Below are 576716 nucleotides of genomic sequence, written 5' to 3'. Positions count from 1 at the left end.
GGGTGCCGTCCCGGAAGACTTCCCAGAAACACCATTACCGGTAAGTGTAACTGGTAATTTTCTCCAGAGATAAAACTATAATTCTACCACTTTATAAAACTCTGGTCAGGCCACATCTGGAGTATTCCGTCCAGTTTTGGTCACCAGTCCTCAGAAGGAATGTGCTGGAGAGAGTCCAAAGAAGGGCAACTAAATTAATTGGGGGGCTGGAGGACCTCAAATTCGATGAGCGACTACAAGTGCAAAATGTATTCTCTCTGGAGAAAAGACACTTGAGAGGAGATATGATAGCTATTTACAAATATCTTAGTGGAGATCCCAGCATAGGAAAAAAGCTATTCAATCTCAGGTGGTGTGAGAGGACACGGGGACACACAATGAGACTGGAGGAGAATTGGCTTAACCTTAAGCTGCGTAGGGTTTTTTTTTTTCACTGTCAGGGCGGTAAGAATGCAGAACTCTCTTCCACAAGTGGTGGTGTCTGCGGGGAGTATGGATATTTTTAAGACTCTTCGATGTGCATCTTAAAGAACACAGCATACAGGTATATGGGAAATGATTATTGACACTGAGACACGTGCACCTACACAGGTCGGACTGGATGGACTATTGCCTTTATTCAACCTTACCTACTATGTAACTATGTCCTGCATTCTGCACACTGTACCCTTCTGCATCTCCTGTCCTGTGGTGACCCACACCCTTCTCTGGTACTCGGCACCACATGTCCTGCGTTCTGCACTCTACACCACATGTCCTGCATTCTGCACACAGCACAACATATCCTGCATTCTGCACCTTGCACCCCAAGTCCTGTGTTCTGCACCTCACAAATTACTTGCCCTTCTCCAGGCACCGATAACCCACACTTCCCTTAAACTCTCCTACCTTTTTACAAAATTACTCGCTAATTACTTGCCCTGCCCCGGGCACTGATAACCCAAACTTCCCTTAAGAAAACTGTCTTTGTCCTTTTTTAGCTGGCTCCTAGATTCATAGCAAAATTGTTAAGCCCCACCTTAAGTGACTTCCTCCCCTCCCCCTCATCTCCTTCATTATGTAAGTCATACTGAGATCATCTCCCATTGGCTGAGCAATATTCTCATTGGTCTCTGAGCTCCTTCTTGCTATTCCTCGTCCTGCCTGTTGTTTCCTTGGATTGATTTTCTGTGTAGTGACCCCGGCTTCATCTCTTGGATGCGCTCGTCTGTTGCTTGTCCTGACCTTTATCCTGATTCCTGGATCTCCTCCTCATCTCTCCTCCATATCCTCTTACACAGCTTTTCTCCACACCTGCAGTGATCCTGGGGGGTGGAAACTTGGCACCAGCACTCAGCAAAATCCATCCTCACCATTAGGAGCTCTGGAGAAAATTGTCTGCTATTTACACTCCGTTCCTCCACACACTGACCTCACAGCTGCTCCTCCTAATGTGCATCTATCTGGCTTTTTTTCTGATGCTCTTAGGATGTGGGGGACCCTTGGTATCCTCACTAGCAAAGTGGGACTGTTGGTCCTGCGTTGTATGTAATGACATTAGAATGCCTGCAACAAGCTTTTAACCTATGCAGTGTTGGTGTCCTTTGAGGGTAAATTATACCTCAGTCTGAAGTGTGGCTTTAATAAATGGAAACCTGAATGGTGAGGTGAGGAGGATTCTGGGAATATTGATTGATTTTGCTATTTGTGTTCAGATCTAGAGTTTTCCTCCTGTGAAGTCTGGAGATCATATGACCATCACATTGCCTCCACCTCCCTCCCTGATAGAATAGAGAAAAAAAAGTAGATTCTAGAAGTCACCAGAGAGATGATGGAGGAGAGGTGAGGAGGATTCTGGGAATTCTGGGACATTATCCAGTAACAGACAAGGGATGTGTCTGGATGGTGACTCTATCATTGTGTGTGTCAGGTTCCTATAAGGTGTCAGGATGTCGCTGTCTATTTTTTTATAGAGGAGTGGAGAAGGACACAAGATCTCAACAAGGACCTCATGATGGACAATCAGCCGCCCCTCACATCACCGGGTAAGAGGAGACTTTATTGTAAAGGAGAGAGCAGTACGGAGGCTCCACCTAGATCCCCCATCATCTGATAAACACATAGAAACAATGTATTCAGTCAGTGTGTGTGTTTCCTACAGATGGATCCAGTAATGGGAACCCACCAGAGAGATGTCCCCATCCTCTGTATTCCCGGGATTCCACACAGGAAGGTCACACCATCCCCCACCATCATAAGGTAGATGATTGGCAATTATTGGTAGCTATGATTTATTCACAGCATGTGTATACAAAACATTACAATGAATGTTTTATATCTTTCAGAGTGGAAATCTCTGGGATTATAATATTGTTGTTAAAGAAGAGTATATAGAGGAGGATGAAGTGATGGAGGAGTTTTCAGAAGGACACAAGGATAAGATTGAGCTACCAAATACCAGGAACCCACCAGAGAGATGTCCCCGTCCTCTGTATTCCCGGGATTCCACACGGGAAGATCACACCATCCCTCACTATTGCAAGGTTGGTGGGATGGAGCATCTAGAACATGGACTCCTAGAGATGTGTGGATTTTTTATGTGATGTCACGATAATAAATCCTATGTTTACAGATGATATTCACTTTCATTTTCTTGAATTAGAGTGGAGATCCAATCGATATAAGATTTGAGGTTAAAACAGAAGAAGAGGAGACGTATGTGAGGGAGGATGGAATAACGGTAACATTTATAAAGGAGGACACGCCTACAGAGATCAGCACAGGTGGGTCATTAACACTAAATACATTCCTCCACCCATACTGCTCACTGATCAGAGTAGGGCAAGGACTGGGTGATAATCTTCATACTCTGTGCTGCAGAAACAATTTCTGTATCTAGACTGCATTTATGGAAATTCTGGGGTTCAGCTGGCAGCAAAAGGTTGATTTTCACCATAGATGTTGCTCTACCTAGGCACTTTGGGTATGTGCTTTGGGTCTTCTGCCCCATGCCCAGATCTAGCATGATCTCTGGCAGAACAATTCTCCCAGGATTACTTGTTTTATTGTTTGATGTTTGTGCCAAGTGGAGGGATATGTCTGTATGCACTCAGTGACTTGGGTCTGAGACTAATCTAAGTAGATGGGAGATGGTCGTGTGGGACCTCTTCAACCTGTCTCATGTAAACATTTAAGCTTCCACTGATTGCCAATATTATGAGTCCTGACCCTTACAATGTATACTTTATATTGTACATTACATACTCCTAATCCCTGCACTATATACTCTGTGGTGTACATTACATACCCCTGACCCCTGCACTATATACTCTATGGTGTATATTATATACTCCTGATCCCTGCACTTTATACTCTATGGTGTACATTACATCATTCTGATACTATATAGTCCTATCTGTTGTATCTTATAAAATATGATGTACATTACATAGTCCTGACTTCTGCACTGACCCCTCTCCCCACTGCTATAGATACATAATATGTATTCTTTTTTGTTACAACCATTTCCTTCCAGCTGGACATTTAATATCTGATGATTTGATTGGAGCACAGACTTTTACATGGTGATAATAATGTGATAACATCCTCCAACTTTGGAACCTTAAACAGAAAGTGATAATGAGGGAGGAGTCAATATCCCAATGATGGGGGTCTTCAGGATCAGTTCAGTCTTCATCTTGGTTGTTCCCCCCCCCCCATCCTCACTCTCTGACCTCTGGTGGGGCTCAGCCCCGCTGTTATTCATGACTAAATCATGGACTAAATAAGGAAGTGCAGGACTTCTTGTGTTGGGAAGATGGCAATGAGTGATAGAGGGGGAGGGGACACTCGTCCTATAATCCCCTCATCACTGTCACTCCTATAAAAGACAGTTCTCGTTGTTTCCTCACTCTCTGACTAAGGTCCATGAATAAAGAAATGATCTGGTAGGAGATCAGAGGACCCATTTACTAGTTACCTTGAGGGGGGAATTGTAAGATCCTCAGAGACAAAGCTGCCTGATGTGGGTGGAGTCCTGGTTTAGGGGAACCAATCAGCTCATGTCTAGTAATAATCTTTGTATTTCTATTTTAGTAGATGGACGGGAGATGAGGAAAACCTCAGAGGATTGTCTCACTTTGTCTCCAGACTGTAAAGTAGAAGATGAGGACATCACACAGTATAGTCCAGGAGAAAACCCGACTACCTCAAATGTCCATCCGGCACCACACAGTGTAGATGGACCATCGTATTCCTCTTATCCTGAGGAACCTCAGACTGTGAGGGACGGGGCCGTCCTTCCAACAGAGAACAGGTTTTCCTGTACTGAGTGCGGGAAGGGTTTCCAATTTAAATCCCATCTTAATGTGCATATAAGATCTCATACAGGAGAGAAGCCGTATTCCTGTCCTGAGTGCGGGAAATGTTTTTTAGTAAAGTCCAGCCTGTACAAACATCAGAGATCTCACAGGGGGGAGAAGCCGTATTCCTGTCATGAGTGTGGAAAATGTTTTTTAGTGAAGTCCAGTCTTTACAAACATCAGAGATCTCACAGTGGGGAGAAGCCGTTTTCCTGCCCTGACTGTGGGAAATGTTTTTCAGATAAGTCCTATGTTTACACACATCAGAGATCTCACACAGGGGAAAAGCCGCATTCCTGCCCTGATTGTGGGAAATGTTTTTCACACAAGTCCAATCTTTACACACATCAGAGAACTCACACAGGTGAGAAGCCATTTTCCTGTCCTGAGTGCGGGAAATGTTTTTTAATGAAGTCTAGTCTTTACAAACATCAGAGATCTCACACAGGGGAGAAGCCATTTTCCTGCCCTGAGTGTGGGAAATGTTTTTCAGATAAGTCTCATCTTTACAGACATCAAAGATCTCACACAGGGGAGAAGCCGCATTCCTGTCCTGAGTGCGGCAAAGGTTTTTCAGACAAGTCCAATCTTTACACACATCAGAGATTTCACACAGGGGAGAAGCCATATTTCTGTCCTGAGTGTGGTAAATGTTTTTCAGACAAGTCCAGTCTTTACAAACATCAGAGATCTCACACGGGGGAGAAGCCATATTCCTGTTCTGAGTGCGGTAAATCTTTTTCACAGAAGTCCCATCTATACACACATCAGAGATCTCACACAAAGGAGAAGCCTTATACCTGTCCTGAGTGAGGGAATTGTTCCTCACTGAAGTCCTGTCTTCCTGTACATCAGGGACCCCACACAACCCTCGAGGTATATTAGTGCCTTGAGTGTGGGAAATGTCTTCTATATGAATGTTGCTGGACATCACAGCTCTCATGTGGGGAAGAAGCACACCCTGATATACACCTCAGATATACTGCATGGCTGATCTTCATCATGTAAGAAACAGTTCATAAGGAGATAACCAAAGACATGGATGAAGTGTTGTGAAAAATACAATGGATGGGCGGCTCATACAGGTCTGGTAACATATTTTTATGTCATGGCTTTCTTCCAGGTCCGCACGCTGTCATTGACTGTCGGATAAGTTTGTCAGCAGGTCCCAGCCAATGATTTTGCTCCGTACCCAGCTGATCACCTGCAGCCAATGACAAATCACTCCTGTGTTTTATTTTATAAACACGGGGAGCTATCTTGCAATTTCTTCTCTTCCCGAGTCCTTTTCGGTTAAGAAAGAGAAAAGAACACTATACTGTGAGTATAATCACCACACTTTACACCCACACACCTTAGCTTGGCACATTTAAACCCATTGATTGACCTCATTTACCCTTTGATCACCTTTGTCACTCAACCAGTGCTATTAGTACATTGTCAGTGTACAGTATTTTTCACCAATCGCTGTATTAGTTTCACTTGTTACATCAGATAGTGCCAGGGTCAGCTAGCATTAGATTGTCCGCACACTATCGCACTCAAGCTATAGGATTCTGATCAACACCATTGCTAGTATAGTGTATGTATGGATCAATATCCTGATCGCCGCCATTGCTAGTATAGTATCTGTATGGCTCAATATCCTTATGAACAGAACTATATTAGTGTCCCCCCTTAGTATAGTATCTGTATGGTTCAATATCCTGATCATGAACAGAACTATATTAGTGTCCCACCCTTACTATAGTGTCTGTATGGATCAATATCCTGATCATGAACCGAACAGTCTTTGTCCCTTCTGGGCTAATTGTACGCTACAGGTGTACTAAGTTCCCCGCAGGGATATCAACCCAATATAAGATCAACCTTAGCTTTAATGATAAAGAGGGGGGAAAGAGGCACAGCTGAATGCCATAGTTGCATAGGGCTAGCACTTTGATGTCTGTTTGCTGCTGTTGCTCTGAGTGCAAAATTAACCAAATGACCCAAACATAAATCAGCTACTACGTCAGGAATTTGACAAACTAGAATTCCAATAAGGCCTGACAAACTTTCCCTGAGTGTTTGGGACCTAATCAGTGTGGGTCATTGGAAAACCATATTCTCCATTCATCATTGTTTGGCTACTTGAGGTACATCTAAGGAAGACATCACCTTCTCCCGTGTTTGTTACATTGTGATATTCCACTGGAATAATCTACATGGTAATATCCATTCAGTATCATACACATGCAGGGCTATATGAAACATGCCTTATAGACTGTATCCAGTTGTTATTTATCTGATTGAGTCTGTTGTATTTGATTAGCCCTATGCAACTGTGGCATTCAGCGGTGCCTCTTTTCCCCTCTTTATCATTAAAGTTCAGGTTGATTGGTCTATTGTTGGGTTGATATCTCCGCGGGGAACTTAGTACACATGAAGAGTACAATTAGCCCAGAAGGGACAAAGACTGTTCTGAGCTCTAAGATAATTCACCCATAAGACCACCCTGACTTAGATAAATGGGACTTTCTGTGCCATCTTTAAATGCGGCTATCCTAGATTTTAAGCAGCTAGCTCTTGTGTGTCAGTTATTTTAAGGTGACAACGTTGTTTCTTTGATATATATTTTTATGGTGCTTAGAGGGTGGATTTTCACTATTTACTTATTTGTTCACAATTAAAGAATTTTTGGCATATGAATACCATGGTTGGTCGTCCTTTCAACTACTTTCCTATCAATCGTCTGGTGTCCTATATTCGTGTCCCCCCTTAGTATATTGTCTGTATGGATCAATATCCTGATCGTGAACAGAACTATATTTGCTTCAACCCTTCTTCCCCCCCCCCCCCCCCCCACAAGTACAATGTCAGCAGATCACCGGCACCTCTGATACTTTGCACACATAACTGCAGTGTTGGCAGAATCAGGCATGTTCTCTTCTAGCAATAGCAGGTAAGATTTATTTGTGTAGCACCCTGGAGTTTAGTCAGGGAGCTCCTCACAAATTTACTTGCTAGGAGTAGTTATCCTGGTTGATGGAGATCTATTGATTTCTCCCTAATGCCACGTACACACAACCAGTCTTTTTGACCGAACTGGTCCGACGGAATGATTCCACCGGACAATTCGACCATGTGTGGGTTTTATCGGACCTTTTCTGTCGAAAATCAGATGGACTTTAGATTTAGAATGTTTTAAATCTTTTCGATGGACTCGAGTCCAGTCAAAAAATCAGTTTGTCTGTATGCTAGTCCGGCAGACAAAAACTGTCGCAAGGGCAGCTATTGGCTACTTGCTATGAAATTCCTTATTCTAGTCCGAGCGTACGTCATCATGGTCAAATCCGTCGGACTTTGGTGTGATTGTGTTTAGACAAGTCCAAATCGACAGAAGTCCGTCAAAGTCAGACAGAATTCAGTCCATCAAAGTCCAGTCATGTGTACACGGCATTAGTTTGACCTTTGTTGCACTTTTCACTTCTACCACTAGGTGGCCAGGCACTTGGTGGTACTAGATATGAGAAGGACAATGCAAGGTCAGGTTATGGGTATATGGGGTATCTCAGCTAATGGGCAGGGGTTTTCTTGAATCCCTTGGCCTGCTGGGAGAGCCTATATATTCAGGTGAAGTCAGGTGATCAGGGTTCTTTGCCATCTGGATGGCTAGCCCAGGGGGGAGGCGGATGCTAGGCTGTCTGAGGGCCTATCCAGAAGTAAGAGGGCATCACAAGGTTGGAAATGCAGCTTGCAGTCCAACCAGAAGTGACTGTTCTGCTGGCTGGAGAACCTGTCGTGGTCGGAGTTAGAGGGGAAGCTGTTGCCACTAAGGTACCAACCACCTTATTACCAGGGACCACAGTGAGTAACTGAAGCAAGTACCGGATCAAGTGGAGTATTGTCACAACTCATCATAACTCCTTTTGTTGGTGTAATTTTAGCTCACAGGCCATGTACATTCTATGCTAATGCTTTTATTCATGTCTATTTAATAAAAATATATATTGTTTTTCTACTTTAAATGTTACACATTTAGTGCCTTTAAAGACCAAACCCTAGGAGGATTTACAAAGGTCTGCATTTAAGGATGTGCAAAATAGGGAGGTAATCACTAATATATATCTTTTGAATTGGACAGATATACATCCACCACAATGGTGAATTGCAACAGAACCCCTGGTTGAGAAACACTGTTCTAAACAATAATCACATCTGCCCTGACTACTTGAAAGGGCCCCACCCAAAAGAATATCAAAATTGGCTAAGTTGCTTTAAGGACCAGAATGTGGTATTTAAAAAAAAAAAAAAAATTCATAGCCCATTATTTTCAAAGTGGGAACACGTAAATTTCAACGTCGGAACACATTATTTTTAAAACTGCATTGGACCTAACTACATAATACTTTGGCAACTGCACATCTGCAGAGGGCAGTACGTTTTCTTGCGGTACAGGAAAATGGCCATTCTTGCATGCATTCCTGCACCACAAGTGGTGTGAACAAGCCCTAAAGACTTTTAGGTAGGGGAAGGAGACAGACCTGGACTTGTGAATGCAATTGGACTAGCAGTGACTAGGGATGAGCTGAACACCCCCCCGGTTCGGTTCGCGGCAGAACATGCAAACCCCTTTAAAGTCTATCAGACTTGAATGTGAAGAATTAAAAGTGTGAATTTTAAAGGCTAATATGCAAGTTATTGTTCTAAAAAGTGTTTGGGGACCCATGGTCTGCCCCAGGGGACATGTATCGATGCAAAAAAGTTTTTTAAAACAGATGGTTTTTCGGGAGCAGTGATTTTAATAATGCTTAAAGTGGAAAAATAAAAGTGAAATATTCCTTTAAATATCGTACCTGGGGGTGTCTATAGTATGCCTGTAAAGTGGCATGTGTTTCCTGTGTTTAGAACAGTCCGTGCACAAAATGACACGTCTAAAGGAAAAAAGTAATTTAAAAATGCGGCTGTAATGTAATGTTGCCCCCCCCCCCCCCACCAGCCCATTAATGGGCCCTTTGGGTCTGGTATGGATATTAAGGTGAACCCCACACCCAAATAAAAAAAAAGGCGTGGGGCCCCCAGACCCTATATAATCTGAACAGCAGTATACAACCGGTCCCCGGGTTACAAACAAGACAGGGACTGTAGGTTTGTTAAGTCGAATCTGTTTGTAATTTGGAACAGGTAAATTTTCTAAGTGTAGCTCCAGCCAAAAAATCTATTTAAAAGCTTTTTGGATAACATAGGGAAGGGTTATCACCACTGTAACATTTGTTTTGCTGTCTGTGCCCCTGTTCAGAAGATTTGATCTCACTTTCTGTCCCAATGAGAATTGGATTTTGAAAATGTTGGGTTGTTGTAGAAACAAGGATTGGTGATAAAGCATCAGTGTCGACACATCACAACACTGTAACCCCTCACAGATTCTGTTGAGCGCAGAAATTAGCCCTGCTGTGAAATATTAGAGCAAATATTGTAACTACATGCCCCTGTTAAACGGGCAGAAACATTGGGCGTTAGGCAGTGGTGGCACAACACTGTAAAGCCTCACAGATACTCTTGTTGAGCGCAGGAACGGGCCCTGTTGCAAAATATTACAGCAAAAATTATAATTACACGCCCCTGTTAAACGGGAGCAGAAAAATTGTTCCTTCAGCACTGGTGGTGGTGCCACAACACTGCAACCCCTCACAGATACTCTAGTTAAGCACAAGAATTAGCCCTGCTGTGAAATATTAAAGAAAAAATTATAATTATATGCCCCTGTTAAACAGGGGCAGAAAAAAATCAGGCCTTAGGCACTGGTGTCAGTGCCCTGAAACAAAAATGTTATTATAAGCTATCAACATGAACATTGAGGAGTAATAGGATAGTCACTCAGCATAGGCAGTCTTCAAGGAATCTCACATTCATAGAAAAATTAATCGGTTACATCAGCATCAGGTGCTTGGTAGCTGGTGATCCAATACTGATTCATTTTTATGAAGGTGAGCCGATCAACTGAGTCTGTGGACATGCACACTTTGTGATCGGTTACAAAGCCTCCAGCAGCACTGAATGCATTCAGAGAGAACACTGGATGCAGGACAGGCCAGTAGCTCAATTTCATATTGTGCAAGCTCTGGCCAGTGATCCATCCTCAAGACCCAGTGATCCAGTGGATTTTCCGTTGGAAAGGTCTCCAAGTCTGATCTTGCCTCTAGGTATTCCTGCACCATGTAAATCAGACGCTGGCGATGGTTGCTGGAACCAATCAGACCTTGGGGCTGCGGACTAAATTGTCTGAACACATCGGTCAGATGGCAACCTTCTCCACTGCTCCTTCTGTGACTGACCGAAGCCTCAGCAACACATTGTCCAGGAGGACCAGGAAATTGTAACCTCCCAGGATCTGGAAACGCATTGCATAAACCTTTCTGCAAGGCCTCCCAAAGATGTTTCATCCTCTGCGAAGGCTGGACCTTACCCTTGTAACGTGGACCAAGAAGGGTTGCCAGCCAGTAATGATCCCTCTCCTTGATACCACAAATCCAAGGGTCCTTTTGCAGGATCAGGGAGGCCATGCAGCAAAGGTTTTCTGAGGCATTCGATCTGGAGTCCTCTCGGCCACTAAGGATGACATGATCCACAGCCACCTCCTCCCAGCCATGTACAAGTCCATGGGTTTCTGGGGACTGAAAACGATCTTTTGAAGACTGATGCTGAGTTCTAGGCTCCACCTCCACGCTGACACAACCCTCATCCTCCTCCTCTTCCTGTGTGATTGGCAAGTCCGCAGGAATACTGTCAGGATAAAGGGGGGCCTTCAGAGGTAAGGAAAACCCTCTTCCTCCCACTGTTCTGCCTCAAATGCCCTGTCCATTATTCCACGAAGCATGTGGAAGACAAGAGGGACAGTACAGTGGTGTAGTGGTTAGCACTCTCACCTAGCAGTACGAAGGGTCACTGGTTCAAATCCCAACCATGACACTACCTGCCTGGAGTTTGCATGTTCTCCCTGTGCCTGCGTGGGTTTCCTCCGGGTACTCCGGTTTCCTCCCACACTCCAAAGACATGCAGGCAGGTTAATTGGCTTCTGTCCAAAATTGGCCCTAGTATGTGAATGGGGACCTTGGATTGTGGGCTCCTTGAGGGTAGGGACCAATGTGAGTGTGCAGGGATAGGGATAATTGTAGACACTCACCAAGGTTGAACTGGATGGACTGGTGTCTTTATTCAACCTTCCTAACTATGAAATGTACTATGAAATGACAGTATCACTGATGCATGCACGGTCATTGCTCACCATCTACGTGGCCTCCTTAAATGGTAACAGGACAGTGCATGCATCCTTGATCAGTAGCCACTGGCGTGGCAAAAAAAAAGCCATGCTCCCCTTACCCTCTCCTGGTGCCATACTCGCAAAGGTATTCATTGATGGCCCTCTGCTGTGTGTGCAGCCACTGCAGCATTGCCAACGTTGAGTTCCACCTGGTGGGCATGTCACAAATAAGGCGTTTCTTGGGCAGGTTGCATTCCTTTTTGAAGGTCAGCCAGCAGAGAACTGGCATTATATGACTGGCAGAAATGCCCACCGACTTTTCTGGCCTGCCTCAGGAGATCCTGCAAGTCCAGATACCTGCACAAGAACTGCTGCACCACCAAACTAAGGACGTGAGCCAAACAGGGAACATGGGTGGAGTGTCCCTGTCGGAGGATAGAGAGGAGGTTGGTGCCATTGTCGCAAACTACCATTCCTGCCTGAATCTGGCATGGAGTCAACCACCGCTGAGTCTGCCCCTGCAGAGCTGACAGAATCTCTGCCCCAGTAGGAATTTTTTCCCCTAAGCAGACTAACTCAAGCACTGCATGGCATCTTTTTGCCTGAGTGCTTTCGTAGCCCCTTGAACGCCCACGGAGCACCGCTGGTTCAGAGGAGAAATCTGCAGAGGAAGAAGAAGAGAAGGGGGTGGAGGAGAGAGGTGTGGCAGAATCACCACTACTAGCATTTTGGAGGCGTGGTGGTGGAACAAGTTCCAACAATACTGCACCCTGTCCTGCATCCTTCCCAGCTGCCAGCAGACTTACCCCGTGGAAAGAAAGATAACGTACATGCCTGCTGGACCATTAGTCAGCGGTAATATGTACCACTGACCACCCTGTTCAACGAGGCCAAGATATTGCCTTCCAAGAGAGCTGGAATGGCCTTCCATGAAAAGAAATGGCATTTGGGAACCTGCCACTGAGGTACTGCACATTCCACAAATTCACGAAAGGGGGCAGAGTCTACCAGCTGAAAAGGCAGCAGTTGGAGTGCTGGCAATTTAGCCAAGCTAGCATTCAGCCACTAGTGATGGCCGAACGGTTCGCCCGGCGGTCGTTTCGCGGCGAATTTCGGTCGTTCGCGGTCCGCACGTTCGCTCACCTTTTCCCGTCGTTCGCCCCGGCGGACTTACGTGTTTAATGTGTAAAAGAACTTTGACCTATGATGACACGTCTGTCATGGGGTACAGGCCAGCCAATTGAGACATGACAGCACATGGACACTTGGACATTCTCCCTAACCTATAAATACACCCGATCCGGTGGCCATTTTACATTCTTTCTTCTGTCATTATAGGGAAAGGTTCCTGTGTGGAGTAGGGAGAGATAAAACGCTAGCTATTTGGTACACAAAAGTTCTTTTCAGGACTGGTATAGGTGTTAGGTGTATATAGGTTTGCTGTGCTACTGATTGTTGCAGCAGCCTGAGTGTCTTTTGTCAGTTTACAGAAAGGGAAAGGACGGTGTGTCTGCTGCTATTTTAGGGACAGCCAGATTAGTCTTTCATCATCATCATCATCATCATCATCATCATCATCATTAGCTGTTACTATCAGGTCCACAAAAGAGCTGTTCCAGTAACCACTAATCGTTCCATTATACTCTTTTGCCACTTTGTATAGGGACAGAAAGGAAGCAGTGTTGTCAGGCAGTGAGGGTCAGATTAAAGACTTGCTGCTACTATTAGTTCCACAAAGGTTCTTTTCAGGACTGGTATCAGTGGTACGGTAATAGGCTTGTACACATATAACATTCTTTCTTCCAAATATAGAAAGGATATTATACTTGACTGCTGCCCTTCTGCTGCAGTCTGCTAAACATTCACAACTCACTTGTTCCACAAAAGTTCTTATAAGGACTGGTAACTTGGTCTAGGGTGCTACAGTACATAGAGTTCAGTGCGCCAGTGCGGTACAGTCTGCTGTTCTGTAAGGACCGCTATCGGTCCACAATACATAGGTTTGAGGTGCACCACTGCTGACTGCTGCCCTATACTGCAGCAGTCCTTCATTGGTATAGGGACTGACGTACAGTCTGCTAAACACTAACACACAACCTGCTTGGTCCACAAAAGTTCTTATAAGGACTGGTAACTTGGTCTAGGGTGCTACAGTACATAGAGTTCAGTGCGCCAGTGCGGTACAGTCTGCTGTTCTGTAAGGACCGCTATCGGTCCACAATACATAGGTTTGAGGTGCACCACTGCTGACTGCTGCCCTATACTGCAGCAGTCCTTCATTGGTATAGGGACTGACGTACAGTCTGCTAATCACTAACACACAACCTGCTTGGTCCACAAAAGTTCTTATAAGGACTGGTAACTTGGTCTAGGGTGCTACAGTACATAGAGTTCAGTGCGCCAGTGCGGTACAGTCTGCTGTTCTGTAAGGACCGCTATCGGTCCACAATACATAGGTTTGAGGTGCACCACTGCTGACTGCTGCCCTATACTGCAGCAGTCCTTCATTGGTATAGGGACTGACGTACAGTCTGCTAATCACTAACACACAACCTGCTTGGTCCACAAAAGTTCTTATAAGGACTGGTAACTTGGTCTAGGGTGCTACAGTACATAGGGTTCAGTGCGCCAGTGTGGTACAGTCTGCTGTTCTGTAAGGACCGCTATCGGTCCACAATACATAGGTTTGAGGTGCACCACTGCTGACTGCTGCCCTATACTGCAGCAGTCCTTCATTGGTATAGGGACTGACGTACAGTCTGCTAATCACTAACACACAACCTGCTTGGTCCACAAAAGTTCTTATAAGGACTGGTAACTTGGTCTAGGGTGCTACAGTACATAGAGTTCAGTGCGCCAGTGCGGTACAGTCTGCTGTTCTGTAAGGACCGCTATCAGTCCACAATACATAGGTTTGAGGTGCACCACTGCTGACTGCTGCCCTATACTGCAGCAGTCCTTCATTGGTATAGGGACTGACGTACAGTCTGCTAATCACTAACACACAACCTGCTTGGTCCACAAAAGTTCTTATAAGGACTGGTAACTTGGTCTAGGGTGCTACAGTACATAGGGTTCAGTGCGCCAGTGTGGTACAGTCTGCTGTTCTGTAAGGACCGCTATCGGTCCACAATACATAGGTTTGAGGTGCACCACTGCTGACTGCTGCCCTATACAGCAGCAGTCCTTCATTGGTATAGGGACTGACGTACAGTCTGCTAATCACTAACACACAACCTGCTTGGTCCACAAAAGTTCTTATAAGGACTGGTAACTTGGTCTAGGGTGCTACAGTACATAGGGTTCAGTGCGCCAGTGCGGTACAGTCTGCTATTCTATAAGGACTGTTATCGGTCCACAATACATAGGGTTGAGGTGCACCACTGCTGACCGCTGCCCTATACTGCAGCAGTCCTTCAGCGGTATAGGGACTGACGTACAGTCTGCTAATCAGTCACACACAACCTACTTGGTCCACAAAGGTCCTTATAAGGACTGGTAACTTGGTGAAGGGTGCTACAGTACATAGGGTTGAGTGAGGCACAGTCTGCTGTTCTGTAAGGACTGGTATCGGTCCACAATAGATAGGGTTGAGGTGCATCACTGCTGACCGCTGCCCTATACTGCAGCAGTCCTTCATTGGAATAGGGACTAAGAGTTTTGTTACAGGGTCATTTAAAAAATGACAGGCAGAGGAAGAGGCAGGCCCTTCCGCAGGGGTGGTAGGGGTAGGGCAGGAGCAACAGGCTTGAGCCAAAGTGGGAAGTTGCAGAAGGTGCGTTCAATTACTTTAAAGGATGCACCAGACTTGGTTGAGTGGCTTGCTCAGCCTTACTCTTCTGCACCCTCCTCATCCTCTCGATCTGCACCCTCTTCTTCACTCTCTGCTATGTGCACCCCCAAAGACACTACCACCAACAACACCACCACCACCACATACCTTCCGCTTGAGTCACTGGAATTATTTTCCGATCCATATCAAGAGGACATTTCTGATGCGCAGCCACTCTTGGTATTGGATCAGGAAGAGGAGGCAGCAACAACCGCTACTCAGCAGTCTGACGACAGTACCCAGATCAGCCCAAGGAGGAGTTTGGTCCCCGGTGTTGCTGCCTACTCCGAGATCTCTACTTATAGCGGTGGGGAAGGTGACGTTGATGATGACGTGTCTAGTGATGTCACGTGGGTGCCCACAAGAGAGGAAGAGGAGGGGAGTTCAGAGGGAGATATGGACCAGCAGATAGGGAGGAGAAGCAGGAATAACTTACATTGCACAGGAGGGGCAAAGCAGACTGCAAATGTATCAGGAGCGAGTCATCGACCATGTACAGTCACATCTGGTGCTCCCAGGACACCGGCACATGGCTCCGCAGTGTGGGCTTTTTTTAACGTGTCCGCTGCTGACAATAGCGTTGCCATCTGCAATCTTTGCAGTCAACGCATTATTCGCGGTAAGCCCAACACTCACCTAGGGACGACCGCCTTAAGAAGGCACATGAGCAGCCATCACCGAGCCCAGTGGGAGCAACGGAACACTCAAAGCCACACTGCAGGCTCTCACCGTCCAGCCTCGTCTTCTCCTTCTCCTCTCTCCTCACAATTGTCCTCCACTCCACCTTCCATCACGCCAAGCTCACGTTTTTCTGCAAAAAGGCAGGCTTCCGTGGGCCTAATGTTTGAGCGTAAAAGAATGATGACGCCGGATAACCCTCTTGCCCAACGGTTGACGGCTGGCTTGTCAGAACTGATAGCCCGCCAACTACTGCCATATAAACTGGTGGACTCGGAGGCCTTTCGCAAATTTGTGGCCATTGGAACACCACAATGGAAGGTCCCAGGAAGGAAGTATTTCTCGGAGAAGGGCATCCCAGAGCTATATGGCCATGTTCAGCGGCAAGTGAATGTATCTCTGGCACACAGTGTCGGTGCCAAGATACATCTGACCACAGACACGTGGTCTAGCAAACACGGGCAGGGAAGGTATATCAGTTTTACTGCCCACTGGGTGAACCTTCTGACGGCCGTCAAGCATGTAACCCGTGGCACCCGTGTAGATTTGGTTTTACCGCCACGGATTGCATGCAGGCCTGACTCTTCTTCTCCTCCTCCTCCTACTCCATCCTCCTCCCTCTCCTCCTCAGCTGGCTCCTCCTTTTCCGCTGCTAGCGTCTCTTCCGCTGCACCGCCCAAGCTCCCCAGAACCTATTCCACATGCCAGGTGAGACGTTGCCATGCCGTGCTGCGTCTGTTGTGCCTGGAAGCCAAGAGCCACACTGGCCCGGCACTCCTTTCAGCTTTGCGTTCACAGGCAGATCAGTGGCTAACACCGCTCAATTTGACAGTTGGTAAAGTGGTGTGTGACAACGGTGCCAATCTGCTTAGCGCATTGAAACAGGGCAAAATCACGCACGTGCCATGCATGGCACACGTCTTAAACTTGGTCGTGCAGCGATTCCTTGTCAAATACCCTGGGGTCCAGGACATCTTGCGGCAGGCAAGGAAAATCTCGGCCCATTTCAGAAGATCTTACACGGCCATGGCTCGCCTTGCTGACATTCAGCGGCGACACCATCTGCCGGTCAGACGTCTTATTTGCGATTGCCCGACGCGATGGAACTCAACCTTCTATATGCTTGATAGGCTGCTCCAGCAGAAACGTGCAGTTAACGTCTACCTGTATGAACTCTGCGAAAGAAACGGTTCTGGGGAGCTGGGGTTTTTTTCACCGCGCCAGTGGCTGCTCATGCGCGACGCATGCAGACTTCTGCGGCCATTTGAGGAGATCACCAAACTGGTCAGTCGCAGCCATGGCGCCATCAGTGACATGGTACCTTATGCCTTCTTTCTGGAGCGTGCATTGTGCCGTGTCATTGATCAGGCTGTGGAGGAGCAGGAGCGGGAAGATGAGGAAGTGGCAATGCTGGATGAATTCCCAGGGGGGGCTACTCTATCTGAGACAAGTCAACAACAGGAGTCTGAAGAGGAGTCAGAGGAGGATGGTGCCTGGGCGGATGAGGAGGAGCAAGAAGAGCGTGCTTTAAACCTTTCTGGGATCCCTGTTGTGCGTGGATGGGGAGAGGAGAATGAAGAGGACGAAATTATCCTGGATGATGAGCAGGAGCCAGGCCACCACACCGCTTCCACTTTAGTGCAAATGGGGGCCTTCATGCTCCAGTGTTTTAATAGGGACCCCCGTATAAAAAGCATAAGGGTCAAGGACCAGTACTGGGTGGCAACGTACTTAGACCCCCGGTACAAACACAAAATGGCGGAAATGTTACCGCCGTCGCAGAGGGCTGTCAGAATGCAGCACTTCCAGGCCTTGCTTCGAGAAATGCTGCATTCTGCTTTTGCGTGCGCTGGCAGAGGAGCAATTCCCACTCCCAGAGAAGGAGTTGCGGGTACCAATCCAACAGCGCCTGCAAGAAGAGGCCGGTTTGAAGATGTGTTGGTGACTTCGGATATGAGGTCATTCTTTCAGCTGACCCATCGTCAGGTGTCATCCGGATCCAGCATCAGGGAACGCCTAGACCGTCAGGTGTCCGACTACATCGGGTTAACGGCTGATGTGGACGCTCTGAGGAGTGATGAACCCCTGGACTACTGGGTGGGCAGGCTTGACCTCTGGCCAGAGCTTGCCCAATTTGCAATCGAACTGTTGGCGTGCCCCTCATCCAGTGTCCTGTCCGAAAGGACGTTCAGCGCAGCAGGGGGGATCGTGACCGATAAGCGTACTCGCCTAGCTCACCACAGTGTTAACTACCTCACATTTCTAAAAATGAATGAGGCATGGATCTCGGAGGAATTCAAAACATGTGACCAGTAGACCATGTAAATGTCTATGAACTATTTTTTTTAATCAAGCACAGAGACCTTCTTTCTTCTTCATTTGGCTCACTTCCTTGTCCCAAAAAAGCACACCGTACTATATGCCCCTACCCTCCTCTTTGAAGAGGTTGAGCGGTGTCATATTTCTACTGGGGCTGCTTATGAGGGGATCACACCATCCCTGTGCTGTGCTGACTTCCTCCTGGGGGTTATTATTATGAGGGGCTCCCACCATCCCTGTGCTGTGCTGACTTCCTCCTGGGGGTTCTTATTATGAGGGGCTCCCACCATCCCTGTGCTGTGCTGACTTCCTCCTGGGGCTGCTTACGGTGCTGCTGTCAGTGCTGCATATCACGGTGCTGGTGTGAGTGCTTAATGTCACGCTTCTGATGTCAGTGCTGTATGTCACGGTGCTGCTGTCAGTGATGTATATCACGGTGCTGATGTCAGTGCTGTATGTCACGGTGCTGCTGTCAGTGCTCTCTATCACGGTGTTGCTGTCCATGCTGTATGTCACGGTACTGGTGTCAATGCTTTATGTCACGCTGCTGATGTCAGTGCCCTCTATCACAGTGCTGTTGTCAGATGCCTCTATCACGGTGCATGTGTCATTGCTGTATGTGACGCTGCTGGTGATCATCTCCTGCACCCTCTTCTCTGCCTACCCTGGTCCCTGACCTTCCCTCTCCTCCATTACCTTCATGCGTGCCACAGTCCTGAATTGTCAGAACAATTTCCCATATAAAAAAAGAATGCTTGTAGTTATCGATCCCAAATTCACCTCATACATGTATTATGACATTGGCCATGTGGTGAGACTATGATTGCCCTGCTAATAATTACCTAGTGGCCGCAAATTCGCCCTAAAGGTTTGAAACGTTCGCCTCCCATTGAAGTCAATGGAGCCCGCGGCGAACGTTCGGTTTCGCGAACGTTCAGCCCCGTTCGCGGTAAGCGTTCGCGAAACGTCCCGTCGGAAGTTCGTCCATCACTATCAGCCACTGAGCATGTGGATGACTGGGACCAAATTTCTTTCAACAGTTTAGCAACTAGGGTAGGGAAATTTGCCTGCTACAATCGGATGTTGGTGTAGTGATAGCAGATTGCCCACAAGTACTTGGGACACCTAATTTTACACCTTCATTCCTCTCAGTGCAGGTTTCAGAGAGGACTGAAGGTATAGTGGGGTTGGAGATCCCAGCTGGTGAGAAGCAAGCAGAGGTCCGCCTTGTTCTTTGGTGTGGATCTTTTAACTACTGTTGCCAAAGGACAGCATGGGAGGTCGTCATATGTCTGGTCAAGCATGTGGTGCCCAAGTGGCTGCTGTTTTGGCAACGCTTGATAAGTTTCAGAGATATGTTGCAAACAGCAACAGTGCGATCTGCTGCACACGTATTAAAAAAGGCCCACACCAATGAATTTTTCAAAATACGTGGGGAGTCGCCTGCATATGCCGAAAAAAGGACAAGCGTGCCCCACTGCCACGTGCTATGGATGCACTGTGTCCACAACCTGCAGTGTTGGCTGTAGACACAGAGTTTGCTTGCCCTCTTTTAGTGGACTGTGAGCATCTGCCTCTCCTTGTTGACCTTCCAGACATGCTGTAAAATTTTATTAGCAAAACACCACCTGAAGTTTACTGAAGTATACCAGATATAGGCTTGGCTAGACTAGAATGCAGTGTATATATATATATATAAACGTAGGAGACTGTGTATGTATATATATATATATATATATATATATATATATATATATATATAAATAAAATATGAAATACACTGCAGCTAACGGAATCTCCTGCCTGCCAGAGGTATAGTAGAAACAGTGATTACACCAGGAATGGAATGCAGTGAGATCTAGCTAAACTGTATGCAGTGGATACTGTGTGTTTGTGTGTGTATATATTTATATATGTATATATATATGTATTGTTAGGTGTGACTACTGCAAGTCACCTATTCATAAGTTATGTTACCGTTTCCCAATTATTATTAGAGTCTTATCTAAGCAAGGAGACACGGAAAGAGTTCTCAGTATGTCTGCTCAGACGGTCGCACTCACTCACTCTGAGTCTCTTTATTATCACACAGCTCTTATATACACAAAAGACAGACAGGCGTTAAAAATGTTGAAACAAAACAACTTATATAAAAGGCAATTTCTAAGTGTCTTCTGCTTTTAGAGCTGATGCAGCAGTTGACCCTTATGACATGGCTTCCTCTTTGTGTGTACGTGACTGCACCCATCCGGCCTTTAAGAATGATGTCTTTAAAACAACTGAAAACAGACGAGATAAGCATTTAAAGAAACATACTGTCAACCATTTTTATTCTTATACCTTGATCCTCACAACTTCCCCCTTTGACATCACCCTTCCCTCTTACCCTGGGTCCACCTGAACAAGTTCTAGTCGGCCTATGTCCAAAGTACTTTCCCTGACCGCGAGTTGTCAGAGGGGTATACACCCATCCCCCTGGATAGTACCAACATCTAAAATTCAGGAAGAGTGGCTTTTCTGACAGATGGGTGATGTCAAGGAACCAAATCCACCTATCTTATCCAACTTATCAACTTACAAAAGTTCCATCTTTTCTACAGCATTTACCTTGGCTTTCTTGCAAAAGCACATGAGCAGTTTAAAGCACGCATAAAGAAGAAATACAAATAAAAGCACCACTATAATTGTCATCGCTGCCTTCTTAAGCTCAGAGAATAACCCTGAGAAGCTAAAAGTTCCACCAAACGGATCCCAGTCACGGCCAATATTACGGGCCTTCTCCTGTAGATCCTTTACTTCCGTGCGGTGTCGTGCAATGATGTCATAATAGTCGGGTATCTCGATGCTGGTGTTATGTATCCAAGTACAACATTCATAGTCTTCTGTAGCCTCACAGAGTCCTGTTAATGCTGCACTCATACTTTCAATCGCTAACTCATGTAATTCTATTTGTTTTGTGATGGCTCTGGTCTCTAGATTTAACTTAGTAATGTCATCAGAGTTTTTCTCCAAAATATCATTAATTATTCCAGTATAGTTATTTAGTCGCTTCATTAAGTCTATACCCCATCCTGTCCAGGACGGGAACCAAGCCCATGCCATGTCCTGCTCTAAGAATATTTCTCTCTTGCTACGATATCTGAGGGGATATCTGGGGTGCATACTAGCTTCTAGTAGGTGATCACCTCGTTCATCACCCACTACTCCCATTACTGGTACCAAACTTGCGAGGTAGCACCATCCCTGAGCCCTTCTAGGTATCCAGGTATAACACTTATCCCCACAACAGATGTATATATTGTTTCCTAGAGCTACTGATCTTGAACTGATATCATTTCTATAACGAGAGGTGTATCCATAGAGGGATAAGTTGGATACTAACCACCTAACATTATTATCCACAATGTTAGTGAGGAAGTCAGATAATGTCTGGTGTGTGCTGGAATTACTGGGGTAGAAGCTTCCATTTAATACGACAATGGACAAATTAAACTTGCTGTCTTGGCATTCTCTATTTCCTCCCGTTGAGTTCCCTAAGTTGAAACACCAGGCAGGGGGAAAGGCGAGACCATTTGATTTAAACATTACTGTCTTGCTGGTATTTGTTCCAGTTATGTTAATGCTACTGTTAGCAAGGTCAGTATAATTTATAGGAACTGCCATCAGTGGTATGTTTGCTGTACTGGGGTGTAATTTACTGCAAATCCAACATTTCTCATATCCTGACTTCCGAGCATAAGCATATTTAAACTTCAGTAATAACATTTTTTTAGAAAATCCTTCATCCTTGTGAATTTCATTCTGTGAGGTAACCAAACTATTGGTCAGGATTACTGAAACAAAAAATAAAATAAAAAGATACATGTTGTCATTTGCCAACTGGCTCCTTTTTACAGGGTGAAGCGTGGATCCAGGCTGCTTTACCCTCCAACTTGACCGATGTGGGAGTGGTCAGCAGTACTTGATATGGTCCTTCAAACCGTGGCTCTAAAGCTTTTCTGGTATGTTTCTTTACATAGACCCAATCTCCGGGGCTCAGCGAATGAGTACCTGCTATTGAGTTAGGGTCTGGAAGAGAAGAATACACACTTTTGTGGATCTTAGTTAGATGCTGTTGTAATTGTATCACATATGCAGTCAAACTATCACATTGCAATTGCATACTCTGTGGAAAGTATAAACCTAGTCTGGGTGCATTCCCAAAAAGTATTTCATATGGGGATAACCCTGTTTTTCCCGTTGGAGTATACCTTATGGAGAACAAAGCTAAAGGCAGACATTCTGGCCAAGGTTTATTTAACTCTTGCATAGCTTTTTGTATTTTTAACTTTATTGTCCCATTTACTCTTTCTACTGATCCTGAACTCTGTGGGTGGTAAGGGGTGTGGAAACTTTGTTGAACCCCTAACATAGCCATTACATTCTGCATGATTTCTCCTGTAAAGTGTGTTCCCCTATCTGATTCTATGGTTTCAGGAAGACCAAACCTAGGTATTAACTCTGTGATCAGTTTCTTCGCTGTGGCTTTCGCTGTAGCTGATTTCACTGGATAACTTTCTGACCAGCCTGAAAATAAGCAGATGCACACGAGACAAAATTCAAATGGGCCGCTCTTAGGCATTTGGATATAGTCAATTTGCAGTCTCTGAAAGGGATACTGGGCCCGAACCTGATGTTTACGTGGGGTTTTCACTCTCTGTCCTGGGTTATTTAACAGACAGATTTGGCATGCAGCACAGTAGTTCCTTGCAGTACTACTGAATCCAGGGGCTAGCCATCCTTGGCTTACAATCCTATACATAGAATTGGAGCTGACATGAGTGGGCAAGTGGACAGCCGCTGCCATTGCTGGGTATAGAGAGGCAGGTAGGCATATTCTGCCTCCTTCCCTCCATATATTGTCAAGGCCTGGTGCTGCTCCCATTTTTACCCATCTATCTTTCTCGCTCTCTCCTGCTTGCTCCTGTAGTTTACTCATCTGCTGCCATGTCGGTTCTGGGATGCTCACCTTTACCGTAGCTAAGGTCTCAGGGCTTACTTCCCCTAGAGCTGCTTGTTTTGCAGTTAAATCTGCAAATGCATTTCCTTTTGCCTCAATTGTTTTTGCGCTCGTGTGTGCCGCTATCTTCATAATGGCTACTCTTCTAACTTTTTGAAGATTGTTCAGGACTCTTTTGATTCCTTCACCATGTTTAACAGGTGTGCCTGCTGCTGTAAGGTAACCTCTAGCTTTCCATATGTGGCCATAATCATGTGCAACACCATAAGCATAGGCAGAGTCAGTGTAAATGTTCCCTTCTTGTCCCTCTAAGTGTTCTAAGGCTTTTTCTAAGGCCGTTAGTTCCGCTTCTTGTGCCGACATGTGTGCTGGTAATGACTTTGCCTCAATTACCTGTGTGTCCGTTACCACAGCATAACCTGTGTGATATTTACCTTTGTCATCGGCAAATCTACTACCATCTATGTACAGTGTGTGTTCTGCATTTGCAATGGGTGTGTCTGTGACATGTGGGAACCCCGTGATCTCTTGTTCCATAAGTTGAAAACAATCGTGTTCATCAGATGTTATGTCATGAAATGAAAGTGTGTCAGAATCCTGAGTTTCTTGTGCTGTGCCTTCACCATTACTCCCCCCTGTCAAATCTGTCTGTAAGGGTAGAAGTTGTGCTAAGTTAAAGGAAGTGCATCGCTGGAAGGTAACATTGGGAGGTAGGAGCAAGGTGCATTGCAGACGCAGCTGCCTCGCCATTGATATGTGCTTTGGCTGAACTTGTGACAAGATGGCGTGTATGTCATGTGTGGTATGTACCACTACAGGATTGTCTAAGACAATTTCTGAGGATTTGTCAATGATAATTGACACTGCTGCGACTGCTCGTACACAGGACGGTGATCCTCTAGAGACAGGATCGAGAGCCGCTGAGAAATATGCTACCGGCCTTTGTTGGATGTGTTGTTGTGTCAACACCCCTGTTGCGTGTCCCGTGATTTCAGCAATGTACAAATGAAATGTTTTGGTATAGTCAGGGATCCCGATCGCAGGTGCCAAAATTAGTAACTTTCTTAAGGTGCTAAAAGACTTATGACCTGCTTCTGTGAGTACATAGGGTACTATTTTCAAGCAATCATATAATGGCTGCATCAGAGAACTGGCATGTGGTATCCATTGTCTACAATATGACACTATTCCCAGAAACATACGAAGTTGCTTAAAGTTGCGTGGGACATTCATTTGTCTTATGGCCTGGACTCGTTCTTCAGTGAGGTGTCGAGTACCCTGGGATATACAGTGGCCCAAAAAGACAACCTTTTTCTGGCATACCTGTAACTTAGTTCTATTCACTTTGCACCCTTTTTCAGCCAGGAATTGTAACAATGATAGAGTGGCTTTTAAACAAGTATCGTTATCCGGACAACATAACAATAGGTCATCTACATATTGCAACAATACACAAGTGTCAGGTGGTTGCCATTCCCTATTTTTACTTTTAAAGGTTTAGTCAGTGGGGCATCGGACAAAAGACCGTCATAACCACTTATGGGTATGGTGTCACGGGATGTCATGTGTGGAGGGACTACTGAATCAGATAATAAGCTGCGTGATGCTCCTGTGTCAACTAAACAAGGAATATGTTTACCTTCCACCTTCATCAACATGTGGAGCATTTTATTCTCTGATTCAGCTAGGACTGGGGCAAGTCATGTGGTCGGATTGTCCCTATCGTTGGTACGCCTCTGTCTGTAGTCCCTCGTGTCTCTGTCCGTGTTTCCTTCCTGTTCGTCTTTTATTCTTTTCCTACAGTCTCTTTTTATATGTCCCACCTTGTTGCAGTAATAACAGGTAAGAGGTTTACGGGAGGAATTCCCTCCTTCATTGACCCGGGCAACAGTGTTAACTCCCGGTGTCCTTCTGGGTTTAGCTTCTGCTAAATCAGCCTCTATGCCTTGTGCTTTCTGCAACAATGTTCCTCTGTCCCGTATGGCTCTCCATTCGGGAGTACATGCCTTCAGTTTGTCACCTATTTGGGGTACTAGTCCTTCCATAAACTGTCGATTGAAAGCCCTAATGGTGACGGGTAAGGCTAAATCTAGACCTTCGTCAGCCATCATGCTTTCCATGTTGAGGTAAAATTCTGTAACAGTCTGACCTGGGGCCTGTTTTATGGGCGCTGTCGAACCCCTTTCCTGCTGTTTCCTTTGGCAAAATTCTCGTAACTGATTAATAAACAGGAGTCTAGAGTCTATATGACGGGGGTGTACTCCTGGTGGATTTGTCGCTGGATCCCCTTGTGGTCTATGTGGAGCAATTTCATTCATAAATTGATTAAACATTGTTAATGTCATTTTATGTCTACACAAATCTTCCCCATCTTGCCAAGTTGCTTCATGTGTGTCTAGTAATTGTGTCACGAATCTACAGAATGCGGCAGGTTTTGCTACGGGATCAGGAGCATTCTGTATTAATGCCATAAGAGTGTCAGCCGACCAAGGTGCCCATGTCCTCAGAACGACTTGTTGAGTCACTGTAGGTGGCTGTCCTGCTTGACCCGCATTTGGATTATTTACTTGTATTACCCTAGTCCGACTGTGGACTGGAGCTACGGACTCTGGTCTTTGAGCTCCGCAATGTACACATTCCTGTGCCCAGTCTGTATTCTGGGTACCGCATACTCGGCATACCCATCCTCTTAAGGAAGGATAAAGTTTTGGTCTTTCGCTACCCGGTGTGGTAGTGGTATAAGGAGGTGGAGTACCTTCCGTTTTTACTCCATCCTCGGGAGCAGAAGGGAGACTCTTGCGTCGGACCTTCATGTCCCATCCACCCTGTTCATGACAATACTTCCATCCCTCCTCTTTAGCCCTGTTGGAAACCTTAATTAAACATTGTATTTGTGATACCCATCTGTTCTGCAGGACCTCCCCCTGTCTGTCTCTCTTTATATTCTCCCAACCTTCTACACTTAGCCCATTTTCTCCATCCATTCCAAATTTCTTGAGAACCCTATTCGTGCCCTGTGCCTTGTCCTTCCCATACAACATTGTAATTATGTCTTTAACAGCATAACATTTCTGAGATTCCTCCTGGGGTTTACCATGTGTCTGGCCCATTTTGACAGTCCTGCCTAGGTGGCGTTTGGATCACTTACTAAGTGTCTCGTTGCCTTCTCCTCCTAGGGTGCCAAAATACTAAAAACCTCTCCTGGATGAGATTTCTGAAATCGAATTACTTTATATGCTAGCCAACTGACAAATATTATGACCAGACTGACGGCTACAACATATACAAGCATTCCTTTTGGTGGCCAAACACATATAACTAGATCTCCGGACTTTGTGGAGACCTTATTCCCTTCCCATTACCATGGAATCTCTCAGCAATCGTTTCTTATTCCTGCTTTATTGAGGCAGTCAGGACTTATACTTTCAACCTGTTTTTAGGCTCATGAATCAAAAAGCGTATATATCAAACTTAAGTGTCGGACCCCCAAGTACTCTTACGAGTTAAGGGCGCATTCCGTTACCCATTGGGATGATATATGTTTCAATTCACACCATACAAACAGGGCTTATCTCAGTCACAACAGACAGATGACAAGGAGACAGACAAGAAACAACGGTAACATAAGTCAAATATTAAATTCAAGACTCGCTTACTACAGAGGTTGGTTTTACCTGAAGAACAATACAGACAGATCGGGTGGGCACAAATCTAAGAAGCACAGAGTTTATAAGAAAATAAAGCTTTTCTTACCTGCGCAGGTTTTGTCTGTGGTTCCTAATGTGCCCGACCTCTTCGTTCCGTCCTTATGTTCGTTCGCCTCTTGTAGTTTCTTTAGCGAAGTCCCTTGTTCGTGCGCCAAAAATGTTAGGTGTGACTACTGCAAGTCACCTATTCATAAGTTATGTTACCGTTTCCCAATTATTATTAGAGTCTTATCTAAGCAAGGAGACACGGAAAGAGTTCTCAGTATGTCTGCTCAGACGGTCGCACTCACTCACTCTGAGTCTCTTTATTATCACACAGCTCTTATATACACAAAAGACAGACAGGCGTTAAAAATGTTGAAACAAAACAACTTCTATAAAAGGCAATTTCTAAGTGTCTTCTGCTTTTAGAGCTGATGCAGCAGTTGACCCTTATGACATGGCTTCCTCTTTGTGTGTACGTGACTGCACCCATCCGGCCTTTAAGAATGATGTCTTTAAAACAACTGAAAACAGACGAGATAAGCATTTAAAGAAACATACTGTCAACCATTTTTATTCTTATACCTTGATCCTCACAGTATGTATGTGTATGTATGAAGTACACTGCAGCTAACTGAATAATCTGCCTGCCTGCTCAATCTAAATGACACTCTCTCTCCATGCCCCTGAGCCATGATTGGTGAAAGGCACCCTGCCTTTGGCCAACTATGTCTCTCTTAGCTGAGTGCGTTGTGATTGGCCAAAGCATGCAGGTCATGCTGCATGCTCTGGCCAATCATACAGCGATGTACTGTGCTCCCGCAGTGCATAATGGGCCGTTGAGTCCTCTCGAATTTGGCCCTAATGTCCCATAATGTTTGGTTTACAACGAATGGGTGAACAGCCAATGTTCAGGATGAACTCATGTTTGACCCGAACAGAAAGCTCATCCCTAGCAGTGACATTCAATTAGTAATCTGTAGAAAAAAAACTATTACAATTCAGCAGCAACATATCCTGTAGCTGTTGACTTTTGATAAAAGGAAACTTACCTGTCCAGGGATCCAGCACTGTCCTCACCAGGGATAGTTCTTCTCTAGTCTAAAGGCCCATACACATGATTGGACTTTCCGACGTTAAATGTTTGATGACAGGCTGTTGGTGGTAAATCCAACCGTGGGTATGCTCCATTGGACAATTTTCTGGGAGCTGCCAATGCATTACAACCGCGAGTAAGTTTAAATGACATTTTTTCCTTTAGAACTCTCGTTATTGTTGAAGCATGTTCTAGACATCACACAGATGCGCCATTTTACAAGCAGACTAAGGGGATCCCCAAGCACAATATTTAAAGGAATATTTAATTTTTATGGTTTTACTTTAAGCATCATTAAAGCGGACCTCCACCCTAAAGTGGAAGGTCCGCTCATCGGAACCCACCCCCTCCGGTGACACAATTGGCACCTTTCAGGGGGCAGGGGGGTGCAGATACCGGTATAATCCAGGTATCTGCACCCACTTCCGGGACAAGCTAGCCCCCCATTGTTTTCTGGGAAACACACAGTTCCAGGAAACAGCGGGGACCAATGGAGACACGCAGCGCGACTCACGCATGCGCAGCAGGGAACCGGGCATTGGAGCCGCAACGCTTCACTTCCCAATTCCCTGACAGAGGATGGCGGCGGGGGCAGCTGAGAGATGAGCGATTGCTCATCATCTTCTGCCGACATCGCTGGACCCTGGAACAGGTAAGTGTTCACTTATTAAAAGTCAGCAGCTACAGTATTTGTAGCTGCTGACTTTTAATTTTTTTTGAAAGGTGCAACTCCTCTTTAACCACTTCAATACTGTGCACTTCCCCCCCTTCCTGCCCAAGCCAATTTTCAGCTTTCAGCGCTTTCACTTTTTAAATGACAATTGTGCGGTCATGCTACACTGTACCCAAACAAAATTTGTTCCCACAAATAGAGGTTTCTTTTGGTGGTATTTGATCACCTCTGTGGTTTTTATTTTTGCTAAACGAATAAAAAAAAAACGAAAAGTTTTGCAAAAAACTTTTTTCTTTGTTTCTGTTATAAAATTGTGGAAATACGTAAGTTTTCTCCTTGACTGATGGGGCTGCACTGATGGGCACTGATGAGGTGACACTGATAGGCATTGTTGATGGGCACTGATTGGCATCTGCCTGGGCACTGATTGGCATACCCCTGGTGGTCAAGGGTGGCATGCCTGGTGGGCATCCCTGGTGGCCCTGGCAGCATCCCTGGTGGTTCTGGGCGGCCATCCACTGGGGGTTGCGCTGACAAACAATCAGCACAGACCCCCCCAACAGGAGTGCCGCCAATTGGCTCTCCTCTACGCATGTCTGTCAGATGTGAGTGAGGAAAAGCCGATAAAATTCTCTTCCTGTTTACACTGTGATCAGCTGTGATTGGACATGGCTCATCACGTAGTAAAGAGCCTCCATCAGAGGCTCTTTACCGAGATTGGTGTTGTGGTGTGTCAGACTGACACACCACACCACCGATCACCACGCTGCATGCCCTCTAGGGCTTATACTGCTGGATGTCATATGACGCCCAGTCAGGATAACTGAACTACCGCCTGGCCATTTTGTTTGCTATAGGCCGGGCGGGAAGTGGTTAAAATTACTGCTCCTTTAAAAATGATTGTTTTAAAACCTTTTGTTTGCATTGATACATGTCCCCAGGGCAGTATCCAGGTCCCCATACACTTTTTATGAAAAATAACTTGCATATAAGCCTTTAAAATGAGGACTTTTGATTTTTCATGTTCGTTTCCCATAGACTTTAATTGAGTTTGCATGTTCGCTAGAACTTTTTGCCTGTTTGAGATGTTCTGGTGCGAACCAAACCGGGGGGTGTTCGGGCCATCCCTTCAGCTGGCTCTGCTGCTTTCTGCTTCACAGCCACTTGCACACTGTGCATGTGCAAGCTGACTTAAAGCAGAACTTCCAGTTTTTTTTAGGTGAAGTTGAAATAGATCAGGCAGTAAACTGTTAAATAGAAAGAGTTGTTCAGTGATATATAGATTTGGTGATGACAGTGTAGGAAGGGGAGAGAAGAGTTGTATAGAATATAGGAAGGGAACCAGACTGGGGGAGAGGAGTGGGAAACCCAGCTACATATAGTGGCAGAGGAGTGGGAAGCCCAGCTACATATAGTGGCAGAGGAGTGGGAAGCCCAGCTACATATAGTGGGAGAGGAGTGGGAAGCCCAGCTACATATAGTGGGAGAGGAGTGGGAAGCCCAGCTACATATAGTGGGAGAGGATTGGGAAGCCCAGCTACATTTAGTACACTAAGCTGTGCTGGGAGAAGATAAAGGCAGAACAGAATACAGTTGGCCGGGAGAGCAACAAGGAGACAACAGGGAAGATATATAGGCTGGGTAGGCAAGTGACAGGATAGACGGGACAGAACGGGGAGTACATGAGTGAAGAGGGAGATTGATTGTAGCAAAAGCTTGCCGCTCGTCTGTGTTCCTGTTTATTTTATTGTTTTTTAAATGTGAGCACCCTGTCATTTTACTTTAATAAAAAGTTTTAAAAACGATATTACACGATCAAGCATCCCTCTTGCCCTGTTTATGAGGTCCATCCATTATATTGATGAGAAAGGATAGGTTGCATTTTCATCCCAAGTGTACCCAGAGATGACCAGTTAACAGTAAAATCTCCCTGGGGACACCCCGTTTGGGGAGGTACGAGAGCTCCACATCTACTTTTATGCTGTAACCTTACAGCAGTAAGGTAAGGGGACACCCATTCATTTAAACGAACGGAAAAGGAAAGGAACATCACCCCCCCCCCCCCCCCTCTCTACCATGGTATCACTTGGGAGCACCAGCACTTTATTCAAAACACCTCAAGTTATTGAAAGACTGTATGCTGTTTGCATGGACACTTATAGCATTGCATTGCGGAGTTTGCACATTGTTTGCAGTGTTTGCACGTATATTATTGGCACTTGCACTTTATATATATGTATATTTTTCTCGATTACCACAATGCTGCACTTTATATGGCATTAGCCTATATGGACATTTTTTGAGCTTTATATTAAATTGTTTTTGGTTTGTAATTTATTTTGACCACAGAGGTCTTTATTTTATTATTTATTGATTGTGCACTCAAATTTTTTGCACTTTTGCACCAGAATTAGTCTATTTATATAGATAGGTAGTGATTGGTATCTTTACATCAAATTTATAAGTTTTTTACACCTGTGTGTTTATCTGATTTGAATGAGCCTCAGTTCTGACACATTAATCCCTGCACTCCTTTATTCCTTTCTTCCTTCCCTTCAGCCTCTCTCCCCCCCACCCCTTTCTGCCCTTCCTTTTTGCGCAGCACTATTTCATTTAATAGTTCAATTTTTTGGGTTTGAATAACTCTTTCCAGTGCATGCAGCAATCCCCTCCCTTAACCATTTAACTAGCTGTCGCAGAGATACCTCTATTTGATTTTTCCTGACATACCTCCATTAGTGAAAATAGCACAATACTGCATTATGACCACTAGATGGCCACTAGATGGAGCCAGTGTATGAAATAAAATACATTGAATATTCATAACAGCTGGGTGAATGCTGGTCACATTCATTTAACTATTTTTTTTTTTAATAGACCTCTAAGTGTTTGTAGCTGTACCACAAAATATACTCAACCAATGAAAGGTAAGCCCAACACGGTACAACACTTCATCCATGTCTTTGGTGATCTCTGATCTCCTTATGAACTCAGGGATGAACAATTCCTATTGCCTGACACCCAGGACATGCAGTTCTGAGGGTTGGATGGGTCTTTCTTTAACATTTAGCCCTGCTGTGGGCAAACAAGGAGCAGGTTTACTTGTCAGATGGAAGCATTCGGGTGGCTGAGCGAATGTTTCCACACACCCCTGTTAAAGTGCCCCCCTTATACACACCCGCTATGTATCCCAGGATCCTCTTGCCCATCTGGGACCCGGGACCAGCATAGCGGGTGATGATGCGTAGAGGTGAGGGAGGAGAGAGCACACACATCCGCTCTCCTCCCCTTCTTGTTCCTGATCCAGAAGTGACATGTATGACATCACTTCCGGGTCACTGGTGACAGTTTCCCCGCCATCAAGGTCAGGAAAGAATATAATGCAGTGTGATCTGCATTACATTACATTCAGTGGAGCACATGAGAAACATTGGGGGTCTTTTAGACCCTTTTTGTCCTCTATGTCAGTGTTTCTCAACCTTTTATCAGTCAAGGTGCCCTCCAAAATAATGGACAGGCTTGAGGCGTCCCAGTCTAAAATTGTTTTATATAATGCAACAACATCCACACACGTTGGACACCCAACGTTATAAGTGATTTATTCTTCCAAAGCAAATACACTTTCCCAAACTGGTACTGACTAGTATTCCAATGTTTCTCTTCTCCCTCAGTGTTTCCCCATCACTCAGCTAATGAAACCCCAAAGCTGATGGAGAGAGGCGGGGGAGGGTCACACAAGGATGATATTCAGGCAACTGACATCTTCCTTATCAGCTCATGATGTCATTAGTCATTATTAGGAGGTCGGGAGCTAGAAGGTTGTAATGGTGTACCATGAAAACCTGAGGCTTTGTGTAACTAAAAGTCTTCATTCACCCTCCGTCTTCTATACAATTTTTCGGCAATTATTCAGAAATTTGCCAAGGAGCCCCTGAAGAAACGTCAAGGCACCCTAGTTCAAAAAGGCTGCTCTGTGATAAAAAAAATTTTTTAATTGTACTAAATTAACTACTTAAGGACCGAGCCTCTTTATGAGATCTGTTGTTTACAAGTTGAATTTTTTTTTGTTAGAAAATTACTTAGAACTCTCAAACATTTTATATATATATATATATATATATATATATATATATATATATATATATATATATATATATATTTTTTTTTCAGACATCCTAGGGAATACAATGGCGGTCATTGCAATACTTTGTCATACCGTATTTGCGCAGTGGTATTACAAACGCAATTTTTTGGGAAAAAGATACACTTTTTTAAATTACGCAGAGTAAATTGATACCCAACATGTCACGCTTCAAAATTGCACCCGCTCGTGGAATGGCGACAAACCTTGACCCTTAAAAATCTCCATAAGCAACATTAAAAAAATTCTACAGGTTACATGTTTAGAGTTACAGAGGATGTCTGGGGCTAGAATTATTGGTCTCACTCCAACGATCATGGTGATACCTCAAGTGTGGTTTAAACAATGTTTTCTTATGCTGGCGCGACTTACTATGCGTTCGCTTCTGCGGGCGAGCTTGGCAGGGATGCTGTGCTTCAAATTTTGTTCTTTTTTTCTTATTTATTTTTTAGTTATTTTTTTATTCTGTCCCTTTAAAAAAGTTTCGGTCACTTTTATTCCTATTACAAGGAATGTAAACATCCCTTGTAATAGAAAAAAAATAGCACAACAGTACCTCTTAAATATGAGATCTGGGATCAAAAAGAAAATTCAATAAAAAAAGTCCGCTTCAAGACCATTGGGCAGAAGTGACGTTTGACATCGCTTCCATCATCCAATGGTATAGAGCCAAGTGGGGACAATCTTTCCCTCACTCGGCATCCAGTCTCAGAGGGGAAAGGACCCAATTGTCTCTGCCGCTACTGATGGCTCTGGTAAGCGTCAGAGACTACCGGGGAGCGATGGGAGGGCCTCTTCCACCGCCGATAAAAGTGATCTCACAGTGAAGCCACCGCAGAGACCACTTTTATCTGAAAGCAGACCGCCCACTGTTTAAAACTTTAAGTACTGGGCTATGGCAGTTATCTGCTGCCATAAAAACAGTATTCTACATTAAACAGCCGCTGTATAATGACGGAGGGAGGTCTGCAAGTAGTTAAATCAAAATCCAGGCACATAACCCCCCCAAAAAATATGAGTCCCCACCCCCACATATAAACATGTACAAACATAAAATCACACGTCATATGTTACATAACACCGTACACACTGGAATGAGAACAATAATTTTTTTTTTTAAAGAACAATTCAGAGTACAGTTATACTACGTACATCAAGATCGGAACATATTACGGTACAGTACACATTTACAGATATTGAACACGTTTGGGTGTACGGGTCGCGACGACCCGGCTAATTAGACGTCCACGGGAGCCAAACCTTATCAAATTTCCATGGACAACCTCGATTGAGATATGTTAGCTTATATAGCGGCAGAACATTATTCACACTTTTTTCCCAAGAGGCAACACTAGGCGGAGTAGAGGAGATCCATTTACACAAGATCTCTTTTTTAGCATAAAAAAGGAGATATGAGACTAGCAACCTAGTGTGATGTGGCCTTTGTTCATCCTCATGAATTCCCAACAATGCTAATGCAGGGGTCCTGGGGACATCCAGGTTAAGCCGGATAGTTAAGTGATCAAAGACCCCTGACCAAAATCTATCTAGCTTACGGCAGTCCCAGAACATATGAAGGTATGTCCCTAATTCTGACCTACAACGGGGGCAATGTGGATCCCTAGCAGAGAAGATCCTGGCCAAGCGCACGGGGGTATGATACACTCTGTGAAGAAATTTCGTTTGAATGAGTTTATCCCCCGCCGAGACAACCAAATTGGGACCCTGCTCCAAACAATCCTCCCAATCTTCCCTCCCCAGAGTGGGAATATCAGCCTTCCACCTTTCCCATAGCAAATTCAACTTAGAAGAATCAATTGGGAGAACGGTGTGATACAACTCGGACAACGGTTTACGTGGGCCATCCCCTGCAAACAGCTCTTCCAACGGACTACATTTCACAACCGGGGGCTCAGAAAATTGAGCCCTGGCTGCATGACGTAATTGGGCATACCTAAAATACATCCAACCAGGAAGCGCATGTGAGAGGGTCAGTTGTTAGAACGATACCACTTCACCCAAGGGCATAACATCCCCCAGAGTCTTAATACCGAAGCGAGCCCATACCTGTGGGTCCGGAATCGTTCTGAAGTGTGGCAGACTAGGGTTACCCCATAGGGGCTGGGCCGGAGACCAGCACCCCAACCTCCTAAACCGCCGCTCGGCCACATTCCAGATTTTAATTGTCGCCCTCGTTGGCCCAGGGACGGTATCATACGCCTTCACCCCCCTGTAGACCAAATTTCGCAGATCCTGCATGGAGCCCAGAAGGGCAGCCTCCAGGCACACCGCTGCATTAGACCTCCGCGCCGCAAACCACCAGGAAACGGTGACCAACATTGCCGCCCAGTAATAAATTCGCAGATTGGGGAGAGCAAGACCTCCCAAACTCACTGGTGCCTGCAGCGCGGATTTGGCCAGCCGGGGGGCGGAGCCGTTCCATATAAAGGAGCCAATACACTTGTCTGCCTCTTGAAAAAACGAAACCGGTATATAGACCGGGCAATTCCGGAAAATATAATTGAATTTGGGTAGGATGATCATTTTAAGTATATTTATGCGTCCCACCAAATTTAACGGGAGCCCCGACCACGACCGACATTTTTCTTTCAGTAGGCGGAGCAGGGGAAGCACATTTAGGGCATAGTATTTCGCAGAGTCTCGATTCACCGTCACCCCTAGATACCTAAATTCAGTAGCCCATTGTAGTAGTGAAGCACCAGATGACGGGGGAACTCGAGCATCCAGGGGGAAGAGGATCGATTTGGACCAATTTATGCGGATGCCCGAAAAGGAACCAAATTGATTAAAAAGCGTAAGCGCGGCTGATAGGGAAGGGCCTGTATCATTCAGATACAGCAAAGCGTCGTCGGCGTAGAGGGATATTTTTTCTTCCAGGGCACCCTTTCGTAGACCCCTTATTTCAGGCGATTCCCGGATCAAAATGGCCAAGGGCTCTAGGGCCAAAGCAAACAAGCTGGGCGAGAGGGGACATCCCTGCCGGGTGCCCATCTGCAGAGAGAAAGGCTCCGAGACCCAGCCGTTAGTACGCACTCTGGCCCTCGGGGCTCTGTAAAGTAGTCTCACCCACCTCACAAACCTAGGGACAAACCTAAAACTTTGGAGCACCTCCCAAAGGTAATCCCACTCCACCGAGTCAAAAGCCTTCTCGGCATCGAGAGAGGCAATCGCACGGGATCCGAGAGCAATCATTTTATTACCAGACCTCCTCCGTAACACTAAACTGATGACCTATAGGGGGAATTTAAAGCATCACCTATAGAAAATATAGGGTACTGAAGTCTGTCACCATTTCACAGGTGCACACATATATAAGGTTTGATATAGATGTATTTACTTGGTGCAACCTCATCTTTTATATTTTACTAAAAAATTGGCAAATTTATTGTGGTTTTGTGCCCAATGAAATTTTGCGTTATTCCTATACTTTCGTGGTAATATTGTGTGACAAAAAAAAAAATTGGAACTACCACTATTGTATTCTCATGGGTGTCTGCTTTCCAAAAATATATACTGTTTTGGGGGTTTTATATAATCTTCAGGAACTAAAATGATTTAACTTCTTCCCGCCTGGCCTATAGTAGAATGACGGCCAGGTGGGGGTTCCATTATGCTGACTGGATGTCCAGACAAATAAGCCTCTTGGGCACGTGGCGATCAGTGGTGCAGTGTGTTGCTCTGACACACCACATTCATTCATTCTCCATTCTCAGTAAAGAGCCTATGATGTAGACTCTTTACTATGTGATCAGCTGTGTCTAATCAAAGCTAAATCACATGATAACCAGGAAGTTCCGGTTATCGGCTTTCCTTTATTCATGCTGACAAGGCACGAGTAGAGGAGAGCCAATCAGCAGATCTTCTGACAGGAGGGATCTGCACTGATATTCAGCATTGATTATCAGTACAGGCCAATCAGTGATAGTCACCAGTGATGACCACCAGGGATGCTAATCAGTGCCCATCAAGGATGCTTGTCAATACCTCCTCATCAGTGCCACCTATCAGTGCCCAACAATGAAGGAGAAAACATACTTCTTTACAAAATTTAAAAAAAACAAAGAGACTTTATTTTAATTTTCAGGGTTTTTTTTTTGTAGCACATAAAATAAAAATCCCAGTGGTGATCAAATACCAAAAAAGAAAGCTTTATTTGTGGGAAAAATATATAAAAATGTAACTTGGTCCAATGTTATATGACCGTGCAATTGTCAAAGTGCGAGAGCACTGAAAGATGAAAAATTTCCTGGGCAGGAAGGGGGTGAAAGTGTCCGGTATTGAAGGGGTTAAACATGTGGGCAAAAAAAATTGTCAAAACCAGGTTAAAAGAAAGGTTCACCTTCGGTAACATGACATGTTCCTGCAGCGGCTCAGCGATCCGAGCCCTCTGTGTGACAGCAGTGCAGGGAGAAGTTCCCCGTATCGGCCGTCACTTTATGAAAAGAGCGCGGCCGTGCCATTCATTCACAGAGTTCTGTCCTTTGCCGATGTCGGCTTGTAGTTTTCAATGGACTCCCACACCGCTGCTGAGCTCTCTGGTAGATGAGGAACAAGGAGATTGGGACCCCGATTTAGTCCCTTGGACAAGTCGAATTTTCAAAAAATGTCCACACCCCTGGAACTGTTTCTTACATGATGAAGATCAGCCATGGAGTATATCTGAGGTGTATATCAGGGTGTGCTTCTTCCCCACATGAGAGCTGTGATGTCCAGCAACATTCATATAGAAGACATTTCCTGCACTCAAGGCACTAATACACCTCAAGGGTTGTGTGGGATCCCTGATGTACAGGAAGACAGGACTTCAGTGAGGAACAATTCCCTCACTCAGGATAGGAATACAACTTCTCCCTCGTGTGAGATCTCTGATGTATGTAAAGACTGGATTTCCGTGAAAAACATTTCCCACACTCGGGACAGAAATATGGCTTCTCCCCTGTGTGCAATCTCTGATGTGTGGAAAGACTGGGCTTCCGTGAAAAACATTTCCCGCACTCAGGACAGGAATACGGCTTCTCCCCTGTGTGAGATCTCTGATGTGTGGAAAGATCGTTCTTCACCGAAAAACATTTCCCGCACTCATGACAGGAATATGGCTTCTCCCCCGTGTGAGATCTCTGATGTGTGAAAACATGGGACTTCACTGAAAAACATTTACCGCACTCAGGACAGGAATATGGCTTCTCCCCTGTGTGGGATCTCTGATGTGTGTAAAGATGGGACTTGTCTGAAAAACATTTCCCACACTTAGGACAAGAATACGGCTTCTGCCCCGTATGAGATCTCTGATGTGTGTTAAGATGGGACTTGTCTGAAAAACATTTCCCACACTCAGGACAGGAATATGGCTTCTGCCCCGTGTGAGATCTCTGATGTGTGTAAAGATTGGGCCTCTGTGAAAAACATTTCCCACACTCAGGACAGGAATACGGCTTTTCCCCCGTGTGAGATCTCTGATGTTTAACAAGGTCTGAATTTTGTATAAAACATTTCCCGCACTCAGGACAGGAATACGGCTTCTCCCCCGTGTGAGTTCTCTGATGTCTGTAAAGTTGGAACTTCCTTAAAAAACATTTCCCACACTCAGGACAGGAATATGGCTTCTCTCCTGTGTGAGAACTTTCATGTACATTAAGATTATATTTAGAATGGAAACACTTCCCACACTCAGTACAGGAAAATGTTCTATCTGTTGGAAGGATGGCACCATACCTCACAGTCTGAGGTTCCTCAGGATAAGAGGAATATGATGGTCCATCTACACTGTGTGGTGCCGGATGGACATTTGAGGTAGTCGGGTTTTCTCCTGGACTATACTGTGTGATGTCCTCATCTTCTACTTTACAGTCTGGAGACAAAGTGAGACAATCCTCTGAGGTTTTCCTCATCTCCCGTCCATCTACTAAAATAGAAATACAAAGATTATTACTAGACATGAGCTGATTGGTTCCCCTAAACCAGGACTCCGCCCACATCAGGCAGCTTTGTCTCTGAGGATCTTACAATTCCACCCTCAAGGTATCTATTGGATAAAAACCTCAAAAAAGGTTGTTGTATAATTTAGTTAATATTCTTGAATATCTATATACAGCGATAAATATCCAGATATATAGTTGGATATTTAATCCACTCTGAGAATAACAGACAAATAGATGTATTATTAGAGGGAGAATCTGCTACATATCAGAATCAGAGATCAACATTATTAAATATATAATATAAAAAAGACGTAAAACACAGTTTTGCAGATGATCAGACAGGACTGTAATATAATATGATGGATGACAGACTCTCTTGTCATAGACAGGTAGGTGGGTACAAGGTCCCTGCATGTAATGTCACTTATTCGGGCCATACACAAACAAATTTTTCTTTCAAAAAAACATTTAATTTTTTAACCATTAGTGGGTCAAATCGGTGTTCATTTTCCACCACAAAGACGGGAAAATTCGAAGGAGCACAGAAAACTTTTCTCCATCCAACAAATTTTCACATCATGTATGTGGTTTTATGCTCAGAAGTTAGATTGATTTTAAAATTGAATGTTAAAAGCAAGTGGAACTTTCAAACTACACTCATCCATTCATTGAATGTACAAATAATTTTCGTATAAATATTTGTGCTTATATTCTCATTCTAAAAATAGATCTGTGTATGGCCAGCATAATACATTTAGTAGCAGCAACATGATTTTTTTTAATCATCTATTATGATGGTGTTAAAAATATAGTCCTTTATAGTACAAAAACAGCAGATAATTACTACTATAAGGGATTCATTTATACTGTGAAATAGTGAAAGTAATATATCTTATATCATATATATAATAATAAATATACCCAGAAGTAGGATATATGGGGATTTTACCTGGGAGTCACACATGAAGCTATATGGAGGTTAGAGGGAAAAAAAGTTTATATTAAAGCAGTATCGAAAGCTGAGAGTTTTCATGGATATAATAATTTTAAATATAATGCACAATACTGGTAAACTTTTACTTTATGCAATATTAATGCCTTCTATTACCTCCAGTCTATCAGCCTCCACCTTCTCTGGGGTCAGATGCTGATCTTCCCTGCAGAGAGCCCTTAAAGTCATTGTAAATGTTGAATTTTTTTTTTTAAATGTGTAAAATTTACCTGCTCTGTGTAATAGTTTCACACAGATCAGCCCTGATTATCTTCTTCTGGACCTCTCCCCTCCACCAGCACTTCTGACTCCTCCTGCCTTCAGAGTGCCCCTAAAAGAAGCCGCAAAGTATAGTATAGCATTCCCCTATAGGAAGCCACAATGTATATTATAGAGTTCCCCTGTAGGAAGCTGCAAGGTATAGTATAGCGTTCCCCTATAGCAGGATAAAAAAACTTCTGTCTTTAGAATCACTTGCTTCCTTCTCTTGCCCAGGACTACATGTCCCATGAGGCATTGCTCCTCACGCATTCAAGTTCTCAGGCATTTACTGACATGTATGGATGGTGTACCGAGCTTTATTTTCTGATATGTAAAGAAATAATGCATTCTGTATGCAGGCCAATTAATCGACTTACCAACGAATCGATTATGAAAATATTTGACAACTATTTTCATAATCGTTTATAATGATTAGTTGTTTCAGCCCTACATTCTTGAATCTCCTACCAGTTCATTTCTTTATTCATGGACCTTAGTCAGAGAGTGAGGAAACAACAAGAACTGTTTTTTATAGGAGTAACAGTGATGAGGGGATTATAGGACGAGTGTCCCCACTCCCTCTATCACTCATTGCCATCTTCCCAACACAAGAAGTACTGCGCTTCCTTATTTAGTCCATGATTTAGTAATGAACAACGGCGGGGCTGAGTCCCACCAGAGGTCAGAGAGTGAGGATGGGGGGAGAACAACCAAGATGAAGGCTGGAATGATCCTGAAGACCACCTTCATTGGGTTATTGACTCCTCCCTCATTACCACTTTCTGTTTAAGGGTCCAAAGTTTGAGGAGGTTATCCCATTATTATGAACGTGTAAAAGTCTGTGCTCCAATCAAATCATCCGATATTAAATGTCCAGCTGGTAGGAAATGGGTTTAACACACAATACATATTATATGTATATATAGCAGTGGGTAGAGGGGAGAGAGCAGAAGTCAGGACTATGTAATGTTCAACATATTGTACAAGATACAACAGATAGGATTTTATAGTATCAGAATGATGTAATGTACAACATAGCGTATATAGTTTAAGAGTCACGACTCATAATATTGGTATTCAGTGGTACTTTAACATTTACAAGAGACAAGTTGCAGAGGTCCCACACCGCTTCCTCCCATCTCCTGAGACTGCATAGACATATACCTCCACCCGGCACAGCCAGCAGACAACAGAACAGGTAACCCTGGGAGAATTGTTCTATCAGAGATCTTGCCATACTCGGTATGGGGCAGAAGACCCAAATCACATACCTCAGGTGCCTAGGTCTAGTAATGCCTATGGTGAAAATGAATATTTTCCTGCTAGTTGAACCCCAGAATCTCCATAAATCCAATCTAGATACATAAATTGTGTCTAGAGCACAGAGAAAGAAGATTATTCGAGAGAAATCCAGGAATACAGGATGGGGAACACAGCTCAGGAAAGTGACCAGGGAATTATAGGAAGATATCACCCAGTCTCCACCCTACTCTGGACCAATCAGTGAGCAGTATGGGTGGAGGAATGTATTTAGTGTTAATGACCCACCTGTGCTGATCTCTGTAGGAGTGTCCTCCTCTATAAATGTCCCTATTTTTCCATCCTCCACTATAGACTGCTGATCATCCCTCACATACCTCTCTTCTTCTTCTTCTTCTTTAACCTCAAATTCTATATCAATTGGATCTCCACTCTAAATCGATGAAATGATAGAGAATATCATCTGTAAGATATAAGCTTTACTATTGTGACATTACATAAAAAATCCACACATTGTCTCTATAAGTGTGTTTTATAACCTCCGACCTTGTAACAGTGAGGGATGGTGTGATCTTTCTGTGTGGAATCCCAGGAATACAGATGACGGGGACATTTCTCTAATGGGTTCCTGGTATTAGGTGGTTCCATCATATTCTTGTGTCCTTCTGATAACTCCTCCATCACTCCATACTCCTCATCCTCCTCTTTATACTCTTCTTTAACAACAATATTATCACCCCCGAGGTTTCCACTCTGAATGTATAATAAAACATTAATTGTAACAAACATGCTGTGTATAAATAATATCTACCAATAATTGTCAATCATCTACTTGGTGATGGTGAGGGATGGTGTGACCTTCCTTTATGGAATCCCAGGAATACAGAGGACAGGGACATCTCTCTGGTGGGTTCCTATAGCTGGATGACTCCACCATGGTGTCCTGGTACAGATCTTTGTGCACTTTTACAAACTCTGACCCCTCCATCACTCCATCCTCCTCTTTTACCTCTTCTTTAACTTCAACTTTAGAATCTCTCAGGTTTCCTCCCTGAATATAGATTAAAAATGACATCAGTTGTAACAATGCAGATAATGTACAGATCCTAATGATACTATCAGTGATTGTTTCTCATCTACCTGATGATGGTGATGGATAGTGTGACCTTCCTGTGTGGAATCCCGGGAATACAGAGGACGGGGACATCTCTCTGGCGGGTTCCCATTACTGGATCCATCTGTAGGAAACACACACAGTGACTGAATACATTGTTTCTATGTGTTTATCAGATGATAGGCGATCGAGGTGGAGCCTCCGTACTGCTCTCTCCTTTACAATAAAGTCTCCTCTTACCCCGTGATGTGAGGGGCAGCTGATGGTCCATCATGATGTTCTACCCAGCACTGCTCACGTCTCCTGTCAGCAGCTTGCTGATCTCTCTGGTGACTTCTAGAATCTTCTTATTTCTTTATTCTATCAGAAAGGGAGCGAGGTGGAGGCAATGTGATTATCATAGGCTCTCCAGACTTCACAGAGGAAAACTCTAGATTTGAACACATATAGTAAAATCAAATGACATTCCCAGAATCCTCCTCACCTCACCAATCAGGTCTCCATTTTTATCAAAACCCCACTGGGATAAAATTTACCCAGACAGGGCCCCCCACTCTGTAGGTTTAAAGTTGATTGCAAGGAATTCTGGGACCAACAATCTTGCGTTGCTTGTGAGAGGGACATTGGGAGGAGGAGCTGTGAGGTCAGTGTGATTTCATAGGATTCTCTGATTCTGGATGGAGGAACATTGGGAGGATGGGCTGTGAGGTCAGTGGGATGTCATAGGATTCTCTGACTCTGGCTGGAGGGACATTGGGGGAGGAGCTTAGAGGTCAGTATGATGTCACAGGATTCTCTGACTTTACCCAGACAGGGCCCCCCACTCTGTAGGTTTAAAGTTGATAGCAAGGAATTCTGGGACCAACAATCTTGCGTTGCTTGTGAGAGGAACATTGCGAGGAGGAGCTGTGAGGTCAGTGTGATGTCATAGGGTTTGATGACTCTGGTTGGAGGGACATTGAGAGGAGGAGCTATGAAGTCATTATGATGTCATAGGATTCTCTGACTATGGATGGAGGGACATTGAGAGGAGGAGCTGTAAGGCCAGTGTGATGTCATAGGATTCTCTAACTTGGATTGAAGGAACATAGGTAGAAGGAGCTGTGAGGGGCGCTCTGGGAGGTATCTGTATACACAGAGTAATTTTTCCTGGTTGTGTCACACACCTCCTAAATAAAAGATCACCTTTGTCTTTGGGCTTTTCCAGGACACATCATATTCCTGTGATCACCGTGTACTCCGGAGACTTTACTGATCACATTTTAGGATGAATATCTGAGACTGGGATCATTATGGAGACATTTGTTTTTAGAGCATTTACTACAAATACAATTCCTATTTGAATCTTGTAAAATAAATGCATACATATTCCAATCCTTCCTAAATAACCCCCATCCACCACTATTAATAAAAGTCATATAACCCATTAGTATATGTAGCACTGACCCCCTTTCCAGGGAATACGGGAAAAAGTAAAAACTCTTTTAAGTCCAGGAAAAAACACAGTTCCTGTAGCATCTCTTCTACCAATAAACGCGTGGGTCTGGTAGAGTTAAGTCTTTCCCCTATGCATAAACAGTAGTAATGAAGTAGATGGCACTGTCTTTGTCCGGTCGGCAAATAACAAATTTGTCCCCATAAATGTGCTGACCGCAACTCCAATACTGCAGACATCCGACAAAATGTTCATACAGCTCCGGTGAAAAGGCCTTCTTGCGAAGCGGCTTTGGTACTTTTAAATAGTTCCAAACATCGTCCTCGTACTATGCCTCACGGTTCTCAATTACATCCATAATTTCCCTCGGGACATATGGGAATTCCAGCCCATACTCAGTGGCCACTCTTTTGTTTAAGAGCCGCTGAGACCTAGCAAGCCTTGGTAGAGCATGGGCGCTTCCCTCCCCGGGAAGTATGCAGGAGTTTGGGCACCTTTGCACTAACGCGTCAGAGTCCTTCTGAAGTGTGGGCAAATTCACGAGTTTGGGCAAAGTCACATTTACCGTGATGGGGTTTTCCGCACTCAGCGTTCCACCCCCTGAAGTAAGGGATAACCAGCCCGAAATATCTGTACAAGTGGCGGCTACATTATCCCCTCCAGCCTACAACAACTCCTGGGACAGTGTCTCAAAAAGGTCATCATCTCCTCCATCTGACATGGACTCTAACTCCAAGTCCCGGTACTCCTCTGCCGGCAAATAGTTCACCACAGTTTTACTCACAGTTTGCAGAGTTTTTTCCGAAGCAACTTTTTTCCACCGATTGGGTCCAGCCGGACTTGGTAGTGGTCTTCCGTTGCGATTCTGGGAAGATTTCTTACACACCACTTTCTCCAAAGCAGGCATGGTGGCTTCAGTAATGGTAGTAGAAGTAGTGTCCATCTGCTCCAGAGTGGTCTCTCCGGCAGTTACAGTAGTGGAAGTGGCAACATCTCTCTTAGGGATGCTAGCAGCAACAGGTATCACCGCTGTGGAAGGCCTCACTGAAGGAGCAAAGATGGCCGACTCCTTGGTTGTCACGCCCATGGCCCAGTCCATGCGGTAGGCCCTCGGTAGCGTGATTGACTGTTCCACTTTAAAGAAGTATTCCCCACAGGCAGGACAGTGGACAAATTGCAGAGGGTTCATAAACAATCCTTCACACCTTCCACATAGCATCCCCAGTGCCTCAACATCTCCCGATGTGTACAGGATGAACCGCCCCTTGAGGGGCCAGGCGAATCCCTGTATCGGTCAAAGTAACTCCAGGAAGTCTCACACCCATAGGACCTTCTCCTGATAGCATGCAGGGTCCCATGCTGGGTGTCATTCCCGGAGCTCAGAACATTTTTGTGTAAAAAGTCTGTTTTTTCCACGTACAGACAAAACAACCTGCTTCTTCCTCTCCCACGACACTCTCACGTGGTGCCTCGTGCAAGGAAACTAAACAGGCTAGACTCCTCCCACTGGTTCCTTCGGCTGCGCAACTCACAGGCTTTTTCCAGGCTCCTCCCACGCTTATGCACCAACAGTGGATTTCCATCATTTCACAAAATGGCGTAGTAAAAAAAAAAACACAACCCTCTGTCCTGTATTCACCACGTGCACAGTTCTTTCTTTCGAGAGGTAATGGTAAATCCTGGACAAGAAGCCCCCACATGTAGCACTGACCCCCGAAGGAGCTGCTGGTTTGAATGGGCTTACCATTACCTTCTTTTGATCGCTCCTCGTGTCTAGGGGTTTCCCGTGGTAGATGGCCCAGAAACTTTAGAGACGGATGACAGGGATTTTTATTTGCTAAAATTTAGTTAACAACAGTCTCTCAGTATAGGATCAGAAGGTTAGGTGAAAAGTCCAGGTACTCTTAGTGTCAAAGTCAGTAATAAAGATCTTTCTTACTTTGACTAAATCCAGAGAATAGCCATTCACAGCTGGATGTTCACTTTAGTTGGATAGTCCCCCTCCTAGCAGCCAACAGACCAAGAACAAGTCTCTGCCACAGACTTTGTTGTAGAACACGTAGGAATAGGTCTCTGCCACAGACTCTATTGTAGAACATGAACAAAGAAACTAGAAACTTGTAGAACACTCGCATGGTACCAGTATCTTGCAGTTGGTCCGGCGATACCGTGCGAGATTGGATTCACTTAGGTCCTTCAGCTTTCCCAGGCTCTTGCAAAGAAGCCAACCCTTGCGTGGGCTTCTTCCAAAGAGTCCTCCCCTGGATAACTATGAAGTTGCTGGGCCTTTTCACAACTTGAGATGGCACTGGACCACTTCCGAATCCCTTCCTTAGTTTCCCAGCCTCAGCCTAGCCAGCCCCGAGAAGTAAAGTCGGGTGGATCCGCACCCCAGGCCATAGGCCTCCTGGGGGCTGGTCAGGAGGACCAGGGCCACGGAGTCAGAACATACTTTTGGACCAGAATCCTGAACCACGTGATATCCAAATCTTAAGTACCCTCTCCCAGAAAGCACAGCAAGAGTGACACTCCTACTGGGCTGGCTCCGAGAGAAAGTAACCTTAAAGCACCCAACCAGACTGTGTTTCCATGCCTGACAGAAGAGACCGCACCCCCTATGGCCAGGCCTAACACCCTATAGTCCAGTCAGACTGATGCTGAGGTCAGAATTTAGAATAATTATACCCAAACCAAACTGCAGTTCAGGTGTAACGTTAAATTTCAAAAACATAGCACGTGCGCTTCACGAGCTGGCGCTACACATAGAATGATGAGGTGAGAAGGTGATTGGTGGGAAAGGTGACATCTCCAAAATGAGGAGAATGTTCCAGCCCCATAAGTAGGGAAATGTTCTGACCCAGAGGGGGTTAATCTAGGTTTCCACACTATATATGTGTATATCATCATCTGCTGGAGATAAAAGACATCACAGTGACTATGGAGGAAGAGGACGGACATGACGGGGGGTTACTGGGTGTAAATAAAACATAATATCTTATTACCTTCTCTGGTGCCACTTCCAGCAATGTCTCCTCTCTACTTCCTCCTGACTGACCCTTCACCTGGAACTTCCTGTCCGTACCTGACATCACTTGCTGCCTGTTCCTGATCTCACTTCCCATCTTCCATAGAGACTTCCCATGTAAAAGTGAGATCTCCATCTTGTGGAACTCAGAGGAACTGCAGCTCTGAGAAACATTTCGTAGTGTAAACAGGGCCTTGTGCTGTGTGTGTATGTACCAGGGGTGCAACGGATCACCACCGATCAGTGATCCGAACGGGTCACCCTGTTTGGATTGGCACACGCCGCTCTCCGCAGCCTTAGGAAGGGCTGCGGCTTCGGCCAAGCTCCGGAGCGGCAGTCATCTTTGTACACCCGGCTGTTTACAATGTGATTGCTCCGTCACTTGTAAACAAACCCGTGTCATGTCATGACGCCGGTTCCTCTCTCCCCTCTGCGTACTGATGTGTACAGTGGAGAGGAGAGACCGGATGGCAGCAGTGCTGTGGGCTGGATCTGTACTGCCCACAGCACTGCTCTGTGACAATTGCAGTCACAGCCATCCCTCCATACTCTGCAATACCCTGCCAATACTCTGCCATTCCCTGCCAATACTCTGACATACCCTGCCAATACTCTGCCACACCCTGCCAATACTCTGCCATACCATGCCAATACTCTGCAATACCCAGCCAATACTCTGCAATACTCTGCCAATACTCTGTCATACTCGGTGATACCCAGCCATACTCGGCGATACCCGGCCGTACCCAGCCATGCTCGCTCAGCCGTACCCAAACAATATTACAGTGGGGGAGATGTCTATTACAGTGGGGGAGATTGTGGATATTACAGTGGTGAGATTGTGGATATTACAGTGGGGACTATATGGTGGTGGAATTTTCACAGATTTTTGTACATTCAATTATTATTTGCTGATCTGAAAAATGATCCGATCCGTGACTCTGATCCGAGTAACGATCTGATACGTGAGTTTTTTGATCCGTTGCACCCCTAGTATGTACTGTATATCCTTATAGATGGGTCATATACAATGTATACTAGCCCATTATGCTTTTAATTTGCAGACATTGCAGAGAGCAAAACAGGAAGTAAAACCCATCAGGGTTTACTTCCTCTTTAATCTTTATTGTAAGTCATAAAAGGTATGTAAATGACCATAGCAGGTCTACCTATAGGATGAGGTCAATGCCATTATATATGAATCAAAGTTTTTTATCTATATGTGGTAAAATTAACATCTACCAAGTTCAAATAGTGAAACTTCTCTTGATATATACATATAGACAATGTGAGGGTTATAATTTCCTCCTACATTCAATATAAGGCTCCAGGCAGTATAGAGGATATGTAAACGTAAGGTCTACTCACCAACTGGTATCAAGAGATGGGTGTATATCGGTATCTCCTCCCATCTATTGGCCACATATAAAAATGAGATGAACAGAAAAAAAGAGACAGTATGCCAGTAAATAATGTCTTACTGAAGATATGGACGATCTGTCCTCTGCCCTATGAAATTATCTCTCAGATATGTAATACGGGTACAACTCATCCATGTGGACACAAATAACCACAGATGGACGAGCCCCATATATCACCATATCCACAAAAATACTTCTCTCTTAATCAAGACTGCATTGACACAAGGCATGGGGTGAGATATGTATTGTATATAAACCTCTGGGGGTCTGTGTGATGTTTTGGCAATTTTAAGTGTATGAGTATGACTTCAGGTATTAGTATGAAGACATGTCTGATGAAGGAAACTAAGGGGTCTATTTATGTAAAATTCATGGGATGAATGTGACAAACATTCATCCAGGCACTAAAAATTCTAGCCATAATGTAGCAAAGTGATTTCCAGTTATGGTCAGCTCCATCTAGTGACCATAATGGGGTATTTTCCTGACATACCTCCATTAGTAAACATATCACAATACTGCATTATGACCACTAGATGGAGCCAAAAAAAATCAATGTATGAAATAAAATACATCCAATATTCATCATAGGTGGGTGAATGCCAGTCACATTCGTTCAACAATTTTTTTTTAATAGACCTCTAAGTGTTTGTGAAAGGTTACACCACAAAATGCATACCTCCAAACTGTCCCTGATTTGGAGTTATGTCCCTCTTTCCTCCGTCCTAATGTGTCCCTCTTTTTGGTCTAATCTATATAGTTGTATATAAAATGCACTTTTTATTTTTCAAAAAGTGTTTCCCAGTGCTAAACCTTTCATCTAAATTATAAATTGCTGCATTTGTACATTTTAAAAGCCAATATAAAGAAATAGTAGTGGTAAAAAAAAAGCCCTTGTGGATTTAAAGCGGAGGTCCACCCTAAAGTGGACCTTCCGCTCATTGGAATCCTCCCCTCCTTCCGGCGCCACAATTGGCACCTTTCAGGGGGGAGGGGGGTGCAGGTACCTGTACAGTACAGGTATCTGCACCCACTTCCGGCGTAGATTCTGCAGAAGGTACGCCTCTTTCCGCAGAATCTACGCCCCTTTCCGAAAGTCCCTCACTGCCTGCTGGGTAACACACGGATCCCAGAGACAGCGGGGACCATCCTTATTGCGCAGCGCGACTCGCGCATGCGCAGTAGGGAACCGGGAAATGAAGCCGAAAGGCTCCACTTCCTGATTCCCATACCCAAGATGGCAGCGGCAGCACCCGAGAGACGATCGAGAGATCGGCTTCGGGTGCCGACATCGCGGGGGCGCTGGGCGGGTAAGTGTCACTATTTTAAAAGTCAGCAGCTGCAGTATTTGTAGCTGCTGGCTTTTAAAAAAAAAAAATGGTGGACTCCCACTTTAATTAGAAAAAGATATCACCAGCCACAGAACCAGGTGTTTTGTCACCACATCCCAAGTACAAAAATAGAAGAACCCCCAATAAGGGACGGGACTTAATAGTTCAATTTTTCTCAATTTTTTTCCCTCCTATTTTTTGTGGATTTACAGTAATTACATTTTTTGGGGGTTAATTCTCCTATGCCAACATACGTTTGTTAATAAGTGTCCCTCGTTCCCATCTCAAAATGTTGGGAGGTGTGCAAAATGTACTCGGCCAATGAAAGGTAATGACTCAAATTTTATTTTTCTACTGCTATCAATGGCCAACACGGTACAACACTTCATCCATGTCTTTGGTGATCTCTGATCTCCTTATGAACTCAGGGATGAACAATTCCTATTGCCTGACACCCTGGACATGCAGTTCTGAGGGCCGGACAGGTAGGTGTTTTTTTTTTTAGCAATTAGCCCTGCTGTGGGCAAGCAAGAAGCAGGTTTACATGTTGGATGGAAGCATTCAGGTGGCTGAGCGAATGTTTCCACACCCCCGGTAAAGTGCCCCCACCCCAACACACACCCGATATGTATCCCGGGCTCCTCTTGTCCATCTGTGGACCCGGGACCAGCATAGAGGGTGATGATGGGTAGAGGGGAGGGAGGAGAGAGGACACACATCCGCTCTCCTCCCCTTCTTGTTCCTGACCCGGAAGTGACATGTATGACATCACTTCCGGGTCACTGGTGACAGTTTACCCAGCAATCAAGCACAGGAAAGAATATAAAGCAGTGTGATCTGTATAACATTACATTCAGTTGAGCACAGGGGAGACATTGGGGGTCTTTTAGACCCTGGATGTCTCAATAAAGAGAACCTGTCACCAAAAAAATCATCACATAGGGGACTTTTTGTCATTGTTTCTCAAACTTTTTTTAGTCAAGGAGCCCTCCAAAATTATGGAATGTCTCGAGGTGTCCTCCAAAATTATGGAATGTGTCGAAGTGTCCTCCAAAATTATGGACAATCTTGAGGCACCCCAATCTAAAATGTAAAAACTATTTTAATTGTTTTATATGTAGCGCCCACCACCTTTAGGTGGGTGCAAATTAGGTTTATTCAGGTAAGTGTTAGGTTAATTTGCCAGGGCCTTACATTTCTTTAGGCCTGGTTGTTTGGTTTGGACGGGAGGAGTGACAAAGTAGAGAGGGGAGGGTGTGGCCACTTGCATTCTGCCCTGAAAGACCTCCCTTACCTTCCATTGAAATGTTCTGGAAGGAAGGGGGGCTGGGGTGCATGCAGTTTGTATAGAGAGCCCTGGACCAATCATTAAATTGTATTGGCAGGGGCAGGCCTCGCATATAAACTGGGGGTCACATGCTTCTGTGAGGAGATGGGAGAAGTTGGATCCAGAGAAGCAGCAGAAATGAAACCCACAATGAGCAGGCTTGAAGGCCTGGGGGTTTAGAGACCCCAGCACTGGATAGCAGGAACAGGACTGGAAGGCCTGAAGGTTCAGAGACCTCAGTGCTGGATAGTTCAACAGAAATTAAGCCACCATGTAACTCCGGGAGAAGTGGACCGGGCATCTCAAGCTGGGATGTTTCCGACTATGTGGAGCGGGAAGTAGCTGCAAAAAGGAAGCAGTGGACTGAGATCGTCTTTTTGTGGCAATCAAGGACTGTCGGTGGGTGAGTGCAATGGGAGTGCAACTTGTTCGTCCAGGACTTTCCTGAACTGATGTGGGAGGATCGCAGGAGTCAAGATAGGCAGGTGAGGCCTGGGGCTTCCAGCATCCACATACCACAATGCTTTTCAGAGGGGTATCGGTCAGTTCACTATAGGAAAGGACTTTAACTACACTTGGGAACCAGAAAGAGAGAGGCAGCTCATATTTCCCTAAGCAATCTTGTAACATACTGCAACTAAGAAAATAAAGTTCTTTTAAGAGTTCATGTATTGTCTGCTGTGTTGTGAAATTTGTGGAGGGGTGGAAGAACGGATGCAGTTAACAGAAAGGTATGAACACACCCAGCAGCTCCCAAGGGAGTAGTGCGCTACATATATAATGCAACAACATCCACACACGTAGGACACCCAAAATTAGAAGTGATTTATTCTTCCAAAGCAAATACACTTTTGCAAACTGGTACTGACTGGTCTCTTTTCCCTCAGAGTTTCTCCATCACTCAGCTAATGAGACCCCAAAGCTGATGGAGCGAGGCGGGGGAGGGTCACATAAGGATGATATTCAGGCAACAGAGATCCTCCTTATCAGCTCATAATGTCATTGGTCGTTAGGCGGTCAGCAGCTAGAAGGTTATACCTTTGCACCTGTATTAAGTAAAACGTTTGGAACCTTGTTCTTGCCTGGTTAGAAGTTACTAAAGAGGTGTATGGTAAATAACCGGCACATATACACATGTGTAGCACTAACCCCTGAAGGAGCTGCTGGTTTAATTGGACTTACCGTTACCTTCTTCTCCTTGATTTATGTCTAGGGGTTTCTCGTGGCAGATGGCCCAGTAAATTCAGAGACTGACGACAGATCCGCATAAAGGGATTTTTATATGCAAAAATGTAGTTAACAAACAGTCTCTTAAAATAGGATCAGAGGGTTAGGAGCAAAGTTCAGGAATACTCTTAGCCCCTGTACACACGGTCGTAACATTCTGCCAACCAAATCCGTCGGATTTTGTCCGACGGATTGTGTCCGAAACTGTTGCATACACACGGTCGGACCCAGTTGTCGGATTTTGCGGTTGCCAAGAACGCGCTGACGTAAGCCGTGTACGGCGGGACTAGAAAAGGGAAGTTCAGTACCACGTCCGGCACCCTTTTGGCTCCTTCTGCTGATCTCGTGTTAGTAGAAGTTTGGGGAGAGACGATTCGCGCTTTTCACATTAGTGATTCAGATCGCTACTGCTCTTCAGTTTGTGCTTGTCTTTGCGTATCTGATAACCAGTGGGTGCAGTCATTAAGTATTTGTTTCTCATTGTGGACTATATCTTGGTATAGTACGCTTTGAAATGCATTTTTTATTGTCTGCTTGCTTCTGCTATTCAGGTTGTTCTTTCAGGCCTTGCTGTTTATCGGTGCTTTCTGGTGTCCGTTCTGACCAGCCGACCGTTTTCAAACCATGTTTCCTCTACGTACTCGTCGTACAGTTTGTGCTGTGCAGGGGCTTCTTGTTGGGGTTCTTACTTTGACGTGGACCAAGAATTGGTTGCGCCAGCGTCACCAGTTCTCGCACATGCCTTTGCTCCGTGAGACCTGGGAGAATAATCCTGATCATTTCAGGAATTTTCTCCGGGTGACGGACCCCGTTTTTCATCGTCTGCTGGCTTTGCTGACCCCTTATATCACCAGGCAGGATACCTGCATGTGGCAAGCCATCACTCCGGAGCAGAGGCTCATCGCCACGTTGCGCTTCTTGGCGACAGGGAGAAGTCTTCAGGACCTCAAGTTCTCTACAGGCATCTCTCCCAAGGCTCTGGGGATCATTATCCCAGAGACCTGTTCTGCCATCATTCAGGTCCTGCAGAAGGACTATATGAAGCTAAGTTTTATCCTTAGACATCACATTCTATGTATTTCATGATTGCTAATGTCTTGCATTTCTTTCCTCATTCCCTAATTACCATCATTGCAATATGCTCTAATTCATATGGTCTGCCCCTTTGTCCTCATGCAGATTTGCCTCACTAACTTCCCCACCATGCTCTTCTTGGCCCATAAAACTATAGTCTAGTCACTTACCAATGTCTTTTGGCAGCTCCATAGTATTGCTTTCCCCTGAACACCCCCTAAAATGTCAACAAATGTGATGTGTGTGTGCTTCAATTCATGCAAAGTGACCTTTTTTTTTTAGTTTTGGAGTTGTGCCAAACTCATTAGTAACCCCCCTCCCCCCAACTGCTACCTCAGCTGATAGCAATTTTCTATCTGATGACTTGACCAAACCCAATACACACTCTACCTACCTTTTTCATGATCACATTTATGGACGAATTCACCAAAGCATGTAGTGTAAGGGCCTGCCTCAATACTTTCAAATGCTATTTTTATTTTTTTAACACATTCATTTTCTTGCTATGTAATAGCAGAATGTCAAAATGTGCTTCCATTTTCTTATTATGACACTTCTTTACCTGTCCGGTGGGCTGCCAATAGTGTAACTAAGGAGGGGCTTCCCAAAGTATCACACATTATTTAGGCATTCAGCTCTCAATCAAGTGGAGAGGGTTACCTCTCCTAAACATCCCCCCTCATTTTTTAGCAAGGGCCCATAAGATGGGGGGGGGGGAAGGGGGGGGGGGTTATACTTTAGGCTTTAAATACTCAGTTTTCAAAATGTTCTAAGAATTTTGACCAAAAATGTGGGTGTCTAATCTGCTTGCAATGTTGATTTGTCAAATTACTAATTTTTGTTCTTGTTTCACTACACAGTGTCCTTCAACGCCACAGGAATGGCAGACTGTGGCCTCCCACTTTGCCATTTTTTTTAAGTTGTGCCTTTTTCACCAACAGTGCAAACCCAAGTTCAGAGCGAGATGAGGGGACAGTCTCTTCTTCAGATAATCTTATTATGTTGTGGGTCTGCTACACACACACCTTCTTTTTGTTAACTAATGTATGTAGTGAATTACTGACCAAAATCGTGCTCATTTTCAGCACCATGGCAGGAAAATGGCATGATTGTCCAAATTTAGACCTCACTGTGGGTGTTTTTTACTAAAGGCACATCCACTATGCACTACAATTGCACTGCAAAAGTACACCTGAAACTGCACTTGGAGTGCAAAGTGGAGTTGCCTTTAGTAAATCGCACTCCTTCTCAGCACAAACTCAAATTTGACTACAAATACATTTTATGCGCAATGAAAAAGGAAGCCACACATTGTTGAGAATTCAACTTTTTAATACAAGCACATTCACATGTGCGTTTCGAAAAGGTTTTTACAACAAACCAAGAGATTTTGTGTATCCAAAACAGTTTAATCAGAATTTTGTTTCCTTGTTGTTTTTGTGTAAACAGGCATGTATCAAACCGTAAAATACTGAACACAGGAACTTACAAAGTTCAACTTTGAAAAGTGAAGACAATATCAGACATGAGTATGTACAAACTGGGCTGATATTGCCTTCATCACATGGGGTCTCACCCCTGAAAAAAACAAATTTGGAAGATGCACACAGTGTGTCTTCATGTGCTATCTCCCATCATGGGGGATCAATGTACATGCTTTGGGGCTGCAACCCCTTCCTCTCAGACACTTTCCACAAAACATGTACATTGATCCCTCATGATGGGAGATAGCGCATGTTTACACACTCTGTGCATCTTCCAAATTTGGAATTTCGATAAATACAACATTTTTTATTTAAAATAGCAAAAATAAAACACTATCTAGTTTTTGTTGTTTCACACTCTCCCCAAAACATCAATGATGTTCTTCATTTTATTTTTAACATCATTGATGTTTTGTTGGATAATTTCCAAATCCCGATTGCACCCCATTATCTCCCCAATCAGGATCTGGGCACTTTCACTGGTAAAACGGGAATCTTCTTCCACATCACCTACAAAACAAAGCAAACAAACACACCATGTAATCCAAATATGGTGATATACATTGCTGAGCTTACCGGAAGCTGTGTTCTCCGACACTCACCTGTTGTGGTGACAATTTGTCCAACCTCCACGATCTCTCCTTCCTCCTCCTCCTGCTCCTCTGTTTCTGCTTTTGGAAGTTGGCCTTCTTTGGGAGGGGTGTGGTCCCTGGTGTCCTCATACTTGCCGAGTCTTCTCTCCCCTATGAGAATGTAAACAAAGAATAATTAGCACACAGAGGGCAGAAATAGGAATCTGAAACATTGCTTGGAAGTGTTGTACAATTGTGTTTTTGGGCCGAGTTACAAGGTGAGAACATTATTGGGGACACTTTGTTAAGCTGGAATACTTCCCTGCAGAACGATGTTTCATATGAACGAACGAAACCATGAACTTGAAAGTGGCCATTTTAAAATGCACAACATGAAATCATAGCACATGGAGCAGTATGCAAGCAAGAATAATCATATGAACACACGACAACTACTTACTTTTTTTAAGAACACACTTGATCCTTATGTACTGCATGTGCTCCCTCAGTTTTCGGTCTGACCAGCGTTTTCTCAGTTGATCTTTGGATCGGTGTACCCTAAAATTCTTCAGAAGACTCTTCACAACTTTATTCATGATCTTGGCCTTTCTGATATTTGGGTTTGGGTAAGGTCCATACTTCCCATCATAGTCGGCCCTGTTCAATACATCGACCATTTCCAACATCTCTCCAAAAGACATATTTGAGGCCTTAAATCTTGTCTTCCTGGATTGGGACGTTTCAGGCTCCGGAAATATTATTAGTGCGCACCTGTGTTCTCTCCGCCATGTGCTCTCCCCACTGCGCCAGAAGCGAAGGGGCGGGGAATAGTCTGGAAAGAACGTCAGGGGCGGGCTGAGTTTCACGCATACGCACTGTATATAAAACGCAACACGCGTGTATCGTCCTTACGATCTGGGAAGAAAGTGAGGCGCGGACGTGACGAACGTGGAAACGAAGGTAACATTTTTAACTTGGTGCTTCACTAGACTAGACTGCTTCTATCTAGGCCGATGTTGGGACAAGATTAGGAGGGTTTTTAATCGCATTATTAGTATTTGAGGGTTTGTCTTGTGTTGTGTCTTGCAGACAATATGGATCCTTTCACAAATGCAAACTTTATGGGGCTATTCATAGAACTGTACATGGAGATGCCCTGCAGTGGCAGTTCCATAACAAGTTTTATGCTGACAGAACAAAGAGGAACGCAGCACTGGAGAAACTGCTTTCTTTGGTGCGGATCATGGTCCCCACAGCAGACATGGACTATCTGAATCTGAAAATTGTGGCCATGAAGCTTACATATTTCAGGGAGAGAAAGAAGCACCTGGAGTCCTTGAGAGCAGGAGATCCAGATGCCGTTTATTACCCCAGGATGGTTTACTTTGACAGGCTGCATTTTCTGGTAGACCAAGGGGTACCCAGGCCACCACTCAGGCCACCACTCTCCAGTCTTCCTTCAAGGCATCCTTCACCCCCAGCTGAGGCTTCTGATGTCCAACCTAAGCCTACCAGGCAGCAACATGTGGTGGGGCCCAGCTTGAGACAGGTATTGCATTGTTGAACATATTTCTTGTGTTACATTAAATTATGTTAACTAGATGTTCTTATTGATCAGTAAGTTGTGATTTCTCAAAGTGGTTTACATCTCAATAGACAGTAGTGACCAAAAATGATTGGGACGGGAAAGAAAAATGCTGGTCTCAGAATGATAGTCTGTTCTATTTGGTAACATTCAATTATCAAAAGCCAGGAGCCCAAAATGGTGTGATTGATGATCAAAAAACTAAAACTATGTCCCCTTTTCATACACAGGAAGACCTCAGTCGGGGGGAGGCTGTGGAAAGTGGCAGCCAGGAGGTCGAACAACGCCCTCCTTCTCCTCCTGCCCCAACTACAGGAGCCGAGCCACAGCCTGGAAGGATGCCTGGTGGGAAGTGCCCAAGGAAGACGAGTGAGTGATGGCCTGGGTTTAGTCTGGTCTGCCAGAAGATGCAGTCTCTTGAAGATCCACATCCTGGGGACAGAAATGGCATCTGAATTTCCTGTTCTCTAGGACTTTGGGACCAGACTTCTCTCCCTGAGATATCTACTCCTCAGACCACCAATTTTTTCAAGTAGAAATTTGTTCATGTCTGCCCTGGGGGCCAAAGGCTGCACCAAAGTTAAGAAGTTTCTCCAGTGCTGCGTTCCTATTTTTAGTTTATAGCGACCAAAATAAAGGTTTTTTTTGTTTGATGAAATTCTTGTGTAATGTGTTTTCCTTCCAAAAGGCCAGTTTATTTGTGAGCAGGCAGGTACATTTCAAAAATACAAAGTGAAATGAATAACAAGGGGTACCAACACTAAACAACCTCCTGTAGATTAAAAAAGAAAAACCAAAGATAAAAAATAAAATAATGTTGTTGTGGTAAGTTTACACACAAAAAACACCCCAAAAAAAGGAGAAATTAGCAAACTGTCTTTAAAGGAGATTTTTAGGAATTAAAAATAAAAAAGCATCCAAAAAAGAATAAACCAAATCTAAAATTGTGTAGATGTGACGCAAACTAAAATTGTATTGCTGAAATGGTTAAAAAAGAGTAATGAAATCCGTTCGGGAGAAGTGTGTGTGACTATGAGCATCAAACGAAGTTCGTTCTTGCAGCATTGTAAAGAACAAGAGAATGCGTTTGATGAAAGAATTTTTAACATTGCAGCGTGACGAATGTGCTATATCGCTTACGAGCAGTAGTTTTATCTGAACGAGCACTTCCGTGTCGGAATTTGAATGTGAGCATGCGTGGCACCTTATCCGTCGGAGTAGGCTACACATGATGGGAGTATGTCCGATCGGCCCAGTTGGTCGGGAAATATTTCCAACAAGTTGGAAAATTGGGTCCGACAGATATTCAGACGGAATCAGTCCGATGCATACCACACACAGTCGGATTATCCGACAACACGGTCCGATAGGACACATTCCGACAGATTCTCCGACCGTGTGTACAAGTGCTTAGTGTCAAAGTCAATAACGAAGGACTTGCTTACTTTGACTAAATCCAGAGAATAGCCATTCACAACTGGATGTTCACTCAAGTTGGATAGTCCCTCTCTCACAAGGCCTAACAGCCAACAAGGTGCTTAACTCAGGAACAAGTCTCTGCCACAGACGTTGTAGAACATGTAGGAAACTAGAATTTGTAGAACATTCGTGTGGTACCATTATCTTTCAGCTGGTTTGGCGATACCCATGAGATTGGATTCACTTAGGTCCCTCAGCCTCACCAGGCTCTTGCTAAGAAGCCAACCCATACGTGGCCTTCTTCTGAAGAGTCCTCCCCTGGATAGCTACGAAGTTGCTGGGCCTCTCCATGAGCGGAGACGGCACCGGACCACCTCGGAATCCTTTCTTTCGTTTCCTTGCCTCGGGCTAGCCAGCCCCGAGACATAAAGTCGGGTGGATCTGCACCCCAGGCCATAGCCTTCCTGGGGGCTGGTCAGGAGGACCAGGACCATGGAGTCAGAACATACTTCTGGACTACAACCCTGAACCAAGTGACATCCGCTTCTTAAGTACCCTCTCCCAGAAAACACAGCAAGAGTGACACTCCCACTGGACGGGCTCCGAGAGAAAGTAACCTTAAAGCACCCAACCAGACTGTAGTTCCATGCCTGCCAGAAGAGACAGTGCCCCCTATGGCCAGGCGAACACCCTATAGTCCAGTCAGACTGTTGCTGAGGTCCAAATTTGGAACAATTATACCCAAACTGCAGTTCAGGTGTAACATTAACTTTCAAAACATATAGCGCATGCTCTTCAGGAGCCGGCGCTACACAGGTAACATGTGGGTCTTTAACAGATCGGGGTATGAAGACATTGGTGTAGAGTGGAGTACTGTGAAGACATAAGTGGTTGCCTCGAGTAACAGAAGTGTAACAAACATACCTATTATAGGTGGAATGGCCTCTTGCAGAGAGGCAGATTGCACCGCAGAGGTTCCCATCATTTAGAGAGCCTGCATAGCAAGGCTTTATCCCGAGGAAGAACCACTCTCACCTAAGCAGTCTTTAAGGACAGGCCCTGGTATTCCAACCAGGAGTATACTGGAAATGGAGAACCCAACCAAACATCTGCTTCTGTTCCTTCCTCTCCCTCCTTTCATATTAAGGAGGGGGTGGAGAAGGGAAAGGTCTACATTTGCTACGTAAATGGTCCAACCGCACAATCCCAGAATCTATGCTGTCCTCCAACCAAGCAAATGCAGATTCCTCCATAACCACACAGAAATTGAAGGAAAAGGTGCCCCAGAGGTATCAGAAATACACTATAGGTGAGCAGAGCCAGAGCCCTAATAGGAGATAATGATATCACCTCTCTGCCATCTTGTCGACATAAGGCCTGCCTAACCATATAGTGGGACTGATGCCGATACAGTGATCCTGGTCAGCTGAGAGAGCACTGTGCACTGGTACCCCAAGTGATCACCCACCCAGTCTGTTAGTGCCAACTGCTGCCCCCATCAGGAAGGAGTATGCATGTGTTACCACCAGTTATGTGACCAGTCATTGTGTCTACCAGTGGATATCATCCAGGTTGCAACCATGCATATCTGTTGTGTGAGTCTGTGGGGAAGAAAAGCTGCTTAAAGCATTTAGAGATTCTCCACGAATACTCGGATACATGGCTGTGCCACCTGACATAGACACAGGCGCAGGCACCACCTCACTCCTGATGTCCCCCGCCATTCTGCACATGAACGCACACAGCCCAGAGTTTAGAGGTGGGGGGTGGAGAAAGAATCCTGACACTTCCCAGTTGATGCAAAAAGTCTCCTAGACCTCACTGAGAACAACTTTCACTATGTAGTGCTCCAGAGGTGCAGAGTATAACTCCATCTAGTGTACATAATGTGGAATTACTACAGCAGTGCCACACCATTGCCACTAGATGACCATAAGAATTCACTACATGAAGCAGAATACAGGCAATATTGGTCATAGATTGGGAAATGTGCATCATATGTATTCAACTCATTTTTTTTAAACAGACCTCTAAGTTCTTGTGAAAGCTTTTTTTCTTTTATTTTTTATTTTTTTAAGATATTTTTATTAAATTTTATAAACCAGCATACAAAAGAAAAAAAACGTTGTTTATTCACAGTAGAGTATCTGCAGTAATACGCTTAAACATTCAATAAACATATTTCAATTCACATGTCTCTTGTGATTGTTAACAGCAAGGTTATGGGAAATGACCAGCATGCAATTCTCCATTCATGGGGCAGCCAGGGGGTTAACATGGTGAGGTGCACTGCACGATCAGGAACAGTATATCTATCCTGGAGTAAGGGTTAGAGGGCTAGCCAGCCATCTGCCCCATATTTTGTGAATGGTTTTGGTTCTTTTCCGAACCTCAAATGTGAGTTTGTATAGAGGTAAAGAGTCATGAATCAATTTTAACCAGAGGGATTTTAGAGGTATCTGTGATCCTTTCCAGGACAATAAAATGGCTAGAAGTGTAGGATGCTAAGAAGTCTCTTAGCATGGCATGAAATGTGAAATGTGGAGGCAGTTTTTGGGGTGGAGAATGTTTGAAAGACCTATTGCCAATGATATGAAAGACCCTATCTCCACCCATAAGTCCTGGACTACTGGACAGTGTAAAAAGTCTGCCACTTGACCACATCCTCGTCTGCTGTGGTAGTCAATCCCATTTTGTGTAACCCAGCAGGAGTAAGGTGGGATAGGTGAAAGATTTTTAGGTTTATAATACGATCCCTGAAAGATATTACAGAGGTTTTGTATGCGTCACTGAATTCTGACCAGTCATCATCTGAAAATGTAATGTCCATAGAGTCCCATTTCGTCTGGGCCACTCGGAATCTAGGGTTAGAGTCACTCATAAGGGCAGCATAGTATGTGGAGATAAGTTTAGTAGGGTTAGGGTGTCTTAGTATTTTCTCTAATGCTGCATACACAAGATGGAAATGTTTGCCTGCAAAAGACCGATGAGAGTTTTTCGTTGGGAAATGCGAGCGTGTGTATGCTCCATCTGACTTTTTGCTGGCCGAATTCCAGCCAGCAAAAGATTGAGAGCATGCTCTAATTTTTTCGGTCGGGAAAAGTTCCCTATCCAAAAATGCGATCATCTGTGGCAATTCCGACGTGCAAAAAAACCTACGCATGCTCAGAATCAAGTACGAGACGGAGGCTATTGAACTTCCTTTTTCTAGTCCTGTCGTACGTTTTTTACATCACCGTATTCTAAATGGTCAGCGTAACTCTGTCGGAAAAAACCTTCTGCGTTTATTCTGATGGGAAAACCGATCATGTGTAGACGGCATAACTGAGGTATGTGGACAAGATTTTCTGAAGAGCCAAACGGAGTGTGAATAGCACGAGGGAGCTGGTAATAAAAGAACATATGAGCGTAGTAGGTCAAAATCAATGCACATCTGTTGAAAGGATTTAAATCCCTGTGTGTCATAAAGATGACAAGTATTTAACTCTCTTAGAGTACCAACGCTGTGGGTCAGGTATAAAGCACAGTTCTTTCAAGTTTGAATTGAGCCATAGAGGGTTTTTTGAGGAGGCCAAACAAGACTCTGTAGAAATTTGAGACAATTATTTTAAACAAGGAGAGCGAGGTATTTAGCATAGATGTGCCTGGGCAGGCTGGAACTCGCCCTCTGTATATAATGTTTTGGAGGGTCTCTAGAGAGGAGGTGATAGCTCCTTCATTGGATGTACAGGCATTCACCCCAACTGGGTGCAGCCAGTCATGAATGTGGACCAATTGGGAGGCCAAATATTACAAATAGAAGTTAGGGAATGCCAAGCCTGCCAGATGCATCTGCAACCTCAATGACTGTTTTTAAAAATATCTGTATACGGGAGACGGTCAGAGACTGGGGACGTGGTACAGGAGATGGTCAGAGACTGGGGACATGGTACACTTGAATGCAACTTCACCAGTGCCTGTTAAATGCAGCCTATCAGTCAGTTGTAGCAGCCTGTCTGTGCCTGTCATGCAACCTCACCAGTGCTTGTGTCCATATGTAGCAGCCCGCCAGTGCCCGTGCCCATCAGATGTAGCAGCCCGCCAGATCCAGCTCTGACACACAGAGGGACATGCATTACCAGGTACTGGGGAGGCTGTGTAAGACAGGAGTGACAAGAGGAGGAGGAGGGAGAGGAGACACTGAGGGGTGTGCAAGGATGAAACTGGCTGCACGGAAATTCAGATCCAGCTCCGACACACAGTGGGACATGCATTACCAGGCAATAGGGAAGCTGTGTATGACAGGAGTGACAAGAGGAGGAGGGAGGGGAGACTCTGAGGGGTGCATCGGGATGAAACACGTGCAGCACCCGGCGGGTTGGCTCCGTTGCTTTTTTCGGCACTATTATCGTCAACATTTCTCTTTCAGCATATTGCTGAAAATTACGATTTTGGCTGATATGTTTCGGCAGCCGAAATTTCGGAGTATCCCTAATGCAAACCTGTCACCTGTCTATAGAGGCAAAATGTAATGGAGTTCTAATTAGGGAGCATAAGGGGTGCTTGTAGGGATCACTGGCCAACTTCAATCAGTCAACCCTGCACCTCGTTAAAACTCCATCACAATCGTTTAACCATGCCATGACTTCTTTATGGTTGGTGTAGAAGTAAGCTTTGCCATCATGGATAACACGCAGTTTAGCAGGAAAAAAACAGGATTTTTATAACAGCTTACCTGTAAAATCCCTTTCTTTTGAGGTACATCATGGGACACAGAGTCTCGGTAATTACCGATGGGTTATATAGGGTATCACTAGGTGATTGGACACTGGCACACCGTAGACAGGAAGTTCAACCCCCTATATAACCCCTCCCCTTACTGGGAGTACCTCAGTTTTGTAGCAAAGTAATATACAGTAAGTGTATTAGAAGAGTGGAGGGACCACTGTGTCCTGTGATGTACCTAAACAAAAAAGGATTTTACAGGTAAGCTGTTATAAAAATCCTATTTTCTTTCTCGTATATCACGGGACACAGAGTCTCAGTAATGACTGATGGGATGTCCCAGAGCAATGCTATCTGAGGGGAGGGGAACCACACAAAGTAGGGTGTAATCAGACCTGAGGACCTTGTACCGCCGCCTGCAGCACACTACGCCCAAAGGCGATATCCTCATGCTTTCTTACATCCACCTGATAAAATTTGGTGAATGTATGGACTGGCGACCAGGTTGCAGCCCTGCAGATTTGAGCCATGGAGGCCTGGTGATGCACTGCCCAGGAAGCACTAACAGCCCTAGTGGAGTGCGCCTTGATCTGAAAAGGCGGAACTTTCTGCTTCAAACCATAAGCTTGAACAATTACTTGTCGAATCCATTTAGCAATGGTAGATTTCGACGCTGCCTGTCCTCTATTAGGACCTTCTGCTAATACAAACAAAACATCCATTTTGGGAACCTGAGCAGTCGCTTCCAGATAGGCTTCGACTGCTCTCACTACATCCAAAGAACTGGGATCTGGAAAAAAGGAAAGCAGAACAATATATTGGTTTAGATGAAAACTTAAAACTAGTGATGGACGAACTTCCGACGGGACTTTTTTCGCAAACGCGGACCGCGAACGCGGCCGATAGTTCGCGAACCGTAACGTTCGCGGCGGGCCCCATTGACTTCAATGGGAGGCGAACGTCGCAAACCTACAGGTCAAATTTGCAGCCACAAAATAATTAATAGCTGTGCAAACATAGTACCACCACATGGCCAATGACATAACACATGTATGAGGTGAATCTGGGATCGACAACTACAAGCATTCTTTTTTTATATGGGAAATTGTTGTGACAATTCAGGACTATGGAGCGCATGAAGGCAATGGAGGAGAGGGAAGGTCAGGGACCAGGGTAGGCAAAGAAGAGGGTGCAGGAGATGATCACCAGCAGCGTGACATACAACAATGACACCTGCACCGTGATAGAGTCATCTGACAGCAGCACCGTGATAGAGAGCACTGACATACAGCAATGACACCTGCACCGTGATAGAGTCATCTGAAAACAGCACCGTGATAGAGAGCACTGACATCAGCAGCGTGACATAAAGCACTCACACCAGCACCGTGATATACAGCACTGACAGCAGCACCGTGATAGAGCACTGACATCAGCAGCGTGACATAAAGCACTCACACCAGCACCGTAATATACAGCACTGACAGCAGCACCGTGACAGAGAGCACTGACATCAGCACCGTGATATACAGCACTGACACCTGCACCGTAAGCAGCCCCAGGAGGAAGTCAGCATAGCACAGGGATGGTGGGAGCCCCTCATAATGAGCATAGCACTGGGATGGTGGGAGCCCCTCATAATAAGCAGCCCCAGGAGGATGTCAGCATAGCACAGGGATGGTGGGAGCCCCTCATAATAAGCAGCCCCAGGAGGATGTCAGCATAGCACAGGGATGGTGCGAGCCCCTCATAATAAGCAGCCCCAGGAGTAAGTCAGCACAGCACAGGGATGGTGGGAGCCCCTCATAATGAGCATAGCACAGGGATGTTGGGAGCACCTCAAAATATGCACAGCAGAGGTACAGCCCCAGGAGGAAGTCAGCACAGCACAGGGATGGTGGGAGCCCCTCATAATATGCACAGCAGAGGTACAGCCCCAGGAGGATGTCAGCACAGCACAGGGATGGTGGGAGCCCCTCATAATAAGCAGCCCCAGTAGAAATATGACACCGCTCAACCTCTTCAAAGAGGAGGGTACGGGCATATAGTACGGTGTGCTTTTTTTGGACAAGGAAGTGAGCCAAATGAAGAAAGAAGGTCTCTGTGCTCGATAAAAAAAATTGTTTATAGACATATACATGGTCTACTGGTCACATGTGTTGAATTCCTCCGAGATCCATGCCTCATTCATTTTTAGAAATGTGAGGTAGTTAACACTGTCGTGAGCTAGGCGAATACGCTTATCGGTCACGATCCCCCCTGCTGTGCTGAACGTCCTTTCGGACAGGACACTGGATGAGGGGCAAGCCAACAGTTCGATTGCAAATTGGGCAAGCTCCGGCCAGAGGTCAAGCCTGCCCACCCAGTAGTCCAGGGGTTCATCACTCCTCAGAGCGTCCACATCGGCCGTTAACCCGATGTAGTCAGACACCTGAAGGTCTAGGCGTTCCCTGATGCTGGATCCGGATGACACCTGTCGATGGGTCGGCTGAAAGAATGACCTCATATCCGAAGTCACCAACACATCTTCAAACCGCCCTCTTCTTGCAGGTGCTGTTGGATTGGTACCCGCAACTCCTTCTCTGGGAGTGGGAATTGCTCCTCTGCCAGCGCACGCAAAAGCAGAATGCAGCATTTCTCGAAGCAAGGCCTGGAAGTGCTCCATTCTGACAGCCCTCTGTGACGGCGGTAACATTTCCGCCATTTTGTGTTTGTACCGGGGGTCTAAGTACGTTGCCACCCAGTACTGGTCCTTGACCCTTATGCTTTTCATACGGGGGTCCCTATTAAAACACTGGAGCATGAAGGCCCCCATTTGCACTAAACTGGAAGCGGTGTGGTGGCCTGGCTCCTGCTCATCATCCAGGATAATGTCGTCCTCTTCATTCTCCTCTCCCCATCCACGCACAACAGGGATCCCAGAAAGGTTTAAAGAATGCTCTTCTTGCTCCTCCTCATCCACCCTGGCACCATCCTCCTCTGACTCCTCTTCAGACTCCTGTTGTTCATCCAGCATTGCGACTTCCTCATCTTCCCGCTCCTGCTCCTCCACAGCTTGATCAATGATACGACGCAATGCACGCTCCATAAAGAAGGCATAAGGTACCATGTCACTGATGGCGCCATGGCTGCGACTGACCAGTTTGGTGATCTCCTCAAATGCGTGCAGAAGTCTGCGTGCGTCGCGCATGAGCAGCCACTGGCACGGTGAAAAAAAAAAACAGCTCCCCAGAACCTGTTCTGCCGTAGAGTTCATACAGGTAGACGTTAACTGCACGTTTCTGCTGGAGCAGCCTATCAAGCATATAGAAGGTTGAGTTCCATCGCGTCAGGCAATCGCAAATAAGACGTCTGACCGGCAGATTGTGTCGCCGCTGAATGTCAGCAAGGCGAGCCATGGCCGTGTAAGATCTTATGAAATGGGCCGAGATTTTCCTTGCCTGCCGCAAGATGTCCTGGACCCCAGGGTATTTGAAAATGAATCGCTGCACGACCAAGTTTAAGACGTGTGCCATGCATGGCACGTGCGTGATTTTGCCCTGTTTCAATGCGCTAAGCAGATTGGCACCGTTGTCCCACACCACTTTACCAACTGTCAAATTGAGCGGTGTTAGCCATTGATCTGCCTGTGAACGCAAAGCTGAAAGGAGTGCCGGGCCAGTGTGGCTCTTGGCTTCCAGGCACAACAGACGCAGCACGGCATGGCAACGTCTCACCTGGCATGTCGAATAGGTTCTGGGGAGCTTGGGCGGCACAGCAGAAGAGACGCTAGCAGCGGAAAAGGAGGAGTCAGCTGAGGAGGAGAGGGAGGAGGATGGAGTAGGAGGAGGAGGAGAAGAAGAGTCGGCCTGCATGCAATCCGTGGCGGTAAAACCAAATCTACACGGGTGCCACGGGTTACATGCTTGACGGCCGTCAGAAGGTTCACCCAGTGGGCAGTAAAAGTGATATACCTTCCCTGCCCCTGTTTGCTAGACCACGTGTCTGTGGTCAGATGTATCTTGGCACCGACACTGTGTGCCAGAGATACATTCACTTGCCGCTGAACATGGCCATATAGCTCTGGGATGCCCTTCTCTGAGAAATACTTCCTTCCTGGGACCTTCCATTGTGGTGTTCCAATGGCCACAAATTTGTGAAAGGCCTCGGAGTCCACCAGTTTATATGGCAGTAGTTGGTGGGCTATGAGTTCTGACAAGCCAGCCGTCAACCGTTGGGCAAGAGGGTTATCCGGCGTCATCATTTTTTTACGCTCAAACATTAGGCCCACGGAAGCCTGCCTTTTTGCAGAAAAACGTGAGCTTGGCGTGATGGAAGGTGGAGTGGAGGACAATTGTGAGGAGAGAGGAGAAGGAGAAGTAGAAGACGAGGCTGGACGGTGAGAGCCTGCAGTGTGGCTTTGTGTGTTCTGTTGCTCCCACTCGGCTCGGTGATGGCTGCTCATGTGCCTTCTTAAGGCGGTCGTCCCTAGGTGAGTGTTGGGCTTACCGCGACTAATGCGTTGACTGCAAAGATTGCAGATGGCAACGCTATTGTCAGCAGCGGACACGTTAAAAAAAAGCCCACACTGCAGAGCCATGTGCCGGTGTCCTGGGAGTGCCAGATGTGACCGTACATGGTCGATGACTCACTCCTGATACATTTGCAGTCTGCTTTGTCCCTCCTGTGCAATGTAAGTTATTCCTGCTTCTCCTCCCTATCTGCTGGTCCATATCTCCCTCTGAACTCCCCTCCTCTTCCTCTCTTGTGGGCACCCACGTGACATCACTAGACACGTCATCATCAACGTCACTTTCCCCACTGCTATAAGTAGAGATCTCGGAGTAGGCAGCAACACCGGGGACCAACCTCCTCCTTGGGCTGATCTGGGTACTGTCGTCAGACTGCTGAGTAGCGGTTGTTGCTACCTCCTCTTCCTGATCCAATACCAAGAGTGGCTGCACATCAGAAATGTCCTCTTGATATGGATCGGAAAATAATTAATGTGAAGGTATGTGGTGGTGGTGTTGTTGGTGGTAGTGTCTTTGGGGGTGCACATAGCAGAGAGTGAAGAAGAGGGTGCAGATCGATAGGATGAGGAGGGTGCAGAAGAGTAAGGCTGAGCGAGCCACTCAACCAAGTCTGGTGCGTCCTTTAAAGTAATTGAACGCACCTTCTGCAACTTCCCACTTTGGCTCAAGCCTGTTTCGCCTGCCCTACCCCTACCACCCCTGCGGAAGGGCCTGCCTCTTCCTCTGCCTGTCATTTTTTAAATGACCCTGAAGGACTGCTGCAGTATAGGGCAGCGGTCAGCAGTAGTGCACCTCAACCCTATGTATTGTGGACCGATACCAGTCCTTATAGAATGGCAGACTGTATCTCACTCAACCCTATGTACTGTAGTACCCTATACCTTACCAGTCCTTATAAGGACTTTTGTGGACCAAGTAGGTTGTGTGTGAGTGATTAGCAGACTGAACGTCAGTCCCTATACCAATGAAGGACTGCTGCAGTATAGGGCAGCGGTCAGCAGTAGTGCACCTCAACCCTATGTATTGTGGACCTATACCAGTCCTTATAGAGTAGCAGACTGTACCTCACTCAACCCTATGTACTGTAGCACCCTATACCTTACCAGTCCTTATAAGGACTTTTGTGGACCAAGTAGGTTGTGTGTGAGTGATTAGCAGACTGTACGTCAGTCCCTATACCAATGAAGGACCGCGTGCAGTATAGGGCAGCGGTCAGCAGTAGTGCACCTCAACCCTATGTATTGTGGACCGATACCAGTCCTTATAGAGTAGCAGACTGTATCTCACTCAACCCTATGTACTGTAGTACCCTATACCTTACCAGTCCTTATAAGGACTTTTGTGGACCAAGTAGGTTGTGTGTGAGTGATTAGCAGACTGTACGTCAGTCCCTATACCGATGAAGGACTGCTGCAGTATAGGGCAGCAGTCAGCAGTAGTGCACCTCAACCCTATGTATTGTGGACCGATACCAGTCCTTATAGAATGGCAGACTGTACCTCACTCAACCCTATGTACTGTAGCACCCTATACCTTACCAGTCCTTATAAGGACTTTTGTGGACCAAGTAGGTTGTGTGTGAGTGATTAGCAGACTGTACGTCAGTCCCTATACCGATGAAGGACTGCTGCAGTATAGAGCAGCGGTCAGCAGTAGTGCACCTCAACCCTATGTATTGTGGACCGATACCAGTCCTTATAGAATGGCAGACTGTATCTCACTCAACCCTATGTACTGTAGTACCCTATACCTTACCAGTCCTTATAAGGACTTTTGTGGACCAAGTAGGTTGTGTGTGAGTGATTAGCAGACTGTACGTCAGTCCCTATACCGATGAAGGACTGCTGCAGTATAGGGCTGCGGTCAGCAGTAGTGCATCTCAACCCTATGTATTGTGGACCGATACCAGTCCTTATAGAATGGCAGACTGTACCTCACTCAACCCTATGTACTGTAGCACCCTATACCTTACCAGTCCTTATAAGGACTTTTGTGGACCAAGTAGGTTGTGTGTGAGTGATTAGCAGACTGTACGTCAGTCCCTATACCGATGAAGGACTGCTGCAGTATAGAGCAGCGGTCAGCAGTAGTGCACCTCAACCCTATGTATTGTGGACCGATACCAGTCCTTATAGAATGGCAGACTGTACCTCACTCAACCCTATGTACTGTAGCACCCTAGACAGACCAAGTTAACAGTCCTTATAAGGAGGTTTGTGGAACAAGTGGGTTGTGAATGATTAGCAGACTGCAGCAGAAGGGCAGCAGTCAAGTATAATATTCTTTCTATATTTGGAAGAAAGAATATTATACGTGTACAAGCCTATTACCATACCAGTCCTGAAAAGAACCTTTGTGGAACTAATAGTAACAGCTACTGATTAAACTGACCCTCACTGCCTCACACACTGCTTCCTGCCTGTCCCTATATAAACTGACAAAACAGAGGCTACTGGAACAATAACTGGAATAGCACTTTTGTGGACCTGATAGTAACAGCTAATGATGATGACTAAACTGACTCTCCCTGCAGCACACAGCGTCCTGTCCCTTTCTCTAAACTGACAAAAGAGACTCAGGCTGCTGCAACAATCAGTAGCACAGCAAACCTATATACACCTAACACCTATACCAGTCCTGAAAAGAACTTTTGTGTACCAAATAGCTAGCGATTTGGGTCACTGGAATCTCTCCCTGCTCCACACAGCAACCTCTCCCTATAGTGACAGAAGAAAGAATGTAAAATGGCCGCCGGATCGGGTGTATTTATAGGTTAGGGGGAATGTCCAAGTGTCCATGTGCTGTAATGTCTCAATTGGCTGTCCTGTACCCCATGATGGATGTGTCATCATAGGTCAAAGTTCTTTTACACAGAAAACACGGAAGTCCGCCGGGCGAACGGCGGCAATAGTCCGCCGATCGGGCGAATCGCGAACAGCCGAAATTCGCCGCGAAATGACCGCCGGGCGAACTGTTCGGCCATCACTACCTAAAACCACCTTTGGTAGAAAGCTAGGATGAGGGCGTAACACCACTCTATCCTTATGCATCATTAGATATGTCTCTTTACAAGAAAGGGCTGCTAATTCTGATACTCTTCTGGCAGAAGAAATGGGCACCAGAAAAATGAATTGCCTTGTCAATAGAACTAAGGGAATTTGATGTATCGGTTCAAATGGCTGTTTCTGTAAAGCTGACACAACTAAATTCAAGTCCCAGGGTTTTAGAGGCGCCTTAACCGGATGATTAAGGAGCGTTACCCTCTGTATAAAGCTTCGGACCAAAGAATGCAAAGCAAGTGGACATTGAAACAGAACTGATAAGGCTGAGACCTGGCCCTTGATGGTACTCAAGGCCAGCTTCATCTCTAACCCCATTTGCAGAAAGTCAAGGATTCTGCTTATGACATATTTTCTGGGAGACCATCTCTGGATTCACACCAGGAGACATATGCTTTCCAGACTCTATGATAAATCATTCTGGAAGCTGGCTTTTTTGCATTAATGAAGATAGAAATCACAGGGCCTGAAAGCCCACGACTCTTCAGAACGTGGGTTTCAATAGCCAAACCATCAAATTTAGTGTTTGTAAGGCAGGATGGAACACTGGTCCCTGGGATAACAGGTCTGGACGTGACGGTAGGGTCCACGGGGAACCTACCGCCATTTTTACTATTTCTGCATACCAAGTTCTTCTGGACCACCAGAAGTACCGACTTCTTCTCCTGCCTGATCGTGCAAAGAAGTCTTGGCAGTAGCAGAATAGGAGGGAATGCATAAATCGGTGAGAACTGATGCCACGGAATCCCCAACGCATCTGTCCTGCATGCAAGAGGATCCCTTGTTCTTGATACAAAGTTGTTGATCTTGTTGTCGAACCTGGATGCAAAGAGATCTACATCCGAAACCCCCCATCTTTGGCATATGGCCAAGATGTCAGGGCAAAGAGACCATTCCCCTGAGACTAACTGCCGGTGAGTTAAGTGAGTCCACCTGCCAGTTCTCTACCCTGGAATGAAGATTGCCTATATGCACGGCCCATGCTTTTCTGCCCAGATTAAGATCTGGTTTACTTCTCCCTGAGCTGCACGACTCCTGGTGCATCCTTGGTGACTTATATAAGCCACTGCTGTGGCATTGTCGTACTGGATCCCGACAGGGCAACCACCCTGTAACCTGAGCGTCCAGGCCTTTAGGGCTAGATACACTGCACGGATCTCCAGAATGTTGATGGGTAAGGTCCTCTCAGTCTTGGACCATCTACCTTGGTCAGTCGACTGTTTCAGAACTGCTCCCCAACCCGAAAGGCTGGCATCTGTTGTTACCACTCTCCAGGTAACTGGTAAAAAGGATTTTCCTTTTTGCAGATTCTCGGGTATCAACTACCAACTGATACTCTGACGCACTGTAGGAGACAGACGCATCGGAAAATCATATGCCTGGACTTTTTTGTTCCAGGCAGACAGGATACTGTTTTTCAGCAGTCTTGAATGGAACTGAGCATAGGGGACTGCTTCGAATGAAGCCACCATCATCCCCAGCAGCCTCAAAGGCAAATAGAAGGACCCTTCTTTGCCCTGACTACCTGAATCAGTTCTTTTATGGCACTGATTTTTGCCTGGGGTAAAAATACCCTCTTCTGGGCTGCATCTATGACCAGTCCCAAATACTCTAGTCATTCTTACTGTTTTTAAAGGCGACTTCTCTAAGTTGAGGACCCAACCTAGGTAATCCAGGTAGTTGACTGTGGTGACCAAGCTTTGGTCCAAGAGGGCTACCGACCGGTCTATCAAGAGCAGGTCATCTAGGTACGCTATAACAGCTATAACACTTAATCTGGCAAGAGGAGGGGCCAAGATCTTTGTAAACACCCGAGGTGCAGTAGCTAACCCAAAAGGCAGAGCTAGAAACTGAAAGTGGTGTTTTTCTACTTCGAAACACAAATACTTTTGATGAGTAGGGGAAATAGGTACATGCAGGTATGCATCCTTGATGTCTATTGATGCCAGCAGCTCTCCTCCTTGTAGGATGAAGACTACTGATTGGATCGATTCCATGAGAAAGGACCGTACTTTTAGGAATTGGTTTAGATCTTTGAGATCTAGAATGGGTCTGACATCTCCATTTGGCTTTGGTACCATGAAAAGGTTTGAATAAAACCCCAATCCCTGCTCTTGCGTGGGAACTACCATGATAACTTTTTGTGACAAAAGTCGCTCCAACACTAGAAAGAGAGACTGTTTTTTCTGGGTCTCTGGGAACATTTGATTTGAGGAAACGAGGAGAGGGGAATTCTCGGAACTCTAGTTTGTAAGAGTTATTGTGGAGACCACTCATATGTCCTGAAAATCCTCCTGCCAGACCCTTGAAAACTGTAGTAATTCCCCCCCCACCCGAGCGTGCAGGGGTGCCCCTTCATAAGGAGGCTTTATCATTTTCTCTTGTAGACTTCCTCCCCTGGGACTTTTTTTTGTCCCTGGGGTTGACTCTGTGATTTAGTCCTTAAGCCTGATGGAGGAGGTCGTAGCGACTGCCTGGAGGCTGATGCTCCTGGCACTGGGGAAAGAGCATGTTTAAAAGAGGGACGTTTGTTCCCTGGCACGGAGGGACTTCCTGAGGCCCGTATGATAAGATTGTTCTATGTAAACAGGTTGTGGCAAGAAGCCCAACACAGGTATCCAGCCGCATAACAGGCTTTAAGAAATCTAAACCGAGTACCAAACTATATAAAGGTTGATAATAAAGAAACCAATACCCAGCCCCAGTTAACAAGGGGTGGATGGCCCATGATTTTAATGTATGTTTCTTAATATATATCAGCTATGCACTGTTGATTTCAATGCCAAATCTCTATTTTGTATTGCTGAAAAATGTAATAAAAATGATTGAAAACTAAAAAAGAGGGACGTTCACTCCTTTTAACTGGGAAGAGGGTACTTTTCCCACTAGAGATCTTTAGGATATAATTGTCCAAATCTCCCCGAACAGCCTTGCACCACGAAAGGGAAATTCAGCCAGAAGCTTCTTACATGGTGATTCGGTGGACCAATTTTTCAACCATAAGATTCTACACATATGCACCAATCCAAGCGTAAGGCGAGAGTTCTGGAGGATAGAATCTCTGATTGCATCAACTGCAAAGCACAAAGCCACTGGTAGGTTGGCCAACCCCCGGGCTTGCTGTTCAGGTAAAACTTTGAGCATCTGTTTAACATGGTCTCTCAAGTATTGACAAACTCTGATTGCTGCCACTGCAGGTTGAGCCACTGAACCCGCCAAGGAGAAAACATGTTTTTTTTACCATGGATAAGATCAGTTGGATCCCTAAGCATCTGAGCGTTGACAACCGGACAAGTCAGACCTTTATTTACAGAGGATATGGTGGCATCAATTGCCGCCATACCTCACATCTTTGTAAATTTTTCCTCCATAGGATAAAGTGTTAAACATTTTTTCCCTCCTAAAAAGTTTTCATCTGAGTGATTCCACTCAGAATAAATAAGCTTTTCCAGTAAACTATGAACAGGAAAGGTGTGTGCAGTTTGTGGAGGCTTCAGTGAACCCAAACAAGAGGAGGGTTCTTTAACTGACTGAGATACGGGCAACTTAAATGTGGAGCAGACCAATCCAGCAAGAATTTGCACCAACACCTTTTCATCCTGAGAAGCTGAAGAGGGTCCTTGTCCACTTGATTCCTAATAGGAATCATCAGTCTCATCCTTGTCTTCTGAGGGGGATTCCTCTAATTTTTCCCCAAGAGTTCCTCTGTTTGAGGGTCCTGAGTGGCAGAGGTGGACCTAGTGCATTTTCTTCCACTGAGTGAAAATGTGATTAAGGCCATTAATCCTTCTTCTAATCCATTTATGGTTGAGGAAAAAACCTCCTGTGTAATGTATACAGGGGCTGAAGTGCCAGAAGCAGTTGCAGCCCCTGATGGCTCACCCTGGCCAGCTTCCCCAGGTCCTTCGGGGGGTAAGGTGCTGCAGAGGGGGGGTCTTCAGAGCCTGAGGGGGAACCCTTTGAGCCCCTATTCTTTTGGGGTATTTGTACCTCTTCTGTCCATAGTGCTAAGCAACAAAGGTTCGAGGTACCACAAAAATGCACTCACTGCTGAGCAATGTAGTTCAGCAACTGCCACCAAGACCCAGTCTGGTGCTTAAGTAAATGCTGCCCGGGAATGCCTGTGTCCCACACTCACATGCGCCTGTCTGCTGTGTCCCTCCTTAAGCCGTGTGCACCTGAAAAGGAGTGCACTTTATAGCTTGTGTAGCCAGCGATGTGGGGATGTAACTATGCTGACGCCTTGTTAACGCTCTGCACTCCCCCTCCTCCGACCACCCCTTCAAACCCTCCTCACTTTTTTCAAAAACAAGCGTTTTCCAGCGCAAGCCGAGGCTCTGATCTCTGACCAAGCATGGAGGGGAGGCTGGGGCAGAGGAGAGAGAAGGGCCAGTGGATGAGAAACCACTGTAATGGCGTCGGCGGGTGTTGCGGTGTACTACCGCTCCCTGTTAAGGCTCACCCCGGCCCCCTAAGCCGCGGGTGGAGAATCCTTGAAGGATAAAACCCCCCCAACGCACATCCTACCTGGACCATGGCTGGAGAAACGTACAGTGTGGACACTGAGACAGACAGATCAGGCATGATAGGTATGTGCTCTTGACAGCCCCCAGTGGCGACCTTAGGCATAGCATACATTTACTTAAAGGAGAAACCTACTAGAATTAAAAAATTCTTGATGAGTCTCCCTTACCTTATTCAGCTGCAGGGATCTGTGTAACAGACCCAAGCTTCACCTCTCATGGTGGGCTCCATTTAGAGAAAAACCTTCAGAGACTGGAGCCCCCCTTGAATAGGGGGATCCGCAGTTCTGGGCCTTTAAAGCACCCCGCCAGGAATAGGATTGAAAAAAAAATACTGGGGTCTAGCTCTCTAAAAAGGAGCAGCATTACAGGTAAAACCTAGTTCTTCGGATACGAGGCCCGGGTACCATTCAATTCAGCCTGGAAAAGACACCTTGAATGGATCCGGTTGCATGGCTTGCCCCAGTGCAGGATATTCCAGCAGGGCTCAGCACAACTTTACTCGTGACCAACACCTAAGACACTGGCAAAAAAAAACAAGGTACTCCCAGTAAGGGGAGGGGTTATATAGGGGGTTGAACTTCCTATCTAGGGTGTGCCGGTGTCTAATCACCTAGTGATACCCTATATAACCCATCAGTAATTACTGAGACTCTGTGTCCCGTGATGTACAAGAAAGAAAGCATAGCGTATGAAAGACCCTCAGTGCAGTGCACAGGCGGACCTTCACTGCCACAAAGGATGTGCGTTGTCTTTGGACGTCAGCTAAGAAGTCAGGATAGACTGAGATGGTATTGCCGTTGTACTTTAGAAGACCGTTATCTCTGGCCAGGTGTATAATGGCAACTATATCCTTTAAGTTACAGATCCATGCAATCATGGATCGTGGAGGGGGGGGGGGGCTCTTGCAGGAGGGGGACGTGGAGGGGTATGGTGTAACAAAAATGTCCCTGGTTGAGAGCCCTCTGCGCATTCAGGAAACCCCACAAAACAGTTTGTTCCTGCGTGAATGATTTTTCAAGTCATCAATTTTAGTGCAGAGAGCCACAATTTCACCTGTGTGATCTTGCACGGTGGCAGATTAGGGGTGCACAACATCCTCCAGAGAGCCTATACGTTCTTCAGTAGCCCCTGTTCTATCTCTCAAGTTTTTCATATGTTGTTTCAATAGGGAGAAGTCCATGTGGGTAGATGCTATCTGGGTAGAAAGGGAGGCCTTGCAGTCCTGTATAGCCAGCATAATAGTGCCCAGTGTAGCCTCAGAAGGGGGAGAATCTAGGGCCTGGCAGTCCTCATTGTCTAGGTGGGAGTCCTGGGGCTGCAGGGAGTCTGACTGGGTATGGATTCACTCACCAAAGCTGTAGGCTGTCTGAGAGAGAGGAGGACGACAGCTGCAGCATGTTAGGTGGCTCTGCCTGTGTCTCGGCACCATCTGAAATGGGCGAGTTGTCCCACCAAGGATGTCGGTGTGGATGGTCTGTATTTCACCATGGATGCCAGCCTGAAGTGTGCCCACAACTGTGGGGAAGAGTTTGGTGCTGGTCCAATGGAGAAGGGATCCAGGATCACTGCAGGATGCCGTTCAAGAGCCGGAGTGGTGTCTCTACACGTCCGCTCGCTCCACCATCAAGCCACGCCCCTTCTTGTAAAAGCTTACACCACAAAATTTACTCAGCCAATGAAAGGTAATAGTTAGATAGTAGGTAAGGTTGAAAAAAGACACAAGTCCAACCTATGTGTGTGATTATATGTCAGTATTACATTGTATATCCCTGTATGTTGTGGTCATTCAGGTGCTTATCTAATAGTTTCTTAAAACTATCAAAGCCCCCCGCTGAGACCACCGCCTGGAAGGGAATTCCACATCCTTGCCACTCTTACAGTAAAGAACCCTCTACGTAGTTTAAGGTTAAACCTCTTTTCTTCTAATTTTAATGAGTGGCCATGAGTCTCGTTAAACTCCCTTTTGCGAAGTTTTATCCCTATTGTGGGGTCACCAATACGGTATTTGTATATTGAAATCTTATCCCCTCTCAAGCGTTTCTTCTCCAGAGAGAATAAGTTCAGTGCTCGCAACCTTTCCTCATAACTAATATCCTCCAGACCAGTGATTCTCAACCAGGGTTCAGTGGAACCCTAGGGTTCCTCCAGAGGTTGCTAGGGGTTCCTTCAGCATTGGGCAATTTCTGCCTTTCAGATAAGTTCCCACCGACACCAATGATCTTTTTAGCTATCTGTAAGGGGGTAATTCTCCCCAATGACCACAAGTGTAAGGACCATTCTTCCCACTGACCATCACACTAATGTATCATGAGTTGTAGATTTCTCATTTTTAGCAGGGGTTCCCTGAGACCGGAGAACTATTTCAAGGGTTCCTCCATGTTGAAAAGGTTGAGAAAGGCTGCTCCAGACCCTTTATTAGCTTTGTTGCCCTTCTTTGTACTCGCTCCATTTCCAGAACATCTTTCCTGAGGACTGGTGCCCAGAACTGGACAGCATACTCCAGGTGCGGCCAGACCAGAGTCTTGTAGAGTGGGAGAATTATTTTTTTATCTCTGGAGTTGATCCCCTTTTTAATGAATGCTTTTTAATTCTGTTTGCATTGTTAGCAGCAGCTTGGCATTGCATGCCATTGTTGAGCCTATCATCTACTAGGACCCCCAGGTCCTTTTCCATCCTAGATTCCCCCAGGAGGTTCTCCCCCCGTGTATAGATTGCATTCATATTTTTGCCACACAAATGCATTATTTAAAATTTTTCTACATTGAACCTCATTTGCCTTGTAGTTGCCCACCCCATTCATTTGTTTAGATCTTTTTGCAAGGTTTCCACATCCTGCAGAGAAGTTATTGCCCTGCTTAGCTTAGTATCGTCCACAAATACAGGGATTGAACTGTTTACCCCATCCTCCTGGTCGTTTATGGACAAATTAAATAGGATTGGTTCCAGCAGAGAACCCTGGGGGACCCCACTAACCACCCCTGACCATTCCAAGTACTCCCCATTTATCACCACCCTCTGAACTCGTCCTTGTAGCCAGTTTTCAATCCATGTACTCACCCTATGGTCCATACGAATGGACCTTATTTTGTACAGTAAACGTTTATGGGTAACTGTGTCAAATGCTTTTGAAAAAATCCAGATACACCATGTCTACAGGCCTTTTTTTAACTAGCTGCCAACTCACCTCCTCATAAAAGGTTAGTAGATTGGTTTGGCAAGAACAATTCTTCATGAATCCATGCTTATTACTGCTAATGATACCGTTCTCATTACTAAAATCTTGTATATAGTCCCTTATCATCCACTCCAAGAATTTACCTACTATTGATGTTAGGCTAACTGGTCTGTAATTCCCAGGGATGTATTTTGGTCCCTTTTTAAATATTGGTGCTACATTGGCTTTTCTCCAGTCAGCTGGTACCATTCCAGTCAGTAGACTGTCAGTTAAAAATTAGGAGCAATGGTCTGGGAATTACTTGACTGAGTTCCCCAAGTACCCTTGGGTGCAAGCCATCTGGTCCCGGTGATTTATTAATGTAGTGCTGGCTCCTGAAGAGCACGTGCTATGTGTTTTTCAAATTTAAGGTTACACCTGAACTACAGTTTGGTTTGGGTACAATTGTCTAAAATTTGGACTTCGGCATCAATCTGACTGGACTATGAGATGTTCAGCCTGGCCATAGGGGGCACTGTCTCTTCTGGCAGACATGGAACTATGGTCTGGCTGGGTGCTTAAGCTACTTTCTCGCGGAGCCCACCCAGTGGGAGTGACGCTCTTGCTGTGCTTTCTGTGAGAGTATTTAAGATGTGGTTGTCACGTGGTTCAGGGGTTCTGGTAAAGAAGGATGTACTGACTTCATGGTCCTGGTCCTCCTGACCAGCCCCCAGGAAGGCTATGGCTTGGGGTGCGGATCCACCCAATCTTGTTGTCTTGGGCTGGCTAGCCCGAGGCAAGGAAACTAAAGGAGGATTCTGAAGTGGTTGGGTGCTGTCTCCGGTTTGGGGAGAGACCCAGTGACTTCACGCTATCCAGGGGAGGACTCTTCAGAAGAAGGCCGCGTACGGGTTGGTTTCTTAGTAAGAGCCTGGAGGAGCAGAAGTACCCAAGAGAATCTGGTCTCGTGGATATCGCCAAGCTGGCTGAAAGATCCAGGTATCACACGAGTGTTCTACAAGTTTAGTTTTCCTATGTGTTCTACAACAATGTCTGTGGCAGAGACTTATCCTTGTATGTTCTACAACAACGTCTGTGGCAGAGACTTGTTCCTGAGTAAGCACCTTGTTGGCTGCTAGGCCTTGTGAGAGAGGGACTGTCCAACTTAAGTGAACATCCAGTTGCGAGTGGCTAGTCTCTGGATGCAAAGTAAGCAAGTTCTTCAATATTGACTTTAACACTAAAGCCCTGTACACACTATCAGATTGTCTGCTGATTTTTTCCTTCAGGTTTACCAAAACCATGTAGTACAAGGGCCTGCCTGATTGCATACACATTGCAACACCTAAGGTTTGACCTCATATTATATGGTTTTGGTAAATCTGATGGAAAAAATCAGCAGACAATCTGATAGTGTGTATGGGGCTTAAGAGTATCTGAACTTTCCTTTCCAACCCTCTGATCCCATTTTAAGAGACTGTTCATTGTCTACATTTTTGCAAATAAAATCCATTTAAGTGGATCTGTAGTCAGTCTCTCAAGTTACTGGGCCATCTACCACGGGACACCCCTAGACGTGAAGCGAGGAGAAAGAAGGTAATGGTAAGCCCAACCTAACCAGCAGCTCCTTCGGGGGTTAGTGCTACATTAATGTTTCCCAAGTCTAATTTCAATTCTGTCCTCTGTTAACCACGGTGGTGCTTCCTGTGATGTGTCATGACGATAAACACTGCAGTTTTGGTTAATGAAACCCCCTTGATTCTCTCGTGAAGACTGAGAATAATACATTCAATACCTTCACCATCTCCCCATCCTTTGTAACCAGATGTCCTTCCTCATTCTTTATGGGGCCAATATGGTCTGTCCTCCCTTTTTTACTATTTACATACTTAAAGAATTTCTTGGGATTTTTTTTGCTCTCCTCCGCTATGTGTCTTTCATGTTCTATCTTAGCCATCATTATTGCAACCTTACATTTCTTGTTGCATTCTTTATAAAGTCTGAATGCCGATGATGATCCCTCAACCTTGTATTTTTTGAAGGCCTTCTTCTTTGCTTTTATATGCATCTTTACATTGGAGTTAAGCCATCCAGGACTTTTGTTCACTCTTTTAAATTTGTTACCCAATGGGATGCATTGGCTAATGCCCTTATTTAATATTCTCTTAAAGCAAACCCATCTCTCCTCCGCGTTTTTTGTTTTCCTAAGATTTTATCCCAATTTATGCCTTCTAGTAAGGTTCGTAGTTTAGGGAAGTTGGCTATTTTTAAATTCAGTGTCTTTGTATTCCCCTTACATTTCCTATTTGTGTGATTTATACGGAAGCCAATTGACCTGTGATCGCTGTTTCCTAAATTGCCCCGTATTTCCACATCTGTGATCAGGTCTGTATTGTTGGTAATCAGTAGATCCAGTAACACTTTATTTCTAGTTGGTGTGTCTACCATCTGACCCATAAAATTGTCCTGCAAGACATTTAGGAACTGGCGAGCCTTAGATGAATGAGTGGTTCCTTCCGCCCAGTCCGTCTGTCTGGATAATTAAAATCCCCCATTATGATAACATCCCATCTTTGCTGCTAATCCAAATTGTGATATGAGATCTGTCTCCCCTTCCTCCCTCAGGTTAGGGGGCCTATAGCATACTCCCAGTATTATTTTACCCTTAGCTTCATCCCTTTTGAGCGCTACCCATAAGGATTCCACCTCCTCCCTAGCACCCTTAGTGATGTCATCTCTCACATTCACTTGTACATTATTCTTAATGACTCCACTTGTACATTATTCATAATAACTCCATTTTTATTTTTCTACTGCTATCAATGCCCACGGTACAACACTTTGTCCATGTCTTTGGTGATCTCTGATCTCCTTATGAACTGTTTCTCACACGATGATCAGCCATAGAGTATATCTGAGGTGTATATCAGGGTTTTCTTCTTCCCCACATGAGAGCTGTGATGTCCAGCAACATTCATATAGAAGACATTTCACGCACTCAAGGCACTAATACACCTCAAGGGTTGTGTGGGATCCCTGATGTACAGGAAGACAGGACTTCAGTGAGGAACAATTCCCTCATTCAGGACAGGAATACGGCTTCTCCCTGTGTGAGATCTCTGATGTGCAACAAGGTTTGATTTTTGTGTGAACATTTCCCACACTCAGAGCAGGGAGGTGGCTTCTGCCCTGTGTGAGATCTGTGATGTCTGTAAAGACTGGAATTAAATGAAAAACATTTTCCACACTCAGGACAGGAATACGGCTTCTCCCCCGTATGCAGTCTCTGATGTGTGTAAAGACTGGACTTCTGTGAAAAACATTTCTCGCACTCAGGACAAGAATACGGCTTCTGTCCCGTGTGAGATCTCTGATGTCTGTAAAGACTTGAATTGTCTGAAAAACATTTTCCACACTCAGGGCAGGAATATGGCTTCTCACCTGTGTGAGATCTTTTATGCCTATTAAGTTCGGATTTTGAATTAAAACATTTCCCGCACTCAGGACAGGAATACGGCTTCTCACCTGTGTGAGATCTTTTATGCACATTAAGTTTAGATTTAAAATTGAAACACTTCCCACACTCAGAACAGGAATATGGCTTATCCCCCGTGTGAGAACTTTTATGAACATTAAGTTGGGATTTAAAACGGAAACACTTCCCACACTCAGTACAGGAAAACCTCTTCTCTGTTGGAAGGACGGCACCGTCCCTCACAGTCTGAGGTTCCTCAGGATAAGAGGAATACGATGGTCCATCTACACTGTGTGGTGCCGGATGGACATTTGAAGTATCCGGGTTTTCTCCTGGACTATACCATGTGATGTCCTCATCTTCTACTTTACAGTCTGGAGACAAAGTGAGACAATCCTCTGAAGTTTTCCTCATCTCCCGTCCATCTACTAAAATAGAAACAAAAAGATAATTACTAGATATGAGCTGATTGGTTCCCCTAAACCAGGACTCCGCCCACATCAGGCAGCTTTGTCTCTGAGGCTCTTACAATTCCCCCTCAAGGTAACTAGTAAATGGGTCCTCTGATCTTCTACCAGATCATTTCTGGGTGTAACAAAAGAGAATACATATTATGTTTATATATAGCAGTGGGTAGAGAGCAGAAGTCAGGACTATGTAATGTACAACATACTGTAAAAGATACAACAGATAATACTATATAGTATCAGATGTAATGTACAACATAGAGTATATAGTGCAGGAATCAGCAGTATGGAATGTACAATATACATTATACAGTGTTATGATCAGGACTCAAAATATTGGTATTAAGCAATCAGTGGAAGCTTAAATGTTTACGTAAGACAAGTTGCAGAGGTCCCACACCGCTGCTTCCCATCTCCTGAGACGGCACTCAGTGACTTGGGTCTGAGACTATACAGACATATCCCTCCACCCGGCACAGCCAGCAAATAACAGGGCAAGTAACCCCAGGAGAATTGTTCTGTCAGAGATTTTACTTCAACCAGGCATGGGGAGGAAGACTCAAGGTACATACCCCAAGAGCCTATGTCTAGTAACGCATATAGTGAAAAGTCAACATTTTGCTGCCAGCTGAACCCCAGAATCTCCATAAATCCAGTCTAGATACATAAATTGTGTCGGCAGCACAGAGAAGGAAGATTATCCAAGAGAAATCCAGGAATACAGGACGGGGAACACAGCTCAGGAAAGTGACCAGGGGATTACAGATGGATATCACCCAGTCCCCGCCCTACTCTGGACCAATCGGTGAGCAGTATGGGTGGAGGAAAGTATTTAGTGTTAATGACCCACCTGCGCTGATCTCTGTAGGAGTGTCCTCCTCTATAAATGTCCCCGTTATTCCATCCTCCTCCATAGACTGCTGATCATCCCTCACATACCTCTCTTCTTCTTCTGCTTTAACCTCAAATTCTTTATCAATTGGATCTCCACTCTAAATCAAGAAAATGAGAGAAAATATCATCTGTAAAATATACTGTAAGCTTTAATATTGTGACATCACCTATAAAATCCACACATTGTCTCTACAAGTGTGTTTTATAACCTCTGTGCCACCAACCTTGTAACAGTGAGGGATGGTGTGATCTTCCTGTGTGGAATCCCGGGAATACAGAGGACGGGGACATCTCTCTGGTGGGTTCCTGGTATTAGGTGGCTCCATCATATCCTTGTGTCCTTCTGAAAACTCCTCTATCACTCCATATTCCTCATCTTCCTCTTTATACTCTTCTTTAACAACAATATTATAATCCCAGAGGTTTTCACTCTAAATATATAATAAAACATTCATTGTAACAAACAGTGTGTATAAATCAGAACAAACAAAAATTATCAATCATCTACCTGATGATGGTGGGGGATGGTGTGACCTTCCTGTGTGGAATCCCGGGAATACAGAGGACGGGGACATCTCTCTGGTGGGTTTCTGTAGCTGGATGACTCCACCATGGTGTCCTGGTACAGATCTTTGTGTTCTTTAAGATACTCTGACTCCTCCATCACCCCATCCTCTTTCATCTCTTCTTTAACCTCAACTCTAGAATCTCTCAGGTTTCCACTCTGAATATATAATAAAAAATTACATAAATTTTAACAAGTTAGATAATGTACAGATCCTAATGATACTATCAGCGATTGTTCCTCATCTACCTGATGATGGTGGGGGATGGTGTGATCTTCCTGTGTGGAATCCCGGGAATACAGAGGACGGGGACATCTCTCTGGTGGGTTCCCATTACTGAATACCATCTGTAGCAAACCCACACTGACTGAATACATTGTTTCTATGTATAAGGGGAGAGAACAAAATTGGGACTTTAAATGAAGCACACATCAGTAAAAAAGTAGGTCGAGTGACTATAATATTTATTATATAAAGTCCATGATATGTTATACAAACATTTAGGGCATCAACCTCAAAAATGCTCAGGGCATACAGCCTCCACACGATAACTCATGGACTGGTATTACACAATAAATTACAATCGAATACAAATTCATATAGAACATAAAAAGCAATAAATACATGTATAAACATATCCTACTGTAGTTGAACCCAAAATGGCCAGGATAGAAGATTATCCTGGCCATTTTGGGTTCAACTACAGTAGGATATGTTTATACATGTATTTATTGCTTTTTATGTTCTATATGAATTTGTATTCGATTGTAATTTATTGTGTAATACCAGTCCATGAGTTATCGTGTGGAGGCTGTATGCCCTGAGCATTTTTGAGGTTGATGCCCTAAATGTTTGTATAACATATCATGGACTTTATATAATAAATATTATAGTCACTCGACCTACTTTTTTACTGATGTGTGCTTCATTTAAAGTCCCAATTTTGTTCTCTCCCCTTATATATTATTGATAGGGATGGAGACAGGCATTCCTTTAGTGCCAGCCTCATTTAAAGTCCCGAAAACTTTTTCTCATTGTTTCTATGTGTTTATCAGATGATGGGAGATCTAGGTGGACCCTCCGTACTGCTCTCTCCTTTACAATAAAGTCTCCTCTTACCCGGTGATGTGAGGGGCGACTGGTTGTCCATTATGACATCTTTGTAGAGATCCTTATGTCCTTCTAAATACTCCCACTCCTTCATGGAGAAATAGACAGTGACATCCTGACACGTTATAGCAGTGGTTCTCCACTCCTGTCCTCAGGACCCACTAACAGGTCAGATTTTAAGTATTACCTTGGGGAGATGCAGATTAGAATACTGCAATCACTGAGCAGTAAATGATATCACCTATGATGTATTTCAGTTATCTTGCAAACCTGGCCTGTTGGTGGGTCCTGAGGACAGGAGTTGAGAACCACTGCCTTATAGGAACCTGACACACACAATGATACAGTCACCATCCAGACACATCCCTTGTCTGTTACTGGATAATGTCCCAGAATTCCCAGAATCCTCCTCACCTCTCCTGTCAGCAGCTCCATCATCTTCTTGGTGACTTCTAGAATCTTCTGCATGTTGTGTCTCTCAGGTTTTAGGGAGTCACATGGCGGCACTGTGATGGTCATATGATCACCTGACTTCACAAGAGGAAAGCTCTGTATTGAGGAACCAATAGGAATATCATGTTAGAATCCCAGACTCCTCACCACTCTGGTCAGGTCTGTGTTTTATTAATAGAGATAAAAGCGATGTCATGTGACCTCCCAGAATCCTCCTCACCTCTCCAGTCAGCAGGTAGATGATCTCCAGGGTGAGGTTTAGTATCTTCTCAGTCATGTCACTCCGTTCCTCCTCCATCCTCATTTGTGCTGTCATCTATGAAGGTTTCCCTGTAGACATAACATTGATAACAGAGAATTATCTGGATTGGTTGTATATTTAGCGGGGACATATTTGTTTATTAACGTGGTCATCCATATGTCAATGTTAAATCTGTGGATATTGCGATGGCTCAGTGTTTGGAGCTATCTACTGACAAAATCTGGTAATGCACAGATATGGTGATTACAAGCACAAAAGACTTTCATAGGAAGTACTGTTTGTTTTGATAAGAGTGACCTTTGTTACCCAGGAGTCTGTGTGACCCATGAACACTCTGATAGAGTGCATGTTGGGTAGGGTATAAAATGGACTGCAGCGGCCATATTTGGTCTCTTGGGACCATGCTGCCTGTCTGTGCGGAACTGTGAGGAGGTTTCTTGGATACATAGGCAGACAGTCACTGCGGATTGCAAACCGGACTGTTTGCGAGGTGACTTGACGGAGCCTGAGAGCTGGCGATCGGATTGACGAGGTTCGGAGATGCTTGTCGAAGTAGCGGAGGACCGGATCCAGCCCGCGGAGCGACACAGAGCATCTGGTCCAGTCTAACCTGAAGCAAGCTGCAGTTCCCGGACCAAAGTCATTACCCAGAACTCTGATCCAGTTGGTGAGCGGGTTACGGCCCACCGTTTATTATTATTGCACGCAGTTAGACTCACTCATAGGCCTCGCTGGAGTCTGTTGTTCCACGGAGGCGTAACTAAGCAACTGACATTGAGTAGGCTTGAGGCCTAGTTCCCTTTAGCGCCCAAGTGTGATTATAAGTTCTTGGAACTATACCTGGAGCATTCTAAGTTAACCTTTCCACCTACCCCTTTGGATTACAAATACCTGAGGAACCACTTAAACTAGCGAAAAAAGAAGATAAAGGAGAAAGTACTTTAAGTGAGGCCTCCCGTAAAACTTTAAGTAGTGGGAGCTCCCAGGTTTAGATAATAACATACATACACACATATATATTATATATATATATATATATATATATATATATATATATATATATATATATATATATATATATATATTGTACTGACGTCCTACGCTTGCAATCCCTGTAACTCCCCGTTTGATATACTTTCAGTATAAGTATTCCTGGTTACAGTTGAGTACAATTGTGTGGCGTACTGTTTTTCCCCATCAGGTGGAGCCAGCTCCTTTGGGGTCAGTGCTACACGTGGGGGCTTGCCCTGGATTCTGGTCACTCAACAAAGAACCCGGCCCCCACTTGTTACTATGGACCCCGATAAGGCAGTCCAGTGGTGTGAAGCATAAGGGATATGCTCAGAAGCAAGTGTGGCTATTGAGTTTCCTGGATGTGACTGGGGAGAGAAGGAAATTAAAGAGGTGGTACAGACCTTGTCCCCAGACAAAAAGGCTTATGTGGTCTCAGTGAGGCCCGGCCATGAGACTGACTGCACCTACACGTTGATAGAGTGGAGGCAGGATATCCCTGAAAACTTCCATGGTGCTAGCATCAAAATGTCTGAGAGAATGGAATTTCTATTGACACACCCCAGTAAGAAAGTGTGGGACTCTCCAACTCAGAAGCAGCTGGAACCCTTAAGTCATGAAACAAGAGTTTCTACTCAGCAGGGGGCTGACCAACAGGTAGCTGATCTGAAACACACTTTGAGGAAACGAATGTGAAATTTCAGGAGGCCTCCAGACTTATGGCTGAACGCATTGGTGGAGCACGTACCTCTCAGGAAGATCCCCCTGTTAGCCAAATGACCGAGAGCCCAAGCCTGGTGCAGAAGATGCATCTGGAAAGATTTCTGCATAGACGGTCAAATAGGAGAAAAAGGGCAGAAAGACAAACTGTCCTACATTAGTCTCCTACACCAAGTAGAGTTGGGGCTAGAGAAAGGATACTCAGACTCTGAAATTAAGGAGGCAGTAATATATGCTATCAGTCCCGGGTCTAGCATCAGAGCTATGTTGGAAAGGAAAGCTGAAATGGCCCTGAATCAGCTGATGAGGATTCTGAAGAGCTACTATGAGGAGGAAGATAGTCCCAAGTCATATCATAAACTGATGAACATTACTCAAGACGATAACGAGACCTCCCAAAACTTTCTATTCTGGGCCATTGAACTTAAAGACCACCTCTTGGCAGCCACACAGGAGGAAGGACTCGGAGATCACTTTGGAGCTGAGCTCATAAGATGGAAATTCCAGAGATCAGTGACAACAGGATTAAAGAGTGATCATGTCAAGGTGGCTCTGAGGCAGTACTTGGAGGATTCCTCCACGCCAGATGAAGTCTTTATAGAGAAGGTGAATGAAGCAGAGAAAGTGGAGCTTGAGAGAGACCAGAAACAGAGGAAACTCCATTCCCCTAGCCCCTCCTGTGTTGAGGTGCAGCAGGTGGATGCTCCCTCGGATGTCTGGGAACCCAGTGCACTGGCAGCAGGGGCTGAACAAGGATCATGGCTCTCGCCTAATCATCACGTTTCCATGAGTCAGACCGGGCTGGAAAAGTTACTCCAGACCCAGAGAGAGACACTGGAAATGATGACAATACTGATGACTCAGCTGGCGAACCCCCATTTGGAGAAAGTACTGTCGAAAGAAACTCTGGAGACCCTTGATCGCCCTACCAAATCCACACCTAGAATCTGCTTTAAAAGGTGGAGGGGTAGGGCATTTCAGGCAAATGTGCCCGAGCCCAGCGGCGGAAACGAAGTTCAAACAGCCGGTGGAAAACTTCAGAGGGCCCCAGTGAAGGAGTCAACTGGGCGCCCGGCTATTGGAAAAACTCTTACACCGACTCCAACACCCTCCGTCTCCAAAAGACCCCCAAAGGCGAAGATACGGGCCACCAAACCGGCCACAGGAACCACATTTAGTGGGATTCCTCCCAATCTGGTGGGACCCTCACCAATTGCCCCCCATCCAAGTCGAAGAGATCTACACGAAGGCATTGCTGGACTCCGGAGCCCAGGTGAGCTTATTATACAGGGTCTTCTACGACAGACATCTCAAGCACTTACCGCTACAGAAATTAGAAGAACTGGAAATATGGGGGTTAGGCACTCAGAACTTCCCATACGACGGTTACCTACCGGTCAGACTCACGTTTGACCCAAGCACAGCGGGAAAGGCTGAGACGTTTGACACCTTAGCCGTGGTGTGCCCTCGCCCGAGGGGCGGACAAGAGTTCCCCGATTATCGGGACGAACACCGACCTGGTGAGAAGGCTCCTGACTCCGTTGGTAGCCCGAAAAGGGCCCTCCCCCACTAAAATACATCCGATGCTGGTCCAGACATACAGGAATCTCAAGCAAGAAGAACAGACTCCTGAAGGGGGAGTAGGAAAGGTCTGGTTTGTGGGTAGAAGAGAGAAGTGGGACCCACCTAGTGGAGTAGTCTGCCTAAGGGCCCTTGTCAAGTTGAGTTGGAAAACTCTGGGGCCCTTCATCCTCCTTGAAGATGCAAATCGAGAGAACAAGGAGGGGTTAGAACTCATCCCAGAAGTGCTGCCCACCAGGACACTGAAGAGGGCTCACGGGAAGATTCCCATCAGTATCCGTAACATGGGAACTACCCCAGTGAAGCTGCCACCCAGATTGTTACTGGGATAGGTTAGCTCATTCACCCCAGTCTCGGCAAGTGATCAGGAGGAAGAAAGCCAGACAGAGATCCCACTGGAGGTGTTTTGTCTCAAGAATACACCACTGACCCCTGCCTGGAAAGAAAGAGAAAAGGCCCAACTGCTAAGATGGAAGGATGCTTTCTCAAAAAGCGAGTTCGACGTGGGACTAGCTAAAAGTGCCACTCATCAAATCTGCCTGGAAGAGAACAGCCCTTTTAGAGAGAGGGTCAGGCGAATCCCACTAGGAGATCTAGAAGATCTGAGGGAGCAGTTGGCTGAACTGAAGAGAACAGGCATTTATTGGGAGTCTAGAAGCCCATATGCCTCCCCCATAGTAGTGGTGAGGAAAAAAAAAAAAATGGGTCACTGCGCCTATGCATCGACTATAGAACCCTGAATAGAAGGACCATCCCCGATCAGTACACCACCCCCCGGATAGAAGATGCCCTACAGAGTCTGTCAGGGGCCAAGTGGTTCAGTGCGCTGGATCTGAAGAGTGGGTATTATCAGATCCCAATGTGCCCCGAAGATAGGGAGAAGACTGCCTTCATCACCCCAGTGGGGTTCTTCAAGTTTTACCGGATGCCTCAAGGATTGTCTGGAGCCCCAGCAACTTTCCAAAGGCTTATGGAAAAGACAGTGGGCGAAATGAACTTGACAGAAGTACTGGTCTACCTGGATGACATAATAGTCTTCGGGAGAATGTTAGAAGAGCATGAGGCACACCTGGAAAAGGTTCTGAAGAGACTCCACGAGGAGGGCTTGAAGCTTTCCATGGAAAAGTGCCAGTTCTATCAACCCTCAGTGACTTATTTGGGGCATATTGTGTCTGAAGAGGGCGTAGCAATTGACCCGAAGAAGCTAGAGGCTGCCACTTCTTGGCCTAGGCCCTCCAACGTGACTGAACTCAGGTCATTCTTGGTGTTCTGCTCATACTATAGAAGGTTTGTGGAAGGGTTCGCAAAAATAGCCCATCCTCTCACTGAGCTCCTGAAGAACCAGGAAGAAGCTGGTGAAGCCTCAGAACGGTCCGGGAAGCCGAAAGGAGAACCAGAAAGAGGAGAGAGTCCATCCAGGATCAGTGGGCCCCAGAGTGTGAGGAGGCCTTTAGACCACTGAAGTGGAGCCTCACCACTGCTCCAGTGTTGGCCTATGCAGACCCTACCAGGCCCTATGAGCTCCATGTAAATGCCAGTCGAGACGGACTGGGGGGAGTGCTCTACCAAGAACACAAAAGGGTCTCTGCGACCCGTCGCCTATGTGAGCGAAGCCTGATTCCTGCAGAAAAGAACTATCCAACTCATAAGCTGGAGTTCCTGGCTCTGAAGTGGGCAGTGGTAGACAAGCTAAAAGACTATCTGTATGAGGCTGAGGACAACAACCCTCTCACCTACCTGCTCACTACTGCTAAGCTAGATGCCACTGGCCACAGGTGGCTCGCTGCCCTTTCGGCTTTTACCTTTAGCCTGAAGTACAGACCAGAAATTGGTAACCAAGATGCGGATGCCCTATCCAGAAGACCTCATGACCCCCTGAGTTCCCCAGAAGACTGGACTCAACTTTCTCCAAAAGGAGTCAGGGCTCTATGTGAGGGGGACAAGTCACTATGAAAAGGGTGGGGCCAGAGCCGAAGATGTAGGAGTATCTGCAGCAGGAGTCCCCAGATGTTACTGTGATGTCTCTCAAGTGGTGCAAGAGGGTCTTCCCAAGCTTTTCAGGAAGCATCAGGAAGAAGACACATTGTGTGGACTGGTGAGGAAGGCATTGAAACGCCAACAGCCTGATGTACTCCAGAAGAGTCCTTGTAAGGAAGCCCAGCTGTTGCTGAAAGAATAGGATCGGTTGCAGCTGCAACAGGGAGTGGTCTACCGAAGGGGCCCTTCCGACAATCCAGAAGAAAAGTGGCAGTTGCTCTTGCTGGAAAAGCACAGAGAGAGGGTACTAATTGCCCTACAGGACCACCATGGTCACCTGGGAGCCAAAAGGACTTTACAATTCATAAAAGACAGATTTTACTGGCCCCACATGACGAAAGAAGTGGAGAGTTACTGTCATTCCTGCCTCAGGTGCATACAACGGAAGACGCTGCCACAGAGGGCTGCCTCAATGGGTCATCTGGAAAGCCAGGGCCCAATGGACCTGGTCTGCATAGATTTTCTCTGTCTGGAAAACGACTTGAGTGGAGTAGGGGACATCTTGGTGGTGACAGACCACATCACCCGGTATGCCCAGGCTTTCCCCACTAGGGATCAGCAAGCAATCACGGTGGCAAAGACTCTTGTTGAGAAGTTCTTCGTCCATTATGGATTACCTCAAAGGATACACTCAGACCAGGGAAGAGACTTTGAAAGTAGACTAATAAAAGAACTGCTGGAGTTATTGGGCACTCCTTATTGGACTCCTTATCCCCCACAAGGGGATCCTCAGCCAGAAAGGTTCAACCGGACCCTCCCGAATATGTCGGGCATGTTAACTGCAGAGCAGAAGCCCCACTGGAGCAGACACATCGCTGCATTGGTTCATGCCTATAATAGCACCAAATGTGATGCCACAGGTTATTCACCCTATCGATTAATGTTCGATCGAGAAGTCCGGCTACCAGTGGATCTGGCCTTTGGAACCTCTTTGGACCATATTTCAGAGTCTTCTCATAGAGGGTATGTGGACAGGCTGAGAAAGAACTTGAAAATTGCTTATGAGCAGGCCCAAACCACCTCAAGGTCCAGAGAGAGCAGAAACAAAAAGAACTTTGATCTGAGAGTATAGATTCAAGATCTTCAAGTAGGTGACCGGGTTCTGCTGCGAAACCTAGGCATCCCAGGGAAACATAAGCTGGCTGATCGCTGGAAATCGCAGTCTTATGTTGTGTGTGGAAAACTTCCAGGCATCCCAGTATATGAAATGAAACCAGAAGGGAGCACTGGACCAGTGAAAACCTGGCACCGGAATCACCTATTGCCCCTCACAGAGGCGGTTATGACAAGTACAGAGGAAGAATTCCCATCCACATCCAGTGAAATTAGTAGGCCGGCAACCCGATCTCAGTGAAACCCCTTCGAAGAAGAAGAAGATGAAGAAACAGGGATGAGTTGGTTGTGGCCCACGGAGACTCCGGAAATAGACATGGAAGTCTTCTCTGAAGCAGAGGAAGACCGTACTGAAACTCTCAGAGCAGAGGCTCCAGAGTTTGTGCCGGCAGTTGACTCTATTGAAGAGCTGGATGCTCCCAGTTACTCCCTGCCTGTTGACACTGAAGGGTTGAAGATACCTGCCAGTTGGAAATGGAAACCCCAAACATTCCAAGAGAAAAGAGAGACATTCGCCCACCCCGCAGACTGACTTATGACACATTGGGCAAATGCTCTAAGTCATCACAGTACGTTAGCAAAAGAAACTCTGAACTGCCTGGTCTCCCTACTACTGATTCAATAGGGGACAACCCCACCTCACCCCTTGGCACATCTGTACCAAACATGGTAATATCAGCTGTGACTGGTGGGAAGCTCCTCTGTCTGTTTTATATAGCCACATAGATGCTAAAGTGCAAAGCCTCTTTGGGGACCAAAGAGATCAAGTAGGGGGAGTGTGTAGCGGGAACATATTTGTTTATTAACGTGGTCATGCATATGTCAATGTTAAATCTGTGGACATTGCGATGGCTCAGTGTTTGGAGCCATCTACTGACAAAATCTGGTAATACACAAGTATGGTGATTACAAGCACAAAAGACTTTCATTGAAAGTACTGTTTGTTTTGATAAGAGGTTTGACCTTTGTTACCCAGGAGTCTGTGTGACCTACCCATGAACACTCTGATAGGCAGTGCATGCTGGGTAGGGTATAAAAGGGACTGCAGTGGCCATATTTGGTCTCTTGGGACCACACTGCCTGCCTGTGCGGAACTGTGAGGAGGTTTCTCGGATACATAGGCAGACAGTCACCACGGATTGCAAACCGGACTGTTTGCGAGGTGACTTGACGGAGCCTGAGAGCTGGTGATCGGGTTGACAAGGTTCGGAGACGCTTGTCGGAGTAGCGGAGGACCGGATCCAGCCTGCGGAGCGACACAGAGCATCTGGCCCAGTCTAAGCTGAAGCAAGCTACAGTTACAGGACCAAAGTCATCACCCAGAACTCTGATCCAGTTGGTGAGTGGGTTACGGCCCACCGTTTATTATTACTGCACGCAGTTAGTACTCACTCATAGGCCTCGCTGGAGTCTGTTGTTCCACGGAGGCATAACTGAGCAACTGACATGGAGTAGGCTTGAGGCCTAGTTCACTTTAGCGCCCAAGTGTGATTGTAAGTTCTTGGAACTATACCTGGAGCATTCTAAGTTAACCTTTCCACCTACCCCTTTGGATTACAAATACCTGAGGAATCACTTAAGCTAGCGAAGAAAGAAGATAAAGGAGAAAGTACTTGAAGTGAGGCCTCACGTAAAACTTTAAGTAATGGGAGCTCCCAGGTTTAGATAATAACATACATATATATATTGCTTATTGTATTTGACTGTTGATTTATATTGTACTGACGTCCTACGTTGGGACAACAGTGCAATCCCTGTAACTCCCTGTTTGATATACTTTGAGTAAAATTATTCCTGGTTAAGAGTACAATTGTGTGGCGTACTGTTTTTTCCCACCAGGTGGAGCCAGAGGATCCTGAGGGATCGATAAAGGTACCTTATACTGTCTTATATTGTACTGTATTATTATTGTACCACAGCTGTGCCAAGGGGACAGAGTAACATTAGGGGGGGTTTCTCAGAAGAGTGCAGGCCCAATTCAAACTAGCAGCTCCTTCAGGGGTCAGTGCTACATATAATAATTGGATAAGGATATCAGGTGGTAATACGTAGGTCAGTATGTACTTAACCACTTTGCGCCCGCTCTATAGCCAAAAGACGGCTATAGAGTGGACGCTAACTGCCGGGAGGGTGTCCCTGGACGTCCTCCTGTTTACTTCCCTAATGCACGCCACCGCAGGCGCGCATCGGGGAAGTTCTGTGTTGGCTGTGTCCCTCGGACACAGCCAATCACAGATCGTGCTAAATGGCCAATCACAGCGGCCATTTAGCACTCGATCAGGCTATCCAATGAGAGGTGATCTCATATGTAAACATATGAGATCATCTCTCATCGCCGGCTCCCCTCCTCACACAGAGACAGCATGTGAGGAGGGAGAGCTTCTGTGCTGCAGCGTCTGTGAGTACACACACACACACACACACACACACAATAAAACACACACACATGCCCACCTGTCCCCAGTGCCACCTATCAGTGCCATCTGTCCCCAGTGCCACCTATCAGTGCCATGTGTCCCCAATGCCACCTGTCCCCAGTGCCACCTAACAGTGTCATCTGTTCCCAGTGCCACATGTCCCTAGTGCCACCCGTCCCTAGTGCCACCTGTCATCAGTGCCACGTATCAGTGCCATCTGTCATCAGTGCCATCTGTCATCAGTGCCATCTGTCATCAGTGCCATCTGTCATCAGTGCCATCTGTCATCAGTGCCATCTGTCATCAGTGTCAGGTGTCATCAGTGTCAGGTGTCATCAGTGCCACGTATTAGTGCCATCTGTCATCAGTGCCACATCAGTGTCACGTGTCATCAGTGTCACGTGTCATCAGTGCCACAGATTAGTTCCATCTGTCATCGGTGCCACGTATTAGTGCCATCTGTCGTCAGTGTCACATCAGTGTCACGTGCCATCAGTGCCATGTATCAGTGCCATCTGCCATCAGTGCCACATCAGTGTCACGTGTCATTGTCCTGGTGCTCAAGGGCCTTCAAAAGTGTATTAGTTAGTCAACAAGTTAGATGTGTAATTTATGCTCCTAGAACACGTGATGACGCTCCCTACATGATGGGTCTCTCTAAGTGGCCAGGCTGTGAAAAAGTCCCACACATGTGGTATCGTAATACTCAGGAGGAGTAGCAGAATTTAATTTGGGGTGTCATTTGTGGTATACACATGCCATGTGAGAGAAATAACCTATTACAATGACAATTTTGTGGGGAAAAAAAAATAAAAAACAAAAAAATCTTCATTTGGCAAAGAATTGTGGGAAAAAATTACAACACCAAAAACCTCACCATGCCTCTTACTAAATACCTTGGAATGTCTACTTTCCAAAAAGGGGTCATTTGGGGGGTATTTGTACTTTCCTGACTTGTTCGGGTCGCAAGAAATGAGATAGACCACCAGTACATCAGATGTGATCAATTTTGTGCGATTCGCACCACAGCTTGTAGACTCTCTAACTTTCACAAAGACCAAATAATATCCACTAATTTGGGTTATTTTTACCAAAAATATGTAGCAGTATAAATTGTGGCCAAAATTTATGAAGAAAAATTAATAATTTGCATTATTTTATCACAGAAACAAAGAAAATTCTTTTTTTTTCAAAATTTTTGGTCTTTTTTCATTTATAGCGCAAAAAAATAAAAAACCCCAGAGGTGATCAAATACCACCAAAAGAAAGCTCTATTTGTGGGAAAAAAAGGACAAAAAATTAATTTGGGTACAGTGCTGCATGACTGAGTAATTGTCATTCAAAGTGTGAGAGCACCGAAAGCTGAAAATTGGTCTGGGCAGGAGGGGTGTTTACAGCGGGAGTCCGCCGGGAGTTCCGCCGTGTTTTTATTTTTAAAAGCCAGCAGCTACAAATACTGCAGCTGCTGACTTTTAAAATAGTGACACTTACCCGCCCAGCGCGCCCGTGATGTCGTCACCCGAAGCCGATCTCTCGATCGTCTCTCTGGTGCTGCCGTACGCCATCTTGGGTATGGGAATCAGGAAGTGAAGCCTTTTGGCTTAATTTCCCGGTTCCCTACTGCGCATGCGCGAGACGCGCTGCGCAATAAGGATGGTCCCCGCTGTCTCTGGGATCCGTGTGTTTCCCAGCAGGCAGCGGGGGACCTTCGGAAAGGGGCGTAGATTCTGCGGAAAGGGGCGTACCTTCTGCAGAATCTACGCCGGAAGTGGGTGCAGATACCTGTACTGTACAGGTACCTGCACCCCCCTCCCCCCTGAAAGGTGCTAGTTGTGGCGCCGGAGGGGGGGGGGATTCCAATGAGCGGAAGGTCCACTTTAGGGTGGACTTCCGCTTTAAGTGCCCAGTAGGCAAGTGGTTAAGCACCATGGTCCCCAGTGAGAAAATATTTGATCTGGACAGTTTAGTGTTCACTATGATTCTTGCAAATTGTGAGTCTTCTAAAATTTGACCTCCTGGATCACAAATTCCATTCTCTATGTTGGGTGTGAGATGAGGAGGAGATCCAGGAATCAGGATAAAGGTCGGGACAAGCAACAGACGAGCGCATCCAAGAGATGAAGCCGGGGTCACTACACAGAAAATCAATCCAAGGAAACAACAGGCAGGACGAGGAATAGCAAGAAGGAGCTCAGAGACAAATGAGAATATTGCTCAGCCAATGGGAGATGATCTCAGCATGACCTAAAGTGGTTCTAAAGGCTCCAGGTTTCTTACCTTCATGTATTCTACACATGAAGGTAAATAACCTTCTGTGTGTAGCGGCTCTCCCTCCTTATACTCACCAGAGACAGCAATGTTTTCAGTGATGTGCATAAAATCCTCAACTCTCCCTCCTCATTTGCTGAGATAGCAGCGGGAGCCATTGGTTTTTCGCTGCTGTCAATCACAGCCAGTCAGCTAATGAGGAGAGGGGAGGGGTCCGGCTGAGCTGCGACATTGTGTGTGAATAGACACAAAGAGCATCAGCTTGGGAGTGAGCCTGCAAGCAGCTTGCTCTGGGCGCAATTGGCAGGACGGAGGGGCCAGGACTGTCGGCAGGGGACCCCAGAATAACATGTTTGTTATTTAAAAAAAACAAGCCTTTAATGTCACTTTAAATAATGAAGGAGATGAGGGGGAGGGGAGGAAGTCACTTATGGTGACCATAGAGACATGGAAATTCAGCTGGTTCAGCAGGGATCGGTCACATTTCCATCCATGTGTGGTCACTGCCGGATAAAAGTCACTCCATCAGCGGCTGCAACCAATAGCTTCATCACTGATCTGTGTATTCTGAGAGCGGAGGAGCGCCCCCCATTGTCAGAATACAATAGTGCAGCGGAGAGGATTCCCCCATCCCCCTCCAATGTGTGGATGGGGGAATCACTTCCGTTTTTAGTCACTCATCCCACTTGATGAACGATAAAACTGAACCATGTATGACTAGCTTTGGAAACAAGTTATATCAATCAACTGATCCCCCTGAAGGGGTTAATCTAGGTTTCCACGCTATATATGTGAGTATCATCATCTGCTGGAGATAAAAGACATCACAATGACTATGGAGGAAGAGGACGGACATGACGAGGTGTGATGAAGAGTGTAGAGAGAGCACACAGCGGCAAATCACCAGGAACCCGATGTGTGGGTGTTTATTGGGGGGCTCAGGGTACATGCAGTAGCAGAATTAGTCCACAGAATAAACAATAGACACAGCAATGAAGAGTGATTCTCAGGGTGGAATATGGGGCAGCAAAGGGGAAGTAGTCCACATGGCAAACAGAAGGCACAGCAATGAAGAGCGCTCCTCAGGACAGCAAAGGGGTGCTAGTCCACAAGGCAGAGCAGTGTTTGGTACGGGGGGTTAAAGTCCTTGGCACACGGGCAGAGCAGTTTTGGCACAGCAGTGTAGCAACACACATTACAACAAAACATTCCTCAGGGTGGCAATGTAAAAATCACAGAGATAGTCCACATAGGATGGTCCAGCAGATATGGGGAACCTCTACTCTGGGACAGAGATCAAGGCAGGCAGAGCCAAGCCCAGAACAGGGCAGAGATCCAGGCCGAGAGGGCTAAGCCCAGAACAGGGCAGAGATCCAGGCAGAGAGGGCTAAGCCCAGAACAGGGCAGAGATCCAGGCAGAGAGGGCTAAGCCCAGAACAGGGCAGAGATCCAGGCCGAGAGGGCTAAGCCCAGAACAGGGCAGAGATCCAGGCCGAGAGGGCTAAGCCCAGAACAGGGCAGAGATCCAGGCAGAGAGGGCTAAGCCCAGAACAGGGCAGAGCTCCAGGCAGATAGGGTTAAGCCCAAAACAGGGCAGAGATCCAGGCAGATAGGGTTAAGTCCAGAACAGGGCAGAGATCCAGGCAGAGAGGGCTAAGCCCAGAACAGGGCAGAGATCCAGGCAGATAGGGTTAAGCCCAAAACAGGGCAGAGATCCAGGCAGATAGGGTTAAGTCCAGAACAGGGCAGAGATCCAGGCAGAGAGGGCTAAGCCCAGAACAGGGCAGAGATCCAGGCAGAGAGGGCTAAGCCCAGAACAGGGCAGAGATCCAGGCCGAGAGGGCTAAGCCCAGAACAGGGCAGAGATCCAGGCAGAGAGGGCTAAGCCCAGAACAGGGCAGAGCTCCAGGCAGATAGGGTTAAGCCCAGAACAGGGCAGAGATCCAGGCAGAGAGGGCTAAGCCCAGAACAGGGCAGAGATCCAGGCAGAGAGGGCTAAGCCCAGAACAGGGCAGAGATCCAGGCAGAGAGGGCTAGGTCCAGAACAGCACCGAGATCCAGGCAGACAGGGCTAGGCCCAGAATAGGGCAGAGATCCAGGCAGAGAGGGCTAAGCCCAGAACAGGGCAGAGATCCAGGCAGAGAGGGCTAAGCCCAGAACAGGGCAGAGATCCAGGCAGAGAGGGCTAAGCCCAGAACAGGGCAGAGATCCAGGCCGAGAGGGCTAAGCCCAGAACAGGGCAGAGATCCAGGCAGAGAGGGCTAAGCCCAGAACAGGGCAGAGATCCAGGCCGAGAGGGCTAAGCCCAGAACAGGGCAGAGATCCAGGCAGAGAGGGCTAAGCCCAGAACAGGGCAGAGATCCAGGCAGAGAGGGCTAAGCCCAGAACAGGGCAGAGATCCAGGCAGAGAGGGCTAAGTCCAGAACAGGGCAGAGATCCAGGCCGAGAGGGCTAAGCCCAGAACAGGGCAGAGATCCAGGCCGAGAGGGCTAAGCCCAGAACAGGGCAGAGATCCAGGCCGAGAGGGCTAAGCCCAGAACAGGGCAGAGATCCAGGCCGAGAGGGCTAAGCCCAGAACAGGGCAGAGATCCAGGCAGATAGGGCTAAGCCCAGAACAGGGCAGAGATCCAGGCAGAGAGGGCTAAGCCCAGAACAGGGCAGAGATCCAGGCCGAGAGGGCTAAGCCCAAAACAGGGCAGAGATCCAGGCAGATAGGGTTAGGTCCATAACAGGGCAGAGATCCAGGCAGAGAGGGCTAAGCCCAGAACAGGGCAGAGATCCAGGCAGAGAGGGCTAAGCCCAGAACAGGGCAGAGATCCAGACAGAGAGGGCTAAGCCCAGAACAGGGCAGAGATCCAGACAGAGAGGGCTAAGCCCAGAACAGGGCAGAGATCCAGGCAGATAGGATTAAGTCCATAACAGGGCAGAGATCCAGGCAGAGAGGGCTAAGCCCAGAACAGGGCAGAGATCCAGGCAGAGAGGGCTAAGCCCAGAACAGGGCAGAGATCCAGACAGAGAGGGCTAAGTATAACAGAAAAGTCAATGCTTATACGCATACACCACATAGATAGCAGAGCTCCCAGGTGCTTGATCCACAGTCGCTGGCTGAGTAATGTATAAAAAAAATGATCCGCACTCCGGTTGTTGCTCTTAAAATGTCTTCATTTTATTGAATAGCCACAGTGAACAAACGCAGATTAAGTCAGTTGACGCGTTTCAGCCTATAAGGCCTTCATAACTAAGGTTGAGCTCCGGCGTGTTCGCACACCCCACGTGCAGAGCACACTGCGCTTATCACAGACAGTGCGACATTTCCCGATCTCTGCAGCCGCGCATCGGGACAATGTCTCACTCCCTGTGATTAGCGCAGAGCAGTGCCAACTTCCTGGCGGGCTCAGCACGTGGGGTGTGCAAATGCACCGGAGCTCATCCTTAGCCGTAACCACCAAGGAAAGGGCTAAGCGCAGGGCAGAGATCCAGGCAGGGGCTGGTAGCGGAAGCAGGGTGGGCAGCGTGAAGTCCATGGGCCCTTGGAGGGGGGGGGGGCTGTGGTCACAGCTCAGAGCCTCACACAGCACAGACAATAGAGAACTATATGTCCCAGCAGTCCCAGGGTGCAGAAAGAAGCACACAGTCCATACTGACCCCTCAGACTCATAAGTTCTAAGCACCTTCCAGCTTCCTTCCAGTGAGGTCTTCGACCACCAGCTCCTCTCTGTGTCCATCATGGAAGGCGACGCTCACCAGACTCACCCCCTTCTTTGTTAGTTGAGTGTTGAATTCAGGCAAAGACCTCTCCTCAGATTCAGGGGGTGCCGAGGTGTCTGGCTCTATCCTCAATGAGGATACAATCATCTTCTTACTGAGGGAGCCTCATGTCCTCCCCCTGTGGGGACCCCGGAACTCACACTCCACATTATACCGATACACAGTGGCATTGCTAGGCGGGTGCAAGCTGCACCCGGGTGGCACCCGCCAGAGGGGTGACACCCGTGGGTAGCGCCACCGCTAAAAACACCCGCCGCACTGTCCCACGCCGTGGCTGTGTCCCTCAGCGCGGAGCAGAACAAAGCTGCCTCCTCCTCCTCCTCTCTGTTTACATTCACATGGAGGAGGAGCAGCCCAGCTCGAGGGACACACACCGCTGGGCAGAGTGTCTGCTGTTCTGAGGAATGTAAGGGGGGGTGTCTGCACTGGTGGGGGGGTGTCTGCACGGAGGGGGGTGTCTTTACTGCTGGAGGGGTCTGCACTGGGCTGGTGTCTGCACTGGTGGGGGGTGTCTGCACGGAGGGGGGTGTCTTTACTGCTGGAGGGGTCTGCACTGGGCTGGTGTCTGCATGGAGGGGGGGTGTCTGCACTGGGGGGTGTCCGTACTGCTGGAGGGGTCTGCACTGGGCGGGTGTCTGCACTGGGGGGGGTGTCCGTACTGCTGGGGGGTCTGCACTGGGCGGGTGTCTGCACGGAGGGGGGGTGTCCGTACTGCTGGGGGGTCTGCACTGAGGGGGGTGTCTGTACTGCTGGGGGGTCTGCACAGAGAGGGGTTCTATAAATGAGGGGGGGTGTCTGTACTATTGGGGGGGTCTACACTGGGGGGTGTCTGTACTGTTCGGGGGTCTACACTGGGGGGGTGTCTGTACTGTTGGGTGTCTACACTGGGGGGTCTGCACTGAGGGGGTGTATGTACTGAGGGGGGTCTGCACTGAGGGGGGGTCTGCACTGTTGGGGGGTCTACACTGGGGGGTCTGCACTGAGGGGGGGTGTCTGTACTGTTGGGGGGGTCTACACTGGGGGGTCTGCATTGAGGGGGGTGTCTGTACCGTTAGGGGGTCTACACTGGGGGTCTGCACTGAGGGGGGGTGTCTGTACTGTTGGGGGGTCTACACTGGGGGGTCTGCACTGAGGGGGGGTGTCTGTACTGTTGGGGGGTCTCTGTACCGTTAGGGGGTCTACACTGGGGGTCTGCACTGAGGGGGGTGTCTGTACTGTTGGGGTGTCTGTACTGTTGGGGGGTCTACACTGGGGTGTCTGCACTGAGGGGGGGTGTATGTACCGAGATGGGGGTATCTGTACCGATGGGGGGTCTGCATTGAAGTGGGAGTGTCTGTACTTATGGAGGGGTGTGCACTGAAGGGGTGTCTGTACTGAGGGGGGAGGTTTATACTGAGGGAGGGTGGTCTGTATAGAGGGAGGGGGATCTATATTGCGGGAGGAGGGTCTGTAGTTAGTGGAGGGGGTCTGTACTGAGGGGGGGACTACAGTTGGTGGGGGGGGTGACACCATTTTTTTTCGCACCGGGTGACACCAACCCTAGTGCGCCACTGCCGATACACTGACTGCATTATACATTACATCCGGATTAGAGATTGTCCATTTTATAAAACGAAATAAAAATGAAAATATTCACTATTTCCAACCCTGTAAATAGAAAATAAGATCTTATTACCTCCTCTGCTGCCACTTCCAGTAACGTCTTCTCTCTACTTAGTTCCTATGGAACGTCCTGTGTTCCTGACATCACTTCCTGTCTTCCATAGAGACTTCCTGTCTGGGTAGAGGTGGGATCACCACCTTGTGGAGCTCAGAGGAACTGCAGCACAGAGAAACATCTCATAGTGTGAACACGGCCTTGTGCTGTGTGTATGTACTGTATATCCTTATAGATGGGTCATCTCCACTCCCACCAAGGGGGATAGAAATATATTACTGCTCGGGGGGGGAGACATTTTGGCCCCTTTGATTTTGCAGCAAAATTTATTGCAAATTTTGTATTATATGTGATTTATATAGCACAGACAGTTTACTCAGAACTTTACAACTTGAGGGTAGACAGTACAAACACAATACCCTTTAATAAAGTAGGGATCAGAGGGTCCTGCTCATTAGAGCTTACAATCCAAAAATCTAGTCATTTAGAACATCTGTTATATGGATACAAAGAGCCCCAGCCGAGAGTAAAGGGTGGAAATGGCTCCTGATCCCCATATTTGGGCAATTATGTCCCCAATATAAATAGAATAAAACCCGCGCTATGTGTAACAACTCAAATACCTACAGAAATAACTTATACCGGACTGCTGCTGTAACAAAGGTAAGTGTTCCCTTTATCAACTAGAAGAGCATTATGTGTCACAGCGCTGTCCTATTGTGTGTGCACATAAATCATCACAAATACAATACAATATGTGGAGACATTCATATATAAAGTGCTAGGGGCTCAAATAATATTCTCTGCAGATCCGCTGCTTCCACTTTGCACCTACTTCTTTAATCTTATAATATTTGTTGCTATATTAAATAAATGAAAAATCAAAAGTGCCAAATTTGAAGCCTTATATGCAAGTAATTGGGCATACAATGGTTATAGGGGTCCGAGTCCTGCCCTGGGGAACATGTATCAATTGAAAAAAGTTTGTAAAAAAACGTAATTTTTAACCGCATGCCGACTAGCAAATTTAATCGCACTGATTGCTGTATCAATGCCAATGGTCCCAAAAATGTGTCAAAATTGTCCGATGTGTCTGCCATAATGTGGCAGTCCCGATAAAAATCGCTGATTGCCACCATTACTAGTATAAAAAATATATATTAAAAGAAAATGCCATAAAATGATCCCCTTTTTTGTAGCTGCTATAACTTTTGCACAAACCAATCAATAAACGCTTATTGCGATATTTTTTTTACCAAAAATATGTAGAAAAATAAGTTTCCTGACAGACTCCATGGCAGCCTACGTATAGGTTAATCCCGCCTCTTCTACCTCATAGGACCCCACTCCCATAAATCTTTGCTTCTAGTCAGAGACCACGTTCCTTTTTTGTCCTCCTCCTAGGACCAAGGTGTTTTACCTTATGAAGTTTGGATCCAGGCCGGCTGGTTTGTGCACGAATTTCAGGATGGCGGTTCTTTCTGGAGCCCAATTTCCCAGCTATTAGCAGGGTGGGCACGGGCGATTTTGTTGCGATGCCATGAAGAGCTTACTAACCAGCCATTGGCCGGCAAGCGGCAATTTGGCCAAACGTCCTTGCTATTGGCAGGAGGCCCCTCCATTTATGATGCCCCAGGTGCACTATGAGTACTTCAAGCTCCCAGTACCAGGTCGGATCATGTGTTGTGCGGTGACTGGTAATGTATACACATTTTATCTCTATGGCAGCAGTTTTTGTGTGTTTTGTGATGTTTCTGTCTTGTGGGTCTTCCTGGTCATGGCGCTGGGACGCTCCTGCGTTCCAACTCGCTGCTTCCTGCTTTGATCTGCGCAGCTGGCGAGTCTCGATTGAGACCGAGGCTTGGTATGCGCACATCGGCGTCGGTCTCGCCGCAAGTACTCTGTGGGCGCGATGAAGTCATCACTCGGCGGCAGATTCAAATAGCTCTCAGAGACAGCTATTTGATTGGGATGCTTTTGAGCTCAGGCTGTTGATCCCGGTGTCTGCTTCTCTGATTCTCAAGGTATGTCTCCTTTTCCTATGGTCAGTTGTGTCCGCCCTGTATTATGTACTCTGCAAGCACTGTGTTTTGTTTTACTACTTAGCTGTTTGAGTCTGCCGATATGGATGTATCGCCGCCCACCAGTGGCCAACCCTTATGCCGCAGGTAGGAAATAATCTTTTTTCTTTTTCATTCTGCCTGCATTGCTTGGGTTAGGATCAGGATGACTTTGTTTTGCATGTTCTCTTTCCAGCCCTTCTAGGTCTGAACCTCAGTTGTCAGCGCATAAAGATTCGGACCAGTCTAGGTCGCAACATCGCCATTCCACGTCAAGTTCTAGACATATTAGGTCACCGTCCAGACACCGTAAAGAAAGGTCTAAGTCTGAGTCTGATCGCCATTCCCACCGCCATGCTAGACGCTCAGAGAAAAGAGCCTGCTGGGGATGTAATGCTCAGGTCCCAGAGGGTAATTCCCTCTGCGAGCTATGTTATGAGAGAGCCATGAAGGAAAGAGAAGCTGGGGACCAGCAAGTGGAAGCTCTGGTCAGGAGAGTAGTTCAGGAATCACTGAGTAAAGCAGATTCTGATCAACCGTTTATCCCTCCCTCCGGTACGGATCTAGCCACTGAAATTTCGGATACAGAGGTTCCCGGTCCCTCTCGTCATAGTCCCTCATTTACCGGTTCTTCTGACAGCGAGACAGAAGGGACGGAACCTGGTGCCGGTTTTTCCTTAGTTCCGCAGTTGGTCAGAGCGGTTAAGGAGACATTGAGATGGGAAGATCCTGTAGAAGCTCCCTCTAAACAGAGGAAATATTTTAAACATCTCAAGAAGGAACGCCCAAACTTCCCCTTCTTGTGTGAACTTGGCGAAATTATCATGGACGAATGGAGTAAAGTTTAGAGGAAAAACTCCTTGATTACAAAAATTTCAAAAATGTACCCATTTAAGAGCAATGAGGTGAAACATCTGGAGTCGGCCCCTCTCATTGATGCAGCCTTAATGAGGCTAGTGAGACATGTTACACTCCCTCTGGAAGATACTGTGTCCTTCAGGGATGGCTTAGAAAGAAAGATTGATACGGACTTGAAACTTATTTATATAACAGCAGGTATGGCTTGTAAACCAGCCTTAGCCCTGGCAGCATTGTCCAAAGCTATGGAGGCCTGGACGGATGAAGTTGGCGCAGCCCTGGGCAGTATGTCTGAGGATTTGGTCAGGAGATCACCAATACATGAGCTGAGGCTTGCTTCGGCTTTCCTGGGGGAGGCGTCCTTGATAATATTCGCCTAGTAGCACGTGTTATGCTTTCCGCCGTTACGGCCAAGCGTGCCTTGTGGCTTCGTCCCTGGGTTGCTGATCCTGCCTCCAAACAGGCATGGTGCAGAATTCCCTTTGAGGGATCTTCCTTTTTTGGGAACAAGTTGGTTTCAGCTATTACACGTGCTACAGGTGGTAAGTCGGGGTTCTTACCCCAGGATCACCGTCTCCTGGGCCAGAGAAGATCTCAACATAGGCAGGATCCAGAACGCGCTAGAGATGCCCGTCGCTACAGACCTGGTCGCGAATTTAGAAAAAACTGGAGGAGAAATTAGCCCTCTGACCAGAAGTCCTCAAAGTCAGCTACCTCTGGGGGACGGGAGCCTTCCAAGTCCTTTTGATATAGAGCCTGTCCAGACGGAGCGGGTTGGGGCTCATTTACTCCTTTTCCAGCACGTCTGGGCAGCCTCGGTCAAAGACTATTGGACAATCAAAACAGTGTCAGCGGGCCATTCCTGGGTCTTCAGCAGCCCGTCCATACACCGGTTTGTTCCGACAATTCTGCCACACTCAGAAGAAAAGAGACAAATTCTCCTGTCTTATACAGAATCCCTGTTGGCCCAAGGGGCCGCCATTCGGGTTCCAGCCGAGGAAAGGTTCAAAGGGATTTACTCTCCCCTTTTCATGGTCCTCAAAAAGAACGGTTCCTGGAGGCCGGTCCTCGATTTGACACACCTGAACACATTTATAAAGAAAGAAAGGTTCAAGATGGAGACATTGCTAACAATACACCAGACGATCCAACCAGGCGACTGGCTTATTTCCATAGACCTGAAAGATGTTTACTTTCATGTTCCTATCGCAAGGGAGTTTCAGAAGTATCTCCGTTTTGCAGTGGGTCAAATGCACCTTCAGTTTACATGTCTCCCATTCGGGCTTACAACATTGCCTCGAGTGTTTTCCAAGCTCTTACTGGCTATCGTGGCTCTAATCTGGGTCAAAGGGATTCGATTGCACCATTTCTTGGACGATCTACTCTTACTCTCTCAAAACAGAGACCATCTCTTGTCACATCGAGATCAGGTCATTTCTACCCTGACGAAATTCGGGTGGCTATTGAACAGGGAGAAAAGTCATCTAATCCCAACTCAGTCCTTAACGTTTCTTGGAGCCCAATTCAACACAGTAAAGAGTGCAATCTTCTTACCTCTAGAGAAGATTCCGGTGATTCGCGACAGAATCTATCTCGCAATGTCATCTCCCCTTCTCAGGGCCTCACAGTGTCTGATGATAATAGGTACCATGGTGGCCACAGCTCCAATGGTGAAATGGGCGCAATGGAAGATGCGACCCTTTCAGAAGGGCTTTCTCCAACAGTGAGATCCGTGCTCCCGAGACCATCTAGTTCGGATAACCCCTTCAATGAGGGAGAGTCTCCCCTGGTGGTTACAGCAGAAGAATCTTCTGAATTGCCATTCAATAGCCCCGGTCTCCTGGGTAACAGTGACAACGGACGCCAGCAGCAGAGGTTGAGGTGCTCTATGCTTGTCGGAAGTAGCCCAAGGCATGTGGGATTTCCCATCCCAGAAGGTAGTCTCAAATGTGTTGGAACTCCGGGCCGCCTTCCGTGCGTTACAGGCCTTTCTCCACCTGACATCAGGATCCTCAGTCCTTCTAAGGATGGACAATACGACAGCTGTTTCTTACATCAAGAGACAGGGGGGCACCCGCAGTCTTTCCTTGCTGAGGGAAGTAAGGCCAATCATGTCTTGGGCCCAGTCGAATCTGTTGAATCTAACGGCGGTCTATCTTCCGGGAATTCAAAATGTCCAGGCGGATTTTCTATCAAGGTTTTCCCTGGACAACAACAAATGGTCTCTCCACATCGAGGTGTTCAACTGGATTCTGTCTCTGGGAATTCTACCGGAGGTGGACCCGTTTGCCTCCCTGTGCAATTTCAAGCTGGAGAAGTATTACACGAGGTGTCGTTGTCCACAGGCCTTCGGAGTGGATGCGCTGACGGACCAGTGGAGGTTCCACAAAGGTTATGCTTTTCCCCCAGTTCCGGTCATTCTCCGCTTTCTGTCCAGGCTCAGGTGGGAAGAAGTCAAAGTAGTAGCGGTTGTTCCATACTGGCCCAACAGGCCATGGTTCCCTCTCTTGTTACAGCTCAGCTACCAGGATTCCAGCCAGCAAAAGATTGAGAGCAGGTTCTCTATTTTTCAGTCGGAAAAAGTTTTGATCGGAAATTCCGATCGTCTGTAGCAATTCCGACATGCAAAATTCCTACGCATGCTCGGAAACAATTCGATGCATGCTCGGAAGCATTGAACTTCAATTTCTTGGCCCGTCATAGTGTTGTACGTCACCGCGTTCTTGGTGGTCGAAAGTTCAGCAAACTTATATGTGACCGTGTGTATGAAGGCCAAGCTTGGGCGGAATTGCGTCAGGTAAAACCATCCAAGATTTTTCTGATGGAAAATCCGCTCGTGTGTATGCGCCATTAGTCTACCTGTAAAGTGGCACATCTGTACCATGTCTAGAATCTGCTGCAGCAATAATTGCATTTATAAAGCCAAAAAAAATGACATTTTCCCTGCAAGCTGCCTTTATTTTGCTCAGCAACAGCAGGGGAGCCAGTGTGTATGATGAGGCCACAATGTAGTGCTCTGGGAACAAGATTATAGATCTTTTGGATACATTCTGGTGTCACTTTGACTTTGGATAGAAGCAACGGGTGCAGAAAAATTGGTCTTTGGGTGTCAGAGGCACCTTCCCACCGTAACCCTATAGAGGTTCTCTTGATGAAATCATGAATTGGCCGTGCTGTAAAAAATTGCAATGATATGCACCTGTCAAACAGGTGCTGATAATTGGTCTTTGGGTGTTAATTGTGCCCATGAAACAAAAAAACAAAAACATTCTTCCAGATGAAATGATTGAACACCCTCAAAGCTAGGCAGCCTTGAAGTCCTGCAGAGATTCCACATCCCAAAAAAACATAATCAGTGACATCGGCATCAGGGGCTTCATAGCTGGCAATCCAGGACTGATACATTTTTATAAAAGTCAAACGGTCCATGGAGTCTGTGGACAGACGCATTCTATCATCAGTAACGAAACATCCTGCCGCACTGAATGCCCGTTCTGAAAGCACACTGGATGCAGGGCAGCCCAACAACTCAATAGCATACTGGGCAATTCTGGCCAGTGGTCTATGATCCAGTAAATCAGCGTATTGTCAGCTGGAAAGCTCTCCATCTCTGTTTTGGCCCCAAGGTAATTGTCCACCATGTTATGCAGACGCTGCTGATGGGATGTGGAATCTGACAGCCTTGGGCGGCGAGGGCTAAAAAAATTCTGAAATGCCTCACTTAGGCGGTCGCCTTCACCAATGCTCCTCTCTTGACCAACAGAAGACTCCAAACAACGTTTTCCACGACACTGTAACCTACTGGAGTCAGGAAAAATGTTGAATAAAATCCTCTTTAACATATCCTCAAGAGATTTTACCTTCTCCACTCTCTGTGGGGACAAGATGAGTTCTGAGACTTTCCCCTTATAACGGTGGTCAAGGAGGGTTGCCAACCAGTAATCATCCTTCTCCTTTATGCCACGTATTCTTGGGTCCTTTTGCAGGCTTTGAAGCATGAGGTTGCCCATGCGCCTCAAATTTACAGAGGCTTGAGAAGCAGACTCCTCAGGTTTACTCAGGATGACAGCATCTGGAACTTCCTCCTCTCAACCACGTACTACTCCCAAGGGTCCTGGGGTTGGAAAGCCATAGCTTACAGATTGACACATGTCTTCCTCTTCTTCAAAGCCTATGAAAGTGCCAGAATCCTCCTCCTCGTCCTCCTGCTGTGTATTCTGTGACATAGGCATGATGGTGTCTGGATAAAGTGGGCCTTGAGAGGTAAGGAAATTCTCCTCTTCCTTCTGCTGCTCTGCACAGGAGTGCCTGTGACTGCTACACACAGTGCCCAAATGATGGTCAAGTGTACTATGGGGTCACCATTGTGCCATGCTCTGTCCATAATGCCACAAAGAGTCTGCTCCAGCAGGAACACAACAGAGATTGTGTCACTGATGCATGCACTGTCATGGCTCACCACCCTTGTGACCTCCTCAAATGGTGACAATACAGTGCATGCATCCTTAATGATCAGCCATTGGCGTGGGGAAAAAAAGCCGAGGTGGCCTGAGCCTGACGTGGTGCCATACTTGCACAGGTACTCATTGACGGCCCTCTGCTGCATGTTTAGCCACTGCAGCATTGCCAAAGTTGAGTTCCACCTGGTAGGCATGTCACAAATCAGGCTGTTTACGGGCAGGTGGAATTTCCGTTGAATTTCAGCCAACCGGGCACTGGCTGTGTATGACCACCTGAAATGGCTACCTACTCTTCTGGCCAGATTTAGCACATCTTGCAACCCTGGGTACATATTTAGGAAATGCTGCACCACCAAATTGAGGATGTGTGCACAGCACATGTGTCAACTTTCCCTGTCTAAGGGCGGACAGGAGTATTTTTTTTTAATCAGATCTTTTTTAACGACAAGAAAAATAACATTTTCAGTTTACAATATACATAGCATAAGATGTTGGAGAGGACACAGAATTATTCAGTCATATAGCCAGCTGGCTATACTGTTTTTGCATTATTACTGTATATAAGGCAACAGTCCATCCAAAATAAAAAGACATATTAGAAAAACATATAACTGAGTCTGTCATCTTTAAGTTACTATATATATTGAGCGTGTCCTCGTATCTCATCCCTCAACACCGCTTAAATGAGTTAAATGATTAACGTGATGACGTTCGTTCGTTGCGACGGGACTACGTTCAGGCTAGTAGCCAATAGCTTTGGTCTCGTAATTTGATCTGAGCATGTGTGGCACTTTGTCCGATCGGAATTCTCTACAAACGATCCGACAAAGTCTGATCGGATCATGTTGTCGGAAAATTTTATATCCTGCTCTCAAACATTGTTGGTGGGACATTCCGACGGAAAAAGTCAGATGGAGCCCACACTCGGTCAGATTATCCGACAACACGGTCCGATCTGACATTTTCCATTGGAATTTCCGTGTGTACAAGGGCTTATAGTTTCTTGAAACTATCGATGCCCCCCGCTGAGACCATCATCTGTGGAAGGGAATTCCACATCCTTGCTGCTTTACAGTAAAAAACCCTCTATGTGGTTTACAGTTAAACCTCTTTTCTTCTCATTTTAATGACTGGTCACGTGTCTTGTTAAGCTCCCTTCCGCAAAATGGTTTTATCTCTATTGTGGGGTCACCAGTACGGTATTTGTATATTAAAATTATATCCCCTCTCAAGCATCTCTTCTCCAGAGAGAATAAGTTCAATGCCCGCAACCTTTCCTCATAACTAATGTCCTCCAGACATTAGCTTTGTTGCCCTTCTTTGTACTCGCTCCATTTCCAGTACATCCTTCCTGAGGACTGGTGCCCAGAACTGGACAGCATATGCCAGGTGCGGCCGGACCAGAGTCTTGTAGAGCCGGTGAATTATCATTTTATCTCTGGAGTTGATCCCCTTTTTAATCCCAATATTCTGTTTTCTTTGTTAGCAGCAGCTTGGCATTGCATGCCATTGCTGAGCCTATGATTTACTAGGACCCCCAGGTAATTTTCCATCCTAGATTCCTCAACAGGTTCTCCCCCCAGTGTATAGATTGCATTCATATTTTTGCTACCCAAATGCATTATTTTACATTTTTCTACATTGGACCTCATTTTCCATGTAGTTGCCCATCCCATTATTTTGTTCAGATCTTTTTGCAAGGTTTCCACATCCTGTGGAGAAGTACCAATGTGGGATAATCAAATAATGTTACAAGTTCTTCCGCTTCTATGCACTCCACAAGGCCATCACCGGAAAGTTGTGTGTGTACAATATTTCTTATAGGGTCAGAGGACTCAGGGTTCAGCCATCCCATCAAATGCTGCAATTAATATGATAATATGGGTTTGGAACTGCCAGTCCACCCGAGTCCTTTGCTTCCTTTAGCGTTTCCAGCTTTATATGAGGTACCTGTTTCCTCCATATCAGGGATTACACTTTTTAAACACATGGATAGAAATCCAGATGGGAGCATTGTGAAGCGCATACAAGAGTTGTGGACTCCAAATAACTTTTATCAAGTTACAACGGCCTACTACCGAGAGAGGTGATTTAATCCAGCTAGCTGTTTTTTCTTGACATTTTTGAATCAGTGGGTTTATATTGAGTTTAACATAAAGATCCAAGTTTGGGTGAATAACTATGCCTAGATATTGAAATGTGTCTACCATCTTAATCTGTTCTGCTATCTGGGGCAGGGGCGATGCCAGAAGATCAAGCGGTAATAATGTAGATTTATCCCAATTTATTTTGGACCCAGAAAAGGTCCCAAACCTATGTATTAATTCCATGAAACTTGTCAGATAGGCAGATGTGTCACCCAGAAAGAGGAGCGCGTCATCCACATACAGGGCTAATTTTTCTTCCACATCACCTTGTTTAAAACCACATATAGCCGGGTTCCCTCTAATGGCCGTAGCCAGGGTCTCTATGGCCAGAACAAAGAGCAATAGGGACAGTGGGCAACCTTGTCTTGTACCCCGGTGGAGATCAAAGAAAGAGGATAAAGTGTTATTGATTCTAATGCAAGCCTTTGGTGCTTTATACAGCAGTTTGATCCGCCAAACAAAGGTCTCCCCCAAGTTGAATTTTTCCAGTACTTGCCATAAGTAATTCCACTGTACACTATTGAATAGGGATGGCCGAACTGTTCACCCGACGGTCGGTTCGCTGCGAATTTCGGCTGTTCGCGGTCCGCCCGATCGGCGGACTATTGCCACTGTTCGCCCGGCGGACTCACGTGTTTACAGTGTAAAAGAACTTTGACCTATGATGACACATCCATCATGGGGTACAGGACAGCCAATTCAGACATTACAGCACATGGACATTTGGACATTCCCCCTAACTTATAAATAGACCCGATCCGGCGGCCATTTTGCATTCTTTCTACTGTCACTATAGGGAGAGGTTGCTGTGTGGAGCAGGGAGAGGTTGCTGTGTGGAGCAGGGAGAGACTGCAGTGACCCAAATCGCTAGCTATTAGGTCCACAAAAGTTCTTTTAAGGACTGGTATGGTGTAGGTGTAGTTCAGGATATAGGTTTGAGGCACTGCTATTCAAGTCATTGTTGCAGCAGATTGTCTTTTTTCAGTGCTGAGAGAGGGACAGATAGGACGCTGTATGTTGCAGAGAGGGACAGTCAGTTTAATCATTAGCTGTTACTATTAGGTCCACAAAAGTCCTTTTCAGGACTGGTATGGTGTAGTAGTACAGGATATAGTTTTGAGTGCTATTCAAGTTATTGTTGCAGCAGCCTGTGTTTTGTCAGTTTAAATAGGGACAGACAGGAAGCTGTGTGTGGCAGTGAGGGACAGTCAGTTTAATCAGTAGCTGTTACTATTAGGTCCACAAAGGTCCTTTTCAGGACTGGTATGGTAATAGGGTTGTACACGTATAATATTCTTTCTTTCAAATATAGAAAGAATATTATACTTGACTGCTGCCCTTCTGCTGCAGCAGTCCTTTATGAGTATAGGGACTGAGGTACAGTCTGCTAATCACAACCTACTACCGGTAGTTGCACAAAGGTCCTTCTAAGGACTGGTAAGGTATAGTGTACTACAGTATATAGGGTTGACTGAGGTACAGTCTGCTAATCACAACCTACTAGTTGCACAAAGGTCCTTCTAAGGACTGGTAAGGTATAGCGTACTAGAGTATATAGGGTTGAGTGAGGTACAGTCTGCTAATCATTAAGGACTGGTATAGGTCCACAATATATAGGGTTGAGGTGCACTACTGCTGACTGCTGCCCTTCTGCTGCAGTAGTCCTTTATGAGTATAGGGACTGAGGTACAGTCTGCTAATCACAACCTACTAGTTGCACAAAGGTCCTTCTAAGGACTGGTAAGGTATAGCGTACTAGAGTATATAGGGTTGAGTGAGGTACAGTCTGCTAATCAATAAGGACTGGTATAGGTCCACAATATATAGGGTTGAGGTGCACTACTGCTGACTGCTGCCCTTCTGCTGCAGTAGTCCTTTATCAGTATAGGGACTGAGAGTTTTGTCACAGGGTCATTTAAAAAATGACAGGCAGAGGAAGAGGCAGGCCCTTCCGCACGGGTGGTAGGGGTAGGGCAGGAGCAACAGGCTTGAGCCAAAGTGGGAAATTGCAGAAGGTGCGTGCGATTACGTCAAAGGAAGCACCAGAATTGGTTGACTGGCTCACCCAGCCTTACTCTTCTGCACCCTCTGCTGTGCATATTATGAGGGGCTCCCACCATCCCTGTGCTATGCTCATTATGAGGGTCTCCCACCATCCCTGTGCTATGCTGACTTCCTCCTGGGGCTGCTTATGGTGCAGGTGTCAGTGCTGTATATCACGGTGCTGGTGATCATCTTCTGCACCCTCTTCTTTGCCTACCCTGACCTTCCCTAGCCTCCATTGTCTCAAGAGTCCTGAATTTTCAGAATTTCACATATAAAAAAAGAATGCTTGTAGTTGTCAATCCCAGATTCACCTCATACATGTGTTATGTCATTGGCCATGTGGTGGGACTATGTGTGCACAGCTAGTAATTATTTTGTGGCTGCAAATATGACCTGTAGGTTTGTAAAGTTCACCATCCCTGTGCTGTGATGACTTCCTCCTGGGGCTGCTTATTATGAGGGGCTCCCACCATCCCTGTGCTATGCTCATTATGAGGGGCTCCCACCATCCCTGTGCTATGCTCATTATGAGGGTCTCCCACCATCCCTGTGCTATGCTCATTATGAGGGGCTCCCACCATCCCTGTGCTGTGCTGACTTCCTCCTGGGGCTGCTTATTATGAGGGGCTCCCACCATCCTTGTGCTGTGCTGACTTCCTCCTGGGGCTGTACCTCTGCTGTGCATATTATGAGGGGCTCCCACCATCCCTGTGCTATGCTCATTATGAGGGGCCCATCACCATCCCTGTGCTGTGCTGACTTCCTCCTGGGGCTGCTTATTATGAGGGGCTCCCACCATCCCTGTGCTATGCTGACTTCCTCCTGGGGCTGTACCTCTGCTGTGCATATTATGAGGGGCTCCCACCATCCCTGTGCTATGCTCATTATGAGGGGCTCCCACCATCCCTGTGCTATGCTCATTATGAGGGGCTCCCACCATCCCTGTGCTGTGCTGACTTCCTCCTGGGGCTGCTTATTATGAGGGGCTTCCACCATCCCTGTGCTGTGCTGATTTCATCCTGGGGTTGTACCTCTGCTGTGCATATTATGAGGGGCTCCCACCATCCCTGTGCTATGCTCATTATGAGGGGCTCCCACCATCCCTGTGCTGTGCTGACTTCCTCCTGGGGCTGTACCTCTGCTGTGCATATTATGAGGGGCTCCCACCATCCCTGTGCTATGCTCATTATGAGGGGCTCCCACCATCCCTGTGCTGTGCTGACTTCCTCCTGGGGCTGCTTATTATGAGGGGCTCCCACCATCCCTGTGCTATGCTGACTTCCTCCTGGGGCTGTACCTCTGCTGTGCATATTATGATGGGCTCCCACCATCCCTGTGCTATGCTCATTATGAGGGTCTCCCACCATCCCTGTGCTATGCTCATTATGAGGGGCTCCCACCATCCCTGTGCTATGCTCATTATGAGGGGCTCCCACCATCTCTGTGCTATGCTGACTTCCTCCTGGGGCTGCTTATGGTGCAGGTGTCAGTGCTGTATATCACGGTGCTGATGTCAGTACTCTCTATCACGGTACTGCTGTCAGTGCTGTATATCACGGTGCTGGTGTTAGTGCTTTATGTCACGCTGCTGATGTCAGTGCTCTCTATCACGGTGCTGCTGTCAGTGCTGTATGTCACGGTGCTAGTGTTAGTGCTTTATGTCACGCTGCTGATGTCAGTGCTCTGTATCACGGTGCTGTTGTCAGATCACTCTATCACGGTGCAGGTGTCATTGCTGTATGTCACGCTGCTGATGTCAGTGCTCTCTATCACGGTGCTGCTGTCAGTGCTGTATATCACGGTGCTGGTGTTAGTGCTTTATGTCACGCTGCTGATGTCAGTGCTCTCTATCACAGTGCTGTTGTCAGATGACTCTATCACGGTGCAGGTGTCATTGCTGTATGTCACGCTGCTGGTGATCATCTCCTGCACCCTCTTTGCCTACCCTGACCTTCCCTCTCCTTCATTGCCTTCATGCACTCCACAGTCCTGAATTGTCACAACAATTTCCCATATAAAAAAAGAATGCTTGTAGTTGTCGATCCCAGATTCACCTCATACATGTGTTATGTCATTGGCCATGTGGTGGGACTATGTTTGCACAGCTATTAATTATTTTGTGGCTGCAAATTTGACCTGTAGGTTTGCGAAGTTCGCCTCCCATTGAAGTCAATGGGGCCCGCCGCGAACGTTCCTGGTTCGCGAACTATCGGCCACGTTCGCGGTCCGCGTTCGCGAAACGTCCAGTCGGAAGTTCATCCATCACTATAGAAGAATACATATCTGCCTAAAATGAGGAAAAAAAATGTTCTTTTATACATTTTTGGGGGATATTTATTATAGCAAAAAGTAAAAAAATAATGAGTTTTTTTCAAAATTGTCACTCTTTTTTTGTTTATAGCCCAAAAAATAAAAACCGCAGAGGTGATCAAATACCACCAAAAGAAAGCTCTATTTGTGAGAAAAAAAGGAAACCAATTTTGTTTGGGAGCCACGTAGCACGACCGCGCAATTGTCAGTTAAAACTACGCAGTGCCGAATCGCGAAAAGTGGTCTGGTCTTTGGCCAGCAAAATGGTCCGGGGCTTATGTGGTTAATACCTGTTTGCTCACCTTGCTAGAAATGGAGTCCAAAGAGGAACACAACTGACTTTGCTGTTTTATCCCATCTCTTACCAGCAACCCTTGTGTTTGACTTTGAGAACACAAGATCCTAGCCCTCGCTTATCCCCCCTCACATAGCCATGTGGGGCACAATTGGAAGGCTTTCCAATGGGAACTTTGGAAAGTGTTTTTGGTCGGAAGACTGTTTATTTTTCTTTTTGTTTTCAAGCCCGGGTTGATTGGGCAATACCTATACAGGTCACACTGCTGCTATTTTTTATCACTGGCCACTGTTCTTCAGAGCAAGATAACTAATGCAAGTTACCTAGCATGCTTTCTGCATGTTGAAGACTATGGTGCACTGACTGATCGAGATACAAGGGTAAATGAGTAATCAAACAGATTCGGTCCTCTCCTGGAATGTGAGAGGCCTGGATGATCCCAAAAAAAGGACCCACTGTTGTTTGTTTGCAGGAGCCGCATCTCACTAGTGACATCACCAATTTACTACACCTCTTGAAATATCCTGTACAATACCACTCTGTACATACCCATCATTCTAGGGGTGACAGTGTGCTGTTTTCCAGGACTACCTCATTCCAAAATCTTGATGCCCAAATAGATCCCGAGGGCAGATTTGTTTTTCTAATGGGTACTTGGGATGGTGGGAGCCCCTCATAATAAGCAGCCCCAGGAGGATGTCAGCATAGCACAAGGATGGTGGGAGCCCCTCATAATAAGCAGCCCCAGGAGGATGTCAGCATAGCACAGGGATGGTGGGAGCCCCTCATAATAAGCAGCCCCAGGAGGATGTCAGCGTAGCACAGGGATGGTGGGAGCCCCTCATAATAAGCAGCCCCAGGAGGATGTCAGCGTAGCACAGGGATGGTGGGAGCCCCTCATAATAAGCAGCCCCAGGGGGAAGTCAGCACAGCACAGGGATGGTGGGAGCCCCTCATAATGAGCATAGCACAGGGATGGTGGGAGCACCTCAAAATATGCACAGCAGAGGTACAGCCCCAGGAGGAAGTCAGCACAGCACAGGGATGGTGGGAGCCCCTCATAATAAGCAGCCCCAGTAGAAATATGACACCGCTCAACCTCTTCAAAGAGGAGGGTACGGGCATATAGTACGGTGTTTTTTGGACAAGGAAGTGAGCCAAATGAAGAAAGAAGGTCTCTGTGCTCGATAAAAAAAATTGTTTATTGACATATACATGGTCTACTGGTCACATGTGTTGAATTCCTCCGAGATCCATGCCTCATTAATTTTTAGAAATGTGAGGTAGTTAACACTGTCGTGAGCTAGGCGAGTACGCTTATCAGTCACGATCCCCCCTGCTGCGCTGAACGTCCTTTCGGACAGGACACTGGATGAGGAGCAAGCCAACAGTTCGATTGCAAATTGGGCAAGCTCTGGCCAGAGGTCAAGCCTGCCCACCCAGTAGTCCAGGGGTTCATCACTCCTCAGAGCGTCCACATAGGCCATTAACCCGATGTAGTCGGACACCTGACGGTCTAGGCGTTCCCTGATGCTGGATCCGTATGACACCTGTCGATGGGTCAGCTGAAAGAATGACCTCATATCCGAAGTCACCAACACATCTTCAAACCGGCCTCTTCTTGCAGGCGCTGTTGGATTGGTACCCGCAACTCCTTCTCTGGGAGTGGGAATTGCTCCTCTGCCAGCGCACGCAAAGGCAGAATGCAGCATTTCTCGAAGCAAGGCCTGGAAGTGCTCCATTCTGCCAGCCCTCTGTGACGGCGGTAACATTTCCGCCATTTTGTGTTTGTACCGGGGGTCTAAGTACGTTACCACCCAGTACTGGTCCTTGACCCTTATGCTTTTTATATGGGGGTCCCTATTAAAACACTGGAGCATGAAGGCTCCCATTTGCACTAAAGTGAAAGCGGTGTGGTGGCCTGGCTCCTGCTCATCATCCAGGATAATGTCGTCCTCTTCATTCTCCTCTCCCCATCCACGCACAACAGGGATCCCAGAAAGGTTTAAAGCATGCTCTTCTTGCTCCTCCTCATCCGCCCCGGCACCATCCTCCTCTGACTTCTCTTCAGACTCCTGTTGTTCACTTGTCTCAGATAGAGTAGCCCCCCCTGGGAATTCATCCAGCATTGCGACTTCTTCATCTTCCCGCTCCTGCTCCTCCACAGCTTGATCAATGACACAACGCAATGCACGCTCCATAAAGAAGGCATAAGGTACCATATCACTGATGGCGCCATGGCTGCAACTGACCAGTTTGGTGATCTCCTCAAATGGGCACAGAAGTCTGCATGCGTCGCGCATGAGCAGCCACTGGTGCGGTGAAAAACCCCCCAGCTCCCCAGAACCTGTTCTGCCGCAGAGTTCATACAGGTAGACGTTAACTGCACGTTTCTGCTGGAGCAGCCCATCAAGCATATAGAAGGTTGAGTTCCATCGGGTCGGGCAATCGCAAATAAGACGTCTGACCGGCAGATTGTGTCACCGCTGAATGTCAGCAAGGCGAGCCATGGCCGCGTAAGATCTTCTGAAATGGGCCGAGATTTTCCTTGCCTGCCGCAAGATGTCCTGGACCCCAGGGTATTTGACAAGGAATCGCTGCACGACCAAGTTTAAGACGTGTGCCATGCATGGCACGTGCGTGATTTTGCCCTGTTTCAATGCGCTAAGCAGATTGGCACCGTTGTCACACACCACTTTACCAACTGTCAAATTGAGCGGTGTTAGCCACTGATCTGCCTGTGAACGCAAAGCTGAAAGGAGTGCCGGGCCAGTGTGGCTCTTGGCTTCCAGGCACAACAGACGCAGCACGGCATGGCAACGTCTCACCTGGCATGTCGAATAGGTTCTGGGGAGCTTGGGCGGCGCAGCGGAAGAGACGCTAGCAGCGGAAAAGGAGGAGTCAGCCGAGGAGGAGAGGGAGGAGGATGGAGAAGGAGTAGGAGGAGGAGGAGAAGAAGAGTCAGGCCTGCATGCAATCCGTGGCGGTAAAACCAAATCTACACGGGTGCCACGAGTTACATGCTTGACGGCCGTCAGAAGGTTCACCCAGTGGGCAGTAAAAGTGATATACCTTCCCTGCCCGTGTTTGCTAGACCACGTGTCTGTGGTCAGATGTATCTTGGCACCGACACTGTGTGCCAGAGATGCATTCACTTGCCGCTGAACATGGCCATATAGCTCTGGGATGCCCTTCTCTGAGAAATACTTCCTTCCTGGAACCTTCCATTGTGGTGTTCCATGGCCACAAATTTGCGAAAGGCCTCGGAATCCACCAGTTTATATGGCAGTAGTTGGCGGGCTATGAGTTCTGACAAGCCAGCCGTCAACCATTGGGCAAGAGGGTTATCCGGCGTCATCATTTTTTTACGCTCGAACATTAGGCCCACGGAAGCCTGCCTTTTTGCAGAAAAACGTGAGCTTGGCGTGATGGAAGGTGGAGTGGAGGGCAATTGTGAGGAGAGAGGAGAAGGAGAAGTAGAAGATGAGGCTGGACGGTGAGAGCCTGGAGTGTGGCTTTGTGTGTTCCGTTGCTCCCACTTGGCTCGGTGATGGCTGCTCATGTGCCTTCTTAAGGCGGTCGTCCCTAGGTGAGTGTTGGGCTTACCGCGACTAATGTTTGCAAAGATTGCAGATGGCAACGCTATTGTCAGCAGCGGACACGTTAAAAAAAGCCCACACTGCGGAGCCATGTGCCGGTGTCCTGGGAGCGCCAGATGTGACCGTACATGGTCGATGACTCGCTCCTGATACATTTGCAGTCTGCTTTGTCCCTCCTGTGCAATGTAAGTTATTCCTGCTTCTCCTCCCTATCTGCTGGTCCATATCTCCCTCTGAACTCCCCTCCTCTTCCTCTCTTGTGGGCACCCACGTGACATCACTAGACACGTCATCATCAACGTCACCTTCCCCACCGCTATAAGTAGAGATCTCGGAGTAGGCAGCAACACCGGGGACCAACCTCCTCCTTGGGCTGATCTTCGTACTGTCGTCAGACTGCTGAGTAGCGGTTGTTGCTACCTCCTCTTCCTGATCCAATACCAAGAGTGGCTGCACATCAGAAATGTCTTGATATGGATCGGAAAATAATTCCTGTGACTTAAGCGGAAAAGGTATGTGGTGGTGTTGGTGGTAGTGTCTTTGGGGGTGCACATAGCAGAGAGTAAAGAAGAGGGTGCAGATTGAGAGGATGAGGAGGGTGCAGAAGAGTAAGGCTGAGTGAGCCACTCAACCAAGTCTGGTGCGTCCTTTAAAGTAATTGAACGCACCTTCTGCAACTTCCCACTTTGGCTCAAGCCTGTTGCTCCTGCCCTACCCCTACCACCCCTGCGGAAGGGCCTGCCTCTTCCTCTGCCTGTCATTTTTTAAATGACCCTGTGACAAAACTCTCAGTCCCTATACCGATGAAGGACTGCTGCAGTATAGGGCAGCGGTCAGCAGTAGTGCACCTCAACCCTATGTATTGTGGACCTATACCAGTCCTTATAGAATGGCAGACTGTACCTCACTCAACCCTATGTACTGTAGCACCCTAGACAGGCCAAGTTACCAGTCCTTATAAGGACCTTTGTGGAACAAGTAGGTTGTGTGTGAGTGAATAGCAGACTGTATGTCAGTCCCTATACCGATGAAGGACTGCTGCAGTATAGGGAAGCGGTCAGCAGTAGTGCACCTCAACCCTATGTATTGTGGATCTATACCAGTCCTTATAGAATGGCAGACTGTACCTCACTCAACCCTATGTACTATAGCACCCTACACCAGGTTATTACCAGTCCTTATAAGGAGCTTTGTGGAACAAGTAGGTTGTGAATGATTAGCAGACTGCAGCAGAAGGGCAGCAGTCAAGTATAATATTCTTTCTATATTTGGAAGAACGAATATTATACGTGTACAAGCCTATTACCATACCACTGATACCAGTCCTGAAAAGAACCTTTGTGGACCTAATATAGTAACAGCTACTGATTAAACTGACCCTCACTGCCTCACACACAGCTTCCTGCCTGTCCCTATATAAACTGACAAAACAGAGGCTACTGGAACAATAACTGGAATAGCACTTTGGTGGACCTGATAGTAACAGCTAATGACTAAACTGACTGTCCCTACAGCAGACACACCGTCCTGTCCCTTTCTCTAAACTGACAAAAGACACTCAGGCTGCTGCAACAATCATTAGCACAGCAAACCTATATCCTGAACTGTGAACTACACCTAACACCTATACCAGTCCTGAAAATAACTTTTGTGTACCAAATAGCTAGCGATTTGGGTCACTGCAATCTCTCCCTGCTCCACACAGCAACCTCTCCCTATAGTGACAGAAGAAAGAATGTAAAATGGCCGCCGGATCGGGTCTATTTATAAGTTAGGGGGAATGTCCAAGTGTCCATGTGCTGTAATGTCTCAATTGGCTGTCCTGTACCCCATGATGGATGTGTCATCATAGGTCAAAGTTCTTTTACACAGTAAACACGGAAGTCCGCCGGGCGAACGGCGCCAATAGTCCGCCGAACGTGCGGACCGCGAACAGCCGAAATTCGCCGCGAAACGACCGCCGGGCGAACCGTTCGGCCATCACTATTCTTCTACATATTTTTGTTAAAAAAAATCACAATAAGTGATTATTTATTGGTTTGCACAAAAGTTTTTGTGTTTACAAAATAGGGGATAGTTTTATGGCATTTTTATTAATATTTTTTTTTACTAGTAATGGCGGCGATCAGCGACTTTTATCGTGACTGCGACATAATGGCGGACACATCAGACATTTTTTACACATTTTTGGGACCATTGTCATTTATACAGCAATCAGTGCTATACAAGTGCACTGATTCCTGTGTAAATGACACTGGCAGTGAAGGGGTTAACCACTAGGTGGCAGTTAAGTGTGTCCTAGGGGCGTGTTGATAACCGTGGGGGGCGTGGCTGTGTTTTACACATCACTGATTTCTGCTCCAATCACAGGGAGCAGAGATCCGTGTCACTGTTGCTAGGCAGAACAGGGAGATGCGTGTTTACTTTAGTATCTCCCCGTTCTTCCTCCCCGTTCTTCCTCTCCGTTAAAGGGACGTACCTGTACACCCATTTGCCTGTCTGTGCCATTCTGCCAACGTACATCAGCGTGCGCCGGTCGGAAGGTAGTTAAGGTAGGCAGGTTTCTACAATTTCTTAACTCGGATCATTTCCGCCAGCATTCGGTCGCAAGTGTATCTCACAGCGGTCAAGCCAGTTAGCAGCTATAGTCGGGTTTTCAAAGGAGTGCACAGAGCCATCTGCTACAACACGTAGTTTGGCAAGGTAAAGCATTGAATACATTACAGATATTGCATGGAGTTGCTTTTTCACTTCCGTGAATTTTGCCCTCTGCTTTTGAACTGTCGCTGAGAAACCTGGATATACAGTATGGATACTTTGATGCCTTGTACTTCCATGTTAGCCTTCTGTCTAGCCAGGCGGAGGATAATATCCCTATCTTTATAGTGTAATGCCTCATACACATGATCGAAATTTTTCGTCGGAAAAAGCTCTAAAGGTTTTCCCGACAGAATTCCAACAGAATGGCATGGCATGGCAGCACAGTGGTGTAGTGGTTAGCACTCTCGCCTAGCAGTAAAGAGTCACTGATTTGAATCCCAACCACGACACTACCTGCCTGGGGTTTACATGTTCTCCCTATGCCTACCCTCCAGGTACTCCGGTTTCCTCCCACATTCCAAAGACATGCAGGTAGGTTAATTGGCTTCTGTCCAAAATTGGCCCTAGTATACGAATGGGGATCTTGGATTGTGGGCTCTGTGAGGGTAGGGACCAATGTGAGTGTGCAGAGTACAGGGTTAGGGACAATTGTAGACACTCACTCAGGTTGAACTGGATGGACTGGTGTCTTTATTCAACCTTACTAACTATGTAACTATGGAATTCAGCTCAAGCTGTCTTGCCTACACACGGTCACACCAAATTCTGATTGTTTAGAACGTAATGACGTACAACACATACGACGGGACTAGAAAAAGTTCAATAGCCAGTAGCCAATAGCTTCCGTCTCGTAGTTGAATCTGAGCATGCGTGATTTCTGGCCTGTCGGAATTGCATACACAAGAAGAATTTCTGATAGAAAGTTTTTCCGTCGGGAAAATTGAGAACATGCTATCAATTTTTCGCTGGCGGGAATTCGGACAGCTAAATTCTGATGGAGCATACACACGGTCGCATTTTCCGATGAAAAGCTCTCATCTGTCTTTTTCTGGCTGGAATTCCGATCGTGTGTACGCGGCATAAGAGCTTTAGCAAGAATGGACTGTCATTGTCCCCTGGTGGAGGTGGCCAAGTAGGCACTCTGTGAGCTCTTTCCACAGAAAACAATGGAGTAAGGTTGTTTCTTCCAAATGTATCAGCTAGCCAAGTTTCAATGTGGTCAAGAGGGTTCTTTCCTTCAGACTTTTCTGGCATGCCGACAATACTTATAATACTATGATCAGGCGCGTAACTATAGGGGGTGCAGCAGTCGCGACCGCAACTGGGCCCTGTGATGCAATGGGCCCATGCAGCCCCCTCTACATATGGCCGGCAGCAGCATAGGCAGCTAGGGGTACCAGTGCACCATGCACACGGGTGGCTGGAGGTGGAGGGTGACTAGCACAGCTCCATGCTCGACTATCGCACTGGCTGCTCTTTAGTTGTGCATTCCCCGCATGACCTGTGTCCTCGGCTGGCTCCTCAGAGTACCCCTCTTCTGCTCCCTGCATTGCCGCTCAGTCCGATGTCTGTTCTCCCCAGCCAGAGTCCTGCCCCCCCCCCCCCCCCAGTCCGGCCCACACTGCACTGCATACTTCTCCCGGGTAAACAAACTTTAAGCACACAGATGCAGTGCAGCCCTATAAGAGCCGGCTCCCCGGAGGACACTGCAGGCTTGTCTGCCAGCCCCCCTCCTCCCCCGTCATTCACAGATGATGAAAGGTCTTTCTGGGAGATATGCTGATCACCCGTCCAGCACACTGGATGGAGCCCAGGCCAACATGGATGAGTGCGCGGCCTGCAGCTTGGTCATGGTGAATGAGAGGACGCCATCCCTCACACACCATTACTTACCCCCTCCATCTCCCCCTGGGGACAGGGGCCCCCATCTCCCCTGGGGACAGGGACCCCTTCTCACCTGGGGGCAGTAACTTGATCTGCCCTGGAGAAAAGGACCTAATCTCTTCTAGGGACGGGGACCCCATCCTGCTTAGGGACAGTCCCCCAATGGGGCACCTAAAAAATAAAAAAATAATAATAAAAAAAAACTACTGATGCCAGTGGTGGAACTACAGGGCTCACAAAGGTCATACCTGTGACCACGCCCTGGAGTTCCACCGCCAGACTCAGAGGGAAGGGCCCTGGCTGGGGTTCAGGGGGGCCCTTCATGGTTTCTTGCATCCGGGCCCTGAAGGTTCTAGTTACGCCACTGACTATGATGCAGCCTGTTCTACATATCCTCAACTTTAGCCGCTGTTTCTGTTGCTTTAGCTGATGTCATTTGAACATCTTGAATAAGTGGAGGCAGTTCATCCTCTATTAAGCTCACCCTACCCTCCAAAGCAGTAGCCCTCTCTCTGATTTTTTGCATGTTGTGCCTTATATGCAGTATGCCTTCCTTCTTGCTCTTAACTTAAGCTGACAGCTCAGTGAGAGAGGAACTATATGTATGTACTGCAGTGAGTATGTCTTGCAGAGTATTCTTTATGCTCAGAGTCAGAAGGGTCTTCTATCCCAGGTGGAGGGAAGGGGGAGGAGGGAGTACTCACTGTGATCCCATTAGCTTCTGTCGCCATTTTCTCTGCTGCATGCTGCTCCACATGTTGAGGCTTCACAGAGGTTCTTTGCTGCTTTTTCTGCATAGGAGGTGTGAGGCTGCTGCACAGTATTCTAGCCACCCAGATTGTGTGCATATTGCTCCAGCATGGACACTGCCGAGTTTTGGTGGTCCTTCACTGTGCTCTGCTGGAGCAGGATCCGCCATTTTGGTTCTGCCGCTCGGCGAAGAAGCTCTCCTCTTGCCTTTTGGTTATCCCTGCCTTAGGTGTATTATGATTGAAAGCCGCTGTAGGGGTGGCTCCACTCCGGAAGCTGAGTGTCCGATCAATGACAGTGGGTAATCTTGCTCACCGCAGGATAATAGGAGTCAGGATGCTGGAGCCGATGTGAGGCATGTCTGCTCACATATACGTCCAAGCCACGCCCCTAGACAGTAGGTTTGAGCCATTATGGCACACCACCATTCCTGGCTCCAGCTGGCATGGTGTGAACCACCTCTGGGCCTGTCCCTGCAGAGCTGCAAGAATCTCTGCTCCGGTGTGGTTTCTGTCCCCTAAACACACCAACTGAAGCACTGCATGGCACCTTTTAGCTTGACTCATGGAATAGCCCTTTGAAAGCTTGGGAGGTACCTGATGTTCATAGGACAATTCTGCAGAGGAGGGCATGGAGGTGGCAGAGGAGGACAAGGTCTGGCATCATCACCACCAGCTGTATGGAGATGTGGGGGCACAACAAGCTGCAGCACCGAGCCCTGTCCTGCATCCTTTCGAGTTGCAAGCAGCGTTACCCAGTGTGCTGTGAACGAAATATATCGTCCCTACCCATGCTTGCTGGACCACGTGTCAGCAGTAAAGTGAATTTTACAGCTGACTGCCTTGCCCAAAGATGCCAGAACATTCCCTTCCATGTGAAGATGGTAGAGAGATGGAACGGCCTTACGTGAAAAGTAGTAGCGACTGGGAACCTAACATTGTGGTACAGCACATTGTGCAAATTCATGGAAGGGGTTAGAATCCACCAGGCTGAAAAGCAAAAGTTGGAGTGCCAACAGCCTTGACAAGCTTGCATTTAGATGCTGGGCATGTGGGTGGCAGGGACTGTATTTTTTTTCACTGCAGCAGATGGGGCAGAGACATTTGCTGGCTACAGTCTACAGCTGGTGGTGTGCTGCTGGTAGATGAGCTGCTAGAACCTCGGACACCCTGTGCTATACCATCATCCTCATCAATGGAGGCTGCTGAAAGGTAATGACTCGGTATAGCAGGGGCAGACTGAAGTGGGTAAAGAGGAGGAGGGACAGATTTGTGCCCCTTTTGTGTGGCTTTTAGGTGCTCTTGCCAACGGGCTGAGTGGTTGGACGTTAAATGCCTTGTTAAGCATGGTACCCAAATGGTTGGTGTTTTTGCCATGTTTGATGTGCCTGAGACACAGTTTGCAAATAGCAACAGTGCGATCTGCTGTAGATGTGCTGAAAAAGACCCAGACAGCTAAGCTGTGGGGAGTAGGCCGGGAGACAACAGCTGCAGAATGTGATGGAATAGGGTGGCTGCTCTCTACTTCTCCTTGGGGTTGTGCCACCTCACCTTCAGTTTCCTCCTCTGCTCTATCTGGCACCCAAGTCGCATCAGTGATCTCATCATCATCATCGTCATCATCATCTCCATCTCTATCATTACCACTGGAGACAACTTGGCAATACGCTGCGGCTTGGGGAACATGAATGCCAATTTGTCTACCAGTGTTCCTCCCTCTCTCTAGGCTCATATTCCTGTCACCCTCAACCTTAGAACCAACATCTGAATCTAGTAATGTCTGGGCATCATCAAGGATCAAGTCACTGACGCTGTGATCAAATAACTCAGCTGACTCCTCAATGGCTGATGTTGGGGCTATGGCAAGAATAGACGTGGACAAGGAGGCAGGTTTATCCACTCTGGCAACTGCAGGAGATTGCACACTTGTCTCTGCTTATGTGACAGAGGATGAGGAGGATGAGGAAGGTTTAGTAAGCCAGTCCACCACCTCCTCTGCATGCTGTGGCTGGATAGCACGGGCAAACTCACTAAACAGAGGAAATGATGCCCTGCCTGAGGACTGGCCACCATGTCCACCTTTGCCTGTGGACACATTTGTTGCTGGCCCCCTCACAGTGCCAAAGGAACATCTGCCTTTCCTTGTTGTCCTCCTAGACATTATTGGGAGGGAGGGGGTGGTGCTTATAAGGAAATCTAAAGAAGAAGTTGAAATCTGTACGTAGATGCACTTTAATCAAAGTAAAGAGGTGTTTGGTGCACTTTAATTTGAGTACTCACACTACACAGACACACTCTATGGATACACTATAATATACTGCAATATAATGCGCCAAATTTACATTGACGCACAAAACCATATGGCATTAAACTGACAGTTACGCACACAGAACTATATGGCGTTAACTGGCAATAAAGTAACCTTTAAGAGCTATGGGCGGAAGTGACATTTTGACGTCGCTTCCGCCCTGCAATGGTATGGAGCCGGGAGTGGGCCCTCTTCCCCTCTGCCGCCGACGTAAGCAGTGGAGGGCACCGGAGCATGGCGGGAGGGGGGGTGCCCTTCTCCCGGCACCGATAAAAGTGATCTCGAGGTGAATTGACCACTGAGACCATTTTTGTCTTAAAGCGGACCGCCTGCTGAAGAAGTGATTACCAGGGTTATGCCAGCTAGCTGCTGCCATAACAACGATACCCCACTTCAAAGAGCCAACGTATAACAACGGCAGGCAGACCGTAAGTGGCTAAACAATCACATTTACAATCAAATCCAATTTACAAAGTTACCTTAAAGCGTAGTTCCACTAACTTTTACAAGGTGGTCTTAAACTAAAGATTACCCCTTCACCCCTCATTTTTTGGATATCTATTTTTTTTCCCTTACCTACCTTTTTAAAAAGAATACATTTACTTCTGGACAGATAAGTGTCCTTATTAAAAGTCAGCAGCTACAGTACTTTGCTGACTTTTAAAACAAAAAAAAAAATTGCGGCTGGAACTCCGCTTTAAAGTGGTTTGGTACCTAAAAATGAAAGTACATGTTATTAAAATCAACAGATAGCATACTTACCTAAACGAACCCTGAAAAAAAAAAATATTATTTACTTACCTTTTATTTCTGATGTTTCAGCTGACTTCCGGGTTGTCCTCCCGTGGGAGTAGGCGTGGCTATCGTCCTCGCAATGGTCCCTGGGAAATTTGTAAGCTATTTCCCAAGAATCCATGGGGGACAATGAAATTGCGAAATCTCACGAGATTTCATTAGGACGCCGGTCACGTGACGAGGGCGTGTACGAATTTGCCATTTTTAAAGTGGGCAGGCAGCTGTATCTGCCATTGCACTGCTCTCACTGAGCATGTGCAAGATGGAGCGGAGCATGCTGGGAGCCAGACATCATCATATACCAGGAAGTAAATGCCTGTGGGCTTCAGACGCCCACACTTAAAATGGAAAACGCCAGAGCAGGTTTTTATAAGTCATCCTGAGGAAAAGATTTGTCGCGCCGGGGGTCAAATAAACGCCGGACGTGGATGCCAATCGAAGGTAGCACTCGCCCACCTGTGAGACAGGTAAGAAAAAAAAAAAAAAAGAGCGGAATCCCACTTTAAGGAGAGCACTTTAACAAAAAGTACATAACCTCCCATAAAATATCTTCTTGTATTTCTGCAAATCCCAACAGAATGGATCAGTATGTGCTGCAGACTGCAGTCACTGGAACTCCACTCTACACAGAATCGTGCCCCCCACTTCCTGTAGTATTATCTGTTTGTTGTTTGCTATTGTTTATTTGTTGATTGTTACATTAAAGTTTTGTTACAAAGTTCATTTAAAAAGAAAAAAAAAATGGGGTTGTGGAGGCCACGTGTTTCCTGGCTGCAGAGTGGAGCTCCACTGATGTCAGGAAGCACTTGGCCTCCACTCCACTTTTTTTTTTTACTGAACTTTATTGGGAATCTCTGCAGCTGGCGCTCCACTACAGGAAGTGGAGGACACATGATTCCTGTGTAGAGTGGAGCTCAAGTGACTGCAGTCTGCACCACATACTGATCCATTCTGTTGGGATTTGCAGAAATAGAAGAAGATATTTTTGGGAGGTTTTGTACTTTCTGGTGCTCTCTTTGTAAAAGCAATTTTTTATTATTATTTCCCAATGTTTGGTGATGATGGAAGTTGATGTTTATGTTGGAAGAAGAATACAATCCATGTCTCTAATCACAATCTCATTGTCCTTGTTTGCCCGACCTTCATACCAACGAACAGGACCAAGACTGAGACACACATCCATCTCCACACAGAAAATGTTTTACAGTTCAATGATATGTCGGCATTAAACCTCCATCTTCATGAAAATCATATCTGTTCTGGTGCAAATATTATCCACTTAACAACCGCTCAGCCACATTGTACTGAGGATGGAGGAGCGCTGTACTGAGGATGGGGGGGCGCTCTACTGAGGAGGGGGGCCTGTACTGAGGTCGGGGGCGTTGTACTGAGGACAGGGGGCGCTGTACTGAGGATGGGGGGGCGCTGTACTTAGGGTTGCCACCTCATCCCTTTAAAACCGAACACATATTATTTGCACAGTTTCTGTGGCTGATTAGGGTGATAATTAAACTCACTTGGTGCCGTATCTGCATGAAATTAGCCTCAGAACCTGTGTAACTCATATGTGTTCGGGTTTAAAGGGATGAGGTGGCAACTCTAGCTGTACTGAGGATGTGGCGGCATTGTACTGAGGACATAGGTGGGAATTGTACTGAGGATGGGGGGCATTGTACGGAGGACTGGGGGGCGTTGTACTGAGGACGTGGGGCATTGTACTGAGGATGGGGGGCATTGTACGGAGGACTGGGGGGCGTTGTACTGAGGACGTGGGGCATTGTACTGAGGATGGGGGGACGTTGTACTGAGGATGGGGGGATGTTGTACTGAGGATGGGGGGGCATTGTACTGAGGACGGGGGAGCACTGTACTGAGGATGGGGGAGGGCTGTACTGAGGACTGGGGGGGGTCGCTGTGCTGTATATTACACAAAGACTTTGCTATTCATCCAGAAACGCCCCTGTGAGTATAGTAGAATACTAGAGTAATATGTATTTTACTACTATCTACATTTTCTTTCATGTACTGAGGACGGGGACCGTTGTACTAAGGACATGGTGGCATTGTACTGAGGATGGGGGGGGGGGGGGGGGGGGGCGTTGTACTGAGGAGATGGGACATTGTGCTGAGGACGGGGCCTTGTGCTGAGAACGGAGGCGTTGTACTGAGGACGGGGATGCTGTAGGCAAAGCAATGTGCTGGTACGTGTCTGTCTACTCCCAGGTTTAGGACATGCATGTTCACCCCACCCGACTCCCACTGTGATTGTACACAGCGTCCCGGCCAATGAGTCACACCCGGGACCAACTGATCAGCTGTGTCCAATCACAGCTCAGAGCTCTGTGTTGGGTTGTGTACAGAGGGAGTGATCTGTCAGTGATCATTAGCATAAAGCAGCACACTGTACACACATTACACAGAGTTATGGAACACATTTAACCCCTTCATCACCCGTAGATGTTAACCCCTTCCCAGCCAGTGTCATATTTCTAGCACTGATCACTGCATTAGTGTCACTGGTGATGTCAGTTCCCCCCCAGTGTCAGTGTCAGTGTCAGATCGCACTATCACAGTCCCACTAGAAGTAGTTTATCTCCACCATTTGTAGTATAAAACAAATAAAAATTCCAGTACATGACTCTTAGCGGTGGATCACTCGGCTTGCACGTCGATGAAGAACGAGTGAAGAATTAGTGTGAATTGCAGGACACAAAAAAAAAAAAAAGAGTAACGAGAAAAAAAAAAAACGAAAAAAAAAAAAATGAAAAAAAAAATTCCAGTACATATCCCATAGTTTGTAGGCATTATAACTTTCAAGAAAATCTATCAATATTCACTTATTGGGATTTCTATTTTCTTTTGTATCAAAAACACGTAGCAGAATATATTTAGGACAAGATTTCTGAATCAATTATTTTTTTATGTTTTTTTTTTGTACAAGAGATAGGTGGATTCTAAGGTTTAAGTCTACAGATGTGCACACTGAGAACGTTGTACGACTTTCTTATGTTTTATTTGCAGTTTATTAATATGTTATTTCTATTGCAGACAAAATATTATGCCGGTGCAAATTTCCATGCTGGCCAGTGAGACATTATCACTGCCACCTCTGTACAATAACAATTATACACAGGGTGGCTATGGAATGACGTTTATTGTTGTGTGAAGTTTCTCCAGTACTGAAATCACCACCCCCTGCACCCTCTCCAGTGCCGATCCCATCATCCACTGCACCCTCTCCAGTGCCGATCCCATCATCCACTGCACCCTCTCCAGTGCCGATCCCATCATCCACTGCACCCTCTCCAGTGCCGATCCCATCATCCACTGCACCCTCTCCAGTACCGATCTCATCATCCACTGCACCCTCTCCAGTGCCGATCCCATCATCCACTGCACCCTCTCCAGTGCCGATCCCATCATCCACTGCACCCTCTCCAGTACCGATCTCATCATCCACTGCACCCTCTCCAGTGCCGATCCCATCATCCACTGCACCCTCTCCAGTGCCGATCCCATCATCCACTGCACCCTCTCCAGTGCCGATCCCATCATCCACTGCACCCTCTCCAGTGCCGATCCCATCATCCACTGCACCCTCTCCAGTGCCGATCCCATCATCCACTGCACCCTCTCCAGTACCGATCCCATCATCCACTGCACCCTCTCCAGTACCGATCCCATCATCCACTGCACTATCTCCAGTGCCGATCCCATCATCCACTGCACCCTCTCCAGTACCGATCTCATCATCCACTGCACCCTCTCCAGTGCCGATCCCATCATCCACTGCACCCTCTCCAGTGCTGATCCCATCATCCACTGCACCCTCTCCAGTACCGATCCCATCATCCACTGCACCCTCTCCAGTACCGATCCCATCATCCACTGCACCCTCTCCAGTGCCGATCCCACCATCCACTGCACCATCTCCAGTGCCGATCCCATCATCCACTGCACCCTCTCCAGTGCCGATCCCATCATCCACTGCACCCTCTCCAGTGCCGATCCCATCATCCACTGCACCCTCTCCAGTGCCGATCCCATCATCCACTGCACCCTCTCCAATGCCGATTCCCATCATCCACTGCACCCTCTCCAATGATGATCCCATCATCCACTGCACCCTCTCCAGTGCCGATCCCATCATCCACTGCACCCTCTCCAATGCCGATCCCATCATCCACTGCACCCTCTCCAATGCCGATCCCATCATCCACTGCACCCTCTCCAGTGCTGATCCCATCATTCACTGCACCCTCTCCAGTGGCGATCCCATCATTCACTACACCCTCTCCAGTACTGATCTCTTCACCCACTGCACCCTCTCCAGTACCCATCCCATCATCTACTGCACCCTCTCCAGTACCGATCCTATCATCCACTGCACCCTCTCCAGTACCGATCCTATCATCCACTGCACCCTCTCCAGTGCCGATCCCATCATCCACTGCACCCTCTTAAGTACCAATCCATCATCCACTGCACCCTCTCCAGTACCGATCCCATCATCCACAGCGCCCTCTCCAGTACCGATCCCATCATCCACAGCGCCCTCTCCAGTACCGATCCCATCATCCACAGCGCCCTCTCCAGTACCGATCCCATCATCCACTGCACCCTCTCCAGTACCGATCCCATCATCCACTGCACCCTCTCCAGTACTGATCCCCATCATCCACTGCAACCTCTCCAGTACCGATCCCATCATCAACTGCACCCTCTCCAGTACCGATCCCATCATCCACTGCACCCTCTCCAGCACTGATACCATCATCCACTGCACCCTCTCCAGTACCGATCTCATAATTCACTGTACCCTCTCCAGTACCGATCTCATCATCCACTGTACCCTCTCCAGTACCGATCTCATCATCCACTGTACCCTCTCCAGTACCGATCTCATCATCCACTGCACCCTCTCCAGTACCGATCTCATCATCCACTGTACCCTCTCCAGCACTGATACCATCATCCACTGGGGTGACAGGCCGTTTTTTTGTGATACGGCACTGCGTTGCATTAACTAACAATTTTCGCGGGTGTGGGACGTTGCCCCCAAACAAAATTGATGCCCTTTTTTCACAAATAGAGTTTTCTTTTAGTGGTATTTGATCATCTCTGCTTTTTTCATTTTTTGCGCTATAAACAAAAAAAGAGTGACAATTTTGAAAAAAAAAACACAATATTTTGTACTTTTTGCTATAATAAATATCCCCATTTAAAAAAAAAAAGAAAAGAAAATAATTTTCTGCAGTTTAGGCCGATATGTATTCTTCTACTTGTTTTTAGTAATAAAAATCACAATAAGTGTATATTGATTGGTTTGTGCAAAAGTTATAGCGTCTACAAAATAGGGGATAGATTTATAGCATTTTTATTATTATTTTTTTACTAGTAATGGCGGCGATCTGCAATTTTTATCATGACTGCGACATAATGGCGGACACATGGGACACTTGACACATTTTTGGGACCATTGTCATTTATACAGTGATCAGTGCTATAAAAATGCATTTTTTACTGTAAAAATGTCACTGGCTGGGAAGGGGTTAACTGTGTTCCCTGCTACATGTTCTAACTGAAGGGGGGATGGGACTAGCTAGGGGAAGAGATAGATCACTGTTCATACTTTGTACACACACAGAGATCCTGGTTTTCACCGTGTCACTAGCGATCGCGGGAGCCCGGTGGTCATCGCAACTGCCAGGCACTTGCATCGGCTCCGGGTGTCCCTAGTGGCCACAGGGAAAAGCGACATAAGGTAACATTTCGCCCAGCTGTGCCATTCTGCCGCAGTATAACTGCGGCGGTTGGTCAGCAAGTAGTTAATAAACTGCAAATAAAATATAAGCAATTCATACGACGTTCTCAGTGTGCACATTTGTAGACTTAATCCTTAAAATCCACCTATCTCTTGTAAACAACACCAAAAAATTGCATATTTGTCACTGTGGAGACAGCAGCAGTGTCACTGCTTCTCCATAAATACAATGTGCTGGTGTGTTTGTTAGAATCTAAACCTCATTCCTGTCTCCCCCCTCCAGGCTCCTGCAGGGACTCTCTTATCAGTGACTTAACTCCCCCCCTCCGATCACTAGTGTGGTGTGCTTAGAGAACCCGGGAGGCGGAGCTAAGGAGGAAATCATGTCGGGAGGAGGAAATCATGTCGGGAGGAGGAGGTCATGTCGAGAGGAGGAGGTCATGTCGGGAGGAGGAGGTCATGTCGGGAGGAGGAAGTCATGTCGGGAGGAGGACGTCATGTCGGGAGGAGGAAATCATGTCGGGAGGAGGAGGTCATGTCGGGAGGAGGAGGTCATGTCGGGAGGAGGAGGTCATGTCGGGAGGAGGAAATCATGTCGAGAGGAGGAAATCATGTCGGGAGGAGGAGATCATGTCGGGAGGAGGAGGTCATGTCCGGAGGAGGAGGTCATGTCGGGAGGAGGAGATCATGTCGGAAGGAGAAGGAGATCATAACGGGAGGAGCAGATCATGTCGAGAGGAGCAGATCATGTCGGGAGGAGGAGGTCATGTCGGGAGGAGGTCATGTCGGGAGGAGGAAATCATAACGGGAGGAGTAGATCATGTCGGGAGGAGGAGGAGATCATAACGGGAGGAGTAGATAATGTCGGACTGGCGCTGCTCACACTACATTCATATAAGAGGTGAGCTGGGAGTTTTTGTCTGAATGTCCTAGGATGGAAAGCTGACAGGATTTATTTTGCAGGAGTTGCTGTGAAGGGTTAAGATGACAGGAGGATCGGTCTGAAGTGTGTCTGAAGGATATCCTCCAAGACTCACACCTCTGTCTATACCAACATGTCTACATACTACCCTCACCATCCCCTCCGCACTCTTCTCCTATACATACTACCCCCACCATTCCCTCCGAACTCCTCTCCAATACATACTACCCCTACCATCCCCTCCGCACTCCTCTCCTATACATACTACCCCCGCCATCCCCTCTGCACTCCTCTCCTATACATAATACCCCCACCATCCCCTCCGCAATTCTCTCCTATACATACTACCCCCACCATCCCCTCCGCACTATTCTCCTATACATACTATCCCCACCATGCCCTCCCCATTCCTCTCCTATACATACTATCCCCACCATCCCCTCCGCACTCCTCTCCTATACATACTACCCCCGCCATCCCCTCGAGACTCCTCTCCTATACATACTATCCCCACCATTCCCTCCGCACTCCTCTCCTATACATACTACCCCCACCATCCCCTCCACACTCCTCTCCTATACATACTATCCCCACCATCCCCTCTGCACTCCTCTCCTATACATTCTACCCCCACCATCCCCTCCGCACTACTCTGCTATACATTCTACCCCCAACATCCCCTCCGCACTCTTCTCCTAATCCATACTACCCCCACCATTTCCTCCGCACTATTCTCCTATCCCCACCATCCCCTCCGCACTCCTCTCCTATACATACCACCCCTGCCATCCCCTCCGCACTCCTCTCCTATACATACTATCCCCACCATGCCCTCCGCACTCCTCTCCTATACTTATTACCCCCACCATCCCCTCCACACTCCTCTCCCAATCATACTACCCCCACCATTTCCTCCGCACTACTCTCCTATACATGCCATCCCCTCCGCACTCCTCTCCTGTACATACTACCCCCACCATCCCCTCCTCACTGCTATACATACTACCCCACCATCCCCTCCGCACTCCTCTCCTGTACATACTACCCCCACCATCCCCTCCTAACTTTTTTAAAGGGGGGACACTTATGCTTAACTCCATATGATTATGTAGCGATGGGCTCCCGAAGAGCATGTGCTATGTTTTTCAAAGTTAAAACTTTACCCAAACTACAGTTTGGTTTGGGTTTATTTGTCTAAATTTGACTTCTGTGTCAGTCTGACTGGACTGTGAGATGTTCACTGTCTCTGGTGGCAGGCGTGGAGCTATGGTCTGGTCAGGCGCTTAAGTTATTTTTTTCTCTGAGTCAGGTCAGGGGGAGTGGCCCTCTCGCTGTGCCCTCTGGGAGAGGGTATTTAAGATACGGACGTCACGTGGCTCAGGGTTCCGGTCCAGTATGATGTGCTGACTACTTGGTCCTGGTCCTCCTTACCAGCCCCCAGGAAGGCTATGGCCTGGGGTGCGGTTCTACCTGACTTTGATGCCTCGGGGCTGGCTAGCCCAAGGCATGGAAACTAGAGGAGGATTTTGAGGTGGATGGGTGCCTTCTCCGGTATTGGAGAGACCCATTGAACTTTGAGCATTCCAGGGGAAGACTCTTTAGAAGAACACCATGTGTAAGTTTGGTTTTCTTAACAAGAGCCTGGAAGGGCTGAAGGAACCAAGAGAATCTGGTCTTGTGGATATCACCAAGTGGGCTGAAAGATCCAGGTATCCTACAAGTGTTCTACAGCTTAGTTTCCCTACGTGTTCTGCAACAACGTCTGTGACAAAGACTTTGTTCCTGAGTAAGCACCTTGTTGGCTGCTAGGCCTTGTGAGAGAGGGACTGTCCAACCTGAGTGTTCATCCAGCTGCAAATGGCTATTCTCTGGATGCAGTCAAAGTAAGCAAGTTCTCTAACGTTTATAGACTTTGACATTGAGAGTGCCTGAATTCCTTTCCAACCCTCTGATCCCAAGTTAAGACTGTTCAATGGTTGAAGTTTGCAAATAAAATCCATTCAATTGGATCTTTTGTCAGTCTCAAGTTACTGGGTCACCTACCACGGGACATCCCCTAGACCAGTGATGGCGAACCTTTTTGAGTCTGAGTGCCCAAACTGAAATAAATAAGTTGGTTTTGTGTTGTAAAGTGCCAACACGGCAATTCGCGAGAGAGGGGTGCTGAGCAAAAGAGAGGGGGTGTGTGAGAGAGATGGGGGTGTGTGTAAGAGAGAGGGGGGTTGTGAGAGAGAGAGAGAGAGAAAGGGGGTGTGAGAGAGAGAGAGGACACATAGAGAAAGGTGACAGAGAGTGGGCGGGGACAGATAGAGAGATAGGGGACACACACAGAGAGGGGGGACACACGGGGGCAGAGAGAGAGGGGGGGCAGAGAGATGGGGGCACAGAGAGGGGGAGGGGGGACAGAGGGGGAGGGGTGTGAGATGCTGAGAGAGATGGGACAGAGAGAGAGAGAGAGAGATGGGACAGAGAGAGAGATATGGGACAGATAAAGGGGAGGGCACAGTGACAGAGAGAGAGGGGACAGAGAGAGAGAGAGAGGTGACAGAGTGAGGCTGGACAGATAGAGATAGGGGACACACACAGAGAGGGGGGACACATGGGGGGGCAGAGAGAGAGGGGGGACAGAAAGATGGGGGAACACAGAGGGGGAGGAGTGTGAGAGATGCTGAGAGAGAGAGAGGGGGCAGAGAGAGATATGGGACAGAGATAAAGGGGAGGGCACAAAGAGAGAGAGAGGGGACAGAGAGAGAGGGGAGGGCACAGAGAAAGAGAGAGAGAGGGGGCACAGAGAGACAGGGGGGACACAGAGAGAGAGGGGACAGAGAGAGAGAGAGAGAGGAGAGGACACAGAGAGAGAGGGGAGGACAGAGAGAGAGAGGGGAGGACAGAGAGAGAGAGGGGGGACACAGAGAGAGAGGGGGACACAGAGAGAGAGGGGGGACACAGAGAGAGAGGGGGGACACAGAGAGAGAGGGGGGACACAGAGAGAGAGGGGGGACACAGAGAGAGGGGGGACACAGAGAGAGGGGGGCACAGAGAGGGGGAGCAGACAGAGGGGGACACGGGGGCTGAAAAAGAGGAGAGCTGAGAGAATGGGAGACCTCTAGCTCTGTCCTTATCTGCAATCTCTGCTCTGCCTCCCTGCCCCAGTCTTTGTCTGCAGGTATTCAGTGTATAATTGTGCCCGGTACCTGTCTCCATCCCTGTTCCATCCAGCGGCTCCCTCACAGTCTGCGCCTCTCGTCTGTCCTTGTCTTCTGGGCCCATGGTCAGTCTGTTCTCCGGGCCTCACTGTTGAAGGAGGTTTGAGGAGTCCAAGCTCCGGAAGGCGCCAGGGATGCTGCGCCCCTCTTCAGCCATACAATGAAGCAGTGAAGCTCTTCTCTCCCTCCCATGCGTGCTGTCAGGCCTGTAGCCTACCACGCGGAGAATGTGGGGCCGCCCACTCACTCATGCAGACAGTTTCCCGCACCTCGCGGCTGCTTGCTTCTCTCCCTCGCGTGCTCTCAGGTCTGTAGCCTTCCGCGCGGAGGCTGCGGAGCCACCCACCCACTCACTCGTGCAGTTAATTTCCTGTACCTCGCCGCTGTTTGCTGCCATGTTCTCCCCACCGTGAACCAGGACCCTCTCGTGTGCCCACAGAGATGGCTCTGCATGCCAGCTGTGGCACGCGTGCCATAGGTTCGCCATCACTGCCCTAGACGTGCAACAAGGAGAAGCGAAAGGTAATGGTAAGCCCAAAAATAACCAGCAGCTCCTTTGAGGGTTAGTGCTACAATTAGAAATGTTATTTAATCACAAAATATATGTATAGTGTATACTACATAAATACATAAAAATTTCCTTGCATTGTACAGCGGTAATGAATTTATTGTACTACTGAAAAAAAAATTGCCGTGAGCTGCTAATGTGTTTGGGTTTGGCTTGAAAAAAAGGTGGCAACCCTCAATACAATGCCCCCCCCATCCTCATTACAGCTTGGTCCTGTTAGTTGGCATGAAGGTGGAGCAAGATTGTGATTAGAGACATGGATTATATTCTTCTTCCAACATAAACATGAACTTCCACCATCGCCAAAAATATTAATTGGTAAAAAAAAAAAAAAAATTTACTAGGAGAGCACAAAAAAATAAAATAAAATAAGTGTGGGGAGGGCACATGCTTCCTGTCAAAGGTGGAGCTCGGAAGACAGGAAGTGGTGTTGGGTACAGACAGGAAGTTCTGGGTGAGAGGTGAGGCGGGAGGAAGTAGATTGAAGACGTTGCTGGAAGTGGCAGCAGAGGAGGTAATAAGCTCTTATATTCTATTTACACCCAGTAACCCCCCGTCATGTCCGTCCTCTTCCTCCATAGTCACTGTGATGTCTTTTATCTCCAGCAGATGATGATACACACACATATAGAGTGTGGAAACCTAGATTAACCCCTTCAGGGAGGATCAGTTGATGATGAATAGTGATGGGCTGGGACGTGTTAGAAACCCCACATTCCTGATCCCGCTAGGAAGCCGACAATGCACAGGGCTAATCACAGGTAGCGAGACATTTCCTGGTCCGCAGCTGCACAGATCAGGAAGTGGTTAGCGCTGTGCAGTGTCGGCTTCCTGGCGGGATCGGGAACGTGGGGGGTTTCGAACATGACTGAGCACATCACTAATGATTGAGGATGAGCTCAGGTGTGTTCGCATGGTCCACGTGCAGAGCCCGCCAGGAAGTCGACGCAGCGCTGCGCTAATCACAGGCAGTGAGACATAGCGCCGATGCGCATCTCCAGAGATCTGGCAATGTCTCACTACTTGTGATTAGCGCAGCGCTGCGCCGACTTCCTGGCGGGCTCTGCACGTGGACCATGCGAACACGCCTAAGCTCATCCCTAATCATGATGAATATATATTGCTTCCAAAGCTGGCCATACATGGTTCAGCTTTATCGTTTAGCCAGCGGGATGAGACAAAAAATCTGAACCAATTCTTCCATCCACACATTGGAGGGGGATGGGGGAATCCTCCCCTCTGCTCTATTGTATTCTGACAATGGGGGGCACTCCTCTGCTCTCAGAATACAGAGGAAGAGGAGGTGGCACCCAACCTGTGAAGTCAGGGGTGGACTGGGCAGGACAGCGGCATGAGAGGACTCATCTCACTGAGTTCCCGCTGCTGATTTTTCTCCTTTCTGCAGCCACATTCCTATCACCACCCACAGCTGCCTGTGTCCCTGCAGAGCCAGCAGAACAGAGATGAAGGAGCGGGACCGAATCTCCAACATGGCGCAGCCTCGGCACTGCCATAAAGATCCCCACAAGGTGCTGAGAAACAGGACTACAGGGTCCTTACAGTAGTAACCAGGACAAGCCTGCAAAGCAGCACGCTAAGAAACCAGCCAGGGATGGACATGCTGCTTTATGTACACAAGATGTCCTCTCCATCCACTCTGCTCTCACACACTGCTGGGGGAGATGTACAGGACAAGCAGGAGGACACAGGGGAAGGGGGGATTACTGTACTGCACTCTGCACCCCATTTCCTGTGTTCTGCACCCCATGTCCTGCACTGACCTGCACCCTTCACCCAATGTCCTGCGTTTCTGCACCCCACACCTCATCTTCTGCACCCTGCACCACTTGTTCTGTACCCCATGTCTTGCACCATTCACCCCATATTCTGTACCCCGCACATCACCCGCTCACATGAGATTCCTGACAGATTTCTGTATGGTAAAGGTCAAAGTTCACTCTTCAGGAGTAGGACACACCCAGGAACAATGATTTAGTTTGCATGGGAACCTCATATAGAGGCCCCCTCAAATCTTCCCATCCAAATGTCCCTCTATCCAGAGTCTATATGTCCTATGACATCACACTGACCTCACAGCTTCTTCTCCCAATGTTCCTTCATCTGGCTTTCTTTTTCTGATGCTCTTAGGATGTGGGTGGACCCTTGCCATCCTCACTAGCAAAGTAGGACTGTTGGTCCTGCATTTTATGTAATGACATCAGAATGCCTGCTACAAGCTTTTAACCTGCGTAGTGTGGGGGTCCTGTGTGGGTAAATTATACCTCAGTCTGAAGTTGGGCTTTAATAAAATGGAAACCTGAATGGTGAGGTGAGGAGGATTCTGGGAATATCATTTAAATTTTACTATTTGTGTTCAGATCTAGAATTTTCCTCCTGTGAAGTCTGGAGATCATATGACCATCACATTGCCTCTACCTCTCTCCCTGATAGAAATAAAAAGGAGATTCTAGAAGTCACCAGAGAGATGATGGAGGAGAGGTGAGTGGTGCTGGGAATTCTGGGACATTATCCAGTAACAGACAAGGGATGTGTCTGGATGGTGACTGTATCATTGTGTGTGTCAGGTTCCTATAAGGTGTCAGGATGTCACTGTCTATTTCTCCATGGAAGAGTGGGAGTATTTAGAAGGACACAAGGATCTCTGCAAGGACGTCATGATGGACAATCGGCCGCCCCTCACATCACCAGGTAATCACAGACTTTATTGTAAAGTATAGAGCACTACCGAGGGTCCAAACACATATTAACAATGTATTCAGTCAGTGTGCGTGTTTCCTACAGATAGATCCAGTAATGGGAATCCACCAAAGAGATGTCCCCATCCTCTGTATTCCTGGGATTCCACACAGGGAGGTCACACCATCCCTCACCATCATCAGGTAGATGATGAACAATCACTGATAGTATCATTAGGCTCTGTATATTATCTTCATTGATACCTTTTGATGTAATTTTTATTATATATTCAGAAAGGACAACTGAGAGATTCTAAAGTTGAAGTTAAAGAAGAGATAAAAGAGGAGGATGATGAGGATGGGGTGACGGAGGAGTCTCTAAAAGAACACAAAGATCTGTACCAGGACACCATGGTGGAGTCATCCAGCTACAGAAACCCACCAGAGAGATGTCCCCGTCCTCTGTATTCCCGGGATTCCACACAGGAAGATCACATCATCCCTCGTTGTTACAAGGTTGGTGGGACGGAGCTTATAAAACACACTTAGAGACATCGGGGGTTATTTACGAAAGGCAAATCCATTGTGCACTGAAAGTGCCCTTGGAAGTGCAGTCGCTCTAAATCTAATGCCGCGTACACACGACCGGTTTTCCCGTCAGAATGAACTTCAAAGGTTTTTTTTGAATCCCCTCCCTCTTCATCGCTGTAGCAAACCTGGCAGTATGCTGCAGCTTGTGGAACATGACTGCCAGATTGCTGTCCTTCTTGAGCATCCCCTCTCTCTGCGCTCACGCTACTGCCTTCCTCTAGCTGAGTGTCATCATCAGAGCCCACCAAACACTGGGCATCCTCCTGGAGCATGTACCCAACACTGTGCTCAAAGAGTTCAGGAGACTCCTCAGGAGGACGTGGTGGGTCTAGGGAAGGAGTCACTGATGATGACATTGAGAGGAGGGAAGATGATGCGTTGGCAGCTGCTTTGCTACTACCCTGAGACTGGGTGAGAGAGGATGAAGAGGGCTTGGTCATCCACTCTACCAAGTCGTTGGCATGTTGCGGTTCAACATGTCCAGCTGCAGAAAAGAAGGACAAGCATGTCCCATGGCCACGTGCTGATGACAATGCACCGCGTCCACGACCAGCACTGTTGTCTCTAGACACAGAGCCTGCTTGCCCTCTTTTATCGGCTCGCGCCTGTCTGCCTCTCCTTGCTGGCCTTCCAGACATGGTAATGGCCTGAAGGGAGTTGGGTAAAACAGTAGTTGGGTAGTTTATATTGTGCTGGAGGCACACAACACCCACTAGCAGATGCCTTTTTTATAGAACAGCAGAGATAAACGGGTATATACAGATGTATACTGTGCTGTGCTGGAAGCACACACAACTTCCAATAACTCCTGCAGATGACAATTGGGCCCAAATAGAGAACAGCTATGTAGGTGGATTATAGCGGTATGTACTGGGTACAGAGCACGCAGACAGCACGCACTATCTCCTAACACTACTGACTGCAAGCTCTATTATTAAAGATAGATCACTAGCTATATAGGTGAGGTGAATATAGTGGTGTATACTGCGGTCAGGGCACAGACATTAACCACTACACAAGAGCAAGATAGGAAATCAGCCAAAAACGATTGGTGTGTAACTGTGTTGAAGGTACACAGAACACCCACTGCTTCAGATGCCAACACACTACACGAGGCCGCCTCAAAGGCGGCCTTATATAGTGTGGGGCGTGCACTACACAGCCTGAGCTATGATTGGCCACAGGCAGGACGCCCGTGGCCAATCATGGCTCTCCTCGCTGCTGGCGCTGCGATTGGCCAAGCATGCGGGGTCACAGTGCATGCTTGGCCAATCATGAGCCAGCAATGCACTGCGCCATCGCAGTGCATTGTGGGCCACACAAATTTTGCCGCGAACGGCCCAAACGTTCGGAATTTGCCAAACGCCCGAATGACCAATGTTCGAGTCGAACGTACATTCGACTCGAACACGAAGCTCATCCCTACTCTCATCTACTAGACTTACGAGGAAGGGGTTGCACCCACAAAACGCATACATTGAGATCCCCTGATGGCAGATAGCACATGTTGACAGTTGACACACTGTGTGCAACTTCAAAATTTGGCTTTTAAAATGTACACAAAAATACTTTTTGGGGTAATATAAAAATAAAACATGTTCAGATTCTAGGGAAAAAGGGATTATATTCACCCCAACACCCACTAACTCCTGCAGATGCCTTTTTTATAGAACAGCAGAGATAAACGGGTATATACAGATGTATACTGTGCTGTGCTGGAAGCACACACAACTTCCAATAACTCTTGCAGATGACAATTGGGCCCAAATAGAGAACAGCTATGTAGGTGGATTATAGCGGTATGTACTGGGTACAGAGCACGCAGACAGCACGCACTATCTCCTAAAACTACTGACTGCAAGCTCTATTATTAAAGATAGATCACTAGCTATATAGGTGAGGTGAATATAGTGGTGTATACTGCGGTCAGGGCACGCAGACAATAACCAGAAAACAGCAGAGTTAAAGGGCTATATACAGATGTATACTGTGCTGTGCTGGAAGCACACACAACTTCCAATAACTCCTGCAGATGACAATTGGGCCCAAATAGAGAACAGCTATGTAGGTGGATTATAGCGGTATGTACTGGGTACAGAGCACGCAGACAGCACGCACTATCTCCTAACACTACTGACTGCAAGCTCTATTATTAAAGCTAGATCACTAGCTATATAGGTGAGGTGAATATCACGGTGTATACTGCGGTCAGGGCACGCAGACAATAACCAGAAAACAGCAGAGTTAAAGGGGTATATACAGATGTATACTGTGCTGTGCTGGAAGCACACACAACTTCCAATAACTCCTGCAGATGACAATTGGGCTCAAATAGAGAACAGCTATGTAGGTGGATTATAGCGGTATGTACTGGGTACAGAGCACGCAGACAGCACGCAGACAGCACGCACTATCTCCTAACACTACTGACTGGAAGCTCTATTATTAAAGCTAGATCACTAGCTATATAGGTGAGGTGAATATAGTGGTGTATACTGCGGTCAGGGCACAGACATTAACCACTACACAAGAGCAAGATAGGAAATCAGCCAAAAACGATTGGTGTGTAACTGTGTTGAAGGTACACAGAACACCCACTGCTTCAGATGCCAACACACTACACGAGGCCGCCTCAAAGGCGGCCTTATATAGTGTGGGGCGTGCACTACACAGCCTGAGCTATGATTGGCCACAGGCAGGACGCCCGTGGCCAATCATGGCTCTCCTCGCTGCTGGCGCTGCAATTGGCCAAGCATGCGGGGTCACAGTGCATGCTTGGCCAATCATGAGCCAGCAATGCACTGCGCCATCGCAGTGCATTGTGGGCCACACAAATTTTGCCGCGAACGGCCCAAACGTTCGGAATTAGCCAAACGCCCGAACGACCAATGTTCGAGTCGAACGTACGTTCGACTCGAACACGAAGCTCATCCCTACTCTCATCTACTAGACTTACGAGGAAGGGGTTGCACCCACAAAACGCATACATTGAGATCCCCTGATGGCAGATAGCACATGTTGACAGTTGACACACTGTGTGCAACTTCAAAATTTGGCTTTTAAAATGTACACAAAAATACTTTTTGGGGTAATATAAAAATAAAACATGTTCAGATTCTAGGGAAAAAGGGATTATATTCTCCCCAAAACATCGATCATGTTCTTCATTCCCTGTTGCATAATGTTAAGGCGATTTTTCATCGTGTCTATTTCCCCATTCCATGTCATATTTTGTTGGATAAGAGTTTGGGCGCTGGCCCTACTACAACATTCTGCCGCTTCTTCTTCCACAACCAGCACATAACCTAAAATTGTTGAAAAAACATGTACAGTATTTAGAAATATGCAGGCATACATAGATTACCTGAAGCTGGGGTGTCAGACACTCACTTGGTGGGGTGCCCATCTCGCCCACTTCCTCCACCTCTCCTTGCTCCAGATCCTCTGGGGGCTTGTGCTAATTTGCCAATCAGGCTGGCGAGGTCGGGGGTCCCTGGGATCCTCTGACTGTTGTCTGAGTCTTTTCTCCCCTATGAGAAGGAAACAAAAGGTATACTTAGCACACAGATATTTGAGTCCAGAAATAGGAATATGAAACATTGCTTTGAAGTGGTGTATAATTGTCTGTTTGGGAAGAGATCCAAGTTGAAGACATGATTAAAATACCCTTTTTACCAAGCTGGAATACTTACCTTTTTGGCCAAGTTTCACAGATGGAGACAGCCCAAGTATCCACTGGAGAACCTGTGTGGGTTACCCTAAAAAATGTGCTCTGGTGTCCCACACTAGTGCTCCTGAGTCCAGATGTGTAAACAGTTGCTGAGTGTCCTCTCCTTACATTCCACTAAATCTAATTTTCAATTCATTCTAGTTTCAAACACATCTAGACAACAATGTCCTAAACTTCTTTTAATAGGACAAATTAGCATGACCAAAATGTAGGTATAACCCTGTACCAGCTAAATACATTGTATTTATTGGCAAACGAACAATGTTTCCTACGAACGAATACTGTGTCCACGAACATGAAAGTAGCCATTTCAAACTGTGCAGCAGTAAAGAAAAGCACATGGAGCAGCATGCAAGTTAATAATCATAATAGGAACACACGACAACACGTACTTATTTTTTTGAAGCATCTTCTTTATTTTGCGATACTGATCCAGCTCCCTCAGTTTTATGTTGGACCAGTGCTTTCTTAATTGGTCTTTGGACCATCGTACCCCAAACTTGTGCTCCAGGGTGTTCACAACAGTCATCCTGATCTGCTCCTTTCGCAAATTGGGATGGGTGTACGGACCATGTTTCCCATCATAATCCTCGATGTGCAAAATCTCAACCATCTCCACCATTTCATCAAAATGTTGGTGGCCTTCAATCTCCTCCTCCTGGATCCGAACGTTTGGGGCTCCGGCCTTTCCTCCTCACTAGTGGAATAATTTGTCTCCACCATGTTGTGCCTACTGCTCCTACTGTGCACCGAGAGAGAAGGGGAGGGGAATATTCATGAAAAAGAACGTCAGGGGCGGGCGACGCAGGCAGAGTTTGACACATGCGTAGTGTATATAAAGCTAACATGCATCTGTCGTACATATGATCTATGTGTGTAGAGTGAACAAACTGAAGTGGCGAGCCTGCTAAACGAAGGTAAAATTTGAACTTGGCTGATCAGTGGCCTATACTGCTTCAAGTTGGAGGCCTATATTAGGATAAGATTATGAGAGTTTAGACTGACATTAGTGTTTTTGTCTTGTGTATCGTATTATAGAAAAATGAATCAGTTTAAGGACCCAGAATTTCTGTCCAGTTTTATTGATAAGTACAGGGAGATTAGGAATCTGTGGGATGTCAAACACAGTTTATATTACAACAAACAAGTAAGGAAGGCAACGCTGGAGAAACTTCTGGTATTTGTCAAGACTCGGGTCCCCAAAGCAAACATGACATTTTTGAAAGAGCCCCCCCAACGCTGAAGAGGCCTATGGCTGCTATCTAGCCACCAGGTTGCTGGAATTGGAAAACGGACAACGCCTCCTCTGTGAGGTATTTATTTATGATGCCCTTCAGAAGGGGTTGAGGGGCCAGCTGACTGAGGACAGCCACATATGTGAGCTTGCCCATCCTCCTCCTCCTCCTGCCACAAGTCCACCACCAGAGCCGCAGCCTCCAAGGAAGTCTGCAGGGAAGAGAAGCAAGTGATGGCCTGGGTTCAGTCTGGTCTGACAGAAGAACCAGGCTGTTGTAGTACCAAAAACTGGGGACAGATATGTCATCTGCTGGTCCTGATCTCTGGGATTGCTGGACCAGATTGTGCTCCCTATTATATGGACTCCTCAAGCTAACAATTTTGTTTTCCACAGACTTGTTGATGTGTGCCATGGGGGACAAAAGGCTTTGCAAATTCAAAAAGTTTGTCCAGCATTGACTTTCTCTTTATTTTGTTACCCAGAATAAATTGATATTTTCTTTGCACAAAATACTTTCCTATGTGTTTTTCTTCAAAAAGGACAGTTTGTGAGTAGGCAGGTATATTTCCAAAAGACAATATCAAATGAACAAGGGACACCAACCTCCTTGAGAATAATAAAAAAATATAAGATAATGTTATTATGGTAACTTGACACTCGAAAAAACTAATTATTTGGAGATCACTAGAAAATAATTTTTAAGTAATCATAAAATAAATCTTGATGAATAAAAAATTATAAAAGATGAGTATAAAAAATAATTGTAAACATTATTGTGGAGATTGGACTTTTAAAAATTAGAATATTAGTTATGAGATGAGGATAAATAATGAAGAAAGAAGTCTGTGAGAACTCTGTGTGAATATGAGCAGCAAAACAACTTAATTCTTCCAGCATTCTAAAGAAGAAAAGAATGCGCTGCATTAAAAGATTACCGAATTAGCAGCGTGAGGAATGTGCTGGCTCCAATACGAACGCTAGTTTTACCACACAGAACGCTTCCGTCTTTTTGGTCTGTCGGAACAGCATACAAACAGTGTTTCTGATAGGAATTGGTTCCGTCAGAAAGATTTAAAACATGTTCTATTTCTAGGTCCGTCAGAATTTTCTTAAAAAAAAAAAGTCAGATGAGGCATACACACGATCGAATATATGATGAAAAGCTTCCGTCTGACCTTTTCTGTCGGACATTCTGCTTGTGTTTACGCGACATGAGGGGTAGATCTGAAATGAGTGGAAGTTCTGCTGATTTTATCATCCAATCATATGCAAGCTAGAATGCTCTTTTTTATTTTCCTTGCATGTCCTTCTCGGATCTACAGCGACTTTACTTCCAAGTGTACTTGCAGTTCAAAGTGGATTTTACTTTAGTAAATAACCCCCATTATGTTGATTTTTTATGTGATGTTACAATATCAAAGCTTATATCTGATGATCTTCATTCTCATTTTTTCGATTTAGGGTGGAGATCCAATCGATATAGAATTTGAGGTTAAAGCAGAAGAAGAAAGGTATGGGCCAGATGATAAGCAGTCTATGGAGGAGGATGGAATAATGGGGACATTTATAAAGGATGACACTCCTACAGAGATCAGCACAGGTGGGTCATTAACACCAAATAATTCTTCCACCCATACTGTTCACTGATTGGTCCAGAGTAGGGCGGGGACTGGGTGACATCAGCCTGTAATGCCCTGGTCACTTTCCTGAGCTGTGTTCCCTGTCCTGTATTCCTGTATTTCTCTCGGATAATCTTCCTTCTCTGTACTGCAGACACAATTTATGTATCTAGACTGGATTTATGGAGATTCTGGGTTGCAGCTGGCGGCAAAATGTTTGTTTTCTCCATTGGTGTTACTAGACCTAGGCACCTGGGGTATGTGCTTTGAGTCTTCTGCCTCATACCTGGGACTAGTAAGATCTCTGACAAAGCAATTCTCCCAGGGTTGCTTGCTCTGTTGTCTGCTGGCTGTGCCAGGTGGAGGGATATGTCTGTATAGTCTCAGACCCAAGTCACTGAGTGTAGTCTCAGGAGATGGAAGGCAACAGTGTGGGACCTCTGCAACGTGTCTCATGTAAACATTTAAGCTGCCACTGAATACCAATATTATGAGCCCTGACCCTTACACTATATAATTTTATATTGTACATTGCATACTCCTGACCCCGGCACTATATATTCTATGTTGTACATTACATACTCCTGACCCCTGCATTATATACTCTGTGTTGTTCATTACTTACGCCTGACCCCTGCACTATATACTCTGTTGTGCATTATATACTCCTGACTCCTGCACTATATACTCTGCGTCAGGGGTAGGCAACCTTAGAGAGGTGGAGCTCTACCTGAAAAACACAGGAGAAGTCCCTCCTCACGCCTGATTTAAACCTCTAATTGCAGGACTACCATGTCACAAATGCGTGCATAGAATGGCAATCATGGGTTTAACTCAGGTGTTGAGAAGGCAACATATCAACTCCTCACCACCTATCAACACACACTCGGATCGCTTTTCAGAGGAGCAGCACCTATACTTGTTTAGGGTGGTAAAACAGCAGGACATAATAGAAGTCTGGCTAAGTCCAGCAAACCCGCAGGAAAGCTGAAGGTACACCGTACTTCACCCTCAGTGTGGGTAAACCACAGCACATCAGTGTGAAATTAGCCCTATACTATTGCGCCCAGTGTATTGCTTCACACTGACCTGAAGATCTCTTCGCTCCTGCTGCTGGCACCACTCTGGAGACCACTAGCCAGGATAAGAGGTGACATGCAGTTGGTATCACTCCACATGGGACAGGAGACGGCACTACAGAGGAGGCATCGGATTATGCAGCTCTTGCTCCCTTCTACAGCTCTAACTTTACAAGGAGTCCCTCTGCATTGCACTCTGTTCGATTCTCAGAGATGGCGGGTCAGCAAACCCAGACTGAGATCTACAAGCCACCTGTCCGTGATCTACTAGTAGATCATGATCTGCAGGTTGCTGACCTCCGCTCTATGTTGTACATTACATACTCCTGACCACTGCGCTATATACTGAAGATAGAGGAGGGAAGGGGAATGGGGGAGGGTTGGAACTTTATATGAAGCACACCACCAGACCCAAATGAATCAATTAGTATACAGTATCTCACAAAAGTGAGTACACCCCTTTTTTTTATATTTTATTCTATATTTTCATTTGACAACACTGAAGAAATGACACTTTGCTACAATGTAAAGTAGTGAGTGTAGAGCTTGTATAGCAGTGTCAATTTTCTGTCCCCTCAATATAACTCAACACACAGCCATTCATGTATAAACAGCTGGCAACAAAAGTGAGTACACCCCTAAGTGAAAATGTGCAAATTGGGCCCAAAGTGTCAATATTTTGTGTGGCCGCCATTATTTTCCAGCACTGTCTTAACCCTCTTGAGCATGGAGTTCCCCAGAGCTTCACAGGTTGCCACTGGAGTCCTTCCTCCATGACGACATTGCAGAGCTGGTGGATATTAGAGACCTTGCGCTCTTCCACCTTCCATTTGAGGATGCCCCACAGATGCTCAATAGGGTTTAGGTCTGGAGACATGCTTGTCCATTCCATTACCTTTACCCCCAGCTTCTTTAGAAAGGCAGTGGTCGTCTTGGAGGTGTTTGGGATCATTATCATGTTAGAATACTGTCCTGCGGCCCAGTCTTTGAAGGGAGGAGACCATGCTCTTCTTCAGTATGTCACAGTACATGTTGGCATTCATGGTTCCATCAAGGAACTGTAGCTCCCCAGTGCTGGCAGCACTCAGGTAGCCCCAGATCATGACACTCCCACCACCCTTCGTGACTGTAGGCAAGACACACTTGTCTTTGTACTCCTCACCTGGTTGCCGCCACACTTGCGTGACACCATCTGAACCAAATAAGTTTATCTTGGTCTCATCAGACCACAGGACATGGTTCCAGTAATCCATGTCCTTAGTCTGCTTGTCTTCAGCAAACTGTTTGTGGGCTTTCTTGTGCATCATCTTTAGAAGAAGCCTCCTTCTGGGACGACAGTCATGCAGACCAATTTGATGCAGTGTTTGGCGTATGGTCTGAGCACTGACACCCCTTCAACCTCTGCAGCAATGCTGGCAGCACTTATATGTCTATTTCCCAAAAACAGCCTCTGGATATGACGCTGAGCACGTGCACTCAACTTCTTTGGTCGACCATGGCGAGGCCTGTTCTGAGTGGAACCTGTCCTGTTAAACCACTGTATGATCTTGGACACCATGCTGCAGGTCAGTTTTGGGGTCTTGGCAATCTTATTGTCTAAGCATCTTTATGTAGAGCGACAATTGTTTTTTTCAGATCCTCAGAGAGTTATTTGCCAAGAGGTGTCATGTTGAACTTCCAGTGACCAGTACGAGAGAGTGAGAGTGAGAACACCCAATGTAACCCACCTGCTCCCCATTCACACCTGAGACCTTGTAACACTAACGAGTCACATGACACCAGTGAGGGAAAATGGCTAATTTGGCCCAATGAGGACATTTTCACTTTGGGGGTGTACTCACTTTTGTTGCCAGAGGTTTAGACATTACTGGCTGTGTTTTGAGTTATTTTGAGGGGGCAGCAAATTAACACTGCTATACAAGCTGTACTCTCACTATTTTACATTGTATAAAAGTGTAATTTCTTCAGTGTTGTCACATGAAAAGATATAATAAAATATTTACAAAAATGTGAGGGGTATACTCACTTTTGTGTGATACTGTATATAATTTAATGGTACACATGAATGCACGTGGGACAATAAATGACATATAATAAAAAACATAAAATAAATACATATATATGCACACATATAAGTGTTCCTACATAATACATGTTATATATTAAAAATGTATTAAATGTAGCCCAAACTTGCATATAGGACATGATTGATTGCACACATGATATTGTAAAAATTGATTCAAAATTTCTCTTTTAACTTCCACTCATCAGGAGTAAATGTGATATAGGTATGTCTATAATGAAATATAAATGCCAAATAGTATAGCAACTACAATAACAGGAAGAGGGGAGTACTCAACAACATGAGTAGTATTGATAGGTGGAGACACTATGGGAACATCTTCCCGGGAAACTGAGGTGGCGGTGACTGCGTCAGTGCAGTGGTGAACAGAAAACAAGAAGTCAGCATTGATAGATGTTGTCCCCAATAAATAACTGTGCTTGTAATAAGTGCTGAGTAAAGGCCCATAGGGCTTCTGTGAAAAAATAAAGTGTATCAGCAAAGTGACTACACAATGAATGAATGGGGAAGATATGAAAACCATTACCAAAAGGAAGAAAGCTTCCACTGATTGCTAAATGCCAAAATTATGAGTCCTCACCTCTGCACTATATAATTTATATTACACATTACATACTCCTGATCCCTGCATTGTATATTCTATGTTGTACATTACATAATTCTGATATTATAAAATCCTAACTGTAGTATCCTGTATATTAAGTTGTACATTACATAGGCCTTACTTTTTTTGCACCCATTTCCTACCAACTGGACATTTTATATCTAATGATTTGATTGGAGCACAGATTTTTACATGTTGATAAGAATGTGATAACTTCCTCAAACTTTGGAACCTTAAACAGAAAGTGAAAATGAGGGAGGAGTCAATAACCCAATGATGGTGGTCTTCAGGATCAGTCCAGTCTTCACCTTGGTTGTTCTCTCCCTATCCTCACTCTCTGACCTCTGGTGGGGCTCAGCCCCACTGTTATTCATGACTAAATCATGGACTAAATAAGGAAGTGCATGACTTCTTGTGTTGGAAAGATGGCAAAGAGTGATAGAGGGGGTGGGGACAACCATCATATAATCCCCTCATCGCTGTCATTCCTATAAAAGACAGTTCTCGTTTCCTCACTCTGTGACTAAGGTCCATGAATAAATAAATGAACTGGTAGGAGATTCAGAGATGTAGGGCTGAAACAACTAAACATCATAATCAATTATAATGGATTATGAAAATAGTTGTCAACTATTTTCAAAATCAATTAATTGGCCTGCATACAGAATGCATTATTTCTTTACATATCAAAAAATACAGCTTAGTGCACCATCCATACATGTCAGTAAATGCCTGATAACTTGAATGTGTGAGGAGCAATGCCTCATGGGACATGTAGTCCTGAGCAAGAGAAGGAAGCAAGTGATTCGAAAGGCAGAAGTTTTTGTATCTTCCTATAGGGACACACTATACTATACTTTGCTGCTTCCTATAGGGGAACTCTATGCTATATTTTGTGGCTTCCTATAGGGGAAGTCTATGCTATACTTTGTAGCTTCCTAGATGGGAACTCTATACTATAATTTGCAGCTTCCTACAGGGGAACTCTGAAGGCAAGAGGAGCCAGAAGTGCCGGTGGGGGGGGGGGGTCCAGGAGAGGCGAATCAGGGCTGATCTGTGCAAAACTATTACACAGAGCAAGTAAGTGTGACAAGTTTGCTTAAAAGGTAATATCCAACATTTACAATGACTTTAAGGCCTCTGTGCAGGGAAGATCAGCATCTGTTCCCAGAGAAGGTGGAAGCTGATAGACTGGAGGTGCTAGAAGGCATTACTATTACATAAAGTAAGCGTTTACTAGTATTGTGTATTATATTTAAATTATTATAGCCATGAAAAAAAAGTCTCAGCTTTCAGTACTACTTTAATATAAACGTTTTTCCCCCTCTAACCTCCATATAGCTTCATGTGTGACTCCCAGGTAAAATCCCCATATATCCTACTTCTGGGTATATTTATTGTTATATATGATATAAGATATATTACTTTCACTATTTCACAGTATAAATGAATCCCTTTATAGTAGTGATTATCTGCTGTTTTTGTACTATAAATGATTTTTTTTAACCCCATCATAGCAGATGATTAAAATCGTGCTGCTGCTACTAAATGTCCTATGCTGGCCATACACTGATCCATTTTTGGATGAGAATATTCGCTCAAATATTTGTAAGAAAACTATTTGTACATTCGATGAAAGGACTAGTGTAGTTAGAAAATCCCATTTGCTTTTAACATTCAATTTTAACCACTTCAGGCCCCCTTAATGACCAGAACATTTTTTGCGATACGGCACTGCGTCGCTTTAACTGACAATTGCGCAGGCGTGCGACGTTGTACACTAACAATTTATGTCCCTTTTCCCCACAAATAGATCTTTCTTTTGGTGGTATTTGATCACCTCTACGCTTTTTTTTTTTTTTTGCGCTATAAACAAAAAAAGCGGCAATTTTGAAAAAAAAATATTTTCTTTTGCTATAATACATATCCCCAAAAAAATATTAAAAAACAAATGTATTCATGTGCTTAGGCCAATATGTATTCTTCTACATATTTTTGTTTAAAAAAAAATCGCAATAAGCGTATATTGATTGCTTTGCAGAAAAATTATAGCGTCTACAAAATCAGAGATAGATTTATGCAATTTTTTTTACTAGTAATGGCAGTGATCTGCGATTTTTAGTGGGAATGCGACATTGCAGCGAACAGATCGGACACTTTTTTGGGACCATTGACATTTATACAGAAATCAGAGATAAAAATAACCACTGATTACTGTATACATGTCACTGGCAGGGAAGGGGTTAACACTAGGGGCGATCAAGGGGTTACGTGTGTTCCCTGGGTGTGTTTTAACTGAAGGAAAAGCATGTTTGCGGGACCTATGGGCACGCTCATGAGGCACATGTTGGGCGCAAGCTATTTAACCTGCACAGACCGACGTACAGGTTTGACGATTCACGCAAGAGACAACCTGACTCTGTATATCTGTGTGAGCCAGTCGGCAAGTGGTTAAAATGAATGTAAGTTCTGAGCAAAAACCACATACACTATTTGAAAATTTGTTTGATGGAGAAAAGTTTTCTGTTCTGCTCCTTCAAATTTTCCCATCAATGTGGTCGAAAAAGAACCCCGATTTGACCCCACTAATGGTTAGAAAATTGGATGAATGTTTTTTTAAAAGAAAGATGAGTTTGTGTACGGCCAGCATAAGTGACATCAGGTGCCAGGAGCTTGTACCCACCTACCTGTCTATGACAAGGGAGTCTGTCATCCATCGTATTATATTACACTCCTCTCTGATAATCTGCAAAACAGCGTTTTTACGTCTTTTTTTCATTTTAAAAATGATGATCTCTGATTCTGATAGGTAGCAGATTCACCTCTAATAATAATAATACATCTATCTGTGTTATTCTCAGAGTGAATTAAATATCCAATTATATATCTGGATATTTATATGTACTGCTGCATATAGATATTCAAGAATCAAGAATTATACACCAACCTTTTTGAGGTTTTTATCTAATTAGTCGATTAATCAAAACAATTATCGGCCAACTAATCAATTATGAAAATAATCATTAGTTGTCTTCCTACAGAGGACCCATTTACTAGTTACTGTGAGGGTGGAATTGTAAGATGCTCAGAGACAAAGCTGCCTGATGTGGGCGGAGTCCTGGTTTAGGGGAACCAATCAGCTCATGTCTAGTAATAATCTTTTTATTTCTATTTTAGTAGATGGACGGGAGATGAGGAAAACCTCAGAGGATTGTCTCACTTTGTCTCCAGACTGTAAAGTAGAAGATGAGGACATCACACAGTATAGCCCAGGAGAAAACCCGACTACCTCAAATGTCCATTCGGCACCACACAGTGTAGATGGACCATCGTATTCCTTTTATTCTGAAGAACCTCAGTCTGTGAGGGATTGGGCTGTCCTTCCAACAGAGAAGAGGTTTTCCTGTACTGAGTGCGGGAAGTGTTTCCAATTTAAATCTGAGCTTACTGTGCATATAAGATCTCACACAGGAGAGAAGCCGTATTCCTGTCCTGAGTGCGGGAAATGTTTTTCAGAGAAGTCCAGTCTTAACACACATCAGAGATCTCACACAGGGGAGAAGCCATATTCCTGTCCTGAGTGCGAGAAATGTTTTTCAGAGAAGTCCAGTCTTAACAAACATCAGAGATCTCACACAGGGGAGAAGCCATATTCCTGTCCTGAGTGCGAGAAATGTTTTTCAGTGAAGTCCAGTCTTAACAAACATCAGAAATCTCACACAGGGGAGAAGCCATATTCCTGTCCTGAGTGCGAGAAATGTTTTTCAGAGAAGTCCAGTCTTAACAAACATCAGAGATCTCACACGGGGGAGAAGCCATATTTCTGTCATGAGTGCGGGAAATGTTTTTCACAGAAGTTCTATCTTTACATACATCAGAGATCTCACACGGGGGAGAAGCCGTATTCCTGTTCTGAGTGTGGGAAATGTTTTTCAGTGAAGTCCCATCTTAACAGACATCAAAGATCTCACACAGGGAAAAGGCCCCTTTCCTGTCCTGAGTGAGGTAACTGTTCCTCACTGAAGTCCTGTCTTCCTGTACATCAGGGATTCCACACAACACTCGAGGTGTATTAGTGCCTTGAGTGCGGAAAATGTCTTCTATATGAATGTTGCTGGACATCACCACTCTCATGTGAAGAAGAAGCACACCCTGATATACACCTCAGATATACTTCATGGCTGATCTTCATCATGTAAGAAACAGTTCCAGGGGTGTGGACATTTTTGAACAAACGACTTGTCCAAGGGACTAAATCAGGGTCCCAATATCCTTGACCCTTATCAAAATCTCCTTGTCTCTTATTACAATCTCCTTGTTCCTCATCTACCAGAGAGCTCAGCAGTGGTGTGGGAGTTCATTGAAAACTACAAGCCGACATCGGCAATGGACAGAACCCTGTGAATGAATGGCACGGCCGCATTCTTTTCATAAAGTGACAGCCGGTATAAGGAACTTCTCAGCGCACTGCTGTCACACAGAGGACTCGGATCACTGGGTCGCTGCAGGAACATGTGAATGTTCCGAAGGGGAACATTTCCTTTAACCCTTTCACTGCCACAGACATTTCTGCAGGGTTTTTTTTGCCCACATGTTTAACCACGTTCATTACCCGCATTATACATATATTGGTTTTTAAAAATATAAAAAAATAATTTGGATGCTGGAACACCTATAATTTATATGGTCAGTGTATATGCTCACAGACTATAGTTAATGAAATTAGATAATGATAACAGGAAAAAAAACCCTGGGAATCCATCTCTCCTTCGCTGAGGAGCTTACATTGGCTAACCGTAAAAAATCGGATCACGTTCAAGACCCTTTGCCTCACCCACAAATGCGTGCATAGAGAAGCTCCGCAATACCTAATGGAGAAAATAAATCATTACACACCAAACCGCAGTCTTCGATCAGCCAACAAAAACCTCCTCCTCATGCCCAAAGCCTGGTATAAATCCAAGGGGGATCGGAGATTCGCTGTCCAAGGGCCTCGGCTATGGAATGCTCTACCAATCAACATCTGCCTGGAAGAAAATCACCTGGCTTTTAGGAAAAAACTCAAGACCTTCCTCTTTTAGCAGATGATCAAAGCTCGCCACAGCGCCTAGAGGCGATTCAGTTCGCATTGTGCGCTATACAAGTATTTCATTCATTCATTCATTCATAATGCATAATGACTATAAAGTGTTCTTGTTAGGACATTATATGTATGTAACTTTTATTCTTGTTTGATTGCAGACGTATATGTTTTGCATTAATCGCACACACCCCTGAGGAAGAGAAAGTAACATAAGCAAAGTCTTGAAACGCGTTGGGTATAGCTGCTGCATTATTTCATAGTGCAGTGGAATAAGTGTGATTTGCATTTGATGTACAATTTAACATGTATGATGTATTTTCCAGCTTCCTATAAAGATTTGTGTATAGGATTGTCCTTTCAACTTGTATGTGCTCATGTTTTTTAATACTATTATTAAAAATTATATTTTTTAATATATGCTTTATAATTCATTGGCGACTCATCCTACTTGAAAGTCCCCTCTACAGAGGAAAAACTTTTTTCAACTTTCAACCCCTTCAGTACCAGATACTTTCACCCCCTTCCTGCCCAGGCCAGTTTTCATATTTCAGCACTCTCAAACTTTGAATGACAATTGTGCGGTCATGCAACACTGTACCTATATGACATTTTGATCTTTTTTTTCCTATAAATAGAGTTTTCTTTTGGTGATATTGGATCATCACTGAGGTTTTTATTTTTTGTGCTACAAATAAAAGTAGACAGAAAATTGTGAAAAAAAAGTTTTTCTTTGTTTCTGTTATACAATTTTGTAAATACGTTTTCTTCTTCACTGATGGGCACTAATGAGGAGGCACTAATATGCAGCACTGATGGAAGACACTGATGAGAAAGTACTGACAAGCATCCCTGATGGACACTGATTGGCATACCTAGTGGGGCACTGGTGATCATCGCTGATGGACCTGTACTGATAATCAATGCTGAATATCAGTGCTGATCCCCCTGTCAGGAGAGCCGCTGTTGCCTCTCCTCTACTCGCACCTTGTCAACATGAATAAAGGAAAGCTGCTAACTGAAATTTCGTGGTTACTATGTGATGAGCTTTGATTGGACACAGCTAATCACATGGTAAAGAGCCTACATCATAGGCTATTTACAGAGAATGGAGATGCGGGGTGTCAGAGCGACACACCACATGCCTGATGTTATCCGTGCTCTGGAACGGCTCATTCTTCTGGACATCATATGATGTCCAGTCAGGATAATGGAACCCCCGTCTAGCTGTCATTTTACTATAAGCCGGGTGGGAAGGAGTTAAAAAATAATTTTAGGCTTGAAAAATTACATAAAACCCCGGAAAAATTATATATTTTCTTAAAGCAGACACCCTAGACCTAGACAATAAAATAGTAGTGTTCCAATTTTTTATGTCACACGTTATTACCGCAAAAGTAAAAAAAACTAAATTTTCAGCTTTCAGCGCTCATTTTGAATGACAATTACTCAGTCATGCAACACTGTACCCATATGAAATTTTTGTCCTTTTTTTCCACACAAATTTAGCTTTCTTTTGGTGGTATTTGATCACCTCCTGAGTTTTTTTTTTTTTTTATCTTTTGGGCTATAAATGAAAAATGACTGAAAATGTTGTACAAAAATGCATTTTTCTTTGTTTCTGTTATAAAATTTAGCAAATTAATTTTTTTTTTTCATAAATTTTTGTTCAAAATTTATACTGCTACATATCTTTGGTAAAAATAACCCAAATCGGTGTATATTATTTGGTCTGTGTGAAAGTTATAGAGTCTATAATCTATGGTGCCAATCATTGAAAATTGATCACACCTGATGTACTCCCTGCCTATCGAATTTCTTGAGACCTTAAGACAGTGATGGCGAACCTTGGCACCCCAGATGTTTTGGAACTACATTTCCCATGATGCTCAAGCACTACATCGTAGTTGAGCATCATGGGAAATGTAGTTACAAAACATCTGGGGTGCCAAGGTTCACCATCACTTCCCTAAGGGCTTGTTCACACTTGACTAAATGTCTAACGCTCAACAAACACTCCCATAGTGTTTTTATGGCGTTAATATGGGTGTCAGACAGGCATCAATGAGCTTTAGTATGGGGCGTTAAAAACTATCTCTAATGCATGGTTTTGAAGCATTTGATGCATGTCGTAACCACTCCTCCAACACCAAATTTTTTTATTTTAAAAGGGAAATGACATTACAGGAAATAAAAGCTTTGAGGTGCGGCTTGTCATGGTGAATGTTTCCTGTGTATCCTCCAATATATCCGGGAAGGCAGCATGATGGATTCTTTTACCAGGCTTAATCTCATGTTTGGCCTCCTGCAGATGATGCTTATGTATGAGCAATTGGCTGAGTAGAGTAAGAGGAGAAGGGCATCCAGGCGCTACTGGGTACATCCAGTTGTCTCTCAGAGATATTCTAAGGGACACTTTCATGCCCTGTATTGTTATTTACACACCTACCCTCAGAAGTTTTATGATTATGCCCGCATGAAAGCCACATGCACTGCTGGAGATTCTTAGACCCTAGTTGGTACGCATAAGAACCAGATTGAGGCTTCCAGTGTTTCCAGAAGAGTGTTTATTAGTCACAGTGTGGTAATTAATCTGAGGTGACAAATGCCCCAGTATTCATTACTTATCTTGGGTATGGCCCCTTTTCTTGGCTTACCTACAGATGACCAAAAGCCACACCTCAGGTCTATTTATGTTGTAAGTCTTGTTGCGTGTTTATGTGATCCACATCTGTCTCGGGCTTAGGGCCACGACAATATATATATATATATATATATATATTTTTTTTTTTTAATATATGTTAACATCAAAATTTCGTTTTTTTTTTTTTAAACTAAAACAATTATAAATAAGATTAACATTTTTTTTAAAATTGACTGCCATATTGGCTGCTGGAGTGTCTGAACAGTAATAAAATCCAACATATTTTCCTTCTGAGTCTGGAAATTTTTCTCTGATATTGTTTACAATACACGCTGGAATCAGAATATGGATTTTAGGACCAAGGAAGGCATATGTAGGGTTGTAAATGAGCGATATGCTGCTTTCCTTGGCGTTCTACAAAAAAACTATATTATTTATTTTTAAATAACTTTTAAATGATATAATAAGTGTTATTAAACAATTTTTACCTGTTACTATGGTTTTCATATGTAGACTAGGTAACGAATCAGCTCCACCGTATGCACCCGTCCAAATTGTCAAGGTCAAGGCATTTTTCTTTGTATTCACCTTTTTCAGTTATGCATAACACATTTTATTTGAAATATTTCTCCAATTGAGTCAACTCCTTACAGCATAGTGACTCCTCCACTGTGGGCATTTTTACACATTTCCCACAGCTGCACCACAGAATTCCTGAGAGGCGCTCTTCTGTGTGTGGAACAGCTTCCATACTGGGCCACTCAGGGTCATTTTGGAAGCATTTCACCTCACTAACATCTTAGCTGGCATGTAGATCACTTAGCAATTCTGAAACTTCCTGGGGAAAAAAAAATTATAAATTTAACAGTGTGTTTGTGTATATACATACATACATTTAAAACAGTAAGGCCCCTTTCAATGCCTGTCAGTTTCTCGGATGGACCTGATCTCAGATGGACCTGATGAAAAACTCTATTCACTCTCATGGAGTGTTGGATGTCGGCGATGATGTGCGTTGGCACCTGCCGCTATCATATCCGATCCTGTCCTTTAAAACCAGATGGATTGTGACCCTATTTTCCATCAGTCCGGAGGATGAGATTTGATGAAAAGAAGAGAGGCTGTGCGTTTTCATCCAATCTCACCATAGAAGAGAGTGGGGATCTGAAAGGTCCATCTCAGCACAGTGATTGGAGATAGACCTGTCATACGTCTGTTCAGCGGGGATCAGCAGATCGATCATCCACTTAGCAAAATTGAGAAAGCCTGGGGGGAAAGTCTGTGGAAAATGACACAAATACAAGAATGCTTGTATACTAATCTCACTAATCACTTCCACTGATTGGCCCCCCTGGTTGGTAATATTATCCTCAATTAACTCTCAATCTGAAAAAAATAGAAAAATATGTTTATTTAGATTTAATAATTCAATTAAATTACCAGCCAAAATTTATCATAATAGGTACCTCAGATAGCGCCTTATTTCAAATAAATCACCTATATCCTAAAATATTATATGAATAAGGATTGAATATCTTTTACATATTTTATATTTATATTTATATTATATATATATTATATTATATTATATATTTTATATTTATGCTCGAAGCATTAGATGTAAAAACAAATTTAAAGAGTGAGATTAAAAAAAGAGACTCCAATTTTATTTAAAATTATATTTATTTTTGTGTTAGATGTTTACGCTCATTTTAGAAGACCTTTGCCATTATACAAGTTTAAGTTTAAGGAGCACCCTTGATTACAAAAAATAAACGAAAGCAATACCCGGATAAAAAAAGTTTTTAAGACATGTGCGGGTGTACATCCCCTATACATTATTATTTTTTTTATTATTAACGATTTATATAACGCCAACAGTTTACACAGCACTTTACAATGTATAGGGGGGACAACACAATTACAGTACAATACAAAAGGTACAGGAGGGCCATGCTCGTAGAGCTTACATTCTAAAGGGAGGGGGTGGTGGTACTGTCACGGTCAGGAGTGAGGCCGAGATGCTGAGAGGGCTCCCCTTGCGGCCGAGTGCAGCGCAACCCTGAAGTTGACACAGGGATGCAGTGCCCACAGTAGCACAGGTTGCCAGGTGGTAGCAGCAGAGGTCAGGTACCGGGTAGGCAAGCCTCTAGGGGCAACTGTGCTAGGAAGTCCGAGAGTGGGCAGCGGAAGTCCAGAGAGTGGTCAACACAGGCCGGGATCAGGTGCAGGAAGCAGATCAGGAGCGTCGGATACAAGCCAGGAGTCAGAGCCAGGAGAATAACAGGAGTAGGTCAAGCAAGCCGGGTCGGTACACAGGAGGTCGGATGACAGGAAACACGGGTACAGGTTCACAGGAGAGCTGACGATAATCCAGCGATGCGGCACTGTTAGGCAAACGTTTAAATAGGCGAGATGACCGGGTCACGTCGTGAGCGCGTCGGGGCGATCGTACGGCTACGTCGAGTACGTTGTGTATTCGTAGCATCACCGCGTATGCCCGCCCGGTTAGACGTAGCGTCGGTCGTTCGTCTTGAAACTACTTTGCGCTTACGTAGGCGCTGACGCGCGCTAACACGAACGTACCTCGTGAGATTGCGGCTATTTCCCTGACAGTGCCTCCCCCCAAGGGGCAGCCTCCGGATGCCCAACCGAGCCCATTTTTCAGGATACCGGCTGTGGAACCTGTGTATAAGCCTAGGAGCATGTACGTGATTGGCAGGCTCCCAAGAGTTCTCCTCAGCAGAATACCCCTTCCATTTGATTAAAAACTGGACGGTCCTACCTCTCCGACGACAGTCAAGGATGGACTCAACTTCGTATTCGGTCTCTTCACCGACCTGAGCTGGAGGCGGGGGCACTTCTTCTCTTCCTGAAAATGGACTAAAGGTAACATGTTTAAGGAGGGAGACATGAAATACAGGGTGGATCTTAAACGATTCAGGCAAAACAAGTTCAAAGGCTACGGGATTAATCTCCCGTTTGATCTCAAAAGGACCCAGAAATTTAGGTCCCAATTTCCGGGATGGACAAGGCAGTTTAAAGAGGAAGTAAACCCTGATGGGTTTACTTCCTCTTTTTTTCCCTGCAAAGGTAAAGCATAATGGACTACTATGCATCGCATAGTAGCTCATTATGTGTCACTTACCTGACACAGGAGCCAGCGAAGTCGCCGCTGATCCCTGTAGTCCGCCGCGTCCATCTTGCTGGTGGCGTCTCGCAGCTCCGACCAATGACAGCGGCGAAGCCGCGATGATGTCACTCCCGCGCATGCGCACGGGAGTCGCGCCTCGCAGCTCCGCCGCTGTCATACGGCGAGGCCGCGATGACGTCACTCCCGCGCATGCGCACGGGAGTCGACAAATTTGGCAAATCCATTCTTGGACTTGCCGCATTTAGTGCGCATGCGCGCCGCTGTCTACGGCGCATGCGCCGTAGACAGCGGTGCCCATTTTCGGGCAAATATCTCCTAAACCATATAGGTTTAGGAGATATTTCTTGGACCTACAGGTAAGCCTTAATCTAGGCTTACCTATAGGTCCAAGTTGTTTGGAAGGGTTTACTTCCCTTTTAAGATTTGCTGCTGAGAGCCACACCTTATCTCCTGCCTTGAAGGTAGGGTTAACTCTCTTCCTCTTATCGTACTGCTTCTTGTATTCCTCCTGGGCCCTTCTCATGGTATCTTGAAGTACTTGATAGTTTGAGTGAATGAGATTTACTCTGTCTTGGACAGCCGGGACAGACGATTCAGGAATGGTATTCGGCAGGAATGAGGGGTGGAATCCGTAGTTTGCCCAGAAGGGTGACTGGTTGGTGGAGGCGTGCACTGAGTTATTATAAGCGAATTCCGCACAAGGTAACAAGGAAACCCAATCATCCAGGGAAAAGGAACAGAAGCATCGCAGGTATTGTTCCAACGTCTGGTTGGTCCTTTCGGTTTGTCCGTTGCTCTGTGGGTGATAGGCAGAAGACAAACATATTTTAATTGAGAGCAATTTACACAGTTCTTTCCAAAATTTGGAGGTGAATTGTACCCCTCTGTCCGATGCTATCAGGTATCCCGTGTATTCGGACAATTTCTTTTATAAAAGTTTTTGCCGTATCTAGGGCAGAGGGAGTCCCCCTTAACGGCAAAAAATGCGCCATCTTGGACAGGCGGTCTACGACCACCAAAATGGTCGTAAACCCCTCAGAGGGAGGTAGTTCTACAATAAAATCCATGGAAATTTCTTTCCATGGTTTCTCCGGGACTGGCAGAGGCCTTAACAGACCCCAGGGTCTGGTGTTAGATCCCTTGTTGCGTTGGCAGATGGTGCAGGAATCAACATATACTTTACAGTCCGTCCTTAAAGTAGGCCACCATAGGGACCGCCGTACAAGGTCCGTCGTCTTCCGCACTCCAAAGTGGCCTGCAAGTTGGTGGTCATGGAAAGTCTTCAGTACCAGTAACCTGGCTTGCCGGGGAACAAAAATCTTGTCCTGATGCCATAGAACCCCTCCTTGACTTCTCAGGGAAGAAACTTCGGTCTCCGTACACTGCCTAGTAGCCAGTTCGATAGAAGACCTTAGGTCTGGTTGAATCAACAAGAAATTTTGGGGAGACAAAATTGTACTGGGTGTAACTCCTTCTGGGGTATCAGGAAACATCCGAGATAAAGCATCCGCTTTGCTGTTCTTAGATCCTGGGCGGTAGGTAATGTGGAAATTGAATCTTGAAAAGAACAAGGCCCATCGGGCCTGTCGGGGTCTCAGACGTTTGGCTGTACGGAGATACTCTAAGTTTTTATGGTCCGTAAAAATTAGAATGGGGTGAGCGGCACCTTCCAGGAGGTACCTCCATTCTTCAAGAGCGGTTTTAATCGCTAGAAGTTCCCGGTCCCCTACATCATAGTTCCTCTCTGGGGAACTCATCTTTCGAGAGAAGAAAGCTACAGGGTGCAGTAAAGCTTTGGGACCTTGACGTTGGGACAAGATCGCCCCGGTGGCCACCTCCGAGGCATCAACTTCTAGCACGTAGGGCAAGGCGGGATCTGGATGCTGCAGGATGGGCGCAGAGGTAAAGAGGGTCTTGAGCTGGTCAAAGGCGGACTGGGCTGCTGAGGACCAGTGGAACTTGGTGTGTTGGCGAGTGGTCTGAGTGATGGGGGCTACAATGGTGGAAAAGCCCCGTATGAATCTTCGGTAGAAGTTTGCGAACCCGATAAACCTCTGTACACCCCTCTTGTCAGAAGGAGCGGGCCAATCCAGGATAGATTTCCCTTTCTGCGGGTCCATGGCAATTCCACCTGTAGTAATGATGAGTCCCAAGAAATGAATGGATTCCTTCTCAAAATCGCACTTCTCGGCTTTGACATATAACCCGTGAGTTCTAAGGATACGTAGTACCTTCTTAACATGTACCCTGTGAAGCTCTAGTGAGGTTGAAAAAATCAGAATGTCGTCAAGGTAGGCGACAACAAAGTGGTCTAGATGCTCCCGAAAAATGTCATTAATGAAATGCTGAAAGGTTGCCGGGGCATTACATAGCCCAAAGGGCATGACTAAGTACTCAAAATGTCCAAATCTTGTTCTAAAGGTGGTCTTCCACTCGTCCCCCTCCCGGATACGGACAAGATTATAAGCCCCACGTAGATCGAGTTTGGTAAAGATACGTGAGGTATGGAACCTCTGGAAGAGTTCAGAGATGAGCGGAAGAGGATAGCGGTTTTTAAGAGTAATATTATTTAATTCCCGATAATCCACACATGGTCTTAGGGTCTTGTCCTTTTTCTCCACAAAGAAGATGCCTGCTCCGGCAGGGGATGAAGAGGGACGAATGAATCCTTTGGCCAGGTTCTCGTCAATGTATAGTCTCAGAGCCTCAAGTTCCGTCTCAGAAAGGGGAAATATCCGACCAAAAGGGATGGGGGCCCCAGGTAACAATTCAATGGGGCAGTCATAGGGGCGGTGAGGCGGTAGGATATCGGCTTTCCTCTTGTCGAACATGTCTCTGAATTCCTGGTAGACTGTTGGTATATGAGGAGCCGGACTGGGTACAGGTTGTACCGACAGACAACTGGGCAAGTTGTGGGGTACGGAATCTAAGCAGTGCTGCTGGCAGTAGGCAGATGTGAAGGATACCACCTTTGTGGGCCAATCGATCTGGGGGTTGTGAGCCTGAAGCCAAGGAATCCCTAGGATAATGGGGAACATTGGAGAACTCAGAACATCAAACTTAAGAAATTCTCGGTGACCTGAATCGGTGATCGCCAGGATGGGACTAGTTTCCTTGGTGACATGACCTGAACTGGGTAAGGAGCCATCGGCCAAACGGACGGTCAGTCTCTGTTCCTTGAGGTTAAGGGGAAGAGCCAGACTCTTAGCCAGGGTTAAGTCCAGGAAGCAACTACAGGCTCCAGAGTCAATTATTGCTTGTAGGGGGATTCCGCTGCCTGCCACCATCAATGTGACTGGAAGAGTGATGTGGGCGGAAGCTGACCTTGCTACCTGAAGATGAGATGGAGTGCTTGGGACTGGTTTACTCGGCCTTGTGGGGCAGTTGTTAATAAAATGTCCCGATTCCCCACAGTAAAAACAAAGGTGTGCCTGACGGCGAAGAAGTCTCTCTTCGGAGGTTAAAGCGGGGCGGGGCATGCCCCTCAGAACGGGAGCTACTGCTGGGCGAGCTGAAGGTGAGGCCTGGATGGAGCAAGAAGTCAGGGTGCGTTCAGACTGGCGTTCCCGTAGACGCCTGTCGAGCTGGATGGCGAGTAAGATGAGATCCTCAAGGGTAGTGGGAATCTCCAATCTGGCTAACTCGTCTTTAAGGGCTTCGGACAACCCCACCCGATACTGATATTTCAGTGCCGCTTCGTTCCAGCCGGAGTCAGAGCTCCAGGTACGGAATTCTACTGAATAGTCCTCTGCAGGTCGCTCACCCTGGCGAAGGGTGTACAAGGTTGCTTCGGCTGTAGCTGTCCGAAAAGGATCATCATACAAGCGAGCCATGGTCTCAAAAAACAGATCCAAAGTTTCCACGTAAGGGCTGCATTGCTCCAGCAGGCCATGGGCCCACGTCTGGGGATCGTCCCTCAGCAGTGAAATGGTGAACCCCACCTTGGTCGCTTCTGAAGAAAAGGTCTGAGGTTGCAGGGAGAAATAGAGAAAACATGAGTTTTTGAAGGATCTGAATTTTCTTCGGTCCCCAAAGAAGCGTTCCGGGGCTGGGACTCGTGGTTCTGGGGCTGCTGAGGTTGTAGAAGCAGGAACTTGACCAGAGGAGGTGGGTGGTTCAAGCGGGTGTTGCAGGCGTTCCTTCAACCAGTGATATCTCTCTCGGAGCTCCTGAATAGCTGGAGTAAGGGCCGTAAGTTCTTGTAACACGGCCTCCAATGGGGAGTCACCTCTGTCGACCTCTGACATGGCTGGATTATACTGTCACGGTCAGGAGTGAGGCCGAGATGCTGAGAGGGCTCCCCTTGCGGCCGAGTGCAGCGCAACCCTGAAGTTGACACAGGGATGCAGTGCCCACAGTAGCACAGGTTGCCAGGTGGTAGCAGCAGAGGTCAGGTACCGGGTAGGCAAGCCTCTAGGGGCAACTGTGCTAGGAAGTCCGAGAGTGGGCAGCGGAAGTCCAGAGAGTGGTCAGGACAGGCCGGGATCAGGTGCAGGAAGCAGATCAGGAGCGTCGGATACAAGCCAGGAGTCAGAGCCAGGAGAATAACAGGAGTAGGTCAAGCAAGCCGGGTCGGTACACAGGAGGTCGGATGACAGGAAACACGGGTACAGGTTCACAGGAGAGCTGACGATAATCCAGCGATGCGGCACTGTTAGGCAAACGTTTAAATAGGCGAGATGACCGGGTCACGTCGTGAGCGCGTCGGGGCGATCGTACGGCTACGTCGAGTACGTTGTGTATTCGTAGCATCACCGCGTATGCCCGCCCGGTTAGACGTAGCGTCGGTCGTTCGTCTTGAAACTACTTTGCGCTTACGTAGGCGCTGGCGCGCTAAAACGAACGTACCTCGTGAGATTGCGGCTATTTCCCTGACAGGTACAAAAGGTAATACATGACATGACATGTCCTTTGAGTCTATTTAGGATTGTAACATGAAAAAAAATGTAAACAACAAAAATACATTAAATTACCTTGTTTCTGTTACGGATTATCAGTTGCTTACTGTAACTAAATACAAAAAAATAGTATGATCCATCAAAAAAGCCTGACCCTTATCCAAGCATGCCGCAGGGTAGGAAAGGGGGAAGGCCAAATTACCAGTCACACCCTCTTAAACCATACCCACCCTCAACATGTTTAGTTGTTTCCTTTGGGACAGTGTGTTCACCTAGCCCCATGCCCACATGTTGATTTGTAAAAGGGCCTATACTTATAATCCATTTCAGTCACCTTTAATAAAATAATAAAATAATGGTAATAAGTAGGTGAGTGAAATTGTGACAAGCATTATTTAAAAAGAAAAGTTACAATGAATTGCATAAAAGTTATGTATGCATCTACCATCAATCATGATAATGCCCTAAATTGACCTTAAAATAAATAATTTTCAGATATGGATTATGGGAAACAATTTAATTCTACCAAAAAAATGTTTTTATTTATACATACATTTTTTAGAAATAAAAAAAAATTTAACTTCTGTAATAAACTGAAACTTACCAAATTACTACTTCCAGAGGATTCTTGAGAAGATTCAGAAGAAGATAAATTCAAACGAATTAGTGGGGATGAATCCTGTTGGATGTAAATATTAATAATCCTAATTTTATCATTTTTATATTTAATATGCATAATCTATAATGACATTTTTTTTGAAAGACAGTCAAAGGTATTTAGTAAGGGTCAAAGTAAATTTTTAGAAGTTGCACTGTTTCATATGTTGATCACTGGGACAGATATGTGCAGATATAGATCACTGGGACAGATGTGTGCAGATGTTGATCACTGGGACAGATGTGTTCTACTGTGAGGACATTGTGTGTAGACACTGTGGTGTCCGTTTCTGAAACCGAACAGCTGTGATCGCTAGGATCGCTGCTGATCTCAGATCATTAACGGTTTGTGAAACAGAGACACATTCTCCGTCAATGATCTCCGCACACAGCGAAGCTGTGATTGACTGACACAGAAATGGCCAGTTTATGAAGGTGCAATATGAGCACTTTACTGGTGATATTATTATTATTGATTTATATATAGCGCCAACAGTTTACGCAGCGCTTTACAATGTATAGGGAGGACAACACAATTACAGTACAATACAAAAGGTACGGGAGGGCCCTGCTTGTAGAGCTTATATTCTAAAGGGAGGGGGTGGTGGTACAAAAGATAATAGCTGCAGAGAATGATTTGATGGGGGTGGCTCGGGGACATTTAGGTGGGATAGGCTTCTGTCTATTTGGGATATCTGTCAGAAGTCTCCCTCCCCGATTTACCAGCTCAGAGGTGGTGAATCAGGGAGAGAAGAGAGAATCCCAGACAGTAACCATGTCCCCATGTCATGTCTATTGTGTAAGTGTGTGTGTGTATATAATATATATATATATATATATATATATATATATATATATATATATATATATATAGTAAGATATCGGGGTGATTAAGCTCGAGGGGTGCATACAAATTGAAGAAATCATGTCAGTCCCGACTGCATTTTCAAGGGCATGGCAGCCCACTTTTATAAAAAAAAATCAGACAGTTCCAAAATAAACAGCAGATTCCCTCACAGGGGTATTCAGCATTACAGTCCTGCTTCAGAACAAACGGCATTCAGCCTTCCTGGCTAAAAACACAGCTCTTCTGCTCAGGCCTTACACTTTAGACCTTGGTCTGTCTCCCTCCAGACTTGACACTCAGCACTGGCTCTCTTCTGACTTTTAGGCCAGAACTCCTGTCTGACGAGCAGAGAGAAAGATGAGCCCTGAACTCTATTCCTGGGATGATTATGGACCCAGTCCACAAGTGTGTAATTAGCATTCCTGACAAAATCAGGCATACACTGTTCATATATATATATACATTTCCCGTACTCAGGACAAGAATGCGGCTTTTCCCCCCGTGTGAGATCTCTGATGTGTGTAGAGATCAGACTTCACTGAAAAACATTTCCCACACTCAGGACAGGAATACGGCTTCTCTCCTGTGTGATATCTCTGATGTTTGTTAAGATGGGACTTCTGAGAAAAACGTTTTGCGCACTCAGGACAAGAATGCGGTTTCTCCCCCGTGTGAGATCTCTGATGCGTGTAAAGATCGGACTTCACTGAAAAACCTTTCACACACTCAGGACAGTAATACGGTTTCTCCCCTGTGTGTGATCTCTGATGTGTGTAAAGATTGGATTTCTGTGAAAAACATTTCCTGCACTCAGGACAGGAATATGGCTTCTCCCCGTGTGAGATCTTTTATGCACATCAAGAGTGGATTTGAAAGGGAAACACTTCCCGCACTCAGTACAGGAAAACCTCTTATCTGTTGGAAGGACGGCACCGTCCCTCACAGTCCGAGCTTCCTCAGGATAAGAGGAATAGGATGGTCCATCTACACTGTGTGGTGCCAGATGGACATTTGAGGTAGCCGGGTTTTCTCCTGGACTATACTGTGTGATGTCCTCATCTTCTACTTTACAGTCTGGAGACAAAGTGAGACAATCCTCTGAGGTTTTCCTCATCTCCCGTCCATCTACTAAAATAGAAATAAAAAGATTATTACTGGACATGAGCAGATTGGTTCCCCTAAACCAGGACTGTGCCCACATCAGACAGCTTTGTCTCTGAGGATCTTACAATTCCACCCTCAAGGTAACTAGTAAATGGGTCCTCTGTGGGTTGGCAACTAATGATTATTTTCATAATTGATTAATTGGCTGATTATTGTTTCAATGAATTGGATAAAAACATCAACAAAAGGTTGGTGTATAATTTAGTTAATATTCTCGAATATCTATATGCAGCAGTAAATATAAATATCTAGATATATAGTTGGATAGTTAATCCACTCTGAGAATAACAGACAGATAGATGTATTATTAGAGGGTGAATCTGCTACATATCAGAATCAGAGCTCAACATTATTAAAATGTAAAAAAGACGTAAAAGGCTGTTTTGCAGATGATCAGACAGGAGTGTAATATAATATGATGGATGACAGACTCCCTTGTCATAGACAGGTAGGTGGGTACAAACTCCCTGCACCTGATGTCACTTATGCTGGCCGTACACAAACTTATTTTTATTTAAAAAAAACATTCATCCAATTTTCTAACCATTTCTCCATCAAACAAATTTTCAAATCGTGTATGTGGTTTTTGCTCAGAAGTTACAATAATTTTAAAATTGAATGTTAAAAGCAAGTGGAATTTTCGAACTACACCCGTCCATTCATGAAATGTACAAATAATTTTCATACAAATATTTGTCCGAATATTCTCGTCCTAAAATGGATCTGTTCATGGCCAGCATAGGACATTTAGTAGCAGCAGCATGATTTGTTTTTTAATCATCTGTTATGATGGAGTTAAAGAAAATAGTCCTTTAGAGCCCTTTCACAATTGGGCATTTTTCAGACGCCTTTGGGCTAAAAATTGCGCATGTAAAGCGCCTGAAAAATGCCCCCCCTGCATCCCTAATGTGAGAGCCCGATTGCTTTCACACTGGAGCGGTGCACTTGCAGAATGTTAGAAAAAGTCCTGCAAGCAGCATCTTTCAGGTGTACACACCAATCCTCCACCGCCCCTGCCATTGATATCAATGGGCACCTCTGGGCACCTCTGCCAAAGCGCCTACAAAGTGCCTTGGCTGCATTGCATTCACTTTTAACCCTTTATTCGGCCACTAGCGGGAGATAAAATCGCCCTGATAGCGGCCGAAAAGCACCACTATATCAGCAGTAAAGTGCCGCTAAAATTAGTGGCGCTTTACCGCTAATCACCCCCCACCTCAGTGTGAAAGTAGCCTTATAGTACAAAAACAGCAGATAATCACTACTATAAGGGATTCATTTATACTGTGAAATAGTGAAAGTAATATATATTATATCATATATATATATATATATATATATATATATATATATATATATATATATATAAAATACATGTAGCACTGACCCCCAAAGGAGCTGCTGGTTTTATTTGGGCTTACCATTACCTCCTTGTTTGCATCTCCGTCTAGGGGTTTCCGTGATAGATGGCCCAAAGAATGTGGAAACTGACACTGAATCTTCTTTTGGGTTATTTATTTATTTAGAACAGAAACAGAGTCTTTCAATAAAGGGTAGAGGGTTAGGATTGAGTTCAGGTACTTGTATTGCAAAAATGGAAGTCTTTAGAGAGAAATCCAGAGAATAGCAACCGTTTCACAACTGGATTTAACAACTCCCGGATAGACCTCCTCTCACTAGGCCTAGCAGCTGGTAGGGTGCTCGACAAAAGTCTCTGCCGCAGACTTGTGATGTACACTTGAGCGTTACTGAGGGACGCAGATAAATTTAAAGAGCTAACATAGGGTACCAGGTTCTCTCAGCTGATTCGGCGTTACCGTATGCGTGTTGATCCAAGCTGCATCCATCAACCAAGCCTTCAGGCTCCTTCAGAGAAGCCAGCCTTGCGCACGGCCTTCTCCTGAAGAGTCCTCCCCTAGGGTTCTTCAGTTGCTGGGCCTCTCCATTCAGATGAGACGGCACCGGAACACCCTTGGATCAGTAGGCCCCAAAACTTCACTAGGGCCTGTGCCTGCAGCCGGCCCTGGGACTTGGGATGCATGGTTCCACACCTGGGTCAGGAGGACCACCAGAACCGAACAGACAGAAAATACAAAATAGAAACCCCAAACCACGTGGCATCGGCACCTTAAATACCCCCCCAGAATGCACAGCAGGAAAACACTCCCTCTGGGCTGGTTCTGAGCGAATAGTGGCATTCAATGCACCCAGCTAGACTGCGTTTCTACTCTTGCCGGCAGTGACAGCGACACCTGCGGTCAAGGAGAACCCAGTGCAACCCAGCTGGACTGGTACTGAAACCATAAATTTAGAGAAATAGTCCCGAAACCCAACTGTGGTTTCAGGCAAATTAACTTTTCAAAAAACCATAGCGCCTGCTCGTCAGGAGCCAGCACTACATACATATACCCAGAAGTATAATATATGGGTATTTTACCTGGGAGTCACACATGAAGCTATATGGAGGTTAGAAAAAAAACTTTTATATTAAAGTATTACTGAAAGCTGAGAGTTTTTTCATGGATATATTTTTAAATATATTGCACAATACTCAACTATGTAATAGTAATGCCTTCTATCGCCTCCAGTCTATCAGCCTCCACCCTCTCTGGGTTCAGATGCTGATCTTCCCTGTGCAGAGCCCTAAAAGTCATTGTAAACGTTGTTTTTTTTCTTTTTTTAAACAGATTTGTCATACTTACCTGCTCTGTGTAATGGTTTTGATTCTCCTATTCTGCACCCCCTACCCCGGCACTTCTGGCTCCTCCTGCCTTCAGAGTTCCCCTATAGGAAGCCACACAGTATAGTATAGAGTTCCCCTATTGGAAGGTAAAAAGTATAGTATAGAGCCCCCCTATAGGAAGCCGCAAAGTATAGTGTTCCCCTATAGAAAGATGCAAAGTATAGTATAGAGTTCTCCTATAGGAAGCCGCAAAGTATAGTATAGAGTTCCCCTATAGGAAGGTACGAAGTATAGTATAGAGTTCCCCTATAGCAGTGTTTCTCAAATCCAGTCCTCAGGCCCCCCCAACAGGTCATGTTTTTAGGTTTTCCATTATTTTTCACAGGTGATTTGATCAGTTTCACTGCCTTAGCAATTACCACAGCCGTTTCATCTGAAGGAAATCCTGAAAACATGACCTGTTGGGGGGGCCTGAGGACTGGATTTGAGAAACACTGCCCTATAGGAAGATAAAAAAACTTCTGCCTTTAGAATCACTTGCATCCTTCTCTTGCTCAGGACTACGTGTCCCATGAGACATTGCTCCTCACACATTCACATTCTCAGGCATTTACTGACATGCATGGATGGTGGACTGAGATGTATTTTCTGATATGTAAAGAAATAATGCATTCTGTATGCAGGACAATTAATCGACTGACCAACTAACCAATTATGAAAATAGTTGACAACTATTTTCAGAATGGATTATGATGATTAGTTGTTTCAGCCCTCCATCTCTGAATCTCCTATCAGTTAATTTCTTTATTCATGGACCTTGGTCAGAGAGTGAGGAACCAATGAGAACTGTCTTTGATAGGTGCAACAGTGATGAGGGGATTATAGGATGAGTGTTCCCACCCCCTCTATCACTCATTGCCATCTTCCCAGCACAAGAAGTCCTGCACTTCCTTATTTAGTCCATGATTTAGTCATGAATAACAGCGGGGCTGAGCCCCACCAGAGGTCAGAGAGTGAGGATGGGGGAGAGTAACCAAGATGAAGACTGGACTGATCCTGAAGACCACCATCATTGGGTTATTGACTCCTCCCTCATTATCACTTTCTGCTTAAGGTTCCAAAGTTTGAGGATATTATTTCATTATTATCAACATGTAAAAGTTTGTGCTACAATCAAACTATCGGATATAAAATGTCCAGCTGGTAGGAAATGTGTGAAGTAGAGGTAAGGACGATGTAATGTGCAACTTATTATAAAGGATACAACAGTTAGGATTTTTTAGTATCAGAATTATGTAATGTACAACATAGAGTATATAGTGTAAGGGTCAGGACTCATAATATTGGTATTCAGTAATCAGTGGAAGCTTAAATGTTTACATGAGACAAGTTGCAGAGGTCCCACACCGCTGCCTCCCATCTCCTGAGACTGCACTTAGTGACTTGGGTCTGAGACTATACAGACATATCCCTTCACCCAGCACAGCCAGAAAACAACAGAACAAGTAATCATGTGAGAATTGTTCTGCCAGACATCTTTCCATACCTGGGCATGGGGCAAAAGACCCAAAACACATACCCCAGGTGCCTCGGTCTAGTAATGGTAAAAAATGAACATTTATATTGCCAGCTGATCCCCAGAATCTCCATAAATCCAGTCTAGATACATAAATTATGTCTGCAGCACAGAGAAGGAAAATTTTTCAAGAGAAATACAGGAATACAGGACGGGGAACACAGTTCAGGAAAGTGACCTGGGTATTACAGGCTGATATCACCCAGTCCTTGCCCACAGTGAGCAGTATGGATGGAGGAATGTATTTAGTATTAATGACCCACCTGTACTGATCTCTGTAGGAGTTTCCTCCTCTATAAATGTCCCTGTTATTCCATCCTTCTCCATAGACTGCTGATCATCCCTCACACGCCTCTCTTCTTCTTCTTCTTTAACCTCAAATTCTATATCGATTGGATCTCCACTCTAAATCAAGAAAATGAGAGTGAATATCATCTGTAAAATATAAGCTTTATTATTGTAACATCACATAAAAAATCCACACATTGTCTCTAGAAGTCTGTGTTTTATAAGATCCGTCACACCAACCTTGTAACAGTGAGGGATGGTGTGATCTTCCTGTGTGGAATCCTGGGAATATAGAGGATGGGGACATCTCTCTGGTGGGTTCCTAGTATTGAGTGGCTTCATCATATTCTTGTGTCCTTCTGATAACTCCTCCATCACTCCATACTCCCCATCCTCCTCTTTATACTCTTTAACATCAATAATATCATCCCCGAGGTTTCCACTCTGAATATATAATAAAAAGCTTCATTGTAGCAAACATGCTGTGTATAAATCAGAACTACCAATAATTGTCAATCATTTACCTGATGATGGTGAGGGATGGTGTAATCTTCCTGTGTGGAATCCTGGGAATACAGAGGATGGGGACATCTCTCTCGTGGGTTTCTGTAGCTGGATGACTCCACCATGGTGTTCTGGTACAGATCTTTGTGTTTTTTTAGAGACTCTGACTCCTCCATCAACCCATCCTCATCATCTTCCTCTTTAATCTCTTCTTTAACATCAACTTTAGAATCTCTCAGGTTGCCTCCCTGCATATGGAATAAAAATTACATAAATTGTAACAATGCAGATAATATACAGATCCAAATGATATTATCAGTGATTGCTCCTCATCTACCTGATGATGGTGAGGGATGGTGTGATCTTCCTGTCTGGAATCCCAGGAATACAGAGGACAGGGACATCTCTCTGGTGGGTTCCCATTACTGGATCCATCTGTAGGAAACACACACACTGACTAAATACATTGTTAATATGTGTTTGGACCCTCCGTAGTGCTCTATACTTTACAATAAAGTCTGTGATTACCCGGTGATGTGAGGGGCGGCCGATTGTCCATCATGGCGTCCTTGCAGAGATCCTTGTGTCCTTCTAAATACTCCCACTCTTGGAGCCTCCGTACTGCTCTCTCCTTTACAATGTAGTGGACATTTTATGAAGATATATTTTAATATGTATTGTCATAGTATCTCCCAGTGTTAGTTCTCCTGCAACCAGCTCTAAAGAGCTGACTGGGGCAAACTGACGCTGGTTGAGATCCATTATGTAGTGGAAAACTTCCTGAGGCTGGAGAGAGGTGTTTGCAGAGTGAGGATATGTGTGCTGGCGAAAGGGACCCTGTGCGATGCACAGATGTTCATCGGCCCTGTATGCCTGATCAACATATTTGGGGTGTTATGAGCATACACCTGCAGATGAGCTGCCATCAGCAGGAACGGTAGTCATTGGTTGTTGTATGAACTCATATCCTGTGTTGTAATTTCCCATGGAGGAAGCGATTGGCTGTGGGAGCCAGGACTTCCTGTTTGTCTTTGAATAAAAGAACCATTGCACTGCTCGGCAGGCAGTCATATTGAGATGAGGATGTAAGCATGGTCATGTCTGTTTACTGGGGAAATGCGGAAGACATGGGTTAAGTAACATGCATTATATCATTAGACAGAAATGTCGCTTATTAGCGCAGGAGAGATTGAATATGTATAGCGTATAGCGAAATCTCCACCACAACAATAAAGTCTCATCTTACCCAGTGATGTGAGGGGCGGCTGATTGTCCATCATGACATCCTTGTAGAGATCCTTTTGATACTCCCACTCATCCATGGAGAAATAGACAATGACATTCTGACACCTTATAAAAGTGTGTATAAGGGCGCTCTGAGTAACAGACCAAGCAGATATCATGTATAAATAGAAAAGGGTCTTCATGCACTTCCAGCAGCACTTGAAGAGAGAAGTAAACTCTGGAAGTAAAATGAAAAGAAAAAAAGGTGCCTCTAAGGGCAGAACTAAAACTTTATATATATAAAAAATAAAAAAAAACGTACAAAAGGGTGAATGGGTAGGAGCACATCATATTAGTAATATGGCAGGTGGTTCGGCATTCTGGTAGTCCCAAGGAGTCTCAGGGATATCCACAGGTGCAATTCTATGGCAACATATTCAGAACTGGCCGACAGATGGAAGACACAACTCTCCTGGATACTGGGAAGACATCTAGGCTGTCTGAGACAGCATGGAAACTGAATCCAGGAAGTGATGTCAGCGGGAAGGGACCAGCAACCTTGCCACCCGACTGGCGGGCATGATCATGCAGCGTGCAGCAGGAGCGCCTGCTTGAACCGCTATACGTCAGCGATTCGCGCAGGAGAGCCAACCTGATGCCGTATAACTGCGGCAGCTGGTTGGCAACGGGTTAAAGCCCCACTTCAGACTGAGGTATAATTTACCCACACAGGGCCCCGACACTATATAGGTTAAAAGCTTGTAGCAGGTATTTTGATGTCATTACATACAATGTAGGACCAATAGTCCCACAGTCTATCTGCCAAGAATTCCTGCATGTCTTTGGCAAGAAGAAGGCTGATGCCCTTCCTCCTCACCGGCCATATGACTATCTAGTTGAGTTGCTTCCAGGCTTCAATATTGCCTTTGTCCGTATATTTCCTCTCTCGGAAACAGAACTTGAAACTTTACGGCAATACATTATTAAAAACTTAGAAAAAGGGTTCATCTGCCCATCCTCCTCTCCTACAGGTGCTGGCATATTTTTTGTGGAGAAAAAGGATAAAACACTAAGACCTTGTGTGGATGACAGAGAGTTAAATAAGATCACCATCAAGAATCGCTACCCACACCCTCTTTTCCCAGTTATGTCAATTGCTTCATACTGCTAGAATCTTCTCTAAATTAGATCTGTGGTTTGCTTACAATCTCGTCAGCATTCGTGAAAGCTACACTGGAATGGCCGGCTCCATCGGGTAAAAAGGGTGTTCAAAGGTTTGTGGGCTTTGCAAATTTATACAGAGGATTCGTGAAGAACTTTTATGCCATCATGGCACCCATCACCCAAGTAACCCGCCAGCATGCCTGATTGCAATGGTCCTCTGAGGCTCATGCAGCCTTTGACAAACTTAAGACTTTATTAATTTTAGCACCAATTCTCCAGCATCCTGAGCCCATGTCATATAAATTGAAGCCTCAGAGGTGGCCACAGGAGCAATCTTGTCACAACACCAGGGACCCAATGCACTACTTCATCTCGTAGCCTTTTCCTCATGAAAGATGAGCCAGACAGAAAAGAACTACGATGTCAGAGACCGAGAGCTATTGGCCATAAAAAAAGCTTTGGTAAAAAATTTTCACCCCAACTACTTCCATATTTAGCGAAATTGTTCAATTACGTTTTAAAAGGCCACACTTTCCCCGAGGACATGCTTCTCGCGAACATGTCCTTGATTCCCAAACCGAACAAAGACCACTCCCTCCCCCAAAATTATAGACCAATTTCGGTTATTAATAATGATTTGAAATTATTTGGCCGCCTATTGGCAAATAGACTTTCTAATATTATCCCCACTCTGATATCCCCAGACCAGACAGGATTTATCCCTTCTCGTCAAATTACGGACAATATCCGTCTAACCACCAATATTATTCAGGACGCCAATTTATTTTCTAAAAAGGTATTACTACTAAGCTTGGATATTCATAAGGCGTTTGATAGCGTCACCTGGCCTTACCTAGAATCCGTCCTGTCTAGATTCGGGTTCGGAGGGGCTTTTGTGCACGGCTTTAGGGCTCTGTACCATCGCCCTTGCACCCGTATTAAACTCCCTGGATGTTCCTCTGAGTATTTTCCGCTTGGTAGGGGGACTAGGCAGGGTTGCCCCCTTTCCCCCCTGCTATTTGCCCTGGCGGTGGAGCCGCTTGCCAGGGCGATATGTCTACACCCAGATATCAAGGGGTATTCTAAAGGGGATCAGGTTTTCACACTGAGTATGTATGCAGATGATGTTCTATTATTTTTATCTGACCCTGTGGTCTCGCTGCCGAACCTGATCCCCTTGTTGAATTCGTTCCATGGCATGTCTGGTCTGGGAGTCAATCTTGCAAAATGTGCGGCCCTTCCTATTAACATTCCCAATGCCACTCTTGCAGGTATACAGGCGAGCTTCGGTTTTACTTTGTGCTGCGACTCGTTGCCTTACCTAGGTATCAAGTTGGCTGCTTCCTTACCTAAAATGTATTATGCAAATTATCCCAAAGCCTTTGCTCACGTCACGCAATTATTGCGGTCATGGGACAGTTATCGGATTTCCTTTCTGGGTAGAATCCAGGCCATCAAAATGACTATCCTTCCGAAGCTTTTATTTTTTTTTAGAGCACTGCCCCTATATGTCTCCCGGAACACGATTGATGGTATACAGAAAGAGATTAATCGGTTCGTTTGGCAAAACAAAAAACCTAGATTGCACAAGACGCTACTTTTCAGGCCAGCGGTCCGCGGGGGTCTGGGGCTCCCTCATCTATGGTTATATTACCTTGCGGCCAGGCTGGTGCAGCTGGCACAGTGGCATTATCCCCCGGGAACGGTCCCATGGATCCAATTTGAGAGATCCTCGGTGAATCCTTTTTACCTCCCGGGCCTCCTGTGGATGGATGGGGTCCGCCCCAAACAATTAGCCACTTTGAATAGAGTGGTTGCACAATCCCTTCAACTCTGGTCTTTATATAAAAAGCGATATGCCCTGTGCCCACCCTGCCCCGGCCTGGCCTCTTTTTTGGGGGACCCCAGATTCCCGCCGGCTTTTTCGGCACCGGAGAGCTTTGAGGGTTGGTCTCAGAAAGACCTGGTTACCCTTGAGGCCCTTTCCCAAGAACCGCCGTTTTGCACCTTTGCTTCTCTCCAGGAGCAATTCGGGTTGCCCAGAGAAGATTTTTATAAATATTTGCAGGTTCGGCATTTCTACACCACTCATTACTTGAAGAGTGGGCTTCCCCCTCCTAATGATTTTGAAAGGATCTGTAAGTCCTCATCCAGGGATCGTGGAAATATCTCCTGGTTGTACCGTTCTCTTGGAGAGGTACAGCTACCGGCTAAATCACAGGCTATGCTGGGATGGGAGAGGGAAGTTGGTTTCGAAATGACCCCTGAGGAGTGGGAGGATATGATTTCAAACATGCGTAAATGCACGAAATCGTTGGCAGTCAGGGAAACTGCATTAAAACTGCACACAAGATGGTACTACACCCCCGCTAGGCTGCATAGATTTAGCCCACTGGTCCCGGGGAGTTGCTTTCGTGGATGTCCGGAGCCGGGCTCCTTCTCCCATATCTTTTGGAGCTGTGGAGTACTGCAGCCCATTTGGCAACGGGTCGCTGATAAATTATTCCAGGTTACGGGTTCTAATATTGATATCACGTGCCGGATTGGCCTTTTGTTTGCTGACATCCCGGGACTAACTCCCCCGGCTCAGAAATTAGCTCATACACTAGTCAATGCAGTTCATTGGACTGTGGCGTTGCACTGGAGATCCCCGGTGGTTCCATGGGAACAAGTTCTGCAACGCATGGAGTCGATCAAGCTCATGGAGCGTTTACACCACACTTTGCAAGACTCCATGCAGATTTTTGATCGTAAATGGTCCGTTTGGACTTCTCTGCGAGGGATAACCCCAAGGCCTGACAGTTTGGCTGAGCACAGTGCGTAATGGCGGGGTATGGGAAAGTTTTCGATGACACTCACTTGTGGTAGCATTTTCGTTATCTTTTTAGTTTTTCTTTTCTCTTCTTACTTTCCTCTTTCTTTGTTTCGTTTTTCTTTCTATTTTTACTCAATGAGGTACAAGTGCTCAATGGAATTTTTCTATGAGATCTCTTGGTTGGGTTTAGCATATCAAACTTTGACTTATCTGAGTATTAACGGTTTATTGATGTTCCATTGTATGCTATTCTCTATGGCAACATTTGTACTGGTTGACCTTTTTATTGTACATGTTTCAATAACCTTCAATAAAAAACGTTTGTAAACAGATAAAAAAAGCTTTGGAAGAATAGAGATATCTTCTTGAGGGGGCCACACATCCTATCATGACCTTAGAACTGCCAGACGTTTGAAAACGCGACAAGCCCGGTGGGCATTGTTCTTCTCCAGGTTTAATTTTCGGATACTCCAGAAGAAACCTGCCAGAATTCTGTCAACCCAGAATTTTCTACTGATACAATCTGATTTGAAGGCATCAATTAAACGGGCCTCCCTCCAGTGCACAGAACCAGTTATATCATCCCTAATAAACCAAGAGGGGTTCCTGTTGCAGCAGGACAACCTTTTCATTCCTTAGCAAGCCAGACTACAGGCCTCAAAAATGTTCTATGACCATCAACTTGCTGGGCATTTCGGGGTTCGGAACACAATTGAACTTATTCAACAATATATATGGTGGCATTCCTTGCAACCAGACTGTGAGCTCTTATATAACATGCCAACGGAACAAGGGTTCCAACACCAAATCTTGGTGTCTGTTAAGGCCACTACCAGTCCCAGAGCAAACATGGAAGAATATATCTATGGACTTTATAGTAGACCTGCCCCCATCAGAGAAATTCACAACCATCTTGGTGGTAGTGGACCATCTGTCCAAAATGGCACACTTTTTGCCCATGATAGGCACACTTTCCGCTATTAACCTGATATTGCCTGATAGAGGGGTACAGTTCACTTCTGGACTTTGGAAGAATCTCTGCAAGAGAGTATGTCTCTCCTCTGCCTATCACTCACAGAGTAATGGTTAAATGGAGAGGACAAATCAAACTCTAGTACAATACTTACTGTGCTTCTGGCCTATTTAAATGTGCTGCTGTGAGCATAATGTTACTGGTTAATCGGCGGCTCCCCTGTGGCTCTGTATTCCTGATTTGACCTCTGGCTTGTACCTCTACTCCTGCTTGCTTCCCAAGTGTTTGATGCCGGCTTCTTCCATCTCCTGTGTATGACCCCGGCTTGTTCCAGTTCTGCTGCCTGACTGATCCACCGTGTATGACCTTTGACTTTGCTTTCTGTTTCCTCTCTCTGCACCTCAGCATACCTGCTCTTCAAATGTGATGCTACAGTCATCTCCTGGGGATCAGCTTTCCTGACTACAACTGTCTCTGACAAACCGTGCCTCTTTGGGTACTGTACTCCCTGTACCATCTCCAGGGGTTTGTTCCACTTAGCCGCAAGGGGAGCCCTCTCAGCACCTCGGCCTCCAACCGGTTACGTGACACTATGTAACCAATGGGTTGGTATTTGGGGCTCTGTATCTTTTCCACAGTAAAATCATACCATATTGTAAGATATCATGGTGGGGGTGTATGACACGTGTAGTGGATGACATTTTGGACAAAATGTCATACGCATGTAAATTTAGTTTTTGCCTGGACATGTGGGCGGTGAGGTGCACATGACAGGCCAGAACCAGGTCTGGTTGGATGTTTGGGTATCGGCCTTCTCGGAACCAATCAGTGGGAGTGCCGGGGCCTGCTGAGGAGTCTGGGAAGGGGGTACTTAAACAGTGTGGGTCACGTAACTGGTAGAGGTGTTCGTGAGACCCGCGTGGTCTGTTCTGGTTACGGGACCGGGGTAGCCCCGTGAGGTGTACGACATCCCGCAACATGTTTTTGTTGGTGGCCCCTGATGGACCTGTCTGGTCTGGGGTAGGGGTCCGTCTGTTCCCGAGTCTCGGAACCTGCTGGTCTGAGGAGCAGTAACTGAGGGAGGATTCAAAGTGTCTGGGTGTGCTCTTGGCTTAGAGGGACACCACAGCTCGTGGAAGTCACTGGGGGAGGACTCTTCGGAGGAGGGCCGGCAAGTGGCATCCTGAGAAGTGCCTGGTTACTGAGTTGGGAAGGACATTGGCAAATTCACACTTTTTTAGTACCATTGAGGAGAAGGGAAATGTTCCAGGTACAGAAGAAAAGGGTTCCTGTTCACCCTTAGTTGATTGATTTAAGTTTGAGTCAACGTGCTGACTGCCATGATCTCTGGCTAGAGATCTGTTCAGCCTTGAAGTACCCAGCTGCAAGTGGCTACTCTCTGGGGGGAAATGGAGAGTTTGCTAGACCTGCAGTTCAAGGTGCCTGAGTTCTTCACCTGTGCCCCCTGTATCCCTAAGAGACTATGTTATTTGAGAGTTCTTACTGCAAAATAAAACCTTTTAAAGAGGGCTTCATCTGTGTCAGTGTTCAAGTCATTGGGTATCAACCCTGGGAACCCATAGACGTGGAAGAGCAGGCCACGAGAAGGTAACTGGTAAGCCCATTAAGTCAAGGCCGTCCTGCAATGGTTATGGCCGCTACACACATCTGCATTGTAAACATATTGATCCAATGGGAGAGTTTGTTTTTAACCAATTTAGGTATGCAAATATGTCAACTTTAAATTTCCACAGTAAAATCATATCGTATTGTAAATGTTAGAGAGGGTGATGTATGTGTGACAATTCTGTGTAATCATTATTTTATATATTATATTATTTTCTATCTAGCTTTTCTCTGTTGAATTTTCAACCAAAAAAAACCTGATTGGGAACTGTCTGATCATTTGACTCCAGTTGATGGGCTCGGGTGTGTTAGAAACCCCACGTTCCCGATCCCGCCAGGAAGCCGACACTGCACAGCGCTAATCACAGACAGTGAGACATTTCCCGATTCATGGCTGCAGAGATCAGGAAATGTCTCACTGCCTGTCTCACTGCTGCGCAGTGTCGGCTTCCTGGCGGGATCGGGAAGGTGGGGTTCCTAACACACCCGAGCCCATCGCTATTCATTTCCACACTATATATGTGTGTATCATCATCTGCTGGAGATAAAAGACATCACAGTGACTATGGAGGAAGAGCGTGGACATGATGGGGGGGGGGTTACTGGGTGTAAATAGAAAATAAGATCTTATTACCTCCTCTGCTGTCACTTATAGTAACATCTTCTCTCTACTTCCTCCTGACTCACCTCCCACCTGGAACTTTCTGTGTGTATCTGACATCACTTCCTGTTTTCCATAGGGTCTAAGAGGGGTCTGGCTGCAGTTTTTACTAAACTTTATTGTGAATCTCTGCAGCTGGAGCTCCACTGTCACAGGAAACATGTGTCCTCCACAACTCCACTTTTTTTTTATTTTTAACTGAACTTCAATGAAACAAACAACAAGATACCACAGGAAGTGGAGGCCACATGATTCCTGTGTAGAGTGGAGCTCCAGTGACTGCAGTCTGCACCACATACTGATCCATTCTGTTGGGATTGACAGAAATAGAAGATATTTTTGGGAGGTTTTAGACTTTCTGGTAAAGTGCTCTCCTTAAGATAACTTTGTAAACTAGATTTGTTTGTAAAAGCGATTGTTTATTATTTCCCAATGTACATGTTTGGTGATGATGGAAGTTGATGTTTATGTTGGAAGAAGAATACAATCCATGTCTCTAATCACAATCTCATTATCCTTGTTTGCCCGACCTTCATACCAACTAACAGGACCAAGACTGAGACACACGCGGATCTCCAAACAGAAAATGTTTTACGGTTCAATGATATGTCGGCATTAAAGCTCCATCTTCATGAAAATCATATCTGTTCTGGTGCAAATATTATCCACTTAACGATCGCCCAGCCGCATCGTACTGAGGACGGGGAGCATTGTACTGAGGATGGGGGGGGGCGCTGTACTGAGGACGGGGGGGAGCTGTACTGAGGATGGGGGGCATTGTACTGAGGACTGGGGAGCTGTACTGAGGATGGGTGGTGTTGTACAGAGGATGAAGGGGCGCTGTACTGAGGATGGGGGATGCTGTACTGAGGATGGTTGGCGTTGTACTGAGGATGGGGGGCGTTGTACTGAGGACAGGGGGCATTGTACTGAGGACAGGGGGCGCTGTACTGAGGACGGGGGCGCTGTACTGAGGATGGGGGGGGGGGTTGTACTGAGGACAGGGGGCATTGTACTGAGGACAGGGGGCGCTGTACTGAGGACGGGGGCGCTGTACTGAGGATGGGGGGCATTGTACTAAGGACGGGGGTGCTGTACTGAGGACGGGGTCGTTGTACTGAGAACAGGGGGCGCTGTACTGAGGATGAGGGGCCCTGTACTGAGGATGGAGGGGTGCTGTACTGAGGACGGGGGAAGCTGTACTGAGGATGGGGGGCATTGTACTGAGGACTGGGGAGCTGTACTGAGGATGGGTGTTGTTGTACAGAGGATGAAGGGGCGCTGTACTGAGGATGGGGGATGCTGTACTGAGGATGGGTGGTGTTGTACAGAGGATGAAGGGGCGCTGTACTGAGGATGGGGGATGCTGTACTGAGGATGGTTGGCGTTGTACTGAGGATGGGGGGCGTTGTACTGAGGACAGGGGGCATTGTACTGAGGACAGGGGGCGCTGTACTGAGGACGGGGGCGCTGTACTGAGGACAGGGGGCATTGTACTAAGGACGGGGGGCACTGTACTGAGGACGGGGGGAGCTGTACTGAGGATGGGGGGCATTGTACTGAGGACTGGGGAGCTGTACTGAGGATGGGTGGTGTTGTACAGAGGATGAAGGGGCGCTGTACTGAGGATAGGGGATGCTGTACTGAGGATGGTTGGCGTTGTACTGAGGATGGGGGGCATTGTACTGAGGACAGGGGGCGCTGTACTGAGGACGGGGGCACTGTACTGAGGACGGGGGGCATTGTACTAAGGACGGGGGGTGCTGTACTGAGGACGGGGTCGTTGTACTGAGAACAGGGGGCGCTGTACTGAGGATGAGGGGCCCTGTACTGAGGATGGAGGGGTGCTGTACTGAGGATGGGGGGCATTGTACTGAGGACTGGGGAGCTTTACTGAGGATGGGTGGTGTTGTACAGAGGATGAAGGGGCGCTGTACTGAGGACGGGGGACACTGTACTGAGGATGGTTGGCATTGTACTGAGGACTGGTGGTGTTGTACTGAGGACGGTTGGTATTGTTCTGAGGATGGGGTGCTGTACTGAGGATGGGGGGCGCTATAGGCAAAGCGATGTGCTGACACGTCTCTGTCTACTTCCAGGTTTAGGGCATGCGCATGTTCATCCCCACCCGACTCCCGCTGTGATTGTACGCAGTGTCCCGGCCAATGATTTACACCCAGGACCAGCTGATTGGCTGTGTCCAATCACAGCTCAGAGCACTGTGTTGGGTTGTGTACAGAGGGAGTGATCTGTCAGTGATCATTAGCATAAAGCAGTGTTATATTCTTAATATCTAAATTTTAATTGGCTTTATTATATTTTATTTAGAATATGAATTCTCCATTGTGTGAAAGAAAAACTCTGAATCAATTAATCTCCATGTTATGACATGCGGTGATTGAAAAAGTAAACATTTAAAACCTGTCAGGATTTTGATGAATATTGTAAATCTTATATATGCTTTTAAGGGATATATGCCTATGTAACTGATATGTTGTTTAGATTTTCTCTTCCCCCACTTCCTATGTTTAAGTTATACCAGATGTTAGTAACCACTCTTTAGCCCACACCCTTGTGAAGGAGGGTTTATTCTTTTGGCGTGAATTTAGAAGCTTTGGTTGATATAATCAAAAGGCTGATGAGAAGACCTTCTCTTTGACAACTACACAGCTCTTAAGATAACATACATCTCAGCAAACAGACTCTCAGCTACATTCAGCTTACAAAGGGTTATTCCGCCATTTTAGAACACATGGTCTAGCTTAAAGAATTATTGTTATATCTTTGAAACGAAAGAACGATACTAGAATTTTATCATTGTACTATTTTTGTAAGTATTATTTTCTACTTTAGTGTGTACAATAAAACACACTTTTTGATTTATGCTGACTCAGAACTAATTAAGGAAATTCGTCTCACAATCTTAATCGGTCTTACTAGATATATATATATATAAGACAGATATATATACATTTTTACATATTTTTACAAGCAGCACACTGTGCACACATTACACTGAGTTATGGAACATATTTAACCCCTTCATCACCCCTAGATGTTAACCCCTTCCCAGCCAGTGTCATATTTCTAGCACTGATCACTGCATTAGTGTCACTGGTGATGTCAGTTCCCCCTAGTGGCAGTTATGCTGCGTACACAAAAGCGGAATGTCCGACAGAAAAAGTCTGATGGAAGCTTTTCATCAGTCACGATTACTTTTGTGTTTGAGCCTCCTGCTTATTCACATCTGTATGTGGTTACTTGCTTGCACATTGGCACTTTATACTGTGATGAATTTTATTTTAATGCACAGTTTATTGTTTTTATTGAGAATTTTGTCACGTATTGGACACATCATTACTGTTTGCATTGATAATTTCTTCAGGTTACTAATTATTTATAGTTTATTTTAAAAACGTTTCTGTTAGGAGCGCAACACCAATTATTTTGTTATATATAGAAATAGAACATGTTCTAAATATTTCCGATGGAACCAATTCCTATCGGGAAAACCGCTTGTCTGTATGCTGTTTCGACGGACCAAAAAACGACACATGCTATGAAGCAAGTACGAGACAGAAGCTATTGGCTACTGGCTATTGAACTTCCTTTTTGCTAGTCTCGTCATACGCGTTGTACGTCACCGCGTTCTTGATGCTCGGACTTTGGTGTGATCATGTGTGTGCAAGAAAGTTTCAGCGAAATTCCATCGGAACTCCATCGGAAAAACCTTCAGAGTTTATTACGATGGGAAAACCGATTGTGTGTACAGGGCGTTAGTGTCAGATCGCACTATCACAGTCCCCCTAGAAGTCGCTTATCTCCGCCATTTGTAGTATAAAACAATTAAAAATTCCAGTACATATCCCATAGTTTGTAGGCGCTATAACTTTCAAGAAAATCAATCAATATACACTTATTGGGATTTTTTTTTTTTGTATCAAAAACATGTAGCAGAATATATTTAGGACAATGTTTATGAATCAAATGTATATATATTTTTTTAGGTTTTATTTAGCAGAAAAGTTTTTTTGTGTTTTTTTTTTTTTTTACAGGGGATAGTTAGTTAGATTTTAAGGTTAAAGTCTACAAATATGCATACTGAGAAAGTTATATGAATTTCTTGTATTGTATTTGCAGTTTATTAATATGTTATTTCTATTACAAAATCTTATGCCGGTGCAGCCTTCCGTGCCAGCCGATGGGACATTATCACTTCCACCTCTGTAAAAGAACAATTATACGCAGGGTGGATATGGAAAGACATTGTTGCGTGAAGTTCCTGCAGTGCCGAAATCACCACCCTCTCCAGTACCTATCCCATCATCCACTGCACCCTCTCCAGTACCTATCCCATCATCCACTGCACCCTCTCCAGTGCCAATCCCATCATCCACTGCACCCTCTCCAGTGCCAATCCCATCATCCACTGCACCCTCTCCAATGCCAATCCCATCATCCACTGCACCCTCTCCAGTACTGATCCCATCATCCACTGCACCCTCTCCAGTGCTGATCCCATCATCCACTGCACCCTCTCCAGTGCTGATCCCATCATCCACTGCACCCTCTCCAGTGCTGATCCCATCATCCACTACACCCTCTCCAATGCCAATACCATCATCCACTGTACCCTCTCCAGTACTGATCCCATCATCCACTGTACCCTCTCCAGTACCGATCCCATCCGTGTTCCTCGTACATAAATCTCACCTTCATATCTGGGTTTATTTTCTGCTTTCCCCTATTTTCTATGGTGATCTTTACTTATACATAAAATAGTGTAAAATGAGTGTAATAACCACAGCAACACCTCTCTATTCACATTGGCGCCACAATGAAAATATGCAAAGGGTAAAAAAAAAAAAGTGCAAAGATGTGCAAAAACATCACATTCCAAACATTCTTCAAAGTCCATTAAGAAGTGTGAAGAAATCGCTCCACTCCCTTACTCCTATACTCCCCCCTCTGGACGCCACTCACCAAAACCATATGCCCCCCACTTTTATGGATGGGAACACACATTATACCAAATTTTAAGGTAAAATATAAAAGATGAGGTTGTGCTGAGTAAATAGATACCAAGCCTGTCCAGCCTTATAATTGTGTGCTGATGAAATGATGAAAATTGTTGGCACTCATAAAATTCTCATAGCTGATGCTTTAACACTTTCACTGCCATGGATGTATATCGTACTGACCTGCAGAACTGCTTCCAGCTGGCCAGTTCAGAACAACATATGTATATGGCTTTCCCCCTTCTGCTATAAGCTTATGATCTGCTGAACTTTCCATCAACCTCACAGCTCCACTGCCTGTCCACTAAGATGGCTCCCCACAGCTCTAACATCCCCTACATAACTGATCCACCTGTGGCTCCCCTGCTTCTGGCTTCATCTCCTCTACTTTCCCACTGGCTTCAGCTACTGCAGGGGAGCCACAGTGAGGTCAAAATACACCCCCGCTACTGAAATTCCACAACCCTGTCCTGGGACCTCCCCAGATTCCCCCTCTATGCAGTTTTGTTGGCTGACTTCCCCTCCTCCCCCACCAGCTGGCTGCATCTGCTGCTGGGGTTGGAGATCAGTGTGGTGTTCAGGATTTTGAGCAGGGGTTGGAAGTTGAGCAGTCTGTGTACCCCTCCTCCTTGCATACAATTAAAGTATACCTGTCATGAGAGCAATATGTAGAAATTCTCCAAACCATCAGGAGACAGAAAAGGAGGATAAAAGACGATGGGAGAGATGGGACTAAGTGTAGTGATTAATACCAGAAGATTGTTCTAGAAGATCGGTAAAAGTAAGGAGCATGGACTCACATCTGTGAGGTTGTTCTAGAAGATCGGAGGAAGTATGGGGCTTGGACTCACATCTGTGAGGTTGTTCTAGAAGATGGATAGAAGTATGGGGCATGGACTCACATCTGTGAGGTTGTTCTAGAAGTTCGGTAGAAGTACGGAGCATGGACTCACATCTGTGAGGTTGTTCTAGAAGATGGGTAGAAGTACGGGGCATGGACTCACATCTGTGAGGTTGTTCTAGAAGATCGGTAGAAGTACGGGGCATGGACTCACACCTGTTTAGTTGTGGGGAACCCATCCAGGGATCAGACAACCTATCTAAGGACTTGTGGAGAATATGTCTGTCTCCTCACCGAAGTCAATGGGTGGTCACTTCACTGATTCCCTATATTGGCCCAACAGAACAGGGGTAGGGAACCTCGGCTCTCCAGCTGTTTTAAAACTACAAGTCCCATGAGACATTGCAAGACCCTAACAATCACAGGCATGACTCCTAGAGGCAGAGGCATGATGGGATTTGTAGTTTCAAAACAGCTGGAGAGCAGAGGTTCCCTACCCCTGTTCTAGAAGATGGGTAGAAGTACGGGGCATGGACTCACATCTGTGAGGTTGTTCTAGAAGATGGGTAGAAGTACGGGGCATGGACTCACATCTGTGAGGTTGTTCTAGAAGATGGGTAGAAGTACGGGGCATGGACTCACATCTGTGAGGTTGTTCTAGAAGATGGGTAGAAGTACGGGGCAAGGACTCACATGTGTGAGGTTGTTCTAGAAGATCGGTAGAAGTACGGGGCATGGACTCACATCTGTGAGGTTGTTCTAGAAGATGGGTAGAAGTACGGGGCATGGACTCACACCTGTTTAGTTGTGGGGAACCCATCCAGGGATCAGACAACCTATCTAAGGACTTGTGGAGAATATGTCTGTCTCCTCACCGAAGTCAATGGGTGGTCACTTCACTGATTCCCTATATTGGCCCAACCCCCAACTCTGATCTCTTCACCCCTCTGCTCTCTACATTGTAATCACCCCGGGACATCAACCATGTGTACAGCTGGAGATCATCTTTCCAGAATCATTCCACTGATGGAACGCACACAATCAAATTAGTATGAAACGTGTACTGGTGGTCCAATCAAAATGCTCCAGGCCCCAGCAGTGCACACCCCCAGATTACTAGCCAGATTGTCTATATTACCTCCTGTATGCACAAAACTTCCCCAAACCCCTCCCCCCTCCTCACCTTTCAATAGAAATTGGAGAAATTGTTTCTTCTTCCTGACATCCAGCCCTAGAGAGGATGAAAAGAAAATATCTAACAAACACCACAAAGTCTTTTTATATACATTTATTACATCCAATTCAAAACTATTTTACACATATTTATTCCATGGAATATGAAGAGATTTTTATATAAATAATCCATCAAATCTCCATTTTTATTGAACTTTATTCCCAGCAATAATCAATCAGGGATCCATGCCAGCGGTCATCAGATCAATAGGAATGTTTCTAATATCCAGTAATCACGGTTTGATCCTCCAACATAATCAATGCCCAGAATTATAAATCTATCACATGAAATAGATTGTATTGATTGGTTGATGTAATTATTGATCTATTGATTCCCTTATATGATCGAATAGATTGATTTCTCCATGTATTGATCATCCTCTCCATATATCTCTTCACCTTGTCTAACAAAATACGAATTCTAAATTCTATAAATCTCAGTCATGTACATGAATTGTATCTGACTTGGGTCTTTATAATACAATATACTGGACTTTTACTTCATTCCCTATTTTTATATCATCTTCTTACACCTGTCCTGATAAAGTGACACTTTTATGCCATGAAATGCGTTGATGATGTATTTTACAGTCTCTTGTCCAATGGTCACTGACCTTCTGAAGAATTTCAGAGTTTCCTCCTTTCCTATGGGCACCTCTGCTGACCTCATCCTGATTTTTTCTTGGGGTGAAAGTTCTCCACCGGGATCCAAATACTGCTTAGTATATGACCATCCAGAATTCCACAGTGACCATGAAGTGTAACCACCTATTGACTTCAGTGAGGAGACAGAAATATTCTCCACAAATCCTCAGAGAGGTTGTCTGATCCCTGGATGGGTTCCCCACAACCTCACAGATGTGACTCCATGCCCCGCACTTCTACTGATCTTCTAGAACAGGCATGTCCAAAGTCCGGCCCATGGGCCAATCACGGCCCGCGGTCCGGTTTTGAACAGCCCACCTGGTTATCTAAACATATATATCTTTTGTGGCCCCCGATGATCTCCCAGCGCCGGGGCCACAAAAGATATATAGTCCGGCTGCCTCGGAGATAGGAGGCTGTACGAGTGCCGTGCACACAGGAGTATTTCCTGCTTACACGGCAGCCTCTGTAATAGGAAGTCCCATCTCCGCCATTGGACGACTGTTCTTTCCATGAAAGGAGGCGGGACTTTCTCTTAAAGAGGCCGCTGTGTAAACAGGAGATTCTCCTGTTCTTTGGCGCTCGTCCTGCCCCCTCCATGTCCCCTCCAAGGCTGCACTGATGGCAATGGTGAGTACATTCCTGGCAATGGTGGCTGCATTCCTGGCTAATGGTGGGTGCATTCCTGGCAATGGTGGCTGCATTCCTGGCTAATGGTGGCTGCATTCCTGGCTAATGGTGGGTGCATTTCTGGCAATAGTGAGTGAAATCCTGGCAATGGTGGGTGCATTGCTGGCAATAGTGAATGAAATCCTGGAAATGGTGGGTGCATTCCTGGCTAATGGTGGCTGCATTCCTGGCGATAGTGAGTGAAATCCTGGCAATGGTGGCTGCATTCCTGGCAATGGTGGGTGCATTCCTGGCAATGGTGGGTGCATTCCTGGCTAATGGTGGGTGCATTCCTGGCTAATGGTGGCTGCATTCCTGGCAATATTGAGTGAAATCCTGGTAATGGTGGGTGCATTGCTGGCTAATGGTGGGTACATTCCTGGCAATAGTGATTGAAATCCTGGCAATGGTGGCTGCATTCCTGGCAATAGTGATTGAAATCCTGGCAATGGTGGCTGCATTTCTGGCTAATGGTGGCTGCATTCCTGGCAATGGTGGGCGCGCAGATGGGCACTGACCCTTATTTTGCTTCAAAGTTCTTCATTTAAAATTTTTAGTTTTTTTCCTGAAACTTCCCTCTTAAAGTGAAGGTGCGTGCTATTCGCCAATAAATACGGTATATCCAAATAACATGCCCGAGTTCATCTCTTCAACACACACAGCCACAAAGTCAAGGGAATTCTTGTTGGGCCGTGTATTAGTGTTTGAACGAACACACTTAGCCCTTGTACACACGGTCGGAGAATCCGTCGGAATGTGTCCTATCGGACTGTGTTGTCGGATAATCCGACTGTGTGGGGTATGCATCGGACTGATTCCGTCGGACCCAATTTTCCAACTTGTTGGAAATATTTTCTGACCAACTGGTTCAATCGGACATACTCCGATCATGTGTAGAGAATTTTGATCAGAACAAGTGCCACGCATGCTCAGATCAAATTCCTACATCAAAGCTATTGGCTACTAGCCTGAACGTAGTCCCATCGTAACGAAATTACGTCATCATGTTCTGAATGATCGGATTTTTCAACAACTTAGTCCAACCGTGTGTATGCAACAGTTTCGGACAAGATCCGACGGACAAAATCTGACGGATTTGTTTGGCAGAATGTCCGACCGTGTGTACAAGGGCTTAGACTGAATTTTAATGGTTCAAAGAATGTCAGGCAAAATGGTCGGCCCTCGCGCATGTTCACTTCATCAAATCTGGCCCTCTTTGAAAAAAGTTTGGACACCCCTGTTCTAGAACAATCTCACACCTTCTGGCATTATCACTACACTTAGTCCCAACTCTCCAATCGGCTTTTATCCTCTTTTTCTATCTCCTGAGGGTTTGGAGAGTTTCTACATATTGCTCTAATGACAGGTCTACATTAATGTACATACTGCATTATACATATGCAGATGGGAGGGGGAGGACCACACAGACTCCTCCCAGTGTTGGTTTATGAGGGGGAACTATAGAGTATTCTGACTGTCCAATCACAATATCCCCCCCAAGGAACCCCCCACTGTGTGCAGGTACTTCCCAGACATGAGATTAGGTGGTGAGATGTAAGAGGTTTGGGGGAGGGGGATTTTAGAGGACAGATAGAGGGAAGCTCAGCAAATCATGAGCTTATAGCAGAAGGGAGAATGCTATTGATGTACATCATACTGACCTGGCCAGCTGGAAGCAGTTCTGTAGGTCAGTATGATATACATCCATGGCAGTGGAAGGGTTAAAAGTGCCACCTATGGGACATTTAAGTACCAAAGTTTTTTTATCATTTCACCAGCACACACAATTATAAGGCTGGACATGTTGGGTATCTATTTACTCTCCACAACCTCATCTTTTAAATTTTACCAAGCAATTGGTAAAATATTATATGTGTGCTCTAAAATTACAGTTAGTGTAGTTTTTACTGATTGAGCCAATATCATGTGACATAAAAAATAGGAACTGCCACCATTTTATTCTCCAGGGTCTCTGCTTTCAGAAAATATATGTTTGGGGGTTTTATCCAATCTTCAGGCCCAAAATCTGCATTTTACCATGTGTGCAAAAATAATGTAAAAACAGCTCTGGCGGTTAAAAGGGTTAATGTGAACTAGATGGGATCACTCTGCTGTGGTCACACTCTAAACATTAGAGCTCCCCCTAGCTGCAGCCTGGTAATAACATTGTTAGGAGGTCTATTAATTTACCTGTTAGATACTTCCTGTGACAGACCTAGCCGGGACAGAGGCTGTTGGAGGGGACAGAATGCGAGCCTCTTGCCTTGCGATTATGGGCCCTCGCATTTGGGGCAAACCTCCACTGGGATCCAAGATCAGGATAGCAGACTTAAGCCACCCCAGCGGAGATATGGACCTGGCATCAGAGTTCCCGGGGCTGCTGCAGATCGTCCTTTCAGCATACACCAGGACTGTGTCTGAGGATGAATACCTGGAGTTCAGGCAGCGGATTCGTGTAGAGCTCTGGATTGGAGTCCTCCAGCTCGCTGGTATAAAACAGGGCAAGTGCTTTCCAACCCAAGAGCAACGGGCCAGTGACCAACAGGCATTGCGGATGGCATTCCTGGGAGAGCGGCCCCAGGAGCAATGGGTGACTGATTTGGACAGGCTGGTCCAGCAGGAGATGGAGCTGGACAATCATTATCGGGCTCTGCAATGGTACGCAGAGCAGGGATATTTAGGGGAGACAACAGAATGCTCTCCGGAGGGATATGACTTTGGAGGCCCTGGATTGCTGTGGGAGAGCCTAAACATTTTTTTGTGTTTGGCGATGAAGGGGAACCTACCCTTGAGGACCTGCGAGAATATAGAGAGGCTATGCTCGGTCTTGCAGGGGTCTCAGAGCTTAAACCTGATTGGGACCATTTGTTAAGGAAGGAACAGCATCTGGAAAGGGCATACAGGAAACTGCTAGAACACGTTCAGCAGCATGCCAGAGAATCGGCGGTGGAAACTCTGGAGATTGTTGTCCCCAAACCTGAAGTGCTGACAACAGGGCAGAGCTCTGCTAACCTCTGCTCACCTCTGCTCAGCACCGATAGCATCTTCTGGGTTCCACGGACAGGAGATGGTGAAACTCTATCCCCAGACACCAGTTGCAGTGACAGGGGATTTGACAGACTTTTATGCTGAGGAAGAAGAACCTGATGAGCCTCCAGCAGAAGAGCTGGTATTAGCGCCAAACTTCACTGTGCTCTGCCCAGCACCAACAGTGGTATCTGTGGAGTTGCAAGCAACTTCCCCAGCTGAAGCGCTGGTCACCGGACAGAGGGTCAAAGACCTCTGCCCCACACCTGTGGCAGTTCTGGAGGCTCAGGGTGAGAAAGTAGCGATCACTTCCCAGCAGCAGATACAGGGGGAGAAGGGAGAGGAGGTGTTGGTTGTCCCTCCTCAACCGTCGGCCAGGGTGGAGAAAGCAGTCTTTCCTCCCCAGCAAAGATCCATGTACCTGGGAGACAGAACCACAGACATGTCATCCCAGCAGCCAGATGAGGGAACGGAAAGGGAAGCAGCCAGCTCACCTCCGCAATGGCAGCTACACAGTTTGGGAGTGAGTGGATGATGTTTAGCCCCCGGCAGAAGTGCTGACAACAGGGCAGAGTGCTATCAAACTCTGCCCAGCACCGGCAGCAACTATGCAGTTCCAGGGAGCTGGGGCAGTTGGCCCATCTTTCCAGCCACAGATTACAGAATTTATGGACTTAATGAACTGTTCGTCAGAGGATGTCATAGATTACGCATCACCTGCTCAAGTACTTGCAGCAGGACAGAGTACTGCAGACCCCTGCTCCACAGCCGTGGCAGTTTCGGAGGCCCAATGTGAGAAGGTGATGGTCCCTCTCTCCCAGTGGATTTCAGAGATGAAGGTAGGAGAAGCAGACATTTTGCCTCCCCAACAAGGGTTCATGCACCTGGGAGACAATACCAGTGAAAGGGAGTTCCAACAGCAGACGGCGCCCCAGAGTGATGACACCAATCCAGCGCTGGCAACCGGGCAGAGTGCTACCAACCTCTGCCCAGCACTGATAGGGGCTGCAGAGTTCCAGGGAGCCGGGGCAGTTGGCCTGACTCCCCAAAAGTCAGCTGGAGTAAAGGATGTGGGGTCCTCAGCTGAAGAAGTGCTAACAGGACAGAATGCTATTGGCCCCTACACACAACTGAAGCTTGAGCTGATATTGATGGATGGAATTTCAGTCTACACTTGTATACCCCAGGGATGCTGGGCGGTCGGCCCAGATCCCCAACAACTTGATGGAGTGAGCCCAGTCACCCTGTCTTCTCTTGAGCGGCTGAAAAAACTTGAGGGAGAAGGGTCAGTCCAGGCCTCTCCCCAGCGGCGGATATGTTCTCTGAGAGAGGCAGAGGTTGGCTGGGTAAGGAATACTCTGTTTGGACCAATTTGTTTGGGGTACTGTGTGGATACCGGCATTGGGGGACTGGAATCACTGACTAACTTTGGAGTCAACCCGTCGGGGGGTCTCCTCCTGTGTTAGTCTCCTGCCGAAAGGGGAGAAATGTGACAGACCTAGCCGGGACAGAGGCTGTTGGAGGGGACAGAATGCGAGCCTCTTGCCTTGCGATTATGGGCCCTGGCATTTGGGAGAACGGTGCTCTGTGTGAGCTGTATGCCTGGGGACCCCTGAGGTGGTGTTACTTGGATTCAGATTCAAGTCCCCACTCCCAAGACACACAGACTCTGGATATGTATTTGCCATATTAGCAATAGACTGAATCACACTGTTGGGACACAAACTGTTAGCCCTTGTACACACGGTCGGAGATTGTCCGAAACTGTTGCATACACACGGTCGGACAAAGTTGTCGGAAAATCCGATCGTTCAGAACGTGATGACGTAATTTTCGTTACGATGGGACTACGTTCAGGTTAGTAGCCAATAGCTTTGATGTAGGAATTTGATCTGAGCATGCGTGGCACTTGGTCCGATCGGAATTCTCTACACATGATCGGAGTATGTCCGATCGGAGCATTTTGTCGGGAAAATATTTCCGGCAAGTTGGAAAATTTGGTCCGACGGATATTCCAATACAGACCACACACAGTCGGAATATCCGACAAAACGCTCCGATCGGACACATTCTGTCAGAATCTCCGACCGTGTGTACAAGGGCTTAGATGCTAATGTCATCAACTCCAGCCACCTGTCTGTTGTGTAAATGAGTCTAGTCTGGCTTGTAGGAGTATTCACACATTGTTTTTTGTGCTAATTAACCCTGTGTTTATGTTAATGTGTATTGAATAGTCAATCAGTGAGCTAGGAGACCAAGTCTTACCATGAAAAGTCTCATCTCTCAGACAACTAGTCTGGGTTAATGATTAGATAATCAGCTCATGCTAATTAGGTTAGGTTTTAGTCTTCTACTGTATTATAAATACTTGGCATTTTGGTTCTAATAAATGAGTCCATGTTGAGCAGCTAAGCAAGTGTCGTCTTGTTTTGTGCTTGTGAGCGGTTGGAATGTCTGATATCTATATTCAGACTTAAGAAGCGGTATACTGACGAAAGCACTCAATCGGAGTGTGGGATCGGTTCTGTCACACTTCCCACCTTTATATAAACGTCTCCTGACATTTAGGGGTCTATTCACAAAATAAATCGCAATTGCAAAAAAAACAGGAATTCACCCGGTGAAAGTTCATGTATATTCCTTCTGTGTGAATAGGATGGATGGGGGGGGGGGGGTTAGTATGCTCTTTTCTGAGCTGTTTGAATGGTTTCCATTGATTTAAAATGTAAAATACCACCATTGGCTATTAGGTGGTTTTAAAAAAAAATTTGCTTTATCGAAAGGCCAAATGAAATGTTAGTTTATTTAAAGACCCGACATTAGTATTCCTGATCTGTGGCTGCTGTCCCATGTACTGGTAATGAAGAAGTCTCCCGTTCTCTTTGTATTGAATCCATTATGTGAAATCTCTGGTGATCCTGCCAGTCCTGTTTTCCTATTAAAAACTGACCACACTAGGCATGAGAGCAAAGTGTGGTCAGTTCTCTAGTTGTGCTGGAAACTCAGTGTGCTCTCCTCCAATGATAAAACTTGTCCTGGCACAGCCATTCACTGGAAAGACCAATGTGCTGCTGTTTCTCCTCCCCCAGCTTTTATGCAGCTGAGAACAGAGGGAATGTGATTACCTATAAAATAAACATTATAAATCCCTTATTATATATCTATACACATTTTTTTGCCTTTCATTTATGTTTTAAACAGAATGGTTTGTTTTATAAGGTTACATAGTTACATAGTTAGTAAGGTTGAATAAAGACATCAGTCCATCCAGTTCAACCTGAGTGAGTGTCTACAATTGTCCCTATCCCTTTACATTGCAAACTCACATTGGTCCCTACCCTCAAGGAGCCACAATCCAAGATCCCCAGTTGTATACTAGGGCCAATTTTAGACAGAAGCCAATTAACCTACCTGCATGTCTTTGGAGTGTGGGAGGAAACCGGAGTACCCGGAGGAAACCGACGCAGGCACAGGGAGAACATGCAAACTCCAGGCAGGTAGTGTCATGGTTGGGATTTGAACCAGTGCCCTTTTTTTACTGCTAGGCGAGAGTGCTAACCACTACACCACTGTGCTGCCCACAAGGTGAGGGGTTTACATATACTTTAACTTCTATCCTTCCCTGTGTACTGTACTCATCAGTGTATGAGTATGATCTCAGGAATTAGTATGAAGTCATGTCTGACCAAGGAAACTAAGGGGTCTTCTTATAGAAAAGTCATTGGACAAATGTACCAAAAATTCATCCAGCCAATTCTGGCCATAATTTAACACATCAATTTCCTATGATCGTCAGCTCCATCTAGTGGCCATTACAGGGTATTTTTCCTGAAATACCTCAATCAGTTTAAATACGAGGGGAGTTCAAGTCAAACCGGGAATATTGAGTTCATGCAATAAAAGAACAAATTTCAAGGAATGGAAACTATTTATTTTTCAATATCCCCCGGCTTCATTTCTACACGTACCCCCTGGAGTTTACCACTTGCCACCCGTATAACTTGCTTGGCATGCGTGCATGCACCCCATCGGCGACCCCCTCCCACTCTGATTATACACAGCGGGAGCTGATCTGCGGGTAATGTGAACTCAATGTCCGCCTCACCCGCTGATCATCCAGCACAGAGGCCGAATAGTAATCGGTAAACAAGGCAGATTGTCATTCTGTCAGTAGGGAAGGCATAAGTCTTGTGTTTCTGCAAAGCAGTGACATGGATCCATGTCTTTCCCTACTACAAGCACCTCTCCCACAGTACACAAACACTGGCTAGGCCCACATTTAACCCTTTGATCACCTCTCATGTTAACCCGTTCCCTGCCAGTGTCATTAGTACAGTGACAGTGCATCTTTTTAGCACTGATCACTGTATTAGTGTCACTGGTCCCCTGTGCTTGAAGTCTTCTGCAGATATCTGCGAGTTTTACACCTTCGTTCACAGCAAACGTCATCATCGCACGCTGTTCCACACATTAACACTGTTATCTGCCACTTTGCATAACAGTCCCTGGACTGGCTGCGACTTGTGCGCCGCCTATCAGTAATACAATACACTTACCACTACATGTAGTACTGCCACGCGACCATCCCTTATTATACCTGTAAAATGAAAAGGCCCGGTTTGATTTGAATGCCCCTCATAGCACAATACTGTATTATGGCCACTAGATGGAGCCAAGGAAATCAGTGTATGAAATAAAAATACATCCAATATTCACCATGGCTGGGCGAATGTTGGTCACATTCATTCAACAAAATAGACCTTTAAGTGCTTGTTAAAGTTTACACCACAAAATGTACTCAGCCAAAGAAAGGTAATGACTCCATTTTTATTTTTCTACTGCTATTAATGGCCAACACTGTACAACACTTCATCCATGTCTTTGGTGATCTCCGATCTCCTTATCAACTGTTTATTACATGATGAAGATCAGCCATGGAGTATATCTGAGGTGTATATCAGGGTGTGCTTCTTCCCCACATGAGAGCTGTGATGTCCAGCAACATTCATATAGAAGACATTTCCCGCACTCAAGGCACTAATACACCTCGAGGGTTGTGTGGAATCCCTGATGTACAGGAAGACAGGACTTCAGTGAGGAACAGCTCCCTCACTCAGGACAGGAATACGGCTTCTCCCTCGTGTGAGATCTCTGATGTTTGTTAAGATGGGATTTCTGTGAAAAACATTTCCCGCACTCAGGACACAAATACGGCTTCTCACCTGTGTGAGCTCTCTTATGTCTGGAAAGACTGGACTTCTCTGAAAAACATTTCCCACACTCAGGACAGGAATACGGCTTTTCCCCCGTGTGAGATCTCTGATGTATGACAAGGCCTGATTTTTGCATAAAGCATTTCCTGCACTCAGGACAAGAATATGGCTTCTCCCCCGTGTGAGATCTCTGATGTGTGTAAAGATGGGCCATCACTGAAAAACATTTCCCGCACTCAGTACAGGAATACATCTTCTCCCCTGTGTGAGATCTCTGATGTGTGGAAAGATGGGACTTCTGTAAAAAACATTTACTGCACTCAGGACAGGAATACGGCTTCTCCCCAGTGTGAGATCTCTGATGTGCGTAAATATTGGACTTCTGTGAAAAACATTTACCACACTCAGGACAGGAGTACGGCTTCTCCCCCGTGTGAGATCTCTGATGTGTGTAAAGATGGGACTTCACTGAAAAACATTTCCCGCACTCAGCACAGGAATGCGGCTTCTCCCCTGTGTGAGATCTCTGATGTCTGTAAAGACTGGAATTCTCTGAAAAACATTTCCCGCACTCAGGACAGGAATACGGCTTCTCCCCCGTGTGAGATCTCTGATGTTTGTAAAGATGGGACTTCTCTGAAAAACATTTCCCGCACTCAGGACAGGAATATGGCTTCTCCCCTGTGTGAGATCTCTGATGTCTGGAAAGACTGGACTTCTTTGAAAAATATTTCCTGCACTCAGGACAGGAATATGGCTTCTCCCCCATGTGAGATTGCTGATGTATGACAAGGTCTGATTTTTGTATAAAGCATTTCCTGGACTCAGGACAGGAATACGGCTTCTCACCTGTGTGAGATCTTTTATGCGCATCAAGATTGTATTTTGAACGGAAACACTTGCCACATTCAGCACAGGAAAAGCTCTTCTCTGTTGGAAGGACGGCCCCGTCCCTCACAGTCTGAGGTTCCTCAGGATAAGAGGAATACGATGGTCCATCTACACTGTGTGGTGCCGGATGGACATTTGAGGTAGTCGGGTTTTCTCCTGGACTATACTGTGTGATGTCCTCATCTTCTACTTTACAGTCTGGAGACAAAGTGAGACAATCCTCTGAGGTCTTCCTCATCTCCCGTCCATCTACTAAAATAGAAATACAAAGATTATTACTAGACATGAGCTGATTGGTTCCCCTAAACCAGGACTCCGCCCACATCAGGCAGCTTTGTCTCTGAGGATCTTACAATTCCCCCCTCAAGGTAACTAGTAAATGGGTCCTCTGATCTCCTACCAGATCATTTCTTTATTCATGGACCTTAGTCAGAGAGCGAGGAAACAACGAGAACTGTCTTTTATAGGAGTGACAGTGATGAGGGGATTATAGGACGAGTGTCCCCTCCCCCTCTATCACTCATTGCCATCTTCCCAACACAAGAAGTCCTGCACTTCCTTATTTAGTCCATGATTTAGTCATGAATAACAGCGGGGCTGAGCCCCACCAGAGGTCAGAGAGTGAGGATGGGGGAGAACAACCAAGATGAAGACTGGACTGATCCTGAAGACCTCCATCATTGGGTTATTGACTCCTCCCCCATTATCACTTTCTGTTTAAAGGTTCCAGATTTGGAGGATGTTATCACATTATTATCACCATGTCAAAATCTGTGCTCCAATCACATCATCAAATATAAAATGTCCAGCTGGTATGAAATGGATGTAATAAAAGAGAATACATATTATGTTTATATATAGCAGTGGGTAGAGGGGAGAGAGCAGAAGTCAGGACTATGTAATGTACAAATTATTATATGGGATACATTAGGTAGGATTTTATATATATGGACGTTTATGAGGATAGCAGGCCCTCGTTGGGCACTAATCAAAGTGCTGGCAGCCTGAGTATTGAGTACGGAGTGTCCGAATGAAGATCCACTTCAAAGGCTTTGCTATAAGCTAAAAAGGAAAAAAGATCCCGGGGTGAACAGGAGTGGTATGACTCAGCTGTTGAGACATAAATGGTGAAGTATCCCACACATACTTAAAGGACCTTTTGCCGATTCGGTTTGCTGGTGGTGAAGGACCATATGTACATACCTAGTTTGTTTGTCGGACCAGCGGCCGCCTGGGACATGCATATACATTTATAAATGAAATCCGCCTGAAAACCCCAGGGAACGGTAAGCCAGCTTATCTTAAATTATTTGGCTGCAAATCGTCTGCGGAGTTGTTGAATATATGGGATCTTCTGATAACCATCGTATGTCTGACATGTGCTGTGTCAACTAGCTTGATCTGTTGTAGCGTACTGTAAAAGGACTAAAAGACTGAGTTCGGATTTAATTAATTAACTCGCTACTAATTGGAGTATCTCCAGCACAGATTGTCAGACGGGTCTCTGTGTGTAAAAGATCAAAGAAGGAATCTATCACGTGGCAGAAGTTTTCCTATACCATAGTACAAGCGACTAAGTGGAATGGGACTCTGAGCTAAAAAATACCTGATCGAATTCACCAGAGAGACTTCCATGAAATATGCCTTGCTGCAAAATTGGGGCGTTTGAACGATCCCCGTATTATCCATAAAGGCTAGCCATGCATAGTATATGGGGGAGTAAAGGAGTAATTAAAGGGGTTGTAAAGGTTCGTTTTTTTATTTTCTAAATAGGTTCCTCTAAGCTAGTGTATTGTTGGTTCTCTTACCTTTTCCTTTGATTTCCCTTCTAAATGTTTTTTTTTCTTTGTCTGAATATCTCACTTCCTGTTTCTCCTCCAGTAAACTTCTCACCATCATCCGAGCGGTGGTTAGTCAGCCAGAACAGCTTACTGAGGAGGAACAGGAAGTGAGAAATTCAGACAAAGAAAACAAAGGAAAAAAAACATTTAGAAGGGAAATCGAAGGAAAAGGTAAGTGAACCAACAATGCACTAGCTTAAAGGAACCTATTTAGAAACTAAAAAACGAACCTTTACAACCCCTTTAAGACTTTATATCTTTAAACAATTATCCCCATTGTTGATTACTGCTATTTAGGTGACCATACACGTGCCGATTTTTTGGGTTTTCTTTTTAGTTTTTTTACTCGGAAGCATTATTTGTCACTATTAGTGTTTACTCGGCACATCGCCACGTGTATGGCCACAGAGGCGCCTTATCCGTCTATTGTTGCATGTATGTATGTGTTTGTCATGTCGGTTAATGCCAGGTTGTATTTATTGTGTAAATAGGGATGAGCCTTGTGTCGTTTTGGAATTTTGTTTGTGCAAACACCAAAGATCGATTCGTGTAATATATTTCAAATTGGGGTTCATTATTTTATGCATGTTTTGAAAGAAATAAATATTTTTGATACAAGTTAATGTCTTATGTGTTCGCCGGAACCAAAAGGTAACTACTTTCTCCCTTGTTTCCTGGTGTTGCTGCGCTGTTAACGGGATACAACAGTAGGAGAAAGGTTCTTTCTCTTCTTTATATATATATATATATATATATATATATATATATTATATATATATATATATATATGTTATTTGAGCTACGGAACCGGTCTCTTATGATTTGAGGAGTGACACAAGGATATATTTCTTTCACAAGGGCCCTCTGTCACTATTGAATCTCAGCAGTAATGAAGGAGAATGTGGTCAATTAATGTTTTTGTAAGGATTTTATAGTAACAGAATGATGTAATGTACAACAAAGAGTATATAGTGCAGGGGTCAGGACACATAATATTGGTATTCAGTAATCAGTGGTAGATTTTTTTTTTTTTACATGAGACAAGTTGCAGAGGTCCCACACCGCTGCCTCCCATCTCCTGAGACTGCACTCAGTGACTTGGGTCTGAGACTATACAGACATATCCCTCCACCCGACACAGCCATCAAAATACAGAGTAAGTAACCCTGGAAGAATTGTCTGTCAGACATCTTGCCATACTAGGGTAAGGGGCAGAAGACCCAAACCACATGCCCCAGGTGACTAGGTTTAGTATCGTCTATGGTGAAACTGAACCCCAGAATCTCCATAAATCCAGTCTAGAGACATAAATTGTGTCTGCAGCACAGAGAAGGAAGATTATCGGAGAGAAATACAGGAATCCAGGAATACAGGACGGGGAACACAGCTCAGGAAAGTGACCAGGGGATTACAGGCTGATATCACCCAGCCCCCGCCCTACTCTGGACCAATCAGTGAGCAGTATGGGTGGAGGAATGTATTTAGTGTTAATGACCCACCTGTGCTGATCTCTGTAGGAGTATCCTCCTCTATAAATGTCCCCTTTATTCCATCCTCCTCCATAGACTGCTGATCATCCCTCACATACCTCTCTTCTTCTTCTGATTTCACCTCAAATTCTATATCGATTGGATCTCCACTCTAAATCAAGAAAATGAAAGTGAATATCAAGAAAATGAGAGAGAATATCATCTGTAAGATATAAGCTTTCATATAGTGATATTACATATAAAATTCACACATTGTCTCTATAAGTATGTTTTATAATCTCCATCCCACCAACCTGGCTCACCACCCTGCAGGCAAATCCCCCCTCCTGCATATAGAACTTCCTCAGGGGTAGAAGATAACCAAAACCTTAGACATAAATGAATCCAATAAGCAACCTCTTGAATAGTAAGACAGTTGAGTACCCAGTTGCCTATCTATGATATTCAGGCCCAAATACAACCCTAGTATGTAGAGCAGATTCTGAATCTTGGTATAACTACTAAATCATCACCTTCCTACCAGTTTCCCGCCTAATCAATACCAGGACCACCGTATGCAATAGAGGCGGAGCTCTCCATCCAGACCTTCCAGACCTTATCAAACATTTTTGGGCAGCCCCTACTCAAATATGTGGCTTTATAGAATGGAGACACCCAATTCACAAGTCCTTTCCAGTAAGACAATGATGGCGTCATTGTTTTTTTCCAGTAGATGATCAACACCTTACAAGCATAGAATAATAGTAGGCTTAGTAAGGTGTGCTGAGACCTAGTTGGCGCCAACCCCTCCACTAAACCAAGCAAGCATGTTGACACTGTCATAGGCACTAGCAGAGCAAAGAACAATCTAATATTGTGACTTTGAAGGTGCTAAATCCTCCTTGTAGAACAAAAGTGATGTAAAATTAGTCTATAACAAAAATGATAGCAAGAATCTCCAAACAGCAATCAATCACAGTAAAACATCCCCTACATCAAGATAAGCTATTATCTCTATATCCATGCATAGATGGAGGCATGGACATCCATGGCATGTGCCAACACTTATATGAGAAGGAGCTACAGCCAACGCGTTTTGCTTGGCAGCTTCTTCAAGGGTTCCCTTACGGAATGTGCCCGATCGGACCGTTTTGTCGGATAATCCGACTGCGTGTGGTCTCCATCGGACTGTTGTCTCCGACGGACCAAGTTTTCCAACTTGTCTGTAAAATTTTCCGACAAAATGATCCGATCGGACAAGGTCCGATCATGTGTAAAGAATTCCGATCGGACAAAGTGCCGCGTATGCTCAAATCAAATTCCTACACCAAAGCTATTGGCTACTAGCGTGAACGTAGTCCTGTCATAACAAAATAACGTCATCACGTTCTGAACGATCGGATTTTCCGACAACTTTGTCCGATCGTGTGCATGCAACAGTTTCCGACAAAATCCGACGGATTCAGTTGTCGGAATGTCCGACCGTGTGTACAAGGGCTTAGAGGAGTGGCGATTGCATTGTAGTTGCTGTAAAAGAGGAAATATTTGCCATATTCATGACAATTTGAAACACATCACTTAAAAAGGTATATTTATACATTGATTTTAAAACTTACATTGGAGAAAAAGTACTGAGAAGCCACAAACTGAGACATTACAATTTTCCACCAATGCGTTGTGTGATGAACCAGATGTCTGTCCCCATCAGGCAGCTCTAAAGCCAGCCAAGGAAATCTGCCTTGGAAGCCACCAGCTATCCCATATGTAAGGATAGGCAGAAAAGGCTTGATCAGGCACCCTATTTTGGCCATCTGACTCTGTGACAGAGAAATGAGATACTCTGTCCCTGCCATATATGTTTCGTATGCCACAGAAGCTAATCTATATCATGTCATATCACATATCTGGGAGAAACCTCCCATCCAGGGGCGGACTGACAACTCATGGGACCCCCGGGCAATAGGAGATAATGGGGACCCGTGGCAATCAGAGATTATGAGGCCACACAGTATACACAAACAGTATACAATCACACAGTTTACACATACATGTACACACAGTATACACAGATATGTTTATATTGGCTGAGAGGTACTGGAGAGGTGGGGCAGCTATAATCTTAGGATTTTTAGACCAAAAGGATGTCGGTAAGGGACATTTCAGAGACAGATGTAAAAAAAAAACCACAGATTTTTACATACTGTCCCTGGTTTTACGTAGGTTGGCAACCCTGATGGGGGCCCCTTAGTGGCCCAGGGCCCTCGGGCAGTGCCCGAGTGGCCAAATGGTCAGTCCGCCCCTGCTCCCATCCACAAGTAGCAGCAATATCAGTAGGCAAGTTCCTATTGCTTAAATAAGCAGTTAAATCTGAAACAACACAAAGTGCTCATATAAAGAACCAATCTTCAAAACAAGATGGATAAAGACTTTGATATGCTAGTAGAGCAATTATAGATTACCTTAGTACTGGCAAGATGGCAGCAAAGTCAACCGCAGATGTTGTTCCTTCAGGCATGTCAAAGACATCTATCCATAGGAAAAGTTACCTCCAAATGAGAATCCACAGGTAATCATACATGTAACACCTTTAAATAGGATTGATTGGCGCCAAAAACGCTGTGTACCTGACAAGCCCTAAATGTGCTACCGCGCATGCAGCCAGCAATTCGCGCATGCGCAGTAATGGCCGAACGAGCGGCCGCAGCAAAATCAGTGCCCAATCTAAGTCTACACTCATACATCCGAAAATGCAGGAGGAGACCCATAGGGCACCAAGGCATATAGTGCCACCACATCCCATCTATGAGAAATAAATAAATGTAATAAGATCAATCAATAGTGAAGTCTTAAAGAAATGTACCCAATGCTATCTACTGGCCACAGCAGGCAATTACATATCGGGAAAAAAAAATTATTTTCACACATCCAAAAGTTTAAACTCAATGTCGCCATATTGTGTGTTAAAAGGAGATGATGGGAGTAAGTAATTCATTTCTATATGACTGTTGCTCACACAATACCTACATATAGTAGTTCTAGTCAAAGACTCTCCAATAAAACACCTAATACCCAGAAGGGTATTACTAATATAGTGACACTTCTGGATGTTTTAATTCATAAATATGTAACAATGTGGGTACACACATTCATAGGATTCAAGACTTCACTAGCTCCTCAAATCTATGAAAAGGGGAACGGATTTTCCATAGAAACATGACCTCAGTCTGTGCCATTGCATGGGACAGACCCCGTGGTCACCCACACTGGATCCAAAATATATCTCTTTTAAAATTATTTTGATTATATGTACTTTATAATTTAATCTTCCAAGTCTTGCGTTTTACAAAACCCTCTTATTCAATGGATGTACTTATTAAATATATTCTACTCATTATTAAAAAGGAAAAGAAAGAAAGCGCAACCAATAGCCATACAAAGACCATTTACTAACTCAAGACAACTGCAAGACTCTAGTGATTACCTATATATAAAAGACTTAAAACACGTTACTTAATTCAGACCTGTCGATTTTGTAGACTGTAAGCAAAAAATCCATTGGGTCTCCAACTGTAAGAGGCGTTTGTCAATATCCCCACCCTTAGCGGACCCCCTGACATGTTCAAGAGCAAAGAACTTCATATAGCTCAACTCAAAGTCATGATATAGGCCAATAGGGTGGCTGATAGCCGATTCCATTTTACCATTTGGGATTTCATAACTGTAATCTCTGACCCATTTTTAAAAGGTCTTTTAGTCTTACCTACATAAAATGCCTTGAATTGTCACCCCATGTAGTAGACTACACCCACTGTGTAACAAATACTGGCTTCCTTAGGAGTCCACAATTGTCCATTGGCTAGTCTAATAGTCTTGCCTTTCCCTATCCATCTGCAGTAATTACATTTTCCACAGATGTATGTGCCCTTTCGTTTCTGACTCCAAGGGATGGTGGAGATTATCTCCTGCAGATGACTATGAGTTATGCCGTGTATACACGGTTGGACTTTAGGGCAGAAAAAGTCAGACGGAATCTTTTCATTGGATATTCTGATCGTGTGTGGTGTGGGCACGATCTGACTTTTTTTTTTGAAAATTCTGACGGACCTAGAAATAGAACATGTTTTAAATCTTTCAGACAGAATCAATTCCTATCTGGAAAACCATTCGTTTGTATTCTGTTCCGACGGACCAAAAACGACGCATGGGCAGCTATTGGCTACTTTCTTTTTCTAGTCCTGTCGTATGTGTTGTACGCCACCGCGTTCTAGACGATCGGACTTTGGTGTGATCGCGTGTAGGCAAGACCGTTTCAGCGGAATTCCGTTGGAAAAACCGTAAGAGTTTATTCTGAAGGAAAAAACGGTCGTGTGTACGTGGCATTAGAGGATCTTTGAGGGACCTTTTCCTACGGTAGGTTACATTTGGTTTATCACCTATGTTTTTGTCTACTATTTGGTCATCTCATAAGAGATGCCAATGGCAAAACAGTATCATTCTAAAATCCACATGGTTTTGAGAAACATGGTAATGATACGAGTGAGTGCGTTGTCCTCTATCCTATGTTGAGTATACAAAAGAGACTGATGAGACCTTTCCTTTGTTCTCTTGAAAGCTTTTTTTTTTAGGCATTTATTGCTGTAGCCTCTGCGTAATAGGCACATTTGTAAATCTTTAGCCTGAACCAAAATATCCTCCTCACGACTGCAATTTCTCTTAAGTCTTAAATATTGACCATAAGGTATGCTGTTATTCAGGGCCGTGGGATGGGCACTATTAGCATGGAGGATGGTGTTAGCTGAGGTTGGTTTCCAATATAAGTCTGTGGTCAGACGACCGCCTGGTCCTTTTAAGATCTGAATATCCAGGAAAGTGACTTTATTTAGGTCGCATTCCATGTAAATCTCAGATTTAGGGTGTTTCTACCAATCCACTGCATAAATTCTTCAAGCTCCTCTTGTGTGCATGTCGAGATCATCAAAATATCGTCTATGTACCTCGATTGTGACAAGCCATGCCTCGGCTGGCACAATGATGTCATCCAATATCTTCAATAGATCTCTAGTATCCTGTACATACGAAAGGTAAAGATGTAATGAATGGTCTTAGATAGTCGGCTATCAATTTACTCGCTTTCTCAGAGATACAGCCTATGCCTCATACTATTGGCCGCCCAGGTGGTGTAAGCCCTTGCACACACGATCGGAGATTCCGACAGAATGTTTCCTATCAGAGCGTTTTGTCGGATATTCCAACTGTGTGTGGTCTGCATCGGACTGTTTCCGTCGGAATATCCGTCGGACCAAATTTTCCAACTTGCCGGAAATGTTTTCCGACAAAATGCTCCAATCGGACATACTCCGATCATGTGTAGAGAATTCCGATCGGACAAAGTGCCACGCATGCTCAGATCAAATTCCTACATCAAAGCTATTGGCTACTAGCCTGAACGTAGTCCCGTCGTAACGAAATAACGTCATCACCTTCTGAACGATCGGATTTTCCGACAACTTTGTCCGACCGTGTGTATACAACAGTTTCGGACAAAATCCGTCAGACAACATCCGACAGATTTGGTTGTCGGAATCTCCGATCGTGTGTACAAGGGCTAACTCTGTTCTTATGCACCTTCGGTAAAAAGTAGGTATAATTGGATATTGATAAATTCGGATATATTTTTGTCCATAAGGCCAGCCTCAAATGCTCCAAAAAAAATCTCCCTAAATTCCTGGTAAAATGTCTGAATTTGTTTTTCAGATACCATTCCTTCTTATTAATAATATCCATACACATCCTAATATGCTTTGGAGCGAATCCAAAATCACCACATTCCCTCCCTTATCTAATGGTTTTATAATTATATTATCGTTTTTACACAAATTTTGCAGAGCTAAATTTTGGGAGTGAGTAGGGTTACTCTCTGCGGTGGATATATCAGGAAGAGATCTTATGTCATGGAAAACTTTCTGAACAAATGACCAGATATGTATATTACGTTGGAGTGAGGGGAAATGATTGGAATTTATTTTTGTATTCTGAGATTACTTCCAAGTTTAGTGTTCAATGTCCCCAATGAATGAATGAATACTTGTACAGCGCACAATGCGAACTGAATCGCCTCCAACAGCCTAGCAACTGGATCCATGCAATCAATTGAGTTACTTTCTTCCCAAAGTTGCCTTTTGTCTTTTAGGGCCTGAAAATCGTTGATGGTAAAATCTTTCCACAGCTCCATATCCTTATCTTTTTGAGTCTGTGGCGTAACAGTAGTGTCGTGAATGACATGGAACAATAGTTTCCTAGCAAAGAGCATAACATCCTTTGCCAGCTCAAATATATTGCCTTTCTGGGTTGGGCAAAAACTTAAACTTACTGTATATGACTAGAGTCAGCCGGAGTGTGTGAGCGTCTCTAACACTCTGAAGTCCCCGGATAAATTTTGGCTAGTTTTGCTGGTGTATAATATATTCTGTGAAGAAACTTAAATTGGATCAGACAATCTCTTGCCGATACTAAGCATGTAATTGTGAAACTACACATATCAAAGGTTCCACCCTTGGGAGGAGAAGAATCCCAGTCTTTTCCTTCTCCCAAGTCTGGAACCTTTGCCACCCACTGCTCCCTACACCTGACTACTGAGGGAGGAGGAGTAGGAAAGTGTTACTTGTATAGTTCCGATAGGGATTTTTTCATTGACTCGTCCAACAGGACAGATTTCAATGTGGAGGGCCTCGTTACCACCCTGACACAGCCAAACTGAGAAACAAAAGCATGCGTTAATTGAAGGTAACTGAACAGATATGAGATGGGCAGGTCAAGTCTCTGTTTTAGATAGTCAAAGTGGGATAATTCTCCCCCCTCAACAATGTCACCCAAGGTCCTAACCCCCTCTGACCCCATATGACTGGGTCTGGTATGGAAAGAAAGCGTGAAAAACGGGGATTCAACCACAAGGGAGAAGCTGGCAACAGAGACTCAGATGCAAATGAAGCAAAAAGGAAATTCTGGAAAGCCGCACTCCAGAATATAGCCTTTATTGTAAAAAAATAATAAAAATCCAAAAATACAAGACAGCAGAAAATAGGACAATGAGCTGACGCGTTTCACACTTAACCACTTACAGACCGGACCATTTTGCTGGTCAAAGACCAGACCACTTTTTGCGATTCGGCACTGCGTCGCTTTAACTGACAATTGCGCGTCGTGCGACGTGGCTCCCAAACAAAATCGACGTCCTTTTTTTTCCCACAAATAGAGCTTTCTTTTGGTGGTATTTGATCACCCCTGCGGTTTTTATTTTTTGCGCTATAAACAAAAATAGAGCGACAATTTTGAAAAAAATGCATTATTTTTTACTTTTTGTTATAATAAATATCCCCCAAGAATATATAAAAAAACATTTTTTTCCTCATTTTAGGCCGATACGTATTCTCCTACATATTTTTGGTAAAAAAAAAAATCTCAATAAGCGATTATTGATTGGTTTGCGCAAAAGTTATAGCATTTACAAAATAGGGATAGTTTTATAGTATTTTTATTAATAGTTTTGTATTATTATTTTTTTTTTACTAGTAATGGCGGCGATCAGTCGATTTTTATTGTGACTGCGACATTGTGGGGGACCCATCGGACATTTTTGACACATTTTTGGGACCATTGTCATTTCGTTTATACAGTAATCACTGCTATATAAATGCAGTGATTCCTGTGTAAATGACACTGGCAGTGAAGGGGTTAACCAGTGGGTGGCAGTGTAGGGGTTAAGTGTTCCTAGGGGTGTGTTACTAACTGTTGGGGGCTGGGCTTTCATTTAGTGAACACTGATCTCTGCTCCAATCACATGGAGCAGAGATCAGCGTCACTAGTTGCTAGGCAGAATGGAGAAATGTTGTTTACACTGCATTTCCTCCATTCAGCCGTCCCGTGAGACGATCGCGGGTATGCCCGCGGCGATCGAATCCGCGGGTCCCGCGACCAGACTCACGGGGGTCCCGACCAGCGCGGGAGCCCGCCGCTGGCGGTGCGCTCCCGATGGCAGGGCGGCATTGAAGATTGGACGTACCTGTACGCCAATATGCCTGCCCGTGCCATTCTGTCGACGTACATCGGCGTGCGCTGGTCGGGAACCGGTTAACAGGGCTTAGTCATGGCTTACTTAGAGACTCAGATGCAGGCGCCAGTAGGTTCCGAGTATTGTCCCAGGGCCCTAATGGTAGCTCTCATAGTTCCGTTAAAGGAAATTTGGCTCCAGGATCACGATGGACCAGGAGTCGTAGACTCTCATATGAACCCAGCACCACTGCCTCCAATACCGTGGCAGAATCTCCATCATCCCCAAGAAGCCACCTGTGCGTATAAAACTCCCTGGCCAGCCAAAAAACACTTGTATAGATCAGGCAGCGCAAGACCCCCCTGCTTCCAAGGCTCCTGAAGAGTCCGTAGACCTATCCTGGGAGGTGAGTTTCCCCATATGAATCAGCCAAAAAATGCCACTCACCCAACGAAAAAAGGGATGCGGGATCCACACCAGAGAATTGTGCAAAAAATATAAAAAGACCGGAAGGATCTTCATTTTGAGAAGATTTATACATCCCAAAACCGACAAGGGGGGTTCTTCCATAATCCAGCTTTCCTTTTAAGGAGCTCCAGCAGGGGAAGCAAATTAAAACTAAGATAGTCCGTAGCCCTTGCAGAGATGCAAATCCCCAAATACGTGAAACATGTGATCCATGGGGCGGGGTGTGGCTTGGAGATGGCGGAGGAGTGAGACACACGCTCTGAGAGCCCTGATCCTCCACCTGGTCATTAGAAGGTGATGGAATACCTGGAATGCCAGACTATGATGCGGTAGCCTGCATGTGGTAATCTGCACTGGGATGAAGAGAAGGGAGAGGCAGCGGAGACAGACAGCACAGCCTGAGATTGAGCTGTTTTTCCCCCGTACACGAGCCTCGCGAAGACACGCAGAGCCTGATACAGAGAACACTGAGGGACGTGTGGAGCACGTGATACACCAGGGAGTGAGAGAGCCGGTGTGGTCTTCCCCCGCTGCATCAGCTGAGAGTGACATGGAGCAGCAACATGCTGAATACGAGGGACAGCAAGGAGGGAGAGTGGGAGATCTGGATCTGAGATCGCCATTGCAAGCCCTCCCTACCCGCGCAGACCTGCTGGCACTACCAACTCGAGCGAACATGGAAGCGATGGTTGCTCGTCTGGAGGAGATGCACCGCAGAGAGCTCAAGGCTGTACAGGTAGAAGTTCAGCAGCTGACAGAGAGACTGGTGAGTGGGGAGACCGCATGGTCCTCCCTGGAAAGCCGAGTTTACCATCTAGAGCAGGTACAGAATGTACAAACCTCCCAGGTCTCTGTTATGCAACTACGGCTGGAAGAGTTAGAAGACCGTAGTAGACGTCAGAATCTACGGTTTAGGGGGGTTCCGGAGGCTATAGGACGGGATATGCTGCAGACTACAATTTCTTCAATATGCCAAAAACTAGTCGGTCCCCTTTCCCAACCTTTGGAATTTGAAAGAGTGCATAGAGCCCCTGGTCCTCCTGCGACAAACACAAACAGGCCAAGGGACGTGATATGTCGTTTTTTTTCGTTTTGCGCAAAAGGAGTTAATAAGCCGTAAGGCATGGGAAAGTGGAGATTTAGAACAGGACGGGGATCTGGTAAAAATACTGCCTGATCTCTCACGGGCCACCCTGCAGCGTAGGGCAACGTTGCGCCCACTCCTGGATAAAATCAATATGATAGGGGGGGTCCTATAGGTGGGGTTACCCCATCGTGTTAATTATAAAAAAAACTCAATGACATTTACCTTGCGATACCCGACGGAACTCCCGGAGTTATTTGCCTTCCTTGAAGTGGAGGCGTTTGCGATACAGAACTGGTTGCAACCAATAGTAAACACCTTAAGAAATAAAGTCACTAGTAGAGAAAGGGGACCATTTATCCCAGAAAGAGATGGACTGAGAAGAGAAAGGACAACTTCACATTAAATAGAAGGGAAGATATGGGGTTTGGGTGGGATGCCCTCCTTTTATGGTTCCTTCTTTTTATTAGCTAAAAAGTGTTGCCCCCGCCCGACTCTGCTTCCCTTCCCCTTTTTTGGTAATACCTCATTGGATTTTTTATTTTTTTTCTTCCTCTTTGTTTGCCCCCTCGGGGAGGCTGAGAGTGGGGTGGACGTCTCGGGGAGGGTGGATGGAAGGGGGAGGTGGGGTGGAATTTTCCTCCCCTTTATCTCCCCCCCCCCCCCCGGGAGGTCCCTAGAGTGTCCACCCGGGTTTTCCCTAAGTAGGGATACAAATAACTGAGCTGTTAGTGCTTCAGATTTTAGAATTTAGATACCGCCCCTTTTCCATACCTGAGAAGAAGGAAGAGGAGGAAGGAAATTTTTTTTATTTTTTAGTTGTTTTTTTTGGGGGGGGTGGAAACTAGCACTGTATTATTTTGTACTACTACATAATTTAGGTGGAACTATATAATTTGGTATGTGTATAGGGAATACTGGGGGGGAAAATTTTGATTATTTTTGGAAAAGGGAAGGAAGATTGAGAATATATGGAATAAAATGGGAAAATCTGGAGGGAAGATATAAATAAGAGGGGGAGAGGGGGGAAGTTATCAGATTTGTTTACATTGACAGCTTAGACAGAATGGGAACTCTAGGGAGTCTAAGATAGAGCGTACGGTATTTGTAATTGGGAGGAAGCAAGAGAGGGGTAGAGGTGGGAAGGGGTAAGAAAGAGGAATGTGGGAGAAGATTACCACTGCCCCTTGGGGGATGGTGGGGAGGAAGGTGCAACGGGAGGAGGGAAAGGAAGGAAGGCATGTAAGTATAGGTAAAAAGGCGAGGTAAAATGGATAGGAAGCCCTAGATGGGGGCTATAGGACCGGGTGGAGGGGACTAGGAACAGAGCTCTCGGCTCTATGCCAGATCCAGGCCGAACCCCAAATTAGGTTTACACCCACCTGAGCCAGACGGCCGGAGGCTCAGAAGGGGGTGTCTCTCTTAGGGGTATTGGGGTTTTTTTTTTCTTCTTTCTCTCCCTCTCTCCTCTCCCCTTCCCCTCGCCCAGGATGGAGGGGATAAGGGTGACTTCTTTGAATGTAAAGGGACTTAATGTCCCGGAAAAAAGAAGGATGCTATTAAATGATTTGAAACGCCACCGTACAGATGTAGCATTTGTACAGGAAACGCATTTTAGGACGGGTGGACTCCCTTTACTTCAGAACAGATTTTTTCCCTGTGTTTATCATGCACATAATCAAGAAGCAAAATCTAAGGGGGTGTCCATTCTGATTTCTAATCGGATATCTTGGTCTCTTTTGGATAGACGAGTGGATGGGAATGGACGCTTCCTATTTCTTAAAGGCCATATTGATGGAGTAAAAGTAACTTTGGCTACGATATATGCACCAAACATACAACAAGATGCTTTCTTTAACAAAACCTTGAGAAAACTAGCAGAATTTGTAGAAGGAAAGTTGATTCTGGGAGGAGACTTTAATGTCTCCTTGGACCCCGGAATGGATACCTCCATGGGATCATCCTCAACCCCAGATGGCGTTAGGAAGAGGGTCAAACGGGAGATGCAGTTGGTAGATGCATGGCGGATTTTTCACTCAGGAGAAAAGGATTATACTTTTTTTTCCAACCCGCATCAACAGTACTCCCGTATTGATCTATTCCTTGTGCCACACTACCTACTCCCGTCGGTAATAGAGGTGACGATAGGAAATATAACTTGGTCTGACCATGCACCGGTTACATTGCAGATCTCCCTGTCTAGCCCGGCTCGCTCCTCGGGACGTAGCCGGCGTTTGAATGAAAGTCTGCTACAGAAAGCAGATATACAGGAGGATATAACAAAGGAAATGATGGCATACTTTCAGACCAACGACACCCAGGGGAGTGACCCGGGCATGATAAGGGAGGCACATAAGGTGGTCATGCGGGGGGATTTTGATTAAACATGGCTCCCAAATAAAAAAGGCACGAGAAGTGCAGATAACAAAAATATTAGAAGAAATTCAAAAACTTGAAATGCAACATAAGAAAGTACAGACACCACTCCTAGGGAAAGATCTAGCACATCTGAGGAGGCAGATGACAGACCTGCTCCATTATAAGGCAAAAGCGGTGATACAGGCAGGGAGGAGAATAGGGTATGAACTAGGAGACAAGTGTGGTAGAGTGTTGGCGGGGAAGCTTAAGGAGAAGGGGAGGACAATCTACGTACCCAATATAAAGGGAAGAAATGGACAGTTAATTACAATGCCCAAAGAATACTATGCGGCCCTCTATAATTTGACATCCCCTTCCTTTCCCATGGATAAAGTGGAGGAATATCTATCCTCGGCAGGTCTTCATAGACTGCCCTCTCCGGTCTGTAATAGCTTAGAAACCCCAATAACTGTTGAAGAACTAAGTGTAGCAATAAAATCAGTCAAAAAAGGGAAGACACCAGGTTCCGGATGGATATACAATACAATACTATAGGAACTTCTTTCCAATATTGGGTCCACATATGGTAAAGGTTTTTAATGCGCTCGGCCGGACTGCTGCACCCCCTCCGGATATGCTTAGGGCTCATATTTCGGTTATCCCAAAGGAAGGGAAGGACCCGGCGGAGTGCGTCAGTTACCGGCCGATCTCATTGTTGAACGTGGATTTAAAACTTTTCACTAAAATACTGGCCTCCCGTCTACAATCGCACTTACATCAGCTGGTGCATTTGGACCAAGTAGGGTTTATCCCCTCGCGTGAAGCGAGAGATAATGTAATCAAAGTACTGAACTTGGTACACTTTTCCAACCAAACAAAAACCCAGAGTGTCTTTTTAAGTATGGACGCAGAAAAGGCATTTGACCGGGTCAACTGGAGATTTATGTTTGCGGTATTAAGACACATGGGGGTGGGAGAGGGTATGTTACGGTGGATTGCTGGGATATATACCTCCCCACAGGCTTTGGTGAAGGTAAATGGAGTTTTCTCAGAACCATTTAAGATCTCAAATGGAACCCGCCAGGGCTGCCCTCTCTCACCCCTACTGTTTGTCCTCTCATTAGAACCACTATTGAATAAAATCTGACAAAATCCGGACATTCAGGGACTCCAAATAGGGGAGCATAACTATAAAATATCAGCATATGCGGACGACCTTCTGTTTTCCCTATCCAGACCACACATCTCCCTACCAAACCTTATGGAGGAAATTGTAAGATATGGGGAGATATCAAACCTAAAAATAAATTATACAAAATCGGAGGCAATGGGAGTAGCTCTGCCCTTAAGGGTAAAACAGACTATACGACCGAATTATAGCTTTAAATGGGTGAATGTAGCACTTAAGTATTTAGGTACATATATCCCAGATAGGATGGAGAAGACTTTTACAGTAAATTTCCCCCCGCTACTACAGGAAATTCGGGCACTATTAGACAAATGGAAACAGGGACTACATTCGTGGTTTGCCAGATGTAATATTATAAAAATGAACATACTGCCAAAATTGTTATATCTATTCCAGGCCATACCTACAGATATTCCAACAATTTTTTTCCGCCAGATAGATACTCTATTCACTAAATTTATATGGGCGAATAAACGACCAAGGATTAACAGAAATATCATGAGAGCTCCTAAACGCTACGGCGGCCTGGCAGTACCAGATATGTTTAAATATTATCAGGCAGTACATATTGGCAGAATGATAGACTGGTGTAGACACACAGAATTTAAATTATGGACAAAAATGAACAGTCCAGTACCCCTATGTAGGGCAATCTGGTGTTATACAACATTACCAGAATTGCTTAAAAGTAGGGGTGCACCGAATGGGTTTTTGGTGCCGAAACCGATACCGAAAATAAAAAATACACTAGGCCGAAAACCGAAACCGAAACAGCACCGATACCGAAAATGACTGTTTTTAAAAAATATTTTTATACAGGAGGTGGTCAGAGACTGGGGACATGGTTGAGGAGGTGGTCAGAGACTGGGCACATGGTTCAGGAGGTGGTCAGAGACTGGGCACATGGTTCAGGAGGTGGTCAGAGACTGGGCACATGGTTCAGGAGGTGGTCAGAGACTGGGCACATGGTTCAGGAGGTGGTCAGAGACTGGGCACATGGTTCAGGAGGTGGTCAGAGACTGGGCACATGGTTCAGGAGGTGGTCAGAGACTGGCGACATGGTACAGGAGGTGGTCAGAGACTGGCGACATGGTACAGGAGGTGGTCAGAGACTGGCGACATGGTACAGGAGGTGGTCAGAGACTGACGACATGGTACAGAAGGTGGTCATAGACTGGCGTCATGGTACAGGAGGTGGTCATAGACTGGCGTCATGGTACAGGAGGTGGTCAGAGACTGGCGTCATGGTACAGGAGGTGGTCAGAGACTGGCGTCATGGTACAGGAGGTGGTCAGAGACTGGCGTCATGGTACAGGAGGTGGTCAGAGACTGGCGTCATGGTACAGGAGGTGGTCAGAGACTGGCGTCATGGTACAGGAGGTGGTCAGAGACTGGCATCATGATATAAGAGATAAGTGTGGTGTCCCCTCGTGCAGCCAGTGTGGTGTCCCCTCGTTCAGCCAGTGTGGTGTCCCCTCGTGCAGCCAGTGATGCCCCTCGTGCAGCCAGTGTGTTGTCCCCTGTGTAGTCAGTGATACCCCCGTGCAGCCATTGATGCAGCAAAGAGAGAGGAGAGCCACCTCCGCCGTCTGGTTCAATAGAGCGCCGGGAACGTCACAGCTTTAATTTCAATAGCTGTGTGTTCCCCCGTCGCATACAGCCCCTCCCCCTTGTCCGGGGAACTGTGATAGACAGAACCTCCGTCCAGTCTGGACGGGTGATCTGTCTATCAAAGTTCCCCGAACAAGGGGGAGGGGCTGTATGCGACAGCGCGCGACAGGGGAACACACAGCTATTGAAATTAAAGCTGTGACGTTCCCGGCGCTCTATTGAACCAGACGGCGGAGGCGGCTCTCCTGCGCTATTACACCTCCCGTGATGGGCTGCATCAGGGGCGGGGGTCCGCCCCCGCCTAGGCCCCGCCCCATTTTCAGCTCAATTATCGGTCGTTTTTTCCTTTTGGCAAATTGCCGAAAGGGCCATTTTCGGCCGATATGTTTCGGCGGCCGAAATTTCGGTGCATCCATACTTAAAAGACATCCACTTATAGGCCCAACGTTGCGGATAGGGGCTAAGATCAGTCAAAATCCTCAATTCTCTACAATAAACTCACCGCTATTCCCCATTCTGGGTAACCCCGGTTTTTTATCGGGAATGGAACTAGTTGCATTTCAGGGACTTATAGAGAGGGGCTGTACTCAAGCATCGCACTTTCTACAATTGGAAACATGGCCTTCGATCGCCACATTGACGCAACGAGGAGGCCGCTATGGAATACATTTTTGGCAGGCATTACAGTTGCGACATTTTTTTTTCAATCATTAGGACCGGCGACAAACTATCAAAGACAACTGACAAAGTTCGAGATATACTTTGAGGAGAAAGAACCCCTTTCACGGGCAATCTCTAAGATATATGAAATGCTGAATGCCCCCCCCGAAGGTTTTAAAATGCCTGGAATTGAAAAATGGGATAAGGACCCGGGAAAGACTTTTTCACCCACACAACGGCAGAAGATTATATATCTGGCATTGAACTCATCGATCTGCTCGCGGGACTCAGGAATCCAATTATAAAAGATATCGACGCAGTGGTATTATACCCCGTCAAAACTCTGTAAGTTCTTTCCAGAGGCTTCTGACCGTTGTTGGCGGTGTAATAAGGAACAGGGGACCCTGATGCATATATTTTGGCTATGCCCTAAGATAAGACAATATTGGCTAGAAGTACAAAGGATCTCTCAAAAACTTACATCATACCAGATCCCAGAGGACCCGGCCTTTTTTTTTTGCATCATTGTACAGAAATACCTTTACAAACATACAGGAAATCGGTGATATGCCATCTAGTTAATGCAGCTAAGGCAGGAATCGCACTCAGATGGAAAGATCCCAGGCCACCTTCAATTGCAATGTGGCTAAATAGAGTAAGAAATGTGGACGCCATAGAGGACTTAGTTCTCTCAGCCCAAGATAGAAAGGATCAATATGACGAAACTTGGAGATCTTGGAACTCATTTATGAATTCAGAGGAAGGGAAGAATCTATTGGGGAACATAGCAGAGGAGTGAGTCAGCACGTACTTGAATGCGTTCGAACCCCCTACGTGGGTTGGGAAGAACCTATCTCTTGTGGGGGGGTGAGGGAGTATGGGAGGGGGGCAAATAATAATCGTTTTTTTTTTGTTTTTGTTTTTTTTAGAGGGGGAGTTGGGCTTAGGGATATAAAAATAGATAAAAGGCGAGGGAGGTTTGGGGGATTTATAATAGGGGGAAATAAGAATTATAACAGATAGAACTGGAAAGAGATAGATAAACAGGGTAGATAAGAGACTAATAGATAAATATATATAAATTGGAAGACATAATGTGTAGATAGAACAACTTGGTTTAATTTATAAATACAAAGAGGAAAATGGAATATGTTCTATAGGATATAAGATATATTTATGTAAGAAATGAAGTCTCTGTTGTCTCTTGTGATTACTGTTCCCCCCTACTGGACCTATGTGATATAAATAAAGAAAGTTAAAAAAAAAAGAAACATGTGATCCATTTCAATGTTACCCTCAGGTCCGACGCAAACCTCAGTGCCCTGGTCAAGTGGTAAAATGGTCGATTTTGTCCCAGTTCATTGAAAATTTTATAAAATTATCTAAAATACCTAAAACTGCATGCAGAGAAGGACCTGGATTCTTCAAAAACAGTAATATGTCAACCGTATACAGCACCAGGCACTCTCCGATTGAGCCAACCTCCAGTGCACCCACCCGGGGAGGATCGCAATGCCACTGCCAATGGTTCAATCATGAGGAAAAACAGGAAGGGTGACAACGGACAACCCTGCCCGATTCCCCTGTCCACAGCAAAAAAGGGGATATTGAAAGCCCTTATTTTTAACGCCATCCTAGGTGCATTGTATAGTAGGGACACCCACTTACAGTAACGTGGACCAAAGCCCATAAGCTTCAACACTGTCCTCATATACCCCCAATCCACAGTCAGAGCGCTTGGACATGTCCAGCGATACCACCATCCTGGTCCCCATTGTCTTATGAGAAATTTGCAAGTGGGTAAATAGACGACACAGATTTTTATCCATCGACTTCCCAGGCATGAAACCTGTTTTATCTATATCTACCAGGGCTGGTAGCACCACTGCCAACCTAGTGGCCAAGACCTTTGTAAAGATCTTTGCGGTCTATGAGAGGAGCAACATGTATGTTCCTTGCCCGGATTGGGCAAGAGCACCACATACACTTCCAACATAGATGATGGCATTACTTTTTTTTCAAAGAAATATGAATATAGTGATTGCAGCCTAGGAGCAAGCGTGTCAGAATACTGTCTATACCATGTGTGGGGGAAACAAGAGGATGGCCACCTCCATTTCTTTAATAGCGATATCGAGGGCTTTTTTTCCAGCAGGAACATAGGGGAACGCAGTTCCGGCACCTCCAGAACTGACTGTATGTAATGGAAAGGGGTGCTGGGGTGTGCTTCAGGGTCTATTGATGCTGGCTGCTGAAGGATCTATTCTACCTGGAGGGGATTTTTCAGGGGGGGGGTCTACTCTTACTGGTGGGGGACCTATTGTTGCTGGGGGTGGGTCTTTAATAGCTGAGGGGTCAATTATTGCACGGAGAGGTCTACTGTTGAGGGAAGGGTCTATTGTTGCTGGCTGATGGAGGGTCTATTGCTGCTGGCTGTGGGGAGATATGTTGTTGCTGCCAGGGGTCTGTTGTTATGCTGGGGGGATTTTGTTTGAGGTTGCACATTTTTAAGGGGGGATCTATTGTTGCTAGAGGGTGCTTTATTGTTACTGGCTATTTTTCTTGTTATCATGAACAAATTCTATACAAATTACTTATCACCACAAAAATTATACTTGGTTCTGTATTCTCTAAAAGGGCAGTACTGGAAGGTGGGTAGGAGGTGGAACTAAGGACCGGTCCTCACAGGTGGGTAAAGGCCGAAAAAAGGGGTTACTCAAAGGGGGAGTTCCTGCACTTATTCTCTGAGAAAAAAAGCCCTGGTGATATCCAGCACCAGCCAGGTACTATCATCCACTTCTAAAGCAGGTATTGGAAGACCCGAAAAAAAGATAAACCAGCTTTGCTCATCATATACAGGAATAGGGATGGCCGAACTGTTCGCCCGGCAGTCGGTTTGCGGCGAATTTCGGCTGTTCGCGATTCGCCCGATCGGCGGACTATTGCCGCTGTTCGCCCGTCGGACTTACGTGTTTACTGTGTGAAAGAACTTTGACCTATGATGACACATCCATCATGGGGTACAGGACAGCCAATTGAGACATTACAGCACATGGACAATTGGACATTCCCCCTAACTTATAAATAGACCCGATCCGGCGGCCATTTTACATTCTTTCTTCTGTCACTATAGGGAGAGGTTGTTGTGTGGAGCAGGCAGAGACTGCAGTGACCCAAATCGCTAGCTATTAGGTCCACAAAAGTCCTTTTAAGGACTGGTATGGTGTAGGTGTAGTACAGGATATAGGTTTGAGTGCACTGCTATGCAAGTGATTGTTGCAGCAGATTGTCTTTTGTCAGTGTAGAGAGGGACAGACAGGACGCTGTGTGTAGCAGGGAGGGACAGTCAGTTTAATCATTAGCTGTTACTATTAGGTCCACAAAAGTCCTTTTCAGGACTGGTATGGTGTAGGTGTAGTACAGGATATAGGTTTGAGTGCACTGCTATTCAAGTGATTGTTGCAGCAGCTTGTCTTTTGTCAGTGTAGAGAGGGACAGACAGGACGCTGTGTGTAGCAGGGAGGGACAGTCAGTTTAATCATTAGCTGTTACTATTAGGTCCACAAAGGTCCTTTTCAGGACTGGTATGGTATAGGAGTTGGACAATATATAGGGTTGTACACGTATAATATTCTTTCATCCAAATATAGAAAGAATATTACACTTGACTGCTGCCCTTATGCTGCAGCAGTCCTTTATCAGTATAGGGACTGAGTTACAGTCTGCTAATCACTAGCTACTAGTTCCACAAAGGTCCTTTTAAGGACTGGTATGGTATAGTGTAGTACAGTATATAGGGTTGAGTGAGGTACAGTCTGCTAATCACAACCTACTAGTTCCACAAAGGTCCTTATAAGGACTGGTATGGTATAGCGTAGTACAGTATATAGGGTTGAGTGAGGTACAGTCTGCTAATCCTTAAGGACTGGTATAGGTCCACAATATATAGGGTTGAGGTGCACTACTGCTGACTGCTGCCCTATTCTGCAGCAGTCCTTTATCAGTGTAGGGACTATGGTACAGTCTGCTAATCACAACCTACTAGTTCCACAAAGGTCCTTATAAGGACTGGTATCGGTATAGCGTAGTACAGTATATGGGGTTGAGTGAGGTTCAGTCTGCTAATCCCTAGCTACTAGTTCCACAAAGGTCCTTAAGGACTGGTATAGGTGTACTATTTGGTGTGCAGTATATAGTTGTGTAATACACGTATAAAATACTTGCACATATAGAAAGCATATTATAGTGCATTTCCACTGTGCAGCATTGTGACTTCTGAGCGGTTCTGCAGCGATACTACAAAGAGTGACAAACGCAATCCAAAAAAAAAGTATTGTAACTGGTGTGATAGACCAGTGGCCCCCAAAAACAACAGATTGAAGCGGGGTGTTATATACCTTCTTCCACATACATACTGCACTTCTCTAGAGACTTTTGTCACAGGGTCATTTAAAAAATGACAGGCAGAGGAACAGGGAGGCCCTTCCGCAGGGGTGGTAGGGGCAGGAGCAACAGGCTTGAGCCAAAGTGGGAAATTGCAGAAGGTGCATGCGATTACATCAAAGGAAGCACCAGACTTGGTTGAGTGGCTCACTCAGCCTTACTCTTCTGCACCCTCCTCATCCTCTCAATCTGCACCCTCTTCTTCAGTCTCTGCTATGTGCACCCCCAAAGACACTACCACCAACAACACCACCACCACCACCACATACCTTCCGCTTGAGTCACAGGAATTATTTTCCGATCCATATCAAGACATTTCTGATGCGCAGCCACTCTTGGCATTGGATCAGGAAGAGGAGGTAGCAACAACCGCCACTCAGCAGTCTGACGACAGTACCCAGATCAGCCCAAGGAGGAGGTTGGTCCCCGGTGTTGCTGCCTACTCCGAGATCTCTAATTATAGCGGTGGGGAAGGTGACGTCGATGATGACATGTCTAGTGATGTCACGTGGGTGCCCACAAGAGAGGAAGAGGAGGGGAGTTCAGAGGGAGATATGGACCAGCAGATAGGGAGGAGAAGCAGGAATAACTTACATTGCACAGGAGGGACAAAGCAGACTGCTAATGTATCAGGAGCGAGGCATCGACCATGTACGGTCACATCTGGCGCTCCCAGGACGCCGTCACATGGCTCCGCAGTGTGGGCTTTTTTTAACGTGTCCGCTGCTGACAATAGTGTTGCCATCTGCAATCTTTGCAGTCAATACATTAGTCACGGTAAGCCCAACACTCACCTAGGGACGACCGCCTTAAGAAGGCACATGAGCTGCCATCACCGAGCCCAGTGGGAGCAACGGAACACACAAAGCCACACTCCAGGCTCTCACCGTCCAGCCTCGTCTTCTACTTCTTCTCCTCTCTCCTCACAATTGTCCTCCACTCCACCTTCCATCACACCAAGCTCACGTTTTTCTGCAAAAAGGCAGGCTTCCGTGGGCCTAATGTTCGAGCGCAAAAAAATGATGACGCCGGATAACCCTCTTGCCCAACAGTTGACGGCTGGCTTGTCAGAACTGATAGCCCGCCAACTACTGCCATATAAACTGGTGGACTCGGAGGCCTTTCGAAAATTTATGTCCATTGGAACACCACAATGGAAGGTCCCAGGAAGGAAGTATTTCTCAGAGAAGGGCATCCCAGAGCTATATGGCCATGTTCAGCGGCAAGTGAATGTATCTCTGGCACACAGTGTTGGTGCCAAGATACATCTGACCACAGACACATGGTCTAGCAAACACGGGCAGGGAAGGTATATCACTTTTACTGCCCACTGGGTGAACCTTCTGACGGCCGTCAAGCATGTAACCCATGGCACCCGTGTAGATTTGGTTTTACCGCCACGGATTGCATGCAGGCCTGGCTCTACTCCATCCTCCTCCCTCTCCTCGACTGACTCTTCCTTTTCCGCTGCTAGCGTCTCTTCCGCTGGGCCGCCCAAGTTCCCCAGAACCTATTCGACATGCCAGGGGAGACGTTGCCATGCCGTGCTGCGTCTGTTGTGCCTGGAAGCCAAGAGCCACACTGGCCCTGCACTCCTTTCAGCTTTGCGTTCACAGGTAGATCAGTGGCTAACAACGCTCAATTTGATAGTTGGTAAAGTGGTGTGTGACAACGGTGCCAATCTGCTTAGCGCATCGAAACAGGGCAAAATTACGCACGTGCCATGCATGGCACACGTCTTAAACTTGGTCGTGCAACGATTCGTTGTCAAATACCCTGGGGTCCAGGACATCTTGCGGCAGGCAAGGAAAATCTCGGCCCATTTCAGAAGATCTTACACGGCCATGGCTCGCCTTGCTGACATTCAGCGGCGACACAATCTGCCGGTCAGACATCTTATTTGCGATTGCCCGACGCGATGGAACTCAACCTTCTATATGCTTGATAGGCTGCTCCAGCAGAAACGTGCAGTTAACGTCTACCTGTATGAACTCTGCGGCAGAACAAGTTCTGGGGAGCTGGGTTTTTTTTCAACGCGCCAGTGGCTGCTCATGTGCAACGCATGCAGACTTCTTTATGGAGCGTGCATTGCGTCATATCATTGATCAAGCTGTGGAGGAGCAGGAGCGGGAAGATGAGGAAGTCGCAATGCTGGATGAATTCCCCAGGGGGGGCTACTCTATCTGAGACAAGTGAACAACAGGAGTCTGAAGAGGAGTCAGAGGAGGATGGTGCCGGGGCGGATGAGGAGGAGCAAGAAGAGCATGCTTTAAACCTTTCTGTGATCCCTGTTGTTGTGCGTGGATGGGGAGAGGAGAATAAAGAGGACAACATTATCCTGGATGATGAGCAGGAGCCAGGCCACCACACAGCTTCCAGTTTAGTGCAAATGCTCCAGTGTTTTAACAGGGACCCCCGTATAAAAAGCATAAGGGTCAAGGACCAGTACTGGGTGGCAACGTACTTAGACCCCCGGTACAAACACAAAATGGCGGAAATGTTACCGCCGTCACAGAGGGCTGTCAGAATGGAGCACTTCCAGGCCTTGCTTCGAGAAATGCTGCATTCTGCTTTTGAGTGCGCTGGCAGAGGAGCAATTCCCACTCCCAGAGAAGGAGTTGCAGGTACCAATCCAACAGCGCCTGCAAGAAGAGGCCGGTTTGAAGATGTGTTGGTGACTTCGGATATGAGGTCATTCTTTCAGCCGACCCATCGACAGGTGTCATCCGGATCCAGCATCAGGGAACGCCTAGACCGCCAGGTGTCCGACTACATTGGGTTAACGGCCGATGTGGACGCTCTGAGGAGTGATGAACCCCTGGACTACTGGGTGGGCAGGCTTGACCTCTGGCTAGAGCTTGCCCAATTTGCAATCGAACTGTTGGCTTGCCCCTCGTCCAGCGTCCTGTCCGAAAGGACGTTCAGCGCAGCAGGGGGGGATCGTGACCGATAAGCGTACTCGCCTAGCTCAAGACAGTGTTAACTACCTCACATTTTTAAAAATGAATGAGGCATGAATCTCGGAGGAATTCAACACATGTGACCAGTAGACCATGTATATGTCTATAAACGATTTTTTTAATCGAGCACACAGACCTTCTTTCTTCATTTGGCTCACTTCCTTGTACAAAAAAAGCACACCGTACTATATGCCCGTACCCTCCTGTTTGAAGAGGTTGAGCGGTGTCATATTTTTGGGGCCCAGCAGCAAGTTGCTGGTATCAGTGCTGCTGTTAGTGCTCTCTATCTCGGTGCTGGTGTCAGTGCACTCTATCACGGTGCTGGTGTCAGATCACTCTATCACCGTGCAGGTGTCAGTGCTCTATATCACGGTGCTGGTGTCAGTGCTTTATGTCACGCTGCTGATGTCAGTGCTCTCTATCATGGTGCTGGTGTCAGATCACTCTATCAAGGTGCAGGTGTCAGTGCTCTATATCACGGTGCTGGTGATCATCTCCTGCACCCTCTTCTTTGCCTACCCTGACCTTCCCTCTCCTCCATTGCCTTCATGCGCTCCACAGTCCTGAATTTTCAGAATTTCACATATAAAAAAAGAATGCTTGTAGTTGTTGATCCCAGATTCACCTCATACATGTGTTATGTCATTGGCCATGTGGTGGGACTATGTGTGCACAGCTAGTAATTATTTTGTGGCTGCAAATATGACCTGTAAGTTTGTAAAGTTTGCCTGCCATTGAAGTCAATGGGGGCCGCCGCAAACTTTGCGGTTCGCGAACTTTCGGCCGCGTTTCGCATTCGCGAAACGTCCCGTCGGAAGTTCGTCCATCACTATACAGGAATTGGAGAATATACCGAACAGTAGTATTCAACAAAAATACTCATGATTTCCTCCAGGTCTTTAACCAGTTCCCCTGCCCGAGAGCGGATACATGGCACACTAACCAGTGCCCTCTGATCTGCCACAAGCAGTGCCAATAATTTGCCATTCTTGTCACCCTTTTCAAAAATGTTCTCCACCCTATGAAGCAAGGTAGTATGGGCTAAGTTAGTGTCAAACAAGGCAAGTTGTTGCCAACCTATGTTCCTCAGTTTGTAGTGCTTCCCTCTCAGCATTGTGTTCCATCTATATACACTAAAAATACTCTGGAGTATTTTTTTCTTGAGCAAAGTTTTTTTATGCCTTTATATATATTCCATAGGAATGTCTGTCGCATCGGCTCCTGAGTGGGAATACCCACGAAACGCGTAGAGCTTTACTTGATGCCACAGCTACACCCCATACGGATTCATATTTACTTACTACCATTATACTTTATGATGTTTATATACCATTTGGTAGATACATATATACCATGTGTGTGCATGTGCCAGCATCAGGCATGTTGTTTTTTGCATGTACACACCATTTTTTATCTATACATCTATTATTTTGATCATGTATTGTTATGCATGTACTCTCCTATTTACCATGCTTAGCTCCTGTGCATGCTCCTTGTACATATATGAAATGAATAAATGTTGCAATGTTTTGATATCTATGTTATTAAACAAATACCTTTTATTGTAATTGACCTCCACTATTCAATTGCTTCATCTAAAGTCCCAACTCCCTTTTTTCCTTAATGTGAGCTGCCTTAATGGCCAATATGTATTGTCCCCTCAGCACAGCCTTAAAGAGGAAGTAAACCCTGATGGGTTTACTTCCTCTTTGTCTCCCTGCAAAGGTAAAGCATAATGGGCTACTATGCATCACATTAGGAATGCACCAAAATTTGGGGCCGCCGAAACATATCGGCCGAAAATGCCCTTTTTGCAAGCAAATGCAATTTGCCGAAAGAGAAAAACGTCCGATAATGGAGCCGAAAATTGGGCGAGGCCTGGGTGGGGGCAGTGCTTTGCCCCCTGCCCCTGGTGCCGCCCATCATGGGGGGTGTATAGCGCAGGAGAGCCGCCTCCACTGCCTGTTTGATCACAGTGCTGGGAACATCACAGCTTTCATTTCAATAGCTGGGTGTTCCCGGCCACGCCTTCACACACAACCCCTCCCCATTGTCCGGGCACTTTGATAGACAGATCACCCGCAGAATTGGACGGATGATCTGTCTATAAAAGTGCCCGGACAATGTGTGTGATGGCGCGGCCAGGAACACACAGCTATTGAAAGGAAAGCTGTGATGTTCCCGGTGTCTCGTCAAATAACGTTCTCCATCGGATAGTGTCCGCTGTGTACTGCGCATGCGCAGTACACAGCAACATAGATTACAAAAATTGCCGAGGATGAACGGCACCTGCGCTGTGAGTCCAGGTTCTATCCCCACTATCCAAGTGGACATAGAGCAGGAATAAAAAAGAGCCGAGCGCAGCGAGGCCGAGCCCGAAGCGTGGCGAGTGAAGCTCGCCCGCGAGGGGCCCTCTAATATTCACAACCCTATGTCCGCTTGGATGGTGGGGCTACCACCTCCACTCACGGCGCAGGCGCCGTTCAGCTTCTGAGATTTTCCGAAGCGTCGCCTGCTCCGTACTGCGCATGCGCAGTACGATCCGGACACTATTTGATGGCCGGACACTATACGGCAGAACACCAGCGCTGTGATTAAACAGGCGGCGGAGGCGGCTCTCCTCTCTTCCCTGCACAGGCTGGCTGCAAAATGGGACACTGGCTGCAAAATGGGACACAGGCACACTGGCTGCAAAATGGGACACAGGCACACTGGCTGCAAAATGGGACACATTGGCTTCAATGGGACACACTGGCTGCAATGGGATACACTGGCTGCAATGGGACACAGGCACACTGGCTGCAATGGGACACAGGCACACTGGCTGCAATGGGACACAGGCACACTGGCCTTCAATGGGACACAGGCACACTGGCCTGCAATGGGACACAGGCACACTGGCCTGCAATGGGGGACGCTGGCCTGCAATGGGGGACGCCTCCTGTACCACGTCCTCTGTCTCTGACCATCTCCTGTACCATGTCCCCAGTCTCTGACCATCTCCTGTACCGTGTCCCCAGTCTCTGACCATCTCCTGTACCGTGTCCTCTGTCTCTGACCATCTCCTGTACCATGTCCCCAGTCTCTGACCATCTCCTGTACCGTGTCCCCAGTCTCTGACCATCTCCTGTACCGTGTCCCCAGTCTCTGACCATCTCCTGTACCGTGTCCTCTGTCTCTGACCATCTCCTGTACCGTGTCCTCTGTCTCTGACCATCTCCTGTACCGTGTCCTCTGTCTCTGACCGTCTCCTGTACCGTGTCCTCTGTCTCTGACCATCTCCTGTACCGTGTCCTCTGTCTCTGACCATCTCCTGTACCGTGTCCCCTGTCTCTGACCATCTCCTGTACCGTGTCCCCTGTCTGACCATCTCCTGTACCATGTCCCCTTTCTGACCATCTCCTGTACCATGTCCCCTGTCTGACCATCTCCTGTACCATGTCCCCAGTCTCTGACCATCTCCTGTACCATGTCCTCAGTCTCTGACCATCTCCTGTACCATGTCCCCAGTCTCTGACCATCTCTTGAACCATGTCCCCAGTCTCTGACCATCTCCTGTACCATGTCTCCTGTCTGACCATCTCCTGTACCATGTCCCCTTTCTGACCATCTCCTGTACCATGTCCCCTGTCTGACCATCTCCTGTACCATCTCCCCAGTCTCTGACCATCTCCTGTACCATGTCCTCAGTCTCTGACCATCTCCTGTACCATGTCCCCAGTCTCTGACCATCTCTTGAACCATGTCCCCAGTCTCTGACAATCTCTTGAACCATGTCTCCGGTCTCTGACCACCTCCTGTACCATGTTCCCAGTCTCTGACCACCTCCTGTACCATGTTCCCAGTCTCTGGCCACCTCCTGTACCATGTCCCCAGTCTCTGACCACCTCCTGTACCATGTCCCCAGTCTCTGACCACCTCCTGTACCATGTCCCCAGTCTCTGACCATCTCCTGTCCCATGTCCCCAGTCTCTGACCATCTCCTGTCCCATGTCCCCTAGTCTCTGACCATCTCCTGTACCATGTCCCTTGTCTATGACCATCTCCTGTACCATGTCCCCAGTCTCTGACCACCTCCTGTGCCATGTCCCCAGTCTCTGACAATCTCCTGTACCATGTTCCCTGTCTCTGACCACCTCCTGTACCATGTCCCCAGTCTCTGTCCACCTCCTGTACCATGTCCCCAGTCTCTGACCACCTCCTGTACCATGTCCCCAGTCTCTGACCACCTCCTGTACCATGTCCCCAGTCTCTGACCATCTCCTGTACCATGTATCTAGTCTCTGACCATCTCCTGTATAAAAATATTTTTTTTAAAATATGTTTCGGTATCGGTGCTGTTTCTGTATCGGTGTTCGGCCTAGTGTATTTTTCATTTTCGGTATCGGTTTCAGCACCAAAAAACCCATTCGGTGCACCCCTACATCGCATAGTAGCCCATTATGTGTCACTTACCTGACACAGGAGCCAGCGATGTCACCGCTGTTCCCTGTAGTCCGGAGCGTCTATCTTCTTCCGGGTATCACTGCTCCGACCACTCAAAGCACCGGAACAGAGATGACATCACTCCCGTGCATGCGCACGGGAGCCGCCACTAACGGCATATCGGCGTTAGCAGCGGCATGCTGCTAACAGCAATAGCGCGCCTGCGTCCCGCTGTCTACGGCGCATGCACCGTAGACAGCTGTCACTGTCTTTTAGTAAATATCTCCTAAACCGTGTAGGTTTAGGAGATATTTCTTGGACCTACAGGTAAGCCTTAATCTAGACTTACCTGTAGGTCAAAGTGTTTTGCAAGGGTTTACAACCACTTTAAATGTATCCCAAACCACTGTACCTGCAGCAGAGGACACATTTTTGTCCCCGAAGTTTGACATGTGCAGTTTTGCCTGCTGTGCCACCTGCTCCGTTTGTAGCTAACCAGGTGAAAGCTGCCATGTATTTCCTCCCATCCTGGCTGTCAGTGAGAGAGTTAGCCCTTGTACACACGGTCGGACATTCTGATGGAAAATGTCCGACCAGACCGTGTTGTCGGATAATCCGACCGTGTGTGGGCTCCATCTGACTTTTTCCGTCTGAATGTCCGACCAACAAAGTTTGAGAGCTGGATATAACATTTTACGACAACATGCTCCGATCGGACTTTGTCCGATTGTTTGTAGAGAATTCCGATCGGACAAAGTGCCACGCATGCTCAGATCAAATTACGAGACCAAAGCTATTGGCTACTAGCCTGAACGTAGTCCCGTCGTAACAAAATAACGTCATCACGTTCTGAACGATCGGATTTTTCTTTGTCCGACTGTGTGTATGCAACACCAGTTTCGGAAAAAATACGACGGATTTTGTTGTCGGAATGTTCTGACCGTGTGTACGGGGGCTTACACGATATACAATGTAATACTGACATATAATCACACACACATAGGTTGGACTTGATGGACTTGTGTCTTTTTTCAACCTCACCTACTATGTAACTATGTAATAGAGGTCAGATATACTACCCACCAAGTAGGAGACTTCATGTACCAAATTTGAGACAAATGTCATTGGCTAAAGCTAGATCGATTCTGGATGCCATTTTATGCCTCCAGGAGAGACAGGAGTAACTCCGAACAGCCGGGTTCTTCCACCGCCACAACTCATTGAGTTGGGCAGCAGATACTCAGGAGAGGAGATCATTGGAAGCCACCCTTGGGAAGTATCTAAATCACCGCCAAGAATAGAATTAAAGTCACCATCCAGGAGAAGAGGAAGGTGCATATAGGGGTGTCACCAATAATTCGTATAACAATTGCGATTGAAAACTGGGTGATATATAAATGGTTGTTTGATATATATCCACCACTAAGATAACATATCTCCCCGTGGATCAGAGATCACCTTCTGGATTGAGCAGGGTATACTCTTGCTGAGTAAAATGGTCACCCCTCTCGCATAAGCAGAATAGGAAGCATGAAACATACGCTGTATACATGATCTTCGCAATAACACCTTGCTCCCACCCAAATGCGTCTCTTGTAGAAGGACAATTTGTGGTCTGACCACCTTCAAGTAGTTAACCACTTAACAACCGCCCATAGCCGATTAACGGCTTCAGGGCGGTTGTTTAACTCTGAGAGGCCGTTAATTAACGGCCTCCCAGAATTCTGCTCTCGCGTGCCCCCTGGGGCGCGCACACGAGAGCATCACGGATCACGGTAAACGGCCGCTCATCGCGGCCGTTTACCACGTGATCACTCCGTCAAATGACGGAGTGATCACTTGTAAACAAACCAGCGTCGTGTTATGACGCCGGTTCCTCCCTCCCCCTCTCTGTACCGATCTGTACAGTGGAGGGGAAAGAGATCGGTGTCAGCAGCGCTGTGGGCTGCATCTGCAGTGCCCACATCGCTGCTCACCGAATTTAACCCCTCCATACCCTGGCAATACTCTGTAATACCAGCTAATACTCTGCAATACCCCCCAATACTCTGCAATACTCGCCAATACTCTCCAATACCCTGCCAATACTCTCCAATACCCCGCCAATACTCTCCAATACCCCGCCAATACTCTCCAATACCCCGCCAATACTCTCCAATACCCCGCCAATACTCTGCAATACCCCGCCAATACTCTGCAATACCCCGCCAATACTCTGCAATACCCTGCCATAAAGTGCCATACCCAGCCATACTTGGAGATACCCTGCAATACCCAGCCATACACGGAGATACCCAGCCATACTCGGAGATACCCAGCCATACTCGGAGATACCCAGCCATAGACGCCCCTCACCGCCCTCCGGTGCTTCTACGAACTCGCCAATACGATCAAAGCCGGAATCTTTTTATTTATTTTTTTATTTTTATTTCAGGCTTCCCAGCCTAGATGTGAGGTCTTATTGACCCCCAGATCTCACTGTAAAGAGGACCTGTCATCCCATATTCCTATTACAAGGGATGTTTACATTCCTTGTAATAGGAATAAAAGTGATCGCACTAAAATGGATAGAATGGATTTGCCTAATTTGTCGACTCCCGTGCGCATGCGCGGGAGTGACGTCATCGCGGTTGCGCCGCTGTGATTCGTCGGAGCTGCGAGACGCCACAAGCAACATGGATGCGGCGGACTACAGGGGACAGCGGCGACTTCGCTGGCTCCTGTGTCAGGTAAGTGACACATAATGAGCTACTATGCGATGCATAGTAGTCCATTATGCTTTACCTTTGCAGGGAAAAAAAGAGGAAGTAAACCCATCAGGGTTTACTTCCTCTTTAAGTAGCGACATTTGGCGCCATTCCACTGGCATGTGCAATTTTGAACAGTGACATGTTCTTTATCTATTTACTCAGCATAACTTCATCTTTCACTTTATGCAAAAATTGGGCTAACTTTACTGTTTTTTTTTTAAGCCCAAAACTTTTTCCCTCCAAAAAAACACGTTTGAAAAATTACTGCGCAAATACCGTGTGAGATAAAATTTGCAACGACCATCATTGTATTCTCTAGGGTCTTTGCTAAAAAAAATATATAATGTTTTGGGGTTCTATGTCATTTTGTAGCAAATAAATGATGATTTTTACATGTAGGAGAGAAATGTCAGAATTGTCCTGGGTGCTCCAGAACACCTGATGGCGCTCCCTGCATGTTGGGCCTCTGTATGTGGTCACACTGTGTAAAAGTCTCACACATGTGGTATCGCCGTACTCGGGAGTAATAGCAGAATCTGTTTTGAGGTGTAATTTGTGGTATGCATATGCTGTGTGTGAGAAATAAACTGATAATATGACAATTTTGTGGAAAAACAAAAAAGGAAAAAAAAATCTTGATTCTGCAAAGAATTGTGGGAAAAAAATGACAACTTCAAAAAACTCTTCATGCCTCTTACTAAATACCTTGGAATGTCTTATTTCCAAAAAGGGGTCATTTGGGGGGTATTTGTACTTTTCTGGCATGTTAGGGTCTCAAGAATTGAAATAGGTCGTCAGTACTTCTGTTGTGATAAATTTTCAGATATTGGCACCATAGCTTGTGGACTCTATAACTTTCACAAAGACCAAATAATATCCACCAATTTGTACTTATTTTTACCAAAGATATGTAGTGGTATAAATTTTGGCCAAAATTTATGAAGAAAAAATTACTAATCTGCTAAATTTTATAACAGAAACAAAGAAAAATTCATTTTTTTACAGAATTTTCTGTCTTTTTTCTTTTATAGCACAAAAAATAAAAAACCGAGAGGTGATTAAATACCACCAGAATAAAGCTCTATTTGTGTGAAAAAAATAAAAATTCATAAAGGTCCAGTGTTGCATGACTGAGTAATTGTCATTCAAAATGTGAGAGCATCAAAAGCTGAAAATTGGTCTGGTTATTAAGGGTGTTTAAGTGCCCAGTGGTCAAGTGGTTAAACATTGCTGTCCTTTTCACTTTGTCATTAAGACTCTGTATATTCCAAGACAGTACTTTAACCGACAGAGCCATAATAGCTTTTCAAAGTATATAGAAACATAACCAGGAAGACTGAAGTAGGCCAACGGCCCCACCTCTGTGCTCCAAAGTAGTAAGGTCCGCTGCTGGGAGATCCCCCTCCGGCTGCAGATTCATACCCTTCAGTGCAGATGGTGTATCAGTTACCGCCGAGGGACCCCCTCTGGAGCTCTTTGCTGCAATCTCATGTGCGCTAAAGACTTGCCAGGAGAGTGAGACAAGGCTTTGTGTCCCGCACATGCCGCGCTGCTGCTGTTTTTTGAGACAGGGTAATCTGGGGAGCTGAAGCCGATTTTCGAGTAGACATTAATCCTACGTGTTCCCCCTCTGCTTATGCAGCAATATCAGTCCACAAGAGCTAAGGAGTGCCAGGTGATGGAGTGGGATGTAGAAGGATTCAGTGGAGCTTTGGAAACATGTCCTGTCCTGTCTACATCCTAGCCACTCCCCCCCCCCGTGCTCCTCTTTAACATCAATATTATCATCCCAGAGGTTTCCACTCTGAATATATATTAAAACATTCAATGTAAAAAAACATGCTGTGTATAAATCAGAACTACTAATAATTGTCAATCATCTACCTGATAAAGGTGTGGGATGGTGTGATCTTCCTGTGTGGAATCCCGGGAATACAGAGGACGGGGACATCTCTCTGGTGGGTTTCTGTAGCTGGATGACTCCACCATGGTGTCCTGGTACAGATCTTTGTGTTCTTTTAGAGACTCTGACTCCTCCATCACCCCATCCTCATCATCCTCCTCTTTTATCTCTTCTTTAACCTCAACTTTAGAATCTCTCAGGTTTCCACTCTGAATATAGAATAAAAATGACATCAATGGTAACAATGCAGATAATGTACAGATCCTAATGATACTATCAGTGATTGTTCCTCACCTACCTGATGATGGTGGGGGATGGTGTGATCTTCCTGTGTGGAATCCCGGGAATACAGAGGACGGGGACATCTCTCTGGTGGGTTTCTGTAGCTGGATGACTCCACCATGGCGTCCTGGTACAGATCTTTGTGTTCTTTTAGAAACTTTGACTCCTCCATCACCCCATCCTCATCATCCTCCTCTTTTATCTCTTCTTTATCCTCAACTTTAGAATCTCTCAGGTTTCCACTCTGAATATATAATAAAAATGACATCAGTGGTAACAATGCAGATAATGTACAGATCCTAATGATACTATCAGTGATTGTTCCTCATCTACCTGATGATGGTGGGGGATGGTGTGATCTTCCTGTGTGGAATCCCGGGAATACAGAGGACGGGGACATCTCTCTGGTGGGTTTCTGTAGCTGGATGACTCCACCATGGTGTCCTGGTACAGATCTTTGTGTTCTTTTAGAAACTTTGACTCCTCCATCACCCCATCCTCATCATCCTCCTCTTTTATCTCTTCTTTATCCTCAACTTTAGAATCTCTCAGGTTTCCACTCTGAATATATAATAAAAATGACATCAGTGGTAACAATGCAGATAATGTACAGATCCTAATGATACTGTCAGTGATTGTTCCTCATCTACCTGATGATGGTGAGGGATGGTGTGATCTTCCTGTGTGGAATCCCGGGAATACAGAGGACGGGGACATCTCTCTGGTGGGTTCCCATTACTGGATCCATCTGTAGGAAACACACACACTGACTGAATACATTGTTTCTATGTGTTTATCAGATGATGGGGGATCTAGGTGGAGCCTCCGTACTGCTCTCTCCTTTACAATAAAGTCTCCTCTTACCCGGTGATGTGAGGGGCGGCTGATTGTCCATCATGACGTCCTTGTAGAGATCCTTGTGTCCTTCTAAATACTCCCACTCCTCCATGGAGAAATAGACAGTGACATCCTGACACCTTATAGGAACCTGACACACACAATGATACAGTCACCATCCAGACACATCCCTTGTCTGTTACTGGATAATGTCCCAGAATTCCCAGAATCCTCCTCACCTCTCCTCCATCATCTCTCTGGTGACTTCTAGAATCTTCTTTGTATTTCTCTATTCTATCAGGGAGGGAGGTGGAGGCAATGTGATGTCATATGATCACCAGAATTCACAGGAGGAAAACTCTAGATCTGAACACAAAGAGCAAAATCAAATGATATTCCCAGAATCCTCCTCACCTCATCATTCAGGTCTCCATTTTATTAAATTCTCACTTCAGACTGAGTTATAATTTACCCACACAGGACCCCCACACTATGCAGGTTAAAAATGCGTTGCAGGCATTCTGACATCATTACATACAATGAAGGATCAACAGTCCTACTTTGCTAGTGAAGATGCCAAGGGTCCGCCCACATCCTAAGAGCATCAGAAAAAAAGCCAAATAGAGGGACATTGGGAGGAGGAGCTGTGAGGTCAGTGTGATGTCATAGGACATATAGACTCTGGATGGAGGGACATTCGGAGGAGGAGCTGTGAGGTCAGTGTGATGTCATAGGACATATAGACTCTGGATGGAGGGACATTTGGATGGGGAGATTTGAGGGGTCCTCTATACGAGGCTCCTGTACAAACCAAATCATTGTTCCTGGGTGTGTCCTTCCTCTCCTAAACTGAAGAGTGAACTTTGACCTTTACCATACAGAAATCTGTCAGGAATGTGTGAAAGTAAGCTCTCATGTGATGAGGTGACGTGCGGAGGAACGGAGTGTAAATAGCAGACAATTTTCTCCAGAGCTCCTAATGGTGGGGATGGATTTTGCTGAGTGCTGGTGCCAAGTTTCCACCCCCCGGGATCACTGCAGGTGTGGAGAAAAGCTGTGTAAGAGGATATGGAGGAGAGATGAGGAGGAGATCCAGGAATCAGGATAAAGGTCAGGACAACCAACAGACGAGCGCATCCAAGAGACGAAGTCACCGCTGTCCCCTGTAGTCCGGCGCATCCATCTTCTCGGTGGGGTCTCGCAGCTCTGCCGCTGTCATTCAGCGAACCCGCAATGACGTCACTCCCGCGCATGCGCACAGGAACCGACACGCGCGGCATCTCCGTCGTTGAAGATGCCGCGCTCAGTGCGCCTGCGCGCTGCTGTCTACGGTGCATGCGCCGTAGACAGCGGTGCCTGTCTTCCGGCAAATATCTCCTAAACCGTGTAGGTTTAGGAGATATTTCTTGGACCTACAGGTAAGCCTTAATCTAGGCTTATCTGTAGGTCAAAGTGTGTTGTAAGGGTTTACAACCACTTTAATGCAGGGCTTGACAAATTAGATTTGAATCTAGGAGCCAGCTAAAAAAGTTAGGAGACAGTTTTTATTAGTGTAGCATGGGCTGTCAGCGCCCAGGGCAAGGTAAGTCATTTGCGAGGTGCAGGACATGGGGTGCGGGGTGCAGAATGCAAGACACGGGGTGAAGGGTGCAGGTCAGCACAGGACATGAGGTGCAGGAGAAGGGTGCAGAACACAGGGCATGGAGGGCAGGACAGTAATCCATTCCCCCTCCCCCTGTGTCCTCCTGCATGTCCTGTACATCTCCCCCCGCAGAGTGGATGGAGAGGACATCTTGTGTACATAAAGCAGCATGTCCCTCCCTGGCTGGTCTCTTAGCTGGCTGCTTTGCAGGCTTGTCCTGGTTCCTCCTGTAAGGACTCTGTAGTCCTGTTTCTCAGCACCTTGTGGGGATCTTTGTGGCAGTGCCGAGGTGGTGCCATGTTGGAGATTCGGTCCCGCTCCTTCCTCTCTGTTCTGCCGGAGGGCTCTGCAGGGACACAGGCAGCTGTGGGTGGAAGCAGGAGCCAATGGTGACAGTAGGGCGGCCGCAGAAAGAGAAAGATCGGCAGCAGGAGCTCAGTGAGATGAGTCCTCTCATGCCGTTGTCCTGTCCAGTCCACCTCTGACTTCCCCCGGATTGGGTGATGCCACCTCCTCCTCCTTGGCTTGTCAGAATACAATAGTGCAGCTGGGAGGATTCCCCCATCCCCCTCCAATGTGTGGATGGGGGAAATCACTTAAATTTTTTCACTCATCCCGCTGGATGAACAATAAAACTGAACCATGTATGGCCAGATTTGGAAGAGAAATATATTAATCATTAACTGATCCCCCTTGAATCTACCTAGTACCTCCTCTGCCGTCAGTTCCAGCATTGTCTTCTCTCGACATCTTTCCAAATGGAATGTCTTGTTTATGTTTGACATCACTTTCTGTCTGTATTCCATAGAGACTTCCTGTCTAGGTAAAGGTGAGATCACCACCTTGTGGAGCTCAGAGGAGCTGCAGCTCAAGAGATTTCTCGTAGTGATCATACAACACTGTACCCAAATCAAATTTTTATAATTTTTTCCCCACAAACAGAGCTTTCTTTTGGTAGTATTTGATCACCTCTGGGGTTTTTGTTTTTCATAATTTTTTTTTAAAAAGACCAATTTTTTTTTTTTTTTAAATACAAAACCTTTTTATATTATTTAAGACATGTTGCAAACAGGTAATTTTACTCCTTCATTAAGCGGCACTGATGGGTACCGATAGGCTGCATTGATGGGCACTAATAGATGGTACTGGTGGGCACTCATGAGGTGGCACTGGTGGGCACTGATAGGTGGCATTGGTGGGCACTGATGAGTGGCACTGATGGGTGGCACTGATGGGCAGCACTGAAGGGCATTGATAGGTGGCGCTGATTGCTGGCACTGATGGGCGCTGATAGGTGGCAGTGATGGGCACTGATCGCCACTGGTAGGTGACACTGCTAGGTGGCACTTATGAGGCACTGATTGGCACCACTGGTGGGCATAGATGGCAATTGTGGGCATTGATAGGTGGCACTGGTGGGTACTGATTTGTGGCAACTGTGGGCACTGGCAGGTGGTACTGGTTGCCACAGATGAGGCAACTTTGCCTCTGTCCCTTGTACAGAAGCCGGTGATCATCTTTTTTTTTTCTCCTCGCGCTGGCAGTGTGAGGAGGAAAAAAAAAAAAGATTACCGATCTTCTGTTTACATCTGTCATTGGCTGACAGCTGATCACATGGTAAGGGGCCTTTAACTTTAACCACTTCAGCCCCGGACCAATTGTCAGCCTAAGGACCAGAGGTCTTTTTACAATTTCGCACTGCACTGCTTTAACTGGTAATTGCGCGGTCATGCAATGTTGTACCCAAACAAAATTTGCGTCTTTTTCTTCCCACAAATAGAGCTTTCTTTTGATGGTATTTGATTGCCTCTGCGATTTTTATTTTTTGCGATATAAATGGAAAAAGACCGAAAATTTCGAGAAAAAAATATATTTTCTACTTTTTGTTATAAGAAAAAATCGAATAAACTAAATTTTAGTCATACATTTAGGGCAAAATTTATTCAGCCACATGTCTTTAGTAAAAAAAAATGTCAATAACCTTATATTTATTGGTTTGCGCAAAAGTTATAGTGTCTACAAACTAGAGTACATTTTCTGGAATTTACGCAGCTTTTAATTTATGACTGCCTATCTCATTTCTTGAGGTGCTAAAATGGCAGGGCAGTACAAAACCCCCCAAATGAAACCCATTTTGGAACGTAGACACCCCAAGGAAATTAAATAATACAAATAGTGTAGCGCTTCACTAATGAATGTGGTCAGCATAAATTATATGAATAAAGGCAAAAATAATATAAATATGAATGCCTAAAGAAAAGTCCAATATTGGCCGCACATTCCACTATGTAGCAGGCCCAAGGGTGGCCGAACCGTCACAGAGGGGGGAAATTGGACTGGGCGGATGTATTCATGCGAGTCTGCTTGACTGTAACATCAGAGAAGAATGGATAAAATACTTCTTACCGACTTAGTTGGACCCATACAGTCATATGACAGTTGAGTCTAGAAGGCTTTAGGTCACAGTTTGGGACCAAGGAGTACGAAGAGGGAGGTCTGTTGAGCTGATGGATGAGCTCAAAACGATTGTAGGCCCTGTGATGGATCCTTTCAAATGGAACGTCAAGGGTGTATGTAGTCAATCTCAGACGTAGCCCGTTGTACTGATGCTCCAATCTCACCCGAATAGGGAGGGAGACGTTGTGGGGGTTCAAGCCAGAGAAACAGAAAAAATGAAAAAAGAAAAAAGGCTCCACATGGTGCAGGTCAGACGGTATAAAAAAGGTTGATTTATTGAAGTCAAAAAATAATTAATGACTTAGTGATCACATAGACAGTCTAAAATAGAAATTAAAAGCAATGTAGGGTGCCAACAGCTCGCCCAACGCGTTTCGACATATGTGTCTTCTACAGGGGCATGTTGGGGCCCACCACACGTAAGGACTATCACTATGGTTACTGATATACACTTTCCTGGCCACTTACGGTTAGTAAAATAAGTCTGAGACATTCAAACAGCACAATGAGGACAATATACAGACCCTCACAGTTCCTTCTATTACACTACACAAATGCAAACAGGTCATTTTATGTGGTGTTGCAGTTTAGTTTATGTGAAATAGGTGGTATATGTCCGATCTTTTAGCAGTGGCATTTGATGCGATTTCTATATGTCCTGTATGTGCATTGGATTTTCTTGCATTTTTATGTTAGATGAGGCCATGTCTAATATGATTAATTTAGAGATATTTATTTGCGAACATGATGGCTTATTTATTTTTGTCACTATATTAATTTAACAATTTGCATTGGTGCTGGATGCGATTTCTGGGGATGCCTTTTATATACTAGATTTTCTTGCATTTTTATGTTAGATTAGACCTTCAATATTATGATTAACTTAGGGATATCCATCTGTGAATGTGGTGGCTTACTCTTATATTTTTTGTCACTAAATTAAGTCGATAGCTTGTATCAGTGACATTTTTATATCTTATTTATATTTATTTGTTGTGTTTAAACATGTTTTCTCTGATTTGATTAAATGTTCATTGTATCTTTAAGAGGCTGTCCGAGATAGGATTCCCCGCCCTTTGGTAGGCGGAACCCCTCTCTGACTCCTTATATATTTGCTAGCAATGTGGTGGGCCCCAACATGCCCCTGTAGAAGACACATATGTCGAAACGCGTTGGGCGAGCTGTTGGCACCCTACATTGCTTTTAATTTCTATTTTAGACTGTCTATGTGATCACTAAGTCATTAATTATTTTTTGACTTCAATAAATCAACCTTTTTTATACCGTCTGACCTGCACCATGTGGAGCCTTTTTTCTTTTTTCATTTTTTCTGTTTCTCTGGCTTGAACCCCCACAACGTCTCCCTCCCTATTCGGGTGAGATTGGAGCATCAATACAACGGGCTACGTCTGAGATTGACTACATACACCCTTGACGTTCCATTTGAAAGGATCCATCACAGGGCCTACAATCGTTTTGAGCTCATCCATCAGCTCAACAGACCTCCCTCTTCGTACTCCTCGGTCCCAAACTGTGACCTAAAGCCTTCTAGACTCAACTGTCATATGACTGTATGGGTCCAACTAAGTCGGTAAGAAGTATTTTATCCATTCTTCTCTGATGTTACAGTCAAGCAGACTCGCATGAATACATCCGCCCAGTCCAATTTCCCCCCTCTGTGACGGTTCGGCCACCCTTGGGCCTGCTACATAGTGGAATGTGCGGCCAATATTGGACTTTTCTTTAGGCATTCATATTTATATTATTTTTGCCTTTATTCATATAATTTATGCTGACCACATTCATTAGTGAAGCGCTACACTATTTGTATTATTTTGTTTGTTGAACTTTGTTTGTTTTTTGGTGTTGGCTGCTGTTTTTGGCTGTTGAGGCCTCTTTCCATATATACTAAATTGTAGCGCAGTGTTTTCCCCTTAAACCCCAAGGAAATTGCTGAGGGGCATATTGAGCCCATTGAATTTTTTTTTTTGTCCCAATTGATTGAATAATGACACAAAAAAAAAAGTTTACAAAAAGTTGTCACTAAATGATATATTGCTCACACATGCCATAGTTATATGTGGAATTTCACCCCAAAATATATTCTGCTGCTTCTCCTGAGTACGGGGATACCACATATATGGGACTTTTTGGGAGTCTAGCCACGTAGGGCACCCCGAAAATCCAATCACTGCCTTCAGGATTTCTAAGGGTGCAAATTTTTGATTTCACTCCTCACTACCTATCACAGTTTCGAAGGCCATAAAATGCCAAAATAGCACAAAACCTCCCAAATGACCCCATTTTGGAAAGTAGACACCCCAAGCTATTTACTGAGAGGCATGTTGAGTCCATGGAATATTTTATATTTTGCCACAAGTTGCGGGAATATTAAAATTATATTTTTTTTTGCACAAAGTTGTCACTAAATGATATATTGCTCACACATGCTATGGGGATAAGTGAAATTACACCCCAAAATAAATTCTGCTGCTTCTCCTGAGTAGGGGGATACCACATGTGGGGGACTTTTTGGGAGGCTAGCCACGTACGGGACCCTGAAAATCAAGCACTGCCTTCCGGATTTAAATATAAAATGCTACCAAAAAAAACTGTTAGCGATCGCAGGGATCAGGCCTGACTCTGCGATCGCTGCAGTTATGTGTTTAGTGTTTTGTAAGTGACAGTGATCGATCGATACTGCACTTGGGTGGGCTGGGCAGAGGGGCAAAACGCAGGTGCTAGCAGGTATCTGGGCTGATCCTGCTAACAATGCGTTTTTTTGGAACCCTAAACTGCTGGGGACGCTAGTATAGATCTGATCAGATCAGATATTGATGTGTTCAGATTCTATACCACTATGGGAGGTTTATGCTTTGCGGGTGGGTGTTAGCGGTACTGCCACTAACCTAGTGCTGCCTGGGGCGACGTAGACCCTGACCCTAAAACCTAATTGATATCACCCGCCCGGTGATCAGGGGGTTAAACCTTTATTGGGTAATAAATGGTAGGTGCCCTGATGCTATAAAAAGTAAACTAACCAGAGTCACCCGTAACACTTATACAGTGATCACTGGTGAAAGGGTTAACTAGGGACAATCAGGGGGTTAAAATCTTTATTAGGTAGTATATGGGGGTCCCTGGCGCTATATAAAAACCTGACGGGGAACCTAAATAACTAGCTGGCTAACCAGCGTCACCAGTGGCACTTATACAGTGATCGCTGGTGAAAGGGTTAACTAGGGGCAATCAGGGGGTTAAAACCATTATTGAGTAGTATATAGGGGTACCTAGCGCTATAAAAACCTGGCGGTGAACCTAAAAAAATAACTAGCTACCTAGCGGCACCAGTGACACTAATGCAGCGATCAGAAAAACGATCGGTTATTGACACTGGCAAAAGGGGGTGAAAGGGTTAACTCTAGGGGCAATCAGGGGGTTAAACCTTTATTGGGGGGGTAGGGGGCTACCCTGGACCTAACACTAACTGCCCTGACAGTTTTTACTGTCACAACTGACACTAAATGCAGTGATCAGTAAATAAATGGGGGGGGGGGGGGGGGGTTGTGTGCCTATGTGTACCTACATGTCAGTGTAGTGTTGGTGCACACTTACTTTCACTGTTCTCCTCGTAGTCCGGTCAATAAGACTGCCCCGAGGAGAATGACATCACTTCCTCCCTGCCTGTGTTTACTATACACAGCGGGGGAAGCTTCTCATTCACCAGGAGCGATCGAGAGGGGATGGCCAGAAACCAACGGCCATCCCCTCATCCCGGATCACTCCTGAAGCGAAACGGACCGCAGCATCCAGCGGGAGGGGGGCCAATCGGACCCCCCACCCGCTGAAAGGCGAGCACATACATGTACGTGCTTGTGCCTGTCGGTGCCATTGCCCCAACGTACACTGCCATGTGGAGGTCCTTAAGTGGTTAATATACTATATTGTATATTACATTATTCTGATACTGTATAGTCCTAATTTTTGTATCCTATATAAGTTTACATTACATTGGCCTTACTTCTTTTACACCCATTTCCTACCTGCTGGACATTTTATATCTGATGATTTGATTGGAGAACAGACTTTTTCATTTTGATAATAATGTGATAACACATTCAAACTTTGGAACTAGGGATGAGCCGAACACCCCCTGGTTCGGTTCGCACCAGAACTTTCGAACGGACCCCAAATTCGTATGAACGTTAGAACCCCATTGAAGTCTATGGGACTCGAACATTCAAAATTAACCACTTAACAACCGGCCCATAGCCGAATGACGGCTACAGGGCGGTTGTTTAACTCTGGGAGGCCGTCATATGACATCCTCCCAGAAGTCCGCTCTCGCGCGCTCGAGACGGATCACGGTAAACGGCCGCTCATCGTGGCCGTTTACCACGTGATCGCTCCGTCAAATGACGGAGTGATCACTTGTAAACAAACCGGCGTCATGTTAGGACGCCGGTTCCTCCCTCCCCCTCTCTGTACCGATCGGAACAGCGGAGGGGGAAGAGATCGGTGTCAGCAGCGATGTGGGCTGCATCTGCAGTGCCCACATCGCTGATCACCAAAAATTAACCCCTCAATTCCCTGCCATTACTCTGCAACACTCTGCAATACCCTGCAACACTCTGCAATACCCTGCAACACTCTGCAATACCTTGCAACACTTTGCAACACCCGCCAATACCCTGCAACACTCTGCAATACCCTGCAACACCCGCCAATACCCTGCAACACTCTGCAACACCCACCAATACCCTGCAACACTCTGCAATGCTCTGCAACACCCGCCAATACCCTGCAATGCTCTGCAACGCAATACTCTGCAATGCCATACTCTGAGATACCCAGCCATACTCTGAGATACCCAGCCATAGTCGGTGATACCCTGCAATACCCAGCCATAGACATCCCCTCCCCCCTCCCGCCGCCCTCCGGTGCTTCTACCGACTCGCCAATACGATCAAAGCCAGAATCTTTTTTTTTTTTTTTCTTTCAGGCTTCCCAGCTTAGAGGTGAGATGCGGGGTCTTATTGACCCCATATCTCACTGTAAAGAGGACCTGTCATGCCATATTCCGATTACAAGGGATGTTTACATTTCTTGTAATAGGAATAAAAGTGATCAAAAAATTTATGTTTGGGGAAAAAAAATGTCAAACTAAAATAAATAAAGTAAAATGAACAATAAATATATATATATTTTTTTAAAGCAGGAATTAGCCCTGCTGCAAAGCATTGCATCAAAAATTGTAATTAAACGCCCCTGTTAAACAGGGGCAGAAAAATTGGGCCTTAGGCACTGGTGCTGGTGCCACGACACTGCAACCTCTCCCATATACTCTAGTTTTAGTGCAAGAATTAGCCCTGCTGCAAAGCATTGCATCAAAAATTGTCATTAAACGGGGGCAGAAAAATTGGGCTGATGGCATCACCCAGAACCAAAAATGTTCTTCCAACATATCAGCGGAGGAGGAAGAGGATAGACAATCAACATAACAGGACAGTCACTCAGCATCAGCATAGGCAGTCTTGAAGGGATGTGATATTTTAAAAAAAATTATTCGGTTACATCAGCTTCAGGTGCTTGGTAGCTGTGGGTGATCCAAGACTGATTCATCTTGATGAAGGTCAGTCGATCAACTGATTCGGTGGACAGGCGCACCCTGTGATCGGTAACAAAGCCACCAGCAGCACTGAAGGTGCGTTCCGAAAGAACGCTGGATGCAGGACAGGCCAGTAGCTCAATTGCATACTGTGCAAGCTCTGGCCAGTGATCCATCCTCAAGACCCAGTAAGCCAGAGGATTTTCGGTGGGAAAGGTGTCCAAGTCTGACCTTGCCCCTAGGTATTCCTGCACCATGTAAATCAGACGCTGGCGATGGTTGCTACCTTGGGGCTGTGGACTAAAAAATTGTCTGAAAGCATCGGTCAGACGGCCACCTTCTCCACCGCTCCATCTGACCGATGCCTCAGCAACACGTTGTCCAGGACCAGGAGTTTGTAACCTCCCAGTCTCTGGGAACGCGTTGCACAGACCTTTCTGCAAGGCCTCCCGGAGATGTCTCATGCTCTGCTCCCTCTGCGACGGCAAGATAAGGTCAGCAACCTTACCCTTGTACCGTGGATCAAGGAGAGTGGCCAGCCAGTAATGCTCCCTCTCCTTGATCTGAAGAATACCAGGATCCTTCCGCAGGCTTTGCAGGATCAGGGAGGCTATGCAGCGTAGGTTAGCTGAGGCATTCGGTCCGGAGTCCTCTGGGTCACTAAGGACAACATGATCCGCAGCTACCTCCTCCCAGCCACGTATAAGTCCACTGGTTTCTTGGCACTGTAAATCATCCCTACAAGACTGCTGCTGATGCTGAGTGCCAGCCTCCACCACCATGCCTCCACCCCCATGCTGACACAATCATCCTCCTCTTCCTCATCCTCTTCCTGTGTGATGGGTGGCACAGCAGGAACACTGTCTGGATAAAGGGGGCCTTGAAAGGCAAGGAAGTCCTCCTCTTCCTGCCTCTGTTCTGCCTCAAGTGCCCTGTCCATTATTCCACGCAGCGTATGCTCCAAGAGGTGGACAAGAGGTACAGTGTCACTGATGCATGCACTGTCACTGCTCACCATCCTTGTGGCCTCCTCAAACGGTGACAGGACAGTGCATGCATCCCTGATCATGCCCCACTGGCGTGGTGAGAAAAAACCAAGCTCCCCTGACCCTGTCCTGGTGCCGTAGTCGCACAGGTACTCATTGATGGCCCTCTGCTGCGTGTGCAGCCGCTGCAGCATGGCCAACGTTGAGTTCCACCTGGTGGGCATGTCACATATAAGGCGGTTCTTGGGCAGGTTCAACTTCTTTTGGAGCTCAGCCAGCCGAGCACAGGCATTAAATGATCGGCGGAAATGCACACAGACTTTCCTGGCCTGCTTCAGGACATCCTGTAAGCCGGGGTACCTGCCCAAGAACCACTGCACCACCAGGTTAAGGACGTGAGCCACACAGGGCACATGGGTCAGTTGTCCCTGTCGGAGGGCGGAGAGGAGGTTGGTGCCATTGTCGCAAACCACCATTCATGGCTTAAGCTGGCATGGCGTCAACCACCTCTCGGCCTGCCCCTGCAGAGCTGACAAAACATCCGCCCCAGTGTGGCTCCTGTCCCCCAAACAAACCAGCGCAAGCACGGCATGGCATCGTTTTGCCTGCATACTTGCGTAGCGCCTGGAACGCCTACGGAGCACCGCTGGTTCTGAGGACAGAGTACTGGAAGAGGCCATGGAAGAAGAAGAGGAGGGGGTGGAGGAGAGAGGTGTGTCACAACCAATAGTAGCATTTTGGAGGCGTGGTGGCGGAACAACCTCCAACACTACTGCACCTTGTCCTGCATCCTTCCCAGCTGCCAGAAGAGTGACCCAATGGGCCGTGAAAGACAGGTAACGTCCCTGTCCATGCTGGACCATGAGTCAGCGTTAATATGCACCTTACCGCTGACCGCCCTGTCCAGCGAGGCAAGGACATTGCCTTCCACATCCCGGTAGAGAGCCGGAATCGCCTTCCGTGAGAAAAAGTGGCGTTTGGGGACCTGCCACTGAGGAACCGCACATTGTACAAACTCACGGAAGGGGGCCGAGTCTACCAACTGAAAAGGCAGCAGTTGAAGTGCTAGCAATTTAGCCAAGCTAGCATTCAACCGCTGGGCATGTGGATGGCTGGGAGTGAACTTCTTTCACCGGTCCAGCAGCTGGGGCAGGGACATTTTCCTGCTATAATCGGACGTGGGTGTACTGCTAGCAGAGAGCCCGGAAGCACTTGGCTGTGACACACCTAATTGTACACCTTCATTCCTCTCAGAGCAGGTTTCAGAGAGGACTGAAGGTCTAGTGGGGTTGGAGATCCCAGCTGATGAGGAGCAAGGAGAGGTCCGCTTTGTTCTTTGGTGCGGGTCTTTGAGGTACGCTTGCCAACGAGCTGCATGGCAGGTCAACATATGTCTGGTCAAGCATGTGGTGCCCAAGCGGCTGATGTTTTGGCCACGCGAGATACGCTTGAGACATATGTTGCAAATAGCAGCGGTGCGATCTGATGCACTCGTCTCAAAAAAGGCCCACACCAAAGAACTTTTAGAATAACGCGCTGAGGCAGCGCCCTGCACAGGCAGAGCTCTGCGGTGTGATTCAGTCGGTGTGCTGCCCCTAAGCTGGCCCCCGGAGGGCATCCTGCCTCGTTGGACATGTGCCTCCTCCTCCCAGGCACCCACGTGGAGTCAGTGCCCTCATCATCCCCTCCCTCTTCATCACTGGAGCAAACCTGGCAGTATGCTGCAGCTTGTGGAACATGACTGCCAGATTGCTGTCCTTCTTAAGCATCCCCTCTCTCTGCATTCACGCTACTGCCTTCCTCTAGCTGAGTATCATCATCAGAGCCTACAAAACACTGGGCATCCTCCTGGAGCATGTACCCAACACTGTGCTCAAAGAGTTCAGGAGACTCCTCAGGAGGACGTGGTGGGTCTAGGGAAGGAGTCACTGATGATGACATTGAGAGGAGGGAAGACGATGCGTTGGCAGCTGCTTTGCTAGTACCCTGAGCCTGAGTGAGAGACGATGAGGAGGATGAAGAGGGCTTGGTCATCCACTCTACCAAGTCGTTGGCATGTTGCGGCTCAACATGTCCAGCTGCCGAAAAGAAGGACAAGCGTGTTCCATGGCCACGTGCTGATGATAACGATGCACCGCGTCCACGACCAGCACTGTTGTCTCAAGACACAGAGCCTGCTTGCCCTCTTTTATCGGCTCGTGCCTGTCTGCCTCTCCTTGCTGGCCTTCCAGACATGGTAATAGCCTGAAGGGAGTTGGGAAAACCAGCAATTGGGTAGTGTATATTGTGCTGGAGGCACACACAACTTCCACTAACTCCTGCAGATGGCTCAAATAGAGAAGAGCTATATAGATGGATATAGCGGTGTATACTGTGTTCAGAGCACGCAGACTGCACACAAAATCTCCTACCACTGACTGCAAGCTCTATTTAAAACGAGCAAAATAGTTAGCTATATAGGTGGATATAGCGGTGTATACTGGGTTCAGAGCATGCAGACAGCACGCACAATCTCGTTCTCAGATTCAACTACGAGACAGAAGCTATTGGCTACTGACTATTGAACTTCCTTTTTCTAGTCACGTTGTACGTGTTGTACGTCACCGTGTTATAAATGATCGGAATTTGATGTGACCGTGTGTAGGCAAGACAGCTTGAGCCGAATTACGTCAGAATTCCATCGGGAAAACCATCAGAGCTTTTTCCGACGAGAATTCCGATCGTGTGTATGCGGCATTAGTCCCTGTGGACTTTGGTAACCCTATTACGCATTGTGGATCCCTGTCCACTCTAACCATTTATCTAGGGGCTCGGTATAGGCAGAACCGCACCTTCGGTTCATATATTCTACTATAACTACTATTACAGCAGGTGTGCCCTTCATATAAGCTGTGAACAGCACTTTTCTTCCCTTTCTTACCTATAACACTAAGACGGACAGCAGACAGTGACGACATAACATATAACCACCAATCAATACAGTTCAATAAAATAGGTACCCTTTGTCCAGAAAATGCCTTATTGATCAAGGAAGTCAGATAACTCAATGTAATCAGGGCTTACCTCAGCTGGCTGATTATCAGAAATGCTCAGATCCTCTTAAACTTCTAATTTCAGATTCTCAGGGTCACCTGTAAATTCCCTCCTGACTGACTCGCCATCTGTTCTGGAAATTTTATAGATAGACAACTCCTATCCTCATATTGATTAGTGGTTCCAAATTAATAATAACTACTGCAGTAGGGAACAGACACAAAAGGATACACTCAGCATCTTTCCAAAATAACTGTTCTATTTTATTTGACATAATTTGAAGGTTTTTATACACATGATTACGTAGGTATCACATTAATATTACAATTGTACGTTTATGGTAACAAGGGGCGTAACATAGGCAGGCTAATTCTAATCAGGAAATGCAAAACTGTAATGAAACTGTTTCTTACATGATGAAGATCAGCCATGGAGTATATCTGAGGTGTATATCAGGGTGTGCTTCTTCCCCACATGAGAGCTGTGATGTCCAGCAAAATTCATATAGAAGACATTTCCCACACTCAAGGCACTAATACACCTCGAGGGTTGTGTGGGATCCCTGATGTACAGGAAGACAGGACTTCAGTGAGGAACAATTCCCTTACTCAGGACAAGAAAGTGGCTTCTCCCCCACGTGAGATCTCTGATGTTTGTAAAGATTGGACTTGTCTGAAAAACATTTCCCACACTCAAGACAGGAATACGGCTTCTCCCCGGTGTGAGTTCTCTGATGTCTGACAAGAGCTGATTTTTGTACAAAACATTTTCCACACTCAGAACAGTAATATACCTTCTCGCCCGTGTGAGATCTCTGATGTCTGTAAAGATTGGAGTTCTTTGAAAAACATTTCCCGCACTCAGAACAGAAATACGGCTTTTCCCCTGTGTGAGATCTCTCATGTATGACAAGTTCTGATTTTTTAAAAAAAGATTTCCCGCACTCAGTACAAGAATACAGCTTCTCACCTGTGTGAAATTTCTGATGTCTGGAATGAGAGGACTTGTTTGAAAAAGATTTCCCACACTCATCACAGGAATACAGCTTCTCCCCCATGTGAGATTTCTGATGTCTGTAAAAATGGGACTTTTGTGAAAAACTTTTCCCGCACTCAGGACAGGAAAACGGCTTCTCCCCCGTGTGAGATCTTTTATGCACATTAAGTTCGGATTTAAAATGGAATCCCTTCCCGCACTCAGTACAGGAAAACCTCTTCTCTGTTGGAAGGACGGCCCCGTCCCTCACAGTCTGAGGTTCCAAAGGGTAAGAGGAATACGATGGTCCATCTACACTGTGTGGTGCCGGATGGACATTTGAGGTAGTCGGGTTTTCTCCTGGACTATACTGTGTGATGTCCTCATCTTCTACTTTACAGTCTGGAGACAAAGTGAGACAATCCTCTGAGGTTTTCCTCATCTCCCGTCCATCTACTAAAATAGAAATACAAAGATTATTACTAGACATGAGCTGATTGGTTCCCCTAAACCAGGACTCCGCCCACATCAGGCAGCTTTGTCTCTGAGGATCTTACAATTCCCCCCTCAAGGTAACTAGTAAATGGCTCCTCTGATCTCCTCTCTCAGAGGGTGAGGGACCAACGAGGACTGTCTTTTATAGGAGCGACAGTGATGAGGGGATTATAGGACGAGTGTCCCCTCCCCCTCTAGCATTGCCATCTTCCTAACACAAGAAGTACCACACTTATTTAGTCCATGATTTAGTCATGAACAACAGCGGGGCTGAGCCCCACCAGAGGTCAGAGAGTGAGGATGGGGGGAGAACAACTAAGATGAAAACTAGACTGATTTTGAAGACCACCATCATTGGGTTATTGACTCCTCCCTCATTATCACTTTGTTTAAGGTTCCAATGTTTGAGGATGTTATCACATTATTACCAACATGTAAAAGTCTGTGCTCCAATCAAATCATCAGATATAAAATGTCCAGCTGGTAAAAAATGGGTGTAACAAAAGAGAATACATATTATGTTTGTTTATGTATAGCAGTGGGTAGAGGGGAGAGAGAAGAAGTTGGGACTGTGTAATGTACAACGTATTGTGTAAGATACAACAGATAGGACTATATAGTATCAGAATGACGTAATGCACAACATAGAGTATATAGTGCAGGGGTCAGGCGTATGTAATGGTCAATATAAATTATACAGTGTAAGGGTCAGGACTAGAGATGGACGAACTTGCGATGGGACGTTTCGCGAACGCAAACCACGAACACGGCCAAAAGTTTGCGAACCGCAAAGTTTGCGGCGGGCCCCATTGACTTCAATAGCAGGCGAACTTTAAAAACCTACAGGTCATATTTTCAGCCACAAAATACTTACTAGCTGTGCACACATAGTCCCACCACATGGCCACTGAGATAACACATGTATGAAGTGAATCTGGGATCGACAACTACAAGCATTCTTTTTTTTATCTGTGAAATTTTGACAATTCAGCACTCAGGAGCGCATGAAGGCAATGGAGGAGAGGAAAGGTCAGGGTAGGCTATGAAGAGGGTGCAGGAGATGATCACCAGCACCGAGATATAGAGCACTGATACCAGCACCGTGATAGAGTGAGGCCGCGTACAGACGCGGGGACTGTTCGCTCAACTTTGTTCGTCAAACAGTTTCAGCGGACAGTCCGCTCAAAATTAGCATGGACGGACTTGGCCACACACAACGAACGAAACATGTCCGCTGAAACTTGCGCGATGACGTGAACGGCACGTACGACGGGACGAAAAATACGACGTCCTATACACCGCAATACAACCTTCGGCGTGTAAATCCTTTCTGAGCATGCGCGGAACTTAGTTTGACGAACAAGCCTACACACGAGGGGACTGTTCGCTGAAACAAGGTTTCAGCGGACAGTTTTTCGGAAATTCCGAAAAACCTTGTTCAGCAGACTGTTCGCTGAAACTGTCCGCTAAAAGCCCACACACGAGCGGACTGTCCGCTGAAACACTGTTCAGCGGACAAAGTTGAGCGAACAGTCCCCGCGTGTGTACGCGGCCTGAACTGACACTAGCACCGTGATATAGAGCACTGACACCAGCACCGTGATATAGAGCACTGACACCAGCACCGAGATAGAGAGCACTGAGACCCCACCAGCACCGAGATCGAGAGCACTGACACCACACCAGCACCGAGATAGAGAGAGAGCACTCACACCAGCATCGAGATAGAGAGCACTGACAGCAGCACTGATACCAGCAACTCGCTGCTGGGCCCCAAAAATATGACACCACTCAACCTCTTCAAACAGGAGGGTACGGGCATATAGTACGGTGTGCTTTTTTTGTACAAGTGAGCCAAATGTAGAAAAAAGGTCTGTGTGCTCGATTAAATAAATCGTTTATAGAGATATACATGGTCTACTGGTCACATGTGTTGAATTCCTCCGAGATCCATGCCTCATTCATTTTTATAAATGTCAGGTAGCTGAACGTCCTTTCGGACAGGACACTGGACGAAGGGCAAGCCAACAGTTCCATTGCAAATTGGGCAAGCTCTGGCCAGAGGTCAAGCCTGCCCACCCAGTAGTCCAGGGGTTCATCACTCCTCAGAGTGCCACATCGGCCGTTAACCCGATGTAGTCGGACACCTGTCAATCTAGGCATTCCCTGATGCTGGATCCGGATGACACCTGTCGATGGGTCGGCTGAAAGAATGACCTCATATCAGAAGTCACCAACACATCTTCAAACCGGCCTCTTCTTGCAGGCGCTGTTGGATTGGTACCCGCAACTCCTTCTCTGGGAGTGGGAATTCCTCCTCTGCCTGCAGAATGCAGCATTTCTCGAAGCAAGGCCTGGAAGTGTTGCATTCTGACAGCCCTCTGTGACGGTGGTAACATTTCTGCCATTTTGTGTTTGTACCGGGGGTCTAAGTACGTTGCCACCCAGTACTGGTCCTTGACCCTTATGCTTTTTATACGGGGGTCCCTTTTTAAAACACTGGAGCATGAAGGCCCCCGTTTGCACTAAACTGGAAGCGGTGTGGTGGCCTGGCTCCTGCTCATCATCCAGGATAATGTCGTCCTCCTCGTTCTCCTCTCCCCATCCACGCACAACAACAGGGATCCCAGAAAGGTTTAAAGCATGCTCTTCTTGCTCCTCCTCATCCACCCCGGCACCATCCTCCTCTGACTCCTCTTCAGACTCCTGTTGTTGACTTGTCTCAGATAGAGTAGCCCCCCCTGGGAATTCATCCATCATTGTGACTTCCGCATCTTCCTGCTTCTGCTCTTCCACGGCTTGTTCAATGACACGACGCAATGCACGCTCCATAAAGAAGGCATAAGGTACCATGTCACTGATGGCGCCATGGCTGCGACTGACCAGTTTGGTGATCTCATCAAATGGCCGCAGAAGTCTGCATGCGTCGTGCATGAGCAGCCACTGGCGCGGTGAAAAAAACCCAGCTCCCCAGAACCTGTTCTGCCGCAGAGTTCATACAGGTAGTCCTTAACTGCACGTTTCTGCTGGAGTAGCCTATCAAGCATATAGAAGGTTGAGTTCCATCGCGTTGGGCAATCGCAAATAGGACGTCTGACCGGCAGATTGTGTCGCCGCTAAATGTCAGCAAGGCGAGCAATGGCCGTGTAAGATCTTCTGAAATGGGCCGAGATTTTCCTTGCCTGCTGCAAGATGTCCTGGAACCCAGGGTATTTGACAACGAATCGCTGCACGACCAAGTTTTAGACGTGTGCCATGCATGGCACGTGCGTAATTTTGCCCTGTTTCAATGTGATAAGCAGATTGGCACCGTTGTCACACACCACTTTACCAACTGTCAAATTGAGCGGTGTTAGCCACTGATCTGCCTGTGAATGCAAAGCTGAAAGGAGTGCAGGGCCAGTGTGGCTCTTGGCTTCCAGGCACAACAGATGCAGCACAGCATGGCAACGTCTCACCTGGCATGCGAATAGGTTCTGGGGAGCTTTGGCGGCGCAGCGGAAGAGACGCTAGCAGCGGAAAAGGAGGAGTCAGCCGAGGAGGAGGATGGAGGAGGAGGAGAAGAAGAGCCAGGCCTGCATGCAATTTGTGGCAGTAAAACCAAATCTACACGGGTGCCACGGGTTACATGCTTGACGGCCGTCAGAAGGTTCACCCAGTGGGCAGTAAAAGTGATATACCTTACCTGCCCGTGTTTGCTAGATCATGTGTCTGTGGTCAGATGTATCTTGGCACCGACACTGTGTGCTAGAGATACATTCATTTGCCACTGAACATGGCCATATGGCACTGGGATGCCCTTCTGTGAGAAATACTTCCTTCCTGGGACCTTCCATTGGTGGTGTTCCAATGGCCACAAATTTTCGAAAAGGCCTCCGAGTCCACCAGTTTATATGGCAGTAGTTGGCGGGCTATCAGTTCTGACAAGCCAGCCGTCAACCGTTGGGCAAGAGGGTTATCCGGGGGCATCATTTTTTTTACGCTCAAACATTTGGCCCACGGAAGCCTGCCTTTTTGCAGAAAAACGTGAGGACGGCGTGATGGAAGGTGGAGTGGAGGACAACTGTAAGGAGAGAGGAGAAGGAGAAGTAGAAGACGAGGCTGGACGGTGAGAGCCTGGAGTGTGGCTTTGTGGGTTCTGTCGCTCCCACTGGGCTTGGTGATGGCAGCTCATGTGCTTTCTTAAGGTGGTCGTCCCTAGGTGAGTGTTGGGCTTACCGCGACTTATGCGTTGACTGCAAAGATTGCAGATGGCAACACTATTGTCAGCAGCGGACACGTTAAAAAATGCCCACACCCCCACTGAACTACAATATTACTTCACGGCTAACGGGCACTCAGCTGCTTATGACATGGTCTGGGAGATGTTTAAACTGCATGCCCGCTCCCTCCTTTCCACGCGCATCAATAAGAGTCAAAAGGTCATCTAAACTTATTCTGCAACAGGCTGCGGAACATCTACAGGTGCTGGAGGAGGCGTTCCATCGGGACCCTTCGCCCAACACCGCCAATAATCTTAGGATACAGACGCGACAGGTTTCCCAGTTGCACATTGAGAAAGCTAAGCAGCGCATCTTCTTTTGTAGACAGAGGGTGTTTGAGTACGGTGAGCGATCGGGCAAACTACTTGCATACCTGGCCCATCTGGATGCGCATCCCCCTGTGGTAGTGTCGTTGTTAGATCCGCGGGGGAACGATATCACCGATCCGCAACTAGTGGCGGAGGAATTTGGGAAGTTCTACCGTGCACTTTACACCTCCCGGGTCACCCACTCTCCCCAAGACACCAGGGACTACCTGGCGGGAGTTGCATTTCCCAGACTGGCTGATGAACAGCTTGAACTGTTAGAAGCCCCTATTACTATAGAAGATATCTCTGTTGCTATCTCCTGCCTGGCAGCGTCCAAGGCCCCAGGATTAGATGGCTTACCACTTGAATTCTACGCCACTTACTCTGAAACCCTTATCCCTAAACTTTATGACTTATACAAATTTATCTTTGATACAGGTACCCTACCCCCCTCTATGAGAGAGGCCCAAATTGTAGTAATCCCTAAGCCTGGCAAGGACCCTAAATACCCAGAATCGTATAGACCTATCTCCCTGCTCCAAGTTGATATTAAGATATTAGCTAAGATCCTGGCCTCCCGCCTCAACCAAGTCATTCTGTCCCTAGTCCACCCAGATCAGACAGGCTTTATGCCAGGGAAAAATACAGCAATGAACATTCGTCGTCTATTTATGAATATTCAGGGATCCCACGATGACATCGGGTCGAGGGTCGTGGTGGCTCTGGATGCCGCTAAGGCCTTTGACTCTGTGGAGTGGAACTACTTATGGGAGTGCCTTTCGAGATTTGGATTTGGCCCCAATTTTATTCGTTGGGTTCAACTCCTATACCAATCCCCCAAGGCCAGAGTGTTTGTGAATGGTTGGTTATCGGACCAATTTCCCCTTGAGAGGGGGACCCGACAGGGCTGTCCTCTTTCCCCCATGCTGTATGCACTGGCGGTGGAGCCGTTGGCCATCATGATTCGGGCAGATGCTAATATCCGCGGCCTTAAGATTGGTAACCTGGAAGAGAAGATCGGGCTATATGCCGATGATACCCTCCTGTACCTGGCAGACTCGGGTCCTTCCCTGTGCGCTGCCCTTCATTCTATAGAATGTATCGGTGGCCATTCGGGTTTGCGTATTAACTGGTCCAAATCTCAGATCCTTCCCATTGACCATTTCCCCCCTCCGTTCACGTCTCCACCTCTGAGTCTCCCAAGGGTCTCCTCGATTAAGTACCTTGGGGTGCAGGTGACCAGGTCGCTCACAGACTACACACTCCTTAACATTGAACCCCTATGTACCCTGATCAAGACTAAGACACAGAATTGGGCCAGACTACCACTGGGGGTTATGGGACGCATTAATTTGGTTAAAATGATACTTTTACCAAAGATACTCTATCTAGTGTGGCATGCCCCCCTATATATACCACAAAAAATTTTCAAAACGATTGAGTCTATTCTTAACTCATTTATATGGGGACACAGCAGGCATAAATTGTCCTGGAAGCTCCTGAAAAACCCGGCAACGCTGGGAGGAGCTGCTCTTCCAGACTTTCAGGAGTACTACCTTGCCTCACAATTATCCCATTTTTATTATTTTGATAAAAGCGAACTACTACGATATCAGGCACTAATCTGTGGGCATACTGACAATCCAGCCCACACCCCCCTTCAGGCAGTCCTCAGGGCCCCCTTGACGGGTTGCTCCCCCCGTCATAACGCAGACATGCTGACACATCACCGGAGGGTGTGGGGGGTGGCACTGAAAAAACTTGGGATCCCACGGGTCCACTCCCACACGCCTCTCTGGTTCAACATGCACCTACCTGAACTGCTGTCCATTCCAGATCCTGTGGTGTGGATACGCCATGGGATCTTATATATTTATCAGGTCATGACTAATATGGGAATAAAAACGTTTCAAATGCTCAAGGACGAATTTTCCCTCCCTAACTGTCTCCTTTTTAGATACCTGCAGCTCCGCCATGCCATACAAACCCAATTTATTAGCTCTAACCCATCCTTGGCAGTCCCCTCTATAGTAGATACAGTTACGGGTACTGAGCCAGCTAAATTAATCTCCACCTTGTACTCCGCTATCCGTCTCCCTGGTGTCATGGCCTTGGCCTATGCTGCTAAGGCCAGATGGGAGGTGGACGTTGGGCTTATTGCGGATGAGGATTGGGATGACATTCTGGGGGATGTGAAATATGTATCCCCCCGGCTGTCAGATCGCCTCACGCAGCTGTATATCATACACAGGACATATCTAACTCCCCAGAAGATAGCACGTTTCAAGCCCATGTACAATCCGGGATGCCGTCAATGTGGTCATACCCCGGGCTCCCTTTATCACCTTCTATGGACCTGTCCCACTATTCAAGCATACTGGATGCAAGTGATACGATTCCTGCACGACCAGATGGGTTCACCTGCTACCCTAGACCTCAAAATGTGCCTGCTCGGTCTGATGCCTAGCTTAGAAGCTGATAAATCTCTTCGCACCTTTTTGCATGAGACCCTATTCCTGGCAAGGAAAGCGGTGGCTAGAAGGTGGATGCAGGCCCTGCCCCTCACAATCCAGTGTTGGAAAAAAGAGGTAAATGATACTCTTCCATATAAGAAGCTGATTTATGTGCATAGGGGGTGTTCACCTAAATACAAAAAGGTCTGGGGTAGATGGTTGGCAGATGGTGAAACGTGTACTTGATATACTCACCCTTCATCTTCTCCTTTCCCTCCCCCCTTTCTTTTTTTTTTTTTCTCCTCTCCCCTCCCTCTCCGTCTCTCCCTCTTTCCTTTGTCTCTTTTTATACATACATATATACTATGTGATGGCTCTACCTCTTGTGGGTAGTTTGTTTTATGCTACACGGTTACTGTAATGTATCTATATATGTGCTATCGTTTTGGCCATGTTGGCCTCCGTCAATTTATGTACCAAGCATTCGTACCTCAATAAAGTTGACTTTTTTCAATTAAAAAAAAAAAATGCCCACACCGCGGAGCCATGTGCCGGCGTCCTGGGAGCGTCAGATGTGACCATACATGGTTGATCCCTCGCTCCTGATACATTAGCATTCTGCTTTGTCCCTCCTGTGCAATATAAGTTCTTCCTGCTTCTCCTCCCTATCTGCTGGTCCATATCTCCCTCTGAACTCCCCTCCTCTTCCTCTCTTGTGGGCACCCACGTGACATCACTAGACACGTCATCATCGAAGTCACCTTCCCCACCGCTATAATTAGAGATCTCGGAGTAGGCAGCAACCGCGGGGACCAACCTCCTCCTTGGGCGGATCTGGGTACTGTCGTCAGACTGCTGAGTGGCGGTTGTTGCTACCTCCTCTTCCTGATCCAATGCCAAGAGTGGCTGCGCATCGGAAATGTCTTGATATGTATCGGAAAATAATTCCTGTGACTCAAGCGGAAGGTATATGGTGGTGGCGGTAATGGTGGTAGTGTCTTTGGGGATGCACACAGCAGAGAGTGAAGGTGAGGGTGCAGAAGAGTAAGGCTGAGTGAGCCACTCAACCAAGTCTGGTGCATCCTTTGACGTAATCGCACGCACCTTCTGCAATTTGCCACTTTGGCTCAAGTCTGTTGCTCCTGCCCTACCCCTACCACCCCTGCGGAAGGGCCTGCCTCTTCCTCTGCCTGTCATTTTTTAAATGACCCTGTGACAAAAGTCTCTAGAGAAGTGCAGTATGTATGTGGAAGAAGGTATATAACACCCCGCCTCAATCTGTCGTTTTTGGGGGCCACTGGTCTATCCCACCAGTTATAATACTTTTTTTAATTGCGTTTGTCACGCTTTGTAGTATCGCTGCAGAACCGCTCAGCAGTCACAATGTTTCACAGTGGAAATGCACTATACTATGTTTTCTATATGTGCAAGTATTTTATACGTGTATTACACCCCTATATACTGCACACCAAATAGTACACCTATACCAGTCCTTAAAAGGACCTTTGTGGACCTAGTAGCTAGTGATTTGCAGACTGTACCTCAGTCCCTACACTGATAAAGGACTGCTGCAGAAACCAGCAGTAATCTGCAGCACAGCCCTGCACCAGCACCCTATATATTGTACCCCTATACCAGTCCTTACAAGGACCTTTGTGGACCTAGTAGCTAGTGATTTGCAGACTGTCCCTCAGTCCCTACACTGATAAAAGACTGCTGCAGAAACCAGCAGTTATCTGCAGCACAGTCCTGCACCAACACCCTATATATTGTACACCTATACCAGTCCTTACAAGGACCTTTGTGGACCTAGTAGCTAGTGATTTGCAGACTGTCCCTCAGTCCCTACACTGATAAAAGACTGCTGCAGAAACCAGCAGTTATCTGCAGCACAGCCCTGCACCAGCACCCTACATATTGTACACCTATACCAGTCATTACAAGGACCTTTGTGGACCTAGTAGCTAGTGATTTGCAGACTGTACCTCAGTCCCTACACTGATAAAAGACTGCTGCAGAAACCAACAGTAATCTGCAGCACAGCCCTGCACCAGCACCCTATATATTGTACACCTATACCAGTCCTTACAAGGACCTTTGTGGACCTGGCAGCTAGTGATTTGCAGACTGTACCTCAATCCCTACACTGATAAAAGACTGCTGCAGAATAGGGCAGCAGTGCACCACAACCCTATATATTGTACACCTATACCAGTGCTTACAAGGACCTTTGTGGACCTGGCAGCTAGTGGTTTGCAGACTGTCCTTACACTGATAAAAGACTGCTGCAGAATAGGGCAGCAGTGCACCACAACCCTATATATTGTACACCTATACCAGTGCTTACAAGGACCTTTGTGGACCTAATAGTAATAGCTAGTTAGTGATTAAACTGACTGTCCCTGCTGCACACAGCGTCCTGTCCCTACACTGACAAAAGACAGGCTGCTGCAATCACCAGCACAGCAGTGCATTGAACCCTATATACTGTACTACACCTATACCAGTACTTAAAAGGACTTTTGTGGACCTAATAGCTAATATATCCACCTGGCGAACAGCGGCAATAGTCCACCGAATCGCAAACACGCAAAATTTGCCGCGAACCGACCGCCGGGCGAACAGTTTGGCCATCCCTAGTCAGGACTCATAATATTGGTATTCAGTAATCAGTGGAAGATTAAATGTTTACATGGGACAAGTTGCAGAGGTCCCACACCGCTGCCTCCCATCTCCTGAGACTGCACTCAGTGACTTGGGGTCTGAGACTATACAGACATATCCCTCCACCCGGCACAGCCAGCAGACAACAGAGCAAGTAATCAAGGGAGAATTGTTTTGTCAGAGATCTTACTGGAACGGGTATGGGGCTGAACACCCAAAGCAAATCACCCAGGTGCCTAGGTCTAGTAACGTCTATGGTGAAAATGAACATTTTACTGTCGGCTGAACCCCAGACTCTCCATAAATCCAGTCTAGATACATAAATTGTGTCTGCAGCACAGAGAAGGAAGATTATCCGAGAGAAATACAGGAATACAGGACGGGGAACACAGTTTAAGAAAGTGACCAGGGTTTTACAGGCTGATATCACACAGTCCCGCCCCACCACTGGACCAATCAGTGAGCAGTATGGGTGGAGGAATGTATTTAGTGTTAATGGCCCACCTGTGCTGATCTCTGTAGGAGTGTCCTCCTCTATAAATGTCCCCGTTATTCCATCCTCCTCCATAGCCTGCTGATCGTCCCTCATATACGTCTCTTCCTCTTCTTTACCCTCAACTTTTATATCTGTCAGCTCATCATTCTACACCAAGAAAATGAAAGAAAATATCAACTATAAAATATTAGCTCACATAAAAAAAATCTACACATAATCTCTACATCCCACTAACCTTGTAACAGTGAGGAATGGTGTGATATTCCTGTGTGGAATTCTGGGAATACAGAGGACGGGGACATCTCTCTGGTGGGTTCCTGGTATTAGGTGGCTCCATCATATCCTTGTGTCCTTCCGAAAACTCCTCCATCACTCCATACTCCTCATCCTCCTCTTTATACTCTTCTTTAATAATAATATTATAATCCCCGAGATTTCCACTCTGAAAGATATCATAAAACATTAATTGTAATGTTTTATATATACATGCTGTATATAAATCATAGCTACCAATAATTTTCAATCATTTACCTGATGATGGTGAGGGATGGTGTGACCTTCCTGTGTGGAATCCCGGGAATACAGAGGACGGGGACATCTCTCTGGTGGGCTCCCATTACTGGATCCATCTGTAGGAAACACACACACTGACTGAATACATTGTTTCTATGTGTTTATCAGACGATGGGGGATCTAGGTGGAGCCTCCGTACTGCTCTCTCCTTTACAATAAAGTCTCCTCTTACCCGGTGATGTGAGGGGCGGCTGATTGTCCATCATGACGTCCTTGTAGAGATCCTTGTGTCCTTCTAAATACTCCCACTCCTCCATGGAGAAATAGACAGTGACATCCTGACACCTTATAGGAACCTGACACACACAATGATACAGTCACCATCCAGACACATCCCTTGTCTGTTACTGGATAATGTCCCAGAATTCCCAGAATCCTCCTCACCTCTCCTCCATCATCTCTCTGGTGACTTCTAGAATCTTCTTTGTATTTCTCTATTCTATCAGGGAGGGAGGTGGAGGCAATGTGATGGTCATATGATCTCCAGACTTCACAGGAGGAAAACTCTAGATCTGAACACAAATAGTAAAATCAAATAATTTTTCCAGAATCCTCTTCCTATCATCTCTGGTCAGGTCTCCATTTAATTAAAGCTCCGCTTCAAAAACCCCCATACTCTGTAGGTAAAAGGCTTGGTATAAGGAATGCAGACATCATTACATAAAATACAGGATCAACAGTTCTGATTGGTCTGCCAACACCCTAAGACCACCGTAAAAAAAGAGCTGGATGGAGGGGCATTGGGAGGAGGAGCTGTGAGGGGCACTCTGAGAGGTTTCCATACACAGAGTAATTTCTCCCGGGTGCGTCTCACCTCTCCTAAACTGAAAGATGAACTTTATCTTTGGACTTTGCCAGGACACATCATATTCCTGTGATCTCCGTGTACTCTGGAGACTTTACTGATCACATTTTAGTATGAATGTCTGAGACTGGGATCATTATGGAGACATTCATTTTCAGGACATTCCTACAAATAAAATCTTTCCCTCTATCTTCCCATTTGAATCTTATAATTTAAAGACGTACACATTCCAACCCCCCCCCCCCCCTAAAAAAAAAACACCCCTACCCCTTATAAAAGTTGTATAATTCATTAGTATAGACTGATGAGGTGAAAAGATTGGTGGGAAAGGTGACACATCTCCAAACTGAATAGAATGTTCCGGTCCTGTAAGTGGGGAACTCTTCTGCCCCCTCTAATCTAGGTTTCCACACTATATATGTGCGTATCAGTGATAGTGCGTTCATTAGGGGTGCACAGGTGTGCCCCCTCTCTCCAGCCACCCCCTTTGTGTAGTATGGATAGATTGATGCATTGCATCAATCTATCCATGGGCGCTGTAGACACCCCCTATTCAGGCGGCCGGCCCCTTTTCAGATGTCAGGCGCCTGAATTACAGCGGGGGGGGGGGGGGGGGGTGTTTTTGAAGCACCTGATTGGAGCCATTGGCTCTAATAGGCTTCAAAAAAGGTGAACTGCGAGCGCAAACCATTGCACTTGCAGTCCATCCAGGTGTGTTAGCAAAGCAAATTAATATTTGCTTTGCTAACACAGAACCGCCTCTCAGCCGATCAGGAGGCGTGGATGTAATACCGGTCACCTGATTGGCTGAAGGCAGAGGCGATCCTATTGGCCGCCTAGCAGAGCAGGAAGAAGATGCGCACGGAGGACACAGGAGCAATCGGCGCGCTACCCATCCCACAGCTCGTCGCCTGACCTGCCACCACCTTGGGGTAAGTGCTGGGCAGACAGTGGGCGGGCACAGAAGGTGCAATTGATGGGGCACAGTTGGCTGCATATGATGGGCACAGTTGGCTGCATTTAATGGCACAGTGGCTGCAATTGATGTTTTTGTTTCAGTATTTTTCAGTTAGTTTGTGGCACCCCAAAAATTTTGAGCACCAGCCGCCACTGGTATGTATCATCATCTGCTAGAGATAAAAGAAATCACAGTGACTATGGAGGAAGAGGACGGACATGACGGGGGGGGGGGGGGGGTTACTGGGTGTAAATAGAAAATAAGATCTTATTACCTCCTCTGCTACCACTTCCAGCAATGTCTTCTCTCTACTTCCTCCCAACTCACCTCTCACCCAGAACTTCCTGTCTGTACCTGACATCACTTCCTGTCTGTCTTCCATAGAGACTTGCTTTCTGGCTAGAAGTGAGATCACCACCACTTGGAACTGCAGCCTCAAGAAACATCTTGTAGTGTGAACCCGGCCTTGTGCTGTGTGTATGTACTGTATATCCTTATAGATGGGTCATCTCCACTCCCACCAAGGGGGATAGAAATATATTACTGTCTAGTCCACCCTTTATCAGCCAGGGTTCCTCCAAAGCTATTGTGGAGCCACTTAGGAGGGTGATGGGGGACCGGTAAGTGCACAATCTGAGTGTGAGCGCCAAGAGAACACTGGGATTGGTGTTTAGGAAAGGAGGTGTTTTGTAGTCCACTACACAGGGTTTGCTGGAGCATATACTGAGATTTGGAGGCAGAAGCTCTGGAGGTTTTGGAGACATTTATTGGTGGTGATATCATTTATTGAAGTATAAAGGAGACGTTGGATGGACTTTGAAGTCACTTTATGGTTTATCACTGGATACTGATGAGGTGAAATACATTGATGATTTATCACAGATGTTGTCACATCTTTTACTTTGATGATAAGAGGGCGGTATTTATGGATATAAGGGGAGGGGTCATTGTATTTATCATCCATCTCCCGATGCTGGATGATGCAAGAAGCTGACACTCTAAAGAAGTCTTGTCTCGGCCAGCTGGGGAAATAGTGAGTGGGAAAACTAGTTGTTGAGGATTTGAATAGTAAATTCTTCATTGTTCCTGGTCATATGGGGAAATATTGACTCCCAGACCTTCCCAGCCAGAAAACTGGTTGGAGGATTGGAATAGTGAACTTTATTGTTCTCAGCTGGGAGTATCGGGGTTTTCATTTACTTGTACACAACGTCACTTCCACAACAAACTCTTCTCTAGGAATTGGGGTATAGATTATGTCTGTGGCCCCAAAATTATCTTCACTGGGTTTTTTACTGACAGTTTGTGTTTCCTAATCCATTGCACTGATATTGTGTGACATAAAACAATTAGAACTACCACCATTTTATTCTCTAATAGGGAAATGGGTGCTAATTGGCAGCAGGAGATCTGCTGAGACATAGAAAGGGAAATGGGTGTTAACCACTTTCAGACCGGACCATTTTGCTGGTAAATGACCAGAGGTCTTTTTACACTTTGGCACTGCGCTGCTTTAACTGGTAATTGCGCGATCATGCAATGTTGTACCCAAACAAAATTTGCGTCCTTTTCTTCCCACAAATAGAGCTTTCTTTTGATGGTATTTGATTGCCTCTGCGATTTTTATTTTTTGCGATATAAACCTAAAAAGACCGCAAATTTTGAAAAAAAATGATATTTTCTACTTTTTGTTATTAGAAAAATCCAATAAACTCAATTTTAGTCATACATTTAGGCCAAAATGTATTCAGCCACATGTCTTTGGTAAAAAAAAAGTCAATAATTGTATATTTATTGGTTTGCGCAAAAGTTGTCACATCTACAAACTAAGGTACGTTTTCTGGAATTTACGCAGCTTTTAGTTTACGACTGCCTATCTCATTTCTTGAGGTGCTAAAATGGCAGGGCAGTACAAAACCCCCCCAAATGACCCCATTTTGGAAAGTAGACCCCCTAAGGAAATTGATAAGAGGCATGTTGAGCCCATTGAATATTTTATTTTTTTGCCTCAAGCGATTGAATAATGACAAAAAAAAAATTTTTTTTTTTTTTTACACAAAGTTGTCACTAAATGATATATTGCTCACACATGCTATGGGCGTATGTGAAATGACACCCCAAAATAAATTCTGCTGCTTCTCCTGAGTACGGGGATACCACATATGTGGGACTTTTTGGGAGCCTAGCCGCGTACGGGGCCCCGAAAACCAAGCACCGCCTTCAGGCTTTCTAAGGGCGTAAATTTTTGATTTCACTTCTCACTACCTATTACAGTTTTGAAGGCCATAAAATGCCAAGATGGCACAAAACCCCCACAAATGACCCCATTTTAGAAAGTAGACACCCCAAGCTATTTGCTGAGAGGCATGTTGAGTCCATGGAATATTTTATATTTTGCCACAAGTTGCGGGAAAATTACAAACTTTTTTTCTTTTTTTCACAAAGTTGTCACTAAATGATATATTGCTCACGCATGCCATTGGCATATGTGAAATGACACCCCAAAATAAATTCTGCTGCTTCTCCTGAGTACGGGGATACCACATATGTGGGACTTTTTGGGAGCCTAGCCGCGTACGGGGCCCCGAAAACCAAGCACCGCCTTCAGGCTTTCTAAGGGCGTTACAGTTTTGAAGGCCATAAAATGCCAAGATGGCACAAACCCCCCCCCCAAAATGACCCCATTTTGGAAAGTAGACACCCCTAAATTTAGGGGTACACTAGTGAGACTAGGTAATAAATGGCGGGTGCCCTGAAACTATAAAAAAATAACTAACCAACCAGCGTCACCTGTAACAGTTATATGGTGATCACTGGTGAAAGGGTTAACTAGGGGGCAATCAGGGGGCTTTATGCGGTAGTATATGGGGGTCCCTGGCGCTATAAAAAGCTGCGGCGAACCTAAATACCTGCCTAACTAGCGTCACCTGTGACACTAATACAGCGATCAGAAAAACGATCGCTTATTAGGCTGGGTTCACACTGGAGCGATGCGGGAACGGCACGAATGCGCGGCGGGTTCCCGCATCGCATGCCTCCCGGCGGCAGTTCACACTGCCCTATGCGAACTGCTGGGAGTGTCAGTGAAATGTTAATGACACCCCCAGATCAGTTCGCATATCGCAGTGCGATCTGCAAACTTGGATCGCATGGTGTGAACACCCATGCGATCCGATTCTGCTGCGGACCAAAAAAAGGGTCCCGTGCGAGTTTGCGGCGGGTGCGACACGAATTCAGCCATACTATCTGTATAGCTGAACTCGAATCGCACAGAGATCGGATGTGATTTGCACTGCAGTGCGGTGCGAATCACATTCGTTCTCATAAACCGCTGCAATGTGAACCCAGCCTTAGTGACACTGGCGACGGGGGGTGATCACGGGGTTAAACCTTTATTGGGGGGGTTAGGGGGGTACATTAGAACTAAAGGGGGCTAACCCTAACTGCCCTAACAGTTATTACAGTCACAAATGACACCAATGCAAAAAAAAATAAAAAATGACATTGGTGTCACTGTGACTGGGGGGCAGGGGTAATTGGGGGGGTGATCGGGGGGTAAAGGGGGGGTGTGAGTGTGCCTGGCATGTTCTACTGTGTGTGTAGAGTGTTGGTGCAACTCACCGATCCGCTCTCCTCCGTGTCGGAACGAAAAATACCGACACGGAGGAGAGAATACATCACTTCCTCTCCTGTGTTTACATTACAGGAGAGGAAGTGATGTCACCGGGGATTTCTATTCGTCGGGAGCGATCGCGAGGGGGTGGCCATGAATGAATGGCCGTCCCCTCGTCCGGGATCGCTCCCGAACGAATACCGACCGCCGCAGGCACCGGGCGGGGGCCCGATCGGGCCCCCGACCCGCGGGAGGCAAAGGACGTACATGTAAGCCCTTATGCCTGCCCGTGCCATTCTGCCGACGTACATCGGCGTGCGGCGGTCGGCAACTGGTTAATAAGCTGCAGGAGATCTTCTGAGACATAGAAAGGCAAATTGGTGCTAATAGGTTTCAGGAGATTTGCTGAGACATATATAGCGATACCCTCACTTAAGAGGGCCGCAAGTTTGGTTTGGGTCCTGAGCACAGCTCCGCCGACCCCCCGGCAATCTGCTCTACCCACTTTGGCACAGTTAGTATCTAGCAATACACATTAAATCACTTATACTCTAAATATGTGTGTGCGTGGGTGGATAACTCAAGCTCATAGACAATCTTTGAAAGTATATATAACTGACTTTACTTGTTGTTTTTATAAAAGGAATAACATGAATCAAACATTTGGATTGCAACACATAAGCAGGTCCCTGCAGTAACCAGTAATAAAGATAAACAGAGTAATCAGCATAATAAAGTATTGCTATGCAACTCTAACGCTGCCCTTTTTCAGCTACTTCCCCACATGGGTAAACTAACACCCAGCACTATCTACCTATGCAGTCAGGCCTGACTGATCTAGATGGAAGTCCAGTAAAACAATATTCGCTAGCAATCTTTCGGTGGTGCACTTGAAGAACAACTTTGTAATCCAAACGAATAATAAAGATAAAGTATCTGTCTTTAAACAGCTCTCACCACCCGGACAAGTCCAAGTCCGTTTTCTCTGCCTTTTCGTCTAGGAACAGGAATCCACCGACCTCCGAGTCTTCAATCCTTCTGGTGTACTGCAGCAAGAGAAAATGTCTCTCAGGTGCAACTAGGCTGGCAGAGAGCTCTTTGGAAAATAGCACAAGGCCCAGGCTTCAGGCCTTGTCCCTCCAACAGTTCAGCACAGACCTCCTCTTGCTAGGAGAGAGGAGGGTATCCCAAAAAGAACGAACTAGGCCTCTCCCCCTCCTTATATGCCCTCCCCCATAAGTCTCTGGGGCATAACTCAAAACATCCTGGGAACCAGCGGGGTTCTGGGAACAGTAGTTGTATAGTCCTTAAAGAGACCCCGCTACACACTCCTCCCACTTAAACTCTTTGGTCCCCAAAGATAAACTTTTAACACATATCCTGTACCAATTTTGAAAGTGCTGGGTATGATGTTGGTACAGGGAATTTCCACCAGAACTCAGAGGTGGGATTCCCTGTCCCACAGGTCACACTGGCATGAGTGGCCTGCCTAACTGTGCCAGAGAGTGAGCTGGGGTTGCCCTCCACCAAATGGTCAGTGGAGGGATTAGAGCGTTCAGCACTTCTTCTAGCAGTCACAACAGAGTCCTCAGAGCTCTCCCCCATTTGAGAGTAGGTTAGCTTCTTGGGGGGTCTCACAACTCGGCGAGCTCTCTGTTCTCTTGGGACTTCAGGCTCTGGTGCCACAGGCTCTACTTCAGGAACACACTCTGACAGCATCACTGGTTCTGGAACATCAGTCCTTTCCTCTTCTGAGTGAATGCTAGGGATATCTTCCCAGCCTTCAGGCACACCACTAGATGGAATGAACTCTGTAGCTTCTGGGTTCAGTGTCCCATCCTGTGTATCCTCAGTAGGTGGGAGATCTATGGCAGAATTTCCTGGAGTTGATGAAGGCCACAGCCACTCAAGCTCTCCTCTTCCACCTTCACCTTGTTGGGAATCTTGTCCATCTCTAACCCGGGAGGTCTGAGACCGAGTGCTAGGTCCCGGGGTATCCAGAATGGAACCAGATTCTGGTGGATTTCTCACTGGAGGTATTCTGACTGCTTCAGTAAGCGGGAGCAAATGATTCCTGTGCCAAGTCTTCAAGGGCCCCACTTTCCCCTCTGGTTTTAACTTATACACAGGCAATCCAGGTAGCTTTCTGCAAATGACATAGGGCTCCGATCTCCATCTATCAGCAAGCTTGTGCTTCCCAGGGATCCCCAGATTGCGTAGCAGTACACAGTCCCCAGGCTGCAGGTCTTGCACTCGAACCTTCAGATCGAAGTTCCTCTTGTTGCGGGCTCCCCTTTGGTCCGAGGCCGCCTGAGCTCGTACATGGGCCACTTTCAAATTGTGTCTAAGTCGGTCCACATATCCCTTGTGGGAGGTAGCAGAGGCATGGTCTAGGGAAATGCCAAAGGCCAGATCCACCGGCAATCTTGCTTCTCTCCCAAACATGAGCCGGTAGGGGGAGTAACCCGTCACATCACTTGTGGTGCAGTTGTAAGCGTGCACCAAAGCTGATATGTGTTGGCTGCAGTGTTGCTTCTTCTCTGTCTCTAGAGTTCCAAGCATGTTTAGTAAGGTCCGATTAAACCTCTCAGGTTGGGCATCTCCTTGTGGATGATAAGGTGTAGTCCTGGTCTTCTCTACTCCCAATGAGTCCAGTAGGTTGCGGATCATACGACTCTCAAAGTCCCTTCCTTGGTCTGAGTGGATTCTCTGTGGTAATCCATAGTGGACAAAGTATTTCTCCATGAGCACCTTGGCCACAGTGGAGGCCTTTTGGTCTTTGGTGGGGAAAGCCTGGGCATAACGGGTGAAATGATCGGTTACCACCAGAACATTTCCCAATCCACTCAAATCGGGTTCGAGGCAGAGAAAGTCAATGCACACCAGATCCATTGGACCCTGACTCTGTAGGTGGCCCATTGGGGCAGCTTGATGGGGTAGAGTCTTCCTCTGGATGCATCGTGCACAAGAATGGCAATATTCCTCCACTTCTGCCCTCATACAGGGCCAATAGAACCGGCTTCTGACAAGCTGGAAAGTTCTCTCCGCCCCTAGATGGCCATGCTGGTCATGTAAGGCAATTAGTACCGTCTCTCGGTGCTTCTCTGGGAGAAACAACTGCCACTTATCTTCTGAGTTATCAGAGGGGCCCCTTCGGTAGACCACTCCCTGATGTACTTGTAGCTTATCCAACTCTTTCCTCAGCAGGCGAGCCTCCTTGGAAGGGTGATGTCGAAGTCCCTCTGGATTCTCGTTCTCCAAAGCTTCAAGGACCAATCTCCCCATGGGGTCTTCCAATTGGTCATAGCTCAGCTCCTTTCTGGACAGCTTTGGCAGGAGTTGCTCTGCTAGTTGAGTTACCCCACAGTAGGGTTGAGGGACTCCCACTGCGGTGACTCCTATCTCCTCTGCTTGGGAGCCCCCTCTTGCTTGAAACTCAGCACCCTGACAGAGTGCTCGCACTCCTTCCGGTGCTACCTGGGTCCAGTCTTCCCAGTCATTGACCATGACATGAGATCTTCGGGACAGAGCATCTGCATCCCTATTTCCAGCCCCTGGTCTGTACTTTAGACTGAAGTTGAATCCGGATAATGCAGCCAACCATCTGTGTCCGGTTGCATCTAACTTTGCAGTAGTGAAGAGGTAGGTCAGAGGATTGTTATCTGTCTTTACGGTAAACTCCGCCCCATAGAGATAGTCCTTCAGTTTGTCTACTACTGCCCATTTGAGGGCCAAGAACTCCAATTTATGAGTGGGGTAGTTCTTCTCCGAGGGAGTCAGGCTCCGGCTCACATAGGCCACTGGTCGCAGCTGCTCTTCATACTCTTGATAGAGCACTCCGCCTAGGCCCTCATGACTGGCATCGACATGTAGCTCATATGGTCTGGTGGGGTCGGCATAGGCCAGGACTGGGGCCGTGGTAAGGCTCCTCTTCAAGGTTCGGAAAGCCTCTTCACACCTTGGGTTCCACTGATCTTGAACCGACTCACTGGCCCTCCTAGGTCCCAAGCCATCCTCTTCTCCTTCAGTCTTGAGCAATTCGTTTAGTGGCTTGGCAATCCGGGCAAACCCATCCACAAATCTTCTATAATAGGAGCAGAACCCCAGGAAAGATCTGAGCTCTGTGACTGTTGTCGGTCTTGGCCAAGAGGTAACTGCCTCCAACTTCTCAGGGTCTGTAGCCACTCCCTTTTCAGACACTATGTGTCCCAGATATTTCACAGAGGATTGGTAAAACCGGCACTTCTCGGGAGAAAGCTTGAGTCCCTCTTCGCTGAGTCTTCTCAACACCTTCTCCAACCTGGCCTCGTGTTCTTCCAAAGTCTTCCCGAAGACAATGACATCGTCCAAGTACACAAGGACTTCTATGAGGTTCATGTCTCCAACGGTCTTCTCCATGAGGCGTTGAAAGGTAGCAGGGGCTCCAGACAGGCCCTGAGGCATTCTGTTGAATTCAAAGAATCCCACTGGGGTTATGAAAGCTGTCTTCTCTCGGTCTTCCTGGTGCATGGGGATTTGGTAGTACCCACTCTTGAGGTCCATTACACTGAACCACTTGGCACCAGACAAACTCTGTAGGGCATCCTCTATTCTCGGTGTGGTATACTGGTCAGGGATGGTCCTCCTGTTGAGAGTCCTGTAGTCAATACAAAGCCTCAACGACCCATTCTTTTTCCTGACCACCACTATGGGGGAGGCATAGGGACTTCTAGACTCCCGAATCACACCAGTCTTCTTCAACTCCACAAGCTGCTCCCTCAGATCCTTCAGATCAGCTAGAGGGACCCACCTAACCCTTTCCCTGAAGGGTTTGTCTTCTTGGAGGCGGATTCGGTGGGTGGCACTCCTGGCACATCCCACATCAAACTCATCCTTTGAGAAAATCCTCTCCCATCTAGTCAGCTGGGCCTTGGCTCTCTCCTTCCAGGCTCCAGGTAGGTCCGGGTTTTCCATGGAAAGTTTTTCCCAAACATCTCCTCCTTCACCCGTTCCTTTTACTTCTGACCAGCTGACTGGGGCCGCAGGACTCACCTGCCCCAACAGCATCCTGGCAGGGATCTCTATGGGTCTCTCCGTAGGGTTTCTCACACTCACTGGGACTCTTCCTCGAGCCTTCTTCAGGGCCTTGATTGGAATCACTTCCGGTATCACTTCCAGGCCTGAGTGGTGCTCCCTTGGATCGGATTCCAGCATGACAATGGGGCCAGGCTGCTCCCAGGTAAGCTTCACCGTGGCCCTGAGGCAGGCTACCTCTCCGGGCTGCAGCACCACTCCTTCTCTCCCAAGTCTCCACACCTTCCCTATCCCCTCTCCTGGGGTCTTCTGCTCTAGGACCAACCGTTGGTAGGCTGTCTTCAGCATGGGATGGATATTGGGATCTTGATGGTTTCTCTTCTTCACTAGAGGGGTCAGAAGTCTTCGCACCAGATCCGTATTGGTCCCTATGATGAGGGACATCTTGCTGGCCCCAGGCGGTCTAGGACACACAACTGCCAGGGTGTCAAACACCTCTGTTTTCCCCGCCACAGATGGATCGAAGGTCAGCTTTATAGGCAGGTAACCATCGTAGGGGAAACTCTGAGCTCCCAGGCCCCATATCTCCAGCTCTTCTATATTCTGTATAGGCAAATGGCTCAAGTGCCTATCATAGAAGTCTCTGTACAACAAAGTCACTTGAGCTCCAGTGTCCAGGAGGGCCTTCGTGTAGACTCCTTCCACCTGGATGGAGACAGTGGGGGACGGGCCGACCAATTCTTCTGGGTAGGGCCGGGTTGAGGCCACGCTCTTCTGGGGACCCGTCTTCATCCAGTTGGTTTTTTACTTTATTCTTTTTCGAGCCTGGTATGCATTGACCCTCCCCACAGTAATGGGAGTACAAACCCACTGAGGGATGTTATTGTTTCTTATTTGTAGACATTCCTTCTGAGGGGTCTGGTTTTCTCTCTTTCTCTTCCTTCTATTCAGTTTGGAGTTCACTGAAAGGCATGGGCACCCGGTTGACTCCCTCACCGGGGCCCTCTGGAGTTTCCCGCCGGCTGGCGGTTATCTATCTTCTTCTTCTTGGGACTGGAACATCTACTGGCGAAGTGGCCACTGCCCCCGCAGTTGTAGCATAGCATCTCTTCTCGGTCTCGAGTGGGGCTTGGTGTTGGTGTATCTGGAAACAACTCCTTCCTAGGACTTGGTTTCTCGGCTCCCCCTCCTTTCGCCATCATAGCAGTCAACATCTCCATCACCTGGGACATCTGTAACTTCAAAGTGTCCACCTCCTTATCTCTAGCGGGAGTCATGGCCGGTGTAACTATTGCTACCGGTTGTTTGACGGGCTCGATGAGATGTTCTTCCCTTTTCTCTTCCAGTAGGGCCTCTTCCTCTCTGATCATTCGGATGAGGTCAGTGTACTCCAGATTCTTCCCATCCTGTCGGGCACGCAGTGTCCATGCAATAGGATCCATGGGTTGAGCTCCCCTCAGTACCTGTTGAGCACGGGCCTCATCTACTTTCCCTGGGCTGATCCCCTTCCTTAGGATCATCCTATGCAGGATTTTATCTAAACGTCCCATGTAGTCTGATAGTTTTTCACCTTTCTTCTGGTAGCAATGCTCTAACTGATAAGCAAGCTCAGAGATTTTCTCTGTCCCACCAAACACATTCTGTAATACATCTAGGTACTCCTGCGCATTACAGTCTGTCCTGCTCATCTTCAGGTTGCGTACGGCCTCTAGAGCAGGCCCCTTTAGACTTTCCACAATCCTCTGCTTCTTTCTGCGCTCTGGAACTTCCCATTCCTCTAGTGCCTGAGTTGCGCTATCTAACCACTCTTCAAATCCCTCTTCTTCCGAAGGTACAGGTTTCCTCCCTGAAAACATCCGGAGTTTTCTGTACCCCGACATCGGGTAATCTGTGGGATCCTTCTTGCACTGGGCCACAATCTCCCCCAGGACAGCACACAGTTCTGCGCTAAGGGTGGCCGGTGCTGATCTGAGACTCTCAGGTGAGGTACGGGCTGCAGCCTGCGGTGATCCCGTTGGCGATGGCTCCTCCTTTGTTGCGTGCGCCAACCTATAGGATCTGTTGTCTTGTGTCCGTACACAGTTGCGCTTGCAAGACTCCGGCATCCCATCCCAGTATTCCACTAGCGCGTACTGATATGAGATGTCTGGGTCTGATTTTATCTCCATCACCCATGGTTCATGGTCTGGGGACACTGACTTCATTAACTCCTCTACGGTCTCAGTCGACCATTTCTCCCCTGGGAGGCTAATGACCACTGACTGACTTGGGTCGGCCTTAGCCGCTTCACACCACGCTCTGACTCCCTGTGGGTCCATGCCGGTACCTCTGGTGTGTTCACCGCTGTCTCAGAAATCCCGGATTTACGAGCCCCCACGTATAGCGATACCCTCACTTAAGAGGGCCGCAAGTTTGGTTTGGGCCCTGAGCACAGCTCCGCCAACCCCCCCGGCAATCTGCTCTACCCACTCTGGCACAGTTAGTATCTAGCAATACACATTAAATCGCTTATACTCTAAATATGTGTGTGCGTGGGTGGATAACTCAAGCTCATAGACAATCTTTGAAAGTATATAACTGACTTTACTTGTTGTTTTATAAAAGGAATAACATGAATCGAACATTTGGTTTGCAACACATAAGCAGGTCCCTGCAGTAACCAGTAATAAAGATAAACAGAGTAATCAGCATAATAAAGTATTGCTATGCAACTCTAGCGCTGCCCTTTTTCAGCTACTTCCCCCCATGGGTAAACTAACACCCAGCACTATCTACCTATGCAGTCAGGCCTGACTGATCTAGATGGAAGTCCAGTGAAACAATATTCGCTAGCAATCTTTCGGTGGTGCACTTGAAGAACAACTTTGTAATCCAAACGAATAATAAAGATAAAGTATCTGTCTTTAAACAGCTCTCACCACCCGGACAAGTCCAAGTCCGTTTCCTCTGCCGATTCGTCTAGGAACAGGAATCCACCGACCTCCGAGTCTTCAATCCTTCTGGTGTACTGCAGCAAGGATGAGAAAATGTCTCTCAGGTGCAGCTAGGCTGGCAGAGGGCTCTTTGGAAAAAAACACAAGGCCCAGGCTTCAGGCCTTGTGCCTCCAGCAGTTCAGCACAGACCTCCTCTTGCTAGGAGAGGGGGGGGGTGTCCAAAAGAGAGCGAACTAGGCCTCTCCCCCTCCTTATATGCCCTCCCCCATGAGTCTCTGGGGCATAACTCCAAACATCCTGGGAACCAGCGGGGTTCTGGGAACAGTAGTTTTATAGTCCTTAAAGAGACCCCGCTACATTTGCTTCTAGTCAGAGACCACGTTCCTTTTTTGGCCTCCTCCTAGGACCAAGGTGTTTTACCTTATGAAGTTTGGATCCAGGCCTGCTGGTTTGTGCACGAATTTCAGGATGACGGTTCTTTCTGGAGCCCAATTTCCCAGCTATTAGCAGGGTGGGCACGGGCGATTTTGTTGCGATGCCATGAAGAGCTTACTAACCAGCCATTGGCCGGCAAGCGGCAATTTGGCCAAACGTCCTTGCTATTGGCAGGAGGCCCCCCCATTTATGATGCCCCGAGTGCACTATGAGTACTTCAAGCTCCCAGTACCAGGTCGGATCATGTGTTGTGCGGTGACTGGTAATGGCGGCGGCCGCGCATGCGCGCGGGCGTTGTACATCGGCCTCGCCACAAGTACGCTGTGGGCGCGATGACGTCATCACTCGGCGGCAGATTCAAATAGCTCTCAGAGACAGCTATTTGATTGGGATGCTTTTGAGCTCAGGCTGTTGATCCCGGTGTCTGCTTCTCTGATTCTCAAGGTATGTCTCCTTTTCCTATGGTCAGTTGTGTCTGCCCTGTATTATGTACTCTGCAAGCACTGTGTTTTGTTTTACTACTTAGCTGTTTGAGTCTGCCAATATGGACGTATCGCCGCCCACCAGTGGCCAACCCTTATGCCGCAGGTAGGAAATAATCTTTTTTCTTTTTCATTCTGCCTGCATTGCTTGGGTTAGGATCAGGATGACTTTGTTTTGCATGTTCTCTTTCCAGCCCTTCTAGGTCTGAACCTCAGTTGTCAGCGCATAAAGATTCGGACCAGTCTAGGTCGCAACATCGCCATTCCACGTAAAGTTCTAGACATATTAGGTCACCGTCCAGACACCCATTTAAGAGCAATGAGGTGAAACATCTGGAGTCGGCCCCTCTCATTGATGCAGCCTTAATGAGGCTAGTGAGACATGTTACACTCCCTCTGGAAGATACTGTGTCCTTCAGGGATGGCTTAGAAAGAAAGATTGATACAGACTTGAAACTTATTTATATAACAGCAGGTATGGCTTGTAAACCAGCCTTAGCCCTGGCAGCATTGTCCAAAGCTATGGAGGCCTGGACGGATGAAGTTGGCGCAGCCCTGGGCAGTATGTCTGAGGATTTGGTCAGGAGATCACCAATACATGAGCTGAGGCTTGCTTCGGCTTTCCTGGGGGAGGCGTCCCTTGATATTATTCGCCTAGTAGCACGTGTTATGCTTTCCTCCGTTACGGCCAAGCGTGCCTTGTGGCTTCGTCCCTGGGTTGCTGATCCTGCCTCCAAACAGGCGTGGTGCAGAATTCCCTTTGAAGGATCTTCCCTTTTTGGGAACAAGTTGGTTTCAGCTATTACACGTGCTACAGGTGGTAAGTCAGGGTTCTTACCCCAGGATCACCGTCTCCTGGGCCAGAGAAGATCTCAATATAGGCAGGATCCAGAACGCGCTAGAGATGCCCGTCGCTACAGACCTGGTCGCGAATTTAGATAAAACTGGAGGAGAAATTAGCCCTCTGGCCAGAAGTCCTCAAAGTCAGCTACCTCTGGGGGGCGGGAGCCTTCCAAGTCTTTTTAATATAGAGCCTGTCCAGGCGGAGCGGGTTGGGGCTCATTTACTCCTTTTCCAGCACGTCTGGGCAGCCTCGGTCAAAGACTATTGGACAATCAAAACAGTGTCAGCGGGCCATTCCTGGGTCTTCAGCAGCCCGCCCATACACCGGTTTGTTCCAACAATTCTGTCACAGAAGAAAAGAGACAAATTCCCCTGTCTTATACAGAATCCCTGTTGGCCCAAGGGGCCGCCATTCGGGTTCCAGCCGAGTAAAGGTTCAAAGGGATTTACTCTCCCCTTTTCATGGTCCTCAAAAAGAACGTTTCCTGGAGGCCGGTCATCGATTTGACACACCTGAACACATTTATAAAGAAAGAAAGGTTCAAGATGGAGACATTGCTAACAATACGCCAGACGATCCAACCAGGCGACTGGCTTATTTCCATAGACCTGAAAAATGCTTACTTTCATGTTCCTATCGCAAGGGAGTTTCAGAAGTATCTTCGTTTTGCAGTGGGTCAAACACACCTTCAGTTTACATGTCTCCCATTCGGGCTTACAACATTGCCTCAAATGTTTTCCAAGCTCTTACTGGCTATCGTGGCTCTAATCCGGGTCAAAGGGATTCGATTGCACCATTACTTGGACGATCTACTCTTACTCCCTCAAAACAGAGACCATCTCTTGTCACATCGAGATCAGGTCATTTCTACCCTGACGGAATTCGGGTGGCTATTGAACAGGGAGAAAAGTCATCTAATCCCAACTCAGTCCTTAACGTTTCTTGGAGCCCAATTCAACACTGTAAAGAGTACAATCTCCTTACCTCTAGAGAAGATTCCGGTGATTCGCGACAGAATCTATCTCGCAATGTCATCTCCCCTTCTCAGGGCCTCACAGTGTCTGATGATAATAGGTACCATGGTGGCCACAGCTCTAATGGTGAAATGGGCGCAATGGAAGATGCGACCCTTTCAGAAGGGCTTTCTCCAACAGTGAGATCCGCACTCCCGAGACCATCTAGTTCGGATAACCCCTTCAATGAGGGAGAGTCTCCCCTGGTGGTTACAGCAGAAGAATCCTCTGAATTGCCATTCAATAGCCCCAGTCTCCTGGGTAACAGTGACAACGGACGCCAGCGGCAGAGGTTGGGGTGCTCTATGCTTGTCAGAAGTAGCCCAAGGCATGTGGGATTTCCCATCCCAGAAGGTAGTCTCAAATGTGTTGGAACTCCGGGCCGCCTTCCGTGCTTTACAGGCCTTTCTCCACCTGACATCAGGATCCTCAGTCCTTCTAAGGATGGACAATACGACGGCTGTTTCTTACATCAAGAGACAGGGGGGCACCCGCAGTCTTTCCTTGCTGAGGGAAGTAAGGCCAATCATGTCTTGGGCCCAGTCGAATCTGTTGAATCTAACGGCGGTCTATCTTCCGGGAATTCAAAATGTCCAGGCGGATTTTCTATCAAGGTTTTCCCTGGACAACAACGAATGGTCTCTCCACATCGAGGTGTTCAACTGGATTCTGTCTCTGGGAATTCTACCGGAGGTGGACCTGTTTGCCTCCCCGTGCAATTTCAAGCTGGAGAAGTATTACACGAGGTGTCATTGTCCCCAGGCCTTCGGAGTGGATGCACTGATGGACCAGTGGAGGTTCCACAAGGGTTATGCTTTTCCCCCAGTTCCGGTCATTCTCCGCTTTCTGTCCATGCTCAGGTGGGAAGAAGTCGAAGTAGTAGCGGTTGTTCCATACTGGCCCAACAGGCCATGGTTCCCTCTCTTGTTACAGCTCAGCTACCAGGATCCAGTTCCTCTCCCTCTCAGACCGGACCTCTTGTCACAGGGAACAACCTATCACCCTTGCCAATCTCAGCTCCATCTGATGGCCTGGTTTTTGAAAGGGAAAGGCTGGAAGCATTAGGCTGTCCTGACACAGCCATTTCTACTCTACTAAACGCCAGAAGACCAGGTACCAACAAAGTTTATCAGAGGATTTGGTCAAAATTTGCGGACTATGTGTCTACATCCAACGGCTCATGTAGAGATCCGAAGATATGGGATGTTATTGGTTTTCTACAAACGGGTCTACACTTGTCCCTATCTGTAAGTTCCTTGCGGGTTCAGGTCTCTGCGATCTCTGCATTTTCAGGAGTCTCATGGGCCAAGCATCCTCTCACTAGGCAGTTCTTCAAAGGGGCAAGAAGACTCAGACCTCAGAGAAAGCCGAGGTTTCCAAAATGGGATCTTCCGTTTGTTTTGGACTTTTTCTCAGAAATGCATATGGGACAAGCATCTATTAAGGATCTCTCTCTTAAAACTGCTTTTCTAGTGGCCATAACATCGGCCAAAAGGGTCTCTGAGATTAGTTCTCTGGGCTGCAAGGAGCCATTTCTCACCTTTTTCCCAGATCAGGCAGTCTTGATTCCTATGTTAGGATCAAATCCGAAAGTAACAACTGTTTTTCATGAAAATCAGGAAATGATCCTTCCAATTTTTCAGGCAGATGAAGACTCCAACATTCATCCTCTAGATGTTGGGGAAGTCTTAAGGCAATACCTAGAAGCCACAGCTCCTTTCCGGAATTCTGACCACTTGTTCATCTACTTTTATGGGAAGAATAGAGGTTTACGTGCTTCTTCAAGAACTATAGCGTCTTGGATTGTCCAAGCCATCCAAAGGGCGTATAAGGCTAAGGGTCTTGCTCCCCCAGAAGCGGTTACTGCTCATTCTACCAGGAGTGTTTCTACATCGTGGGCAGCTTCCCATCATGTTTCCCCGGAAGTGATCTGTAAAGCGGCCTCATGGTCATCGATTAATACTTTTATGACACACTATTGTGTAGAACCGGCTTCCTTGTCTTCGGTTAATTTTGGTTTGAATGTCTTATCTGTTGACGGTGCCAATTAAACCTTCTTTTCTTTAACCAGCAATTGCCCACCTGGGTGTGTATGGCTAGTCATTTCCCATACGTAGGCTGCCATGGAGTCTGTCAGGAAAACGCATTTATTTCAAATACTTACCGTAATTTTCCTTTCCTGATGGACTCCATGGCAGCAGAAGTTCCCTCCCATTTGCTGGAGTAGGCTAAGTTACGGAACGTGGTCTCTGACTAGAAGCAAAGATTTATGGGAGTGGGGTCCTATGAGGTAGGAGAGGCGGTATTAACCCATACGTAGGCTGCCATGGAGTCCATCAGGAAAGGAAAATTACGGTAAGTATTTGATATAAATTTTCCGTTATCGGCCTAAACTGAGGGAAAAAAAAATTTTTTTTTAGATATTTTTGGGGGATATTTATTATAGCAAAAAGTTAAAAATAATGTGTTTTTTTTTTCAAAATTGTCGCTCTTTTTTTGTTTATAACGAAAAAAAATGCAGAGGTGATCAAATACCATCAAAAGAAAGCTCTATCTGTGGGGAAAAAAAGACATCAATTTTGTTTGGGAGCCACGTTGCACGATCTCGCAATTGTCAGTTAAAGCGACGCAGTGCCGAATCGCAAAAAGTGGTCTTTGGCCAGCCAAATGGTCCGGGGCTTAAGTGATTAAATGAGCAGTGATTTTTTTTGATTTTTAAAAGTGAAAGCATAAAAATGAAAAATTCCTTCCAATATATTGCCTGCGTGTCCCCTAATGCCGCGTACACACGATCGGAAATTCTGCCAGCAAAAGACCGATGAGAGCTTTTGGTCGTAAAATGCGACCGTGTGTATGGTCCATCGGACTTTTGCTGGCCGAATTCCAGCCAGCAAAAGATTGAGAGCAGGTTCTCTATTTTTCAGTCGGAAAAAGTTTTGATCGGAAATTCCGATCGTCTGTAGCAATTTCGACATGCAAAATTCCTACGCATGCTCGGAAACAATTCGATGCATGCTCGGAAGCATTGAACTTCAATTTCTTGGCCCGTCATACGTCACCGCGTTCTTGGTGGTCGAAAGTTCAGCAAACTTATATGTGACCGTGTGTATGAAGGCCAAGCTTGGGCGGAATTGCGTCAGGTTAAACTATCCAAGATTTTTGATTCTGATGGAAAATCCGCTCGTGTGTATGCGCCATTAGTCTACCTGTAAAGTGGCACATCTGTACCATGTCTAGAATCTGCTGCAGCAATAATTGCATTTATAAAGCCAAAAAAAATGACATTTTCCCTGCAAGCTGCCTTTATTTTGCTCAGCAACAGCAGGGGAGCCAGTGTGTATGATGAGGCCACAATGTAGTGCTCTGGGAACAAGATTATAGATCTTTTGGATACATTCTGGTGTCACTTTGACTTTGGATAGAAGCAACGGGTGCAGAAAAATTGGTCTTTGGGTGTCAGAGGCGCCTTCCCACCGTAACCCTATAGAGGTTCTCTTGATTAAATCATGAATTGGCCGTGCTGTAAAAAATTGCAATGATATGCACCTGTCAAACAGGTGCTGATAATTGGTCTTTGGGTGTTAATTGTGCCCATGAAACAAAAAACCAAAAACATTCTTCCAGATGAAATGATTGAACACCCTCAAAGCTAGGCAGCCTCGAAGTCCTGCAGAGATTCCACATCCCAAAAAAACATAATCAGTGACATCGGCATCAGGGGCTTCATAGCTGGCAATCCAGGACTGATACATTTTTATAAAAGTCAAACGGTCCATGGAGTCTGTGGACAGACGCATTCTATCATCAGTAACGAAACATCCTGCCGCACTGAATGCCCGTTCTGAAAGCACACTGGATGCAGGGCAGCCCAACAACTCAATAGCATTAAAAACAAAAGGAGTAAAACTTGCGCTTGGTAAAGAAATAATTGATATGAGAAAAATCAATTAAGATAATAGCAGCTGAGCACAAAAAACCAGATACTAGGTCCAACTAACAGAAATGTGAAAAACAGTGCAGCGCTTAATGTGTAACACGTGACTAAATACAGTGAAACAATAAATCAGGAAAAAACTTTCAAAGATGATGTTTCCAAAAAGTAAAACATCAATGATAAACAATACACATGTGAATATTGTGCAATAAACAAAAAATGGGTTATTAAACCGAAAAAAGAGTAAAAAAAAACCCTTTTAGAAGGACAGAAAAATAATTATTTGAACTACAGCTTGGTGCTGTGAAGCTTGTGATTAAGTGAAAAAAACAAACAACAAAATTGAAAAACAAATCAAAACAAGTCCCATGCTTTGGATAAATGAAGTGATTTACAAGGCCCCATAAATGTGAAGATATAAGTTCATTAGATGGAACGTGAATGGAACTTTATGGTTGAACGTGAATGAAGCTTTAAAACTGGTCCCAGGTGTCACTGGTATAAGTGCTTGACCACGTAAATTCTTTCACTCTACAGTTTAAGTAAATAGTAAAGGCTTACCAGAACCACCTTTAGTGTGCGCAAATACGAACTCCCCAAGTGTTGGGATCGGACAAGATCGTTCCTCCGACGCTCCTCGTGTGAATGGATGGCTCGAATCACCTTTCCGGATAGGAAGGTAAAGAATGACCCACACCTTCGGGTGTTCCTTGAACGTCGTCCGTTCCGGTCCGTTCGAAAAATGTTGGCGTGTCACCAAATAGATGAGAAAGGAAAAAAAGCGCCCAATCGTGTGATAAAGTCTAAAACATATGTACTTTATTTTCCAACCAAATAGGCGTTGAAAGATACAAATGACTCAATGGAGTCGTATAAAATTGAACGAAAAAAATTGCTAGATACGTCTACACCTCGTGCTAATTTTATCCGCTTTATTTTACATTTTTGCTAGCAATTTTTTTCGTTCAATTTTATACGACTCCATTGAGTCATTTGTATCTTTCAACGCCTATTTGGTTGGAAAATAAAGTACATATGTTTTAGACTTTATCACACGATTGGGCGCTTTTTTTCCTTTCTCATCTATTTGGTGACACGCCAACATTTTTCGAACGGACCGGAACGGACGACGTTCAAGGAACACCCGAAGGTGTGGGTCATTCTTTACCTTCCTATCCGGAAAGGTGATTCGAGCCATCCATTCACACGAGGAGCGTCGGAGGAACGATCTTGTCCGATCCCAACACTTGGGGAGTTCGTATTTGCGCACACTAAAGGTGGTTCTGGTAAGCCTTTACTATTTACTTAAACTGTAGAGTGAAAGAATTTACGTGGTCAAGCACTTATACCAGTGACACCTGGGACCAGTTTTAAAGCTTCATTCACGTTCAACCATAAAGTTCCATTCACGTTCCATCTAATGAACTTATATCTTCACATTTATGGGGCCTTGTAAATCACTTCATTTATCCAAAGCATGGGACTTGTTTTGATTTGTTTTTCAATTTTGTTGTTTGTTTTTTTCACTTAATCACAAGCTTCACAGCACCAAGCTGTAGTTCAAATAATTATTTTTCTGTCCTTCTAAAAGGGTTTTTTTTTTACTCTTTTTTCGGTTTAATAACCCATTTTTTGTTTATTGCACAATATTCACATGTGTATTGTTTATCATTGATGTTTTACTTTTTGGAAACATCATCTTTGAAAGTTTTTTCCTGATTTATTGTTTCACTGTATTTAGTCACGTGTTACACATTAAGCGCTGCACTGTTTTTCACAACTCAATAGCATACTGGGCAATTCTGGCCAGTGGTCTATGATCCAGGAAATCAGCGGATTGTCAGCTGGAAAGCTATCCATCTCTGTTTTGGCCCCAAGGTAATTGTCCACCATGTTATGCAGAAGCTGCTGATGGGATGTGGAATCTGACAGCCCTGGGCGGCGAGGGCTAAAAAAAATCCGAAATGCCTCACTTAGGCGGTCGCCTTACCCAATGCTCCTCTCTTGACCAACAGAAGACTCCAAACAACGTTTTCCACGACACTGTAACCTACTGGAGTCAGGAAAAATGTTGAATAAAATCCTCTTTAACATATCCTCAAGAGATTTTACCTTCTCCACTCTCTGTGGGGACAAGATGAGTTCTGAGACTTTCCCCTTATAATGGTGGTCAAGGAGGGTTGCCAACCAGTAATCATCCTTCTCCTTTATGCCACGTATTCTTGGGTCCTTTTGCAGGCTTTGAAGCATGAGGTTGCCCATGCGCCTCAAATTTACAGAGGCTTGAGAAGCAGACTCCTCAGGTTTACTCAGGATGACAGCATCTGGAACTTCCTCCTCCCAACCACGTACTACTCCCAAGGGTCCTGGGGTTGGAAAGCCATCGCTTACAGATTGACACATGTCTTCCTCTTCTTCGAAGCCTATGAAAGTGCCAGAATCCTCCTCTTCGTCCTCCTGCTGTGTGTTCTGTGACATAGGCATGATGGCGTCTGGATAAAGTGGGCCTTGAGAGATAAGGAAATTCTCCTCTTCCTTCTGCTGCTCTGCACAGGAGTGCCTGTGACTGCTACACACAGTGCCCAAATGATGGTCAAGTGTACTATGGGGTCACCATTGTGCCATGCTCTGTCCATAATGCCACAAAGAGTCTGCTCCAGCAGGAACACAACAGAGATTGTGTCACTGATGCATGCACTGTCATGGCTCATCACCCTTGTGACCTCCTCAAATGGTGACAATACAGTGCATGCATCCTTAATGATCAGCCATTGGCGTGGGGAAAAAAAGCTGAGGCGGCCTGAGCCTGACGTGGTGCCATACTTGCACAGGTACTCATTGACGGCCCTCTGCTGCATGTTTAGCCACTGCAGCATTGCCAAAGTTGAGTTCCACCTGGTAGGCATGTCACAAATCAGGCGGTTTATGGGCAGGTGGAATTTCCGTTGAATTTCAGCCAACCGGGCACTGGCTGTGTATGACCGCCTGAAATGGCTACCTACTCTTCTGGCCAGATTTAGCACATCTTGCAACCCTGGCTACATATTTAGGAAATGCTGCACCACCAAATTGAGGACGTGTGCACGGCACATGTGTCAACTTTCCCTGTCTAAGGGGGGACAGGAGTATTTTTTTTTAATCCGATCTTTTTTAATGACAAGAAAAATAACATTTTCAGTTTACAATATACATAGCATAAGATGTTGGAGAGGACACAGAATTATTCAGTCATATAGCCAACTGGCTATACTGTTTTTGCATTATTACTGTATATAAGGCAACAGTCCATCCAAAATAAAAAGACATATTAGAAAAACATATAACTGAGTCTGTCATCTTTAAGTTACTATATATATTGAGCGTGTCCTCGTTGTATCTCATCACTCAACACCGCCCCCAGTCCTCAACTGGACCACCGAGCTGGGTAGGGGTGCCACACACCCCTAAACAGCGGGGCGGGGTTCACAGTATTCATATATTAACTATCGCTTAAAACCTAACAATATATTCATCCACTGCAGAGCAAGATATCACCACATAAAGTACGTTGCTTCAGATTAAGTTGCATATGGAGCCCTAGTGCATCAGTCCACATACCCTGCCTGTGGAAATGGAAATTCCGACCACAAAATCCGTCTGATTTTTTTCCGACTGATTTTATCTGAAACTGGTGTTGCATACACACGGTCGGACAAAAATGGCGGTAAATATGATCGTTTGGAATGTGATGACGTTCGTTCGTTGCGACGGGACTACGTTCAGGCTAGTAGCCAATAGCTTTGGTCTCGTAATTTGATCTGAGCATGTGTGGCACTTTGTCCGATCAGAATTCTCTACAAACGATCGGACAAAGTCTGATCGGATCATGTTGTCGGAAAATTTTATATCCAGCTCTCAAACATTGTTGGTGGGACATTCCGACGGAAAAAGTCAGATGGAGCCCACACTCGGTCAGATTATCCGACAACACGGTCCGATCGGACATTTTCCATTGGAATTTCCGTGTGTACAAGGGCTTATAGTTTCTTGAAACTATCGATGCCCCCCGCTGAGACCACCATCTGTGGAAGGGAATTCCACATCCTTGCTGCTTTACAGTAAAGAACCCTCTATGTGGTTTACAGTTAAACCTCTTTTCTTCTCATTTTAATGACTGGTCACGTGTCTTGTTAAGCTCCCTTCCGCAAAAAGGTTTTATCTCTATTGTGGGGTCACCAGTACGGTATTTGTATATTAAAATCATATCCCCTCTCAAGCGTCTCTTCTCCAGAGAGAATAAGTTCAATGCCCGCAACCTTTCCTCATAACTAATATCCTCCAGACATTAGCTTTGTTGCCCTTCTTTGTACTCGCTCCATTTCCAGTACATCCTTCCTGAGGACTGGTGCCCAGAACTGGACAGCATACGCCAGGTGCGGCCAGACCAGAGTCTTGTAGAGCCGGTGAATTATCATTTTATCTCTGGAGTTGATCCCCTTTTTAATGCCAATATTCTGTTTTCTTTGTAAGCAGTAGCTTGGCATTGCATGCCATTGCTGAGCCTATGATCTACTAGGACCCCCAGGTAATTTTCCATCCTAGATTCCTCAACAGGTTCTCCCCCCAGTGTATAGATTGCATTCATATTTTTGCTACCCAAATGCATTATTTAACATTTTTATACATTGGACCTCATTTGCCATGTAGTTGCCCATCCCATTATTTTGTTCAGATCTTTTTGCCAGGTTTCCACATCCTGTGGAGAAGTACCAATGTGGGATAATCAAACAATGTTACAAGTTCTTCCACTTCTATGCACTCCACAAGGCCATCACCGGAAAGTTGTGTGTGTACAATATTTCTTATAGGGTCAGAGGACTCAGGGTTCAGCCATCCCATCAAATGCTGCAATTAATATGATAATAATATGGGTTTGGAACTGCCAGTCCACCCGAGTCCTTTGCTTCCTTTAGCGTTTCCAGCTTTATATGAGGTACCTGTTTCCTCCATATCAGGGATTACACTTTTTAAACACATGGATAGAAATCCAGATGGGAGCATTGTGAAGCGCATACAAGAGTTCTGGACTCCAAATAACTTTTATCAAGTTACAACGGCCTACTACCGAGAGAGGTGATTTAATCCAGCTAGCTGTTTTTTCTTGACATTTTTGAATCAGTGGGTATATATTGAGTTTAACATAAAGATCCAAGTTTAGGTGAATAACTATGCCTAGATATTGAAATGTGTCTACCATCTTAATCTGTTCTGCTATCTGGGGCAGGGGCGATGCAAGAAGATCAAGCGGTAATAATGTAGATTTATCCCAATTTATTCTGGACCCAGAAAAGGTCCCAAACCTATGTATTAATTCCATGAAACTTGTCAGATAGGCAGATGTGTCGCCCAGAAAGAGGAGCGCGTCATCCACATACAGGGCTAATTTTTCTTCCACATCACCTTGTTTAAAATCACATATAGCCGGGTTCCCTCTAATGGCCGTAGCCAGGGTCTCTATGGCCAGAACAAAGAGCAATAGGGACAGTGGGCAACCTTGTCTTGTACCCCGGTGGAGATCAAAGAAAGAGAATAAAGTGTTATTGATTCTAATGCAAGCCTTCGGTGCTTTATACAGCAGTTTGATCCATCAAACAAAGGTCTCCCCCAAGTTGAATTTTTCCAGTACTTGCCATAAGTAATTCCACTGTAAACTATTGAATAAGGATGGCCGAACTGTTCACTCGGCGGTCGGTTCGCTGCGAATTTCGGCTGTTCGTGGTCCGCCCGATCGGCGGACTATTGCCACTGTTCGCCCGGCGGACTTACGTGTTTACTGTGTGAAAGAACTTTGACCTATGATGACACATCCATCATGGGGTACAGGACAGCCAATTGAGACATTACAGCACATGGACACTTAGACATTCCCCCTAACTTATAAATAGACCCGATCCGGCGGCCATTTTGCATTCTTTCTACTGTCACTATAGGGAGAGGTTGCTGTGTGGAGCAGGGAGAGGTTGCTGTGTGGAGCAGGGAGAGACTGCAGTGACCCAAATCGCTAGCTATTAGGTCCACAAAAGTTCTTTTAAGGACTGGTATGGTGTAGGTGTAGTTCAGGATATAGGTTTGAGGCACTGCTATTCAAGTCATTGTTGCAGCAGATTGTCTTTTTTTCAGTGCTGAGAGAGGGACAGATATGACGCTGTGTGTTGCAGAGAGGGACAGTCAGTTTAAACATTAGCTGTTACTATTAGGTCCACAAAAGTCCTTTTCAGGACTGGTATGGTGTAGTAGTACAGGATATAGTTTTGAGTGCTATTCAAGTTATTGTTGCAGCAGCCTGTGTTTTGTCAGTTTAAATAGGGACAGACAGGAAGCTGTGTGTGGCAGTGAGGGACAGTCAGTTTAATCAGTAGCTGTTACTATTAGGTCCACAAAGGTCCTTTTCAGGACTGGTATGGTAATAGGGTTGTACACGTATAATATTCTTTCTTTCAAATATAGAAAGAATATTATACTTGACTGCTGCCCTTCTGCTGCAGCAGTCCTTTATGAGTATAGGGACTGAGGTACAGTCTGCTAATCACAACCTACTAGTTGCACAAAGGTCCTTCTAAGGACTGGTAAGGTATAGTGTACTACAGTATATAGGGTTGACTGAGGTACAGTCTGCTAATCACAACCTACTAGTTGCACAAAGGTCCTTCTAAGGACTGGTAAGGTATAGCGTACTAGAGTATATAGGGTTGAGTGAGGTACAGTCTGCTAATCATTAAGGACTGGTATAGGTCCACAATATATAGGGTTGAGGTGCACTACTGACTGCTGCCCTATTCTGCAGCAGTCCTTTATCAGTATAGGGACTGAGAGTTTTGTCACAGGGTCATTTAAAAAATGACAGGCAGAGGAAGAGGCAGGCCCTTCCGCAGGGGTGGTAGGGGTAGGGCAGGAGCAACAGGCTTGAGCCAAAGTGGGAAATTGCAGAAGGTGCGTGCGATTACGTCAAAGGAAGCAACAGAATTGGTTGACTGGCTCACTCAGCCTTACTCTTCTGCACCCTCTGCTGTGCAATTTATGAGGGGCTCCCACCATCCCTGTGCTATGCTCATTATGAGGGTCTCCCACCATCCCTGTGCTATGCTGACTTCCTCCTGGGGCTGCTTACGGTGCAGGTGTCAGTGCTGTATATCACGGTGCTGGTGATCATCTTCTGCACCCTCTTCTTTGCCTACCCTGATCTTTCCTAGCCTCCATTGTCTCAAGAGTCCTGAATTTTCAGAATTTCACATATAAAAAAAGAATGCTTGTAGTTGTCAATCCCAGATTCACCTCATACATGTGTTATGTCATTGGCCATGTGGTGGGACTATGTGTGCACAGCTAGTAATTATTTTGTGGCTGTAAATATGACCTATAGGTTTGTAAAGTTCACCATGCCTGTGCTGTGATGACTTCCTCCTGGGGCTGCTTATTATGAGGGGCTCCCACCATCCCTGTGCTATGCTCATTATGAGGGGCTCCCACCATCCCTGTGCTATGCTCATTATGAGGGTCTCCCACCATCCCTGTGCTATGCTCATTATGAGGGGCTCCCACCATCCCTGTGCTGTGCTGACTTCCTCCTGGGGCTGCTTATTATGAGGGGCTCCCACCATCCCTGTGCTGTGCTGACTTCCTCCTGGGGCTGTACCTCTGCTGTGCATATTATGAGGGGCTCCCACCATCCCTGTGCTATGCTCATTATGAGGGGCTCCCACCATCCCTGTGCTGTGCTGACTTCCTCCTGGGGCTGCTTATTATGAGGGGCTCCCACCATCCCTGTGCTATGCTGACTTCCTCCTGGGGCTGTACCTCTGCTGTGCATATTATAAGGGGCTCCCACCATCCCTGTGCTATGCTCATTATGAGGGTCTCCCACCATCCCTGTGCTATGCTCATTATGAGGGGCTCCCACCATCCCTGTGCTGTGCTGACTTCCTCCTGGGGCTGCTTATTATGAGGGGCTCCCACCATCCCTGTGCTGTGCTGACTTCCTCCTGGGGCTGTACCTCTGCTGTGCATATTATGAGGGGCTCCCACCATCCCTGTGCTATGCTCATTATGAGGGGCTCCCACCATCCCTGTGCTGTGCTGACTTCCTCCTGGGGCTGCTTATTATGAGGGGCTCCCACTATCCCTGTGCTATGCTGACTTCCTCCTGGGGCTGTACCTCTGCTGTGCATATTATGATGGGCTCCCACCTTCCCTGTGCTATGCTCATTATGAGGGGCTCCCACCATCCCTGTGCTATGCTCATTATGAGGGGCTCCCACCATCCCTGTGCTGTGCTGACTTCCTCCTGGGGCTGCTTATTATGAGGGGCTTCCACCATCCCTGTCCTATGCTGACTTACTCCTGGGGCTGTACATCTGCTGTGCATATTATGAGGGGCTCCCACCATCCCTGTGCTGTGCTGACTTCCTCCTGGGGCTGCTTATTATCAGGGGCTCCCACCATCCCTGTGCTATGCTGACTTACTCCTGGGGCTGTACCTCTGCTGTGCATATTATGAGGGGCTCCCACCATCCCTGTGCTATGCTTATTATGAGGGGCTCCCACCATCCCTGTGCTATGCTGACTTCCTCCTGGGGCTGCTGACGGTGCAGGTGTCAGCGCTCTCTATCACGGTGCTGGTGTCAGATCACTCTATCACGGTGCAGGTGTCATTGCTGTATGTCACGCTGCTGATGTCAGTGCTCTCTATCACGGTGCTGGTGTCAGATCACTGTATCACGGTGCAGGTGTCATTGCTGTATGTCACGCTGCTGATGTCAGTGCTCTCTATCATGGTGCTGGTGACAGATCACTCTATCACGGTGCAGGTGTCATTGCTGTATGTCACGCTGCTGATGTCAGTGCTCTCTATCACGGTGCTGGTGTCAGATGACTCTATCAGGATGCAGGTGTCAGTGCTCTATATCACGGTGCTGGTGATCATCTCCTGCACCCTCTTCTTTGCCTACCCTGACCTTCCCTCTCCTCCATTGCCTTCATGCGCTCCACAGTCCTGAATTGTGACAACAGTTTCACATATAAAAGAAGAATGCTTGTAGTTGTCGATCCCAGATTCACCTCATACATGTGTTATGTCATTGGCCATGTGGTGGGACTATGTTTGCACAGCTAGTAATTATTTTGTGGCTGCAAATATGACCTGTAGGTTTGTAAAGTTCGCCTCCCATTGAAGTCAATGGGGCCCGCCGCGAACGTTACGGTTCGCGAACTATCAGGCGCGTTCGCGGTTCGCGTTCGCGAAACGTCCCGTCAGAAGTTCGTCCATCACTACTATTGAATGCCTTAGCGGCAACTAGTGAGAGGATAGTGCTTTGACCCTGATTGTCTGTGGGGATCTGCATATTCAGGTATAATCAACTAAGATAATTTGCCATGGATCTGTTAGGCATGAATCGTGATTGGTTTGGGTGGATCATTTTAGTCACCACTTTTGACAATCTACTGGCGATGACTTTAGTAAACAACTTGAATTTGTTATTCAGAAGGGATATACTGTAGGCCTATAGGATTCAGGGTGGACCAAATCTTTCCCAGGCTTCAACAGAACCACCACCATTGCCTTATACATGGAGCCTGGCAAGGAATCGTGTGTATGTGCGTCCATAATCGTACGGAGTAACTCTGGTATGACCTCCAAATTTTTTGTACAATTCAATTGGGAGGCCATCGTTCCCAGGGCCTTAGAGTTAGAGAATGTTGCCAGCACGTGTTGTAACTCTTTAAGAGTAAGAGAAGCATTTAGTCATTTTTTATCCTCTCCCTGGAGCTTTGGGAGTTGAATTTCATCTAGAAAGTTAGATAATGTAGCTTCAGGGTAAGAGACTTTTGAGGAGTAGACATCCTGAAAAAAGATACAGAACCCCTTCATAATTGAGGGAGTATCCGTAACCACCTGAGTTGGCGACACAGCCAATTGGTGTATGACCGATGATGGCTGTTGTGATTTAGCTATCGCAGACAACATATGGCCAGTTTTCTCCCCCTTTTCAAAATATGTTTGGGAAGTGAAGAAACGTTTGTTATTTGCTTGCTATTTATGTATGGTGCAGTATAATTTTTGTGCATCCATCCATATCCTCTCACTATCAGGTGTAGGAGCCCATAAAAATTCCTCCTCAGCCCTGTCTACCGCTGCACTGGCATCTTTGGCCCATTGTCTACTGTTGGTCTTAAAGAGGAAGTAAACCCTGATGGGTTTACTTCCTCTTTGATTCCCTGCAAAGTTAAAGCATAATGGACTTCTATGTATCGCATAGTAGTCCATTATGTGTCACTTACCTGACACAGGAGACAGCGAAGTCACCGCTGTCCATTGTAGTTCTGAGCATCCATCTTCTTGGTGGGTCTCACTGCTCCGGCACTGTGATTCGCCGGAGCAGCGATGACGTCACTCCCACGCATGCGCACGGGAGCCGACACTCGCGGCATATCGCCGCGTTCTGCAGCCTGCCCAGTGCGCCTGCGCGCCACTGTCTACGGTGCATGTGCCGTAGACAGCGGTGGCTGTCTTCGGCTAAATATCTCCTAAACCGTATAGGTTTAGGAGATATTTCTTGGACCTACAGGTAAGCCTTAATCTAGGCTTACTTGTAGGTCAAAGTGGTTTGTAAGGGTTTACAACCACTTTAATTGTAGCTATCTCGTTAATGCACAGACCCCTTATGAAAGCCTTCAGCGTATCCCACACAACAGCAGAGGAGGCAGAGTGCCTATTATCCATTATAAAGTTTTGGATTTGAACCTGTATGTGGTCAGTATCAGTAAAACAGAAGAAGCCAAAAAGGGTTCATCTTCCAATGGATGGGTAGTTTAACAGCAGGGAAGGTTAGGCTGAGCTGTACTGGGGAGTGCTCAGAGAGGCCTCTAGTAAGATAGGAGACCTTAGGGTCATAGCAGTGGGTCAGAGTGTTGCCCAGTGCAAAGTCTATACGAGATAGGATAGAATGAGTTAGTGAGTGGCAGGAGATCTGGGCCTTGAGAGGAAACTTACATCTCCATAGATCAAGTAATCCGAGTTCTGCTACATATTTGCCAAAAGCAGTATGTGTTCTGGAGCTCTGTGGACAGTATTTTCTATGCACATCTAGTGATATATCAAGAACACTGTTAAAATCTCCAAACACATATCTGAGGATGTTTCGCTAAATACCAAGACAGACATGGTAACACTGTCAAGTTAAAAGGTGGAGGTATATAAATATTAGCAATTACATAAGCATGATGTTCCCAAGTACCCATTAGAAAAACAAATCTGCCATCGGGATCTATTTGGGCATTAAGATTTGGGAATGAGGTAGTCCTGGAAAACAGCACACTGTCACCCCTAGAATGATGGGTATGTACAGAGTGGTATTGTACAGGATATTTCAAGAGGTGTAGTAAATTGGTGATGTCACTAGTGAGATGCGTCTCCTGCAAACAAACAACAGTGGGTCCTTTTTTGGGATCATCCAGGCCTCTCACATTCCAGGAGAGGACTGAATCTGTTTGATTACTCATTTACCCTTGTATCTCGATCAGTCAGTGCACCATAGTCTCCAACATGCAGAAAGCATGCCAGGTAACTTGCATTAGTTATCTTGCTCTGAAGAACAGTGGCCAGTGATAAAACATAGCAGCAGTGTGACCTGTATAGGTATTGCCCAATCAACCCGGGCTTGAAAACAAAAAGAAAAATAAACAGTCTTACGACCAAAAACATTTTCCAAAGTTCCCATTGGAAAGCCTTCCAATTGTGCCCCACATGGCTATGTGAGGGGGGATAAGCGAGGGCTAGGATCTTGTGTTCTCAAAGTCAAACACAAGGGTTGCTGGTAAGAGATGGGATAAAACAGCAAAGTCAGTTGTGTTCCTCTTTGGGCTCCATTACTAGCAAGGTGAGCAAACAGGTATTAACCACATAAGCCCCGGACCATTTTGCTGGCCAAAGACCAGACCACTTTTCGCGATTCGGCACTGCGTAGTTTTAACTGACAATTGCGCGGTCGTGCGACGTGGCTCCCAAACAAAATTGGTTTCCTTTTTTCTCACAAATAGAGCTTTCTTTTGGTGGTATTTGATCACCTCTGCGGTTTTTATTTTTTGGGCTATAAACAAAAAAAGAGTGACAATTTTGAAAAAAACTCATTATTTTTTTACTTTTTGCTATAATAAATATCCCCCAAAAATGTATAAAAGAACATTTTTTTTCCTCATTTTAGGCAGATATGTATTCTTCTATAGTGATGGACGAACTTCCGACGGGACGTTTCGCGAACGCGGACCGCGAACGAGATGATCACAAGCAGCGTGACATACAGCAATGACACCTGCACCGTGATAGTCATCTGACAACAGCACCGTGATAGAGAGCACTGACATCAGCAGCGTGACATAAAGCACTAACACTAGCACCGTGATATACAGCACTGACAGCAGCACCGTGATAGAGAGCACTTACATCAGCAGCGTGACATAAAGCACTAACACCAGCACCGCGATATACAGCACTGACAGCAGCACCGTGATAGAGAGTACTGACATCAGCACCATGATATACAGCACTGACACCTGCACCGTAAGCAGCCCCAGGAGGAAGTCAGCATAGCACAGAGATGGTGGGAGCCCCTCATAATGAGCATAGCACAGGGATGGTGGGAGCCCCTCATAATGAGCATAGCACAGGGATGGTGGGAGCCCCTCATAATGAGCATAGCACAGAGATGGTGGGAGCCCCTCATAATAAGCAGCCCCAGGAGGATGTCAGCATAGCACAGGGATGGTGGGAGCCCCTCATAATAAGCAGCCCCAGGAGGATGTCAGCATAGCACAGGGATGGTCGGAGCCCCTCATAATAAGCAGCCCCAGGAGGATGTCAGCATAACACAAGGATGGTGGGAGCCCCTCATAATAAGCAGCCCCAGGAGGAAGTCAGCACAGCACAGGGATGGTGGGAGCCCCTCATAATGAGCATAGCACAGGGATGGTGGGAGCACCTCAAAATATGCACAGCAGAGGTACAGCCCCAGGAGGATGTCAGCACAGCACAGGGATGGTGGGAGCCCCTCATAATAAGCAGCCCCAGTAGAAATATGACACCGCTCAACCTCTTCAAAGAGGAGGGTACGGGCATATAGTACGGTGTGCTTTTTTTGGACAAGGAAGTGAGCCAAATGAAGAAAGAAGGTCTCTGTGCTCGATAAAAAAAATTGTTTATAGACATATACATGGTCTACTGGTCACATGTGTTGAATTCCTCCGAGATCCATGCCTCATTAATTTTTAGAATTGTGAGGTAGTTAACACTGTCGTAAGCTAGGCGAGTACGCTTATCGGTCACGATCCCCCCTGCTGCGCTGAACGTCCTTTCGGACAGGACACTGGATGAGGGGCAAGCCAACAGTTCGATTGCAAATTGGGCAAGCTCTGGCCAGAGGTCAAGCCTGCCCACCCAGTAGTCCAGGGGTTCATCACTCCTCAGAGCGTCCATATCGGCCGTTAACCCGATGTAGTCGGACACCTGACGGTCTAGGTGTTCCCTGATGCTGGATCCGGATGACACCTGTCGATGGGTCGGCTGAAAGAATGACCTCATATCCGAAGTCACCAACACATCTTCAAACCAGCCTCTTCTTGCAGGCGCTGTTGGATTGGTACCCGCAACTCCTTCTCTGGGTGTGGGAATTGCTCCTCTGCCAGCGCACGCAAAGGCAGAATGCAGCATTTCTCGAAGCAAGGCCTGGAAGTGCTCCATTCTGCCAGCCCTCTGTGACGGCGGTAACATTCACGCCATCTTGTGTTTGTACCGGGGGTCTAAGTACGTTACCACCCAGTACTGGTCCTTGACCCTTATGCTTTTTATACGGGGGTCCCTATTAAAACACTGGAGCATGAAGGCCCCCATTTGCACTAAAGTGGAAGCGGTGTGGTGGCCTGGCTCCTGCTCATCATCCAGGATAATGTCGTCCTCTTCATTCTCCTCTCCCCATCCATGCACAACAGGGATCCCAGAAAGGTTTAAAGCATGCTCTTCTTGCTCCTCCTCATCCGCCCCGACACCATCCTCCTCTGACTCCTCTTCAGACTCCTGTTGTTCACTTGTCTCAGATAGAGTAGCCCCCCCGGAATTCATCCAGCATTGCGACTTCCTCATCTTCCCGCTCCTGCTCCTCCACAGCTTGATCAATGACACGACGCAATGCAAAGAAGGCATAAGGTACCATGTCACTGATGGCGCCATGGCTGCGACTGACCAGTTTGGTGATCTCCTCAAATGGGCGCAGAAGTCTGCATGCGTCGCGCATGAGCAGCCAATGGCGCGGTGAAAAAACCCCCAGCTCCCCAGAACCTGTTCTGCCGCAGAGTTCATACAGGTAGACGTTAACTGCACGTTTCTGCTGGAGCAGCCTATCAAGCATATAGAAGGTTGAGTTCCATCGCGTCGGGCAATCGCAAATAAGACGTCTGACCGGCAGATTGTGTCGCCGCTGAATGTCAGCAAGGCGAGATCTTCTGAAATGGGCCGAGATTTTCCTTGCCTGCCGCAAGATGTCCTGGACCCCAGGGTATTTGACAAGGAATCGCTGCACGACCAAGTTTAAGACGTGTGCCATGCATGGCACTGCGTGATTTTGCTATGTTTCAATGCGCTAAGCAGATTGGCACTATTGTCACACACCACTTTACCAACTGCCTGTGAACGCAAAGCTGAAAGGAGTGCCGGGCCAGTGTGGCTCTTGGCTTCCAGGCACAACAGACGCAGCACGGCATGGCAACGTCTCACCTGGCATGTCGAATAGGTTCTGGGAGCTTGGGCGGCGCAGTGGAAGAGACGCTAGCAGCAGAAAAGGAGGAGTCAGCCGAGGAGGAGAGGGAGGAGGATGGAGTAGGAGGAGGAGAAGAAGAGTCAGGCCTGCATGCAATCCGTGGCGGTAAAACCAAATCTACACGGGTGCCACGGGTTACATGCTTGACGGCCGTCAGAAGGTTTACCCAGTGGGCAGTAAAAGTGATATACCTTCCCTGCCCGTGTTTGCTAGACCACGTGTCTGTGGTCAGATGTATCTTGGCACCGACACTGTGTGCCAGAGATACATTCACTTGTCGCTGAACATGGCCATATAGCTCTGGGATGCCCTTCTCTGAGAAATACTTCCTTCCTGGGACCTTCCATTGTGGTGTTCCAATGGCCACAAATTTGCGAAAGGCCTCCGAGTCCACCAGTTTATATGGCAGTAGTTGGCGGGCTATGAGTTCTGACAAGCCAGCCGTCAACCGTTGGGCAAGAGGGTTATCCGGCGTCATCATTTTTTTACGCTCGAATATTAGGCCCACAGAAGCCTGCCTTTTTGCAGAAAAACGTGAGCTTGGCGTGATGGAAGGTGGAGTGGAGGACAATTGTGAGGAGAGAGGAGAAGGAGAAGTAGAAGACGAGGCTGGATGGTAAGAGCCTGGAGTGTGGCTTTGTGTGTTCCGTTGCTCCCACTTGGCTCGGTGATGGCTGCTCATGGGCCTTCTTAAGGCGGTCGTCCCTAGGTGAGTGTTGGGCTTACCGCGACTAATGCGTTGACTGCAAAGATTGCAGATGGCAGCGCTATTGTCAGCAGCGGACACGTTAAAAAAAGCCCACACTGCGGAGCCATGTGCCGGTGTCCTGGGAGCTCCAGATGTGACCGTACATGGTCGATGACTCGCTCCTGATACATTTGCAGTCTGCTTTGTCCCTCCTGTGCAATGTAAGTTATTCCTGCTTCTCCTCCCTATCTGCTGGTCCATATCTCCCTCTGAACTCCCCTCCTCTTCCTCTCTTGTGGGCACCCACGTGACATCACTAGACACGTCATCATCAACATCACCTTCCCCACCGCTATAAGTAGAGATCTCGGAGTAGGCAGCAACACCGGGGACCAACCTCCTCCTTGGGCTGATCTGGGTACTGTCGTCAGACTGCTGAGTAGCGGTTGTTGCTACCTCCTCTTCCTGATCCAATACCAAGAGTGGCTGCGCATCAGAAATGTCTTGATATGGATCGGAAAATAATTCCTGTGACTCAAGCGGAAAGGTATGTGGTGGTGATGGTGTTGGTGGTAGTGTCTTTGGGGGTGCACATAGTAGAGAGTGAAGAAGAGGGTGCAGATAGAGAGGATGAGGAGGGTGCAGAAGAGTAAGGCTGAGTGAGCCACTCAACTAAGTCTGGTGCGTCCTTTAAAGTAATTGAACGCACCTTCTGCAACTTCCCACTTTGGCTCAAGCCTGTTGCTCCTGCCCTACCCCTACCACCCCTGCGGAAGGGCCTGCCTCTTCCTCTGCCTGTCATTTTTTAAATGACCCTGTGACAAAACTCTCAGTCCCTATACCGATGAAGGACTGCTGCAGTATAGGGCAGCAGTCAGCAGTAGTGCACCTCAACCCTATGTATTGTGGACCTATACCAGTCCTTATAGAATGGCAGACGGTACCTCACTCAACCCAATGTACTGTAGTACCCTATAACTTACCAGTCCTTATAAGGACCTTTGTGGAACAAGTAGGTTGTGTGTGAGTGATTAGCAGACTGTACGTCAGTCCCTATACCGATGAAGGACTGCTGCAGTATAGGGCAGCGGTCAGCAGTAGTGCACCTCAACCCTATGTATTGTGGACCTATACCAGTCCTTATAGAATGGCAGACTGTACCTCACTCAACCCTATGTACTGTAGCACCCTAGACAGGCCAAGTTACCAGTCCTTATAAGGACCTTTGTGGAACAAGTAGGTTGTGTGTGAGTGATTAGCAGACTGTACGTCAGTCCCTATACCGATGGACTGCTGCAGTATAGGGCAGCGGTCAGCAGTAGTGCACCTCAACCCTATGTATTGTGGATCTATACCAGTCCTTATAGAATGGCAGACTGTACCTCACTCAACCCTATGTACTATAGCACCCTACACCAGGTTATTACCAGTCCTTATAAGGAGCTTTGTGGAAGAAGTAGGTTGTGAATGATTAGCAGACTGCAGCAGAAGGGCAGCAGTCAAGTATAATATTCTTTCTATATTTGGAAGAAAGAATATTATACGTGTACAAGCCTATTACCATACCACTGATACCAGTCCTGAAAAGAACCTTTGTGGACCTAATATAGTAACAGCTACTGATTAAACTGACCCTCACTGCCTCACACACAGCTTCCTGCCTGTCCCTATATAAACTGACAAAACAGAGGCTACTGGAACAATAACTGGAATAGCACTTTGGTGGACCTGATAGTAACAGCTAATGACTAAACTGACTGTCCCTACAGCAGACACACCGTCCTGTCCCTTTCTCTAAACTGACAAAAGACACTCAGGCTGCTGCAACAATCACTAGCACAGCAAACCTATATCCTGAACTGTGAACTACACCTAACACCTATACCAGTCCTGAAAAGAACTTTTGTGTGCCAAATAGCTAGCGATTTGGGTCACTGCAATCTCTCCCTGCTCCACACAGCAACCTCTCCCTATAGTGACAGAAGAAAGAATGTAAAATGGCCGCCGGACCGGGTCTATTTATAAGTTAGGGGGAATGTCCAAGTGTCCATGTGCTGTAATTTCTCAATTGGCTGTCCTGTACCCCATGATGGATGTGTCATCATAGGTCAAAGTTCTTTTACACAGTAAACACGGAAGTCCGCAGGTGAACGGCGCCAATAGTCCGCCGAACGGACAGACCGCGAACAGCCGAAATTCACCGCAAAATGACCGCCGGGCGAACCGTTCGGCCATCACTATTCTTCTACATATTTTTGTTAAAAAAAATCACAATAAGTGATTATTTATTGGTTTAGACAAAAGTTTTTGTGTTTACAAAATAGGGGATAGGTTTATGGCATTTTTATTAATATTTTTTTTTACTAGTAATGGCGGCGATCAGCGACTTTTATCGTGACTGCGACATAATGGTGGACACATCAGACATTTTTTACACATTTTTGGGACCATTGTCATTTATACAGCAATCAGTGCTATACAAGTGCACTGATTCCTGTGTAAATGACACTGGCAGTGAAGGGGTTAACCACTAGGTGGCAGTTAAGTGTGTCCTAGGGGCGTGTTAACTGTGGGGGGCGTGGCTGTGTTTTACACATCACTGATTTCTGCTCCAATCACAGGGAGCAGAGATCCGTGTCACTGTTGCTAGGCAGAACAGGGAGATGCTTGTTTACTTTAGTATCTCCCCGTTCTTCCTCTCTGTTAAAGGGACGTACCTGTACACCCATTGGCCTGTCTGTGCCATTCTGCCAACGTACATCAGCGTGCGCCAGTCGGGAAGTAGTTAAGGTAGGCAGGTTTCTACAATTTCTTAACTCGGATCATTTCCGCCAGCATTCGGTCGCAAGTGTATCTCACAGCGGTCAAGCCAGTTAGCAGCTATAGTCAGGTTTTCAAAGGAGTGCACAGAGCCATCTGCTACAACACGTAGTTTGGCAAGGTAAAGCATTGAATACATTACAGATATTGCACGGAGTTGCTTTTTCACTTCCGTGAATTTTGCCCTCTGCTTTTGAACTGCAGCTGAGAAACCTGGATATACAGTATGGATACTTTGATGCCTTGTACTTCCATGTTAGCCTTCTGTCTAGCCAGGCGGAGGATAATATCCCTATCTTTATAGTGTAATGCCGCATACACAATAATCTAAATTTTCGTCGGAAAAAGCTCTGATGGTTTTCCCAACAGAATTCCAACAGAATGGCATGGCATGGCAGCACAGTGGTGTAGTGGTTAGCACTCTCGCCTAGCAGTAAAAAGAGTCACTGGTTTGAATCCCAACCACGACACTACCTGCCTGGGGTTTACATGTTCTCCCTATGCCTGCATGGGTTTCCTCCAGGTACTCCGGTTTCCTCCCACACTCCAAAGACATGCAGGTAGGTTAATTGGCTTCTGTCCAAAATTGGCCCTAGTATACGAATGGGGATCTTGGATTGTGGGCTCTGTGAGGGTAGGGACCAATGTGAGTGTGAAGTGTACAGGGTTAGGGACAATTGTAGACACTCACTCAGGTAGAACTGGATGGACTGGTGTCTTTATTCAACCTTACTAACTATGTAACTAGGGATGAGCCGAACACCCCCTGGTTCGGTTCGCACCAGAACTTTCGAACGGACCCCAAATTCGAACGAACTTTAGAACCCCATTGAAGTCTATGGGACTCGAATGTTCGAAATGAAAAGTGCTAATTTTAACGGCTAATATGCAAGATACTGTCCTAAAAAGGGTTTGGGGACCTGGCTCCTGCCCCAGGGGACAAAATGTTTTTAAAAATGGTCGTTTTGGCGGGAGCACTGATTTTAATGACGATTAAAGTGAAAAAAAAAAGTGAAATATTCCTTTAAATATGGTGCCTGTGGGGTGTCTGCAGTATGCCTGTGAAGTGCCACGTGTTTCCCGTGTTTAGAACAGTCCCTGCACAAAATGACATTAAACGGAAATAACACCATTTAAAACTGCTTGCGGTTTTAATGTTATATCTGGTTCCTGCAATATGGTTGAAAATCATTGAGAAAAATGGCATGGGTAGCCCTCCCCGCCCATTACCAGCCCCTTTAGGTCTTGTACGCATATTAAGGGGAACCCCGTACCCATATTAAAAAAAGGAAATGCGTGTGGCCCCCAGGCCCTATATACTCAGAACAGCAGTATACAGGCGGTGCAAACAAGACGACAGGGACTGTGTAGGTTTGTTGTGTTAAGTTGAATCTGTTTGTAATTTTCAACTGGTACATTTTTAAAGTGTAGCTCTAGTCAAAAAACCATTTTTAAGCTTTTTGGAAAACATAGGGAAGGGTTATCACCCCTGTATAATTTGTTTTGTCGTCCATCTTTTTTCATCTCACTTGCTGTTGTCTCCTTCCGTTTGTAAGTTGGATGTTTGAAAGTAGGGGCCTGCCCTATATGCTCTGCAGAAATGGCGGAACAAGGTGTTGGTTTTGCCACAACATTGTAAGCCCTCAAAGTGACTCTTGGTGGGCGCTGGAGCACCCTGCTGTGAACGATTATATCAAGAATTGTAATTACATGCCATTGTTGAACAGTGGTAGAAAAATTGACCTTTGGTGGTTGTGGTGCTGGTGCCACAACACTATAAGTCCTCACCGTTACTCTGGGTGGGCACAGGAAGGGGCCCTCCTGTGAAATATTATATCAAGAATTGTAATTACATGTCCCTGTTAAACAGGGGCAGAAAATTGGGCCTTAGGCACTGGTGCTGGTGCCACCACACTGCAACCTCTCCCATATACTCTACTTTTATTGCAGGAATTAGCCCTGCTGCAAAGCATTGCATCAAAAATTGTACTTAAACGCCCCTGTTAAACAGGGGCAGAAAAATTGGGCTGATGGCATCAACCAGAACCAGAAATGTTCTTCCAACATATCAGTGGAGGAGGAAGAGGATAGACAATCAACATAACAGGACAGTCACTCAGCATCAGCATAGGCAGTCTTGAAGGGATGTGATATTTAAAAAAAAATTATTCTGTTACATCAGCTTCAGGTGCTTGGTAGCTGTGGGTGATCCAAGACTGATTCATCTTGATGAAGGTCAGTCGATCAACTGATTCGGTGGACAGGCGCACCCTGTGATCGGTAACAAAGCCACCAGCAGCACTGAAGGTGCGTTCCGAAAGAACGCTGGATGCAGGACAGGCCAGTAGCTCAATTGCATACTGTGCAAGCTCTGGCCAGTGATCCATCAACAGCCAATGTTCGAGTCGAACGTATGTTCGACTCGAACACGAAGCTCATCCCTATATGTAACTATGGAATTCAGCTCAAGCTGTCTTTCCTACACACGGTCACACCAAATTCTGATTGTTTAGAATGTGGTGACGTACAACACATACGACGGGACTAGAAAACGTTCAATAGACAGTAGCCAATAGCTTCCGTCTCGTAGTTGAATCTGAGCATGCGTGATTTCTGGCCTGTCGGAATTGCATACACAAGAAGAATTTCTGATAGAAAGTTTTTCCGTCGGGAAAATTGAGAACATGCTATCAATTTTTCGCTGGCGGGAATTCGGACAGCTAAATTCTGATGGAGCATACACACGGTCGCATTTTCCGATGAAAAGCTCTCATCTGTCTTTTTCTGGCTGGAATTCCGATCGTGTGTGCGCGGAATAAGAGCTTTAGCAAGAATGGACTGTCATTGTCCCCTGGTGGAGGTGGCCAAGTAGGCACTCTGTGAGCTCTTTCCACAGAAAACAATGGAGTAAGGTTGTTTCTTTCAAATGTATTAGCTAGCCAAGTTTCAATGAGCTCAAGAGGGTTCTTTCCTTCAGACTTTTCTGGCATGCCGACAATACTTATAATACTATGATCAGGGGCGTAACTATAGGGGGTGCAGCAGTCGCGACTGCAACTGGGCCCTGTGCTGCAATGGGCCCATGCAGCCCCCTCTACATATGGCCGGCAGCAGCATAGGCAGCTAGGGGTACCAGTGCACCATGCACACGGGTGGCTGGAGGTGGAGGGTGACTAGCACAGCTCCATGCTCGACTATCGCACTGGCTGCTCTTTAGTTGTGCATTCCCCGCATGACCTGTGTCCTCGGCTGGCTCCTCAGAGTACCCCTCTTCTGCTCCCTGCATTGCCGCTCAGTCCAATGTCTGTTCTCCCCAGCCAGAGTCCTGCCCCCCCCCCCCCCCCGAGTCCGGCCCACACTGCACTGCATACTTCTCCTGGGTAAACAAACTTTAAGCACACAGATGCAGTGCAGCCCTATAAGAGCCGGCTCCCCGGAGGACACTACAGGCTTGTCTGCCAGCCCCCCTCCTCCCCCGTCATTCACAGATGATGAAAGGTCTTTCTGGGAGATATGTTGATCACCCGTCCAGCACACTGGATGGAGCCCAGGCCAACATGGATGAGTGCGCGGCCTGCAGCTTGGTCATGGGGAATGAGAGGACGCCATCCCTCACACACCATTACTTACCCCCTCCATCTCCCCCTGGGGACAGGGGCCCCTTCTCATGTGGGGACAGGGACCCCCATCTCCCCTGGGGACAGGGACCCCTTCTCACCTGGGGGCAGTAACTTGATCTGCCCTGGAGAAAAGGATCTAATCTCTTCTGGGGACGGGGACCCCATCCTGCTTAGGGACAGTCCCCTAATGGGGCACCTAAAATTAGAAAAATTATAATAAAAAAAACTACTGATGCCAGTAGTGGAACTACAGGGCTCACAAAGGTCATACCTGTGACCACGCCCTGGAGTTCCACCGCCGGACTCTGAGGGAAGGGCCCTGGCTGGGGTTCAGGGGGGCCCTTCATGGTTTCTTGCATCGGGGCCCTGAAGGTTCTAGTTACGCCACTGACTATGATGCAGCCTGTTCTACATATCCTCAACTTTAGCCGCTGTTTCTGTTGGTTTAGCTGATGTCATTTGAACATCTTGAATAAGTGGAGGCAGTTCATCCTCTATTAAGCTCACCCTACCCTCCAAAGCAGTAGCCCTCGCTCTGATTTTTTGCATGTTGTGCCTTATATGCAGTATGCCTTCCTTCTTGCTCTTAACTTAAGCTGACAGCTCATTGAGAGAGGAACTATATGTATGTACTGCAGTGAGTATGTCTTGCAGAGTATTCTTTATGCTCAGAGTCAGAAGGGTCTTCTATCCCAGGTGGAGGGAGGGGGGAGGAGGGAGTACTCACTGTGATCCCATTAGCTTCTGTCGCCATTTTCTCTGCTGCACGCTGCTCCACATGTTGAGGCTTCACAGAGGTTCTTTGCTGCTTTTGCTGCATAGGAGGTGTGAGGCTGCTGCACAGTATTCTAGCCACCCAGATTGTGTGCATATTGCTCCAGCATGGACACTGCCGAGTTTTGGTGGTCCTTCACCGTGCTCTGCTGGAGCAGGATCCGCCATTTTGGTTCTGCCGCTCGGCGAAGAAGCTCTCCTCTTGCCTTTTGGTCATCCCTGCCTTAGGTGTATTATGATTGAAGGCCGCTGTAGGGGTGGCTCCACTCCGGAAGCTGAGTGTCCGATCAATGACAGTGGGTAATCTTGCTCACCGCAGGATAATAGGAGTCAGGATGCTGGAGCCGATGTGAGGCATGTCTGCTCACATATACGTCCAAGCCACGCCCCTAGACAGTAGGTTTGAGCCATTATGGCACACCACCATTCCTGGCTCCAGCTGGCATGGTGTGAACCACCTCTGGGCCTGTCCCTGCAGAGCTGCAAGAATCTCTGCTCCGGTGTGGTTTCTGTCCCCTAAACACACCAACTGAAGCACTGCATGGCACCTTTTAGCTTGACTCATGGAATAGCCCTTTGAAAGCTTGGGAGGTACCTGATGTTCATAGGAAAATTCTGAAGAGGACGGCATGGAGGTGGCAGAGGAGGACAAGGTCTGGCATCATCACCACCAGCTGTATGGAGATGTGGGGGCACAACAAGCTGCAGCACCGAGCCCTGTCCTGCATCCTTTCGAGTTGCAAGCAGCGTTACCCAGTGTGCTGTGAACGAAATATATCGTCCCTACCCATGCTTGCTGGACCACGTGTCAGCAGTAAAGTGAATTTTACAGCTGACTGCCTTGCCCAAAGATGCCAGAACATTCCCTTCCATGTGAAGATGGTAGAGAGATGGAACGGCCTTACGTGAAAAGTAGTAGCGACTGGGAACCTAACATTGTGGTACAGCACATTGTGCAAATTCATGGAAGAGGTTAGAATCCACCAGGCTGAAAAGCAGAAGTTGGAGAGCCAACAGCCTTGACAAGCTTGCATTTAGATGCTGGGCATGTGGGTGGCAGGGACTGTATTTTTTTTCACTGCAGCAGATGGGGCAGAGACATTTGCTGGCTACAGTCTACAGCTGGTGGTGTGCTGCTGGTAGATGAGCTGCTAGGACCTCGGACACCCTGTGCTATACCATCATCCTCATCAATGGAGGCTGCTGAAAGGTAATGACTCAGTATAGCAGGGGTAGACTGAAGTGGGTAAAGAGGAGGAGGAACAGATTTGTGCCCCTTTTGTGTGGCTTTTAGGTGCTCTTGCCAACGGGCTGAGTGGTTGGACGTTAAATGCCTTGTTAAGCATGGTACCCAAATGGTTGGTGTTTTTGCCATGTTTGATGTGCCTGAGACACAGTTTGCAGATAGCAACAGTGCGATCTGCTGTAGATGTGCTGAAAAAGACCCAGACAGCTAAGCTGTGGGGAGTAGGCCGGGAGACAACAGCTGCAGAATGTGATGGAATAGGGTGGCTGCTCTCTACTCCTCCTTGGGGTTGTGCCACCTCACCTTCAGCTTCCTCCTCTGTTCTATCTGGCACCCAAGTCGCATCAGTGATCTCATCATCATCATCTCCATCTCTATCATTACCACTGGAGACAACTTGGCAATACGCTGCGGCTTGGGGAACATGAATGCCAATTTGTCTACCAGTGTTCCTCCCTCTCTCTAGGCTCATGTTCCTGTCACCCTCAACCTTAGAACCAACATCTGAATCTAGTAATGTCTGGGCATCATCAAGGATCAAGTCACTGACGCTGTGATCAAATAACTCAGCTGACTCCTCAATGGCTGATGTTGGGGCTATGGCAAGAATAGATGTGGACAAGGAGGCAGGTTTATCCACTCTGGCAACTGCAGGAGATTGCACACTTGTCTCTGCTTGTGTGACAGAGGATGAGGAGGATGAGGAAGGTTTTGTAAGCCAGTCCACCACCTCCTCTGCATGCTGTGGCTGGATAGCACGGGCAAACTCACTAAACAGAGGAAATGATGCCCTGTCTGAGGACTGGCCACCATGTCCACCTTTGCCTGTGGACACATTTGTTGCTGGCCCCCTCACAGTGCCAAAGGAACATCTGCCTTTCCTTGTTGTCCTCCTAGACATTATTGGGAGGGAGGGGGTGGTGCTTATAAGGAAATCTAAAGAAGAAGTTGAAATCTGTATGTAGATGCGCTTTAATCAAAGTAAAGAGGTGTTTGGTGCACTTTAATTTGAGTACTCACACTACACAGACACACTCTATGGATACACTATAATATACTGCAATATAATGTGCCAAATTTACATTGACGCACAGGACTATATGGCGTTAAACTGGCAGTAAAGCACACAAAACTATATGGCATTAAACTGACAGTTACGCACACAGAACTATATGGCGTTAACTGGCAGTAAAGTAACCTTTATGAGCTATGGGCGGAAGTGACATTTTGACGTCGCTTCCGCCCTGCAATGGTATGGAGCCGGGAGTGGGCCCTCTTCCCCTCTGCCGCCGACGTAAGCAGTGGAGGGCACCGGAGCATGGCGGGAGGGGGGGTGCCCTTCTCCCGGCACCGATAAAAGTGATCTCGAGGTGAATTCACCACTGAGACCATTTTTGTCTTAAAGCGGACCGCCTGCTGAAGAAGTGATTACCAGGGTTATGCCAGCTAGCTGCTGCCATAACAACGATACCCCACTTCAAAGAGCCAACGTATAACGACGGCAGGCAGACCGTAAGTGGCTAAACAATCACATTTACAATCAAATCCAATTTACAAAGTTACCTTAAAGCGTAGTTCCACTAACTTTTACAAGGTGGTCTTAAACTAAAGATTACCCCTCCACCCCTCATTTTTTGGATATCTATTTTTTTTCCCTTACCTACCTTTTTAAAAATAATACATTTACTTCTGGACAGGTAAGTGTCCTTATTAAAAGTCAGCAGCTACAGTACTTTGCTGACTTTTAAAACAAGAAAAAAATTGCGGCTGGAACTCCGCTTTAAGGAGAGCACTTTAACAAAAAGTACATAACCTCCCATAAAATATCTTCTTGTATTTCTGCAAATCCCAACAGAATGGATCAGTATGTGCTGCAGACTGCAGTCACTGGAACTCCACTCTACACAGAATCGTGCCCCCCACTTCCTGTAGTATTATTTGTTTGTTGTTTGCTATTGATTGTTTGTTGATTGTTACATTAAAGTTTTGTTACAAAGTTCATTTAAAAAGAAAAAAAAATGGGGTTGTGGAGGCCACGTGTTTCCTGGCTGCAGAGTGGAGCTCCACTGATGTCAGGAAGCACTTGGCCTCCACTCCACTTTTTTTTTTTACTGAACTTTATTGGGAATCTCTGCAGCTGGCGCTCCACTAGAGGAAGTGGAGGACACATGATTCCTGTGTAGAGTGGAGCTCAAGTGACTGCAGTCTGCACCACATACTGATCCATTCTGTTGGGATTTGCAGAAATAGAAGAAGATATTTTTGGGAGGTTTTGTACTTTCTGGTGCTCTCTTTGTAAAAGCTATTTTTTATTATTATTTCCCAATGTTTGGTGATGATGGAAGTTGATGTTTATGTTGGAAGAAGAATACAATCCATGTCTCTAATCACAATCTCATTGTCCTTGTTTGCCCGACCTTCATACCAACGAACAGGACCAAGACTGAGACACACGCGGATCTCCACACAGAAAATGTTTTACAGTTCAATGATATGTCGGCATTAAACCTCCATCTTCATGAAAATCATATCTGTTCTGGTGCAAATATTATCCACTTAACAACCACCCAGCCGCATCGTACTGAGGATGGGGGAGCGCTGTACTGAGGATGGGGGGGTGCTCTACTGAGGAGGGGGGGCTCTACTGAGGTCGGGGGCGTTGTACTGAGGACGGGGGGCGTTGTACTGAGGACGGGGGGCGTTGTACTGAGGACGGGGGGCGCTGTACTGAGGACGGGGGGCGCTGTACTGAGGACGGGGGCGTTGTACTGAGGATGGGGGAGCGCTGTACTGAGGACGGGGGCGTTGTACTGAGGACGGGGGCGTTGTACTGAGGATGGGGGAGCGCTGTACTGAGGATGGGGGGGTGCTCTACTGAGGAGGGGGGGCTGTACTGAGGTCGGGGGCGTTGTACTGAGGACGGGGGCGTTGAACTGAGGACGGGAGGCGCTGTACTGAGAACGGGGGACGCTGTACTTAGGGTTGCCACCTCATCCCTTTAAAACCGAACACATATTATTTGCACAGTTTCTGGTGATAATTAAACTCACTTGGTGCCGTATCTGCATGAAATTAGCCTCAGAACCTGTGTAACTCATATGTGTTCGGGTTTAAAGGGATGAGGTGGCAACTCTAGCTGTACTGAGGATGTGGCGGCATTGTACTGAGGACATAGGTGGGAATTGTACTGAGGATGGGGGGCATTGTACGGAGGACTGGGGGGCGTTGTACTGAGGACGTGGGGCATTGTACTGAGGATGGGGGGCATTGTACGGAGGACTGGGGGGCGTTGTACTGAGGACGTGGGGCATTGTACTGAGGATGGGGGGACGTTGTACTGAGGATGGGGGGATGTTGTACTGAGGATGGGGGGGCATTGTACTGAGGACGGGGGAGCACTGTACTGAGGATGGGGGAGGGCTGTACTGAGGACTGGGGGGGGTCGCTGTGCTGTATATTACACAAAGACTTTGCTATTCATCCAGAAACGCCCCTGTGAGTATAGTAGAATACTAGAGTAATATGTATTTTACTACTATCTACATTTTCTTTCATGTACTGAGGACGGGGACCGTTGTACTGAGGACATGGTGGCATTGTACTGAGGATGGGGGGGGGGCGTTGTACTGAGGAGATGGGACATTGTGCTGAGGACGGGGCCTTGTGCTGAGAACGGAGGCGTTGTACTGAGGACGGGGATGCTGTAGGCAAAGTAATGTGCTGGTACGTGTCTGTCTACTCCCAGGTTTAGGACATGCATGTTCACCCCACCCGACTCCCACTGTGATTGTACACAGCGTCCCGGCCAATGAGTCACACCCGGGACCAACTGATCAGCTGTGTCCAATCACAGCTCAGAGCTCTGTGTTGGGTTGTGTACAGAGGGAGTGATCTGTCAGTGATCATTAGCATAAAGCAGCACACTGTACACACATTACACAGAGTTATGGAACACATTTAACCCCTTCATCACCCGTAGATGTTAACCCCTTCCCAGCCAGTGTCATATTTCTAGCACTGATCACTGCATTAGTGTCACTGGTGATGTCAGTTCCCCCCCCAGTGTCAGTGTCAGATCGCACTATCACAGTCCCACTAGAAGTAGTTTATCTCCACCATTTGTAGTATAAAACAAATAAAAATTCCAGTACATGACTCTTAGCGGTGGATCACTCGGCTTGCGCGTCGATGAAGAACGAGTGAAGAATTAGTGTGAATTGCAGGACACAAAAAAAAAAAAAAGAGTAACGAGAAAAAAAAAAAACAAAAAAAAAAAAATGAAAAAAAAAATTCCAGTACATATCCCATAGTTTGTAGGCACTATAACTTTCAAAAAAATCTATCAATATTCACTTATTGGGATTTCTATTTTCTTTTGTATCAAAAACACGTAGCAGAATATATTTAGGACAAGATTTCTGAATCAATTATTTTTTTATGTTTTTTTTTTTTTTTTTTTTGTACAAGAGATAGGTGGATTCTAAGGTTTAAGTCTACAGATGTGCACACTGAGAACGTTGTACGACTTTCTTATGTTTTATTTGCAGTTTATTAATATGTTATTTCTATTGCAGACAAAATATTATGCCGGTGCAAATTTCCATGCTGGCCAGTGAGACATTATCACTGCCACCTCTGTACAATAACAATTATACACAGGGTGGCTATGGAATGACGTTTATTGTTGTGCGAAGTTTCTCCAGTACTGAAATCACCACCCCCTGCACCCTCTCCAGTGCCGATCCCATCATCCACTGCACCCTCTCCAGTGCCGATCCCATCATCCACTGCACCCTCTCCAGTGCCGATCCCATCATCCACTGCACCCTCTCCAGTACCGATCTCATCATCCACTGCACTCTCTCCAGTGCCGATCCCATCATCCACTGTACCCTCTCCAGTACCGATCCCATCATCCACTGTACCCTCTCCAGTACCGATCCCATCATCCACTGTACCCTCTCCAGTGCCGATCCCATCATCCACTGCACCCTCTCCAGTGCCGATCCCATCATCCACTGCACCCTCTCCAGTGCCGATCCCATCATCCACTGCACCCTCTCCAGTACCGATCTCATCATCCACTGCACCCTCTCCAGTGCCGATCCCATCATCCACTGCACCCTCTCCAGTGCCGATCCCATCATCCACTGCACCCTCTCCAGTGCCGATCCCATCATCCACTGCACCCTCTCCAGTGCCGATCCCATCATCCACTGCACCCTCTCCAGTGCCGATCCCATCATCCACTGCACCCTCTCCAGTACCGATCTCATCATCCACTGCACTCTCTCCAGTGCCGATCCCATCATCCACTGTACCCTCTCCAGTACCGATCTCATCATCCACTGCACCCTCTCCAGTGCCGATCCCATCATCCACTGCACCCTCTCCAGTACCGATCTCATCATCCACTGCACCCTCTCCAGTGCCGATCCCATCATCCACTGCACCCTCTCCAGTGCCGATCCTATCATCCACTGCACCCTCTCCAGTGGTGATCCCATCATTCACTGCACCCTCTCCAGTACTGATCTCTTCACCCACTGCACCCTCTCCAGTACCGATCCCATCATCTACTGCACCCTCTCCAGTACCGATCCTATCATCCACTGCACCCTCTCCAGTGCCGATCCCATCATCCACTGCACCCTCTTAAGTACCAATCCATCATCCACTGCACCCTCTCCAGTACCGATCCCATCATCCACAGCACCCTCTCCAGTACCGATCCCATCATCCACTGCACCCTCTCCAGTACCGATCCCATCATCAACTGCACCCTCTCCAGTACCGATCCCATCATCCACTGCACCCTCTAAAGTACTGATCCCATCATCCACTGTACCCTCTCCAGCACTGATACCATCATCCACTGCACACTCTCCAGTACCGATCTCATAATTCACTGTACCCTCTCCAGTACCGATCTCATCATCCACTGTACCCTCTCCAGTACCGATCTCATCATCCACTGCACCCTCTCCAGTACCGATCTCATCATCCACTGCACCCTCTCCAGTACCGATCCCATCATCAACTGTACCCTCTCCAGCACTGATACCATCATCCACTGGGGTGACAGGCCGTTTTTTTGTGATATGGCACTGCGTTGCATTAACTAACAATTTTCGCGGGTGTGGGACGTTGCCCCCAAACAAAATTGACGCCCTTTTTTCACAAATAGAGTTTTCTTTTAGTGGTATTTGATCATCTCTGCGTTTTTCATTTTTTGCGCTATAAACAAAAAAAGAGTGACAATTTTGAAAAAAACCCACAATATTTTGTACTTTTTGCTATAATAAATATCCCCATTTAAAAAAAAAAAAAAAAAAGAAAATAATTTTCTGCAGTTTAGGCCGATATGTATTCTTCTACTTGTTTTTAGTAATAAAAATCACAATAAGTGTATATTGATTGGTTTGTGCAAAAGTTATAGCGTCTACAAAATAGGGGATAGATTTATAGCATTTTTATTATTATTTTTTTACTAGTAATGGCGGCGATCTGCAATTTTTATCATGACTGCGACATAATGGCGGACACATGGGACACTTTTGACACATTTTTGGGACCATTGTCATTTATACAGTGATCAGTGCTATAAAAATGCATTTTTTACTGTAAAAATGTCACTGGCTGGGAAGGGGTTAACTGTGTTCCCTGCTACATGTTCTAACTGAAGGGGGGATGGGACTAGCTAGGGGAAGAGATAGATCACTGTTCATACTTTGTACACACACAGAGATCCTGGTTTTCACCGTGTCACTAGCGATCGCGGGAGCCCGGTGGTCATCGCAACTGCCAGGCACTTGCATCGGCTCCGGGTGTCCCTAGTGGCCACAGGGAAAAGCGACATAAGGTAACATCATTTCGCCCAGCCGTGCCATTCTGCCGCAGTATAACTGCGGCGGTTGGTCAGCAAGTAGTTAATAAACTGCAAATAAAATATAAGCAATTCATACGACGTTCTCAGTGTGCACATTTGTAGACTTAATCCTTAAAATCCACCTATCTCTTGTAAACAAAACCAAAAAATTGCATATTTGTCACTGTGGAGACAGCAGCAGTGTCACTGCTTCTCCATGAATACAATGTGCTGGTGTGTTTGTTAGAATCTAAACCTCATTCCTGTCTCCCCCCTCCAGGCTCCTGCAGGGACTCTCTTATCAGTGACTTAACTCCCCCCCTCCGATCACTAGTGTGGTGTGCTTAGAGAACCCGGGAGGCGGAGCTGAGGAGGAAATCATGTCGGGAGGAGGAAATCATGTCGGGAGGAGGAAATCATGTCGGGAGGAGGAAATCATGTCGGGAGGAGGAGGTCATGTCGGGAGGAGGAGGTCATGTCGGGAGGAGGAGGTCATGTCGGGAGGAGGAAATCATGTCGAGAGGAGGAAATCATGTCGGGAGGAGGAGGTCATGTCGGGAGGAGGAGATCATGTCGGGAGGAGGAGATCATGTCGGGAGGAGGAGGTCATGTCGGGAGGAGGAGGTCATGTCGGAAGGAGAAGGAGATCATAACGGGAGGAGCAGATCATGTCGAGAGGAGCAGATCATGTCGGGAGGAGGAGGTCATGTCGGGAGGAGGTCATGTCGGGAGGAGGAAATCATAACGGGAGGAGTAGATCATGTCGGGAGGAGGAGGAGATCATAACGGGAGGAGTAGATAATGTCAGACTGGCGCTGCTCACACTACATTCATATAAGAGGTGAGCTGGGAGTTTTTGTCTGAATGTCCTAGGATGGAAAGCTGACAGGATTTATTTTGCAGGAGTTGCTGTGAAGGGTTAAGATGACAGGAGGATCGGTCTGAAGTGTGTCTGAAGGATATCCTCCAAGACTCACACCTCTGTCTATACCAACATGTCTACATACTACCCTCACCATCCCCTCCGCACTCTTCTCCTATACATACTACCCCCACCATTCCCTCCGAACTCCTCTCCAATACATACTACCCCTACCATCCCCTCCGCACTCCTCTCCTATACATACTACCCCCGCCATCCCCTCTGCACTCCTCTCCTATACATACTACCCCCACCATCCCCTCCGCAATTCTCTCCTATACATACTACCCCCACCATCCCCTCCGCACTATTCTCCTATACATACTATCCCCACCATGCCCTCCCCATTCCTCTCCTATACATACTATCCCCACCATCCCCTCCGCACTCCTCTCCTATACATACTATCCCCACCATGCCCTCCCCATTCCTCTCCTATACATACTATCCCCACCATCCCCTCCGCACTCCTCTCCTATACATACTACCCCCGCCATCCCCTTAAGACTCCTCTCCTATACATACTATCCCCACCATTCCCTCCGCACTCCTCTCCTATACATACTACCCCCACCATCCCCTTGAGACTCCTCTCCTATACATACTATCCCCACCATTCCCTCCGCACTCCTCTCCTATACATACTACCCCCACCATCCCCTCCACACTCCTCTCCTATACATACTATCCCCACCATCCCCTCTGCACTCCTCTCCTATACATTCTACCCCCACCATCCCCTCCGCACTACTCTGCTATACATTCTACCCCCAACATCCCCTCCGCACTCTTCTCCTAATCCATACTACCCCCACCATTTCCTCCGCACTATTCTCCTATCCCCACCATCCCCTCCGCACTCCTCTCCTATACATACCACCCCTGCCATCCCCTCCGCACTCCTCTCCTATACATACTATCCCCACCATGCCCTCCGCACTCCTCTCCTATACTTATTACCCCCACCATCCCCTCCACACTCCTCTCCCAATCATACTACCCCCACCATTTCCTCCGCACACTCCTCTCCTGTACATACTACCCCCACCATCCCCTCCTCACTGCTATACATACTACCCCACCATCCCCTCCGCACTCCTCTCCTGTACATACTACCCCCACCATCCCCTCCTAACTTTTTTAAAGGGGGGACACTTATGCTTAACTCCATATGATTATGTAGCGATGGGCTCCTGAAGAGCATGTGCTATGTTTTTCAAAGTTAAAACTTTACCCAAACTACAGTTTGGTTTGGGTTTATTTGTCTAAATTTGACTTCTGTGTCAGTCTGACTGGACTGTGAGATGTTCACTGTCTCTGGTGGCAGGCGTGGAACTATGGTCTGGTCAGGCGCTTAAGTTATTTTTTCTCTGAGTCAGGTCAGGGGGAGTGGCCCTCTCGCTGTGCCCTCTGGGAGAGGGTATTTAAGATACGGACGTCACGTGGCTCAGGGTTCCGGTCCAGTATGATGTGCTGACTACTTGGTCCTGGTCCTCCTTACCAGCCCCCAGGAAGGCTATGGCCTGGGGTGCGGTTCTACCTGACTTTGATGCCTCGGGGCTGGCTAGCCCAAGGCATGGAAACTAGAGGAGGATTTTGAGGTGGATGGGTGCCTTCTCCGGTATTGGAGAGACCCATTGAACTTTGAGCATTCCAGGGGAAGACTCTTTAGAAGAACACCATGTGCGAGTTTGGTTTTCTTAACAAGAGCCTGGAAGGGCTGAAGGAACCAAGAGAATCTGGTCTTGTGGATATCACCAAGTGGGCTGAAAGATCCAGGTATCCTACAAGTGTTCTACAGCTTAGTTTCCCTACGTGTTCTGCAACAACGTCTGTGACAAAGACTTTGTTCCTGAGTAAGCACCTTGTTGGCTGCTAGGCCTTGTGAGAGAAGGACTGTCCAACCTGAGTGTTCATCCAGCTGCAAATGGCTATTCTCTGGATGCAGTCAAAGTAAGCAAGTTCTCTAACGTTTATAGACCTTGACATTGAGAGTACCTGAATTCCTTTCCAACCCTCTGATCCCAAGTTAAGACTGTTCAATGGTTGAAGTTTGCAAATAAAATCCATTCAATTGGATCTTTTGTCAGTCTCAAATTACTGGGTCACCTACCACGGGACATCCCCTAGACCAGTGATGGCGAACCTTTTTGAGTCTGAGTGCCCAAACTGAAATAAATAAGTTGGTTTTGTGTTGTAAAGTGCCAACACGGCAATTCGCGAGAGAGGGGTGCTGAGCAAAAGAGAGGGGGTGTGTGAGAGAGATGGGGGTGTGTGTAAGAGAGAGGGGGGTTGTGAGAGAGAGAGAGAGAAAGGGGGTGTGAGAGAGAGAGAGGACACATAGAGAAAGGTGACAGAGAGTGGGCGGGGACAGATAGAGAGATAGGAGACACACACAGAGAGGGGGGACACACGGGGGCAGAGAGAGAGGGGGGGCAGAGAGATGGGGGCACAGAGAGGGGGAGGGGGGACAGAGGGGGAGGGGTGTGAGATGCTGAGAGAGATGGGACAGAGAGAGAGAGAGAGATGGGACAGAGAGAGAGATATGGGACAGATAAAGGGGAGGGCACAGTGACAGAGAGAGAGGGGACAGAGAGAGAGAGAGAGGTGACAGAGTAAGGGGGGACAGATAGAGATAGGGGACACACACAGAGAGGGGGGACACATGGGGGGCAGAGAGAGAGGGGGGACAGAGAGATGGGGGGAACACAGAGGGGGAGGAGTGTGAGAGATGCTGAGAGAGAGAGAAGGGGCAGAGAGAGAGAGAGAGATATGGGACAGAGATAAAGGGGAGGGCACAAAGAGAGAGAGGGGACAGAGAGAGAGGGGAGGGCACAGAGAGGGAGAGGGGGCACAGAGAGACAGGGGGGACACAGAGAGAGCGAGAGAGAGGGGACAGAGAGAGAGAGAGGGGAGGACACAGAGAGAGAGGGGAGGACACACAGAGAGGACAGAGAGAGAGAGGGGGGAAAGAGAGCGAGGGGGGACACAGAGAGAGGGGGGACACAGAGAGAGGGGGAGCAGAAAGAGGGGGACATGGGGGCTGAAAAAGAGGAGAGCTGAGAGAATGGGAGACCTCTAGCTCTGTCCTTATCTGCAATCTCGGCTCTGCCTCCCTGCCCCAGTCTTTGTCTGCAGGTATTCAGTGTATAATTGTGCCCGGTACCTGTCTCCATCCCTGTTCCATCCAGCGGCTCCCTCACAGTCTGCACCTCTCGCCTGTCCTTGTCTTCTGGGCCCATGGTCAGTCTGTTCTCCGGGCCTCACTGTTGAAGGAGGTTTGAGGAGTCCAAGCTCCGGAAGGCGCCAGGGATGCTGCGCCCCTCTTCAGCCATACAATGAAGCAGTGAAGCTCTTCTCTCCCTCCCATGCGTGCTGTCAGGCCTGTAGCCTACCACGCGGAGAATGTGGGGCCGCCCACTCACTCATGCAGACAGTTTCCCGCACCTCGCGGCTGCTTGCTTCTCTCCCTCGCGTGCTCTCAGGTCTGTAGCCTTCCGCGCAGAGGCTGCGGAGCCACCCACCCACTCACTCGTGCAGTTAATTTCCTGCACCTCGCCGCTGTTTGCTGCCATGTTCTCCCCACCGTGAACCAGGACCCTCTCGTGTGCCCACAGAGATGGCTCTGCATGCCAGCTGTGGCACGCGTGCCATAGGTTCGCCATCACTGCCCTAGACGTGCAACAAGGAGAAGCGAAAGGTAATGGTAAGCCCAAAAATAACCAGCAGCTCCTTTGGGGGTTAGTGCTACAATTAGAAATGTTATTTAATCACAAAATATATGTATAGTGTATACTACATAAATACATAAAAATTTCCTTGCATTGTACAGCGGTAATGAATTTATTGTACTACTGAAAATAAAAATTGCCGTGAGCTGCTAATGTGTTTGGGTTTGGCTTGAAAAAAAGGTGGCAACCCTCAATACAATGCCCCCCTCATCCTCATTACAGCTTGGTCCTGTTAGTTGGCATGAAGGTGGAGCAAGATTGTGATTAGAGACATGGATTATATTCTTCTTCCAACATAAACATGAACTTCCACCATCGCCAAAAATATTAATTGGTAAAAAAAAAAAAAAATTTACTAGGAGAGCACTTTATTAGAAAGTACAATACCTCCCAAAAATATCTTCTTCACAGAGATCAAGTGACCTCCACTTCCTGTAGTGGCACTCCAGCTGCACAGATTCCCAATAAAGTTCAGCAAAAAAATAAAATAAAATAAGTGTGGGGAGGGCACATGCTTCCTGTCAAAGGTGGAGCTCGGAAGACAGGAAGTGGTGTTGGGTACAGACAGGAAGTTCTGGGTGAGAGGTGAGGCGGGAGGAAGTAGATTGACGACGTTGCTGGAAGTGGCAGCAGAGGAGGTAATAAGCTCTTATATTCTATTTACACTCAGTAACCCCCCCGTCATGTCCGTCCTCTTCCTCCATAGTCACTGTGATGTCTTTTATCTCCAGCAGATGATGATACACACACATATAGAGTGTGGAAACCTAGATTAACCCCTTTAGGGAGGATCAGTTGATGATGAATAGTGATGGGCTGGGACGTGTTAGAAACCCCACATTCCTGATCCCGCTAGGAAGCCGAGAATGCACAGGGCTAATCACAGGTAGCGAGACATTTCCTGGTCCGCAGCTGCACAGATCAGGAAGTGGTTAGCGCTGTGCAGTGTCGGCTTCCTGGCGGGATCGGGAACGTGGGGGGTTTCGAACATGACTGAGCACATCACTAATGATTGAGGATGAGCTCAGGTGTGTTCGCATGGTCCACGTGCAGAGCCCGCCAGGAAGTCGGCGCAGCGCTGCGCTAATCACAGGCAGTGAGACATAGCGCCGATGCGCATCTCCAGAGATCTGGCAATGTCTCACTACTTGTGATTAGCGCAGCGCTGCGCCGACTTCCTGGCGGGCTCTGCACGTGGACCATGCGAACACGCCTAAGCTCATCCCTAATCATGATGAATATATATTGCTTCCAAAGCTGGCCATACATGGTTCAGCTTTATCGTTTAGCCAGCGGGATGAGACAAAAAATCTGAACCAATTCTTCCATCCACACATTGGAGGGGGATGGGGGAATCCTCCCCTCTGCTCTATTGTATTCTGACAATGGGGGGCACTCCTCTGCTCTCAGAATACAGAGGAAGAGGAGGTGGCACCCAACCTGTGAAGTCAGGGGTGGACTGGGCAGGACAGCGGCATGAGAGGACTCATCTCACTGAGTTCCCGCTGCTGATTTTTCTCCTTTCTGCAGCCACATTCCTATCACCACCCACAGCTGCCTGTGTCCCTGCAGAGCCAGCAGAACAGAGATGAAGGAGCGGGACCGAATCTCCAACATGGCGCAGCCTCGGCACTGCCATAAAGATCCCCACAAGGTGCTGAGAAACAGGACTACAGGGTCCTTACAGTAGTAACCAGGACAAGCCTGCAAAGCAGCACGCTAAGAAACCAGCCAGGGATGGACATGCTGCTTTATGTACACAAGATGTCCTCTCCATCCACTCTGCTCTCACACACTGCTGGGGGAGATGTACAGGACAAGCAGGAGGACACAGGGGAAGGGGGGATTACTGTACTGCACTCTGCACCCCATTTCCTGTGTTCTGCACCCCATGTCCTGCACTGACCTGCACCCTTCACCCAATGTCCTGCGTTTCTGCACCCCACACCTCATCTTCTGCACCCTGCACCACTTGTTCTGTACCCCATGTCTTGCACCATTCACCCCATATTCTGTACCCCGCACATCACCCGCTCACATGAGATTCCTGACAGATTTCTGTATGGTAAAGGTCAAAGTTCACTCTTCAGGAGTAGGACACACCCAGGAACAATGATTTAGTTTGCATGGGAACCTCATATAGAGGCCCCCTCAAATCTTCCCATCCAAATGTCCCTCTATCCAGAGTCTATATGTCCTATGACATCACACTGACCTCACAGCTTCTTCTCCCAATGTTCCTTCATCTGGCTTTCTTTTTCTGATGCTCTTAGGATGTGGGTGGACCCTTGCCATCCTCACTAGCAAAGTAGGACTGTTGGTCCTGCATTTTATGTAATGACATCAGAATGCCTGCTACAAGCTTTTAACCTGCGTAGTGTGGGGGTCCTGTGTGGGTAAATTATACCTCAGTCTGAAGTTGGGCTTTAATAAACTGGAAACCTGAATGGTGAGGTGAGGAGGATTCTGGGAATATCATTTAAATTTTACTATTTGTGTTCAGATCTAGAATTTTCCTCCTGTGAAGTCTGGAGATCATATGACCATCACATTGCCTCTACCTCTCTCCCTGATAGAATAGAGAAATAAAAAGGAGATTCTAGAAGTCACCAGAGAGATGATGGAGGAGAGGTGAGTGGTGCTGGGAATTCTGGGACATCATCCAGTAACAGACAAGGGATGTGTCTGGATGGTGACTGTATCATTGTGTGTGTCAGGTTCCTATAAGGTGTCAGGATGTCACTGTCTATTTCTCCATGGAAGAGTGGGAGTATTTAGAAGGACACAAGGATCTCTGCAAGGACGCCATGATGGACAATCGGCCGCCCCTCACATCACCAGGTAATCACAGACTTTATTGTAAAGTATAGAGCACTACCGAGGGTCCAAACACATATTAACAATGTATTCAGTCAGTGTGCGTGTTTCCTACAGATAGATCCAGTAATGGGAATCCACCAAAGAGATGTCCCCATCCTCTGTATTCCTGGGATTCCACACAGGAAGGTCACACCATCCCTCACCATCATCAGGTAGATGATGAACAATCACTGATAGTATCATTAGGCTCTGTATATTATCTTCATTGATACCTTTTGATGTAATTTTTATTATATATTCAGAAAGGACAACTGAGAGATTCTAAAGTTGAAGTTAAAGAAGAGATAAAAGAGGAGGATGAGGATGGGGTGACGGAGGAGTCTCTAAAAGAACACAAAGATCTGTACCAGGACACCATGGTGGAGTCATCCAGCTACAGAAACCCACCAGAGAGATGTCCCCGTCCTCTGTATTCCCGGGATTCCACACAGGAAGATCACATCATCCCTCGTTGTTACAAGGTTGGTGGGACGGAGCTTATAAAACACACTTAGAGACATCGGGGGTTATTTACGAAAGGCAAATCCATTGTGCACTGAAAGTGCCCTTGGAAGTGCAGTCGCTCTAAATCTAATGCCGCGTACACACGACCGGTTTTCCCGTCAGAATGAACTTCGAAGGTTTTTTTTGAATCCCCTCCCTCTTCATCGCTGTAGCAAACCTGGCAGTATGCTGCAGCTTGTGGAACATGACTGCCAGATTGCTGTCCTTCTTGAGCATCCCCTCTCTCTGCGCTCACGCTACTGCCTTCCTCTAGCTGAGTGTCATCATCAGAGCCCACCAAACACTGGGCATCCTCCTGGAGCATGTACCCAACACTGTGCTCAAAGAGTTCAGGAGACTCCTCAGGAGGACGTGGTGGGTCTAGGGAAGGAGTCACTGATGATGACATTGAGAGGAGGGAAGATGATGCGTTGGCAGCTGCTTTGCTACTACCCTGAGACTGGGTGAGAGAGGATGAGGAGGATGAAGAGGGCTTGGTCATCCACTCTACCAAGTCGTTGGCATGTTGCGGTTCAACATGTCCAGCTGCAGAAAAGAAGGACAAGCATGTCCCATGGCCACGTGCTGATGACAATGCACCGCGTCCACGACCAGCACTGTTGTCTCTAGACACAGAGCCTGCTTGCCCTCCTTTTATCGGCTCGCGCCTGTCTGCCTCTCCTTGCTGGCCTTCCGGACATGGTAATGGCCTGAAGGGAGTTGGGTAAAACAGTAGTTGGGTAGTTTATATTGTGCTGGAGGCACACAACACCCACTAACTCCTGCAGATGCCTTTTTTATAGAACAGCAGAGATAAACGGGTATATACAGATGTATACTGTGCTGTGCTGGAAGCACACACAACTTCCAATAACTCCTGCAGATGACAATTGGGCCCAAATAGAGAACAGCTATGTAGGTGGATTATAGCGGTATGTACTGGGTACAGAGCACGCAGACAGCACGCACTATCTCCTAACACTACTGACTGCAAGCTCTATTATTAAAGCTAGATCACTAGCTATATAGGTGAGGTGAATATAGTGGTGTATACTGCGGTCAGGGCACAGACATTAACCACTACACAAGAGCAAGATAGGAAATCAGCCAAAAACGATTGGTGTGTAACTGTGTTGAAGGTACACAGAACACCCACTGCTTCAGATGCCAACACACTACACGAGGCCGACTCAAAGGCGGCCTTATATAGTGTGGGGCGTGCACTACACAGCCTGAGCTATGATTGGCCACAGGCAGGACGCCCGTGGCCAATCATGGCTCTCCTTGCTGCTGGCGCTGCGATTGGCCAAGCATGCGGGGTCACAGTGCATGCTTGGCCAATCATGAGCCAGCAATGCACTGCGCCATCGCAGTGCATTGTGGGCCACACAAATTTTGCCGCGAACGGCCCAAACGTTCGGAATTTGCCAAACGCCCGAACGGCCAATGTTCGAGTCGAACGTACGTTCGACTCGAACACGAAGCTCATCCCTACTCTCATCTACTAGACTTACGAGGAAGGGTTTGCACCCACAAAACGCATACATTGAGATCCCCTGATGGCAGATAGCACATGTTGACAGTTGACACACTGTGTGCAACTTCAAAATTTGGCTTTTAAAATGTACACAAAAATACTTTTTGGGGTAATATAAAAATAAAACATGTTCAGATTCTAGGGAAAAAGGGATTATATTCACCCCAACACCCACTAACTCCTGCAGATGCCTTTTTTATAGAACAGCAGAGATAAACGGGTATATACAGATGTATACTGTGCTGTGCTGGAAGCACACACAACCTCCAATAACTCCTGCAGATGACAATTGGGCCCAAATAGAGAACAGCTATGTAGGTGGATTATAGCGGTATGTACTGGGTACAGAGCACGCAGACAGCACGCACTATCTCCTAAAACTACTGACTGCAAGCTCTATTATTAAAGATAGATCACTAGCTATATAGGTGAGGTGAATATAGTGGTGTATACTGCGGTCAGGGCACGCAGACAATAACCAGAAAACAGCAGAGTTAAAGGGCTATATACAGATGTATACTGTGCTGTGCTGGAAGCACACACAACTTCCAATAACTCCTGCAGATGACAATTGGGCGCAAATAGAGAACAGCTATGTAGGTGGATTATAGCGGTATGTACTGGGTACAGAGCACGCAGACAGCACGCAGACAGCACACACTATCTCCTGACACTACTGACTGCAAGCGCTATTATTAAACATGGACCACTAGCTATATAGGTGAGGTGAATATCACGGTGTATACTGCGGTCAGGGCACGCAGACAATAACCAGAAAACAGCAGAGTTAAAGGGGTATATACAGATGTATACTGTGCTGTGCTGGAAGCACACACAACTTCCAATAACTCCTGCAGATGGCAATTGGGCTCAAATAGAGAACAGCTATGTAGGTGGATTATAGTGGTATGTACTGGGTACAGAGCACGCAGACAGCACGCACTATCTCCTAACACTACTGACTGCAAGCTCTATTATTAAAGCTAGATCACTAGCTATATAGGTGAGGTGAATATAGTGGTGTATACTGCGGTCAGGGCACAGACATTAACCACTACACAAGAGCAAGATAGGAAATCAGCCAAAAACGATTGGTGTGTAACTGTGTTGAAGGTACACAGAACACCCACTGCTTCAGATGCCAACACACTACACGAGGCCGCCTCAAAGGCGGCCTTATATAGTGTGGGGCGTGCACTACACAGCCTGAGCTATGATTGGCCACAGGCAGGACGCCCGTGGCCAATCATGGCTCTCCTCGCTGCTGGCGCTGCAATTGGCCAAGCATGCGGGGTCACAGTGCATGCTTGGCCAATCATGAGCCAGCAATGCACTGCGCCATCGCAGTGCATTGTGGGCCACACAAATTTTGCCGCGAACGGCCCAAACGTTCGGAATTTGCCAAACGCCCGAACGACCAATGTTCGAGTCGAACGTACGTTCGACTCGAACACGAAGCTCATCCCTACTCTCATCTACTAGACTTACGAGGAAGGGGTTGCACCCACAAAACGCATACATTGAGATCCCCTGATGGCAGATAGCACATGTTGACAGTTGACACACTGTGTGCAACTTCAAAATTTGGCTTTTAAAATGTACACAAAAATACTTTTTGGGGTAATATAAAAATAAAACATGTTCAGATTCTAGGGAAAAAGGGATTATATTCTCCCCAAGACATCGATCATGTTCTTCATTCCCTGTTGCATAATGTTAAGGCGATTTTTCATCGTGTCTATTTCCCCATTCCATGTCATATTTTGTTGGATAAGAGTTTGGGCGCTGGCCCTACTACAACATTCTGCCGCTTCTTCTTCCACAACCAGCACATAACCTAAAATTGTTGAAAAAACATGTACAGTATTTAGAAATATGCAGGCATACATAGATTACCTGAAGCTGGGGTGTCAGACACTCACTTGGTGGGGTGCCCATCTCGCCCACTTCCTCCACCTCTCCTTGCTCCAGATCCTCTGGGGGCTTGTGCTAATTTGCCAATCAGGCTGGCGAGGTCGGGGGTCCCTGGGATCCTCTGACTGTTGTCTGAGTCTTTTCTCCCCTATGAGAAGGAAACAAAAGGTATACTTAGCACACAGATATTTGAGTCCAGAAATAGGAATATGAAACATTGCTTTGAAGTGGTGTATAATTGTCTGTTTGGGAAGAGATCCAAGTTGAAGACATGATTAAAATACCCTTTTTACCAAGCTGGAATACTTACCTTTTTGGCCAAGTTTCACAGATGGAGACAGCCCAAGTATCCACTGGAGAACCTGTGTGGGTTACCCTAAAAAATGTGCTCTGGTGTCCCACACTAGTGCTCCTGAGTCCAGATGTGTAAACAGTTGCTGAGTGTCCTCTCCTTACATTCCACTAAATCAAATTTTCAATTCTTTCTAGTTTCAAACACATCTAGACAACAATGTCCTAAACTTCTTTTAATAGGACAAATTAGCATGACCAAAATGTAGGTATAACCCTGTACCAGCTAAATACATTGTATTTATTGGCAAACGAACAATGTTTCCTACGAACGAATACTGTGTCCACGAACATGAAAGTAGCCATTTCAAACTGTGCAGCAGTAAAGAAAAGCACATGGAGCAGCATGCAAGTTAATAATCATAATAGGAACACACGACAACACGTACTTATTTTTTTGAAGCATCTTCTTTATTTTGCGATACTGATCCAGCTCCCTCAGTTTTATGTTGGACCAGTGCTTTCTTAATTGGTCTTTGGACCATCGTACCCCAAACTTGTGCTCCAGGGTGTTCACAACAGTCATCCTGATCTGCTCCTTTCGCAAATTGGGATGGGTGTACAGACCATGTTTCCCATCATAATCCTCGATGTGCAAAATCTCAACCATCTCCACCATTTCATCAAAAGCCATGTTGGTGGCCTTCAATCTCCTCCTCCTGGATCCGAACGTTTGGGGCTCCGGCCTTTCCTCCTCACTAGTGGAATAATTTGTCTCCACCATGTTGTGCCTACTGCTCCTACTGTGCACCGAGAGAGAAGGGGAGGGGAATATTCATGAAAAAGAACGTCAGGGGCGGGCGACGCAGGCAGAGTTTGACACATGCGTAGTGTATATAAAGCTAACATGCATCTGTCGTACATATGATCTATGTGTGTAGAGTGAACAAACTGAAGTGGCGAGCCTGCATAACAAAGGTAAAATTTGAACTTGGCTGATCAGTGGCCTATACTGCTTCAAGTTGGAGGCCTATATTAGGATAAGATTATGAGAGTTTAGACTGACATTAGTGTTTTTGTCTTGTGTATCGTATTATAGAAAAATGAATCAGTTTAAGGACCCAGAATTTCTGTCCAGTTTTATTGATAAGTACAGGGAGATTAGGAATCTGTGGGATGTCAAACACAGTTTATATTACAACAAACAAGTAAGGAAGGCAACGCTGGAGAAACTTCTGGTATTTGTCAAGACTCGGGTCCCCAAAGCAAACATGACATTTTTGAAAGAGCCCCCCCAACGCTGAAGAGGCCTATGGCTGCTATCTAGCCACCAGGTTGCTGGAATTGGAAAACGGACAACGCCTCCTCTGTGAGGTATTTATTTATGATGCCCTTCAGAAGGGGTTGAGGGGCCAGCTGACTGAGGACAGCCACATATGTGAGCTTGCCCATCCTCCTCCTCCTCCTGCCACAAGTCCACCACCAGAGCCGCAGCCTCCAAGGAAGTCTGCAGGGAAGAGAAGCAAGTGATGGCCTGGGTTCAGTCTGGTCTGACAGAAGAACCAGGCTGTTGTAGTACCAAAAACTGGGGACAGATATGTCATCTGCTGGTCCTGATCTCTGGGATTGCTGGACCAGATTGTGCTCCCTATTATATGGACTCCTCAAGCTAACAATTTTGTTTTCCACAGACTTGTTGATGTGTGCCATGGGGGACAAAAGGCTTTGCAAATTCAAAAAGTTTGTCCAGCATTGACTTTCTCTTTATTTTGTTACCCAGAATAAATTGATATTTTCTTTGCACAAAATACTTTCCTATGTGTTTTTCTTCAAAAAGGACAGTTTGTGAGTAGGCAGGTATATTTCCAAAAGACAATATCAAATGAACAAGGGACACCAACCTCCTTGAGAATAATAAAAAAATATAAGATAATGTTATTATGGTAACTTGACACTCGAAAAAACTAATTATATGGAGATCACTAGAAAATAATTTTTAAGTAATCATAAAATAAATCTTGATGAATAAAAAATTATAAAAGATGAGTATAAAAAATAATTGTAAACACTATTGTGGAGATTGGACTTTTAAAAATTAGAATATTAGTTATGAGATGAGGATAAATAATGAAGAAAGAAGTCTGTGAGAACTCTGTGTGAATATGAGCAGCAAAACAACTTAATTCTTCCAGCATTCTAAAGAAGAAAAGAATGCGCTGCATTAAAAGATTACCGAATTAGCAGCGTGAGGAATGTGCTGGCTCCAATACGAACGCTAGTTTTACCACACAGAACGCTTCCGTCTTTTTGGTCTGTCGGAACAGCATACAAACAGTGTTTCTGATAGGAATTGGTTCCGTCAGAAAGATTTAAAACATGTTCTATTTCTAGGTCCGTCAGAATTTTCTTAAAAAAAAAAAGTCAGATGAGGCATACACACGATCGAATATATGATGAAAAGCTTCCGTCTGACCTTTTCTGTCGGACATTCTGCTTGTGTTTACGCGACATGAGGGGTAGATCTGAAATGAGTGGAAGTTCTGCTGATTTTATCATCCAATCATATGCAAGCTAGAATGCTCTTTTTTATTTTCCTTGCATGTCCTTCTCGGATCTACAGCGACTTTACTTCCAAGTGTACTTGCAGTTCAAAGTGGATTTTACTTTAGTAAATAACCCCCATTATGTTGATTTTTTATGTGATGTTACAATATCAAAGCTTATATCTGATAATATTCATTCTCATTTTTTCGATTTAGGGTGGAGATCCAATCGATATAGAATTTGAGGTTAAAGCAGAAGAAGAAAGGTATGGGCCAGATGATAAGCAGTCTATGGAGGAGGATGGAATAACGGGGACATTTATAGAGGAGGACACTCCTACAGAGATCAGCACAGGTGGGCCATTAACACTAAATAATTCTTCCACCCATACTGTTCACTGATTGGTCCAGAGTAGGGCGGGGACTGGGTGACATCAGCCTGTAATCCCCTGGTCACTTTCCTGAGCTGTGTTCCCCGTCCTGTATTCCTGTATTTCTCTCGGATAATCTTCCTTCTCTGTACTGCAGACACAATTTATGTATCTAGACTGGATTTATGGAGATTCTGGGTTGCAGCTGGCGGCAAAATGTTTGTTTTCTCCATTGGTGTTACTAGACCTAGGCACCTGGGGTATGTGCTTTGAGTCTTCTGCCTCATACCTGGGACTAGTAAGATCTCTGACAAAGCAATTCTCCCAGGGTTGCTTGCTCTGTTGTCTGCTGGCTGTGCCAGGTGGAGGGATATGTCTGTATAGTCTCAGACCCAAGTCACTGAGTGCAGTCTCAGGAGATGGAAGGCAACAGTGTGGGACCTCTGCAACGAGTCTCATGTAAACATTTAAGCTGCCACTGAATACCAATATTATGAGCCCTGACCCTTACACTATATAATTTTATATTGTAGATTGCATACTCCTGACCCCGGCACTATATATTCTATGTTGTACATTACATACTCCTGACCCCTGCATTATATACTCTGTGTTGTTCATTACTTACGCCTGACCCCTGCACTATATACTCTGTTGTGCATTATATACTCCTGACCCCTGCACTATATACTCTGCGTCAGGGGTAGGCAACCTTAGAGAGGTGGAGCTCTACCTGAAAAACACAGTAGAAGTCCCTCCTCACGCCTGATTTAAACCTCTAATTGCAGGACTACCATGTCACAAATGCGTGCATAGAATGGCAATCATGGGTTTAACTCAGGTGTTGAGAAGGCAACATATCAACTCCTCACCACCTATCAACACACACACTCGGATCGCTTTTCAGAGGAGCAGCACCTATACTTGTTTAGGGTGGTAAAACAGCAGGACATAATAGAAGTCTATGGCTAAGTCCAGCAAACCCGCAGGAAAGCTGAAGGTACACCGTACTTCACCCTCAGTGTGGGTAAACCACAGCACATCAGTGTGAAATCAGCCCTATACTATTGCGCCCAGTGTATTGCTTCACACTGACCTGAAGATCTCTTCGCTCCTGCTGCTGGCACCACTCTGGAGACCACTAGCCAGGATAAGAGGTGACATGCAGTTGGTATCACTCCACATGGGACAGGAGACGGCACTACAGAGGAGGCATCGGATTATGCAGCTCTTGCTCCCTTCTACAGCTCTAACTTTACAAGGAGTCCCTCTGCATTGCACTCTGTTTGATTCTCAGAGATGTCGGGTCAGCAAACCCAGACTGAGATCTACAAGCCACCTGTCCGTGATCTACTAGTAGATCATGATCTGCAGGTTGCTGACCTCCGCTCTATGTTGTACATTACATACTCCTGACCACTGGGCTATATACTGAAGATAGAGGAGGGAATGGGGGAGGGTTGGAACTTTATATGAAGCACACCACCAGACCCAAATGAATCAATTAGTATACAGTATCTCACAAAAGTGAGTACACCCCTTTTTTTTATATTTTATCCTATATTTTCATTTGACAACACTGAAGAAATGACACTTTGCTACAATGTAAAGTAGTGAGTGTAGAGCTTGTATAGCAGTGTCAATTTTCTGTCCCCTCAAAATAACTCAACACACAGCCATTCATGTCTAAACAGCTGGCAACAAAAGTGAGTACACCCCTAAGTGAAAATGTGCAAATTGGGCCCAAAGTGTCAATATTTTGTGTGGCCGCCATTATTTTCCAGCACTGTCTTAACCCTCTTGAGCATGGAGTTCCCCAGAGCTTCACAGGTTGCCACTGGAGTCCTTCCTCCATGACGACATTGCAGAGCTGGTGGATATTAGAGACCTTGCGCTCTTCCACCTTCCATTTGAGGATGCCCCACAGATGCTCAATAGGGTTTAGGTCTGGAGACATGCTTGTCCATTCCATTACCTTTACCCCCAGCTTCTTTAGAAAGGCAGTGGTCGTCTTGGAGGTGTTTGGGATCACTATCATGTTAGAATACTGTCCTGCGGCCCAGTCTTTGAAGGGAGGAGACCATGCTCTTCTTCAGTATGTCACAGTACATGTTGGCATTCATGGTTCCATCAAGGAACTGTAGCTCCCCAGTGCTGGCAGCACTCATGTAGCCCCAGATCATGACACTCCCACCACCCTTCGTGACTGTAGGCAAGACACACTTGTCTTTGTACTCCTCACCTGGTTGCCACCACACTTGCGTGACACCATCTGAACCAAATAAGTTTATCTTGGTCTCATCAGACCACAGGACATGGTTCCAGTAATCCATGTCCTTAGTCTGCTTGTCTTCAGCAAACTGTTTGTGGGCTTTCTTGTGCATCATCTTTAGAAGAAGCCTCCTTCTGGGACGACAGTCATGCAGACCAATTTGATGCAGTGTTTGGCGTATGGTCTGAGCACTGACACCCCTTCAACCTCTGCAGCAATGCTGGCAGCACTTATATGTCTATTTCCCAAAAACAGCCTCTGGATATGACGCTGAGCACGTGCACTCAACTTCTTTGGTCGACCATGGCGAGGCCTGTTCTGAGTGGAACCTGTCCTGTTAAACCACTGTATGATCTTGGACACCATGCTGCAGGTCAGTTTTGGGGTCTTGGCAATCTTATTGTCTAAGCATCTTTATGTAGAGCAACAATTGTTTTTTTCAGATCCTCAGAGAGTTATTTGCCAAGAGGTGTCATGTTGAACTTCCAGTGACCAGTACGAGAGAGTGAGAGTGAGAACACCCAATGTAACCCACCTGCTCCCCATTCACACCTGAGACCTTGTAACACTAACGAGTCACATGACACCAGTGAGGGAAAATGGCTAATTTGGCCCAATGAGGACATTTTCACTTTGGGGGTGTACTCACTTTTGTTGCCAGAGGTTTAGACATTACTGGCTGTGTTTTGAGTTATTTTGAGGGGGCAGCAAATTAACACTGCTATACAAGCTGTACTCTCACTATTTTACATTGTATAAAAGTGTAATTTCTTCAGTGTTGTCACATGAAAAGATATAATAAAATATTTACAAAAATGTGAGGGGTATACTCACTTTTGTGTGATACTGTATATAATTTAATGGTACACATGAATGCACGTGGGACAATAAATGACATATAATAAAAAACATAAAATAAATACATATATATGCACACATATAAGTGTTCCTACATAATACATGTTATATATTAAAAATGTATTAAATGTAGCCCAAACTTGCATATAGGACATGATTGATTGCACACATGATATTGTAAAAATTGATTCAAAATTTCTCTTTTAACTTCCACTCATCAGGAGTAAATGTGATATAGGTATGTCTATAATGAAATATAAATGCCAAATAGTATAGCAACTGCAATAACAGGAAGAGGGGAGTACTCAACAACATGAGTAGTATTGATAGGTGGAGACACTATGGGAACATCTTCCCGGGAAACTGAGGTGGCGGTGACTGCGTCAGTGCAGTGGTGAACAGAAAACAAGAAGTCAGCATTGATAGAGATGTTGTCCCCAATAAATAACTGTGCTTGTAATAAGTGCTGAGTAAAGGCCCATAGGGCTTCTGTGAAAAAATAAAGTGTATCAGCAAAGTGACTACACAATGAATGAATGGGGAAGATATGAAAACCATTACCAAAAGGAAGAAAGCTTCCACTGATTGCTAAATGCCAAAATTATGAGTCCTCACCTCTGCACTATATAATTTATATTACACATTACATACTCCTGATCCCTGCATTGTATATTCTATGTTGTACATTACATAATTCTGATATTATAAAATCCTAACTGTAGTATCCTGTATATTAAGTTGTACATTACATAGGCCTTACTTTTTTTGCACCCATTTCCTACCAACTGGACATTTTATATCTAATGATTTGATTGGAGCACAGATTTTTACATGTTGATAAGAATGTGATAACATCCTCAAACTTTGGAACCTTAAACAGAAAGTGAAAATGAGGGAGGAGTCAATAACCCAATGATGGTGGTCTTCAGGATCAGTCCAGTCTTCACCTTGGTTGTTCTCTCCCTATCCTCACTCTCTGACCTCTGGTGGGGCTCAGCCCCACTGTTATTCATGACTAAATCATGGACTAAATAAGGAAGTGCATGACTTCTTGTGTTGGAAAGATGGCAAAGAGTGATAGAGGGGTGGGGACAACCATCATATAATCCCCTCATCGCTGTCATTCCTATAAAAGACAGTTCTCGTTTCCTCACTCTGTGACTAAGGTCCATGAATAAATAAATGAACTGGTAGGAGATTCAGAGATGTAGGGCTGAAACAACTAAACATCATAATCAATTATAATGGATTATGAAAATAGTTGTCAACAATTTTCAAAATCAATTAATTGGCCTGCATACAGAATGCATTATTTCTTTACATATCAAAAAATACAGCTTAGTGCACCATCCATACATGTCAGTAAATGCCTGATAACTTGAATGTGTGAGGAGCAATGCCTCATGGGACATGTAGTCCTGAGCAAGAGAAGGAAGCAAGTGATTCGAAAGGCAGAAGTTTTTGTATCTTCCTATAGGGACACACTATACTATACTTTGCTGCTTCCTATAGGGGAACTCTATGCTATATTTTGTGGCTTCCTATAGGGGAAGTCTATGCTATACTTTGTGGCTTCCTAGATGGGAACTCTATACTATAATTTGCAGCTTCCTACAGGGGAACTCTGAAGGCAAGAGGAGCCAGAAGTGCCGGTGGGGGGGGGGGGGGGGTCCAGGAGAGGCGAATCAGGGCTGATCTGTGCAAAACTATTACACAGAGCAAGTAAGTGTGACAAGTTTGCTTAAAAGGTAATATCCAACATTTACAATGACTTTAAGGCCTCTGTGCAGGGAAGATCAGCATCTGTCCCCAGAGAAGGTGGAGGCTGATAGACTGGAGGTGCTAGAAGGCATTACTATTACATAAAGTAAGCGTTTACTAGTATTGTGTATTATATTTAAATTATTATAGCCATGAAAAAAAAGTCTCAGCTTTCAGTACTACTTTAATATAAAAGTTTTTCCCCCTCTAACCTCCATATAGCTTCATGTGTGACTCCCAGGTAAAATCCCCATATATCCTACTTCTGGGTATATTTATTGTTATATATGATATAAGATATATTACTTTCACTATTTCACAGTATAAATGAATCCCTTTATAGTAGTGATTATCTGCTGTTTTTGTACTATAAATGATTTTTTTTAACCCCATCATAGCAGATGATTAAAATCGTGCTGCTGCTACTAAATGTCCTATGCTGGCCATACACTGATCCATTTTTGGATGAGAATATTCGCTCAAAAATTGGAAGAAAACTATTTGTACATTCGATGAAAGGACTAGTGTAGTTAGAAAATCCCATTTGCTTTTAACATTCAATTTTAACCACTTCAGGCCCCCTTAATGACCAGAACATTTTTTGCGATACGGCACTGCGTCGCTTTAACTGACAATTGCGCAGGCGTGTGACGTTGTACACTAACAATTTATGTCCCTTTTTCCCACAAATAGATCTTTCTTTTGGTGGTATTTGATCACCTCTACGCTTTTTTTTTGCGCTATAAACAAAAAAAGCGGCAATTTTGAAAAAAAAATATTTTCTTTTGCTATAATACATATCCCCAAAAAAATATTAAAAAACAAATGTATTCATGTGCTTAGGCCGATATGTATTCTTCTACATATTTTTGTTTAAAAAAAAATCGCAATAAGCGTATATTGATTGCTTTGCAGAAAAGTTATAGCGTCTACAAAATCAGAGATAGATTTATGCCATTTTTTTTACTAGTAATGGCAGTGATCTGCGATTTTTAGTGGGAATGCGACATTGCAGCGAACAGATCGGACACTTTTTTGGGACCATTGACATTTATACAGCAATCAGAGATAAAAATAACCACTGATTACTGTATACATGTCACTGGCAGGGAAGGGGTTAACACTAGGGGCGATCAAGGGGTTACGTGTGTTCCCTGGGTGTGTTTTAACTGAAGGAAAAGCATGTTCGCGGGACCTATGGGCACGCTCATGAGGCACATGTTGGGCGAAAGCTACTCAACCTGCACAGACCGACGTACAGGTTTGTCGTTTCACGCAAAGAAACAACCTGACTCTGTATATCTGTGTGAGCCAGTCGGCAAGTGGTTAAAATGAATGTAAGTTCTGAGCAAAAACCACATACACTATTTGAAAATTTGTTTGATGGAGAAAAGTTTTCTGTTCTGCTCCTTCAAATTTTCCCATCAATGTGGTCGAAAAAGAACCCCGATTTGACCCCACTAATGGTTAGAAAATTGGATGGATGTTTTTTTAAAAGAAAGATGAGTTTGTGTACGGCCAGCATAAGTGACATCAGGTGCCAGGAGCTTGTACCCACCTACCTGTCTATGACAAGGGAGTCTGTCATCCATCGTATTATATTACACTCCTCTCTGATAATCTGCAAAACAGCGTTTTTACGTCTTTTTTTTCATTTTAAAAATGTTGATCTCTGATTCTGATAGGTAGCAGATTCACCTCTAATAATAATAATAATAATCTATCTGTGTTATTCTCAGAGTGAATTAAATATCCAATTATATATCTGGATATTTATATGTACTGCTGCATATAGATATTCAAGAATCAAGAATTATACACCAACCTTTTTGAGGTTTTTATCTAATTAGTCGATTAATCAAAACAATTATCGGCCAACTAATCAATTATGAAAATAATCATTAGTTGTCTTCCTACAGAGGACCCATTTACTAGTTACTGTGAGGGTGGAATTGTAAGATGCTCAGAGACAAAGCTGCCTGATGTGGGCGGAGTCCTGGTTTAGGGGAACCAATCAGCTGATGTCTAGTAATAATCTTTGTATTTCTATTTTAGTAGATGGACGGGAGATGAGGAAAACCTCAGAGGATTGTCTCACTTTGTCTCCAGACTGTAAAGTAGAAGATGAGGACATCACACAGTATAGCCCAGGAGAAAACCCGACTACCTCAAATGTCCATCCGGCACCACACAGTGTAGATGGACCATCGTATTCCTTTTATTCTGAAGAACCTCAGTCTGTGAGGGATGGTGCTGTCCTTCCAACAGAGAAGAGGTTTTCCTGTACTGAGTGCGGGAAGTGTTTCCAATTTAAATCTGATCTTACTGTGCATATAAGATCTCACACAGGAGAGAAGCCGTATTCCTGTCCTGAGTGCGGGAAATGTTTTTCAGAGAAGGCCAGTCTTAACAAACATCAGAGATCTCACACAGGGGAGAAGCCATATTCCTGTCCTGAGTGCGGGAAATGTTTTTCAGAGAAGTCCAGTCTTAACACACATCAGAGATCTCACACAGGGGAGAAGCCATATTCCTGTCCTGAGTGCGAGAAATGTTTTTCAGAGAAGTCCAGTCTTAACAAACATAAGAGATCTCACACAGGGGAGAAGCCATATTCCTGTCCTGAGTGCGAGAAATGTTTTTCAGTGAAGTCCAGTCTTAACAAACATCAGAAATCTCACACAGGGGAGAAGCCATATTCCTGTCCTGAGTGCGAGAAATGTTTTTCAGAGAAGTCCAGTCTTAACAAACATCAGAGATCTCACACGGGGGAGAAGCCGTATTTCTGTCATGAGTGCGGGAAATGTTTTTCACAGAAGTTCTATCTTTACATACATCAGAGATCTCACACGGGGGAGAAGCCGTATTCCTGTTCTGAGTGTGGGAAATGTTTTTCAGTGAAGTCCCATCTTAACAGACATCAAAGATCTCACACAGGGAAAAGGCCCCTTCCTGTCCTGAGTGAGGTAACTGTTCCTCACTGAAGTCCTGTCTTCCTGTACATCAGGGATTCCACACAACACTCGAGGTGTATTAGTGCCTTGAGTGCGGGAAATGTCTTCTATATGAATATTGCTGGACATCACAGGTCTCATGTGGGGAAGAAGCACACCCTGATATACACCTCAGATATACTCCATGGCTGATCTTCATCATGTAAGAAACAGTTCCAGGGGTGTGGACATTTTTGAACAAACGACTTGTCCAAGGGACTAAATCAGGGTCCCAATATCCTTGACCCTTATCAAAATCTCCTTGTCTCTTATTACAATCTCCTTGTTCCTCATCTACCAGAGAGCTCAGCAGTGGTGTGGGAGTTCATTGAAAACTACAAGCCGACATCGGCAATGGACAGAACCCTGTGAATGAATGGCACGGCCGCATTCTTTTCATAAAGTGACAGCCGGTATAAGGAACTTCTCAGCGCACTGCTGTCACACAGAGGACTCGGATCACTGGGTCGCTGCAGGAACATGTGAATGTTCCGAAGGGGAACATTTCCTTTAACCCTTTCACTGCCACAGACATTTCTGCAGGGTTTTTTTTGCCCACATGTTTAACCACGTTCATTACCCGCATTATACATATATTGGTTTTTAAAAATATAAAAAAATAATTTGGATGCTGGAACACCTATAATTTATATGGTCAGTGTATATGCTCACAGACTATAGTTAATGAAATTAGATAATGATAACAGGAAAAAAACCCTGGGAATCCATCTCTCCTTCGCTGAGGAGCTTACATTGGCTAACCGTAAAAAATCGGATCACGTTCAAGACCCTTTGCCTCACCCACAAATGCGTGCATAGAGAAGCTCCGCAATACCTAATGGAGAAAATAAATCATTACACACCAAACCGCAGTCTTCGATCAGCCAACAAAAACCTCCTCCTCATGCCCAAAGCCTGGTATAAATCCAAGGGGGATCGGAGATTCGCTGTCCAAGGGCCTCGGCTATGGAATGCTCTACCAATCAACGTCTGCCTGGAAGAAAATCACCTGGCTTTTAGGAAAAAACTCAAGACCTTCCTCTTTTAGCAGATGATCAAAGCTCGCCACAGCGCCTAGAGGCGATTCAGTTCGCATTGTGCGCTATACAAGTATTTCATTCATTCATTCATAATGCATAATGACTATAAAGTGTTCTTGTTAGGACATTATATGTATGTAACTTTTATTCTTGTTTGATTGCAGATGTATATGTTTTGCATTAATCGCACACACCCCTGAGGAAGACAAAGTAACATAAGCAAAGTCTTGAAACGCGTTGGGTATAGCTGCTGCATTATTTCATAGTGCAGTGGAATAAGTGTGATTTGCATTTGATGTACAATTTAACATGTATGATGTATTTTCCAGCTTCCTATAAAGATTTGTGTATAGGATTGTCCTTTCAACTTGTATGTGCTCATGTTTTTTAAAAAATATAATTTTTAATAATAGTATTAATATATGCTTTATAATTCATTGGCGACTCATCCTACTTGAAAGTCCCCTCTACAGAGGAAAAACTTTTTTCAACTTTCAACCCCTTCAGTACCAGATACTTTCACCCCCTTCCTGCCCAGGCCAGTTTTCATATTTCAGCGCTCTCAAACTTTGAATGACAATTGTGCGGTCATGCAACACTGTACCCATATGACATTTTGATCTTTTTTTTCCTATAAATAGAGTTTTCTTTTGGTGATATTGGATCATCACTGAGGTTTTTATTTTTTGTGCTACAAATAAAAGTAGACAGAAAATTGTGAAAAAAAAGTTTTTCTTTGTTTCTGTTATACAATTTTGTAAATACATTTTCTTCTTCACTGATGGGCACTAATGAGGAGGCACTAATATGCAGCACTGATGGAAGACACTGATGAGAAAGTACTGACAAGCATCCCTGATGGGCACTGATTGGCATACCTAGTGGGGCACTGGTGATCATCGCTGATGGACCTGTACTGATAATCAATGCTGAATATCAGTGCTGATCCCCCTGTCAGGAGAGCCGCTGTTGCCTCTCCTCTACTCGCACCTTGTCAACATGAATAAAGGAAAGCTGCTAACTGAAATTTCGTGGTTACTATGTGATGAGCTTTGATTGGACACAGCTAATCACATGGTAAAGAGCCTACATCATAGGCTATTTACAGAGAATGGAGATGCGGGGTGTCAGAGCGACACACCACATGCCTGATGTTATCCATGCTCTGGAACGGCTCATTCTTCTGGACATCATATGATGTCCAGTCAGGATAATGGAACCCCCTTCTAGCTGTCATTTTACTATAAGCCGGGTGGGAAGGAGTTAAAAAATAATTTTAGGCTTGAAAATTACATAAAACCCCGGAAAAATTATATATTTTCTTAAAGCAGACACCCTAGACCTAGACAATAAAATAGTAGTGTTCCAATTTTTTATGTCACACGTTATTACCGCAAAAGTAAAAAAAACTACATTTTCAGCTTTCAGCGCTCATTTTGAATGACAATTACTCAGTCATGCAACACTGTACCCATATGAAATTTTTGTCCTTTTTTTCCACACAAATTTAGCTTTCTTTTGGTGGTATTTGATCACCTCCTGAGTTTTTTGTTTTTTTTTTATCTTTTGGGCTATAAATGAAAAATGACTGAAAATGTTGTACAAAAATGCATTTTTCTTTGTTTCTGTTATAAAATTTAGCAAATTAATATTTTTTTTTTCATAAATTTTTGTTCAAAATTTATACTGCTACATATCTTTGGTAAAAATAACCCAAATCGGTGTATATTATTTGGTCTGTGTGAAAGTTATAGAGTCTATAAACTATGGTGCCAATCATTGAAAATTGATCACACCTGATGTACTTCCTGCCTATCGAATTTCTTGAGACCTTAAGACAGTGATGGTGAACCTTGGCACCCCAGATGTTTTGGAACTACATTTCCCATGATGCTCAAGCACTACATCGTAGTTGAGCATCATGGGAAATGTATTTACAAAACATCTGGGGTGCCAAGGTTCACCATCACTTCCCTAAGGGCTTGTTCACACTTGACTAAATGTCTAACGCTCAACAAACACTCCCATAGTGTTTTTATGGCGTTAATATGGGTGTCAGACAGGCATCAATGAGCTTTAGTATGGGGCGTTAAAAACTATCTCTAATGCATGGTTTTGAAGCATTTGATGCATGTCGTAACCACTCCTCCAACACCAAATTTTTTTATTTTAAAAGGGAAATGACAGTACAGGAAATAAAAGCTTTGAGGTGCGGCTTGTCATGGTGAATGTTTCCTGTGTATCCTCCAATATATCCGGGAAGGCAGCATGATGGATTCTTTTACCAGGCTTCATCTCATGTTTGGCCTCCTGCAGATGATGCTTATGTATGAGCAATTGGCTGAGTAGAGTAAGAGGAGAAGGGCAACCAGGCGCTACTGGGTACATCCAGTTGTCTCTCAGAGATATTCTAAGGGACACTTTCATGCCCTGTATTGTTATTTACACACCTACCCTCAGAAGTTTTATGATTATGCCCGCATGAAAGCCACATGCACTGCTGGAGATTCTTAGACCCTAGTTGGTACGCATAAGAACCAGATTGAGGCTTCCAGTGTTTCCAGAAGAGTGTTTATTAGTCACAGTGTGGTAATTAATCTGAGGTGACAAATGCCCCAGTATTCATTACTTATCTTGGGTATGGCCCCTTTTCTTGGCTTACCTACAGATGACCAAAAGCCACACCTCAGGTCTATTTATGTTGTAAGTCTTGTTGCGTGTTTATGTGATCCACATCAGTCTCGGGCTTAGGGCCACGACAATATATATATATATATATATTTTTTTTTTAATATATGTTAACATCAAAATTTCGTTTTTTTTTTTTTTTTTTAAACTAAAACAATTATAAATAAGATGAACATTTTTTTAAAAATTGACTGCCATATTGGCTGCTGGAGTGTCTGAACAGTAATAAAATCCAACATATTTTCCTTCTGAGTCTGGAAATTTTTCTCTGATATTGTTTACAATACACGCTGGAATCAGAATATGGATTTTAGGACCAAGGAAGGCATATAATGAGCGATATGCTGCTTTCCTTGGCGTTCTACAAAAAAACTATATTATTTATTTTTAAATAACTTTTAAATGATATAATAAGTGTTATTAAACAATTTTTACCTGTTACTATGATTTTCATATGTAGACTAGGTAACGAATCAGCTCCACCGTATGCACCCGTCCAAATTGTCAAGGTCAAGGCATTTTTCTTTGTATTCACCTTTTTCAGTTATGCATAACACATTTTATTTGAAATATTTCTCCAATTGAGTCAACTCCTTACAGCATAGTGACTCCTCCACTGTGGGCATTTTTACACATTTCCCACAGCTGCACCACAGAATTCCTGAGAGGCGCTCTTCTGTGTGTGGAACAGCTTCCATACTGGGCCACTCAGGGTCATTTTGGAAGCATTTCACCTCACTAACATCTTAGCTGGCATGTAGATCACTTAGCAATTCTGAAACTTCCTGGGGAAAAAAAAATTATAAATTTAACAGTGTGTTTGTGTATATACATACATACATTTAAAATAGTAAGGCCCCTTTCAATGCCTGTCAGTTTCTCGGATGGACCTGATCTCAGATGGACCTGATGAAAAACTCTATTCACTCTCATGGAGTGTTGGATGTCGGCGATGATGTGCGTTGGCACCTGCCGCTATCATATCCGATCCTGTCCTTTAAAACCAGATGGATTGTGACCCTATTTTCCATCAGTCCGGAGGATGAGATTTGATGAAAAGAAGAGAGGCTGTGCGTTTTCATCCAATCTCACCATAGAAGAGAGTGGGGATCTGAAAGGTCCATCTCAGCACAGTGATTGGAGATAGACCGGTCATACGTCTGTTCAGCGGGGATCAGCAGATCGATCATCCACTTAGCAAAATTGAGAAAGCCTGGGGGGAAAGTCTGTAGAAAATGACACAAATACAAGAATGCTTGTATACTAATCTCACTAATCACTTCCACTGATTGGCCCCCCTGGTTGGTAATATTATCCTCAATTAACTCTCAATCTGAAAAAAATAGAAAAATATGTTTATTTAGATTTAATAATTCAATTAAATTACCAGCCAAAATTTATCATAATAGGTACCTCAGATAGCGCCTGTTGTGATAAATCACATGATGACCCCCTTCTTATTTCAAATAAATCACCGATATCCTAAAATATTATATGAATAAGGAATATCTTTTACATATTTTATATTTATATTTATATTATATATATATATTATATTATATTATATATTTTATATTTATGCTCGAAGCATTAGATGTAAAAACAAATTTAAAGAGTGAGATTAAAAAAAGAGACTCCAATTTTATTTAAAATTATATTTATTTTTGTGTTAGATGTTTACGCTCATTTTAGAAGACCTTTGCCATTATACAAGTTTAAGTTTAAGGAGCACCCTTGATTACAAAAAATAAACGAAAGCAATACCCGGATAAAAAAAGTTTTTAAGACATGTGCGGGTGTACATCCCCTATACATTATTATTTTTTTTTATTATTAACGATTTATATAACGCCAACAGTTTACACAGCACTTTACAATGTATAGGGGGGACAACACAATTACAGTACAATACAAAAGGTACAGGAGGGCCATGCTCGTAGAGCTTACATTCTAAAGGGAGGGGGTGGTGGTACTGTCACGGTCAGGAGTGAGGCCGAGATGCTGAGAGGGCAGTCATAGGGGCAGTGAGGCGGTAGGATATCGGCTTTCCTCTTGTCGAACACGTCTCTGAATTCCTGGTAGACTGTTGGTATATGAGGAGCCGGACTGGGTACAGGTTGTACCGACAGACAACTGGGCAAGTTGTGGGGTACGGAATCTAAGCAGTGCTGCTGGCAGTAGGCAGATGTGAAGGATACCACCTTTGTGGGCCAATCAATCTGGGGGTTGTGAGCCTGAAGCCAAGGAATCCCTAGGATAATGGGGAACATTGGAGAACTCAGAACATCAAACTTAAGAAATTCTCGGTGACCTGAATCGGTGATCGCCAGGATGGGACTAGTTTCCTTGGTGACATGACCTGAACTGGGTAAGGAGCCATCGGCCAAACGGACGGTCAGTCTCTGTTCCTTGAGGTTAAGGGGAAGAGCCAGACTCTTAGCCAGGGTTAAGTCCAGGAAGCAACTACAGGCTCCAGAGTCAATTATTGCTTGTAGGGGGATTCCGCTGCCTGCCACCATCAATGTGACTGGAAGAGTGATGTGGGCGGAAGCTGACCTTGCTACCTGAAGATGAGATGGAGTGCTTGGGACTGGTTTACTCGGCCTTGTGGGGCAGTTGTTAATAAAATGTCCCGATTCCCCACAGTAAAAACAAAGGTGTGCCTGACGGCGAAGAAGTCTCTCTTCGGAGGTTAAAGCGGGGCGGGGCATGCCCCTCAGAACGGGAGCTACTGCTGGGCGAGCTGAAGGTGAGGCCTGGATGGAGCAAGAAGTCCGGGTGCGTTCAGACTGGCGTTCCCGTGGACGCCTGTCGAGCCGGATGGCGAGTAAGATGAGATCCTCAAGGGTAGTGGGAATCTCCAATCTGGCTAACTCGTCTTTAAGGGCTTCGGACAACCCCACCCGATACTGATATTTCAGTGCCGCTTCGTTCCAGCCGGAATCAGAGCTCCAGGTACGGAATTCTACTGAATAGTCCTCTGCAGGTCGCTCACCCTGGCGAAGGGTGTACAAGGTTGCTTCGGCTGTAGCTGTCCGAAAAGGATCATCATACAAGCGAGCCATGGCCTCAAAAAACAGATCCAAAGTTTCCACGTAAGGGCTGCATTGCTCCAGCAGGCCATGGGCCCACGTCTGGGGATCGTCCCTCAGCAGTGAAATGGTGAACCCCACCTTGGTCGCTTCTGAAGAAAAGGTCTGAGGTTGCAGGGAGAAATAGAGAAAACAGTTTTTGAAGGATCTGAATTTTCTTCGGTCCCCAAAGAAGCGTTCCGGGGCTGGGACTCGTGGTTCTGGGGCTGCTGAGGTTGTAGAAGCAGGAACTTGACCAGAGGAGGTGGGTGGTTCAAGCGGGTGTTGCAGGCGTTCCTTCAACCAGTGATATCTCTCTCGGAGCTCCTGAATAGCTGGAGTAAGGGCCGTAAGTTCTTGTAACACGGCCTCCAATGGGGAGTCACCTCTGTCGATCTCTGACATGGCTGGATTATACTGTCACGGTCAGGAGTGAGGCCGAGATGCTGAGAGGGCTCCCCTTGCGGCCGAGTGCAGCGCAACCCTGAAGTTGACACAGGGATGCAGTGCCCACAGTAGCACAGGTTGCCAGGTGGTAGCAGCAGAGGTCAGGTACCGGGTAGGCAAGCCTCTAGGGGCAACTGTGCTAGGAAGTCCGAGAGTGGGCAGCGGAAGTCCAGAGAGTGGTCAGGACAGGCCGGCATCAGGTGCAGGAAGCAGATCAGGAGCGTCGGATACAAGCCAGGAGTCAGAGCCAGGAGAATAACAGGAGTAGGTCAAGCAAGCCGGGTCGGTACACAGGAGGTCGGATGACAGGAAACACGGGTACAGGTTCACAGGAGAGCTGACAATAATCCAGCGATGCGGCACTGTTAGGCAAACGTTTAAATAGGCGAGATGACCGGGTCACGTCGTGAGCGCGTCGGGGCGATCGTACGGCTACGTCGAGTACGTTGTGTATTCGTAGCATCACCGCGTATGCCCGCCCGGTTAGACGTAGCGTCGGTCGTTCGTCTTGAAACTACTTTGCGCTTACGTAGGCGCTGACGCGCGCTAACACGAACGTACCTCGTGAGATTGCGGCTATTTCCCTGACAGGTACAAAAGGTAATACATGACATGACATGTCCTTTGAGTCTATTTAGGATTGTAACATGAAAAAAATGTAAACAACAAAAATACATTAAATTACCTTGTTTCTGTTACGGATTATCAGTTGCTTACTGTAACTAAATACAAAAAAATAGTATGATCCATCAAAAAAGCCTGACCCTTATCCAAGCATGCCGCAGGGTAGGAAAGGGGGAAGGCCAAATTACCAGTCACACCCTCTTAAACCATACCCACCCTCAACATGTTTAGTTGTTTCCTTTGGGACAGTGTGTTCACCTAGCCCCATGCCCACATGTTGATTTGTAAAAGGGCCTATACTTATAATCCATTTCAGTCACCTTTAATAAAATAATAAAATAATGGTAATAAGTAGGTGAGTGAAATTGTGACAAGCATTATTTAAAAAGAAAAGTTACAATGAATTGCATAAAAGTTATGTATGCATCTACCATCAATCATGATAATGCCCTAAATTGACCTTAAAATAAATAATTTTCAGATATGGATTATGGGAAACAATTTAATTCTACCATAAAAATGTTTTTATTTATACATACATTTTTTAGAAATAAAAAAAAATTTAACTTCTGTAATAAACTGAAACTTACCAAATTACTACTTCCAGAGGATTCTTGAGAAGATTCAGAAGAAGATAAATTCAAACGAATTAGTGGGGATTAATCCTGTTGGATGTAAATATTAATAATCCTAATTTTATCATTTTTATATTTAATATGCATAATCTATAATGACATTTTTTTTGAAAGACAGTCAAAGGTATTTAGTAAGGGTCAAAGTAAATTTTTAGAAGTTGCACTGTTTCATATGTTGATCACTGGGACAGATATGTGCAGATATAGATCACTGGGACAGATGTGTGCAGATGTTGATCACTGGGACAGATGTGTTCTACTGTGAGGACATTGTGTGTAGACACTGTGGTGTCCGTTTCTGAAACCGAACAGCTGTGATCGCTAGGATCGCTGCTGATCTCAGATCATTAACGGTTTGTGAAACAGAGACACATTCTCCGTCAATGATCTCCGCACACAGCGAAGCTGTGATTGACTGACACAGAAATGGCCAGTTTATGAAGGTGCAATATGAGCACTTTACTGGTGATATTATTAATATTGATTTATATATAGCGCCAACAGTTTACGCAGCGCTTTACAATGTATAGGGAGGACAACACAATTACAGTACAATACAAAAGGTACGGGAGGGCCCTGCTTGTAGAGCTTATATTCTAAAGGGAGGGGGTGGTGGTACAAAAGATAATAGCTGCAGAGAATGATTTGATGGGGGTGGCTCGGGGACAGTTAGGTGGGTGTGGGATAGGCTTCTGTCTATTTGGGATATCTGTCAGAAGTCTCCCTCCCCGATTTACCAGCTCAGAGGTGGTGAATCAGGGAGAGAAGAGAGAATCCCAGACAGTAACCATGTCCCCATGTCATGTGTCATGAAAATCCCACGAAGAGATTGTCCTCCAGGTCTCCTGATGTACGATCGTCGCGGGTACGCACGATCGTACGAACGCCCATGCGTTCGTACACAGGTGCGCGTGCGCGGGCACGCGCATGGTCGCGTGCGTGCGTCCGTATTGGCGCCAAACGGCCTATTTAAACCAGCCTCTTGTCAACAGTCTTTGCTGTCTGCTCAACAGCGTTATACCTGTGAGACCTGATCTGTGTTGTTGTTCCTGTTTGACCCGGCCTGCCTGTGACCCATCTGCTATCCGCCTGCACCCGACCTCGGCTTGTTGTGACTATTCTCCTGCCTGTTCCCTTGTACTTCGTTCCTGCCTGGTATCCGATTCGGCTTGCTCTGACCATCCGTCTGCTAGAAGGGTAACCTGCTTATATACTGAACTGTTCATCTGCTATAAGTGCCTGCTCATATTGAACTACCTATCTGCTGCAAATTAACCTGCTTATACTGAACCGTTCATCTGCTATAAGTGACTGCTCATATTGAACTACCTATCTGTTGCAAATAACCTGCTTATACTGAACTGTTCATCTGCTATAAGTGCCTGCTCATATTGAACTACCTATCTGCTGCAAGTCACCTGCTTATACTGGACTGTGTTATCTGCTACAAATGATCTGCTAGTATTACACTATCCATCTGCTTCTAGTGCCTGCTTATATTGACTGTTATCTGCTGCAAGCACTTGTGTATATTACACTGTTCACCTGCTACAAGTGACCTACTTTCCTGCACTGTTTATCACCAAGTTACCTGCTCCATTGAACTGTGTATCTGCTACAAACTACCTGCTTATCCCTTCACTGTGATCACCTGCTCCACTGATCTTCGCCTACCCATCTTACCCATCTGTTGATCCTGCCAGGCACCTGTACCCCTCCTTACTCCCGTGTTCCCTGTTACATTGCCAGGAGACCGGTAGTGGGAGTCGTAAAGGAGGCCTCTCTCCGCAATCCGGGCTCGCTACTAGAAGGTACGTGACAGTAGCAGACAGCCAATGTCTGAGCCCGAGCGGGGAGCCTCCGCCATGGAAGAACTTTGTCAACACCTGGCAGGCAGGACTGTCTGAGGCAGTTAAGGGCCTTCAACAAGGCTACACTCGGCTGGAGGAACGGGTAATTGCTCTTTCCAACCCCTCCGGATCCTTGGGGGCCCCTCAACCATCAGTTTCTTCAGCTGAAGCAGTTCCAACACCTACAGTTGTGATGCTACCACCAGAACCTAAAGTTCCCACACCCGAGCGATTTTCTGGGAATCGCAGTGGCTTCAGGGCCTTCCGCAACTCCTGCGAATTATATTTTGCCCTCCAACCACGGACCTTCTCTCTAGAGGCTACCAAGGTGGGTTTTGTGGTATCTTTACTCTCTGGAGACCCCCAGACCTGGGCCCACCGCCTGTTAGAACACAAGGACGCAGCGTTGACTAATCTTTCTACCTTTTTTGATGCTATGGCTCAATTATATGAAGATCCTCAACTTTCAGCAACTGCAGAAACCGCCTTGCGGACCCTCCAGCAGGGACGAAGGGCGGTGGAAGATTATGTGGCCGAGTTCAGGCGATGGGGTGCGGATACGAACTGGAATGATGCTGCCCTTCGCCATCAGTTCCGCATGGGACTCTCTGATTCTTTGAAGGATGAGCTTGCTAGAGTCGGTGTCCCACAGACATTAAACGCACTAATTGACTTGGTGATACAGATCGATAGTCGTCTGAGAGAGAGGAGAGTTGAGAGGGCCACTAGTTTCTCTCGTCCAACCTGGATGCTCCCAAAGGCCCCAAGCCATCTACATCCAGCACCTGCCACCCGATCCACGTCTGACACACCTGAGCCAATGCAACTTGGAGTCTTGCGGCCGTCTCTTACCCCCGAAGAACGTCAACGTCGGCGGAATAATAACTTATGTCTCTATTGCGGGGAATCTGGACATTACGTCAGGAACTGTCCAATTAAACTTCGTAAGTGTCCATCCATGCCTCCTGATCTCCCAGGCTCTTTAATAAAGTTTTCATCTCACCTTATCATTTCTGTCTCCTTTCAGTTCCCAGGAAAGACTTTACAGACACCCGCCATTATTGATTCCGGGGCATGCAGCTGTTTTATGGATTCATCCTTTGCTGCCCAACATCAGATTCCTCTCCTACCTAAGACCCGTGGACTCTCTATTCATTTGGCCGATGGCTCCGCTATTAAATCTGGTCCTGTAACTCGAGAAACTGCACCTCTACCTACTGTTATCTCTGGTTCTCATCGAGAACTTCTCCGGATGGACATTATCACCTCCCCTCTTTTCCCTGTAATCCTTGGGATGCCCTGGCTACAGGCTCACAATCCAACCATAAATTGGACTACAGGAGAAATTACCTTTTCTTCACCGTATTGCCAGAAGTACTGTGGTTCATCCGGTTCACCGAGACCAGCAACTTTATTATCTATTGACTCAGAGATTGATTTACGTCAAGCCATTCCTGAAGTCTACCATAAATTTTTGGACGTGTTCAGTAAACAAAAGGCAGAGGTGCTCCCGCCCCACCGAGCTTATGACTACCCCATTGAGTTACTTCCTGGAGCCAAGATTCCGTTTGGAAGGGTTTTTCCCTTAACAGAGGTAGAGCAGGAGAAACTCAAAGAATACCTCGAAGAGAATTTAAAGAAGGGGTTCATTCGCCCATCTACGTCCCCAGCAGGTGCAGGTATTTTCTTTGTTGAGAAGAAGGACCACACTCTCCGACCCTGCGTAGACTACCGTGAATTAAACAACATCACTATAAAGAACCGGTACCCTCTCCCTCTTTTTCCAGAGTTATTCCAAAGACTGGGAATTGCTACGGTGTTCACTAAACTCGATCTCCGTGGGGCTTACAACTTGATCCGTATCAAGGCCGGAGATGAGTGGAAGACTGCTTTCCGTACCCGATTCGGACACTTCGAGTATTTGGTAATGCCCTTCGGTCTGTGTAATGCCCCCGCCACTTTCCAGTACTTTATCAATGATGTGCTCCGGGACTTTCTGGACTTATTTGCTGTCGTTTATTTAGATGATATTTTGATTTTTTCTTCCTCCCTTGAAGCCCATCGCAAGCACGTCAAAAGCGTGTTGGGTCGGCTCCGCCAACACGGACTATATGCAAAAGCAGACAAGTGTTTGTTCGAACAGGAAAGTATACCATTCTTGGGGTTGATCATCTCTAGTAAGGGTATAAAAATGGACCCCCAGAAGATTGCTGCGATTTTGGACTGGCCGACTCCTGTAGACAGGAAAGGAATCCAACGTTTTATTGGATTCGCCAATTTCTATCGCAAATTTATTAAAGGTTTCTCAGCTATTGTTGCACCCATCACACAACTAACTAGACAAGGAACCCGTTTTCATTGGACCTCTGAAGCTCAAAAAGCATTCGAGACTCTCAAGGGACTTTTCACCTCCGCTCCTATTCTAAGACATCCAGATTCCTCCCTGCCATTTGTTTTAGAAGTGGATGCATCCGAAATCGCCGTAGGAGCTATATTATCCCAAAGACAAGAAACTAAGGCCCTGCTTCATCCTGTAGCTTTCTTTTCGCGTAAGTTATCTGCAGCCGAGAAAAATTACGATGTCGGAGACCGGGAGCTATTGGCAATTAAATCCGCATTAGAAGAGTGGCGTTATTTGTTGGAAGGAGCTTCTCATCCAATTCTAATATTTACAGATCACAAAAACCTGGAGTACTTAAGATCTGCAAAAAGACTAAAACCAAGACAAGCCAGGTGGGCACTCTTCTTCTCCCGGTTCTCTTTCCATGTGACGTATCGCCCAGGGTCTAAGAATATAAAACCAGATGCCTTGTCACGGATGTTCCACAAGTCCCAGGAGAATTCTCCTCCGGATACCATTCTCGCTCCTGGGAATTTCCTTCTGCTTCAGGAAGATCTTCTCTCTCGACTTAGACAAGCCTCCATGGGACAAAGACCCTTCTCAGAACCAGAACTACAGACCAGAGGTGGGTTACTGTGGTATAAAGACAAGATCTACATCCCTGAAACTCTGCGGGTATCTGTTCTAGAGCTGTGTCATGACCACGCACTCGCCGGACATTTTGGTATCACTAGAACCATTGATTTGGTACAGCGTACTTTTTGGTGGCCTCAGTTACGGGAGGATTGCAGGAAATACGTGAACACCTGCACTACGTGCATTAGGAGTAAGAATTGTAAAACCAAAGCCTGGGGCCTCCTTAAACCGTTGTCTGTTCCGGACAGGCCATGGAAAATGCTGTCTCTAGACTTCATTGTTGAATTGCCTCCGGCAGACGATCATACCACTATCTTGGTGGTGGTCGATCGTCTGTCAAAGATGGCACATTTTATTCCCATGAAGGGTACCCCTTCAGCCTCTGAAACTGCACAAGTGTTTATCAAAGAAATAATTAGGCTCCATGGGGTACCAGCCAATATAGTTTCGGATCGAGGAGTACAGTTCACCTCTCGATTCTGGAAGTCCCTCTGCAAGGCCTTGAATATTGAGCTATCTTTCTCATCCGCTTATCATCCTCAGTCCAATGGGCAGACTGAGAGGACAAACCAAACTCTCGAACAATATTTACGCTGTTTTTCCTCTTTTGCGCAAGATGATTGGATCTCCCTGCTTCCAGTAGCTGAATTTGCGTATAATAATTCTCTCCATTCCTCCATCAAACAGACACCCTTTTTTGCCAATTATGGCTTCCACCCTTCATTTTTACCCAACTCCCTTCCTGAATGTTCAGTACCTGCGGTCCAGGAAAAGTTGAACTTTTTTTCAACCAACAACAAACTTCTACAAGAAACAATGACTAAAACTCAAGAGCACAATAAGGCAACCTTTGACAGGAAGAGACGAGGAGAGTTAGTACTGGTACCTGGTGACTTGGTATGGCTATCCACGGTAAACTTAAAAATGGCGTGTCCTTCAAGGAAACTAGGTCCCAAGTTTTTAGGACCTTTCTCAGTCAAAAGGAAGATTAACGAAGTTGCTTTTGAACTAGAACTTTCAGACTCACTAAAGGTTCATCCGGTATTCCATGTATCATTATTGAAACCTTTCACTCCCAATCCATTTCCTAACCGAAAAACCACTCCTCCTGATCCGATCTTGGTTGATGGTGAAGAAGAATTTGAAATTGAAGCCATCCTAAAATCCAGAAGAAGAGGAAACCAGAACCAGTTCTTAATCAAATGGAAAGGTTATGGTCCTGAAGAGAACTCCTGGGAGCCTGAGGACAACATTCATGCGAAAAACTTGATTCGGTCCTTTAAAAGGGCCCATCCGGAAAAGTTTTCCCGAAAGGGCATCCGTAGGCTGCCCCTTGGGAGGGGGCAATGTCATGAAAATCCCACGAAGAGATTGTCCTCCAGGCCTCCTGATGTACGATCGTCGCGGGTACGCACGATCGTACGAACGCCCTTGCGTTCGTACACAGGTGCGCGTGTGCGGGCACGCGCACGGTTGCGTGCGTGCGTCCGTATTGGCGCCAAACGGCCTATTTAAACCAGCCTCTTGTCAACAGTCTTTGCTGTCTGCTCAACAGCGTTATACCTGTGAGACCTGATCTGTGTTGTTGTTCCTGTTTGACCCGGCCTGCCTGTGACCCATCTGCTATCCGCCTGCACCCGACCTCGGCTTGTTGTGACTATTCTCCTGCCTGTTCCCTTGTACTTCGTTCCTGCCTGGTATCCGATTCGGCTTGCTCTGACCATCCGTCTGCTAGAAGGGTAACCTGCTCATACTGAACTGTTTATCTGCTATAAGTGCCTGCTCATATTGAACTACCTATCTGCTGCAAATTAACCTGCTTATACTGAACCGTTCATCTGCTATAAGTGCCTGCTCATATTGAACTACCTATCTGCTGCAAATAACCTGCTTATACTGAACTGTTCATCTGCTATAAGTGACTGCTCATATTGAACTACCTATCTGTTGCAAATAACCTGCTTATACTGAACTGTTCATCTGCTATAAGTGCCTGCTCATATTGAACTACCTATCTGCTGCAAGTCACCTGCTTATACTGGACTGTGTTATCTGCTACAAATGATCTGCTAGTATTACACTATCCATCTGCTTCTAGTGCCTGCTTATATTGACTGTTATCTGCTGCAAGCACTTGTGTATATTACACTGTTCACCTGCTACAAGTGACCTGCTTTCCTGCACTGTTTATCACCAAGTTACCTGCTCCATTGAACTGTGTATCTGCTACAAACTACCTGCTTATCCCTTCACTGTGATCACCTGCTCCACTGATCTTCGCCTACCCATCTTACCCATCTGTTGATCCTGCCAGGCACCTGTACCCCTCCTTACTCCCGTGTTCCCTGTTACATTGCCAGGAGACCGGTAGTGGGAGTCGTAAAGGAGGCCTCTCTCCGCAATCCGGGCTCGCTACTAGAAGGTACGTGACATCATGTCTATTGTGTAAGTGTGTGTGTGTATATAATATATATATATATATATATATATATATATATATATATATATATATAGTAAGATATCGGGGTGATTAAGCTCGAGGGGTGCATACAAATTGAAGAAATCATGTCAGTCCCGACTGCATTTTCAAGGGCATGGCAGCCCACTTTTATAAAAAAAAATCAGACAGTTCCAAAATAAACAGCAGATTCCCTCACAGGGGTATTCAGCATTACAGTCCTGCTTCAGAACAAACGGCATTCAGCCTTCCTGGCTAAAAACACAGCTCTTCTGCTCAGGCCTTACACTTTAGACCTTGGTCTGTCTCCCTCCAGACTTGACACTCAGCACTGGCTCTCTTCTGACTTTTAGACCAGAACTCCTGTCTGACGAGCAGAGAGAACGATGAGCCCTGAACTCTATTCCTGGGATGATTATGGACCCAGTCCACAAGTGTGTAATTAGCATTCCTGACAAAATCAGGCATACACTGTTCATATATATATACATTTCCCGTACTCAGGACAAGAATGCGGCTTTTCCCCCCGTGTGAGATCTCTGATGTGTGTAGAGATCAGACTTCACTGAAAAACATTTCCCACACTCAGGACAGGAATACGGCTTCTCTCCTGTGTGATATCTCTGATGTTTGTTAAGATGGGACTTCTGAGAAAAACGTTTTGCGCACTCAGGACAAGAATGCGGTTTCTCCCCCGTGTGAGATCTCTGATGCGTGTAAAGATCGGACTTCACTGAAAAACCTTTCACACACTCAGGACAGTAATACGGTTTCTCCCCTGTGTGTGATCTCTGATGTGTGTAAAGATTGGATTTCTGTGAAAAACATTTCCTGCACTCAGGACAGGAATATGGCTTCTCCCCGTGTGAGATCTTTTATGCACATCAAGAGTGGATTTGAAAGGGAAACACTTCCCGCACTCAGTACAGGAAAACCTCTTATCTGTTGGAAGGACGGCCCCGTCCCTCACAGTCCGAGCTTCCTCAGGATAAGAGGAATACGATGGTCCATCTACACTGTGTGTTGCCAGATGGACATTTGAGGTAGTCGGGTTTTCTCCTGGACTATACTGTGTGATGTCCTCATCTTCTACTTTACAGTCTGGAGACAAAGTGAGACAATCCTCTGAGGTTTTCCTCATCTCCCGTCCATCTACTAAAATAGAAATAAAAAGATTATTACTGGACATGAGCAGATTGGTTCCCCTAAACCAGGACTCCGCCCACATCAGGCAGCTTTGTCTCTGAGGATCTTACAATTCCACCCTCAAGGTAACTAGTAAATGGGTCCTCTGTGGGTTGGCAACTAATGATTATTTTCATAATTGATTAATTGGCTGATTATTGTTTCAATGAATTGGATAAAAACATCAACAAAAGGTTGGTGTATAATTTAGTTAATATTCTCGAATATCTATATGCAGCAGTAAATATAAATATCTAGATATATAGTTGGATAGTTAATCCACTCTGAGAATAACAGACAGATAGATGTATTATTAGAGGGTGAATCTGCTACATATCAGAATCAGAGCTCAACATTATTAAAATGTAAAAAAGACGTAAAAGGCTGTTTTGCAGATGATCAGACAGGAGTGTAATATAATATGATGGATGACAGACTCCCTTGTCATAGACAGGTAGGTGGGTACAAACTCCCTGCACCTGATGTCACTTATGCTGGCCGTACACAAACTTATTTTTATTTCAAAAAAACATTCATCCAATTTTCTAACCATTTCTCCATCAAACAAATTTTCAAATCGTGTATGTGGTTTTTGCTCAGAAGTTACAATAATTTTAAAATTGAATGTTAAAAGCAAGTGGAATTTTCGAACTACACCCGTCCATTCATGAAATGTACAAATAATTTTCATACAAATATTTGTCCGAATATTCTCGTCCTAAAATGGATCTGTTCATGGCCAGCATAGGACATTTAGTAGCAGCAGCATGATTTGTTTTTTAATCATCTGTTATGATGGAGTTAAAGAAAATAGTCCTTTAGAGCCCTTTCACAATTGGGCATTTTTCAGACGCCTTTGGGCTAAAAATTGCGCATGTAAAGCGCCTGAAAAATGCCCCCCCTGCATCCCTAATGTGAGAGCCCGATTGCTTTCACACTGGAGCGGTGCACTTGCAGAATGTTAGAAAAAGTCCTGCAAGCAGCATCTTTCAGGTGTACACACCAATCCTCCACCGCCCCTGCCATTGATATCAATGGGCACCTCTGGGCACCTCTGCCAAAGCGCCTACAAAGTGCCTTGGCTGCATTGCATTCACTTTTAACCCTTTATTCGGCCACTAGCGGGAGATAAAATCGCCCTGATAGCGGCCGAAAAGCACCACGATATCAGCAGTAAAGTGCCGCTAAAATTAGGGGCGCTTTACCGCTAATCACCCCCCACCTGAGTGTGAAAGTAGCCTTATAGTACAAAAACAGCAGATAATCACTACTATAAGGGATTCATTTATACTGTGAAATAGTGAAAGTAATATATATTATATCATATATATATATATATATATATATATATATATATATATATATATATATATATAAAATACATGTAGCACTGACCCCCAAAGGAGCTGCTGGTTTTATTTGGGCTTACCATTACCTCCTTGTTTGCATCTCCGTCTAGGGGTTTCCGTGATAGATGGCCCAAAGAATGTGGAAACTGACACTGAATCTTCTTTTGGGTTATTTATTTATTTAGAACAGAAACAGAGTCTTTCAATAAAGGGTAGAGGGTTAGGATTGAGTTCAGGTACTTGTATTGCAAAAATGGAAGTCTTTAGAGAGAAATCCAGAGAATAGCAACCGTTTCACAACTGGATTTAACAACTCCCGGATAGACCTCCTCTCACTAGGCCTAGCAGCTGGTAGGGTGCTCGACAAAGTCTCTGCCGCAGACTTGTGATGTACACTTGAGCGTTACTGAGGGACGCAGATAAATTTAAAGAGCTAACATAGGGTACCAGGTTCTCTCAGCTGATTCGGCGTTACCGTATGCGTGTTGATCCAAGCTGCATCCATCAACCAAGCCTTCAGGCTCCTTCAGAGAAGCCAGCCTTGCGCACGGCCTTCTCCTGAAGAGTCCTCCCCTAGGGTTCTTCAGTTGCTGGGCCTCTCCATTCAGATGAGACGGCACCGGAACACCCTTGGATCAGTAGGCCCCAAAACTTCACTAGGGCCTGTGCCTGCAGCCGGCCCTGGGACTTGGGATGCATGGTTCCACACCTGGGTCAGGAGGACCACCAGAACCGAACAGACGGAAAATACAAAATAGAAACCCCCGAACCACGTGGCATCGGCACCTTAAATACCCCCCCAGAATGCACAGCAGGAAAACACTCCCTCTGGGCTGGTTCTGAGCGAATAGTGGCATTCAATGCACCCAGCTAGACTGCGTTTCTACTCTTGCTGGCAGTGACAGCGACACCTGCGGTCAGTGCAACCCAGCTGGACTGGTACTGAAACCAGAAATTTAGAGAAATAGTCCCGAAACCCAACTGTGGTTTCAGGCAAATTAACTTTTCAAAAAACCATAGCGCCTGCTCGTCAGGAGCCAGCACTACATACATATACCCAGAAGTATAATATATGGGTATTTTACCTGGAAGTCACACATGAAGCTATATGGAGGTTAGAAAAAAAACTTTTATATTAAAGTATTACTGAAAGCTGAGAGTTTTTTCATAGATATATTTTTAAATATATTGCACAATACTCAACTATGTAATAGTAATGCCTTCTATCGCCTCCAGTCTATCAGCCTCCACCCTCTCTGGGTTCAGATGCTGATCTTCCCTGTGCAGAGCCCTAAAAGTCATTGTAAACGTTGTTTTTTTTCTTTTTTTAAACAGATTTGTCATACTTACCTGCTCTGTGTAATGGTTTTGATTCTCCTATTCTGCACCCCCTACCCCGGCACTTCTGGCTCCTCCTGCCTTCAGAGTTCCCCTATAGGAAGCCACACAGTATAGTATAGAGTTCTCCTATTGGAAGGTAAAAAGTATAGTATAGAGCCCCCCTATAGGAAGCCGCAAAGTATAGTGTTCCCCTATAGAAAGATGCAAAGTATAGTATAGAGTTCTCCTATAGCAGTGTTTCTCAAATCCAGTCCTCAGGCCCCCCCAACAGGTCATGTTTTTAGGTTTTCCATTATTTTTCACAGGTGATTTGATCAGTTTCACTGCCTTAGCAATTACCACAGCCGTTTCATCTGAAGGAAATCCTGAAAACATGACCTGTTGGGGGGGCCTGAGGACTGGATTTGAGAAACACTGCCCTATAGGAAGATAAAAAAACTTCTGCCTTTAGAATCACTTGCATCCCTCTCTTGCTCAGGACTACGTGTTTTCACATTCACGTTCTCAGGCATTTACTGACATGCATGGATGGTGGACTGAGCTGTATTTTCTGATATGTAAAGAAATAATGCATTCTGTATGCAGGACAATTAATCGACTGACCAACTAACCAATTATGAAAATAGTTGACAACTATTTTCAGAATGGATTATGATGATTAGTTGTTTCAGCCCTCCATCTCTGAATCTCCTATCAGTTAATTTCTTTATTCATGGACCTTGGTCAGAGAGTGAGGAACCAATGAGAACTGTCTTTGATAGGTGCAACAGTGATGAGGGGATTATAGGATGAGTGTTCCCACCCCCTCTATCACTCATTGCCATCTTCCCAACACAAGAAGTCCTGCACTTCCTTATTTAGTCCATGATTTAGTCATGAATAACAGCGGGGCTGAGCCCCACCAGAGGTCAGAGAGTGAGGATGGGGGAGAGTAACCAAGATGAAGACTGGACTGATCCTGAAGACCACCATCATTGGGTTATTGACTCCTCCCTCATTATCACTTTCTGCTTAAGGTTCCAAAGTTTGAGGATATTATTTCATTATTATCAACATGTAAAAGTTTGTGCTACAATCAAACTATCGGATATAAAATGTCCAGCTGGTAGGGAATGTGTGAAGTAGAGGTAAGGACGATGTCATGTGCAACTTATTATAAAGGATACAACAGTTAGGATTTTTTAGTATCAGAATTATGTAATGTACAACATAGAGTATATAGTGTAAGGGTCAGGACTCATAATATTGGTATTCAGTAATCAGTGGAAGCTGAGTTGCAGAGGTCCCACACCACTGCCTCCCATCTCCTGAGACTGCACTTAGTGACTTGGGTCTGAGACTATACAGACATATCCCTTCACCCAGCACAGCCAGAAAACAACAGAACAAGTAATCATGTGAGAATTGTTCTGCCAGACATCTTTCCATACCTGGGCATGGGGCAAAAGACCCAAAACACATACCCCAGGTGCCTCAGTCTAGTAATGGTAAAAAATGAACATTTATATTGCCAGCTGATCCCCAGAATCTCCATAAATCCAGTCTAGATACATAAATTATGTCTGCAGCACAGAGAAGGAACATTTTTCAAGAGAAATACAGGAATACAGGACGGGGAACACAGTTCAGGAAAGTGACCTGGGTATTACAGGCTGATATCACCCAGTCCTTGCCCACAGTGAGCAGTATGGATGGAGGAAGGTATTTAGTATTAATGACCCACCTGTACTGATCTCTGTAGGAGTTTCCTCCTCTATAAATGTCCCCGTTATTCCATCCTCCTCCATAGACTGCTGATCATCCCTCACACGCCTCTCTTCTTCTTCTTCTTTAACCTCAAATTCTATATCGATTGGATCTCCACTCTAAATCAAGAAAATGAGAGTGAATATCATCTGTAAAATATAAGCTTTATTATTGTAACATCACATAAAAAATCCACACATTGTCTCTAGAAGTCTGTGTTTTATAAGATCCGTCACACCAACCTTGTAACAGTGAGGGATGATGTGATCTTCCTGTGTGGAATCCCGGGAATATAGAGGATGGGGACATCTCTCTGGTGGGTTCCTAGTATTGAGTGGCTTCATCATATTCTTGTGTCCTTCTGATAACTCCTCCATCACTCCATACTCCCCATCCTCCTCTTTATACTCTTTAACATCAATAATATCATCCCCGAGGTTTCCACTCTGAATATATAATAAAAAGCTTCATTGTAGCAAACATGCTGTGTATAAATCAGAACTACCAATAATTGTCAATCATTTACCTGATGATGGTGAGGGATGGTGTAATCTTCCTGTGTGAAATCCTGGGAATACAGAGGACGGGGACATCTCTCTCGTGGGTTTCTGTAGCTGGATGACTCCACCATGGTGTTCTGGTACAGATCTTTGTGTTTTTTTAGAGACTCTGACTCCTCCATCAACCCATCCTCATCATCTTCCTCTTTAATCTCTTCTTTAACTTCAACTTTAGAATCTCTCAGGTTGCCTCCCTGCATATGGAATAAAAATTACATAAATTGTAACAATGCAGATAATATACAGATCCAAATGATATTATCAGTGATTGCTCCTCATCTACCTGATGATGGTGAGGGATGGTGTGATCTTCCTGTCTGGAATCCCAGGAATACAGAGGACAGGGACATCTCTCTGGTGGGTTCCCATTACTGGATCCATCTGTAGGAAACACACACACTGACTAAATACATTGTTAATATGTGTTTGGACCCTCCGTAGTGCTCTATACTTTACAATAAAGTCTGTGATTACCCGGTGATGTGAGGGGCGGCCGATTGTCCATCATGGCGTCCTTGCAGAGATCCTTGTGTCCTTCTAAATACTCCCACTCTTGGAGCCTCCGTACTGCTCTCTCCTTTACAATGTAGTGGACATTTTATGAAGATGTATTTTAATATGTATTGTCATAGTATCTCCCAGTGTTAGTTCTCCTGCAACCAGCTCTAAAGAGCTGACTGGGGCAAACTGACGCTGGTTGAGATCCATTATGTAGTGGAAAACTTCCTGAGGCTGGAGAGAGGTGTTTGCAGAGTGAGGATATGTGTGCTGGCGAAAGGGACCCTGTGCGATGCACAGATGTTCATCGGCCCTGTATGCCTGATCAACATATTTGGGGTGTTATGAGCATACACCTGCAGATGAGCTGCCATCAGCAGGAACGGTAGTCATTGGTTGTTGTATGAACTCATATCCTGTGTTGTCATTTCCCATGGAGGAAGCGATTGGCTGTCGGAGCCAGGACTTCCTGTTTGTGATTGTTGTCTTTGAATAAAAGAACCATTGCACTGCTCGGCAGGCAGTCATATTGAGATGAGGATGTAAGCATGGTCATGTCTGTTTACTGGGGAAATGCGGAAGACATGGGTTAAGTAACATGCATTATATCATTAGACAGAAATGTCGCTTATTAGCGCAGGAGAGATTGAATATGTATAGCGTATAGCGAAATCTCCACCACAACAATAAAGTCTCATCTTACCCAGTGATGTGAGGGGCGGCTGATTGTCCATCATGACATCCTTGTAGAGATCCTTTTGATACTCCCACTCATCCATGGAGAAATAGACAATGACATTCTGACACCTTATAAAAGTGTGTATAAGGGCGCTCTGAGTAACAGACCAAGCAGATATCATGTATAAATAGAAAAGGGTCTTCATGCACTTCCAGCAGCACTTGAAGAGAGAAGTAAACTCTGGAAGTAAAATGAAAAGAAAAAAAGGTGCCTCTAAGGGCAGAACTAAAACTTTATATATATAAAAAATAAAAAAAAACGTACAAAAGGGTGAATGGGTAGGAGCACATCATATTAGTAATATGGCAGGTGGTTCGGCATTCTGGTAGTCCCAAGGAGTCTCAGGGATATCCACAGGTGCAATTCTATGGCAACATATTCAGAACTGGCCGACAGATGGAAGACACAACTCTCCTGGATACTGGGAAGACATCTAGGCTGTCTGAGACAGCATGGAAACTGAATCCAGGAAGTGATGTCAGCGGGAAGGGACCAGCAACCTTGCCACCCGACTGGCGGGCATGATCATGCAGCGTGCAGCAGGAGCGCCTGCTTGAACCGCTATACGTCAGCGATTCGCGCAGGAGAGCCAACCTGACGCCGTATAACTGCGGCAGCTGGTTGGCAACGGGTTAAAGCCCCACTTCAGACTGAGGTATAATTTACCCACACAGGGCCCCGACACTATATAGGTTAAAAGCTTGTAGCAGGTATTTTGATGTCATTACATACAATGTAGGACCAATAGTCCCACAGTCTATCTGCCAAGAATTCCTGCATGTCTTTGGCAAGAAGAAGGCTGATGCCCTTCCTCCTCACCGGCCATATGACTATCTAGTTGAGTTGCTTCCAGGCTTCAATATTGCCTTTGTCCGTATATTTCCTCTCTCGGAAACAGAACTTGAAACTTTACGGCAATACATTATTAAAAACTTAGAAAAAGGGTTCATCTGCCCATCCTCCTCTCCTACAGGTGCTGGCATATTTTTTGTGGAGAAAAAGGATAAAACACTAAGACCTTGTGTGGATGACAGAGAGTTAAATAAGATCACCATCAAGAATCGCTACCCACACCCTCTTTTTCCAGTTATGTCAATTGCTTCATACTGCTAGAATCTTCTCTAAATTAGATCTGTGGTTTGCTTACAATCTCGTCAGCATTCGTGAAAGCTACACTGGAATGGCCGGCTCCATCGGGTAAAAAGGGTGTTCAAAGGTTTGTGGGCTTTGCAAATTTATACAGAGGATTCGTGAAGAACTTTTATGCCATCATGGCACCCATCACCCAAGTAACCCGCCAGCATGCCTGATTGCAATGGTCCTCTGAGGCTCCTGCAGCCTTTGACAAACTTAAGACTTTATTAATTTTAGCACCAATTCTCCAGCATCCTGAGCCCATGTCATATAAATTGAAGCCACAGAGGTGGCCACAGGAGCAATCTTGTCACAACACCAGGGACCCAATGCACTACTTCATCTCGTAGCCTTTTCCTCATGAAAGATGAGCCAGACAGAAAAGAACTACGATGTCAGAGACCGAGAGCTATTGGCCATAAAAAAAGCTTTGGAAGAATAGAGATATCTTCTTGAGGGGACCACACATCCTATCATGACCTTAGAACTGCCAGACGTTTGAAAACGCGACAAGCCCGGTGCGCATTGTTCTTCTCCAGGTTTAATTTTCGGATACTCCAGAAGAAACCTGCCAGAATTCTGTCAACCCAGAATTTTCTACTGATACAATCTGATTTGAAGGCATCAATTAAACGGGCCTCCCTCCAGTGCACAGAACCAGTAATATCATCCCTAATAAACCAAGAGGGGTTCCTGTTGCAGCAGGACAACCTTTTCATTCCTTAGCAAGCCAGACTACAGGCCTCAAAAATGTTCTATGACCATCAACTTGCTGGGCATTTCGGGGTTCGGAACACAATTGAACTTATTCAACAATATATATGGTGGCATTCCTTGCAACCAGACTGTGAGCTCTTATATAACATGCCAACGGAACAAGGGTTCCAACACCAAATCTTGGTGTCTGTTAAGGCCACTACCAGTCCCAGAGCAAACATGGAAGAATATATCTATGGACTTTATAGTAGACCTGCCCCCATCAGAGAAATTCACAACCATCTTGGTGGTAGTGGACCATCTGTCCAAAATGGCACACTTTTTGCCCATGATAGGCACACTTTCCGCTATTAACCTGATATTGCCTGATAGAGGGGTACAGTTCACTTCTGGACTTTGGAAGAATCTCTGCAAGAGAGTATGTCTCTCCTCTGCCTATCACTCACAGAGTAATGGTTAAACGGAGAGGACAAATCAAACTCTAGTACAATACTTACTGTGCTTCTGGCCTATTTAAATGTGCTGCTGTGAGCATAATGTTACTGGTTAATCGGCGGCTCCCCTGTGGCTCTGTATTCCTGATTCTTGGACTTCCCGTTACTGACCCAGCTTGCCTTAACCCTGCTTCCTGATTTGACCTCTGGCTTGTACCTCTACTCCTGCTTGCTTCCCAAGTGTTTGATGCCGGCTTCTTCCATCTCCTGTGTATGACCCCGGCTTGTTCCAGTTCTGCTGCCTGACTGATCCACCGTGTATGACCTTTGACTTTGCTTTCTGTTTCCTCTCTCTGCACCTCAGCATACCTGCTCTTCAAATGTGATGCTACAGTCATCTCCTGGGGATCAGCTTTCCTGACTACAACTGTCTCTGACAAACCGTGCCTCTTTGGGTACTGTACTCCCTGTACCATCTCCAGGGGTTTGTTCCACTTAGCCGCAAGGGGAGCCCTCTCAGCACCTCGGCCTCCGACCGGTTACGTGACACTATGTAACCAATGGGTTGGTATTTGGGGCTCTGTATCTTTTCCACAGTAAAATCATACCATATTGTAAGATATCATGGTGGGGGTGTATGACACGTGTAGCGGATGACATTTTGGACAAAATGTCATACGCATGTAAATTTAGTTTTTGCCTGGACATGTGGGCGGTGAGGTGCACATGACAGGCCAGAACCAGGTCTGGTTGGATGTTTGGGTATCGGCCTTCTCGGAGCCAATCAGTGGGAGTGCCGGGGCCTGCTGAGGAGTCTGGGAAGGGGGTACTTAAACAGTGTGGGTCACGTAACTGGTAGAGGTGTTCGTGAGACCCGCGTGGTCTGTTCTGGTTACGGGACCGGGGTAGCCCTGTGAGGTGTACGACATCCCGCAACATGTTTTTGTTGGTGGCCCCTGATGGACCTGTCTGGTCTGGGGTAGGGGTCCGTCTGTTCCCGAGTCTCGGAACCTGCTGGTCTGAGGAGCAGTAACTGAGGGAGGATTCAAAGTGTCTGGGTGTGCTCTTGGCTTAGAGGGACACCACAGCTCGTGGAAGTCACTGGGGGAGGACTCTTCGGAGGAGGGCCGGCAAGTGGCATCCTGAGAAGTGCCTGATTACTGAGTTGGGAAGGACATTGGCAAATTCACACTTTTTTAGTACCATTGAGGAGAAGGGAAATGTTCCAGGTACGGAAGAAAAAGGTTCCTGTTCACCCTTAGTTGATTGATTAAGTTTGAGTCAACGTGCTGACTGCCATGATCTCTGGCTAGAGATCTGTTCAGCCTTGAAGTACCCAGCTGCAAGTGGCTACTCTCTGGGGGGAAATGGAGAGTTTGCTAGACCTGCAGTTCAAGGTGCCTGAGTTCTTCACCTGTGCCCCCTGTATCCCTAAGAGACTATGTTATTTGAGAGTTCTTACTGCAAAATAAAACCTTTTAAAGAGGGCTTCATCTGTGTCAGTGTTCAAGTCATTGGGTATCAACCCTGGGAACCCATAGACGTGGAAGAGCAGGCCACGAGAAGGTAACTGGTAAGCCCATTAAGTCAAGACTGTCCTGCAACGGTTATGGCCGCTACACACATCTGCATTGTAAACATATTGATCCAATGGGAGAGTTTGTTTTTAACCCATTTAGGTATGCAAATATGTCAACTTTAAATTTCCACAGTAAAATCATATCGTATTGTAAATGTTAGAGAGGGTGATGTATGTGTGACAATTCTGTGTAATCATTATTTTATATATTATATTATTTTCTATCTAGCTTTTCTCTGTTGAATTTTCAACCAAAAAAAACCTGATTGGGAACTGTCTGATCACTTGACTCCAGTTGATGGGCTCGGGTGTGTTAGAAACCCCACGTTCCCGATCCCGCCAGGAAGCCGACACTGCACAGCGCTAATCACAGACAGTGAGACATTTCCTGATTCATGGCTGCAGAGATCAGGAAATGTCTCACTGCCTGTCTCACTGCTGCGCAGTGTCGGCTTCCTGGCGGGATCGGGAAGGTGGGGTTTCTAACACACCCGAGCCCATCGCTATTCATTTCCACACTATATATGTGTGTATCATCATCTGCTGGAGATAAAAGACATCACAGTGACTATGGAGGAAGAGCGTGGACATGATGGGGGGGGGGGGGGGGGTTACTGGGTGTAAATAGAAAATAAGATCTTATTACCTCCTCTGCTGTCACTTATAGTAACATCTTGTCTCTACTTCCTCCTGACTCACCTCCCACCTGGAACTTCCTGTGTGTATCTGACATCACTTCCTGTTTTCCATAGGGTCTAAGAGGGGTCTGGCTGCAGTTTTTACTAAACTTTATTGTGAATCTCTGCAGCTGGAGCTCCACTGTCACAGGAAACATGTGTCCTCCACAACTCCACTTTTTTTTTATTTTTAACTGAACTTCAATGAAACAAACAACAAGATACCACAGGAAGTGGAGGCCACATGATTCCTGTGTAGAGTGGAGCTCCAGTGACTGCAGTCTGCACCACATACTGATCCATTCTGTTGGGATTGACAGAAATAGAAGATATTTTTGGGAGGTTTTAGACTTTCTGGTAAAGTGCTCTCCTTAAGATAACTTTGTAAACCAGATTTGTTTGTAAAAGCGATTGTTTATTATTTCCCAATGTACATGTTTGGTGATGATGGAAGTTGATGTTTATGTTGGAAGAAGAATACAATCCATGTCTCTAATCACAATCTCATTATCCTTGTTTGCCCGACCTTCATACCAACTAACAGGACCAAGACTGAGACACACGCGGATCTCCAAACAGAAAATGTTTTACGGTTCAATGATATGTCGGCATTAAAGCTCCATCTTCATGAAAATCATATCTGTTCTGGTGCAAATATTATCCACTTAACGATCGCCCAGCCGCATCGTACTGAGGACGGGGAGCATTGTACTGAGGATGGGGGGGGGGCGCTGTACTGAGGACGGGGGGAGCTGTACTGAGGATGGGGGGCATTGTACTGAGGACTGGGGAGCTGTACTGAGGATGGGTGGTGTTGTACAGAGGATGAAGGGGCGCTGTACTGAGGATGGGGGGATGCTGTACTGAGGATGGTTGGCGTTGTACTGAGGATGGGGGGCGTTGTACTGAGGACAGGGGGCATTGTACTGAGGACAGGGGGCGCTGTACTGAGGACGGGGGCGCTGTACTGAGGATGGGGGGGGGGGTTGTACTGAGGACAGGGGGCATTGTACTGAGGACAGGGGGCGCTGTACTGAGGACGGGGGCGCTGTACTGAGGATGGGGGGCATTGTACTAAGGACGGGGGTGCTGTACTGAGGACGGGGTCGTTGTACTGAGAACAGGGGGCGCTGTACTGAGGATGAGGGGCCCTGTACTGAGGATGGAGGGGTGCTGTACTGAGGACGGGGGAAGCTGTACTGAGGATGGGGGGCATTGTACTGAGGACTGGGGAGCTGTACTGAGGATGGGTGTTGTTGTACAGAGGATGAAGGGGCGCTGTACTGAGGATGGGGGATGCTGTACTGAGGATGGGTGGTGTTGTACAGAGGATGAAGGGGCGCTGTACTGAGGATGGGGGATGCTGTACTGAGGATGGTTGGCGTTGTACTGAGGATGGGGGGCGTTGTACTGAGGACAGGGGGCATTGTACTGAGGACAGGTTGCGCTGTACTGAGGACGGGGGCGCTGTACTGAGGACAGGGGGCATTGTACTAAGGACGGGGGGCACTGTACTGAGGACGGGGGGAGCTGTACTGAGGATGGGGGGCATTGTACTGAGGACTGGGGAGCTGTACTGAGGATGGGTGGTGTTGTACAGAGGATGAAGGGGCGCTGTACTGAGGATAGGGGATGCTGTACTGAGGATGGTTGGCGTTGTACTGAGGATGGGGGGCATTGTACTGAGGACAGGGGGCGCTGTACTGAGGACGGGGGCACTGTACTGAGGACGGGGGGCATTGTACTAAGGACGGGGGGTGCTGTACTGAGGACGGGGTCGTTGTACTGAGAACAGGGGGCGCTGTACTGAGGATGAGGGGCCCTGTACTGAGGATGGAGGGGTGCTGTACTGAGGATGGGGGGCATTGTACTGAGGACTGGGGAGCTTTACTGAGGATGGGTGGTGTTGTACAGAGGATGAAGGGGCGCTGTACTGAGGACGGGGGACACTGTACTGAGGATGGTTGGCATTGTACTGAGGACTGGTGGTGTTGTACTGAGGACGGTTGGTATTGTTCTGAGGATGGGGTGCTGTACTGAGGATGGGGGGCGCTATAGGCAAAGCGATGTGCTGACACGTCTCTGTCTACTTCCAGGTTTAGGGCATGCGCATGTTCACCCCCACCCGACTCCCGCTGTGATTGTACGCAGTGTCCCGGCCAATGATTTACACCCAGGACCAGCTGATTGGCTGTGTCCAATCACAGCTCAGAGCACTGTGTTGGGTTGTGTACAGAGGGAGTGATCTGTCAGTGATCATTAGCATAAAGCAGTGTTATATTCTTAATATCTAAATTTTAATTGGCTTTATTATATTTTATTTAGAATATGAATTCTCCATTGTGTGAAAGAAAAACTCTGAATCAATTAATCTCCATGTTATGACATGCGGTGATTGAAAAAGTAAACATTTAAAACCTGTCAGGATTTTGATGAATATTGTAAATCTTATATATGCTTTTAAGGGATATATGCCTATGTAACTGATATGTTGTTTAGATTTTCTCTTCCCCCACTTCCTATGTTTAAGTTATACCAGATGTTAGTAACCACTCTTTAGCCCACACCCTTGTGAAGGAGGGTTTATTCTTTTGGCGTGAATTTAGAAGCTTTGGTTGATATAATCAAAAGGCTGATGAGAAGACCTTCTCTTTGACAACTACACAGCTCTTAAGATAACATACATCTCAGCAAACAGACTCTCAGCTACATTCAGCTTACAAAGGGTTATTCCGCCATTTTAGAACACATGGTCTAGCTTAAAGAATTATTGTTATATCTTTGAAACGAAAGAACGATACTAGAATTTTATCATTGTACTATTTTTGTAAGTATTATTTTCTACTTTAGTGTGTACAATAAAACACACTTTTTGATTTATGCTGACTCAGAACTAATTAAGGAAATTCGTCTCACAATCTTAATCGGTCTTACTAGATATATATATATATAAGACAGATATATATACATTTTTACATATTTTTACAAGCAGCACACTGTGCACACATTACACTGAGTTATGGAACATATTTAACCCCTTCATCACCCCTAGATGTTAACCCCTTCCCAGCCAGTGTCATATTTCTAGCACTGATCACTGCATTAGTGTCACTGGTGATGTCAGTTCCCCCTAGTGGCAGTTATGCTGCGTACACAAAAGCGGAATGTCCGACAGAAAAAGTCTGATGGAAGCTTTTCATCAGTCACGATTACTTTTGTGTTTGAGCCTCCTGCTTATTCACATCTGTATGTGGTTACTTGCTTGCACATTGGCACTTTATACTGTGATGAATTTTATTTTAATGCACAGTTTATTGTTTTTATTGAGAATTTTGTCACGTATTGGACATATCATTACTGTTTGCATTGATAATTTCTTCAGGTTACTAATTATTTATAGTTTATTTTAAAAACGTTTCTGTTAGGAGCGCAACACCAATTATTTTGTTATATATAGAAATAGAACATGTTCTAAATATTTCCGATGGAACCAATTCCTATCGGGAAAACCGCTTGTCTGTATGCTGTTTCGACGGACCAAAAAACGACACATGCTATGAAGCAAGTACGAGACAGAAGCTATTGGCTACTGGCTATTGAACTTCCTTTTTGCTAGTCTCGTCATACGCGTTGTACGTCACCGCGTTCTTGATGCTCGGACTTTGGTGTGATCATGTGTGTGCAAGAAAGTTTCAGCGAAATTCCATCGGAACTCCATCGGAAAAACCTTCAGAGTTTATTACGATGGGAAAACCGATTGTGTGTACAGGGCGTTAGTGTCAGATCGCACTATCACAGTCCCCCTAGAAGTCGCTTATCTCCGCCATTTGTAGTATAAAACAATTAAAAATTCCAGTACATATCCCATAGTTTGTAGGCGCTATAACTTTCAAGAAAATCAATCAATATACACTTATTGGGATTTTTTTTTTTGTATCAAAAACATGTAGCAGAATATATTTAGGACAATGTTTATGAATCAAATGTATATATATTTTTTTAGTTTTTTTTTTGCAGAAAAGTTTTTTTGTGTTTTTTTTTTTTTTTTTTTACAGGGGATAGTTAGTTAGATTTTAAGGTTAAAGTCTACAAATATGCATACTGAGAAAGTTATATGAATTTCTTGTATTGTATTTGCAGTTTATTAATATGTTATTTCTATTACAAAATCTTATGCCGGTGCAGCCTTCCGTGCCAGCCGATGGGACATTATCACTTCCACCTCTGTAAAAGAACAATTATACGCAGGGTGGATATGGAAAGACATTGTTGCGTGAAGTTCCTGCAGTGCCGAAATCACCACCCTCTCCAGTACCTATCCCATCATCCACTGCACCCTCTCCAGTACCTATCCCATCATCCACTGCACCCTCTCCAGTGCCAATCCCATTATCCACTGCACCCTCTCCAGTGCCAATCCCATCATCCACTGCACCCTCTCCAATGCCAATCCCATCATCCACTGCACCCTCTCCAGTACTGATCCCATCATCCACTGCACCCTCTCCAGTGCTGATCCCATCATCCACTGCACCCTCTCCAGTGCTGATCCCATCATCCACAGCACACTCTCCAGTACTGATCCCATCATCCACTGCACCCTCTCCAGTGCTGATCCCATCATCCACTACACCCTCTCCAATGCCAATCCCATCATCCACTGTACCCTCTCCAGTACTGATCCCATCATCCACTGTACCCTCTCCAGTACCGATCCCATCCGTGTTCCTCGTACATAAATCTCACCTTCATATCTGGGTTTATTTTCTGCTTTCCCCTATTTTCTATGGTGATCTTTACTTATACATAAAATAGTGTAAAATGAGTGTAATAACCACAGCAACACCTCTCTATTCACATTGGCGCCACAATGAAAATATGCAAAGGGTAAAAAAAAAAAAAGTGCAAAGATGTGCAAAAACATCACATTCCAAACATTCTTCAAAGTCCATTAATAAGTGTGAAGAAATCGCTCCACTCCCTTACTCCTATACTCCCCCCTCTGGACGCCACTCACCAAAACCATATGCCCCCCACTTTTATGGATGGGAACACACATTATACCAAATTTTAAGGTAAAATATAAAAGATGAGGTTGTGCTGAGTAAATAGATACCAAGCCTGTCCAGCCTTATAATTGTGTGCTGATGAAATGATGAAAATTGTTGGCACTCATAAAATTCTAATAGCTGATGCTTTAACACTTTCACTGCCATGGATGTATATCGTACTGACCTGCAGAACTGCTTCCAGCTGGCCAGTTCAGAACAACATATGTATATGGCTTTCCCCCTTCTGCTATAAGCTTATAATCTGCTGAACTTTCCATCAACCTCACAGCTCCACTGCCTGTCCACTAAGATGGCTCCCCACAGCTCTAACATCCCCTACATAACTGATCCACCTGTGGCTCCCCTGCTTCTGGCTTCATCTCCTCTACTTTCCCACTGGCTTCAGCTACTGCAGGGGAGCCACAGTGAGGTCAAAATACACCCCCGCTACTGAAATTCCACAACCCTGTCCTGGGACCTCCCCAGATTCCCCCTCTATGCAGTTTTGTTGGCTGACTTCCCCTCCTCCCCCACCAGCTGGCTGCATCTGCTGCTGGGGTTGGAGATCAGTGTGGTGTTCAGGATTTTGAGCAGGGGTTGGAAGTTGAGCAGTCTGTGTACCCCTCCTCCTTGCATACAATTAAAGTATACCTGTCATGAGAGCAATATGTAGAAATTCTCCAAACCATCAGGAGACAGAAAAGGAGGATAAAAGACGATGGGAGAGATGGGACTAAGTGTAGTGATTAATACCAGAAGATTGTTCTAGAAGATCGGTAGAAGTAAGGAGCATGGACTCACATCAGTGAGGTTGTTCTAGAAGATCGGAGGAAGTATGGGGCATGGACTCACATCTGTGAGGTTGTTCTAGAAGTTCGGTAGAAGTACGGAGCATGGACTCACATCTGTGAGGTTGTTCTAGAACAGGGGTAGGGAACCTCGGCTCTCCAGCTGTTTTAAAACTACAAGTCCCATGAGACATTGCAAGACCCTAACAATCACAGGCATGACTCCTAGAGGCAGAGGCATGATGGGATTTGTAGTTTCAAAACAGCTGGAGAGCAGAGGTTCCCTACCCCTGTTCTAGAAGATGGGTAGAAGTACGGGGCATGGACTCACATCTGTGAGGTTGTTCTAGAAGATGGGTAGAAGCACGGGGCAACGACTCACATGTGTGAGGTTATGCTAGAAGATGGGTAGAAGTACGGGGCATGGACTCACATCTGTGAGGTTGTTCTAGAAGATGGGTAGAAGTACGGGGCATGGACTCACATCTGTGAGGTTGTTCTAGAAGATGGGTAGAAGTACGGGGCATGGACTCACATCTGTGAGGTTGTTCTAGAAGATGGGTAGAAGTACGGGGCATGGACTCACATCTGTGAGGTTGTTCTAGAAGATGGGTAGAAGTACGGGGCATGGACTCACATCTGTAAGGTTGTTCTAGAAGATGGGTAGAAGTACGGGGCATGGACTCACATCTGTGAGGTTGTTCTAGAAGATGGGTAGAAGTACGGGGCATGGACTCACACCTGTTTAGTTGTGGGGAACCCATCCAGGGATCAGACAACCTATCTAAGGACTTGTGGAGAATATGTCTGTCTCCTCACCGAAGTCAATGGGTGGTCACTTCACTGATTCCCTATATTGGCCCAACCCCCAACTCTGATCTCTTCACCCCTCTGCTCTCTACATTGTAATCACCCCGGGACATCAACCATGTGTACAGCTGGAGATCATCTTTCCAGAATCATTCCACTGATGGAACGCACACAATCAAATTAGTATGAAACGTGTACTGGTGGTCCAATCAAAATGCTCCAGGCCCCAGCAGTGCACACCCCCAGATTACTAGCCAGATTGTCTATATTACCTCCTGTATGCACAAAACTTCCCCAAACCCCTCCCCCCTCCTCACCTTTCAATAGAAATTGGAGAAATTGTTTCTTCTTCCTGACATCCAGCCCTAGAGAGGATGAAAAGAAAATATCTAACAAACACCACAAAGTCTTTTTATATACATTTATTACATCCAATTCAAAACTATTTTACACATATTTATTCCATGGAATATGAAGAGATTTTTATATAAATAATCCATCAAATCTCCATTTTTATTGAACTTTATTCCCAGCAATAATCAATCAGGGATCCATGCCAGCGGTCATCAGATCAATAGGAATGTTTCTAATATCCAGTAATCACGGTTTGATCCTCCAACATAATCAATGCCCAGAATTATAAATCTATCACATGAAATAGATTGTATTGATTGGTTGATGTAATTATTGATCTATTGATTCCCTTATATGATCGAATAGATTGATTTCTCCATGTATTGATCATCCTCTCCATATATCTCTTCACCTTGTCTAACAAAATACGAATTCTAAATTCTATAAATCTCAGTCATGTACATGAATTGTATCTGACTTGGGTCTTTATAATACAATATACTGGACTTTTACTTCATTCCCTATTTTTATATCATCTTCTTACACCTGTCCTGATAAAGTGACACTTTTATGCCATGAAATGCGTTGATGACGTATTTTACAGTCTCTTGTCCAATGGTCACTGACCTTCTGAAGAATTTCAGAGTTTCCTCCTTTCCTATGGGCACCTCTGCTGACCTCATCCTGATTTTTTCTTGGGGTGAAAGTTCTCCACCGGGATCCAAATACTGCTTAGTATATGACCATCCAGAATTCCACAGTGACCATGAAGTGTAACCACCTATTGACTTCAGTGAGGAGACAGAAATATTCTCCACAAATCCTCAGAGAGGTTGTCTGATCCCTGGATGGGTTCCCCACAACCTCACAGATGTGACTCCATGCCCCGCACTTCTACTGATCTTCTAGAACAGGCATGTCCAAAGTCCGGCCCATGGGCCAATCACGGCCCGCGGTCCGGTTTTGAACAGCCCACCTGGTTATCTAAACATATATATCTTTTGTGGCCCCCGATGATCTCCCAGCGCCGGGGCCACAAAATATATATAGTCCGGCTGCCTCGGAGATAGGAGGCTGTACGAGTGCCGTGCACACAGGAGTATTTCCTGCTTACACGGCAGCCTCTGTAATAGGAAGTCCCATCTCCGCCATTGGACGACTGTTCTTTCCATGAAAGGAGGCGGGACTTTCTCTTAAAGAGGCCGCTGTGTAAACAGGAGATTCTCCTGTTCTTTGGCGCTCGTCCTGCCCCCTCCATGTCCCCTCCAAGGCTGCACTGATGGCAATGGTGAGTACATTCCTGGCTAATGGTGGGTGCATTCCTGGCAATGGTGGCTGCATTCCTGGCTAATGGTGGCTGCATTCCTGGCTAATGGTGGCTGCATTTCTGGCAATAGTGAGTGAAATCCTGGCAATGGTGGGTGCATTGCTGGCTAATGGTGGGTGCATTCCTGGCAATAGTGAATGAAATCCTGGAAATGGTGGGTGCATTCCTGGCTAATGGTGGCTGCATTCCTGGCGATAGTGAGTGAAATCCTGGCAATGGTGGCTGCATTCCTGGCAATGGTGGGTGCATTCCTGGCAATGGTGGGTGCATTCCTGGCTAATGGTGGGTGCATTCCTGGCTAATGGTGGGTGCATTCCTGGCAATATTGAGTGAAATCCTGGTAATGGTGGGTGCATTGCTGGCTAATGGTGGGTACATTCCTGGCAATAGTGATTGAAATCCTGGCAATGGTGGCTGCATTCCTGGCAATAGTGATTGAAATCCTGGCAATGGTGGCTGCATTTCTGGCTAATGGTGGCTGCATTCCTGGCTAATGGTGGGTGCTGCATTCCTGGCAATGGTGGGCGCGCAGATGGGCACTGACCCTTATTTTGCTTCAAAGTTCTTCATTTAAAATTTTTAGTTTTTTTCCTGAAACTTCCCTCTTAAAGTGAAGGTGCGTGCTATTCGCCAATAAATACGGTATATCCAAATAACACGCCCGAGCTCATCTCTTCAACACACACAGCCACAAAGTCAAGGGAATTCTTGTTGGGCCGTATATTAGTGTTTGAACGAACACACTTAGCCCTTGTACACACGGTCGGAGAATCCGTCGGAATGTGTCCTATCGGACTGTGTTGTCGGATAATCCGACTGTGTGGGGTATGCATCGGACTGATTCCGTCGGACCCAATTTTCCAACTTGTTGGAAATATTTTCTGACCAACTGGTTCGATCGGACATACTCCGATCATGTGTAGAGAATTTTGATCAGAACAAGTGCCACGCATGCTCAGATCAAATTCCTACATCAAAGCTATTGGCTACTAGCCTGAACGTAGTCCCATCGTAACGAAATTACGTCATCATGTTCTGAATGATCGGATTTTTCAACAACTTAGTCCAACCGTGTGTATGCAACAGTTTCGGACAAGATCCGACGGACAAAATCTGACGGATTTGGTTGGCAGAATGTCCGACCGTGTGTACAAGGGCTTAGACTGAATTTTAATGGTTCAAAGAATGTCAGGCAAAATGGTCGGCCCTCGCGCATGTTCACTTCATCAAATCTGGCCCTCTTTGAAAAAAGTTTGGACACCCCTGTTCTAGAACAATCTCACACCTTCTGGCATTATCACTACACTTAGTCCCAACTCTCCAATCGTCTTTTATCCTCTTTTTCTATCTCCTGAGGGTTTGGAGAGTTTCTACATATTGCTCTAATGACAGGTCTACATTAATGTACATACTGCATTATACATATGCAGATGGGAGGGGGAGGAGCACACATACTCCTCCCAGTGTTGGTTTATGAGGGGGAACTATAGAGTATTCTGACTGTCCAATCACAATATCCCCCCCAAGGAACCCCCCACTGTGTGCAGGTACTTCCCAGACATGAGATTAGGTGGTGAGATGTAAGAGGTTTGGGGGAGGGGGATTTTAGAGGACAGATAGAGGGAAGCTCAGCAAATCATGAGCTTATAGCAGAAGGGAGAATGCTATTGATGTACATCATACTGACCTGGCCAGCTGGAAGCAGTTCTGTAGGTCAGTATGATATACATCCATGGCAGTGGAAGGGTTAAAAGTGCCACCTATGGGACATTTAAGTACCAAAGTTTTTTTATCATTTCACCAGCACACACAATTATAAGGCTGGACATGTTGGGTATCTATTTACTCTCCACAACCTCATCTTTTAAATTTTACCAAGCAATTGGTAAAATATTATATGTGTGCTCTAAAATTACAGTTAGTGTAGTTTTTACTGATTGAGCCAATATCATGTGACATAAAAAAATAGGAACTGCCACCATTTTATTCTCCAGGGTCTCTGCTTTCAGAAAATATATGTTTGGGGGTTTTATCCAATCTTCAGGCCCAAAATCTGCATTTTACCATGTGTGCAAAAATAATGTAAAAACAGCTCTGGCGGTGAAAGGGTTAATGTGAGCTAGATGGGATCACTCTGCTGTGGTCACACTCTAAACATTAGAGCTCCCCCTAGCTGCAGCCTGGTAATAACATTGTTAGGAGGTCTATTAATTTACCTGTTAGATACTTCCTGTGACAGACCTAGCCGGGACAGAGGCTGTTGGAGGGGACAGAATGAGAGCCTCTTGCCTTGCGATTATGGGCCCTCGCATTTGGGGCAAACCTCCACTGGGATCCAAGATCAGGATAGCAGACTTAAGCCACCCCAGCGGAGATATGGACCTGGCATCAGAGTTCCCGGGGCTGCTGCAGATCGTCCTTTCAGCATACACCAGGACTGTGTCTGAGGATGAATACCTGGAGTTCAGGCAGCGGATTCGTGTAGAGCTCTGGATTGGAGTCCTCCAGCTCGCTGGTATAAAACAGGGCAAGTGCTTTCCAACCCAAGAGCAACGGGCCAGTGACCAACAGGCATTGCGGATGGCATTCCTGGGAGAGCGGCCCCAGGAGCAATGGGTGACTGATTTGGACAGGCTGGTCCAGCAGGAGATGGAGCTGGACAATCATTATCCGGCTCTGCAATGGTACGCAGAGCAGGGATATTTAGGGGAGACAACAGAATGCTCTCCGGAGGGATATGACTTTGGAGGCCCTGGATTGCTGTGGGAGAGCCTAAACATTTTTTTTGTGTTTGGCGATGAAGGGGAACCTACCCTTGAGGACCTGCGAGAATATAGAGAGGCTATGCTCAGTCTTGCAGGGGTCTCAGAGCTTAAACCTGATCTGGACCATTTGTTAAGGAAGGAACAGCATCTGGAAAGGGCATACAGGAAACTGCTAGAACACGTTCAGCAGCATGCCAGAGAATCGGCAGTGGACACTCCGGAGATTGTTGTCCCCAAACCTGAAGTGCTGACAACAGGGCAGAGCTCTGCTAACCTCTGCTCAGCACCGATAGCATCTTCTGGGTTCCACGGACAGGAGATGGTGAAACTCTATCCCCAGACACCAGTTGCAGTGACAGGGGATTTGACAGACTTTTATGCTGAGGAAGAAGAACCTGATGAGCCTCCAGCAGAAGAGCTGGTATTAGCGCCAAACTTCACTGTGCTCTGCCCATCACCAACAGTGGTATCTGTGGAGTTGCAAGCAACTTCCCCAGCTGAAGCGCTGGTCACCGGACAGAGGGTCAAAGACCTCTGCCCCACACCTGTGGCAGTTCTAGAGGCTCAGGGTGAGAAAGTAGCGATCACTTCCCAGCAGCAGATACAGGGGGAGAAGGGAGAGGAGGTGTTGGTTGTCCCTCCTCAACCGTCGGCCAGGGTGGAGAAAGCAGTCTTTCCTCCCCAGCAAAGATCCATGTACCTGGGAGACAGAACCACAGACATGTCATCCCAGCAGCCAGATGAGGGAACGGAAAGGGAAGCAGCCAGCTCACCTCCGCAATGGCAGCTACACAGTTTGGGAGTGAGTGGATGATGTTTAGCCCCCGGCAGAAGTGCTGACAACAGGGCAGAGTGCTATCAAACTCTGCCCAGCACCGGCAGCAACTATGCAGTTCCAGGGAGCTGGGGCAGTTGGCCCATCTTTCCAGCCACAGATTACAGAATTTATGGACTTAATGAACTGTTCGTCAGAGGATGTCATAGATTACGCATCACCTGCTCAAGTACTTGCAGCAGGACAGAGTACTGCAGACCCCTGCTCCACACCCGTGGCAGTTTCGGAGGCCCAATGTGAGAAGGTGATGGTCCCTCTCTCCCAGTGGATTTCAGAGATGAAGGTAGGAGAAGCAGACATTTTGCCTCCCCAACAAGGGTTCATGCACCTGGGAGACAATACCAGTGAAAGGGAGTTCCAACAGCAGACGGCGCCCCAGAGTGATGACACCAACCCAGCGCTGGCAACCAACCTCTGCCCAGCACTGGTAGGGGCTGCAGAGTTCCAGGGAGCAGGGGCAGTTGGTCTGACTCCCCAAAAGTCAGCTGGAGTGGATGATGTGGGGTCCTCAGCTGAAGAAGTGCTAACAGGACAGAATGCTATTGGCCCCTACACACAACTGAAGCTTGAGCTGATATTGATGGATGGAATTTCAGTCTCCACTTGTATACCCCAGGGATGCTGGGCGGTCGGCCCAGATCCCTAACAACTTGATGGAGTGAGCCCAGTCACCCTGTCTTCTCTTGAGCGGCTGAAAAAACTTGAGGGAGAAGGGTCAGTCCAGGCCTCTCCCCAGCGGCCGATATGTTCTCTGAGAGAGGCAGAGGTTGGCTGGGTAAGGAATACTCTGTTTGGACCAATTTGTTTGGGGTACTGTGTGGATACCGGCATTGGGGGACTGGAATCACTGACTAACTTTGGAGTCAACCCGTCGGGGGTCTCCTCCCGTGTTAGTCTCCTGCCGAAAGGGGAGAAATGTGACAGACCTAGCCGGGACAGAGGCTGTTGGAGGGGACAGAATGCGAGCCTCTTGCCTTGCGATTATGGGCCCTGGCATTTGGGAGAACGGTGCTCTGTGTGAGCTGTATGCCTGGGGACCCCTGAGATGGTGTTACTTGGATTCAGATCCAAGTCCCCCCCCCAAGACACACAGACTCTGGATATGTATTTGCCATATTAGCAATAGACTGAATCACACTGTTGGGACACAAACTGTTAGCCCTTGTACACACGGTCGGAGATTCCGACAACCAAATCCGTTGGCTTTTGTCCGACGGATCTTGTCCGAAACTGTTGCATACACACGGTCGGACAAAGTTGTCGGAAAATCCGATCGTTCAGAACGTGATGACGTAATTTTCGTTACGATGGGACTACGTTCAGGTTAGTAGCCAATAGCTTTGATGTAGGAATTTGATCTGAGCATGCGTGGCACTTGGTCCGATCGGAATTCTCTACACATGATCGGAGTATGTCCGATCGGAGCATTTTGTCGGGAAAATATTTCCGGCAAGTTGGAAAATTTGGTCCGACGGATATTCCAATACAGACCACACACAGTCGGAATATCCGACAAAACGCTCCGATCGGACACATTCTGTCAGAATCTCCGACCGTGTGTACAAGAGCTTAGATGCTAATGTCATCAACTCCAGCCACCTGTCTGTTGTGTAAATGAGTCTAGTCTGGCTTGTAGGAGTATTCACACATTGTTTTTTGTGCTAATTAACCCTGTGTTTATGTTAATGTGTATTGAATAGTCAATCAGTGAGCTAGGAGACCAAGTCTTACCATGAAAAGTCTCATCTCTCAGACAACTAGTCTGGGTTAATGATTAGATAATCAGCTCATGCTAATTAGGTTAGGTTTTAGTCTTCTACTGTATTATAAATACTTGGCATTTTGGTTCTAATAAATGAGTCCATGTTGAGCAGCTAAGCAAGTGTCGTCTTGTTTTGTGCTTGTGAGCGGTTGGAATGTCTGATATCTATATTCAGACTTAAGAAGCGGTATACTGACGAAAGCACTCAATCGGAGTGTGGGATCGGTTCTGTCCCACTTCCCACCTTTATATAAACGTCTCCTGACATTTAGGGGTCTATTCACAAAATAAATCGCAATTGCAAAAAAAACAGGAATTCACCCGGTGAAAGTTCATGTATATTCCTTCTGTGTGAATAGGATGGATGGGGGGGGGGGGGGGTTAGTATGCTCTTTTCTGAGCTGTTTGAATGGTTTCCATTGATTTAAAATGTAAAATACCACCATTGGCTATTAGGTGGTTTTAAAAAAAAATTTGCTTTATCGAAAGGCCAAATGAAATGTTAGTTTATTTAAAGACCCGACATTAGTATTCCTGATCTGTGGCTGCTGTCCCATGTACTGGTAATGAAGAAGTCTCCCGTTCTCTTTGTATTGAATCCATTATGTGAAATCTCTGGTGATCCTGCCAGTCCTGTTTTCCTATTAAAAACTGACCACACTAGGCATGAGAGCAAAGTGTGGTCAGTTCTCTAGTTGTGCTGGAAACTCAGTGTGCTCTCCTCCAATGATAAAACTTGTCCTGGCACAGCCATTCACTGGAAAGACCAATGTGCTGCTGTTTCTCCTCCCCCAGCTTTTATGCAGCTGAGAACAGAGGGAATGTGATTACCTATAAAATAAACATTATAAATCCCTTATTATATATCTATACACATTTTTTTGCCTTTCATTTATGTTTTAAACAGAATGGTTTGTTTTATAAGGTTACATAGTTACATAGTTAGTAAGGTTGAATAAAGACATCAGTCCATCCAGTTCAACCTGAGTGAGTGTCTACAATTGTCCCTATCCCTTTACATTGCAAACTCACATTGGTCCCTACCCTCAAGGAGCCACAATCCAAGATCCCCAGTTGTATACTAGGGCCAATTTTAGACAGAAGCCAATTAACCTACCTGCATGTCTTTGGAGTGTGGGAGGAAACCGGAGTACCCGGAGGAAACCGACGCAGGCACAGGGAGAACATGCAAACTCCAGGCAGGTAGTGTCATGGTTGGGATTTGAACCAGTGCCCTTTTTTTACTGCTAGGCGAGAGTGCTAACCACTACACCACTGTGCTGCCCACAAGGTGAGGGGTTTACATATACTTTAACTTCTATCCTTCCCTGTGTACTGTACTCATCAGTGTATGAGTATGATCTCAGGAATTAGTATGAAGTCATGTCTGACCAAGGAAACTAAGGGGTCTTCTTATAGAAAAGTCATTGGACAAATGTACCAAAAATTCATCCAGCCAATTCTGGCCATAATTTAACACATCAATTTCCTATGATCGTCAGCTCCATCTAGTGGCCATTACAGGGTATTTTTCCTGAAATACCTCAATCAGTTTAAATACGAGGGGAGTTCAAGTCAAACCGGGAATATTGAGTTCATGCAATAAAAGAACAAATTTCAAGGAATGGAAACTATTTATTTTTCAATATCCCCCGGCTTCATTTCTACACGTACCCCCTGGAGTTTACCACTTGCCACCCGTATAACTTGCTTGGCATGCGTGCATGCACCCCATCGGCGACCCCCTCCCACTCTGATTATACACAGCGGGAGCTGATCTGCGGGTAATGTGAACTCAATGTCCGCCTCACCCGCTGATCATCCAGCACAGAGGCCGAATAGTAATCGGTAAACAAGGCAGATTGTCATTCTGTCAGTAGGGAAGGCATAAGTCTTGTGTTTCTGCAAAGCAGTGACATGGATCCATGTCTTTCCCTACTACAAGCACCTCTCCCACAGTACACAAACACTGGCTAGGCCCACATTTAACCCTTTGATCACCTCTCATGTTAACCCGTTCCCTGCCAGTGTCATTAGTACAGTGACAGTGCATCTTTTTAGCACTGATCACTGTATTAGTGTCACTGGTCCCCTGTGCTTGAAGTCTTCTGCAGATATCTGCGAGTTTTACACCTTCGTTCACAGCAAACGTCATCATCGCACGCTGTTCCACACATTAACACTGTTATCTGCCACTTTGCATAACAGTCCCTGGACTGGCTGCGACTTGTGCGCCGCCTATCAGTAATACAATACACTTACCACTACATGTAGTACTGCCACGCGACCATCCCTTATTATACCTGTAAAATGAAAAGGCCCGGTTTGATTTGAATGCCCCTCATAGCACAATACTGTATTATGGCCACTAGATGGAGCCAAGGAAATCAGTGTATGAAATAAAAATACATCCAATATTCACCATGGCTGGGCGAATGTTGGTCACATTCATTCAACAAAATAGACCTTTAAGTGCTTGTTAAAGTTTACACCACAAAATGTACTCAGCCAAAGAAAGGTAATGACTCCATTTTTATTTTTCTACTGCTATTAATGGCCAACACTGTACAACACTTCATCCATGTCTTTGGTGATCTCCGATCTCCTTATCAACTGTTTATTACATGATGAAGATCAGCCATGGAGTATATCTGAGGTGTATATCAGGGTGTGCTTCTTCCCCACATGAGAGCTGTGATGTCCAGCAACATTCATATAGAAGACATTTCCCGCACTCAAGGCACTAATACACCTCGAGGGTTGTGTGGAATCCCTGATGTACAGGAAGACAGGACTTCAGTGAGGAACAGCTCCCTCACTCAGGACAGGAATACGGCTTCTCCCTCGTGTGAGATCTCTGATGTTTGTTAAGATGGGATTTCTGTGAAAAACATTTCCCGCACTCAGGACACAAATACGGCTTCTCACCTGTGTGAGCTCTCTTATGTCTGGAAAGACTGGACTTCTCTGAAAAACATTTCCCACACTCAGGACAGGAATACGGCTTTTCCCCCGTGTGAGATCTCTGATGTATGACAAGGCCTGATTTTTGCATAAAGCATTTCCTGCACTCAGGACAAGAATATGGCTTCTCCCCCGTGTGAGATCTCTGATGTGTGTAAAGATGGGCCATCACTGAAAAACATTTCCCGCACTCAGTACAGGAATACATCTTCTCCCCTGTGTGAGATCTCTGATGTGTGGAAAGATGGGACTTCTGTAAAAAACATTTACTGCACTCAGGACAGGAATACGGCTTCTCCCCAGTGTGAGATCTCTGATGTGCGTAAATATTGGACTTCTGTGAAAAACATTTACCACACTCAGGACAGGAGTACGGCTTCTCCCCCGTGTGAGATCTCTGATGTGTGTAAAGATGGGACTTCACTGAAAAACATTTCCCGCACTCAGCACAGGAATGCGGCTTCTCCCCTGTGTGAGATCTCTGATGTCTGTAAAGACTGGAATTCTCTGAAAAACATTTCCCGCACTCAGGACAGGAATACGGCTTCTCCCCCGTGTGAGATCTCTGATGTTTGTAAAGATGGGACTTCTCTGAAAAACATTTCCCGCACTCAGGACAGGAATATGGCTTCTCCCCTGTGTGAGATCTCTGATGTCTGGAAAGACTGGACTTCTTTGAAAAATATTTCCTGCACTCAGGACAGGAATATGGCTTCTCCCCCATGTGAGATTGCTGATGTATGACAAGGTCTGATTTTTGTATAAAGCATTTCCTGGACTCAGGACAGGAATACGGCTTCTCACCTGTGTGAGATCTTTTATGCGCATCAAGATTGTATTTTGAACGGAAACACTTGCCACATTCAGCACAGGAAAAGCTCTTCTCTGTTGGAAGGACGGCCCCGTCCCTCACAGTCTGAGGTTCCTCAGGATAAGAGGAATACGATGGTCCATCTACACTGTGTGGTGCCGGATGGACATTTGAGGTAGTCGGGTTTTCTCCTGGACTATACTGTGTGATGTCCTCATCTTCTACTTTACAGTCTGGAGACAAAGTGAGACAATCCTCTGAGGTCTTCCTCATCTCCCGTCCATCTACTAAAATAGAAATACAAAGATTATTACTAGACATGAGCTGATTGGTTCCCCTAAACCAGGACTCCGCCCACATCAGGCAGCTTTGTCTCTGAGGATCTTACAATTCCCCCCTCAAGGTAACTAGTAAATGGGTCCTCTGATCTCCTACCAGATCATTTCTTTATTCATGGACCTTAGTCAGAGAGCGAGGAAACAACGAGAACTGTCTTTTATAGGAGTGACAGTGATGAGGGGATTATAGGACGAGTGTCCCCTCCCCCTCTATCACTCATTGCCATCTTCCCAACACAAGAAGTCCTGCACTTCCTTATTTAGTCCATGATTTAGTCATGAATAACAGCGGGGCTGAGCCCCACCAGAGGTCAGAGAGTGAGGATGGGGGGAGAACAACCAAGATGAAGACTGGACTGATCCTGAAGACCACCATCATTGGGTTACTGACTCCTCCCACATTATCACTTTCTGTTTAAAGGTTCCAGATTTGGAGGATGTTATCACATTATTATCACCATGTCAAAATCTGTGCTCCAATCACATCATCAAATATAAAATGTCCAGCTGGTATGAAATGGATGTAATAAAAGAGAATACATATTATGTTTATATATAGCAGTGGGTAGAGGGGAGAGAGCAGAAGTCAGGACTATGTAATGTACAAATTATTATATGGGATACATTAGGTAGGATTTTATATATATGGACGTTTATGAGGATAGCAGGCCCTCGTTGGGCACTAATCAAAGTGCTGGCAGCCTGAGTATTGAGTACGGAGTGTCCGAATGAAGATCCACTTCAAAGGCTTTGCTATAAGCTAAAAAGGAAAAAAGATCCCGGGGTGAACAGGAGTGGTATGACTCAGCTGTTGAGACATAAATGGTGAAGTATCCCACACATACTTAAAGGACCTTTTGCCGATTCGGTTTGCTGGTGGTGAAGGACCATATGTACATACCTAGTTTGTTTGTCGGACCAGCGGCCGCCTGGGACATGCATATACATTTATAAATGAAATCCGCCTGAAAACCCCAGGGAACGGTAAGCCAGCTTATCTTAAATTATTTGGCTGCAAATCGTCTGCGGAGTTGTTGAATATATGGGATCTTCTGATAACCATCGTATGTCTGACATGTGCTGTGTCAACTAGCTTGATCTGTTGTAGCGTACTGTAAAAGGACTAAAAGACTGAGTTCGGATTTAATTAATTAACTCGCTACTAATTGGAGTATCTCCAGCACAGATTGTCAGACGGGTCTCTGTGTGTAAAAGATCAAAGAAGGAATCTATCACGTGGCAGAAGTTTTCCTATACCATAGTACAAGCGACTAAGTGGAATGGGACTCTGAGCTAAAAAATACCTGATCGAATTCACCAGAGAGACTTCCATGAAATATGCCTTGCTGCAAAATTGGGGCGTTTGAACGATCCCCGTATTATCCATAAAGGCTAGCCATGCATAGTATATGGGGGAGTAAAGGAGTAATTAAAGGGGTTGTAAAGGTTCGTTTTTTTATTTTCTAAATAGGTTCCTCTAAGCTAGTGTATTGTTGGTTCTCTTACCTTTTCCTTTGATTTCCCTTCTAAATGTTTTTTTTTCTTTGTCTGAATATCTCACTTCCTGTTTCTCCTCCAGTAAACTTCTCACCATCATCCGAGCGGTGGTTAGTCAGCCAGAACAGCTTACTGAGGAGGAACAGGAAGTGAGAAATTCAGACAAAGAAAACAAAGGAAAAAAAACATTTAGAAGGGAAATCGAAGGAAAAGGTAAGTGAACCAACAATGCACTAGCTTAAAGGAACCTATTTAGAAACTAAAAAACGAACCTTTACAACCCCTTTAAGACTTTATATCTTTAAACAATTATCCCCATTGTTGATTACTGCTATTTAGGTGACCATACACGTGCCGATTTTTTGGGTTTTCTTTTTAGTTTTTTTACTCGGAAGCATTATTTGTCACTATTAGTGTTTACTCGGCACATCGCCACGTGTATGGCCACAGAGGCGCCTTATCCGTCTATTGTTGCATGTATGTATGTGTTTGTCATGTCGGTTAATGCCAGGTTGTATTTATTGTGTAAATAGGGATGAGCCTTGTGTCGTTTTGGAATTTTGTTTGTGCAAACACCAAAGATCGATTCGTGTAATATATTTCAAATTGGGGTTCATTATTTTATGCATGTTTTGAAAGAAATAAATATTTTTGATACAAGTTAATGTCTTATGTGTTCGCCGGAACCAAAAGGTAACTACTTTCTCCCTTGTTTCCTGGTGTTGCTGCGCTGTTAACGGGATACAACAGTAGGAGAAAGGTTCTTTCTCTTCTTTATATATATATATATATATATATATATATATTATATATATATATATATATATGTTATTTGAGCTACGGAACCGGTCTCTTATGATTTGAGGAGTGACACAAGGATATATTTCTTTCACAAGGGCCCTCTGTCACTATTGAATCTCAGCAGTAATGAAGGAGAATGTGGTCAATTAATGTTTTTGTAAGGATTTTATAGTAACAGAATGATGTAATGTACAACAAAGAGTATATAGTGCAGGGGTCAGGACACATAATATTGGTATTCAGTAATCAGTGGTAGATTTTTTTTTTTTTACATGAGACAAGTTGCAGAGGTCCCACACCGCTGCCTCCCATCTCCTGAGACTGCACTCAGTGACTTGGGTCTGAGACTATACAGACATATCCCTCCACCCGACACAGCCATCAAAATACAGAGTAAGTAACCCTGGAAGAATTGTCTGTCAGACATCTTGCCATACTAGGGTAAGGGGCAGAAGACCCAAACCACATGCCCCAGGTGACTAGGTTTAGTATCGTCTATGGTGAAACTGAACCCCAGAATCTCCATAAATCCAGTCTAGAGACATAAATTGTGTCTGCAGCACAGAGAAGGAAGATTATCGGAGAGAAATACAGGAATCCAGGAATACAGGACGGGGAACACAGCTCAGGAAAGTGACCAGGGGATTACAGGCTGATATCACCCAGCCCCCGCCCTACTCTGGACCAATCAGTGAGCAGTATGGGTGGAGGAATGTATTTAGTGTTAATGACCCACCTGTGCTGATCTCTGTAGGAGTGTCCTCCTCTATAAATGTCCCCTTTATTCCATCCTCCTCCATAGACTGCTGATCATCCCTCACATACCTCTCTTCTTCTTCTGATTTCACCTCAAATTCTATATCGATTGAATCTCCACTCTAAATCAAGAAAATGAAAGTGAATATCAAGAAAATGAGAGAGAATATCATCTGTAAGATATAAGCTTTCATATAGTGATATTACATATAAAATTCACACATTGTCTCTATAAGTATGTTTTATAATCTCCATCCCACCAACCTGGCTCACCACCCTGCAGGCAAATCCCCCCTCCTGCATATAGAACTTCCTCAGGGGTAGAAGATAACCAAAACCTTAGACATAAATGAATCCAATAAGCAACCTCTTGAATAGTAAGACAGTTGAGTACCCAGTTGCCTATCTATGATATTCAGGCCCAAATACAACCCTAGTATGTAGAGCAGATTCTGAATCTTGGTATAACTACTAAATCATCACCTTCCTACCAGTTTCCCGCCTAATCAATACCAGGACCACCGTATGCAATAGAGGCGGAGCTCTCCATCCAGACCTTCCAGACCTTATCAAACATTTTTGGGCAGCCCCTACTCAAATATGTGGCTTTATAGAATGGAGACACCCAATTCACAAGTCCTTTCCAGTAAGACAATGATGGCGTCATTGTTTTTTTCCAGTAGATGATCAACACCTTACAAGCATAGAATAATAGTAGGCTTAGTAAGGTGTGCTGAGACCTAGTTGGCGCCAACCCCTCCACTAAACCAAGCAAGCATGTTGACACTGTCATAGGCACTAGCAGAGCAAAGAACAATCTAATATTGTGACTTTGAAGGTGCTAAATCCTCCTTGTAGAACAAAAGTGATGTAAAATTAGTCTATAACAAAAATGATAGCAAGAATCTCCAAACAGCAATCAATCACAGTAAAACATCCCCTACATCAAGATAAGCTATTATCTCTATATCCATGCATAGATGGAGGCATGGACATCCATGGCATGTGCCAACACTTATATGAGAAGGAGCTACAGCCAACGCGTTTTGCTTGGCAGCTTCTTCAAGGGTTCCCTTACGGAATGTGCCCGATCGGACCGTTTTGTCGGATAATCCGACTGCGTGTGGTCTCCATCGGACTGTTGTCTCCGACGGACCAAGTTTTCCAACTTGTCTGTAAAATTTTCCGACAAAATGATCCGATCGGACAAGGTCCGATCATGTGTAAAGAATTCCGATCGGACAAAGTGCCGCGTATGCTCAAATCAAATTCCTACACCAAAGCTATTGGCTACTAGCGTGAACGTAGTCCTGTCATAACAAAATAACGTCATCACGTTCTGAACGATCGGATTTTCCGACAACTTTGTCCGATCGTGTGCATGCAACAGTTTCCGACAAAATCCGACGGATTCAGTTGTCGGAATGTCCGACCGTGTGTACAAGGGCTTAGAGGAGTGGCGATTGCATTGTAGTTGCTGTAAAAGAGGAAATATTTGCCATATTCATGACAATTTGAAACACATCACTTAAAAAGGTATATTTATACATTGATTTTAAAACTTACATTGGAGAAAAAGTACTGAGAAGCCACAAACTGAGACATTACAATTTTCCACCAATGCGTTGTGTGATGAACCAGATGTCTGTCCCCATCAGGCAGCTCTAAAGCCAGCCAAGGAAATCTGCCTTGGAAGCCACCAGCTATCCCATATGTAAGGATAGGCAGAAAAGGCTTGATCAGGCACCCTATTTTGGCCATCTGACTCTGTGACAGAGAAATGAGATACTCTGTCCCTGCCATATATGTTTCGTATGCCACAGAAGCTAATCTATATCATGTCATATCACATATCTGGGAGAAACCTCCCATCCAGGGGCGGACTGACAACTCATGGGACCCCCGGGCAATAGGAGATAATGGGGACCCGTGGCAATCAGAGATTATGAGGCCACACAGTATACACAAACAGTATACAATCACACAGTTTACACATACATGTACACACAGTATACACAGATATGTTTATATTGGCTGAGAGGTACTGGAGAGGTGGGGCAGCTATAATCTTAGGATTTTTAGACCAAAAGGATGTCGGTAAGGGACATTTCAGAGACAGATGTAAAAAAAAAAACACAGATTTTTACATACTGTCCCTGGTTTTACGTAGGTTGGCAACCCTGATGGGGGCCCCTTAGTGGCCCAGGGCCCTCGGGCAGTGCCCGAGTGGCCAAATGGTCAGTCCGCCCCTGCTCCCATCCACAAGTAGCAGCAATATCAGTAGGCAAGTTCCTATTGCTTAAATAAGCAGTTAAATCTGAAACAACACAAAGTGCTCATATAAAGAACCAATCTTCAAAACAAGATGGATAAAGACTTTGATATGCTAGTAGAGCAATTATAGATTACCTTAGTACTGGCAAGATGGCAGCAAAGTCAACCGCAGATGTTGTTCCTTCAGGCATGTCAAAGACATCTATCCATAGGAAAAGTTACCTCCAAATGAGAATCCACAGGTAATCATACATGTAACACCTTTAAATAGGATTGATTGGCGCCAAAAACGCTGTGTACCTGACAAGCCCTAAATGTGCTACCGCGCATGCAGCCAGCAATTCGCGCATGCGCAGTAATGGCCGAACGAGCGGCCGCAGCAAAATCAGTGCCCAATCTAAGTCTACACTCATACATCCGAAAATGCAGGAGGAGACCCATAGGGCACCAAGGCATATAGTGCCACCACATCCCATCTATGAGAAATAAATAAATGTAATAAGATCAATCAATAGTGAAGTCTTAAAGAAATGTACCCAATGCTATCTACTGGCCACAGCAGGCAATTACATATCGGGAAAAAAAAATTATTTTCACACATCCAAAAGTTTAAACTCAATGTCGCCATATTGTGTGTTAAAAGGAGATGATGGGAGTAAGTAATTCATTTCTATATGACTGTTGCTCACACAATACCTACATATAGTAGTTCTAGTCAAAGACTCTCCAATAAAACACCTAATACCCAGAAGGGTATTACTAATATAGTGACACTTCTGGATGTTTTAATTCATAAATATGTAACAATGTGGGTACACACATTCATAGGATTCAAGACTTCACTAGCTCCTCAAATCTATGAAAAGGGGAACGGATTTTCCATAGAAACATGACCTCAGTCTGTGCCATTGCATGGGACAGACCCCGTGGTCACCCACACTGGATCCAAAATATATCTCTTTTAAAATTATTTTGATTATATGTACTTTATAATTTAATCTTCCAAGTCTTGCGTTTTACAAAACCCTCTTATTCAATGGATGTACTTATTAAATATATTCTACTCATTATTAAAAAGGAAAAGAAAGAAAGCGCAACCAATAGCCATACAAAGACCATTTACTAACTCAAGACAACTGCAAGACTCTAGTGATTACCTATATATAAAAGACTTAAAACACGTTACTTAATTCAGACCTGTCGATTTTGTAGACTGTAAGCAAAAAATCCATTGGGTCTCCAACTGTAAGAGGCGTTTGTCAATATCCCCACCCTTAGCGGACCCCCTGACATGTTCAAGAGCAAAGAACTTCATATAGCTCAACTCAAAGTCATGATATAGGCCAATAGGGTGGCTGATAGCCGATTCCATTTTACCATTTGGGATTTCATAACTGTAATCTCTGACCCATTTTTAAAAGGTCTTTTAGTCTTACCTACATAAAATGCCTTGAATTGTCACCCCATGTAGTAGACTACACCCACTGTGTAACAAATACTGGCTTCCTTAGGAGTCCACAATTGTCCATTGGCTAGTCTAATAGTCTTGCCTTTCCCTATCCATCTGCAGTAATTACATTTTCCACAGATGTATGTGCCCTTTCGTTTCTGACTCCAAGGGATGGTGGAGATTATCTCCTGCAGATGACTATGAGTTATGCCGTGTATACACGGTTGGACTTTAGGGCAGAAAAAGTCAGACGGAATCTTTTCATTGGATATTCTGATCGTGTGTGGTGTGGGCACGATCTGACTTTTTTTTTTGAAAATTCTGACGGACCTAGAAATAGAACATGTTTTAAATCTTTCAGACAGAATCAATTCCTATCTGGAAAACCATTCGTTTGTATTCTGTTCCGACGGACCAAAAACGACGCATGGGCAGCTATTGGCTACTTTCTTTTTCTAGTCCTGTCGTATGTGTTGTACGCCACCGCGTTCTAGACGATCGGACTTTGGTGTGATCGCGTGTAGGCAAGACCGTTTCAGCGGAATTCCGTTGGAAAAACCGTAAGAGTTTATTCTGAAGGAAAAAACGGTCGTGTGTACGTGGCATTAGAGGATCTTTGAGGGACCTTTTCCTACGGTAGGTTACATTTGGTTTATCACCTATGTTTTTGTCTACTATTTGGTCATCTCATAAGAGATGCCAATGGCAAAACAGTATCATTCTAAAATCCACATGGTTTTGAGAAACATGGTAATGATACGAGTGAGTGCGTTGTCCTCTATCCTATGTTGAGTATACAAAAGAGACTGATGAGACCTTTCCTTTGTTCTCTTGAAAGCTTTTTTTTTTAGGCATTTATTGCTGTAGCCTCTGCGTAATAGGCACATTTGTAAATCTTTAGCCTGAACCAAAATATCCTCCTCACGACTGCAATTTCTCTTAAGTCTTAAATATTGACCATAAGGTATGCTGTTATTCAGGGCCGTGGGATGGGCACTATTAGCATGGAGGATGGTGTTAGCTGAGGTTGGTTTCCAATATAAGTCTGTGGTCAGACGACCGCCTGGTCCTTTTAAGATCTGAATATCCAGGAAAGTGACTTTATTTAGGTCGCATTCCATGTAAATCTCAGATTTAGGGTGTTTCTACCAATCCACTGCATAAATTCTTCAAGCTCCTCTTGTGTGCATGTCGAGATCATCAAAATATCGTCTATGTACCTCGATTGTGACAAGCCATGCCTCGGCTGGCACAATGATGTCATCCAATATCTTCAATAGATCTCTAGTATCCTGTACATACGAAAGGTAAAGATGTAATGAATGGTCTTAGATAGTCGGCTATCAATTTACTCGCTTTCTCAGAGATACAGCCTATGCCTCATACTATTGGCCGCCCAGGTGGTGTAAGCCCTTGCACACACGATCGGAGATTCCGACGGAATGTGTCCGATCGGAGCGTTTTGTCGGATATTCCACCTGTGTGTGGTCTGCATCGGACTGTTTCCGTCGGAATATCCGTCAGACCAAATTTTCCAACTTGCCGGAAATATTTTCCGCCAAAATGCTCTGATCGGACATACTCAGATCATGTGTAGAGAATTCCGATCGGACAAAGTGCCACGCATGCTCAGATCAAATTCCTACATCAAAGCTATTGGCTACTAGCCTGAACGTAGTCCCGTCGTAACGAAATAACGTCATCACGTTCTGAACGATCGGATTTTCCGACAACTTTGCCCGACCGTGTGTATACAACAGTTTCGGACAAAATCCGACGGACAACATCCGACGGATTTGGTTGTCGGAATCTCCGATCGTGTGTACAAGGGCTAACTCTGTTCTTATGCACCTTCGGTAAAAAGTAAAAAGTAGGTATAATTGGATATTGATAAATTCGGATATATTTTTGTTCATAAGGCCAGCCTCAAATGCTCCAAAAATAATCTCCCTAAATTCCTGGTAAAATGTCTGAATTTGTTTTTCAGATACCATTCCTTCTTATTAATAATATCCATACACATCCTAATATGCTTTGGAGCGATCCAAAATCACCACATTCCCTCCCTTATCTAATGGTTTTATAATTCTATTATCGTTTTTACACAAATTCTGCAGAGCTAAATTTTGGGAGTGAGTAAGGTTACTCTCTGCGGTGTATATATCAGGAAGAGATCTTATGTCATGGAAAACTTTCTGAACAAATGACCAGATATGTATATTACGTTGGAGAGAGGGGAAATGATTGGAATTTATTTTTGTATTCTGAGATTACTTCCAAGTTTAGTGTTCGATGTCTCCAACAGCCTAGCAACTGGATCCATGCAATCAATTGAGTTACTTTCTTCCCAAAGTTGCATAAGGTCTTTTAGGGCCTGAAAATCGTTGATGGTAAAATCTTTCCACAGCTCCATATCCTTATCTTTTTGAGTCTGTGGCGTAACAGTAGTGTCGTGAATGACATGGAACAATAGTTTCCTAGCAAAGAGCATAACATCCTTTGCCAGCTCAAATATATTGCCTTTCTGGGTTGGGCAAAAACTTAAACTTACTGTATATGACTAGAGTCAGCCGGAGTGTGTGAGCTTCTCTAACACTCTGAAGTCCCCGGATAAATTTTGGCTAGTTTTGCTGGTGTATAATATATTCTGTGAAGAAACTTAAATTGGATCAGACAATCTCTTGCCGATACTAAGCATGTAATTGTGAAACTACACATATCAAAGGTTCCACCCTTGGGAGGAGAAGAATCCCAGTCTTTTCCTTCTCCCAAGTCTGGAACCTTTGCCACCCACTGCTCCCTACACCTGACTACTGAGGGAGGAGGAGTAGGAAAGTGTTACTTGTATAGTTCCGATAGGGATTTTTTCATTGACTCGTCCAACAGGACAGATTTCAATGTGGAGGGCCTCGTTACCACCCTGACACAGCCAAACTGAGAAACAAAAGCATGCGTTAATTGAAGGTAACTGAACAGATATGAGATGGGCAGGTCAAGTCTCTGTTTTAGATAGTCAAAGTGGGATAATTCTCCCCCCTCAACAATGTCACCCAAGGTCCTAACCCCCTCTGACCCCATATGACTGGGTCTGGTATGGAAAGAAAGCGTGAAAAACGGGGATTCAACCACAAGGGAGAAGCTGGCAACAGAGACTCAGATGCAAATGAAGCAAAAAGGAAATTCTGGAAAGCCGCACTCCAGAATATAGCCTTTATTGTAAAAAAATAATAAAAATCCAAAAATACAAGACAGCAGAAAATAGGACAATGAGCTGACGCGTTTCACACTTAACCACTTACAGACCGGACCATTTTGCTGGTCAAAGACCAGACCACTTTTTGCGATTCGGCACTGCGTCGCTTTAACTGACAATTGCGCGTCGTGCGACGTGGCTCCCAAACAAAATCGACGTCCTTTTTTTTCCCACAAATAGAGCTTTCTTTTGGTGGTATTTGATCACCCCTGCGGTTTTTATTTTTTGCGCTATAAACAAAAATAGAGCGACAATTTTGAAAAAAATGCATTATTTTTTACTTTTTGTTATAATAAATATCCCCCAAGAATATATAAAAAAACATTTTTTTCCTCATTTTAGGCCGATACGTATTCTCCTACATATTTTTGGTAAAAAAAAAAATCTCAATAAGCGATTATTGATTGGTTTGCGCAAAAGTTATAGCATTTACAAAATAGGGATAGTTTTATAGTATTTTTATTAATAGTTTTGTATTATTATTTTTTTTTTACTAGTAATGGCGGCGATCAGTCGATTTTTATTGTGACTGCGACATTGTGGGGGACCCATCGGACATTTTTGACACATTTTTGGGACCATTGTCATTTCGTTTATACAGTAATCACTGCTATATAAATGCAGTGATTCCTGTGTAAATGACACTGGCAGTGAAGGGGTTAACCAGTGGGTGGCAGTGTAGGGGTTAAGTGTTCCTAGGGGTGTGTTACTAACTGTTGGGGGCTGGGCTTTCATTTAGTGAACACTGATCTCTGCTCCAATCACATGGAGCAGAGATCAGCGTCACTAGTTGCTAGGCAGAATGGAGAAATGTTGTTTACACTGCATTTCCTCCATTCAGCCGTCCCGTGAGACGATCGCGGGTATGCCCGCGGCGATCGAATCCGCGGGTCCCGCGACCAGACTCACGGGGGTCCCGACCAGCGCGGGAGCCCGCCGCTGGCGGTGCGCTCCCGATGGCAGGGCGGCATTGAAGATTGGACGTACCTGTACGCCAATATGCCTGCCCGTGCCATTCTGTCGACGTACATCGGCGTGCGCTGGTCGGGAACCGGTTAACAGGGCTTAGTCATGGCTTACTTAGAGACTCAGATGCAGGCGCCAGTAGGTTCCGAGTATTGTCCCAGGGCCCTAATGGTAGCTCTCATAGTTCCGTTAAAGGAAATTTGGCTCCAGGATCACGATGGACCAGGAGTCGTAGACTCTCATATGAACCCAGCACCACTGCCTCCAATACCGTGGCAGAATCTCCATCATCCCCAAGAAGCCACCTGTGCGTATAAAACTCCCTGGCCAGCCAAAAAACACTTGTATAGATCAGGCAGCGCAAGACCCCCCTGCTTCCAAGGCTCCTGAAGAGTCCGTAGACCTATCCTGGGAGGTGAGTTTCCCCATATGAATCAGCCAAAAAATGCCATTCACCCAACGAAAAAAGGGATGCGGGATCCACACCAGAGAATTGTGCAAAAAATATAAAAAGACCGGAAGGATCTTCATTTTGAGAAGATTTATACATCCCAAAACCGACAAGGGGGGTTCTTCCATAATCCAGCTTTCCTTTTAAGGAGCTCCAGCAGGGGAAGCAAATTAAAACTAAGATAGTCCGTAGCCCTTGCAGAGATGCAAATCCCCAAATACGTGAAACATGTGATCCATGGGGCGGGGTGTGGCTTGGAGATGGCGGAGGAGTGAGACACACGCTCTGAGAGCCCTGATCCTCCACCTGGTCATTAGACGGTGATGGAATACCTGGAATGCCAGACTATGATGCGGTAGCCTGCATGTGGTAATCTGCACTGGGATGAAGAGAAGGGAGAGGCAGCGGAGACAGACAGCACAGCCTGAGATTGAGCTGTTTTTCCCCCGTACACGAGCCTCGCGAAGACACGCAGAGCCTGATACAGAGAACACTGAGGGACGTGTGGAGCACGTGATACACCAGGGAGTGAGAGAGCCGGTGTGGTCTTCCCCCGCTGCATCAGCTGAGAGTGACATGGAGCAGCAACATGCTGAATACGAGGGACAGCAAGGAGGGAGAGTGGGAGATCTGGATCTGAGATCGCCATTGCAAGCCCTCCCTACCCGCGCAGACCTGCTGGCACTACCGACTCGAGCGAACATGGAAGCGATGGTTGCTCGTCTGGAGGAGATGCACCGCAGAGAGCTCAAGGCTGTACAGGTAGAAGTTCAGCAGCTGACAGAGAGACTGGTGAGTGGGGAGACCGCATGGTCCTCCCTGGAAAGCCGAGTTTACCATCTAGAGCAGGTACAGAATGTACAAACCTCCCAGGTCTCTGTTATGCAACTACGGCCTCCTTTTATGGTTCCTTCTTTTTATTAGCTAAAAAGTGTTGCCCCCGCCCGACTCTGCTTCCCTTCCCCTTTTTTGGTAATACCTCATTGGATTTTTTATTTTTTTTCTTCCTCTTTGTTTGCCCCCTCGGGGAGGCTGAGAGTGGGGTGGACGTCTCGGGGAGGGTGGATGGAAGGGGGAGGTGGGGTGGAATTTTCCTCCCCTTTATCTCCCCCCCCCCCCCCCCGGGAGGTCCCTAGAGTGTCCACCCGGGTTTTCCCTAAGTAGGGATACAAATAACTGAGCTGTTAGTGCTTCAGATTTTAGAATTTAGATACCGCCCCTTTTCCATACCTGAGAAGAAGGAAGAGGAGGAAGGAAAATTTTTTTATTTTTTAGTTGTTTTTTTTGGGGGGGGTGGAAACTAGCACTGTATTATTTTGTACTACTACATAATTTAGGTGGAACTATATAATTTGGTATGTGTATAGGGAATACTGGGGGGGAAAATTTTGATTATTTTTGGAAAAGGGAAGGAAGATTGAGAATATATGGAATAAAATGGGAAAATCTGGAGGGAAGATATAAATAAGAGGGGGAGAGGGGGGAAGTTATCAGATTTGTTTACATTGACAGCTTAGACAGAATGGGAACTCTAGGGAGTCTAAGATAGAGCGTACGGTATTTGTAATTGGGAGGAAGCAAGAGAGGGGTAGAGGTGGGAAGGGGTAAGAAAGAGGAATGTGGGAGAAGATTACCACTGCCCCTTGGGGGATGGTGGGGAGGAAGGTGCAACGGGAGGAGGGAAAGGAAGGAAGGCATGTAAGTATAGGTAAAAAGGCGAGGTAAAATGGATAGGAAGCCCTAGATGGGGGCTATAGGACCGGGTGGAGGGGACTAGGAACAGAGCTCTCGGCTCTATGCCAGATCCAGGCCGAACCCCAAATTAGGTTTACACCCACCTGAGCCAGACGGCCGGAGGCTCAGAAGGGGGTGTCTCTCTTAGGGGTATTGGGGTTTTTTTTTTCTTCTTTCTCTCCCTCTCTCCTCTCCCCTTCCCCTCGCCCAGGATGGAGGGGATAAGGGTGACTTCTTTGAATGTAAAGGGACTTAATGTCCCGGAAAAAAGAAGGATGCTATTAAATGATTTGAAACGCCACCGTACAGATGTAGCATTTGTACAGGAAACGCATTTTAGGACGGGTGGACTCCCTTTACTTCAGAACAGATTTTTTCCCTGTGTTTATCATGCACATAATCAAGAAGCAAAATCTAAGGGGGTGTCCATTCTGATTTCTAATCGGATATCTTGGTCTCTTTTGGATAGACGAGTAGATGGGAATGGACGCTTCCTATTTCTTAAAGGCCATATTGATGGAGTAAAAGTAACTTTGGCTACGATATATGCACCAAACATACAACAAGATGCTTTCTTTAACAAAACCTTGAGAAAACTAGCAGAATTTGTAGAAGGAAAGTTGATTCTGGGAGGAGACTTTAATGTCTCCTTGGACCCCGGAATGGATACCTCCATGGGATCATCCTCAACCCCAGATGGCGTTAGGAAGAGGGTCAAACGGGAGATGCAGTTGGTAGATGCATGGCGGATTTTTCACTCAGGAGAAAAGGATTATACTTTTTTTTCCAACCCGCATCAACAGTACTCCCGTATTGATCTATTCCTTGTGCCACACTACCTACTCCCGTCGGTAATAGAGGTGACGATAGGAAATATAACTTGGTCTGACCATGCACCGGTTACATTGCAGATCTCCCTGTCTAGCCCGGCTCGCTCCTCGGGACGTAGCTGGTGTTTGAATGAAAGTCTGCTACAGAAAGCAGATATACAGGAGGATATAACAAAGGAAATGATGGCATACTTTCAGACCAACGACACCCAGGGGAGTGACCCGGGCATGATAAGGGAGGCACATAAGGTGGTCATGCGGGGGATTTTGATTAAACATGGCTCCCAAATAAAAAAGGCACGAGAAGTGCAGATAACAAAAATATTAGAAGAAATTCAAAAACTTGAAATGCAACATAAGAAAGTACAGACACCACTCCTAGGGAAAGATCTAGCACATCTGAGGAGGCAGATGACAGACCTGCTCCATTATAAGGCAAAAGCGGTGATACAGGCAGGGAGGAGAATAGGGTATGAACTAGGAGACAAGTGTGGTAGAGTGTTGGCGGGGAAGCTTAAGGAGAAGGGGAGGACAATCTACGTACCCAATATAAAGGGAAGAAATGGACAGTTAATTACAATGCCCAAAGAATACTATGCGGCCCTCTATAATTTGACATCCCCTTCCTTTCCCATGGATAAAGTGGAGGAATATCTATCCTCGGCAGGTCTTCATAGACTGCCCTCTCCGGTCTGTAATAGCTTAGAAACCCCAATAACTGTTGAAGAACTAAGTGTAGCAATAAAATCAGTCAAAAAAGGGAAGACACCAGGTTCCGGATGGATATACAATACAATACTATAGGAACTTCTTTCCAATATTGGGTCCACATATGGTAAAGGTTTTTAATGCGCTCGGCCGGACTGCTGCACCCCCTCCGGATATGCTTAGGGCTCATATTTCGGTTATCCCAAAGGAAGGGAAGGACCCGGCAGAGTGCGTCAGTTACCGGCCGATCTCATTGTTGAACGTGGATTTAAAACTTTTCACTAAAATACTGGCCTCCCGTCTACAATCGCACTTACATCAGCTGGTGCATTTGGACCAAGTAGGGTTTATCCCCTCGCGTGAAGCGAGAGATAATGTAATCAAAGTACTGAACTTGGTACACTTTTCCAACCAAACAAAAACCCAGAGTGTCTTTTTAAGTATAGACGCAGAAAAGGCATTTGACCGGGTCAACTGGAGATTTATGTTTGCGGTATTAAGACACATGGGGGTGGGAGAGGGTATGTTACGGTGGATTGCTGGGATATATACCTCCCCACAGGCTTTGGTGAAGGTAAATGGAGTTTTCTCAGAACCATTTAAGATCTCAAATGGAACCCGCCAGGGCTGCCCTCTCTCACCCCTACTGTTTGTCCTCTCATTAGAACCACTATTGAATAAAATCTGACAAAATCCGGACATTCAGGGACTCCAAATAGGGGAGCATAACTATAAAATATCAGCATATGCGGACGACCTTCTGTTTTCCCTATCCAGACCACACATCTCCCTACCAAACCTATCCAGACCACACATCTCCCTACCAAATTGTAAGATATGGGGAGATATCAAACCTAAAAATAAATTATACAAAATCGGAGGCAATGGAAGTAGCTCTGCCCTTAAGGGTAAAACAGACTATACGACCGAATTATAGCTTTAAATGGGTGAATGTAGCACTTAAGTATTTAGGTACATATATCCCAGATAGGATGGAGAAGACTTTTACAGTAAATTTTCCCCCGCTACTACAGGAAATTCGGGCACTATTAGACAAATGGAAACAGGGACTACATTCGTGGTTTGCCAGATGTAATATTATAAAAATGAACATACTGCCAAAATTGTTATATCTATTCCAGGCCATACCTACAGATATTCCAACAATTTTTTTCCGCCAGATAGATACTCTATTCACTAAATTTATATGGGCGAATAAACGACCAAGGATTAACAGAAATATCATGAGAGCTCCTAAACGCTACGGCGGCCTGGCAGTACCAGATATGTTTAAATATTATCAGGCAGTACATATTGGCAGAATGATAGACTGGTGTAGACACACAGAATTTAAATTATGGACAAAAATGAACAGTCCAGTACCCCTATGTAGGGCAATCTGGTGTTATACAACATTACCAGAATTGCTTAAAAGTAGGGGTGCACCGAATGGGTTTTTGGTGCCGAAACCGATACTGAAAATAAAAAATACACTAGGCCGAAAACCGAAACCGAAACAGCACCGATACCGAAAATGACTGTTTTTAAAAAATATTTTTATACAGGAGGTGGTCAGAGACTGGGGACATGGTTGAGGAGGTGGTCAGAGACTGGGCACATGGTTCAGGAGGTGGTCAGAGACTGGGCACATGGTTCAGGAGGTGGTCAGAGACTGGGCACATGGTTCAGGAGGTGGTCAGAGACTGGGCACATGGTTCAGGAGGTGGTCAGAGACTGGCGACATGGTACAGGAGGTGGTCAGAGACTGGCGACATGGTACAGGAGGTGGTCAGAGACTGGCGACATGGTACAGGAGGTGGTCAGAGACTGGCGACATGGTACAGGAGGTGGTCAGAGACTGGCGACATGGTACAGGAGGTGGTCAGAGACTGACGACATGGTACAGAAGGTGGTCATAGACTGGCGTCATGGTACAGGAGGTGGTCAGAGACTGGCGTCATGGTACAGGAGGTGGTCAGAGACTGGCGTCATGGTACAGGAGGTGGTCAGAGACTGGCGTCATGGTACAGGAGGTGGTCAGAGACTGGCGTCATGGTACAGGAGGTGGTCAGAGACTGGCGTCATGGTACAGGAGGTGGTCAGAGACTGGCGTCATGGTACAGGAGGTGGTCAGAGACTGGCATCATGATATAAGAGATAAGTGTGGTGTCCCCTCGTGCAGCCAGTGTGGTGTCCCCTCGTTCAGCCAGTGTGGTGTCCCCTCGTGCAGCCAGTGATGCCCCTCGTGCAGCCAGTGTGTTGTCCCCTGTGTAGTCAGTGATACCCCCGTGCAGCCATTGATGCAGCAAAGAGAGAGGAGAGCCACCTCCGCCGTCTGGTTCAATAGAGCGCCGGGAACGTCACAGCTTTCATTTCAATAGCTGTGTGTTCCCCCGTCGCATACAGCCCCTCCCCCTTGTCCGGGGAACTGTGATAGACAGAACCTCCGTCCAGTCTGGACGGGTGATCTGTCTATCAAAGTTCCCCGAACAAGGGGGAGGGGCTGTATGCGACGGCGCGCGACAGGGGAACACACAGCTATTGAAATTAAAGCTGTGACGTTCCCGGCGCTCTATTGAACCAGACGGCGGAGGCGGCTCTCCTGCGCTATTACACCTCCCATGATGGGCTGCATCAGGGGCGGGGGTCCGCCCCCGCCTAGGCCCCGCCCCATTTTCAGCTCAATTATCGGTCGTTTTTTCCTTTTGGCAAATTGCCGAAAGGGCCATTTTCGGCCGATATGTTTCGGCGGCCGAAATTTCGGTGCATCCATACTTAAAAGACATCCACTTATAGGCCCAACGTTGCGGATAGGGGCTAAGATCAGTCAAAATCCTCAATTCTCTACAATAAACTCACCGCTATTCCCCATTCTGGGTAACCCCGGTTTTTTATCGGGAATGGAACTAGTTGCATTTCAGGGACTTATAGAGAGGGGCTGTACTCAAGCATCGCACTTTCTACAATTGGAAACATGGCCTTCGATCGCCACATTGACGCAACGAGGAGGCCGCTATGGAATACATTTTTGGCAGGCATTACAGTTGCGACATTTTTTTTTCAATCATTAGGACCGGCGACAAACTATCAAAGACAACTGACAAAGTTCGAGATATACTTTGAGGAGAAAGAACCCCTTTCACGGGCAATCTCTAAGATATATGAAATGCTGAATGCCCCCCCGAAGGTTTTAAAATGCCTGGAATTGAAAAATGGGATAAGGACCCGGGAAAGACTTTTTCACCCACACAACGGCAGAAGATTATATATCTGGCATTGAACTCATCGATCTGCTCGCGGGACTCAGGAATCCAATTATAAAAGATATCGACGCAGTGGTATTATACCCCGTCAAAACTCTGTAAGTTCTTTCCAGAGGCTTCTGACCGTTGTTGGCGGTGTAATAAGGAACAGGGGACCCTGATGCATATATTTTGGCTATGCCCTAAGATAAGACAATATTGGCTAGAAGTACAAAGGATCTCTCAAAAACTTACATCATACCAGATCCCAGAGGACCCGGCCTTTTTTTTTTGCATCATTGTACAGAAATACCTTTACAAACATACAGGAAATCGGTGATATGCCATCTAGTTAATGCAGCTAAGGCAGGAATCGCACTCAGATGGAAAGATCCCAGGCCACCTTCAATTGCAATGTGGCTAAATAGAGTAAGAAATGTGGACGCCATAGAGGACTTAGTTCTCTCAGCCCAAGATAGAAAGGATCAATATGACGAAACTTGGAGATCTTGGAACTCATTTATGAATTCAGAGGAAGGGAAGAATCTATTGGGGAACATAGCAGAGGAGTGAGTCAGCACGTACTTGAATGCGTTCGAACCCCCTACGTGGGTTGGGAAGAACCTATCTCTTGTGGGGGGGTGAGGGAGTATGGGAGGGGGGCAAATAATAATCGTTTTTTTTTTGTTTTTGTTTTTTTTAGAGGGGGAGTTGGGCTTAGGGATATAAAAATAGATAAAAGGCGAGGGAGGTTTGGGGGATTTATAATAGGGGGAAATAAGAATTATAACAGATAGAACTGGAAAGAGATAGATAAACAGGGTAGATAAGAGACTAATAGATAAATATATATAAATTGGAAGACATAATGTGTAGATAGAACAACTTGGTTTAATTTATAAATACAAAGAGGAAAATGGAATATGTTCTATAGGATATAAGATATATTTATGTAAGAAATGAAGTCTCTGTTGTCTCTTGTGATTACTGTTCCCCCCTACTGGACCTATGTGATATAAATAAAGAAAGTTAAAAAAAAAGAAACATGTGATCCATTTCAATGTTACCCTCAGGTCCGACGCAAACCTCAGTGCCCTGGTCAAGTGGTAAAATGGTCGATTTTGTCCCAGTTCATTGAAAATTTTATAAAATTATCTAAAATACCTAAAACTGCATGCAGAGAAGGACCTGGATTCTTCAAAAACAGTAATATGTCAACCGTATACAGCACCAGGCACTCTCCGATTGAGCCAACCTCCAGTGCACCCACCCGGGGAGGATCGCAATGCCACTGCCAATGGTTCAATCATGAGGAAAAACAGGAAGGGTGACAACGGACAACCCTGCCCGATTCCCCTGTCCACAGCAAAAAAGGGGATATTGAAAGCCCTTATTTTTAACGCCATCCTAGGTGCATTGTATAGTAGGGACACCCACTTACAGTAACGTGGACCAAAGCCCATAAGCTTCAACACTGTCCTCATATACCCCCAATCCACAGTCAGAGCGCTTGGACATGTCCAGCGATACCACCATCCTGGTCCCCATTGTCTTATGAGAAATTTGCAAGTGGGTAAATAGACGACACAGATTTTTATCCATCGACTTCCCAGGCATGAAACCTGTTTTATCTATATCTACCAGGGCTGGTAGCACCACTGCCAACCTAGTGGCCAAGACCTTTGTAAAGATCTTTGCGGTCTATGAGAGGAGCAACATGTATGTTCCTTGCCCGGATTGGGCAAGAGCACCACATACACTTCCAACATAGATGATGGCATTACTTTTTTTTCAAAGAAATATGAATATAGTGATTGCAGCCTAGGAGCAAGCGTGTCAGAATACTCTCTATACCATGTGTGGGGGAAACAAGAGGATGGCCACCTCCATTTCTTTAATAGCGATATCGAGGGCTTTTTTTCCAGCAGGAACATAGGGGAACGCAGTTCCGGCACCTCCAGAACTGACTGTATGTAATGGAAAGGGGTGCTGGGGTGTGCTTCAGGGTCTATTGATGCTGGCTGCTGAAGGATCTATTCTACCTGGAGGGGATTTTTCAGGGGGGGGGTCTACTCTTACTGGTGGGGGACCTATTGTTGCTGGGGGTGGGTCTTTAATAGCTGAGGGGTCAATTATTGCACGGAGAGGTCTACTGTTGAGGGAAGGGTCTATTGTTGCTGGCTGATGGAGGGTCTATTGCTGCTGGCTGTGGGGAGATATGTTGTTGCTGCCAGGGGTCTGTTGTTATGCTGGGGGGATTTTGTTTGAGGTTGCACATTTTTAAGGGGGGATCTATTGTTGCTAGAGGGTGCTTTATTGTTACTGGCTATTTTTCTTGTTATCATGAACAAATTCTATACAAATTACTTATCACCACAAAAATTATACTTGGTTCTGTATTCTCTAAAAGGGCAGTACTGGAAGGTGGGTAGGAGGTGGAACTAAGGACCGGTCCTCACAGGTGGGTAAAGGCCGAAAAAAGGGGTTACTCAAAGGGGGAGTTCCTGCACTTATTCTCTGAGAAAAAAAGCCCTGGTGATATCCAGCACCAGCCAGGTACTATCATCCACTTCTAAAGCAGGTATTGGAAGACCCGAAAAAAAGATAAACCAGCTTTGCCTCATCATATACAGGAATAGGGATGGCCGAACTGTTCGCCCGGCAGTCGGTTCGCGGCGAATTTCGGCTGTTCGCGATTCGCCCGATCGGCGGACTATTGCCGCTGTTCGCCCGGCGGACTTACGTGTTTACTGTGTGAAAGAACTTTGACCTATGATGACACATCCATCATGGGGTACAGGACAGCCAATTGAGACATTACAGCACATGGACAATTGGACATTCCCCCTAACTTATAAATAGACCCGATCCGGCGGCCATTTTACATTCTTTCTTCTGTCACTATAGGGAGAGGTTGTTGTGTGGAGCAGGCAGAGACTGCAGTGACCCAAATCGCTAGCTATTAGGTCCACAAAAGTCCTTTTAAGGACTGGTATGGTGTAGGTGTAGTACAGGATATAGGTTTGAGTGCACTGCTATGCAAGTGATTGTTGCAGCAGATTGTCTTTTGTCAGTGTAGAGAGGGACAGACAGGACGCTGTGTGTAGCAGGGAGGGACAGTCAGTTTAATCATTAGCTGTTACTATTAGGTCCACAAAGGTCCTTTTCAGGACTGGTATGGTATAGGAGTTGGACAATATATAGGGTTGTACACGTATAAAATTCTTTCATCCAAATATAGAAAGAATATTACACTTGACTGCTGCCCTTATGCTGCAGCAGTCCTTTATCAGTATAGGGACTGAGTTACAGTCTGCTAATCACTAGCTACTAGTTCCACAAAGGTCCTTTTAAGGACTGGTATGGTATAGTGTAGTACAGTATATAGGGTTGAGTGAGGTACAGTCTGCTAATCCTTAAGGACTGGTATAGGTCCACAATATATAGGGTTGAGGTGCACTACTGCTGACTACTGCCCTATTCTGCAGCAGTCCTTTATCAGTGTAGGGACTATGGTACAGTCTGCTAATCACAACCTACTAGTTCCACAAAGGTCCTTATAAGGACTGGTATCGGTATAGCGTAGTACAGTATATGGGGTTGAGTGAGGTTCAGTCTGCTAATCCCTAGCTACTAGTTCCACAAAGGTCCTTAAGGACTGGTATAGGTGTACTATTTGGTGTGCAGTATATAGTTGTGTAATACACGTATAAAATACTTGCACATATAGAAAGCATATTATAGTGCATTTCCACTGTGCAGCATTGTGACTTCTGAGCGGTTCTGCAGCGATGCTACAAAGAGTGACAAACGCAATCCAAAAAAAAAGTATTGTAACTGGTGTGATAGACCAGTGGCCCCCAAAAACAACAGATTGAAGCGGGGTGTTATATACCTTCTTCCACATACATACTGCACTTCTCTAGAGACTTTTGTCACAGGGTCATTTAAAAAATGACAGGCAGAGGAACAGGGAGGCCCTTCCGCAGGGGTGGTAGGGGCAGGAGCAACAGGCTTGAGCCAAAGTGGGAAATTGCAGAAGGTGCGTGCGATTACATCAAAGGAAGCACCAGACTTGGTTGAGTGGCTCACTCAGCCTTACTCTTCTGCACCCTCCTCATCCTCTCAATCTGCACCCTCTTCTTCAGTCTCTGCTATGTGCACCCCCAAAGACACTACCACCAACAACACCACCACCACCACCACATACCTTCCGCTTGAGTCACAGGAATTATTTTCCGATCCATATCAAGACATTTCTGATGCGCAGCCACTCTTGGCATTGGATCAGGAAGAGGAGGTAGCAACAACCGCCACTCAGCAGTCTGACGACAGTACCCAGATCAGCCCAAGGAGGAGGTTGGTCCCCGGTGTTGCTGCCTACTCTGAGATCTCTAATTATAGCGGTGGGGAAGGTGACGTCGATGATGACATGTCTAGTGATGTCACGTGGGTGCCCACAAGAGAGGAAGAGGAGGGGAGTTCAGAGGGAGATATGGACCAGCAGATAGGGAGGAGAAGCAGGAATAACTTACATTGCACAGGAGGGACAAAGCAGACTGCTAATGTATCAGGAGCGAGGCATCGACCATGTACGGTCACATCTGGCGCTCCCAGGACGCCGTCACATGGCTCCGCAGTGTGGGCTTTTTTTAACGTGTCCGCTGCTGACAATAGTGTTGCCATCTGCAATCTTTGCAGTCAATACATTAGTCACGGTAAGCCCAACACTCACCTAGGGACGACCGCCTTAAGAAGGCACATGAGCTGCCATCACCGAGCCCAGTGGGAGCAACGGAACACACAAAGCCACACTCCAGGCTCTCACCGTCCAGCCTCGTCTTCTACTTCTTCTCCTCTCTCCTCACAATTGTCCTCTACTCCACCTTCCATCACGCCAAGCTCACGTTTTTCTGCAAAAAGGCAGGCTTCCGTGGGCCTAATGTTCGAGCGCAAAAAAATGATGACGCCGGATAACCCTCTTGCCCAACAGTTGACGGCTGGCTTGTCAGAACTGATAGCCCGCCAACTATTGCCATATAAACTGGTGGACTCGGAGGCCTTTCGAAAATTTATGTCCATTGGAACACCACAATGGAAGGTCCCAGGAAGGAAGTATTTCTCAGAGAAGGGCATCCCAGAGCTATATGGCCATGTTCAGCGGCAAGTGAATGTATCTCTGGCACACAGTGTTGGTGCCAAGATACATCTGACCACAGACACGTGGTCTAGCAAACACGGGCAGGGAAGGTATATCACTTTTACTGCCCACTGGGTGAACCTTCTGACGGCCGTCAAGCATGTAACCCATGGCACCCGTGTAGATTTGGTTTTACCGCCACGGATTGCATGCAGGCCTGGCTCTACTCCATCCTCCTCCCTCTCCTCGACTGACTCTTCCTTTTCCGCTGCTAGCGTCTCTTCCGCTGGGCCGCCCAAGTTCCCCAGAACCTATTCGACATGCCAGGGGAGACGTTGCCATGCCGTGCTGCGTCTGTTGTGCCTGGAAGCCAAGAGCCACACTGGCCCTGCACTCCTTTCAGCTTTGCGTTCACAGGTAGATCAGTGGCTAACACCGCTCAATTTGATAGTTGGTAAAGTGGTGTGTGACAACGGTGCCAATCTGCTTAGCGCATCGAAACAGGGCAAAATTACGCACGTGCCATGCATGGCACACGTCTTAAACTTGGTCGTGCAACGATTCGTTGTCAAATACCCTGGGGTCCAGGACATCTTGCGGCAGGCAAGGAAAATCTCGGCCCATTTCAGAAGATCTTACACGGCCATGGCTCGCCTTGCTGACATTCAGCGGCGACACAATCTGCCGGTCAGACATCTTATTTGCGATTGCCCGACGTGATGGAACTCAACCTTCTATATGCTTGATAGGCTGCTCCAGCAGAAACGTGCAGTTAACGTCTACCTGTATGAACTCTGCGGCAGAACAAGTTCTGGGGAGCTGGGTTTTTTTTCAACGCGCCAGTGGCTGCTCATGTGCAACGCATGCAGACTTCTTTATGGAGCGTGCATTGCGTCATATCATTGATCAAGCTGTGGAGGAGCAGGAGCGGGAAGATGAGGAAGTCGCAATGCTGGATGAATTCCCCAGGGGGGGCTACTCTATCTGAGACAAGTGAACAACAGGAGTCTGAAGAGGAGTCAGAGGAGGATGGTGCCGGGGCGGATGAGGAGGAGCAAGAAGAGCATGCTTTAAACCTTTCTGTGATCCCTGTTGTTGTGCGTGGATGGGGAGAGGAGAATAAAGAGGACAACATTATCCTGGATGATGAGCAGGAGCCAGGCCACCACACAGCTTCCAGTTTAGTGCAAATGCTCCAGTGTTTTAACAGGGACCCCCGTATAAAAAGCATAAGGGTCAAGGACCAGTACTGGGTGGCAACGTACTTAGACCCCCGGTACAAACACAAAATGGCGGAAATGTTACCGCCGTCACAGAGGGCTGTCAGAATGGAGCACTTCCAGGCCTTGCTTCGAGAAATGCTGCATTCTGCTTTTGAGTGCGCTGGCAGAGGAGCAATTCCCACTCCCAGAGAAGGAGTTGCAGGTACCAATCCAACAGCGCCTGCAAGAAGAGGCCGGTTTGAAGATGTGTTGGTGACTTCGGATATGAGGTCATTCTTTCAGCCGACCCATCGACAGGTGTCATCCGGATCCAGCATCAGGGAACGCCTAGACCGCCAGGTGTCCGACTACATTGGGTTAACGGCCGATGTGGACGCTCTGAGGAGTGATGAACCCCTGGACTACTGGGTGGGCAGGCTTGACCTCTGGCTAGAGCTTGCCCAATTTGCAATCGAACTGTTGGCTTGCCCCTCGTCCAGCGTCCTGTCCGAAAGGACGTTCAGCGCAGCAGGGGGGGATCGTGACCGATAAGCGTACTCGCCTAGCTCAAGACAGTGTTAACTACCTCACATTTTTAAAAATGAATGAGGCATGGATCTCGGAGGAATTCAACACATGTGACCAGTAGACCATGTATATGTCTATAAACGATTTTTTTAATCGAGCACACAGACCTTCTTTCTTCATTTGGCTCACTTCCTTGTACAAAAAAAGCACACCGTACTATATGCCCGTACCCTCCTGTTTGAAGAGGTTGAGCTGTGTCATATTTTTGGGGCCCAGCAGCAAGTTGCTGGTATCAGTGCTGCTGTTAGTGCTCTCTATCTCGGTGCTGGTGTCAGTGCACTCTATCACGGTGCTGGTGTCAGATCACTCTATCACCGTGCAGGTGTCAGTGCTCTATATCACGGTTCTGGTGTCAGTGCTTTATGTCACGCTGCTGATGTCAGTGCTCTCTATCACGGTGCTGGTGTCAGATCACTCTATCACGGTGCAGGTGTCAGTGCTCTATATCACGGTGCTGGTGTCAGTGCTTTATGTCACGCTGCTGATGTCAGTGCTCTCTATCATGGTGCTGGTGTCAGATCACTCTATCAAGGTGCAGGTGTCAGTGCTCTATATCACGGTGCTGGTGATCATCTCCTGCACCCTCTTCTTTGCCTACCCTGACCTTCCCTCTCCTCCATTGCCTTCATGCGCTCCACAGTCCTGAATTTTCAGAATTTCACATATAAAAAAAGAATGCTTGTAGTTGTTGATCCCAGATTCACCTCATACATGTGTTATGTCATTGGCCATGTGGTGGGACTATGTGTGCACAGCTAGTAATTATTTTGTGGCTGCAAATATGACCTGTAAGTTTGTAAAGTTTGCCTGCCATTGAAGTCAATGGGGGCCGCCGCAAACTTTGCGGTTCGCGAACTTTCGGCCGCGTTTCGCATTCGCGAAACGTCCCGTCGGAAGTTCGTCCATCACTATACAGGAATTGGAGAATATACCGAACAGTAGTATTCAACAAAAATACTCATGATTTCCTCCAGGTCTTTAACCAGTTCCCCTGCCCGAGTGCGGATACATGGCACACTAACCAGTGCCCTCTGATCTGCCACAAGCAGTGCCAATAATTTGCCATTCTTGTCACCCTTTTCAAAAATGTACTCCACCCTATGAAGCAAGGTAGTATGGGCTAAGTTAGTGTCAAACAAGGCAAGTTGTTGCCAACCTATGTTCCTCAGTTTGTAGTGCTTCCCTCTCAGCATTGTGTTCCATCTATATACACTAAAAATACTCTGGAGTATTTTTTTCTTGAGCAAAGTTTTTTTATGCCTTTATATATATTCCATAGGAATGTCTGTCGCATCGGCTCCTGAGTGGGAATACCCACGAAACGCGTAGAGCTTTACTTGATGCCGCAGCTACACCCCATACGGATTCATATTTACTTACTACCATTATACTTTATGATGTTTATATACCATTTGGTAGATACATATATACCATGTGTGTGCATGTGCCAGCATCAGGCATGTTGTTTTTTGCATGTGCACACCATTTTTTATCTATACATCTATTATTTTGATCATATATTGTTATGCATGTACTCTCCTATTTACCATGCTTAGCTCCTGTGCATGCTCCTTGTACATATATGAAATGAATAAATGTTGCAATGTTTTGATATCTATGTTATTAAACAAATACCTTTTATTGTAATTGACCTCCACTATTCAATTGCTTCATCTAAAGTCCCAACTCCCTTTTTTCCTTAATGTGAGCTGCCTTAATGGCCAATATGTATTGTCCCCTCAGCACAGCCTTAAAGAGGAAGTAAACCCTGATGGGTTTACTTCCTCTTTGTCTCCCTGCAAAGGTAAAGCATAATGGGCTACTATGCATCACATTAGGAATGCACCGAAATTTGGGGCCGCCGAAACATATCGGCCGAAAATGCCCTTTTTGCAAGCAAATGCAATTTGCCGAAAGAGAAAAACGTCCGATAATGGAGCCGAAAATTGGGCGAGGCCTGGGTGGGGGCAGGGCTCTGCCCCCTGCCCCTGGTGCCGCCCATCATGGGGGGCGTATAGCGCAGGAGAGCCGCCTCCACTGCCTGTTTGATCACAGTGCTGGGAACATCACAGCTTTCATTTCAATAGCTGGGTGTTCCCGGCCACGCCTTCACACACAACCCCTCCCCATTGTCCGGGCACTTTGATAGACAGATCACCCGCAGAATTGGACGGATGATCTGTCTATAAAAGTGCCCGGACAATGGGGAGGGGCTGTGTGTGATGGCGCGGCCAGGAACACACAGCTATTGAAAGGAAAGCTGTGATGTTCCCGGTGTCTTGTCAAATAACGTTCTCCATCGGATAGTGTCCGCTGTGTACTGCGCATGCGCAGTACACAGCAACATAGATTACAAAAATTGCCGAGGATGAACGGAGCCTGCGCCGTGAGTCCAGGTTCTATCTCCACTATCCAAGTGGACATAGAGCAGGAATAAAAAAGAGCCGAGCGTAGCGAGGCCGAGCCCGAAGCGTGGCGAGTGAAGCTCGCCCGCGAGGGGCCCTCTAATATTCACAACCCTATGTCCGCTTGGATGGTGGGGCTACCACCTCCACTCACGGAGCAGGCGCCGTTCAGCTTCTGAGATTTTCCGAAGCGTCGCCTGCTCCGTACTGCGCATGCGCAGTACGATCCAGACACTATTTGATGGCCGGACACTATACGGCAGAACACCAGCGCTGTGATTAAACAGGCGGCGGAGGCGGCTCTCCTCTCTTCCCTGCACAGGCTGGCTGCAAAATGGGACACTGGCTGCAAAATGGGACACAGGCACACTGGCTGCAAAATGGGACACATTGGCTTCAATGGGACACACTGGCTGCAATGGGATACACTGGCTGCAATGGGACACAGGCACACTGGCTGCAATGGGACACAGGCACACTGGCCTGCAATGGGACACAGGCACACTGGCCTTCAATGGGACACAGGCACACTGGCCTGAAATGGGACACAGGCACACTGGCCTGAAATGGGGGACGCTGGCCTGCAATGGGGGACGCTGGCCTGCAATGGGGGACGCCTCCTGTACCACGTCCTCTGTCTCTGACCATCTCCTGTACCATGTCCCCAGTCTCTGACCATCTCCTGTACCGTGTCCCCAGTCTCTGACCATCTCCTGTACCGTGTCCTCTGTCTCTGACCATCTCCTGTACCGTGTCCTCTGTCTCTGACCATCTCCTGTACCGTGTCCTCTGTCTCTGACCATCTCCTGTACCGTGTCCTCTGTCTCTGACCATCTCCTGTACCGTGTCCTCTGTCTCTGACCATCTCCTGTACCGTGTCCCCTGTCTCTGACCATCTCCTGTACCGTGTTCTCTGTCTCTGACCATCTCCTGTACCGTGTCCCCTGTCTCTGACCATCTCTTGTACCGTGTTCTCTGTCTCTGACCATCTCCTGTACCGTGTCCCCTGTCTCTGACCATCTCCTGTACCATGTCCCCTGTCTCTGACCATCTCCTGTACCATGCCCCCTGTCTGACCATCTCCTGTACCATGTCCCCTGTCTCTGACCATCTCCTGTATCATGTCTCCTGTCTGACCATCTCCTGTACCATGTCCCCTTTCTGACCATCTCCTGTACCATGTCCCCTGTCTGACCATCTCCTGTACCATCTCCCCAGTCTCTGACCATCTCCTGTACCATGTCCTCAGTCTCTGACCATCTCCTGTACCATGTCCCCAGTCTCTGACCATCTCTTGAACCATGTCTCCGGTCTCTGACCACCTCCTGTACCATGTTCCCAGTCTCTGACCACCTCCTGTACCATGTTCCCAGTCTCTGACCACCTCCTGTACCATGTCCCCAGTCTCTGACCACCTCCTGTACCATGTCCCCAGTCTCTGACCACCTCCTGTACCATGTCCCCAGTCTCTGACCATCTCCTGTACCATGTCCCCAGTCTCTGACCATCTCCTGTCCCATGTCCCCTAGTCTCTGACCATCTCCTGTACCATGTTCCCTGTCTCTGACCACCTCCTGTACCATGTCCCCAGTCTCTGTCCACCTCCTGTACCATGTCCCCAGTCTCTGACCACCTCCTGTACCATGTCCCCAGTCTCTGACCACCTCCTGTACCATGTCCCCAGTCTCTGACCATCTCCTGTACCATGTCCCCAGTCTCTGACCATCTCCTGTCCCATGTCCCCTAGTCTCTGACCATCTCCTGTACCATGTTCCCTGTCTCTGACCACCTCCTGTACCATGTCCCCAGTCTCTGTCCACCTCCTGTACCATGTCCCCAGTCTCTGACCACCTCCTGTACCATGTCCCCAGTCTCTGACCACCTCCTGTACCATGTCCCCAGTCTCTGACCATCTCCTGTACCATGTCTCTAGTCTCTGACCATCTCCTGTATAAAAATATTTTTTTTTAAATATGTTTCGGTATCGGTGCTGTTTCTGTATCGGTGTTCGGCCTAGTGTATTTTTCATTTTCGGTATCGGTTTCAGCACCAAAAAACCCATTCGGTGCACCCCTACATCGCATAGTAGCCCATTATGTGTCACTTACCTGACACAGGAGCCAGCGATATCACCGCTGTTCCCTGTAGTCCGGAGCGTCTATCTTCTTCCGGGTATCACTGCTCCGACCACTCAAAGCACCGGAACAGAGATGACATCACTCCCGTGCATGCGCACGGGAGCCGCCACTAATGGCATATCGGCGTTAGCAGCGGCATGCTGCTAACAGCAATAGCGCGCCTGCGTCCCGCTGTCTACGGCGCATGCACCGTAGACAGCTGTCACTGTCTTTTAGTAAATATCTCCTAAACCGTGTAGGTTTAGGAGATATTTCTTGGACCTACAGGTAAGCCTTAATCTAGACTTACCTGTAGGTCAAAGTGTTTTGCAAGGGTTTACAACCACTTTAAATGTATCCCAAACCACTGTACCTGCAGCAGAGGACACATTTTTGTCCCCGAAGTTTGACATGTGCAGTTGTGCCTGCTGTGCCACCTGCTCCGTTTGTAGCTAACCAGGTGAAAGCTGCCATGTATTTCCTCCCATCCTGGCTGTCAGTGAGAGAGTTAGCCCTTGTACACACGGTCGGACATTCTGATGGAAAATGTCCGACCAGACCGTGTTGTCGGATAATCCGACCGTGTGTGGGCTCCATCTGACTTTTTCCGTCTGAATGTCCGACCAACAAAGTTTGAGAGCTGGATATAACATTTTACGACAACATGCTCCGATCGGACTTTGTCCGATTGTTTGTAGAGAATTCCGATCGGACAAAGTGCCACGCATGCTCAGATCAAATTACGAGACCAAAGCTATTGGCTACTAGCCTGAACGTAGTCCCGTCGTAACAAAATAACGTCATCACGTTCTGAACGATCGGATTTTTCTTTGTCCGACTGTGTGTATGCAACACCAGTTTCGGAAAAAATACGACGGATTTTGTTGTCGGAATGTTCTGACCGTGTGTACGGGGGCTTACACGATATACAATGTAATACTGACATATAATCACACACACATAGGTTGGACTTGATGGACTTGTGTCTTTTTTCAACCTCACCTACTATGTAACTATGTAATAGAGGTCAGATATACTACCCACCAAGTAGGAGACTTCATGTACCAAATTTGAGACAAATGTCATTGGCTAAAGCTAGATCGATTCTGGATGCCATTTTATGCCTCCAGGAGAGACAGGAGTAACTCCGAACAGCCGGGTTCTTCCACCGCCACAACTCATTGAGTTGGGCAGCAGATACTCAGGAGAGGAGATCATTGGAAGCCACCCTTGGGAAGTATCTAAATCACCGCCAAGAATAGAATTAAAGTCACCATCCAGGAGAAGAGGAAGGTGCATATAGGGGTGTCACCAATAATTCGTATAACAATTGCGATTGAAAACTGGGTGATATATAAATGGTTGTTTGATATATATCCACCACTAAGATAACATATCTCCCCGTGGATCAGAGATCACCTTCTGGATTGAGCAGGGTATACTCTTGCTGAGTAAAATGGTCACCCCTCTCGCATAAGCAGAATAGGAAGCATGAAACATACGCTGTATACATGATCTTCGCAATAACACCTTGCTCCCACCCAAATGCGTCTCTTGTAGAAGGACAATTTGTGGTCTGACCACCTTCAAGTAGTTAACCACTTAACAACCGCCCATAGCCGATTAACGGCTTCAGGGCGGTTGTTTAACTCTGAGAGGCCGTTAATTAACGGCCTCCCAGAATTCTGCTCTCGCGTGCCCCCTGGGGCGCGCACACGAGAGCATCACGGATCACGGTAAACGGCCGCTCATCGCGGCCGTTTACCACGTGATCACTCCGTCAAATGACGGAGTGATCACTTGTAAACAAACCGGCGTCGTGTTATGACGCCGGTTCCTCCCTTCCCCTCTCTGTACCGATCTGTACAGTGGAGGGGAAAGAGATCGGTGTCAGCAGCGCTGTGGGCTGCATCTGCAGTGCCCACATCGCTGCTCACCGAATTTAACCCCTCCATACCCTGACAATACTCTGTAATACCAGCTAATACTCTGCAATACCCCCCAATACTCTGCAATACTCGCCAATACTCTCCAATACCCTGCCAATACTCTCCAATACCCTGCCAATACTCTCCAATACCCCGCCAATACTCTGCAATACCCCGCCAATACTCTGCAATACCCCGCCAATACTCTGCAATACCCCGCCAATACTCTGCAATACCCCGCCAATACTCTGCAATACCCTGCCATAAAGTGCCATACCCAGCCATACTTGGAGATACCCTGCAATACCCAGCCATACACGGAGATACCCAGCCATACTCGGAGATACCCAGCCATAGACGCCCCTCACCGCCCTCCGGTGCTTCTACGAACTCGCCAATACGATCAAAGCCGGAATCTTTTTATTTATTTTTTTATTTTTATTTCAGGCTTCCCAGCCTAGATGTGAGGTCTTATTGACCCCCAGATCTCACTGTAAAGAGGACCTGTCATCCCATATTCCTATTACAAGGGATGTTTACATTCCTTGTAATAGGAATAAAAGTGATCGCACTAAAATGGATAGAATGGATTTGCCTAATTTGTCGACTCCCGTGCGCATGCGCGGGAGTGACGTCATCGCGGCTTCGCCGTATGGCAGCGGCGGAGCTGCGAGACGCGACTCCCGTGCGCATGCGCGGGAGTGACGTCATCGCGGTTGCGCCGCTGTGATTCGTCTGAGCTGCGAGACGCCACAAGCAACATGGATGCGGCGGACTACAGGGGACAGCGGCGACTTCGCTGGCTCCTGTGTCAGGTAAGTGACACATAATGAGCTACTATGCGAAGCATAGTAGTCCATTATGCTTTACCTTTGCAGGGAAAAAAAGAGGAAGTAAACCCATCAGGGTTTACTTCCTCTTTAAGTAGCGACATTTGGCGCCATTCCACTGGCATGTGCAATTTTGAACAGTGACATGTTCTTTATCTATTTACTCAGCATAACTTCATCTTTCACTTTATGCAAAAATTGGGCTAACTTTACTGTTTTTTTTTTAAGCCCAAAACTTTTTCCCCCCAAAAAAACGCGTTTGAAAAATTGCTGCGCAAATACCGTGTGAGATAAAATTTGCAACGACCATCATTGTATTCTCTAGGGTCTTTGCTAAAAAAAATATATAATATTTTGGGGTTCTATGTCATTTTGTAGCAAATAAATGATGATTTTTACATGTAGGAGAGAAATGTCAGAATTGGCCTGGGTGCTCCAGAACGCCTGATGGCGCTCCCTGCATGTTGGGCCTCTGTATGTGGCCACACTGTGTAAAAGTCTCACACATGTGGTATCGCCGTACTCGGGAGTAATAGCAGAATCTGTTTTGGGGTGTAATTTGTGGTATGCATATGCTGTGTGTGAGAAATAAACTGATAATATGACAATTTTGTGGAAAAACAAAAAAGGAAAAAAAAATCTTGATTCTGCAAAGAATTGTGGGAAAAAATGACAACTTCAAAAAACTCTTCATGCCTCTTACTAAATACCTTGGAATGTCTTCTTTCCAAAAAGGGGTCATTTGGGGGGTATTTGTACTTTTCTGGCATGTTAGGGTCTCAAGAATTGAAATAGGTCGTCAGTACTTCTGTTGTGATCAATTTTCAGATATTGGCACCATAGCTTGTGGACTCTATAACTTTCACAAAGACCAAATAATATCCACCAATTTGTACTTATTTTTACTAAAGATATGTAGTGGTATAAATTTTGGCCAAAATTTATGAAGAAAAAATTACTAATCTGCTAAATTTTATAACAGAAACAAAGAAAAATTCATTTTTTTACAGAATTTTCTGTCTTTTTTCTTTTATAGCACAAAAAATAAAAAACCGAGAGGTGATTAAATACCACCAGAATAAAGCTCTATTTGTGTGAAAAAAAAAAAAATTCATAAAGGTCCAGTGTTGCATGACTGAGTAATTGTCATTCAAAATGTGAGAGCATCAAAAGCTGAAAATTGGTCTGGTTATTAAGGGTGTTTAAGTGCCCAGTGGTCAAGTGGTTAAACATTGCTGTCCTTTTCACTTTGTCATGAAGACCCTGAATATTCCAAGACAGAACTTTAACCGACAGAGCCATAATAGCTTTTCAAAGTATATAGAAACATAACCAGGAAGACTGAAGTAGGCCAACGGCCCTGGCTCTGTGCTCCAAAGTAGTAAGGTCCGCTGCTGGGAGATCCCCCTCCGGCTGCAGATTCATACCCTTCAGTGCAGATGGTGTATCAGTTACCACCGAGGGACCCCCTCTGGAGCTCTTTGCTGCAATCTCATGTGCGCTAAAGACTTGCCAGGAGAGTGAGACAAGGCTTTGTGTCCCGCACATGCCGCGCTGCTGCTGTTTTTTGAGACAGGGTAATCTGGGGAGCTGAAGCCGATTTTCGAGTAGACATTAATCCTACGTGTTCCCCCTCTGCTTATGCAGCAATATCAGTCCACAAGAGCTACGGAGTGCCAGGTGATGGAGTGGGATGTAGGATTCAGTGGAGCTTTGGAAACATGTCCTGTCCTGTCTACATCCTAGCCACTCCCCCCCCCCCCCCCCCCCGCTCCTCTTTAACATCAATATTATCATCCCAGAGGTTTCCACTCTGAATATATATTAAAACATTCAATGTAAAAAAACATGCTGTGTATAAATCAGAACTACTAATAATTGTCAATCATCTACCTGATAAAGGTGTGGGATGGTGTGATCTTCCTGTGTGGAATCCCGGGAATACAGAGGACGGGGACATCTCTCTGGTGGGTTTCTGTAGCTGGATGACTCCACCATGGTGTCCTGGTACAGATCTTTGTGTTCTTTTAGAGACTCTGACTCCTCCATCACCCTATCCTCATCACCCTCCTCTTTTATCTCTTCTTTAACCTCAACTTTAGAATCTCTCAGGTTTCCACTCTGAATATAGAATAAAAATGACATCAATGGTAACAATACAGATAATGTACAGATCCTAATGATACTATCAGTGATTGTTCCTCATCTACCTGATGATGGTGTGGGATGGTGTGATCTTCCTGTGTGGAATCCCGGGAATACAGAGGACGGGGACATCTCTCTGGTGGGTTTCTGTAGCTGGATGACTCCACCATGGCGTCCTGGTACAGATCTTTGTGTTCTTTTAGAGACTCTGACTCCTCCATCACCCTATCCTCATCACCCTCCTCTTTTATCTCTTCTTTAACCTCAACTTTAGAATCTCTCAGGTTTCCACTCTGAATATAGAATAAAAATGACATCAATGGTAACAATGCAGATAATGTACAGATCCTAATGATACTATCAGTGATTGTTCCTCATCTACCTGATGATGGTGGGGGATGGTGTGATCTTCCTGTGTGGAATCCCCGGAATACAGAGGACGGGGACATCTCTCTGGTGGGTTCCCATTACTGGATCCATCTGTAGGAAACACACACACTGACTGAATACATTGTTTCTATGTGTTTATCAGATGATGGGGGATCTAGGTGGAGCCTCCGTACTGCTCTCTCCTTTACAATAAAGTCTCCTCTTACCCGGTGATGTGAGGGGCGGCTGATTGTCCATCATGACGTCCTTGTAGAGATCCTTGTGTCCTTCTAAATACTCCCACTCCTCCATGGAGAAATAGACAGTGACATCCTGACACCTTATAGGAACCTGACACACACAATGATACAGTCACCATCCAGACACATCCCTTGTCTGTTACTGGATAATGTCCCAGAATTCCCAGAATCCTCCTCACCTCTCCTCCATCACCTCTCTGGTGACTTCTAGAATCTTCTTTGTATTTCTCTATTCTATCAGGGAGGGAGGTGGAGGCAATGTGATGTCATATGATCACCAGACTTCACAGGAGGAAAACTCTAGATCTGAACACAAAGAGCAAAATCAAATGATATTCCCAGAATCCTCCTCACCTCATCATTCAGGTCTCCATTTTATTAAATTCTCACTTCAGACTGAGTTATAATTTACCCACACACAACCCCCACACTATGCAGGTTAAAAATGCGTTGCAGGCATTCTGACATCATTACATACAATGAAGGATCAACAGTCATACTTTGCTAGTGAAGATGCCAAGGGTCCGCCCACATGCTAAGAGTATCAGAAAAAAAGCCAAATAGAGGGACATTGGGAGGAGGAGCTGTGAGGTCAGTGTGATGTCATAGGACATATAGACTCTGGATGGAGGGACATTTGGATGGGGAGATTTGAGGGGTCCTCTATATGAGGCTCCTGTACAAACCAAATCATTGTTCCTGGGTGTGTCCTTCCTCTCCTAAACTGAAGAGTGAACTTTGACCTTTACCATACAGAAATCTGTCAGGAATGTGTGAAAGTAAGCTCTCATGTGATCAGGTGACGTGCGGAGGAACGGAGTGTAAATAGCAGACAATTTTCTCCAGAGCTCCTAATGGTGGGGATGGATTTTGCTGAGTGCTGGTGCCAAGTTTCCACCCCCCGGTATCACTGCAGGTGTGGAGAAAAGCTGTGTAAGAGGATATGAGGAGAGATGAGGAGGAGATCCAGGAATCAGGATAAAGGTCAGGACAAGCAACAGACGAGCGCATCCAAGAGACGAAGTCACCGCTGTCCCCTGTAGTCCGGCGCATCCATCTTCTCGGTGGGGTCTCGCAGCTCCGCCGCTGTCATTCAGCGAACCCGCAATGACGTCACTCCCGCGCATGCGCACGGGAGCCGACACGCGCGGCATCTCCGTCGTTGAAGATGCCGCGCTCAGTGCGCCTGCGCGCTGCTGTCTACGGTGCATGCGCCGTAGACAGCGGTGCCTGTCTTCCGGCAAATATCTCCTAAACCGTGTAGGTTTAGGAGATATTTCTTGGACCTACAGGTAAGCCTTAATCTAGGCTTATCTGTAGGTAAAAGTTGGTTGTAAGGGTTTACAACCACTTTAATGCAGGGCTTGACAAATTAGATTTGAATCTAGGAGCCAGCTAAAAAAGTTAGGAGACAGTTTTTATTAGTGTAGCATGGGCTGTCAGCGCCCAGGGCAAGGTAAGTCATTTGCGAGGTGCAGGACATGGGGTGCGGGGTGCAGAATGCAAGACATGGGGTGAAGGGTGCAGGTCAGCACAGGACATGAGGTGCAGGAGAAGGGTGCAGAACACAGGGCATGGAGGGCAGGACAGTAATCCAATCCCCCTCCCCCTGTGTCCTCCTGCATGTCCTGTACATCTCCCCCAGCAGAGTGGATGGAGAGGACATCTTGTGTACATAAAGCAGCATGTCCCTCCCTGGCTGGTCTCTTAGCTGGCTGCTTTGCAGGCTTGTCCTGGTTCCTCCTGTAAGGACTCTGTAGTCCTGTTTCTCAGCACCTTGTGGGGATCTTTGTGGCAGTGCCGAGGTGGTGCCATGTTGGAGATTCGGTCCCGCTCCTTCCTCTCTGTTCTGCCGGAGGGCTCTGCAGGGACACAGGCAGCTGTGGGTGGAAGCAGGAGCCGATGGTGACAGTAGGGCGGCCGCAGAAAGAGAAAGATCGGCAGCGGGAGCTCAGTGAGATGAGTCCTCTCATGCCGTTGTCCTGCCCAGTCCACCTCTGACTTCCCCCGGATTGGGTGATGCCACCTCCTCCTCCTTGGCTTGTCAGAATACAATAGTGCAGCTGGGAGGATTCCCCCATCCCCCTCCAATGTGTGGATGGGGGAATCACTTAAATTTTTTCACTCATCCCGCTGGATGAACAATAAAACTGAACCATGTATGGCCAGATTTGGAAGAAAGATATATTAATCATTAATTGATCCCCCTTGAATCTACCTAGTACCTCCTCTGCCGTCAGTTCCAGCATTGTCTTCTCTCGACATCTTTCCAAATGGAATGTCTTGTTTATGTTTGACATCACTTCCTGTCTGTATTCCATAGAGACTTCCTGTCTAGGTAAAGGTGAGATCACCACCTTGTGGAGCTCAGAGGAGCTGCAGCTCAAGAGATTTCTCGTAGTGATCATACAACACTGTACCCAAATCAAATTTTTATAATTTTTTCCCCACAAACAGAGCTTTCTTTTGGTAGTATTTGATCACCTCTGGGGTTTTTGTTTTTCATAATTTTTTTTTAAAAAGACCAATTTTTTTTTTTTAAATACAAAACCTTTTTATATTATTTAAGACATGTTGCAAACAGGTAATTTTACTCCTTCATTGATATACACTGATGAGGATGCACTGATAGGCGGCACTGATGGGTACCGATAGGCTGCATTGATGGGCACTAATAGATGGTACTGGTGAGCACTCATGAGGTGGCACTGGTGGGCACTGATAGGTGGCATTGGTGGGCACTGATGAGTGGCACTGATGGGCAGCACTGAAGGGCATTGATAGGTGGCGCTGATTGCTGGCACTGATAGGTGGCAGTGATGGGCACTGATCGCCACTGGTAGGTGACACTGCTAGGTGGCACTTATGAGGCACTGATTGGCACCACTGGTGGGCATAGATGGCAATTGTGGGCATTGATAGGTGGCACTGGTGGGTACTGATTTGTGGCAACTGTGGGCACTGGCAGGTGGTACTGGTTGCCACAGATGAGGCGACTTTGCCTCTGTCCCTTGTACAGAAGCCGGTGATCATCTTTTTTTTTTCTCCTCGCGCTGGCAGTGTGAGGAGGAAAAAAAAAAAAGATTACCGATCTTCTGTTTACATCTGTCATTGGCTGACAGCTGATCACATGGTAAGGGGCCTTTAACTTTAACCACTTCAGCCCCGGACCAATTGTCAGCCTAAGGACCAGAGGTCTTTTTACAATTTCGCACTGCACTGCTTTAACTGGTAATTGCGCGGTCATGCAATGTTGTACCCAAACAAAATTTGCGTCCTTTTCTTCCCATAAATAGAGCTTTCTTTAGATGGTATTTGATTGCCTCTGCAATTTTTATTTTTTGCGATATAAATGGAAAAAGACCGAAAATTTCGAGAAAAAAAAGATATTTTCTACTTTTTGTTATAAGAAAAAATCGAATAAACTAAATTTTAGTCATACATTTAGGGCAAAATTTATTCAGCCACATGTCTTTAGTAAAAAAAAATGTCAATAAGCGTATATTTATTGGTTTGCGCAAAAGTTATAGTGTCTACAAACTAGAGTACATTTTCTGGAATTTACACAGCTTTTAATTTATGACTGCCTATCTCGTTTCTTGAGGTGCTAAAATGGCAGGGCAGTAAAAACCCCCTCAAATGAAACCCATTTTGGAACGTAGACACCCCAAGGAAATTGCTGAGGGGCATATTGAGCCCATTGAATTTTTTTTTTTGTCCCAATTGATTGAATAATGACACAAAAAAAAAAAGTTTACAAAAAGTTGTCACTAAATGATATATTGCTCACACATGCCATAGTTATATGTGGAATTGCACCCCAAAATATATTCTGCTGCTTCTCCTGAGTACGGGGATACCACATATATGGGACTTTTTGGAAGTCTAGCCACGTAGGGCACCCCGAAAATCCAATCACTGCCTTCAGGATTTCTAAGGGTGCAAATTTTTGATTTCACTCCTCACTACCTATCACAGTTTCGAAGGCCATAAAATGCCAAAATAGCACAAAACCTCCCAAATGACCCCATTTTGGAAAGTAGACACCCCAAGCTATTTACTGAGAGGCATGTTGAGTCCATGGAATATTTTATATTTTGCCACAAGTTGCGGGAATATTAAAAATTTTTTTTTTTTTTTTGCACAAAGTTGTCACTAAATGATATATTGCTCACACATGCTATGGGGATAAGTGAAATTACACCCCAAAATAAATTCTGCTGCTTCTCCTGAGTAGGGGGATACCACATGTGGGGGACTTTTTGGGAGGCTAGCCACGTACGGGACCCTGAAAATCAAGCACTGCCTTCCGGATTTAAATATAAAATGCTACCAAAAAAAACTGTTAGCGATCGCAGGGATCAGGCCTGACTCTGCGATCGCTGCAGTTATGTGTTTAGTGTTTTGTAAGTGACAGTGATCGATCGATACTGCACTTGGGTGGGCTGGGCAGAGGGGCAAAACGCAGGTGCTAGCAGGTATCTGGGCTGATCCTGCTAACAATGCGTTTTTTTGGAACCCTAAACTGCTGGGGACGCTAGTATAGATCTGATCAGATCAGATATTGATGTGTTCAGATTCTATACCACTATGGGAGGTTTATGCTTTGCGGGTGGGTGTTAGCGGTACTGCCACTAACCTAGTGCTGCCTGGGGCGACGTAGACCCTGACCCTAAAACCTAATTGATATCACCCGCCCGGTGATCAGGGGGTTAAACCTTTATTGGGTAATAAATGGTAGGTGCCCTGATGCTATAAAAAGTAAACTAACCAGAGTCACCCGTAACACTTATACAGTGATCACTGGTGAAAGGGTTAACTAGGGACAATCAGGGGGTTAAAACCATTATTGAGTAGTATATAGGGGTACCTAGCGCTATAAAAACCTGGCGGTGAACCTAAAAAAATAACTAGCTACCTAGCAGCACCAGTGACACTAATGCAGCGATCAGAAAAACGATCGGTTAGTGACACTGGCAAAAGGGGGTGAAAGGGTTAACTCTAGGGGCAATCAGGGGGTTAAACCTTTATTGGGGGGGTAGGGGGCTACCCTGGACCTAACACTAACTGCCCTGACAGTTTTTACTGTCACAACTGACACTAAATGCAGTGATCAGTAAATAAATGGGGGGGGGGGGTTGTGTGCCTATGTGTACCTACATGTCAGTGTAGTGTTGGTGCACACTTACTTTCACTGTTCTCCTCGTAGTCCGGTCAATAAGACTGCCCCGAGGAGAATGACATCACTTCCTCCCTGCCTGTGTTTACTATACACAGCGGGGGAAGCTTCTCATTCACCAGGAGCGATCGAGAGGGGATGGCCAGAAACCAACGGCCATCCCCTCATCCCGGATCACTCCTGAAGCGAAACGGACCGCAGCATCCAGCGGGAGGGGGGCCAATCGGACCCCCCACCCGCTGAAAGGCGAGCACATACATGTACGTGCTTGTGCCTGTCGGTGCCATTGCCCCAACGTACACTGCCATGTGGAGGTCCTTAAGTGGTTAATATACTATATTGTATATTACATTATTCTGATACTGTATAGTCCTAATTTTTGTATCCTATATAAGTTTACATTACATTGGCCTTACTTCTTTTACACCCATTTCCTACCTGCTGGACATTTTATATCTGATGATTTGATTGGAGAACAGACTTTTTCATTTTGATAATAATGTGATAACACATTCAAACTTTGGAACTAGGGATGAGCCGAACACCCCCTGGTTCGGTTCGCACCAGAACTTTCGAACGGACCCCAAATTCGTACGAACGTTAGAACCCCATTGAAGTCTATGGGACTCGAACATTCAAAATTAACCACTTAACAACCGGCCCATAGCCGAATGACGGCTACAGGGCGGTTGTTTAACTCTGGGAGGCCGTCATATGACATCCTCCCAGAAGTCCGCTCTCGCGCGCTCGAGACGGATCACGGTAAACGGCCGCTCATCGTGGCCGTTTACCACGTGATCGCTCCGTCAAATGACGGAGTGATCACTTGTAAACAAACCGGCGTCATGTTAGGACGCCGGTTCCTCCCTCCCCCTCTCTGTACCGATCGGAACAGCGGAGGGGGAAGAGATCGGTGTCAGCAGCGATGTGGGCTGCATCTGCAGTGCCCACATCGCTGCTCACCAAAAATTAACCCCTCAATTCCCTGCCATTACTCTGCAACACTCTGCAATACCCTGCAACACTCTGCAATACCTTGCAACACTTTGCAACACCCGCCAATACCCTGCAACACTCTGCAATACCCTGCAACACCCGCCAATACCCTGCAACACTCTGCAACACCCACCAATACCCTGCAACACTCTGCAATGCTCTGCAACACCCGCCAATACCCTGCAATGCTCTGCAACGCAATACTCTGCAATGCCATACTCTGAGATACCCAGCCATACTCTGAGATACCCAGCCATAGTCGGTGATACCCTGCAATACCCAGCCATAGACATCCCCTCCCCCCTCCCGCCGCCCTCCGGTGCTTCTACCGACTCGCCAATACGATCAAAGCCAGAATCTTTTTTTTTTTTTTTCTTTCAGGCTTCCCAGCTTAGAGGTGAGATGCGGGGTCTTATTGACCCCATATCTCACTGTAAAGAGGACCTGTCATGCCATATTCCGATTACAAGGGATGTTTACATTTCTTGTAATAGGAATAAAAGTGATCAAAAAATTTATGTTTGGGGAAAAAAAATGTCAAACTAAAATAAATAAAGTAAAATGAACAATAAATATATATATATTTTTTTTAAAGCAGGAATTAGCCCTGCTGCAAAGCATTGCATCAAAAATTGTAATTAAACGCCCCTGTTAAACAGGGGCAGAAAAATTGGGCCTTAGGCACTGGTGCTGGTGCCACGACACTGCAACCTCTCCCATATACTCTAGTTTTAGTGCAAGAATTAGCCCTGCTGCAAAGCATTGCATCAAAAATTGTCATTAAACGGGGGCAGAAAAATTGGGCTGATGGCATCACCCAGAACCAAAAATGTTCTTCCAACATATCAGCGGAGGAGGAAGAGGATAGACAATCAACATAACAGGACAGTCACTCAGCATCAGCATAGGCAGTCTTGAAGGGATGTGATATTTTAAAAAAAATTATTCGGTTACATCAGCTTCAGGTGCTTGGTAGCTGTGGGTGATCCAAGACTGATTCATCTTGATGAAGGTCAGTCGATCAACTGATTCGGTGGACAGGCGCACCCTGTGATCGGTAACAAAGCCACCAGCAGCACTGAAGGTGCGTTCCGAAAGAACGCTGGATGCAGGACAGGCCAGTAGCTCAATTGCATACTGTGCAAGCTCTGGCCAGTGATCCATCCTCAAGACCCAGTAAGCCAGAGGATTTTCGGTGGGAAAGGTGTCCAAGTCTGACCTTGCCCCTAGGTATTCCTGCACCATGTAAATCAGACGCTGGCGATGGTTGCTACCTTGGGGCTGTGGACTAAAAAATTGTCTGAAAGCATCGGTCAGACGGCCACCTTCTCCACCGCTCCTTCTGACCGATGCCTCAGCAACACGTTGTCCAGGACCAGGAGTTTGTAACCTCCCAGTCTCTGGGAACGCGTTGCACAGACCTTTCTGCAAGGCCTCCCGGAGATGTCTCATGCTCTGCTCCCTCTGCGACGGCAAGATAAGGTCAGCAACCTTACCCTTGTACCGTGGATCAAGGAGAGTGGCCAGCCAGTAATGCTCCCTCTCCTTGATCTGAAGAATACCAGGATCCTTCCGCAGGCTTTGCAGGATCAGGGAGGCTATGCAGCGTAGGTTAGCTGAGGCATTCGGTCCGGAGTCCTCTGGGTCACTAAGGACAACATGATCCGCAGCTACCTCCTCCCAGCCACGTATAAGTCCACTGGTTTCTTGGCACTGTAAATCATCCCTACAAGACTGCTGCTGATGCTGAGTGCCAGCCTCCACCACCATGCCTCCACCCCCATGCTGACACAATCATCCTCCTCTTCCTCATCCTCTTCCTGTGTGATGGGTGGCACAGCAGGAACACTGTCTGGATAAAGGGGGCCTTGAAAGGCAAGGAAGTCCTCCTCTTCCTGCCTCTGTTCTGCCTCAAGTGCCCTGTCCATTATTCCACGCAGCGTATGCTCCAAGAGGTGGACAAGAGGTACAGTGTCACTGATGCATGCACTGTCACTGCTCACCATCCTTGTGGCCTCCTCAAACGGTGACAGGACAGTGCATGCATCCCTGATCATGCCCCACTGGCGTGGTGAGAAACAACCAAGCTCCCCTGACCCTGTCCTGGTGCCGTAGTCACACAGGTACTCATTGATGGCCCTCTGCTGCGTGTGCAGCCGCTGCAGCATGGCCAACGTTGAGTTCCACCTGGTGGGCATGTCACATATAAGGCGGTTCTTGGGCAGGTTCAACTTCTTTTGGAGCTCAGCCAGCCGAGCACAGGCATTAAATGATCGGCGGAAATGCACACAGACTTTCCTGGCCTGCTTCAGGACATCCTGTAAGCCGGGGTACCTGCCCAAGAACCACTGCACCACCAGGTTAAGGACGTGAGCCACACAGGGCACATGGGTCAGTTGTCCCTGTCGGAGGGCGGAGAGGAGGTTGGTGCCATTGTCGCAAACCACCATTCATGGCTTAAGCTGGCATGGCGTCAACCACCTCTCGGCCTGCCCCTGCAGAGCTGACAAAACATCCGCCCCAGTGTGGCTCCTGTCCCCCAAACAAACCAGCGCAAGCACGGCATGGCATCGTTTTGCCTGCATACTTGCGTAGCGCCTGGAACGCCTACGGAGCACCGCTGGTTCTGAGGACAGAGTACTGGAAGAGGCCATGGAAGAAGAAGAGGAGGGGGTGGAGGAGAGAGGTGTGTCACAACCAATAGTAGCATTTTGGAGGCGTGGTGGCGGAACAACCTCCAACACTACTGCACCTTGTCCTGCATCCTTCCCAGCTGCCAGAAGAGTGACCCAATGGGCCGTGAAAGACAGGTAACGTCCCTGTCCATGCTGGACCATGAGTCAGCGTTAATATGCACCTTACCGCTGACCGCCCTGTCCAGCGAGGCAAGGACATTGCCTTCCACATGCCGGTAGAGAGCCGGAATCGCCTTCCGTGAGAAAAAGTGGCGTTTGGGGACCTGCCACTGAGGAACCGCACATTGTACAAACTCACGGAAGGGGGCCGAGTCTACCAACTGAAAAGGCAGCAGTTGAAGTGCTAGCAATTTAGCCAAGCTAGCATTCAACCGCTGGGCATGTGGATGGCTGGGAGTGAACTTCTTTCGCCGGTCCAGCAGCTGGGGCAGGGACATTTTCCTGCTATAATCGGACGTGGGTGTACTGCTAGCAGAGAGCCCGGAAGCACTTGGCTGTGACACACCTAATTGTACACCTTCATTCCTCTCAGAGCAGGTTTCAGAGAGGACTGAAGGTCTAGTGGGGTTGGAGATCCCAGCTGATGAGGAGCAAGGAGAGGTCCGCTTTGTTCTTTGGTGCGGGTCTTTGAGGTACGCTTGCCAACGAGCTGCATGGCAGGTCAACATATGTCTGGTCAAGCATGTGGTGCCCAAGCGGCTGATGTTTTGGCCACGCGAGATACGCTTGAGACATATGTTGCAAATAGCAGCGGTGCGATCTGATGCACTCGTCTCAAAAAAGGCCCACACCAAAGAACTTTTAGAATAACGTGCTGAGGCAGCGCCCTGCACAGGCAGAGCTCTGCGGTGTGATTCAGTCGGTGTGCTGCCCCTAAGCTGGCCCCCGGAGGGCATCCTGCCTCGTTGGACATGTGCCTCCTCCTCCCAGGCACCCACGTGGAGTCAGTGCCCTCATCATCCCCTCCCTCTTCATCGCTGGAGCAAACCTGGCAGTATGCTGCAGCTTGTGGAACATGACTGCCAGATTGCTGTCCTTCTTAAGCATCCCCTCTCTCTGCATTCACGCTACTGCCTTCCTCTAGCTGAGTATCATCATCAGAGCCTACAAAACACTGGGCATCCTCCTGGAGCATGTACCCAACACTGTGCTCAAAGAGTTCAGGAGACTCCTCAGGAGGACGTGGTGGGTCTAGGGAAGGAGTCACTGATGATGACATTGAGAGGAGGGAAGACGATGCGTTGGCAGCTGCTTTGCTAGTACCCTGAGCCTGAGTGAGAGACGATGAGGAGGATGAAGAGGGCTTGGTCATCCACTCTACCAAGTCGTTGGCATGTTGCGGCTCAACATGTCCAGCTGCCGAAAAGAAGGACAAGCGTGTTCCATGGCCACGTGCTGATGATAACGATGCACCGCGTCCACGACCAGCACTGTTGTCTCAAGACACAGAGCCTGCTTGCCCTCTTTTATCGGCTCGTGCCTGTCTGCCTCTCCTTGCTGGCCTTCCAGACATGGTAATAGCCTGAAGGGAGTTGGGAAAACCAGCAATTGGGTAGTGTATATTGTGCTGGAGGCACACACAACTTCCACTAACTCCTGCAGATGGCTCAAATAGAGAAGAGCTATGTAGGTGGATATAGCGGTGTATACTGTGTTCAGAGCACGCAGACAGCACACACAATCTCCTACCACTGACTGCAAGCTCTATTTAAAACGAGAAAAATAGTTAGCTATATAGGTGGATATAGCGGTGTATACTGGGTTCAGAGCATGCAGACAGCACGCACAATCTCGTTCTCAGATTCAACTACGAGACAGAAGCTATTGGCTACTGACTATTGAACTTCCTTTTTCTAGTCACGTTGTACGTGTTGTACGTCACCGTGTTATAAATGATCGGAATTTGATGTGACCGTGTGTAGGCAAGACAGCTTGAGCCGAATTACGTCAGAATTCCGTCGGGAAAACCATCAGAGCTTTTTCCGACGAGAATTCCGATCGTGTGTATGCGGCATTAGTCCCTGTGGACTTTGGTAACCCTATTACCCATTGTGGATCCCTGTCCACTCTAACCATTTATCTAGGGGCTCGGTATAGGCAGAACCGCACCTTCGGTTCATATATTCTACTATAACTACTATTACAGCAGGTGTGCCCTTCATATAAGCTGTGAACAGCACTATTCTTCCCTTTCTTACCTATAACACTAAGACGGACAGCAGACAGTGACGACATAACATAACCACCAATCAATACAGTTCAATAAGGGGGCATAAAATAGGTACCCTTTGTCCAGAAAATGCCTTATTGATCAAGGAAGTCAGATAACTCAATGTAATCAGGGCTTACCTCAGCTGGCTGATTATCAGAAATGCTCAGATCCTCTTAAACTTCTCATTTCAGATTCTCAGGGTCACCTGTAAATTCCCTCCTGACTGACTCGCCATCTGTTCTGGAAATTTTATAGATAGACAACTCCTATCCTCATATTGATTAGTGGTTCCAAATTAATAATAACTACTGCAGTAGGGAACAGACACAAAAGGATACACTCAGCATCTTTCCAAAATAACTGTTCTATTTTATTTGACATAATTTGAAGGTTTTTATACACATGATTACGTAGGTATCACATTAATATTACAAGTGTACGTTTATGGTAACAAGGGGCGTAACATAGGCAGGCTAATTCTAATCAGGAAATGCAAAACTGTAATGAAACAGTTTCTTACATGATGAAGATCAGCCATGGAGTATATCTGAGGTGTATATCAGGGTGTGCTTCTTCCCCACATGAGAGCTGTGATGTCCAGCAACATTCATATAGAAGACATTTCCCACACTCAAGGCACTAATACACCTCGAGGGTTGTGTGGGATCCCTGATCTACAGGAAAACGGGACTTCAGTGAGGAACAATTCCCTTACTCAGGACAAGAAAGTGGCTTCTCCCCTACATGAGATCTCTGATGTTTGTAAAGATTGGACTTGTCTGAAAAACATTTCCCACACTCAAGACAGGAATACGGCTTCTCCCCGGTGTGAGTTCTCTGATGTCTGACAAGAGCTGATTTTTGTACAAAACATTTTCCGCACTCAAAACAGGAATATGGCTTCTCTCCGGTGTGCAATCTCTGATGACTATAAAGACTGGATTTATCTGCAAAACAGTTTCCACACTCAGAACAGTAATATACCTTCTCGCCCGTGTGAGATCTCTGATGTCTGTAAAGATTGGAGTTCTTTGAAAAACATTTCCCGCACTCAGAACAGAAATACGGCTTTTCCCCTGTGTGAGATCTCTCATGTATGACAAGTTCTGATTTTTTAAAAAAACATTTCCCGCACTCAGTACAAGAATACAGCTTCTCACCTGTGTGAAATTTCTGATGTCTGGAAAGAGAGGACTTGTTTGAAAAAGATTCCCCACACTCATCACAGGAATACAGCTTCTCCCCCATGTGAGATTTCTGATGTCTGTAAAAATGGGACTTTTGTGAAAAACTTTTCCCGCACTCAGGACAGGAAAACGGCTTCTCCCCCGTGTGAGATCTTTTATGCACATTAAGTTCGGATTTAAAATGGAATCCCTTCCCGCACTCAGTACAGGAAAACCTCTTCTCTGTTGGAAGGACGGCCCCGTCCCTCACAGTCTGAGGTTCCTCAGGATAAGAGGAATACGATGGTCCATCTACACTGTGTGGTGCCGGATGGACATTTGAGGTAGTCGGGTTTTCTCCTGGACTATACTGTGTGATGTCCTCATCTTCTACTTTACAGTCTGAAGACAAAGTGAGACAATCCTCTGAGGTTTTCCTCATCTCCCGTCCATCTACTAAAATAGAAATACAAAGATTATTACTAGACATGAGCGGATTGGTTCCCCTAAACCAGGACTCCGCCCACATCAGGCAGCTTTGTCTCTGAGGATCTTACAATTCCCCCCTCAAGGTAACTAGTAAATGGCTCCTCTGATCTCCTCTCTCAGAGGGTGAGGGACCAATGAGGACTGTCTTTTATAGGAGTGACAGTGATGAGGGGATTATAGGACGAGTGTCCCCTCCCCCTCTATCACTCATTGCCATCTTCCTAACACAAGAAGTACCACACTTATTTAGTCCATGATTTAGTCATGAATAACAGCGGGGCTGAGCCCCACCAGAGGTCAGAGAGTGAGGATGGGGGGAGAACAACTAAGATGAAAACTAGACTGATTTTGAAGACCACCATCATTGGGTTATTGACTCCTCCCTCATTATCACTTTCTGTTTAAGGTTCCAATGTTTGAGGATGTTATCACATTATTACCAACATGTAAAAGTCTGTGCTCCAATCAAATCATCAGATATAAAATGTCCAGCTGGTAAAAAATGGGTGTAACAAAAGAGACTACATATTATGTTTATGTATAGCAGTGGGTAGAGGGGAGTGACAAGAAGTTGGGACTGTGTAATGTACAACGTATTGTGTAAGATACAACAGATAGGGCTATATATTATCAAAATGACGTAATGCACAACATAGAGTATATAGTGCAGGGGTCAGGAGTATGTAATGGTCAATATAAATTATACAGTGTAAGGATCAGGACTAGAGATGGACGAACTTCCGACGGGACGTTTCTCGAACGCTAACCACGAACGTGGCCAAAAGTTTGCGAACCGCAAAGTTCGCGGCGAGCCCCATTGACTTCAATAGCAGGCGAACCTTAAAAACCTACAGGTCATATTTTCAGCCACAAAATACTTACTAGCTGTGCACACATAGTCCCACCACATGGCCACTGAGATAACACATGTATTAAGTGAATCTGGGATCGACAACTATAAGCATTCTTTTTTTTATCTGTGAAATTTTGACAATACAGGACTCAGGAGCGCATGAAGGCAATGGAGGAGAGGAAAGGTCAGGGTAGGCTATGAAGAGGGTGCAGGAGATGATCACCAGCACCGAGATATAGAGCACTGATACCAGCACTGTGATATAAAGCACTGACACCAGCACCGTGATAGAGTGAACTGACACCAGCACCGTGATATAGAGCACTGACACCAGCACCGAGATAGAGAGCACTGAGACCCCACCAGCACTGAGATCGAGAGCACTGACACCACACCAGCACCGAGATAGAGAGAGAGCACTCACACCAGCACAGAGATAGAGAGCACTGACAGCAGCACTGATACCAGCAACTCGCTGCTGGGCCCCAAAAATATGACACCGCTCAACCTCTTCAAACAGGAGGGTACGGGCATATAGTACGGTGTGCTTTTTTTGTACAAGGAAGTGTGCCAAATGTAGAAAAAAGGTCTGTGTGCTCGATTAAATAAATCGTTTATAGAGATATACATGGTCTACTGGTCACATGTGTTGAATTCCTCCGAGATCCATGCCTCATTAATTTTTATAAATGTCAGGTAGTCAACACTGTCGTGAGCTAGGCGAGTGTGCTTATCGGTCACGATCCCCCCTGCTGCGCTGAACGTCCTTTCGGACAGGACACTGGACGAAGGGCAAGCCAACAGTTCCATTGCAAATTGGGCAAGCTCTGGCCAGAGGTCAAGCCTGTTCACCCAGTAGTCCAGGGGTTCATCACTCCTCAGAGTGTCCACATCGGCCGTTAACCCGATGTAGTCGGACACCTGTCGGTCTAGGCGTTCCCTGATGCTGGATCCGGATGACACCTGTCGATGGGTCGGCTGAAAGAATGACCTCATATCAGAAGTCACCAACACATCTTCAAACCGGCCTCTTCTTGCAGGCGCTGTTGGATTGGTACCCGCAACTCCTTCTCTGGGAGTGGGAATTCCTCCTCTGCCAGCGCACGCAAAAGCAGAATGCAGCATTTCTCGAAGCAAGGCCTGGAAGTGTTGCATTCTGACAGCCCTCTGTGACGGTGGTAACATTTCTGCCATTTTGTGTTGGTACCGGGGGTCTAAGTACGTTGCCACCCAGTACTGGTCCTTGACCCTTATGCTTTTTATACGGGGGGTCCCTGTTAAAACACTGGAGCATGAAGGCCCCCGTTTGCACTAAACTGGAAGCGGTGTGGTGGCCTGGCTCCTGCTCATCATCCAGGATAATGTCATCCTCCTCTCCCCATCCACGCACAACAACAGGGATTCCCGAAAGGTTTAAAGCATGCTCTTCTTGCTCCTCCTCATCCACCCCGGCACCATCCTCCTCTGACTCCTCTTCAGACTCCTGTTGTTGACTTGTCTCAGATAGAGTAGCCCCCCTTGGGAATTCATCCAGCATTGTGACTTCTGCATCTTCCTGCTTCTGCTCTTCCACGGCTTGATCAATGACACGACGCAATGCACGCTCCATAAAGAAAAAATAAGGTACCATGTCACTGATGGCGCCATGGCTGCGACTGACCAGTTTGGTAATCTCATCAAATGGCCGCAGAAGTCTGCATGTGTCGCGCATGAGCAGCCACTGGCGCGGTGAAAAAAAACCAAGCTCCCCAGAACCTGTTCTGCCGCAGAGTTCGTACAGGTAGTCGTTAACTGCACGTTTCTGCTGGAGCAGCCTATCAAGCATATAGAAGGTTGAGTTCCATCGCGTTGGGCAATCGCAAATAAGACGTCTGACCGGCAGATTGTGTCGCCGCTGAATGTCAGCAAGGTGAGCAACGGCCGTGTAAGATCTTCTGAAATGGGCCGAGATTTTCCTTGCCTGCTGCAAGATGTCCTGGACCCCAGGGTATTTGACAACGAATCGCTGCACGACCAAGTTTTAGACGTGTGCCATGCATGGCACGTGCATAATTTTGCCCTGTTTCAATGTGATAAGCAGATTGGCACCGTTGTCACACACCACTTTACCAACTGTCAAATTGAGCGGTGTTAGCCACTGATCTGCCTGTGAATGCAAAGCTGAAAGGAGTGCCGGGCCAGTGTGGCTCTTGGCTTCCAGGCACAACAGATGCAGCACAGCATGGAAACGTCTCACCTGGCATGTCGAATAGGTTCTGGGGAGCTTGGGTGGTGCAGCGGAAGAGACGCTAGCAGCGGAAAAGGAGGAGTCAGCCGAGGAGGAGAGGGAGGAGGATGGAGTAGGAGGAGGAGAAGAAGAGCCAGGCCTGCATGCAATTTGTGGCAGTAAAACCAAATCTACACGGGTGCCACGGGTTACATGCTTGACGGCCGTCAGAAGGTTCACCCAGTGGGCAGTAAAAGTGATATACCTTCCCTGCCCGTGTTTGCTAGACCATGTGTCTGTGGTCAGATGTATCTTGGCACCGACACTGTGTGCCAGAGATACATTCACTTACCGCTGAAAATGGCCATATGGCACTGGGATGCCCTTCTGTGAGAAATAGTTCCTTCCTGGGACCTTCCATTGGTGGTGTTCCAATGGCCACAAATTTTCGAAAGGCCTCCGAGTCCACCAGTTTATATGGCAGTAGTTGGCGGGCTATCAGTTCTGACAAGCCAGCCATCAACCGTTGGGCAAGAGGGTTATCCGGCATCATCATTTTTTTACGCTCAAACATTTGGCCCACGGAAGCCTGCCTTTTTGCAGAAAAACGTGAGCTTGGCGTGATGGAAGGTGGAGTGGAGGACAACTGTAAGGAGAGAGGAAAAGGAGAAGTAGAATACGAGGCTGGACGGTGAGAGCCTGGAGTGTGGCTTTGTGGGTTCTGTCGCTCCCACTGGGCTTGGTGATGGCAGCTCATGTGCCTTCTTAAGGTGGTCATCCCTAGGTGAGTGTTGGGCTTACCGCGACTAATGCGTTGACTGCAAAGATTGCAGATGGCAACACTATTGTCAGCAGCGGACACGTTAAAAAATGCCCACACCTCGGAGCCATGTGCCGGCGTCCTGGGAGCGCCAGATGTAACCATACATGGTTGATGCCTCGCTCCTGATACATTAGCAGTCTGCTTTGTCCCTTCTGTGCAATATAAGTTCTTCCTGCTTCTCCTCCCTATCTGCTGGTCCATATCTCCCTCTGAACACCCCTCCTCTTCCTCTTTTGTGGGCACCCACGTGACATCACTAGACACTTCATCATCGAAGTCACCTTCCCCACCGCTATAATTAGAGATCTCGGAGTAGGCAGCAACAGCGGGGACCAACCTCCTCCTTGGGCTGATCTGGGTACTGTCGTCAGACTGCTGAGTGGCGGTTGTTGATACCTCCTCTTCCTGATCCAATGCCAAGAGTGGCTGCGCATCGGAAATGTCTTGATATGTATCGGAAAATAATTCCTGTGACTCAAGCGGAAGGTATTTGGTGGTGGCGGGGTTGGTGGTAGTGTCTTTGGGGGTGCACACAGCAGAGAGTGAAGGTGAGGGTGCAGAAGAGTAAGGCTGAGGGAGCCACTCAACCAAGTCTGGTTCATCCTTAGAGGTAATCGCATGCACCTTCTGCAATTTGCCACTTTGGCTCAAGCCTGTTGCTCCTGCCCTACCCCTACCACCCCTGCGGAAGGGCCTGCCTCTTCCTCTGCCTGTCATTTTTTAAATGAACCTGTGACAAAAGTCTCTAGAGAAGTGCAGTATGTATGTGGAAGAAGGTATATAACACCCCGCCTCAATCTGTCGTTTTTGGGGGCCACTGGTCTATCACACCAGTTATAATACTTTTTTTTATTGCGTTTGTCACGGTTTGTAGTATAGTATAGTAGCTAGTGATTTGCAGACTGTACCTCAGTCCCTACACTGATAAAGGACTGCTGCAGAAACTAGCAGTAATCTGCAGCACAGCCCTGCACCAGCACCCTATATATTGTACCCCTATACCTGTCCTTACAAGGACCTTTGTGGACCTAGTAGCTAGTGAGTTGCAGACTGTCCCTCAGTCCCTACACTGATAAAGGACTGCTGCAGAAACTAGCAGTAATCTGCAGCACAGCCCTGCACCAGCACCCTATATATTGTACCCCTATACCTGTCCTTACAAGGACCTTTGTGGACCTAGTAGCTAGTGAGTTGCAGACTGTCCCTCAGTCCCTACACTGATAAAAGACTGCTGCAGAAACCAGCAGTTATCTGCAGCACAGTCCTGCACCAACACCCTATATATTGTACACCTATACCAGTCCTTACAAGGACCTTTGTGGACCTAGTAGCTAGTGATTTGCAGACTGTACCTCAGTCCCTACAGTGATAAAAGACTGCTGCAGAATAGGGCAGCAGTGCACCACAACCCTATATATTGTACACCTATACCAGTGCTTACAAGGACCTTTGTGGACCTAATAGTAATAGCTAGTTAGTGATTAAACTGACTGTCCCTGCTGCACACAGCGTCCTGTCCCTACACTGACAAAAGACAGGCTGCTGCAATCACCAGCACAGCAGTGCACTGAACCCTATATGCTGTACTACACCTATACCAGTACTTAAAAGGACTTTTGTGGACCTAATAGCTAGCGATTTGTGTCACTACAGTCTGTCCCTGCTCCACACAGCAACCTCTCCCTACACTGACATAAGACAGAATGTAAAATGGCCGCCAGATCAGGTCTATTTATAAGGTAGGGGGAATGTCCAATTGTCCATGTGCTGAAATGTCTCAATTGGCTGTCCTGTACCCCATGATGGATGTGTCATCATGGGTCAAAGTTCTTTCACACTGTAAACACATATATCCGCCTGGCGAACAGCGGCAATAGTCCCCTGAATCGCAAACACGCAAAATTCGCCGCGAACCGACCGCCGGGCGAACAGTTCGGCCATCCCTAGTCAGGACTCATAATATTGGTATTCAGTAATCAGTGGAAGATTAAATGTTTACATGGGACAAGTTGCAGAGGTCCCACACCGCTGCCTCCCATCTCCTGAGACTGCACTCAGTGACTTGGGTCTGAGACTATACAGACATATCCCTCCACCCGGCACAGCCAGCAGACAACAGAGCAAGTAATCCAGGGAGAATTGTTCTGTCAGAGATCTTACTGGACCGGGTATGGGGCTGAACACCCAAAGCAAATCCCCTAGGTGCCTAGGTCTAGTAACGCCTATGGTGAAAATGAACATTTTACTGTCGGCTGAACCCCAGACTCTCCATAAATCCAGTCTAGATACATAAATTGTGTCTGCAGCACAGAGAAGGAAGATTATCCGAGAGAAATACAGGAATACAGGACGGGGAACACAGTTTAAGAAAGTGACCAGGGGATTACAGGCTGATATCACCCAGTCCCGCCCCACCACTGGACCAATCAGTGAGCAGTATGGGTGGAGGAATGTATTTAGTGTTAATGACCCACCTGTGCTGATCTCTGTATCCTCCTCTATAAATGTCCCCGTTATTCCATCCTCCTCCATAGCCTGCTGATCGTCCCTCATATACGTCTCTTCCTCTTCTTTACCCTCAACTTTTATATCTGTCAGCTCATCATTCTACACCAAGAAAATGAAAGAAAATATCAACTATAAAATATAAGCTCACATAAAAAAATCTACACATAATCTCTACATCCCACTAACCTTGTAACAGTGAGGGATGGTGTGATCTTCCTGTGTGGAATCCCGGGAATACAGAGGATGGGGACATCTCTCTGGTGGGTTCCTGGTATTAGGTGGCTCCATCATATCCTTGTGTCCTTCTGAAAACTCCTCCATCACTCCATACTCCTCATCCTCCTCTTTATACTCTTCTTTAATAATAATATTATAATCCCCGAGATTTCCACTCTGAAAGATATCATAAAACATTAATTGTAATGTTTTATATATACATGCTGTATATAAATCATAGCTACCAATAATTGTCAATCATTTACCTGATGATGGTGGGGGATGGTGTGATCTTCCTGTGTGGAATCCCGGGAATACAGAGGACGGGGACATCTCTCTGGTGGGTTCCCATTACTGGATCCATCTGTAGGAAACACACACACTGACTGAATACATTGTTTCTATGTGTTTATCAGATGATGGGGGATCTAGGTGGAGCCTCCGTACTGCTCTCTCCTTTACAATAAAGTCTCCTCTTACCCGGTGATGTGAGGGGCGGCTGATTGTCCATCATGACGTCCTTGTAGAGATCCTTGTGTCCTTCTAAATACTCCCACTCCTCCATGGAGAAATAGACAGTGACATCCTGACACCTTATAGGAACCTGACACACACAATCATACAGTCACCATCCAGACACATCCCTTGTCTGTTACTGGATAATGTCCCAGAATTCCCAGAATCCTCCTCACCTCTCCTCCATCATCTCTCTGGTGACTTCTAGAATCTTCTTTGTATTTCTCTATTCTATCAGGGAGGGAGGTGGAGGCAATGTGATGGTCATATGATCTCCAGACTTCACAGGAGGAAAACTCTAGATCTGAACACAAATAGTAAAATCAAATGATTTTTCCAGAATCCTCTTCCTATCATCTCTGGTCAGGTCTCCATTTAATTAAAGCTCCGCTTCAAGAACCCCCATACTCTGTAGGTAAAAGGCTTGGTATAAGGAATGCAGACATCATTACATAAAATACAGGATCAACAGTTCTGATTGGTCTGCCAACACCCTAAGACCACCGTAAAAAAAGAGCTGGATGGAGGGACATTGGGAGGAGGAGCTGTGAAGTCAGTGTGACGTCATAGGATTCTCTGACTCTGGATGGAGGGGCATTGGGAGGAGGAGCTGTGAGGTCATAGGATTCTCTGACTCTGGGTGGAGGGGCATTGGGAGGAGGAGCTATGAGGGGAGCTCTGAGAGGTTTCCATACACAGAGTAATTTCTCCCGGGTGCGTCTCACCTCTCCTAAACTGAAAGATGAACTTTGTCTTTGGACTTTGCCAGGACACATCATATTCCTGTGATCTCCGTGTACTCTGGAGACTTTACTGATCACATTTTAGTATGAATGTCTGAGACTGGGATCATTATGGAGACATTCGTTTTCAGGACATTCCTACAAATAAAATCTTTCCCTCTATCTACCCATTTGAATCTTATAATTTAAAGACGTACACATTCCAACCCCCCCCCCCCCCCCACCCCTTATAAAAGTTGTATAATCCATTAGTATAGACTGATGAGGTGAAAAGATTGGTGGGAAAGGTGACACATCTCCAAACTGAATAGAATGTTCCGGTCCTGTAAGTGGGGAACTCTTCTGCCCCCTCTAATCTAGGTTTCCACACTATATATGTGCGTATCAGTGATAGTGCGTTCATTAGGGGTGCACAGGCGTGCCCCCTCTCTCCAGCCACCCCCTTTGTGTAGTATGGATAGATTGATGCATTGCATCAATCTATCCATGGGCGCTGTAGACACCCCCTATTCAGGCGGCCGGCCCCTTTTCAGATGTCAGGCGCCTAAATTACAGCGGGGGGGGGGGGGGGTGTTTTTGAAGCACCTGATTAGAGCCATTGGCTCTAATAGGCTTCAAAAAAGGTGAACTGCGAGCGCAAACCATTGCACTTGCAGTCCATCCAGGTGTGTTAGCAAAGCAAATTAATATTTGCTTTGCTAACACAGAACCGCCTCTCAGCCGATCAGGAGGCGTGGATGTAATACCGGTCACCTGATTGGCTGAAGGCAGAGGCAATCCTATTGGCCGCCTAGCAGAACAGGAAGAAGACACGCACGGAGGACACAGGAGCCATCGGAGCGCTACCCGTCCCACAGGTTGCCGCCTGACCTGCCACTACCATGGGGTAAGTGCTGGGCAGACAGTGGGCGGGCGGTGGGGGCACAGAGGCTGCAATTGATGGGGCACAGAGGCTGCATTTAATGGCACAGTGGCTGCAATTGATGTTTTTGTTTCAGTATTTTTCAGTTAGTTTGTGGCACCCCAAAAATGTTGAGAACCAGCCGCCACTGGTATGTATCATCATCTGCTGGAGATAAAAGACATCACAGTGACTATGGAGGAAGAGGACGGACATGACGGGGGGTTTACTGGGTGTAAATAGAAAATAAGATCTTATTACCTCCTCTACTGCCACTTCCAGCAATGTCTCCTCTCTACTTCCTCCCGACTCACCTCTCACCCAGAACTTCCTGTCTGTACCTGACATCACTTCCTGTCTGTCTTCCATAGAGACTTGCTTTCTGGCTAGAAGTGAGATCACCACCTTGTGGAGCTCAGAGGAACTGCAGCCTCAAGAAACATCTTGTAGTGTGAACCCGGCCTTGTGCTGTGTGTGTATGTACTGTATATCCTTATAGATGGGTCATCTCCACTCCCACCAAGGGGGATAGAAATATATTACTGTCTAGTCCACCCTTTATCAGCCAGGGTTCCTCCAAAGCTATTGTGGAGCCACTTAGGAGGGTGATGGGGGACCGGTAAGTGCACAATCTGAGTGTGAGCACCAAGAGAACACTGGGATTGGTGTTTAGGAAAGGAGGTGTTTTGTAGTCCACTACACAGGGTTTGCTGGAGCATATACTGAGATTTGGAGGCAGAAGCTCTGGAGGTTTTGGAGACATTTATTGGTGGTGATATCATTTATTGAAGTATAAAGGAGACGTTGGATGGACTTTGATGTCACTTTATGGTTTATCACTGGATACTGATGAGGTGAAATACATTGATGATTTATCACAGATGTTTTCACATCTTTTACTTTTATGATAAGAGGGCGGTATTTATGGATATAAGGGGAGGGGTCATTGTATTTATTACCCATCTCCCGATGCTGGATGATGCAAGAAGCTGACACTCTAAAGAAGTCTTGTCTCGGCCAGCTGGGGAAATAACAAGTGGGAAAACTAGTTGTTGAGGATTTGAATAGTAAACTCTTCATTGTTCCTGGTCATATGGGGAAATATTGACTCCCAGACCTTCCCAGCCAGAAAACTGGTTGGAGGATTGGAATAGTGAACTTTATTGTTCTCAGCTGGGAGTATCGGGGTTTTCATTTACTTGTACACAACGTCACTTCCACAACAAACTCTTCTCTAGGAATTGGGGGATAGATTATGTCTGTGGCCCCAAAATTATCTTCACTGGGTTTTTTACTGACAGTTTGTGTTTCCTAATCCATTGCACTGATATTGTGTGACATAAAACAATTAGAACTACCACCATTTTATTCTCTAATAGGGAAATGGGTGCTAATTGGCTGCAGGAGATCTGCTGAGACATAGAAAGGGAAATGGGTGTTAATAAGCTGCAGGAGATCTGCTGAGACATAGAAAGGCAAATTGGTGCTAATAGGTTTCAGGAGATTTGCTGAGACATAGAAAAGGAAATGGGTGCTAATAGGCTGCTGGAGATCTGCTCAGACATAGAAAAGGGAAATGGGTGCTAATAGGCTGCTGGCAGAGGCGTAACTAGAAACCTCAGGGCCCCGGTGCAAGAAATCATGAAGGGCCCCCCCCCCGAAAAGCATGATTGTGATACTATATTTTTTAAGTAAAACATTTCTGTGCAGCCTGTGTCCCCAGTGAAACCTGTGTCCCCAGTGAAGCCTGTGTCACCAGTGAAGCCTGTGTCACCAGTGAAACCTGTGTCACCAGTGCAGTGGTGGTACTGGAGGGGGGTGGCGGTGGTACTGGAGGGGGATGGTGGTACTGGAGAGGGGTGGTGGTGGTGGTACTGGAGGTGGGTGGCGGTGGTGGTACTGGAGGGGGGTGGCGGTCCTGGAGGTGGGTGGCGGTGGTGGTACTGGAGGGGGGTGGCGGTGGTAATGGAGGGGGATGGTGGTCCTGGAGTGGGGTGGCAGTGGTACTGGAGGTGGTGGCGGTGGTGGTACTGGAGGTGGGTGGTGGTGGTACTGGAGGGGGGCTGGTGGTACTGGAGGGGGGCTGGTGGTACTGGAGGGGGATGACGGTACTGGAGGGGGGTGGCGGTGGTACTGGAGGGGGATGGTGGTACTGGAGGTGGGTGGTGGTGGTACTGGAGGTCGGTGGCGGTGGTGCTGGAGGTGGGTAGTGGTGGTCCTGGAGAGGGGTGGTGGTGGTACTGGAGAGGGGTGGTGGTGGTACTGGAGGTGGTGGCGGTGGTACTGGAGGAGGGTGGTGGTGGTGGTGGTACTGGAGGGGGGCTGGTGGTCCTGGAGAGGGGTGGCGGTGGTACTGGAGGTGGGTGGTGGTGGTACTGGAGGTGGGTGGCCTTGGTGGTACTGAAGGGGGGGTGGTGGTCCTGGAGAGGGGTGGCGGTGGTACTGGAGGGGGATGGTGGTCCTGGAGAGGGGTGGCGGTGGTACTGGAGGGGGATGGTGGTACTGGAGGTGGGTGGCGGTGGTACTGGAGGTGGGTGGCGGTGGTGCTGGAGGTGGGTGGTGGTGGTGGTACTAGAGGAGGGTGGCGGTGGTACTGGAGGGGGATGGTGGTCCTGGAGAGGGGTGGTGGTGGTACTGGAGGTGGGTGGCATGGTGGTGGTTCTGGAGAGGGGTTGGTGGTGGTGGTGGTACTGGAGGGGGAGTGGTGGTGGTACTGGAGGGGGATGGTGGTCCTGAAGGTGGGTGGCAGTGGTACTGGAGGGGGGGTGGTGGTGGTGGTACTGTAGGGGGATGGTGGTCCTGGAGGTGGGTGGCGGTGGTACTGAAGGTGGGTGGCACGGTGGTGGTGGTACTGGAGGAGGGGTGGCGGTGGTACTGGAGGGGGGTGGTGGTGGTACTGGACATCAGGGTTCACAGAGAGACCCCCTTATTTCAGGGTCCCCAGATACCCCCCTTACTTTAGGGTCCCTTGAGAGCCCCCCTTACATCAGGGTCCCCAGAGAGCCCCCCTTACTTTAGGGTCCCCAAAGAGCCCCCCTTACTTTAGAGTCCCTAGACAGTCACCCCCCCTTAAAGAGGTTTCTCTGTGCCTTGCTGGACTCCGCTGTGCACCTTGGCCCCCAGCAGATCTCTGTACCCCCCCCCCCCCCGCACCTGGGGGGAGGCAGCGATCAGCAGCTCTATGATGTTCATGGGCGGCGGGATCTTCCTGAGTCTATACACACACTGGAGAGGGATCAGCACGGCTGTGAGTGGAGAGCGTGTCTCTCATGTAACAGCAGCACAGAGACACCGGGATTGAAGTTTAATTTCCCCCTTGTCTGTCCTCTCTCGCACGGGAGACAAAACACACAGCTGATCTGCTCCCCCTTCGGCCCCCCCTCCCCTCCTCTCCTGTGTTCTCTGCAGGCATTCAGGTGTGAAGCTAACAAGCTCACATTTCCCGTGGAGAACACAGGCAAGGAGGGGGGGGGGCGAAGGGGGAGCAGATCAGCTGTGTGTTTTATGTCCCGTGCGAGAGAGGACAGACGAGGGGGAAATTAAACTTCAATCCCGGTGTCTCTGTGCTGCTGTTACAAGAGAGACACGCTCTCCACTCACAGCCCTGTGGATAGCAACCCCGCTGGGGCCCCCCCACAGTGATGGAATTCCAGGGCCCAGTCGCAACTGCGACTGTTGTGACCCTGGTAATTCCGCCACTGGCTGCTGAAGATCTGCTGAGACATAGAAAGGGAAATGAGTGCTAATAGGCTGCTGGAGATCTGCTGAGACATAGAAAGGGAAATGGGTGCTAATAGGCTGCAGGAGATCTGCTCAGACATAGAAAGGGAAATGGGTGCTAATAGGCTGCTAGAGATCTGCTGAGACATAGAAAGGGAAATGGGTGTTAATAAGCTGCAGGAGATCTGCTGAGACATAAAAAGACAAATAGGTGCTAATAGGTTTCAGGAGATATGCTGAGACATAGAAAGGGAAATGGGTGCTAATAGGTTGCAGGAGATCTGCTGAGATATAGAAAGAGAAATAGGTGCTAATAGGCTGCAGGTGTTCTGCTGAGACATATGTAGCGCTGACATCCTTGCTTATTAATGTGTGTTTGCAGGCTATAAACATAAGCCTATGGACATTTCTTAGGTTTGGTATTTGGCGCCATCTAGCGGCCAAATACTGGTACTGAACTTGGATGTTTATTGTTTTGAAGACAGCACAAAAGACTTATACAGGAAGTGACTGTTGTTTTGATCAGAAGGTTGACCCTTTTACCCAGGAGGCTTGATGACCTACCCATGAACACTTTCTACAGCAATGCATGCTGGGTAGGACATAAAAGGAACCCAAGCGGCCATTTTAGGTCTCTTGGGTTTGCGTGGCCAGCCCGTGAGGATCTGTGTGAAGGTCCTCCTGGAGACAGGGCCCACCTCCTTTGCGGAATGCAAATCTCCCTTGTTTGTGCCAGTAACCTGATGGTGCCTGAGAGACGGTGACCGAATTGAGAAGGTCCAGCGACACTCATCGGAGCAGTGGAGGACCGGATACATCCAGTGGAGCGGTACAGAGCGACTGGCCCAGCTGACAGAAAAGCAAGCTGCAGTCACGAGACCCAAGTTACCACATGGAGCTCCGATCCAGTTGGTGAGCGGTTTATGGCCCACCGTTTGTTAACTTTTACACGCAGTTAGACTCACATACAGGCCTCACTGGAATTTATAGTTCCACGGAGGAGGAGCAGAGCAACTGACACTAAGCAGGCTTGAGGCCTATCTACTCTGGCACCTCAAGCGTTGTAAATTAGTTATTGGAGCCACACCAGGAGCACCTCAATCTAACTTCTCATAGACTGTGGATTGCAAATCACAAAGGAGTTATTTTATCTAGCGAAGAAAGAAGATCACAGACTAAGTACTTTAAGTGGGATCTCAATCTTAGCTTTTAAAGTGAGGGGAGCTCCCAGGTATTAATCCAGATATATATATGTATATTGTTTTTAATTGTTCCTATTGAAATATATTGTGCTGTCGTCCTATGTTGGGATGACAGCACAATTTCTGTAACCACCTGTTTTGAATATTCTACAGTAAAATATATTTCTGGTTAAAGCGGAGGTCCACCCTAAAGTGGACCTTCCGCTCATCGGAACCCTCCCCCCCTCCGGTGCCACAATCGGCACCTTTCAGGGGGGAGGGGGGTGCAGTTACCTGGATAATCCAGGTAACTGCACCCACTTCCGGGACAGCTCTCTGCGGAAAGGGGCGTAACTTACGCCCCTTTCCGCAAGTGCCCGCCCCTTCCCGCAAGTGCCCCGCTGCCTGCTGGGAAACACACAGCTCCCAGAGGCAGCGGGGAGCGTCCTTATTGCGCAGCGCAATTCGCGCATGCGCAGTAGGGAACCGGGAAATGAAGCCGAAAGGCTCCATTTCCTGATTCCCATACCCAAGATGGCGGCGGCAGGACCCGACAGACGACCTAGCGATCGGCTTCGGGTGCCGACATCGCGGGCGCGCTGGACAGGTAAGTCTCACTATTTTAAAAGTCAGCAGCTGCAGTATTTGTAGCTGCTGGCTTTAAAAAAAAAAAAAAAAAAAAACGCGGAGTCCCGGTGGACTCCCGCTTTAAGTATCCAGTGTTGTGGCATACTTTTTTCCCCACCAGGTGGAGCCAGTGGATCCTGAGGTTACAATACAGGTACTTTGCATTGTATTATATTGTACTGTATTGTATTGCACCACAGCTGTGTCAAGGGGATAGAGAGCCAAGTTAGTGGGGTGTTATTACCAGAGTGCAGGCCCAAATCAAACTAGCCGCTCCTTCGGGAGTCAGTGCTACACATATAAAAGGAAATAGGTGCTAATAGGTTGCAGGAGATATGCTGAGACACAGAAAGGGAAAAGTGTTCGAATAGGTTTCAGGAAATCTGCTAAGATAAAGAAAGGGAAATGGGTGCTAATAGGTTGTAGTAGGCCTGCTAAGGGAAAAAACAACACAAATGGGTGCCCATAACCTGCCCACCAGAACATTATGGCCACCCACCAGACCATTATAATCACCCCTCTAATAGTGTGTAGGTCCCCTTGTTGCTGCCATCAAAGCATGGACTCCACTTAACAAAGCATCACACTGCCTCCGCGTCTTCTTCCCATACTTCATCCTGGTGCCATCTCTTCCCCAGGTAAGTGGCGCACACACACCCACCCATCTACATGATGTAAAAGAAAAGGTTATTCATCAGACCAGGCCACCTTCTTCCATTCCTCCGTGCTTCAGTTCTAATGCTCATGTGCCCATTGTTGGCACTTTTGTCTTTAAACACATCAACATCAGTGTCAACTTCTTCACTTGCAGCCTAATATATGCCACTCTCTTCCAGATGCAGTTGTAATGAGGTAACCAATGTTATTCACTTTACCTGTCAGTGGTCAGAATGTTATGATCAGTGTACAGTACATACACACATAGCACAATACCGTATTCACACTACAAGATATTTCTTGGAGTTGCAGTTCCTCTGAATTCCACAAGGTGGTGATCTCACTTCTACCCAGACTGGAAGTCTCTATGGAATACAGACAGGAAGTGATGTCAGGAACAGGCAGGAAGTTCCAGGTGAGAGGGTGAGTCGGGAGGAAGTAGAGAGAAGACATTGTTGAAATTGGCAGCAGAGGAGGTAATAAAATCTTATTTTATATTGTAGCAATGACCCCCAAAGGAGCGGCTGGTTTTCTTGGGCTTACCGTTTACCTTCTCCACCTCGTCGTTCTTGTCTAGGGGTTCCCGAGGTTGATAGCCCAATAATTGCAGAGACCGACACTTGAATTCCTTTAGGAATTTTTATTTGCTTAAAACATTGAACAGAAACTCAGTCTCTCAGTTGGGAATAGAGGGTATCGGTATGGAAGCTCAGGCACTTTTTAAACTACTGACACTTAATAAATGTCTCTTTAGGTAATCCAGGGAGTAGCCACTCGCAACTGGATACTTCAACTGTCGGATAAATCCTGGTTTAGGGATTTAGCAGCCGACAAATGACTCAAACTTAGCAAAGTCTCTGCCACAGACTTGGTTGCAAAAATTTAGATGAACACAGAAAGTCTCTCACAGGAACTTAGTTGTAACCGAAGGATGAAAATAGGAACTTTCTTACAGTACCAGTATCTTGCAGGCGGTCCGGCGATACCGTAAGAAATGCGGATTCAATTAGTGTCCATACAGCTCAGCATCCATGCTCTCACCGAGCAGCCAGCCTCGTGCGTGGCCCTCTTCTGAAGATGTTGCATGTTGAGTTGCTGGGCCTCTCCAAAACCCGAAACGGCACCAGACCACTTTAGAATACTCCTTCCAGTTACTGTGCCTCGGAATAGCTAGTTCCGAGACTCGGAAACCGATGGATCCGTACCCCAGGCCATGAGGGCCTCTGGAGGCTGGTCAGGAGGACCATGGAGCCAGAACATAACTTCTGGACCAGAACCCAGAACCACGTGACTTCAGCAACTTAAGTACCCTCTCCTGGAATACACAGCGAGACAATGCACCCACTGATTGGCTCCGAGAGAGAGATTGGTACCCAAAGCGTCCAACCAGACTGTGTTCCAATGCCTTTCAAAAGTGCTACCTACACCTATGACCAGGCAGAACACTAGTACAGCCCAGCCAAACTGATGCCAAAACCACAATTTAGTGCCATTAACCCCAAGACTCAACTATAGTCTTAGGAAAAACTAAATTTACAGACTGCGCACGTACTCTTCAGGAGTACGGGCGCTACACTATTTACACCCAATAACCCCCCCCCCCCCCCCCGTCATGTCCGTCCACTTCCTCCATAGTCACTGTGATGTCTTTTATCTCCAGCAGATGATGATACATACATATATAGTGTGGAAACCTAGATTAACCCCTTCAGGGTCAGAACATTTCCCCACTTACAGGGCCGGAGCATTCTCTTCTTTTTGGAGATACATTTTTAGTAATATGGTCCTCTAAACAAACAGCACTGACAATAGACAAGACAATGACCATACTCACCATACATGGCCTACAAAAGGGCAATTATTACACTACACAGGCAGAAAATGGGCAATCGTTAGAATATACAGCCAACAGAATGATGGAGTGCATGGGTCAGGAGTTAGGGTTGCCACCTCTCCGGGATATACCTGGGCAGTCCGGGTTTTGAATCGTGTCCGGGTTTCAGGAAGACTCAAGCCCGAACACATTATTCAGACTGTGCTGTGGCTCCCCAAGTAACCAAGATAGTTGCACACAAATCTGTTACCATCCGAGAGCTGCAGGCAGATGTCTGGGGGCAGGTTCAGCAACACTAGGGGGGAGCAGGATGATGTCAGCAGAGAAATTTGGCCACTCCCACCGTTCACTGCTGCACGCTATGAACCCAAAGGTGTTCCAGGCCGTTAAAGTGTTTGGGTTTGGCTTGAAGAAAAGGTGACAACCCTTTCAGGAGTATGGAGCCTAGAGTCCCTTACCTTCTCTGGTCAGGAGGAAGAAAACATTCCCCAGCCTGCCATGAACAATATGTTCCATCATTGTGTCAGAGGGAGGAAAGTACTGAGGGTTCTGAGGGAAGTAGAGGAGCTGAGGGGCTGTGAGGGTTTAGTAAAGCTGAAAGACTTTAGGGGCCTCTGAAGGGGTAATGTAGATAAAGGACTCTGAAACCCTTGAGGGAGTAGTAAGGATGCAGGGCTCTGAGGGAATAGGTGCTGGAGGACTCAGGGGACTCTGAGAGACAGATGGGGGTCTCTGGGTCTGTGATGACTCTCCTACCCCACTTGCACTTATTTATCAGACCTTACAGAACTGCCAATATTAACCATCTTATTGTCTCAGTGGTCATGTAATTTGTTCTGGAATATCAAGTAAGATAAAGAAGGGCATCCCTTCACTCGTTGGTGAGCATTTGTTCTTAGAGGAGTTCTGTTTTAGCCGCAAACCAGTTCAGAAAGGAAAAAAAACAGAGAAAAGGGAATATCTCATTCATCAGGTCAAGAGGGACCCGGGTCCTCCAAGATGCAACAAACACTAAACAGGCCAGAATAAATGTGTTCCCATGGGGGCAGTAGTTCTTAAATGTACAACAACCCTCCTATTACCCCCTTCACATCCACATCATATTATCATGTGACCAATACCATCCAAATTATTCTTATTTTAATTTCCCAAAGATAATTGTCTACAAGGAGACCTGTATAGATCAAATGACGGCACCAAAGATGGTGGAGGAGGACCGGAGTCACATGACTGAGAGGATACTAAACCTCACCCTGGAGATCATCTACCTGCTGACCGGAGAGGTGAGGAGGATTCTGGGAGGTCACATGACATCACTCTTATCTCTATTAATATAACACAGACCTGACCGGAGAGGTGAGGAGGATTCTGGGAGGTCACATGACATCACTCTTATCTCTATTAATAAAACACAAACCTGACCGGAGAGGTGAGGAGGATTCTGGGAGGTCACATGGCATCACTGATCTCTGTTAATAAAACACAGACCTGACTTGATAGGTAAATAGGGTTCTGGGAGGTCACATGACATCACTCTTATCTCTACAAATAAAATGCATACTCAACCGGAGAGATGAGGAGGATTTTAACATGATATTTCTCTTGGTTCTCCAATATAGAGATTTCCTCTTCTGAAGTCAGGTGATCATATGACCATCACAGTGCCTCCATGTGACTCCCTAAAACCTGAGAGACACAACATGGAGAAGATTCTAGAAGTCACCAAGAAGATGATGGAGCTGCTGACAGGAGAGGTGAGCGGTGCTGGGAATTCTGGGACATTATCCAGTAACAGACAAGGGATGTGTCTGGATGGTGACTGTATCATTGTGTGTGTCAGGTTCCTATAAGGTGTCAGGATGTCACTGTCTATTTCTCCATGGAGGAGTGGGAGTATTTAGAAGGACACAAGGATCTCTACAAGGACGTCATGATGGACAATCAGCCGCCCCTCACATCACCGGGTAAGAGGAGACTTTATTGTAAAGGAGAGAGCAGTACGGAGGCTCCACCTAGATCCCCCATCATCTGATAAACACATAGAAACAATGTATTCAGTCAGTGTGTGTGTTTCCTACAGATGGATCCAGTAATGGGAACCCACCAGAGAGATGTCCCCGTCCTCTGTATTCCCGGGATTCCACACAGGAAGGTCACACCATCCCCCACCATCATCAGGTAGATGAGGAACAATCACTGATAATATCATTAGGATCTGTACATTATCTGCATTGTTACCATTGATGTCATTTTTATTATATATTCAGAGTGGAAACCTCGGGGGTGATATTATTAAAGAGGAGGATGAGGAGTATGTTGTGCTGAAGGAGTCTTCAGAAGGACACAAGAATATGATGGAGCTGCCTAATATCAGGAACCCGCCAGAGAGATGTCCCCGTCCTCTGTATTCCAGGAATTCCACACAGGAACATCACACCATCCCTCACTTTCACAAGGTTGGTTGGACAGAGTATCTAGAACATAGACTCGTGGATGCAATGAAGTTGATTTACTCAAGGGAAAAATAATGTGCACTGCAAGTGCACTTGCTCCAGAGCTTGGTAAATGAAGTGAATCTTCAATCTTCCGCACCGGAAACTGACTGCATGGTGTGAACTAAAGCCATTGGAATACATGGAAAACACTGTGCATGTATTTTTATCAGGCAGGCTGCATCTGAGGGGAACTGGTGAGGCTGCTTTGATCTCCTGTACCATGTTCGCAGTCTCTGACCATCTCCTGTACCATGCCTGCAGTCTCTGACCATCTCCTGTACCATGCCTTCAGTCTCTGACCATCGCCTGTACCATGCCTGCAGTCTCTGACCATCTCCTGTACCATGCCTGCAGTCCCTGACCATCTCCTGTACCATGTCTGCAGTCTCTGACCATCTCCTGTACCATGCCTGCAGTCCCTGACCATCTCCTGTACCATGCCTGCAGTCTCTGACCATCTCCTGTACCATGCCTGCAGTCTCTGACCATCTCCTGTACCATGCCTGCAGTCTCTGACCATCTCCTGTACCATGCCTTCAGTCTCTGACCATCGCCTGTACCATGCCTGCAGTCTCTGACCATCTCCTGTACCATGCCTGCAGTCCCTGACCATCTCCTGTACCATGTCTGCAGTCTCTGACCATCTCCTGTACCATGCCTGCAGTCCCTGACCATCTCCTGTACCATGCCTGCAGTCTCTGACCATCTCCTGTACCATGCCTGCAGTCCCTGACCATCTCCTGTACCATGCCTGCAGTCTCTGACCATCTCCTGTACCATGTCCCCAGTCTCTGACCATCTCCTGTACCATGTCCCCAGTCTCTGACCATCTCCTGTACCATGTCCCCAGTCTCTGACCATCTCTTGTACCATGTCCCCAGTCTCTGACCATCTCCTGTATCATGTCTGCAGTCTCTGACCATCTCCTGTAGCATGTCCCCAGTCTCTGACCATCTCCTGTACCATGTCCCCAGTCTCTGACCATCTGCTGTATGAAAATATTTTTTAAAAACAGTCATTTTCGGTATCGGTGCTGTTTCGGTATCGGTTTTGGTTTTCGGCCTAGTGGATTTTTCATTTTCGGTATCGGTTTCGGCACCAAAAAACCCATTCGGTGCACCCCTAAAAAATAGGATTTTTGCTTGCACTTGATTGGGTAATAGAAATCAGGAGAGCTTTCCTTCCGATCTAATGCAACTGCACATGTAGCGCACAGTAAATCTTTCTTTACTAAATCAAGTGTGGATTCTTTTTGGTGATGTCGCAATATTAAAGCTTATGTCATACAAAAGTTATTGTTGATCTTTCTCTTGGTTTAGGGAGAAGATCTGATAGATATAAAAGTTGACTTCAAAGTAGAAGAAAAGGAGACGTGTATGAGGGATGATCAGCAGTGTGCAGAGGTGGATGGAATAATGGGGACATCAAAAATCAGCTTAGGTGGGTCATTAACACTAAATACATTACATAGTTTTGATCCATTCATTATACAACTGTTGTACATTACATACTCCTGACCCCTGGACTATATACTCTATGCTGTACATTACATACTCCTGATACTATATAGTCCTATCTGTTGTAGAGCTGCACGATTCTGGGAAAAAGGAGAGTTGCAATTCTTTTGCTTAGAATAAAGATCACGATTCTCTCACGATAGTTTAAAATGGTTAATTTAAAAAAGAAAAATCGGCTGTAGACTGTGCATGCGTAATCAACACGCCACTCCCTCCCGATGCTCGGGGCTGGTTATTCATTTAATACAGCAAGGGGCAGATGCTTTTCTCAAAGGGGCGGATGAATGGTTATACTTTGAACACAATCATAACGATGCTCAGGGCTGGTTATTATAATGGGCGGATGCTTTTCTCAAAGGGGTGGATGTAATGCATCCGCCCCTTTGAGAAAAGCATCCGCCCAGTATAACCATACATCCGCCCCTTTGAGAAAAGCATCCACCCCTTGCTGTATTAAATGAATAACCAGCCCAGAGTATCGGGAGCGAGCGGCGCGTTGATTGCGCTTGCACAGTCCAGGCCGGGCACTATGCTCTCTGCTGACTGACTTCAGTTCCGGTTGCTGAGGTCAGTTCCGATGTCGGTGCCATTTGCGTTCCACGCTGGTTTCGTCGTTCCGACGGAGAGATCTGGAAAATCAAGCTAATCAAGCCTGGAGATCGTGTGTGTGGGGGGGGGGGGGGGGGGTGAATCGAGATCATGATCTTTATACAATTAATCATGCAGCTCTAATCTGTTGTATCTTATACAATATGTTGTACATTGCATAGTCCTGACTTCTGCTCTCTCCTCTCTACCCACTGCTATATCCAAACATAATATGTATTCTCTTTTATTACACCCATTTCCTACCAGCTGGACATTTTATATCTGATGGTTTGATTGGAGCACAGACTTTTACATGTTGATAATAATGTGATAGCATCATCAAACTTTGGAACCTTAAACAGAAAGTGATAATGAGGGAGGAGTCAATAACCCAATGATGGGGGGTCTTCAGGATAAGTCCAGTCTTCATCTTGGTTGTTCTCCCCCCATCCTCACTCTCTGACCTCTGGTGGGGCTCAGCCCCGCTGTTATTCATGACTAAATCATGGACTAAATAAGGAAGTGCAGGACTTCTTGTGTTGGGAAGATGGCAATGAGTGATAGAGGGGGAGGGGACACTCGTCCTATAATCCCCTCATCACTGTCACTCCTATAAAGACAGTTCTCGTTGTTTCCTCACTCTCTGACTAAGGTCCATGAATAAAGAAATGATCTGGTAGGAGAGCAGAGGATCCATTTACTAGTTACTTTGAGGGGGGGATTGTAAGATCCTCAGACACAAAGCTGCTTGATGTGGGCGGAGTCCTGGTTTAGAAGAACCAATCAGCTCATGTCCAGTAATAATGTTTTTATTTCTATTTTAGTAGATGGACGGGAGATGAGGAAAACCTCAGAGGATTGTCTCACTTTGTCTCCAGACTGTAAAGTAGAAGATGAGGACATCACACAGTATAGTCCAGGAGAAAACCCGACTACCTCAAATGTCCATCCGGCTCCTCACAGTGTAGATGGACCATCGTATTCCTCTTATCCTGAGGAACCTCAGACTGTGAGGCATGGTGCCAAACTTCCAAAAGATAAGAGGTTTTCCTGTAGTGAATGTGGGAAGTGTTTCCGCTCTAAATCCAATTTTAATGTGCATAAAAGAACTCACACAGGTGAGAAGCCGCATTCCTGCCCTGACTGTGGGAAATTGTTTTCCCGAAAGTCCAATCTTCAAATACATCAGAGGCTCCACACAGGTGAGAAGCCATATTCCTGTCACGAGTGTGGCAAATATTTTTCAGTCAAGTCCCATCTTGACATACATAGGAGGTTTCACACAGGGGAGAAGCCGTATTACTGTCCTGAGTGCGGGAAATGTTTTTCAGTCAAGTCCCATCTTGACATACATAGGAGGTTGCACACGGGGGAGAAGCCATATTCCTGTCCTGTGTGCTGGAAATGTTTTTCAGACAAGTCCAATCTTTCAGCACATCAGAGATCTCATACAGGGGAGAAGCCGTATCCCTGTCCTGAGTGCGGGAAATGCTTTTCATTCAAAGCCAGTCTTTACACACATCAGAGATTGCACACAGAGGAGAAGCCGTATTCCTGTGCTGAGTGCGGGAGATGTTTTTTAGTGAAGTCTAGTCTTTACAGACATCAGAGATTGCACATAGGGGAGAAGCCGTATTCCTGTCCTGAGTGAGGGAATTGTTCCTCACGTAAGTCATCTCTTCCTGTACATCAGGGATCCCACAAAACCCTTGAGGTGTATTGGTGCCTTGAGTGCGGGAAATGTCTTCTATATGAATGTTGCTGGACATCACAGCTCTCATGTGGGGAAGAAGCACACCCTGATATACACCTCAGATATACTCCATGGCTGATCTTCATCATGGAAGAAACAGTTGATAAGGAGATCAGAGATCACCAAAGACATGGATGAAGGGTTGTACCGTGTTGGCCATTGATAGCAGTAGAAAAATAAAAATTGAGTCATTACCTTTCATTGCCTGAATTCATTTTGTGGTGTAAACTTTCACAAACACTTAGAGGCTTATTTAAAAAAATAAAAATAATTGAACAAATGTGACCAGCATTCATATGATCATTGACTCCATCTAGTGGTCATAATGTCTGTAAAGGAAATTAGTAAGTTCTGTATATTATTGTATTTTATTTTGTATGTATTGTACACTGCACTCATTGTGCACATGGCACTAATAATGTTTTCATTACATGTTTGCGTTCTTTCAAGTCCTGATTAGAATTAGCCTGCCTATGTTACGCCCCCTGTTACCATAAAACTACAATTGTAATATTAATATGATACCTACATAACCATATGTATAAAAGCCTTTAATGGCCTCAAATGAAACAGAACAGTTATTTTGGAATAATCTTTGTGTCTGTTCCCTACTGCAGTAGTTATTATTAATTTGGAACCACTAATCAATATGAGGATAGGAGTTGTCTATCTATAAAATTTCCATAACATTTGGCAAGCCAGCCAGGAGGGAATTTACAGGTACTGTAGGTGACCCAGAGAATCCGAAACGCGAAACTTGAGAGGATCTGAGCATTTCTGATAATCAGCCGGCTGAGGTAAGTCCTGATTACATTTAAGTTATCAGACTTCCTTGATCGGTAAGGCATTTTTGGAATTTTTACTCCCCTTAATCAAACTGTATTGATTGGTGATTATATGTTATGTCGTCATTGTCTACTGTCCATCAGAATGTTATAGGTAAGAAAGGGAAGAATAGTGCTGTTCACAGGTTATATGAAGAGCACATCTGCTGTAAAAGTAGTTCAGAGGCAAGAGGGTATAAGCACAATAATGCCACGTACACACTATTGGAATTCTCCCTGGAAAAAGCTCTGATGGTTTTCCCATCGGAATTTCAACGGAATTTCGCTCAAACTGTCTTGCCTACACGCGGTCACACCAGATTCCGGCGGTCAATAACACCGCGACATACGACACATTCAATGGCACAATAAAAGGGAAGTTTAATGCTTCCGAGCATGCGTCAAATTGTTTCCGAGGGTGCATGTTCACTTCCTGGATTTACAGAGGCACACCTCCAGCCCTGCAGCTCTCATTGGCCCTCTTATCCCCTCTCCCTTCCTGTCAAACTCTTGTGAGAGAGAGAGAGAGCTGTGCATGATAGGCTAATGACCAGAGTAGAAACAGGAAGTGGGCTGTATAAGGTATTAACTGGCAGAAAAAAAAAGTTTTACTACCCAAAGTTAAAACAACAAGGGAAATAGGGCACTTTAATAGATGTTAAGTAAAAAAATGACTGAAGGTCCGCTTTGAGCAGGAAAATATTGAAGAGCGTTAAAAGAAAGTGAGAGAATATGCATGTGTTGTGTACAAATGGGAAAAATTTAAGCGATTTTAGAGAGATAATCGTTTATGTGTGTGAATGCTGGAACCGTTCTACATCTTGTGTGTGTGTGTGTCATGTTAGCTCTGTGCAGACGTAACCCCCTCCTTTGCCCCACTCCCTTTTCTCTTCTTCATGAAAGAATGTACTGGATGAGATATTAGTGATAACTGGCAAGGACAATAACAATATGTGCCGGGTTAATGTATCTAACAAACCATGTGATCATGCTTATTTTGAATCTATTTTCCAAACATGGTAAAATGAAGTTTATATTTAAACGTGTACATAGTATGAAATTTACACAAATAATAATAAAAAAAATATATTAACCGCTTACCTACCAGCTGCCGTCATTATACCATAGCAGGTCGTCACAATCCCGCGAACCGTCGTAGCTGTACGTCTGTCCCTTTAACAGCTTTAGCCCCGGAAGATTTTACCCCCTTCCTGACCAGAGCAATTTTTGCGATTCGTTTGTGAGCTGGAGGCAGAGCTTCCTTTCACCGGAGGTGAGGGGGCGGAGCTGTCTTTCCCTGGAGCTGGAGGCAGAGCTGCCTTTCTCTGGAGGTGGGGGGGGGGGGCAGAGCTGTCTTTCCCTGGAGCTGGAGGCAGAGCTGCCTTTCCCCAGAGGTGGGCGGTGGAGCTGTCTTTCCCTGGACCTGGATGCAGAGCTGCCTTTCCCCAGAGGTTGGGGGGCAGAGCTGTCTTTCCCTGGAGCTGGAGGCAGAGCTTCCATTTACCGGAGGTGAGGGGACGGAGCTGTTTTTCCCTGGAGCTGGAGGCAGAGCTGACTTTCCCCAAAGGTGGGGGGCGGAGCTGTTTTTACCTGGAGCTGGAGGCAGAGCTGACTTTCCCCGGAGGTGGGGGGCGGAGCTGTTTTTGTCTGGAGCTGGAGGCAGAGCTTCCTTTCCCCGGAGGTGGGGGGCGGAGCTGTTTTTACCGAGAGCTGGAGGCAGGGCTGACTTTCCCCGGAGGTGGGGGGGCGGAGCTGTTTTTGCCTGGAGCTGGAGCCAGAGCTTCTTTTCCCCCGGAGGTGGGGGGCAGAGCTGTTTTTATCTGGAGCTAGAGGCAGAGCTGCCTTTCTCCGGAGGTGGGGGGCGGAGCTGTTTTTCCCTGGAGCTAGAGGCAGAGCTGCCTTTCCCTGGAGGTGGGGGGCGGAGCTGTTTTTACCTGAAGCTGGAGGCAGAGCTTCCTTTCATTAGAGGTGAAGGGGCGGAGCTGTCTTTCCCTGGAGCTGGAGGCAGAGCTGACTTTCCCCGGAGGTGGGGGGGCGGAGCTGTTTTTACCTGGGGCTGGAGGCAGAGCTGCCTTTCTCTGGAGGTGGGGGGGGGGGGGGCGGAGCTGTCTTTCCCTGGAGCTGGAGGTAGAGCTTCCTTTCACCGGAGGTGAGGGAGCGGAGCTGTTTTTCCCTGGAGCTGGAGGCAGAGCTTCCTTTCACCGGAGGTGGGGGGCAGAGCTGTTTTTGCCTGGAGCTGGAGGCAGAGCTTCCTTTCCCCGGAGGTGGGGGGCGAAGCTGCTTTTACCTGGAGCTGGAGGCAGAGCTGCCTTTCTCTGGAGGTGGGGGGGCGGAGCTGTCTTTCCCTGGAGCTGGAGGCAGAGGTGACTTTCCCCGGAGGTGGGGGGCGGAGCTGTTTCTACCTGGAGCTGCCTTTCTCTGGAGGTGGGGGGGCGGAGCTGTCTTTCCCTGGAGCTGGAGGCAGAGCTGCCTTTCCCCAGAGGTGGGCGGTGGAGCTGTCTTTCCCTGGACCCGGATGCAGAGCTGCCTTTCCCCAGAGGTTGGGGCGGAGCTGTCTTTCCCTGGAGCTGGAGGCAGAGCTTCCTTTTACCGGAGGTGAGGGGGCGGAGCTGTTTTTCCATGGATCTGGAGGCAGAGCTGCCTTTCCCTGGAGGTGGGGGGTGGAGCTGTTTTTCCCTGGAGCTGGAGGCAGAGCTGCCTTTCCCCAGAGGTAGGCGGTGGAGCTGTCTTACCCTGGAGCTGGAGGCAGAGCTGCCTTTCCCCGGAGGTGGGGGGCGGAGCTGTCTTTCCCTGGACCTAGATACAGAGCTGCCTTTCCCTTGAGGAGGGGGGCGGAGCTGTCTTTCCCTGGAACTGGAGGCAGAGCTGCCTTTCCCTGGAGATGGGGGGGCGGAGCTGTTTTTACCTGGAGCTGGAGGCAGAGCTGCCTTTCCCCGGAGGTGGGGGGCGGAGCTGTCTTTCCCTGGAGCTGGAGGCAGAGCTGCCTTTCCCCAGAGGTGGGCGATGGAGCTGTCTTTCTCTGGACCTGGATGCAGAGCTGCCTTTCCCCAGAGGTTGGGGCGGAGCTGTCTTTCCCTGGAGCTGGAGGCAGAGCTTCCTTTTACCGGAGGTGAGGGGGCGGAGCTGTTTTTCCATGGATCTGGAGGCAGAGCTGCCTTTCCCTGGAGGTGGGGGGCGGAGCTGTTTTTCCCTGGAGCTGGAGGCAGAGCTGCCTTTCCCCAGAGGTAGGCGGTGGAGCTGTCTTACCCTGGAGCTGGAGGCAGAGCTGCCTTTCCCCGGAGGTGGGGGGCGGAGCTGTCTTTCCCTGGACCTAGATACAGAGCTGCCTTTCCCTGGAGGAGGGGGGCGGAGCTGTCTTTCCCTGGAACTGGAGGCAGAGCTGCCTTTCCCTGGAGATGGGGGGGCGGAGCTGTTTTTCCCTGGAGCTGGAGGCAGAGCTGCCTTTCCCCGGAGGTGGGGGGCGGAGCTGTTTTTACCTGGAGCTGGAGGCAGAGCTGCCTTTCTCTGGAGCTGGAGGCAGAGCTGGCTTTCCCCGGAGGTGGGGGGCAGAACTGTCTTTTCCTGGAGCTGGAGGCAGAGCTGCCTTTCACCGAAGGTCGGGGTTGGAGCTGTTTTTACCTGGAGCTGGAGGCAGAGCTGCCTTTCCTCGGGGGGGGGGGGGCGGAGCTGTCTTTCCCTGGAGCTGGAGGCAGAGCTGACTTTCCCTGGAGGTGGGGGGTGGAGCTGTTTTTACCTGGAGCTGGAGGCAGAGCTGCCTTTCTCTGGAGGTGGGGGGGGGGGGGCGGAGCTGTCTTTCCCTGGAGCTGGAGGTAGAGCTTCCTTTTACCGGAGGTGAGGGAGCGGAGCTGTTTTTCCCTGGAGCTGGAGGCAGAGCTTCCTTTCACCGGAGGTGGGGGGCGGAGCTGTTTTTACCTGGAGCTGGAGGCAGAGCTGACTTTCCCCGGAGGTGGGGGGCGGAGCTGTTTTTGCCTGGAGCTGGAGGCAGAGCTTCCTTTCCCCGGAGGTGGGGGGCGGAGCTGCTTTTACCTGGAGCTGGAGGCAGAGCTGCCTTTTTCTGGAGGTGGGGGGGGCAGAGCTGTCTTTCCCTGGAGCTGGAGGCAGAGCTGCCTTTCCCCAGAGGTGGGCGGTGGAGCTGTCTTTCCCTGGACCTGGATGCAGAGCTGCCTTTCCCCAGAGGTTGGGGGCGGAGCTGTCTTTCCCTGGAGCTGGAGGCAGAGCTTCCTTTTACCGGAGGTGAGGGGGCGGAGCTGTTTTTCCCTGGAGGTGGGGGGTGGAGCTGTTTTTCCCTGGAGCTGGAGGCAGAGCTGCCTTTCCCCAGAGGTAGGCGGTGGAGCTGTCTTACCCTGGAGCTGGAGGCAGAGCTGCCTTTCACCGGAGGTGGGGGGCGGAGCTGTCTTTCCTTGGACCTAGATACAGAGCTGCCTTTCCCTGGAGGAGGGGGGCGGAGCTGTCTTTCCCTGGAACTGGAGGCAGAGCTGCCTTTCCCTGGAGATGGGGGGGCGGAGCTGTTTTTACCTGGAGCTGGAGGCAGAGCTGCCTTTCCCCGGAGTTGGGGGGCGGAGCTGTTTTTACCTGGAGCTCTAGGCAGAGCTGCCTTTCTCTTGAGCTGCAGGGAGAGCTGGCTTTCCCCGGAGGTGGGGGGCAGAACTGTGTTTCCCTGGAGCTGGAGGCAGAGCTGCCTTTCACCGAAGGTCGGGGTTGGAGCTGTTTTTACCTGGATCTGGAGGCAGAGCTGCCTTTCCTCGGGGGGGGGGGGCGGGGCTGTCTTTCCCTGGAGCTGGAGGCAGAGCTGACTTTCCCCGGAGGTGGGGGGCTGAGCTGTTTTTACCTGGAGCTGGAGGCAGAGCTTCCTTTCCCCGGAGGTGGGTGGCGGAGCTGTTTTTACCTGGAGCTGGAGGCAGAGCTGCCTTTCTCTGGAGGTGGGGGGGGCGGAGCTGTCTTTCCCTGGAGCTGGAGGCAGAGCTGACTTTCCCCAGAGGTGGGCTCAGAGCTGTCTTTCCCTGGAGCTGGAGGCAGAGCTGACTTTGCCCGGAGGTGGGGGCAGAGCTGTTTTTCCCTGGAGCTGGAGGCAGAGCTTCCTTTCCCCGAAGGTGGGGGTTGGAGCTGTAGCTGGAGGCAGAACTGCCTTTCCCCGGAGGTGGGGGGGCGGAGCTGTCTTTCCCTGGAGCTGGAGGCAGAGCTGCCTTTCCCTGGACGTGGGGGACGTAGCTGTCTTTCCCTGGAGCTGGAGGCAGAGCTGACTTTGCCCGGAGGTGGGGGCAGAGCTGTTTTTCCCTGGAGCTGGAGGCAGAGCTTCCTTTCCCCGAAGGTGGGGGTTGGAGCTGTAGCTGGAGGCAGAACTGCCTTTCCCTGGAGGTGGGGGGGCGGAGCTGTCTTTCCCTGGAGCTGGAGGCAGAGCTGCCTTTCCCTGGACGTGGGGGATGTAGCTGTCTTTCCCGGGAGCTGGAGGCAGAGCTGCCTTTCCCTGGAGGTGGGGGGCGGAGCTGTCTTTCCCAGGAGCTGGAGGCAGAGCTGCCTTTCCCCGGAGGTGAGGGGCAGAGCTGTCTTTCCCTGGAGCTGGTGGTGGAGCTGCCTTTCCCTGGAGGTGGGGGGGCGAAGCTGTTTTTCCATGGATCTGGAGGCAGATCTGCCTTTCCCCCAGAGGTGGGGGGTGGAGCTGTTTTTCCCTGGAGCTGGAGGCAGAGCTGCCTTTCCCCAGAGGTAGGCGGTGGAGCTGTCTTACCCTGGAGCTGGAGGCAGAGCTGCCTTTCCCCGGAGGTGGGGGGCGGAGCTGTTTTTACCTGGAGCTGGAGGCAGAGCTGCCTTTCTCTTGAGCTGGAGGGAGAGCTGGCTTTCCCCGGAGGTGGGGGGCAGAACTGGCTGTCTTTCCCTGGAGCTGGAGGCAGAGCTGACTTTCCCCGGAGGTGGGGGGCGGAGCTGTTTTTACCTGGAGCTGGAGGCAGAGCTTCCTTTCCCCGGAGGTGGGTGGCGGAGCTGTTTTTACCTGGAGCTGGAGGCAGAGCTGCCTTTCTCTGGAGGTGGGGGGGGCGGAGCTGTCTTTCCCTGGAGCTGGAGGCAGAGCTGACTTTCCCCGGAGGTGGGGGCGGAGCTGTCTTTCCCTGGAGCTGGAGGCAGAGCTGACTTTGCCCGGAGGTGGGGGCGGAGCTGTTTTTCCCTGGAGCTGGAGGCAGAGCTTCCTTTCCCCGAAGGTGGGGGTTGGAGCTGTTTTTACCTGGAGCTGGAGGCAGAACTGCCTTTCCCCGGAGGTGCGGGGGGGCGGTGCTGTCTTTCCCTGGAGCTGGAGGCAGAGCTGCCTTTCCCAGGAGGTGGGGGGCGGAGCTGTCTTTCCCAGGAGCTGGAGGCAGAGCTGCCTTTCCCCGGAGGTGAGGGGCGGAGCTGTCTTTCCCTGGAGCTGGTGGTGGAGCTGCCTTTCCCCGGAGGTGGGGGGCGGAGCTGTTTTTACCTGGAGCTGGAGGCAGAGCTGCCTTTCTCTTGAGCTGGAGGGAGAGCTGGCTTTCCCCGGAGGTGGGGGGCAGAACTGGCTGTCTTTCCCTGGAGCTGGAGGCAGAGCTGACTTTCCCCGGAGGTGGGGGGCGGAGCTATTTTTACCTGGAGCTGGAGGCAGAGCTTCCTTTCCCCGGAGGTGGGTGGCGGAGCTGTTTTTCCCTGGAGCTGGAGGCAGAGCTTCCTTTCCCTGAAGGTGGGGGTTGGAGCTGTTTTTACCTGGAGCTGGAGGCAGAACTGCCTTTCCCCGGAGGTGGGGGGGGCGGAGCTGTCTTTCCCTGGAGCTGGAGGCAGAGCTGCCTTTCTCTGGAGGTGGGGGGGGGGGCAGAGCTGTCTTTCCCTGGAGCTGGAGGCAGAGCTGCCTTTCCCGGAGGTGAGGGGCGGAGCTGTCTTTCCCTGGAGCTGGTGGTGGAGCTGCCTTTCCCTGGAGGTGGGGGGCGAAGCTGTCTTTCCCTGGAGTTGGAGGCAGATCTGCCTTTCCCCTGGAGGTGAGGGAGCTGAGCTGTCTTTCCCTGGAGCTGGAGGCGGAGCTGCCTTTTCCACTGAGTTGGGGTCAGAGCTGTTTTTCCCTGGAGCTGGAGGCAGAGCTGCCTTTCCCTGGAGGTGGGGGGCGGAGCTGTCTTTCCCTGGAGTAGGAGCTGCCTTTGCCCGGAGGTGGGGGGAGCAGCTGTCTTCCCCTGGAGCTGGAGGCAGAGCTACCTTTCCCTGGAGGTGGGGGAGCTAACAAGAAGCAGTGTCCTTTGTTAGGAGAGGATGGACAAATGCCCGCTCACCAATCCCGTGTCAAGAAGACCCAAGGAAGAGATGTCCTAGAACAGACACTTTCAGGTTGCCCGACTGGTTACCTGGTGGAATGCCCTGTGACACCGGCACAGATGCGCCTTGCAATGACCCAAGTTCCCCTCAGTTTGCAAGATGTCTTTGACCGACCATGGAGCTATTGGCGGGGTAGTCACACCAACCCCAAAGTGCAGCACCTCTCTCTGGTGTCCGGTCTTCTCTCTGCCCTTGTGGTCTCTCCCCTGCTCTCAGGCAGCCCCCTGGGGTCCTTAATTCCTCTGCCTCTCCCCCTGCTGGGGTTTGTAGTCTGCCCCCAGGGAATTGCAATAAGGCCACTGGTGACCGGGACTACATGTCCCATAATCATCTGTTGCTGTATTCCCTGATTCTGGCCATGGCCAATCAGCACAGGAATAGAGAGGGCAGCAGCCATGATCCACCCTGCTCTATTGTATGTCAAGAGGAGTGGGGGGGGGGGAGAAGAAATCCCCTGGAAGTTGCTGACAGGCTTTGTCTCTCCTCAGAGCCTGCCTGTGTATCAATGCCACTGTCTGTGTCCAGCAGCAGTGGTGGGATAAGCGAGGGACGGGTTGGCACCCATTATATTTGTCTGGTACAGTATATCTTATGGACATGGTGATGCCACTCCTCTCTTTAGTATTTTTCAGATGGAGTCTCTGGTGGGGTTGCAGCAAAAACACACAAAATAAATGAATTAGATATATAGAAAAATATTTTTATTCATACAAAATTGTATAAAGCTTCAAAAAAGTGCATTATAAAAAACATGATCTCTGGTATGCGTACCCTCTATATTACACAGGATGTCCTTGTGGCATGGATAAATAACATAATATACATTATAATGACATTTTCCAAACGTAATATACTGCTCAAAAACCCCAACAACGTTACGATTTATTATTTATTAAGTTCAAATCTTCCTTATTGAGCCAAATTGAGCCTACGAGAAATCACATCTGAGTGAGTGAGAGGAAGGTGAGACGAGGCCCACACATGCACCTGAAATGTCAATACAGTAGCCTATGTACTTGTTACCAAAATATTTGTTTGAGAAGCATCCTCAAACAAACCTGATATCTGTTCCTGTGAAAACTAGTCTGGTGGAGAAAAATAAATCATTTAACATTATATATATTGTAATGTTGGGGTGATTAAGCACAATTGGTAGATGCACGTTTTAGTCTACATCAGGCAGGCGTTTTATGGTTAAGGGCCTGGTAGCCCACGTTTATTATAAGAAAACAAAATATTTAGTTCATCCAGTAATCCCACGCAGGGGTTTAAATTCATTCAGCACACAAATGAACATACCAAGCCACCTGGCTCTCAATTGTCAACAGTTCCTCTGCTTGCTCCCAACAGATTTGTCAACTCTTTCCAGCCCCCTGGACTCACCGGCTTCCTTAGTCTTCCTGACTCTCAAGGTTGTCAGCCTTTCCCAGTCCCTTACACGGACTACAGTCTCCCACAGGGCAAACCACTCTTCAGCCAGCAGCAAGCTGTTCACACTCCTCCACCTTCCACACCAACAGCCCTTCATTTATATGGCTTATATGCAGCTGGGCACACACCCTGCTCGTTAACATCAAGACCCAGACACAGGGCTGGAGATATGCAAACTCTGTGTCTGCGTCTCGTTTTCCTCCAATTTCATAGGGACAGAGCCTCGCTCTGTCACATATCCCCCCCCTTTGTTTCGATCCGGAGGGAGGAACACCAGCACCCATCATGATGGTTGGGACACCTCTGTGCTGGCTGTCAGCCACGTAGGCCCAACCTTTTTTCCGGGTGCGCTTCCAGGAACATTCCCCCCTGGATCTTAACAGGTTCCTATATTTTCCTATACTCAGCCTTCCTCTTCTTTTGGGGTCCCTGGGCTTATTCACTTTTCTTGGGGGAACTCTGCCTTCCTTGAGCCCTCCTTTCAACTTACAAATACCCATTTTACCCTTCACCATCTGTATTTCAGGTTCAAAACAGTTTCTCTTGTTACCCACTGCAACCAAATCATTGTTTACAGAACGAACTCTTAACAGATCACAGCTTTCCAATTCAGTGTTTGTTAGAAGAAGACCCGAGGAGGGACTACATCCGACGGGACCATAGCACAGCTCCACCTCACCCGTTGTCCAACACTCCATGGGTACTTGTTCTAACAACCTACTCTGACCCAAGCATAACCCATTTTTTCCATGTGAACACATTACATTGTTATGGCAACCAATATTAACACTTTCTTCCATAGTGTCTCCGGGCACCTTAACTTGTACCCCTGGGCCAGTGACAGAAAGCATCTCTGCTACTGCTGAGTCCATTCTGGGCCGTTCCTTCTCATGAGGCCTAGCGGGTAAGGCAGTATCTGCGCCCTCTACTGACCACTGCTCCGCCGCACCTCGGACCACACCAGCAGAGATGTTTCTAGTCACCGCATCAGACGGAGAGACCTCTGATATCTCAGGCAGTTCTCTCGCGTGCCTTCCATACCAATCAATAACTAGAAGTACGCTCACAGAGAATCTGGAGATCCTGTGCCAAATGGGTAACCATTGGTCCCACCAATTCCACTCTTGGTCAAGGTTTCCCAGCACTGCCTGTACCACTTGGCTCCACCCATTGGTGCTACGCAGCACCACCTGGTCCAACTGCGGTGGAGATACCCAAGTATACAGCAAGTTCATTTTTACCAACTCTAGCATTTCCAGTAAGGTTTCTGTCATCTCTAAACATCCCATGTCTAAATAACAGAACTTTCTAGGGTCTTTTACCCTGTCCAAGACATGGAGGGGCTCAGCGACTGCAGGTTGAGAGGGTGAGACATTTGAAGAGACCTCATCCTCCTTGGAGGTACTCATCATCACAGCTTGTTGCTCCCCTGGAGAGCTGTCAGACACATGTCTCACACTTATCCCTTCTGCACCAGTGTTGGTGAGCCTCTGCAGGTCATTACAAGTCACACTATCACTTTGATACTCAATATCATTTAGCTGTGGAGCTGTGGACAACACATCTGCGATGCCTGTGCCCTGAACTGTTTCTTCAGAGGGGAGGGCATCAACCTTTGCAGGGACCAGGACGCCCTCAACCACCGGCGGCTCTGCGATCCCCCTGTCTGGCATAGAAGTTGTGTCCACACCCTTGTTACTTAAGCTAGCCCTATCCAGCATGGCTAGCAATTGTTTGGCCCAGCTGTCCCAGTCCATTGTGGTTCCACCATGGGCGTTCCACAGCGTTGCATCACCTGCTGTAGAAAGCCGCACAGAAACATGGGATTCATTAGCTTTAACTGCACATTCCTCACTTCTATATACATCATTTTGTAACACCACACTTTTATCAACGTTGCATTGGGGTGATGCTTCATCACCTAAAGCTTGGTGCAGCACACCATTCTGAACACCTTTTTCTGGTGGCACTGCAGACACATTCAGCTTTGTACACTCAACTTTTGCAGGCTGAATTAACCCCTTGCCCACTGGGCTACATGTAGGGTTGTGGGGCTGCGCCCACACGCTCTCACTGTGTGAATTAGTCCCCCCTTGTTCCACCAGCATAGCACCAGAGCCATCCTGGGCAGCCTCTGACTCCAACACATGGAGTCCCCATGAGACTTCCATGGACAATCTTGTGCCTCTGCCTATCATGGGAGATCTCCTACTCTCATCACTGGTAGTGAACACATTACCAACCTCACTCTCAGATATGACATTACAAGAAATACATGTTTCAATGTCATTACACTCATCACGTTTAGCAATAGTATCACTTTTGTTAGTACGATCATTAGCATTCTCATTACATGTAGACACAACTGCTGTTTTTGTGGTTTGTTTATGAGCCACCATAACCTCTGAGCGACTCTTCACAGCACCTGCTCTCTGTAAAGGGGCACTTTTGCCTATTTAGGCAGCTCCATAGCTGACCTGGGAAACTCTCTGCTCTAACACTGCAAGCTCCTTGGAAGTTTCCCTGGGCAACCCTGCAGCAGCTGTCACTAGGGAACATGGTACCAGCACTGTTTTGGTCACCCCTAGCTCAATTTTACCAGCCATCTGCTGGATCATAGCAGGCATATGCAGAGTCCCCATGTCCTTTTCAGTCTTTAGCCCTGCGTCTAGTTGGGCTTTATGCTGCGCCTCCCCACTGCTCTGGGTAGCACAATGCAGAAAGTCTATGTCCATTTGTACTGCGGATCTCCCCACTGGACATACTCCCACTTCACTGGATTCAGCATCATAAACTGAAACAGTCTTACCAGTTCCTGCAGCTGGTGTCATAGCCTTCACTTGAGTGCGTTGTCTCACTGGTGTGGTGTCTCCATAGGCTGACTCCCCCATGTGGCCAGGGAGCAAAACTGCAGCCTTTCTGGACCCACTGACGCCCCCTGTAGGTAACACAAGATCCTTGTTGCTAGGGGTAACTGCAGACTTGCGCTCCAAAGCTGGTTGGCTATACCTCATGCAGGATTCAGGCTGATATACTCTCCTTTCTGGACTGACCCCTTTGCCTAAGTGGCCATGACAGAAAACCTTACGTTTCTCTGGATTTCCAATTCCTAGGACTTCCGGCGACACTTCTCCCATCCTGGAGCATTGCTGGCGGCCCATGATACGATGGAACTCTCCTCTAAGAAGGATTTCCTCTTTAAACTTGCAATAGTCATCCTGGCCCCCATCCATCAAATGGTAAACCGACCGGAACTCTATCCGCAATAAGGTTTGTAGCAGTTTTGGCCACCGGTTCCTAGGCCATTTTCTCTTTACAGCAACTTTTTCAAATCTTACAAGGAAGTCTCCCACCTCCTCTGTAGGCAGCATGGGTTGCATATAGTCAGAGGCCAAGATCTCAGCCCCTTGCAGTGCACCCGACTCTTTGCGATTCCGCTTGAACCATTCATTCGCTGTCTCACATGTCACTGGCCCCTTTTTACTGGTCCTACAAGGTGGAGACATCTTCTCAGACCATGCTGAGCTCACTTCTTGGCATCTCCTCCATGACTGGCTCTCACTCGTTGCCATTGGATACCACTTCTGAGGACACAGCTGATCACAATCATTAGTAGATGAGCTCCAGAATTCATCAACCTCCCATCCAGCTTGGTTATTCCACAAACATTCCTGTGACAAGGGGCAATGGGCAACAGCATGTCCCCACTCACTACAACGGATGCAGCGCAGAGGCCTCCTTGCGTCATGCTGTGGCACCTTTGGGCTCAGGCTGCCAGGAACAACATCCTCTTTAACTTGATTAAACATGAACTTCTTGCTTTTTGACTGCCTCATCCTTGCAATCACATGCACACAGCAGCTTGTAACAGTTCTCAGCAGAGAAAGGAAAAAAAAAAAAAATCTGATGTTTAATTCTTCCTTCACAGGTACACAACCTGCATGCAACACAGTCCATCAAATAAACATATACGCAATGCTGTTCGCCTGGCTGCCACACACAGCTAGCAGTAGTTCCTGATGCGACTCACCATGGAGCAAGGACCCGGATTCCACCGTCTTTATGCCCGCATTCTCCACCACTTGTAATGTTGGGGTGATTAAGCACAATTGGTAGATGCACGTTTTAGTCTACATCAGGCAGGCGTTTTATGGTTAAGGGCCTGGTAGCCCACGTTTATTATAAGAAAACAAAATATTTAGTTCATCCAGTAATCCCACGCAGGGGTTTAAATTCATTCAGCACACAAATGAACATACCAAGCCACCTGGCTCTCAATTGTCAACAGTTCCTCTGCTTGCTCCCAACAGATTTGTCAACTCTTTCCAGCCCCCTGGACTCACCGGCTTCCTTAGTCTTCCTGACTCTCAAGGTTGTCAGCCTTTCCCAGTCCCTTACACGGACTACAGTCTCCCACAGGGCAAACCACTCTTCAGCCAGCAGCAAGCTGTTCACACTCCTCCACCTTCCACACCAACAGCCCTTCATTTATATGGCTTATATGCAGCTGGGCACACACCCTGCTCGTTAACATCAAGACCCAGACACAGGGCTGGAGATATGCAAACTCTGTGTCTGCGTCTCGTTTTCCTCCAATTTCATAGGGACAGAGCCTCGCTCTGTCACAATATATATATATATATATATATATATATATATATATATATATATAATATATATAAAGGCCAGTATGGTGGCCTGATATTATGGGAGGAGTCCGGGAGGGTATTTAAGCAGCCCACTCATCTGTGGTCTTTGTTGGTTCCGGTGCGCGATTCGTTACCCCACTAGGCCAACTCTTCCAACTTCCTCGGTGTTAGTGAGTTGCGTGTCTGAACTTCCAGAGGCTTTCGGTTCTCCATTCGTGGTTTTTCGTAGATCGAGTCTTGCTCAACTGTCGCAGGTAGGATTCGTATATCATTTCTTCATTTCACCTGTCATTTTTTGTTAAAGTACCCCGTATCAATGAGGCCCCGCAACTGAACTTACGAGCCATTCGTTAAATCTCCGTATGCAGCCTTATTTAGCCTCATGCAAACTACAAACTCGTGGCTCAGTTTGTTGAGCACAAACCCCGAGCCGTTTCACATCGGTTTCATTCGTACATTCTCGTTCTTCATTGTTGCACGCTACAAAGTCAGCCCATTTCACTTAAAAAACATTGTCTATCACTTCAGTTATTTTAGTTCGTATACTCCCCAGACCGTCCGGAGTCTGGTCGCTTCAGCAACTCACCAACATGTGTCGGCTTATTTTTAGTCAATTTTATCTCATATCATCCCATGCTCCACAGTCCGGTTCGTTGTCAGTCCCAATGGCAGAACACAGATTTGTGCCTCTGTCACATTTCACATACCCTACACCCCGACCCAAATCCAGGCTCATCAGCAACTCACAGATTTGTCTTGGCTAGTTTTACTCATGTCCTCTCATACCATGCTCCACAATCCGGTTCACTGTTAGTCGCAATCACAGCGAACAGATTTGTGTCTCTGTCATGGCATTCGTTTTTATTTTGCACACCCTTCACCTCAGTTCAAATCAAGTCACATCAGCGATGCACTGATTCATGACGGCTCAGTTTAGTAATTTCATCTCATTGCATTCCATGCTCCCCAGTCCGGATCGCTGTCAGTCACAATTACGGCACATCGATTCATGCCTCTGTCATGGCAATCATTTCATTTGTTACATTTCGCATAACCTTTACTCTGATTTGAATCCAGTCGCATCTGCGATGCACTGATTCGTGTCGGCTCGTTCTAGTCATTTCGTCTCATGCAGATCCATGCTTCACAGTTCGGTTCTCTGTCAGTCCCAAATTGCGGCACACCGATTCGTGCCTCTGTCATGGCAAATCATTTAATTCATTACATTTTGCATACCCTTGACTTCACTCCGAATCCAGTCGCATCTGCGACACACCAATTAATGTCGGCCCGTGTTTGTCATTTTATCTCATTTCATTCCATGCTGCACAGTCCGGTTCGTTGTCAGTTGCAATCGCAGCACACTGATCCGTGCCTCTGTCATGGCAATCATTCCAGTCATTATATTTCATATACCCCACACACCGATCCAAATCCAGCACTCCAACTAGTGTCGACAGCGATTCAGTCATTTCATTTAGTCTCCACTTCATCCCATATTCCACAGTTCGATTCATTATCAATCACAATTATGGCACCCCGAGTCGTCTCACTGTCACTTCAATCATTTAGTGATCTTATTTCGTATACTGTCTGCCATATTCTCCTTAACCATCAGGCCATAGCCGAATGACAGCTACAACAAGGCTCGATAACTCTGGGAGGGCGTACATTGACGTGCACATGGGAGTATCCATGATGGATCACGGTAAAGGGGCCCCTGACATCGGTTGTTTACAACGTGATCGCTCCGTCAAATGACAGAACGATCACTTGTAAACAAACCAGCATCATGTCCGGTTCCTCTCTCCCCTCTCTGTACCAATCGGTACAGTGTGAGCGGAGAGGGGAGAGATCGGGTGCAGCAGCACTGTGGGCTGGATCTGTATTGCCCACAGTGCTGATCCGTGCCCATTGCAGCCATCCATCCATCCATGCTCAGCCATTCCTCTGTCATACTCATCCAGCCAGCCAGCCATCCATGCTCAGCCATCCCTCTGTCATATTCATTCAGCCATCCATACTCAGCAATACTCATCCATCCATGCTCAGCCATCCATACTCAGCAATACTCATCCATCCAACCACCCCCAGCCATACCCAGCTGTACTCAGTCATACCCAGTGGTACTCAGGCATACCCAGTGGTGCTCAGTCATACTCAGCCATACAAAGCCGTACCCAGCCATACTCAGCCGTACTCAGCGGTACCCATCCGTACACAGCCATCCCATCCATACTCAGCTATCCCATTCGTACTCAGCCATACTCATTCATGCTCAGTCATCCCATCCATAATCAGCCATCCACATTTTTGGCTCAACCATGCTCAGCCATCCCAATCTACGGCTCATCCATCCCCATTCATGCTCATCCATGCCACATCAGTTCCCATCCATGCCACTACAGTGCCTCACAAAAGTGTAATAGGTAGTCAAATTAGATTTGAAATGTATGCCCCTAGAACACCTGACGGTAATCCCTGCATGTTGGACCTCTGTATGTGGCCTGGCTGTGGAAAAGTCTCCCATATGTGGTATCGCCGTACTCAAGATGAGTAGGATAATCTATTTTGGGGTGTAATTTTTGGTATGTACATGCTATGTGTTAGAAATATTGTATAAATGGACAACTTTGTGTAAGCAAAAAAAAAATGCGTTTTCATTTTCTTTCCACATTTTCCAAAAACTTGTAGAAAAAAATCACATGTTCAAAAGACAAATTATGCCTTATAGATTATATGTTGGGGTGTTTTCCTTCCAAAATGGGATAATTTTTGGAGCGTTTCCATTGTCTTGGTGCTCCAGGGCGTTCAAAAGTGTCATGCCACGTACACACAATCGGCCTATCCGGCGCACTTAGCCCAGCGGACTAGGTGCGGCGGACAAACCGCTGGACAATGGCAGGAGTCTACCGGACTTTTGAAGGGGCCTGACCGGCCAGCCTGCGTGCTCGGATAAGGGTCTGATATGGGCCTTTGGGGGGACCCCCACGCCCTTTTTTTGGTGTAGGGCTTCCCCTTTGAGTCCATACCAGGTGACGGAGCCAGTGACGTGTCAATCGCGCCGATGGAGGCGGTGACATTGACCTCCTTCGCTAGTCCCATCTACCTGGAGCCACGTTCAAAATGAACGGACTTTGCTCCGTATGCGGGCAAGTCCATTCATTTCAAAAGTCCAGAGGACTAGCACACAGATGCCTGGATTCGGCGGACAATTTTGAGTTAAAACTTCTTTCTAAGTCCGCCGGACTTTGGGGAAACTCTGGTCCGCCAGATAATCCGATCATGTGTACGGGGCATCAGAGTTAGTCAAGAAATTGTATATGTAATTTATGCTCCTAGAATGCCTGAAGGTGCTCCTTGCATGTTGGGCCTCTGTATGTGGCCGGGCTGTGTAAAAGTCTCACACATGTAGTATCGCCGTACTCAAGAGGAGTAGAAGAATGTGTTTTGGGGTGTAATTTGTGGTATGCATATGTTGTGTGTGAGAAATAACCTGCTAATATGATCATTTTGTGAAAAAAAAAAAAAAAAACTTGATTTTACAAAGAATTGTGGGAAAAAATTACAACTTCAAAAAACTCACCATGCCTCTTACTAAATACCTTGGAATGTCTACTTTTCAAAAAGGGCTAATTTGGGGGGTATTTGTACTTTCCTGGCTTGTTAGGGTCTCAAGAAATGAGAATTTTCAGAGATTGGCACCATAGCTTGTAGACTCTATAACTTTCACAAAGACCAAATAACATATGCTAATTTGGGTTATTTTTACCAAAGATATGTAGCGGTATAAATTTTGGCCAAAATTTATGAAGAAAAATGACTAATTTGCAAAATTTGTAACAGAAACTGAGAAAAATGCATTTTTTTAAAGAATTTCCAGTCTTTTTTTCTTTTATAGCGCAAAAAATAAAAAACCCAGCGGTGATTAAATACCACCAAAAGAAAGCTCTATTTGTGTGAAAAAAGGACAAACATTTCATATGGGTACAGTGTTGCATAACTGAGTAATTGTCATTCAAAATGTGAGAGCACTGAAAGCTGAAAATTGGTCTGGTTAGGAAGGGGATTTAAGTGCTCAGTGGGTAAGTGGTTAAATACGGCAATCGCTTTGTGTCGGTTCATTCATGCATTTTGTTTCTCCTTTTTTTTATCACCCATCTCATACACTCTACAGTTCTGTTTGACGTTGGTCACTTCAGCGACTTCACTTTTATTTCAGATCGCTATATGAGCTATATAAGTACGGCTCACCCTATGGTCCAGTTTGAACCCAGTCACAATCATGGCACGTCGGTCCACATAGCTTTCAGGCCAACTGATTTCAAAGTCATGTTCCTTTGAATTCCATTCATGGTTTTAATTTGTTCGATTTAACCACCGTTTGCCTTCCCGATAAGGCTTTCCCTTACAGTCATTACAAACGCATCTCAAGTCGCACAATATGGCCACTCATTCCTCTCCGCATGTAATTGAGCCACTCACTATTATCTGTCTGTCATTTCTCCTTTTGTTAGTTGAGTTCAGGTAGTTGCATCCTGCACCAGGTTGTAAGTTTTTTCCCTAGGTAAAAAATAAATAAAAAATTATATACATAGAGAAGACACACAAAAAAAAACTGGACTTCTATGTCGCCCCCACTACAGGTTCCGGTCAACTGAGCTTCCAATCTCAAAACCAGCACTTCGCAAACAGGGCACAAGTTAAGGGTTAAGAGCGGTGGAGGTATTCTTAGACCATCATTTTCATGGATGTGCCCACCAGAATGAGTTCATAATTGAACTCTTAAAATATGCATTAGAAAACAATTTTTTTCAGTTTTTAAATAAATTCTACCAGCAAATTAAGGGGACATCCATGGGAGCCTCTTGGGCTCCAGCATATGCCTGTTTACACTTGGGAAGATGGGAAGAGGAAAAGGTATTCACCAATCAGATGTATCTTGACCATGCATCCGTATGGCTAAGATACATTGATGATGTCCTTTTAGTGTGGGGAGGTTACCTCATGGAACTACACAGATTCATGGAACAGTTGAATATTAACGATTTTAATATTCACTTAACTTACACTTTTGATCAAATAAAGATTTCGTTCCTGGACCTGTGGATTGCAGTTTCTGGGGGCACCATCTCCACGAGTACCTATAGGAAGGAGACATCGGCAAACACCCTCCTACAAGCCGACAGTTACCACCCGAAGTTGCTTAAAGGCAGCATACCTGTAGGACAATTCCTCCAACTCAAACGCAACTGTACAGAACCCGCTGATTACAGGAGAGAAAGTAAAGATCTTTATAATAGATTTAGAGAGCGAGGATATACACATAACCAACTTAGAAGGGCGAAAAATAAAGTAGCGGTCAGAAACAGAGATGACCTTTTGGCTACCACAACAGGAAAAAAGGAAAAGACACCTAAAAACATCAATCAAACGATACAAGGCCCCATCAGAATGATTACACAGTATGGTGCCCAATGGGATACAATCAGAGAGATATTGAAAAAGCACTGGGGTATTCTTACCGGTACCCTGGGACTAGCAAAAATCGTAGGTCCTTCCCCCAAAATGGTAGCGAGGAGAGCCAGGAATTTAGGTGATCTCCTGATAAGAGCTGAATATAGGAAGGAGGGAGATACCATGTGGCTGTCTGATTTCCCGAGAAGCAGGGGCAAGTTCTCATGTGGACACTGTCAGATATGCCCATATGTGGATAGAACAGACAGTTTTGGTGATGCACGGGGGGAGAAGACCTATGAGATTGGAAATCTCACTAATTGTGCCTCCTCCAAAGTGATCTATATGATAACATGCCCCTGTAGGAAAACGTACATTGGCAAAACAAAACACCCCCTAAGAATTAGAATAGGGGAACGCAAGCATGAGATAAAAGCAAAGGACCCGGAAAAACCATTGGCCAAACATTTTGCCCAATTTCACGATGGGAAATTGGAAGGCATGACAATAAAAGGCATTTACATGCTAAAAATATCTCCGAGACAAGGTGATTTTAATCGCATCTTATTGCAAAAAGAAAAATGATGGATTTACCATTTAAAATGTTTGAGCCCTGGTGGAATGAACCTACAGGTCTTCTTGGAGACTCGGTGAACCATAACCTACAGGATATGACAATGTTCCCTTTTGGTGGAAATTTTTCTAACAACATACACATAATATAGACACTATTGATATAGATATCTTGCCATATGGGGTTTGGTCTACCGATTTTCCAAAGATATAATATGTTTGAAACATGGTGGTTAGAAACAAATTTATGAACTAACATATAAAACATACCACCATGACCTTGGAGGGCATCTAGATACTTGTATAGATGTGGCACACTGGCATATATGCAGATTTTCATATATATGTGAACCCCCATAAAAATGGGGGATATGTCTTATTTATTTATACATATACTTTGTGTACATACGTGCGGGAGATCTGCTAGTGCCCATTAGTAGAGAGTTACCCACCCTAGTGCTGCATCTGCCCCTAGATTAGCACTGCTTGATGTTGGTCTTGTGTCTTTTATGTTGTGTGTTTCGTGTTTTGTTTTCAGCTTTTTGTCCCGTCATTTTATTCCCCTTTTTTGTCCCCCTCTCTGCCATCTGCCTTAGCGCCTGTGTTTTTCTTTCTTCTTTTTTCTTTTTCCCACTGAGCTTTATTTATTTGTTTCTGTACTGATTATTTACCAGTTTATCGACTTGTCTCATTGAATGTATTCATTTTCTCTTCCTTTACCCGTTTGGCTTCATGGTCAGTCTATTCGGTGAAATCTATAAATCCCTCCCTCCTCTCTCCCCCTATTTACATGAATGTGTGCAGAGTTAAACCAATCAATGGACAATTAGATATACAAAACACAATGTTCCTTTAAATACTACTAGAAGGGGTGGGTACTATGCGTGGCGAATAGCCATAAGAAGGAACGAGGCAAGGCCCAACCTCATACGTCCAGACGAAGCTACGCAAATCCTCTAGCGAAACGCGTTGACGTAATCAGCGTCACGTGACGCCGCTTGTCAGTTGTGTCCCGGAAGGAAGTCGGCGGCAAATTTGAGAGACGTGGATACGGACAGATGATAGAGGAGAGTATGCGGAATCAAAGCACAAATACTTTGGAATAGCCACCGAGGAGCAGAAAACTTTGAACATAGCCGAGGACTGCGGATATATACTTTTGAATGGTTTCACCATCATTCAGGGATCCGGTATAGGATAGCATTCACGTGGGTCCTATTATCCTTTAAACGCTACACAGTGGACCCAGCGACATTGAGGATATGGTATCCTATGGTATTTTTTCTATTGCACACATTACTGAAATCCAGCGTGCTTTTTTGACTGTTTACATGCCTCTATATTAGATCTATATATTATATCTGATACCATTATCTATAACACAATGTACTGGAGAATGACACTTGGACGGTGAATACATAGCGCTATCCATTTTGACATGATCCATCTGTAGGTCTATGACGGATCCCTTTACATTTGCAGTCCATTCTGCCCCTGCATGGTCCTGTATATGAACATTATCCCCTAGAGGACAATTCAACATTACAGATATATTTCTATCAGCACCCCAGAGAGAGAGTCATTAGTATAAAGATTTTTTCCTCAGTTAACCACTTGCTTACTGGGCACTTAAACCCCCCTCCTGCCCAGACCAATTTTCAGCTTTCAGCGCTGATGCACTTTGAATGACAATTGCGCGGCCATATAACACTGTACCCAAATTTAATTTTTATCATTTTTTTCCCACAAATAGAGCTTTCTTTTGGTGGTATTTAATTACAGCTGGGAGTTTTATTTTTTGCTAAACAAACAAAAAAAGATGCAAAAAAAAAAATCATGTTTAATAGTTTGTTATAAAATTTTGCAAACAGGTCATTTTTCTCCTTCATTGAAGTGCGCTGATGAGGTGGCACTGATAGGCTGCATTGGTGGGCACTGATAGGCTGCATTGGTGGGCACTGATAGGCATAGTTAAGGCGGCACTAATAGGCACAGATAAGGTGGCACCGATAGGCACAGATAAGGCAGTACTGATGGGCACAGATAAGGCGGCACTGATGGGCAAAGATGGGCACAGATAAGATGGCACGGATGGGTGGCACTAAGGGGCACTGATAGGTACCACTGATAGATGGGACTGATGGGCACTGATAGGTGGCTCTGATAGGTGGCACTGCTGGGCACTGATGGGCGGCACTGATGGGCACTGGTAGATGACACTGATGGGCACGGATATGTGGCACTGGGCTGCAGCACTGTTGTTGAGGCAGATTGTGGGCACTGATGGGTGGCACTGTGGGCACTGCTGGGTGGCACTGTGGGCACTGATGGGTGGCACTATGGGCACTGCTGGGTGGCACTGACGGGGGCACTTATTTTTTAATGAGGGTGCACTGGCAGGGGGCAGGTGGGCACTGGCAGGGGGCAGGTGGGCACTGGCAGGGCTGGCCGTGATCGGGACTGATGTCCCGACCACGGCCGCCGGTGATCGGCTCTTTTTTTTCGCGAGGAGAAATAATAGCCGATTACCGGCTCCGTTGTGTCACATGATCAGCTGTCATTGGCTGTCAGCTGATCACGTGGTAAGGGGTCGGGATCGACCCCTTGCTCGGATCAGTGATCAGGCGAATCTCATAGACTCGCCGATCACAGAGCGAGCCGCGCGCGCCCCTCAGGGGGTGCGCAGGCCGCTCGTGCACGGGACGAGGTCAATAGACGTAGTCCCGGCAAAGGAGGTCCGCGCTGTAGCCGTCATTCGGCTATAGCGCGGGTCTCAAGTGGTTAAAGGACCCTTTGAACATCAAAGCCTTTCCCCTTCCCCCATATTTTCCCTCTCTCTGCTTACTATAGGCTTGAACCTTCCAGGGACCACTGTGTGGATGTCACTGCCTATTTTGCATATTTATGCTACACTTTTGATACATTTACATGTGACAGTGACACCCACACACAGATTCCTGGCGTCCAGACGCTTTGTTATATGTTCTATGTATTTAATGTTGTCTGTATATGTGTCCTTCTGTTATTACATCTAGAATACGTTCAATACGGTATTTAGGGATGTTATTTAATTGCAGGTGTTTACACATTTTTACCTCCCTGTGGTAGTTTGGTACCCCACCAGCAGAAGGATGCAGGGTTCTCAACCAGGCAGGTTGAGGGGCTCCAGGGGAGTTGTTTGTTTGAGAGGAAACTGGCTTTTCAGTTTCCTCATTGTTTTCAAAAATCCAGTTTGGGACCTGGAGCCCGGAGATTCCATAGTGTTATCGGTGGGACGGAATCTCCAATCCTGGGATCGGGTTTTGGGAACAGCCAGAAGTCTGGCTGGTTGATTGTACAGGTGTGTTTCCCACACAGGGGTTTCAGCTTTCCACAACAACAGCGTAATAATAAAAAATGCCAAGCCACCTGGCTCTCCTCAGCAATACCACCGTTCAGGCTTACACTTCAGCCCTCTCATCCCTATAACAGAGATGTCGTACAACTACTGTACCTCTTTTTCTCTTCTTTGCTGCTCAGCCCACAGCTTTGGGCCCTCTGGCTATACCATGCAGACATGCATGCTTCTCCCTTGCTTGCCTGGACTCCTCGGGAGAGTGGAGCCCAGAACCATGGTATTGGCTCTGTTATAAGCCCAGGACCCACCTGTGCAATCATCCAGCCAGACTTCTGGCTGTTCCCAAAACCCGGTCCCAGGATTGGAGATTCCGTCCCACCCATAACACTATGGAATCTCCGTCTCCAGGTCCCAAACTGGATTTTTGAAAACAATGAGGAAACTGAAAAGCCAGTTTCCTCTCAAACAAACAACTCCCCTGGAGCCCCTCAACCTGCCTGGTTGAGAACCCTGCATCAGAACCCTGCATCCTTCTGCTGGTGGGGTACCAAACTACCACACTCCCATTGTGGAGTATTTTGTCTATATATATATATATTGTTTGTATATTCATAATAAAACTAATTTACTATCTTTACATCGTATGTTGGGACACTCATTTGGTTTTTCTGGTTCCTGACAGTCTTGATAGGAACACATCAGGCTTTTTTTGTTAGATATGCCACAGCAGAACACAAAGCCTCTCTGTATATACCCAGCCTCTCTGTATACCAGCCTCTCTGTATATACACCAGACTCTCTGTATACCCAGCCTTTCTGTTTATATGCCAGTCTCTCTGTATATACCAGCCTCTCTGTCTATGCCCAGCCTCTCTGTATACCCAGCCTCTCTGTATATACCAGCCTATCTGTATATACTAAGCCCCTCTGTATATACCAGCCTCTTTGTATATACCCAGCCTCTCTGTATATATCAGCCTCTCTGTATATACCAGCCTCTCTGTCTATACCCAGCCTCTCTGTATATACCAGCCTCTCTGTCTATACCCAGCCTCTCTGTATATACCAGCCTCTCTGTCTATACCCAGCCTCTCTGTATATACTAAGCCCCTCTGTATATACCAGCCTCTTTGTATATACCAGCCTCTTTGTATATACCCAGCCTCTCTGTATATACCAAGCCTCTCTGTATATCCAGCTTCTCTGTATATACCCAGCCTCTCTGTATACACCCAGACTCTCTGCATACTCAGCCTCTCTGTATATACTCAGACTCTCTGTATACCCAGCCTATCTGTGTATACACCAGACTCTCTGTATACCCAGCCTTTCTGTATATACGCCAGTCTCTCTGTATACACCCAGCCTCTCTGTATATACCACACCTCTCTGTATATACCAGCCTCTCTGTATATACCCAGCCCCTCTGTATATACCCAGCCTCTGTATACCCAGCCTCTCTGTATACCCAGCCTCTCTGTATATACCAAGCCCATCTGTATATACCAGCCTCTCTGTATATACCCAGCCTCTCTGTATATCCAGCTTCTCTGTATATACCCAGCCTCTCTGTATATACCCAGCCTCTCTGTATACACCCAGCCTCTCTGTATATACCCAGCCTTTGTATATACACCAGACTCTCTGTATACCCAGCCTCTCTGTATATACTCAGACTCTCTGTATATACCCAGCCTCTCTGTATACCCAGCCTCTCTGTATATACCCAGCTTCTCTGTATACCCAGCCACTCTGTAAAATCAGCCTCTCTGTATACCCAGCCTATCTGTGTATACCCAGCCTCTCTCTATACCAGCCTCTCTGTATACCCAGACTTTCTGTATATATGCCAGTCTCTCTGTATACCCAGCATCTCTGTATATACCCAGCCTCTCTGTATATCCAGCTTCTCTGTATATACCCAGCCTCTCTGTATATACCCAGCCTTTCTGTATATAGACCAGACTCTCTGTATACCCAGCCTCTCTGCATATACCCAGCCTCTGTATATACGCCAGCCTCTCTGTATATAATCCAGCCTCTCTGTATATCCAGCTTTACTGTATATACCCAGCCTCTCTGTATCTACCCAGCCTCTGTCAATACCTAGCCTCTCTGTATATACCCAGCCTCTCTGTATATACACCAGCCTCTCTGTATATACCCAGTCTCTCTGTATACTCAGTCTCTTTGTATATCCAGCTTCTTTGTATATACCCAGCCTTTCTGTATATACCCAGCCTTTCTGTATATACACCAGACTCTCTGTATACCCAGCCTCTCTGTATACCAGCCTCTCTGTATATACACCAGACTCTCTGTATACCCAGCCTTTCTGTATATACACCAGTCTCTCTGTATACACCCAGCCTCTCTGTATACCCAGCCTCTCTGTATATACCCAGCCTCTCTGTATATACCCAGCCTCTCTGCACATACCCAGCCTCTGTATATACCCAGCCTCTCTGTATATACGCCAGCCTTTCTGTATATAATCCAGGCTCTCTGTATATACCCATCCTCTCTGTATACCCAGCCTCTCTGTATATACCCAGACTATTTGTAATATACCCAGCCTCTGTCAATACCTAGCCTCTCTGTATATACCCAGCCTCTCTGTATATACCCAGCCTCTCTGTATGTACACCAGCCTCTCTGTATATACACTAGCCTATCCAAATGCCCAGCCTCTCTGTATACCTAGCCTCTCTGTATATCCAGCTTCTCTCTATATACCCAGCCTCTCTGTATACACCCATCCTCTCTGTATATTCACCAGACTCTCTGTATACCCAGACTCTCTGTATATACCCAGCATCTCTGTATACCCAGCCACTCTGTATAATCAGCCTCTCTGTATACCCAGCCTCTCTGTGTATACCCAGCCTCTCTGTATATACACCAGACTTTCTGTATACCCAGCCTTTCTGTATATACGCCAGTTTCTCTGTATACACCCAGCCTCTCTGTATACCCAGCCTCTCTGTATATACCAAGCCTCTCTGTATACCCAGCCTCTCTGCATATCCAGCCTCTCTGCATATACCAAGCCTCTCTGTATACCCAGCCTCTCTGCATATACCCAGCCTCTCTGCATATACCCAGCCTCTCTGCATATACCCAGACTCTCTGTATATACACTAGCCTATCCGTATAACTAGCCTCTCTGTATACCAAGCCTATCTGTATACCCAGCCTCTCTGTATATACACTAGCCTCTCTGTATATTCCCAGCCTCTCTGTATATACCCAGCTTCTCTGTATATACACTAGCCTCTCTGTATACACTAGCGTCTCTGTATGTAACAATCTGCATCTGGTGGTAGGTGATGTGGCAAGCTCTCTGGTGACCCCAATGTAAAGGGGAGACTCTATGTGGACCCTGATGTAATGAGGCGGGCTTTGGGGGCCCTGATGTAATGATAATATATAATGATATATATACACACACACACACGTATATTATATACATGACTTTCTTTATTTCGCTGCTATGGGCTCTAGCCCCAGATCTTTTCTAGACCTAGCAACGCCCCTGCTCCCCATTATGTCCTTCCTATGCAGGCTGGTACAATTATCCCTGCAGCACCAATTCATTGTGCACTGCACATACATTTAAGTCCAACATCGCAGCAGACACACTGTCCCGTTTTAACTTCACTTAATGTTTTCAGCAGAAACCCAGAGCCGACCCAATGTCATCTTCTAACCCCCCTTGGTCTCAGCTGACATTGGATTAAAACAGCACCTTCACATCACGACCCAGCTCATCAATCAATCCTTATCCTGCAACACACTCAAGCCCTAAAATACAGCGTGGAACGCTTTTGTGCAACTTTCTGGCATCCTGTGCCAGGGCAACATCAACAGATACTAAGCACCTACTAGCTATAATATCATATTTCCACATACAATTGGCTCTATCACACAACACCATAAGACTATACTTAGCCGGCATCCAACACTTCCTGGCCTTACAGGATCCCGCAAAGCCATCCTTGTTCACAGCCCATGCGATCTGAGCCATCCTGCGTGTCATTCAGAAGCAGCAGCCCATAGCCAACTCCAAACGCTTACCCATCACTAATACCATCTTCAGAGACATGTCAACTATCATGTCTCATTCCGTTTGGCTTTCTGCCCAGCTTGGTCATTCAAGCGGCCATCTACCTGGCCTATTATGTTTTTTTGCAGCCTAGCAAATTTATCTGTAATAGCCCTACCAGCCAGGTACTGTGTAGACGTCACCTGGCTCGCTTCCAAGATCATTTCATCCTCCTCGCAGTATCCAAAACCCAGCAATCCGGCCCCGGGGTCGACATCCAACTTTTCAAACAATATCTGGTGCCCAGTTGCGATACTCAATGGCCTACTGTCGCTCCTACCCAACCAATAGAACTCTTGTTCCCTACTACCTTTCCCGAACCAACCCCTTGAGTGGCTGCCAGTTCATCGAGCACGTCAGGATTCTCCTACGCAACCTAGGCCTCAACCCCATCCGGTACTCTGGACACTCCTATAGGTGAGCTAAAAATGTTAAGAGACAAATTGCCCTTAGCAAATATAAAGTCCCCAAAAGTCTCTCACCTTTCTCGCTGTCAAGGGGATGTATCGGTGTCCCAAAACCCTGTGCCTCACGTGCAAATATGTTCGGCATGGACAAAAAAGCTTTACCCTCACTTAGAACACTCCCTAAGCTCTGTTGATCTTACCGTTGCCCCTTGGATACCCTGCTCACATAGACATCTTGCTGAAACAACCTCTTCACTCACTACCTCCACCCTGGATATGTGGGACACTCTGCATAAGAAGTTTTGCTGGTCTTATGACTCCCCCCCTACTACCACTTCTTAACCATGATTATTTTTTACCAGGCTCACTAGACCCAGGCTTTAAAGCCTGGTCTCCGGAAGGTCCCCTTTTACTACACCATATCCTCCGTGCTAATACTCTTAAGCCACTACCCAAAATCCTTGGCTCCAAACTGATCACTTTCTTAGACAAATGGAGATACCTCCAACTACAACGCTTCCTCCAAACCCTACCTCAGCCCCTGAGGGGATTACAAGATCTTAATGGCATTGAAGAAGTTTTCCACCCAAAAGATCCACCCTTACACTGTATCTCAATCTTCTACAAAGCTCTTATTACACACCAGAATAAAGCACTTCCATAATTTCTGGCCAAATGGGAATCGGATCTGACGCCATACCTCCCGAAGCCTCAGAAGGTTAAAATCTTGCAGTTAACCCACGTCACGTCTCTTGCTTCAAAAATGGCTGAGGTCAACTACAAACTACTCACCAGATGGCACTATACTCCTTCAAAACTACACCAGATGTTCCCTGCCAATTCCCCGTTGTGTTGGAGGAATTGTGGGAACATAGCAACTCACGCGCATATCTGGTGGTCGTGCCCAATTATTCGCCCCTTCTGGTCCAACGTCATCCAGCTTATACAACAGATTACGGACGTCAATCTTCCCAATGATCCGTGGATTATCCTTTTCCATGCAACCAAGGAACCCATCGGAACTTATAAATGCTCCCTTGTGCCCCACCTGCTCAACACGTCTAAGGCTTTAATACCCTCCCTTTGGGGACAACCCACAATCCCATCAGTGAAAAGCTGGCTACAGAAAATATCAGACGTTCACCTCATGGAAGACATTACTCACCGCAACAGGAATACTTCCCAAGGACACACTCTAACCTGGATAGTTTTCACAACCTCCCCTCATTACAAGGAGCTCATAATGCAAACACTTTGAGACTCAGACTACCTTCCCTGGACAGTTCTCATTACTCCATCTACATGTAGGCCGGTCCTTATGTGGTTTAAGCTTGACTTTACTCTTACATGACCTAATGGTTTAGGAATACTCATCATTATTAGTTTGCTATGCATGCCAATGTCCTTCCCCCCTCTCTCCCCCTCCCCTTCTCTGTTTTCCCACCTATCCTCATTTCTCTTCTTTCTTTCTCTGATAACTTCTATGCATTTTGAAGGTCTTGAACGTTTATCTGGAAGCGTATTCCTGCCTGACCAACGTGTCACACACTGTTGACGGTCCTCTCATAAGCATAGAATCCATCACCTTTTATTTTAGACCTCTCAATGTTATCAAATGCTCGGGAAAACTGTTCCACTCTACATGTAACATTGCATAGCTTCTGTTTATTGTTCGTCTTTCGTCTCTTTGTATTTCAATAAAAATTTATTTAAAAAAAAGAAAAGCTTTAACTACAAAAGGTAAAACCTACACCTTTCCGGAATTTTTTAATTGCTCTACTGAGTTTCTGGTGTACTGCCTCTCCTACCCATGCATATTGTTGTACGTGGGACGCACCATACGGGCCCTTAGGGTTAGATTTGGTGAACACCGTAGATGTGTGGAGGGTGGGATTGATAAGCACAGTGTCCCCTGACACTTTGCAGATCACCATGATCAATCATCTGATGGTCTGTTTGTTTGGATTCTGGAAGCCATACCCCGATCCCTCCCCACAGCTGTGCGCTTTAAGCGCTTATGTGAGAGGGAGACGTTTTGGATTTATTCCCTGGATACTTTAATGCCAGGGGGTATGAATTAAGAAATTGAGGTTCATACCATCCTATAATCTGTCCTTACTGCTTTAATGAGCCTTATAACATTTAGTTCATTAGTACACTGGTCACTTTACCTTTTCTGTTTTCAAGTCGTCACTACATTACTTGTTTATACTTCATTACCATATTCAATAATTTTCTTAATGTATGTATGTTTTTCAAACATACATACAGTGGGGCAAAAAAGTATTTATTCAGCCACCAATTTAAAAAGATGAGAGAGGCCTGTAATTGTCATCATGGGTATACCTCAACTATGGGAGACAAAATGTGGAAACAAATCCAGACAATCACATTGTCTGATTTTTGAAAGAATTTATTTTCAAATTATGGTGGAAAATAAGTATTTGGTCAACTACAAACAAGCAAGATTTATGGCTCTCACAGACCTGTATCTTCTTCTTTAAGAGGCTCCTCTGTCCTCCACTCAATGCCTGTATTAATGGCACCCTGTTTGAACTTGTTATCAGTATAAAAGACACCTGTCCACAACCTTAAACAGTCACACTCCAAACTCCACTGTGGTGAAGACCAAAGAGCTGTCGAAGGACACCAGAAACAAAATTGTAGAACTGCACCAGGCTGGGAAGACTGAATCTGCAATAGGCAAGCAGCTTGGTGTGAAGAAATCAACTGTGGGAGCAATAGTTAGAAAATGGAAGACATACAAGACCACTGATAATCTCCCTTGATCTCGGGCTCCACGCAAGATCTCACCCCGTGGGGTCAAAATGATCACAAGAACGGTGAGAAAAAATCCCAGAACCACACGCGGGGACCTAGTGAATAACCTGCAGAGAGCTGGGACCAACATAACAAAGGCTACCATTAGTAACACACTATGCCGCCAGGGACTCAGATCCTGTAGTGCCAGACTTGTCCCCCTGCTTAAGCCAGTACATGTCCGGGCCCATCTGAGGTTTGCTAGAGAGCATTTGGATGATCTAGAAGAGGATTGGGAGAATGTCATATGGTCAGATGAAACAAAGTAGAACTGTTTGGTAGAAACACAGCTCGTCGTGTTTGGAGGAGAGAGAATGCTGAGTTGCAACCAAAGAACACCATACTTACTGTGAAGCATGGGGGTGGCAACATCATGCTTTGGGGCTGTTTCTCTGCAAAGGGAACAGGACGACTGATCCGTGTACATGAAAGAATGAATGGGGCCATGTATCGTGAGATTTTGAGTGTAAACCTCCTCCCATCAGCAAGGGCATTGAACATGAAACATGGCTGGGTCTTTCAGCATGGCAGTGATCCCAAACACATCACCCGGGCAATGAAGGAATGGCTTCGTAAGAAGAATTTCAAGGTCCAGGAGTGGCCTAGCCAGTCTCCAGATCTCCACCCCATAGAAAACCTTTGGAGGGAGTTGAAAGTCTGTGTTGCCCAGCGACAGTCCCAAAACATCACTGCTCTAGAGGAGATCTGCACGGAGGAACGGGCCAACACACCAGCAAGTGTGTGACAACCTTGTGAAGACTTACATAAATCGTTTGACCTCTGTCATTGCCAACAAAGTATTGAGATGAACTTTTGATATTGACCAAATACTTATTTTCCACCATAATTTGCAAATAAATTCTCAAAAATGTGATTGTCTGGATTTGTCTCCACATTTCGTCTCTCATAGTTGAGGTATACCTATGATGACAATTACAGGCCTCTCTCATCTTTTTAAGTGGGAGAACTTGCTCAATTGGTGGCTGACTAAATACTTTTTTGCCCCACTTGTATATGCATACACATATGTATATGCATGTGAACAGATCTATACGCATATCTATATAGTCATAATTTACTTCTTAATTAACTTTTTTAATAATCCCTCAATTTCTAATTATTCCAATATTCTCCCCCCTTTTTTAATGTATGTATATATATATATATATATATATATATTATTTAATATATATACAGAACATTTGCTACCTATTCTTATCAATTTCGTTAATTCTTATCAACCTTACTGTTTTTATTAGTTATTCATTTTTATTCATTGGTTTTTATATTCATCTTACCATCCATCCCCATTTTATTCAAGCGTTGAATGTATTTCATAGAATCAGAGTGCCACCTTAGTGGATCATGTGACTGGGCGGGTTTATCTCCCCCGAACACATATACCACAACAAAGATGAAGTTTTGTATGGCCTGAGGAAGGAGCAAGCATGCTCCGAACGTGAAACCACCTCCTCTCACCCTGCACGCAGAAGTGACATCATCTCCGTTCGCCCCTGTGTTCCCTACTGTTCTCATAGGCTGCAAATGTTGAAATCCACCTTCACAAGCTGTCAGCTGCACTTCAGAGACACAGACGTTTAGGAGAAAACCACCTCTGGATTTTGCTGCAGAATTACTATCATGCTTGTGTTTTTGCTCCCTTTGTGAGTAGTTTCACTTCTGACTTATCATTAAATGGTTTACCAAAACTGCACTTAGAGGCGCTGTGTTTCTTTTCCTTTGTTGCATTGCAGAGACTGCTTCTAGCTCTTCACACTGGCTGCCCTTAGTGCTGGTACATGGATTCCTCTCCCTTTTCATCTTAGAGACTGTTGCTATGGACTTTGTCCCTCCTCTCGAGAGACTCTTTTAATCACATTTATTTGATCTGTGTACACCTCCAGGGTCTCTCCTCAAATGAGCGCTGAGTTTATTTTTTGTCTGGTACTCTGGACACTCCTTCCGAATTGGAGCAGCCTCAGCCCCATCTCAGCACAGAGATTAGGCAGGGGGGAAATGTGCCTGCTTTGCCCGGTACATCCCGAATCCTCAGGTAGAAATGTTCCAAACATTTACGAAACTTGCTCCTTAAATAACACTAAACCAATAAAGAGTTTTTGCCCCCTTTATTGGTATACCGGCCAGCAGACCAGGGCACACTACAGGTCTATTTCATGTTGTAAGTCTTGTGGCATGTTTATGTGGTTCACATCCATCTTGGTTGAAGGGTTTTGACCATAAATAAGAAGGCCAGTATGGTGGCCTAAACTTATGGGATGAGTCTGGAGGGTATTTAAGCAGCACACTCATCTGTGCTCTTTGCTGGTTCCTGTGCACTATACCCTCACTCCCATTCCCCTTTTCAAGGCATTTCTCAGTTCATTTCTCTCCACAATCATCTATTACGTATCTTGGGTATGCCCCCTTTTTTGGTATACCGTCCAGCAGACCAGGGCACAGGTCTATTTCATATTGTAAGTCTTGTGGCGTGTTTATGTGGTTTACATTTATCTCAGTTTAAGGGCTTCGACCATAAATATATATTTATATCAAACGCAACACACTGATACCAACAATGGTATTTATTTTATATCAGTGAACAACCTATTACAGAGCACACATACAATAATGTCATTGAATCCTGCAAGGCTATTTCAAGCACCTTAAGTGTATGAGTATGATCTCAGGTATTAGTATGTAGACATGTCTGATGAAGGAAACTAAGGGGTCTACCTATAGAAAACCCATTGGGACGAATGTGACAATCACTGATCGAGCTATTACATATTCTGGCCATAATGTAGCAAAGTGATTTCCTATGATTGGCAGCTCCATCTAGTGACCATAATGGGGTATTTTTCCTGACATACCTCCATTAGTAAAAATAGCACAATACCACATTATGACCATGAAAGAATATTATTTAAGTCTAATATTCTTGTATCTCAGAGGCGTTTCTGGATGAATAGCATTGATAGTCAAACTGACTTAAAATAAAGTGTGAGTTTATTGCCACACAGTTGGCATCATAAATACAATGTAAAAAGTCTAATAGTTCAGTTCAGTGTGGGTAAAAATATATGAAATAGAATAAAAAGTTATAAAACTGTAATAAGCTTATGAAAGCATGTGTGCTTCATGGCTGCTGTCTTCTGTCCTTGCTGTCTCGTGTGTCCTCCAAGAAGAAGCAGGAAATGACGTGCTTAGACTTCTGGCAGAATTCAGCTGTCCCAATTCATCAATCTCTGTGTGAATATATCAGTCATCTCTCCAGTGGGTGTGTGTGTGTGTGTCTGTCCATCTTCAATCCGGAAACGTTGGCTTATATGTTATACGTGAACGTCATAACCTCACAAACTTAGAACCTTGTATGGCACACATTAATTTCTGCTAACTTCAGCAATGTGCAATCCAAAAGTAGATACTAACTCAGAGTGTCATATGGAGCTTTATTGACAAGCCCACATGTAACATTCCATAGTTGAAGTAATGTGCTGATCATGTAATAACATATAACCAAACATTTACATAATATGAACACATATTAACAACTTTACATTAAGTAACTATATACCAATACGTATTAATATGACTGAGACTACTCTAAACGTATCTTAACAGGATATAATCCACAATGTATTATTGCTTTAGCTACGTAGACACATGTCTATTTTTGTCTTCTCGTGACATTCTGTACCAAGATACCATATATGTCATACTCAAATTGGCTACATCAGAAACTTATTACTAACTCAGCTTCAGATGAGGATATGTTTCACTGAACACTTGATCAAGGTCATTCACACATACTATTTATTATTATGATTAATCATAAAACCAAATATGTTTTGCAAGCTTGCCATAAATATATTATAACACCTATAAGTGCCGAATTATGAATTTGGAATAATATTCTAATAGACCACTAGATGGAGCCAAGGAAATCCGTGTATGACATAAAATACTTCCAATATTCATCACAGCCGGGTGAATGCTGCTTACAGCCATTCAACCATTTTTTTCTTTTTTAAAAAGACATCTAAGCCCTTGTACACACAGTCGGACATTCCGACAACCAAATCCGTTGGATTTTGTCCGACGGATTTTGTCCGAAACTGTTGCATACACACGGTCGGACAAAGTTGACGGAAAATACGATCGTTCAGAACGTGGTGACATTATTTCGTTACGTCGGGACTACATTCAGGCTAGTAGCCAATAGCTTTGGTGTAGGAATTTGATCTGAGCATGCGTGGCACTTTGTCTGATCGGAATTCTCTACACATGATAGGACAAGGTCCGATCGGAGCATGTTGTCGGAAAATTTTATAGCCAAGCTGGAAAACTTGGTCCGTTGGATATTCCGACGGAAACAGTCCGATGGAGCCCACACAGTCGGATTATCCGACAACACGGTCTGATCGGACATTTTCCGTCGGAATGTCCGACTGTGTGTACAAGGGCTAAGTGTTTGTGAAAGCTTACACCACAAAATGTACTCAGCCAATGAAAAGTAACGACTTCATTTTTATTTTTCTACTGCTATCAATGGCCAACACTGTACAACACGGTACAACACTTCATCTATGTCTTGATCTCTGATCTCCTTATGAACAATTCCTATCGCCTGCCACCCGGGACATGCATTTCCGAGGGCCGGACAGGTTGCTTTTTTTTTTTTTTTAACATTTAGCCCTGCTGTGGGCAAGCAAGGAGCAGGTTTACTTGTTGGATGGAAGCATTCAGGTGACTGAGTGAATGTTTCCACACTTTCCATAAAGTGCCCCCACCCGACACACATCTGCTATGTATCCCGGACTCCTCTGCCTATCTGCAGACCCGGGACCAGCATAGAGGGTGATGATGGGTAGAGGGGAGGGAGGAGAGAGGACAAACATCCACTTTTCTGCCCTTTTTATTCCTGACCCAGAAGTGACATGTATGACATCGCTTCCGGGTCCCCGTTGACAGTTTCCTGGGCCATCAAGGCCAGAAAAGAATAGAATGCAGTGCGATCTGTACTGCATTAGATTCAGTGGAGCACAAGGGAGACATTGGAGGTCTTTTAGACCCTGGATTTCTCATTAAAAAGAACCTGTCACCAAAAAAAATCTTTTTGTCCTCTATATCAGTGTTTCTCAAACTTTTTTCAGTCAAGGAGTCCTCCAAAATTATGGGCAGTCTTGAGGCGTCCTTTAAAATTATGGACAGTCTTGAGTTCTACATAATACAACATCAACACACGTAGGACACCCAACATTATAAGTGATTTATTCTTCCAAAGTAAATACACTTTTGCAAACTGGTACTGACTAGTATTTCAATGTTTCTCTGCTCCCTCACTCCGTTAATGAGACCCCAAAGCTGATGTAGAGAGGCAGGGGAGGGTCACACAAGGATGATATTCAGGCAATTGCACAGAAATTTAAGGTTTGATATGTCGGCAAAACCTCTGCTTTTATATTTTACCCCAAAAAATGGTAATTTATTGTGTTTATGTGCCCCCTAAAAATGAACTTTTTGACTTTTGCGGTAATATTGTGTGACATAAAAAATTTAAACTACCACTATTTTATTATCTAGGGTGTCTGCTTTCAGAAAATATATTGTGTTTTGGGGGTTTATATAATCTTCAGGCCTAAAATTATTTTTTAACACCTTCCCGCCCGGCCTATAGCAGAATGACAGGCATGCGGGGGTTCCATTATCCTGACTGGACATCATATGATGTCCAGAAGAAAAAGCCATGGTGATCGGTGGTGTGGTGAGTCGCTCTTAGCCCTTGTATACACGGTCGGACACTCCGACCGTAAAAATTACTGTGTTGTCGGATAATCCGACTGTGTGTGGGCTCCATCGGAATGTTTGCGTCGGAATATCCGATTGTGTGTAGAGAATTCCGCTTGGACAAAGTGCCACGCATGCTCAGATCAAGTTCCTAGACCAAAGCTATTGGCTACTAGCCTAAACTTAGTCCCGTCTTAACAAAATAACATCATAACGTTATGTACGATCGGATTTTCCGACAACTTTGTCTGACCATGTGTATGCAACACAAGTTTCGGACAAAATACAACGGATTTTGTTGTCGAATGTCCGACCGTGTGTACAAGGGCTTACACACCGCATCTCCAATCTCAGTAAGGAGCCTATGACATATACTCTTTACCATGTGATCAGCTGTGTCCAATCAAAGCTAATCACGTTGTAACCAGGAAGTGCCGGTTATCGGCTTTCCTTTATTCATGCTGACAAGGTTTCGAGTAGGAGACCCGATCAGCATCTCTCCTGACAAGGGTGTCTGCACTGATATGTAGCATTATTAGTGCAGTCCCATAAGCGATGATCACCAGTGATGCCAATCAGTGCCCATTAGTACTGCATATTGCTTCCTCATCAGTGAAGGAGAAAACTTACTTATTTACATAATTTTATAACAGAAACAAAAAAAAACTTAAAAAAATTCTGTCTTTTTATTTATAGCACAAAAAATAAAACCCCAGTGATGATCAAATACCACCAAAAGAAAGCTCTATTTGTGGGAAAAAATATAAAAATGTAATATATGCAGTGTTACATGACCGCGCCAATTGTCATTCAAAGCGTGACAGCGTTGAAAGATGAAAATTGGCCCGGGGGGAAGGGGGATGAAAGTGTCCGTTATTGAAGTGGTTAAACATGTGAGCAAAAAAACCAACACAAAACCGGCTCTGGCAGTGAAAGTGTTAAAGGATAAGTTCACCTTCTTGAAGATGTTACATGTTCCTGCAGTGGCTCAGCGATCCGATCCCTCAGTGTGACAGCAGAGCGACAAGAAGTTCCCTGCACCGGCTGTCACTTTATGAAAAGAGCGCGGCCGTGCCATCCATTCACAGAATTTTGTCCTTTGCCGATGTCGGCTTGTAGTTTTTAATGAACTCCCACACCGCTGCTGAGCTCCCTGGTAGATGTAGTCGTTTTTTCAAAAAATGTCCACACCCCTGAAACAGTTTTTACATGATGATCAGCCATGGAGTATATCTGAGGTGTATATCAGGGTTTACTTCTAGGGATGGCCTTGCGGTTCGCCCGATGGTCGATTCGCAGCAAATTTTGCGTGTTCGCGATTCGCCAAACTGGTGGACTTCTGGCGCTGTTCGCGCGGCGGACATATGCATTTACATTGTGAAAGAACTTTGACCCATGATGACACATCCATCATGGGGTACAGGACAGCCAATTGAAACATTTCAGCACATGGACAATTGGACATTCCCCCTACCTTATAAATAGACCTTAAAAATTATATAGTATATAGCCCTCGTGAATCTATTGTCCAATATATACCATATTGACAGCGCTAAAACAACAAAACAATCATTCTTAAGAGGGTAGAAGCCCCATGGTTTACAACAAAAACCACAGTAATGTCCTTAAAAAGTCCCACACATCTGAGGATGGGATTTTAGTTGAAACACCAAAATGATGGAAAACAGAAAGAAAAGTCCATCTCCAAGAAAAGACCACCAGTGCAGAAAGAGCTTGTTAGCCGGTGACACCCCTTATGGTAAAGCACTCACCAGAACCCAATGGGTTAACAGGCACCTCTTTATAAATAGTCTTTCACTGGTATTCCTCTGTACCCAATTCCTGTGTCCTCATAGATTTTTCGGATTTAATACTTCACTCCCAGCAGCAAGTTCACATATAGAAAACAGCAAAAAGAGGTTCCATAGTGCAAACTGCTTTATTCTTTAAAAAATTTGTGCGCATATACACCATACGTACATAATCAATAAAAATTCATTCACAGAGATGTAACCACTAGAACAACCGGATTTGTCTCACCGCGGCTCCGGGCGTCTTAGATCGAATGCAGGCTCGGCTTCCACGGCGGGTCCCGGGCAATCGTACAAATCGACCGCTCTGTAGTTACGAATAGCTGCTTGGTCACGCCCATACGCGTTTCGTCATCACGTCTTCATCTGTGGGCGTGGCCAAGCAGTGCAGCTAATCCGATTAAATATGAATAGGGGCGGAGAGGTGGCTCATGGGCATTCCCACGTCCAGCCCCCTAGTGGGAATGCCCATGAGCCACCTCTCCGCCCCTATTCATATTTAATCGGATTAGCTGCACTGCTTGGCCACGCCCACAGATGAAGACGTGATGACGAAACGCGTATGGGCGTGACCAAGCAGCTATTCGTAACTACAGAGCGGTCGATTTGTACGATTGCCCGGGACCCGCCGTGGAAGCCGAGCCTGCATTCGATCTAAGACGCCCGGAGCCGCGGTGAGACAAATCCGGTTGTTCTAGTGGTTACATCTCTGTGAATGAATTTTTATTGATTATGTACGTATGGTGTATATGCGCACAAATTTTTTAAAGAATAAAGCAGTTTGCACTATGGAACCTCTTTTTGCTGTTTTCTATATGTGAACTTGCTGCTGGGAGTGAAGTATTAAATCCGAAAAATCTATGAGGACACAGGAATTGGGTACAGAGGAATACCAGTGAAAGACTATTTATAAAGAGGTGCCTGTTAACCCATTGGGTTCTGGTGAGTGCTTTACCATAAGGGGTGTCACCGGCTAACAAGCTCTTTCTGCACTGGTGGTCTTTTCTTGGAGATGGACTTTTCTTTCTGTTTTCCATCATTTTGGTGTTTCAACTAAAATCCCATCCTCAGATGTGTGGGACTTTTTAAGGACATTACTGTGGTTTTTGTTGTAAACCATGGGGCTTCTACCCTCTTAAGAATGATTGTTTTGTTGTTTTAGCGCTGTCAATATGGTATATATTGGACAATAGATTCACGAGGGCTATATACTATATAATTTTTATGATTTATCTTTTGTATGATAGCAGCTTGCAAATTATATCATCTTTTGTTTCTGTGTGCGCTGGGATCGGTGGGGAATATTCTTAGCAATTTTTGTTTAGATTGTTTGCCAGTGATATCAGTACTTGTTATAAATAGACCTGATTTGGCGGCCATTTTACATTCTGTCTTTTGTCAATGTAGGGAGAGGTTGCTGTGTGGAGCAGGGACAGACTGTAGTGACACAAATCACTAGCTATTAGGTCCACAAAAGTCCTTTTAAGGACTGGTATAGGTGTAGAGTATATAGGGTTCTGGTGCACTGCTGCTGACTGCTGTGCTGCTGATTGCTGAGTGCACTGCTGACCGATTCTGCAGCTGTCTTTTGTCAGTGTAGGGACAGGACGCTATGTGGAGCAGGGACAGTCAGTTTAATCACTAGCTATTACTATTAGGTCCACAAAAGTCCTTTTAAGGACTGGTATAAGTGTACAGTATATAGGGTTGTACACATATAATATACTTTCTTTCAAGTATAGAAAGCCTATTATACTTGACTGCTGACCGATTCTGCAGCTGTCTTTTATCAGTGTAGGGACTGAGGGACAGTCTGCAAATCACTAGCTACTAGGTCCACAAAGGTCCTTTTAAGGACTGGTATAGGTGTACTACTTGGTGTGCAGTATATAGTGGTATAATACACATACAAAATACTTGCACATATAGAAAGCATAGTATAGTGCATTTCCACTGTGCAGCATTGTGACTGCTGAGCGGTTCTGCAGCGATACTACAAAGAGTGACAAACGCAATTAAAAAAAGTATTATAACTGGTGTGATAGACCAGTGGCCCCCAAAAACGACAGATTGAAGCGGGTGTTATATACATTTTTCCACATACATACTGCACTTCTCTAGAGACTTTTGTCACAGGGTCATTTAAAAAATGACAGGCAGAGGAAGAGGAAGGTCCTTCCGCAGGGGTGGTAGGGGTAGGGCAGGAGCAACAGACTTCAGCCAAAGTGGCAAATTGCAGAAGGTGCGTGCGATTACGTCAAAGGATGCACCAGTCTTGGATGAGTGGCTCACTCAGCCTTACTCTTCTGCGCCCTCCTCATCCTCTCGATCTTCACCCTCTTCACTCTCTGCTGTGTGTACCCCCAAAGACACTACCACCAACACCACCATATACCTTTCGCTTGAGTCACAGGAATTATTTTCCGATCCATCACAAGACATTTCCGATGCGCAGCCATTCTTGGCATTGGATCAGGAAGAGGAGAAGGGGAGGTAGCAACAACCGCCACTCAGCGGTCTGACGGCAGTACCCAGATCAGCCCAAGGAGGAGGTTAGTTCCTGCTGTTACTGCCTACTCCGAGATCTCTAATTATAGCGGTGGGGAAGGTGACGTTGATGATGATGTGTCTAGTGATGTCACGTGGGTGCCCACAAGAGAGAAAGAGGAGGGCAGTTCAGAGGGAGATATGGACCAGCAGATAGGGAGGAGAAGCAGGCAGAACTTAGATTGCACAGGAGGGACAAAGCAGACTGCTAATGTATCAGGAGCGAGGCATCAACCATGTACGGTCACATCTGACGCTCCCAGGACGCCGGCACATGGCTTTGCAGTGTGGGCTTTTTTTAACGTGTCCGCTGCTGACAATAGTGTTGCCATCTGCAATCTTTGCAGTCAACGCATAAGTCGCGGTAAGCCCAACATTCACCAAGGGACGACCGCCTTAAGAAGGCACATGAGCTGCCATCACCGAGCCCAGTGGGAGCAACGGAACCCACAAAGCCACACTCCAGGCTCTCACCATCCAGCCTCGTCTTCTACTTCTCCTCACAATTGTCCTCCACTCCACCTTCCATCATGCCGTCCTCACGTTTTTCTGCAAAAATGCAGGCTTCCGTGGGCCAAATGTTCGAACGTAAAAAATGATTCACGCCGTATAACCCTCTTGCCCAACGGTTGACGGCTGGCTTGTCAGAACTGATAGCCCACCAACTACTGTCATATAAACTGGTGCACTCGGAGGCCTTTCGAAAATTTGTGGCCATTGGAACACCACAATGGAAGGTCCCAGGAAGGAAGTATTTCTCACAGAAGGGCATCCCAGAGCTATATGGCGATGTTCAGCGGCAAGTGAATGCATCTCTGGCACACAGTGTAGGTGCCAAGATACATCTGACCACAGACACGTGGTCTAGCAAACACGGGCAGGGAAGGTATATGACTTTTACTGCCCACTGGGTGAACCTTCTGACGGCCGTCAAGCATGTAACCCGTGGCACCCGTGTAGATTTGGTTTTACCGCCACGGATTGCATGCAGGCCTGCCTCTTCTTCTCCTCCTCGGCTGACTCCTCCTTTTCCGCTGCTAGCGTCTCTTCCGTTGCGCCGCCCAAGCTCCCCAGAACCTATTCGACATGCCAGGTGAGACGTTGCCATGCTGTGCTGCGTCTGTTGTGCCTGGAAGCCAAGAGCCACACTGGCCCTGCACTCCTTTCAGCTTTGCATTCACAGGCAGATCAGTGGCTAACACTGCTCAATTTGACAGTTGGTAAAGTGGTGTGTGACAATGGTGCCAATCTGCTTAGCGCATTGAAAGAGGGCAAAATTACACACGTGCCATGCATGGCACACGTCTTAAACTTGGTCGTGCAGCGATTCGTTGTCCAATACCCTGGGGTACAGGACATCTTGCGGCAGGCAAGGAAAATCTCGGCCCATTTCAGAAGATCTTACACGGCCATGGCTCGCCTTGCTGACATTCAGTGGCGACACAATCTGCTGGTCAGACATCTTATTTGCGATTGCCCGACGCGATGGAACTCAACCTTCTATATGCTTGATAGGCTGCTCCAGCAGAAATGTGCAGTTAACGACTACCTGTACGAACTCTGCGGCAGAACAGGCTCTGGGGAGCTTGTTTTTTTTTCACTGCGCCAGTGGCTGCTCATGCACTACACATGCAGACTACTGCGGCCATTTGATGAGATCACCAAATTGATCAGTCACAGCCATGGCGCCATCAGTGACATCGTACCTTATGCCTTCTTTATGGAGCGTGCATTGCGTCGTGTCATTGATCAAGCCGTGGAGGAGCAGGAAGATGAGGAAGTCGCAATGCTGGATGAATTCCCAGGGGGGTTACTCAAGTCAACAACAGGAGTCTGAAGAGGAGGATGGTGCCGGGGCGGATGAGGAGGAGCAAGAAGAGCATGCTTTAAACCTTTCTGGGATCCCTGTTGTTGTGCGTGGATGGGGAAAGGAGAACGAGGAGGACAACATTATCCTGGATGATGAGCAGGAGCCAGGCCACCACACCGCTTCCAGTTTAGTGCAAATGGGGGCCTTCATGCTCCAGTGTTTTAACAGGGACCCCCGTATAAAAAGCATAAAGGTCAAGGACCAGTACTGGGTGGCAACGTACTTAGATCCCCGGTACAAACACAAAATGGCGGAAATGTTACCACCGTCACAAAGGGCTGTCAGAATGGAGCACTTCCAGGCCTTGCTTCGAGAAATGCTGCATTCTGCTTTTGCGTTCGCTGGCAGAGGAGGAATTCCCACTCCCAGAGAAAGAGTTGCGGGTACCAATTCAACAGCACCTGCAAGAAGAGGGCGGTTTGAAGATGTGTTGGTGATTTCTGATATGAGGTCATTCTTTCAGCCGACCCATCGACAGGTCTCATCCGGATCCAGCATCAGGGAATGCCTAGACCGACAGGTGTCTGACTACATCGGGTTAACGGCCGATGTGGACGCTCTGAGGAGTGATGAACCCCTAGACTACTGGGTGGGCGGGCTTGACCTCTGACCAGAGTTTGCCCAATTGGCAATGGAACTGTTGGCTTGCCCCTCGTCCAGTGTCCTGTCCGAAAGGACGTTCAGCGCAGCAGGGGGGATCGTGACCGATAAGCGCACTCACCTAGCTCACGACAGCACTGACTACCTCACATTTATAAAAATGAATGAGGCATGGATCTCGGAGGAATTCAACACATGTGACCAGTAGACCATGTATATGCATAACTCTATAAAAGATTTATTTAATCGAGCACACGGACCTTTTTTCTACCTTTGGCTCACTTCCTTGTACAAAAAAAGCACACCGTACTATATGCCCGTACCCTCCTGTTTGAAGAGGTTGTCATATTTTTGGGTCCCGCAGCGAGTTGCTGGTATCAGTGCTGCTGTCAGTGCTCTCTATCTCGGTGCTGGTGTCAGTACTCCCTCTATCTTGGTGCTTGTGTGGTGTCAGTGCTCTCTATCTCGGTGCTGGTGTGGTCTCAGTGCTCTCTATCATGGTGCTGGTGTCAGTGCTCTCTATCATGGTGCTGGTGTGGTGTCAGTGCTCTCTATCTCGGTGCTGGTGTGGTCTCAGTGCTCTCTATTACGGTGCAGGTCTCAGTGCTCTCTATCACGGTGCTGGTGTCAGTGCTCTCTATCTCGATGCTGGTGTGGTCTCAGTGCTCTCTATCTCGGTGCTGGTGTGGTCTCAGTGCTCTCTATCACGGTGCTGGTGTGGTGTCAGTGCTCTCTATCTCGCTGCTGGTGTCAGTGCTCTCTCTGTATCTCGGTGCTGGTGTCAGTGCTCTCTATCTCGGTGCTGGTGTGGTCTCAGTGCTCTCTATCACGGTGCAGGTCTCGGTGCTCTCTATCGCGGTGCTGGTGTCAGTGCTCTCTATCACGGTGCTGGTGTGGTGTCAGTGCTCTCTATCTCGGTACTGGTGTCAGTGCTCTCTATCACGGTGCTGGTGTCAGTGCTCTCTATCTCGGTGCTGGTGTCAGTGCTCTCTATCTCGGTGCTGGTGTCAGTGCTCTCTATCACGGTGATGGTGTCAGTGCTCTCTATCACGGTGCTGGTGTCAGTGCTCAGTCTCTATTGCGGTGCTGGTTTCAGACAGTGAGGGAGATAGCAGCGGAGAAGCCAATCAGCAGGCAGTCACCATGGCTGAGGATCAGCACTGGACTGGCACCTCCGGACCACCGCAGTGGAGCCCTGCATAGGTGGGGGTAAGGGCCGGGCAGAGGGAGGGGCTCAAGCACAGGTTGGCACACTGGCACAGGACTGCTCTGCCCTGACTGTGGCACTGATCATCTCCTGCACCCCCTATATAGCCTGCCCTGACCTTGCCTCTCCTCCATGGCCTTCATGCACTCCTGAATTGTCAAAATGTAACAGATGAAAAAAGAATGCTTGTCGTTGTCGATCCCAGATTCACTTAATACTTTTGTTATGTCAGTGTCCATGTGGTGGGACTAGGTGTGCACAGCTAGTAAGTATTTTGTGGCTAAAAATATGACCTGTAGGTTTTTAAGGTTCACCTGCCATTAAAGTCAATGGGGTCCGCCGTGAACTTTGTGGTTCGCGAACTTTTGGCAGCGTTCGTGAAATGTCCCATCGGAAGTTCGTCCATCACTATTTGCTTCTTCCCCACATGAGAGCTGTGATGTCCAGCAACATTCATATAGAAGACATTTCCCACACTTAAGGCACTAATACACCTCAAGAGTTGTGTTGGATTCCTGATGTACAGGAAGACAGGACTTCAGTGAGAAACAATTCCCTCACTCAAGACAGGAAAGTGGCTTCCCCCTCGTGTGAGATCTCTGATGTCTGTTTAAACTGGAGTTGTCTGAAAAACATTTTCCGCACTCATGACAGGAATACAGCTTCTCCCCTGTGTGAGATCTCTGATGTGTGTGAAGATGGGACTTCATTGAAAAACATTTCCTGCACTCAGGACAGGAATATGGCTTTTCCCCAGTGTGAGACCTCTGATGTCTGTAAAGATTGGACTGGTCTGAAAAACATTTCCCGCACTCATGACAGGAATACAGCTTCTCCCCTGTGTGAGATCTCTGATGTGTGTGAAGATGGGACTTCATTGAAAAACATTTCCTGCACTCAGGACAGGAATATGGCTTTTCCCCAGTGTGAGACCTCTGATGTCTGTAAAGATTGGACTGGTCTGAAAAACATTTCCCGCACTCAGAACAGGTATACGGCTTCTCACCTGTGTGAGTTCTCTGATGTGAGTAAAGATTGTACTTCGCTGAAAAACATTTCCCGCATTCATAACAGGAATACGGCTTCTCTCCCGTGTGAGATCTCTGATGTGTGTAAAGACTAGACTTAGTTGGAAAACATTTTCCACATTCGGGACAGCAAAGTGGGTTCTGCCCCCTCATATGAGATCTCTGATGTGTGTAAAGACTAGATTTCATTGAAAAACATTTCCCACACTCAGGACAGGAATACGGCTTCTCTCCTGTGTGAGATCTCTGATGTGTGTAAAGACTGGATTTCATTGAAAAACATTTTCCACACTCAGGACAGGAATACGGCTTCTCCCCTTTGTGAGATCTCTGATGTCTATAAAGATTGGACTTGTCTGAAAAACATTTTCCACAGTCAGGACAGAAATAAGGCTTCTCCCCTGTGTGAGATCTCTGATGTGTGTGAAGATGGGACTTCGTTGAAAAACATTTTCCGCACTCGGGACAGGAATGTGGCTTTTCCCCAGTGTGAGACCTTTGATGTTTGTAAAGAGTGGACTTGTCTGAAAAATATTTCTCGCACTCAGGACAGGAATACAGCTTCTCCCCTGTGTGAGATCTCTGATGTCTGTAAAGATTGGACTTTTCTGAAAAACATTTTCCGCACTCAGGACAGGAATACGGCTTCTCCCCTGTGTGAGACCTCTGATGTGTGTGAAGATGGGACTTCAGTGAAAAACATTTCCCACATTCAGGACAGGAATACGGCTTCTCTCCTGTGTGAGATCTTTTATGAATATTAAGAAGGGATTTTAAATGGAAACACTTCCCACACTCAGTACAGGAAAACCTCCTATCTGTTGGAAGGACGGCCCCGTCCCTCACAGTCTGAGGTTCCTCAGGATAAGAGGAATACGATGGTCCATCTACACTGTGTGGTGCCGGATGGACATTTGAGGTAGTCGGGTTTTCTCCTGGACTATACTGTGTGATGTCCTCATCTTCTACTTTACAGTCTGGAGACAAAGTGAGACAATCCTCTGAGGTTTTCCTCATCTCCCGTCCATCTACTAAAATAGAGAAATACAAAGATTATTACTAGACATGAGCTGATTGGTTCCCCTAAACCAGGACTCCGCCCACATCAGACAGCTTTGTAATGATTATTTTTATAATTGATAAGTTGCCTGATTATTGTTTCGACTAATTGGATAAAAACCTAAAAAAAAGGTTGGTGTATAATTTAGTTAATATTCTTGAAAATCTATATACAGCGGTAAATATAAATATCCAGATATATAGTTGGATATTTAATCCTCTCTGAGAATAACAAACAGATAGATGTATTATTAGAGGTGAATCTGCTACATATCAGAATCAGAGCTCAATATTATTAAAATGTAAAAAAGAGGTAAAATGCTGTTTTGCAGATGATCAGACAGGAGTGTAATATAATATGATGGATGACAGACTCCCTTGTCATAGACAGGTAGGTGGGTACAAGCTCCCTGCACCTGATGTCACTTATGCTGGCCGTACACAAACTCATTTTTCTTTCAACAAAACATTCATCCAATTTTCTAACCATTAGTGGGGTCAAATCGGCGTTCATTTTCGTAAAATTTGAAGGAGAAGAACAGAAAAATGTTCTCGATCAAACAAATTTTCACAATTGTGTATGTGGTTGTGATCAGAAGTTACATTAATTTTATAACTGAATTAAAAGCAAGTGGAATTTTCAAACTACACTTATCCATTCATCGAATGTACAAATCATTTTCATACAAATATTTGTGTGAATATTCTCGTCAAAAAACTGATCCGTGTATGGCCAGCATAGGACATTTAGTAGCAGCAGCATGAATTTTTTTCAATCATCTGTTATGATGGGGTTAAAAAAATATTCCTTTATAGTACAAAAACAGCAGATAATCAGTACAATAAGGGATCCATTTATACTGTGAAATAGTGAAAGTAATATATCTTATATCATATATATAATACTAAAGATACCCAGAAGTAGGATATATGGGGATGTTACCTGGGAGTCACACATGAAGATATATGAAGATTAGAGGGAAAAAAAACTTTTATATTAAAGTAGTACTGAAAGCTGAGACTTTTTTTCATGGATATAATAATTTTATATATAATGCACAATACTGGAAATCTTTTACTTTAACCACTTGCCCACCGGGCACTTATACCACCTTCTTGCCCAGACCAATTTTCAGCTTTAAGTGATCTCACACTTTGAATGACAATTAGTCATGTAAAATTGTACCCATATGACATTTTTGTAATTTTTTTTCACACAAATAGAGCTTTCTTTTGGTGGTATTTGATCACCACTGTTTTATTTTTTATTTTTTGCACTATACATGCAATTTTTATCATTAAATACTATCAATATTGCGGCGAGCACTATGTTGCATCCTTTATGATTGCATGAACCACGTGACCCTGGAGATATTAACGCATATTAGTTGCTTTCCCCTGCTGTATCCTGATTGGCCGGGATTTGCTGTGTACCATCCATAAGGGAAGGCGTATTTGACACTCTATAACTAAAGGGTCCCCTCGGTAAGGTGAGAGGCCATCTTTAATATTGGTGGAGGCTTCACACATACCCAAGGAGTTACCTGCATGTTGCATCTATATATCATCACTGAAGATCACATGGATGGTGTTCTATTGTTTGATATGTGGACTGGATTTTAGTGCTGCACCATCTATTTTATATGTTGGCATGTATGATGATGTATGGAATCAACACGAATAAGTAAAATGTCACAATCCCCTAGGGGTAATTATTAATAATAATAATAATAATAATAATAATAATCATAATAAAACCGATTACGGTGAAATATTTAGGATACAGAATGTAATCATAAAGCGTCAATATATATAATAATAATAAATGTAATAGCAAATGATTAATGAATGAACATGATTTGTGACAAGCAAAGTAAATGACAAATAATCAAATACATACAGATAATTCATACATGATTTACATGATATATGGAATTTATAAAGGTTGTAATATTATACGGTTATCAGGGCAAACTTGTACTTGGCACTCATAGATGAGCACTCAATGCGTTTCATGGCCTCTTGCCAATCGTCAGGAGTTGGATGCATGAATGAGCTAAAAATTGAATAGATAAATTATTGGAGTTATCTATAGGGATCCACTATTCCCCATAAATGAAAGAAAAAAGGCAGAAAGGAGAAGACAGAAGCACTAACAATGTTACTTACAAAGCAGCCCATAAGTTATGGCCAGCTCCAGGGAATTGGAATAGAGTGGTGGCCCGACATAGGTGGTCCCAACTGGGGTTGAGGCGGGAGATCCTTGAAACAGGACCCATGGAAACCCGTGGCCAGGGAGCAGGTCGGACAGTCACTCCACAATGCTTTATTGTGAAATGTGTGCATAATTAGCATCTGCCCAAATCTGTGTGCAAATATAAAGTAAAATAACGAGGAGCAATCAATACAAAATGATGTGTTGCTTGACTAGTGTGAGTGTAAGGTAAGTGTGAGTATGAGTGCGTGCAGAAATAATGAAATATGAAAAAGACAAGGGATCCCTTAATTGGTGGACTTTTAAGGCAAAAGTTTATTTTTATTTTTAAAACAAAATACATAAAGTGCTTGAACATTACTCAAAATGAGTACAGTATGTAGATAACTATAGTTATATGGTTTCTCAGACCCAACGCGTTTCACAGACTGTAATTCCCTCCTTCTTCAGGGGTGAGAGTATGAGAAACCATATTTCAAGAAATAGTGAGACAACATATCAAGAAACAGATCGTGGTACTTAATAATATATAATGACAATAACAATGGATGTGAACAAGACTTACAGATGCTCAAGCGATGTGTGCAAAGACACTTCAATAGTTTGACATTTTAAAACCATATGCTGGGACACAGGTGCTCCCGAAACTTCAGGGATCCCCAGAGAGCATGCACAGATGGTGAGAAATCTATACCAGTGAACTGGCAGAAAACCTGCAAGATGTCTAAGTGGCACATCCCCCTCCTCCACAATTAGGGAGGGTTGCATGCATACCATAAAAGGTCTGGGGTGCCCGAGGACACACTGGGGTCGGTAATAACAGGGAGAGCCCTATAAAGTAAAATTAATTGTAAATAAAATATATGGAAAGGTGGACAGATTATCACTTTTAGAGTACAGTTTTAGTTTAATTAAACATAATAAATTCAAATACCTGTGGGTGTTTGCCTACTGCCTGCACTGAGGGCCTGTGGTTTTATGGAAACGCAGCACTAGAGAATATTGAATGAATAAAATTATTATATGGGGGGGTGACCGGAAGCCGACCTGGAAGGAAGCACTGTGTCATAGGATGCGCACAGGTAAAGCGCTCTGGCGCACAGCTGTGTGCAACAGGAATAAACGAAAGCACACACACACAGGGTGTGACCCCTCGCTGACCTATAAAGGAAGTGAGGTCATCCAAACACGCTGCTGGTTTGTCTTCAGCTTCCTGTGTTTCCACATGTGTTCCTGTGATCTCTATTACTTGTTTTTGACCCGGATTGCCTCATTGACCTCGCTGACCTTCTCCTGACCCGACCCCTGGCTTGTCTTGGATTATCCTTCTGTCTCAGCGTTCCTGGTACTTGTTGTCTGGACTGTGTTTGACCCCTGGCCTGTCTCCTGGATTCCCTCTTTGCTTTACGGACTTGTTACCCTGCTTCTGGACCTTCCCACTGGACATCACCTTCAGCTCTGCTCAAGCTACCTGCTGATCTTCTAGCAAGTGACTGTCCTACTGGTCGCTTGTGCCTCTTGGTGCAACCACCCTCTGTGCCACCTTCAGGGGTGGTCTGCGCCGAGTCGCAACAGCGACCGCTCTCAGCATCTTGGCCTCGGTGAGTACATTTATATGATAGTACAAACCAGCCATGACAGAGGCTAACAGAGCGGGTTCTCCATTAGAAGTCCTGTGCCAGCAAGTCTCTGCACTCACAGAAGCAGTACAGAAACTACAGGATGGCTATGCACAGATCGACAGCAGGCTTCAGCGACTAGCCACAGCTCCGGCATCCACAAATCCTACGCAGGCCTCAGCGAGCGTTGCCTCCACACCTCATGTCCAGCCTCCACCTGGTATGATGATGGCAGTACCCGAACCGCGAGTACCCACGCCTGAGCGATTTTCAGGCGACCGAAAGAAATTCAGAGCTTTTAATAATGCATGTTCCTTGTACTTGGCTTTGCAACCCAGGACCTTTTCTTCGGAGATCATCAAGGTCGGGTTTATTATCTCTCTTTTGGCTGAGGAACCCCAGGCCTGGGCCCATAGCCTTATGGAACAGAGAAGCCCCTTGTTGAACTCCATGGACACCTTCTTTGAGGCCATGGGACAATTATATGATGACCCTCAGCGTACTGCCACGGCTGAGGCTACCCTGCATGCTCTCTCACAGGGGAGAAGACCGGTGGAGGACTACACCGTTGAGTTTCGCAAGTGGTCAGCTGACACTGGCTGGAACGAGGCGGCCCTGCGTTATCAATACAGGTTAGGGCTCTCCGAGAACCTAAAGGACAAGTTGGCCCGAGTAGAGACTCCTGCCTCCCTGGAGGAATTAATCCAGTTGGCCACAAAACTGGACAGACGGATGCGCGAGCGGCGCTCCGAACGCCTCCAGGCCCCCCGGCATAGTTGGATGCTTCCTAAGGCCACTGTCCCGTATCCGCCCATCCCGGTTCCTTCAGGTCCCTCAGCTTCGGAAGGGGAGCCCATGCAGCTAGGTTTGGTCCGTCCTCGTCTCACCCCAGAAGAGCGACAACGAAGACGCCAAGCCAATCTGTGCTTATACTGTGGGGGGCTTGGACATTTCATTCACAGCTGTCCTGTGAGACCCCGTAAGTTGCCCCCACGGTGTATAATGAACTACCAGAGTGTTGGTCCTGCTCAAACTTATGTAACTCTCTCTGTTTCCCTACAGCTGGCAGAAGAGAAGATCCCACTCCCAGCCGTGATTGACTCAGGGGCATGTAGTTGCTTTTTGGACATCTCCCTTGCACAGCAATTACGCATTCCAAGCCAGAATAAAGCGACACACCTTCTAGTCCATTTAGCTGATGGATCTCTGCCACTCTCAGGTCCAGTAACACAGGAGACACTACCCTTGCTTACTATTACAGACTCAGGCCATAGAGAACTCCTACGCTTTGATCTCATATCATCTCCCATGTTCCCTATCATCCTGGGACTTCCTTGGTTGCAGGCTCACGATCCCCAGATCAGTTGGAGCAAGAAGGAAGTGTCCTTTACATCCGCCTACTGTATGCAGCATTGTTTTGTTTCCATTCCAGCTCCTTGTATGACCGTGGCCCCCACCACTAATCACCTTCAGCACATTCCTCAGGTCTACTCCGAGTTTAAGGATGTCTTTGATAAAAAGAAGGCTGACCATCTACCACCACACAGACCATATGATTGCCCCATTGAACTGTTACCTGGCTCTGAGATCCCTTTTGGACGAATATTCCCCTTATCCGAGACTGAACTAAAGGCTCTCAAAGCCTACATTGATAAAAATCTTGAAAAGGGGTTCATTCGCCCATCTTCTTCGCCAGCAGGGGCGGGTATTTTCTTCGTGGGAAAAAAGGACGGATCCCTTAGGCCATGTGTTGACTACAGGGAACTTAATAAAGTCACAATCAAAAATCGCTATCCACTTCCACTCATCCCTGAGTTATTCCAGCGCTTAGGATCTGCCAAAGTATTTTCCAAACTGGACTTACGGGGGGCCTACAATCTCATTAGAATCCGTGCTGGGGATGAATGGAAGACAGCCTTCAGATCGAGATTTGGCCATTATGAATATCTTGTTATGCCCTTTGGCCTGTGCAATGCCCCGGCCACATTTCAGCATCTAGTAAATGATATCTTCAGAGACTATCTTGATGATTTTATAGTGGTATATTTAGATGATATCCTTATTTTCTCTGCTTCTCTTGAACTCCACAGGGTCCACGTGCGGAAAGTCCTCACCATCCTCCGACAACATCGGCTGTACCTTAAGGCGGAGAAATGTGAATTTGAGATAACTACAGTTCAATTCTTAGGATTTGTCATTTCTACCGAGGGCATCTCCATGGATCCCCAAAAGATCAAGGCAATCTTGGAATGGCCTGCTCCAAGGGATAAGAAAGCCGTGCAAAGGTTTATAGGCTTTGCTAACTTTTATCGCAGATTCATCGCCGGGTTCTCTTCAATAGTCGCCCCCATTACTCAGCTGACCCGCCAAAACACACCCAATTTCAGTGGTCTCAAGAAGCCCAAGAAGCCTTTACCAAACTAAAGACCTTGTTCACCTCAGCTCCTATTTTGCGGCATCCCGATCCAGTACTACCATTCGTACTGGAAGTAGATGCCTCCGAGACAGCCACAGGAGCCATCCTCTCACAACGACAAGGGCCCAAAGCTTTGTTACACCCGGTGGCTTTCGCATCTCGGAGGCTGACCCCACCGGAGAGGAATTATGATGTAGGCGACCGAGAACTATTGGCCATCAAGTTCGCTCTGGAGGAGTGGAGATACCTCTTGGAAGGAGCCACTCATCCCATCACAATATTCACAGATCACAAGAATCTTGAATATCTGCGGACTGCCAAACGCTTAAGACCCCGTCAAGCCCGTTGGGCGCTTTTCTTTTCAAGATTCCAGTTCCATATCTCGTACCGGCCCGGATCCAAGAACAACAAAGCGGATGCGCTCTCGTGCATGTTCCCTGAGTCTTCCCAGGTAACGGAGCCTAGTACGATCTGGTCGCCTCACAACTTCCTTCTACTCCCACAGCCTGACTTACTTACGGCCATCAAAACCGCTTCAGTCCATTGCAATGACCCAGTCCTATCTACCTTGGAAAAACGTGACAATCTGTTTTGGGCCCGAAACAAGGTCTTCGTTCCCCTTGAGATTAGGACTCAAGTTCTAAGGACTTGTCATGATCACAAATTGGCCGGCCACTTTGGGACACAGAAAACCACGGAACTGAACTGATCTCTCATTCTTTCTGGTGGCCAGGTTGGAGACAGGACTGCCAGACTTACATTGCCTCTTGTGTACCGTGCCAGCGTAGTAAGGGTCCCAAGATCAAGCCCTGGGGCCTGTTAAGGCCTTTGCCCATTCCTGACCGACCTTGGGCAGACGTGTCAATGGATTTTATTGTGGAGCTACCGCCCTCGGAAGGTTTCACCACAATTCTGGTAGTAGTTGACCGTCTTTCAAAGATGGCCCATTTCCTACCTATGGTTGGTACCCCCTCTGCTCTGGAAACTGCCAATCTCTTTATTAAGGAGGTTGTCAGGCTCCATGGGGTTCCCAGCAGTATCACGTCAGATAGAGGTCCACAGTTCACCTCTCGATTTTGGAGATAACTCTGCAAGATACTGGAAATCAAGATCTGTTTGTCATCGGCATATCACCCCCAAAGTAGCGGGCAAACTGAACGGGCAAATCAAACCCTTGAGCAGTATCTTCGCTGCTTTTGTTCAGGATCTCAAAATGATTGGTCGGCCCTATTGCCATATGCAGAATTCGCCTATAATAATTCAATTCACAAAACTACCAATCAGACTCCCTTTTGGATCAACTGTGGGTTTCACCCTTCTTTCCTCCCGAACTCCATCCCAGAATCCACTGTTCCTGCGGTCCAAGATCGGATAGCCGCCATCCAATCTAATTTCCAAAGGATCCAGGAGACCATACAGAAGGCCCAGGATGATTACAAGAAATACCATGATAGGGAAAGGAAGGAGAACCCTACCTTTAAAATTGGCGAGGAAGTCTGGCTATCTGCCACTAATCTCAAACTTCCTTGTCCCACACGCAAGCTGGGTCCCAGATTCATAGGACCATTCAAAATCAAAAGGGTAATAAATCCTGTAGCCTTTGAACTAGCTCTCCCTGAATCATACAGGATACACCCTGTTTTTCATGCCTCCCTTTTGAAGCCATTGGTTCCTAGTCCTTTTCCTGGAAGAGAAGTGCCTCCTCCTCCACCCATCAAGATCGATGGAGAAGATGAATTTGAAGTGGAAGCTTTACTAGGATGCAGAAAAGTCGGTAGACAAATACAATACCTGGTAAAATGGAAGGGGTACCCTTCAGAAGATAACTCCTGGGAACCATCCAAGAACCTTCATGCTCCTAAATTAATAAAGACTTTCCATCAGCAACATCCAGAATTGATGGCTAGCTTGGGCGTCCGGAGGCCGCCCCTCGGGGGGGGGGGGGGGGGGGGCACTGTCATAGGATGCGCACAGGTAAAGCGCTCTGGCGCACAGCTGTGTGCAACAGGAATAAACGAAAGCACACACACACACAGGGTGTGACCCCTCGCTGACCTATAAAGGAAGTGAGGTCATCCAAACACACTGCTGGTTTGTCTTCAGCTTCCTGTGTTTCCACATGTGTTCCCGTGATCTCTATTACTTGTTTTTGACCCAGATTGCCTCATCGACCTCGCTGACCTTCTCCTGACCCGACCCCTGGCTTGTCTTGGATTATCCTTCTGTCTCAGCGTTCCTGGTACTTGTTGTCTGGACTGTGTTTGACCCCCTGGCCTGTCTCCTGGATTCCCTCTTTGCTTTACGGACTTGTTACCCTGCTTCTGGACCTTCCCACTGGACATCACCTTCAGCTCTGCTCAAGCTACCTGCTGATCTTCTAGCAAGTGACTGTCCTACTGGTAGCTTGTGCCTCTTGGTGCAACCACCCTCTGTGCCACCTTCAGGGGTGGTCTGCGCCGAGTCGCAACAGCGACCGCTCTCGGCATCTTGGCCTCGGTGAGTACATTTATATGATACACTGACTGAGAGCTCTCCTCCAGCCCGCAGCAAACAGGCAGAAAATCGGGGGTACAAAGCACCGATCCATGGGAGGATTGCGCACCACCAGATCCTCCTCAGCCCGAGGATAGTTACAGCCCCCACCGGGCGCCGCCACGTCCTTTAGGGACTATTTTAAACCGTCCGGAATGTCACCGGGCGGGAGCAGCAAAATGGCGCCGGCTCCCAACAACGGGCCTCCACACCGCCACCCCCGCAGCTGCCTCCAAGCCCCGCCGAGCTTCAACAGGTGGTGAGTGACCGGCAATACTCATCCCACATCCCGCACAAAACACAGGGCGAGAAGGCTGAAGCCCAGCCACTGCCACAGTACACACAGTGTACAGAGGCCTTCCCCTGGCTGCTGAGAACAGCATCAGACCCGGGCATCTCCGACACGGGGTGTTTCTCCCCCTCCCCACCAGATGTTACGGAGGACTTTCAGGCCCTCCCAGGCCCCACGCACTTAAGGGGAGCAATTCCACGCTGCCTGGCAGGCCTCGGCCCTCCCTAAGGCCCAAAGGCCTTCATGTTCCAGGGAACTCAGCCTAACTAGGGGGCATGCAGCAACCCCCCCTCCTGCGCCCAAGTGACACAAGCCCATGCACAGCATCTGAGGGGCAGCCCACCGGACCCCACACCGCGTTCTCCCCACGCTACCTCCTGGACTGAGCCCTGGGACCCCCCTCTCAAGCCCAAGGAACCCCCGACAAAGGAACGCACCCTACATCCACTGCCTTCCCACTTACCTCCAGGACAGGATGGAGAGATTTACTCCCCCTGGCTGTCCTACCTACAAGCCATCCCAACCAAGGATGGTTTTAAACAGCTTATAGCTGATGTGAAGGCCACCTACCGCACTGAGATCAAGACCCTACATGCAGGCCTTAAACATTTAGCTGACAGGAAATAGCAGAGGAGGAAATACAAGAGACTAAACTGGCAGTACATCAAACCCAGATACAGGGCTCAGATCATTGCCTTATGCTACAAGACATGCAACGCCACGTGGAAGATCTGGATAATAGAGGCCGCAGGAACAATATCCGTGTGCGAGACCTACCCGAAAAAGAGGGGACTGAAGACCTGCAAGCCTCACTTCAGGCACTATTTAATGAAATTCTGGGCGAAGACCCAGACAAACATATAGAGATGGACAGAGCCCACTGTGCCCTCTGACCCAAAGGCCCTGCCAAGAGACGTTATCTGCAGAGTACACTCCTACCCACTGAAAGAGGACATTATGCTTAAATCCCGCTCCATCCGCAACCTAGCCTTTGACAACTCCTCAGTGCAGATCTACCCAGACCTATCCTGGATTACACTCCAAAAGCGCAGATTGCTGCAATCTCTCCTACACACCTTACAGGAAAAGAAAGTGGTCTACAGATGGGGTTACCCCTTCAGTTTAACCGCTAAACACCAGGGGAAATCTGCCGTCCTAGGTTACCTGGAAGACTTGGATTCCTTCTGTGACATCTTGGGAATACCTATCCCCCAACTACCTGAATGGGACCTGGTAGCAACCCCCCCTCCTCCGCCGGTGGCTGTCAGAAAGTCCAAACCAAACGTCACAGGGGACCGGATCCCTCCCACAGATCACCCAAACACAAAACAAACTGACCCCCCCAGAAGATGCCTACCTGGCACCCGACAGCACTTTACATCCCTTTACTTGAAAGCCCGGATGGGCCACACCATGCTTAAACTCACTCCCAAAAAGATCACACACCCCATTGAGCGGAAATTCCCCCCCCCCCCCCCCCCCCGAATGCCTAAACTTTTTTTTTTCTTTTTTTTTTTTTCTTTGAGAAAAAATATGTAAAAATATAAAAATAAAAAATGAAAAAATTGAAAAAAATGTTCTATGTGTATAAAAGCAGTGCTCAATATGTAAAGTTCTGCTGGACTCTTATAGTATTTTTTTTTTTTTTTTTTTATATTAATCTTTATTAGAAATTTTTTTTCATATATTGTACAAACATCCTTTTAAACATTTTAACAATAACCCAATAATACCAATAATCCAATATCGGTTCCTTCCATTCCAGAGTCTGGGATTTTAGAAAGATGGGGGGGTCATATTTATATTTCCATACTCCAAAAAAAGAAAAAAAAAAACAATGAAATAACAAGATAAGAACTATATTTAAGCAATACCATAATGACCCCCTCAACTATATTTCCACTACCTTCATTTTTCCTATTAGTTTAACCCTCCCTCCTTTACTCCCCCTCTATCCCTTCCTCCCCCCTCCCCCCCCCACTAGTTCTATATTTGTACTTCTACCCTCCCGTGCTTCTCTCTTCTTTCCTTATCACCATTCTCTTTAAAACTAATTACATATTACAACTCCCCTATTCTTCTCTTCCCTACTCCCTCCCACCTCCCCCCCCCCCACCTCATCTTCTTGTAGTTCTTATAATCTATATTGGGGTATGCATCTCCTCTAGCCAGTCTTGCCAGTTTTTATTAAACTCCTTTAAATTATTTCGTTTTGCATATACTGCCCTCTCCTTACATAGATACTCATTTACAGCTCTCACCCAGTCTTCTACTGTGGGGGCTAAGTTTGATTGCCATCTTCTAGTGATCATCCTCCTAGCTTGAAATAAACATCTTAAAATTACAATGGTAACTCCCCTTTTCTCTACTCTCTCATTTCTGTATCCTAAAATACACGCCACCGCATTTGGTTCTATTACCGTCTCGAAAATTCTACTTAGTGTCTCTACTACTCCTTTCCAATATCGGAATAGTTTAGGACACTTCCAGAGCATATGTATTAAGTTTCCCAACCCCCCACACCTAGGACAACTGTCATCTGCTCTTTTACCGAATCTAAATAGTCTCTGGGGAGTATAGTACGCTCTATTAATCACCATCAGGTGTGATATCTTATGAGGGGGAGAGACCGAAACCTTTGGACATAACTCTAGTATCGTTTTCCATTGTGCCTGTGTTATATTACCTACATCTTGCTCCCATTTCTCCTTCTCAACCCTACTTTTCCTCTCACCATTAATCTGTTTATCTAATTGGGAATAGAGTTTTGATATTAATCCTTTAGTGGATCCTACTTGCGCTACCAGTTGTATCAACGGCAGTTCTTCCCACACTAATAACTGGTTTCCAACCTGTGCCTTTATAGCGTGCCTCACTTGTATATACTGTATGCATATAGTGAGTTTTGTGAGATCTTAAATTCTGTTTGTAGTTCCTCAAAAGTTTTAATACCCGTGCCTCTATATAAATGGTATAACCTTACGATTCCACATTTTTCCCAATTCTGAAATTTTACCGACTCGCCATAATTCTTGTAGCTTCTTGTTATTCCATAGAGGGGTGTATTTAGTTATTTCCCTGTATCCCATTTTTTTTTTAACCATATGCCATATCTTTAACATCATTTTTACTGTAGGACATTTGTACTGGAATGAATCTGCTTCTAAGGTCTCGATCAGCGTCCTATGTGGCGAACCTGTTAACACCAGTCTCCCGTTTGGGCTTCCTCCATTCACCACTTCAATTCCCCCTAACTGTTGAAGTTGTGCTGACCAAAAATAACACTCTGGGTATGGGACTGCGAAGCCCCCCTCCTCTACCGGTAGCTGAAGTACCCGCAGACGCAATCTGGCCTGTCCCCCCTTCCATATTAATTCCCTAAACAACATCTCGATCTTATTAAACCAGCTTCTATTAATCCATATCGGGGTGTTATGCAATATATAAAGAAGTTGGGGCATCCAAATCATTTTTATCAAATTACATCTGCCAGCCACCGACAGAGGAAGTCGCCTCCATATAGCAGTTTTTTGTTTAAACTTAGCTAATAAGGGGGCTAAATTATAACTTATAAATTGCTTGGGATCCTTAGTCAGAGTAATTCCTAGATATTTCAATTTGTCCACTATTACCATTTGGGGTACTCCTAGGGCTGTTTGTTGGTCAACTGAGTCCATAGGGAGACATTCCGACTTTTCCCAGTTAATCTCCAACCCAGTAAAACCACCAAATTCCTGCACTATTCCTATTGCTTTTGTCAGGGAATGTCCCATATCTCCCAAAAATAACAGAATATCATCTGCGTAGAGCGCTATTTTTTCCTCCCCAGATTTTCTTAGAAAACCAACTATCTCCCGATTTGCCCTAATTGCACAAGCCAAGGGCTCTATAGCGAGAGCGAAGAGTAGGGGTGACAATGGGCACCCCTGCCTCGTTCCTCTCCCCAGCTCTATTTTATCAGAAAGCTCATTATTGATTTTTAATCTTGCACTGGGTTTATCATATAGCATCCTAATCCAACCAATAAAGGATGGGCCCAAACCAAATTTCTCCAATATTTTCCATATGTAACCCCATTCCACACTGTCAAATGCTTTTGTTACGTCTAGTGCCACTACTGCTCCCGGGGAATCGTTATCTGTTGGAATCTGTAAGTTCAAGAAAGCTCTCCTAATATTCATGCTAGTTGATCTATTAGCTATAAATCCTGTTTGATCCATGTGCACTAATCTTACTATAACTCGGTTGAGTCTGATTGCTAATACTTTAGCCAGTATCTTTGCATCAGTGCACAAAAGAGAAATTGGTCTGTACGCTGCTACATTTAATGGGTCTTTACCTTCCTTATACAACAAAATTATAATTGCCTCCATCATTGATGGAGGCAATTTGCCCTCCCCACTTACTCCTCTTAATGTCTCCAACAGTACAGGGAGCAGTATCTCGCCAAAATTTTTATATACTTCAATCGGGAGACCGTCTGGCCCAGGCGATTTTTGATTTGACATGCTTGTAACTGCTTCCTGAAGTTCTTTCAAAGTGATTGGGGCTTCTAACTCTTCTCTTTCTTCTTGTTTCAAACAAGGTACCTCTAGATGACCCAGGAATGACTCCATCTGCTTATCCATCCCTATTTTCTGTGCGGTGTATAATTTTTTATAATATTCTCTAAATGCTTGACCTATACTCCCAGTTTCCGTTGTGACCACCCCCTCCATTGTTTTAATCATCGGTATTGAAGATGGACCAGAATTGCTCTTCACTAGTTGTGCTAACATTTTTCCCATACTTTCCCCTTCTGCAAAGGAGACTTGACGATAGAACATGCGTTGTATCTCTGCTTTTTTCAAAGCTATTAACCTAAATTCTTCTTGTTTATCTAGCCACAGTTTTTCTTTTTCCAGGGTAGGATCACTGATATAATTCCTTTCAGCCTCTAGCACTTCTCTCCCTATACTTGCCTCCTGCTCTCTTGACTTTCTATTGATTTTTGCAATAGATTGAATCAGGAGTCCCCTCAAGAATGCTTTCAGAGCATCCCATAATATCCCTGGACCTACTGTACCTCGGTTGTTTTTTAAGAATTCTTTTAGTTCCATCTGGATTTTCTCTAGACCTTCTCCTGACTCTTTTTTTATTAGTTCTACCCAAAGAGGGTTCAGTTTCCATACCTTCTGTCCCCTCCGTTCACTCATTTTTAAGGTTGCTATCATTGGGGAATGATCTGATATACCCCTGGGCTGATATTCTATCTTTTCCACCAGCTGTAGGGCCAGGTCATTCCCCAATGTCATATCTATTCTGGACAACGTGGAATGCGAGGCCCAGCGGCAGCTATACTGTCGGGCTCCCGGATTCCCCGTTCTCCATAGATCCAATAGTCCTACTTCTTCCATGTATTGACCCAGCCTCCCATGCCCAGCTGATTCCACCAGTATCTTTTCTGGGAATCTATCCAGTTTAGTATCTAAAACTGTGTTGAAATCCCCTACTATTATAATAGGGATTCCATCTATCCCCAATAAAAATTCATATAATTCAAACAACACTTCCATTCTAAATGGTGGAGGAATATAGATATTTGCCAGTACAAATTCTCTGTTTTCAATTGAACAATGTAAAAATATATATTTACCCTTTTCATCTTGGATGGCTCGCTTACAAGCAAAGTTCACCCCTGTTCTTACCATAACGCTCACCCCTCTACTATATGACGAGTATACAGAGTGGTATTGATATTGATATTTTCTGTTCTGCAGCCGATGCACTGTATCTTTAATCAAGTGCGTCTCCTGCAGACAGACCAGCCCAACTCCGTATCCCTCCATCATAGAAAGCACCGCTTTTTGTTTCACCTGTGTCCCCAGGCCCCTCACATTCCAGGAGCCTATCTTAATTTTCCCGTCCTGCATTCACCAAGTAAACACGCAGAAAAAGAGAAAGAGAGAAAATCAAGGAGGAAGAAGGATATAAGAAGGCAGAGTACATTTCTGGAGAAGGCAAAGATTGAAATCTTCCCATATCCCAATACCTTCCAACTCTTCACTATCTTCTTTATTAAGTTAGACCTGGCTTCCAAGACCTTAATCCACATTAAGATGACATATCTTTTAACCACCACCGCTATTTCATCTATTGTATATCTACTAACGTGAGTTGTGCTATATACTTGTTTACCACAGTTTTTCCCCGTATTACCAATCAGTTTTGCTTGTTTTTTGCCTCTCAGTGTTTTATATTTTTTCTTTATTTGAGTTATCTCCTGAGCCCCATTCAATAATACACACATATATTTTTTTTCCCCCCAACCTTCCCCCTATTTTCCCCTCCCTCCCCACCCCCCCTCCCAACAACCCTCCCCCCACCTACCCAGGTGATATTAAGGGGGCTTCTTAGTGACCTTATTCTACTATTTTCACAACATATATATCTCATATCCCTTCTCCACTCCTGCCGTGTATTACCACACTCCCCCCCCCCCCCCCCCCACAAAAAAAAAAAAAAAAACACACTCACCCCCCCCCCTTCTACCTTCCAACCAGACTCACACTCCTAACCAGGAACCATAGATACTAAAATTTTTCCCTATTTTCTTCTATCCACTTTTCCACTTCCATTGGGGAACTGAAAACCTGAGTATACCCCAATGCATTAATCCGTAACTTTGCAGGATAAAGAAGAGCGTACGTCAATCTAAGTTTCTGTAGCCTACGCTTCACCTGAAAGAACTCTGCCCTTTTTCTCTGAAGTTCTGGGGAAAAATCGGCATATAGTGAGATTCTAACCCCCTTATACAACATATTCCCCATTTCCCTTGCTTTCCGTAACAACACCACTTTATCTTTATAATTTAGTAATTTCATCAATAATGGCCTAGGGCGACTTCCCTCAGGTGGAGCTCTAAAGGGCACTCTGTGCGCCCTTTCTATAGAGAACATTGTTGAGAATGTGTCCCTTCCAAACATATCAATTAATAAGTGTTCCATGAACTCAGCGGGATTTACACCCACGCTTTTTTCAGGGAGACCCACTACACGCACATTGTCCCTCCGAAGTCTATTTTCCATATCGTCCATTTTTATTGTGTATCCTGTAAACTGCTCCTTCAAAGTTTCTAGCTCTTTAGTTAGGAAGGTTGTATCATCTTCTAACCTACTGGTCCTTGTTTCAAGTTCTACCGTCCTCTCCACCACTTTCTGTAAGTCTTGCCTTACCACCAGCAGGTCATCCTTCACTCCCTTCATTTGAGTACACAATTCTTTCAATGAGATGTTACATGCATTTACGGCCATTAACACATCCTTAATAGTAGGCTCTTTTTCCAACGGAAGGGGGTCACCTGTTATAGTCTCTAAATTCTCTAAATTCAATTCCCCTGCACCCGGATTCTTATTAACTGAACATTTTGCCACTGCACCTGCCTGCGAGTTAATATTAGTATTTAAATGTCCCATGCTTTTCCTTTCAGGCAGTATCCCTTGTTGTCCCTTAGTCTGCCCCTTTTTTGGAGGGGTCTGAGATGATTGTGCAGGATTATGAGCGAATTGTTCCAATTTAGCTGCTGTGGCAGACTGTTGCATGCTTTTTTCCCCCCTCTCCTTGGCCGAGCGCAGGTGTTGCATCTTTCTTTCTTTTTCCCCCTTCTCGCCACTTTCCTCCCCCCTCTCTTTGGGTATTTCCTTCTCTATTTATCTTATTCCCATCCGATCTTCAAATCAGTCCTGAATATTGCATTTAACACTTTCTTAACCTTGTGACACAGCCGTCCTCCACCATCACTCATTCAGAGGTTTAATACAGTGTTAGCAATATCTTATACCCAGCTCTCCAGTGTACACTTCATGAATCACATTTAAATCCCTGCTTTTTTACTTCACAGCTGGTGTTTTTTCACATGCACTAATTCAGAAAATCAGTTAGTTTTTCAGGACTGCCACCATCCCTTAATAAATCACTTAGTGCACCAACGGTCTTGCCTTATAGCCATTCCACAGATATTCAACTCCAGCGTCACAGTTTTCCTGGCTTCACTAGCCACCAACTCTTGCCTTTACAGCAGGTAATTAATTGCATACACCGCTTGATTACCATTCGTTCATCTTGGTAGGCAATACGTCCTGGTGAGCAATACAGAGTGATACAGAGCAATGTACTCCAGAGAGAGGAGGGGAAAGAGAAAAAAAAAAAAAACGCTCAGAGACCTCCTCACCCCCAGCCAGCACTCTCCTGTTAGCTTTTGCCTGATTTCAGACACCACAATGTCCACTATATCCGCAGCGTTGTTTTGCCACACCTCATTCCTCTATCTTCTTCTCCCCCCCGCACACCACCGCTTACCTCCCTCCTCCTGTCTCGGCTTGCGGGCGGGCGGGGAGAGCCTCTTGTTGCCAGCTGTATGTAGCGTTGTTCGGCGAGAGTCAGCAAGGTTCGGTGGCTCTGAGGCGGTCGGCGCTGGGGGGTGCTCGTGTGTCCTCGTGTGTCCTCGGTCGTTTTCGTCAGGGACTCGGGACCCGGAAGTGAACGCTGCTCCCCGAGGGCTCGGCTTAGCTCAGCTCCGTAATGCGGCCGTATATAATCATCACTCCTCCCGTCCGGCTTCAACAAGTAACTCCGACCCTCCTCACCGTGCATCCAGCCACAACATCAAGCACGCCACACTCTCCTCATGGGGCCCAGGAGGAGGTAACACACGGCGTCTCACATCCCTCACTCCACCTTACACCTTACACATCCGGTCACGCCCCCCATTGTTGATCGGTGATGCCTAAACTTTATTAATGTTTTATACCATGGGCTGGTCTAGGCTGAGACCCCAGACAGGTTGACCCCTAGGTTACTGACCCCCCCCCCCCCCGTGGTTTACTATCCAATAGTTCCTACCTAGCTTTGGAACCACCGGTGGCTCCCCGACCCGAACTTTCCGGATATCTTAGTCGGGGAGTCCATTAGGAACTATATAGGCCCAGTGACCCCTAGGAACATCTGGCCCTAACTGATGATACTTGTTGTTATAACCATTTATGTTTATGTTTTAACTTTTTCTCTTCTCTCTAGATCTCTTTCTTCCTCCGCACTACAGACGGATCTTTACCAATGGTTTCTGGGGCTGCCGGCCCTCCTCCTGTGGATGCTGCACTCCCAGACTTGGATACACCACCAGCTGACACAGCTAAGTATCACGGACACCCACCTTACACTTGACTATGTAAGGTGAATGTCCATGGCCTAAATTCCAACAAAAAAAGGCATTTGGCGCTCCGAGAGTTCAGACAATCTAGGGCGGACATCATTATGGTGCAGGAAACGCATTTTAACAAGGGGGACTCCTTCACATTCGCCTCCAGACACTTCACCCAGATATACCAGGCCTTTAACCCACGTAAAAGAGCGGGGGTAGCTATACTCTTTAAAAATGGGACCCCCTTTACCTGCACTAAGACATACCTAGATCCGCAAGGCCACTTCATCATTCTCCAAGGCCTATGGCAAACGCAGGCCATAACCCTATGTGCCCTTTACGCCCCGAACACATGTCAACACTGTTTTCTGACTAAGGTCCTTACATGCCTCTACAGGGCATCTCACGAGCTTCTGGTGATGGGGGGGGACTTCAACCTAACCCACTCTGCATCATGTGACCGCCTTGTGGCGAACCCTTAAGCATCGCAAACCAGAGCCCTCAGGGACTCTAAGTTGTTCTGCCAGATCACCAGAAGATACGCCCTCTTTGATGCCTGGTGGGCTCTTCACCCGAAGGATCACCAATACACCTTTTACTTGGCTCCCCACCACACTCACTAACGCATTGACTACCTCTTCGTAAACAACGCACTGAGGGCCACCAAATTCGCACAAATACTCCCTATTTCCTGGTCAGATCATGCCCCTATAACCTTATCATTAGACATAGGCACACCTCTCCGCAGGCCATGCAGCTGGAGGCTGAATAACTTCCTTCGGCAGCATGTTCCTGCCACAACGGAGCTAGAGTCTACCTTACAATACTACTTTGTTGAAAATGATACCTCAGACATTTCCCCCTCCACGCTATGGACTGCCCATAAAGCAGTAATCCGCAGGCGATGCCTTCCTCTCTCTTCCGCTATAAAGAGGGATGCTAGGACTGCCAGACTACTAGCTGAAAAACAATTGAGGGCCCTTCTAGCTCAGCTCCAGAAGTCACCCTCCATACCACTTCTCAAATAAATCGTCCAGGTACGAACGACACTTTGGGACCTTGCGCTAGGCCTAGTGGAGAAAGTACTGATCCGATTAAAACAACTATATTATGACAAGGGCTACAAAGCACAGTCACTCCTGGCCAGGAAACTGGCAGACCAAGCCCACACCGACATGCTAAGTCAAATTAAAAATAAAAGGGGTGATCGCCTGTCCCACCCTCAGACATAGCAAATACATTTGCTGACTTCTATACAGACCTATACAACAAACCAAAAATACCTCACCAGCCCCCATCCCCTGACTTAGCTGACCGTATAACCCAATATCTTGAACGAACCGGACTGCCTCGACTACAAGATACAGAGTTACAGGAAGTAAACACCCCTGTCACCACTGAAGAATTGACAGCGACCATAAAAGCCCTCCCGGGCTGGACGGGCTCCCATACGAGTACTATAAGGCCTTTCTACCCCTCCTGAGCCCCCATATGACCAAATTGTTTAACGCCTTTCTCCAACAAACCCCTATTCCGAGCGAGAGGCAAGGCTCTTTTATATCCCTCATCCCGAAACCAGACAAAGATCCGACCTCCTGCTCCAGTTACAGGCCCATAGCCCTACTTAACTCGGATTTAAAAATATTTAGGAAAATCCTCTCAAACCGACTGAACGCAATCCTCCCCACCCTGATACACAAGGACCAGGTGGGCTTTGTCCCCCTGCGACAAGCAGAAGACAACACCAGAAAAGTCATAGACTTCATAGATGTAGCCAACAGAGATAACTTGGAATCTCTAATCTTGAGTTTAGATGTGGAAAAGGCGTTTGATCGCCTAAGCTGGTCCTTTATGATAGCTACGTTACATCACATGGGCTTTAAGGGACCCTTCTTGCAGGCAGTACAGAACCTCTACACAAGCCCCTCCTCACAAGTCAAAACCCCCTTCACCATATCATTAACTTTTCCAATCATTAATGGCACCCGCCAGGGATGTCTGCTTTCCCCCCTGCTATTTCACTATGTGTAGAACCCCTGGCGGCGGCCATTAGGGGTAATCCAGATATATCCAAGGGATCTAGGACAGGAGCAGGGAATTTAAAATATCTCTATTTGCAGATGACATCATCCTCACTCTGACCCGGCCTAGGATCTCCCTGCCCAACCTCCATGCCGAACTAGACCGATATGCGGCACTCTCGGGCTATAAAACAAACACCTCCAAATCAGTGGCCCCCCCAGTCAATGTTGTAAAAGATGAGATCAATCATCTACAGTCCACATTCCCTTATAAACAAAACATAGAATATAGCTGTGCGTAAAGTTAAGCTAAAATCATGTAATAACATATGACAATACATGACACCAAAAAAATCACTATAATATAAAATCATACTCATGAATGAACACGTGATTAAATAAATGTGTAATACATGATAAAAATAATAAATCTTAAAATAAAAGAAATAAAGTAATTATATCAAAAGTCCAGTGAATGAATTGAAAATGGTGACTTCAATCAAATTCTTCTGTGCAAACAGAAACACCAGTACTTGTGAACCTCCACCACACAACATATGCGCTTACCAGAGGGTAAGCGATACAGGGCCTGTAGTATTAAATCTGTGGCATCAAATCAACCTCCAGACATCCATGGCAGGAATCACCTGTGGCTAAAATGAGGACAAGCCAAACGATCCAAACTCAAAGCAGCAATCACGATCCCAATGAAAAAGGAAAACTCACCATAGTGTAAGTCCCTAAAACACAGTTTATTTTATAAGCAAAAATATTGCACTTACATTTGTAAAAATATTAAAAGCTCGTAAAGAAATGCCGGCCAGGTGACACACGCTCGTCTTAGACATCGATGACGTCAGCACGCCACCCTCCCGACGTCCGTTTCGTCAAAGAGTGACTTAGTCATGGGGAACGGGTGGCGCACTGAGTCATCGCCATAAATAGAGTCAGGAGTAACCAAGCTTCGTTTTGATTTAATCAGAGACACCTAAAACAATCAGGAACAACCAAGCCTTGATTAAGACAGAGACAACCAAGCCTCTTCACGTCCTCTTATATTTCCTATCATATTAGGCATGCCCTGGCTGAAGGCACATAACCCCCAAATTGACTGGTCAACTGGAAAGATGAAATTCCTCTCACCCTACTGCCTCCAACACTGTTTGTTGGGGACCGACCAAGCTTCCTCCTCTTTGCTCTGCCTGGAAATAGACGCAGAAACCCGTCAAGCCGTGCCCCCAGTTTACCACAGCTTCCTGGACGTTTTTAGCAAAAAGGGCGCTGAGACTTTACCCCCTCACAGGCCATACGATTGCCCAATAGAATTGCTTCCAGGTGCAGAAATTCCTTTTGGGAGAATCTTCCCACTATCTGAAACTGAATTGGTAGCCCTGAAGATCTATCTGGACGACAACATAGGGAAGGGATTCATTCGTCCCTCTACCTCCCCGGCAGGCGTGGGAATCTTCTTCGTGGAGAAAAAGGACCAATCCTTACGTCCCTGTGTTGACTATGGGGCACTCAACAAAATTACCATAAAAAAACGTTATCCTTTGCCGCATGTGCCTGAACTGTTTCAGAGACTGGGGTCCGCAGCGGTGTTTTCCAAACTGGATCTTCGGGGTCCCTATAATCTTGTTCGCATTCGGAGTGGAGACGAGTGGAAGACCGCTTTCCGCACTCGCTTTGGGCATTTTGAGTACTTGGTCATGCCTTTCGGCCTATGTAATGCCCCCGCCACGTTTCAGCATTTCATAAATTATATTTTTAGAGACTATCTGGATCTGTTTGTTATCATCTATTTAGACGACATCCTGATCTTTTCTCCCTCCCTGGCCGAACATCGGGAACACATCAGGAACGTGCTAACACGACTCCGTCTTCATGGATTATACGCCAAGCCGGAAAAATGCATTTTCGAGCAACGAAGTATTCAGTTCCTTGGCCTGATCATTTCTGTAGACGGTATTGAAATGGACCCCCAGAAGATTTCTGCCATTCGAGATTGGCCCGCTCCTACAGACAGGAAAGGGGTCCAACGGTTCATCGGATTCGCAAACTTCTACAGAAAATTTATTAGGGGATTTTCCACCATCATTTCTCCCATCACAAGACTAACTAAACAGGGCCTGAGATTCCAATGGTCTCCCGAGGCTCAAAGGGCCTTTACCACTCTGAAGGACTTGTTCGTTTCGGCCTCTATTCTTAAGCACCCCGACCCAACCTTGCCATACATTCTGGAGGTTGATGCCTCCGAGATAGCGGTTGGGGCGGTACTTTCCCAAAGACGTGGACCAAGATCTTTTCTGCACCCAGTTGCGTTCTTTTCCCGCAAGCTATCCGAGGCAGAAAGCAATTATGATGTCGGAGATCGGGAACTATTAGCCATCAAGGTGGCTCTTGAAGAATGGCGTTATCTGCTGGAAGGAGCAGCCCATCCAATCCTCATTTACACGGACCATAAGAATCTGGAGTACTTGAAGTCTGCCAAGAGATTGAGACCACGTCAGGCCAGATGGGCACTTTTCTTCTCCAGATTCTCCTTCCACATAACTTACCGTCCTGGGTCAAAGAATACTAAGCCGGACGCTTTGTCTCGTATGTTCAACGAACCCGAAATCTCCTCGCATCCGGACACCATTCTGCCCTCAGGGAACTTCCTCCTGCTTCAAGGAAATCTGCTGTCCCAGATCAAGCAGGCATCTGTTAGTACTGTTCTACCACCTGACATCACTCTTCTGGCCAAGGACGAACTCTTCTGGTACAAAGACAAGATTTTCGTTCCTCAGTAAAAACGAGTTCTGGTTCTCAGTTCTTGTCATGACCATTTGCTGGCTGGCCATTTTGGAGTTCATAAGACCTCCGAACTGGTTCAACAAACATTCTGGTGGCCACAGTTTAAGTCGGATTGTAAGAAATACGTGGAGGCATGTGTCACCTGCATCCGGAAAAAAGGCAGTAGGTCCAGTGCTTGGGGTCTGTTAAAACCACTACCTGTCCCAGAAAGACCCTGGCGGATGATCTCTATGGACTTCATTGTCGAGCTACCACCTTCAGAAGGCTGTTCCACGATCTTTGTGGTTGTGGATAGGTTATCTAAGATGGCCCACTTCTTACCAATGAGGGGTACTCCCTCCGCCACAGAAACAGCCAAGATATTCATTAAGGAAATCGTGAGACTACATGGCATTCCTGCGAATATCACTTCGGATCGGGGAGTACAGTTCACGTCTAAGTTCTGGAGAGCACTTTGTGGGGTCCTGAAGATCGATCTCTGTTTCTCATCTGCCTACCATCCTCAAACCAATGGGCAAACTGAACGAACGAACCAGACGTTGGAACAGTACCTACGCTGCTTCTCTTCATTTTCTCAGGATGATTGGGCCCCCTTACTACCTCTAGCCGAGTTTGCATATAATCTCCGCCCACGAAACAATCTCCGTTCTTCGCAAACTACGGTTTCCATCCTCTGTTCCTGTCCAACGATCTTCCAGAATGCCCGGTACCTGCGGTTCAGGAAAATCTTGACTTCTTTAGATCCAACAACAGGCTTCTGCAGGAAACCATGGCAAAGACCCAAAAGTATAATAAAGAGGTGTTTGATAAGAGGAGAAGGGGAGAACTTAATCTCAAGGTCGGGGATCAGGTTTGGCTATCCACTCTGAACCTGAAAATGGCCTGTCCATCTAAGAAGTTGGGTCCAAGATTTGTGGGTCCCTTTCCAGTTGTGAAAGAGGTGAATGATGTGGTGTATGAGCTAAAGTTGCCAGAATCGTTTCGGATTCACCCTGTCTTCCACGTAGCTTTGCTCAAGCCAGCCGTTCCAGATCCCTTTGACAGCCGGAAAGGTTGCCCCACCTGAACCCGTGATCATCGACGGTGAAGTCGAATATGAGGTGGAATCCATCCTGGACTGCAGGCGAAGACGCAATCAAATCCAATTTTTGGTAAAATGGAAGGGGTACGGGCCTGAAGAAAATTCTTGGGATCCTGAGTCCAATATTCATGCCAGAAGACTGATACTTGCCTTTGAGAGGTCTCATCCGGGTAAGATGGCACAATTGGGCATCCGGAGGCTGCCCCTTGGGGGGGGCAATGTCATGGTCGTCCCCGGAATCCAGTGGCTTATGGAAGGCCTACCCACGGAATCCCCTCGTTGAGAGTTAACAGGTATCCATGGGCGCGCGTTGGCGCGAACCGACGCACGCGGGTGCGTGTAGGTACGAACGGGCGCACGCGGGTGCCCAAATTTTACGAACGAGCGCACGCGGGTGCGCAATGGTATGAACGGGCGCATGCGGGTGCGCGGGGGTCACGAACGGCTGCACGGTTTCACGCGGGCGCGCGCAGACACGCCGTGCGACCGTTCTTGGCGCCCAAAGGGCTACTTAAGGAATCTGTTACAGTGTCCCTGTGCTGTCCAGTCTACAGCGTGTCCGGTTACTCTGTCTCCTGCTTACCTGATTGTTCCTGATCCTTGTTACCCGGCCTGTTCCTGACGACGCCTGCTTGCTGCCAGCCTCTGACCTCCGGACTGTTTGACCACGCTTCTGTCTTCTCCTGTGTACCGTTGCTGCCCGCCTGTTACCGACCCGGCTTGTACCTTGACCTCGCTTCTTCTACCAGCTGTTCCAGTCTGACCACCTGTGCCCGCTGCTGTCTGCTGCCTGCCTGCCAGCTGTTCCAGTCTGACCACCTGTGCCTGCTGCTGTCTGCTGCCTGCCTACCAGCTGTTCCAGTCTGACCACCTGTGCCTGCTGCTGTCTGCTGCCTGCCTACCAGCTGTTCCAGTCTGACCACCTGTGCCTGCCGTTGTCTGCTGTCAGCTCCAGGTCCGGTTTTACTCTTCACCAGCTCGGCACTTGTGCCCTCTGAACTCTAGAATTCCTGTCCCCACTTCCAGGGATTCTCGAGCCAGAGGCTTACGAGAGGCCGCTCCCTGCATTCTGGGCTCCTCTACCAGGTACGTGACAATAATGCTGTCTGTCACGGTGCATATTACTAGCCAGATTAAGGGTGACACTAGACTAAAATGCGAACTGCTAATATGAATGCCCTATTCACCCTTGATTCCACAATGTATGGACGGCATGTTGTTGTTTAGCTCTCGCACTTGAGTTCACTGATTTGTTTTTTTCTATCTCTGTGTACTGTTAACCTTATTGAAATGACTAATAAAAACGTTAATTGAAAAAAAAAAAAAAATAGTATATGAGGTTGCCTATGGACCTAAAACGTTATTGGATATCATGTATCCATGCGTCATTAATTCACATGTATCTACCACTTAAAAAGTGATATATAGTACGTGGTTAATAATTCATCATAGTATAGAGCAAGGATCTGCAATTAGCGGACCTCCAGCTGTTGCAAAACTACAAGGCCCATCATGCCTCTGCCTCTGGGTGTCATGGTTGTGGTTGTCAGAGTCTTGCTATGCCTCATGGTACTTGTAGTTCTGCAACAGCTGGAGGGCCGCTAATTGCATATCCCTGGTATAGAGGAAGAAAGGTTCCATGTGGGTCGCATAAGGATCTCTATATGATATAGCATTAGTTAATTAATTCGGAATTTATAGCCTATTGATTTTTTGCTAAACACATTTTCAAATAATGAAATATGTGCAGTGACGGAAAATGTGTAAATTATGTAATTAAATTTATGAAAAAGTGTATATGTTAAATATATAAAAATATACATGTCTGTAGAAGGAAATGTGCCAGTGAATAATGAATGCGTATGCAGTAGTAATGTATATAAATGGGTCTATGCGAGTCCCAACCCAGGGTTCGAGGATCTCCCGCCTCAACCCCAGTTGGGACCACCTATGTCGGGCCACCGCTCTATTCCATTCCCTGGAGCTGGCCATAACTTATGGGCTGCTTTGTAAGTAACATTGTTAGTGCTTCTTTCTTCTCCTTTCTGCCTTTTTTCTTTCATTTATGGGGAATAGTGCATGTCTATAGATAACTCACTAATTTATCTATTAAATTTTTAGCTCATTCATGCATCCAACTCCTGACGATTGTCAAGAGGCCATGAAATGCATTGAGTGCTCATCTATGGGTGCCAAGTACAAGTTTGCCCTGATAACCGCATAATATTACAACCTTTATCAATTCCATATATCATGTAAATCATGTATGAATTATCTGTATACATTTGATTATTTATCATTTACTTTGCTTGTCACAAATCATGTTCATTAATTAATCATTTGCTATTAAATTTATTATTAATATTATTATATATATATTGACTCTTTATGATTACATTCTATATCATAAATGTTTCACCGTAATCGGTTTTATTATGCTTATTATTATTATTATTATGAATTACCCCTAGAGGATTGTGACATTCAACTTATTCATGTTTATTCCATACATCATCATACACACCAACATGCCTCATGTAAAGTCCCAACCCCACTTCTTTTTGTTTTCACATAACATTTAGGGATGGAGGTATGCTGGTGTTGTTGTTCTAATTTGAGACAGGCCACATTTATTTCTAGTTCTCTGTGGGGACAGGATGAGTTCTGATACTTTCTCTCCTTGTAACGGTGGTGAAGGAGGGTTGCCAACCAATAGTGATCCTTCTCTTTTATGGCACGTATTCCTGGGTCCTTTTGCAGGCTTTAAAGCATGAGGGAGCCCATGCACCGCAAATTTGCAGAGGCATAAGAAGCAGACTCCTCGGGGTCACCGAGGATTATAGTATCTGGAATGGCCTCCTCCTAGCCACATACTACTCCCAAGGGTTCTGCGGATGGAAAACCATCTCTTACTGTTTGATGTATGTCTTCCTCTGCTTCAATGTCTCCAAATCTGCCACAATCCTCGTGTGTTCTGTGGCATAGGAACAATGGTGTCTGCATGAAGTGGGCCTTGAGAGGAAAGGAAGTCCTCGACTTCCTTCTGCTGCTCTGCCTTGAGTGCCCTGTCCATAATGCCATGCAGTCTGCTCCAGCAAGAACACAACAGGGATCGTGTCACTGATGCATGCATTGTCACAGCTCACCATCCTTGTGGCCTTCTCAAATAATGACAATACAGTGCATGCATCCTTTATAAGCAGCCATTGGTGTGGGGGAAAAAAGCCAAGCCAGCCTGATCCTGTCATTGTGCCATACTCACACAGGTATTCATTGATGGCCCTCTGCTGCATGTCGAGTTCCAACTGGTGGGCATGTCACAAATCAAGCAGTTTACGGGCAGGTGGATTTCCCGCTGAATTTCAGCCAACCGAGCACTGGATGGGTATGACAGCCTGAAATGGCTACAATCTTCTGGCCTGCTTTAGCAGATCTACCAATCTGGGTACCTATTTAGGAAATGCTACACCACCAAACTGAAGACATGTGCCAAGCATAGCACGTGTCAACTTTCCCTGTCTAAGGGCGGACAGGAGGTTTGTGCCATTATCGCACACCACCATTCCTGGCTCCAGCTGGCATGGCATGAACCACCTTTGGGCCTGCCCCTGCAGAGCTGCAAAAATCTCTGCTCCGGTGTTGTTCCTGTCCCCTAGACACACCAGCTGAAACACTGCATGGCACCTTTTAGCCTGACACATTGAATAGCCCCTTGAACGCTTGTGGTTCATAGGACAATTCAGCAGAGGATGGCATGGAGGTGGAGAAGGAGGGGTAGAACTGACAAATCTGGCATCACCACCACTAGCTATATGGAGACATGGGGACACAACAAGCTGCAGCACTGAGCCCTGTCCTGCATCCTTCTGCATTGCAAGCAGCGTTACCAAGTGTGCTGTGAACTAAATATATTGTCCATGACCATGCTTGCTGGACCATGTGTCAGTAACATGGACTTTGGGGCTGACTGCCTTGCCCAAGGATGCCACAACATTGCCTTCAACGTGATGGTACAGAGATGGAATGGCCTTATGTGAAAAGAAATAGCGACTGGGAATCTGCCATTGTGATACAGCAGATTCTGCAAATTCACAGAAGAGGGCAGAATCCACCAGACAGAAAGGCAGAAGTTGTAGAGCCAGAAGCTTTGACAAGCTTGCATTTAGATATAAAACAGTGAATCAATAACAAATATTAAATCATAGTGTAGCGCTAAAGAACAAACTATTACATAACAATATGTGATCATAAAATATTTTAACCAATCACAAAACTCATATAGTGTGCAAGAAATACACCTTAAGTGTATAATTCATAAGTGTATATAAAAAAAGTCCAAAGACAGAAAATAAAAAATAATAAAAGTCTCTGTATAAACGTTGATCGAATCCAAACGTGAGATAAAGGTCACCATCCACCTTCCTTAAATGAGACTAACATGCAGACACCATGTGGTATTCCCGTCACCTTTCAAGATAGAGGCTTACCAGATGTAATAGACCCACACGAATCTACACTCGGAGGGTCACACAGGCTTGTGTACTCGTATACGAGATTTTTAGACGTAGTTTTTCCAGGAAAGTAGCGAATCAGACTGGATGTCTCGGCTAGTTGACAAATCCTTCAGCAGTAAAATCCAACTCAAATAGTATTGAACCCATACAAAGAGAAAATAGGGGCCACAATAGTGTAATTCCGTTTAAGAAAAATATTTAATAAAAAGGTAATAAACTTACATGTAACCAAAGAATCAAGCGCTTAGTCAGTAAAAACAGTGCTACAGCAGGAGTCCCGACGCGTTTCGTCCTCCACAGACGTCATCTGGGGTAACACTCCACTGTAGCACACTCACTTTTATATCCCCCCTTTCAATCTGGGCGAAAATTCCATCTGCCTGTGTCACCGTATATTACTTCCGGTTTAAGATGGCGCCCGGCGTGCGTTCCACGCCTCGCTCTAATATTACAACAAAAATCCGCCAGCGTTTTAATGCCATAACACATGCGGAGTAAGCCGATAGATAAAATCAGCCTTAATCCACCTAGAAAGACAAAATACTAAAGATCTTCCCATCACACAAAGAAACCTCATATCCGGGTCATAGCTGAAATAATGACAGACGCCCAATAAGAGGACTGATCACACAGTGGGCGTATCACATTGCGTAACTAACCTCATATCCAGGTCATGAGTGAAATGATAACACACGCCATACGTGGGAGACTAATCCCGCGGTGGGCGTGTCCCCGATTAGAGCGTGAGGTTTCCAGACAACGGCGCTGGAACGCAACGTCCACAGGAAGCGCCGGTGTACCTGACGCCGGAAGTGACGTGGAAGGAAATACGTCACCTCCGGTCAAGGCACATCAAACATCGGAACTGACTCAACAGGAAATACGTCACCTGCAATCAACCACGGAGCGCATATATATGTTCCGGAACGCACGGCTCAAGAGGCTGTGCACTAGTATACCAACCTGTTCAAAATTGCAAAAAATACTGATACGAAGTAGACTCAGCACAAAAAAATGGAAAATAGATATAAATAAATATAAATAATAATAAAAATAAAAAAATATAAAAAAATGAAAATGAAAAATCTCCTTATTTTAAGTAAAAACTTTAAATCGAATAGCACCTAGCAAACAACCAAAGGGTGCATTCACCAGGGACATGAATATATCACCCCCAAAAAAATTTTTCATTTTTCCTTCCTTTATATAAAAATATCCTTATACAGAACAATAATTTTTTTATGTATAAAAAATCAAAGCCAGCAATAGTGTACTATATGTCTGAATGTTCATCAAACCAGTTAGCATTGACACATACGGCAGATGGAATTCTGTCCCAAAAGGATTTTTTTAAACATATTACATAGAAAGTATAAAAAACTAGGCCAAAGTGAAACATTGACAATATACACATTAACCATCATTAATAAAAGCATTAATATCCCACTCTATATTTAGGCCAAATGGAGAGTAGGATCGAATAGTATATATACCCTTTGGTTGTTTGCTAGGTGCTATTCGATTTAAAGTTTTTACTTAAAATAAGGAGATTTTTCATTTTCATTTTTTTATATTTTTTTATTTTTATTATTATTTATATTTATTTATATCTATTTTCCATTTTTTTGTGCTGAGTCTACTTCGTATCAGTATTTTTTGCAATTTTGAACAGGTTGGTATACTAGTGCACAGCCTCTTGAGCCGTGCGTTCCGGAACATATATATGCGCTCCGTGGTTGATTGCAGGTGACGTATTTCCTGTTGAGTCAGTTCCGATGTTTGATGTGCCTTGACCGGAGGTGACGTATTTCCTTCCACGTCACTTCCGGCGTCAGGTACACCGGCGCTTCCTGTGGACGTTGCGTTCCAGCGCCGTTGTCTGGAAACCTCACGCTCTAATCGGGGACACGCCCACCGCGGGATTAGTCTCCCACGTATGGCGTGTGTTATCATTTCACTCATGACCCGGATATGAGGTTAGTTACGCAATGTGATACGCCCACTGTGTGATCAGTCCTCTTATTGGGCGTCTGTCATTATTTCAGCTATGACCCGGATATGAGGTTTCTTTGTGTGATGGGAAGATCTTTAGTATTTTGTCTTTCTAGGTGGATTAAGGCTGATTTTATCTATCGGCTTACTCCGCATGTGTTATGGCATTAAAACGCTGGCGGATTTTTGTTGTAATATTAGAGCGAGGCGTGGAACGCACGCCGGGCGCCATCTTAAACCGGAAGTAATATACGGTGACACAGGCAGATGGAATTTTCGCCCAGATTGAAAGGGGGGATATAAAAGTGAGTGTGCTACAGTGGAGTGTTACCCCAGATGACGTCTGTGGAGGACGAAACGCGTCGGGACTCCTGCTGTAGCACTGTTTTTACTGACTAAGCGCTTGATTCTTTGGTTACATGTAAGTTTATTACCTTTTTATTAAATATTTTTCTTAAACGGAATTACACTATTGTGGCCCCTATTTTCTCTTTGTATGGGTTCAATACTATTTGAGTTGGATTTTACTGCTGAAGGATTTGTCAACTAGCCGAGACATCCAGTCTGATTCGCTACTTTCCTGGAAAAACTACGTCTAAAAATCTCGTATACGAGTACACAAGCCTGTGTGACCCTCCGAGTGTAGATTCGTGTGGGTCTATTACATCTGGTAAGCCTCTATCTTGAAAGGTGACGGGAATACCACATGGTGTCTGCATGTTAGTCTCATTTAAGGAAGGTGGATGGTGACCTTTATCTCACGTTTGGATTCGATCAACGTTTATACAGAGACTTTTATTATTTTTTATTTTCTGTCTTTGGACTTTTTTTATATACACTTATGAATTATACACTTAAGGTGTATTTCTTGCACACTATATGAGTTTTGTGATTGGTTAAAATATTTTATGATCACATATTGTTATGTAATAGTTTGTTCTTTAGCGCTACACTATGATTTAATATTTGTTATTGATTCACTGTTTTATATCCTTGTGATTGTGATAGCAGCTTTGTTTTTTCTGTTTGGATAGCGCAGTGTCACAGGGTAACATTTTTTTGACTATATATTGTTTGGATATACACATTGCGGCAATCCCTCTTCCCCTTTTTTTACACACTTCACCGTGGGTATGGATATCTTTGAATATCGTGCTTCGCACAAAGTTAACACAGATGGTGTATTTGTTGCTACGGGTAGTAACACCGAGGTGGGTGGGGTGTTTATGAGACTTAAAAATATCATGACGTCTGAACTTCACCTACAGTGGGATCTTGTGTTCCTGCAACAATACATTGCAGAACATATGGTCCCTAGAAGCTTAACGTGGGATGTAAACCCCCAACAGGGTGAAACGGATTTGGATATCTGGTTTAAATACTTTAATGAGGCAGGAATTAATCTGTTGGGCTTTCTGATTTCAAGGAAGAACAGTAAAATGGCCTTGTTGGATAAAGAAATCAAAGAAATTAAAGATAAACTGATGATGTTTAAAGACACCCCGGAATATAACTCTCTTTCTGCCAATTTGTTAAACCATCTGGAGAAAGAAGACAGGGAACAAAAATATAAGAAACAGAAAAAGTACTCAAGAGATGTTAATGATTATAAAACGGGTATTGTCTTCGGTTGGCAGAAATCTGTTCAGAATACACCTGCCATAGATGCACAACCTACTAATGGTTCCCAATCCGGAGGTCCTAGTGCCTCGCAGAGGATTGCCTTGCCTCCTATGTCTTATAGTGAAGTTGCACAGAGTGGGATGTGTGAGGGTCCACCCCCTTCCCAACAGAGAGTACATCATTATACCCCTCACACCCCCAATAATCCCCAGAGGGGAAGAGGTAACAATCGAGGAAAAAGAGGTGGTAGAGGTTTTAATAGAGGACGTCCATATAATCATGATGCTCACCAGTATAGGGAGTATAATGACTCCTCTTATTACTCTCCATCACCTAGACGTGCTCCCCCCAACCCCCACTATGGTGGACCGCAATACTATAATACTACTTTGGTCCCTACATATAATAGGTTCTCCCCATTGAGAGAATTGCGTGATCCAGACATTAAGAACAATACCTATGTACCATCTGGGTATAATCCACCTAATACTAACTATAGGAGTCAGGATTTTCGCGAGGATCCACATATCCGAAAAAGGGATCAAGACCCAAGAGAGGGTGTAGAGGCGGAGAGCGAGTACAAAGGAGGAAAAAGAAGGCGGGTTTAGTAGGACAGGGTGTGTTTAATCTAAGCAAGAAATCTTTTTCTCATGCCGAACTGTCAGTACTTGATAAAGGATTAAAATATGCACCCCCTAAAACACTCAATAAATTTAATACTTTTATTGATATACACAAATTCATCAGAAAGATTAATATTCAGCGGTATTTGACAACCAATCCCTTCAGAACAGATTATTCAGCGGCCACATCTGGAACCGTACATTCAGGGTTGGCTAACCCGTCTTTATTTGTACCCCCTGTATCTACGGTTCCAGCTGTTAAAATATTTAGGGATTTAGTATTAAAAGATTTGGACAGACTTCCCACCAGAAGCGTTAATAGAACCACTTTTTCAGTAAATGGTTTTAAATCTTTATGTGAACAAAAAGATGTAGTTATTCGTCCAGCGGACAAAGGTGGAGGAGTCGTGATTTTGGACAGGGAACAGTATGAAATGGAAATGCACAGGATTTTGGATGAGCCAGGTACTTATAAGCAACTTGCCAACAACCCTACGATTACATATAAAAAACAACTTATAGATCTTATTAAGAGAGGTCACGATCAAAAAATCTTGAATAATAAAGAAAAAAATTTTTTGGTTCCTATTTCCCCACGTATTCCCGTAATTTATTACTTACCGAAGATCCATAAAGATTTGGTGAGCCCCCCTGGTAGGCCTATAGTGAGTGGTATAAATTCGGTCACTTCACGTATAGGCCGCTACATAGATTTTTATTTGCAACCTCTTGTTAAGAAAACCCCCTCTTATCTTAAAGATACAGGTGCTACAATTAGGAGACTTGAGGACTTAGTACTACATGAGCAATGTCTTCTGGCTACAGCGGATGTAGCGTCCCTCTATACTTGTATACCTCAGGGGATGGGTATAGAGGCCGCCCGGCATTTTTTGGATCTTGAAGATTCCTTGGCGCCATTCCAATGTGATTATCTCATCGAACTTTTAGAATTTGCTATGGAACACAATTATTTTTGGTTTGGCGATAAGTATTATTTACAACAACGCGGTGTAGCCATGGGGGCTAAGTTTGCCCCCAGTCTTGCTAATCTATTTATGGCCAAGTGGGAGGAGGATGTCGTCTATGCCCAGCAGAACCCTTCTTTGGTCCTGTGGGCTAGGTATATAGACGACATCCTCCTCCTATGGAGTGGTTCACCGGATTCGCTAACTGAATTTTTTAGGAATTTGAACTGCAATGACAGGGGTATCTCATTATCGTTTGAAATGAGTTTCTCTAAGATCAATTTTCTTGATTTAGAGATTGAGTTAGTAGATAACAAATTTGTGTTTAAAACGCATTTTAAACCGACGGATAGGAATAGTTTTATTCCCCTCGATAGCTGTCATCATAGAACATGGTTGAGTTCGATACCACGGAGCCAGTTTTTACGGCTGCGGAGGAATTGCACAGACCTGGATACATTCAGGATACAGGCAGAAACCCTCAAACAAAAATTTGAGGATAAGGGATATGACACTAATGTTCTTGATGCAGAGATACAGAAAGTTATCGGTACTAATAGGGAGAGCCTGGTTGTTGAGAAATCACGCCAAGAATCGGATGACACCTATAGATGGTCTATGCTTACATCTTTTTCAGTACAGCATAAACAAATCAAGACCATTATAAACAGACATTGGGATGTATTAAGAAGTGATCCGGTTCTTAGATCTAGGTTACCTGAGAGAGCGAAAGTACTCTTTAGGGGTGCGCCCTCCTTACGGAGTCGTATTGCTCCCAATGTCATTAATCCACCCTGTCGTCCATCTTTTTTTCACAACTTAACAGGTTTTTACCCCTGTAAAAAATGTGGCGTTTGCCAATTTAATACAGCCGGAAGACAAAAAACAACTGAGTTTACATCAACAGTAACCAATAAAACATACACTATAAAATCATTTTGTACTTGTAGCACTAAGTATGTGGTTTATTTGATCACTTGCCCATGCGGGAAACAATATGTGGGGAGGACAACAAGAACGTTTGCGATTAGAGTAGGTGAGCATATAGCTCTAATAAGGGGTAAGGTCTCTAAACATACTGTCCCGAAACACTATAGGGAATGTCACAATAGTGACCCTACGGGTACCGAGTTTTTGGCTATTGACAAATACACACCGCCCTGGAGAGGGGGTGCTATGACTCGAGGTGTTTCAAGATTAGAGACCTATTGGATATATACTATTCGATCCTACTCTCCATTTGGCCTAAATATAGAGTGGGATATTAATGCTTTTATTAATGATGGTTAATGTGTATATTGTCAATGTTTCACTTTGGCCTAGTTTTTTATACTTTCTATGTAATATGTTTAAAAAAATCCTTTTGGGACAGAATTCCATCTGCCGTATGTGTCAATGCTAACTGGTTTGATGAACATTCAGACATATAGTACACTATTGCTGGCTTTGATTTTTTATACATAAAAAAATTATTGTTCTGTATAAGGATATTTTTATATAAAGGAAGGAAAAATGAAACATTTTTTTGGGGGTGATATATTCATGTCCCTGGTGAATGCACCCTTTGGTTGTTTGCTAGGTGCTATTCGATTTAAAGTTTTTACTTAAAATAAGGAGATTTTTCATTTTCATTTTTTTATATTTTTTTATTTTTATTATTATTTATATTTATTTATATCTATTTTCCATTTTTTTGTGCTGAGTCTACTTCGTATCAGTATTTTTTGCAATTTTGAACAGGTTGGTATACTAGTGCACAGCCTCTTGAGCCGTGCGTTCCGGAACATATATATGCGCTCCGTGGTTGATTGCAGGTGACGTATTTCCTGTTGAGTCAGTTCCGATGTTTGATGTGCCTTGACCGGAGGTGACGTATTTCCTTCCACGTCACTTCCGGCGTCAGGTACACCGGCGCTTCCTGTGGACGTTGCGTTCCAGCGCCGTTGTCTGGAAACCTCACGCTCTAATCGGGGACACGCCCACCGCGGGATTAGTCTCCCACGTATGGCGTGTGTTATCATTTCACTCATGACCCGGATATGAGGTTAGTTACGCAATGTGATACGCCCACTGTGTGATCAGTCCTCTTATTGGGCGTCTGTCATTATTTCAGCTATGACCCGGATATGAGGTTTCTTTGTGTGATGGGAAGATCTTTAGTATTTTGTCTTTCTAGGTGGATTAAGGCTGATTTTATCTATCGGCTTACTCCGCATGTGTTATGGCATTAAAACGCTGGCGGATTTTTGTTGTAATATTAGAGCGAGGCGTGGAACGCACGCCGGGCGCCATCTTAAACCGGAAGTAATATACGGTGACACAGGCAGATGGAATTTTCGCCCAGATTGAAAGGGGGGATATAAAAGTGAGTGTGCTACAGTGGAGTGTTACCCCAGATGACGTCTGTGGAGGACGAAACGCGTCGGGACTCCTGCTGTAGCACTGTTTTTACTGACTAAGCGCTTGATTCTTTGGTTACATGTAAGTTTATTACCTTTTTATTAAATATTTTTCTTAAACGGAATTACACTATTGTGGCCCCTATTTTCTCTTTGTATGGGTTCAATACTATTTGAGTTGGATTTTACTGCTGAAGGATTTGTCAACTAGCCGAGACATCCAGTCTGATTCGCTACTTTCCTGGAAAAACTACGTCTAAAAATCTCGTATACGAGTACACAAGCCTGTGTGACCCTCCGAGTGTAGATTCGTGTGGGTCTATTACATCTGGTAAGCCTCTATCTTGAAAGGTGACGGGAATACCACATGGTGTCTGCATGTTAGTCTCATTTAAGGAAGGTGGATGGTGACCTTTATCTCACGTTTGGATTCGATCAACGTTTATACAGAGACTTTTATTATTTTTTATTTTCTGTCTTTGGACTTTTTTTATATACACTTATGAATTATACACTTAAGGTGTATTTCTTGCACACTATATGAGTTTTGTGATTGGTTAAAATATTTTATGATCACATATTGTTATGTAATAGTTTGTTCTTTAGCGCTACACTATGATTTAATATTTGTTATTGATTCACTGTTTTATATCCTTGTGATTGTGATAGCAGCTTTGTTTTTTCTGTTTGGATAGCGCAGTGTCACAGGGTAACATTTTTTTGACTAAGCTTGCATTTAGATGCTGGGCATGTGGGTGGCAGTGACTATTTTTTTTTTTTCGCTGCAGCAGATGGGACAGAGAAATTTGACAGATATAGTCTACAGCCGGTGGTGTGCTGCTGGCAGATGTGCTGCAAGGACCTGGGACACCCTGCACTATACCATCATCCCGTCAGTGGATGCTGCTGAGGGGTCATGAGGTATAGTGGGGGCAGACAGAGGTGAGTAAGGAGGAGGAACAGAATTGTGCCCCTTTTGTCTGGCTTTTAGGTGCTCTTGCCAATGGGCTGAGTGGTGGCAGGTTAAGTGCTTGTCAAGCATGTAGTACCCAAATAGCTGTTGCTTTTGCCACGCTTGATGTGCTTGAGACAAAGTTTGAAAATTACAACAGTGCGACGCACGTGTACTAAAAAAGGCCCAGACAGCTGAGCTGTGGGAAGTGGGCCGGGAGATAACAGCTCCACAATGTGATGGGATAGGATTGCTGCTCTCTACTCCTCCATGGTGGCTGCGTCGTTGAGGTTGTGCCTCACCCTCACTTTCTTCCTCTGCTCTATCTGGCACCCAAGTTGCATCAGTGACCTTATCATCATCATCTCCTCCATCCTTATTACCACTGGAGACAACTTGATAATATGCTGCGGCTGGAGGAACATTACTGCCAATTTGTGTATCAGTGTTCTCCACTCTCTGTAGGCTCATGTTCCTGCCTTTCTCAAAATCAGAACCAACATCTGAATCAAGTAATGACTGTGCATCGTCAAGGCGCAAGTGGCTGACGATGTGTTCAAATAACTCAGCTGACTCCTCCATGCCTGATGCTTGGGCTATGGCAGGAATACCTGTGGACAAGGAGGCAGGTTTAGCAACTATGGCAGCTGCAGTGGACTGTGCACCAGTCTCTGCTTCTCTGCGCTTTCTCCAGTTCCCTGATATCCTTTTTGAGAACCGGTGCCCAAATCTGAACTGCATATTCAAGATGAGGTTTTACTAATGATTTGTACAGGGGCCAAATGGTATGTCTCTCTGGAGTCCATACCTCTCTTAATACAAGAAAGGACTTTGCTCGCTTTGGAAACCACAGCTTGGCATTGCATGCTATTGTTGAGCTTATGATCTACCAAAACCCCCAGATCCTTCTTCACGATTGATTCTCCAGTTGTATGATTGATAACCCTAGTATGTATGACGCATGCATATTCTTAGCCCCCAAGTGCATAACTTTACATTTATCAACATTAAACCTCATTTGCCACCTAGTTGCCCAATTAGACAGAGCATTGAGGTTGTCTTGTAAATTGGAGACACCCTGTAAGGACTTTATTCCACTGCATAGCTTAGTGTCATCTGCAAACACAGACATTTTACTTTTAATCCCAGACCTTATATCATTTATAAAGATAATAAAAAGTAAGGGTCCCAGCACTGAACCTTGGGGTACACCACTGATAACCTCAGACTAGTGTTTCTCAACTCCAGTCCTCAAGGCGCCCCAACAGGTCATGTTTTCAGGCTTTCCATTATTTTGCACAGGTGATTTGATCAGTTTCACTGCCTTAGTAATTACCACAGCCATTTCATCTGAGGGAAATCCTGAAAACATGACCTGTTGGGGCACCTTGAGGACTGGAGTTGAGAAACACTGCCTTAGACCATTCAGAGTAAGAGTCATTAACCACTACTCTCTGAATTCGGTCTTTTAGCCAGTTTTCTATCCATTTACAAATTGATCTTTCCAAGCCTGTAGACTTTACCTTATACATGAGCCGTGTGTGGGGAACTGTGTCAAACGCCTTTGAAAAATCCAGGTATACCCCGTCCACAGCCACCCCTCTGTCCAAGGTTATACTTACCCCCTCATAAAAAGAAATCAGGTTTGGTTGACAACTTCTGTCTTTCATAAATCCATGCTGTCTGTTGCCTAAAATATTTTTTTCCAGCAAGAACTCATATATGTGGTCTTTTATTAATCTCTCCAATATCTTCCCAACTATAGAAGTTAACCACTACAGATCCGCGCTATTGCCAAATGACGGAATCAGCGCGGACCTACATTTCCGGGACGACGTCTATTGACGTCGTCCCGGATACGAGCGGCCTGCGCGCCCCCTGAGGGGCGCGCGCGGCGCGCTCTGTGATCGGCGAGTCCGTGAGACTCGCCTGATCACCGATCCGTGCAAGGGGTCGATCCCGACCCCTTATCACGTGATCAGCTGTCAGCCAATGACAGCTGATCATGTGATAGAACGGAGCCGGTAATCGGCTATTATTCCTCCTCGCGCTGACAGCGCGAGGAGAGAAAAAAAAAGCCGATCACCGGCGGCCGTGATCGGGACATCAGTCCCGATCACGGCCAGCAATACAGCTGACCACCTGCCCCCTGCCAGTGCCCACCTGCCCACCGCCGTGCCATCCTGAATAAAAGTAAGTGCCCCCCATCAGTGCCCCCCATCAGTGCCCATAGTGCCCACAGTGCCACCCACAATGCCACCCACAGTGCCATCCAGCAGTGCCACCAACAGTGCCACCCACAGTGCCCACAATCTGCCTCAAAGGTGCTGCGACCCAGTGCCGCCCATCAGTGCCCAGCAGTGCCGCCCATCAGTGCCCAGCAGTGCCGCCCATCAGTGCCCAGCAGTGCCACCTATCAGAGCCACCTATCAGTGCCACCTATCAGTGCCCATCAGTCCCATCTATCAGTGGTACCTATCAGTGCCCATCCGTGCCACCCATCCGTGCCACTTATCCTTGCCACCCATCCATGCCATCTTATCTGTGCCCATCTTTGCCCATCAGTGCCGCCTTATCTGTGCCCATCGGTGCCGCCTTATCTGTGCCTATTAGTGCCGCCTTAACTATGCCTATCAGTGCCCACCAGTGCAGCCTATCAGTGCCCACCAATGCAGCCCATCAGTGCCCACCAATGCAGCCCATCAGTGCCCACCAATGCAGCCATCAGTGCCGCCTAATCAGCGCACTTCAATGAAGGAGAAAAATGACCCGTTTGCAAAATTTTATAACAAACTATTAAAACATGATTTATTTATTTTTTATTTTTTTGCATCTTTTTTTGTTTGTTTAGCAAAAAATAAAACTCCGAGCTGTAACTAAATACCACCAAAAGAAAGCTCTATTTGTGGGAAAAAAATTATAAAAATTTCATTTGGGTACAGTGTTGTATGCCCGCGCAATTGTCATTCAAAGTGCATCAGCGCTGAAAGCTGAAAATTGGTCTGGGACTGAGGGGGGTTTAAGTGCCCAGTAAGCAAGTGGTTAAACTAACAGGTCTATAGTTACTTGGTAAAGACTTTGATCCCTTTTTAAATATACAGCGTTAAACGTACAGTAATGCACTGAACTGTATTGCGTTAAAAGGAAGATAACGCACTGAAATCTACAGCGTTCAACTTACGCACTGAAATAAACTGCATTAAATGGCACGCAATGCACTGAAATATACGCCATTAAACTTGCAGTAACACAATGAAATATACTGTGTTAAATGGTCACTTCGCTCACACTGACTGAACTATCCCTACATTCACACCTAATGAAAAGATAAACGGTGATCGCACTACACTCACACTGAACTATCCCTAGATTCACACTAAACTGATATTCTACACTGACAATAGAATCAGAATAGCACACTAAATGTTTAATAGCGCTGAACAGATCCCTGTTCTATCTCTCTCCATGCTGATATCACACTGAAAATGGCCGCTATTGAAAGAATACTTTTATTGGAATGGGGCGGCACTAACAGCAATGAGCCATGATTGGATAGTCATCATGACAGCATCCAATAATGGCTCTGACAGTGCTCTATGCCCTGACTGGGCAAAGGTTTCATTGCTTCAGCCAAATCAGGGCTTCCAATGCACTGTGTGGCGGCGCAGTGCATTGTGGTCGTTTGGCTGATCGAACAAATGGTTGAAGGTCCTGATAATTCGATTGTTTGGCGAACAGCCAAAAGAAGCGTTCGCCCATCCCTACATATGAAAAATGACACCCCAAAATACATTATGCTACTCCTCTGTGCGATACGACGTGTGTGAGACTTTTTCACAGCCAGGCCACATACAGAGGCCCAACATACAGGGAGCACCATCAGGCGATCTAGAAGCATAAATTACACATCTAATTTCTTAACTACCTCTTATATATTTGAAGGCCCTGGAGGACCAGTACAATGGAAACGCCCAAAAAATGACCCCATTTTGTAAAGCAAACACCCCAACATATAATCTATGAGGTATAATGAGTCTTTTAAACATGTCATTTTTTCCACAAGTTTTTGGAAAATGTGGAAAGAAAATTAAAACTTTTTTTTTTATTTTTATTTTTTTACACAAAGTTGTCCATGTATAAGATACTTCTAAGCCCTTGTACAAACGGTCGGACATTCCGATGGACAATGTCCGATAGGACCGTGTTGTCGGATAATCCGACAGTGTGTGGGCTCCATCGGACTGTTCCCGTCTGAGTATCCGACGGACCAAGTTTTCCAGCTGGGCTATAAAATTTTCCGACAACATGATGCGATCTGACTTTGTCCAATCATGTGTAGAGAATTCCAATCGGACAAAGTGCCATACATGCTCAGATCAAATTCCTAGACGAAAGCATCACGTTAAGTACGATCGGATTTTCTGACAACGTTGTCCGACTGTGTGTATGCAACAGCTTCGGACAAAATCCGACGGATTTGGTTGTCGGAATGTCCGACCGTGTGTACAAAGGCTTACACATAATATGTAAATAGAAAAATTTACACTCCAAAATACATTCTGCTACTCCTCCTGAGTATGGCGATACCACAAAGGTGAGACTGCTCCTCACGCATTCAAGTTCTCAGGCATTTACTGACATGTATGGATGGTCTACTGAGCTGAATTTTCTGATATGTAAAGAAATAATGCATTCTTTATGCAGGCCAATTAATCGACTGACCAACTAATCGATTATGAAAATAGTTGATAACTATTTTCACAATAGATTAATTGTTTCAGCTCTACATCTCTGAAACTCCTACCAGTTCATTTCTTTATTCATGGACCTTAGTCAGGTCAGAGAGCGAGGATGGGGGGAGAACAACCAAGATGAAGACTGGACTGATCCTGAAGACCCCCATCATTGGGTTATTGACTCCTCCCACATTATCACTTTCTGTTTAAGGTTCCAGAGTTTGAGGATGTTATCACATTATTATCAACATATAAAAGTCTGTGCTCCAATCATATCATCAGATATAAAATGGCCAGCTGGTAGAAAATGGGTGCAAAAAAGTAAGGCCAATGTAATATACAACTTATTATAGAGGATACAACAGTTAGAATTTTAAAGCATCAGAATGATGTAATGTACAACTTAGAGTATATAGTGCAGGGGTCAGGAGTATGTAATGTACAATATAAATTATATAGTGTAAAGGGTCAGGACTCATAATATTAGTATTCAGTAATCAGTGGAAGCTTAAATGTTCACATGAGACAAGTTGCAGAGGTCCCACACCGCTGCCTCCCATCTCCTGAGACTGCACTCAGTGACTTGGGTCTGAGATTATACATATCCATTGTTCTGTCAGATGTCTTACTAGACCTGGGTATGGGTAAGTATACCCAAAACACCGCAGGTGCCTAGGTCTAGTAACGCCATTGGTGAAAATTAACATTTTGCTCTCAGATGAAGCCCAGAATCTCCATAAATCCAGTCTAGATACATAAAGTGTGTCTGTAGCACAGAGAAGGAAGATTATTGGAGAGAAATACAGGAATACAGGACGGGGAATACAGCTCAGGAAAGTGATCAGGGGATTACAGGCTGATATCACCCAGTCCCCACCCTACTCTGGACCAATCAGTGAGCAGTATGGGTGGAGGAATGTATTTAGTGTTAATGACCCACCTGTGCTGATCTCTGTAGGAGTGTCCTCCTCTATAAATGTCCTCGTTATTCCATCCTCCTCCATAGACTGCTGATCATCCCTCACATACCTCTCTTCTTCTTCTTCTTTAACCTCAAATTCTATATCGATTGGATCTCCACTCTAAACCAAGAAAATGAGAGAGAATATCATCTGTAAGATATAAGATTTATTATTGTGACATCACATAAAAAAATCCACACATTGTCTCTAGAAGTCTGTGCTTTTTAACCTCTGTCTCACCAACCTTGTAACAGTGGGGGATGGTGTGATCTTCCTGTGTGGAATCCCGGGAATACAGAGGACGGGGACATCTCTCTGGTGGGTTCCTGGTATTTGGTGGCTCCATCATATCCTTGTGTCCTTCTGAAAACCTCTCCATCACTCCATACTCCTCATCCTCCTCTTTATACTCTTCTTTAACATCAATATTATCGTCCCCGAGGTTTCCACTCTGAACATATAATAAAACATTCATTGTAACAATCATGCTGTGTATAAATCAGAACTACCAATAATTGTCAATCATCTACCTGATGATGGTGGGGGATGGTGTGATCTTCCTGTGTGGAATCCCGGGAATACAGAGGACGGGGACATCTCTCTGGTGGGTTTCTGTAGCTGGATGACTTCACCATGGTGTACTGGTACAGATCTTTGTGTTCTTTTAGAAACTCCTCCATCACCCCATCCTCATCATTCTCCTCTTTTATCTCTTCTTTAATCTCAAGTTTAGAATCTCTCAGGTCTCCACTCTGAATATATAACAAAAATTACATCAATTGTAACAATGCAGATAATGTACAGATCCTAATGACACTATCAGTGATTGTTCCTCATCTACCTGATGATGGTGAGGGATGGTGTGACTCTCCTGTGTGGAATCCCGGGAATACAGAGGACGGGGACATCTCTCTGGTGGGTTCCCATTACTGGATCCATCTGTAGGAAACACACACACTGACTGAATACATTGTTTCTATGTGTTTATCAGATGATGGGAGATCTAGGTGGAGCCTCCGTACTGCTCTCTCCTTTACAATAAAGTCTCCTCTTACCCGGTGATGTGAGGGGCGGCTGATTGTCCATCATGATGTCCTTGTAGAGATCCTTGTGTCCTTCTAAATACTCCCACTCCTCCATGGAGAAATAGACAGTGACATCCTGACACCTTATAGGAACCTGACACACACAATGATACAGTCACCATCCAGACACATCCCTTGTCTGTTACTGGATAATGTCCCAGAATTCCCAGAATCCTCCTCACCTCTCCTGTCAGCAGCTCCATCATCTTCTTGGTGACTTCTAGAATCTTCTCCATGTTGTGTCTCTCAGGTTTTAGGGAGTCACATGGAGGCACTGTGATGGTCATATGATCACCTGACTTCACAAGAGGAAATCTCTGTATTGAGGAACCAATAGGAATATCATGTTAGAATCCCAGAATCCTCCTCACCTCTCCGGTCAGGTCTGTGTTTTATTAATAGAGATAAGAGTGATGTCATGTGACCTCCCAGAATCCTCCTCACCTCTCCGGTCAGATCTGTGTTTTATTACTAGAGATAAGAGTGATGTCATGTGACCTCCCAGAATCCTCCTCTCTTCTCCAGTCAGGTCTGTGTTTTATTAATAGAGATAAGAGTGATGTCATGTGACATCCCAGAATCCTCCTCACCTCTCCGGTCAGAAGGTAGATGATCTCCAGGGTGAAGTTTAGTATCTTCTCAGTCATGTGACTCCGGTCCTCCTCCATCCTCATTGGTGCCATCATTTGATCTATACAGGTCTCCTTGTAGATTGATAGCTTTGGGAAATGAAAGTAAGAATTATTTGGATGGTATTGGTCACATAATGATAGGATGTGGATGTGAGGGGGGTAATAGAGGGGTTGCTGTACATTTAAGAACTACTGGCCCCATGGGAACACATTTACTCTGGACTGTTTTGTCTTGTTACATCTTGGAGGCCCTGGAACCCTCTTGGCCTGTCAGATCAGATATTCCATTTTCTCTGTTGGGTTTGTTTGCTTTCTGAACTGGTTTTCAGCTGAAACAGAACAACTCCAAAAACAAGTGCTCACCAATGAGTGAAGAAATCACTGCTTCATCTTATTTGATATTCCAGAACAATCACGTGACCAGTGAGACAATAAGATGGTTAAGATTGACAGTTCTGTAAAGACCCGTACACACGAGAGAACTTATGTCCGACAGACTTCCGAAGGAGTTCTGCCGGAGTTATGCCGGAGTTCCGACAGAGTTCTGATGGACTTTTCGACTGAGCGGACTTGGCCACACACAATCACACTAAACTCCGACGGATTCGAACGTGATGACATACGACTGGACTCGAATAAGGAAGTTCATAGCCAGTAGCCAATAGCTGCCCTAGCGTCGGTTTTAGTCCGTCGGAATAGCATACACACGGGTGAATTTTTCGGAGGGACCGGGTCCGGCGGAGTTCCGTCGGAAAAATTTGAAGCATGTTCCATATTCTAAAGTCCGTCAGACTTTTGCGAATCAAAAGTCCGTTGCAGCCCACACACGATCGAATAGTCTGACAGAATCATTCCGTCGGACTTTGGATGTTCAAAAATAAAATAAATAAAATAAATCAGAACTACCAATAATTGTCAGTCATCTACCTGATGATGGTGGGGGATGGTGTGATCTTCCTGTGTGGAATCCCGGGAATACAGAGGACGGGGACATCTCTCTGGTGGGTTACTGGTATTAGGTGGCTCCATCACTCCAAAGTCCTCATTCTCCACTTTATACTCTTCTTTAACGTCAATATTATAATCCCCGAGGTCTCCACTCTGAATATACTGTATAATAAAAAATTGATTGTATCAAACACAATTGTGTATAAATCATAACTATCAGTGATTGTTCCTCATCTACCTGATGATGGTGGGGGATGGTGTGATCTTCCTGTGTGGAATCCCAGGAATACAAAGGACGGGGACATCTCTCTGGTGGGTTCCCATTACTGGATCCATCTGTAGGAAACACACACACTGACTGAATACGTAGTTTCTATGTGTTTATCAGATGATGGGGGATCTAGGTGGAGCCTCCGTACTGCTCTCTCCTTTACAATAAAGTCTCCTCTTACCCGGTGATGTGAGGGGCGGCTGATTGTCCATCATGACGTCCTTGTAGAGATCCTTGTGTCCTTCTAAATACTCCCACTCCTCCATGGAGAAATAGACAGTGACATCCTGACACCTTATAGGAACCTGACACACACAATGATACAGTCACCATCCAGACACATCCCTTGTCTGTTACTGGATAATGTCCCAGAATTCCCAGAATCCTCCTCACCTCTCCTCCATCATCTCTCTGGTGACTTCTAGAATCTTCTTTGTATTTCTCTATTCTATCAGGGAGGGAGGTGGAGGCAATGTGATGGTCAAATGATCTCCAGACTTCACAGGAGGAAACCTCTAAGCATATAAACACAAATAGTAAAATCAAATGATTTTCCCAGAATCCTCCTCACCTCACCATTCAGGTCTCCATTTTATTAAAGCCCCACTTCCAGTTGAGGTATAATCTACCCACACAGAACCCCCACACTACATAGGTTAAATCCTTGCTGCAGGGGTCGTGGTTTTGGCATGAAGCAGTGAGAATGCTTCTCTTATGAGCTCCAGCGCAGGCACCTGAATTAACAGCATTACCTCGATATCTAACTGCTATTACAGAACAGCCATTATGGGCAAGAGAACGGGTAAGACCCTGCCTAAGAAAAACACCTCTACGGGCTCCATTAAACACTTCCTGTCCCCAGAACCGGAGCTTTTTAATGACACAGGCGGCCTAGGCTGCTCTCCGCGTGGCATAGGCCCTGGCTCTGCATCCCTACACAGGCCTGAATCCAGACACCGGTCTCCAGCTTCCTCTGTTGGCTCGGACGAAGATAGGAGCTCTTCTAGGAGCTTGGAATTCGCTGTGCTGGTAAGCGGACTTCCTAACAAATCAGAGCTAGCCTCCACATTACTCAGCCTTGAGAGGGCCATAAAGAAAAAGTTCTCTGCGGTCCGCTCTGATCTCTAACAAGTGTTGGTGCAAGTGGAGGAATCAGAGCTGCGCATAGATCGCTATGCGGTAGCCATTAGAGAGCTGCAGACTACCACCCGCAAACTATCCATTGCTAACAGAATTGCCTTGTACAAAATTGAAGACCAGGAGAACCGCAACAGGCAGAACAATATACGGATCAGAGGCCTGCCTGAAGAGACCAGGGATGATGATCTCCCCGCCTCCATCAATGGTATTTTTAACAGCCTGCTGGGCAACCCAGCAGACCATCCTTTGAACCTGGATAGCGTCCACCGGGCCCTCCGCCCCTGCAACCTTTCTTCTGACACCCCGACAGACGCCATCTTCAGGGTCCACTACTTCGAGGAGAAGGAGCTCATCATGCAGAAGGCAAGGGAGGCGTCCATTTTGGAATTCAATGGGGTTACCCTGTCTTTCTTCCCCAATTTGGCTAGGGAAACCCTAGAGCACCGTAGGGCCCTAAACCCCTGACAGATAAGCTGTGGTCTGCTTCTATCAACTACCAATGGGGATTACTGGCTGCCCTTATAGTGAACAGGGATGGTAAAACTGCTGTTCTTTGTTTCCCAGAGGACTTAGACAAGTTCTGCATGGATCTCAACATCAATCCTTGGGAACTCCCTGGCAGGGGACATGTGGTGGCAATGTTTCTTCCTCACTTAAATGATTAATGATACATAAAATAAGTGATTAAAACCTTTTATCTATATAAGAATCAAACCATGCAGTTGCAGCTATCATGGATAGAATTTAAAAAAATGATAACTGTGCGAAAAGAATAATAATCAAATTTATTTAAGTGTTACCACTCTCAACCAGTGGAGGCCCTTTTTGGTTTGCAAGACCCTGGTACTAGAGGTCATTTAGGCCAACCAAATGTCCAGTTGAGCAGCTGGACATACATCAGGAAACTCTATTATAACACCTCCCTATGAGGTGTCTGAATAGATAGTGCATCGGGGCCTATTCCCTTACATAAGCCAGGTGGCCACATTTAAAATAGACCTTTGACAGGAAATGTAGGTTTTATGGTGAGAAGACAGATGTATAGTGCCTATTCAGAGAACTTGTGGAGAGTACAAAAAGTTCATACATATCGATAAAATTTGATGTCCTTGGAGGTAAAAACGAAGGCCTCAATATTTCCATATCAGACAGTACCCACGCCATGACATTTTGTTGTGCGCTTTCTGATGTCCAAGACTGCACTACCCCCTTATGGAGCACCGTCATTGTCCTTCGCTGGGTGACGTGCTTGGGGGCGTTGGGTCCCGCGCCTGCCCTGTATACACACCGCAGGTTTTTACGTGCAAATCTTGTACAATTCTATGTGTTGTTTGAAGTTTTTAACTTACTTTTTGTGTACTTTAACTGGTTTTCTCTCTTTTGCTTCTTTTTACCTCCCTATTTTCTTTGCTCCCCCTCTCCTGACTCAGCTCCAGAATGTTTGGCGGCCTATGCACTATGGCTCCAATGGCTACGGTAAATCTGATCTCCCTCAATGTGCGGGGGCTCTATGCCCCTGGGAAGCGACATAACCTCTAAAGAGAACTTAATCGCCTGCAAGGGGACATTGTTTTCTTGCAGGAAACTCACCTTACCAACACTACCTCTGTCAAGGCTTTTTTCCCCAACACTATCCCACGTGGCACTACAGCCTATCAGATGTCAGTAAGGCAAAGGGAGTAGCCATTGGACTCCGTAGGGGAACCTCTTTTACGTCCGAAACAACACCAAGTGATCTCTCTGGACAATACTTATTCCTGAGAGGCAGCCTGGGTAATATGACATGCACTCTAGCTAATATATACACCCCCAACCATGAGCAAGCGGGTTTCATTGCTGCCACTCTTTCCAAATTGTGGGATTTTGCTCGTGGGTGCATTCTCCTGGCAGGGGATTTTAACACTCCCCTTAAACCTGCCATAGACACCGCAAAAAGCAATAGTTTCCCAACACTATGGGGTAATAAGCCCACCCGACTCCTTGTTCGCTCGCTGCAACAGAAAAAAATCGACATCATTTATAGCTAAAATCAAGACACCTTCCGACACCCTGGTACATGAGACCTCTGCCATAGCTAAAGAATTCTGCTCCTTCTATCAGCAACTCTATCACGTGCAGCAGATAAGGAGACTAAAGAAACCCTTATCCAAGAGTATCTTGCACAAGCTAACCTATCAAAACTACCCACGTCCACTCTTGAAGCACTGGCAGGGGAATTCACTACCTCAGAATTAAGAGTAGCGCTCAAGACCATGGCTATGTCTCAATTAACATCAGATGATTCATAGTCATTCATTGTATACATGTGTATCTAGCTGAGGCAGGACATCTTCCTCCTCCCCGCACCCCTCCTCACCCTCTCTTTTTCTATCTCTCTAGCTCTACTTATTTTCCCTCTCTATCATATACAGTTTCCATTATCCTCTATACGAGGTATGTTATGTCCTATAATGGCATTTTATGTCTATATTTTTTATCTATGTCAACGAGTCATATTGGCCTATGGTTACTGAACGGCCCCTAAGCATCTAATGACACCTTACCTATGACTAATACTATGTTGAGTGTTCCCTACGCCAGGTGAGATCTTGTGTTTGTTTAGTATGCCACCAGGGGACACATACCGCTATTTCATTTCATTGTAAATTGCATTTTACTTTTCAATAAAAAATGTATTGAACAAACAAAACCTTGTTGCAGACATTCTGATGTCATTACATACAACGCAGGACCAACAGTCTCACTTTGCTAATGAGATACCAAGGGTGAGAGGATCAGTGCAAAAAAAAAGCTAGATGGAGGGACATTGGGAGGAGGAGCTGTGAGGTTAGTGTGATGTCATAGGACATATAGACTCTGGATGGAGGGACATTGGGAGGAGGATCTGTGAGGTCAGTGTGATGTCATAGGACATATAGACTCTGGATGGAGGGACATTGGGAGGAGGAGCTGTGAGGTCAGTGTGATGTCATAGGACATATAGACTCTGGATGGAGGGACATTGGGAGGAGGAGCTGTGAGGTCAGTGTGATGTCATAGGACATATAGACTCTGGATGGAGGGACATTGGGAGGAGGAGCTGTGAGGTCAGTGTGATGTCATAGGACATATAGACTCTGGATGGAGGGACATTGGGAGGAGGAGCTGTGAGGTCAGTGTGATGTCATAGGACATATAGACTCTGGATGGAGGGACATTTGGATGGGGAGATTTGAGTCGCCTCTATATGAGGCTTCCGTGCAAACCAAATCATTGTTCCTGGGTGCGTCCTTCCTCTCCTAAACTGAAGAGTGAACTTTGACCTTTACCATACAGAAATCTGTCAGGAATGTGTGAAAGTAAGCTCTCATGTGATCAGGTGACGTGCGGAGGAACGGAGTGTAAATAGCAGACAATTTTCTCCAGAGCTCCTAATGGTGGGGATGGATTTTGCTGAGTGCTGGTGCCAAGTTTCCACCCCCCCAGGATCACTGCAGGTGTGGAGAAAAGCTGTGTAAGAGGATATGGAGGAGAGATGAGGAGGAGATCCAGGAATCAGGATAAAGGTCAGGACAAGCAACAGACGAGCGCATCCAAGAGATGAAGCCGGGGTCACTACACAGAAAATCAATCCAAGGAAACAACAGGCAGGACGAGGAATAGCAAGAAGGAGCTCAGAGACAAATGAGAATATTGCTCAGCCAATGGGAGATGATCTCAGCATGACTTACATAATGAAGGAGACGAGGGGGAGGGGAGGAAGTGACTTATGGTGACCATAGAGACATGGAAATTCAGCTGGTTCAGCAGGGATCGGTCACATTTCCATCCATGTGTGGTCACTGCTGGATACAAGTCACTCCATCAGTGGTTGCAGCCAATAGCTTCATCACTGATCTGTGTATTCTGAGAGTGGAGAAGCGCCCCCCATTGTCAGAATACAATAGTGCAGCGGGGAGGATTCCCCATCCCCCTCCAATGTGTGGATGGGGGAATCACTTCTGTTTTTTCCTCTCATCCCGCTGGCTGAACGATAAAACTGAACCATGTATGGCCAGATTTGGAAGGAAGATATATTCATCATCAACTGACCCCCCTGAAGGGGGTAATCTACATTTCCACACTATATATATGTGTATCATTATCTGCTGGAGATAAAAGATATCACAGTGACTATGGAGGAAGAGGACGGACATGACGGGGGGGTTACTGGGTGTAAATAGAAAATAAGATCTTATTACCTCCTCTACTGTCACTTGCAGCAACGTCTCCTTTGTACTTCATGCATCATTTTGTCTTCATGTGACATCACTTCCTCTATTCCATAGAGACTTCCTGTCTGGGTAGAGGTGAGATCACCATCTTGTGGAACTCAAAGGAACTGCAGCCCCGAGGAACACCTCGTAGTGTGAACACGGCTTTGTGCTGTGTGTGTATGTACTGTATATCCTTATAGACGGGTCATCTCCACTCCCACCAAGGGGGAAAGAAATATATTACTGCTCGGGGGGGGAGACATTTTGGCCTCTTTGATTTTGCAGTAAAATTGATGTCAGATTTAGTCATGTAGAACATCTGTTATATGGATACAAAGAGCCGCAGCCGAGAGTAAAGGGTGGAAATGGCTCCTGATCCCCAGATTTGGGCAATTATGTCACCAATATAAATAGAATAAAACCCGCGCTATGTGTAACAACTCAAATACCTACAGAAATAACTTATACCGGACTGCTGCTGTAACAAAGGTAAGTGTTCCCTTTATCAACTAGAAGAGCATTATGTGTCACAGAGCTGTCCTATTGTGTGTGCACATAAATCATCACAAATACACTACAATATGTGGAGACATACATATATAAAGTGCTAGGGGCTCAAATAATATTCTCTGCAGATCTACTGCTTCCACTTTACACCTACTTCACTGATCTTATGGTGTTTTTGAATAAATTAACAACGTAGAGACCAGAAGATTTTCCCCCTTAATGACCAGGCCATTTTTTGCGATACGGCACTGCGCTGCTTCACCCAAACAGAATTGACGTCCTTTTTTTCCCCCCACAAATAGAGATTTCTTTTGATGGTATTTGATCACCTCCTGCGGTTTTTATTTTTTGCGCTATAAACAAAAAAAGAGTGACAATTTTGAAAAAACAAAACAAAAAAATAGTTTTTACTTTTTGCTATAATAAATATCCCCCCCAAAAAAAGTAAAAAAATGAATTTCTTCATCAGTTTAGGCCAATATGTATTCTTCTACATATGTTTGGTTAAAAAAAAATGTATATTGATTGGTTTGAGCAAAAATAGGTTTAACCTACAAAATAGGGGATATATTTATGGCATTTTTTATTATTTTTTTTATTTTTTTTTTGCTAGTAATGGCGGTGATCAGCATTTTTAAAAATCTGTTTATTGATTTTCAGAACACTTAAAAGTAAAAAAAAAAAAACAGAACAACATACATTGGTCATTAAAGGTATGTGGGTGACCCATGCAAGGGACATGTCATGTGGTATATAATTATACAAAACAGATCAGGAAATATGGTCACTATAGTGGGTACAGCAGACTGGTTCCTCTGGTTTTGAATCTGCGCCGGTCATGAATGTACAGATCTAGACAGACTATCAAGTTTAGAGCATTATACAACTAGCAACTGATATGAAGTATCCAGGACATCCAGTTTAGTTAGGGGGCTTTGGAGGCTGTAGAGGGGTCTGCTAGCCATTTGGACCAGACCTTGGACAGCCTCTGTTAGCATAAGCGTCTTTGTAGAGGGGTATGCTGTTGTTAATTAGTTCTTTCCATGGGGGGGGGGGGGTGTAAGTTTGCGCCAGATGAGGGCTATGGCCTTGCGCCGTAGAATAGGAGCAAACCTACCAGAGTTCATCTCGCTACCATAGGGATTAATTGTTCTATCAAGCCCAGCATGCAAATTGCCATAGAGTGTTGTAATGGTATGGTGGTGATTTGAGTCACGAAAGCTAATATCTCCTTCCAGTACCCAATGAAAGCTGGGCAAGTCCAGAAGATGTGGGTAAAGTCCCCAAGGGTCCCCCCCACAGCGCCAACAGACAGGGGGGAGTGGAGATTAATTTTGTGTAGTCTGTAGGGAGTAAAGTATGCATAGTGGACCATCTTGAATTGGACCAGATGATCTCTTATGCCACGTACACACGATCAGACTGTCCCCCGGACTTAGCCCGGCGGACAAATCGCCAGACTTTCCGAACGAGCGGACCTGCCCACACACAACTGGACTATGGCGGGAGTCCGCCGTACTTTTGAAAATGAACGGACTTACCCACACACGGAGGAAATTCCGTTCATTTTGAACGTGGCTCCAGGTAGCTGGGACTAGCGAAGGTGTTAAGGAATCTAATGTACATAATGATAATCATAAAATGTCTATTTGCTTATGTGTATACATGTTCCTATGCTCCTCACTTATTATTATGTAGCATACAGATTGACTCTCTGTTCGGAGGTAAGATGGCGTCTATACCCTACATCCCCCGCGTTAGAAGAATTCATTTGAGATAAGAAAACCAGCTTCAACCAAACTTCAAGCATCAAGTTTCTTCATTTCTCTTGTATTGTAACCAATAAGATGTGCCAGTTGGACTGACATAATAATGACGTATCTTTCTGTATAAAATGTTAACACCGCCCACCAATAAATTAGAATTTAGAAGTAGCTGAACGTATCTCAGAGAGTGTTTACTTCTAATGTGCATGCACATTTATACTTTTTAATTAGAAATAGCAGCAGATAACCAAGAACTAATTTGTAGTTCTTATCCATTTCAAAGGAAGTCAATGTTGCTGCCTTCGGTGGCGAGATTGACACGTCACCGGTCCCCGTCACCTGGTATGGACTTAAAGGGGAAGCCCTACGCTGAAAAAACAACGTCGGAGTCCCCCCCCCAGGTCCATATAAGACTCTTATCCGAGCACGCAGCCCGGCCGGTCAGAAAAGGGGGTGGGGACAAACAAGCGCCCCCCCCCCCCCTCCTGAGCCGTACCAGGCCTTGTGCCCTCAACATGGGGGGGTGCTTTGGGGAAGGGGGGGCATGCGACCCCCCCACCCCAAAGCACCTTGTCCGCATGTTGATGAGGACAAGGGCCTCTTCCCGACAACCCTGGCTGTTGGTTTTTGGGGTCTGCGGGCAGGGGGCTTATCGGAATCCGGGAGCCCCCTTTAATACGGCCCCCACCCTGTGTGAATGAGTATGGGGTACAATGTACCCCTACCCATTCTACTGTGAAAATTTTTTAAATAAAACACAACACAAGTGTCAGGTCACCTGAGACCAGGTGACAGATGCACTCCGTAGGAGTCGGAAGGTAGTGGACCATAAGACTGATTGCTGCGGATTGTACCTAGGGAGATTCAGGACACACATCTATAGGATCACTAACACAGATCCCAATGGGAGCTGGAGCATAGATTCCCCAGGGAGCGGAGTCTAAGAGCCAGCCGGTGTTCGCCAGAGCCTCCAGTGGTGAGGATGGACTTCGCTGCAGTCTGCAGTAGGGCCAGGTTACAGAAGGTCCTGAACAAGAAGCAGGAAGCTCACTGGGCATGGGCTGGACTGGCATAACTGGTGCAGAGTCCGACTGAATAGATATGTCAGGTGTAGTGACCATCTCAATCGCATCACAGGGTATAGTGACTGTGGAACTTGCGGACAAGTTAGCCTGGCTGTGCGTCCAAGGGAGATTATGGGCCCCTCATCCAGAGTGCGACATGACCTAGAGAGTGCATCAGTCCGACTATTGCAGGACACATCCCAGAGATCGCTATATACAGCGGGAAGAGCAGAAGATACTGGGATGGTGGCAACAGGAAGTTTCTCTTTTGGGGTAACCTTGAGTAGGCAGGAAGAGGAACAGGAGGAACCCCAAGCCAGCATCTGTCCAGCAGACCAGTCAACGTGTGGAGAATGGAGCCGTAACCAAGGAAGACCTAATATGATAGGAGATGAAGCCTTAGGTAAGACAAGGAAGGATATCCACTCCTGGTGGAGTGTCCCTACTGACATCTTAACAGGAAGGGTCTGGAAGCGGATAGGGCCCCCTGGGAGAACCGTGCCATAAATCGCCAAGACCACGATGGCGTTGTAAGGGGCAAAAGGGTAAGTCTCAGGGAGGATGCAGTTTCCCAATCCATGAAATTGGCGACGGCTCCGGAATCCAGATGTGCTGAGACCGAACGAGAGGAAGCACCGACATGAAGCAACACAGAAAGACGAGAAGGTGAAGATGATATTTGAGGGTCTAATACTCCACCTTCCAGATGTATTAGCCCTGAGCGTTTTTCCGGATGAAGAGAACAAGTGTCAAGGAAATGACCTTTGGCCCCACAATAGAGGAATAGGCCCAGAGTTCTGCGCCTAGCACGTTCTTCAGGAGATAACTTTGTCCAACCCAACTGCATAGGTTCCTCAGCAGGCAGGGGGTGCTCCTCGGATCGAAGAGAAGGGATGGGAGCTCAGGCTGCCTAAAGAACGGGGAGTGCTGGCGTCTTTTTTCCAGGGCCCTCTCCTGAAAGCGAATATCGATCTGGTTACACAAGGTGATGACACTGTCTAGATCAGCAGGAAGGGAGACACGACCCGGTTCCTCAAAGATATTCCGAAAAAGTTTCAAGAGATCAGACAGGCTAGAAATCACTGGATCATTCAGTTCCCACAGAGGGGCAGCCCAAGCTAGCGCCTCGCTGGACAGGAGGGATTTAATATATGCTTCTTTCGCCCGATCGGAAAGGACGTTTTTGGGCTGAAGTTCAAAATGAATTGTGCACTGGCTAAGGAACCCCCTGCAAGCCTTGGAGTCCCCAGAGAAATGGGCAGGAGCTGGTAGTTGTAATGAATGTGTGGCTGCGACTGATGCGATAGGTGCAGCGGCAGATAGCGGTTGAGGTTGTTGAACCGGGGGTCCTAATGAGGCCTGAACCTGTTCAAAACGGGATGCCAAATCCTGAAGGAATCGCATCATCTGGATCTGATGCGATTCTTGGGTCTCAAGTCTGCGAACTAAGCCCTGCAATGGATCATCTGCGGGTAGCGGCACATCAGCTGGGTCCATGGCTGATCAAACTGTCAGGTCACCTGAGACCAGGTGACAGATGCACTCCATAGGAGTCGGAAGTGCACCGCTAGGTAGTGGACCTTAGGACTGACTGCTGCGGATTGTACCCAGGGAGATTCAGGACACAGGCCTCACAGGCCTACAGGATCACTAACACAGATCCCAATGGGAGCTGGAGCATAGATTCCCCAGGGCATGGAGTCTAAGAGCCAGCAGGTGTTCGCCAGAGCCTCCAGTGGTGAGGATGGACTTCGCTGCAGTCTGGCTCCAGGTCGCGGCCCCTAGGGTCTCACAGCTCATGCTCACAGTAGACTACAGGAGAAGGAAGCAGCAGGCTGGAACAACAAGGATACTAAGGGCATAAGGCAGAGGTCAGGGCAACTAGCAAACAGGATCAAAACAGAGTACACACCAAAGGTTCAGGGTCACAGGCAGACAGGGATGGTCGGGGATATGCCAAAAGGTCAAGGTCACAAGGGTCAAGGTCAAGGTCACAAGACAGGAATCGTTGAGAACACGCCAAGGTTGGTAACAGAGACAAACGTAGAGCACAAGGCAAGCAGGAAACAGGAAGCCAAACACACAATGATACACAATGGTTGATCAGCACCGCTGACTTGCAGTGCACAGGTTAATATAGGTTTCCCTGACAGGGCCTGGGGTGGAGCCATGTTTAGAGGAGAGGTTATAAAAACCACCAGGTGGAAGTGGCTGGCCTCTTAGTCTGAACACATGAGGAAAAGTAAGCAAACAGAGGAAGATTACTGCATAACCATGACAACAAGGTTTCAAAATCATTTATTGCACAGCTCCGGGGGTTTTCTTCCACCTTGGGGGGTCTTCTCGCCAGACTCCTCCGCTATCTTGTGCTCTTTTGCTAGCTCTTTTACTAGCGGAGGAGCCCGGCTTTCTTCTTCGTCGCCGCCCGGGGTCTTCTTCCGACGTCGAGGGTCTTGTCCCCCTCTTCGGTTCTTCTTGCCGGGCCTCCACTTTCTTCCTTTAGCTCTTTTACTAGCGGTGGCTCGGTCTTCTGTCGCCGCCTCTTCTTCGGACTTCGGGGGTCTTGTCCCCCTCTTCGGTTCTTCTTGCCAGGCCTCCTCTCCTTCTTCCAGCTCTTTTACTGGCGGTGGCCTGGTCTTCTGCCGTCGCTGCTGCCGCTGTCGCCACCTTCTCTTCTTCCGCTGGATAGTTTGATCGTGTGTACGCGGCATAAGTGAGACAAGGGAGCTAAAAGGGAAGTCCCATATGTCATCTCAATCGTCATTGTCAAAGTCCAGGATGTCCTAAGACCATGTAGATTTAATGCCCTGTACGCATGAGTGGAATTTCCATCGGAAAAATCTTGGATGGTTTTTCCGATGGAATTCCGCTCAAGCTTGGCTTGCATACACACGGTCACACAAAAGTTCTCTGAACTTTCGACCGTCAAGAACGCGGTGACATTTAACTGCTTAAGGACTGCCTCCTGCACATATACGTCGGCAGAATGGCACGGCTGGGCACAAGCACGTACCGGTACGTTGCTCTTTAAGTGCCCAGCCATGGGTCGGGAGTGCGCCGCCACAGGCGCGCTCCCGACCCAGTCCTGAGCTCAGTGACCGTGGCCATGGGACCAGCAGACCCGATCGCCGCTGGTGTCCCGCGATCGGGTCACAGAGCTGAGGAAGGAGAGGTCTGTGTAAGCAAACCTCTCCCCGTGCTTCCTACTGTGGCTGTCACTGATCGTCTGTTCCCTGTTATAGCCCAGCAGAGCAGATCTGTAGAAATTTTTTTTTTGGGGGGGGGGCAGGCCTGTACAGGGGCAGGCCTGTCCAAGTCTGGGGCTAGGATGGCATTAAGCAACAGCCTTGCAGGACAGAAGGGGGTGACCCTCTCCAGAAGGGTGTATAGCAGTGGTCATCAACCCTGTCCTCAGGACCCACTAACAGGCCAGGTTTGCAAGATAACTGAAATACATCACAGGTGTTATCATTTGCTGCTCAGTGATTGCAGTATTCTAGTCTGCATCTCCCCAAGGTAATACATAAAACCTGGCCTGTTAGTGGGCCCTGAGGACAGGGTTGATGACCACTGGTGTATAGAGTCGATGGTGAAAAGGGAGGAGGGATGTATACATTTACCACTACCGTGTTTCCCCGAAAATAAGCCCTACCGAAAGACCTATCGTGATTATCAGGGCGGGCTGCAATATAGGCCCTACCCTGAAAATAAGCCCTAGTAAATCTCATTAAAAGTCCTGTAATTTGTTTTTTAAATATGGGCAAGTGTCTCCGTTTGCTGCTGTATTAAAAAAAACACGTTTACACCCAGCGCTGACCTGCTGGTGGTCCTCTTCTCTCCTCCCGGCTGATGTCTGCTGCCCCTTCCTCTTCTGTGCACGGAGCGGGCTGACATCAGCCGGGATCTTGGCTCTTCTCTTTCCTCCCCTCCTCCCGCCTCATGTCGGCGGACCCTCCGTCTTCAGTGCACTGACGTCAGCGGCGATCTCGGCTCTTCTTTTTCTCCCACTCCTCCCGCTGACGTCTGCAGCCGCTCCTTCTTTAGTGCTTGGAGCGGGCTGACGTGACGACAATCTCGGCTCTTCTCTTTCCTCATCTCCTCCGAGATCTCAGAGAAGAAGAGGGAGCTTATAAAGGTGTTAAAAAGGTGCTTTTATATAAACTGTGGACACACTGAACTTCATACCAGTAAAACAGATTACATAATTTCATAATGATGTAAAAAAATGATGCAAAAAAACGGACTCCTGACCTGACAATGGGGTGGCAGAGGGCACAGAATTTTGAGATTTTAACAGGTTTTTTAGAAAATAGAGATAGATAAATGACACAGCACAAACACTGAGTTGTCTGGAAAATGGAGATGCAAGAAATTCAGGCCGGCAATCAGGGTTTCGAGAGTTATGATAATATTCCAGGAGAAGATGACATGACTGTATTTGAATACATGTAGTTTAATGTATGTAGCGTCGGCTCCTGAAGAGCACGCACTATGTGTTTTGTCATTTAACTTTTTCCTGGAACAGCAGTTTGGTTTTGGGTTTAATTATTCAAAATTTTGACCTAAGTACCAGTCTGGCTGGACTGCATGGTGTTTTGCCTGACCATGGGTGGCGCTGCCATCCCTTGCAGGGTCCAGAACGTAGTCTAGTTGGGTGCATTAAGGGTTTACTTTCTCTCGGAACCAGCCCAGTGGGATTGTCATTCTTTCTGTGCATTCTGGGAGAGGGTACTTAAGGTGCTGATGTCATGTTTTTCGGGGTTCCGGTCCAGAAGTGCTTTCTGGCTGATGGTCCTGGTCCTCCTGACCAGCCCCCAGGACTCTCATGGCCTGGGGTGCGGATCCACCTATAGGTCTCAGGGCTGGCTAGGCAAAGAAACTGAAAGAAGGATTCAAAGGTGGTCCGGTGCCGTCTCGGTTTGTGGAGAGGCCCAGCAACTGTGAAAGTATCCAGGGGAGGACTCTTCGGGAGAAGGCCACGCAAAGGTTGGCTTCTCAATAAGAGCCTGGACAAGTTGAAAGACCCCAAGTGAATCTGGTCTCGTGTGGTATCGCCGGACCGGCTGCAAGATACTGGTACCATATGAGGGTTCTCCAAGTGTTCTACAAACTTTCAGTTTTTTTCCATTCAAACAGGTAATATTTATTGAACATTATTGCAAGAGTACAGTCACAAATGTACATATCAAACATTAAAGAGGTGTTGCATCATAACCATAACAGTAAAGGAAATACATTTCTCCAAACCAGTAGTCACCATACATCACAGACAAAGAACAAAAGGTCCCAATAGTGACATGTTATTCACCTAAACAGAACATCAAATTCCCTCATTACACGTGGCAACCTCCTGCAACCATTTATCCCAGATTCTATGGTATTTAGCTGGACAACCCCTGTTTTTATACAAAAATTTTTTGTATGGGAGAGTAAAATTAACTTCCCGCTTCCAGTCCTCAACTCGGGGTGGAAGGGGCCTCATCCACTGTCTAGCTATCACCTTTCGAGCAGAAAACAAAGTTTCCTGTAAGAAAGTTCTGGTAATTTTATCCAATACGTCAGGAAATATCCCTAGTAGACAGGGTTTGGGGTCGAGGGCCAAAGGGGAGCCCATGACATCATGTAGAAATGACACTACTTGCTTCCAGAGTTCCTGCAGTTTGGGGCAAGCCCAGATAAGATGGAAAAACATCCCAGTCTCAAGTAAACACATTGAGCAGAGTGTAGATTGATTCGCATTATATTTAGCAGTCCTGAGGGGAGTGAGGTATGCTTTATGTACTATGTAGATCTGAGAAAGCCTGTCCTGGAGCCTAGGGGACACCAACTTGCACGTTTCCAGAGCCTCCTCCCATTCCTCGTCTGTCAGAGCACCCACATCGCCCTCCCAGCGGGACTTGAGAGCATACGCTAGTCTCGCCGAGACGGGGGCCGTAAGCATACCATAGAAGCACGAGATTAGCTTTTTGGGATCAGTATCCTTCACTATGGCGACAATAGGATTGGGAGTAGGCCGAGGCAATGACTGCGGAAATTGTGCTCTAAGTGCATGCTGAACCTGTAGGTATTGAAATAACATAGTGTTTGGAACATCAAATTCCTCCTGCAGTGCCCGAAACGTTTTAATAATACCCTGGTGAATCAGGTGGTGTAGGTAGTATATTCCCCTCGATACCCATAGCTGTATACCCTGGAGCTTTTGAAGTTCCGGCAAATGTTTGTTATGCCAAAGTGGGGTATAGTCATTCGGCGATGCCACACTCAGTTTAGTGGATGCCAGATCCCAAATCCTTCTGTAATGAAAGAGCATGGAATGTTTACCTGGCTCCATGACAGAGTTCCCCGCTCCTGTCGAGATAGCAGCAATTGGGTCGTCTGCAATTTGTGCCCAAGTGGGGCATAGAAGAGTTAGAAAACGTTGTTTATCAGTTTTGTCTATGTGGAAGAGTTGAGATAGTTGTGAGGCAACATAGTAAAGATTCAGATCTGGAAGAGCCATGCCCCCCATATCAGTCGGGCTTTTCAAAGCCTGCCAAGCAAGCTTGTGTCTAGCAGTCCCCCACACAAAGTGCCTAAGTAGACTTTCAAGGGATTTAAAGTATTTCAATGGCAAATACACCGGGGCATGCCACAACACATACAATAGTTTAGGTAATAGGACCATTTTAATCAGATTAACTCATCCCCAAACCCCGAGGGGGAGCCGAGACCAGGCCTGAATCTTGGTACGTACCAGGGCAAACAATGGTTCTACATTCAACACAATGTAATCAGCTGGGTTCCTAGAGACAAAGACACCCAGATACTTAATAGTGCCAACTCGCTGAAGAGGCAGACTGGCCTGAGACTCTGTCTGTGGAAAACTGTCAATAGGCAAAATTTGGTATTTGTCCCAGTTTATGCGGAGACCGGAAAAGCTACCAAACCATTCTATCAGGTGGAGGGCCTTTGCAAGGGAAGGGCCAGAGTCCGCCAGGTATAGCAGCGTATCATCAGCGTATAGACTGATTTTCTCAGTTAGTCGACCCATCGCCAGTCCCCTGATCCCAGGGTCGGCCCGAATCGCCACTGCTAAAGGTTCAGCCGCCAAAGCATATAGTAGCGGGGACAGTGGGCACCCCTGTCTGGTACCTCTACCAAGGCCAAATGCCCGGGAAGACCATCCATTCGCCACCACCTTAGCCGTTGGGTGATGGTACAACAGTCTCACCCACCGAATAAAGTTCGGGCCGAAGCCGTACCCCGCTAGACACTTCCATAAATACTCCCATTCTACTGAGTCAAATGCTTTAGCCGTGTCAAGTGACACTACCACGCGCTCACCCATCTCCTCATGTGTTGCCTGTAGGTTTATATATAGCCTACGCAGATTGAACGACGTATTCCGCCCCGGCATAAAGCCCGCCTGGTCAGCCTGAATTAGACTAAGGATCACTACGTTCAACCTGGTAGCAAGTATTTTGGCCAGAATCTTGACATCTACCTGAAATAGGGATATTGGGAGGTAGGATTCCGGGAAACCCGGATCTTTTCCAGGTTTGGGAATCAAAACTATCGTTGCCTCCCTCATAGACGGAGGCAATGTTAGCGTTTCAAAAAGACTCCCATAAAGGTCAAGAAGCCTAGGCACCAGCACGTCTTGGTAACGGGAATAAAATTCAATGGGGAGACCATCTGACCCTGGTGACTTGGATTTTGCAAATCCCGCAATAGCCCCTACTATTTTATCGGAGGTCAGGGGGGCCTCCAGAGCCTGCACCTGCTCCTCCGTAACCTGAGGGAGGGAAACCTGAGCCAAAAAACGGTCCATCGGAGTGGTGTCGTTTGAGACTGTAGTGGTGTATAAGTCTGCAAAAAAGTCCCGAAACCTCTCTGTTACCGCGGAAGGGTCCGTGATGATCTCATCACCCTGACCCCGCAAAGAAATAACAACCGGGGGCCTGTCTTCCCTGTGGACCAAATATGCTAGCAACTTACCAGCCCTTTCTCCGGATTCAAAGTATTTTTGTTTAGTAAAAAAAAGTTTCTGTCGGGCCTTGTCATGGTGCAGCTGAGAAACCACTCTCGACTGTAATCTAAGGGCATCTGCATTTGCCGTAGACGGGTAATCTACGTATGTGCATTCCCTGGAGCTCAATTCCGCCTCAGCCTCAACAATAACATTGGCCGAGTCAGCCTTGAGTTTATTAATGTGGGCAGTCAGTACCGATCGGGCGTGTAATTTAAACGTGTCCCACACTGCTGGAACTGATGCCGTGTGGTCATTATCCTCAAAAAACGTTTTCCATTCCGTCTCAATAGTGTCATCGTCGGGCAGTAATGTCAGCCAGAACGGATTCAGTCGCCACGCCCGCGGGGGTCTACCTAGGGGTACGTCAAGCACTACACAGTAGGGGCTATGGTCCGAAAGCAGTCTGGGGCAGAACAATACTTTCTTAAGTCTGGGAGTGAGTTGTTTAGATATTAGTCTAAAGTCAATCCGGGAAAGAGAGCCGTGTGTGGGTGAGAAGCATGAATACTCCTTCTTTTGAGGAAATTTGTATCTCCAAGTGTCCACAAGGTGAACGGTGGTTATAAGCCTGGACAACTTAGTGGTCCCAGCTTGCCCCATCATCAGCTCAGGGGGTTTGAGCCTATCAAGAGAAGGGTTAAGCGTAGTGTTGAAATCCCCCAGCCAGATAACAGGAACCGCCGGGTGTCTAGACATAAAAGACAGTCCTTCAACCACCAACGTCATGGTAAATGGGGGGGGGATATAAAAAGCCATAATAAGGTAGGGTTCCCCATACAATTTAGCATGTAAAAATACAAACCTGCCCTGTGGGTCAGTAAGAATTTCGCAAAGTTCAAAATGGACAGACTTAGCTACGAGTACCGAAACCCCCCGCGAATGAGACGTGTAGGTGGAGTGAAATGCCCACCCAATCCATGGGCGTTTGAGGGCCATCTGCAGTCCACCCTCTACATGCGTCTCAACCAGAACCATCACTTCCGCCCTTTGTTTTTTGAGGAACGTGAAGGCTGCCGCGCGCTTAAATTTGTCACGCAGGCCCCTCACGTTCCAGGTAAGAAACCGTATAGACGCCATATGGATACATAGAAAGTAATAAGTGCAGGCAACCCACCTCCAAACAGCCCTCCCATAAACACACCCCAAAACAGTGGTGCTAGGTCAAGCCCGATCAGGGGCTGCATAGACAACAGCAGTGAAAAACATTCAGGGAAAGCAACACTTAGTTTAGATACATACTCCAACACATTTATAGTAACCGTCTGCATGGAAACCCCAACCAACTCACCCCCCTCCCCCCACCCTACCCTGCACCAACCCCAACTTGTGCGGGTATATTCCCTGAAAAACCAAACACGTCTGGCTGGGAAAACCAGTTTCATGAAATCAATAAAACAGTTAAGAACATTAAGTCCGAGAGAGGGCTGTGGCCACCGGTACCAGAGGGCAAGGTAAAGTAGAACCCCCTGTATAGAGGTACACAGTGTTGAACAAGAAAAAGTGTCAGTAGCTGTCCAGCCCCGGTGACCATCTCCCTCATAGCAAAAAGAAGACCCAGCAGACAAAGGAGCAGTTTTCCGCTGCACCGTGCAATTAGACCGTAGGCCTAACATGTCTCTCCTTGCTCCGGGAGAAAAAAGAATAAGAAAAGAAAATGTGTAAACCAAAAAAGTTTTGAAACAAGGCAAACAGGAATGTACTGCAGAAAGGGTCCCTCAACAGGGACACTAGACAAGAAGGGGGAAAAAGTTGATGCATATACGTTGACACCAGCAGCATGTACATATGTTCCAGATTCAAGAAGCTCAGCAGGTCACACAGCAGTGAGAGTTTAACCACTTGCCGACCGCCGCACGACGATATACGTCGGCAGAATGGCACGGGCAGGCATATGGGCGTATATATAAGTCCCTGCCTGCCCGCGGGTGGGGGGCCCGATCGGGCCCCCCCCCGGTGCCTGCGGCGGTCGGCATTCCTTCGAGAGCGATCCGGGATGAGGGGGCGGCCATTCATTCATGGCCACCCCCTCGCGATCGCTCTCGACGAATGGAAATCCCCCGTGACATCACTTCCTCTCCTGTAATGTAAACACAGGAGAGGAAGTGATGTATTCTCTCCTCCGTGTCGGTATTTTTCGTTCCGACACGGAGGAGAGCGGATCGGTGAGTTGCACCAACACTCTACACACACAGTAGAACATGCCAGGCACACTCACACCCCCCCTTTACCCCCCGATCACCCCCCCAATTACCCCTGCCCCCCAGTCACAGTGACACCAATGTCATTTTTTTTTTTTTTTTTTTTTTTGCATTGGTGTCATTTGTGACTGTAATAACTGTTAGGGCAGTTAGAGTTAGCCCCCTTTAGTTCTAATGTACCCCCCTAACCCCCCCAATAAAGGTTTAACCCCGTGATCACCCCCCGTCGCCAGTGTCACTAAGGCTGGGTTCACATTGCAGCGGTTTATGAGAACGAATGTGATTCGCACCGCACTGCAGTGCAAATCACATCCGATCTCTGTGCGATTCGAGTTCAGCCATTCGCCGCACCCGCCGCACCCGCCACACCCGCCGCACCCGCCGCAAATTCGCACGGGACCCTTTTTTTGGCCCGCAGCAGAATCGGATCGCATGGGTGTTCACACCATGCGATCCGAGTTTGCAGATCGCACTGCGATATGCGAACTGATCTGGGGGTGTCAGTAACATTTCACTGACACTCCCAGCAGTTCGCATAGGGCAGTGTGAACTGCCGCCGGGAGGCATGCGATGCGGGAACCCGCTGCGGATTCGCGGCGTTTCCGCATCGCTCCAGTGTGAACCCAGCCTAATAAGCAATCATTTTTCTGATCGCCGTATTAGTGTCACAGGTGACGCTAGTTAGGCAGGTAGGTATTTAGGTTCGCCGCAGCTTTTTATAGCGCCAGGGACCCCCATATACTACCGCATAAAGCCCCCTGATTGCCCCCTAGTTAACCCTTTCACCTGTGATCACCATATAACTGTTACAGGTGACGCTGGTTGGTTAGTTATTTTTTTATAGTTTCAGGGCACCCGCCATTTATTACCTAATAAAGGTTTAACCCCCTGATCACCCGGCGGGTGTCATTTGTGACTAATAACTGTTAGGGCAGTTAGGGTTAGCCCCCTTTAGTTCTAAGGTACCCCCCTAACCCCCCCAATAAAGGTTTAACCCCGTGATCACCCCCCGTCGCCAGTGTCACTAAGGCTGGGTTCACATTGCAGCGGTTTGAGAACGGATGTGATTCGCACCGCACTGCAGTGCAAATCACATCCGATCTCTGTGCGATTCGAGTTCAGCCATTCGCCGCACCCGCCGCACCCGCCACACCCGCCGCACCCGCCGCAAATTCGCACGGGACCCTTTTTTTGGCCCGCAGCAGAATCGGATCGCATGGGTGTTCACACCATGCGATCCGAGTTTGCAGATCGCACTGCGATATGCGAACTGATCTGGGGGTGTCAGTAACATTTCACTGACACTCCCAGCAGTTCGCATAGGGCAGTGTGAACTGCCGCCGGGAGGCAATGCGATGCGGGAACCCGCCGCGCATTCGTGGCGTTCCCGCATCGCTCCAGTGTGAACCCAGCCTAATAAGCGATCGTTTTTCTGATCGCTGTATTAGTGTCACAGGTGACGCTAGTTAGGCAGGTAGGTATTTAGGTTCGCCGCAGCTTTTTATAGCGCCAGGGACCCCCATATACTACCGCATAAAGCCCCCTGATTGCCCCCTAGTTAACCCTTTCACCAGTGATCACCATATAACTGTTACAGGTGACGCTGGTTGGTTAGTTATTTTTTTATAGTTTCAGGGCACCCGCCATTTATTACCTAGTCTCACTAGTGTACCCCTAAATTTAGGGGTGTCTACTTTCCAAAATGGGGTCATTTGGGGGGGGTTTGTGCCATCTTGGCATTTTATGGCCTTCAAAACTGTAACGCCCTTAGAAAGCCTGAAGGCGGTGCTTGGTTTTCGGGGCCCCGTACGCGGCTAGGCTCCCAAAAAGTCCCACATATGTGGTATCCCCGTACTCAGGAGAAGCAGCAGAATTTATTTTGGGGTGTCATTTCACATATGCCCATGGCATGCGTGAGCAATATATCATTTAGTGACAACTTTGTGAAAAAAAAAAAAAAAAAAAAAAGTTTGTAATTTTCCCGCAACTTGTGGCAAAATATAAAATATTCCATGGACTCAACATGCCTCTCAGCAAATAGCTTGGGGTGTCTACTTTCTAAAATGGGGTCATTTGTGGGGGTTTTGTGCCATCTTGGCATTTTATGGCCTTCAAAACTGTAATAGGTAGTGAGAAGTGAACTCAAAAATTTACGCCCTTAGAAAGCCTGAAGGCGGTGCTTGGTTTTCGGGGCCCCGTACGCGGCTAGGCTCCCAAAAAGTCCCACATATGTGGTATCCCCGTACTCAGGAGAAGCAGCAGAATTTATTTTGGGGTGTCATTTCACATATGCCCATGGCATGTGTGAGCAATATATCATTTAGTGACAACTTTGTGAAAAAAAAAAAAAAAAAATAAAGTTTGTAATTTTCCCGCAACTTGTGGCAAAATATAAAATATTCCATGAACTCAACATGCCTCTCAGCAAATAGCTTGGGGTGTCTACTTTCTAAAATGGGGTCATTTGTGGGGGTTTTGTGCCATCTTGGCATTTTATGGCCTTCAAAACTGTAATAGGTAGTGAGAAGTGAACTCAAAAATTTACGCCCTTAGAAAGCCTGAAGGCGGTGCTTGGTTTTCGGGGCCCCGTACGCGGCTAGGCTCCCAAAAAGTCCCACATATGTGGTATCCCCGTACTCAGGAGAAGCAGCAGAATTTATTTTGGGGTGTCATTTCACATACGCCCATAGCATGTGTGAGCAATATATCATTTAGTGACAACTTTGTGTAAAAAAAAAAAAAAAATTTTTTTTTTGTCATTATTCAATCGCTTGAGGCAAAAAAATAAAATATTCAATGGGCTCAACATGCCTCTTATCAATTTCCTTAGGGGGTCTACTTTCCAAAATGGGGTCATTTGGGGGGGTTTTGTACTGCCCTGCCATTTTAGCACCTCAAGAAATGAGATAGGCAGTCGTAAACTAAAAGTTGCGTAAATTCCAGAAAACGTACCTTAGTTTGTAGATGTGACAACTTTTGCGCAAACCAATAAATATACAATTATTGACTTTTTTTTTACCAAAGACATGTGGCTGAATACATTTTGGCCTAAATGTATGACTAAAATTGAGTTTATTGGATTTTTCTAATAACAAAAAGTAGAAAATATCATTTTTTTTCAAAATTTGCGGTCTTTTTACGTTTATATCGCAAAAAATAAAAATCGCAGAGGCAATCAAATACCATCAAAAGAAAGCTCTATTTGTGGGAAGAAAAGGACGCAAATTTTGTTTGGGTACAACATTGCATGACCGCGCAATTACCAGTTAAAGCAGCGCAGTGCCAAAGTGTAAAAAGACCTCTGGTCATTTACCAGCAAAATGGTCCGGTCTGAAAGTGGTTAAAGAGAGAAAACATATGCCCCGGATGCAGGCACCCTGAGCAAAAATAGCACAGTTCAAAAAGATCAGGCAATCTGTCACAGTTCCAGGTTTCCAGGGGGGAAATAAGAAAAGTGGTAGCTTACATATCCCAAGGAGTCTCAGGCAGCTCCATCTCGAGGCGCCCTGCGTTCCAGCCATGCAATAACCTCTCTGGGTTGTTCAAAGAAGAGCGCCCGGTCCCCTGCCTCCACCCTGAGGCGTGCAGGGAAAAGCATAGAGTATTTCACTTGCTGTGCACGCAATAATCGTTTGGCCTCCATGAAACCCTGCCGGCGTTTCTGGACATCCGCGGAAAAATCAGGGAATATTGCAACTTTAGTATTGCCCACCGGGATATTACCCTTTTCCCGGGCCATGCGGAGGGCAGCATCTCTGTCCTTATAGTTCAGGAGTTTTGCAATAAAGGTGCGTGGAGGTGCACCCTGAGGTGGAGGCCTGGCAGGCCAGGCATGCGATGCGCGCGTTCAACCGCCAGCATGGGGGAGAAAGACTCTCTGCCATAGGTACTGATCAGCAATTGCTCCAGAAAAGTTGTGGGGTCCTTACCTTCAGCCCCCTCCGGAAGACCAATCAATCGGATATTGCATCTGCGTATGCGATTTTCCATTTCGTCCTGTTTAGTAATCAGGAGGTCTATTTGCTTCTGCATGTGGTCAGTGTCATTTTGCAGAGGTGAGAGAGCGTCTTCCACATGGCTGATACGGGTCTCAGTGTCCCTCACCCGGTCCCGCAGCTTCTGGAAATCTTGTCTTAATAAAGAAATGTCCATTTGCACCTCCTCAATCTGGGATGTAAGGGACGTGCGGCATAATGTAATTGCTTCAAGAAGCTTGTCTGTGTCTCCCGCCACACGCGGCCCTCCCGGTTCCTCCGCGCCGCCATGTTCCTCCCCCTCCTCACTCACATGTCGGCGGTATTGGGACAGCCGTGCCGCCGCTGAGCGCTGGGATTTTGAGGGAGACATATGCTCAGGAATGTAGGGACGCCTGCCAGATGTATTAAGGTGAGTATCGGTGCTGTGGTGTCACAGGATCAGCGTGGGAAACAGGATTCCTCGGCGGAGCTCCAGAGACACGCGTCCTACTCCATGCAGGTTCAGGCCACGCCCCCCACAAACTTTCAGTTTTACTCAAGTGTTCTATAGCAAGTCTGTGGCAGAGACTTGGTCTGATTGAAGCACCCTGTTGGCTGCTAGGCCTGGTGAGAGAAGGACTATCCGATAAGGGTGAGGATCCAGCTGTGAATGGCTATTCTCTGGATTTCCTACTGGTGAAAGACTTATCCTATCTGAATTAGCAGTAAGAGTACCTGGACTTTCCTACCTAAATCCTCTAACCCTATGTTGAGAGACTGTGTTCGTTAACTACTTTTGCAAATTAAAAAATCCCTTTAAGTGGATCTGGCGTCAGTCTCTGCAGTTCTTGGGCCATCTACCTCGGGAAACCCCTAGACGCATACGAGGTGAAGAAGGTAACGGTAAGCCCAATTAAATCAGCAGCTCCTTCAGGAGTCAGTGCTACATGCACATACTGTAAATAAATAAGACATCCCCTGAAAATAAGCCCTAGTGTGTTTTTTGTAACCAAATTTAATATATGACCCAGTCTTATTTTCGGGGAAACACGATATATATAGGGTGCCCTATACAGTGAACACTATTATCACATATTTTCCTGGGGGTCAGTGTGGATCTGTTCCATCACACATGGGAGAGATTTGCTGATTAGTATTGTGACCCCCCTGGCATATGTAGAATAGGAGGCATGAAAGGCTCTCTGGATCCACTGCTTTTTTAATGCTAGGAGTTTGCTGCCCATGAGATGCGTTTCCTGTAACACCATATGTGGGGAGTGTAGTTTGAGGTACTTGAAGAGCACCGTTCTTTAAAATTTAGAATTGAGCCCCTGGACATTCCTGTTAAAATTAGGGGTATCCCGTGCGGTCATGGCATATTTGCGAAGGGAAGAGAGGAAGGAGGAGCATAACCAGCCTATGAGTACATCTCAGGAGCAGCAAGAACCCAGGGGGCCTTTACCAGGTAGAGTCATGACCAGTGAATAGCCAAACAAACAAAATAACATGCACATAGACACATAAAATAAACAATACCTGTGGTGGCAGCAAGGTGTCAATCCTGCCCTTATCTGAGGACATCCCTGAAAACTTGGGAATGTTCAGATCGGGCCTATACCCAAAAAAAGAAACTTAAACCCTTTAAATTTTAAGTAGCAACAGCATTGAACTTCTCTGGGAGGGCAAGCAGGTACAAGACAGCAACAGCACTAGGTGTTGTACCAGGTTCCCTAAGGTTGGGGGGCTGCCTGCTAGCAGCAGCAGGCACTTGTGGGGTCCAGGGGGAGGTGAGTGAGCAGGAGCAATAGGGGTACATGGGGAGATGTCGGAGCTATGGAGCCATGAGGGGAAGTCAGTGACTCGGTTACTACATTGGAAAAGTAATTAGTTACTCAGCAAAGTAACTGTGACTTTTTTTTTTATATTCTATAGACGGGACTAGCGAAGGAAGTGAATGTCGCCGCCTCCATTGGCGAGATTGACACCTCGTGAGCCCTGTCGCCTCATATGGACTTAAAGGGGAACCTCTACACTAAAAAAACGGCCTGGGGTCCCCCCAAAGTCCATAGCAGACCCTCATCTGAGCACGTAGCCCGGCTGGTCAGGAAAGGGGGTGGGGATGAGCGAACGCCCCCCCCCCCCGAACCATACCAGGCCGCGTGCCCTCAACATGGGGGGTGCCATGTTGATGAGGACAAGGGCCTCTTTCCGACAACCCTGGCTGTTGGTTGTCGGGGTCTGTGGGCATGGGGCTTATCGGACTCCGGGAGCCCCCTTTAATAAGGGGGCCCCCAGATTCCGGCCCCTACCCAATGTGAATGAGTATGGGGTACGATGTACCCCTACCCATTCACTTGGGGAAAAAAGTGTTAATAAAAAAATACAACACAGATTTTTAAAGTACTTTATTAGACAGCTCCGGGGTCTTCTTCCGACGTCGGGGGTCTTCTCGCCGGGCTCTTTCGCTATCTTCTGCTCTTTTACTAGCAGAGGAGCCCGGCTTTCTCCTTCCTCGCTGCCGCCATCCGGGGGTCTTCTTCCGACTTCGGGGGTCTTCTTCTGACTTCGAGGGTCTTGTCCTGCTCTTTGCCGGGCCTCCGCTTTCTTCTTACAGCTCTTTTACTAGCGTTGGCCCGGCCTTGTCGCTGTCACCGCCACCTTCTTCTTCTCCGTCTTCTTCTTCCTTCCGATGTTGACACGATGCTCTCTCCAGCCTTATTAGCAGGGAAGCATTGTGCAGCGATTTTTGTTGGCATAAGGGGCGGGGTCACCGGGTGATGTCACATTGTGACCACACCCCTTATGATGTCACAGTCCCAGCATCCCCCGGACTGTACCCCATACTCATTCACATAGGGTAGGGGGCTGGAATCTGGGGGGCCCTCTTATTAAAGGGGACTCCCGGATTCTGATAAGCCCCCACCCGCAGACCCCGACAACCAACTGCCAGGGTTGTTGGGAAGAGGCCCTTGTCCTTATCAACATGGGGACAAGGTGCTTTGGGGTGGGGGCCGCAGGGCCCCCCTTCCCCAAAGCACCCCCCCATGTTGAGGGGACGCGGTCTGGTACGGTTCAGGAGGGGGGGCGCTCGCTCGTCCCCACCCCCTTTCCTAACCGGCCGTTCTGCTATGGACTTTGGGGGGACCCCCACGCTGTTTTTGTGGCATAGGGGTTCCCCTTTAAATCCATACCAGGTGATGGGGCTCGCGGGGTGCCAATCTCGCTGACGGAGACTGCGACATTCTCTTCTTTCGCTAGTCCCGGGTGGCAGATGTAATTGCGTTAACGCCGCCCATGTTATGGGAAAGGTCGTTACCATGAGGGGAAGAGTAATCAGTTAGATTACTCGTTACCCTCTAAAGTAACTGCGTTAAGTAACTCAGTTTATTTTAACTGAGTTACTTACATCACTGCTCTTCACAAATACTAAGAGCTCCGCCTCTTCATACACACTCAGAGCTCCGCCTCTTCATACACACTCAGAGCTCCGCCTCTTCATACACACTCAGAGCTCCGCCTCTTCATACACACTCAGAGCTCCGCCGCTTCATACACACTCAGAGCTCCGCCTCTTCATACACACTCAGAGCTCCGCCTCTTCATACACACTCAGAGCTCCGCCTCTTCATACACACTCAGAGCTCCGCCTCTTCATACACACTCAGAGCTCCGCCTCTTCATACACACTCAGAGCTCCGCTTCTTCATCCACACTCAGGGAGGAGAGAAAGGGGAATCCCACATCGTGTAAAGCCTTTTATTAAAAGGAAATACTAACAACTGCACTGACTGAAGAACAGATGTGACACAATGCTTGTATAACCAACACCAGGAAGTGCTGTGTGTTCCACAACTTCCGGTTTCCGGTGACATCGCTTCCTAGTGTTAGTTAAACAAGCATTGTGTCACATCTGTTCTTCAGTGAGTGTAGTTTTTAGTATTTCCTTTTAATAAAAGGTGTTACACAATGTGGGATTAAACTTTCCTGGTATCTCTATGGCAGCATACATGTGGTAGTACCCCCCCCCCCCCCCCCCCCCGCCCACAGGACCAGTGCATAGCTATAAAGAGTTAAAGTGATTGTAAACCCTTACAACACACTTTGACCTACAGGTAAGCCTAGATTAAGGCTTACCTGTAGGTCCAAGAAATATCTCCTAAACCTTCACGGTTTAGGAGATATTTGCTGAAAGACAGGCACCGCTGTCTACGGCGCATGTGGTCAACGGCGATATGCCGCGCGTGTCGGCTCCCGTGCGCATGCGCGGGAGTGACGTCATTGCGGCTTCGCCGAATGACAGTGGCGGAGCAGCGAGACCCACCGAGAAGATGGATGCGGTGGACTACAGGGGACAGCGGCGACTTCGCTGGCTCCTGTGTCAGGTAAGTGACACATAATGGGCTACTATGCGATGCATAGTAGTCCATTATGCTTTACCTTTGCAGGGAATGAAAGAGGAAGTAAACTCACCAGGGTTTACTTCCCCTTTAACACCCACAAAACAGCCCATTTTCCTTTTTTGTCCTCATGGAACTCACAGCCAATGTGTAGAGAAGAAACCCTTACCTGCCGCCTTTGGTGGTTTTCCTCTGAGGCTCGGCCTCTCCTGTAGCGCAGTCCCTGATCTTGGAATGCTAAATGCTCTGATAAGGCAGGGAGTCCCTTCTGTGGATCTTTTGGGGTGAAAAATTGGGTGCTAACTAGCTCCACATACAACAGTGCAGCCAGGGCTTTGTTCCTCAGAAGAGCTGTCCATGTCTGGAGCCTGCCTCCCAGAGGTGAGTGGATCCATGGAATTGTGACACTTCATTTCCAAGATAAGTATGTTTTCAAATTTTTGGGGATTTTATCTGTGAACAGTCTCATAAGTTGTGTGTTACGCCTCCTCTCAGATGAGCTGCAGCTACACCATGTTTCGGTATGCATTCTAGTGGCAATTGTGGAAGGGAAAGCTGTGTCTATATTCGAGGGAATTCTGCATTATGCGGAACATGTAAAGTGGATGGAGCTCACATGGGGACCATCTTTGGTTTGGGCAAGTACTCCCCCAGTGAGCATTTTGGATTTGGGCAAGACTGTCTGGAAGCCATCTTGGAAATGGGCACAGTGAGAAGGTTGCCAGGAGTGGTAGGCAGGTGTTTCATCAGATTAGGAAACCCGTCAGAATGTGTAACGGAAATGATGTTCCATCTCTACCATCTTGCTACACCTCGCACTCCTCCAAAGTAAGGATACCCTGAGAAGGGGAAAGCGGACATCTTGTTACACCCACCGGAATTTTGCTTTTTACACTTATTTTTAACAATAAAGTGAGTCTATATACTGAAATACAGTACTTTGAACGCCGTCTGAATGTATTGATTAAGAATTTTAAAAGCAGCGAACTTCTGTCAGATTAGCAAACCTATGAGATGAGCAGGGTTGCCACTGCTTTTAAAATTCAACATCTAATATAATATAACACAGGCAGAAGAGTTGAGGAACGTGGCTTTAACCACTTAAGGACCGATCCTCTTTCTGAGATTTGTTGTTTACAAGTTAAAAACATTTTTTTCGCTAGAAAAATACTTAGAACCCCCAAACATTATATATTTTTTTCTAACAGCCTAGAAAATAAAATGGCGGTCGTTGCAATACTTTCTGTCACACCGTATTTGCGTAGCGGTCTTACAAGCGCACTTATTTTGGAAAGAATACACTTTTTTGAATTAAAAAGACAACAGTAAAGTTAGCCCAATTTTTTTATATTGTGAAAGATAATGTTACGCCGAGTAAATTGATACCCAACATGTCATGCTTCAAAATTGCGCCCGCTCATGGAATGGCGACAAACTTTTACCCTTAAAAATCTCCATAGGCGACGTTTAAAAAATTCTACAGGTTGCATGTTTTGAGTTACAGAGGAGGTCTGGGGCTAGAATTCTTGCTCTCGCTCTACCGATCACAATTTGTCTTCCTCCAAATCTCAGTATATGCTCCGGCAAACCACGCACAGCGGACTACAAAACACCTCCTTCCCCAAACACCAATCCTGTGTCTTCTACGTTCTCACTTTCAGATTGTGCACTCACCAGACCTCCATTACCCTCTTCATAAGTGGGTCCACTTTGGAGAAACCCCGGCTAAGAAATGCTGGACAAGGCAGTAATATATTTCTATCCCCCTTGGTGGTAGGGTTGCCACCTGTCCGGGATTCACCTGGACAGTCCAGGTTTTGAATCATGTGCCCAGGTTCAGGAGGACTGAAACCCGGACACATTATTCAGACCAGGCTATGGCTCCCCAAATAACTGAGATAGTCACACACAAATCTGTTACCGCCCCGGAGCAACTGGCAATTCGGCACCACTGGGAGGGCAGGAGCACTTTGGCCACACCCACTGTTCACTGCAGCACGCTATGTGAACAGCATTACTACTCTCCTTGGGGCACCCAAAGATGTCCCAGGTGTCTAAAGTGTTCGGGTTTGGCTTGAAGAAAAGGTGGCAACCCTACTTGGTGGGAGTGGAGATGACCCATCTATAAGGATATACAGTACATACACAGCAGAAGGCCTTGATCACACTGCGAGACTTTTCTCAGGGCTGCAGTTCCTCTGAGTTCCACAAGGTGGTGATCTCACTTCTACCCAGACAGGAAATCTCTATGGAATACAGGAAGTGTCAGGTACAGACAGGAAGTTCCGAGTGAGAGGCGAGTCAGGAGGAAGTAGAGAGAAGACATTGGTGGAAGTGGCAGCAGAGGAGGTAATAAGATCTTATTTTCTATTTACGCCCAGTAACCCCCCGTCATGTCCGTCCTCTTCCTCCATAGTCACTGTGATGTCTTCTATCTCCAGCAGATGATGATACACACATATATAGATTGGAAACCGAGATTAACCTCTTCAGGGCCAGAACATTTCCCCACTTATGGGGCCGGAACATTCTCCTCATTTTGGAGATGTGTCACCTTTCCCACCAATCACCTTCCCACCTCATCAGTCTATACTAATGGATTATACCACTTTTATTAGTGGGGGATTTTTTTTTTTTTTTAGGGGGGATTGGAATATGTATGTCTTTATTATATAAGATTCAAATAGGAAGAAAGAGGAAAGATGTCCTTTGTAGTAAATGTCCTGAAAACAAATTAATCCATAATGATC

General features: G+C 46.2%; 11 protein-coding genes across 25 annotated transcripts in view; 5 read left to right on the top strand and 6 right to left on the bottom strand.

Annotated features, from left to right (window-relative positions):
* LOC143989679 (uncharacterized) overlaps window positions 1–7028 on the top strand; it is a 15530-nt gene extending 8502 nt beyond the window's left edge. Inside the window, exons 2-7 of one of the 4 annotated variants that reach the window (XM_077489946.1) lie at window positions 1695–1821; window positions 1953–2024; window positions 2141–2238; window positions 2325–2522; window positions 2642–2762; window positions 4075–7028. In XM_077489946.1, the coding sequence (XP_077346072.1) occupies window positions 1991–2024; window positions 2141–2238; window positions 2325–2522; window positions 2642–2762; window positions 4075–5153 (1530 nt within the window). In that variant the 5' untranslated portion in view covers window positions 1695–1821; window positions 1953–1990 and the 3' untranslated portion in view covers window positions 5154–7028. Of the gene's footprint in view, window positions 1822–1952; window positions 2025–2140; window positions 2239–2324; window positions 2523–2641; window positions 2763–4074 lie in introns of all 4 variants that reach the window. The other 3 variants (XM_077489948.1, XM_077489945.1, XM_077489947.1) reach the window with 3 other exon arrangements.
* A 30601-nt stretch (window positions 7029–37629) lies between these two features.
* Window positions 37630–39033, bottom strand: LOC143989759 (uncharacterized). Its single transcript, XM_077490031.1, has one exon. It carries the CDS (start codon window positions 39001–39003, stop codon window positions 37852–37854), a length of 1152 nt encoding a protein of 383 aa, XP_077346157.1. The 5' UTR covers window positions 39004–39033; the 3' UTR covers window positions 37630–37851.
* Window positions 39034–42250: 3217 nt separating this feature from the next.
* Window positions 42251–47063, bottom strand: LOC143989899 (uncharacterized). The gene is made up of 4 exons (XM_077490178.1): window positions 47010–47063; window positions 42813–42932; window positions 42599–42696; window positions 42251–42509 (listed from the first exon to the last, which is right to left on the bottom strand). The coding sequence occupies exons 2-4, from the start codon at window positions 42844–42846 to the stop codon at window positions 42279–42281; spliced, it is 363 nt and encodes a 120-aa protein (XP_077346304.1). The 5' UTR covers window positions 42847–42932; window positions 47010–47063; the 3' UTR covers window positions 42251–42278.
* Window positions 47064–81207: 34144 nt separating this feature from the next.
* On the bottom strand, window positions 81208–184434 carry LOC143989647 (uncharacterized). Of its 2 annotated transcripts, none has more exons than XM_077489901.1 (7): window positions 184368–184434; window positions 177178–177393; window positions 176269–176366; window positions 175952–176179; window positions 175668–175871; window positions 83219–83360; window positions 81208–82329 (listed from the first exon to the last, which is right to left on the bottom strand). In XM_077489901.1, exons 2-7 carry the CDS (start codon window positions 177356–177358, stop codon window positions 81509–81511), a joined length of 1674 nt encoding a protein of 557 aa, XP_077346027.1. In that variant the 5' UTR covers window positions 177359–177393; window positions 184368–184434; the 3' UTR covers window positions 81208–81508. The 2 variants fall into 2 exon arrangements, with proteins under 2 accessions (XP_077346027.1, XP_077346028.1); XM_077489902.1 differs by lacking the exons at window positions 175668–175871; window positions 175952–176179; window positions 176269–176366; window positions 177178–177393; window positions 184368–184434 and adding exons at window positions 83487–83693; window positions 83771–83986; window positions 85353–85487; window positions 85612–85721; window positions 102244–102382.
* Window positions 139232–157936, top strand: LOC143989709 (uncharacterized). Of its 2 annotated transcripts, none has more exons than XM_077489983.1 (7): window positions 139232–139311; window positions 141176–141296; window positions 141383–141506; window positions 141600–141697; window positions 141788–142009; window positions 148513–148651; window positions 155614–157936. In XM_077489983.1, exons 3-7 carry the CDS (start codon window positions 141422–141424, stop codon window positions 156438–156440), a joined length of 1371 nt encoding a protein of 456 aa, XP_077346109.1. In that variant the 5' UTR covers window positions 139232–139311; window positions 141176–141296; window positions 141383–141421; the 3' UTR covers window positions 156441–157936. The 2 variants fall into 2 exon arrangements, with proteins under 2 accessions (XP_077346109.1, XP_077346110.1); XM_077489984.1 differs by having other exon boundaries at window positions 139233–139311; window positions 141578–141697.
* Window positions 184435–199409: 14975 nt separating the features above from the next.
* Window positions 199410–420450, bottom strand: LOC143989544 (uncharacterized). Of its 7 annotated transcripts, none has more exons than XM_077489706.1 (9): window positions 420372–420450; window positions 264595–264722; window positions 264383–264495; window positions 264169–264266; window positions 237755–237982; window positions 237438–237665; window positions 237121–237348; window positions 205272–205413; window positions 199410–202183 (listed from the first exon to the last, which is right to left on the bottom strand). In XM_077489706.1, exons 2-9 carry the CDS (start codon window positions 264606–264608, stop codon window positions 200937–200939), a joined length of 2298 nt encoding a protein of 765 aa, XP_077345832.1. In that variant the 5' UTR covers window positions 264609–264722; window positions 420372–420450; the 3' UTR covers window positions 199410–200936. The 7 variants fall into 7 exon arrangements, with proteins under 7 accessions (XP_077345832.1, XP_077345833.1, XP_077345831.1 ...); XM_077489707.1 differs by having other exon boundaries at window positions 420379–420395; XM_077489705.1 differs by lacking the exon at window positions 420372–420450 and adding an exon at window positions 266248–266332.
* On the top strand, window positions 320188–339350 carry LOC143989694 (uncharacterized). Of its 3 annotated transcripts, none has more exons than XM_077489963.1 (7): window positions 320188–320388; window positions 322254–322381; window positions 322468–322591; window positions 322685–322782; window positions 322873–323091; window positions 329615–329753; window positions 336719–339350. In XM_077489963.1, the coding sequence occupies exons 3-7, from the start codon at window positions 322507–322509 to the stop codon at window positions 337642–337644; spliced, it is 1467 nt and encodes a 488-aa protein (XP_077346089.1). In that variant the 5' UTR covers window positions 320188–320388; window positions 322254–322381; window positions 322468–322506; the 3' UTR covers window positions 337645–339350. The 3 variants fall into 3 exon arrangements, with proteins under 3 accessions (XP_077346089.1, XP_077346088.1, XP_077346090.1); XM_077489962.1 differs by having other exon boundaries at window positions 320197–320388; window positions 336716–339350; XM_077489964.1 differs by having other exon boundaries at window positions 320202–320388; window positions 322663–322782; window positions 336716–339350.
* LOC143989732 (uncharacterized) lies at window positions 354053–365426 on the bottom strand. Of its 2 annotated transcripts, XM_077490005.1 has the most exons (7): window positions 365372–365426; window positions 360826–361041; window positions 359908–360005; window positions 359591–359818; window positions 359307–359510; window positions 359042–359183; window positions 354053–354598 (listed from the first exon to the last, which is right to left on the bottom strand). In XM_077490005.1, the coding sequence occupies exons 2-7, from the start codon at window positions 361004–361006 to the stop codon at window positions 354189–354191; spliced, it is 1263 nt and encodes a 420-aa protein (XP_077346131.1). In that variant the 5' UTR covers window positions 361007–361041; window positions 365372–365426; the 3' UTR covers window positions 354053–354188. The 2 variants fall into 2 exon arrangements, with proteins under 2 accessions (XP_077346131.1, XP_077346132.1); XM_077490006.1 differs by lacking the exons at window positions 360826–361041; window positions 365372–365426 and adding an exon at window positions 360099–360819.
* LOC143986883 (uncharacterized) lies at window positions 380383–552141 on the bottom strand. The gene is given in 24 exon segments (XM_077485289.1): window positions 380383–383156; window positions 386242–386383; window positions 429879–430858; window positions 437248–437380; window positions 437468–437674; window positions 437764–437861; window positions 437978–438101; window positions 438190–438338; window positions 459682–461329; window positions 499317–500277; window positions 500593–500798; window positions 528980–528987; window positions 543735–543876; window positions 544001–544207; window positions 544287–544508; window positions 544598–544695; window positions 544812–544935; window positions 545024–545158; window positions 545432–545560; window positions 546401–546583; window positions 546660–546757; window positions 546874–546997; window positions 547086–547207; window positions 552053–552141. Coding segments are annotated over 24 exon segments (7602 nt in total). The 5' UTR covers window positions 552096–552141; the 3' UTR covers window positions 380383–381837.
* Window positions 446271–454230, top strand: LOC143989667 (uncharacterized). Its single transcript, XM_077489928.1, has 8 exons — window positions 446271–446318; window positions 448831–448959; window positions 449296–449430; window positions 449517–449640; window positions 449757–449854; window positions 449944–450132; window positions 451491–451611; window positions 453101–454230. Exons 2-8 carry the CDS (start codon window positions 448864–448866, stop codon window positions 453925–453927), a joined length of 1590 nt encoding a protein of 529 aa, XP_077346054.1. The 5' UTR covers window positions 446271–446318; window positions 448831–448863; the 3' UTR covers window positions 453928–454230.
* Window positions 552142–576223: 24082 nt separating the features above from the next.
* LOC143989676 (uncharacterized) overlaps window positions 576224–576716 on the top strand; it is a 4716-nt gene continuing 4223 nt past the window's right edge. Inside the window, exon 1 of the mRNA XM_077489940.1 lies at window positions 576224–576315. The gene's annotated coding sequence lies outside the window, so the exon portion shown is untranslated. The remainder of the gene's footprint in view (window positions 576316–576716) is intronic.

The sequence above is a fragment of the Lithobates pipiens genome, unplaced genomic scaffold (assembly GCF_037356315.1).
Source record: "Lithobates pipiens isolate NorthernLeopardFrog02 unplaced genomic scaffold, aLitPip1_a1.2 Scaffold_18, whole genome shotgun sequence".
NCBI classification, from domain to species: Eukaryota; Metazoa; Chordata; class Amphibia; order Anura; family Ranidae; genus Lithobates; species Lithobates pipiens.
This window is presented reverse-complemented; position numbering and strand designations above follow the sequence as displayed.

What these genes read in the sequence shown, in the direction of transcription:
- LOC143989694 (XM_077489962.1), top strand. Translation starts at nt 322,507, where the DNA reads ATGGAAGAGTGGGAGTATTTAGAAGGACACAAGGATCTCTGCAAGGAC. An exon ending in CCATCCCTCACCATCATCAG is followed by an intron (nt 322,783 to 322,872) that starts GTAGATGATGAA and finishes TTATATATTCAG; the next exon opens with AAAGGACAACTGAGAGATTC. An exon ending in TCATCCCTCGTTGTTACAAG is followed by an intron (nt 323,092 to 329,614) that starts GTTGGTGGGACG and finishes TTTTCGATTTAG; the next exon opens with GGTGGAGATCCAATCGATAT.
- LOC143989759 (XM_077490031.1), bottom strand. Translation starts at nt 39,003, where the DNA reads ATGTGGGCGGAGTCCTGGTTTAGGGGAACCAATCAGCTCATGTCTAGT.
- LOC143989667 (XM_077489928.1), top strand. Translation starts at nt 448,864, where the DNA reads ATGACGGCACCAAAGATGGTGGAGGAGGACCGGAGTCACATGACTGAG. An exon ending in GCCGCCCCTCACATCACCGG is followed by an intron (nt 449,641 to 449,756) that starts GTAAGAGGAGAC and finishes TGTTTCCTACAG; the next exon opens with ATGGATCCAGTAATGGGAAC. An exon ending in CCATCCCCCACCATCATCAG is followed by an intron (nt 449,855 to 449,943) that starts GTAGATGAGGAA and finishes TTATATATTCAG; the next exon opens with AGTGGAAACCTCGGGGGTGA.
- LOC143989709 (XM_077489983.1), top strand. Translation starts at nt 141,422, where the DNA reads ATGGAAGAGTGGGAGTATTTAGAAGGACACAAGGATCTCTGCAAGGAC. An exon ending in GCCGCCCCTCACATCACCAG is followed by an intron (nt 141,507 to 141,599) that starts GTAATCACAGAC and finishes TGTTTCCTACAG; the next exon opens with ATAGATCCAGTAATGGGAAT. An exon ending in TCATCCCTCGTTGTTACAAG is followed by an intron (nt 142,010 to 148,512) that starts GTTGGTGGGACG and finishes TTTTCGATTTAG; the next exon opens with GGTGGAGATCCAATCGATAT.
- LOC143989647 (XM_077489901.1), bottom strand. Translation starts at nt 177,358, where the DNA reads ATGAAGACCCTTTTCTATTTATACATGATATCTGCTTGGTCTGTTACT. An exon ending in GCCGCCCCTCACATCACTGG is followed by an intron (nt 176,367 to 177,177) that starts GTAAGATGAGAC and finishes TGTTTCCTACAG; the next exon opens with ATGGATCCAGTAATGGGAAC. An exon ending in CCATCCCTCACCATCATCAG is followed by an intron (nt 175,872 to 175,951) that starts GTAAATGATTGA and finishes TTATATATTCAG; the next exon opens with AGTGGAAACCTCGGGGATGA.
- LOC143989899 (XM_077490178.1), bottom strand. Translation starts at nt 42,846, where the DNA reads ATGATGGACCATCAGCTGCCCCTCACATCACGGG. An exon ending in GCTGCCCCTCACATCACGGG is followed by an intron (nt 42,697 to 42,812) that starts GTAAGAGGAGAC and finishes TGTTTCCTACAG; the next exon opens with ATGGATCCAGTAATGGGAAC. An exon ending in CTATCCATCACCATCATCAG is followed by an intron (nt 42,510 to 42,598) that starts GTAGATGAGAAA and finishes ATCTATATTCAG; the next exon opens with GGAGGAAACCTGAGAGATTC.
- LOC143989544 (XM_077489704.1), bottom strand. Translation starts at nt 240,706, where the DNA reads ATGGAATACAGACAGAAAGTGATGTCAAACATAAACAAGACATTCCAT. An exon ending in GCCGCCCCTCACATCACCGG is followed by an intron (nt 238,170 to 238,285) that starts GTAAGAGGAGAC and finishes TGTTTCCTACAG; the next exon opens with ATGGATCCAGTAATGGGAAC. An exon ending in CCATCCCTCACCATCATCAG is followed by an intron (nt 237,983 to 238,071) that starts GTAGATGAGGAA and finishes TTATATATTCAG; the next exon opens with AGTGGAAACCTGAGAGATTC.
- LOC143989732 (XM_077490005.1), bottom strand. Translation starts at nt 361,006, where the DNA reads ATGAAGACCCTTTTCTATTTATACATGATATCTGCTTGGTCTGTTACT. An exon ending in GCCGCCCCTCACATCACTGG is followed by an intron (nt 360,006 to 360,825) that starts GTAAGATGAGAC and finishes TGTTTCCTACAG; the next exon opens with ATGGATCCAGTAATGGGAAC. An exon ending in CCATCCCTCACCATCATCAG is followed by an intron (nt 359,511 to 359,590) that starts GTAAATGATTGA and finishes TTATATATTCAG; the next exon opens with AGTGGAAACCTCGGGGATGA.